At 41.6% G+C, this 576,716-nt stretch overlaps 7 protein-coding genes, 2 long non-coding RNA genes and 1 pseudogene across 19 annotated transcripts in view; 4 read left to right on the forward strand and 6 right to left on the reverse strand.

Moving 5' to 3' along the window:
* Positions 1-4,893: 4,893 nt before the first annotated feature.
* On the reverse strand, positions 4,894-22,699 carry LOC129180154 (VIP36-like protein). Of its 3 annotated transcripts, none has more exons than XM_054774309.1 (8): positions 21,723-22,697; positions 21,226-21,344; positions 20,920-21,037; positions 20,363-20,451; positions 14,411-14,572; positions 9,825-9,939; positions 9,626-9,730; positions 4,894-8,296 (listed from the first exon to the last, which is right to left on the reverse strand). In XM_054774309.1, exons 1-8 carry the CDS (start codon positions 21,919-21,921, stop codon positions 8,154-8,156), a joined length of 1,050 nt encoding a protein of 349 aa, XP_054630284.1. In that variant the 5' UTR covers positions 21,922-22,697; the 3' UTR covers positions 4,894-8,153. The 3 variants fall into 3 exon arrangements, with proteins under 3 accessions (XP_054630284.1, XP_054630287.1, XP_054630285.1); XM_054774310.1 differs by having other exon boundaries at positions 4,895-8,296; positions 20,369-20,451; positions 21,723-22,688; XM_054774312.1 differs by lacking the exon at positions 14,411-14,572 and having other exon boundaries at positions 20,369-20,451; positions 21,723-22,699.
* Positions 22,700-37,778: 15,079 nt separating this feature from the next.
* On the reverse strand, positions 37,779-433,567 carry LOC129180493 (uncharacterized). 2 transcript variants are annotated; one of them, XR_008570161.1, is made up of 5 exons: positions 433,488-433,567; positions 432,278-432,350; positions 427,425-427,493; positions 42,506-42,626; positions 37,779-39,001 (listed from the first exon to the last, which is right to left on the reverse strand). It is a non-coding gene; the product is annotated as an uncharacterized LOC129180493 (long non-coding RNA). The 2 variants fall into 2 exon arrangements; XR_008570160.1 differs by lacking the exon at positions 37,779-39,001 and having other exon boundaries at positions 42,243-42,626.
* Positions 433,568-455,281: 21,714 nt separating this feature from the next.
* LOC129179222 (zinc finger protein 37 homolog) lies at positions 455,282-462,986 on the reverse strand. Of its 2 annotated transcripts, none has more exons than XM_054772180.1 (2): positions 462,651-462,986; positions 455,282-457,872 (listed from the first exon to the last, which is right to left on the reverse strand). In XM_054772180.1, the coding sequence occupies exons 1-2, from the start codon at positions 462,766-462,768 to the stop codon at positions 456,332-456,334; spliced, it is 1,659 nt and encodes a 552-aa protein (XP_054628155.1). In that variant the 5' UTR covers positions 462,769-462,986; the 3' UTR covers positions 455,282-456,331. The 2 variants fall into 2 exon arrangements, with proteins under 2 accessions (XP_054628155.1, XP_054628156.1); XM_054772181.1 differs by having other exon boundaries at positions 455,283-457,872; positions 462,657-462,986.
* A 516-nt stretch (positions 462,987-463,502) lies between these two features.
* On the forward strand, positions 463,503-485,154 carry LOC129179217 (oocyte zinc finger protein XlCOF22-like). Its single transcript, XM_054772164.1, has 2 exons — positions 463,503-463,834; positions 480,381-485,154. Exons 1-2 carry the CDS (start codon positions 463,723-463,725, stop codon positions 481,985-481,987), a joined length of 1,719 nt encoding a protein of 572 aa, XP_054628139.1. The 5' UTR covers positions 463,503-463,722; the 3' UTR covers positions 481,988-485,154.
* A 1,734-nt stretch (positions 485,155-486,888) lies between these two features.
* Positions 486,889-496,143, forward strand: LOC129179214 (gastrula zinc finger protein XlCGF57.1-like). Its single transcript, XM_054772154.1, has 3 exons — positions 486,889-487,220; positions 493,156-493,329; positions 493,462-496,143. The coding sequence occupies exons 1-3, from the start codon at positions 487,103-487,105 to the stop codon at positions 494,901-494,903; spliced, it is 1,734 nt and encodes a 577-aa protein (XP_054628129.1). The 5' UTR covers positions 486,889-487,102; the 3' UTR covers positions 494,904-496,143.
* A 10,525-nt stretch (positions 496,144-506,668) lies between these two features.
* On the reverse strand, positions 506,669-507,893 carry LOC129179242 (uncharacterized). The gene is made up of 3 exons (XR_008569928.1): positions 507,719-507,893; positions 507,532-507,608; positions 506,669-507,315 (listed from the first exon to the last, which is right to left on the reverse strand). It is a non-coding gene; the product is annotated as an uncharacterized LOC129179242 (long non-coding RNA).
* Positions 507,894-509,537: 1,644 nt separating this feature from the next.
* Positions 509,538-514,560, forward strand: LOC129179235 (zinc finger protein 37-like). 2 transcript variants are annotated; one of them, XM_054772209.1, is made up of 2 exons: positions 509,538-510,072; positions 513,505-514,560. In XM_054772209.1, exons 1-2 carry the CDS (start codon positions 509,964-509,966, stop codon positions 514,500-514,502), a joined length of 1,107 nt encoding a protein of 368 aa, XP_054628184.1. In that variant the 5' UTR covers positions 509,538-509,963; the 3' UTR covers positions 514,503-514,560. The 2 variants fall into 2 exon arrangements, with proteins under 2 accessions (XP_054628184.1, XP_054628185.1); XM_054772210.1 differs by having other exon boundaries at positions 509,539-510,072; positions 513,520-514,560.
* An 18,113-nt stretch (positions 514,561-532,673) lies between these two features.
* LOC129179230 (zinc finger protein OZF-like) lies at positions 532,674-542,546 on the reverse strand. Its single transcript, XM_054772201.1, has 2 exons — positions 542,279-542,546; positions 532,674-536,961 (listed from the first exon to the last, which is right to left on the reverse strand). Exons 1-2 carry the CDS (start codon positions 542,394-542,396, stop codon positions 535,616-535,618), a joined length of 1,464 nt encoding a protein of 487 aa, XP_054628176.1. The 5' UTR covers positions 542,397-542,546; the 3' UTR covers positions 532,674-535,615.
* A 20,096-nt stretch (positions 542,547-562,642) lies between these two features.
* On the forward strand, positions 562,643-563,226 carry LOC129179441 (deoxyribonuclease-1-like; annotated as a pseudogene).
* Positions 563,227-563,827: 601 nt separating this feature from the next.
* The window catches only part of LOC129179211 (gastrula zinc finger protein XlCGF57.1-like), a 16,360-nt gene continuing 3,471 nt past the window's right edge, over positions 563,828-576,716 (reverse strand). Inside the window, exons 2-3 of one of the 6 annotated variants that reach the window (XM_054772143.1) lie at positions 574,722-575,054; positions 563,828-565,199 (exon numbers count right to left, since the gene is read on the reverse strand). In XM_054772143.1, coding sequence (XP_054628118.1) covers positions 563,833-565,199; positions 574,722-575,054 — 1,700 coding nt within the window. In that variant the 3' untranslated portion in view covers positions 563,828-563,832. Of the gene's footprint in view, positions 565,200-569,299; positions 569,590-569,767; positions 570,009-570,864; positions 571,140-572,342; positions 575,055-576,716 lie in introns of those variants that run through there. The other 5 variants (XM_054772146.1, XM_054772147.1, XM_054772148.1 and 2 more) reach the window with 5 other exon arrangements.

Consider the following 576,716-nt stretch of genomic DNA (forward strand, 5'->3'; position numbering starts at 1 on the left):
TAAAGGAATATGGAGATGTGGTCGGCCTTTCCAAAGTGGGGTCTTGGCCTTCAAAGCATCTTTCATGTTGCTGTAGACTTGGTCCAGGATGTTATTTTCCCTTGTGGAAAAGCTTACATGCTGGTAATATTTAGGAAGAACAGTCCTGAGGTTACAGTGGTTGAAATCGCCAGATATAACGAATACAGCGTCCGGGTGTTTGGTCTCGTGTTTATCAATGATGTCATGCAGGAAGCCTAGTGCGTTAGCGGTGTTAGCTCGTGGTGGAATGTAAACAGCAGTTAAATACACAGCGCTAAACTCACGAGGCAAATAAAAAGGTCTGCATTTCACCATCAGCAGCTCAATGTCCTGCGAGCAGTGCTTTTCCATCGTCTGTACGTCTAAGCACCACCGTTTGTTTACGTAAACACAGACGCCGCCACCTCTGTGTTTACCAGACGCTAAAGTCCGATCTCCCCGGTAAGCAGCAAATGTTCGGTATATCCTCCGTCAGCCGGGTTTCTGTGAAGGTGAGCACACAGCATTCCCTGATCTCACGTTGAGCTGTAATCCTTGCTCTTAGTTCGTCCATCTTGTTTTCAAGAGAGCGGACGTTGGCTAGCAGCAGGCTTGGTAGCGGTGGCCTAGTCGCTCTAGCTTTTAGCCTAGCATGCAGCCCGCTTGCCTCGTTTACGCCTCGGATGCTTTGCTCGCCGGGTATTCAGCTCACCAGGCCCGCAGAAGAAAGGCAAAGTCTGAGAGGCTAAATGAAAGTTCATGGTGAACCCTACCGATGTTCAAAAGTGTCTCTCTGTTGTAATGTACTGCGTGTGTTGAATGTCCAAAATGAACAATAAAATAGCAAAAAATAGAAAAAACCGGGAGAGTGTCACAGAGATGTCTGCCACGGAGGGCGCCATCTTGCATTTTATTATTAATTGCATTATATCTTAAACACAGCCCCTGTTCCATTGCTTACCTAGTGCTTTTGTCTTAACAATTGCAGATAGTGTAATCAGGCATTCACAAGCATGCTAATTCAGCACTGTTCGCTCGTCTAGTCTTTGGTCCCTTCTGAGTGGCAACGGGCACCGGAGATGCAGCAGTTGTTTGCAACAGTTTGCATATTATGATCTGCTTTGAAGATGCGACTAAAGATGGAAAAGTTATGAATACCCATACAAGTACCAATTTTTCTGGTGGTGAGCAGTTCGACGTAGATTGCCTTTAGTATTTTGATACTTGAGGGCTGAAGTTGTCACCCAGCATTTGAGACTGATGACTAAGAAGGCTTCATTACAGTATGCCCTGCCCACAAAATGAATGGAGTTGGTCTGGATTTGTTTTGAACATCTTTTTTTGCTTGCAGATCCACTTTTTCTTTGATTGGAAATAAAGCCACAAATTTATCTTCATAAATTAAAAGTTAACGTTCCAACAACATTTGTATATTTTGATTTTGTATATATTTTGTATGATGTTGCCTCACTGCAAACTGGAGCGCGTTCATACTCATACCAGTGAGACAAGGTCAAGAGTCACCGTTCTCTGTGTTTGTTTTGGTTGTTTCTTGAACTTTTTTCTCTTATTAATGTTTTCCAAAATCCATAGTTGAACAATTTCCATATGCGAGAACAGCGCATGTATGCGGCATTTTCTGTCTAGTGTTGGAGATGAACTTCTCCACAACGTAGTAAATGTCAAAGGACCACTTTGGAAAATGAATTAAGCAAATTTCACCTCCCCCTTACGTGTTCGACAATCTCCAGTTATGAGAAGGAAAGAAGACTCACACACCAAATTAGATTTAAAAATGTATTGAAAAATAAGTCAGACAGAATAACTGAAAAATACGGTAGACAGAATCTTCCGCAGCTTACGAAGCTCCGGACCCCATCTCATGCACCGGTTCCCTGCTCCTCCGGATGTATGAGAGAGAGTCTCATTTGCCATTTTGCTCAGACCATTGGCGCCAGTCTCTCCAACGTTAAATTTCTCCCGGATTCCTTGACGAATCTGGCTACTGACCCTGGCTGGTGCAAGCTGTTTGTACACTATGTGTGACCACCACGCTATTTCTGTTTAACCTTTGACACACTTAAACAGATGCTAATTATTTAACAAAGCAGTATTTCTCTAAACTACTTGCAATCATTAACTAAGTTATTAGATTAATTGATTAAACAGTTAAATATATACTGTACTTATTTTAAAGCACTCAACAAACCCAGCAAATGTTCATCAATCACTAGTTTCAGCTAGTAGTTGCTGCTGGACAGTGATGGCTGATTTACCCTGCAGTCATTTACATGCAGTCAAATAACCCTATCATAACCGGAATATTAGCAATAACCTGGTTGCGCACGGCCATGTAAACACCAATAACCCTTTTGAATATGCTCATATTCAATTTTTCAAAAACCCGGCTATTACCCCTAGGTTACTCGGAAAATCGGGTCATGTATACGCCTATCGGGATATCCTGATCAAAAGGACCATTAATTTTGTGTTCTGCACATGTTCTATTGGAAAGGAATCTGTGTCTTTGGCAGGAACTACTGTACTTGTAAACATGACGACACGCAAAACCCCACACATTTGGAGTGAGGGGGAAACAAGCCACCTCGTTAGTGCGGTGAAAGACAGGAACATTATGTTTTTTATTGACGGTAGAAAGTGCCACAATAGCGAAATGTATCAAAAGGTGAACGAGCAGTTACGCAAAGCAGGGTTTGGACAAACATATCTTCAAAAGTGTCCGCGGGGCTCTGGGGATATACCATGGATGTGGATGGCACAGCTACGGCTCTATTTCCTATTTCTTCACGTTCTCGCCTTCTATAAATGAAGAAAGTGAGACAGAATAGTGTCAAGTCCTGGTGGCGAGTCAGTACCAGCTCCAAAACTCAAACAAAGGCATTCAGTATCCGCCGTGACAGTGTGATTGTTTTTGAAACAGGAAGTAGAAGCGGTCATGACGCGCATTGTGTCATGACGTTTTCCATGCGGGTTTTTTTCACGTCGCACACGTAAACGGGTTATTCCGAATGTTTCAGAAAACGGAATATTGACCTAAATCCGAATATTGACTACATGTAAACATAGTCACTGACCCATTTTTTAAATGTTAATACATGCTCATTAAGAGGATAACAAAAAAGAGCAGAATAATTCACTGTGGTTAAAAGCTTTCAAATTGTTTTCAGACACTTCTTAGTTTTATTTATTAATTTTATTAACCGAAAAAGATGTGCCCTTACCTTTTATCTGTATATGAAGTACATATCTCCAGGAAAAGTTCTGATACTTTGTTGTAAAAGTCTGATCACCTCCTAGAACGGTTGGATATACAATCTGTCATTTAGCCATCAAATTCATTCATTCAGCAGAGGATAAAAATATCTTTCACTTGACTTGTTTGTAAATCTAGCTCTGGCCGGCACTGCTGTTTGTGTATTTTAATAAAGTAAGAAAAACAAAAAACTCACTGGCCTCTCCTCTGCGCAAGGACGGCTGACCCCTTCAGGATGTATTGGTACTGCAAGTGCCTCCCTTAGCAGAATGATGTCACACTTACATTAAAGACATTACACAGGCTATAGAAAGTCATGGTGTATAATAAATGTTTCTGCAACATTGTATTTATTATTGGCGAAATGTTGACAAACAGAAACTTGCAGGCGCCATGAGCCAACTTACTGTGCACTCAGATGGCAGGCGGGCCTTGCACACTAAGCCGAGAAGCTATGCTCATGGTGGATTGACCTTAGGTTTCTTCCCTGTATTTGATCAGAAAATGTGCAAATTCTACGATTTTTAGTTGAATTCGATTTGATGTTAAAAACTATTATAATCATACAGAAAATACATATACCGTATAATACAATTCAATGGGCAAATATTAATATTTATTTGATGTAGTTTTTTTTGTTATCATGACAAGTGTGGCTCTACCTCACGTGCGTCCTCTTACTGCACATCACTACTGCCCGATCATTATGTGTTTGTTGGCTGTACATGGAAGGGTGAATTTTACCTTTTGCTGCTTTTGCTTTTGTTCGGACTTTGCTGAGCTTTTCTATAATTAAAGACTTACACTGACCTGCACTGCGCTGTCTGTGCACCTCGGTGTCACACACCATGCCTAAGCCAAAGAATAATAGTGGGATCAGTTGGAACATCCACACAAAAGTACAGCAAGTAAATGCATGAAATGTATGAAAAACCCACAACAATATGCTTCAGCTAAGTGTTTTTGTTGCTGGTACTTTGTACATGTTTACATTTAACATATATACTTTTAAAAGCATTTTCAATGTGACATCCAGAAATATGTGGACAGGGCCCAAACCTGGGCCCCTGTACAAAACTAGAGTTAAAACAGGACTGCCGACTCGGCATCCACCTCCAGAGTATGCCTTGCACTGGTTTGGCCTCCATGATGGTGAGCAGAATCCAGAAACATTGTATTGTAAACATGTTCTCGCCACACTGCTCAGTCATTAATTGCGCTAATAAGGGGTCCAAAAGACCAGATTTGTAATTTTTAAAGTTCCCCATAAAAAAGACAGTTGTGTGTCATAAAAATGTTGTAAATTTATAACACTGGTTGTTGTAAATAAACAGGACATTGGACAAGACTTGGACAAGACTTAAAGTGTATATTGTGTGGGACTCCCACATAGCTCAAGGCTAATTTGTCTCTCTGGGTGATTAGTTGGATTCACGACCAGTCAGTGGTGATGATGATTTAGGTTTTAGTCTATCAAACGTGTTAAAAATGCCATTACTGAAATAAATGTTGTATTGTGTAAATACTTCCAGTAATCCATATAAGTATTATTATTTTGCATGTTGATAATTAAGCGTTGGTAACAATGTAAGGATCAAATAAAGAAGGAAAAGGTTTCTTTCATACTGCTGCTCAGATTTTTATTGACATCTACAGTACTGTACACGTAGGTCAGGTTTCTGCAGTATGGATTTTTACACATTTATATAAAAACATATAAATTCAATGTGTTCAGTAAATAACATAATCCATTTTGTCAGCATATAACTTTGTCAGCTCAGAGCGAGTGAATACATTGTACACTCTTGCCACCTAGCCCCGCCCACTTCTCTTGCTCACGATTATGGCGGACTTTCTGGTCCGTTGCGTACTACACTCTGTTCCATTCATTGGTGGCAGAGTTTCTTGTAAAAAAGCTTGCAGAAACGCCCCCCTCTAGTTCCCAGCTCAGTACCTTTACTTGCAATAAAAAACTAATTATTTTATGAATTCCTTTCAAATAATTTTTTTTGCACACTGACTGTCCTCCAACGCACCAGCTATGTGCTATGAGATGCAAAAGTTAAACAGTGAACCCTTGTTTATCGCAGTTAATTGGATCCAGACCTGACCGTGATAATTGAATTTTTGCAAGTAGGATTCATTCTTCATAAATAAAACGTTTTTGTTGTTAAAACCTGTTTACGATCTTCTAATTACGTTTTATCCCATTATTAGAACCTTCTAGGTATGCAATAACACCGCTATAATAGCCTTTACATTCCTATCACCCAAGATAGTAGACAAGCCATTTACGACATACACATGCTCGTATATGTTGCAGTAAATGTGTTCCAGACATGTTGACAGAAGTGATGTCAGGGGTTCGGAGTTTGAGTTTTAGCTGGATTATGGCAACAGTAGACATAACCTGTAATAAAGGCCTATTGTTCCACCGATTAAGTCTGGTGCTTGTCTCACCGAACAATTGCTGACACCTGGTGTAGAATACTACATTCACAATTTCGATGTGTCTTCTTAATTCTTTGTGTATTTTAGTTCATTTATCTGTTTCTATGCTTAAAAAGGCATTATTTAGACAAAAAATACTTTGTTAAATTTGTTTAAATATGCGGTTTTCTTTTATTTTTTTAATAATAGGACGCATTGAACTATGAAACACCATGATTAATATGTTTTAAAAAAAGTAAAGCTGTGAAATTCAAATCTAGTGTAGTGAGAGATGACTGTATAAGGAAAGATGTATAAAGAAGACGCATTCAAATACGCTGTGAATTAAATTTCCAGAAAGGCCACATCTGACTACAATGAATGTGTGTAAATTTCCTTGTGCATAACATACACTTGATGTGTTAAGCTGGCATGCAGAAACACTTCCTGGTGGTGCAGGGGTGGTTCAACAGCCACATGAGTAAAGCCCATGTGGTGAGGTGTTCTGCTGAGACGTTAGAGATGAGATTATGCTGAGTTTGTGACTTTCAATTCTCTACCAAAACGCTAGCAGGCAGTGTTTTCCTGAGTGAGCAATCACAACACTTGTTGAATAGCTATTTTGCTTCCTGTGTAGTGGTAGTGAACAATGATGAGTGAAGACATTTCACTGTTGGTAAGGTTTACCGCATTATAACATTTAAAATACTAATTACATTACCCATTACTAGAAAACAATCTTTGTAGGAGCCAAATTTGTGTATATATGCTGTGTGTGTGCTTTACAGGGCGTTGAGGCTACAGGGTGTATTAGCAACAGGTCAACAGGTAGATGTCATGTGCTGAAAGGGCTTACAAGTTTTTGACTGCTTTGGCGGAATTTGGATGTACACTAAGTCCCCTACTAACGAACATCCGACGTGCGAACACAAGCCGACTGGTCTATTTTTTTCATGTTTTTTTCGAAAATTGCCATATTTTGTCATTTAAATTTTTTCGAAATACAAAGGCACTATTTTTGTATTGCGCGCCATTCCGCCGTTACGAATGGTGGGTAGCAGCATCCCTCTCGCGCGATCTTTCTCAGTTCGTCTGCACTTGTCGCTGATAACATCTCGGAGCACGCCATTTGTACCCCATTCGATACTTTACAGAGACGTTTGTTATCCGTTATCATGGCTGATAAATCGAGTGCAAGTGCTAGTAGTAGTGGCAGGAAACGTCAAGCAATTTCTATGGAAACGAAGGTGGCCATCATCAGGAAGTTGGACGGTGGCGAGAAAATGGCTAATGTAGTGCGCATGCTTATGGAGTGTATCGCTCAACCATAGGAACAATTTACAAAGGCAAAGTTCGAATTATGGAACATGTGAAGACTTCTGTACCAATGGCATCCACTATCATTACAAAGAGGAGTCTAACGACGACGAAGATTTGTCCTTTCTTCAATAATTCCTTCTCCTGCTCCACCACTACAACCAACGACCTATTGTCGACCACTGCTCTTCAAAGGTAAATAACATTTATCATTACGTATTATTATATCACTTTTATTAGTATTTTTCATTAATTATCCTCGTTTAATATTACTACTGCATTCAAACTCATATTTACATACATACACATATACTGTATATTTGTATACACGTACATGTAGTACCTATATCATTGGTAATACTACCTTTTCCCAAACTTAAGAACGATTCGACTTAAGAACGGTCGTCTGGAACCAATTGTGTTCGTTAGTTGGGGACTTAGTGTACGCTGTATGTGGTGCCTTTTGGAACTTTGAAGCTTTGTGCACACTCGTCGTTTAGTGTTGATAAATGGGTAAAAATACATCAAATTAGCTGCCTAGCGTGTCATAACAAGGCATTTGCGGATCAGCACTTCAGTAGCAGAGCACGGGGCTGGCTAATATGATCATTTTTATTTTTAGTTTTTAACACCGCTACTTTCAACACTAATTATGAGCATACATTATAAAAGTGAGCAACTCTAAATATTTAAATGCAGTTAAACCAGAATAAAGTCTTGTTGCATAAACAGATGTCAGTGCTTCTGGAGGGAAAGAAATGCGGAATTTCCTTGCAGTAAAACAATGCTACACAGGGTATAAATGAGGTAATTACAATGTGAACATTCCAACAGCATCTGTTTGATTCAGAGATTCATTTAGACTTTTTGCCTTATATTTTTCTACTGGTACACATCATAAAGCAGAAAATTATAAGACAATATATGACATACTTTATCTCCTTATGACTAGCAAAAATAGATTTCACAGCTAGATCACTTGTTCTTTTTTGTTTAACTCTCGCCCAATAACGACTGTGACTCCAGACTCATGTTTGTTAATTGCAATGTATGCTCGTCTTTGTCTTGTTGTGATGTGCGTCCACCACCAAACATCCGCTCACAAAACCTGTGTGGCACAACTCCTCTATAGTCAATAGAAGCGTTTACGTTTGTTTTCCTTCCAGCGGCCATAAACTATGACCCCCACCACTGCCAGCACACCCAGGCCCAGTATGGTGAAGAGAAGGGTGAAGAAGAGCTGGACTCCACTCATCCCCTCCTCTTGGATTTCCACTGTAAAGAAAATGAGAAATGGCTTATTATACATTGATTATTACATATTGGCATCAGTAGGTAAATGTGCTAACAGTGTAAAAGTGCTACACAAGTGAAATACCATTTACCACTTACATTGATCGTTACATACTGGTTCACTTGTGAGAATGTTGTATTTTATTTATGCTGTGCTCCAGTTTGCCAGGTGAATTCAATTTACCTATGCACACATTGACTGTCTGTCTCAAATCGCATACTTCCATCAGTACACTTCAATAAATATTCTCATTTTACAGTATACGGTAGAGCTCTGCTTTTCACGGGGGTTTCGTTCCTGGCCTACCACCAAATGGCAAAAAATTGTGAGTAATTGATACGCCCTTAAAATGTCCTACTAGCTTGACGTTGACGTTCTCCGATTTCAGATCAACATTTGCAATAAAAGTGACTGTTGTACTTCTTTTAATGTGAATACAGGTTGAAAAAGCTAGCCTTTTCTCACCGGAAGAATGATTGAAATCATACAGAAAATAAATTAATAATACAGTTCAATGGACACCTGTTTTTTTTGTTGTTTTTTTTTTCCATTTCGACTTCCCTGACCAAACATCACTGAGAAGTTATACATAAGGTTCAGTTTTGCATCTCACAGCAACTATGGTGTGTTCAAGGACTGCCAAACAAAGTGCGAAATTTCAACGCTTGGCCACAAAACATTACCAGTAAAGCATAAAGACATAAACGTAAACATTGTGGGCTTTTTTAACAGTGGTACAAGTATGCTGTACATTTTTCCTGTATTATTACAAATTCATAAACTATTACCCACTTAGAGTGAATAAGATGTGTTTTCTGCTGAAAAAGTTACCTATTTTTAGAGAAAAAACAAATTTTGGGTTAAAAAATCCACAAATTTGGATGCTGAATGGCAAATGTGCAGATATCCACTGTACTATGCACACTGTGTACTGACGACACAAATTTTGACAGTGTTGTGCTGTTCCAAATCAATTACTGTTGTTGCGTACTTACCAGAGAAAACAATAGCAATATTTATTATTTTATTTATGGTATTGATAGGTGTCCATCACATTTTGGCTGTTTTTTCGAGTGCAGCATTTTGCCATACAGTACCTCAAGTGTGAACGCACTTATACACTGAAAACACTAAGTGTAAGTACAGTAGTGTACTAACTGAGACACGTCATGTTTGTCTCTATTAAATGTCAGCTGCTAAATGTTTTCGGCCAAGCAGATAAAAGCACTGTAGGTTTTTACGGCCTGTGTATGAAAACAGCTGTCTTCTACAGTCAAAATGACACACTGATCCCTTTCTGTTGCTTCTACCATTGAACTGCTCCATGCTGTCAACTCTGGGGATGAGCAGGTGTTCTTCTGGGCTTCTCTCTACTGTCAGCTGGTATAACTTCATGGAGATGAGGTCATGGTTATCTGTAGCAGTATGCATATGTCAGTAGTCAACACTGCCATTCTGGTGCTCTAACAGTGTTCAAGTATATCTCAAACAAGTTCACAGTTTTTGTACCTGCCAGATCTCCAGTGGCTGAGGAAGCTCCAAGGTAGTAGCCTATCGGCATCCGTAGTCCTATGATGTCAACACAATCTTTCCAAATCTGTTTACCATCGACATCCACCATGACCTATGTCAAGTAAAGGAAGCCTCTGCATGAGTCATGCTTGCCTCAGCCATCTTTCAATGAGTGCTTTTAGTTTCAAGCGTAGTCAACTGCAGCGAGGACCAGGCGTCTTAGTGTTTATCAGGAGGGAGGCTTTTATGTGTATTATGTGTAACCACTATAACCGTGTTTATGTGTAATTCATTTTTACTATAATATTAAATAATATACACTTTATCATTGTTGACAATAATTGTGATCAAAGTAAAGAAAAAGAAAATTGGCAAGAAGCGACGTAGGATGGACAGAGGCAACCTGGTCGCACTAGATAGCACATAAAAATGGATGCACACAACACTTGAAGCAAGTGCAGTTGTCCCTGGCAAAATCACGGCTTGATTATAGCTCCCTCACTCAATTGCAGTTTTTCAGTAATTAATGAATTAATAAATGATCAATGTTTTGACGTTGACTTCAGCGTGTTACTATTCAAAAAATATTCCAAGACAAAGGTTTATTTTGTATTGTGACCACTAGGCGTCAGTAATGTTTCATTACGGGCACATGACATTAGATTACCGTCCCACTGCATGGAGTCAGCCGTGGCATGTCCGACATGATAGAGTGAAAATACATTCTCCTCCCATTCAGTGTAGAAGTGGTAAGTTTTTGGCTCCTGGTTTTTGTCCTTCTTCCCACTCTTCTTAAGTTTAGACTACAGTAAATAAGTTGGAGGCTAACTAATTAGCTTGCTAATGTTTAAAGGCATGGACGTCTCTTGTCCTTGCAGTGATTCCGTAGCCTGTGCATTACAGTTCAGCGATGTGGCGTAAACAAAGAATAATTGGAGTGTAAAGGTGACTATAAGTGTGTTATTTCATGTCTACAGTGCTTTAATAACGGTAAAGATTGTATTTGAAAAGTCATAAACAGGTTTTCTATGCTCTGTTAAAATATTCCATTTATTAATATTGAACCCTACTTTGTGGAAAATCACTTAGGGATGACTGTACATGCTAAGACAGCGGTGAACAAAGTACGGCCAGGAGCCATCTTGGGCCCACAGCTCTTTTTTTTTTTTTATTGACCCTTGGCATGCATTAATACTAAAATACATGATTAGACTTTACACTAATTTGTTAACTACAATACAAAGCTACAATGTCAAGGTTTTCATCACATAGCTTAGCACAACTCAAGCAACAATGGATTGGTTTTAGGGTAGAGAAAAATATCGAAGTGGCCCCCTGCATCTCTTCATTTTTCTGTATGCAGCCCTCGGTAGAAAAAGTTTGGACACGCTTGTGCTTTGCACTGGACAATACACCGTCTTCCCATCATCGTTAAAATTTGTACAAGGAAATGACCACAAGATCAGATCAAAATTAAGCATGTTAATTGTGATGGCTCTACACCAAACTGAGTAGTATTATACATTTCACACCTGTGATTGACAAAACAGTTGAAGAGATCATCTGCAGTCTGGGTCCATCAGCGTGCTGCCTTAATGAGTTACCCATAAGATTTCTAAAGTCTGTGCTGAGCAGTTTGCTACCACAACTCACGCATCTAGTTAAAGCCCCGGTCACACCGCCCGAACTTTGCTGTAGCGTCCCTGGAACGGTGAAAAAAAATTCACCACCGCTGATGGTCTCTCCTACCGCTCCGAAAGTTTTGAGCTGCACAAAATATTGCCAGCGTGGCGTGAGCGGGCAATTTTCCGCTACGGCAAAGTTAATCACCGCTCCAACAACGCCCAGTCAAAGTTTGGCGCCGCTAGACGGAAGTTCGTGGACGCTTGGGTCTGCTACGCCAACGCAGAAATCTTGAACGCTGGACCACTGCTGCTTCGCCAGCTTTGCCCGGGCGGTGATTAAACGTTGCAAAAACTTAGTTGGAGCGGCTGTAAGCGCTTTACGAGCAGACACGGGATTGCTGGAACGGTGTCAGGCGTTGAAGCAGCGATGAAGCAGTGATCCATTGCGGTGATGAACTTTGGTTTGCCATTGGTATGGAGGTGTCGGAGGCGGAGCATAATTTCGCTATTAATACGGGGAGAAATGGGCCAGGAGCCCATTTGGAATAGCCGTTGAGTGCAGACCTCAGTCACCGTATTTTCACAACCATAAAGCACACCGTATTAAAAGGCACAGTCTCAGCTACAGGTGCTATTTTTGTATTTAACACATACACAAGGCACACCGTGCTATTGGGCGCAGGTATGCATGGAAACACATACCGACTTAACAAGCCCACTTGAAATCAGGATGGTCATCACTCAACAAAACAGTCTAAGTCATGGTGTACAACTAAAAACATCACACAGCAACGCAAACACAGACAAGACATTACCTCTATTTTTGCAGAACAATAACTAATAACTATGTAGCTCAAACATGTAAATTTAAGATCATTTGTACCAAAACACTACCGCAAAGCACGCCGGGGAACGACGCGACAATACGCTAGCATGCTTGCTATTGTATGTTTTTAAAAAGCCAGCGAGAGCAAAACTGAGTTGGGTTGTACTTTATTGAAGTATTTAACAATGTACTCACGTTATTTTTGATAAATCCTAATCCACAAATCCATCAAAGTCCTCATCTTTTATATCCCAAATGAAGAGCGGGGCAAGTTCTCCATCAAACACGCCAGGTTCCCTGTCGTCGTTGTCAGTCAGTCTCGTTGCCGTGCGGCGCCTCAGAAATAAGGCTGGCTTTTGTGAAAGCTCGAACAGTGCATCAAACACGTTAGCCCAAGCATCCACAATCCATTAGTTAAGCTGTGTTCGCTAGCTGTCATCTATCGCTCCCACGGCGCTCGCAACGTAACTTTAAACGCCGTGTTTACACCGATGTCCAGCGGTTGGAGTTCCCTTGTCAAGCCTCCCGGAATGATGTTAAGCTCCAGGTTCATTTGTGGTGACGCGTGTGAAAAAAACATCCTGTTTCTTTCCATACACGTCACTTAGCCATTTTCTCCTTCCAGCTGCTTTGGTCCGGCTGGAAACTTTTCTTTAGGCAGCGTCAGCGTCTACCACAGGTAGCAGTTTCTGTCCATTACAATGGCAACCAAGCACAACAGTAAAAGCAGACTTCTCGTGTCCCGTTGTGTGTATCGCTAACCGTGCTGGTCTTCTCTACAGTGTGGTTCACCAGGATGTGGAAAGTGAGCGGCACGTCGTCCATGTTGGTGATGTAGTTGGATGGATAGATGGCGCCATTTCATAATAAAAATATACTTACATAACTACTGGGGCGTGCCTTTTGCGTCCTCAGTCACGTCCACCTTTCCTTTCATACAAGCAGCGTGTCGGCAGGCTCCCAGTCAGTCGAGCGGAGCGCTCATAAAAGTCACGCAGCAACACTTACAGATTTTGGAACTCAGTACACACATACGGCGCTCCGCATTATAAGGCGCCCCGCCCATTTTGGACAAAATTTAAGACTTTTAAGTGCGCCTTGTGGTCGTGAAAATACGGTATATCGAATTTGCTCAAAGTTACAGTAAAACTGTACTACCATGGATATGACAAGCTGATGGTGGAGCTGTGGAATGAGGCATCCAGCACTTCATGAGTGTAGTGTTTGCAGACACATTATATTTATACTGCTACATGTTGACCAGTAGAGGGCATTGTGGGACTGAGAATGGGGCCAACAGTTGTGTGAGTGTGGAGCTGTATGATGCATGCGAGCAGACCTGGCAGTTAAAGTCAAAAATAACTAGTAAGCTTGTTTATTCAACACCACCCACAGAACAATGAGGATGCCACCAGCCCGCATGCGCAGAACGCCGCTCTATCAACACTCGTGTCACCGCTAAACCAACGTTCGCTACCGTTAAACCAACACTAATGCAACGGCGGCTTCAGCGATGCACCGCTAGGACAACGCCCGTGTTTTCTATTTTTTTTCCCATTTTGTGCGTGGTTATGAGTGGTGATGATTTTTTTCACCGCTCCAGGGACGCTACATCAAAGTTCGGGCGGTGTGACCAGGGCTTAACATCTCACTTCAGACTAGAACATTTCCAAAGGCCCTAAAAACTGCTGTCATTAAGCCTCTTCTGAAGAAGAGCAGTCTTGATGTCACAGTACTGAACAACTATCAGCCCATATCAAACCTGCCATTCTTGCGTTTCAGTTTTATGCTGCCAAAATCTGGAACAATCTTCCAGAAGATGTGTGACAATCCTCACGTTGGCAATGTTCAAATCCAAGCTGAAAACACTTCTATTCCACTGTGCATATGACAACTGAAAGTATTTTATCTGCGCACTTCATTTTTAATCTTTCTTTTTGTTTTATGGAATGATTTATGGAACCTTATGTAATGATTTTAGAATGATTTTATGTTTTTATGGAATGATTTTGTGAAGTGATTTTACCCTTCTTTTCTGTAAAGCGGTTCGAATTACCTTGTGTATGAATTGTGCTCTATAAATAAACTTGCCTTGCGTTGCGTATTAACAAAGTAAAATCTGAGTTTCTTACCGTCAGTCTGTTTTTAGTGTATCTGATTAGGAGAAACGTGTCATGTCTGGCATTGCGAACCATTGCTGAGCAGCCCCCGAGCTCAGTGGGTCGTCCATCACTATCATGGTCATAAGAGAGAGTTCCATTCCCCAGCATCACTGACACATAAGGGAAAACCCTCTGTGAGAGAGTGTGAAAGGGAAAATGTTAACAGGAAACATAAATTAGTTATAAAGTGTAGTCTGATCATTTAAATCACAAGAATAAACAAATCGAGTCTGCTTAAACTAATTCCACAAAAACAATTATATGTTTTCATATTTTGACTGAAAATAACATGTAAAAGTTCACAGGACATGTAGGAAAAAGTAAGTGAACCTGTAGGCTGCGGCTTCCCAAAGAGCTAATCAAAGTCAGATGTGAGCCAACCTGGAGTTCAGTTAATGGGACAAGATTGGAGGTGTGGCCTGAAGCTGCTCTGGCGACTAAAAAACACACACCAGTTAGAATTGTCTCTGTAAAGAAGCACTGCCTGATGTGTACCATGCCTCGCTCAAAAGAACTCTCAAAAGACCTATGATTAAAGGTGCCCTATTATGCTTTTCTGGTCTATAAATGTTGTTATAATGTTGTATTCTCGTGTTAAACTATGCCAGCATGTCAGATAATGAGGTTTGCGCATTTGGAGGTGAGCCCTGAAGGCAGTTTTGGATAGCTCTGCATGGTGTGTTTTACAGAGGGTTTTTTTAACACCTAGTTCTACTGACGTCAACGCAACCCAGACTTCTTTATATGGGCATGCCCAGGTACACGCTGTAGGTCTGCCCTCCCCCGCTCTGATTTGCTCTGTTGTCCGTGTGAACACATTGAGCAATGGCTCCCAGGAAATGTTTGAACCTGGACTATCCGCCAAACTGTTGCTGAAGTCTGATGCCTTTCCAAGGTTACGTGGTCGTGTTGAAGAGTCAGAAGAGCAAGTAAATAAATGTGTATTATAGGTCTCCTTTAATAATTGTTGACTGGAAACCGTTACAAAAGTATAGTCTTGATGTTCAGTACACGGTTAGACAAATTGTCAATAAATGGAGAAAGTTCAGTACTGGTGCTTCTCTTCCAAAGAGTGGCCGTCCTGATGACTGATGAAAGATGACTGCAAGAGCACAGCGCAGAATGATCATTGAGGTAAAAGAACCGTTGAGTGACCGCTAAACACTTACAGAAATCACTTGCACATGCCATTTTTCTTGACAAATCTACCACATGTAAAACATGAAACAAGAATGGGGATCGTAGGAGAACACCAAAGAGGAAGCCGTTGCTTTAAAAAAAGAATGCTGCACACTTAAAGTTTGCAAGCACCACTGGAAAAATATTCTCTGGACAGATGAACAAGTTGAATTGTTCGGGAAGAACACACAACACCAAGTGTGGAGGAAAAATGGCACAGCACACCATCCTCCCAACCGTGAAGCATGATTTGAGTGAGCTTTGCGGCATCAGGGCCTGGACAGCTTGCCATCGTCAATGGTAAAATTATTTCACAGGTTTTTCCAAGATATTTTGCAGAAGACTTTGAGGCCAACAGTTGAAGCTCAAAAGAGGATGGGTGTTGCAAAGGGACAATGATCCAAAACAGAAGCAAATCAACAACAGAATGGCTTCAGAAGAAGAAAATAAGTGTTTTGGAGTAGCCCAGTCAAAGTCCTGACGTCACCCAGATTGAGGTGCTGTGCCATGACCTCAAGAGAAGTATTTGCACCAGATCCCAAGGGATCTTACTGAATCAAGTTTCGCGCTACATGTAATTGATCATGGCGGGCCGCCACCACAAAATAAAAGTCGCCACACCTTAAAAATTAGTTGTTTTTTTTAAACTTGAAAACAATTTGAAGTAATATATTGATTGAATGTATATAAATGCTATATGGATACAGAGATAGTTTATTATTTACAGACATATTGACCACAATTATTTTTTTAAACTATTTAAAATGTCAAAAATGTTTCACTGCCCTTTATTTTGATAAGCATGCACCGGAATTGCCTGTCTGCCTTGCTGGCACTTGACCAGTGACCAATACGCGACACGTCTTGTCTCGTGTTGACTTTCACTTTGTTTGTTATTATCGGGAGAATGAACAATAGACCGTAAAATGTGTAGTCAATTGACAACTTGTCACATGCTAAGCCTATCTACGCCAGCGTGTGTGATCGCTCCCTTTTCAATCTCATTCCACTTTCTGGCATTTTTGTTTACATGCCTGGCTGGCGGCATCTTGCTACCTCGGAGCTACAAGTGGCTATTACGTTCATGGGATACAATTATCATCACAACTTACTTTTTTAAAGTGTCACTTAACAATCTTGCTCTCGTTATTATTATAAAACACGAATTGTGTGAAGTTGTGCGACAGAAACAGCTTTGTGTACAGCTTTAGACAGTGACGCTATCACAGGGGTCTTCAACAAGTAGCGCGTAGGCTAGCAGTAGCTCACTAGCTGATGTTGAGTAGTTCAAAGAATATTTGCTTCACCTCTTAGTATTTTTATAAGTGTTATATTCAAACATGACACCTGTATTTAATGACAAATGACGCACTAGTGGAAATGTGCTTAGTAAATAAAATACAATTTAAATGTTGGCCGTGCTCTCAGCAACTTTGCCATTAAATTAACAGTTTTGCAATGTTCTCGATTCATGTTCTGCTAGTTGTTGAAAAAAGTTTAAAAAGTTAATAAATAATGAGTGATTTAAAAAATTGCTTTTTGTCATAAAAAAAAAATGCAGACGCAGCAGCAGAGACAGAGGCGGCAGTCCGCCTTACCATGCAGCCCACCACCACAGCTTCAAAAAATCCTAAGGAAAACCCCGGAACTGCCAGTTTTGTGAGGAGGAATGGTTCAAACTTCATCCTGATGGTTGTGCACGTTGATCTACAACTACAAAAATGTTTTATTGAGGTTCAACCGGTTACTAAATCCTAGTGTTCACTTTTCCTTTCTGTCCTCTGAATGTTATTTTCAAGAAAAGTATGAAAACATATAATTGTTTGTATGGTATGAGTTTAAGAAGACTCTGCTTTTTTTATTCTTGTGATTTAGATGAAGATCAGAGTACATTTTATAACCAATTTATGCAGAAATTTAAGACATTCAGAAGGTTTCAAATATTTTTCCCTCCCACTGTATATATAACTTCCATCACAACACAGCTGTGCACAGCACAGATGAACACACAAATGAAACATGTTTGGTGTTAAAAGGAAAACAGTAATGTGATTGATTGCCAATGGTGGAAATCAAAATCAAAGATTGAAAAGACATGACATGGAATAATGAATGTTCTCTGTTGCTACCTGAGTCCCAAGCTGCCTTGTATGCATATTTAAAAACAATGCGGGAGAAAAAATATGAGATATTGGATATTGTTATGAATCTTTAAAAAAAGGCACAACCGGAGTTCCTGGAAATTTCATCCAAATCCATTCAGAAATTTTCAAGTTATTTTGAACACAAACAAACAAACAGATAAATGCCGGCAAAAACATAACCTCCGCACTTGCGCTGTGCTTGGCGGAGGTAATGTGTGACTGTTCCCAAAGACACAATGTGGCAGCAAGAGCCACACCTTCCTCTTCAACACCACGTTCTGTTTTGCCATGAGTTATTTCTTGAATTCAGTAGTGTTTCTCACTTCAATGACCCAAAATCGGTCAAATAAAGTTGCAAGTAGGGGTGTCCCGATACAACTTTTTCACTTCCGATACGATACCGATAGTGCAGCTTTATCGGTCGATGCTAATGTTGATCTGATATTAGCACAAATCACACACACTTTTATTATTACTTTGTAGTGTGAAATGTTAGAAAAGGCTTGATCAAGTGATATTACTCAAACAGAACAACAGTAGGTATGAGGAAAAGTGATTAATTTACTTCTTTATGCATGTGGGTTCCCGTGTGATGCTGCTTCATGTGCGCAATGAGGTCGGTTATATTAAACTTGCCTGGTTCTCTGCCACCCTGGCTTTTGCACTCAGTTGCAGCGCCTTTTTACTGCCACACCGCTGACATTACTCCTGCTCCTTGATACTTTGTTAGCACGCTAGCAAACACCGAGGTTGTGATCACATGGGCTCTATCCAGTCGCTGCTGGATAGACATGCTGGGGTGAAGTCTGGAATCGACTGCTTGTATTGGAGTGCCAATATACACTCTTGATAAAAAACCTTAAGACCAGTTGAAAAATTGCTAGAATTTGCATTTTGCACATTTGGATCTTAATGAGGTTTTAAGTAGAGCTACAATATGCAAAAGCAAGAAGGAGGAGTGAGACAAAAAACATTTGGAACTTGTAATTTAAACAAAATAAAACAAAAAAACTGAAATAGGTTGTTTATCAGCTGATCAAAAGTTTAAGACCACAGGCTATAAAAGCCAAAATCTGCTCAAAATTTTAATTTTCTGTCAGGCATTCACACTGTCATGCCCTCCTGATGGCTAAAGCTTTCTTCTTCAGTGTGCCATTGCTGCTGAGGTTGGGCGCAGCAAATCAGTCATTCAAAATTTTTTGAAAGATCCTGAGCATTATGGAACAAAAAAGTTAAGTGGTAGACCCAAAAAAATCACACCTGCGCTGAGCCGGAGGATCTGATTGGCTGTCCATCAAGACACAGGGCGGCCTTCGACCCAAATTAAGGCCCTTACTGGTGCCGACTGCAGCACAGTAACCATCAGACGGCATCTGTGGGAAAAGGGTTTAAAAAACAAAAAACAAATTCAAAGCCCTCGTCTCCTTCAACGCCACAAAACTGCCCGTTTAGACTTTGCCAGGGAGCATCAAACATGGGACATTGAAAGGTGGAAAAAAGTTTTATTCTCTGATGAGAAAAAATGTAACCTTGACGGTCCAGATGGCTTCCAACGTTACTGGCATGACAAGGAGAACCCACCTGAGATGTTTTCAACCCGGCACAGTGGAGGGGGATCCATCATGATCTGGGGTGCTTTTTCATTCAGTGGAACTCTGGAGCTTCAGGTGGTGCAGGGTCGTCAAACGGCGGTTGCTTATGGGCAGATGTTGCAGCGGGCATCCCTCATGACTGAGGGCCCTTGTCTGTGTGGTAAGAGCTGGGTTTTTCAACAGGACAACTCTGCAGTTCACAATGCTCGCTTGACCAAGGACTTCTTCAGGGAGAATAACATCACTCTTTTGGACCATCCTGCATGTTCCCCTCAGAACATTTTTTTTCAGGTTTGGAGAGTTTTTTGTTAGTTTTTGAGCGATGGTCTTAAACTTTTGATCAGCTGATAAACAGCCTATTTCAGTTTGATTGTTGTGTTTCTCGATCCCCCGTCTTGCTTTTGCATATTGTAGCTCTACTTAAAACCTCATCAAGATCCAAATGTGCAAAATGCTAATTCGAGCAATTTTTCAGCTGGTCTTAAGATTTTGATCAAGAGTGTATATATTTGAGATGCAGGCCGACTACAGTATACACCAACGCTAACTGAAGTTCCACTGTATAAGTTAAAGCTGCTGTCTGCAGCAGTTTAGAGGGCGCTCGCGTTCGAACAAGCATTATATCCCGCCCTCTTCCTGGCCATCTGTGGACACGAGCTTCTTTTTTTATTGGTTTACAACTTATTTGAAACAGGAAATAAACACGTCCTCACATCAAAACAATTACAAAATATTTGCTTTGCCACCTAAAACACAAAGATAATATGCAGGCTGCTTTTATTTAATTATATTTACATGCTTAGCATATGAACTACATTGAATTGGTTTTAGCGTCCTGAACAAACAAAAGGGTCCGTGGCATTGTTCAATTTTTCTGTATGCAGTGGAAAAAGTATGCACCTCCTTGTTGTTTCTGATGGTAAATGAGGCCCATTAAACCTACACACAAACACAAGCTGTAATTTTAGTTCAGGCTTGGTGACGCACACAAAAAGGGAGATACTAACACTCACATCATGCTTTTTGTCAGCGTTGGGATAAGTGTCTACAAAGATTCCAAGGCCAGTGAACTCATTTCTGCTGCCAAACACAGGACCTGTAGGGCAAACAGATTTTTTTTTTCAGTATAACACAGAACGTTCCAGTGTAGTCCTCTCCCAAAAAATGTGTGTGTGTAGGTGGGGCTGCGTCACATGGGCACAGGTGGGTGTGTCCACTTGCATACCCAGAAGCCATAAATGGGCTGCACTTGCTTATGCCAGGAAAGAAGAGGAGAGAGGAAAGGCTGGGAAGTCATCATTTTTGTTGACCGTTTTGTTACAAATTTACATTCGCATTGTCATGTTTCCTTACACTGCTGCAGACATCAATTTCATATGCAAAGTATCTATTTGCTATCCCGGTTTGGTCTGATCATAAAATGATCTGTCATAAAACTTCATGTAAAAAAATCCCAACTATCCCTTTAACCCTAACCACCAAAGACCTTATGATTTGCTAACTTTTGGTTTAATGCATAGAAATTCATTGAGTGACAGTGGCAAATGACTGAAAGTCCTCCTACCATTCTGCATGCGCTCTTTGGTTAACCAGAAGGCAAGACCATCCCCATTTAAATTCTTCTTTGCCTGCCCGTGGATTTTAAAGTGTACCTTTAGTTCCCAGTCACGTAACTGCAAAGGCTAGAAACACAATGAAATGAGGACAGGCAGGTTATTCTTGACATACCAAGACATTTATAACATATGCTTGAAGCAGGTAGAACTTGTTTTATGTTTAGGGGTTCATTAACACGCTTGGGAATCTACACAAGACTGATGAAACTGTTTCTAATGTGTTAGGCGGGTACATGTTGCTGCAGCAGTCTTACAATTCGACTCCAGACGGCTCCCTGTCTGCCTGGTTGGTCTGCGGTCAACCTCACGTGGTCAGGTGTCACCACGGCAGTACCTGTCAGATCCCACGGTGAAGAACTTGAGAAACCTAACCCTACAAGTGAGAGGCATTCGTTTTATTTAGGGATCACAAACAGTAACATAGCCGGCAGCTTGTTCGCAAATGGCCATCAAACCAATAACACAGAGCTACTTGTGGCTACTATGAAGACACAGCAACTTTAAATAATATGAACTGGATTATCATGGCATTACGTGCCGGAATAAAGGTAAAATACTTAGAAAAGTAAATCAATGGCAGCGTTTGGTAGACACCAAAGTCCCTCGATGTTACTTTTTACCCTTTTTACCCAATATTACACAATGAGCTATTACTCGTGTAGATAGTTTATAGATAGTTTACGTTTTAAAAAAAGACGTGGATAGTGCTAGTTTATGAATAAGCACCTGTTAGCGTAGACAGTGAACTCACCATGATAAGGATTTGCCAGTGTATATTCCCGCTTTAAAAACTCTTCCATAAACTCCTGATCCTCTGCCACTGACAGGCGTAGAATAGTACAAAGGACAGCAAACAAACATATGCACTCCCGAATGTTTTTTAATTTAAACATCGGATATATACTAGAAAAAAATCCCAAGCGAACTAAATCAGTTACGGCGGCAACCATCTTTACGTTCCCGTTTACAACGAATCACGTGGTTTGAAGAAAACTACAACTTCCGGTGTCATCACACGGTTTCTTTGACGTCACCCCGGAATACGCCACACAGAACCCTCTCGTCCCAGCTGCTCTCAAACTCTTGTCGAACATTTTTGTTCGATAATAATTTGGCTAAAAAGCAATATATGATCAAATGTACACATTACATTTTAATGAAGGGACAGATAATAGTTACGTTTTTGAATGCCACAGTTAACATATGATTATTACTCCAGGTTTCCACAGTTGATCAACTATGTACAATGTGACACACTGTATGATAGCACTTCTCATTTACATTCTTTACATGCACAAACACATGTACAGTATATACAGTCATGTAAAAAATTATTATACAACCCTTGTTTCTTCAGTTTCTTGTTCATTACAGCTATACAACTAAAGGTACCTTTGTTTTGACAAATATAACAATGAAAACAAAAAATGCTCATTAGAGTTACATTTTTTTGTCAGTACAATGCTATCGCTATGTAAGAACTTAAGTGATTTTGGTTATTAATCAAGAAAACCATGGAAGTTGCTAGGTATCCATCCATTCATCTGTTTTCTATGCCGCTTATCCTCACTATGGTTGCAGGTATGCTGGAGCCTATCCCAGATGACTTCGGGCGAGAGGTGGGGGCTTGCTAGATATCAGCTTAACTGGTACCTTTAGTTGTACCAGTCATTAAAATGGATAATCGAACTGAAGAAACAAGGGTGTACATGACTGTATATACACACACAGTGTGGGCCATACGTTTCCATACATAGAAAAATGTATTACGTATTTTTTAAATTTTATCTGAAGGCCATTGTGTATCAGGTGACGGTACAAGACCATCTCAAGAAATGTATCACTAATGCCATTACAAGCATAACTTCAACTGTGCTAATCCAAGTTCATCAACAGTGGAAAACACGTATTAATGTGTGTTTTCGAAACAATATCTGTGTATGGAAACTTATGTCCCACCCTGTATATAAAGTATATATACAGTGGTGTGAAAAAGTGTTTGTCCCCTTCCTGATTTCTCTTTTTTTTCATGTTTGTCACACTTAAATGTTTCAGATCATCAAACAAATTGAATTATTGGTCAATGACAACACAAGTGAACACAAAATTCAGTTTTTAAATGAAACGATTTATTACTAAGGGAGAGAAAAATCCAAACCTACATGGCTCTGATGAAAAAGTCATTGTTCCCCTGTTAAAACACAACTTAACTGTGGTTTATCACACCTGAATTCAGTGGAAAAGTTTATAAAGCCAGTTCTAAAGCTTTGGGACTCCATCTGTGTTGATGGAGTCATGAACACTGACCTTAACTGAGGCAAATGAGGCCTGCAGTTCTTTGGATGCTGTTGTGGGGTGTTTTGTAACCTCTTGGATGTGTTGTTGCTGCAGCTTTTGGGGTAATTTTGATTGACCGGCCAATCCTGGGAATGGCTTTATAACCTTTTCCAGAGCGAGAGATCTCAATTATTCTCAGTTATGTTATGTTTTAACGGGGGGCAATCACTTTTTCACACAGGGCCATGGAGGTTTGGATTTTTTTCTCCCTTAATAGTACAATGTTTCATTTAAAAACTACATTTTGTGTTCAGTTGTGGTGTCATTGACTAATATTTAAATTTGTTTGATGATCTATGTTACATTCTCAAGTCTTCGTTCTGGTTCCTGCCTTCTCCCTGTTTTCTTTTTCCTCAGACCCTCACTCCCGGTGGGAGGCGGAGCTGCTGGACGCACCTGACTCCCATTACCACCGACCTATTGATGCCGAGTACTGCTAGCTGTGAGATGTCGGATTATTGAGCCAACTACGCAAACCCTAGAGCTTCATCTCATCTGTTTGCATTGTGCCTCCAGCAGCTACTTGCCTCTGCCAGGTTATCTTTTGTTTCCCATGGTGCAACTTTTCACCATTGCCTTTTGTTCACGTTTTTGTCCATTAAAGACTCCTACAAACCTCCTCTACGTCTCGCCACTGCATCTGGGGTCCAGACACACACGCCGCATCGTAACAGATCTGAAACATTTAAGTGTGACAAACATGCCAAAAAAATAAGAAGCGAGTAATCTTGCGAGATCCCATGACACGAGGCTCCTCACACCGTTCAGCATCAGAGAGGAAACACAACCTAATCAGTAGAACAGGAAGTTTTCAAGATAAAACAAGACATAAAAACTTGTCCAGAATGGAAAGACACTATATAAGCATTGTGTTATACGTGCCAGAGCAAATTAGTGTAATATCTATTAATATAACTCATTAATAATTCATTATTTTTATTTTTAGAATATGTCGAAGACCATTAAAAAATTAGCAACAGTAACAGTCTGAACAAAATATTTCATCTTTAGGAAATAAAAGTTCTTCATTGGCTGAAGTGCAGCATTCATAGTTTCAGCTTGTGGCTCTGTTCCCGTTCTCTACTAAATGACACACTGCTTTCGTCTTTGGCACTTGTATTTTTACGTTTACATATTTTACCAGGAAGGCCATGTAAGGTAGGAATGGGAGGAAAATGTTTAATATAATAAGGCAAAAACCACAAAAATACAAACTGAAGATGACGGTGCTCTATACAGTCCGAGCTGCATCGCGAAAGAGAAGAGAAGTAACAAAAAACTACCTGCAGGTCAGGCGGGCTACTAGGATGAGCAACTAAAATAGCAGGAGGAGAGCAAAAGACAGAAAACTACGCATGGAACAAGCGGAGGTATAAAACAGGAGTCTCGTAGGGTGAAGCGTCAGCTAGAAGGAATAATCACACGCCGTGCTGCTGCAGCTGAGTGGACTAAAAGGCTGAGTGGATGGAACGCAGCTGAGCTCATCCCGTAGCTCCGTTCAGGTGAACCAGCATCTGAGAGAGAAGCAATATTGGTTGCTGGTAACAATACAGAAACCTGTGTATGAGACCAGCAGATGTCACGGCAGGACATGACAGTATCCCCGCCTCCCCCCCAACTCAACGGACGTCACCCGGCAGATTGCCTGGCCTGTCGGGGAACTTGCGGTAGAAATCAATAAAAGGGAGGGGTCGAGGATGAGCGACTGAGAAACCCAGGAACGTTCCTCAGGACCATAACCCTCTCAGTCAATGAGATACTGGACACCCCTGCCCCGCCTCCTGGCACCCAAGATTGTCTTAGCTGTATAGGCGGGATGACCCTCCACCAGCCGGGGGGGAGATGGAGGCACCTGAGGAGGAGAGAGGTCAGAGGAAGCCACAGGTTTCAGGCAGGACACATGAAAAACAGGGTAGGTCCTGAGCACGGCGGGAAGCTTGAGTCTGTCCGATACCATCCGCTCTACATCAAAAGGTCCAATGTACCTGGGGGCCAGCTTCCTAGAGTCCACAGTGAGAGATAGATCACGGGACGAAAACCATACCTTCTGTCCTGGCTGGTAATTAGATGCCGGCCTGTGACGGCGGTCCGCCCACTTCTGGTTGCGCTTAGCGGTGCGGGATAGGGCCGCCCAGGTTGGACCGCCACACATGATGGACCCGGCGGAGGGCGGGGGCCACCGACAGCACCGTGGAAACAGACTCCTGGGAGGGGAACAACGGAGGCTCGAAGCCATGGACCACATGAAAGGGACATAGTCCAGTAGATCCACACACCAGGGTATTGTGTGCATACTCCGCTCAGGGTAGATCCCGTGACCAGGACGTAGGATTCAGGTGACAGAACACCTTAATGCTGACTCCAGGTCTTTGTTGGCCCTCTCTGTCTGGCCGTTGGACTGGGGGTGGTAGCCCGAGGAAAGACTGACAGCGGCTCCCAAGGACTTGCAAAAGGCCTTCCGCACAGCCGAAGAGAACTGAGGACCTCTGTCAGAAACCACATCTAGTGGTATGCTGTGCAACTGAACCACATGCTGGACAAGAAGTCTGGCAGTTTTCAAGGAGGAAGGAAGCTTGCGGAGGGGGATGAAGTGAGTGAATTTAGAAAATCTGTCCACAATGGTGAGTATGGTAGTAAACCCTCTAGAGCAGGGGTGTCAAACTCATTTTTATTGAGGGCCACATCGCAGTTACGGCTGCCCTCGGAGGGCCACTTATAACTGTCAGTATATATGAATAGAAATATGAATATAACCTCATGATATTATTACACAATTGCTCGTGCATTTGATTATTATATTTTTACTAACAAATTGATGGATAACTTGCTTTGAAATGAGAAGTGAAGTGAGAATGTCATGGTGACAAGCAGACATTCAAGTATTTCTTTTTGAATACATAAAATTATGCGGCGGGCCACACCTGGCCTCCGGGCCTTGTGTTTGACACCTGTGCTCTAGAGGCTGGGAGACCGGTGACAAAGTCTATAGAAATGTGTGACCAGGGACGGGAAGGAACAGGAAGGGGCCGCAACAACCCCGCTGGTGCTTGATTGGAAGACTTATTCCTGGCGCAGACACAGCAGGCAGCCACAAAACTCGTTTCGCCGTGGAGGGAGGGCCACCAGAAGCATTGGGCCAGATGAAAGGCCGTGCGCCTGGCTCCAGGATGACAGGCAACTTTAGAACAGTGAGTCCAAATAAGACCTCTGAACGGAGGACGCCCGGTCGGGTAGTTAGCACCGAACCACCTAAAAAGTGCTTAAACACCTGCTCAGGCCGAATGAGTTACTTTTTCTCATTTTGCCTGTAACTGTCACGGAGGAGGGGCTGATGATAGAGTCCACAGTGTAAGGACCCACAAATCTGGGTGCCAATTTTCTGTTGGTCTCTGCTAAAGGTATAGTCTAGGACAGGGGTCGGGAACCTTTTTGGCTAAGAGAGCCATGAAAGCCACATATTTTAAAATGTATTTCTGTGAGAGCCATATCATATTTTTTAACACCGAATACAACCAAATGTGTGTATACAGTATTTAAGGAATACTAGCAATTTTAGAATATCAGTCTCTGAATGTATTCTTTGTAATAATGTTGTTATATTGAAGCTAACCAATAATAAATAACTTTTTACCATTAATGCAACTTCTGGTGCTGCATGGTTTTGTGACCTACTCCGTATCTTTCTTTCTTTTCCTTTTTCATCAAAAGGGTTGTCTCTTCACAATTAGCTAGCTGACTATTTGATTAAAGAAGGTTTGATTAAAGGAGGGACAACCCCAATAATAATCAAGTTTTGGTGTCTGACACGGAAAACATGGGAAGGACAGCTGGCATTGCGCTAGAAAAAAAAATGGATGGGTTAAAATGCATTACAATGCATATTTTGAATTTTGTAATGTTTCTGTTTCTGTAATGTTTTACTTTAAAATGTCAGGAAAACAAATTAAAATAAACACATTTTATGGTGTTAAGAAATGTCTGAGAGCCAGATGCAGTCATCAAAAGAGCCACATCTGGCTCCCGAGCCATAGGTTCCCTACCCCTGGTCTAGGAGCTGGCCAAAGTTTAATTAACATGGAAGGTGCAAAAGGTTTGAGGTGCTGGGGGTGTAGTACTACCCGGCCCTTACACAGAACTGCCATTCTTACGCTCTAGAGGTGGTGGGTGTGGTAGGTGGCGCCACCTGAAACCCCCCCAAAACTGGATTTAATTAACATGAGAGGTGCAAGTTCCATTTTTATGTCAAATGATTTCAGGCACCACACAAAATACAAATCAGAAACGTAAGAATGGGAATTCTGGTGGAAAGATCACTTATGAATGACGCTAATTAGCAGTAATTAAGGTTTTAATTAAGATGAAAGGTGCATGTACAAAACCAACTCAGGAATGTAGAGGGCAGCTGTCTGATTTAGAATCACTAACATAAGAATGAATATTGTGGTAGTAAGATCACTCAAGAAGAGGTCAAAGGTCACTAATTAAAACTGAAACTAATTAAAATGGCCATATCTCTCGACCTGCATTACACAGCAAGTTGTAATTGGTGTCAGAATGAAGAGGGTGTGAAGATGCACCACTGGGTTAGAAAAGGTTCCAAAATTGTTATGTCTAACTAGGTCAAATTTGGGAAAATCAGATAAAAAATGTACCAAATTGACTCCCTGGCCTAATTAGCAACTTAATTAGCATGAAAGGTGCACGTACGAAACCACTGGGGATTTGTAGAGTGTGGATACCTGAATGTAAATTACAAATGTAAGAATGGAAAATGTGGTGGAAAGTTCACTTAAGAATAGGTCAAAGGTCATACCATACCCAATATGACCCCACTTTACAATGAGATTTATTGTTCATTTAGCTCCCCATACAATTGGTACTGCAGCCTTCTGCCTGCTGAATGAAGAACTTTTAGCTTTGTTGCGTTCATTTGAGAGAGCTACAGATGATGACACAACCCCAGATGAGGAGACATGGCAAGCAGTAGAGTCTTCTGAGATATTTACCTCTTGCATTACAAGGTACGAGGAGTACACACAGGAGACTCGTTCTGGAGTACGCGGGGCGACAGCACAGTTCTGGATTAATTATGTTGACTACATCCATGACTTCCACAATCTAGAACGTGCTATTAGGACAAATGACATTGACCTGTTCACACATGCTCTCACTCCAATGATCCAACTCTTCTTTGCAACGAACCACATCAACTATTCCCGTTGGTTGTCTAAATTCAAGTTGGACCTGGTGAACATCGACAATACGCACCCTGGACTTCGCATTCTTCTACGGAATGGCGCCTTTACTGTCAAGAGAACAGGACAGGCCTTCAGTAGATCTCCTTTCGATCTGACGCAGCTTCTAGATGCACAGGTTTGTCATCTTCCACCAACAACTACAGCGCACGCCTTAGATGGATGATAACCAAGTCTGCTCGTGCTGCAGTCATTGCCACAGCCCAGGAGTTTGACTGACCGAAGCTTCCAGCATCTTACAGAAAGCCTTCCAAACTTTGGAGGTGAACTGGGGACATCTGTCTGATACAATGTTCAGGGGTATGCCGTGGATGCGAAAAATGTGTCTCACCAGCAGACGAGCTGTGTCCAGAGATGTAGGTAGTCCAGGTAGTGCGATGAAATGTGCCATCTTGGAAAACCAGTCCACAATATTTAAAATTGTCGTGTTCCCCCTTGAAGCAGGTAATCCAGTGATGAAGTCCAAAGATATGTGTGACCAGGGCCGAGTGGGAATGGGTAATGGTTGAAGCAGCCCGGCCGGTGGTCGGTTTGGGGACTTATTCCTAGCACAGACAGAGCAGGCCGCGAGAAACTCCTTGACATCCGCCGCCATGGAAGGCCACCAGAATCTTTGTGCCAGTGCCCATAATGTCCGTTTAACTCCTGGGTGACAGGTCACCTTAGACGTGTGACCCCATTGTAGTACCTCTGATCTGAGGTTCTCTGGGACAAAGAGTCTACCTGGAGGACAACCCTCTGGTGGTCTTTCGTCTGTTGCCTCCGACACTCTCTTCTCCACCTCCCACTGGAGCGCACCCGACACCCGAGCCGCAGGTATGATAGTCTCTGGTGCCTTCCCTTCCTCCGTGGAGCTGAAGACTCTGGACAGGGCATCAGGCTTGACATTGTGGGAACCGGGTCTGTAAGTGATTGACAAGTTGAAGCGGGTGAGGAATAATGACCAGCGGGCTTGTCGAGAATTGAGTCTTTGGGTGGTGCAAATGTAGGACAGATTCTTATGGTCAGTGACAACTACCGACGGGAGTACAGCACCCTCCAGCCAATGACGCCACTCCCGCAGCGCCAGAACGATGGCCAGCAGCTCCCTGTTCCCCACATCATAGTTCCTCTCAGCCTGTGTGAGGCGACGCGAGAAGAAGGCGCAGGGGTGCAGCCTCTGATCCACCAAGGATCGCTGGGATAGGACGACTCCCACTCCCCACTCCCATATGCGTCGACCTCTACAAAAAATTGCAGGTTAGGGTCAGGATGAATGAGAACTGGTGCGGATGTAAATAATGACTTGAGGTTACAAAAAGCCGTCTCTGCCTCTTTGGTCCATACAAACGGAATTTTAAGAGATGTAAGCCTCGTCAGAGGTCCTGCCTTACAACTGTAATTGCGGATGAATCGTCTGTAGATGTTGGCGAACCCTAGGAACCTCTATAAGTGCTTCCTTGATTTTAGGAGTTGACCATTCGACCACCGCTTGAATCTTGCAGGGATCGGCACGTAATTGACCCTTCTCCACGATGTACACATTTCTCTGCTTTAACATACAACCTATTTTCTAGAAGGCGTTGAAGGACGAGTTTGACATAGGTAGTGTGTTCTTGTAGATTCCTGGAAAAAATAAGGATATCGTCAAGATATACAAAACAAAACAGGTTAATCATATCGCTTAGAACGTCATTAATAAGATTCTGAAACACCGCTGGGGCGTTAGTAAGACCAAAAGGCATGACGAGGTACTCGAAGCGCCCCAGCGGAGTATTAAACGCGGTCTTCCACTTGTCTCCATCCTTAATGCGCACCAAGTGATAGGCGTTATGGTGGTCAAGCTTAGAAAAAATCTGTGCGGAATGGAGAGCGGAAAAAGCAGAGTCCATGAGGGAGAGCGAATAACTGTTACGCACTGTGATACTTTTCAGACCCCAGTAGTCAATGCAGGGGCGCAAGGATTTGTCTTTCTTGGCAACAAAAAAGAATCCGGCTCCGAGAGGAGAAGAAGAAGGTCGGATGAGACCGGAAGCTAGCGAAGTAGAGATATAGTCTTTGAGGGCCTTTTGTTCCGGCCCAGAAATATTATAGAGCTTGGCGCTAGGTAATGTGGCGTTGGCTAGTAGTTCTATTGAACAATCATATGGTCTATGAGGTGGGAGTGTCTGTGCGCGGTCCTTACTAAAGACCTGTTTCAAATAATGTTATTCCTCAGGAACACTGGTGAGATCGATCTCCTCTACCGGGAGTGTGTTGACGAGCACCTCAGAAATGGCTGACCTAAAACAATTAGCGTGGCAAAACGTACTCCAGTTAACGATATTTATTTTAGTCCAATCAACGGCAGGATGGTGGAGCTTAAACCATGGTAATCCTAATACTAGCGGTGCTGCTTGGGATGTCATGATATAAAAACTAATGTTTTCTGAGTGATTACCCGACAAGTGCAGACAAAGAGGTTCAGTCTGATGCGTAACTGCTGCTAAAGACAGAACCTCCTTAGGAGAGGATAACTTAATCATCTGGATATTATGTCTTTTCACAAAGGAAGTATCCAAAGAACAGTCGTCTGCGCCCGAGTCAACTAGCGCGGTTACAGTCACATTTCTGCCCCCTCCTGTAATAACCCCCTTGACCTGGAGTCGTCTCAAGGACTCCTTCTTGCATGTGTCAGTTATTTCCTGGAGTACTCACAATCCCCAGCTGACAACTGGCTGCTGGCGACAGGAGGGTCGATACTGTGTATTGATAGTTGTGTTGGGGGCCATGTAGGTTGGGGGCCGATCCTCGGCGGCGAACTGGACGGATGGGACATCGAAGAAGCCGATGACCTGGGTTACCGCAATACAGGCACAGGTCCAGGCGTCGGCGACGGGCTCTCTCCTCGGCGGCTAGTCGTCGTCCTCCCAGCTGCACGGCACCTCCGTAGTAGTTGCTTCGTCATCTAGGTTGATGGTTAATCCGTTAATCCTCCACTCCGTTGTTAGATGTGATATCGGCGTTCGACCCTGGTATCCCTCCTCTGCATTGTCCCTGATTCTCTCTTTGACACGATTATCCAAACAAATTACTAAAAAAATCAAGTCATCAAGGGATGTAGCATTGTCTTTGGCTATTAATTCATCCTTAATGCGGGCGCTGAGTGCTTTCCGGAAGATACCACGGAGCACGGTATCGGGATATCCGCTTTCTGCCGCGAGTACACGAAAGTCAATGGAAAAATCAGACACAGATCGTCCTCTTTGTTTTAAATCCAACAACCGATTGGCGGGTTCTAAACCTGCCAAAGGGTGATGAGACACTTTTATTTCCTCTAAAAATAATTGTAACGATGTGCGAATAGCGGGCATGGACGTGCTTATGGCCAGGGCCCAAGTGGCGACTCTACCAGCGAGCAAACTCATTATGAAGGCTACCTTAGACTGATCAGAGGAGTAAGATGTAGGTTGTTGGTCGAAAACTAACGAGCAATGATGTAAAAAGTGAGGGAGAAAGGGGGGAGAAAAAAAGAGTCAGAATCACCAGAGAAGCGAGGAGGGTGAGGGATATTAGGCTCACGAGGTTGATGAGCAGCAGGTGTGCTAGCAGCTGTAGCATTAGCGGAGTCACTCATTGTAATGGAGGTACCGACCTCTGGTTGTGGAATTGGAGCGGAGTGTCCTAGTCGTAGATTTAGTGCTTCCATATTGGCGGAGAGGACTGAAATGGCTTCCATGATCCCTTGGAGCGATTTCTCATGGCTTCTAAACATGTGCCCTTGGTGTGACAGGGCTTTTCGGAATTGTTCTATGTCTGCGGGATCCATGTTCTGGCCAGATTGTTCTGTCATGGGTAGCCGTGGGACACGGCAAATGTTTAGAGTCCCAATGCAGACAAGAGAGAGGTGTAAAATACAAAAAGGAAAATTTAATATACAAAAAGAGTCCAAAAGCAAACACAAAGTACAAACAAGGAAAATCCAGCAAAGGTAAGTATCAATAAGAAAAAACACTTAACAGCGAAAGGCTGTTAGGACAAAAACTAGTATTTAACAAAAAGACACTGAAGGCAAACCTTACAGGAGTAGATCAAAAATACTAAACAGGCAGGTACAGGTAAGCAGTGAGCAGGGTAAGGAGCAGAGAGCAGGGTAAGGAGCAGGGAGCCAGAGAGCAGGGTAATGAACAGGGAGCCGGACAAAGCAGTGCACGAAGCAGGTAATCTAGGAGTCAAGGAGTACAATCTAGCAACTGGTAAATCTCCGCTGCCTGGCTTAAGAGTCCTCAGTACTGGTGATGCAGATTGCTCACAGCCGGCTCCCCCCTCGCCTGCTGAGGTGCACTGTGGACACATAGCGGATAGGTGGCAGCAGAACGACAAGCAAACGTGACATATGGTACCTAAGTAGCTACGAAGTGATGTAAATCATGATGTAAATCATGATGTAAATGCAAATCAACTAAGTAATATGAATATATGTTAATTATGATGCATATCAATGTAAGTCAACTAAGTAATGTAAATATATGTTTAATTATGCATAGTAAAAATAATCTGCCTCTTCATTCCCCCTCTTGGCCTCGAAAGAGGCCACAACAACGAAGCAAAGCAAGTAGCATAAATGAACATCCACAATCAAGTCAAAGGTTTTATTTCACTCCACCAGGGCCATCTCCACTGTCGAGGGTTCCTTCTTCACTGGGACCAGAAGATACTGGCCCTTTGGATCTCCCAAAACCTGCATAATGAGTTTTTCCAGTAAACCCCTAATACATGGGATGCAACAACAGCCACACAGCGTAAGCAAAGTAGCAAACACAGCAATAGAGATAAGGAAAGAAGAAATGAGGTTCTTGTTCTGCCCAAAGTAAGCCATCCACATGTCCTAAACAGAAGTATTCACACCTGAGTGATTTTCATCTTACGGTTTAAGGTACGCAGGCCATCTAGTGCTCGGGTAAGTTTACCATCAGCAGCTGTGTTATTCGGAATGAAGATACAACACGAATCACCAAACATGGAACAGACCTCACCCTTTTCAGCCAATAACATATGCAAAGCAATGCGATTCTGGAAGGTCATCAGGGAGGTCACTCTCAGCTGTTCATGGACTGCCTGAAACCCAGCCTGTGTATGGTTACCTAAACGCTGAATGATGTAGTGAATATAATTATTTATTTATTTATTTTTATTTATTTATTTATTTTTTTCACCTGTCCTGTCCAGCCTTTAAAGCAGATAGAATTGTAGATCTAAATGCCGTCAAGTGCTCAACAGATTTACTCTGCCAGGGAGAAGTGTGATATACACTTCCCCTGTCATACAAAATTTATTCGACCTTGGGGGGGGGGGGGACGAGAGGGGGACAAAAACAAAAAAAGAGAGACAAGAGACAAGGACAACAGCAGCAACAACAACAATAGTGACAGAACAACAGAAACATACAAAACGACATCAGCAAATAAATGTCTGTGACAACTATCAAGACGAACAGGGACATAAGGACAAAACAATATCAACAACCACAATGACGAAGCTGTCAATGACAATCACACATAATAGCAGTCATGAAATGATGAACTATGATCGTGATCACAATGACAACACTGCATTGAAACAGTCACACATAATAGCAGTCATGAAATGATGAACTATGATAATGATCACAATGACAATACCGCATTGAAACAGTCACACATAATTGTAGTAATGAAATGATTATCCATGATAGTGAACAGAATGAAAAGTACTGTAATGCACATCATTGTAAAAAAAAAACCCAAATATATATATATATATATATATATATATACACACACGCATACATATATATATATATATACATATATATATATATATATATATATATATATATATATATATATATATATATATATATATATATATATATAGTCATACTGCTGATATCACCGTCGCTGTAATAAAACCAACAACATAACAACACCCTGGTTAACTCAGTGAGTAATGTGGGGAAGTACGTATGTACTGTGAGTGTGCATATGTACAGGTATCTCTGTATGTGAGGAAGACTTCATATATATGTAAAGGTGCAGAAATGTGTGGGCGTGTAATTGTCACTGAGAATGCATGAAAGGAAAGGGGCCGCCTCCACCTCCCAGAGAGCCCCGCCCCAAATAGCCAGGCCGGGCCCCGGCCGCCAGAAGGTCACCAGGCCCATAGGGGCAGGCAGCACAAAGATCAGCGCCCCAAGAGCCAGCCCAGAGGGCCCCCCCCCCCGGGAAGACCAGCAAGGGGCCGAAGAGAGGTAATCCCAGCCAAGGACAGGGCGCCAGCGGGCCGGCGGACCGCCAACCCCTGAGACCAGCGAGAGATCACACCCCACAAAGGCAGACGGGTACCGGGGGCCACAAACCGGCAGGCCCAGAGACGCCTCCACAACCGGAAAGAAGCCCGCCCGCGCCGGAAGCGCCAATTCCCGCCCACCGCCCCCCCACACCCCCAGGGAGCGGAGCCCGGCCCGCCCCGGGCCAACCCCCGCCCGACCCCCAACACAGGGCCGCCCCGCCAAGGGATGCAGGAGGCACACCCTCCACCCACCCGGCGGAGGCACGGGCAGCAGAGATGTATCACCCAGCACCCGACCCCACGGAGCAAACCCCTGTATGCCCCCCCCCCAAATAAATAACTAAAATAAATAAATAAATAAGAGTGCACACACGCACGCACATACAGTACACATTCCTACGCACCCACACGCACGCACATACACACCCCTACGCCCCTACGCGCACGCTCATACACACACCTACTTACTCAAGCGCGCGCACACACACACACACACACACACACACGGTGGTCGACTGCCCGACACCCGGAAGCCCCACCCTATCCCCCGTTGGTAACCCAAAGAGCAGCGGAGCCGGGGACCCCGGGGTCCCAGACATACGATCCAGAACCCAGGCGCGGAGAGCGCGGACCGCCGGGGAGCAGGAAGACACCAGGCCACACTCTCCCAACGGTGGGACGCCGCCAGCAAGGCAGACAGGGGAGCCAGCGAGGAGGAAAGCGGGAAACTGAGCAGGCAGGCGGGAAAACAAGCGAGCAGCCAGGCGAACCACCACAAAGCGCCAACCGACACCCGCGGGCCAGCAAACCCCGAAGAGGGAGCGGGAGCACCACACCCCAAGCCGCAGGGAGGCCAAGCACCAGAGCCGAGAAGGCGAGACCAGCAGCAGACCAGCCGACGGCCCCCACAAACCACCAGAAGCCAGACCAGCCACACGCCACCAGAGCCGACAGCGCACCACCCGCGCACCGGAGCCCCACCCCCGACAAGCCCACAGACAGACCGGGGGAGGCGAGGACACAGACAGCGGCCCGGCAGAGCACAAAGCACAACGGCGACAAACGCCCAAGCGCCCGGCAGAGCACAACCCCCCCCAGCGGGCCCGGCCCCAGGGCACCCGCCCCCCCCACCCCCACCCCGCCACCCAGGCCCACAGTACCCGCAAGCATGACCAAGCCCCAACCCACCAGCCGGCCCGGCGCCCCAGCAGCCGCCACAGCGCAGCAACCACCAGCCGCCACGGCGGCACACGGGCCACCCGCAGCACCGGCACCGCCCCCCGGAGACCGCCGAACCCGCCCCAAGAGCGCAGAGGCGCCCGCAGCACGTGTCAGTCCAGGGGAAGCACCGCAAGCCGCCCCCCCCGGCGCAAGCCCCGGCATCAACAGGCCCCAGAGGGCCACCCCAGGGAAGGGCAGGCAAACCAGACAAGGGCACCCCACAGGCCAGGCCGCCCCGGGCGAGCCACCGCAACAGCCAGGCCCCCGGCCACACCACCCTGGCGGGCAGACGCCGAGGTGCACGAGGCACCCCAATCCAGCCCGCCCCACCCGTGTACGTGTTAAGGTGTGATTGTGTCTATAACGCAATTAAAAAAATAAATAAATAAATAAAATAAAATAAAAGAGGATGGTGTATCTGTGTGCATGTATATGGGGTGTATGTGGATGATAGCTAATGGTGCAATTAAAATCGGGGGACAGCTGCCACTCGGAGGGCCCCTCACCTGACCAGCCCCTCCAAACCCTAAGTGTCTACTCTGCGATTAAAATTGGGGGGCAACAGGTCAGTGGCACGGCAGGAGCAAAGGAGCCCCGCAAGGCAGCTCCCCTCCCCATTCACGCCCGACCATAGGCCACCCCCCAAAGTCCTATAAATATGTGAGGTGGTGCAGTGGCACAGGAAGGACGGGGGCCCCACACCCCAACGCCGCCCAAACCGAGCAGGGGGGGACCAAGGACACATGGCCGACCGGCCGCCCACCACAGCCCAGGCTCGGGCGAGCCACAGGCCGCAGGACACACCACAGGCTCTACCCGGCTCGCCAGGATGCCCAGTCCGGCCCACCCAACCCCCAGAGGCGATACCCCCAGCGCCCCCCAACACTGGAGCCCCACCGGAGGTAGCGTCCGCAGCGCCACCCCCAAACCGCCAAACACCACGGACCAGCCACACGCCCCAAGGCAGATCCGACCGCCACCAGGACAGCGGGAACCGCGCCCACGCGCCCCCCGCATACCACCACGGCCGGCAAGGGAGCAACACCACGACAACCACAAGAGCACCGGACCCCACACGGAGCGGAGCACAGCCACACCCACAAAGCACGCAGGCCAGAGGCGCCAGGGAGGGACAGAGAAGCAAGCACCGCACGACCGGGCCCACGAAAGGAGCAGCCCCCCGCCCGGCGCCCAAGCAGATGCCCCCGCCCGCCCCGCCCCCCGCCACGCCGCAGACCGGCCACCGCCCCACCCCCCGCCCATCCACCAACACGCCAAGGGAGAAACCCCGGAGGGAGGGAGACAACCGCTGGCCCGGAAGCAAGGGACCAGCCAGACACCAGCAGGCAGCAGGGACCGCCCGCCAGCCCCCGCCAGCCCCACCCCCAAGCCCCCGGCCAAAGCCACCCCCCGACCGCCCCACCCCGGAGCAAGCATCCCCCCGCCGATCCCGGGAAGCACCACGCAGATGGACACCACGCCGCCCGCTCCCACGCGCACCAAACGGCCCCCACACGCCCCACCCACCAAGCCACAGCGGCCCCGTCCCTGAAGGGAGAAAGCAAGGGATCCCCCCCACCCCAGCACCACGCACCCCCCACCCCGAGCCCAAACCGCACATCCGTGACCCCCACCTCCGCGCCCCCAGTCACCCGGGGGACAGCCACAGGCGCCGGAGGATAACAGTGAATATAATTAATACGGTCAACATTTTTGTTAACAGTGATCCACGGAAGAATGGACTCAAATCCAGCAGCGACTTGGTTAACGAGTTTGTATTCATCCGGGACACCCCGAGGAACCCCAAGGGCGTCGACGTAAGTGGGATCAGTCGTGTTGAGCCAAGGGGTGGAGGTGTCACGGCGTCTTCGAGTGTGTGCTGCTAGCTGGAGGGCCACCGAGTCGACCGCGTCCATCAAATGATCTACAGAAGCCGGAATCACATTTACCGGTAGAATGAGAGCAACCAATGCACACAAACAGGTCATGCTTTTAGTAGGAAGGCGGTCGAAGAGTACTGCTCCTCCGCACCACCACCACACATCGGCTCGAGAGACGGGAGAAAAGATTGAAGACACTTGATAGACCGAAACACATAAAGAGTCATTCACCCTTCCTAACAAATGCTTTTTTCTGGTAGAGCTGTTAACACAAGTGAAATTATTTGCTGCGACTGTTCTATCAAATAAGGGCTTAAGCTCTGTTGGTGGGCCCACAGGATATACTTCGTCTCATGTGCGACACTTGGATTGTTTAATGGAGGTTGAATTCATAACGGGCATGAAGCAGTAGTCATCCAATACTGCGGGAACAACTTTTAACAAGGGCCTGTGAACCATACAGACCACGAAATCAGAAGAAGTCTTATTGGCCGCCTGCTCAACCATGAGAAGCCAATTGTTGGTATGACCTGTTGGTATGACCCGGCTGTCACTTATTGCCTTAACCTTCGCGGCTTTAGCAGTTTGTGTCTGTAGAGGGGTAACTGTGGACGCAACAGTACATATACAGAATGGCCAACACTGATCCTTTCCAGACGCATAGGCATATAAAGTGAAGTTATAGCATCCAGGTGTTGATGAATTAAATTGCATGTTAAATATGGTTTTATAATATTATTATTATACGGTCATATACTGTAATATGCCTAATGACTTAACACCCCACCCCTCTTGGACTGGGGACCACCCAGTCCACGATGAGAAGACATATTAATTTAAATAGATGTGTCAGGTCAAAGTAAAGAAAAGTGAAACCACTTAAGTCCTTCGCCCTCCAGTTGCACAGCCCTGTCGGTACGAGTAGTCACCACAAAGGGACCACTCCACCTAGGCGCCGACCACTTCCTGGAGAGCCTCTTCAGGAAGACCTTGTCAGCGACCAAAGGTGAGGGATGAGTCGCACAGGGAGGTGCAGCGGAGTCACGAACCTGTTGAGAAACAGACACAGCAAGGGCATGCAACTGCTTCCAATAGAATTTGGAATCCAGGGAAGGCGTAGGAACCTCTTCATGAGGGAAGATGGAACTAAAAGGGCCTGGCATGAGACGGCCAGTCCACAATTCATAAGGAGACAAACCAGACCTAGTGTTGACACTCTGCCGAATGGCTAACAGAGCAATGGGAAGCGCCTGAAGCCGGGTAAGGGAAGTGGAGGACATGATCTTAGCCAATTTGTCCTTCAACGAGCGGTTCATACGTTCGACTTGGCCTTGACTTTGAGGATGATAGACAGAACCAAATGAATGTTTAACACCGAGCATGGCTTCTACTTTGACAAGGGCTGCACTAGTGAAGTGTGTGCCGTTGTCAGAGCGGATCCGGGCCGGAAAACCATGAGTCGGGATGTAATGCGTCTGTGTAGGCTCTCAGTCGTACAGGAGTTGTTCATCGAGGGAAAGGCTTCTTGAGATGTCATCTGTACTTCTGTGAAGAATGTGTCGGACGTTTCGCTCCTCATCCGAAGAGCTTCGTCAGCGAACTAATAAGTGCTGGTAGCCTAGGCCTTAAATACAGTAAGAGTGGGCGGAATTGGTGTGCCAACACCCTCCTCCTATTGGTTCCTTACACTAAGCCTGGGCGGAGTTGTGGTCTAATCCTTTCCTGCCATTAGCACCTCCGATCAAAGGGAAGTGTAGCTCCCTGTAGTAGCCTGTGAGCCTGTGAGGCTCTCACATCCTTCTCAGGGACAAAACCAAGGCACTGGTTTAGATATGTGGATGACACCTTTGTCATTATCAAAAAATAGGAAATTCAGTCATTCACAGATCACATCAATGCGGTGGACACCAATATCAAATTTACTCGCAAGGACGCTAAAGAGAACCAACTAGCCTTCTTAGACTGCAAGGTAATTATAGGAGAGGACAGACAGCTACTTACAGAGGTCTTTAGAAAGGCCACACACACTGACCAATACCTGCTTTTTGAATCAAACCATCCACTACAACATAAACTAGGGGTTATTAGGACCCTCCAACATAGAGCGAGACAAATACCAACTAGTGCTGAGGGAAGAAAAAAGGAGACACAACATGTCCAGAGAGCGCTCTCAACCTGTGGGTACCCGCGGTGGGCTTTTAACAAATGTCAAAAGAAGAGAGTAGGGAAAGAAACCCAAAAACCCACAGAAGCAAAAAGGAGAGGAGAGGTAGTCCCTTATGTAGCGGGGGGTCTCCGAAAAACTCCATAGGATCTTATGGCAACACAAAATTCCTGCCTATTTCAAACCAGTAAATACCCTGAGAGAAAAATTAGTGCATCCTAAAGACAAGGCTCCAAACCAAAAACAGAGCAATGTGGTCTATTCCATCCACTGTAAAGATGAGGAATGTAAAGAGCACCACATTGGGGAAACTAAGCAAATGCTCCAATCAGCAGTACATCTACACCTTAAAGCAACCATCACTCTTTTGAGGACAGCGAGGTAAAGATTTTGGCCAAAGAAAACAGATGGTTTGAAAGAGGAGTCAAGGAAGCTATTTTTGTCAAACAACAGAACCCATCATTGAATCGGAATGGTGGTTTGAGGTTTAACTTGGACCCTGAGTTCAGCAGGTTACTGAGACCAAAACCCACAGCTCTTAGTCTTGCAAATGAGGTGGAGACAGGGCCGAGCCAGAACAATAGATGCTAACGAGCCAGTATCAGAGTCGTTCATACCCAACTACAGGGAGCTACACTTCCCTTTGATCGGAGGTGCTAATGGCAGGAGAGGATTAGACCACAACTCCGCCCAGGCTTAGTGTAAGGAACCAATAGGAGGAGGGTGTTGGCACACCAATTCCGCCCACTCTTACTGTATTTAAGGCCTAGGCTACCAGCACTTAATAGTTTGCTGATGAAGCTCTTCGGACGAGGAGCGAAACGTCCGACACATTCTTCACAGAAGTACGGATGACGTCTCAAGAAGCCTTTCCCTCGGGATGTAATGGTTCACCAGGGCTTTGATAACAGCTGTGGCGTCCTCCTTGGCACAGGGGTAAGCCTCAGGCCACCTACAATGACCAAAAGGTAGCGCTTACCTTGAATGTCAGTGAAGTCCAGAGAAATTTCCGCACCTGGCCACAGGGCGGTAGCCAAATGACCTGGAGTGGGCTTGAGAGTCGGACGCATGTTAAAATACCTCCAGGTGGAACAAGAGTTACAATGATTCCAAATAAGGCCTTTCATATTGGGGTGCCACCAGTTGTTTAGATTTGACAGCATTACCAGAGGACCCACATGTGCCAATCCATGAGCCTCAGAAAGAGCCTGGGGAGACAACTGACCTATAGGAAGGGCAGGACGCCCGTTGGGGCCCACCCACACCCCATCGGATGTGAGAGAGGCACCTTTGGACCGCCAATAACTGACCTTTTCCGGAGAAGCAGAACGATGGTGGGACGCAATAATGTCCAAAGACAATGGATTGTCCAGCTGGTGATCAGTCAGCTGAGAACAAGTCATCATCAAATCGGCGGGGTGGTACCCAGCCGCTGCCTTTGCTGCCTGGTCTGCTGCGTCATTTCCCCTAGCTCGAAGGGTGTTAGCCTTGCTATGTCCCGCAGTTTTCACAATAGCCAATGAACATTCACTCAAAGGCCTGTGGGCTATTGAAGCACCTTTAGCCGTCACGAAACCTGTCCACTGCCACTCAGGAAGGTTGAGGACAGCGGCGCCCACAGCATTGAGCATAGGCAGAGTCACAGTAAATAGTCACATCCTGTCCAGCTCCAGCCTCCAGGGCCAAGCACAAAGCCAGCACTTCCGCCCCTGGGGTTAGTCATGTGAATGTCAGAAGTCACTAGCGGAAAAGTATCAGAAGACGAGTCATGTCGGACAACAGCGGCAGCTGTGCGCAGGTTCCCATCTGAGTGTCTGAAGCAGCAGCCGTCTGAAAGAAGAACTGAACCCCTCTGCAAGTCAGGCCGGGATTTGATGTCAGCCTAAATGCGAAACTCACAAATGTGTGGCATACCGGAAGTGTTGACCTTATCGGCCATGTTCACACCAGAATGAAAATATTGTAGGTTCGGGGCTTGCAAAATTTTGAGAAGGCAGTTCTGTTTCAGAGAAGACATAGTGAACGCTGAAGATTCCACATATGACGTCACTGAATGGTCTTAATGATTAAAGTCGCCAAACCTGCCGCAAAGCGAGTACAATCAGGCTGTCGTTGTTCAATAGAGTCCAGGCTGGCACTGCAGTACATGAGGACTCACCTAATTCCGTCTTGCTTTTGAAAAAGAACACCATTAGCTACTGTGTTGGAAAGTGACATGTCTAGGTGAAAAGGTAAATTGGGGTCGGGAACAGCCAGAGCTGCAGCGGTAGACAAAGCCGAGACCTTGTTGACGAATAAGAGCTCTGAGTGGCGCGGTGCGTTCAACAAAGCAGGGGATGTAATTCCTGCTGTAGCCGCAGAGACCTAAGAAAGAAAGCACTTCCTTTACCGTAGTTGGTTTGGGATGATGTAGAATGGAGGATCGATGGGCTGTAGACATGGCCGAGCCATGGGCAGACACCACACGTCCAAGGAAAGTGACTGCCTTTCTCCAGCATTGCAGCTTCTTTCTGGAAACATTGAAACCACACTGAAAAAGCTTCAACAACAAACATTTCGTTGCCGCCGGACAAGTGTCCGCGGAGTCACAAGCCAAAAAAGGTTGTCCACATACTGGACCAGCAAACAGCCATCAGGGAGTTTAATGTCCGCCAGCATTTCCCTTAAGACATGGTTTGGTTTGGTTTGGTTTAGTTTAGTTTAGTTTAAGTGAACATGAAGGTTACAATCGAATACATTTCATGACTCATTATTTCACAGTTACACATGTCCAAAAGGAGTAGGAAGAAGCAAAGCTCCATTCCACATCTTGTGCAGTACATCTTGTTCGCTTCCTGTATTCCACGTCATATTTTCCATAATAATCAGAATAATACATAATAAGTAACAGTAAGAAGAGAGAAAAAAAAAATATATATATATATATATATATATAAATTTAAAAAAAAACAAAACGAACCTGACAGAACACTCATTGTGATTATCAAGACTCTTCTGCCTTGTATTTAGCAAATGTCAACTGCTTGTATTGTTTTTTGAATTTGCTCATCTCTGTACATTGTTTGAGTTCCTTGCTCAATCAGTTCCATAATTTAATTCCGCATACGCAAATGCTGTGGGTTTTCAGCGTAGTTCTCGCATATAAATGTTTTAAGTTTAATTTTCCTCTAAGATCATATTTCTCCTCTCTGATTGAAAAATACTGTATGAGGTTTTTGCGTAACAAGTTATTATTAACTTTGTGAATTATTCTATCAGTTTGAAAGAATACTAAATCTGCAAATTTTAATATCTGTGATTTTAAAAATAAAGGGTTTGTGTGTTCTCTCTACACTAAGTTCCCAACTAACGAACACAATTGGTTCCAGACGACCGTTCTTAACTCGAATTGTTCTTAAGTTGAAAAAAAAAAATATTACCCATTATTACTAATATATGTTAACGGGTCTACAATCTCATTGATGACCCTTTTAATTGTTTCCATTTCAATTCCATGACAATCAGTTGATGTTTTTGCCTTAAAATATTTGACAATGTCACTGACTTCCTTTTTAGCTACAACAGTGAGAAACATAGAATTCAGATTCCTATCAATAATATCATTCCATCCGTCAATTGTGTCTTGTTTTGGAATTTCGTCTTCCACTTTTGGTCCAATATTTAAAAAATAATCGAACATTTCAACTACCTCCTTCATGTCATTCCTGTTAGTGTTTGCAACCATAAAATAGTGAGCGCAGTCTGCTTTCTTAAAGTTGTTCTTTATAATACTATTTAAGATGCCCCAAGTTGCTCTCATGTTATTTTTATTCTTATCAAGTACATGACTATAATAATCCCTCTTACACACTCTCAAGATGGTTGTCAACTTATTTTTGTATGCACCAAACCACCTATAAAGTGCTCTAAAAACCTACTGAGGCCGAATGAATTACTTTTTTCATTTTGCCGGTAATTGCCCAACAATACATCTCAGCAGCACCAAACCACATTCCCCATGCAGGGGGTAAGAAACTGCACCACATACATGAGATTTGAGGGTATAGCCCTTTCTGCTGGCTTGCAGTGACTAAATCTAACAGTTATTGCTTAAAAACTCCTTTCAGACAGAATAGAGTGCATTTATGAACATAGGCCAGAAATGCCCAACAATGAACCACATATGCACCAAACCACTTATAAAGTGCTTTAAACACCTACTGAGGCCGAATGAATTAATTTTTTCATTTTGCCTGTAACTGCCCAACAACACATATTTGGTGCACCAAACCACATTCCCCATGCAGGGGGTTAGAAGCTACACCACATACATGAGATTTGAGGGTATAGCCCTTTCTGCTGGCTTGCAGTGACTAAATCTAACAGTTATTGCTTAAAAACTCCTTTCAGACAGAATAGAGTGCATTTATGAAAATAGGCATGGGCTATGAGGCCGAATTAATTACTTTTTTCATTTTGCCTGTAATGGCCCAACAATACATCTCAGCAGCACCAAACCACAATCCCCATGCAGGGGGTAAGAAGCTACACCACATACATGAGATTTGAGGGTATAGCACTTTCTGCTGGCTTGCAGTGACTAAATCTAACAGTTATTGCTTAAAAACTCCTTTCAGACAGAATAGAGTGCATTTATGAACATTGGCCAGAACTGCCCAACAATGAACCACATATGCACCAAACCACCTATAAAGTGCTCTAAACACCTACTGAGGCCGAATGAATTACTTTTTTCATTTTGCCGGTAATTGCCCAACAATACATCTTTGGTGTACCAAACCACATTCCCCATGCAGGGGGTACGAAGCTACACCACATACATGAGATTTGAGGGTATAGCACTTTCTGCTGGCTTGCAGTGACTAAATCTAACAGTTATTGCTTAAAAACTCCTTTCAGACAGAATAGAGTGCATTTATGAACATAGGCCAGAACTGCCCAACAATGAAGCACATATGCACCAAACCACCTATAAAGTGCTCTAAACACCTACTGAGGCCATATATATGAAGTCTTCCTCACATACAGAGATACCTGTACATATGCACACTCACAGTACATACGTACTTCCCCACATTACTCACTGAGTTAACCAGGGTGTTATTATGTTGTTGGTTTTATTACAGCGACGGTGATATCAGCAGTATGACTATATATATATATGTGTGTATGTGCGGTATATATGTGTATATATATGTATATATATATATGTATATATATGTATGTATGTGTATGTATGTATATATATGTGTATATGTATATATTTTTTTTACAATGATGTGCATTACAGTAACTTTGATTCTATTCACTATCATGGATAATCATTTCATTACTACAGTTATGTGTGACTGTTTCAATGCGGTATTATCATGGTGATCACTATCATAATTCATCATTTCATGACTGCTATTGTGTGCAACTGTTTCAATGCAGTATTGTCATTGTGATCACTGTCATAGTTCATCATTTCATGACTGCTATTATGTCTGATTGTCATTGACAGCTTTGTCATTGTGGTTGTTGATATTGATTTGTCCTTTATCCTTGTTCGTCTTTATAGTTGTCACGGACATTTATTTGCTGATGTCGTTCTGTATGTTTCTGTTGTTCTGTCACAATTGTTGTTGTTGCTGCTGTTGTCCTTGTCTCTTGTCTCTCTTTTTTTTGTTTTTGTCCCCTCTCGCCCCCCCCCCCCTGTTTCCTTTTCTCTTCTTCTCTGTCCCCTCCTGCTCCGGTCCGGTCGCTCCAAATTTGCTTTATAACAAGCATCAAGGTCGAATAAATTTTGTATGACAGGGGAAGTGTATATCACACCTCTCTCTGGCAGAGTAAATCTGTTGAGCACTTGACGGCATTTAGGTATACAATTCTATCTGCTTTAAAGGCTGGACAGGACAGGGGTAAAAAAAAAAAAAAAAAAGGAAAAAGTATTGGAACATGTGACTGACAGGTGTTTTGTTGCCCAGGTGCGTCCTATGACATTACTTATTTGATCAATAAATAACACTGACTGTTACATACACTCTTTCGGATGGGGTAAGATAGGTTTTCCCTGTTGAGATGTGGGACAGGGTTTCCTAACTTTTATATTGTGATAAATTGAGAGCAGAACCCCCCGAAAACCAACTTTATTGCCTGTAATGTGTCTGACATATCAGTATTACCAACTTAGAAACTTAAATCCTGGGTTGAACCAGGGAAGGAATGAAAAAAAAAAAAAAAAAAAAAAAAAAAAAAAAAAAACACCTACTGAGGCCGAATGAATTACTTTTTTCATTTTGCCTGTAATGGCCCAACAATACATCTCAGCAGCACCAAACCACAATCCCCATGCAGAGGGTAAGAAGCTACACCACATTCATGAGATTTGAGGGTATAGCACTTTCTGCTGGCTTGCAGTGACTAAATCTAACAGTTATTGCTTAAAAACTCCTTTCAGACAGAATAGAGTGCATTTATGAACATAGGCCAGAACTGCCCAACAATGAACCACATATGCACCAAACCACCAATAAAGTGCTCTAAACACCTACTGAGGCCGAAATAATTACTTTTTTCATTTTGCCTGTAACTGCCCAACAATACATCTTTGGTGCACCAAACCACATTCCCCATGCAGGGGGTAAGAAGCTACAACAAATACATGAGATTTGAGGGTATAGCACTTTCTGCTGACTTGCAGTGACTAAATCTAACAGTTATTGCTTAAAAACTCCTTTCAGACAGAATAGAGTGCATTTATGAACATTGGCCAGAACTGCCCAACAATGAACCACATATGCACCAAACCACCTATAAAGTGCTCTAAACACCGACTGAGGCCGAATGAATTACTTTTTTCATTTTGCCGGTAATTGCACAACAATACATCTCAGCAGCACCAAACCACATTCCCCATGCAGGGGGTAAGAAGCTACACCACATACATGAGATTTGAGGGTATAGCACTTTCTGCTGGCTTGCAGTGACTAAATCTAACAGTTATTGCTTAAAAACTCCTTTCAGACAGAATAGAGTGCATTTATGAACAGAGGCCAGAACTGCCCAACAATGAACCACATATGCACCAAACCACCTATAAAATGCTTTAAACACCTACTGAGGCCGAAAGAATTACTTTTTTCATTTTGCCTGTAACTGCCCAACAATACATCTTTGGTGCACCAAACCACATTCCCCATGCAAGGGGGTAAGAAGCTACAACAAATACATGAGATTTGAGGGTATAGCCCTTTCTGCTGGCTTGCAGTGACTAAATCTAACAGTTATTGCTTAAAAACTCCTTTCAGACAGAATAGAGTGCATTTATGAACAGAGGCCAGAACTGCCCAACAATGAACCACATATGCACCAAACCACCTATAAAATGCTTTAAACACCTACTGAGGCCGAATGAATTACTCTTTTCATTTTGCCTGTCATGGCTCAACAATACATCTCAGCAGCACCAAAACACATTCCCCATGCAGGGGGTAAGAAGCTACAACAAATACATGAGATTTGAGGGTATAGCCCTTTCTGCTGGCTTGCAGTGACTAAATCTAACAGTTATTGCTTAAAAACTCCTTTCAGACAGAATAGAGTGCATTTATGAAAATAGGCATGGGCTATGAGGCCGAATGAATTACTTTTTTCATTTTGCCTGTAACTGCCCAACAATACATCTTTGGTGTACCAAACCACATTGCCCATGCAGGGGGTACGAAGCTACACCACATACATGAGATTTGAGGGTATAGCACTTTCTGCTGGCTTGCAGTGACTAAATCTAACAGTTATTACTTAAAAACTCCTTTCAAACATAATAGAGTGCATTTATGAACATAGGCCAGAACTGCCCAACAATGAAGCACATATGCACCAAACCACCTATAAAGTGCTCTAAACACCTACTGAGGCCGAATGAATTACTTTTTTCATTTTGCCGGTAATTGCCCACAATACATCTCAGCAGCACCAAACCACATTCCTCATGCAGGGGGTAAGAAGCTACACCACATACATGAGATTTGAGGGTATAGCACTTTCTGCTGGCTTGCAGTGACTAAATCTAACAGTTATTGCTTAAAAACTCCTTTCAGACAGAATAGAGTGCATTTATGAACATAGGCCAGACTGCCCAACAATGAACCACATGCACCAAACCACCTATAAAGTGCTTTAAACACCTACTGAGGCCGAATGAATTACTTTTTTGATTTTGCCTGTCATGGCTCAACAATACATCTCAGCAGCACCAAACCAGATTCCCCATGCAGGGGGTAAGAAGCTACACCACATACATGAGATTTGAGGGTATAGCACTTTCTGCTGGCTTGCAGTGACTAAATGTAACAGTTATTGCTTAAAAACTCCTTTCAGACAGAATAGAGTGCATTTATGAACATAGGCCAGAACTGCCCAACAATTAACCACATATGCACCAAACCACCTATAAAGTGCTCTAAACACCTACTGAGGCCGAATGAAATACTTTTTTCATTTTGCCTGTACCTGCCCAACAATACATCTTTGGTGTACCAAACCACATTCCCCATGCAGGGGGTAAGAAGCTACACCACATACATGAGATTTGAGGGTATAGCACTTTCTGCTGGCTTGGAGTGACTAAATCTAACAGTTATTGCTTAAAAACTCCTTTCAGACAGAATAGAGTGCATTTATGAACAGAGGCCAGAACTGCCCAACAATGAACCACATATGCACCAAACCACCTATAAAATGCTTTAAACACCGACTGAGGCCGAATGAATTACTCTTTTCATTTTGCCTGTCATGGCTCAACAATACATCTCAGCAGCACCAAACAACATTCCCCATGCAGGGGGTAAGAAGCTACAACACATACATGAGATTTGAGGGTATAGCCCTTTCTGCTGGCTTGCAGTGACTAAATCTAACAGTTATTGCTTAAAAACTCCTTTCAGACAGAATAGAGTGCATTTATGAAAATAGGCATGGGCTATGAGGCCGAATGAATTACTTTTTTCATTTTGCCTGTAACTGCCCAACAATACATCTTTGATGTACCAAACCACATTCCCCATGCAGGGGGTACGAAGCTACACCACATACATGAGATTTGAGGGTATAGCACTTTCTGTTGGCTTGCAGTGACTAAATCTAACAGTTATTACTTAAAAACTCCTTTCAAACATAATAGAGTGCATTTATGAACATAGGCCAGAACTGCCCAACAATGAAGCACATATGCACCAAACCACCTATAAAGTGCTCTAAACACCTACTGATGCCATATATATGAAGTCTTCCTCACATACAGAGATACCTGTACATATGCACACTCACAGTACATACACCAAATACATGAGATTTGAGGGTATAGCCCTTTCTGCTGCCTTGCAGTGACTAAATCTAACAGTTATTGCTTAAAAACTCCTTTCAGACAGAATAGAGTGCATTTATGAACATAGGCCAAAGCTGCCCAACAATGAACCACATATGCACCAAACCACCTATAAGGTGCTTTAAACACCTACTGAGGCCGAATGAATTCCTTTTTTCATTTTGCCTGTAATTGCCCAACAATACATCTCAGCAGCACCAAACCACATTCCCCATGCAGGGGGTAAGAAGCTACACCACATACATGAGATTTGAGGGTATAGCCCTTTCTGCTGGCTTGCAGTGACTAAATCTAACAGTTATTGCTTAAAAACTCCTTTCAAACATAAAAGAGTGCATTTATGAACAAAGGCCAGAACTGCCCAACAATGAACCACATATGCACCAGACCACCTATAAAGTGCTCTAAACACCTACTGAGGCCGAATGAATTACTTTTTTCATTTTGCCTGTAATTGCCCAACAATACATCTCAGCAGAACCAAACCAGATTCCCCATGCAGAGGGTAAGAAGCTACACCACGTACATGAGATTTGAGGGTATAGCACTTTCTGCTGGCTTGCAGTGACTAAATCTAACAGTTATTGCTTAAAAACTCCTTTCAGACAGAATAGAGTGCATTTATGAAAATAGTTATGGGCTATGAGGCCGAATTAATTACTTTTTTCATTTTGCCTGTAACTGCCCAACAATACATATTTGGTGCACCAAACCACATTCCCCATGCAGGGGGTAAGAAGCTACACCACATACATGAGATTTGAGGGTATAGCCCTTTCTGCTGGCTTGCAGTGACTAAATCTAACAGTTATTGCTTAAAAACTCCTTTCAGACAGAATAGAGTACATTTATGAACATAGGCCAGAACTGCTCAACAATGAAGCACATATGCACCAAACCACCTATAAAGTGCTCTAAACACCTACTGAGGCCGAATGAATTACTTTTTTATTGTCCGGTAATTGCCCAAAAATACATCTCAGCAGCACCAAACCACATTTCCCATGCAGGGGGGTAAGAAGCTACACCACATACATGAGATTTGAGGGTGTAGCACTTTCTGCTGGCTTGCAGTGACTAAATCTAACAGTTATTGCTTAAAAACTCCTTTCAAACATAATAGAGTGCATATATGAACATAGGCCAGAACTGCCCAACAATGAACCACATATGCACCAAACCACCAATAAAGTGCTCTAAACACCTACTGAGGCCGAAAGAATTACTTTTTTCATTTTGCCTGTAACTGCCCAACAATACATCTTTGGTGCACCAAACCACATTCCCCATGCAGGGGGTAAGAAGCTACAACAAATACATGAGATTTGAGGGTATAGCACTTTCTGCTGGCTTGCAGTGACTAAATCTAACAGTTATTGCTTAAAAACTCCTTTCAGACAGAATAGAGTGCATTTATGAACATTGGCCAGAACTGCCCAACAATGAACCACATATGCACCAAACCACCTATAAAGTGCTCTGAACACCTACTTAGGCCGAATGAATTACTTTTTTCATTTTGCCTGTCATGGCTCAACAATACATCTCAGCAGCACCAAACCAGATTCCCCATGCAGGGGGTAAGAAGCTACACCACATACATGAGATTTGAGGGTATAGCACTTTCTGCTGGCTTGCAGTGACTAAATGTAACAGTTATTGCTTAAAAACTCCTTTCAGACAGAATAGAGTGCATTTATGAACATAGGCCAGAACTGCCCAACAATTAACCACATATGCACCAAACCACCTATAAAGTGCTCTAAACACCTACTGAGGCCGAATGAATTACTTTTTTCATTTTGCCTGTACCTGCCCAACAATACATCTTTGGTGTACCAAACCACATTCCCCATGCAGGGGGTAAGAAGCTACACCACATACATGATATTTGAGGGTATAGCACTTTCTGCTGGCTTGCAGTGACTAAATCTAACAGTTATTGCTTAAAAACTCCTTGCAGACAGAATAGAGTGCATTTATGAACATAGGCCAGAACTGCCCAACAATGAAACTCATATGCACCAAACCACCTATAAAGTGCTTTAAACACCTACTGAGGCCGAATGAATTACTTTTTTCATTTTGCCTGTAACTGCCCAACAATACATCTCAGCAGCACCAAACCACATTCCCCATGCAGGGGGTAAGAAGCTACACCACATACATGAGATTTGAGGGTATAGCCCTTTCTGCTGGATTGCAGTGACTAAATCTAACAGTTATTGCTTAAAAACTCCTTTCAGACAGAAGAGAGTGCATTTATGAAAATAGGCATGGGCTATGAGGCCGAATGAATTACTTTTTTCATTTTGCCTGTAACTGCCCAACAATACATCTTTGGTGTACCAAACCACATTCCCCATGCAGGGGGTACGAAGCTACACCACATACATGAGATTTGAGGGTATAGCACTTTCTGCTGGCTTGCAGTGACTAAATCTAACAGTTATTGCTTAAAAACTCCTTTCAAACATAATAGAGTGCATATATGAACATAGGCCAGAACTGCCCAACAATGAACCACATATGCACCAAACCACCTATAAAGTGCTTTAAAAACCTACTGAGGCCGAATGAATTACTTTTTTCATTTTGCCTGTAACTGCCCAACAATACATCTCAGCAGCACCAAACCAGATTCCCCATGCAGGGGGTAGGAAGCTACAACACATACATGAGATTTGGGGGCATAGCCCTTTCTGCTGGCTTGCAGTGACTAAATCTAACAGTTATTGCTTAAAAACTCCTTTCAGACAGAATAGAGTGCATTTATGAACATAGGCCAGAACTGCCCAACAATGAACCACATATGCACCAAACCACCTATAAAGTGCTTTAAACACCTACTGAGGCCGAATGAATTACTTTTTTCATTTTGCCTGTAACTGCCCAACAATACATCTTTGGTGCACCAAACCACATTCCCCATGCAGGGGGTAAGAAGCTACACCACGTACATGAGATTTGAGGGTATAGCACTTTCTGCTGGCTTGCAGTGACTAAATCTAACAGTTATTGCTTAAAAACTCCTTTCAGACAGAATAGAGTGCATTTATGAAAATAGTTATGGGCTATGAGGCCGAATTAATTACTTTTTTCATTTTGCCTGTAATGGCCCAACAATACATCTCAGCAGCACCAAACCACATTCCCCATGCAGGGGGTAAGAAGATACACCACATACATGAGATTTGAGGGTATAGCACTTTCTGCTGGCTTGCAGTGACTAAATCTAACAGTTATTGCTTAAAAACTCCTTTCAAACATAATAGAGTGCATTTATGAACATAGGCCAGAACTGCCCAACAATGAACCACATATGCACCAAACCACCTATAAAGTGCTCGAAACACCTACTGAGGCCGAATGAATTACTTTTTTCATTTTGCCTGTAACTGCCCAACAATACATCTTTGGTGCACCAAACCACATTCCCCATGCAGGGGGTAAGAAGCTACACCACATACATGAGATTTGAGGGTATAGCACTTTCTGCTGGCTTGCAGTGACTAAATCTAACAGTTATTGCTTAAAAACTCCTTTCAGACAGAATAGAGTGCATTTATGAACATAGGCCAGAACTGCCCAACAATGAAGCACATATGCACCAAACCACCTATAAAGTGCTCTAAACACCTACTGAGGCCATATATATGAAGTCTTCCTCACATACAGAGATACCTGTACATATGCACACTCACAGTACATACGTACTTCCCCACATTACTCACTGAGTTAACCAGGGTGTTATTATGTTGTTGGTTTTATTACAGCGACGGTGATATCAGCAGTATGACTATATATATATATGTGTGTATGTGCGGTATATATGTGTATATATATGTATATATATATATGTATATATATGTATGTATGTGTATGTATGTATATATATGTGTATATGTATATATTTTTTTTACAATGATGTGCATTACAGTAACTTTGATTCTATTCACTATCATGGATAATCATTTCATTACTACAGTTATGTGTGACTGTTTCAATGCGGTATTATCATGGTGATCACTATCATAATTCATCATTTCATGACTGCTATTGTGTGCAACTGTTTCAATGCAGTATTGTCATTGTGATCACTGTCATAGTTCATCATTTCATGACTGCTATTATGTCTGATTGTCATTGACAGCTTTGTCATTGTGGTTGTTGATATTGATTTGTCCTTTATCCTTGTTCGTCTTTATAGTTGTCACGGACATTTATTTGCTGATGTCGTTCTGTATGTTTCTGTTGTTCTGTCACAATTGTTGTTGTTGCTGCTGTTGTCCTTGTCTCTTGTCTCTCTTTTTTTTGTTTTTGTCCCCTCTCGCCCCCCCCCCCCCTGTTTCCTTTTCTCTTCTTCTCTGTCCCCTCCTGCTCCGGTCCGGTCGCTCCAAATTTGCTTTATAACAAGCATCAAGGTCGAATAAATTTTGTATGACAGGGGAAGTGTATATCACACCTCTCTCTGGCAGAGTAAATCTGTTGAGCACTTGACGGCATTTAGGTATACAATTCTATCTGCTTTAAAGGCTGGACAGGACAGGGGTAAAAAAAAAAAAAAAAAAGGAAAAAGTATTGGAACATGTGACTGACAGGTGTTTTGTTGCCCAGGTGCGTCCTATGACATTACTTATTTGATCAATAAATAACACTGACTGTTACATACACTCTTTCGGATGGGGTAAGATAGGTTTTCCCTGTTGAGATGTGGGACAGGGTTTCCTAACTTTTATATTGTGATAAATTGAGAGCAGAACCCCCCGAAAACCAACTTTATTGCCTGTAATGTGTCTGACATATCAGTATTACCAACTTAGAAACTTAAATCCTGGGTTGAACCAGGGAAGGAATGAAAAAAAAAAAAAAAAAAAAAAAAAAAAAAAAAAAACACCTACTGAGGCCGAATGAATTACTTTTTTCATTTTGCCTGTAATGGCCCAACAATACATCTCAGCAGCACCAAACCACAATCCCCATGCAGAGGGTAAGAAGCTACACCACATACATGAGGTTTGAGGGTATAGCACTTTCTGCTGGCTTGCAGTGACTAAATCTAACAGTTATTGCTTAAAAACTCCTTTCAGACAGAATAGAGTGCATTTATGAACATAGGCCAGAACTGCCCAACAATGAACCACATATGCACCAAACCACCAATAAAGTGCTCTAAACACCTACTGAGGCCGAAATAATTACTTTTTTCATTTTGCCTGTAACTGCCCAACAATACATCTTTGGTGCACCAAACCACATTCCCCATGCAGGGGGTAAGAAGCTACAACAAATACATGAGATTTGAGGGTATAGCACTTTCTGCTGACTTGCAGTGACTAAATCTAACAGTTATTGCTTAAAAACTCCTTTCAGACAGAATAGAGTGCATTTATGAACATTGGCCAGAACTGCCCAACAATGAACCACATATGCACCAAACCACCTATAAAGTGCTCTAAACACCGACTGAGGCCGAATGAATTACTTTTTTCATTTTGCCGGTAATTGCACAACAATACATCTCAGCAGCACCAAACCACATTCCCCATGCAGGGGGTAAGAAGCTACACCACATACATGAGATTTGAGGGTATAGCACTTTCTGCTGGCTTGCAGTGACTAAATCTAACAGTTATTGCTTAAAAACTCCTTTCAGACAGAATAGAGTGCATTTATGAACAGAGGCCAGAACTGCCCAACAATGAACCACATATGCACCAAACCACCTATAAAATGCTTTAAACACCTACTGAGGCCGAAAGAATTACTTTTTTCATTTTGCCTGTAACTGCCCAACAATACATCTTTGGTGCACCAAACCACATTCCCCATGCAAGGGGGTAAGAAGCTACAACAAATACATGAGATTTGAGGGTATAGCCCTTTCTGCTGGCTTGCAGTGACTAAATCTAACAGTTATTGCTTAAAAACTCCTTTCAGACAGAATAGAGTGCATTTATGAACAGAGGCCAGAACTGCCCAACAATGAACCACATATGCACCAAACCACCTATAAAATGCTTTAAACACCTACTGAGGCCGAATGAATTACTCTTTTCATTTTGCCTGTCATGGCTCAACAATACATCTCAGCAGCACCAAAACACATTCCCCATGCAGGGGGTAAGAAGCTACAACAAATACATGAGATTTGAGGGTATAGCCCTTTCTGCTGGCTTGCAGTGACTAAATCTAACAGTTATTGCTTAAAAACTCCTTTCAGACAGAATAGAGTGCATTTATGAAAATAGGCATGGGCTATGAGGCCGAATGAATTACTTTTTTCATTTTGCCTGTAACTGCCCAACAATACATCTTTGGTGTACCAAACCACATTGCCCATGCAGGGGGTACGAAGCTACACCACATACATGAGATTTGAGGGTATAGCACTTTCTGCTGGCTTGCAGTGACTAAATCTAACAGTTATTACTTAAAAACTCCTTTCAAACATAATAGAGTGCATTTATGAACATAGGCCAGAACTGCCCAACAATGAAGCACATATGCACCAAACCACCTATAAAGTGCTCTAAACACCTACTGAGGCCGAATGAATTACTTTTTTCATTTTGCCGGTAATTGCCCACAATACATCTCAGCAGCACCAAACCACATTCCTCATGCAGGGGGTAAGAAGCTACACCACATACATGAGATTTGAGGGTATAGCACTTTCTGCTGGCTTGCAGTGACTAAATCTAACAGTTATTGCTTAAAAACTCCTTTCAGACAGAATAGAGTGCATTTATGAACATAGGCCAGACTGCCCAACAATGAACCACATGCACCAAACCACCTATAAAGTGCTTTAAACACCTACTGAGGCCGAATGAATTACTTTTTTGATTTTGCCTGTCATGGCTCAACAATACATCTCAGCAGCACCAAACCAGATTCCCCATGCAGGGGGTAAGAAGCTACACCACATACATGAGATTTGAGGGTATAGCACTTTCTGCTGGCTTGCAGTGACTAAATGTAACAGTTATTGCTTAAAAACTCCTTTCAGACAGAATAGAGTGCATTTATGAACATAGGCCAGAACTGCCCAACAATTAACCACATATGCACCAAACCACCTATAAAGTGCTCTAAACACCTACTGAGGCCGAATGAAATACTTTTTTCATTTTGCCTGTACCTGCCCAACAATACATCTTTGGTGTACCAAACCACATTCCCCATGCAGGGGGTAAGAAGCTACACCACATACATGAGATTTGAGGGTATAGCACTTTCTGCTGGCTTGGAGTGACTAAATCTAACAGTTATTGCTTAAAAACTCCTTTCAGACAGAATAGAGTGCATTTATGAACAGAGGCCAGAACTGCCCAACAATGAACCACATATGCACCAAACCACCTATAAAATGCTTTAAACACCGACTGAGGCCGAATGAATTACTCTTTTCATTTTGCCTGTCATGGCTCAACAATACATCTCAGCAGCACCAAACAACATTCCCCATGCAGGGGGTAAGAAGCTACAACACATACATGAGATTTGAGGGTATAGCCCTTTCTGCTGGCTTGCAGTGACTAAATCTAACAGTTATTGCTTAAAAACTCCTTTCAGACAGAATAGAGTGCATTTATGAAAATAGGCATGGGCTATGAGGCCGAATGAATTACTTTTTTCATTTTGCCTGTAACTGCCCAACAATACATCTTTGATGTACCAAACCACATTCCCCATGCAGGGGGTACGAAGCTACACCACATACATGAGATTTGAGGGTATAGCACTTTCTGTTGGCTTGCAGTGACTAAATCTAACAGTTATTACTTAAAAACTCCTTTCAAACATAATAGAGTGCATTTATGAACATAGGCCAGAACTGCCCAACAATGAAGCACATATGCACCAAACCACCTATAAAGTGCTCTAAACACCTACTGATGCCATATATATGAAGTCTTCCTCACATACAGAGATACCTGTACATATGCACACTCACAGTAAGTACACCAAATACATGAGATTTGAGGGTATAGCCCTTTCTGCTGCCTTGCAGTGACTAAATCTAACAGTTATTGCTTAAAAACTCCTTTCAGACAGAATAGAGTGCATTTATGAACATAGGCCAAAGCTGCCCAACAATGAACCACATATGCACCAAACCACCTATAAGGTGCTTTAAACACCTACTGAGGCCGAATGAATTCCTTTTTTCATTTTGCCTGTAATTGCCCAACAATACATCTCAGCAGCACCAAACCACATTCCCCATGCAGGGGGTAAGAAGCTACACCACATACATGAGATTTGAGGGTATAGCCCTTTCTGCTGGCTTGCAGTGACTAAATCTAACAGTTATTGCTTAAAAACTCCTTTCAAACATAAAAGAGTGCATTTATGAACAAAGGCCAGAACTGCCCAACAATGAACCACATATGCACCAGACCACCTATAAAGTGCTCTAAACACCTACTGAGGCCGAATGAATTACTTTTTTCATTTTGCCTGTAATTGCCCAACAATACATCTCAGCAGAACCAAACCAGATTCCCCATGCAGAGGGTAAGAAGCTACACCACGTACATGAGATTTGAGGGTATAGCACTTTCTGCTGGCTTGCAGTGACTAAATCTAACAGTTATTGCTTAAAAACTCCTTTCAGACAGAATAGAGTGCATTTATGAACATAGGCCAGACTGCCCAACAATGAACCACATGCACCAAACCACCTATAAAGTGCTTTAAACACCTACTGAGGCCGAATGAATTACTTTTTTCATTTTGCCTGTCATGGCTCAACAATACATCTCAGCAGCACCAAACCAGATTCCCCATGCAGGGGGTAAGAAGCTACACCACATACATGAGATTTGAGGGTATAGCACTTTCTGCTGGCTTGCAGTGACTAAATGTAACAGTTATTGCTTAAAAACTCCTTTCAGACAGAATAGAGTGCATTTATGAACATAGGCCAGAACTGCCCAACAATTAACCACATATGCACCAAACCACCTATAAAGTGCTCTAAACACCTACTGAGGCCGAATGAATTACTTTTTTCATTTTGCCTGTACCTGCCCAACAATACATCTTTGGTGTACCAAACCACATTCCCCATGCAGGGGGTAAGAAGCTACACCACATACATGAGATTTGAGGGTATAGCACTTTCTGCTGGCTTGGAGTGACTAAATCTAACAGTTATTGCTTAAAAACTCCTTTCAGACAGAATAGAGTGCATTTATGAACAGAGGCCAGAACTGCCCAACAATGAACCACATATGCACCAAACCACCTATAAAATGCTTTAAACACCGACTGAGGCCGAATGAATTACTCTTTTCATTTTGCCTGTCATGGCTCAACAATACATCTCAGCAGCACCAAACAACATTCCCCATGCAGGGGGTAAGAAGCTACAACACATACATGAGATTTGAGGGTATAGCCCTTTCTGCTGGCTTGCAGTGACTAAATCTAACAGTTATTGCTTAAAAACTCCTTTCAGACAGAATAGAGTGCATTTATGAAAATAGGCATGGGCTATGAGGCCGAATGAATTACTTTTTTCATTTTGCCTGTAACTGCCCAACAATACATCTTTGATGTACCAAACCACATTCCCCATGCAGGGGGTACGAAGCTACACCACATACATGAGATTTGAGGGTATAGCACTTTCTGTTGGCTTGCAGTGACTAAATCTAACAGTTATTACTTAAAAACTCCTTTCAAACATAATAGAGTGCATTTATGAACATAGGCCAGAACTGCCCAACAATGAAGCACATATGCACCAAACCACCTATAAAGTGCTCTAAACACCTACTGATGCCATATATATGAAGTCTTCCTCACATACAGAGATACCTGTACATATGCACACTCACAGTACATACACCAAATACATGAGATTTGAGGGTATAGCCCTTTCTGCTGCCTTGCAGTGACTAAATCTAACAGTTATTGCTTAAAAACTCCTTTCAGACAGAATAGAGTGCATTTATGAACATAGGCCAAAGCTGCCCAACAATGAACCACATATGCACCAAACCACCTATAAGGTGCTTTAAACACCTACTGAGGCCGAATGAATTCCTTTTTTCATTTTGCCTGTAATTGCCCAACAATACATCTCAGCAGCACCAAACCACATTCCCCATGCAGGGGGTAAGAAGCTACACCACATACATGAGATTTGAGGGTATAGCCCTTTCTGCTGGCTTGCAGTGACTAAATCTAACAGTTATTGCTTAAAAACTCCTTTCAAACATAAAAGAGTGCATTTATGAACAAAGGCCAGAACTGCCCAACAATGAACCACATATGCACCAGACCACCTATAAAGTGCTCTAAACACCTACTGAGGCCGAATGAATTACTTTTTTCATTTTGCCTGTAATTGCCCAACAATACATCTCAGCAGAACCAAACCAGATTCCCCATGCAGAGGGTAAGAAGCTACACCACGTACATGAGATTTGAGGGTATAGCACTTTCTGCTGGCTTGCAGTGACTAAATCTAACAGTTATTGCTTAAAAACTCCTTTCAGACAGAATAGAGTGCATTTATGAAAATAGTTATGGGCTATGAGGCCGAATTAATTACTTTTTTCATTTTGCCTGTAACTGCCCAACAATACATATTTGGTGCACCAAACCACATTCCCCATGCAGGGGGTAAGAAGCTACACCACATACATGAGATTTGAGGGTATAGCCCTTTCTGCTGGCTTGCAGTGACTAAATCTAACAGTTATTGCTTAAAAACTCCTTTCAGACAGAATAGAGTACATTTATGAACATAGGCCAGAACTGCTCAACAATGAAGCACATATGCACCAAACCACCTATAAAGTGCTCTAAACACCTACTGAGGCCGAATGAATTACTTTTTTATTGTCCGGTAATTGCCCAAAAATACATCTCAGCAGCACCAAACCACATTTCCCATGCAGGGGGGTAAGAAGCTACACCACATACATGAGATTTGAGGGTGTAGCACTTTCTGCTGGCTTGCAGTGACTAAATCTAACAGTTATTGCTTAAAAACTCCTTTCAAACATAATAGAGTGCATATATGAACATAGGCCAGAACTGCCCAACAATGAACCACATATGCACCAAACCACCAATAAAGTGCTCTAAACACCTACTGAGGCCGAAAGAATTACTTTTTTCATTTTGCCTGTAACTGCCCAACAATACATCTTTGGTGCACCAAACCACATTCCCCATGCAGGGGGTAAGAAGCTACAACAAATACATGAGATTTGAGGGTATAGCACTTTCTGCTGGCTTGCAGTGACTAAATCTAACAGTTATTGCTTAAAAACTCCTTTCAGACAGAATAGAGTGCATTTATGAACATTGGCCAGAACTGCCCAACAATGAACCACATATGCACCAAACCACCTATAAAGTGCTCTGAACACCTACTTAGGCCGAATGAATTACTTTTTTCATTTTGCCTGTCATGGCTCAACAATACATCTCAGCAGCACCAAACCAGATTCCCCATGCAGGGGGTAAGAAGCTACACCACATACATGAGATTTGAGGGTATAGCACTTTCTGCTGGCTTGCAGTGACTAAATGTAACAGTTATTGCTTAAAAACTCCTTTCAGACAGAATAGAGTGCATTTATGAACATAGGCCAGAACTGCCCAACAATTAACCACATATGCACCAAACCACCTATAAAGTGCTCTAAACACCTACTGAGGCCGAATGAATTACTTTTTTCATTTTGCCTGTACCTGCCCAACAATACATCTTTGGTGTACCAAACCACATTCCCCATGCAGGGGGTAAGAAGCTACACCACATACATGATATTTGAGGGTATAGCACTTTCTGCTGGCTTGCAGTGACTAAATCTAACAGTTATTGCTTAAAAACTCCTTGCAGACAGAATAGAGTGCATTTATGAACATAGGCCAGAACTGCCCAACAATGAAACTCATATGCACCAAACCACCTATAAAGTGCTTTAAACACCTACTGAGGCCGAATGAATTACTTTTTTCATTTTGCCTGTAACTGCCCAACAATACATCTCAGCAGCACCAAACCACATTCCCCATGCAGGGGGTAAGAAGCTACACCACATACATGAGATTTGAGGGTATAGCCCTTTCTGCTGGATTGCAGTGACTAAATCTAACAGTTATTGCTTAAAAACTCCTTTCAGACAGAAGAGAGTGCATTTATGAAAATAGGCATGGGCTATGAGGCCGAATGAATTACTTTTTTCATTTTGCCTGTAACTGCCCAACAATACATCTTTGGTGTACCAAACCACATTCCCCATGCAGGGGGTACGAAGCTACACCACATACATGAGATTTGAGGGTATAGCACTTTCTGCTGGCTTGCAGTGACTAAATCTAACAGTTATTGCTTAAAAACTCCTTTCAAACATAATAGAGTGCATATATGAACATAGGCCAGAACTGCCCAACAATGAACCACATATGCACCAAACCACCTATAAAGTGCTTTAAAAACCTACTGAGGCCGAATGAATTACTTTTTTCATTTTGCCTGTAACTGCCCAACAATACATCTCAGCAGCACCAAACCAGATTCCCCATGCAGGGGGTAGGAAGCTACAACACATACATGAGATTTGGGGGCATAGCCCTTTCTGCTGGCTTGCAGTGACTAAATCTAACAGTTATTGCTTAAAAACTCCTTTCAGACAGAATAGAGTGCATTTATGAACATTGGCCAGAACTGCCCAACAATGAACCACATATGCACCAAACCACCTATAAAGTGCTCTAAACACCGACTGAGGCCGAATGAATTACTTTTTTCATTTTGCCGGTAATTGCACAACAATACATCTCAGCAGCACCAAACCACATTCCCCATGCAGGGGGTAAGAAGCTACACCACATACATGAGATTTGAGGGTATAGCACTTTCTGCTGGCTTGCAGTGACTAAATCTAACAGTTATTGCTTAAAAACTCCTTTCAGACAGAATAGAGTGCATTTATGAACAGAGGCCAGAACTGCCCAACAATGAACCACATATGCACCAAACCACCTATAAAATGCTTTAAACACCTACTGAGGCCGAAAGAATTACTTTTTTCATTTTGCCTGTAACTGCCCAACAATACATCTTTGGTGCACCAAACCACATTCCCCATGCAAGGGGGTAAGAAGCTACAACAAATACATGAGATTTGAGGGTATAGCCCTTTCTGCTGGCTTGCAGTGACTAAATCTAACAGTTATTGCTTAAAAACTCCTTTCAGACAGAATAGAGTGCATTTATGAACAGAGGCCAGAACTGCCCAACAATGAACCACATATGCACCAAACCACCTATAAAATGCTTTAAACACCTACTGAGGCCGAATGAATTACTCTTTTCATTTTGCCTGTCATGGCTCAACAATACATCTCAGCAGCACCAAAACACATTCCCCATGCAGGGGGTAAGAAGCTACAACATATACATGAGATTTGAGGGTATAGCCCTTTCTGCTGGCTTGCAGTGACTAAATCTAACAGTTATTGCTTAAAAACTCCTTTCAGACAGAATAGAGTGCATTTATGAAAATAGGCATGGGCTATGAGGCCGAATGAATTACTTTTTTCATTTTGCCTGTAACTGCCCAACAATACATCTTTGGTGTACCAAACCACATTGCCCATGCAGGGGGTACGAAGCTACACCACATACATGAGATTTGAGGGTATAGCACTTTCTGCTGGCTTGCAGTGACTAAATCTAACAGTTATTACTTAAAAACTCCTTTCAAACATAATAGAGTGCATTTATGAACATAGGCCAGAACTGCCCAACAATGAAGCACATATGCACCAAACCACCTATAAAGTGCTCTAAACACCTACTGAGGCCGAATGAATTACTTTTTTCATTTTGCCGGTAATTGCCCACAATACATCTCAGCAGCACCAAACCACATTCCTCATGCAGGGGGTAAGAAGCTACACCACATACATGAGATTTGAGGGTATAGCACTTTCTGCTGGCTTGCAGTGACTAAATCTAACAGTTATTGCTTAAAAACTCCTTTCAGACAGAATAGAGTGCATTTATGAACATAGGCCAGACTGCCCAACAATGAACCACATGCACCAAACCACCTATAAAGTGCTTTAAACACCTACTGAGGCCGAATGAATTACTTTTTTCATTTTGCCTGTCATGGCTCAACAATACATCTCAGCAGCACCAAACCAGATTCCCCATGCAGGGGGTAAGAAGCTACACCACATACATGAGATTTGAGGGTATAGCACTTTCTGCTGGCTTGCAGTGACTAAATGTAACAGTTATTGCTTAAAAACTCCTTTCAGACAGAATAGAGTGCATTTATGAACATAGGCCAGAACTGCCCAACAATTAACCACATATGCACCAAACCACCTATAAAGTGCTCTAAACACCTACTGAGGCCGAATGAATTACTTTTTTCATTTTGCCTGTACCTGCCCAACAATACATCTTTGGTGTACCAAACCACATTCCCCATGCAGGGGGTAAGAAGCTACACCACATACATGAGATTTGAGGGTATAGCACTTTCTGCTGGCTTGGAGTGACTAAATCTAACAGTTATTGCTTAAAAACTCCTTTCAGACAGAATAGAGTGCATTTATGAACATAGGCCAGAACTGCCCAACAATGAACCACATATGCACCAAACCACCTATAAAATGCTTTAAACACCGACTGAGGCCGAATGAATTACTCTTTTCATTTTGCCTGTCATGGCTCAACAATACATCTCAGCAGCACCAAACAACATTCCCCATGCAGGGGGTAAGAAGCTACAACACATACATGAGATTTGAGGGTATAGCCCTTTCTGCTGGCTTGCAGTGACTAAATCTAACAGTTATTGCTTAAAAACTCCTTTCAGACAGAATAGAGTGCATTTATGAAAATAGGCATGGGCTATGAGGCCGAATGAATTACTTTTTTCATTTTGCCTGTAACTGCCCAACAATACATCTTTGATGTACCAAACCACATTCCCCATGCAGGGGGTACGAAGCTACACCACATACATGAGATTTGAGGGTATAGCACTTTCTGTTGGCTTGCAGTGACTAAATCTAACAGTTATTACTTAAAAACTCCTTTCAAACATAATAGAGTGCATTTATGAACATAGGCCAGAACTGCCCAACAATGAAGCACATATGCACCAAACCACCTATAAAGTGCTCTAAACACCTACTGATGCCATATATATGAAGTCTTCCTCACATACAGAGATACCTGTACATATGCACACTCACAGTACATACACCAAATACATGAGATTTGAGGGTATAGCCCTTTCTGCTGCCTTGCAGTGACTAAATCTAACAGTTATTGCTTAAAAACTCCTTTCAGACAGAATAGAGTGCATTTATGAACATAGGCCAAAGCTGCCCAACAATGAACCACATATGCACCAAACCACCTATAAGGTGCTTTAAACACCTACTGAGGCCGAATGAATTCCTTTTTTCATTTTGCCTGTAATTGCCCAACAATACATCTCAGCAGCACCAAACCACATTCCCCATGCAGGGGGTAAGAAGCTACACCACATACATGAGATTTGAGGGTATAGCCCTTTCTGCTGGCTTGCAGTGACTAAATCTAACAGTTATTGCTTAAAAACTCCTTTCAAACATAAAAGAGTGCATTTATGAACAAAGGCCAGAACTGCCCAACAATGAACCACATATGCACCAGACCACCTATAAAGTGCTCTAAACACCTACTGAGGCCGAATGAATTACTTTTTTCATTTTGCCTGTAATTGCCCAACAATACATCTCAGCAGAACCAAACCAGATTCCCCATGCAGAGGGTAAGAAGCTACACCACGTACATGAGATTTGAGGGTATAGCACTTTCTGCTGGCTTGCAGTGACTAAATCTAACAGTTATTGCTTAAAAACTCCTTTCAGACAGAATAGAGTGCATTTATGAAAATAGTTATGGGCTATGAGGCCGAATTAATTACTTTTTTCATTTTGCCTGTAACTGCCCAACAATACATATTTGGTGCACCAAACCACATTCCCCATGCAGGGGGTAAGAAGCTACACCACATACATGAGATTTGAGGGTATAGCCCTTTCTGCTGGCTTGCAGTGACTAAATCTAACAGTTATTGCTTAAAAACTCCTTTCAGACAGAATAGAGTACATTTATGAACATAGGCCAGAACTGCTCAACAATGAAGCACATATGCACCAAACCACCTATAAAGTGCTCTAAACACCTACTGAGGCCGAATGAATTACTTTTTTATTGTCCGGTAATTGCCCAAAAATACATCTCAGCAGCACCAAACCACATTTCCCATGCAGGGGGGTAAGAAGCTACACCACATACATGAGATTTGAGGGTGTAGCACTTTCTGCTGGCTTGCAGTGACTAAATCTAACAGTTATTGCTTAAAAACTCCTTTCAAACATAATAGAGTGCATATATGAACATAGGCCAGAACTGCCCAACAATGAACCACATATGCACCAAACCACCAATAAAGTGCTCTAAACACCTACTGAGGCCGAAAGAATTACTTTTTTCATTTTGCCTGTAACTGCCCAACAATACATCTTTGGTGCACCAAACCACATTCCCCATGCAGGGGGTAAGAAGCTACAACAAATACATGAGATTTGAGGGTATAGCACTTTCTGCTGGCTTGCAGTGACTAAATCTAACAGTTATTGCTTAAAAACTCCTTTCAGACAGAATAGAGTGCATTTATGAACATTGGCCAGAACTGCCCAACAATGAACCACATATGCACCAAACCACCTATAAAGTGCTCTGAACACCTACTTAGGCCGAATGAATTACTTTTTTCATTTTGCCTGTCATGGCTCAACAATACATCTCAGCAGCACCAAACCACATTCCCCATGCAGGGGGTAGGAAGCTACAACACATACATGAGATTTGGGGGCATAGCCCTTTCTGCTGGCTTGCAGTGACTAAATCTAACAGTTATTGCTTAAAAACTCCTTTCAGACAGAATAGAGTGCATTTATGAACATAGGCCAGAACTGCCCAACAATGAACCACATATGCACCAAACCACCTATAAAGTGCTTTAAACACCTACTGAGGCCGAATGAATTACTTTTTTCATTTTGCCTGTAACTGCCCAACAATACATCTTTGGTGCACCAAACCACATTCCCCATGCAGGGGGTAAGAAGCTACACCACGTACATGAGATTTGAGGGTATAGCACTTTCTGCTGGCTTGCAGTGACTAAATCTAACAGTTATTGCTTAAAAACTCCTTTCAGACAGAATAGAGTGCATTTATGAAAATAGTTATGGGCTATGAGGCCGAATTAATTACTTTTTTCATTTTGCCTGTAATGGCCCAACAATACATCTCAGCAGCACCAAACCACATTCCCCATGCAGGGGGTAAGAAGATACACCACATACATGAGATTTGAGGGTATAGCACTTTCTGCTGGCTTGCAGTGACTAAATCTAACAGTTATTGCTTAAAAACTCCTTTCAAACATAATAGAGTGCATTTATGAACATAGGCCAGAACTGCCCAACAATGAACCACATATGCACCAAACCACCTATAAAGTGCTCGAAACACCTACTGAGGCCGAATGAATTACTTTTTTCATTTTGCCTGTAACTGCCCAACAATACATCTTTGGTGCACCAAACCACATTCCCCATGCAGGGGGTAAGAAGCTACACCACATACATGAGATTTGAGGGTATAGCACTTTCTGCTGGCTTGCAGTGACTAAATCTAACAGTTATTGCTTAAAAACTCCTTACAGACAGAATAGAGTGCATTTATGAACATAGGCCAGAACTGCCCAACAATGAAACTCATATGCACCAAACCACCTATAAAGTGCTCTAAACACCTACTGAGGCCGAATGAATTACTTTTTTCATTTTGCCTGTAACTGCCCAACAATACATCTCAGCAGCACCAAACCAGATTCCCCATGCAGGGGGTAGGAAGCTACACCACATACATGAGATTTGAGGGTATAGCACTTTCTGCTGGCTTGCAGTGACTAAATCTAACAGTTATTGCTTAAAAACTCCTTTCAAACATAATAGAGTGGATACATGAACATAGGCCAGAACTGCCCAACAATGAACCACATATGCACCAAACCACCTATAAAGTGCTTTAAACACCTACTGAGGCCGAATGAATTACTTTTTTCATTTTGCCTGTAACTGCCCAACAATACATCTCAGCAGCACCAAACCAGATTCCCCATGCAGGGAGTAGGAAGCTACACCACATACATGAGATTTGAGGGCATAGCCCTTTCTGCTGGCTTGCAGTGACTAAATCTAACAGTTATTGCTTAAAAACTCCTTTCAGACAGAATAGAGTGCATTTATGAACATAGGCCAGAACTGCCCAACAATGAACCACATATGCACCAAACCACCTATAAAGTGCTTTAAACACCTACTGAAGCCGAATGAATTACTTTTTTTCATTTTGCCTGTAACTACCCAACAATACATCTTTGGTGCACCAAACCACATTCCCCATGCAGGGGGTAAGAAGCTACACCACATACATGAGATTTGAGGGTATAGCACTTTCTGCTGGCTTGCAGTGACTAAATCTAACAGTTATTGCTTAAAAACTCCTTTCAGACAGAATAGAGTGCATTTATGAACATAGGCCAGAACTGCCCAACAATGAAACTCATATGCACCAAACCACCTATAAAGTGCTCTAAACACCTACTGAGGCCGAATGAATTACTTTTTTCATTTTGCCTGTAACTGCGCAACAATACATCTCAGCAGCACCAAACCAGATTCCCCATGCAGGGGGTAGGAAGCTACACCACATACATGAGATTTGAGGGTATAGCACTTTCTGCGGGCTTGCAGTGACTAAATCTAACAGTTATTGCTTAAAAACTCCTTTCAGACAGAATAGAGTGCATTTATGAACATAGGCCAGAACTGCCCAACAATGAAACTCATATGCACCAAACCACCTATAAAGTGCTCTAAACACCTACTGAGGCCGAATGAATTACTTTTTTCATTTTGCCTGTAACTGCGCAACAATACATCTCAGCAGCACCAAACCAGATTCCCCATGCAGGGGGTAGGAAGCTACACCACATACATGAGATTTGAGGGTATAGCACTTTCTGCTGGCTTGCAGTGACTAAATCTAACAGTTATTGCTTAAAAACTCCTTTCAGACAGAATAGATTGCATTTATGAAAATAGTTATGGGCTATGAGGCCGAATTAATTACTTTTTTCATTTTGCCTGTAATGGCCCAACAATACATCTCAGCAGCACCAAACCACATTCCCCATGCAGGGGGTAAGAAGATACACCACATACATGAGATTTGAGGGTATAGCACTTTCTGCTGGCTTGCAGTGACTAAATCTAACAGTTATTGCTTAAAAACTCCTTTCAAACATAATAGAGTGCATTTATGAACATAGGCCAGAACTGCCCAACAATGAACCACATATGCACCAAACCACCTATAAAGTGCTCGAAACACCTACTGAGGCCGAATGAATTACTTTTTTCATTTTGCCTGTAACTGCCCAACAATACATCTTTGGTGCACCAAACCACATTCCCCATGCAGGGGGTAAGAAGCTACACCAAATACATGAGATTTGAGGGTATAGCCCTTTCTGCTGGCTTGCAGTGACTAAATCTAACAGTTATTGCTTAAAAACTCCTTTCAGACAGAATAGAGTGCATTTATGAACATAGGCCAAAACTGCCCAACAATGAACCACATATGCACCAAACCACCTATAAAGTGCTTTAAACACCTACTGAGGCCGAATGAATTACTTTTTTCATTTTGCCTGTAACTGCCCAACAATACATCTTTGGTGCACCAAACCACATTCCCCATGCAGGGGGTAAGAAGCTACACCACATACATGAGATTTGAGGGTATAGCCCTTTCTGCTGGCTTGCAGTGCCTAAATCTAACAGTTATTGCTTAAAAACTCCTTTCAGACAGAATAGAGTGCATTTATGAACATAGGCCAGAACAACCCAACAATGAACCACATATGCACCAAACCACCTATAAAGTGCTCGAAACACCTACTGAGGCCGAATGAATTACTTTTTTCATTTTGCCTGTAACTGCCCAACAATACATCTCAGCAGCACCAAACCAGATTCCCCATGCAGGGGGTAAGAAGCTACACCACATACATGAGATTTGAGGGTGTAGCCCTTTCTGCTGGCTTGCAGTGACTAAATCTAACAGTTATTGCTTAAAAACTCCTTTCAGACAGAAGAGAGTGCATTTATGAAAATAGGCATGGGCTATGAGGCCGAATGAATTACTTTTTTCATTTTGCCTGTAACTGCCCAACAATACATCTTTGGTGTACCAAACCACATTCCCCATGCAGGGGGTACGAAGCTACACCACATACATGAGATTTGAGGGTATAGCACTTTCTGCTGGCTTGCAGTGACTAAATCTAACAGTTATTGCTTAAAAACTCCTTTCAGACAGAATAGAGTGCATTTATGAACATAGGCCAGAACTGCCCAACAATGAAGCACATATGCACCAAACCACCTATAAAGTGCTCTAAACACCTACTGAGGCCGAATGAATTACTTTTTTCATTTTGCTGGTAATTGCCCAACAATACATCTCAGCAGCACCAAACCACATTCCCCATGCAGGGGGTAAGAAGCTACACCACATACATGAGATTTGAGGGTATAGCCCTTTCTGCTGGCTTGCAGTGACTAAATCTAACAGTTATTGCTTAAAAACTCCTTTCAGACAGAAGAGAGTGCATTTATGAAAATAGGCATGGGCTATGAGGCCGAATGAATTACTTTTTTCATTTTGCCTGTAATGGCCCAACAATACATCTCAGCAGCACAAAACCACATTCCCCATGCAGGGGGTAAGACGCTACACCACATACATGAGATTTGAGGGTATAGCCCTTTCTGCTGGCTTGCAGTGACTAAATCTAACAGTTATTGCTTAAAAACTCCTTTCAGACAGAATAGAGTGCATTTATGAACATAGGCAAAAACTGCCCAACAATGAACCACATATGCACCAAACCACCTATAAAGTGCTTTAAACACCTACTGAGGCCGAATGAATTACTTTTTTCATTTTGCCTGTAACTGCCCAACAATACATCTTTGGTGCACCAAACCAGATTCCCCATGCAGGGGGTAAGAAGCTACACCACATACATGAGATTTGAGGGTATAGCCCTTTCTGCTGGCTTGCAGTGCCTAAATCTAACAGTTATTGCTTAAAAACTCCTTTCAGACAGAATAGAGTGCATTTATGAACATAGGCCAGAACTGCCCAACAATGAACCACATATGCACCAAACCACCTATAAAGTGCTCGAAACACCTACTGAGGCCGAATGAATTACTTTTTTCATTTTGCCTGTAACTGCCCAACAATACATCTCAGCAGCACCAAACCAGATTCCCCATGCAGGGGGTAAGAAGCTACACCACATACATGAGATTTGAGGGTGTAGCCCTTTCTGCTGGCTTGCAGTGACTAAATCTAACAGTTATTGCTTAAAAACTCCTTTCAGACAGAATAGAGTGCATTTATGAACATAGGCCAGAACTGCCCAACAATGAACCACATATGCACCAAACCACCTATAAAGTGCTTTAAACACCTACTGAGGCCGAATGAATTACTTTTTTCATTTTGCCTGTAACTGCCCAACAATACATCTTTGGTGCACCAAACCACATTCCGCATGCAGGGGGTAGGAAGCTACACCACATACATGAGATTTGAGGGTATAGCACTTTCTGCTGGCTTGCAGTGACTAAATCTAACAGTTATTGCTTAAAAACTCCTTTCAGACAGAATAGAGTGCATTTATGAAAATAGTTATGGGCTATGAGGCCGAATGAATTACTTTTTTCATTTTGCTTGTAACTGCCCAACAATACATCTCAGCAGCACCAAACCAGATTCCCCATGCAGGGGGTAGGAAGCTACACCACATACATGAGATTTGAGGGCATAGCACTTTCTGCTGGCTTGCAGTGACTAAATCTAACAGTTATTGCTTAAAAACTCCTTTCAGACAGAATAGAGTGCATTTATGAAAATAGGCATGGGCTATGAGGCCGAATGAATTACTTTTTTCATTTTGCCTGTAACTGCCCAACAATACATCTTTGGTGTACCAAACCACATTCCCCATGCAGGGGGTACGAAGCTACACCACATACATGAGATTTGAGGGTATAGCACTTTCTGCTGGCTTGCAGTGACTAAATCTAACAGTTATTGCTTAAAAACTCCTTTCAAACATAATAGAGTGCATTTATGAACATAGGCCAGAACTGCCCAACAATGAACCACATATGCACCAAACCACCTATAAAGTGCTCGAAACACCTACTGAGGCCGAATGAATTACTTTTTTCATTTTGCCTGTAACTGCCCAACAATACATCTCAGCAGCACCAAATCAGATTCCCCATGCAGGGGGTAGGAAGCTACACCACATACATGAGATTTGAGGGTATAGCACTTTCTGCTGGCTTGCAGTGACTAAATCTAACAGTTATTGCTTAAAAACTCCTTTCAGACAGAATAGAGTGCATTTATGAAAATAGTTATGGGCTATGAGGCCGAATTAATTACTTTTTTCATTTTGCCTGTAACTGCCCAACAATACATCTCAGCAGCACCAAACCACATTCCCCATGCAGGGGGTAAGAAGCTACACCACATACATGAGATTTGAGGGTATAGCCCTTTCTGCTGGCTTGCAGTGACTAAATCTAACAGTTATTGCTTAAAAACTCCTTTCAGACAGAATAGAGTGCATTTATGAACATAGTTATGGGCTATGAGGCCGAATTAATTACTTTTTTCATTTTGCCTGTAATGGCCCAACAATACATCTCAGCAGCACCAAACTAAATTCCCCATGCAGGGGGTAAGAAGATACACCACATACATGAGATTTGAGGGTATAGCACTTTCTGCTGGCTTGCAGTGACTAAATCTAACAGTTATTGCTTAAAAACTCCTTTCAGACAGAATAGAGTGCATTTATGAACATAGGCCAGAACTGCCCAACAATGAACCACATATGCACCAAACCACCTATAAAGTGCTTTAAACACCTACTGAGGCCGAATGAATTATTTTTTTCATTTTGCCTGTAACTGCCCAACAATACATCTTTGGTGCACCAAACCACATTCCCCATGCAGGGGGTAAGAAGCTACACCACGTACATGAGATTTGAGGGTATAGCACTTTCTGCTGGCTTGCAGTGACTAAATCTAACAGTTATTGCTTAAAAACTCCTTTCAGACAGAATAGAGTGCATTTATGAAAATAGTTATGGGCTATGAGGCCGAATTAATTACTTTTTTCATTTTGCCTGTAATGGCCCAACAATACATCTCAGCAGCACCAAACCACATTCCCCATGCAGGGGGTAAGAAGATACACCACATACATGAGATTTGAGGGTATAGCACTTTCTGCTGGCTTGCAGTGACTAAATCTAACAGTTATTGCTTAAAAACTCCTTTCAAACATAATAGAGTGCATTTATGAACATAGGCCAGAACTGCCCAACAATGAACCACATATGCACCAAACCACCTATAAAGTGCTCGAAACACCTACTGAGGCCGAATGAATTACTTTTTTCATTTTGCCTGTAACTGCCCAACAATACATCTTTGGTGCACCAAACCACATTCCCCATGCAGGGGGTAAGAAGCTACACCACATACATGAGATTTGAGGGTATAGCACTTTCTGCTGGCTTGCAGTGACTAAATCTAACAGTTATTGCTTAAAAACTCCTTACAGACAGAATAGAGTGCATTTATGAACATAGGCCAGAACTGCCCAACAATGAAACTCATATGCACCAAACCACCTATAAAGTGCTCTAAACACCTACTGAGGCCGAATGAATTACTTTTTTCATTTTGCCTGTAACTGCCCAACAATACATCTCAGCAGCACCAAACCAGATTCCCCATGCAGGGGGTAGGAAGCTACACCACATACATGAGATTTGAGGGTATAGCACTTTCTGCTGGCTTGCAGTGACTAAATCTAACAGTTATTGCTTAAAAACTCCTTTCAAACATAATAGAGTGCATACATGAACATAGGCCAGAACTGCCCAACAATGAACCACATATGCACCAAACCACCTATAAAGTGCTTTAAACACCTACTGAGGCCGAATGAATTACTTTTTTCATTTTGCCTGTAACTGCCCAACAATACATCTCAGCAGCACCAAACCAGATTCCCCATGCAGGGGGTAGGAAGCTACACCACATACATGAGATTTGAGGGCATAGCCCTTTCTGCTGGCTTGCAGTGACTAAATCTAACAGTTATTGCTTAAAAACTCCTTTCAGACAGAATAGAGTGCATTTATGAACATAGGCCAGAACTGCCCAACAATGAACCACATATGCACCAAACCACCTATAAAGTGCTTTAAACACCTACTGAAGCCGAATGAATTACTCTTTTTCATTTTGCCTGTAACTGCCCAACAATACATCTTTGGTGCACCAAACCACATTCCCCATGCAGGGGGTAAGAAGCTACACCACATACATGAGATTTGAGGGTATAGCCCTTTCTGCTGGCTTGCAGTGACTAAATCTAACAGTTATTGCTTAAAAACTCCTTTCAGACAGAATAGAGTGCATTTATGAACATAGGCCAAAACTGCCCAACAATGAACCACATATGCACCAAACCACCTATAAAGTGCTTTAAACACCTACTGAGGCCGAATGAATTACTTTTTTCATTTTGCCTGTAACTGCCCAACAATACATCTTTGGTGCACCAAACCACATTCCCCATGCAGGGGGTAAGAAGCTACACCACATACATGAGATTTGAGGGTATAGCCCTTTCTGCTGGCTTGCAGTGCCTAAATCTAACAGTTATTGCTTAAAAACTCCTTTCAGACAGAATAGAGTGCATTTATGAACATAGGCCAGAACAACCCAACAATGAACCACATATGCACCAAACCACCTATAAAGTGCTCGAAACACCTACTGAGGCCGAATGAATTACTTTTTTCATTTTGCCTGTAACTGCCCAACAATACATCTCAGCAGCACCAAACCAGATTCCCCATGCAGGGGGTAAGAAGCTACACCACATACATGAGATTTGAGGGTGTAGCCCTTTCTGCTGGCTTGCAGTGACTAAATCTAACAGTTATTGCTTAAAAACTCCTTTCAGACAGAAGAGAGTGCATTTATGAAAATAGGCATGGGCTATGAGGCCGAATGAATTACTTTTTTCATTTTGCCTGTAACTGCCCAACAATACATCTTTGGTGTACCAAACCACATTCCCCATGCAGGGGGTACGAAGCTACACCACATACATGAGATTTGAGGGTATAGCACTTTCTGCTGGCTTGCAGTGACTAAATCTAACAGTTATTGCTTAAAAACTCCTTTCAGACAGAATAGAGTGCATTTATGAACATAGGCCAGAACTGCCCAACAATGAAGCACATATGCACCAAACCACCTATAAAGTGCTCTAAACACCTACTGAGGCCGAATGAATTACTTTTTTCATTTTGCTGGTAATTGCCCAACAATACATCTCAGCAGCACCAAACCACATTCCCCATGCAGGGGGTAAGAAGCTACACCACATACATGAGATTTGAGGGTATAGCCCTTTCTGCTGGCTTGCAGTGACTAAATCTAACAGTTATTGCTTAAAAACTCCTTTCAGACAGAAGAGAGTGCATTTATGAAAATAGGCATGGGCTATGAGGCCGAATGAATTACTTTTTTCATTTTGCCTGTAATGGCCCAACAATACATCTCAGCAGCACAAAACCACATTCCCCATGCAGGGGGTAAGACGCTACACCACATACATGAGATTTGAGGGTATAGCCCTTTCTGCTGGCTTGCAGTGACTAAATCTAACAGTTATTGCTTAAAAACTCCTTTCAGACAGAATAGAGTGCATTTATGAACATAGGCAAAAACTGCCCAACAATGAACCACATATGCACCAAACCACCTATAAAGTGCTTTAAACACCTACTGAGGCCGAATGAATTACTTTTTTCATTTTGCCTGTAACTGCCCAACAATACATCTTTGGTGCACCAAACCAGATTCCCCATGCAGGGGGTAAGAAGCTACACCACATACATGAGATTTGAGGGTATAGCCCTTTCTGCTGGCTTGCAGTGCCTAAATCTAACAGTTATTGCTTAAAAACTCCTTTCAGACAGAATAGAGTGCATTTATGAACATAGGCCAGAACTGCCCAACAATGAACCACATATGCACCAAACCACCTATAAAGTGCTCGAAACACCTACTGAGGCCGAATGAATTACTTTTTTCATTTTGCCTGTAACTGCCCAACAATACATCTCAGCAGCACCAAACCAGATTCCCCATGCAGGGGGTAAGAAGCTACACCACATACATGAGATTTGAGGGTGTAGCCCTTTCTGCTGGCTTGCAGTGACTAAATCTAACAGTTATTGCTTAAAAACTCCTTTCAGACAGAATAGAGTGCATTTATGAACATAGGCCAGAACTGCCCAACAATGAACCACATATGCACCAAACCACCTATAAAGTGCTTTAAACACCTACTGAGGCCGAATGAATTACTTTTTTCATTTTGCCTGTAACTGCCCAACAATACATCTTTGGTGCACCAAACCACATTCCGCATGCAGGGGGTAGGAAGCTACACCACATACATGAGATTTGAGGGTATAGCACTTTCTGCTGGCTTGCAGTGACTAAATCTAACAGTTATTGCTTAAAAACTCCTTTCAGACAGAATAGAGTGCATTTATGAAAATAGTTATGGGCTATGAGGCCGAATGAATTACTTTTTTCATTTTGCTTGTAACTGCCCAACAATACATCTCAGCAGCACCAAACCAGATTCCCCATGCAGGGGGTAGGAAGCTACACCACATACATGAGATTTGAGGGCATAGCACTTTCTGCTGGCTTGCAGTGACTAAATCTAACAGTTATTGCTTAAAAACTCCTTTCAGACAGAATAGAGTGCATTTATGAAAATAGGCATGGGCTATGAGGCCGAATGAATTACTTTTTTCATTTTGCCTGTAACTGCCCAACAATACATCTTTGGTGTACCAAACCACATTCCCCATGCAGGGGGTACGAAGCTACACCACATACATGAGATTTGAGGGTATAGCACTTTCTGCTGGCTTGCAGTGACTAAATCTAACAGTTATTGCTTAAAAACTCCTTTCAAACATAATAGAGTGCATTTATGAACATAGGCCAGAACTGCCCAACAATGAACCACATATGCACCAAACCACCTATAAAGTGCTCGAAACACCTACTGAGGCCGAATGAATTACTTTTTTCATTTTGCCTGTAACTGCCCAACAATACATCTCAGCAGCACCAAATCAGATTCCCCATGCAGGGGGTAGGAAGCTACACCACATACATGAGATTTGAGGGTATAGCACTTTCTGCTGGCTTGCAGTGACTAAATCTAACAGTTATTGCTTAAAAACTCCTTTCAGACAGAATAGAGTGCATTTATGAAAATAGTTATGGGCTATGAGGCCGAATTAATTACTTTTTTCATTTTGCCTGTAACTGCCCAACAATACATCTCAGCAGCACCAAACCACATTCCCCATGCAGGGGGTAAGAAGCTACACCACATACATGAGATTTGAGGGTATAGCCCTTTCTGCTGGCTTGCAGTGACTAAATCTAACAGTTATTGCTTAAAAACTCCTTTCAGACAGAATAGAGTGCATTTATGAACATAGTTATGGGCTATGAGGCCGAATTAATTACTTTTTTCATTTTGCCTGTAATGGCCCAACAATACATCTCAGCAGCACCAAACTAAATTCCCCATGCAGGGGGTAAGAAGATACACCACATACATGAGATTTGAGGGTATAGCACTTTCTGCTGGCTTGCAGTGACTAAATCTAACAGTTATTGCTTAAAAACTCCTTTCAGACAGAATAGAGTGCATTTATGAACATAGGCCAGAACTGCCCAACAATGAACCACATATGCACCAAACCACCTATAAAGTGCTTTAAACACCTACTGAGGCCGAATGAATTATTTTTTTCATTTTGCCTGTAACTGCCCAACAATACATCTTTGGTGCACCAAACCACATTCCCCATGCAGGGGGTAAGAAGCTACACCACGTACATGAGATTTGAGGGTATAGCACTTTCTGCTGGCTTGCAGTGACTAAATCTAACAGTTATTGCTTAAAAACTCCTTTCAGACAGAATAGAGTGCATTTATGAAAATAGTTATGGGCTATGAGGCCGAATTAATTACTTTTTTCATTTTGCCTGTAATGGCCCAACAATACATCTCAGCAGCACCAAACCACATTCCCCATGCAGGGGGTAAGAAGATACACCACATACATGAGATTTGAGGGTATAGCACTTTCTGCTGGCTTGCAGTGACTAAATCTAACAGTTATTGCTTAAAAACTCCTTTCAAACATAATAGAGTGCATTTATGAACATAGGCCAGAACTGCCCAACAATGAACCACATATGCACCAAACCACCTATAAAGTGCTCGAAACACCTACTGAGGCCGAATGAATTACTTTTTTCATTTTGCCTGTAACTGCCCAACAATACATCTTTGGTGCACCAAACCACATTCCCCATGCAGGGGGTAAGAAGCTACACCACATACATGAGATTTGAGGGTATAGCACTTTCTGCTGGCTTGCAGTGACTAAATCTAACAGTTATTGCTTAAAAACTCCTTACAGACAGAATAGAGTGCATTTATGAACATAGGCCAGAACTGCCCAACAATGAAACTCATATGCACCAAACCACCTATAAAGTGCTCTAAACACCTACTGAGGCCGAATGAATTACTTTTTTCATTTTGCCTGTAACTGCCCAACAATACATCTCAGCAGCACCAAACCAGATTCCCCATGCAGGGGGTAGGAAGCTACACCACATACATGAGATTTGAGGGTATAGCACTTTCTGCTGGCTTGCAGTGACTAAATCTAACAGTTATTGCTTAAAAACTCCTTTCAAACATAATAGAGTGCATACATGAACATAGGCCAGAACTGCCCAACAATGAACCACATATGCACCAAACCACCTATAAAGTGCTTTAAACACCTACTGAGGCCGAATGAATTACTTTTTTCATTTTGCCTGTAACTGCCCAACAATACATCTCAGCAGCACCAAACCAGATTCCCCATGCAGGGGGTAGGAAGCTACACCACATACATGAGATTTGAGGGCATAGCCCTTTCTGCTGGCTTGCAGTGACTAAATCTAACAGTTATTGCTTAAAAACTCCTTTCAGACAGAATAGAGTGCATTTATGAACATAGGCCAGAACTGCCCAACAATGAACCACATATGCACCAAACCACCTATAAAGTGCTTTAAACACCTACTGAAGCCGAATGAATTACTCTTTTTCATTTTGCCTGTAACTACCCAACAATACATCTTTGGTGCACCAAACCACATTCCCCATGCAGGGGGTAAGAAGCTACACCACATACATGAGATTTGAGGGTATAGCACTTTCTGCTGGCTTGCAGTGACTAAATCTAACAGTTATTGCTTAAAAACTCCTTTCAGACAGAATAGAGTGCATTTATGAACATAGGCCAGAACTGCCCAACAATGAAACTAATATGCACCAAACCACCTATAAAGTGCTCTAAACACCTACTGAGGCCGAATGAATTACTTTTTTCATTTTGCCTGTAACTGCGCAACAATACATCTCAGCAGCACCAAACCAGATTCCCCATGCAGGGGGTAGGAAGCTACACCACATACATGATATTTGAGGGTATAGCACTTTCTGCTGGCTTGCAGTGACTAAATCTAACAGTTATTGCTTAAAAACTCCTTTCAGACAGAATAGATTGCATTTATGAAAATAGTTATGGGCTATGAGGCCGAATTAATTACTTTTTTCATTTTGCCTGTAATGGCCCAACAATACATCTCAGCAGCACCAAACCACATTCCCCATGCAGGGGGTAAGAAGATACACCACATACATGAGATTTGAGGGTATAGCACTTTCTGCTGGCTTGCAGTGACTAAATCTAACAGTTATTGCTTAAAAACTCCTTTCAAACATAATAGAGTGCATTTATGAACATAGGCCAGAACTGCCCAACAATGAACCACAAATGCACCAAACCACCTATAAAGTGCTCGAAACACCTACTGAGGCCGAATGAATTACTTTTTTCATTTTGCCTGTAACTGCCCAACAATACATCTTTGGTGCACCAAACCACATTCCCCATGCAGGGGGTAAGAAGCTACACCACATACATGAGATTTGAGGGTGTAGCCCTGTCTGCTGGCTTGCAGTGACTAAATCTAACAGTTATTGCTTAAAAACTCCTTTCAGACAGAAGAGAGTGCATTTATGAAAATAGGCATGGGCTATGAGGCCGAATGAATTACTTTTTTCATTTTGCCTGTAACTGCCCAACAATACATCTTTGGTGTACCAAACCACATTCCCCATGCAGGGGGTACGAAGCTACACCACATACATGAGATTTGAGGGTATAGCACTTTCTGCTGGCTTGCAGTGACTAAATCTAACAGTTATTGCTTAAAAACTCCTTTCAGACAGAATAGAGTGCATTTATGAACATAGGCCAGAACTGCCCAACAATGAAGCACATATGCACCAAACCACCTATAAAGTGCTCTAAACACCTACTGAGGCCGAATGAATTACTTTTTTCATTTTGCTGGTAATTGCCCAACAATACATCTCAGCAGCACCAAACCACATTCCCCATGCAGGGGGTAAGAAGCTACACCACATACATGAGATTTGAGGGTATAGCCCTTTCTGCTGGCTTGCAGTGACTAAATCTAACAGTTATTGCTTAAAAACTCCTTTCAGACAGAAGAGAGTGCATTTATGAAAATAGGCATGGGCTATGAGGCCGAATGAATTACTTTTTTCATTTTGCCTGTAATGGCCCAACAATACATCTCAGCAGCACAAAACCACATTCCCCATGCAGGGGGTAAGACGCTACACCACATACATGAGATTTGAGGGTATAGCCCTTTCTGCTGGCTTGCAGTGACTAAATCTAACAGTTATTGCTTAAAAACTCCTTTCAGACAGAATAGAGTGCATTTATGAACATAGGCCAAAACTGCCCAACAATGAACCACATATGCACCAAACCACCTATAAAGTGCTTTAAACACCTACTGAGGCCGAATGAATTACTTTTTTCATTTTGCCTGTAACTGCCCAACAATACATCTTTGGTGCACCAAACCACATTCCCCATGCAGGGGGTAAGAAGCTACACCACATACATGAGATTTGAGGGTATAGCCCTTTCTGCTGGCTTGCAGTGCCTAAATCTAACAGTTATTGCTTAAAAACTCCTTTCAGACAGAATAGAGTGCATTTATGAACATAGGCCAGAACTGCCCAACAATGAACCACATATGCACCAAACCACCTATAAAGTGCTCGAAACACCTACTGAGGCCGAATGAATTACTTTTTTCATTTTGCCTGTAACTGCCCAACAATACATCTCAGCAGCACCAAACCAGATTCCCCATGCAGGGGGTAAGAAGCTACACCACATACATGAGATTTGAGGGTGTAGCCCTTTCTGCTGGCTTGCAGTGACTAAATCTAACAGTTATTGCTTAAAAACTCCTTTCAGACAGAATAGAGTGCATTTATGAACATAGGCCAGAACTGCCCAACAATGAACCACATATGCACCAAACCACCTATAAAGTGCTTTAAACACCTACTGAGGCCGAATGAATTACTTTTTTCATTTTGCCTGTAACTGCCCAACAATACATCTTTGGTGCACCAAACCACATTCCGCATGCAGGGGGTAGGAAGCTACACCACATACATGAGATTTGAGGGTATAGCACTTTCTGCTGGCTTGCAGTGACTAAATCTAACAGTTATTGCTTAAAAACTCCTTTCAGACAGAATAGAGTGCATTTATGAAAATAGTTATGGGCTATGAGGCCGAATGAATTACTTTTTTCATTTTGCTTGTAATGGCCCAACAATACATCTCAGCAGCACCAAACTAAATTCCCCATGCAGGGGGTAAGAAGATACACCACATACATGAGATTTGAGGGTATAGCACTTTCTGCTGGCTTGCAGTGACTAAATCTAACAGTTATTGCTTAAAAACTCCTTTCAGACAGAATAGAGTGCATTTATGAACATAGGCCAGAACTGCCCAACAATGAACCACATATGCACCAAACCACCTATAAAGTGCTTTAAACACCTACTGAGGCCGAATGAATTACTTTTTTCATTTTGCCTGTAACTGCCCAACAATACATCTTTGGTGCACCAAACCACATTCCCCATGCAGGGGGTAAGAAGCTACACCACATACATGAGATTTCAGGGTATAGCACTTTCTGCTGGCTTGCAGTGACTAAATCTAACAGTTATTGCTTAAAAACTCCTTACAGACAGAATAGAGTGCATTTATGAACATAGGCCAGAACTGCCCAACAATGAAACTCATATGCACCAAACCACCTATAAAGTGCTCGAAACACCTACTGAGGCCGAATGAATTACTTTTTTCATTTTGCCTGTAACTGCCCAACAATACATCTCAGCAGCACCAAACCAGATTCCCCATGCAGGGGGTAGGAAGCTACACCACATACATGAGATTTGAGGGTATAGCACTTTCTGCTGGCTTGCAGTGACTAAATCTAACAGTTATTGCTTAAAAACTCCTTTCAAACATAATAGAGTGCATACATGAACATAGGCCAGAACTGCCCAACAATGAACCACATATGCACCAAACCACCTATAAAGTGCTTTAAACACCTACTGAGGCCGAATGAATTACTTTTTTCATTTTGCCTGTAACTGCCCAACAATACATCTCAGCAGCACCAAACCAGATTCCCCATGCAGGGGGTAGGAAGCTACACCACATACATGAGATTTGAGGGCATAGCCCTTTCTGCTGGCTTGCAGTGACTAAATCTAACAGTTATTGCTTAAAAACTCCTTTCAGACAGAATAGAGTGCATTTATGAACATAGGCCAGAACTGCCCAACAATGAACCACATATGCACCAAACCACCTATAAAGTGCTTTAAACACCTACTGAAGCCGAATGAATTACTCTTTTTCATTTTGCCTGTAACTACCCAACAATACATCTTTGGTGCACCAAACCACATTCCCCATGCAGGGGGTAAGAAGCTACACCACATACATGAGATTTGAGGGTATAGCACTTTCTGCTGGCTTGCAGTGACTAAATCTAACAGTTATTGCTTAAAAACTCCTTTCAGACAGAATAGAGTGCATTTATGAACATAGGCCAGAACTGCCCAACAATGAAACTCATATGCACCAAACCACCTATAAAGTGCTCTAAACACCTACTGAGGCCGAATGAATTACTTTTTTCATTTTGCCTGTAACTGCGCAACAATACATCTCAGCAGCACCAAACCAGATTCCCCATGCAGGGGGTAGGAAGCTACACCACATACATGAGATTTGAGGGTATAGCACTTTCTGCTGGCTTGCAGTGACTAAATCTAACAGTTATTGCTTAAAAACTCCTTTCAGACAGAATAGATTGCATTTATGAAAATAGTTATGGGCTATGAGGCCGAATTAATTACTTTTTTCATTTTGCCTGTAATGGCCCAACAATACATCTCAGCAGCACCAAACCACATTCCCCATGCAGGGGGTAAGAAGATACACCACATACATGAGATTTGAGGGTATAGCACTTTCTGCTGGCTTGCAGTGACTAAATCTAACAGTTATTGCTTAAAAACTCCTTTCAAACATAATAGAGTGCATTTATGAACATAGGCCAGAACTGCCCAACAATGAACCACAAATGCACCAAACCACCTATAAAGTGCTCGAAACACCTACTGAGGCCGAATGAATTACTTTTTTCATTTTGCCTGTAACTGCCCAACAATACATCTTTGGTGCACCAAACCACATTCCCCATGCAGGGGGTAAGAAGCTACACCACATACATGAGATTTGAGGGTGTAGCCCTTTCTGCTGGCTTGCAGTGACTAAATCTAACAGTTATTGCTTAAAAACTCCTTTCAGACAGAAGAGAGTGCATTTATGAAAATAGGCATGGGCTATGAGGCCGAATGAATTACTTTTTTCATTTTGCCTGTAACTGCCCAACAATACATCTTTGGTGTACCAAACCACATTCCCCATGCAGGGGGTACGAAGCTACACCACATACATGAGATTTGAGGGTATAGCACTTTCTGCTGGCTTGCAGTGACTAAATCTAACAGTTATTGCTTAAAAACTCCTTTCAGACAGAATAGAGTGCATTTATGAACATAGGCCAGAACTGCCCAACAATGAAGCACATATGCACCAAACCACCTATAAAGTGCTCTAAACACCTACTGAGGCCGAATGAATTACTTTTTTCATTTTGCTGGTAATTGCCCAACAATACATCTCAGCAGCACCAAACCACATTCCCCATGCAGGGGGTAAGAAGCTACACCACATACATGAGATTTGAGGGTATAGCCCTTTCTGCTGGCTTGCAGTGACTAAATCTAACAGTTATTGCTTAAAAACTCCTTTCAGACAGAATAGATTGCATTTATGAAAATAGTTATGGGCTATGAGGCCGAATTAATTACTTTTTTCATTTTGCCTGTAATGGCCCAACAATACATCTCAGCAGCACCAAACCACATTCCCCATGCAGGGGGTAAGAAGATACACCACATACATGAGATTTGAGGGTATAGCACTTTCTGCTGGCTTGCAGTGACTAAATCTAACAGTTATTGCTTAAAAACTCCTTTCAAACATAATAGAGTGCATTTATGAACATAGGCCAGAACTGCCCAACAATGAACCACAAATGCACCAAACCACCTATAAAGTGCTCGAAACACCTACTGAGGCCGAATGAATTACTTTTTTCATTTTGCCTGTAACTGCCCAACAATACATCTTTGGTGCACCAAACCACATTCCCCATGCAGGGGGTAAGAAGCTACACCACATACATGAGATTTGAGGGTGTAGCCCTTTCTGCTGGCTTGCAGTGACTAAATCTAACAGTTATTGCTTAAAAACTCCTTTCAGACAGAAGAGAGTGCATTTATGAAAATAGGCATGGGCTATGAGGCCGAATGAATTACTTTTTTCATTTTGCCTGTAACTGCCCAACAATACATCTTTGGTGTACCAAACCACATTCCCCATGCAGGGGGTACGAAGCTACACCACATACATGAGATTTGAGGGTATAGCACTTTCTGCTGGCTTGCAGTGACTAAATCTAACAGTTATTGCTTAAAAACTCCTTTCAGACAGAATAGAGTGCATTTATGAACATAGGCCAGAACTGCCCAACAATGAAGCACATATGCACCAAACCACCTATAAAGTGCTCTAAACACCTACTGAGGCCGAATGAATTACTTTTTTCATTTTGCTGGTAATTGCCCAACAATACATCTCAGCAGCACCAAACCACATTCCCCATGCAGGGGGTAAGAAGCTACACCACATACATGAGATTTGAGGGTATAGCCCTTTCTGCTGGCTTGCAGTGACTAAATCTAACAGTTATTGCTTAAAAACTCCTTTCAGACAGAAGAGAGTGCATTTATGAAAATAGGCATGGGCTATGAGGCCGAATGAATTACTTTTTTCATTTTGCCTGTAATGGCCCAACAATACATCTCAGCAGCACAAAACCACATTCCCCATGCAGGGGGTAAGACGCTACACCACATACATGAGATTTGAGGGTATAGCCCTTTCTGCTGGCTTGCAGTGACTAAATCTAACAGTTATTGCTTAAAAACTCCTTTCAGACAGAATAGAGTGCATTTATGAACATAGGCCAAAACTGCCCAACAATGAACCACATATGCACCAAACCACCTATAAAGTGCTTTAAACACCTACTGAGGCCGAATGAATTACTTTTTTCATTTTGCCTGTAACTGCCCAACAATACATCTTTGGTGCACCAAACCACATTCCCCATGCAGGGGGTAAGAAGCTACACCACATACATGAGATTTGAGGGTATAGCCCTTTCTGCTGGCTTGCAGTGCCTAAATCTAACAGTTATTGCTTAAAAACTCCTTTCAGACAGAATAGAGTGCATTTATGAACATAGGCCAGAACTGCCCAACAATGAACCACATATGCACCAAACCACCTATAAAGTGCTCGAAACACCTACTGAGGCCGAATGAATTACTTTTTTCATTTTGCCTGTAACTGCCCAACAATACATCTCAGCAGCACCAAACCAGATTCCCCATGCAGGGGGTAAGAAGCTACACCACATACATGAGATTTGAGGGTGTAGCCCTTTCTGTTGGCTTGCAGTGACTAAATCTAACAGTTATTGCTTAAAAACTCCTTTCAGACAGAATAGAGTGCATTTATGAACATAGGCCAGAACTGCCCAACAATGAACCACATATGCACCAAACCACCTATAAAGTGCTTTAAACACCTACTGAGGCCGAATGAATTACTTTTTTCATTTTGCCTGTAACTGCCCAACAATACATCTTTGGTGCACCAAACCACATTCCCCATGCAGGGGGTAAGAAGCTACACCACATACATGAGATTTGAGGGTGTAGCCCTTTCTGCTGGCTTGCAGTGACTAAATCTAACAGTTATTGCTTAAAAACTCCTTTCAGACAGAAGAGAGTGCATTTATGAAAATAGGCATGGGCTATGAGGCCGAATGAATTACTTTTTTCATTTTGCCTGTAACTGCCCAACAATACATCTTTGGTGTACCAAACCACATTCCCCATGCAGGGGGTACGAAGCTACACCACATACATGAGATTTGAGGGTATAGCACTTTCTGCTGGCTTGCAGTGACTAAATCTAACAGTTATTGCTTAAAAACTCCTTTCAGACAGAATAGAGTGCATTTATGAACATAGGCCAGAACTGCCCAACAATGAAGCACATATGCACCAAACCACCTATAAAGTGCTCTAAACACCTACTGAGGCCGAATGAATTACTTTTTTCATTTTGCTGGTAATTGCCCAACAATACATCTCAGCAGCACCAAACCACATTCCCCATGCAGGGGGTAAGAAGCTACACCACATACATGAGATTTGAGGGTATAGCCCTTTCTGCTGGCTTGCAGTGACTAAATCTCACAGTTATTGCTTAAAAACTCCTTTCAGACAGAATAGATTGCATTTATGAAAATAGTTATGGGCTATGAGGCCGAATTAATTACTTTTTTCATTTTGCCTGTAATGGCCCAACAATACATCTCAGCAGCACCAAACCACATTCCCCATGCAGGGGGTAAGAAGATACACCACATACATGAGATTTGAGGGTATAGCACTTTCTGCTGGCTTGCAGTGACTAAATCTAACAGTTATTGCTTAAAAACTCCTTTCAAACATAATAGAGTGCATTTATGAACATAGGCCAGAACTGCCCAACAATGAACCACAAATGCACCAAACCACCTATAAAGTGCTCGAAACACCTACTGAGGCCGAATGAATTACTTTTTTCATTTTGCCTGTAACTGCCCAACAATACATCTTTGGTGCACCAAACCACATTCCCCATGCAGGGGGTAAGAAGCTACACCACATACATGAGATTTGAGGGTGTAGCCCTTTCTGCTGGCTTGCAGTGACTAAATCTAACAGTTATTGCTTAAAAACTCCTTTCAGACAGAAGAGAGTGCATTTATGAAAATAGGCATGGGCTATGAGGCCGAATGAATTACTTTTTTCATTTTGCCTGTAACTGCCCAACAATACATCTTTGGTGTACCAAACCACATTCCCCATGCAGGGGGTACGAAGCTACACCACATACATGAGATTTGAGGGTATAGCACTTTCTGCTGGCTTGCAGTGACTAAATCTAACAGTTATTGCTTAAAAACTCCTTTCAGACAGAATAGAGTGCATTTATGAACATAGGCCAGAACTGCCCAACAATGAAGCACATATGCACCAAACCACCTATAAAGTGCTCTAAACACCTACTGAGGCCGAATGAATTACTTTTTTCATTTTGCTGGTAATTGCCCAACAATACATCTCAGCAGCACCAAACCACATTCCCCATGCAGGGGGTAAGAAGCTACACCACATACATGAGATTTGAGGGTATAGCCCTTTCTGCTGGCTTGCAGTGACTAAATCTAACAGTTATTGCTTAAAAACTCCTTTCAGACAGAAGAGAGTGCATTTATGAAAATAGGCATGGGCTATGAGGCCGAATGAATTACTTTTTTCATTTTGCCTGTAATGGCCCAACAATACATCTCAGCAGCACAAAACCACATTCCCCATGCAGGGGGTAAGACGCTACACCACATACATGAGATTTGAGGGTATAGCCCTTTCTGCTGGCTTGCAGTGACTAAATCTAACAGTTATTGCTTAAAAACTCCTTTCAGACAGAATAGAGTGCATTTATGAACATAGGCCAAAACTGCCCAACAATGAACCACATATGCACCAAACCACCTATAAAGTGCTTTAAACACCTACTGAGGCCGAATGAATTACTTTTTTATTTTGCCTGTAACTGCCCAACAATACATCTTTGGTGCACCAAACCACATTCCCCATGCAGGGGGTAAGAAGCTACACCACATACATGAGATTTGAGGGTATAGCCCTTTCTGCTGGCTTGCAGTGCCTAAATCTAACAGTTATTGCTTAAAAACTCCTTTCAGACAGAATAGAGTGCATTTATGAACATAGGCCAGAACTGCCCAACAATGAACCACATATGCACCAAACCACCTATAAAGTGCTCGAAACACCTACTGAGGCCGAATGAATTACTTTTTTCATTTTGCCTGTAACTGCCCAACAATACATCTCAGCAGCACCAAACCAGATTCCCCATGCAGGGGGTAAGAAGCTACACCACATACATGAGATTTGAGGGTGTAGCCCTTTCTGTTGGCTTGCAGTGACTAAATCTAACAGTTATTGCTTAAAAACTCCTTTCAGACAGAATAGAGTGCATTTATGAACATAGGCCAGAACTGCCCAACAATGAACCACATATGCACCAAACCACCTATAAAGTGCTTTAAACACCTACTGAGGCCGAATGAATTACTTTTTTCATTTTGCCTGTAACTGCCCAACAATACATCTTTGGTGCACCAAACCACATTCCGCATGCAGGGGGTAGGAAGCTACACCACATACATGAGATTTGAGGGTATAGCACTTTCTGCTGGCTTGCAGTGACTAAATCTAACAGTTATTGCTTAAAAACTCCTTTCAGACAGAATAGAGTGCATTTATGAAAATAGTTATGGGCTATGAGGCCGAATGAATTACTTTTTTCATTTTGCTTGTAATGGCCCAACAATACATCTCAGCAGCACCAAACTAAATTCCCCATGCAGGGGGTAAGAAGATACACCACATACATGAGATTTGAGGGTATAGCACTTTCTGCTGGCTTGCAGTGACTAAATCTAACAGTTATTGCTTAAAAACTCCTTTCAGACAGAATAGAGTGCATTTATGAACATAGGCCAGAACTGCCCAACAATGAACCACATATGCACCAAACCACCTATAAAGTGCTTTAAACACCTACTGAGGCCGAATGAATTACTTTTTTCATTTTGCCTGTAACTGCCCAACAATACATCTTTGGTGCACCAAACCACATTCCCCATGCAGGGGGTAAGAAGCTACACCACATACATGAGATTTCAGGGTATAGCACTTTCTGCTGGCTTGCAGTGACTAAATCTAACAGTTATTGCTTAAAAACTCCTTACAGACAGAATAGAGTGCATTTATGAACATAGGCCAGAACTGCCCAACAATGAAACTCATATGCACCAAACCACCTATAAAGTGCTCTAAACACCTACTGAGGCCGAATGAATTACTTTTTTCATTTTGCCTGTAACTGCCCAACAATACATCTCAGCAGCACCAAACCAGATTCCCCATGCAGGGGGTAGGAAGCTACACCACATACATGAGATTTGAGGGTATAGCACTTTCTGCTGGCTTGCAGTGACTAAATCTAACAGTTATTGCTTAAAAACTCCTTTCAGACAGAATAGATTGCATTTATGAAAATAGTTATGGGCTATGAGGCCGAATTAATTACTTTTTTCATTTTGCCTGTAATGGCCCAACAATACATCTCAGCAGCACCAAACCACATTCCCCATGCAGGGGGTAAGAAGATACACCACATACATGAGATTTGAGGGTATAGCACTTTCTGCTGGCTTGCAGTGACTAAATCTAACAGTTATTGCTTAAAAACTCCTTTCAAACATAATAGAGTGCATTTATGAACATAGGCCAGAACTGCCCAACAATGAACCACAAATGCACCAAACCACCTATAAAGTGCTCGAAACACCTACTGAGGCCGAATGAATTACTTTTTTCATTTTGCCTGTAACTGCCCAACAATACATCTTTGGTGCACCAAACCACATTCCCCATGCAGGGGGTAAGAAGCTACACCACATACATGAGATTTGAGGGTGTAGCCCTTTCTGCTGGCTTGCAGTGACTAAATCTAACAGTTATTGCTTAAAAACTCCTTTCAGACAGAAGAGAGTGCATTTATGAAAATAGGCATGGGCTATGAGGCCGAATGAATTACTTTTTTCATTTTGCCTGTAACTGCCCAACAATACATCTTTGGTGTACCAAACCACATTCCCCATGCAGGGGGTACGAAGCTACACCACATACATGAGATTTGAGGGTATAGCACTTTCTGCTGGCTTGCAGTGACTAAATCTAACAGTTATTGCTTAAAAACTCCTTTCAGACAGAATAGAGTGCATTTATGAACATAGGCCAGAACTGCCCAACAATGAAGCACATATGCACCAAACCACCTATAAAGTGCTCTAAACACCTACTGAGGCCGAATGAATTACTTTTTTCATTTTGCTGGTAATTGCCCAACAATACATCTCAGCAGCACCAAACCACATTCCCCATGCAGGGGGTAAGAAGCTACACCACATACATGAGATTTGAGGGTATAGCCCTTTCTGCTGGCTTGCAGTGACTAAATCTAACAGTTATTGCTTAAAAACTCCTTTCAGACAGAAGAGAGTGCATTTATGAAAATAGGCATGGGCTATGAGGCCGAATGAATTACTTTTTTCATTTTGCCTGTAATGGCCCAACAATACATCTCAGCAGCTTAAAACCACATTCCCCATGCAGGGGGTAAGACGCTACACCACATACATGAGATTTGAGGGTATAGCCCTTTCTGCTGGCTTGCAGTGACTAAATCTAACAGTTATTGCTTAAAAACTCCTTTCAGACAGAATAGAGTGCATTTATGAACATAGGCCAATACTGCCCAACAATGAACCACATATGCACCAAACCACCTATAAAGTGCTTTAAACACCTACTGAGGCCGAATGAATTACTTTTTTCATTTTGCCTGTAACTGCCCAACAATACATCTTTGGTGCACCAAACCACATTCCCCATGCAGGGGGTAAGAAGCTACACCACATACATGAGATTTGAGGGTATAGCCCTTTCTGCTGGCTTGCAGTGTCTAAATCTAACAGTTATTGCTTAAAAACTCCTTTCAGACAGAATAGAGTGCATTTATGAACATAGGCCAGAACTGCCCAACAATGAACCACATATGCACCAAACCACCTATAAAGTGCTCGAAACACCTACTGAGGCCGAATGAATTACTTTTTTCATTTTGCCTGTAACTGCCCAACAATACATCTCAGCAGCACCAAACCAGATTCCCCATGCAGGGGGTAAGAAGCTACACCACATACATGAGATTTGAGGGCATAGCCCTTTCTGCTGGCTTGCAGTGACTAAATCTAACAGTTATTGCTTAAAAACTCCTTTCAGACAGAATAGAGTGCATTTATGAACATAGGCCAGAACTGCCCAACAATGAACCACATATGCACCAAACCACCTATAAAGTGCTTTAAACACCTACTGAAGCCGAATGAATTACTCTTTTTCATTTTGCCTGTAACTACCCAACAATACATCTTTGGTGCACCAAACCACATTCCCCATGCAGGGGGTAAGAAGCTACACCACGTACATGAGATTTGAGGGTATAGCACTTTCTGCTGGCTTGCAGTGACTAAATCTAACAGTTATTGCTTAAAAACTCCTTTCAGACAGAATAGAGTGCATTTATGAAAATAGTTATGGGCTATGAGGCCGAATTAATTACTTTTTTCATTTTGCCTGTAATGGCCCAACAATACATCTCAGCAGCACCAAACCACATTCCCCATGCAGGGGGTAAGAAGATACACCACATACATGAGATTTGAGGGTATAGCACTTTCTGCTGGCTTGCAGTGACTAAATCTAACAGTTATTGCTTAAAAACTCCTTTCAAACATAATAGAGTGCATTTATGAACATAGGCCAGAACTGCCCAACAATGAACCACATATGCACCAAACCACCTATAAAGTGCTCGAAACACCTACTGAGGCCGAATGAATTACTTTTTTCATTTTGCCTGTAACTGCCCAACAATACATCTTTGGTGCACCAAACCAGATTCCCCATGCAGGGGGTAGGAAGCTACACCACATACATGAGATTTGAGGGTATAGCACTTTCTGCTGGCTTGCAGTGACTAAATCTAACAGTTATTGCTTAAAAACTCCTTTCAAACATAATAGAGTGCATACATGAACATAGGCCAGAACTGCCCAACAATGAACCACATATGCACCAAACCACCTATAAAGTGCTTTAAACACCTACTGAGGCCGAATGAATTACTTTTTTCATTTTGCCTGTAACTGCCCAACAATACATCTTTGGTGCACCAAACCACATTCCCCATGCAGGGGGTAAGAAGCTACACCACATACATGAGATTTGAGGGTATAGCACTTTCTGCTGGCTTGCAGTGACTAAATCTAACAGTTATTGCTTAAAAACTCCTTTCAGACAGAATAGAGTGCATTTATGAACATAGGCCAGAACTGCCCAACAATGAAACTCATATGCACCAAACCACCTATAAAGTGCTCTAAACACCTACTGAGGCCGAATGAATTACTTTTTTCATTTTGCCTGTAACTGCGCAACAATACATCTCAGCAGCACCAAACCAGATTCCCCATGCAGGGGGTAGGAAGCTACACCACATACATGAGATTTGAGGGTATAGCACTTTCTGCTGGCTTGCAGTGACTAAATCTAACAGTTATTGCTTAAAAACTCCTTTCAGACAGAATAGATTGCATTTATGAAAATAGTTATGGGCTATGAGGCCGAATTAATTACTTTTTTCATTTTGCCTGTAATGGCCCAACAATACATCTCAGCAGCACCAAACCACATTCCCCATGCAGGGGGTAAGAAGATACACCACATACATGAGATTTGAGGGTATAGCACTTTCTGCTGGCTTGCAGTGACTAAATCTAACAGTTATTGCTTAAAAACTCCTTTCAAACATAATAGAGTGCATTTATGAACATAGGCCAGAACTGCCCAACAATTAACCACAAATGCACCAAACCACCTATAAAGTGCTCGAAACACCTACTGAGGCCGAATGAATTACTTTTTTCATTTTGCCTGTAACTGCCCAACAATACATCTTTGGTGCACCAAACCACATTCCCCATGCAGGGGGTAAGAAGCTACACCACATACATGAGATTTGAGGGTGTAGCCCTTTCTGCTGGCTTGCAGTGACTAAATCTAACAGTTATTGCTTAAAAACTCCTTTCAGACAGAAGAGAGTGCATTTATGAAAATAGGCATGGGCTATGAGGCCGAATGAATTACTTTTTTCATTTTGCCTGTAACTGCCCAACAATACATCTTTGGTGTACCAAACCACATTCCCCATGCAGGGGGTACGAAGCTACACCACATACATGAGATTTGAGGGTATAGCACTTTCTGCTGGCTTGCAGTGACTAAATCTAACAGTTATTGCTTAAAAACTCCTTTCAGACAGAATAGAGTGCATTTATGAACATAGGCCAGAACTGCCCAACAATGAAGCACATATGCACCAAACCACCTATAAAGTGCTCTAAACACCTACTGAGGCCGAATGAATTACTTTTTTCATTTTGCTGGTAATTGCCCAACAATACATCTCAGCAGCACCAAACCACATTCCCCATGCAGGGGGTAAGAAGCTACACCACATACATGAGATTTGAGGGTATAGCCCTTTCTGCTGGCTTGCAGTGACTAAATCTAACAGTTATTGCTTAAAAACTCCTTTCAGACAGAAGAGAGTGCATTTATGAAAATAGGCATGGGCTATGAGGCCGAATGAATTACTTTTTTCATTTTGCCTGTAATGGCCCAACAATACATCTCAGCAGCACAAAACCACATTCCCCATGCAGGGGGTAAGACGCTACACCACATACATGAGATTTGAGGGTATAGCCCTTTCTGCTGGCTTGCAGTGACTAAATCTAACAGTTATTGCTTAAAAACTCCTTTCAGACAGAATAGAGTGCATTTATGAACATAGGCCAAAACTGCCCAACAATGAACCACATATGCACCAAACCACCTATAAAGTGCTTTAAACACCTACTGAGGCCGAATGAATTACTTTTTTCATTTTGCCTGTAACTGCCCAACAATACATCTTTGGTGCACCAAACCACATTCCCCATGCAGGGGGTAAGAAGCTACACCACATACATGAGATTTGAGGGTATAGCCCTTTCTGCTGGCTTGCAGTGCCTAAATCTAACAGTTATTGCTTAAAAACTCCTTTCAGACAGAATAGAGTGCATTTATGAACATAGGCCAGAACTGCCCAACAATGAACCACATATGCACCAAACCACCTATAAAGTGCTCGAAACACCTACTGAGGCCGAATGAATTACTTTTTTCATTTTGCCTGTAACTGCCCAACAATACATCTCAGCAGCACCAAACCAGATTCCCCATGCAGGGGGTAAGAAGCTACACCACATACATGAGATTTGAGGGTGTAGCCCTTTCTGCTGGCTTGCAGTGACTAAATCTAACAGTTATTGCTTAAAAACTCCTTTCAGACAGAATAGAGTGCATTTATGAACATAGGCCAGAACTGCCCAACAATGAACCACATATGCACCAAACCACCTATAAAGTGCTTTAAACACCTACTGAGGCCGAATGAATTACTTTTTTCATTTTGCCTGTAACTGCCCAACAATACATCTTTGGTGCACCAAACCACATTCCGCATGCAGGGGGTAGGAAGCTACACCACATACATGAGATTTGAGGGTATAGCACTTTCTGCTGGCTTGCAGTGACTAAATCTAACAGTTATTGCTTAAAAACTCCTTTCAGACAGAATAGAGTGCATTTATGAAAATAGTTATGGGCTATGAGGCCGAATGAATTACTTTTTTCATTTTGCTTGTAATGGCCCAACAATACATCTCAGCAGCACCAAACTAAATTCCCCATGCAGGGGGTAAGAAGATACACCACATACATGAGATTTGAGGGTATAGCACTTTCTGCTGGCTTGCAGTGACTAAATCTAACAGTTATTGCTTAAAAACTCCTTTCAGACAGAATAGAGTGCATTTATGAACATAGGCCAGAACTGCCCAACAATGAACCACATATGCACCAAACCACCTAAAAAGTGCTTTAAACACCTACTGAGGCCGAATGAATTACTTTTTTCATTTTGCCTGTAACTGCCCAACAATACATCTTTGGTGCACCAAACCACATTCCCCATGCAGGGGGTAAGAAGCTACACCACGTACATGAGATTTGAGGGTATAGCACTTTCTGCTGGCTTGCAGTGACTAAATCTAACAGTTATTGCTTAAAAACTCCTTTCAGACAGAATAGAGTGCATTTATGAAAATAGTTATGGGCTATGAGGCCGAATTAATTACTTTTTTCATTTTGCCTGTAATGGCCCAACAATACATCTCAGCAGCACAAAACCACATTCCCCATGCAGGGGGTAAGACGCTACACCACATACATGAGATTTGAGGGTGTAGCCCTTTCTGCTGGCTTGCAGTGACTAAATCTAACAGTTATTGCTTAAAAACTCCTTTCAGACAGAATAGAGTGCATTTATGAACATAGGCCAGAACTGCCCAACAATTAACCACAAATGCACCAAACCACCTATAAAGTGCTCGAAACACCTACTGAGGCCGAATGAATTACTTTTTTCATTTTGCCTGTAACTGCCCAACAATACATCTTTGGTGCACCAAACCACATTCCCCATGCAGGGGGTAAGAAGCTACACCACATACATGAGATTTGAGGGTGTAGCCCTTTCTGCTGGCTTGCAGTGACTAAATCTAACAGTTATTGCTTAAAAACTCCTTTCAGACAGAAGAGAGTGCATTTATGAAAATAGGCATGGGCTATGAGGCCGAATGAATTACTTTTTTCATTTTGCCTGTAACTGCCCAACAATACATCTTTGGTGTACCAAACCACATTCCCCATGCAGGGGGTACGAAGCTACACCACATACATGAGATTTGAGGGTATAGCACTTTCTGCTGGCTTGCAGTGACTAAATCTAACAGTTATTGCTTAAAAACTCCTTTCAGACAGAATAGAGTGCATTTATGAACATAGGCCAGAACTGCCCAACAATGAAGCACATATGCACCAAACCACCTATAAAGTGCTCTAAACACCTACTGAGGCCGAATGAATTACTTTTTTCATTTTGCTGGTAATTGCCCAACAATACATCTCAGCAGCACCAAACCACATTCCCCATGCAGGGGGTAAGAAGCTACACCACATACATGAGATTTGAGGGTATAGCCCTTTCTGCTGGCTTGCAGTGACTAAATCTAACAGTTATTGCTTAAAAACTCCTTTCAGACAGAAGAGAGTGCATTTATGAAAATAGGCATGGGCTATGAGGCCGAATGAATTACTTTTTTCATTTTGCCTGTAATGGCCCAACAATACATCTCAGCAGCACAAAACCACATTCCCCATGCAGGGGGTAAGACGCTACACCACATACATGAGATTTGAGGGTATAGCCCTTTCTGCTGGCTTGCAGTGACTAAATCTAACAGTTATTGCTTAAAAACTCCTTTCAGACAGAATAGAGTGCATTTATGAACATAGGCCAAAACTGCCCAACAATGAACCACATATGCACCAAACCACCTATAAAGTGCTTTAAACACCTACTGAGGCCGAATGAATTACTTTTTTCATTTTGCCTGTAACTGCCCAACAATACATCTTTGGTGCACCAAACCACATTCCCCATGCAGGGGGTAAGAAGCTACACCACATACATGAGATTTGAGGGTATAGCCCTTTCTGCTGGCTTGCAGTGCCTAAATCTAACAGTTATTGCTTAAAAACTCCTTTCAGACAGAATAGAGTGCATTTATGAACATAGGCCAGAACTGCCCAACAATGAACCACATATGCACCAAACCACCTATAAAGTGCTCGAAACACCTACTGAGGCCGAATGAATTACTTTTTTCATTTTGCCTGTAACTGCCCAACAATACATCTCAGCAGCACCAAACCAGATTCCCCATGCAGGGGGTAAGAAGCTACACCACATACATGAGATTTGAGGGTGTAGCCCTTTCTGCTGGCTTGCAGTGACTAAATCTAACAGTTATTGCTTAAAAACTCCTTTCAGACAGAATAGAGTGCATTTATGAACATAGGCCAGAACTGCCCAACAATGAACCACATATGCACCAAACCACCTATAAAGTGCTTTAAACACCTACTGAGGCCGAATGAATTACTTTTTTCATTTTGCCTGTAACTGCCCAACAATACATCTTTGGTGCACCAAACCACATTCCGCATGCAGGGGGTAGGAAGCTACACCACATACATGAGATTTGAGGGTATAGCACTTTCTGCTGGCTTGCAGTGACTAAATCTAACAGTTATTGCTTAAAAACTCCTTTCAGACAGAATAGAGTGCATTTATGAAAATAGTTATGGGCTATGAGGCCGAATGAATTACTTTTTTCATTTTGCTTGTAATGGCCCAACAATACATCTCAGCAGCACCAAACTAAATTCCCCATGCAGGGGGTAAGAAGATACACCACATACATGAGATTTGAGGGTATAGCACTTTCTGCTGGCTTGCAGTGACTAAATCTAACAGTTATTGCTTAAAAACTCCTTTCAGACAGAATAGAGTGCATTTATGAACATAGGCCAGAACTGCCCAACAATGAACCACATATGCACCAAACCACCTAAAAAGTGCTTTAAACACCTACTGAGGCCGAATGAATTACTTTTTTCATTTTGCCTGTAACTGCCCAACAATACATCTTTGGTGCACCAAACCACATTCCCCATGCAGGGGGTAAGAAGCTACACCACGTACATGAGATTTGAGGGTATAGCACTTTCTGCTGGCTTGCAGTGACTAAATCTAACAGTTATTGCTTAAAAACTCCTTTCAGACAGAATAGAGTGCATTTATGAAAATAGTTATGGGCTATGAGGCCGAATTAATTACTTTTTTCATTTTGCCTGTAATGGCCCAACAATACATCTCAGCAGCACAAAACCACATTCCCCATGCAGGGGGTAAGACGCTACACCACATACATGAGATTTGAGGGTGTAGCCCTTTCTGCTGGCTTGCAGTGACTAAATCTAACAGTTATTGCTTAAAAACTCCTTTCAGACAGAATAGAGTGCATTTATGAACATAGGCCAGAACTGCCCAACAATGAACCACATATGCACCAAACCACCTATAAAGTGCTCTAAACACCTACTGAGGCCGAATGAATTACTTTTTTCATTTTGCCTGTACCTGCCCAACAATACATCTTTGGTGTACCAAACCACATTCCCCATGCAGGGGGTAAGAAGCTACACCACATACATGATATTTGAGGGTATAGCACTTTCTGCTGGCTTGCAGTGACTAAATCTAACAGTTATTGCTTAAAAACTCCTTGCAGACAGAATAGAGTGCATTTATGAACATAGGCCAGAACTGCCCAACAATGAAACTCATATGCACCAAACCACCTATAAAGTGCTTTAAACACCTACTGAGGCCGAATGAATTACTTTTTTCATTTTGCCTGTAACTGCCCAACAATACATCTCAGCAGCACCAAACCACATTCCCCATGCAGGGGGTAAGAAGCTACACCACATACATGAGATTTGAGGGTATAGCCCTTTCTGCTGGATTGCAGTGACTAAATCTAACAGTTATTGCTTAAAAACTCCTTTCAGACAGAAGAGAGTGCATTTATGAAAATAGGCATGGGCTATGAGGCCGAATGAATTACTTTTTTCATTTTGCCTGTAACTGCCCAACAATACATCTTTGGTGTACCAAACCACATTCCCCATGCAGGGGTACGAAGCTACACCACATACATGAGATTTGAGGGTATAGCACTTTCTGCTGGCTTGCAGTGACTAAATCTAACAGTTATTGCTTAAAAACTCCTTTCAGACAGAATAGAGTGCATTTATGAAAATAGTTATGGGCTATGAGGCCGAATGAATTACTTTTTTCATTTTGCTGGTAATTGCCCAACAATACATCTCAGCAGCACCAAACCAGATTCCCCATGCAGGGGGTAAGAAGCTACACCACATACATGAGATTTGAGGGTATAGCACTTTCTGCTGGCTTGCAGTGACTAAATGTAACAGTTATTGCTTAAAAACTCCTTTCAGACAGAATAGAGTGCATTTATGAACATAGGCCAGAACTGCCCAACAATTAACCACATATGCACCAAACCACCTATAAAGTGCTTTAAACACCTACTGAGGCCGAATGAATTACTTTTTTCATTTTGCCTGTAACTGCCCAACAATACATCTTTGGTGCACCAAACCACATTCCCCATGCAGGGGGTAAGAAGCTACACCAAATACATGAGATTTGAGGGTATAGCCCTTTCTGCTGGCTTGCAGTGACTAAATCTAACAGTTATTGCTTAAAAACTCCTTTCAGACAGAATAGAGTGCATTTATGAACATAGGCCAAAACTGCCCAACAATGAACCACATATGCACCAAACCACCTATAAAGTGCTTTAAACACTTACTGAGGCCGAATGAATTACTTTTTTAATTTTTCCTGTAACTGCCCAACAATACATCTCAGCAGCACCAAACCAGATTCCCCATGCAGGGGGTAAGAAGCTACACCACATACATGAGATTTGAGGGTATAGCCCTTTCTGCTGGCTTGCAGTGACTAAATCTAACAGTTATTGCTTAAACACTCCTTTCAGACAGAATAGAGTGCATTTATGAAAATAGTTATGGGCTATGAGGCCGAATTAATTACTTTTTTCATTTTGCCTGTAATGGCCCAACAATACATCTCAGCAGCACCAAACCACATTCCCCATGCAGGGGGTAAGAAGCTACACCACATACATGAGATTTGAGGGTATAGCCCTTTCTGCTGGCTTGCAGTGACTAAATCTAACAGTTATTGCTTAAACACTCCTTTCAGACAGAATAGAGTGCATTTATGAAAATAGTTATGGGCTATGAGGCCGAATTAATTACTTTTTTCATTTTGCCTGTAATGGCCCAACAATACATCTCAGCAGCACCAAACCACATTCCCCATGCAGGGGGTAAGAAGATACACCACATACATGAGATTTGAGGGTATAGCACTTTCTGCTGGCTTGCAGTGACTATAATCTAACAGTTATTGCTTAAAAACTCCTTTCAAACATAATAGAGTGCATTTATGAACATAGGCCAGAACTGCCCAACAATGAACCACATATGCACAAAACCACCTATAAAGTGCTCGAAACACCTACTGAGGCCGAATGAATTACTTTTTTCATTTTGCCTGTAACTGCCCAACAATACATCTTTGGTGCACCAAACCACATTCCCCATGCAGGGGGTAAGAAGTTACACCACATACATGAGATTTGAGGGTATAGCCCTTTCTGCTGGCTTGCAGTGACTAAATCTAACAGTTATTGCTTAAAAACTCCTTTCAGACAGAATAGAGTGCATTTATGAACATAGTTATGGGCTATGAGGCCGAATTAATTACTTTTTTCATTTTGCCTGTAATGGCCCAACAATACATCTCAGCAGCACCAAACTAAATTCCCCATGCAGGGGGTAAGAAGATACACCACATACATGAGATTTGAGGGTATAGCACTTTCTGCTGGCTTGCAGTGACTAAATCTAACAGTTATTGCTTAAAAACTCCTTTCAGACAGAATAGAGTGCATTTATGAACATAGGCCAGAACTGCCCAACAATGAACCACATATGCACCAAACCACCTAAAAAGTGCTTTAAACACCTACTGAGGCCGAATGAATTACTTTTTTCATTTTGCCTGTAACTGCCCAACAATACATCTTTGGTGCACCAAACCACATTCCCCGTGCAGGGGGTAAGAAGCTACACCACGTACATGAGATTTGAGGGTATAGCACTTTCTGCTGGCTTGCAGTGACTAAATCTAACAGTTATTGCTTAAAAACTGCTTTCAGACAGAATAGAGTGCATTTATGAAAATACTTATGGGCTATGAGGCCGAATTAATTACTTTTTTCATTTTGCCTGTAATGGCCCAACAATACATCTCAGCAGCACAAAACCACATTCCCCATGCAGGGGGTAAGACGCTACACCACATACATGAGATTTGAGGGTGTAGCCCTTTCTGCTGGCTTGCAGTGACTAAATCTAACAGTTATTGCTTAAAAACTCCTTTCAGACAGAATAGAGTGCATTTATGAACATAGGCCAGAACTGCCCAACAATGAACCACATATGCACCAAACCACCTATAAAGTGCTTTAAACACCTACTGAGGCCGAATGAATTACTTTTTTCATTTTGCCTGTAACTGCCCAACAATACATCTTTGGTGCACCAAACCACATTCCGCATGCAGGGGGTAGGAAGCTACACCACATACATGAGATTTGAGGGTATAGCACTTTCTGCTGGCTTGCAGTGACTAAATCTAACAGTTATTGCTTAAAAACTCCTTTCAGACAGAATAGAGTGCATTTATGAACATAGGCCAGAACTGCCCAACAATGAACCACATATGCACCAAACCACCTATAAAGTGCTCGAAACACCTACTGAGGCCGAATGAATTACTTTTTTCATTTTGCCTGTAACTGCCCAACAATACATCTCAGCAGCACCAAACCAGATTCCCCATGCAGGGGGTAAGAAGCTACACCACATACATGAGATTTGAGGGTGTAACCCTTTCTGCTGGCTTGCAGTGACTAAATCTAACAGTTATTGCTTAAAAACTCCTTTCAGACAGAATAGAGTGCATTTATGAAAATAGGCATGGGCTATGAGGCCGAATGAATTACTTTTTTCATTTTGCCTGTAATGGCCCAACAATACATCTCAGCAGCACAAAACCACATTCCCCATGCAGGGGGTAAGACGCTACACCACATACATGAGATTTGAGGGTATAGCCCTTTCTGCTGGCTTGCAGTGACTAAATCTAACAGTTATTGCTTAAAAACTCCTTTCAGACAGAATAGAGTGCATTTATGAACATAGGCCAGAACTGCCCAACAATGAACCACATATGCACCAAACCACCTATAAAGTGCTTTAAACACTTACTGAGGCCGAATGAATTACTTTTTTAATTTTGCCTGTAACTGCCCAACAATACATCTCAGCAGCACCAAACCACATTCCCCATGCAGGGGGTAAGAAGATACACCACATACATGAGATTTGAGGGTATAGCACTTTCTGCTGGCTTGCAGTGACTATAATCTAACAGTTATTGCTTAAACACTCCTTTCAAACATAATAGAGTGCATTTATGAACATAGGCCAGAACTGCCCAACAATGAACCACATATGCACAAAACCACCTATAAAGTGCTCGAAACACCTACTGAGGCCGAATGAATTACTTTTTTCATTTTGCCTGTAACTGCCCAACAATACATCTTTGGTGCACCAAACCACATTCCCCATGCAGGGGGTAAGAAGTTACACCACATACATGAGATTTGAGGGTATAGCCCTTTCTGCTGGCTTGCAGTGACTAAATCTAACAGTTATTGCTTAAAAACTCCTTTCAGACAGAATAGAGTGCATTTATGAACATAGTTATGGGCTATGAGGCCGAATTAATTACTTTTTTCATTTTGCCTGTAATGGCCCAACAATACATCTCAGCAGCACCAAACTAAATTCCCCATGCAGGGGGTAAGAAGATACACCACATAAATGAGATTTGAGGGTATAGCACTTTCTGCTGGCTTGCAGTGACTAAATCTAACAGTTATTGCTTAAAAACTCCTTTCAGACAGAATAGAGTGCATTTATGAACATAGGCCAGAACTGCCCAACAATGAACCACATATGCACCAAACCACCTAAAAAGTGCTTTAAACACCTACTGAGGCCGAATGAATTACTTTTTTCATTTTGCCTGTAACTGCCCAACAATACATCTTTGGTGCACCAAACCACATTCCCCATGCAGGGGGTAAGAAGCTACACCACGTACATGAGATTTGAGGGTATAGCACTTTCTGCTGGCTTGCAGTGACTAAATCTAACAGTTATTGCTTAAAAACTCCTTTCAGACAGAATAGAGTGCATTTATGAAAATAGTTATGGGCTATGAGGCCGAATTAATTACTTTTTTCATTTTGCCTGTAATGGCCCAACAATACATCTCAGCAGCACAAAACCACATTCCCCATGCAGGGGGTAAGACGCTACACCACATACATGAGATTTGAGGGTGTAGCCCTTTCTGCTGGCTTGCAGTGACTAAATCTAACAGTTATTGCTTAAAAACTCCTTTCAGACAGAATAGAGTGCATTTATGAACATAGGCCAGAACTGCCCAACAATGAACCACATATGCACCAAACCACCTATAAAGTGCTCTAAACACCTACTGAGGCCGAATGAATTACTTTTTTCATTTTGCCTGTACCTGCCCAACAATACATCTTTGGTGTACCAAACCACATTCCCCATGCAGGGGGTAAGAAGCTACACCACATACATGATATTTGAGGGTATAGCACTTTCTGCTGGCTTGCAGTGACTAAATCTAACAGTTATTGCTTAAAAACTCCTTGCAGACAGAATAGAGTGCATTTATGAACATAGGCCAGAACTGCCCAACAATGAAACTCATATGCACCAAACCACCTATAAAGTGCTTTAAACACCTACTGAGGCCGAATGAATTACTTTTTTCATTTTGCCTGTAACTGCCCAACAATACATCTCAGCAGCACCAAACCACATTCCCCATGCAGGGGGTAAGAAGCTACACCACATACATGAGATTTGAGGGTATAGCCCTTTCTGCTGGATTGCAGTGACTAAATCTAACAGTTATTGCTTAAAAACTCCTTTCAGACAGAAGAGAGTGCATTTATGAAAATAGGCATGGGCTATGAGGCCGAATGAATTACTTTTTTCATTTTGCCTGTAACTGCCCAACAATACATCTTTGGTGTACCAAACCACATTCCCCATGCAGGGGGTACGAAGCTACACCACATACATGAGATTTGAGGGTATAGCACTTTCTGCTGGCTTGCAGTGACTAAATCTAACAGTTATTGCTTAAAAACTCCTTTCAGACAGAATAGAGTGCATTTATGAACATAGGCCAGAACTGCCCAACAATGAAGCACATATGCACCAAACCACCTATAAAGTGCTCTAAACACCTACTGAGGCCGAATGAATTACTTTTTTCATTTTGCTGGTAATTGCCCAACAATACATCTCAGCAGCACCAAACCAGATTCCCCATGCAGGGGGTAAGAAGCTACACCACATACATGAGATTTGAGGGTATAGCACTTTCTGCTGGCTTGCAGTGACTAAATGTAACAGTTATTGCTTAAAAACTCCTTTCAGACAGAATAGAGTGCATTTATGAACATAGGCCAGAACTGCCCAACAATTAACCACATATGCACCAAACCACCTATAAAGTGCTTTAAACACCTACTGAGGCCGAATGAATTACTTTTTTCATTTTGCCTGTAACTGCCCAACAATACATCTTTGGTGCACCAAACCACATTCCCCATGCAGGGGGTAAGAAGCTACACCAAATACATGAGATTTGAGGGTATAGCCCTTTCTGCTGGCTTGCAGTGACTAAATCTCACAGTTATTGCTTAAAAACTCCTTTCAGACAGAATAGAGTGCATTTATGAACATAGGCCAAAACTGCCCAACAATGAACCACATATGCACCAAACCACCTATAAAGTGCTTTAAACACTTACTGAGGCCGAATGAATTACTTTTTTAATTTTGCCTGTAACTGCCCAACAATACATCTCAGCAGCACCAAACCAGATTCCCCATGCAGGGGGTAGGAAGCTACAACACATACATGAGATTTGAGGGTATAGCCCTTTCTGCTGGCTTGCAGTGACTAAATCTAACAGTTATTGCTTAAACACTCCTTTCAGACAGAATAGAGTGCATTTATGAAAATAGTTATGGGCTATGAGGCCGAATTAATTACTTTTTTCATTTTGCCTGTAATGGCCCAACAATACATCTCAGCAGCACCAAACCACATTCCCCATGCAGGGGGTAAGAAGATACACCACATACATGAGATTTGAGGGTATAGCACTTTCTGCTGGCTTGCAGTGACTATAATCTAACAGTTATTGCTTAAAAACTCCTTTCAAACATAATAGAGTGCATTTATGAACATAGGCCAGAACTGCCCAACAATGAACCACATATGCACAAAACCACCTATAAAGTGCTCGAAACACCTACTGAGGCCGAATGAATTACTTTTTTCATTTTGCCTGTAACTGCCCAACAATACATCTTTGGTGCACCAAACCACATTCCCCATGCAGGGGGTAAGAAGTTACACCACATACATGAGATTTGAGGGTATAGCCCTTTCTGCTGGCTTGCAGTGACTAAATCTAACAGTTATTGCTTAAAAACTCCTTTCAGACAGAATAGAGTGCATTTATGAACATAGTTATGGGCTATGAGGCCGAATTAATTACTTTTTTCATTTTGCCTGTAATGGCCCAACAATACATCTCAGCAGCACCAAACTAAATTCCCCATGCAGGGGGTAAGAAGATACACCACATACATGAGATTTGAGGGTATAGCACTTTCTGCTGGCTTGCAGTGACTAAATCTAACAGTTATTGCTTAAAAACTCCTTTCAGACAGAATAGAGTGCATTTATGAACATAGGCCAGAACTGCCCAACAATGAACCACATATGCACCAAACCACCTAAAAAGTGCTTTAAACACCTACTGAGGCCGAATGAATTACTTTTTTCATTTTGCCTGTAACTGCCCAACAATACATCTTTGGTGCACCAAACCACATTCCCCATGCAGGGGGTAAGAAGCTACACCACGTACATGAGATTTGAGGGTATAGCACTTTCTGCTGGCTTGCAGTGACTAAATCTAACAGTTATTGCTTAAAAACTGCTTTCAGACAGAATAGAGTGCATTTATGAAAATAGTTATGGGCTATGAGGCCGAATTAATTACTTTTTTCATTTTGCCTGTAATGGCCCAACAATACATCTCAGCAGCACAAAACCACATTCCCCATGCAGGGGGTAAGACGCTACACCACATACATGAGATTTGAGGGTGTAGCCCTTTCTGCTGGCTTGCAGTGACTAAATCTAACAGTTATTGCTTAAAAACTCCTTTCAGACAGAATAGAGTGCATTTATGAACATAGGCCAGAACTGCCCAACAATGAACCACATATGCACCAAACCACCTATAAAGTGCTTTAAACACCTACTGAGGCCGAATGAATTACTTTTTTCATTTTGCCTGTAACTGCCCAACAATACATCTTTGGTGCACCAAACCACATTCCGCATGCAGGGGGTAGGAAGCTACACCACATACATGAGATTTGAGGGTATAGCACTTTCTGCTGGCTTGCAGTGACTAAATCTAACAGTTATTGCTTAAAAACTCCTTTCAGACAGAATAGAGTGCATTTATGAACATAGTTATGGGCTATGAGGCCGAATTAATTACTTTTTTCATTTTGCCTGTAATGGCCCAACAATACATCTCAGCAGCACCAAACTAAATTCCCCATGCAGGGGGTAAGAAGATACACCACATACATGAGATTTGAGGGTATAGCACTTTCTGCTGGCTTGCAGTGACTAAATCTAACAGTTATTGCTTAAAAACTCCTTTCAGACAGAATAGAGTGCATTTATGAACATAGGCCAGAACTGCCCAACAATGAACCACATATGCACCAAACCACCTATAAAGTGCTTTAAACACCTACTGAGGCCGAATGAATTACTTTTTTCATTTTGCCTGTAACTGCCCAACAATACATCTTTGGTGCACCAAACCACATTCCGCATGCAGGGGGTAGGAAGCTACACCACATACATGAGATTTGAGGGTATAGCACTTTCTGCTGGCTTGCAGTGACTAAATCTAACAGTTATTGCTTAAAAACTCCTTTCAGACAGAATAGAGTGCATTTATGAACATAGTTATGGGCTATGAGGCCGAATTAATTACTTTTTTCATTTTGCCTGTAATGGCCCAACAATACATCTCAGCAGCACCAAACTAAATTCCCCATGCAGGGGGTAAGAAGATACACCACATACATGAGATTTGAGGGTATAGCACTTTCTGCTGGCTTGCAGTGACTAAATCTAACAGTTATTGCTTAAAAACTCCTTTCAGACAGAATAGAGTGCATTTATGAACATAGGCCAGAACTGCCCAACAATGAACCACATATGCACCAAACCACCTATAAAGTGCTTTAAACACCTACTGAGGCCGAATGAATTACTTTTTTCATTTTGCCTGTAACTGCCCAACAATACATCTTTGGTGCACCAAACCACATTCTCCATGCAGGGGGTAAGAAGCTACACCACGTACATGAGATTTGAGGGTATAGCACTTTCTGCTGGCTTGCAGAGACTAAATCTAACAGTTATTGCTTAAAAACTCCTTTCAGACAGAATAGAGTGCATTTATGAAAATAGTTATGGGCTATGAGGCCGAATTAATTACTTTTTTCATTTTGCCTGTAATGGCCCAACAATACATCTCAGCAGCACCAAACCACATTCCCCATGCAGGGGGTAAGAAGATACACCACATACATGAGATTTGAGGGTATAGCACTTTCTGCTGGCTTGCAGTGACTAAATCTAACAGTTATTGCTTAAAAACTCCTTTCAAACATAATAGAGTGCATTTATGAACATAGGCCAGAACTGCCCAACAATGAACCACATATGCACCAAACCACCTATAAAGTGCTCGAAACACCTACTGAGGCCGAATGAATTACTTTTTTCATTTTGCCTGTAACTGCCCAACAATACATCTTTGGTGTACCAAACCACATTCCCCATGCAGGGGGTACGAAGCTACACCACATACATGAGATTTGAGGGTATAGCACTTTCTGCTGGCTTGCAGTGACTAAATCTAACAGTTATTGCTTAAAAACTCCTTTCAGACAGAATAGAGTGCATTTATGAACATAGGCCAGAACTGCCCAACAATGAAGCACATATGCACCAAACCACCTATAAAGTGCTCTAAACACCTACTGAGGCCGAATGAATTACTTTTTTCATTTTGCTGGTAATTGCCCAACAATACATCTCAGCAGCACCAAACCACATTCCCCATGCAGGGGGTAAGAAGCTACACCACATACATGAGATTTGAGGGTATAGCCCTTTCTGCTGGCTTGCAGTGACTAAATCTAACAGTTATTGCTTAAAAACTCCTTTCAGACAGAAGAGAGTGCATTTATGAAAATAGGCATGGGCTATGAGGCCGAATGAATTACTTTTTTCATTTTGCCTGTAATGGCCCAACAATACATCTCAGCAGCACAAAACCACATTCCCCATGCAGGGAGTAAGACGCTACACCACATACATGAGATTTGAGGGTATAGCCCTTTCTGCTGGCTTGCAGTGACTAAATCTAACAGTTATTGCTTAAAAACTCCTTTCAGACAGAATAGAGTGCATTTATGAACATAGGCCAAAACTGCCCAACAATGAACCACATATGCACCAAACCACCTATAAAGTGCTTTAAACACCTACTGAGGCCGAATGAATTACTTTTTTCATTTTGCCTGTAACTGCCCAACAATACATCTTTGGTGCACCAAACCACATTCCCCATGCAGGGGGTAAGAAGCTACACCACATACATGAGATTTGAGGGTATAGCCCTTTCTGTTGGCTTGCAGTGCCTAAATCTAACAGTTATTGCTTAAAAACTCCTTTCAGACAGAATAGAGTGCATTTATGAACATAGGCCAGAACTGCCCAACAATGAACCACATATGCACCAAACCACCTATAAAGTGCTCGAAACACCTACTGAGGCCGAATGAATTACTTTTTTCATTTTGCCTGTAACTGCCCAACAATACATCTCAGCAGCACCAAACCAGATTCCCCATGCAGGGGGTAAGAAGCTACACCACATACATGAGATTTGAGGGTGTAACCCTTTCTGCTGGCTTGCAGTGACTAAATCTAACAGTTATTGCTTAAAAACTCCTTTCAGACAGAATAGAGTGCATTTATGAAAATAGGCATGGGCTATGAGGCCGAATGAATTACTTTTTTCATTTTGCCTGTAATGGCCCAACAATACATCTCAGCAGCACAAAACCACATTCCCCATGCAGGGGGTAAGACGCTACACCACATACATGAGATTTGAGGGTATAGCCCTTTCTGCTGGCTTGCAGTGACTAAATCTAACAGTTATTGCTTAAAAACTCCTTTCAGACAGAATAGAGTGCATTTATGAACATAGGCCAAAACTGCCCAACAATGAACCACATATGCACCAAACCACCTATAAAGTGCTTTAAACACCTACTGAGGCCGAATGAATTACTTTTTTCATTTTGCCTGTAACTGCCCAACAATACATCTTTGGTGCACCAAACCACATTCCCCATGCAGGGGGTAAGAAGCTACACCACATACATGAGATTTGAGGGTATAGCCCTTTCTGCTGGCTTGCAGTGCCTAAATCTAACAGTTATTGCTTAAAAACTCCTTTCAGACAGAATAGAGTGCATTTATGAACATAGGCCAGAACTGCCCAACAATGAACCACATATGCACCAAACCACCTATAAAGTGCTCGAAACACCTACTGAGGCCGAATGAATTACTTTTTTCATTTTGCCTGTAACTGCCCAACAATACATCTCAGCAGCACCAAACCAGATTCCCCATGCAGGGGGTAAGAAGCTACACCACATACATGAGATTTGAGGGTGTAACCCTTTCTGCTGGCTTGCAGTGACTAAATCTAACAGTTATTGCTTAAAAACTCCTTTCAGACAGAATAGAGTGCATTTATGAACATAGGCCAGAACTGCCCAACAATGAACCACATATGCACCAAACCACCTATAAAGTGCTTTAAACACCTACTGAGGCCGAATGAATTACTTTTTTCATTTTGCCTGTAACTGCCCAACAATACATCTTTGGTGCACCAAACCACATTCCCCATGCAGGGGTAAGAAGCTACACCACATACATGAGATTTGAGGGTATAGCCCTTTCTGCTGGCTTGCAGTGCCTAAATCTAACAGTTATTGCTTAAAAACTCCTTTCAGACAGAATAGAGTGCATTTATGAAAATAGTTATGGGCTATGAGGCCGAATGAATTACTTTTTTCATTTTGCTTGTAACTGCCCAACAATACATCTCAGCAGCACCAAACCAGATTCCCCATGCAGGGGGTAGGAAGCTACACCACATACATGAGATTTGAGGGCATAGCACTTTCTGCTGGCTTGCAGTGACTAAATCTAACAGTTATTGCTTAAAAACTCCTTTCAGACAGAATAGAGTGCATTTATGAAAATAGGCATGGGCTATGAGGCCGAATGAATTACTTTTTTCATTTTGCCTGTAACTGCCCAACAATACATCTTTGGTGTACCAAACCACATTCCCCATGTAGGGGGTACGAAGCTACACCACATACATGAGATTTGAGGGTATAGCACTTTCTGCTGGCTTGCAGTGACTAAATCTAACAGTTATTGCTTAAAAACTCCTTTCAAACATAATAGAGTGCATTTATGAACATAGGCCAGAACTGCCCAACAATGAACCACATATGCACCAAACCACCTATAAAGTGCTCGAAACACCTACTGAGGCCGAATGAATTACTTTTTTCATTTTGCCTGTAACTGCCCAACAATACATCTCAGCAGCACCAAACCACATTCCCCATGCAGGGGGTAAGAAGCTACAACAAATACATGAGATTTGAGGGTATAGCACTTTCTGCTGGCTTGCAGTGACTAAATCTAACAGTTATTGCTTAAAAACTCCTTTCAGACAGAATAGAGTGCATTTATGAACATTGGCCAGAACTGCCCAACAATTAACGACATATGCACCAAACCACCTATAAAGTGCTCTGAACACCTACTGAGGCCGAATGAATTACTTTTTTCATTTTGCCTGTCATGGCTCAACAATACATCTCAGCAGCACCAAACCAGATTCCCCATGCAGGGGGTAAGAAGCTACACCACATACATGAGATTTGAGGGTATAGCCCTTTCTGTTGGCTTGCAGTGCCTAAATCTAACAGTTATTGCTTAAAAACTCCTTTCAGACAGAATAGAGTGCATTTATGAACATAGGCCAGAACTGCCCAACAATGAACCACATATGCACCAAACCACCTATAAAGTGCTCGAAACACCTACTGAGGCCGAATGAATTACTTTTTTCATTTTGCCTGTAACTGCCCAACAATACATCTCAGCAGCACCAAACCAGATTCCCCATGCAGGGGGTAAGAAGCTACACCACATACATGAGATTTGAGGGTGTAACCCTTTCTGCTGGCTTGCAGTGACTAAATCTAACAGTTATTGCTTAAAAACTCCTTTCAGACAGAATAGAGTGCATTTATGAAAATAGGCATGGGCTATGAGGCCGAATGAATTACTTTTTTCATTTTGCCTGTAATGGCCCAACAATACATCTCAGCAGCACAAAACCACATTCCCCATGCAGGGGGTAAGACGCTACACCACATACATGAGATTTGAGGGTATAGCCCTTTCTGCTGGCTTGCAGTGACTAAATCTAACAGTTATTGCTTAAAAACTCCTTTCAGACAGAATAGAGTGCATTTATGAACATAGGCCAAAACTGCCCAACAATGAACCACATATGCACCAAACCACCTATAAAGTGCTTTAAACACCTACTGAGGCCGAATGAATTACTTTTTTCATTTTGCCTGTAACTGCCCAACAATACATCTTTGGTGCACCAAACCACATTCCCCATGCAGGGGGTAAGAAGCTACACCACATACATGAGATTTGAGGGTATAGCCCTTTCTGCTGGCTTGCAGTGCCTAAATCTAACAGTTATTGCTTAAAAACTCCTTTCAGACAGAATAGAGTGCATTTATGAACATAGGCCAGAACTGCCCAACAATGAACCACATATGCACCAAACCACCTATAAAGTGCTCGAAACACCTACTGAGGCCGAATGAATTACTTTTTTCATTTTGCCTGTAACTGCCCAACAATACATCTCAGCAGCACCAAACCAGATTCCCCATGCAGGGGGTAAGAAGCTACACCACATACATGAGATTTGAGGGTGTAACCCTTTCTGCTGGCTTGCAGTGACTAAATCTAACAGTTATTGCTTAAAAACTCCTTTCAGACAGAATAGAGTGCATTTATGAACATAGGCCAGAACTGCCCAACAATGAACCACATATGCACCAAACCACCTATAAAGTGCTTTAAACACCTACTGAGGCCGAATGAATTACTTTTTTCATTTTGCCTGTAACTGCCCAACAATACATCTTTGGTGCACCAAACCACATTCCCCATGCAGGGGTAAGAAGCTACACCACATACATGAGATTTGAGGGTATAGCCCTTTCTGCTGGCTTGCAGTGCCTAAATCTAACAGTTATTGCTTAAAAACTCCTTTCAGACAGAATAGAGTGCATTTATGAAAATAGTTATGGGCTATGAGGCCGAATGAATTACTTTTTTCATTTTGCTTGTAACTGCCCAACAATACATCTCAGCAGCACCAAACCAGATTCCCCATGCAGGGGGTAGGAAGCTACACCACATACATGAGATTTGAGGGCATAGCACTTTCTGCTGGCTTGCAGTGACTAAATCTAACAGTTATTGCTTAAAAACTCCTTTCAGACAGAATAGAGTGCATTTATGAAAATAGGCATGGGCTATGAGGCCGAATGAATTACTTTTTTCATTTTGCCTGTAACTGCCCAACAATACATCTTTGGTGTACCAAACCACATTCCCCATGTAGGGGGTACGAAGCTACACCACATACATGAGATTTGAGGGTATAGCACTTTCTGCTGGCTTGCAGTGACTAAATCTAACAGTTATTGCTTAAAAACTCCTTTCAAACATAATAGAGTGCATTTATGAACATAGGCCAGAACTGCCCAACAATGAACCACATATGCACCAAACCACCTATAAAGTGCTCGAAACACCTACTGAGGCCGAATGAATTACTTTTTTCATTTTGCCTGTAACTGCCCAACAATACATCTCAGCAGCACCAAACCACATTCCCCATGCAGGGGGTAAGAAGCTACAACAAATACATGAGATTTGAGGGTATAGCACTTTCTGCTGGCTTGCAGTGACTAAATCTAACAGTTATTGCTTAAAAACTCCTTTCAGACAGAATAGAGTGCATTTATGAACATTGGCCAGAACTGCCCAACAATTAACGACATATGCACCAAACCACCTATAAAGTGCTCTGAACACCTACTGAGGCCGAATGAATTACTTTTTTCATTTTGCCTGTCATGGCTCAACAATACATCTCAGCAGCACCAAACCAGATTCCCCATGCAGGGGGTAAGAAGCTACACCACATACATGAGATTTGAGGGTATAGCACTTTCTGCTGGCTTGCAGTGACTAAATGTAACAGTTATTGCTTAAAAACTCCTTTCAGACAGAATAGAGTGCATTTATGAACATAGGCCAGAACTGCCCAACAATTAACCACATATGCACCAAACCACCTATAAAGTGCTCTAAACACCTACTGAGGCCGAATGAATTACTTTTTTCATTTTGCCTGTACCTGCCCAACAATACATCTTTGGTGTACCAAACCACATTCCCCATGCAGGGGGTAAGAAGCTACACCACATACATGATATTTGAGGGTATAGCACTTTCTGCTGGCTTGCAGTGACTAAATCTAACATTTATTGCTTAAAAACTCCTTGCAGACAGAATAGAGTGCATTTATGAACATAGGCCAGAACTGCCCAACAATGAAACTCATATGCACCAAACCACCTATAAAGTGCTTTAAACACCTACTGAGGCCGAATGAATTACTTTTTTCATTTTGCCTGTAACTGCCCAACAATACATCTCAGCAGCACCAAACCACATTCCCCATGCAGGGGGTAAGAAGCTACACCACATACATGAGATTTGAGGGTATAGCCCTTTCTGCTGGATTGCAGTGACTAAATCTAACAGTTATTGCTTAAAAACTCCTTTCAGACAGAAGAGAGTGCATTTATGAAAATAGGCATGGGCTATGAGGCCGAATGAATTACTTTTTTCATTTTGCCTGTAACTGCCCAACAATACATCTTTGGTGTACCAAACCACATTCCCCATGCAGGGGGTACGAAGCTACACCACATACATGAGATTTGAGGGCATAGCCCTTTCTGCTGGCTTGCAGTGACTAAATCTAACAGTTATTGCTTAAAAACTCCTTTCAGACAGAATAGAGTGCATTTATGAACATAGGCCAGAACTGCCCAACAATGAACCACATATGCACCAAACCACCTATAAAGTGCTTTAAACACCTACTGAGGCCGAATGAATTACTTTTTTCATTTTGCCTGTAACTGCCCAACAATACATCTTTGGTGCACCAAACCACATTCCCCATGCAGGGGGTAAGAAGCTACACCACGTACATGAGATTTGAGGGTATAGCACTTTCTGCTGGCTTGCAGTGACTAAATCTAACAGTTATTGCTTAAAAACTCCTTTCAGACAGAATAGAGTGCATTTATGAAAATAGTTATGGGCTATGAGGCCGAATTAATTACTTTTTTCATTTTGCCTGTAATGGCCCAACAATACATCTCAGCAGCACCAAACCACATTCCCCATGCAGGGGGTAAGAAGATACACCACATACATGAGATTTGAGGGTATAGCACTTTCTGCTGGCTTGCAGTGACTAAATGTAACAGTTATTGCTTAAAAACTCCTTTCAGACAGAATAGAGTGCATTTATGAACATAGGCCAGAACTGCCCAACAATTAACGACATATGCACCAAACCACCTATAAAGTGCTCTGAACACCTACTGAGGCCGAATGAATTACTTTTTTCATTTTGCCTGTCATGGCTCAACAATACATCTCAGCAGCACCAAACCAGATTCCCCATGCAGGGGGTAAGAAGCTACACCACATACATGAGATTTGAGGTTATAGCACTTTCTGCTGGCTTGCAGTGACTAAATGTAACAGTTATTGCTTAAAAACTCCTTTCAGACAGAATAGAGTGCATTTATGAACATAGGCCAGAACTGCCCAACAATTAACCACATATGCACCAAACCACCTATAAAGTGCTCTAAACACCTACTGAGGCCGAATGAATTACTTTTTTCATTTTGCCTGTAACTGCCCAACAATACATCTTTGGTGCACCAAACCACATTCCCCATGCAGGGGGTAAGAAGCTACACCACGTACATGAGATTTGAGGGTATAGCACTTTCTGCTGGCTTGCAGTGACTAAATCTAACAGTTATTGCTTAAAAACTCCTTTCAGACAGAATAGAGTGCATTTATGAAAATAGTTATGGGCTATGAGGCCGAATTAATTACTTTTTTCATTTTGCCTGTAATGGCCCAACAATACATCTCAGCAGCACCAAACCACATTCCCCATGCAGGGGGTAAGAAGATCCACCACATACATGAGATTTGAGGGCATAGCCCTTTCTGCTGGCTTGCAGTGACTAAATCTAACAGTTATTGCTTAAAAACTCCTTTCAGACAGAATAGAGTGCATTTATGAACATAGGCCAGAACTGCCCAACAATGAACCACATATGCACCAAACCACCTATAAAGTGCTCTAAACACCTACTGAGGCCGAATGAATTACTTTTTTCATTTTGCCTGTACCTGCCCAACAATACATCTTTGGTGTACCAAACCACATTCCCCATGCAGGGGGTAAGAAGCTACACCACATACATGATATTTGAGGGTATAGCACTTTCTGCTGGCTTGCAGTGACTAAATCTAACAGTTATTGCTTAAAAACTCCTTGCAGACAGAATAGAGTGCATTTATGAACATAGGCCAGAACTGCCCAACAATGAAACTCATATGCACCAAACCACCTATAAAGTGCTTTAAACACCTACTGAGGCCGAATGAATTACTTTTTTCATTTTGCCTGTAACTGCCCAACAATACATCTCAGCAGCACCAAACCACATTCCCCATGCAGGGGGTAAGAAGCTACACCACATACATGAGATTTGAGGGTATAGCCCTTTCTGCTGGATTGCAGTGACTAAATCTAACAGTTATTGCTTAAAAACTCCTTTCAGACAGAAGAGAGTGCATTTATGAAAATAGGCATGGGCTATGAGGCCGAATGAATTACTTTTTTCATTTTGCCTGTAACTGCCCAACAATACATCTTTGGTGTACCAAACCACATTCCCCATGCAGGGGGTACGAAGCTACACCACATACATGAGATTTGAGGGTATAGCACTTTCTGCTGGCTTGCAGTGACTAAATCTAACAGTTATTGCTTAAAAACTCCTTTCAGACAGAATAGAGTGCATTTATGAACATAGGCCAGAACTGCCCAACAATGAAGCACATATGCACCAAACCACCTATAAAGTGCTCTAAACACCTACTGAGGCCGAATGAATTACTTTTTTCATTTTGCTGGTAATTGCCCAACAATACATCTCAGCAGCACCAAACCAGATTCCCCATGCAGGGGGTAAGAAGCTACACCACATACATGAGATTTGAGGGTATAGCACTTTCTGCTGGCTTGCAGTGACTAAATGTAACAGTTATTGCTTAAAAACTCCTTTCAGACAGAATAGAGTGCATTTATGAACATAGGCCAGAACTGCCCAACAATTAACCACATATGCACCAAACCACCTATAAAGTGCTTTAAACACCTACTGAGGCCGAATGAATTACTTTTTTCATTTTGCCTGTAACTGCCCAACAATACATCTTTGGTGCACCAAACCACATTCCCCATGCAGGGGGTAAGAAGCTACACCACATACATGAGATTTGAGGGTATAGCCCTTTCTGCTGGCTTGCAGTGACTAAATCTAACAGTTATTGCTTAAAAACTCCTATCAGACAGAATAGAGTGCATTTATGAACATAGGCAAAACTGCCCAACAATGAACCACATATGCACCAAACCACCTATAAAGTGCTTTAAACACCTACTGAGGCCGAATGAATTACTTTTTTCATTTTGCCTGTAACTGCCCAACAATACATCTTTGGTGCACCAAACCACATTCCCCATGCAGGGGGTAAGAAGCTACACCACGTACATGAGATTTGAGGGTATAGCACTTTCTGCTGGCTTGCAGTGACTAAATCTAACAGTTATTGCTTAAAAACTCCTTTCAGACAGAATAGAGTACATTTATGAACATAGGCCAGAACTGCTCAACAATGAAGCACATATGCACCAAACCACCTATAAAGTGCTCTAAACACCTACTGAGGCCGAATGAATTACTTTTTTATTGTCCGGTAATTGCCCAAAAATACATCTCAGCAGCACCAAACCACATTTCCCATGCAGGGGGGTAAGAAGCTACACCACATACATGAGATTTGAGGGTGTAGCACTTTCTGCAGGCTTGCAGTGACTAAATCTAACAGTTATTGCTTAAAAACTCCTTTCAAACATAATAGAGTGCATATATGAACATAGGCCAGAACTGCCCAACAATGAACCACATATGCACCAAACCACCAATAAAGTGCTCTAAACACCTACTGAGGCCGAAAGAATTACTTTTTTCATTTTGCCTGTAACTGCCCAACAATACATCTTTGGTGCACCAAACCACATTCCCCATGCAGGGGGTAAGAAGCTACAACAAATACATGAGATTTGAGGGTATAGCACTTTCTGCTGGCTTGCAGTGACTAAATCTAACAGTTATTGCTTAAAAACTCCTTTCAGACAGAATAGAGTGCATTTATGAACATTGGCCAGAACTGCCCAACAATGAACCACATATGCACCAAACCACCTATAAAGTGCTCTAAACACCGACTGAGGCCGAATGAATTACTTTTTTCATTTTGCCGGTAATTGCCCAACAATACATCTCAGCAGCACCAAACCACATTCCCCATGCAGGGGGTAAGAAGCTACACCACATACATGAGATTTGAGGGTATAGCACTTTCTGCTGGCTTGCAGTGACTAAATCTAACAGTTATTGCTTAAAAACTCCTTTCAGACAGAATAGAGTGCATTTATGAACATAGGCCAGAACTGCCCAACAATTAACGACATATGCACCAAACCACCTATAAAGTGCTCTGAACACCTACTGAGGCCGAATGAATTACTTTTTTCATTTTGCCTGTCATGGCTCAACAATACATCTCAGCAGCACCAAACCAGATTCCCCATGCAGGGGGTAAGAAGCTACACCACATACATGAGATTTGAGGTCATAGCACTTTCTGCTGGCTTGCAGTGACTAAATGTAACAGTTATTGCTTAAAAACTCCTTTCAGACAGAATAGAGTGCATTTATGAACATAGGCCAGAACTGCCCAACAATTAACCACATATGCACCAAACCACCTATAAAGTGCTCTAAACACCTACTGAGGCCGAATGAATTACTTTTTTCATTTTGCCTGTAACTGCCCAACAATACATCTTTGGTGCACCAAACCACATTCCCCATGCAGGGGGTAAGAAGCTACACCACGTACATGAGATTTGAGGGTATAGCACTTTCTGCTGGCTTGCAGTGACTAAATCTAACAGTTATTGCTTAAAAACTCCTTTCAGACAGAATAGAGTGCATTTATGAAAATAGTTATGGGCTATGAGGCCGAATTAATTACTTTTTTCATTTTGCCTGTAATGGCCCAACAATACATCTCAGCAGCACCAAACCACATTCCCCATGCAGGGGGTAAGAAGATACACCACATACATGAGATTTGAGGGCATAGCCCTTTCTGCTGGCTTGCAGTGACTAAATCTAACAGTTATTGCTTAAAAACTCCTTTCAGACAGAATAGAGTGCATTTATGAACATAGGCCAGAACTGCCCAACAATGAACCACATATGCACCAAACCACCTATAAAGTGCTCTAAACACCTACTGAGGCCGAATGAATTACTTTTTTCATTTTGCCTGTACCTGCCCAACAATACATCTTTGGTGTACCAAACCACATTCCCCATGCAGGGGGTAAGAAGCTACACCACATACATGATATTTGAGGGTATAGCACTTTCTGCTGGCTTGCAGTGACTAAATCTAACAGTTATTGCTTAAAAACTCCTTGCAGACAGAATAGAGTGCATTTATGAACATAGGCCAGAACTGCCCAACAATGAAACTCATATGCACCAAACCACCTATAAAGTGCTTTAAACACCTACTGAGGCCGAATGAATTACTTTTTTCATTTTGCCTGTAACTGCCCAACAATACATCTCAGCAGCACCAAACCACATTCCCCATGCAGGGGGTAAGAAGCTACACCACATACATGAGATTTGAGGGTATAGCCCTTTCTGCTGGATTGCAGTGACTAAATCTAACAGTTATTGCTTAAAAACTCCTTTCAGACAGAAGAGAGTGCATTTATGAAAATAGGCATGGGCTATGAGGCCGAATGAATTACTTTTTTCATTTTGCCTGTAACTGCCCAACAATACATCTTTGGTGTACCAAACCACATTCCCCATGCAGGGGGTACGAAGCTACACCACATACATGAGATTTGAGGGTATAGCACTTTCTGCTGGCTTGCAGTGACTAAATCTAACAGTTATTGCTTAAAAACTCCTTTCAGACAGAATAGAGTGCATTTATGAACATAGGCCAGAACTGCCCAACAATGAAGCACATATGCACCAAACCACCTATAAAGTGCTCTAAACACCTACTGAGGCCGAATGAATTACTTTTTTCATTTTGCTGGTAATTGCCCAACAATACATCTCAGCAGCACCAAACCAGATTCCCCATGCAGGGGGTAAGAAGCTACACCACATACATGAGATTTGAGGGTATAGCACTTTCTGCTGGCTTGCAGTGACTAAATGTAACAGTTATTGCTTAAAAACTCCTTTCAGACAGAATAGAGTGCATTTATGAACATAGGCCAGAACTGCCCAACAATTAACCACATATGCACCAAACCACCTATAAAGTGCTTTAAACACCTACTGAGGCCGAATGAATTACTTTTTTCATTTTGCCTGTAACTGCCCAACAATACATCTTTGGTGCACCAAACCACATTCCCCATGCAGGGGGTAAGAAGCTACACCAAATACATGAGATTTGAGGGTATAGCCCTTTCTGCTGGCTTGCAGTGACTAAATCTCACAGTTATTGCTTAAAAACTCCTTTCAGACAGAATAGAGTGCATTTATGAACATAGGCCAAAACTGCCCAACAATGAACCACATATGCACCAAACCACCTATAAAGTGCTTTAAACACTTACTGAGGCCGAATGAATTACTTTTTTAATTTTGCCTGTAACTGCCCAACAATACATCTCAGCAGCACCAAACCAGATTCCCCATGCAGGGGGTAAGAAGCTACACCACATACATGAGATTTGAGGGTATAGCCCTTTCTGCTGGCTTGCAGTGACTAAATCTAACAGTTATTGCTTAAACACTCCTTTCAGACAGAATAGAGTGCATTTATGAAAATAGTTATGGGCTATGAGGCCGAATTAATTACTTTTTTCATTTTGCCTGTAATGGCCCAACAATACATCTCAGCAGCACCAAACCACATTCCCCTTGCAGGGGGTAAGAAGCTAGACCACATACATGAGATTTGAGGGTATAGCCCTTTCTGCTGGCTTGCAGTGACTAAATCTAACAGTTATTGCTTAAACACTCCTTTCAGACAGAATAGAGTGCATTTATGAAAATAGTTATGGGCTATGAGGCCGAATTAATTACTTTTTTCATTTTGCCTGTAATGGCCCAACAATACATCTCAGCAGCACCAAACCACATTCCCCATGCAGGGGGTAAGAAGATACACTACATACATGAGATTTGAGGGTATAGCACTTTCTGCTGGCTTGCAGTGACTATAATCTAACAGTTATTGCTTAAAAACTCCTTTCAAACATAATAGAGTGCATTTATGAACATAGGCCAGAACTGCCCAACAATGAACCACATATGCACAAAACCACCTATAAAGTGCTCGAAACACCTACTGAGGCCGAATGAATTACTTTTTTCATTTTGCCTGTAACTGCCCAACAATACATCTTTGGTGCACCAAACCACATTCCCCATGCAGGGGGTAAGAAGTTACACCACATACATGAGATTTGAGGGTATAGCCCTTTCTGCTGGCTTGCAGTGACTAAATCTAACAGTTATTGCTTAAAAACTCCTTTCAGACAGAATAGAGTGCATTTATGAACATAGTTATGGGCTATGAGGCCGAATTAATTACTTTTTTCATTTTGCCTGTAATGGCCCAACAATACATCTCAGCAGCACCAAACTAAATTCCCCATGCAGGGGGTAAGAAGATACACCACATACATGAGATTTGAGGGTATAGCACTTTCTGCTGGCTTGCAGTGACTAAATCTAACAGTTATTGCTTAAAAACTCCTTTCAGACAGAATAGAGTGCATTTATGAACATAGGCCAGAACTGCCCAACAATGAACCACATATGCACCAAACCACCTAAAAAGTGCTTTAAACACCTACTGAGGCCGAATGAATTACTTTTTTCATTTTGCCTGTAACTGCCCAACAATACATCTTTGGTGCACCAAACCACATTCCCCATGCAGGGGGTAAGAAGCTACACCACGTACATGAGATTTGAGGGTATAGCACTTTCTGCTGGCTTGCAGTGACTAAATCTAACAGTTATTGCTTAAAAACTCCTTTCAGACAGAATAGAGTGCATTTATGAAAATAGTTATGGGCTATGAGGCCGAATTAATTACTTTTTTCATTTTGCCTGTAATGGCCCAACAATACATCTCAGCAGCACAAAACCACATTCCCCATGCAGGGGGTAAGACGCTACACCACATACATGAGATTTGAGGGTGTAGCCCTTTCTGCTGGCTTGCAGTGACTAAATCTAACAGTTATTGCTTAAAAACTCCTTTCAGACAGAATAGAGTGCATTTATGAACATAGGCCAGAACTGCCCAACAATGAACCACATATGCACCAAACCACCTATAAAGTGCTTTAAACACCTACTGAGGCCGAATGAATTACTTTTTTCATTTTGCCTGTAACTGCCCAACAATACATCTTTGGTGCACCAAACCACATTCCGCATGCAGGGGGTAGGAAGCTACACCACATACATGAGATTTGAGGGTATAGCACTTTCTGCTGGCTTGCAGTGACTAAATCTAACAGTTATTGCTTAAAAACTCCTTTCAGACAGAATAGAGTGCATTTATGAACATAGTTATGGGCTATGAGGCCGAATTAATTACTTTTTTCATTTTGCCTGTAATGGCCCAACAATACATCTCAGCAGCACCAAACTAAATTCCCCATGCAGGGGGTAAGAAGATACACCACATACATGAGATTTGAGGGTATAGCACTTTCTGCTGGCTTGCAGTGACTAAATCTAACAGTTATTGCTTAAAAACTCCTTTCAGACAGAATAGAGTGCATTTATGAACATAGGCCAGAACTGCCCAACAATGAACCACATATGCACCAAACCACCTATAAAGTGCTTTAAACACCTACTGAGGCCGAATGAATTACTTTTTTCATTTTGCCTGTAACTGCCCAACAATACATCTTTGGTGCACCAAACCACATTCCCCATGCAGGGGGTAAGAAGCTACACCACGTACATGAGATTTGAGGGTATAGCACTTTCTGCTGGCTTGCAGTGACTAAATCTAACAGTTATTGCTTAAAAACTCCTTTCAGACAGAATAGAGTGCATTTATGAAAATAGTTATGGGCTATGAGGCCGAATTAATTACTTTTTTCATTTTGCCTGTAATGGCCCAACAATACATCTCAGCAGCACCAAACCACATTCCCCATGCAGGGGGTAAGAAGATACACCACATACATGAGATTTGAGGGTATAGCACTTTCTGCTGGCTTGCAGTGACTAAATCTAACAGTTATTGCTTAAAAACTCCTTTCAAACATAATAGAGTGCATTTATGAACATAGGCCAGAACTGCCCAACAATGAACCACATATGCACCAAACCACCTATAAAGTGCTCGAAACACCTACTGAGGCCGAATGAATTACTTTTTTCATTTTGCCTGTAACTGCCCAACAATACATCTTTGGTGTACCAAACCACATTCCCCATGCAGGGGGTACGAAGCTACACCACATACATGAGATTTGAGGGTATAGCACTTTCTGCTGGCTTGCAGTGACTAAATCTAACAGTTATTGCTTAAAAACTCCTTTCAGACAGAATAGAGTGCATTTATGAACATAGGCCAGAACTGCCCAACAATGAAGCACATATGCACCAAACCACCTATAAAGTGCTCTAAACACCTACTGAGGCCGAATGAATTACTTTTTTCATTTTGCTGGTAATTGCCCAACAATACATCTCAGCAGCACCAAACCACATTCCCCATGCAGGGGGTAAGAAGCTACACCACATACATGAGATTTGAGGGTATAGCCCTTTCTGCTGGCTTGCAGTGACTAAATCTAACAGTTATTGCTTAAAAACTCCTTTCAGACAGAAGAGAGTGCATTTATGAAAATAGGCATGGGCTATGAGGCCGAATGAATTACTTTTTTCATTTTGCCTGTAATGGCCCAACAATACATCTCAGCAGCACAAAACCACATTCCCCATGCAGGGGGTAAGACGCTACACCACATACATGAGATTTGAGGGTATAGCCCTTTCTGCTGGCTTGCAGTGACTAAATCTAACAGTTATTGCTTAAAAACTCCTTTCAGACAGAATAGAGTGCATTTATGAACATAGGCCAAAACTGCCCAACAATGAACCACATATGCACCAAACCACCTATAAAGTGCTTTAAACACCTACTGAGGCCGAATGAATTACTTTTTTCATTTTGCCTGTAACTGCCCAACAATACATCTTTGGTGCACCAAACCACATTCCCCATGCAGGGGGTAAGAAGCTACACCACATACATGAGATTTGAGGGTATAGCCCTTTCTGCTGGCTTGCAGTGCCTAAATCTAACAGTTATTGCTTAAAAACTCCTTTCAGACAGAATAGAGTGCATTTATGAACATAGGCCAGAACTGCCCAACAATGAACCACATATGCACCAAACCACCTATAAAGTGCTCGAAACACCTACTGAGGCCGAATGAATTACTTTTTTCATTTTGCCTGTAACTGCCCAACAATACATCTCAGCAGCACCAAACCAGATTCCCCATGCAGGGGGTAAGAAGCTACACCACATACATGAGATTTGAGGGTGTAACCCTTTCTGCTGGCTTGCAGTGACTAAATCTAACAGTTATTGCTTAAAAACTCCTTTCAGACAGAATAGAGTGCATTTATGAAAATAGGCATGGGCTATGAGGCCGAATGAATTACTTTTTTCATTTTGCCTGTAATGGCCCAACAATACATCTCAGCAGCACAAAACCACATTCCCCATGCAGGGGGTAAGACGCTACACCACATACATGAGATTTGAGGGTATAGCCCTTTCTGCTGGCTTGCAGTGACTAAATCTAACAGTTATTGCTTAAAAACTCCTTTCAGACAGAATAGAGTGCATTTATGAACATAGGCCAAAACTGCCCAACAATGAACCACATATGCACCAAACCACCTATAAAGTGCTTTAAACACCTACTGAGGCCGAATGAATTACTTTTTTCATTTTGCCTGTAACTGCCCAACAATACATCTTTGGTGCACCAAACCACATTCCCCATGCAGGGGGTAAGAAGCTACACCACATACATGAGATTTGAGGGTATAGCCCTTTCTGCTGGCTTGCAGTGCCTAAATCTAACAGTTATTGCTTAAAAACTCCTTTCAGACAGAATAGAGTGCATTTATGAACATAGGCCAGAACTGCCCAACAATGAACCACATATGCACCAAACCACCTATAAAGTGCTCGAAACACCTACTGAGGCCGAATGAATTACTTTTTTCATTTTGCCTGTAACTGCCCAACAATACATCTCAGCAGCACCAAACCACATTCCCCATGCAGGGGGTAAGAAGCTACAACAAATACATGAGATTTGAGGGTATAGCACTTTCTGCTGGCTTGCAGTGACTAAATCTAACAGTTATTGCTTAAAAACTCCTTTCAGACAGAATAGAGTGCATTTATGAACATTGGCCAGAACTGCCCAACAATGAACCACATATGCACCAAACCACCTATAAAGTGCTCTAAACACCGACTGAGGCCGAATGAATTACTTTTTTCATTTTGCCGGTAATTGCCCAACAATACATCTCAGCAGCACCAAACCACATTCCCCATGCAGGGGGTAAGAAGCTACACCACATACATGAGATTTGAGGGTATAGCACTTTCTGCTGGCTTGCAGTGACTAAATCTAACAGTTATTGCTTAAAAACTCCTTTCAGACAGAATAGAGTGCATTTATGAACATAGGCCAGAACTGCCCAACAATTAACGACATATGCACCAAACCACCTATAAAGTGCTCTGAACACCTACTGAGGCCGAATGAATTACTTTTTTCATTTTGCCTGTCATGGCTCAACAATACATCTCAGCAGCACCAAACCAGATTCCCCATGCAGGGGGTAAGAAGCTACACCACATACATGAGATTTGAGGGTATAGCACTTTCTGCTGGCTTGCAGTGACTAAATGTAACAGTTATTGCTTAAAAACTCCTTTCAGACAGAATAGAGTGCATTTATGAACATAGGCCAGAACTGCCCAACAATTAACCACATATGCACCAAACCACCTATAAAGTGCTCTAAACACCTACTGAGGCCGAATGAATTACTTTTTTCATTTTGCCTGTACCTGCCCAACAATACATCTTTGGTGTACCAAACCACATTCCCCATGCAGGGGGTAAGAAGCTACACCACATACATGATATTTGAGGGTATAGCACTTTCTGCTGGCTTGCAGTGACTAAATCTAACAGTTATTGCTTAAAAACTCCTTGCAGACAGAATAGAGTGCATTTATGAACATAGGCCAGAACTGCCCAACAATGAAACTCATATGCACCAAACCACCTATAAAGTGCTTTAAACACCTACTGAGGCCGAATGAATTACTTTTTTCATTTTGCCTGTAACTGCCCAACAATACATCTCAGCAGCACCAAACCACATTCCCCATGCAGGGGGTAAGAAGCTACACCACATACATGATATTTGAGGGTATAGCCCTTTCTGCTGGATTGCAGTGACTAAATCTAACAGTTATTGCTTAAAAACTCCTTTCAGACAGAAGAGAGTGCATTTATGAAAATAGGCATGGGCTATGAGGCCGAATGAATTACTTTTTTCATTTTGCCTGTAACTGCCCAACAATACATCTTTGGTGTACCAAACCACATTCCCCATGCAGGGGGTACGAAGCTACACCACATACATGAGATTTGAGGGTATAGCACTTTCTGCTGGCTTGCAGTGACTAAATCTAACAGTTATTGCTTAAAAACTCCTTTCAGACAGAATAGAGTGCATTTATGAACATAGGCCAGAACTGCCCAACAATGAAGCACATATGCACCAAACCACCTATAAAGTGCTCTAAACACCTACTGAGGCCGAATGAATTACTTTTTTCATTTTGCTGGTAATTGCCCAACAATACATCTCAGCAGCACCAAACCACATTCCCCATGCAGGGGGTAAGAAGCTACACCACATACATGAGATTTGAGGGTATAGCACTTTCTGCTGGCTTGCAGTGACTAAATCTAACAGTTATTGCTTAAAAACTCCTTTCAAACATAATAGAGTGCATATATGAACATAGGCCAGAACTGCCCAACAATGAACCACATATGCACCAAACCACCTATAAAGTGCTTTAAAAACCTACTGAGGCCGAATGAATTACTTTTTTCATTTTGCCTGTAACTGCCCAACAATACATCTCAGCAGCACCAAACCAGATTCCCCATGCAGGGGGTAGGAAGCTACAACACATACATGAGATTTGAGGGCATAGCCCTTTCTGCTGGCTTGCAGTGACTAAATCTAACAGTTATTGCTTAAAAACTCCTTTCAGACAGAATAGAGTGCATTTATGAACATAGGCCAGAACTGCCCAACAATGAACCACATATGCACCAAACCACCTATAAAGTGCTTTAAACACCTACTGAGGCCGAATGAATTACTTTTTTCATTTTGCCTGTAACTGCCCAACAATACATCTTTGGTGCACCAAACCACATTCCCCATGCAGGGGGTAAGAAGCTACACCACATACATGAGATTTGAGGGTATAGCCCTTTCTGCTGGCTTGCAGTGCCTAAATCTAACAGTTATTGCTTAAAAACTCCTTTCAGACAGAATAGAGTGCATTTATGAACATAGGCCAGAACTGCCCAACAATGAACCACATATGCACCAAACCACCTATAAAGTGCTCGAAACACCTACTGAGGCCGAATGAATTACTTTTTTCATTTTGCCTGTAACTGCCCAACAATACATCTCAGCAGCACCAAACCACATTCCCCATGCAGGGGGTAAGAAGCTACAACAAATACATGAGATTTGAGGGTATAGCACTTTCTGCTGGCTTGCAGTGACTAAATCTAACAGTTATTGCTTAAAAACTCCTTTCAGACAGAATAGAGTGCATTTATGAACATTGGCCAGAACTGCCCAACAATGAACCACATATGCACCAAACCACCTATAAAGTGCTCTAAACACCGACTGAGGCCGAATGAATTACTTTTTTCATTTTGCCGGTAATTGCCCAACAATACATCTCAGCAGCACCAAACCACATTCCCCATGCAGGGGGTAAGAAGCTACACCACATACATGAGATTTGAGGGTATAGCACTTTCTGCTGGCTTGCAGTGACTAAATCTAACAGTTATTGCTTAAAAACTCCTTTCAGACAGAATAGAGTGCATTTATGAACATAGGCCAGAACTGCCCAACAATTAACGACATATGCACCAAACCACCTATAAAGTGCTCTGAACACCTACTGAGGCCGAATGAATTACTTTTTTCATTTTGCCTGTCATGGCTCAACAATACATCTCAGCAGCACCAAACCAGATTCCCCATGCAGGGGGTAAGAAGCTACACCACATACATGAGATTTGAGGGTATAGCACTTTCTGCTGGCTTGCAGTGACTAAATGTAACAGTTATTGCTTAAAAACTCCTTTCAGACAGAATAGAGTGCATTTATGAACATAGGCCAGAACTGCCCAACAATTAACCACATATGCACCAAACCACCTATAAAGTGCTCTAAACACCTACTGAGGCCGAATGAATTACTTTTTTCATTTTGCCTGTACCTGCCCAACAATACATCTTTGGTGTACCAAACCACATTCCCCATGCAGGGGGTAAGAAGCTACACCACATACATGATATTTGAGGGTATAGCACTTTCTGCTGGCTTGCAGTGACTAAATCTAACAGTTATTGCTTAAAAACTCCTTGCAGACAGAATAGAGTGCATTTATGAACATAGGCCAGAACTGCCCAACAATGAAACTCATATGCACCAAACCACCTATAAAGTGCTTTAAACACCTACTGAGGCCGAATGAATTACTTTTTTCATTTTGCCTGTAACTGCCCAACAATACATCTCAGCAGCACCAAACCACATTCCCCATGCAGGGGGTAAGAAGCTACACCACATACATGATATTTGAGGGTATAGCCCTTTCTGCTGGATTGCAGTGACTAAATCTAACAGTTATTGCTTAAAAACTCCTTTCAGACAGAAGAGAGTGCATTTATGAAAATAGGCATGGGCTATGAGGCCGAATGAATTACTTTTTTCATTTTGCCTGTAACTGCCCAACAATACATCTTTGGTGTACCAAACCACATTCCCCATGCAGGGGGTACGAAGCTACACCACATACATGAGATTTGAGGGTATAGCACTTTCTGCTGGCTTGCAGTGACTAAATCTAACAGTTATTGCTTAAAAACTCCTTTCAGACAGAATAGAGTGCATTTATGAACATAGGCCAGAACTGCCCAACAATGAAGCACATATGCACCAAACCACCTATAAAGTGCTCTAAACACCTACTGAGGCCGAATGAATTACTTTTTTCATTTTGCTGGTAATTGCCCAACAATACATCTCAGCAGCACCAAACCACATTCCCCATGCAGGGGGTAAGAAGCTACACCACATACATGAGATTTGAGGGTATAGCACTTTCTGCTGGCTTGCAGTGACTAAATCTAACAGTTATTGCTTAAAAACTCCTTTCAAACATAATAGAGTGCATATATGAACATAGGCCAGAACTGCCCAACAATGAACCACATATGCACCAAACCACCTATAAAGTGCTTTAAAAACCTACTGAGGCCGAATGAATTACTTTTTTCATTTTGCCTGTAACTGCCCAACAATACATCTCAGCAGCACCAAACCAGATTCCCCATGCAGGGGGTAGGAAGCTACAACACATACATGAGATTTGAGGGCATAGCCCTTTCTGCTGGCTTGCAGTGACTAAATCTAACAGTTATTGCTTAAAAACTCCTTTCAGACAGAATAGAGTGCATTTATGAACATAGGCCAGAACTGCCCAACAATGAACCACATATGCACCAAACCACCTATAAAGTGCTTTAAACACCTACTGAGGCCGAATGAATTACTTTTTTCATTTTGCCTGTAACTGCCCAACAATACATCTTTGGTGCACCAAACCACATTCCCCATGCAGGGGGTAAGAAGCTACACCACGTACATGAGATTTGAGGGTATAGCACTTTCTGCTGGCTTGCAGTGACTAAATCTAACAGTTATTGCTTAAAAACTCCTTTCAGACAGAATAGAGTGCATTTATGAAAATAGTTATGGGCTATGAGGCCGAATGAATTACTTTTTTCATTTTGCCTGTAATGGCCCAACAATACATCTCAGCAGCACCAAACCACATTCCCCATGCAGGGGGTAAGAAGATACACCACATACATGAGATTTGAGGGTATAGCACTTTCTGCTGGCTTGCAGTGACTAAATCTAACAGTTATTGCTTAAAAACTCCTTTCAAACATAATAGAGTGCATTTATGAACATAGGCCAGAACTGCCCAACAATGAACCACATATGCACCAAACCACCTATAAAGTGCTCGAAACACCTACTGAGGCCGAATGAATTACTTTTTTCATTTTGCCTGTAACTGCCCAACAATACATCTCAGCAGCACCAAACCAGATTCCCCAAGCAGGGGGTAAGAAGCTACACCACATACATGATATTTGAGGGCATAGCCCTTTCTGCTGGCTTGCAGTGACTAAATCTAACAGTTATTGCTTAAAAACTCCTTTCAGACAGAATAGAGTGCATTTATGAACATTGGCCAGAACTGCCCAACAATGAACCACATATGCACCAAACCACCTATAAAGTGCTTTAAACACCTACTGAGGCAGAATGAATTACTTTTTTCATTTTGCCTGTAACTGCCCAACAATACATCTTTGGTGCACCAAACCACATTCCCCATGCAGGGGGTAAGAAGCTACACCACATACATGAGATTTGAGGGTGTAGCCCTTTCTGCTGGCTTGCAGTGACTAAATCTAACAGTTATTGCTTAAAAACTCCTTTCAGACAGAATAGAGTGCATTTATGAACATAGGCCAAAACTGCCCAACAATGAACCACATATGCACCAAACCACCTATAAAGTGCTTTAAACACCTACTGAGGCCGAATGAATTACTTTTTTCATTTTGCCTGTAACTGCCCAACAATACATCTTTGGTGCACCAAACCACATTCCCCATGCAGGAGGTAGGAAGCTACACCACATACATGAGATTTGAGGGTATAGCCCTTTCTGCTGGCTTGCAGTGACTAAATCTCACAGTTATTGCTTAAAAACTCCTTTCAGACAGAATAGAGTGCATTTATGAACATAGGCCAAAACTGCCCAACAATGAACCACATATGCACCAAACCACCTATAAAGTGCTTTAAACACCTACTGAGGCCGAATGAATTACCTTTTTCATTTTGCCTGTAATTGCCCAACAATACATCTCAGCAGCACCAAACCACATTCCCCATGCAGGGGGTAAGAAGCTACACCACATACATGAGATTTGAGGGCATAGCCCTTTCTGCTGGCTTGCAGTGACTAAATCTAACAGTTATTGCTTAAAAACTCCTTTCAGACAGAATAGAGTGCATTTATGAACATAGGCCAGAACTGCCCAACAATGAACCACATATGCACCAAACCACCTATAAAGTGCTTTAAACACCTACTGAGGCCGAATGAATTACTTTTTTCATTTTGCCTGTAACTGCCCAACAATACATCTTTGGTGCACCAAACCACATTCCCCATGCAGGGGGTAAGAAGCTACAACAAATACATGAGATTTGAGGGTATAGCACTTTCTGCTGGCTTGCAGTGACTAAATCTAACAGTTATTGCTTAAAAACTCCTTTCAGACAGAATAGAGTGCATTTATGAACATTGGCCAGAACTGCCCAACAATGAACCACATATGCACCAAACCACCTATAAAGTGCTCTAAACACCGACTGAGGCCGAATGAATTACTTTTTTCATTTTGCCGGTAATTGCCCAACAATACATCTCAGCAGCACCAAACCACATTCCCCATGCAGGGGGTAAGAAGCTACACCACATACATGAGATTTGAGGGTATAGCACTTTCTGCTGGCTTGCAGTGACTAAATCTAACAGTTATTGCTTAAAAACTCCTTTCAGACAGAATAGAGTGCATTTATGAACATAGGCCAGAACTGCCCAACAATGAACCACATATGCACCAAACCACCTATAAAGTGCTTTAAACACCTACTGAGGCCGAATGAATTACTTTTTTCATTTTGCCTGTAACTGCCCAACAATACATATTTGGTGCACCAAACCACATTCCCCATGCAGGGGGTAAGAAGCTACACCACATACATGAGATTTGAGGGTATAGCCCTTTCTGCTGGCTTGCAGTGACTAAATCTAACAGTTATTGCTTAAAAACTCCTTTCAGACAGAATAGAGTACATTTATGAACATAGGCCAGAACTGCTCAACAATGAAGCACATATGCACCAAACCACCTATAAAGTGCTCTAAACACCTACTGAGGCCGAATGAATTACTTTTTTATTGTCCGGTAATTGCCCAAAAATACATCTCAGCAGCACCAAACCACATTTCCCATGCAGGGGGGTAAGAAGCTACACCACATACATGAGATTTGAGGGTGTAGCACTTTCTGCAGGCTTGCAGTGACTAAATCTAACAGTTATTGCTTAAAAACTCCTTTCAAACATAATAGAGTGCATATATGAACATAGGCCAGAACTGCCCAACAATGAACCACATATGCACCAAACCACCAATAAAGTGCTCTAAACACCTACTGAGGCCGAAAGAATTACTTTTTTCATTTTGCCTGTAACTGCCCAACAATACATCTTTGGTGCACCAAACCACATTCCCCATGCAGGGGGTAAGAAGCTACAACAAATACATGAGATTTGAGGGTATAGCACTTTCTGCTGGCTTGCAGTGACTAAATCTAACAGTTATTGCTTAAAAACTCCTTTCAGACAGAATAGAGTGCATTTATGAACATTGGCCAGAACTGCCCAACAATGAACCACATATGCACCAAACCACCTATAAAGTGCTCTAAACACCGACTGAGGCCGAATGAATTACTTTTTTCATTTTGCCGGTAATTGCCCAACAATACATCTCAGCAGCACCAAACCACATTCCCCATGCAGGGGGTAAGAAGCTACACCACATACATGAGATTTGAGGGTATAGCACTTTCTGCTGGCTTGCAGTGACTAAATCTAACAGTTATTGCTTAAAAACTCCTTTCAGACAGAATAGAGTGCATTTATGAACATAGGCCAGAACTGCCCAACAATTAACGACATATGCACCAAACCACCTATAAAGTGCTCTGAACACCTACTGAGGCCGAATGAATTACTTTTTTCATTTTGCCTGTCATGGCTCAACAATACATCTCAGCAGCACCAAACCAGATTCCCCATGCAGGGGGTAAGAAGCTACACCACATACATGAGATTTGAGGTTATAGCACTTTCTGCTGGCTTGCAGTGACTAAATGTAACAGTTATTGCTTAAAAACTCCTTTCAGACAGAATAGAGTGCATTTATGAACATAGGCCAGAACTGCCCAACAATTAACCACATATGCACCAAACCACCAATAAAGTGCTCTAAACACCTACTGAGGCCGAAAGAATTACTTTTTTCATTTTGCCTGTAACTGCCCAACAATACATCTTTGGTGCACCAAACCACATTCCCCATGCAGGGGGTAAGAAGCTACAACAAATACATGAGATTTGAGGGTATAGCACTTTCTGCTGGCTTGCAGTGACTAAATCTAACAGTTATTGCTTAAAAACTCCTTTCAGACAGAATAGAGTGCATTTATGAACATTGGCCAGAACTGCCCAACAATGAACCACATATGCACCAAACCACCTATAAAGTGCTCTAAACACCGACTGAGGCCGAATGAATTACTTTTTTCATTTTGCCGGTAATTGCCCAACAATACATCTCAGCAGCACCAAACCACATTCCCCATGCAGGGGGTAAGAAGCTACACCACATACATGAGATTTGAGGGTATAGCACTTTCTGCTGGCTTGCAGTGACTAAATCTAACAGTTATTGCTTAAAAACTCCTTTCAGACAGAATAGAGTGCATTTATGAACATAGGCCAGAACTGCCCAACAATTAACGACATATGCACCAAACCACCTATAAAGTGCTCTGAACACCTACTGAGGCCGAATGAATTACTTTTTTCATTTTGCCTGTCATGGCTCAACAATACATCTCAGCAGCACCAAACCAGATTCCCCATGCAGGGGGTAAGAAGCTACACCACATACATGAGATTTGAGGGTATAGCACTTTCTGCTGGCTTGCAGTGACTAAATGTAACAGTTATTGCTTAAAAACTCCTTTCAGACAGAATAGAGTGCATTTATGAACATAGGCCAGAACTGCCCAACAATTAACCACATATGCACCAAACCACCTATAAAGTGCTCTAAACACCTACTGAGGCCGAATGAATTACTTTTTTCATTTTGCCTGTACCTGCCCAACAATACATCTTTGGTGTACCAAACCACATTCCCCATGCAGGGGGTAAGAAGCTACACCACATACATGATATTTGAGGGTATAGCACTTTCTGCTGGCTTGCAGTGACTAAATCTAACAGTTATTGCTTAAAAACTCCTTGCAGACAGAATAGAGTGCATTTATGAACATAGGCCAGAACTGCCCAACAATGAAACTCATATGCACCAAACCACCTATAAAGTGCTTTAAACACCTACTGAGGCCGAATGAATTACTTTTTTCATTTTGCCTGTAACTGCCCAACAATACATCTCAGCAGCACCAAACCACATTCCCCATGCAGGGGGTAAGAAGCTACACCACATACATGATATTTGAGGGTATAGCCCTTTCTGCTGGATTGCAGTGACTAAATCTAACAGTTATTGCTTAAAAACTCCTTTCAGACAGAAGAGAGTGCATTTATGAAAATAGGCATGGGCTATGAGGCCGAATGAATTACTTTTTTCATTTTGCCTGTAACTGCCCAACAATACATCTTTGGTGTACCAAACCACATTCCCCATGCAGGGGGTACGAAGCTACACCACATACATGAGATTTGAGGGTATAGCACTTTCTGCTGGCTTGCAGTGACTAAATCTAACAGTTATTGCTTAAAAACTCCTTTCAGACAGAATAGAGTGCATTTATGAACATAGGCCAGAACTGCCCAACAATGAAGCACATATGCACCAAACCACCTATAAAGTGCTCTAAACACCTACTGAGGCCGAATGAATTACTTTTTTCATTTTGCTGGTAATTGCCCAACAATACATCTCAGCAGCACCAAACCACATTCCCCATGCAGGGGGTAAGAAGCTACACCACATACATGAGATTTGAGGGTATAGCACTTTCTGCTGGCTTGCAGTGACTAAATCTAACAGTTATTGCTTAAAAACTCCTTTCAAACATAATAGAGTGCATATATGAACATAGGCCAGAACTGCCCAACAATGAACCACATATGCACCAAACCACCTATAAAGTGCTTTAAAAACCTACTGAGGCCGAATGAATTACTTTTTTCATTTTGCCTGTAACTGCCCAACAATACATCTCAGCAGCACCAAACCAGATTCCCCATGCAGGGGGTAGGAAGCTACAACACATACATGAGATTTGAGGGCATAGCCCTTTCTGCTGGCTTGCAGTGACTAAATCTAACAGTTATTGCTTAAAAACTCCTTTCAGACAGAATAGAGTGCATTTATGAACATAGGCCAGAACTGCCCAACAATGAACCACATATGCACCAAACCACCTATAAAGTGCTTTAAACACCTACTGAGGCCGAATGAATTACTTTTTTCATTTTGCCTGTAACTGCCCAACAATACATCTTTGGTGCACCAAACCACATTCCCCATGCAGGGGGTAAGAAGCTACACCACGTACATGAGATTTGAGGGTATAGCACTTTCTGCTGGCTTGCAGTGACTAAATCTAACAGTTATTGCTTAAAAACTCCTTTCAGACAGAATAGAGTGCATTTATGAAAATAGTTATGGGCTATGAGGCCGAATGAATTACTTTTTTCATTTTGCCTGTAATGGCCCAACAATACATCTCAGCAGCACCAAACCACATTCCCCATGCAGGGGGTAAGAAGATACACCACATACATGAGATTTGAGGGTATAGCACTTTCTGCTGGCTTGCAGTGACTAAATCTAACAGTTATTGCTTAAAAACTCCTTTCAAACATAATAGAGTGCATTTATGAACATAGGCCAGAACTGCCCAACAATGAACCACATATGCACCAAACCACCTATAAAGTGCTCGAAACACCTACTGAGGCCGAATGAATTACTTTTTTCATTTTGCCTGTAACTGCCCAACAATACATCTCAGCAGCACCAAACCAGATTCCCCAAGCAGGGGGTAAGAAGCTACACCACATACATGATATTTGAGGGCATAGCCCTTTCTGCTGGCTTGCAGTGACTAAATCTAACAGTTATTGCTTAAAAACTCCTTTCAGACAGAATAGAGTGCATTTATGAACATTGGCCAGAACTGCCCAACAATGAACCACATATGCACCAAACCACCTATAAAGTGCTTTAAACACCTACTGAGGCAGAATGAATTACTTTTTTCATTTTGCCTGTAACTGCCCAACAATACATCTTTGGTGCACCAAACCACATTCCCCATGCAGGGGGTAAGAAGCTACACCACATACATGAGATTTGAGGGTGTAGCCCTTTCTGCTGGCTTGCAGTGACTAAATCTAACAGTTATTGCTTAAAAACTCCTTTCAGACAGAATAGAGTGCATTTATGAACATAGGCCAAAACTGCCCAACAATGAACCACATATGCACCAAACCACCTATAAAGTGCTTTAAACACCTACTGAGGCCGAATGAATTACTTTTTTCATTTTGCCTGTAACTGCCCAACAATACATCTTTGGTGCACCAAACCACATTCCCCATGCAGGAGGTAGGAAGCTACACCACATACATGAGATTTGAGGGTATAGCCCTTTCTGCTGGCTTGCAGTGACTAAATCTCACAGTTATTGCTTAAAAACTCCTTTCAGACAGAATAGAGTGCATTTATGAACATAGGCCAAAACTGCCCAACAATGAACCACATATGCACCAAACCACCTATAAAGTGCTTTAAACACCTACTGAGGCCGAATGAATTACCTTTTTCATTTTGCCTGTAATTGCCCAACAATACATCTCAGCAGCACCAAACCACATTCCCCATGCAGGGGGTAAGAAGCTACACCACATACATGAGATTTGAGGGCATAGCCCTTTCTGCTGGCTTGCAGTGACTAAATCTAACAGTTATTGCTTAAAAACTCCTTTCAGACAGAATAGAGTGCATTTATGAACATAGGCCAGAACTGCCCAACAATGAACCACATATGCACCAAACCACCTATAAAGTGCTTTAAACACCTACTGAGGCCGAATGAATTACTTTTTTCATTTTGCCTGTAACTGCCCAACAATACATCTTTGGTGCACCAAACCACATTCCCCATGCAGGGGGTAAGAAGCTACAACAAATACATGAGATTTGAGGGTATAGCACTTTCTGCTGGCTTGCAGTGACTAAATCTAACAGTTATTGCTTAAAAACTCCTTTCAGACAGAATAGAGTGCATTTATGAACATTGGCCAGAACTGCCCAACAATGAACCACATATGCACCAAACCACCTATAAAGTGCTCTAAACACCGACTGAGGCCGAATGAATTACTTTTTTCATTTTGCCGGTAATTGCCCAACAATACATCTCAGCAGCACCAAACCACATTCCCCATGCAGGGGGTAAGAAGCTACACCACATACATGAGATTTGAGGGTATAGCACTTTCTGCTGGCTTGCAGTGACTAAATCTAACAGTTATTGCTTAAAAACTCCTTTCAGACAGAATAGAGTGCATTTATGAACATAGGCCAGAACTGCCCAACAATGAACCACATATGCACCAAACCACCTATAAAGTGCTTTAAACACCTACTGAGGCCGAATGAATTACTTTTTTCATTTTGCCTGTAACTGCCCAACAATACATATTTGGTGCACCAAACCACATTCCCCATGCAGGGGGTAAGAAGCTACACCACATACATGAGATTTGAGGGTATAGCCCTTTCTGCTGGCTTGCAGTGACTAAATCTAACAGTTATTGCTTAAAAACTCCTTTCAGACAGAATAGAGTACATTTATGAACATAGGCCAGAACTGCTCAACAATGAAGCACATATGCACCAAACCACCTATAAAGTGCTCTAAACACCTACTGAGGCCGAATGAATTACTTTTTTATTGTCCGGTAATTGCCCAAAAATACATCTCAGCAGCACCAAACCACATTTCCCATGCAGGGGGGTAAGAAGCTACACCACATACATGAGATTTGAGGGTGTAGCACTTTCTGCAGGCTTGCAGTGACTAAATCTAACAGTTATTGCTTAAAAACTCCTTTCAAACATAATAGAGTGCATATATGAACATAGGCCAGAACTGCCCAACAATGAACCACATATGCACCAAACCACCAATAAAGTGCTCTAAACACCTACTGAGGCCGAAAGAATTACTTTTTTCATTTTGCCTGTAACTGCCCAACAATACATCTTTGGTGCACCAAACCACATTCCCCATGCAGGGGGTAAGAAGCTACAACAAATACATGAGATTTGAGGGTATAGCACTTTCTGCTGGCTTGCAGTGACTAAATCTAACAGTTATTGCTTAAAAACTCCTTTCAGACAGAATAGAGTGCATTTATGAACATTGGCCAGAACTGCCCAACAATGAACCACATATGCACCAAACCACCTATAAAGTGCTCTAAACACCGACTGAGGCCGAATGAATTACTTTTTTCATTTTGCCGGTAATTGCCCAACAATACATCTCAGCAGCACCAAACCACATTCCCCATGCAGGGGGTAAGAAGCTACACCACATACATGAGATTTGAGGGTATAGCACTTTCTGCTGGCTTGCAGTGACTAAATCTAACAGTTATTGCTTAAAAACTCCTTTCAGACAGAATAGAGTGCATTTATGAACATAGGCCAGAACTGCCCAACAATTAACGACATATGCACCAAACCACCTATAAAGTGCTCTGAACACCTACTGAGGCCGAATGAATTACTTTTTTCATTTTGCCTGTCATGGCTCAACAATACATCTCAGCAGCACCAAACCAGATTCCCCATGCAGGGGGTAAGAAGCTACACCACATACATGAGATTTGAGGTTATAGCACTTTCTGCTGGCTTGCAGTGACTAAATGTAACAGTTATTGCTTAAAAACTCCTTTCAGACAGAATAGAGTGCATTTATGAACATAGGCCAGAACTGCCCAACAATTAACCACATATGCACCAAACCACCAATAAAGTGCTCTAAACACCTACTGAGGCCGAAAGAATTACTTTTTTCATTTTGCCTGTAACTGCCCAACAATACATCTTTGGTGCACCAAACCACATTCCCCATGCAGGGGGTAAGAAGCTACAACAAATACATGAGATTTGAGGGTATAGCACTTTCTGCTGGCTTGCAGTGACTAAATCTAACAGTTATTGCTTAAAAACTCCTTTCAGACAGAATAGAGTGCATTTATGAACATTGGCCAGAACTGCCCAACAATGAACCACATATGCACCAAACCACCTATAAAGTGCTCTAAACACCGACTGAGGCCGAATGAATTACTTTTTTCATTTTGCCGGTAATTGCCCAACAATACATCTCAGCAGCACCAAACCACATTCCCCATGCAGGGGGTAAGAAGCTACACCACATACATGAGATTTGAGGGTATAGCACTTTCTGCTGGCTTGCAGTGACTAAATCTAACAGTTATTGCTTAAAAACTCCTTTCAGACAGAATAGAGTGCATTTATGAACATAGGCCAGAACTGCCCAACAATTAACGACATATGCACCAAACCACCTATAAAGTGCTCTGAACACCTACTGAGGCCGAATGAATTACTTTTTTCATTTTGCCTGTCATGGCTCAACAATACATCTCAGCAGCACCAAACCAGATTCCCCATGCAGGGGGTAAGAAGCTACACCACATACATGAGATTTGAGGTTATAGCACTTTCTGCTGGCTTGCAGTGACTAAATGTAACAGTTATTGCTTAAAAACTCCTTTCAGACAGAATAGAGTGCATTTATGAACATAGGCCAGAACTGCCCAACAATTAACCACATATGCACCAAACCACCTATAAAGTGCTCTAAACACCTACTGAGGCCGAATGAATTACTTTTTTCATTTTGCCTGTACCTGCCCAACAATACATCTTTGGTGTACCAAACCACATTCCCCATGCAGGGGGTAAGAAGCTACATCACATACATGATATTTGAGGGTATAGCACTTTCTGCTGGCTTGCAGTGACTAAATCTAACAGTTATTGCTTAAAAACTCCTTTCAGACAGAAGAGAGTGCATTTATGAAAATAGGCATGGGCTATGAGGCCGAATGAATTACTTTTTTCATTTTGCCTGTAACTGCCCAACAATACATCTCAGCAGCACCAAACCAGATTCCCCATGCAGGGGGTAGGAAGCTACAACACATACATGAGATTTGAGGGCATAGCCCTTTCTGCTGGCTTGCAGTGACTAAATCTAACAGTTATTGCTTAAAAACTCCTTTCAGACAGAATAGAGTGCATTTATGAACATAGGCCAGAACTGCCCAACAATGAACCACATATGCACCAAACCACCTATAAAGTGCTTTAAACACCTACTGAGGCCGAATGAATTACTTTTTTCATTTTGCCTGTAACTGCCCAACAATACATCTTTGGTGCACCAAACCACATTCCCCATGCAGGGGGTAAGAAGCTACACCACGTACATGAGATTTGAGGGTATAGCACTTTCTGCTGGCTTGCAGTGACTAAATCTAACAGTTATTGCTTAAAAACTCCTTTCAGACAGAATAGAGTGCATTTATGAAAATAGTTATGGGCTATGAGGCCGAATTAATTACTTTTTTCATTTTGCCTGTAATGGCCCAACAATACATCTCAGCAGCACCAAACCAGATTCCCCATGCAGGGGGTAAGGAGATACACCACATACATGAGATTTGAGGGCATAGCCCTTTCTGCTGGCTTGCAGTGACTAAATCTAACAGTTATTGCTTAAAAACTCCTTTCAGACAGAATAGAGTGCATTTATGAACATAGGCCAGAACTGCCCAACAATTAACCACATATGCACCAAACCACCTATAAAGTGCTCTAAACACCTACTGAGGCCGAATGAATTACTTTTTTCATTTTGCCTGTACCTGCCCAACAATACATCTTTGGTGTACCAAACCACATTCCCCATGCAGGGGGTAAGAAGCTACACCACATACATGATATTTGAGGGTATAGCACTTTCTGCTGGCTTGCAGTGACTAAATCTAACAGTTATTGCTTAAAAACTCCTTGCAGACAGAATAGAGTGCATTTATGAACATAGGCCAGAACTGCCCAACAATGAAACTCATATGCACCAAACCACCTATAAAGTGCTTTAAACACCTACTGAGGCCGAATGAATTACTTTTTTCATTTTGCCTGTAACTGCCCAACAATACATCTCAGCAGCACCAAACCACATTCCCCATGCAGGGGGTAAGAAGCTACACCACATACATGAGATTTGAGGGTATAGCCCTTTCTGCTGGATTGCAGTGACTAAATCTAACAGTTATTGCTTAAAAACTCCTTTCAGACAGAAGAGAGTGCATTTATGAAAATAGGCATGGGCTATGAGGCCGAATGAATTACTTTTTTCATTTTGCCTGTAACTGCCCAACAATACATCTTTGGTGTACCAAACCACATTCCCCATGCAGGGGGTACGAAGCTACACCACATACATGAGATTTGAGGGTATAGCACTTTCTGCTGGCTTGCAGTGACTAAATCTAACAGTTATTGCTTAAAAACTCCTTTCAGACAGAATAGAGTGCATTTATGAACATAGGCCAGAACTGCCCAACAATGAAGCACATATGCACCAAACCACCTATAAAGTGCTCTAAACACCTACTGAGGCCGAATGAATTACTTTTTTCATTTTGCTGGTAATTGCCCAACAATACATCTCAGCAGCACCAAACCACATTCCCCATGCAGGGGGTAAGAAGCTACACCACATACATGAGATTTGAGGGTATAGCACTTTCTGCTGGCTTGCAGTGACTAAATCTAACAGTTATTGCTTAAAAACTCCTTTCAAACATAATAGAGTGCATATATGAACATAGGCCAGAACTGCCCAACAATGAACCACATATGCACCAAACCACCTATAAAGTGCTTTAAAAACCTACTGAGGCCGAATGAATTACTTTTTTCATTTTGCCTGTAACTGCCCAACAATACATCTCAGCAGCACCAAACCAGATTCCCCATGCAGGGGGTAGGAAGCTACAACACATACATGAGATTTGAGGGCATAGCCCTTTCTGCTGGCTTGCAGTGACTAAATCTAACAGTTATTGCTTAAAAACTCCTTTCAGACAGAATAGAGTGCATTTATGAACATAGGCCAGAACTGCCCAACAATGAACCACATATGCACCAAACCACCTATAAAGTGCTTTAAACACCTACTGAGGCCGAATGAATTACTTTTTTCATTTTGCCTGTAACTGCCCAACAATACATCTTTGGTGCACCAAACCACATTCCCCATGCAGGGGGTAAGAAGCTACACCACGTACATGAGATTTGAGGGTATAGCACTTTCTGCTGGCTTGCAGTGACTAAATCTAACAGTTATTGCTTAAAAACTCCTTTCAGACAGAATAGAGTGCATTTATGAAAATAGTTATGGGCTATGAGGCCGAATTAATTACTTTTTTCATTTTGCCTGTAATGGCCCAACAATACATCTCAGCAGCACCAAACCACATTCCCCATGCAGGGGGTAAGAAGATACACCACATACATGAGATTTGAGGGTATAGCACTTTCTGCTGGCTTGCAGTGACTAAATCTAACAGTTATTGCTTAAAAACTCCTTTCAGACAGAATAGAGTGCATTTATGAAAATAGTTATGGGCTATGAGGCCGAATGAATTACTTTTTTCATTTTGCCTGTAATGGCCCAACAATACATCTCAGCAGCACCAAACCACATTCCCCATGCAGGGGGTAAGAAGATACACCACATACATGAGATTTGAGGGTATAGCACTTTCTGCTGGCTTGCAGTGACTAAATCTAACAGTTATTGCTTAAAAACTCCTTTCAAACATAATAGAGTGCATTTATGAACATAGGCCAGAACTGCCCAACAATGAACCACATATGCACCAAACCACCTATAAAGTGCTCGAAACACCTACTGAGGCCGAATGAATTACTTTTTTCATTTTGCCTGTAACTGCCCAACAATACATCTCAGCAGCACCAAACCAGATTCCCCAAGCAGGGGGTAAGAAGCTACACCACATACATGATATTTGAGGGCATAGCCCTTTCTGCTGGCTTGCAGTGACTAAATCTAACAGTTATTGCTTAAAAACTCCTTTCAGACAGAATAGAGTGCATTTATGAACATTGGCCAGAACTGCCCAACAATGAACCACATATGCACCAAACCACCTATAAAGTGCTTTAAACACCGACTGAGGCAGAATGAATTACTTTTTTCATTTTGCCTGTAACTGCCCAACAATACATCTTTGGTGCACCAAACCACATTCCCCATGCAGGGGGTAAGAAGCTACACCACATACATGAGATTTGAGGGTGTAGCCCTTTCTGCTGGCTTGCAGTGACTAAATCTAACAGTTATTGCTTAAAAACTCCTTTCAGACAGAATAGAGTGCATTTATGAACATAGGCCAAAACTGCCCAACAATGAACCACATATGCACCAAACCACCTATAAAGTGCTTTAAACACCTACTGAGGCCGAATGAATTACTTTTTTCATTTTGCCTGTAACTGCCCAACAATACATCTTTGGTGCACCAAACCACATTCCCCATGCAGGAGGTAGGAAGCTACACCACATACATGAGATTTGAGGGTATAGCCCTTTCTGCTGGCTTGCAGTGACTAAATCTCACAGTTATTGCTTAAAAACTCCTTTCAGACAGAATAGAGTGCATTTATGAACATAGGCCAAAACTGCCCAACAATGAACCACATATGCACCAAACCACCTATAAAGTGCTTTAAACACCTACTGAGGCCGAATGAATTACCTTTTTCATTTTGCCTGTAATTGCCCAACAATACATCTCAGCAGCACCAAACCACATTCCCCATGCAGGGGGTAAGAAGCTACACCACATACATGAGATTTGAGGGCATAGCCCTTTCTGCTGGCTTGCAGTGACTAAATCTAACAGTTATTGCTTAAAAACTCCTTTCAGACAGAATAGAGTGCATTTATGAACATAGGCCAGAACTGCCCAACAATGAACCACATATGCACCAAACCACCTATAAAGTGCTTTAAACACCTACTGAGGCCGAATGAATTACTTTTTTCATTTTGCCTGTAACTGCCCAACAATACATCTTTGGTGCACCAAACCACATTCCCCATGCAGGGGGTAAGAAGCTACAACAAATACATGAGATTTGAGGGTATAGCACTTTCTGCTGGCTTGCAGTGACTAAATCTAACAGTTATTGCTTAAAAACTCCTTTCAGACAGAATAGAGTGCATTTATGAACATTGGCCAGAACTGCCCAACAATGAACCACATATGCACCAAACCACCTATAAAGTGCTCTAAACACCGACTGAGGCCGAATGAATTACTTTTTTCATTTTGCCGGTAATTGCCCAACAATACATCTCAGCAGCACCAAACCACATTCCCCATGCAGGGGGTAAGAAGCTACACCACATACATGAGATTTGAGGGTATAGCACTTTCTGCTGGCTTGCAGTGACTAAATCTAACAGTTATTGCTTAAAAACTCCTTTCAGACAGAATAGAGTGCATTTATGAACATAGGCCAGAACTGCCCAACAATGAACCACATATGCACCAAACCACCTATAAAGTGCTTTAAACACCTACTGAGGCCGAATGAATTACTTTTTTCATTTTGCCTGTAACTGCCCAACAATACATATTTGGTGCACCAAACCACATTCCCCATGCAGGGGGTAAGAAGCTACACCACATACATGAGATTTGAGGGTATAGCCCTTTCTGCTGGCTTGCAGTGACTAAATCTAACAGTTATTGCTTAAAAACTCCTTTCAGACAGAATAGAGTACATTTATGAACATAGGCCAGAACTGCTCAACAATGAAGCACATATGCACCAAACCACCTATAAAGTGCTCTAAACACCTACTGAGGCCGAATGAATTACTTTTTTATTGTCCGGTAATTGCCCAAAAATACATCTCAGCAGCACCAAACCACATTTCCCATGCAGGGGGGTAAGAAGCTACACCACATACATGAGATTTGAGGGTGTAGCACTTTCTGCAGGCTTGCAGTGACTAAATCTAACAGTTATTGCTTAAAAACTCCTTTCAAACATAATAGAGTGCATATATGAACATAGGCCAGAACTGCCCAACAATGAACCACATATGCACCAAACCACCAATAAAGTGCTCTAAACACCTACTGAGGCCGAAAGAATTACTTTTTTCATTTTGCCTGTAACTGCCCAACAATACATCTTTGGTGCACCAAACCACATTCCCCATGCAGGGGGTAAGAAGCTACAACAAATACATGAGATTTGAGGGTATAGCACTTTCTGCTGGCTTGCAGTGACTAAATCTAACAGTTATTGCTTAAAAACTCCTTTCAGACAGAATAGAGTGCATTTATGAACATTGGCCAGAACTGCCCAACAATGAACCACATATGCACCAAACCACCTATAAAGTGCTCTAAACACCGACTGAGGCCGAATGAATTACTTTTTTCATTTTGCTGGTAATTGCCCAACAATACATCTCAGCAGCACCAAACCACATTCCCCATGCAGGGGGTAAGAAGCTACACCACATACATGAGATTTGAGGGTATAGCACTTTCTGCTGGCTTGCAGTGACTAAATCTAACAGTTATTGCTTAAAAACTCCTTTCAAACATAATAGAGTGCATATATGAACATAGGCCAGAACTGCCCAACAATGAACCACATATGCACCAAACCACCTATAAAGTGCTTTAAAAACCTACTGAGGCCGAATGAATTACTTTTTTCATTTTGCCTGTAACTGCCCAACAATACATCTCAGCAGCACCAAACCAGATTCCCCATGCAGGGGGTAGGAAGCTACAACACATACATGAGATTTGAGGGCATAGCCCTTTCTGCTGGCTTGCAGTGACTAAATCTAACAGTTATTGCTTAAAAACTCCTTTCAGACAGAATAGAGTGCATTTATGAACATAGGCCAGAACTGCCCAACAATGAACCACATATGCACCAAACCACCTATAAAGTGCTTTAAACACCTACTGAGGCCGAATGAATTACTTTTTTCATTTTGCCTGTAACTGCCCAACAATACATCTTTGGTGCACCAAACCACATTCCCCATGCAGGGGGTAAGAAGCTACACCACGTACATGAGATTTGAGGGTATAGCACTTTCTGCTGGCTTGCAGTGACTAAATCTAACAGTTATTGCTTAAAAACTCCTTTCAGACAGAATAGAGTGCATTTATGAAAATAGTTATGGGCTATGAGGCCGAATTAATTACTTTTTTCATTTTGCCTGTAATGGCCCAACAATACATCTCAGCAGCACCAAACCACATTCCCCATGCAGGGGGTAAGAAGATACACCACATACATGAGATTTGAGGGTATAGCACTTTCTGCTGGCTTGCAGTGACTAAATCTAACAGTTATTGCTTAAAAACTCCTTTCAGACAGAATAGAGTGCATTTATGAAAATAGTTATGGGCTATGAGGCCGAATGAATTACTTTTTTCATTTTGCCTGTAATGGCCCAACAATACATCTCAGCAGCACCAAACCACATTCCCCATGCAGGGGGTAAGAAGATACACCACATACATGAGATTTGAGGGTATAGCACTTTCTGCTGGCTTGCAGTGACTAAATCTAACAGTTATTGCTTAAAAACTCCTTTCAAACATAATAGAGTGCATTTATGAACATAGGCCAGAACTGCCCAACAATGAACCACATATGCACCAAACCACCTATAAAGTGCTCGAAACACCTACTGAGGCCGAATGAATTACTTTTTTCATTTTGCCTGTAACTGCCCAACAATACATCTCAGCAGCACCAAACCAGATTCCCCAAGCAGGGGGTAAGAAGCTACACCACATACATGATATTTGAGGGCATAGCCCTTTCTGCTGGCTTGCAGTGACTAAATCTAACAGTTATTGCTTAAAAACTCCTTTCAGACAGAATAGAGTGCATTTATGAACATTGGCCAGAACTGCCCAACAATGAACCACATATGCACCAAACCACCTATAAAGTGCTTTAAACACCTACTGAGGCAGAATGAATTACTTTTTTCATTTTGCCTGTAACTGCCCAACAATACATCTTTGGTGCACCAAACCACATTCCCCATGCAGGGGGTAAGAAGCTACACCACATACATGAGATTTGAGGGTGTAGCCCTTTCTGCTGGCTTGCAGTGACTAAATCTAACAGTTATTGCTTAAAAACTCCTTTCAGACAGAATAGAGTGCATTTATGAACATAGGCCAAAACTGCCCAACAATGAACCACATATGCACCAAACCACCTATAAAGTGCTTTAAACACCTACTGAGGCCGAATGAATTACTTTTTTCATTTTGCCTGTAACTGCCCAACAATACATCTTTGGTGCACCAAACCACATTCCCCATGCAGGAGGTAGGAAGCTACACCACATACATGAGATTTGAGGGTATAGCCCTTTCTGCTGGCTTGCAGTGACTAAATCTCACAGTTATTGCTTAAAAACTCCTTTCAGACAGAATAGAGTGCATTTATGAACATAGGCCAAAACTGCCCAACAATGAACCACATATGCACCAAACCACCTATAAAGTGCTTTAAACACCTACTGAGGCCGAATGAATTACCTTTTTCATTTTGCCTGTAATTGCCCAACAATACATCTCAGCAGCACCAAACCACATTCCCCATGCAGGGGGTAAGAAGCTACACCACATACATGAGATTTGAGGGCATAGCCCTTTCTGCTGGCTTGCAGTGACTAAATCTAACAGTTATTGCTTAAAAACTCCTTTCAGACAGAATAGAGTGCATTTATGAACATAGGCCAGAACTGCCCAACAATGAACCACATATGCACCAAACCACCTATAAAGTGCTTTAAACACCTACTGAGGCCGAATGAATTACTTTTTTCATTTTGCCTGTAACTGCCCAACAATACATCTTTGGTGCACCAAACCACATTCCCCATGCAGGGGGTAAGAAGCTACAACAAATACATGAGATTTGAGGGTATAGCACTTTCTGCTGGCTTGCAGTGACTAAATCTAACAGTTATTGCTTAAAAACTCCTTTCAGACAGAATAGAGTGCATTTATGAACATTGGCCAGAACTGCCCAACAATGAACCACAGATGCACCAAACCACCTATAAAGTGCTCTAAACACCGACTGAGGCCGAATGAATTACTTTTTTCATTTTGCCGGTAATTGCCCAACAATACATCTCAGCAGCACCAAACCACATTCCCCATGCAGGGGGTAAGAAGCTACACCACATACATGAGATTTGAGGGTATAGCACTTTCTGCTGGCTTGCAGTGACTAAATCTAACAGTTATTGCTTAAAAACTCCTTTCAGACAGAATAGAGTGCATTTATGAACATAGGCCAGAACTGCCCAACAATGAACCACATATGCACCAAACCACCTATAAAGTGCTTTAAACACCTACTGAGGCCGAATGAATTACTTTTTTCATTTTGCCTGTAACTGCCCAACAATACATATTTGGTGCACCAAACCACATTCCCCATGCAGGGGGTAAGAAGCTACACCACATACATGAGATTTGAGGGTATAGCCCTTTCTGCTGGCTTGCAGTGACTAAATCTAACAGTTATTGCTTAAAAACTCCTTTCAGACAGAATAGAGTACATTTATGAACATAGGCCAGAACTGCTCAACAATGAAGCACATATGCACCAAACCACCTATAAAGTGCTCTAAACACCTACTGAGGCCGAATGAATTACTTTTTTATTGTCCGGTAATTGCCCAAAAATACATCTCAGCAGCACCAAACCACATTTCCCATGCAGGGGGGTAAGAAGCTACACCACATACATGAGATTTGAGGGTGTAGCACTTTCTGCAGGCTTGCAGTGACTAAATCTAACAGTTATTGCTTAAAAACTCCTTTCAAACATAATAGAGTGCATATATGAACATAGGCCAGAACTGCCCAACAATGAACCACATATGCACCAAACCACCAATAAAGTGCTCTAAACACCTACTGAGGCCGAAAGAATTACTTTTTTCATTTTGCCTGTAACTGCCCAACAATACATCTTTGGTGCACCAAACCACATTCCCCATGCAGGGGGTAAGAAGCTACAACAAATACATGAGATTTGAGGGTATAGCACTTTCTGCTGGCTTGCAGTGACTAAATCTAACAGTTATTGCTTAAAAACTCCTTTCAGACAGAATAGAGTGCATTTATGAACATTGGCCAGAACTGCCCAACAATGAACCACATATGCACCAAACCACCTATAAAGTGCTCTAAACACCGACTGAGGCCGAATGAATTACTTTTTTCATTTTGCCTGTCATGGCTCAACAATACATCTCAGCAGCACCAAACCAGATTCCCCATGCAGGGGGTAAGAAGCTACACCACATACATGAGATTTGAGGTTATAGCACTTTCTGCTGGCTTGCAGTGACTAAATGTAACAGTTATTGCTTAAAAACTCCTTTCAGACAGAATAGAGTGCATTTATGAACATAGGCCAGAACTGCCCAACAATTAACCACATATGCACCAAACCACCTATAAAGTGCTCTAAACACCTACTGAGGCCGAATGAATTACTTTTTTCATTTTGCCTGTACCTGCCCAACAATACATCTTTGGTGTACCAAACCACATTCCCCATGCAGGGGGTAAGAAGCTACATCACATACATGATATTTGAGGGTATAGCACTTTCTGCTGGCTTGCAGTGACTAAATCTAACAGTTATTGCTTAAAAACTCCTTTCAGACAGAAGAGAGTGCATTTATGAAAATAGGCATGGGCTATGAGGCCGAATGAATTACTTTTTTCATTTTGCCTGTAACTGCCCAACAATACATCTCAGCAGCACCAAACCAGATTCCCCATGCAGGGGGTAGGAAGCTACAACACATACATGAGATTTGAGGGCATAGCCCTTTCTGCTGGCTTGCAGTGACTAAATCTAACAGTTATTGCTTAAAAACTCCTTTCAGACAGAATAGAGTGCATTTATGAACATAGGCCAGAACTGCCCAACAATGAACCACATATGCACCAAACCACCTATAAAGTGCTTTAAACACCTACTGAGGCCGAATGAATTACTTTTTTCATTTTGCCTGTAACTGCCCAACAATACATCTTTGGTGCACCAAACCACATTCCCCATGCAGGGGGTAAGAAGCTACACCACGTACATGAGATTTGAGGGTATAGCACTTTCTGCTGGCTTGCAGTGACTAAATCTAACAGTTATTGCTTAAAAACTCCTTTCAGACAGAATAGAGTGCATTTATGAAAATAGTTATGGGCTATGAGGCCGAATTAATTACTTTTTTCATTTTGCCTGTAATGGCCCAACAATACATCTCAGCAGCACCAAACCACATTCCCCATGCAGGGGGTAAGAAGATACACCACATACATGAGATTTGAGGGCATAGCCCTTTCTGCTGGCTTGCAGTGACTAAATCTAACAGTTATTGCTTAAAAACTCCTTTCAGACAGAATAGAGTGCATTTATGAACATAGGCCAGAACTGCCCAACAATGAACCACATATGCACCAAACCACCTATAAAGTGCTTTAAACACCTACTGAGGCCGAATGAATTACTTTTTTCATTTTGCCTGTAACTGCCCAACAATACATCTTTGGTGCACCAAACCACATTCCCCATGAAGGGGGTAAGAAGCTACACCACGTACATGAGATTTGAGGGTATAGCACTTTCTGCTGGCTTGCAGTGACTAAATCTAACAGTTATTGCTTAAAAACTCCTTTCAGACAGAATAGAGTGCATTTATGAACATAGGCCAGAACTGCCCAACAATGAAGCACATATGCACCAAACCACCTATAAAGTGCTTAAACACCTACTGAGGCCGAATGAATTACTTTTTTCATTTTGCTGGTAATTGCCCAACAATACATCTCAGCAGCACCAAACCACATTCCCCATGCAGGGGGTAAGAAGCTACACCACATACATGAGATTTGAGGGTATAGCACTTTCTGCTGGCTTGCAGTGACTAAATCTAACAGTTATTGCTTAAAAACTCCTTACAGACAGAATAGAGTGCATTTATGAACATAGGCCAGAACTGCCCAACAATGAAACTCATATGCACCAAACCACCTATAAAGTGCTCTAAACACCTACTGAGGCCGAATGAATTACTTTTTTCATTTTGCCTGTAACTGCCCAACAATACATCTTTGGTGCACCAAACCACATTCCCCATGCAGGGGGTAAGAAGCTACACCACATACATGAGATTTGAGGGTATAGCCCTTTCTGCTGGATTGCAGTGACTAAATCTAACAGTTATTGCTTAAAAACTCCTTTCAGACAGAAGAGAGTGCATTTATGAAAATAGGCATGGGCTATGAGGCCGAATGAATTACTTTTTTCATTTTGCCTGTAACTGCCCAACAATACATCTTTGGTGTACCAAACCACATTCCCCATGCAGGGGGTACGAAGCTACACCACATACATGAGATTTGAGGGTATAGCACTTTCTGCTGGCTTGCAGTGACTAAATCTAACAGTTATTGCTTAAAAACTCCTTTCAGACAGAATAGAGTGCATTTATGAACATAGGCCAGAACTGCCCAACAATGAAGCACATATGCACCAAACCACCTATAAAGTGCTCTAAACACCTACTGAGGCCGAATGAATTACTTTTTTCATTTTGCTGGTAATTGCCCAACAATACATCTCAGCAGCACCAAACCACATTCCCCATGCAGGGGGTAAGAAGCTACAATACATACATGAGATTTGAGGGTATAGCACTTTCTGCTGGCTTGCAGTGACTAAATCTAACAGTTATTGCTTAAAAACTCCTTTCAAACATAATAGAGTGCATATATGAACATAGGCCAGAACTGCCCAACAATGAACCACATATGCACCAAACCACCTATAAAGTGCTTTAAAAACCTACTGAGGCCGAATGAATTACTTTTTTCATTTTGCCTGTAACTGCCCAACAATACATCTCAGCAGCACCAAACCAGATTCCCCATGCAGGGGGTAGGAAGCTACAACACATACATGAGATTTGAGGGCATAGCCCTTTCTGCTGGCTTGCAGTGACTAAATCTAACAGTTATTGCTTAAAAACTCCTTTCAGACAGAATAGAGTGCATTTATGAAAATAGTTATGGGCTATGAGGCCGAATTAATTACTTTTTTCATTTTGCCTGTAATGGCCCAACAATACATCTCAGCAGCACCAAACCACATTCCCCATGCAGGGGGTAAGAAGATACACCACATACATGAGATTTGAGGGTATAGCACTTTCTGCTGGCTTGCAGTGACTAAATCTAACAGTTATTGCTTAAAAACTCCTTTCAAACATAATAGAGTGCATTTATGAACATAGGCCAGAACTGCCCAACAATGAACCACATATGCACCAAACCACCTATAAAGTGCTCGAAACACCTACTGAGGCCGAATGAATTACTTTTTTCATTTTGCCTGTAACTGCCCAACAATACATCTCAGCAGCACCAAACCAGATTCCCCAAGCAGGGGGTAAGAAGCTACACCACATACATGATATTTGAGGGCATAGCCCTTTCTGCTGGCTTGCAGTGACTAAATCTAACAGTTATTGCTTAAAAACTCCTTTCAGACAGAATAGAGTGCATTTATGAACATTGGCCAGAACTGCCCAACAATGAACCACATATGCACCAAACCACCTATAAAGTGCTTTAAACACCTACTGAGGCAGAATGAATTACTTTTTTCATTTTGCCTGTAACTGCCCAACAATACATCTTTGGTGCACCAAACCACATTCCCCATGCAGGGGGTAAGAAGCTACACCACATACATGAGATTTGAGGGTGTAGCCCTTTCTGCTGGCTTGCAGTGACTAAATCTAACAGTTATTGCTTAAAAACTCCTTTCAGACAGAATAGAGTGCATTTATGAACATAGGCCAAAACTGCCCAACAATGAACCACATATGCACCAAACCACCTATAAAGTGCTTTAAACACCTACTGAGGCCGAATGAATTACTTTTTTCATTTTGCCTGTAACTGCCCAACAATACATCTTTGGTGCACCAAACCACATTCCCCATGCAGGAGGTAGGAAGCTACACCACATACATGAGATTTGAGGGTATAGCCCTTTCTGCTGGCTTGCAGTGACTAAATCTCACAGTTATTGCTTAAAAACTCCTTTCAGACAGAATAGAGTGCATTTATGAACATAGGCCAAAACTGCCCAACAATGAACCACATATGCACCAAACCACCTATAAAGTGCTTTAAACACCTACTGAGGCCGAATGAATTACCTTTTTCATTTTGCCTGTAATTGCCCAACAATACATCTCAGCAGCACCAAACCACATTCCCCATGCAGGGGGTAAGAAGCTACACCACATACATGAGATTTGAGGGCATAGCCCTTTCTGCTGGCTTGCAGTGACTAAATCTAACAGTTATTGCTTAAAAACTCCTTTCAGACAGAATAGAGTGCATTTATGAACATAGGCCAGAACTGCCCAACAATGAACCACATATGCACCAAACCACCTATAAAGTGCTTTAAACACCTACTGAGGCCGAATGAATTACTTTTTTCATTTTGCCTGTAACTGCCCAACAATACATCTTTGGTGCACCAAACCACATTCCCCATGCAGGGGGTAAGAAGCTACAACAAATACATGAGATTTGAGGGTATAGCACTTTCTGCTGGCTTGCAGTGACTAAATCTAACAGTTATTGCTTAAAAACTCCTTTCAGACAGAATAGAGTGCATTTATGAACATTGGCCAGAACTGCCCAACAATGAACCACATATGCACCAAACCACCTATAAAGTGCTCTAAACACCGACTGAGGCCGAATGAATTACTTTTTTCATTTTGCCGGTAATTGCCCAACAATACATCTCAGCAGCACCAAACCACATTCCCCATGCAGGGGGTAAGAAGCTACACCACATACATGAGATTTGAGGGTATAGCACTTTCTGCTGGCTTGCAGTGACTAAATCTAACAGTTATTGCTTAAAAACTCCTTTCAGACAGAATAGAGTGCATTTATGAACATAGGCCAGAACTGCCCAACAATGAACCACATATGCACCAAACCACCTATAAAGTGCTTTAAACACCTACTGAGGCCGAATGAATTACTTTTTTCATTTTGCCTGTAACTGCCCAACAATACATATTTGGTGCACCAAACCACATTCCCCATGCAGGGGGTAAGAAGCTACACCACATACATGAGATTTGAGGGTATAGCCCTTTCTGCTGGCTTGCAGTGACTAAATCTAACAGTTATTGCTTAAAAACTCCTTTCAGACAGAATAGAGTACATTTATGAACATAGGCCAGAACTGCTCAACAATGAAGCACATATGCACCAAACCACCTATAAAGTGCTCTAAACACCTACTGAGGCCGAATGAATTACTTTTTTATTGTCCGGTAATTGCCCAAAAATACATCTCAGCAGCACCAAACCACATTTCCCATGCAGGGGGGTAAGAAGCTACACCACATACATGAGATTTGAGGGTGTAGCACTTTCTGCAGGCTTGCAGTGACTAAATCTAACAGTTATTGCTTAAAAACTCCTTTCAAACATAATAGAGTGCATATATGAACATAGGCCAGAACTGCCCAACAATGAACCACATATGCACCAAACCACCAATAAAGTGCTCTAAACACCTACTGAGGCCGAAAGAATTACTTTTTTCATTTTGCCTGTAACTGCCCAACAATACATCTTTGGTGCACCAAACCACATTCCCCATGCAGGGGGTAAGAAGCTACAACAAATACATGAGATTTGAGGGTATAGCACTTTCTGCTGGCTTGCAGTGACTAAATCTAACAGTTATTGCTTAAAAACTCCTTTCAGACAGAATAGAGTGCATTTATGAACATTGGCCAGAACTGCCCAACAATGAACCACATATGCACCAAACCACCTATAAAGTGCTCTAAACACCGACTGAGGCCGAATGAATTACTTTTTTCATTTTGCCGGTAATTGCCCAACAATACATCTCAGCAGCACCAAACCACATTCCCCATGCAGGGGGTAAGAAGCTACACCACATACATGAGATTTGAGGGTATAGCACTTTCTGCTGGCTTGCAGTGACTAAATCTAACAGTTATTGCTTAAAAACTCCTTTCAGACAGAATAGAGTGCATTTATGAACATAGGCCAGAACTGCCCAACAATTAACGACATATGCACCAAACCACCTATAAAGTGCTCTGAACACCTACTGAGGCCGAATGAATTACTTTTTTCATTTTGCCTGTCATGGCTCAACAATACATCTCAGCAGCACCAAACCAGATTCCCCATGCAGGGGGTAAGAAGCTACACCACATACATGAGATTTGAGGTTATAGCACTTTCTGCTGGCTTGCAGTGACTAAATGTAACAGTTATTGCTTAAAAACTCCTTTCAGACAGAATAGAGTGCATTTATGAACATAGGCCAGAACTGCCCAACAATTAACCACATATGCACCAAACCACCTATAAAGTGCTCTAAACACCTACTGAGGCCGAATGAATTACTTTTTTCATTTTGCCTGTACCTGCCCAACAATACATCTTTGGTGTACCAAACCACATTCCCCATGCAGGGGGTAAGAAGCTACATCACATACATGATATTTGAGGGTATAGCACTTTCTGCTGGCTTGCAGTGACTAAATCTAACAGTTATTGCTTAAAAACTCCTTTCAGACAGAAGAGAGTGCATTTATGAAAATAGGCATGGGCTATGAGGCCGAATGAATTACTTTTTTCATTTTGCCTGTAACTGCCCAACAATACATCTCAGCAGCACCAAACCAGATTCCCCATGCAGGGGGTAGGAAGCTACAACACATACATGAGATTTGAGGGCATAGCCCTTTCTGCTGGCTTGCAGTGACTAAATCTAACAGTTATTGCTTAAAAACTCCTTTCAGACAGAATAGAGTGCATTTATGAACATAGGCCAGAACTGCCCAACAATGAACCACATATGCACCAAACCACCTATAAAGTGCTTTAAACACCTACTGAGGCCGAATGAATTACTTTTTTCATTTTGCCTGTAACTGCCCAACAATACATCTTTGGTGCACCAAACCACATTCCCCATGCAGGGGGTAAGAAGCTACACCACGTACATGAGATTTGAGGGTATAGCACTTTCTGCTGGCTTGCAGTGACTAAATCTAACAGTTATTGCTTAAAAACTCCTTTCAGACAGAATAGAGTGCATTTATGAAAATAGTTATGGGCTATGAGGCCGAATTAATTACTTTTTTCATTTTGCCTGTAATGGCCCAACAATACATCTCAGCAGCACCAAACCACATTCCCCATGCAGGGGGTAAGAAGATACACCACATACATGAGATTTGAGGGCATAGCCCTTTCTGCTGGCTTGCAGTGACTAAATCTAACAGTTATTGCTTAAAAACTCCTTTCAGACAGAATAGAGTGCATTTATGAACATAGGCCAGAACTGCCCAACAATGAACCACATATGCACCAAACCACCTATAAAGTGCTTTAAACACCTACTGAGGCCGAATGAATTACTTTTTTCATTTTGCCTGTAACTGCCCAACAATACATCTTTGGTGCACCAAACCACATTCCCCATGCAGGGGGTAAGAAGCTACACCACGTACATGAGATTTGAGGGTATAGCACTTTCTGCTGGCTTGCAGTGACTAAATCTAACAGTTATTGCTTAAAAACTCCTTTCAGACAGAATAGAGTGCATTTATGAACATAGGCCAGAACTGCCCAACAATGAAGCACATATGCACCAAACCACCTATAAAGTGCTTAAACACCTACTGAGGCCGAATGAATTACTTTTTTCATTTTGCTGGTAATTGCCCAACAATACATCTCAGCAGCACCAAACCACATTCCCCATGCAAGGGGTAAGAAGCTACACCACATACATGAGATTTGAGGGTATAGCACTTTCTGCTGGCTTGCAGTGACTAAATCTAACAGTTATTGCTTAAAAACTCCTTACAGACAGAATAGAGTGCATTTATGAACATAGGCCAGAACTGCCCAACAATGAAACTCATATGCACCAAACCACCTATAAAGTGCTCTAAACACCTACTGAGGCCGAATGAATTACTTTTTTCATTTTGCCTGTAACTGCCCAACAATACATCTTTGGTGCACCAAACCACATTCCCCATGCAGGGGGTAAGAAGCTACACCACATACATGAGATTTGAGGGTATAGCCCTTTCTGCTGGATTGCAGTGACTAAATCTAACAGTTATTGCTTAAAAACTCCTTTCAGACAGAAGAGAGTGCATTTATGAAAATAGGCATGGGCTATGAGGCCGAATGAATTACTTTTTTCATTTTGCCTGTAACTGCCCAACAATACATCTTTGGTGTACCAAATCACATTCCCCATGCAGGGGGTACGAAGCTACACCACATACATGAGATTTGAGGGTATAGCACTTTCTGCTGGCTTGCAGTGACTAAATCTAACAGTTATTGCTTAAAAACTCCTTTCAGACAGAATAGAGTGCATTTATGAACATAGGCCAGAACTGCCCAACAATGAAGCACATATGCACCAAACCACCTATAAAGTGCTCTAAACACCTACTGAGGCCGAATGAATTACTTTTTTCATTTTGCTGGTATTTGCCCAACAATACATCTCAGCAGCACCAAACCACATTCCCCATGCAGGGGGTAAGAAGCTACAATACATACATGAGATTTGAGGGTATAGCACTTTCTGCTGGCTTGCAGTGACTAAATCTAACAGTTATTGCTTAAAAACTCCTTTCAAACATAATAGAGTGCATATATGAACATAGGCCAGAACTGCCCAACAATGAACCACATATGCACCAAACCACCTATAAAGTGCTTTAAAAACCTACTGAGGCCGAATGAATTACTTTTTTCATTTTGCCTGTAACTGCCCAACAATACATCTCAGCAGCACCAAACCAGATTCCCCATGCAGGGGGTAGGAAGCTACAACACATACATGAGATTTGAGGGCATAGCCCTTTCTGCTGGCTTGCAGTGACTAAATCTAACAGTTATTGCTTAAAAACTCCTTTCAGACAGAATAGAGTGCATTTATGAACATAGGCCAGAACTGCCCAACAATGAACCACATATGCACCAAACCACCTATAAAGTGCTTTAAACACCTACTGAGGCCGAATGAATTACTTTTTTCATTTTGCCTGTAACTGCCCAACAATACATCTTTGGTGCACCAAACCACATTCCCCATGCAGGGGGTAAGAAGCTACACCACGTACATGAGATTTGAGGGTATAGCACTTTCTGCTGGCTTGCAGTGACTAAATCTAACAGTTATTGCTTAAAAACTCCTTTCAGACAGAATAGAGTGCATTTATGAAAATAGTTATGGGCTATGAGGCCGAATTAATTACTTTTTTCATTTTGCCTGTAATGGCCCAACAATACATCTCAGCAGCACCAAACCACATTCCCCATGCAGGGGGTAAGAAGATACACCACATACATGAGATTTGAGGGTATAGCACTTTCTGCTGGCTTGCAGTGACTAAATCTAACAGTTATTGCTTAAAAACTCCTTTCAGACAGAATAGAGTGCATTTATGAAAATAGTTATGGGCTATGAGGCCGAATGAATTACTTTTTTCATTTTGCCTGTAATGGCCCAACAATACATCTCAGCAGCACCAAACCACATTCCCCATGCAGGGGGTAAGAAGATACACCACATACATGAGATTTGAGGGTATAGCACTTTCTGCTGGCTTGCAGTGACTAAATCTAACAGTTATTGCTTAAAAACTCCTTTCAAACATAATAGAGTGCATTTATGAACATAGGCCAGAACTGCCCAACAATGAACCACATATGCACCAAACCACCTATAAAGTGCTCGAAACACCTACTGAGGCCGAATGAATTACTTTTTTCATTTTGCCTGTAACTGCCCAACAATACATCTCAGCAGCACCAAACCAGATTCCCCAAGCAGGGGGTAAGAAGCTACACCACATACATGATATTTGAGGGCATAGCCCTTTCTGCTGGCTTGCAGTGACTAAATCTAACAGTTATTGCTTAAAAACTCCTTTCAGACAGAATAGAGTGCATTTATGAACATTGGCCAGAACTGCCCAACAATGAACCACATATGCACCAAACCACCTATAAAGTGCTTTAAACACCTACTGAGGCCGAATGAATTACTTTTTTCATTTTGCCTGTAACTGCCCAACAATACATCTCAGCAGCACCAAACCAGATTCCCCATGCAGGGGGTAGGAAGCTACAACACATACATGAGATTTGAGGGCATAGCCCTTTCTGCTGGCTTGCAGTGACTAAATCTAACAGTTATTGCTTAAAAACTCCTTTCAGACAGAATAGAGTGCATTTATGAACATAGGCCAGAACTGCCCAACAATGAACCACATATGCACCAAACCACCTATAAAGTGCTTTAAACACCTACTGAGGCCGAATGAATTACTTTTTTCATTTTGCCTGTAACTGCCCAACAATACATCTTTGGTGCACCAAACCACATTCCCCATGCAGGGGGTAAGAAGCTACACCACGTACATGAGATTTGAGGGTATAGCACTTTCTGCTGGCTTGCAGTGACTAAATCTAACAGTTATTGCTTAAAAACTCCTTTCAGACAGAATAGAGTGCATTTATGAAAATAGTTATGGGCTATGAGGCCGAATTAATTACTTTTTTCATTTTGCCTGTAATGGCCCAACAATACATCTCAGCAGCACCAAACCACATTCCCCATGCAGGGGGTAAGAAGATACACCACATACATGAGATTTGAGGGCATAGCCCTTTCTGCTGGCTTGCAGTGACTAAATCTAACAGTTATTGCTTAAAAACTCCTTTCAGACAGAATAGAGTGCATTTATGAACATAGGCCAGAACTGCCCAACAATGAACCACATATGCACCAAACCACCTATAAAGTGCTTTAAACACCTACTGAGGCCGAATGAATTACTTTTTTCATTTTGCCTGTAACTGCCCAACAATACATCTTTGGTGCACCAAACCACATTCCCCATGCAGGGGGTAAGAAGCTACACCACGTACATGAGATTTGAGGGTATAGCACTTTCTGCTGGCTTGCAGTGACTAAATCTAACAGTTATTGCTTAAAAACTCCTTTCAGACAGAATAGAGTGCATTTATGAACATAGGCCAGAACTGCCCAACAATGAAGCACATATGCACCAAACCACCTATAAAGTGCTTAAACACCTACTGAGGCCGAATGAATTACTTTTTTCATTTTGCTGGTAATTGCCCAACAATACATCTCAGCAGCACCAAACCACATTCCCCATGCAGGGGGTAAGAAGCTACACCACATACATGAGATTTGAGGGTATAGCACTTTCTGCTGGCTTGCAGTGACTAAATCTAACAGTTATTGCTTAAAAACTCCTTACAGACAGAATAGAGTGCATTTATGAACATAGGCCAGAACTGCCCAACAATGAAACTCATATGCACCAAACCACCTATAAAGTGCTCTAAACACCTACTGAGGCCGAATGAATTACTTTTTTCATTTTGCCTGTAACTGCCCAACAATACATCTTTGGTGCACCAAACCACATTCCCCATGCAGGGGGTAAGAAGCTACACCACATACATGAGATTTGAGGGTATAGCCCTTTCTGCTGGATTGCAGTGACTAAATCTAACAGTTATTGCTTAAAAACTCCTTTCAGACAGAAGAGAGTGCATTTATGAAAATAGGCATGGGCTATGAGGCCGAATGAATTACTTTTTTCATTTTGCCTGTAACTGCCCAACAATACATCTTTGGTGTACCAAACCACATTCCCCATGCAGGGGGTACGAAGCTACACCACATACATGAGATTTGAGGGTATAGCACTTTCTGCTGGCTTGCAGTGACTAAATCTAACAGTTATTGCTTAAAAACTCCTTTCAGACAGAATAGAGTGCATTTATGAACATAGGCCAGAACTGCCCAACAATGAAGCACATATGCACCAAACCACCTATAAAGTGCTCTAAACACCTACTGAGGCCGAATGAATTACTTTTTTCATTTTGCTGGTAATTGCCCAACAATACATCTCAGCAGCACCAAACCACATTCCCCATGCAGGGGGTAAGAAGCTACACCACATACATGAGATTTGAGGGTATAGCACTTTCTGCTGGCTTGCAGTGACTAAATCTAACAGTTATTGCTTAAAAACTCCTTTCAAACATAATAGAGTGCATATATGAACATAGGCCAGAACTGCCCAACAATGAACCACATATGCACCAAACCACCTATAAAGTGCTTTAAAAACCTACTGAGGCCGAATGAATTACTTTTTTCATTTTGCCTGTAACTGCCCAACAATACATCTCAGCAGCACCAAACCAGATTCCCCATGCAGGGGGTAGGAAGCTACAACACATACATGAGATTTGAGGGCATAGCCCTTTCTGCTGGCTTGCAGTGACTAAATCTAACAGTTATTGCTTAAAAACTCCTTTCAGACAGAATAGAGTGCATTTATGAACATAGGCCAGAACTGCCCAACAATGAACCACATATGCACCAAACCACCTATAAAGTGCTTTAAACACCTACTGAGGCCGAATGAATTACTTTTTTCATTTTGCCTGTAACTGCCCAACAATACATCTTTGGTGCACCAAACCACATTCCCCATGCAGGGGGTAAGAAGCTACACCACGTACATGAGATTTGAGGGTATAGCACTTTCTGCTGGCTTGCAGTGACTAAATCTAACAGTTATTGCTTAAAAACTCCTTTCAGACAGAATAGAGTGCATTTATGAAAATAGTTATGGGCTATGAGGCCGAATTAATTACTTTTTTCATTTTGCCTGTAATGGCCCAACAATACATCTCAGCAGCACCAAACCACATTCCCCATGCAGGGGGTAAGAAGATACACCACATACATGAGATTTGAGGGTATAGCACTTTCTGCTGGCTTGCAGTGACTAAATCTAACAGTTATTGCTTAAAAACTCCTTTCAGACAGAATAGAGTGCATTTATGAAAATAGTTATGGGCTATGAGGCCGAATGAATTACTTTTTTCATTTTGCCTGTAATGGCCCAACAATACATCTCAGCAGCACCAAACCACATTCCCCATGCAGGGGGTAAGAAGATACACCACATACATGAGATTTGAGGGTATAGCACTTTCTGCTGGCTTGCAGTGACTAAATCTAACAGTTATTGCTTAAAAACTCCTTTCAAACATAATAGAGTGCATTTATGAACATAGGCCAGAACTGCCCAACAATGAACCACATATGCACCAAACCACCTATAAAGTGCTCGAAACACCTACTGAGGCCGAATGAATTACTTTTTTCATTTTGCCTGTAACTGCCCAACAATACATCTCAGCAGCACCAAACCAGATTCCCCAAGCAGGGGGTAAGAAGCTACACCACATACATGATATTTGAGGGCATAGCCCTTTCTGCTGGCTTGCAGTGACTAAATCTAACAGTTATTGCTTAAAAACTCCTTTCAGACAGAATAGAGTGCATTTATGAACATTGGCCAGAACTGCCCAACAATGAACCACATATGCACCAAACCACCTATAAAGTGCTTTAAACACCTACTGAGGCAGAATGAATTACTTTTTTCATTTTGCCTGTAACTGCCCAACAATACATCTTTGGTGCACCAAACCACATTCCCCATGCAGGGGGTAAGAAGCTACACCACATACATGAGATTTGAGGGTATAGCCCTTTCTGCTGGCTTGCAGTGACTAAATCTAACAGTTATTGCTTAAAAACTCCTTTCAAACATAAAAGAGTGCATTTATGAACATAGGCCAAAACTGCCCAACAATGAACCACATATGCACCAAACCACCTATAAAGTGCTTTAAACACCTACTGAGGCCGAATGAATTACTTTTTTCATTTTGCCTGTAACTGCCCAACAATACATCTTTGGTGCACCAAACCACATTCCCCATGCAGGAGGTAGGAAGCTACACCACATACATGAGATTTGAGGGTATAGCCCTTTCTGCTGGCTTGCAGTGACTAAATCTCACAGTTATTGCTTAAAAACTCCTTTCAGACAGAATAGAGTGCATTTATGAACATAGGCCAAAACTGCCCAACAATGAACCACATATGCACCAAACCACCTATAAAGTGCTTTAAACACCTACTGAGGCCGAATGAATTACCTTTTTCATTTTGCCTGTAATTGCCCAACAATACATCTCAGCAGCACCAAACCACATTCCCCATGCAGGGGGTAAGAAGCTACACCACATACATGAGATTTGAGGGCATAGCCCTTTCTGCTGGCTTGCAGTGACTAAATCTAACAGTTATTGCTTAAAAACTCCTTTCAGACAGAATAGAGTGCATTTATGAACATAGGCCAGAACTGCCCAACAATGAACCACATATGCACCAAACCACCTATAAAGTGCTTTAAACACCTACTGAGGCCGAATAAATTACTTTTTTCATTTTGCCTGTAACTGCCCAACAATACATCTTTGGTGCACCAAACCACATTCCCCATGCAGGGGGTAAGAAGCTACAACAAATACATGAGATTTGAGGGTATAGCACTTTCTGCTGGCTTGCAGTGACTAAATCTAACAGTTATTGCTTAAAAACTCCTTTCAGACAGAATAGAGTGCATTTATGAACATTGGCCAGAACTGCCCAACAATGAACCACATATGCACCAAACCACCTATAAAGTGCTCTAAACACCGACTGAGGCCGAATGAATTACTTTTTTCATTTTGCCGGTAATTGCCCAACAATACATCTCAGCAGCACCAAACCACATTCCCCATGCAGGGGGTAAGAAGCTACACCACATACATGAGATTTGAGGGTATAGCACTTTCTGCTGGCTTGCAGTGACTAAATCTAACAGTTATTGCTTAAAAACTCCTTTCAGACAGAATAGAGTGCATTTATGAACATAGGCCAGAACTGCCCAACAATGAACCACATATGCACCAAACCACCTATAAAGTGCTTTAAACACCTACTGAGGCCGAATGAATTACTTTTTTCATTTTGCCTGTAACTGCCCAACAATACATCTTTGGTGCACCAAACCACATTCCCCATGCAGGGGGTAAGAAGCTACACCACGTACATGAGATTTGAGGGTATAGCACTTTCTGCTGGCTTGCAGTGACTAAATCTAACAGTTATTGCTTAAAAACTCCTTTCAGACAGAATAGAGTGCATTTATGAAAATAGTTATGGGCTATGAGGCCGAATTAATTACTTTTTTCATTTTGCCTGTAATGGCCCAACAATACATCTCAGCAGCACCAAACCACATTCCCCATGCAGGGGGTAAGAAGATACACCACATACATGAGATTTGAGGGTATAGCACTTTCTGCTGGCTTGCAGTGACTAAATCTAACAGTTATTGCTTAAAAACTCCTTTCAGACAGAATAGAGTGCATTTATGAAAATAGTTATGGGCTATGAGGCCGAATGAATTACTTTTTTCATTTTGCCTGTAATGGCCCAACAATACATCTCAGCAGCACCAAACCACATTCCCCATGCAGGGGGTAAGAAGATACACCACATACATGAGATTTGAGGGTATAGCACTTTCTGCTGGCTTGCAGTGACTAAATCTAACAGTTATTGCTTAAAAACTCCTTTCAAACATAATAGAGTGCATATATGAACATAGGCCAGAACTGCCCAACAATGAACCACATATGCACCAAACCACCAATAAAGTGCTCTAAACACCTACTGAGGCCGAAAGAATTACTTTTTTCATTTTGCCTGTAACTGCCCAACAATACATCTTTGGTGCACCAAACCACATTCCCCATGCAGGGGGTAAGAAGCTACAACAAATACATGAGATTTGAGGGTATAGCACTTTCTGCTGGCTTGCAGTGACTAAATCTAACAGTTATTGCTTAAAAACTCCTTTCAGACAGAATAGAGTGCATTTATGAACATTGGCCAGAACTGCCCAACAATGAACCACATATGCACCAAACCACCTATAAAGTGCTTTAAACACCTACTGAGGCAGAATGAATTACTTTTTTCATTTTGCCTGTAACTGCCCAACAATACATCTTTGGTGCACCAAACCACATTCCCCATGCAGGGGGTAAGAAGCTACACCACATACATGAGATTTGAGGGTGTAGCCCTTTCTGCTGGCTTGCAGTGACTAAATCTAACAGTTATTGCTTAAAAACTCCTTTCAGACAGAATAGAGTGCATTTATGAACATAGGCCAAAACTGCCCAACAATGAACCACATATGCACCAAACCACCTATAAAGTGCTTTAAACACCTACTGAGGCCGAATGAATTACTTTTTTCATTTTGCCTGTAACTGCCCAACAATACATCTTTGGTGCACCAAACCACATTCCCCATGCAGGAGGTAGGAAGCTACACCACATACATGAGATTTGAGGGTATAGCCCTTTCTGCTGGCTTGCAGTGACTAAATCTCACAGTTATTGCTTAAAAACTCCTTTCAGACAGAATAGAGTGCATTTATGAACATAGGCCAAAACTGCCCAACAATGAACCACATATGCACCAAACCACCTATAAAGTGCTTTAAACACCTACTGAGGCCGAATGAATTACCTTTTTCATTTTGCCTGTAATTGCCCAACAATACATCTCAGCAGCACCAAACCACATTCCCCATGCAGGGGGTAAGAAGCTACACCACATACATGAGATTTGAGGGCATAGCCCTTTCTGCTGGCTTGCAGTGACTAAATCTAACAGTTATTGCTTAAAAACTCCTTTCAGACAGAATAGAGTGCATTTATGAACATAGGCCAGAACTGCCCAACAATGAACCACATATGCACCAAACCACCTATAAAGTGCTTTAAACACCTACTGAGGCCGAATGAATTACTTTTTTCATTTTGCCTGTAACTGCCCAACAATACATCTTTGGTGCACCAAACCACATTCCCCATGCAGGGGGTAAGAAGCTACAACAAATACATGAGATTTGAGGGTATAGCACTTTCTGCTGGCTTGCAGTGACTAAATCTAACAGTTATTGCTTAAAAACTCCTTTCAGACAGAATAGAGTGCATTTATGAACATTGGCCAGAACTGCCCAACAATGAACCACATATGCACCAAACCACCTATAAAGTGCTCTAAACACCGACTGAGGCCGAATGAATTACTTTTTTATTGTCCGGTAATTGCCCAAAAATACATCTCAGCAGCACCAAACCACATTTCCCATGCAGGGGGGTAAGAAGCTACACCACATACATGAGATTTGAGGGTGTAGCACTTTCTGCAGGCTTGCAGTGACTAAATCTAACAGTTATTGCTTAAAAACTCCTTTCAAACATAATAGAGTGCATATATGAACATAGGCCAGAACTGCCCAACAATGAACCACATATGCACCAAACCACCAATAAAGTGCTCTAAACACCTACTGAGGCCGAAAGAATTACTTTTTTCATTTTGCCTGTAACTGCCCAACAATACATCTTTGGTGCACCAAACCACATTCCCCATGCAGGGGGTAAGAAGCTACAACAAATACATGAGATTTGAGGGTATAGCACTTTCTGCTGGCTTGCAGTGACTAAATCTAACAGTTATTGCTTAAAAACTCCTTTCAGACAGAATAGAGTGCATTTATGAACATTGGCCAGAACTGCCCAACAATGAACCACATATGCACCAAACCACCTATAAAGTGCTCTAAACACCGACTGAGGCCGAATGAATTACTTTTTTCATTTTGCCGGTAATTGCCCAACAATACATCTCAGCAGCACCAAACCACATTCCCCATGCAGGGGGTAAGAAGCTACACCACATACATGAGATTTGAGGGTATAGCACTTTCTGCTGGCTTGCAGTGACTAAATCTAACAGTTATTGCTTAAAAACTCCTTTCAGACAGAATAGAGTGCATTTATGAACATAGGCCAGAACTGCCCAACAATTAACGACATATGCACCAAACCACCTATAAAGTGCTCTGAACACCTACTGAGGCCGAATGAATTACTTTTTTCATTTTGCCTGTCATGGCTCAACAATACATCTCAGCAGCACCAAACCAGATTCCCCATGCAGGGGGTAAGAAGCTACACCACATACATGAGATTTGAGGTTATAGCACTTTCTGCTGGCTTGCAGTGACTAAATGTAACAGTTATTGCTTAAAAACTCCTTTCAGACAGAATAGAGTGCATTTATGAACATAGGCCAGAACTGCCCAACAATTAACCACATATGCACCAAACCACCTATAAAGTGCTCTAAACACCTACTGAGGCCGAATGAATTACTTTTTTCATTTTGCCTGTACCTGCCCAACAATACATCTTTGGTGTACCAAACCACATTCCCCATGCAGGGGGTAAGAAGCTACATCACATACATGATATTTGAGGGTATAGCACTTTCTGCTGGCTTGCAGTGACTAAATCTAACAGTTATTGCTTAAAAACTCCTTTCAGACAGAATAGAGTGCATTTATGAAAATAGGCATGGGCTATGAGGCCGAATGAATTACTTTTTTCATTTTGCCTGTAACTGCCCAACAATACATCTCAGCAGCACCAAACCAGATTCCCCATGCAGGGGGTAGGAAGCTACAACACATACATGAGATTTGAGGGCATAGCCCTTTCTGCTGGCTTGCAGTGACTAAATCTAACAGTTATTGCTTAAAAACTCCTTTCAGACAGAATAGAGTGCATTTATGAACATAGGCCAGAACTGCCCAACAATGAACCACATATGCACCAAACCACCTATAAAGTGCTTTAAACACCTACTGAGGCCGAATGAATTACTTTTTTCATTTTGCCTGTAACTGCCCAACAATACATCTTTGGTGCACCAAACCACATTCCCCATGCAGGGGGTAAGAAGCTACACCACGTACATGAGATTTGAGGGTATAGCACTTTCTGCTGGCTTGCAGTGACTAAATCTAACAGTTATTGCTTAAAAACTCCTTTCAGACAGAATAGAGTGCATTTATGAAAATAGTTATGGGCTATGAGGCCGAATTAATTACTTTTTTCATTTTGCCTGTAATGGCCCAACAATATATCTCAGCAGCACCAAACCACATTCCCCATGCAGGGGGTAAGAAGATACACCACATACATGAGATTTGAGGGCATAGCCCTTTCTGCTGGCTTGCAGTGACTAAATCTAACAGTTATTGCTTAAAAACTCCTTTCAGACAGAATAGAGTGCATTTATGAACATAGGCCAGAACTGCCCAACAATGAACCACATATGCACCAAACCACCTATAAAGTGCTTTAAACACCTACTGAGGCCGAATGAATTACTTTTTTCATTTTGCCTGTAACTGCCCAACAATACATCTTTGGTGCACCAAACCACATTCCCCATGCAGGGGGTAAGAAGCTACACCACGTACATGAGATTTGAGGGTATAGCACTTTCTGCTGGCTTGCAGTGACTAAATCTAACAGTTATTGCTTAAAAACTCCTTTCAGACAGAATAGAGTGCATTTATGAACATAGGCCAGAACTGCCCAACAATGAAGCACATATGCACCAAACCACCTATAAAGTGCTTAAACACCTACTGAGGCCGAATGAATTACTTTTTTCATTTTGCTGGTAATTGCCCAACAATACATCTCAGCAGCACCAAACCACATTCCCCATGCAGGGGGTAAGAAGCTACACCACATACATGAGATTTGAGGGTATAGCACTTTCTGCTGGCTTGCAGTGACTAAATCTAACAGTTATTGCTTAAAAACTCCTTACAGACAGAATAGAGTGCATTTATGAACATAGGCCAGAACTGCCCAACAATGAAACTCATATGCACCAAACCACCTATAAAGTGCTCTAAACACCTACTGAGGCCGAATGAATTACTTTTTTCATTTTGCCTGTAACTGCCCAACAATACATCTTTGGTGCACCAAACCACATTCCCCATGCAGGGGGTAAGAAGCTACACCACATACATGAGATTTGAGGGTATAGCCCTTTCTGCTGGCTTGCAGTGACTAAATCTAACAGTTATTGCTTAAAAACTCCTTTCAGACAGAATAGATTGCATTTATGAAAATAGTTATGGGCTATGAGGCCGAATTAATTACTTTTTTCATTTTGCCTGTAATGGCCCAACAATACATCTCAGCAGCACCAAACCACATTCCCCATGCAGGGGGTAAGAAGATACACCACATACATGAGATTTGAGGGTATAGCACTTTCTGCTGGCTTGCAGTGACTAAATCTAACAGTTATTGCTTAAAAACTCCTTTCAAACATAATAGAGTGCATTTATGAACATAGGCCAGAACTGCCCAACAATTCAAGATTCAAGATTCAAGATTCAAGAGTTTTATTGTCACAATGAACCACATATGCACCAAACCACCTATAAAGTGCTCGAAACACCTACTGAGGCCGAATGAATTACTTTTTTCATTTTGCCTGTAACTGCCCAACAATACATCTTTGGTGCACCAAACCACATTCCCCATGCAGGGGGTAAGAAGCTACACCACATACATGAGATTTGAGGGTATAGCACTTTCTGCTGGCTTGCAGTGACTAAATCTAACAGTTATTGCTTAAAAACTCCTTACAGACAGAATAGAGTGCATTTATGAACATAGGCCAGAACTGCCCAACAATGAAACTCATATGCACCAAACCACCTATAAAGTGCTCTAAACACCTACTGAGGCCGAATGAATTACTTTTTTCATTTTGCCTGTAACTGCCCAACAATACATCTCAGCAGCACCAAACCAGATTCCCCATGCAGGGGGTAGGAAGCTACACCACATACATGAGATTTGAGGGTATAGCACTTTCTGCTGGCTTGCAGTGACTAAATCTAACAGTTATTGCTTAAAAACTCCTTTCAAACATAATAGAGTGCATACATGAACATAGGCCAGAACTGCCCAACAATGAACCACATATGCACCAAACCACCTATAAAGTGCTTTAAACACCTACTGAGGCCGAATGAATTACTTTTTTCATTTTGCCTGTAACTGCCCAACAATACATCTCAGCAGCACCAAACCAGATTCCCCATGCAGGGGGTAGGAAGCTACACCACATACATGAGATTTGAGGGCATAGCCCTTTCTGCTGGCTTGCAGTGACTAAATCTAACAGTTATTGCTTAAAAACTCCTTTCAGACAGAATAGAGTGCATTTATGAACATAGGCCAGAACTGCCCAACAATGAACCACATATGCACCAAACCACCTATAAAGTGCTTTAAACACCTACTGAGGCCGAATGAATTACTTTTTTTCATTTTGCCTGTAACTACCCAACAATACATCTTTGGTGCACCAAACCACATTCCCCATGCAGGGGGTAAGAAGCTACACCACATACATGAGATTTGAGGGTATAGCACTTTCTGCTGGCTTGCAGTGACTAAATCTAACAGTTATTGCTTAAAAACTCCTTTCAGACAGAATAGAGTGCATTTATGAACATAGGCCAGAACTGCCCAACAATGAAACTCATATGCACCAAACCACCTATAAAGTGCTCTAAACACCTACTGAGGCCGAATGAATTACTTTTTTCATTTTGCCTGTAACTGCGCAACAATACATCTCAGCAGCACCAAACCAGATTCCCCATGCAGGGGGTAGGAAGCTACACCACATACATGAGATTTGAGGGTATAGCACTTTCTGCTGGCTTGCAGTGACTAAATCTAACAGTTATTGCTTAAAAACTCCTTTCAGACAGAATAGATTGCATTTATGAAAATAGTTATGGGCTATGAGGCCGAATTAATTACTTTTTTCATTTTGCCTGTAATGGCCCAACAATACATCTCAGCAGCACCAAACCACATTCCCCATGCAGGGGGTAAGAAGATACACCACATACATGAGATTTGAGGGTATAGCACTTTCTGCTGGCTTGCAGTGACTAAATCTAACAGTTATTGCTTAAAAACTCCTTGCAGACAGAATAGAGTGCATTTATGAACATAGGCCAGAACTGCCCAACAATGAAACTCATATGCACCAAACCACCTATAAAGTGCTTTAAACACCTACTGAGGCCGAATGAATTACTTTTTTCATTTTGCCTGTAACTGCCCAACAATACATCTTTGGTGCACCAAACCACATTCCGCATGCAGGGGGTACGAAGCTACACCACATACATGAGATTTGAGGGTATAGCACTTTCTGCTGGCTTGCAGTGACTAAATCTAACAGTTATTGCTTAAAAACTCCTTTCAGACAGAATAGAGTGCATTTATGAACATAGGCCAGAACTGCCCAACAATGAAGCACATATGCACCAAACCACCTATAAAGTGCTTAAACACCTACTGAGGCCGAATGAATTACTTTTTTCATTTTGCTGGTAATTGCCCAACAATACATCTCAGCAGCACCAAACCACATTCCCCATGCAGGGGGTAAGAAGCTACACCACATACATGAGATTTGAGGGTATAGCACTTTCTGCTGGCTTGCAGTGACTAAATCTAACAGTTATTGCTTAAAAACTCCTTACAGACAGAATAGAGTGCATTTATGAACATAGGCCAGAACTGCCCAACAATGAACCACATATGCACCAAACCACCTATAAAGTGCTTTAAACACCTACTGAGGCCGAATGAATTACTTTTTTCATTTTGCCTGTAATTGCCCAACAATACATCTCAGGTGCACCAAACCACATTCCCCATGCAGGGGGTAAGAAGCTACACCACATACATGAGATTTGAGGGTATAGCACTTTCTGCTGGCTTGCAGTGACTAAATCTAACAGTTATTGCTTAAAAACTCCTTACAGACAGAATAGAGTGCATTTATGAACATAGGCCAGAACTGCCCAACAATGAAACTCATATGCACCAAACCACCTATAAAGTGCTCTAAACACCTACTGAGGCCGAATGAATTACTTTTTTCATTTTGCCTGTAACTGCCCAACAATACATCTCAGCAGCACCAAACCAGATTCCCCATGCAGGGGGTAGGAAGCTACACCACATACATGAGATTTGAGGGTATAGCACTTTCTGCTGGCTTGCAGTGACTAAATCTAACAGTTATTGCTTAAAAACTCCTTTCAGACAGAATAGAGTGCATTTATGAACATAGGCCAGAACTGCCCAACAATGAAGCACATATGCACCAAACCACCTATAAAGTGCTTAAACACCTACTGAGGCCGAATGAATTACTTTTTTCATTTTGCCTGTAACTGCCCAACAATACATCTTTGGTGCACCAAACCACATTCCGCATGCAGGGGGTACGAAGCTACACCACATACATGAGATTTGAGGGTATAGCACTTTCTGCTGGCTTGCAGTGACTAAATCTAACAGTTATTGCTTAAAAACTCCTTTCAGACAGAATAGAGTGCATTTATGAACATAGGCCAGAACTGCCCAACAATGAAGCACATATGCACCAAACCACCTATAAAGTGCTTAAACACCTACTGAGGCCGAATGAATTACTTTTTTCATTTTGCTGGTAATTGCCCAACAATACATCTCAGCAGCACCAAACCACATTCCCCATGCAGGGGGTAAGAAGCTACACCACATACATGAGATTTGAGGGTATAGCACTTTCTGCTGGCTTGCAGTGACTAAATCTAACAGTTATTGCTTAAAAACTCCTTACAGACAGAATAGAGTGCATTTATGAACATAGGCCAGAACTGCCCAACAATGAACCACATATGCACCAAACCACCTATAAAGTGCTCGAAACACCTACTGAGGCCGAATGAATTACTTTTTTCATTTTGCCTGTAACTGTCCAACAATTACATCTTAGCAGAACCAAACCAGATTCCCCATGCAGGGGGTAAGAAGATACACCACATACATGAGATTTGAGGGTATAGCACTTTCTGCTGGCTTGCAGTGACTAAATCTAACAGTTATTGCTTAAAAACTCCTTTCAGACAGAATAGAGTGCATTTATGAACATAGGCCAAAACTGCCCAACAATGAACCACATATGCACCAAACCACCTATAAAGTGCTTTAAACACCTACTGAGGCCGAATGAATTACTTTTTTCATTTTGCCTGTAATTGCCCAACAATACATCTCAGGTGCACCAAACCACATTCCCCATGCAGGGGGTAAGAAGCTACACCACATACATGAGATTTGAGGGTATAGCACTTTCTGCTGGCTTGCAGTGACTAAATCTAACAGTTATTGCTTAAAAACTCCTTTCAGACAGAATAGAGTGCATTTATGAACATAGGCCAGAACTGCCCAACAATGAAACTCATATGCACCAAACCACCTATAAAGTGCTCTAAACACCTACTGAGGCCGAATGAATTACTTTTTTCATTTTGCCTGTAACTGCCCAACAATACATCTCAGCAGCACCAAACCAGATTCCCCATGCAGGGGGTAGGAAGCTACACCACATACATGAGATTTGAGGGTATAGCACTTTCTGCTGGCTTGCAGTGACTAAATCTAACAGTTATTGCTTAAAAACTCCTTTCAAACATAATAGAGTGCATACATGAACATAGGCCAGAACTGCCCAACAATGAACCACATATGCACCAAACCACCTATAAAGTGCTTTAAACACCTACTGAGGCCGAATGAATTACTTTTTTCATTTTGCCTGTAACTGCCCAACAATACATCTCAGCAGCACCAAACCAGATTCCCCATGCAGGGGGTAGGAAGCTACACCACATACATGAGATTTGAGGGCATAGCCCTTTCTGCTGGCTTGCAGTGACTAAATCTAACAGTTATTGCTTAAAAACTCCTTTCAGACAGAATAGAGTGCATTTATGAACATAGGCCAGAACTGCCCAACAATGAACCACATATGCACCAAACCACCTATAAAGTGCTTTAAACACCTACTGAGGCCGAATGAATTACTTTTTTTCATTTTGCCTGTAACTACCCAACAATACATCTTTGGTGCACCAAACCACATTCCCCATGCAGGGGGTAAGAAGCTACACCACATACATGAGATTTGAGGGTATAGCACTTTCTGCTGGCTTGCAGTGACTAAATCTAACAGTTATTGCTTAAAAACTCCTTTCAGACAGAATAGAGTGCATTTATGAACATAGGCCAGAACTGCCCAACAATGAAACTCATATGCACCAAACCACCTATAAAGTGCTCTAAACACCTACTGAGGCCGAATGAATTACTTTTTTCATTTTGCCTGTAACTGCGCAACAATACATCTCAGCAGCACCAAACCAGATTCCCCATGCAGGGGGTAGGAAGCTACACCACATACATGAGATTTGAGGGTATAGCACTTTCTGCTGGCTTGCAGTGACTAAATCTAACAGTTATTGCTTAAAAACTCCTTTCAGACAGAATAGATTGCATTTATGAAAATAGTTATGGGCTATGAGGCCGAATTAATTACTTTTTTCATTTTGCCTGTAATGGCCCAACAATACATCTCAGCAGCACCAAACCACATTCCCCATGCAGGGGGTAAGAAGATACACCACATACATGAGATTTGAGGGTATAGCACTTTCTGCTGGCTTGCAGTGACTAAATCTAACAGTTATTGCTTAAAAACTCCTTTCAAACATAATAGAGTGCATTTATGAACATAGGCCAGAACTGCCCAACAATGAACCACATATGCACCAAACCACCTATAAAGTGCTTTAAACACCTACTGAGGCCGAATGAATTACTTTTTTCATTTTGCCTGTAACTGCCCAACAATACATCTTTGGTGCACCAAACCACATTCCCCATGCAGGGGGTAAGAAGCTACATCACATACATGAGATTTGAGGGTATAGCCCTTTCTGCTGGCTTGCAGTGCCTAAATCTAACAGTTATTGCTTAAAAACTCCTTTCAGACAGAATAGAGTGCATTTATGAACATAGGCCAGAACTGCCCAACAATGAACCACATATGCACCAAACCACCTATAAAGTGCTCGAAACACCTACTGAGGCCGAATGAATTACTTTTTTCATTTTGCCTGTAACTGCCCAACAATACATCTCAGCAGCACCAAACCAGATTCCCCATGCAGGGGGTAAGAAGCTACACCACATACATGAGATTTGAGGGTGTAGCCCTTTCTGCTGGCTTGCAGTGACTAAATCTAACAGTTATTGCTTAAAAACTCCTTGCAGACAGAATAGAGTGCATTTATGAACATAGGCCAGAACTGCCCAACAATGAAACTCATATGCACCAAACCACCTATAAAATGCTTTAAACAGCTACTGAGGCCGAATGAATTACTTTTTTCATTTTGCCTGTAACTGCCCAACAATACATCTCAGCAGCAACAAACCACATTCCCAATGCAGGGGGTAAGAAGCTACACCACATACATGAGATTTGAGGGAATAGCCCTTTCTGCTGGCTTGCAGTGACTAAATCTAACAGTTATTGCTTAAAAACTCCTTTCAGACAGAATAGATTGCATTTATGAAAATAGTTATGGGCTATGAGGCCGAATTAATTACTTTTTTCATTTTGCCTGTAACTGCCCAACAATACATCTCAGCAGCACCAAACCAGATTCCCCATGCAGGGGGTAAGAAGCTACACCACATACATGAGATTTGAGGGTGTAGCCCTTTCTGCTGGCTTGCAGTGACTAAATCTAACAGTTATTGCTTAAAAACTCCTTTCAGACAGAATAGAGTGCATTTATGAACATAGGCCAGAACTGCCCAACAATGAACCACATATGCACCAAACCACCTATAAAGTGCTTTAAACACCTACTGAGGCCGAATGAATTACTTTTTTCATTTTGCCTGTAACTGCCCAACAATACATCTTTGGTGCACCAAACCACATTCCGCATGCAGGGGGTAAGAAGCTACACCACATACATGAGATTTGAGGGTATAGCCCTTTCTGCTGTCTTGCAGTGACTAAATCTAACAGTTATTGCTTAAAAACTCCTTTCAGACAGAATAGAGTGCATTTATGAACATAGGCCAGAACTGCCCAACAATGAAGCACATATGCACCAAACCACCTATAAAGTGCTTAAACACCTACTGAGGCCGAATGAATTACTTTTTTCATTTTGCCTGTAACTGCCCAACAATACATCTTTGGTGCACCAAACCACATTCCCCATGCAGGGGGTAAGAAGCTACACCACATACATGAGATTTGAGGGTATAGCCCTTTCTGCTGGCTTGCAGTGACTAAATCTAACAGTTATTGCTTAAAAACTCCTTTCAGACAGAATAGATTGCATTTATGAAAATAGTTATGGGCTATGAGGCCGAATTAATTACTTTTTTCATTTTGCCTGTAATGGCCCAACAATACATCTCAGCAGCACCAAACCACATTCCCCATGCAGGGGGTAAGAAGATACACCACATACATGAGATTTGAGGGTATAGCACTTTCTGCTGGCTTGCAGTGACTAAATCTAACAGTTATTGCTTAAAAACTCCTTTCAAACATAATAGAGTGCATTTATGAACATAGGCCAGAACTGCCCAACAATGAACCACATATGCACCAAACCACCTATAAAGTGCTCGAAACACCTACTGAGGCCGAATGAATTACTTTTTTCATTTTGCCTGTAACTGCCCAACAATACATCTTTGGTGCACCAAACCACATTCCCCATGCAGGGGTAAGAAGCTACACCACATACATGAGATTTGAGGGTATAGCACTTTCTGCTGGCTTGCAGTGACTAAATCTAACAGTTATTGCTTAAAAACTCCTTACAGACAGAATAGAGTGCATTTATGAACATAGGCCAGAACTGCCCAACAATGAAACTCATATGCACCAAACCACCTATAAAGTGCTCTAAACACCTACTGAGGCCGAATGAATTACTTTTTTCATTTTGCCTGTAACTGCCCAACAATACATCTCAGCAGCACCAAACCAGATTCCCCATGCAGGGGGTAGGAAGCTACACCACATACATGAGATTTGAGGGTATAGCACTTTCTGCTGGCTTGCAGTGACTAAATCTAACAGTTATTGCTTAAAAACTCCTTTCAGACAGAATAGAGTGCATTTATGAACATAGGCCAGAACTGCCCAACAATGAACCACATATGCACCAAACCACCTATAAAGTGCTTTAAACACCTACTGAGGCCGAATGAATTACTTTTTTTCATTTTGCCTGTAACTACCCAACAATACATCTTTGGTGCACCAAACCACATTCCCCATGCAGGGGGTAAGAAGCTACACCACATACATGAGATTTGAGGGTATAGCACTTTCTGCTGGCTTGCAGTGACTAAATCTAACAGTTATTGCTTAAAAACTCCTTTCAGACAGAATAGAGTGCATTTATGAAAATAGTTATGGGCTATGAGGCCGAATTAATTACTTTTTTCATTTTGCCTGTAATGGCCCAACAATACATCTCAGCAGCACCAAACCACATTCCCCATGCAGGGGGTAAGAAGCTACACCACATACATGACATTTGAGGGTATAGCCCTTTCTGCTGGCTTGCAGTGACTAAATCTAACAGTTATTGCTTAAAAACTCCTTTCAGACAGAAGAGAGTGCATTTATGAAAATAGGCATGGGCTATGAGGCCGAATAAATTACTTTTTTCATTTTGCCTGTAACTGCCCAACAATACATCTTTGGTGTACCAAACCACATTCCCCATGCAGGGGGTACGAAGCTACACCACATACATGAGATTTGAGGGTATAGCACTTTCTGCTGGCTTGCAGTGACTAAATCTAACAGTTATTGCTTAAAAACTCCTTTCAGACAGAATAGAGTGCATTTATGAACATAGGCCAGAACTGCCCAACAATGAAGCACATATGCACCAAACCACCTATAAAGTGCTCGAAACACCTACTGAGGCCGAATGAATTACTTTTTTCATTTTGCCTGTAACTGCCCAACAATACATCTTTGGTGCACCAAACCACATTCCCCATGCAGGGGGTAAGAAGCTACACCAAATACATGAGATTTGAGGGTATAGCCCTTTCTGCTGGCTTGCAGTGACTAAATCTAACAGTTATTGCTTAAAAACTCCTTTCAGACAGAATAGAGTGCATTTATGAAAATAGTTATGGGCTATGAGGCCGAATTAATTACTTTTTTCATTTTGCCTGTAATGGCCCAACAATACATCTCAGCAGCACCAAACCACATTCCCCATGCAGGGGGTAAGAAGATACACCACATACATGAGATTTGAGGGTATAGCACTTTCTGCTGGCTTGCAGTGACTAAATCTAACAGTTATTGCTTAAAAACTCCTTTCAGACAGAATAGAGTGCATTTATGAAAATAGTTATGGGCTATGAGGCCGAATGAATTACTTTTTTCATTTTGCCTGTAATGGCCCAACAATACATCTCAGCAGCACCAAACCACATTCCCCATGCAGGAGGTAGGAAGCTACACCACATACATGAGATTTGAGGGTATAGCCCTTTCTGCTGGCTTGCAGTGACTAAATCTCACAGTTATTGCTTAAAAACTCCTTTCAGACAGAATAGAGTGCATTTATGAACATAGGCCAAAACTGCCCAACAATGAACCACATATGCACCAAACCACCTATAAAGTGCTTTAAACACCTACTGAGGCCGAATGAATTACCTTTTTCATTTTGCCTGTAATTGCCCAACAATACATCTCAGCAGCACCAAACCACATTCCCCATGCAGGGGGTAAGAAGCTACACCACATACATGAGATTTGAGGGCATAGCCCTTTCTGCTGGCTTGCAGTGACTAAATCTAACAGTTATTGCTTAAAAACTCCTTTCAGACAGAATAGAGTGCATTTATGAACATAGGCCAGAACTGCCCAACAATGAACCACATATGCACCAAACCACCTATAAAGTGCTTTAAACACCTACTGAGGCCGAATGAATTACTTTTTTCATTTTGCCTGTAACTGCCCAACAATACATCTTTGGTGCACCAAACCACATTCCCCATGCAGGGGGTAAGAAGCTACAACAAATACATGAGATTTGAGGGTATAGCACTTTCTGCTGGCTTGCAGTGACTAAATCTAACAGTTATTGCTTAAAAACTCCTTTCAGACAGAATAGAGTGCATTTATGAACATTGGCCAGAACTGCCCAACAATGAACCACATATGCACCAAACCACCTATAAAGTGCTCTAAACACCGACTGAGGCCGAATGAATTACTTTTTTCATTTTGCCGGTAATTGCCCAACAATACATCTCAGCAGCACCAAACCACATTCCCCATGCAGGGGGTAAGAAGCTACACCACATACATGAGATTTGAGGGTATAGCACTTTCTGCTGGCTTGCAGTGACTAAATCTAACAGTTATTGCTTAAAAACTCCTTTCAGACAGAATAGAGTGCATTTATGAACATAGGCCAGAACTGCCCAACAATGAACCACATATGCACCAAACCACCTATAAAGTGCTTTAAACACCTACTGAGGCCGAATGAATTACTTTTTTCATTTTGCCTGTAACTGCCCAACAATACATATTTGGTGCACCAAACCACATTCCCCATGCAGGGGGTAAGAAGCTACACCACATACATGAGATTTGAGGGTATAGCCCTTTCTGCTGGCTTGCAGTGACTAAATCTAACAGTTATTGCTTAAAAACTCCTTTCAGACAGAATAGAGTACATTTATGAACATAGGCCAGAACTGCTCAACAATGAAGCACATATGCACCAAACCACCTATAAAGTGCTCTAAACACCTACTGAGGCCGAATGAATTACTTTTTTCATTTTGCCTGTACCTGCCCAACAATACATCTTTGGTGTACCAAACCACATTCCCCATGCAGGGGGTAAGAAGCTACATCACATACATGATATTTGAGGGTATAGCACTTTCTGCTGGCTTGCAGTGACTAAATCTAACAGTTATTGCTTAAAAACTCCTTTCAGACAGAAGAGAGTGCATTTATGAAAATAGGCATGGGCTATGAGGCCGAATGAATTACTTTTTTCATTTTGCCTGTAACTGCCCAACAATACATCTCAGCAGCACCAAACCAGATTCCCCATGCAGGGGGTAGGAAGCTACAACACATACATGAGATTTGAGGGCATAGCCCTTTCTGCTGGCTTGCAGTGACTAAATCTAACAGTTATTGCTTAAAAACTCCTTTCAGACAGAATAGAGTGCATTTATGAACATAGGCCAGAACTGCCCAACAATGAACCACATATGCACCAAACCACCTATAAAGTGCTTTAAACACCTACTGAGGCCGAATGAATTACTTTTTTCATTTTGCCTGTAACTGCCCAACAATACATCTTTGGTGCACCAAACCACATTCCCCATGCAGGGGGTAAGAAGCTACACCACGTACATGAGATTTGAGGGTATAGCACTTTCTGCTGGCTTGCAGTGACTAAATCTAACAGTTATTGCTTAAAAACTCCTTTCAGACAGAATAGAGTGCATTTATGAAAATAGTTATGGGCTATGAGGCCGAATTAATTACTTTTTTCATTTTGCCTGTAATGGCCCAACAATACATCTCAGCAGCACCAAACCACATTCCCCATGCAGGGGGTAAGAAGATACACCACATACATGAGATTTGAGGGCATAGCCCTTTCTGCTGGCTTGCAGTGACTAAATCTAACAGTTATTGCTTAAAAACTCCTTTCAGACAGAATAGAGTGCATTTATGAACATAGGCCAGAACTGCCCAACAATGAACCACATATGCACCAAACCACCTATAAAGTGCTTTAAACACCTACTGAGGCCGAATGAATTACTTTTTTCATTTTGCCTGTAACTGCCCAACAATACATCTTTGGTGCACCAAACCACATTCCCCATGCAGGGGGTAAGAAGCTACACCACGTACATGAGATTTGAGGGTATAGCACTTTCTGCTGGCTTGCAGTGACTAAATCTAACAGTTATTGCTTAAAAACTCCTTTCAGACAGAATAGAGTGCATTTATGAACATAGGCCAGAACTGCCCAACAATGAAACTCATATGCACCAAACCACCTATAAAGTGCTCTAAACACCTACTGAGGCCGAATGAATTACTTTTTTCATTTTGCCTGTAACTGCCCAACAATACATCTTTGGTGCACCAAACCACATTCCCCATGCAGGGGTAAGAAGCTACACCACATACATGAGATTTGAGGGTATAGCCCTTTCTGCTGGCTTGCAGTGACTAAATCTAACAGTTATTGCTTAAAAACTCCTTTCAGACAGAATAGATTGCATTTATGAAAATAGTTATGGGCTATGAGGCCGAATTAATTACTTTTTTCATTTTGCCTGTAATGGCCCAACAATACATCTCAGCAGCACCAAACCACATTCCCCATGCAGGGGGTAAGAAGATACACCACATACATGAGATTTGAGGGTATAGCACTTTCTGCTGGCTTGCAGTGACTAAATCTAACAGTTATTGCTTAAAAACTCCTTTCAAACATAATAGAGTGCATTTATGAACATAGGCCAGAACTGCCCAACAATTCAAGATTCAAGATTCAAGATTCAAGAGTTTTATTGTCACAATGAACCACATATGCACCAAACCACCTATAAAGTGCTCGAAACACCTACTGAGGCCGAATGAATTACTTTTTTCATTTTGCCTGTAACTGCCCAACAATACATCTTTGGTGCACCAAACCACATTCCCCATGCAGGGGGTAAGAAGCTACACCACATACATGAGATTTGAGGGTATAGCCCTTTCTGCTGGCTTGCAGTGACTAAATCTAACAGTTATTGCTTAAAAACTCCTATCAGACAGAATAGAGTGCATTTATGAACATAGGCAAAACTGCCCAACAATGAACCACATATGCACCAAACCACCTATAAAGTGCTTTAAACACCTACTGAGGCCGAATGAATTACTTTTTTCATTTTGCCTGTAATTGCCCAACAATACATCTCAGCAGCACCAAACCACATTCCCCATGCAGGGGGTAAGACGCTACACCACATACATGAGATTTGAGGGTATAGCCCTTTCTGCTGGCTTGCAGTGACTAAATCTAACAGTTATTGCTTAAAAACTCCTTTCAAACATAAAAGAGTGCATTTATGAACAAAGGCCAGAACTGCCCAACAATGAACCACATATGCACCAAACCACCTATAAAGTGCTTTAAACACCTACTGAGGCCGAATGAATTACTTTTTTCATTTTGCCTGTAACTGCCCAACAATACATCTTTGGTGCACCAAACCACATTCCCCATGCAGGGGGTAAGAAGCTACACCAAATACATGATATTTGAGGGTATAGCCCTTTCTGCTGGCTTGCAGTGACTAAATCTCACAGTTATTGCTTAAAAACTCCTTTCAGACAGAATAGAGTGCATTTATGAACATAGGCCAGAACTGCCCAACAATGAAACTCATATGCACCAAACCACCTATAAAGTGCTCTAAACACCTACTGAGGCCGAATGAATTACTTTTTTCATTTTGCCTGTAACTGCCCAACAATACATCTCAGCAGCACCAAACCAGATTCCCCATGCAGGGGGTAGGAAGCTACACCACATACATGAGATTTGAGGGTATAGCACTTTCTGCTGGCTTGCAGTGACTAAATCTAACAGTTATTGCTTAAAAACTCCTTTCAGACAGAATAGAGTGCATTTATGAACATAGGCCAGAACTGCCCAACAATGAACCACATATGCACCAAACCACCTATAAAGTGCTCGAAACACCTACTGAGGCCGAATGAATTACTTTTTTCATTTTGCCTGTAACTGCCCAACAATACATCTTTGGTGCACCAAACCACATTCCGCATGCAGGGGGTACGAAGCTACACCACATACATGAGATTTGAGGGTATAGCCCTTTCTGCTGGCTTGCAGTGCCTAAATCTAACAGTTATTGCTTAAAAACTCCTTTCAGACAGAATAGAGTGCATTTATGAACATAGGCCAGAACTGCCCAACAATGAACCACATATGCACCAAACCACCTATAAAGTGCTCGAAACACCTACTGAGGCCGAATGAATTACTTTTTTCATTTTGCCTGTAACTGCCCAACAATACATCTTTGGTGCACCAAACCACATTCCGCATGCAGGGGGTACGAAGCTACACCACATACATGAGATTTGAGGGTATAGCCCTTTCTGCTGGCTTGCAGTGACTAAATCTAACAGTTATTGCTTAAAAACTCCTTTCAGACAGAATAGAGTGCATTTATGAACATAGGCCAAAACTGCCCAACAATGAACCACATATGCACCAAACCACCTATAAACCACCTTTAAACACTTACTGAGGCCGAATGAATTACTTTTTTAATTTTGCCTGTAACTGCCCAACAATACATCTCAGCAGCACCAAACCAGATTCCCCATGCAGGGGGTAAGAAGCTACACCACATACATGAGATTTGAGGGTATAGCCCTTTCTGCTGGCTTGCAGTGACTAAATCTAACAGTTATTGCTTAAAAACTCCTTTCAGACAGAATAGAGTACATTTATGAACATAGGCCAGAACTGCTCAACAATGAAGCACATATGCACCAAACCACCTATAAAGTGCTCTAAACACCTACTGAGGCCGAATGAATTACTTTTTTCATTTTGCCTGTACCTGCCCAACAATACATCTTTGGTGTACCAAACCACATTCCCCATGCAGGGGGTAAGAAGCTACATCACATACATGATATTTGAGGGTATAGCACTTTCTGCTGGCTTGCAGTGACTAAATCTAACAGTTATTGCTTAAAAACTCCTTTCAGACAGAAGAGAGTGCATTTATGAAAATAGGCATGGGCTATGAGGCCGAATGAATTACTTTTTTCATTTTGCCTGTAACTGCCCAACAATACATCTCAGCAGCACCAAACCAGATTCCCCATGCAGGGGGTAGGAAGCTACAACACATACATGAGATTTGAGGGCATAGCCCTTTCTGCTGGCTTGCAGTGACTAAATCTAACAGTTATTGCTTAAAAACTCCTTTCAGACAGAATAGAGTGCATTTATGAACATAGGCCAGAACTGCCCAACAATGAACCACATATGCACCAAACCACCTATAAAGTGCTTTAAACACCTACTGAGGCCGAATGAATTACTTTTTTCATTTTGCCTGTAACTGCCCAACAATACATCTTTGGTGCACCAAACCACATTCCCCATGCAGGGGGTAAGAAGCTACACCACGTACATGAGATTTGAGGGTATAGCACTTTCTGCTGGCTTGCAGTGACTAAATCTAACAGTTATTGCTTAAAAACTCCTTTCAGACAGAATAGAGTGCATTTATGAAAATAGTTATGGGCTATGAGGCCGAATTAATTACTTTTTTCATTTTGCCTGTAATGGCCCAACAATACATCTCAGCAGCACCAAACCACATTCCCCATGCAGGGGGTAAGAAGATACACCACATACATGAGATTTGAGGGCATAGCCCTTTCTGCTGGCTTGCAGTGACTAAATCTAACAGTTATTGCTTAAAAACTCCTTTCAGACAGAATAGAGTGCATTTATGAACATAGGCCAGAACTGCCCAACAATGAACCACATATGCACCAAACCACCTATAAAGTGCTTTAAACACCTACTGAGGCCGAATGAATTACTTTTTTCATTTTGCCTGTAACTGCCCAACAATACATCTTTGGTGCACCAAACCACATTCCCCATGCAGGGGGTAAGAAGCTACACCACGTACATGAGATTTGAGGGTATAGCACTTTCTGCTGGCTTGCAGTGACTAAATCTAACAGTTATTGCTTAAAAACTCCTTTCAGACAGAATAGAGTGCATTTATGAACATAGGCCAGAACTGCCCAACAATGAAACTCATATGCACCAAACCACCTATAAAGTGCTCTAAACACCTACTGAGGCCGAATGAATTACTTTTTTCATTTTGCCTGTAACTGCCCAACAATACATCTTTGGTGCACCAAACCACATTCCCCATGCAGGGGTAAGAAGCTACACCACATACATGAGATTTGAGGGTATAGCCCTTTCTGCTGGCTTGCAGTGACTAAATCTAACAGTTATTGCTTAAAAACTCCTTTCAGACAGAATAGATTGCATTTATGAAAATAGTTATGGGCTATGAGGCCGAATTAATTACTTTTTTCATTTTGCCTGTAATGGCCCAACAATACATCTCAGCAGCACCAAACCACATTCCCCATGCAGGGGGTAAGAAGATACACCACATACATGAGATTTGAGGGTATAGCACTTTCTGCTGGCTTGCAGTGACTAAATCTAACAGTTATTGCTTAAAAACTCCTTTCAAACATAATAGAGTGCATTTATGAACATAGGCCAGAACTGCCCAACAATTCAAGATTCAAGATTCAAGATTCAAGAGTTTTATTGTCACAATGAACCACATATGCACCAAACCACCTATAAAGTGCTCGAAACACCTACTGAGGCCGAATGAATTACTTTTTTCATTTTGCCTGTAACTGCCCAACAATACATCTTTGGTGCACCAAACCACATTCCCCATGCAGGGGGTAAGAAGCTACACCACATACATGAGATTTGAGGGTATAGCCCTTTCTGCTGGCTTGCAGTGACTAAATCTAACAGTTATTGCTTAAAAACTCCTATCAGACAGAATAGAGTGCATTTATGAACATAGGCAAAACTGCCCAACAATGAACCACATATGCACCAAACCACCTATAAAGTGCTTTAAACACCTACTGAGGCCGAATGAATTACTTTTTTCATTTTGCCTGTAATTGCCCAACAATACATCTCAGCAGCACCAAACCACATTCCCCATGCAGGGGGTAAGACGCTACACCACATACATGAGATTTGAGGGTATAGCCCTTTCTGCTGGCTTGCAGTGACTAAATCTAACAGTTATTGCTTAAAAACTCCTTTCAAACATAAAAGAGTGCATTTATGAACAAAGGCCAGAACTGCCCAACAATGAACCACATATGCACCAAACCACCTATAAAGTGCTTTAAACACCTACTGAGGCCGAATGAATTACTTTTTTCATTTTGCCTGTAACTGCCCAACAATACATCTTTGGTGCACCAAACCACATTCCCCATGCAGGGGGTAAGAAGCTACACCAAATACATGATATTTGAGGGTATAGCCCTTTCTGCTGGCTTGCAGTGACTAAATCTCACAGTTATTGCTTAAAAACTCCTTTCAGACAGAATAGAGTGCATTTATGAACATAGGCCAGAACTGCCCAACAATGAAACTCATATGCACCAAACCACCTATAAAGTGCTCTAAACACCTACTGAGGCCGAATGAATTACTTTTTTCATTTTGCCTGTAACTGCCCAACAATACATCTCAGCAGCACCAAACCAGATTCCCCATGCAGGGGGTAGGAAGCTACACCACATACATGAGATTTGAGGGTATAGCACTTTCTGCTGGCTTGCAGTGACTAAATCTAACAGTTATTGCTTAAAAACTCCTTTCAGACAGAATAGAGTGCATTTATGAACATAGGCCAGAACTGCCCAACAATGAACCACATATGCACCAAACCACCTATAAAGTGCTCGAAACACCTACTGAGGCCGAATGAATTACTTTTTTCATTTTGCCTGTAACTGCCCAACAATACATCTTTGGTGCACCAAACCACATTCCGCATGCAGGGGGTACGAAGCTACACCACATACATGAGATTTGAGGGTATAGCCCTTTCTGCTGGCTTGCAGTGCCTAAATCTAACAGTTATTGCTTAAAAACTCCTTTCAGACAGAATAGAGTGCATTTATGAACATAGGCCAGAACTGCCCAACAATGAACCACATATGCACCAAACCACCTATAAAGTGCTCGAAACACCTACTGAGGCCGAATGAATTACTTTTTTCATTTTGCCTGTAACTGCCCAACAATACATCTTTGGTGCACCAAACCACATTCCGCATGCAGGGGGTACGAAGCTACACCACATACATGAGATTTGAGGGTATAGCCCTTTCTGCTGGCTTGCAGTGACTAAATCTAACAGTTATTGCTTAAAAACTCCTTTCAGACAGAATAGAGTGCATTTATGAACATAGGCCAAAACTGCCCAACAATGAACCACATATGCACCAAACCACCTATAAACCACCTTTAAACACTTACTGAGGCCGAATGAATTACTTTTTTAATTTTGCCTGTAACTGCCCAACAATACATCTCAGCAGCACCAAACCAGATTCCCCATGCAGGGGGTAAGAAGCTACACCACATACATGAGATTTGAGGGTATAGCCCTTTCTGCTGGCTTGCAGTGACTAAATCTAACAGTTATTGCTTAAACACTCCTTTCAGACAGAATAGAGTGCATTTATGAAAATAGTTATGGGCTATGAGGCCGAATTAATTACTTTTTTCATTTTGCCTGTAATGGCCCAACAATACATCTCAGCAGCACCAAACCACATTCCCCATGCAGGGGGTAAGAAGCTACACCACATACATGAGATTTGAGGGTATAGCCCTTTCTGCTGGCTTGCAGTGACTAAATCTAACAGTTATTGCTTAAAAACTCCTTTCAAACATAATAGAGTGCATTTATGAACATAGGCCAGAACTGCCCAACAATGAACCACATATGCACCAAACCACCTATAAAGTGCTCGAAACACCTACTGAGGCCGAATGAATTACTTTTTTCATTTTGCCTGTAACTGCCCAACAATACATCTCAGCAGCACCAAACCAGATTCCCCATGCAGGGGGTAAGAAGCTACACCACATACATGAGATTTGAGGGCATAGCCCTTTCTGCTGGCTTGCAGTGACTAAATGTAACAGTTATTGCTTAAAAACTCCTTTCAGACAGAATAGAGTGCATTTATGAACATTGGCCAGAACTGCCCAACAATGAACCACATATGCACCAAACCACCTATAAAGTGCTTTAAACACTTACTGAGGCCAAATGAATTACTTTTTTCATTTTGCCTGTAACTGCCCAACAATACATCTCAGCAGCACCAAACCAGATTCCCCATGCAGGGGGTAGGAAGCTACACCACATACATGAGATTTGAGGGTATAGCACTTTCTGCTGGCTTGCAGTGACTAAATCTAACAGTTATTGCTTAAAAACTCCTTTCAGACAGAATAGAGTGCATTTATGAAAATAGTTATGGGCTATGAGGCCGAATTAATTACTTTTTCATTTTGCCTGTAATGGCCCAACAATACATCTCAGCAGCACCAAACCACATTCCCCATGCAGGGGGTAAGAAGATACACCACATACATGAGATTTGAGGGTATAGCACTTTCTGCTGGCTTGCAGTGACTAAATCTAACAGTTATTGCTTAAAAACTCCTTTCAAACATAATAGAGTGCATTTGTGAACATAGGCCAGAACTGCCCAACAATGAACCACATATGCACCAAACCACCTATAAAGTGCTCGAAACACCTACTGAGGCCGAATGAATTACTTTTTTCATTTTGCCTGTAACTGCCCAACAATACATCTTTGGTGCACCAAACCACATTCCCCATGCAGGGGGTAAGAAGTTACACCACATACATGAGATTTGAGGGTATAGCCCTTTCTGCTGGCTTGCAGTGACTAAATCTAACAGTTATTGCTTAAAAACTCCTTTCAGACAGAATAGAGTGCATTTATGAACATAGGCCAAAACTGCCCAACAATGAAATTCATATGCACGAAACCACCTATAAAGTGCTTTAAACACTTACTGAGGCCGAATGAATTACTTTTTTCATTTTGCCTGTAACTGCCCAACAATACATCTTTGGTGCACCAAACCACATTCCCCATGCAGGGGGTAAGAAGTTACACCACATACATGAGATTTGAGGGTATAGCCCTTTCTGCTGGCTTGCAGTGACTAAATCTAACAGTTATTGCTTAAAAACTCCTTTCAGACAGAATAGAGTGCATTTATGAACATAGGCCAAAACTGCCCAACAATGAAATTCATATGCACCAAACCACCTATAAAGTGCTTTAAACACCTACTGAGGCCGAATGAATTACTTTTTTCATTTTGCCTGTAATTGCCCAACAATACATCTCAGCAGCACCAAACCACATTCCCCATGCAGGGGGTAAGAAGCTACACCACATACATGAGATTTGAGGGTATAGCCCTTTCTGCTGGCTTGCAGTGACTAAATCTAACAGTTATTGCTTAAAAACTCCTTTCAAACATAAAAGAGTGCATTTATGAACAAAGGCCAGAACTGCCCAACAATGAACCACATATGCACCAAACCACCTATAAAGTGCTTTAAACACCTACTGAGGCCGAATGAATTACTTTTTTCATTTTGCCTGTAACTGCCCAACAATACATCTTTGGTGCACCAAACCACATTCCCCATGCAGGGGGTAAGAAGCTACACCAAATACATGATATTTGAGGGTATAGCCCTTTCTGCTGGCTTGCAGTGACTAAATCTCACAGTTATTGCTTAAAAACTCCTTTCAGACAGAATAGAGTGCATTTATGAACATAGGCCAAAACTGCCCAACAATGAACCACATATGCACCAAACCACCTATAAAGTGCTTTAAACACTTACTGAGGCCGAATGAATTACTTTTTTAATTTTGCCTGTAACTGCCCAACAATACATCTCAGCAGCACCAAACCAGATTCCCCATGCAGGGGGTAAGAAGCTACACCACATACATGAGATTTGAGGGTATAGCCCTTTCTGCTGGCTTGCAGTGACTAAATCTAACAGTTATTGCTTAAAAACTCCTTTCAAACATAAAAGAGTGCATTTATGAACAAAGGCCAGAACTGCCCAACAATGAACCACATATGCACCAAACCACCTATAAAGTGCTTTAAACACTTACTGAGGCCGAATGAATTACTTTTTTCATTTTGCCTGTAACTGCCCAACAATACATCTCAGCAGCACCAAACCAGATTCCCCATGCAGGGGGTAGGAAGCTACACCACATACATGAGATTTGAGGGTATAGCACTTTCTGCTGGCTTGCAGTGACTAAATCTAACAGTTATTGCTTAAAAACTCCTTTCAGACAGAATAGAGTGTATTTATGAAAATAGTTATGGGCTATGAGGCCGAATTAATTACTTTTTTCATTTTGCCTGTAATGGCCCAACAATACATCTCAGCAGCACCAAACCACATTCCCCTTGCAGGGGGTAAGAAGATGCACCACATACATGAGATTTGAGGGTATAGCACTTTCTGCTGGCTTGCAGTGACTAAATCTAACAGTTATTGCTTAATAACTCCTTTCAGACAGAATAGAGTGCATTTATGAACATAGGCCAAAACTGCCCAACAATGAACCACATATGCCCCAAACCACCTATAAAGTGCTTTAAACACTTACTGAGGCCGAATGAATTACTTTTTTCATTTTGCCGTAACTGCCCAACAATACATCTTTGGTGCACCAAACCACATTCCCCATGCAGGGGGTAAGAAGCTACACCACATACATGAGATTTGAGGGTATAGCCCTTTCTGCTGGCTTGCAGTGACTAAATCTAACAGTTATTGCTTAAAAACTCCTATCAGACAGAATAGAGTGCATTTATGAACATAGGCAAAACTGCCCAACAATGAACCACATATGCACCAAACCACCTATAAAGTGCTTTAAACACCTACTGAGGCCGAATGAATTACTTTTTTCATTTTGCCTGTAATTGCCCAACAATACATCTCAGCAGCACCAAACCACATTCCCCATGCAGGGGGTAAGAAGCTACACCACATACATGAGATTTGAGGGTATAGCCCTTTCTGCTGGCTTGCAGTGACTAAATCTAACAGTTATTGCTTAAAAACTCCTTTCAAACATAAAAGAGTGCATTTATGAACAAAGGCCAGAACTGCCCAACAATGAACCACATATGCACCAAACCACCTATAAAGTGCTTTAAACACCTACTGAGGCCGAATGAATTACTTTTTTCATTTTGCCTGTAACTGCCCAACAATACATCTTTGGTGCACCAAACCACATTCCCCATGCAGGGGGTAAGAAGCTACACCAAATACATGAGATTTGAGGGTATAGCCCTTTCTGCTGGCTTGCAGTGACTAAATCTCACAGTTATTGCTTAAAAACTCCTTTCAGACAGAATAGAGTGCATTTATGAACATAGGCCAAAACTGCCCAACAATGAACCACATATGCACCAAACCACCTATAAAGTGCTTTAAACACTTACTGAGGCCGAATGAATTACTTTTTTAATTTTGCCTGTAACTGCCCAACAATACATCTCAGCAGCACCAAACCAGATTCCCCATGCAGGGGGTAAGAAGCTACACCACATAGATGAGATTTGAGGGTATAGCCCTTTCTGCTGGCTTGCAGTGACTAAATCTAACAGTTATTGCTTAAAAACTCCTTTCAAACATAAAAGAGTGCATTTATGAACAAAGGCCAGAACTGCCCAACAATGAACCACATATGCACCAAACCACCTATAAAGTGCTTTAAACACTTACTGAGGCCGAATGAATTACTTTTTTCATTTTGCCTGTAACTGCCCAACAATACATCTCAGCAGCACCAAACCAGATTCCCCATGCAGGGGGTAGGAAGCTACACCACATACATGAGATTTGAGGGTATAGCACTTTCTGCTGGCTTGCAGTGACTAAATCTAACAGTTATTGCTTAAAAACTCCTTTCAGACAGAATAGAGTGTATTTATGAAAATAGTTATGGGCTATGAGGCCGAATTAATTACTTTTTTCATTTTGCCTGTAATGGCCCAACAATACATCTCAGCAGCACCAAACCACATTCCCCTTGCAGGGGGTAAGAAGATACACCACATACATGAGATTTGAGGGTATAGCACTTTCTGCTGGCTTGCAGTGACTAAATCTAACAGTTATTGCTTAATAACTCCTTTCAGACAGAATAGAGTGCATTTATGAACATAGGCCAGAACTGCCCAACAATGAACCACATATGCACCAAACCACCTATAAAGTGCTTTAAACACTTACTGAGGCCAAATGAATTACTTTTTTCATTTTGCCTGTAACTGCCCAACAATACATCTCAGCAGCACCAAACCAGATTCCCCATGCAGGGGGTAGGAAGCTACACCACATACATGAGATTTGAGGGTATAGCACTTTCTGCTGGCTTGCAGTGACTAAATCTAACAGTTATTGCTTAAAAACTCCTTTCAGACAGAATAGAGTGCATTTATGAAAATAGTTATGGGCTATGAGGCCGAATTAATTACTTTTTCATTTTGCCTGTAATGGCCCAACAATACATCTCAGCAGCACCAAACCACATTCCCCATGCAGGGGGTAAGAAGATACACCACATACATGAGATTTGAGGGTATAGCACTTTCTGCTGGCTTGCAGTGACTAAATCTAACAGTTATTGCTTAAAAACTCCTTTCAAACATAATAGAGTGCATTTGTGAACATAGGCCAGAACTGCCCAACAATGAACCACATATGCACCAAACCACCTATAAAGTGCTCGAAACACCTACTGAGGCCGAATGAATTACTTTTTTCATTTTGCCTGTAACTGCCCAACAATACATCTTTGGTGCACCAAACCACATTCCCCATGCAGGGGGTAAGAAGTTACACCACATACATGAGATTTGAGGGTATAGCCCTTTCTGCTGGCTTGCAGTGACTAAATCTAACAGTTATTGCTTAAAAACTCCTTTCAGACAGAATAGAGTGCATTTATGAACATAGGCCAAAACTGCCCAACAATGAAATTCATATGCACGAAACCACCTATAAAGTGCTTTAAACACTTACTGAGGCCGAATGAATTACTTTTTTCATTTTGCCTGTAACTGCCCAACAATACATCTTTGGTGCACCAAACCACATTCCCCATGCAGGGGGTAAGAAGCTACACCACATACATGAGATTTGAGGGTATAGCCCTTTCTGCTGGCTTGCAGTGACTAAATCTAACAGTTATTGCTTAAAAACTCCTATCAGACAGAATAGAGTGCATTTATGAACATAGGCAAAACTGCCCAACAATGAACCACATATGCACCAAACCACCTATAAAGTGCTTTAAACACCTACTGAGGCCGAATGAATTACTTTTTTCATTTTGCCTGTAATTGCCCAACAATACATCTCAGCAGCACCAAACCACATTCCCCATGCAGGGGGTAAGACGCTACACCACATACATGAGATTTGAGGGTATAGCCCTTTCTGCTGGCTTGCAGTGACTAAATCTAACAGTTATTGCTTAAAAACTCCTTTCAAACATAAAAGAGTGCATTTATGAACAAAGGCCAGAACTGCCCAACAATGAACCACATATGCACCAAACCACCTATAAAGTGCTTTAAACACCTACTGAGGCCGAATGAATTACTTTTTTCATTTTGCCTGTAACTGCCCAACAATACATCTTTGGTGCACCAAACCACATTCCCCATGCAGGGGGTAAGAAGCTACACCAAATACATGATATTTGAGGGTATAGCCCTTTCTGCTGGCTTGCAGTGACTAAATCTCACAGTTATTGCTTAAAAACTCCTTTCAGACAGAATAGAGTGCATTTATGAACATAGGCCAAAACTGCCCAACAATGAACCACATATGCACCAAACCACCTATAAAGTGCTTTAAACACTTACTGAGGCCGAATGAATTACTTTTTTAATTTTGCCTGTAACTGCCCAACAATACATCTCAGCAGCACCAAACCAGATTCCCCATGCAGGGGGTAAGAAGCTACACCACATACATGAGATTTGAGGGTATAGCCCTTTCTGCTGGCTTGCAGTGACTAAATCTAACAGTTATTGCTTAAAAACTCCTTTCAAACATAAAAGAGTGCATTTATGAACAAAGGCCAGAACTGCCCAACAATGAACCACATATGCACCAAACCACCTATAAAGTGCTTTAAACACTTACTGAGGCCGAATGAATTACTTTTTTCATTTTGCCTGTAACTGCCCAACAATACATCTCAGCAGCACCAAACCAGATTCCCCATGCAGGGGGTAGGAAGCTACACCACATACATGAGATTTGAGGGTATAGCACTTTCTGCTGGCTTGCAGTGACTAAATCTAACAGTTATTGCTTAAAAACTCCTTTCAGACAGAATAGAGTGTATTTATGAAAATAGTTATGGGCTATGAGGCCGAATTAATTACTTTTTTCATTTTGCCTGTAATGGCCCAACAATACATCTCAGCAGCACCAAACCACATTCCCCTTGCAGGGGGTAAGAAGATACACCACATACATGAGATTTGAGGGTATAGCACTTTCTGCTGGCTTGCAGTGACTAAATCTAACAGTTATTGCTTAATAACTCCTTTCAGACAGAATAGAGTGCATTTATGAACATAGGCCAAAACTGCCCAACAATGAACCACATATGCCCCAAACCACCTATAAAGTGCTTTAAACACCTACTGAGGCCGAATGAATTACTTTTTTCATTTTGCCTGTAACTGCCCAACAATACATCTTTGGTGCACCAAACCACATTCCCCATGCAGGGGGTAAGAAGTTACACCACATACATGAGATTTGAGGGTATAGCCCTTTCTGCTGGCTTGCAGTGACTAAATCTAACAGTTATTGCTTAAAAACTCCTTTCAGACAGAATAGAGTGCATTTATGAACATAGGCCAAAACTGCCCAACAATGAACCACATATGCACCAAACCACCTATAAAGTGCTTTAAACACTTACTGAGGCCGAATGAATTACTTTTTTCATTTTGCCTGTAGCTGCCCAACAATACATCTCAGCAGCACCAAACCAGATTCCCCATGCAGGGGGTAAGAAGCTACACCACATACATGAGATTTGAGGGTATAGCCCTTTCTGCTGGCTTGCAGTGACTAAATCTAACAGTTATTGCTTAAACACTCCTTTCAGACAGAATAGAGTGCATTTATGAAAATAGTTATGGGCTATGAGGCCGAATTAATTACTTTTTTCATTTTGCCTGTAATGGCCCAACAATACATCTCAGCAGCACCAAACCACATTCCCCATGTAGGGGGTAAGAAGCTACACCACATACATGAGATTTGAGGGTATAGCCCTTTCTGCTGGCTTGCAGTGACTAAATCTAACAGTTATTGCTTAAAAACTCCTTTCAAACATAAAAGAGTGCATTTATGAACAAAGGCCAGAACTGCCCAACAATGAACCACATATGCACCAAACCACCTATAAAGTGCTTTAAACACCTACTGAGGCCGAATGAATTACTTTTTTCATTTTGCCTGTAACTGCCCAACAATACATCTTTGGTGCACCAAACCACATTCCCCATGCAGGGGGTAAGAAGCTACACCAAATACATGATATTTGAGGGTATAGCCCTTTCTGCTGGCTTGCAGTGACTAAATCTCACAGTTATTGCTTAAAAACTCCTTTCAGACAGAATAGAGTGCATTTATGAACATAGGCCAAAACTGCCCAACAATGAACCACATATGCACCAAACCACCTATAAAGTGCTTTAAACACTTACTGAGGCCGAATGAATTACTTTTTTAATTTTGCCTGTAACTGCCCAACAATACATCTCAGCAGCACCAAACCAGATTCCCCATGCAGGGGGTAAGAAGCTACACCACATACATGAGATTTGAGGGTATAGCCCTTTCTGCTGGCTTGCAGTGACTAAATCTAACAGTTATTGCTTAAAAACTCCTTTCAAACATAAAAGAGTGCATTTATGAACAAAGGCCAGAACTGCCCAACAATGAACCACATATGCACCAAACCACCTATAAAGTGCTTTAAACACTTACTGAGGCCGAATGAATTACTTTTTTCATTTTGCCTGTAACTGCCCAACAATACATCTCAGCAGCACCAAACCAGATTCCCCATGCAGGGGGTAGGAAGCTACACCACATACATGAGATTTGAGGGTATAGCACTTTCTGCTGGCTTGCAGTGACTAAATCTAACAGTTATTGCTTAAAAACTCCTTTCAGACAGAATAGAGTGTATTTATGAAAATAGTTATGGGCTATGAGGCCGAATTAATTACTTTTTTCATTTTGCCTGTAATGGCCCAACAATACATCTCAGCAGCACCAAACCACATTCCCCTTGCAGGGGGTAAGAAGATACACCACATACATGAGATTTGAGGGTATAGCACTTTCTGCTGGCTTGCAGTGACTAAATCTAACAGTTATTGCTTAATAACTCCTTTCAGACAGAATAGAGTGCATTTATGAACATAGGCCAAAACTGCCCAACAATGAACCACATATGCCCCAAACCACCTATAAAGTGCTTTAAACACCTACTGAGGCCGAATGAATTACTTTTTTCATTTTGCCTGTAACTGCCCAACAATACATCTTTGGTGCACCAAACCACATTCCCCATGCAGGGGGTAAGAAGTTACACCACATACATGAGATTTGAGGGTATAGCCCTTTCTGCTGGCTTGCAGTGACTAAATCTAACAGTTATTGCTTAAAAACTCCTTTCAGACAGAATAGAGTGCATTTATGAACATTGGCCAGAACTGCCCAACAATGAACCACATATGCACCAAACCACCTATAAAGTTCTTTAAACACCTACTGAGGCCGAATGAATTACTTTTTTCATTTTGCCTGTAATTGCCCAACAATACATCTCAGCAGCACCAAACCACATTCCCCATGCAGGGGGTAAGAAGATACACCACATACATGAGATTTGAGGGTATAGCACTTTCTGCTGGCTTGCAGTGACTAAATCTAACAGTTATTGCTTAAAAACTCCTTTCAGACAGAATAGAGTGCATTTATGAAAATAGTTATGGGCTATGAGGCCGAATGAATTACTTTTTTCATTTTGCCTGTAATGGCCCAACAATACATCTCAGCAGCACCAAACCACATTCCCCATGCAGGGGGTAAGAAGATACACCACATACATGAGATTTGAGGGTATAGCACTTTCTGCTGGCTTGCAGTGACTAAATCTAACAGTTATTGCTTAAAAACTCCTTTCAAACATAATAGAGTGCATTTATGAACATAGGCCAGAACTGCCCAACAATGAACCACATATGCACCAAACCACCTATAAAGTGCTCGAAACACCTACTGAGGCCGAATGAATTACTTTTTTCATTTTGCCTGTAACTGCCCAACAATACATCTCAGCAGCACCAAACCAGATTCCCCAAGCAGGGGGTAAGAAGCTACACCACATACATGAGATTTGAGGGCATAGCCCTTTCTGCTGGCTTGCAGTGACTAAATCTAACAGTTATTGCTTAAAAACTCCTTTCAGACAGAATAGATTGCATTTATGAACATTGGCCAGAACTGCCCAACAATGAACCACATATGCACCAAACCACCTATAAAGTGCTTTAAACACCTACTGAGGCCGAATGAATTACTTTTTTCATTTTGCCTGTAACTGCCCAACAATACATCTTTGGTGCACCAAACCACATTCCCCATGCAGGGGGTAAGAAGCTACACCACATACATGAGATTTGAGGGTATAGCCCTTTCTGCTGGCTTGCAGTGACTAAATCTAACAGTTATTGCTTAAAAACTCCTTTCAAACATAATAGAGTGCATTTATGAACATAGGCCAGAACTGCCCAACAATGAACCACATATGCACCAAACCACCTATAAAGTGATCGAAACACCTACTGAGGCCGAATGAATTACTTTTTTCATTTTGCCTGTAACTGCCCAACAATGCATCTCAGCAGCACCAAACCAGATTCCCCATGCAGGGGGTAAGAAGCTACACCACATACATGAGATTTGAGGGCATAGCCCTTTCTGCTGGCTTGCAGTGACTAAATCTAACAGTTATTGCTTAAAAACTCCTTTCAGACAGAATAGAGTGCATTTATGAAAATAGTTATGGGCTATGAGGCCGAATTAATTACTTTTTCATTTTGCCTGTAATGGCCCAACAATACATCTCAGCAGCACCAAACCACATTCCCCATGCAGGGGGTAAGAAGATACACCACATACATGAGATTTGAGGGTATAGCACTTTCTGCTGGCTTGCAGTGACTAAATCTAACAGTTATTGCTTAAAAACTCCTTTCAAACATAATAGAGTGCATTTGTGAACATAGGCCAGAACTGCCCAACAATGAACCACATATGCACCAAACCACCTATAAAGTGCTCGAAACACCTACTGAGGCCGAATGAATTACTTTTTTCATTTTGCCTGTAACTGCCCAACAATAAATCTTTGGTGCACCAAACCACATTCCCCATGCAGGGGGTAAGAAGTTACACCACATACATGAGATTTGAGGGTATAGCCCTTTCTGCTGGCTTGCAGTGACTAAATCTAACAGTTATTGCTTAAAAACTCCTTTCAGACAGAATAGAGTGCATTTATGAACATAGGCCAAAACTGCCCAACAATGAAATTCATATGCACGAAACCACCTATAAAGTGCTTTAAACACTTACTGAGGCCGAATGAATTACTTTTTTCATTTTGCCTGTAACTGCCCAACAATACATCTTTGGTGCACCAAACCACATTCCCCATGCAGGGGGTAAGAAGCTACACCACATACATGAGATTTGAGGGTATAGCCCTTTCTGCTGGCTTGCAGTGACTAAATCTAACAGTTATTGCTTAAAAACTCCTATCAGACAGAATAGAGTGCATTTATGAACATAGGCAAAACTGCCCAACAATGAACCACATATGCACCAAACCACCTATAAAGTGCTTTAAACACCTACTGAGGCCGAATGAATTACTTTTTTCATTTTGCCTGTAATTGCCCAACAATACATCTCAGCAGCACCAAACCACATTCCCCATGCAGGGGGTAAGACGCTACACCACATACATGAGATTTGAGGGTATAGCCCTTTCTGCTGGCTTGCAGTGACTAAATCTAACAGTTATTGCTTAAAAACTCCTTTCAAACATAAAAGAGTGCATTTATGAACAAAGGCCAGAACTGCCCAACAATGAACCACATATGCACCAAACCACCTATAAAGTGCTTTAAACACCTACTGAGGCCGAATGAATTACTTTTTTCATTTTGCCTGTAACTGCCCAACAATACATCTTTGGTGCACCAAACCACATTCCCCATGCAGGGGGTAAGAAGCTACACCAAATACATGATATTTGAGGGTATAGCCCTTTCTGCTGGCTTGCAGTGACTAAATCTCACAGTTATTGCTTAAAAACTCCTTTCAGACAGAATAGAGTGCATTTATGAACATAGGCCAAAACTGCCCAACAATGAACCACATATGCACCAAACCACCTATAAAGTGCTTTAAACACTTACTGAGGCCGAATGAATTACTTTTTTAATTTTGCCTGTAACTGCCCAACAATACATCTCAGCAGCACCAAACCAGATTCCCCATGCAGGGGGTAAGAAGCTACACCACATACATGAGATTTGAGGGTATAGCCCTTTCTGCTGGCTTGCAGTGACTAAATCTAACAGTTATTGCTTAAAAACTCCTTTCAAACATAAAAGAGTGCATTTATGAACAAAGGCCAGAACTGCCCAACAATGAACCACATATGCACCAAACCACCTATAAAGTGCTTTAAACACTTACTGAGGCCGAATGAATTACTTTTTTCATTTTGCCTGTAACTGCCCAACAATACATCTCAGCAGCACCAAACCAGATTCCCCATGCAGGGGGTAGGAAGCTACACCACATACATGAGATTTGAGGGTATAGCACTTTCTGCTGGCTTGCAGTGACTAAATCTAAAAGTTATTGCTTAAAAACTCCTTTCAGACAGAATAGAGTGTATTTATGAAAATAGTTATGGGCTATGAGGCCGAATTAATTACTTTTTTCATTTTGCCTGTAATGGCCCAACAATACATCTCAGCAGCACCAAACCACATTCCCCTTGCAGGGGGTAAGAAGATACACCACATACATGAGATTTGAGGGTATAGCACTTTCTGCTGGCTTGCAGTGACTAAATCTAACAGTTATTGCTTAATAACTCCTTTCAGACAGAATAGAGTGCATTTATGAACATAGGCCAAAACTGCCCAACAATGAACCACATATGCCCCAAACCACCTATAAAGTGCTTTAAACACCTACTGAGGCCGAATGAATTACTTTTTTCATTTTGCCTGTAACTGCCCAACAATACATCTTTGGTGCACCAAACCACATTCCCCATGCAGGGGGTAAGAAGTTACACCACATACATGAGATTTGAGGGTATAGCCCTTTCTGCTGGCTTGCAGTGACTAAATCTAACAGTTATTGCTTAAAAACTCCTTTCAAACATAAAAGAGTGCATTTATGAACAAAGGCCAGAACTGCCCAACAATGAACCACATATGCACCAAACCACCTATAAAGTGCTTTAAACACCTACTGAGGCCGAATGAATTACTTTTTTCATTTTGCCTGTAACTGCCCAACAATACATCTTTGGTGCACCAAACCACATTCCCCATGCAGGGGGTAAGAAGCTACACCAAATACATGATATTTGAGGGTATAGCCCTTTCTGCTGGCTTGCAGTGACTAAATCTCACAGTTATTGCTTAAAAACTCCTTTCAGACAGAATAGAGTGCATTTATGAACATAGGCCAAAACTGCCCAACAATGAACCACATATGCCCCAAACCACCTATAAAGTGCTTTAAACACCTACTGAGGCCGAATGAATTACTTTTTTCATTTTGCCTGTAACTGCCCAACAATACATCTTTGGTGCACCAAACCACATTCCCCATGCAGGGGGTAAGAAGTTACACCACATACATGAGATTTGAGGGTATAGCCCTTTCTGCTGGCTTGCAGTGACTAAATCTAACAGTTATTGCTTAAAAACTCCTTTCAGACAGAATAGAGTGCATTTATGAACATAGGCCAAAACTGCCCAACAATGAACCACATATGCACCAAACCACCTATAAAGTGCTTTAAACACTTACTGAGGCCGAATGAATTACTTTTTTAATTTTGCCTGTAACTGCCCAACAATACATCTCAGCAGCACCAAACCAGATTCCCCATGCAGGGGGTAAGAAGCTACACCACATACATGAGATTTGAGGGTATAGCCCTTTCTGCTGGCTTGCAGTGACTAAATCTAACAGTTATTGCTTAAACACTCCTTTCAGACAGAATAGAGTGCATTTATGAAAATAGTTATGGGCTATGAGGCCGAATTAATTACTTTTTTCATTTTGCCTGTAATGGCCCAACAATACATCTCAGCAGCACCAAACCACATTCCCCATGCAGGGGGTAAGAAGCTACACCACATACATGAGATTTGAGGGTATAGCCCTTTCTGCTGGCTTGCAGTGACTAAATCTAACAGTTATTGCTTAAAAACTCCTTTCAAACATAATAGAGTGCATTCATGAACATAGGCCAGAACTGCCCAACAATGAACCACATATGCACCAAACCACCTATAAAGTGCTCGAAACACCTACTGAGGCCGAATGAATTACTTTTTTCATTTTGCCTGTAACTGTCCAACAATACATCTCAGCAGCACCAAACCAGATTCCCCATGCAGGGGGTAAGAAGCTACACCACATACATGAGATTTGAGGGTATAGCCCTTTCTGCTGGCTTGCAGTGACTAAATCTAACAGTTATTGCTTAAAAACTCCTTTCAAACATAATAGAGTGCATTTATGAACATAGGCCAGAACTGCCCAACAATGAACCACATATGCACCAAACCACCTATAAAGTGATCGAAACACCTACTGAGGCCGAATGAATTACTTTTTTCATTTTGCCTGTAACTGCCCAACAATGCATCTCAGCAGCACCAAACCAGATTCCCCATGCAGGGGGTAAGAAGCTACACCACATACATGAGATTTGAGGGCATAGCCCTTTCTGCTGGCTTGCAGTGACTAAATCTAACAGTTATTGCTTAAAAACTCCTTTCAGACAGAATAGAGTGCATTTATGAAAATAGTTATGGGCTATGAGGCCGAATTAATTACTTTTTCATTTTGCCTGTAATGGCCCAACAATACATCTCAGCAGCACCAAACCACATTCCCCATGCAGGGGGTAAGAAGATACACCACATACATGAGATTTGAGGGTATAGCACTTTCTGCTGGCTTGCAGTGACTAAATCTAACAGTTATTGCTTAAAAACTCCTTTCAAACATAATAGAGTGCATTTGTGAACATAGGCCAGAACTGCCCAACAATGAACCACATATGCACCAAACCACCTATAAAGTGCTCGAAACACCTACTGAGGCCGAATGAATTACTTTTTTCATTTTGCCTGTAACTGCCCAACAATACATCTTTGGTGCACCAAACCACATTCCCCATGCAGGGGGTAAGAAGTTACACCACATACATGAGATTTGAGGGTATAGCCCTTTCTGCTGGCTTGCAGTGACTAAATCTAACAGTTATTGCTTAAAAACTCCTTTCAGACAGAATAGAGTGCATTTATGAACATAGGCCAAAACTGCCCAACAATGAAATTCATATGCACGAAACCACCTATAAAGTGCTTTAAACACTTACTGAGGCCGAATGAATTACTTTTTTCATTTTGCCTGTAACTGCCCAACAATACATCTTTGGTGCACCAAACCACATTCCCCATGCAGGGGGTAAGAAGCTACACCACATACATGAGATTTGAGGGTATAGCCCTTTCTGCTGGCTTGCAGTGACTAAATCTAACAGTTATTGCTTAAAAACTCCTATCAGACAGAATAGAGTGCATTTATGAACATAGGCAAAACTGCCCAACAATGAACCACATATGCACCAAACCACCTATAAAGTGCTTTAAACACCTACTGAGGCCGAATGAATTACTTTTTTCATTTTGCCTGTAATTGCCCAACAATACATCTCAGCAGCACCAAACCACATTCCCCATGCAGGGGGTAAGACGCTACACCACATACATGAGATTTGAGGGTATAGCCCTTTCTGCTGGCTTGCAGTGACTAAATCTAACAGTTATTGCTTAAAAACTCCTTTCAAACATAAAAGAGTGCATTTATGAACAAAGGCCAGAACTGCCCAACAATGAACCACATATGCACCAAACCACCTATAAAGTGCTTTAAACACCTACTGAGGCCGAATGAATTACTTTTTTCATTTTGCCTGTAACTGCCCAACAATACATCTTTGGTGCACCAAACCACATTCCCCATGCAGGGGGTAAGAAGCTACACCAAATACATGATATTTGAGGGTATAGCCCTTTCTGCTGGCTTGCAGTGACTAAATCTCACAGTTATTGCTTAAAAACTCCTTTCAGACAGAATAGAGTGCATTTATGAACATAGGCCAAAACTGCCCAACAATGAACCACATATGCACCAAACCACCTATAAAGTGCTTTAAACACTTACTGAGGCCGAATGAATTACTTTTTTAATTTTGCCTGTAACTGCCCAACAATACATCTCAGCAGCACCAAACCAGATTCCCCATGCAGGGGGTAAGAAGCTACACCACATACATGAGATTTGAGGGTATAGCCCTTTCTGCTGGCTTGCAGTGACTAAATCTAACAGTTATTGCTTAAAAACTCCTTTCAAACATAAAAGAGTGCATTTATGAACAAAGGCCAGAACTGCCCAACAATGAACCACATATGCACCAAACCACCTATAAAGTGCTTTAAACACTTACTGAGGCCGAATGAATTACTTTTTTCATTTTGCCTGTAACTGCCCAACAATACATCTCAGCAGCACCAAACCAGATTCCCCATGCAGGGGGTAGGAAGCTACACCACATACATGAGATTTGAGGGTATAGCACTTTCTGCTGGCTTGCAGTGACTAAATCTAAAAGTTATTGCTTAAAAACTCCTTTCAGACAGAATAGAGTGTATTTATGAAAATAGTTATGGGCTATGAGGCCGAATTAATTACTTTTTTCATTTTGCCTGTAATGGCCCAACAATACATCTCAGCAGCACCAAACCACATTCCCCTTGCAGGGGGTAAGAAGATACACCACATACATGAGATTTGAGGGTATAGCACTTTCTGCTGGCTTGCAGTGACTAAATCTAACAGTTATTGCTTAATAACTCCTTTCAGACAGAATAGAGTGCATTTATGAACATAGGCCAAAACTGCCCAACAATGAACCACATATGCCCCAAACCACCTATAAAGTGCTTTAAACACCTACTGAGGCCGAATGAATTACTTTTTTCATTTTGCCTGTAACTGCCCAACAATACATCTTTGGTGCACCAAACCACATTCCCCATGCAGGGGGTAAGAAGTTACACCACATACATGAGATTTGAGGGTATAGCCCTTTCTGCTGGCTTGCAGTGACTAAATCTAACAGTTATTGCTTAAAAACTCCTTTCAAACATAAAAGAGTGCATTTATGAACAAAGGCCAGAACTGCCCAACAATGAACCACATATGCACCAAACCACCTATAAAGTGCTTTAAACACCTACTGAGGCCGAATGAATTACTTTTTTCATTTTGCCTGTAACTGCCCAACAATACATCTTTGGTGCACCAAACCACATTCCCCATGCAGGGGGTAAGAAGCTACACCAAATACATGATATTTGAGGGTATAGCCCTTTCTGCTGGCTTGCAGTGACTAAATCTCACAGTTATTGCTTAAAAACTCCTTTCAGACAGAATAGAGTGCATTTATGAACATAGGCCAAAACTGCCCAACAATGAACCACATATGCCCCAAACCACCTATAAAGTGCTTTAAACACCTACTGAGGCCGAATGAATTACTTTTTTCATTTTGCCTGTAACTGCCCAACAATACATCTTTGGTGCACCAAACCACATTCCCCATGCAGGGGGTAAGAAGTTACACCACATACATGAGATTTGAGGGTATAGCCCTTTCTGCTGGCTTGCAGTGACTAAATCTAACAGTTATTGCTTAAAAACTCCTTTCAGACAGAATAGAGTGCATTTATGAACATAGGCCAAAACTGCCCAACAATGAACCACATATGCACCAAACCACCTATAAAGTGCTTTAAACACTTACTGAGGCCGAATGAATTACTTTTTTAATTTTGCCTGTAACTGCCCAACAATACATCTCAGCAGCACCAAACCAGATTCCCCATGCAGGGGGTAAGAAGCTACACCACATACATGAGATTTGAGGGTATAGCCCTTTCTGCTGGCTTGCAGTGACTAAATCTAACAGTTATTGCTTAAACACTCCTTTCAGACAGAATAGAGTGCATTTATGAAAATAGTTATGGGCTATGAGGCCGAATTAATTACTTTTTTCATTTTGCCTGTAATGGCCCAACAATACATCTCAGCAGCACCAAACCACATTCCCCATGCAGGGGGTAAGAAGCTACACCACATACATGAGATTTGAGGGTATAGCCCTTTCTGCTGGCTTGCAGTGACTAAATCTAACAGTTATTGCTTAAAAACTCCTTTCAAACATAATAGAGTGCATTCATGAACATAGGCCAGAACTGCCCAACAATGAACCACATATGCACCAAACCACCTATAAAGTGCTCGAAACACCTACTGAGGCCGAATGAATTACTTTTTTCATTTTGCCTGTAACTGTCCAACAATACATCTCAGCAGCACCAAACCAGATTCCCCATGCAGGGGGTAAGAAGCTACACCACATACATGAGATTTGAGGGTATAGCCCTTTCTGCTGGCTTGCAGTGACTAAATCTAACAGTTATTGCTTAAAAACTCCTTTCAAACATAATAGAGTGCATTTATGAACATAGGCCAGAACTGCCCAACAATGAACCACATATGCACCAAACCACCTATAAAGTGATCGAAACACCTACTGAGGCCGAATGAATTACTTTTTTCATTTTGCCTGTAACTGCCCAACAATGCATCTCAGCAGCACCAAACCAGATTCCCCATGCAGGGGGTAAGAAGCTACACCACATACATGAGATTTGAGGGCATAGCCCTTTCTGCTGGCTTGCAGTGACTAAATCTAACAGTTATTGCTTAAAAACTCCTTTCAGACAGAATAGAGTGCATTTATGAAAATAGTTATGGGCTATGAGGCCGAATTAATTACTTTTTCATTTTGCCTGTAATGGCCCAACAATACATCTCAGCAGCACCAAACCACATTCCCCATGCAGGGGGTAAGAAGATACACCACATACATGAGATTTGAGGGTATAGCACTTTCTGCTGGCTTGCAGTGACTAAATCTAACAGTTATTGCTTAAAAACTCCTTTCAAACATAATAGAGTGCATTTGTGAACATAGGCCAGAACTGCCCAACAATGAACCACATATGCACCAAACCACCTATAAAGTGCTCGAAACACCTACTGAGGCCGAATGAATTACTTTTTTCATTTTGCCTGTAACTGCCCAACAATACATCTTTGGTGCACCAAACCACATTCCCCATGCAGGGGGTAAGAAGTTACACCACATACATGAGATTTGAGGGTATAGCCCTTTCTGCTGGCTTGCAGTGACTAAATCTAACAGTTATTGCTTAAAAACTCCTTTCAGACAGAATAGAGTGCATTTATGAACATAGGCCAAAACTGCCCAACAATGAAATTCATATGCACGAAACCACCTATAAAGTGCTTTAAACACTTACTGAGGCCGAATGAATTACTTTTTTCATTTTGCCTGTAACTGCCCAACAATACATCTTTGGTGCACCAAACCACATTCCCCATGCAGGGGGTAAGAAGCTACACCACATACATGAGATTTGAGGGTATAGCCCTTTCTGCTGGCTTGCAGTGACTAAATCTAACAGTTATTGCTTAAAAACTCCTATCAGACAGAATAGAGTGCATTTATGAACATAGGCAAAACTGCCCAACAATGAACCACATATGCACCAAACCACCTATAAAGTGCTTTAAACACCTACTGAGGCCGAATGAATTACTTTTTTCATTTTGCCTGTAATTGCCCAACAATACATCTCAGCAGCACCAAACCACATTCCCCATGCAGGGGGTAAGACGCTACACCACATACATGAGATTTGAGGGTATAGCCCTTTCTGCTGGCTTGCAGTGACTAAATCTAACAGTTATTGCTTAAAAACTCCTTTCAAACATAAAAGAGTGCATTTATGAACAAAGGCCAGAACTGCCCAACAATGAACCACATATGCACCAAACCACCTATAAAGTGCTTTAAACACCTACTGAGGCCGAATGAATTACTTTTTTCATTTTGCCTGTAACTGCCCAACAATACATCTTTGGTGCACCAAACCACATTCCCCATGCAGGGGGTAAGAAGCTACACCAAATACATGATATTTGAGGGTATAGCCCTTTCTGCTGGCTTGCAGTGACTAAATCTCACAGTTATTGCTTAAAAACTCCTTTCAGACAGAATAGAGTGCATTTATGAACATAGGCCAAAACTGCCCAACAATGAACCACATATGCACCAAACCACCTATAAAGTGCTTTAAACACTTACTGAGGCCGAATGAATTACTTTTTTAATTTTGCCTGTAACTGCCCAACAATACATCTCAGCAGCACCAAACCAGATTCCCCATGCAGGGGGTAAGAAGCTACACCACATACATGAGATTTGAGGGTATAGCCCTTTCTGCTGGCTTGCAGTGACTAAATCTAACAGTTATTGCTTAAAAACTCCTTTCAAACATAAAAGAGTGCATTTATGAACAAAGGCCAGAACTGCCCAACAATGAACCACATATGCACCAAACCACCTATAAAGTGCTTTAAACACTTACTGAGGCCGAATGAATTACTTTTTTCATTTTGCCTGTAACTGCCCAACAATACATCTCAGCAGCACCAAACCAGATTCCCCATGCAGGGGGTAGGAAGCTACACCACATACATGAGATTTGAGGGTATAGCACTTTCTGCTGGCTTGCAGTGACTAAATCTAAAAGTTATTGCTTAAAAACTCCTTTCAGACAGAATAGAGTGTATTTATGAAAATAGTTATGGGCTATGAGGCCGAATTAATTACTTTTTTCATTTTGCCTGTAATGGCCCAACAATACATCTCAGCAGCACCAAACCACATTCCCCTTGCAGGGGGTAAGAAGATACACCACATACATGAGATTTGAGGGTATAGCACTTTCTGCTGGCTTGCAGTGACTAAATCTAACAGTTATTGCTTAATAACTCCTTTCAGACAGAATAGAGTGCATTTATGAACATAGGCCAAAACTGCCCAACAATGAACCACATATGCCCCAAACCACCTATAAAGTGCTTTAAACACCTACTGAGGCCGAATGAATTACTTTTTTCATTTTGCCTGTAACTGCCCAACAATACATCTTTGGTGCACCAAACCACATTCCCCATGCAGGGGGTAAGAAGTTACACCACATACATGAGATTTGAGGGTATAGCCCTTTCTGCTGGCTTGCAGTGACTAAATCTAACAGTTATTGCTTAAAAACTCCTTTCAAACATAAAAGAGTGCATTTATGAACAAAGGCCAGAACTGCCCAACAATGAACCACATATGCACCAAACCACCTATAAAGTGCTTTAAACACCTACTGAGGCCGAATGAATTACTTTTTTCATTTTGCCTGTAACTGCCCAACAATACATCTTTGGTGCACCAAACCACATTCCCCATGCAGGGGGTAAGAAGCTACACCAAATACATGATATTTGAGGGTATAGCCCTTTCTGCTGGCTTGCAGTGACTAAATCTCACAGTTATTGCTTAAAAACTCCTTTCAGACAGAATAGAGTGCATTTATGAACATAGGCCAAAACTGCCCAACAATGAACCACATATGCACCAAACCACCTATAAAGTGCTTTAAACACTTACTGAGGCCGAATGAATTACTTTTTTAATTTTGCCTGTAACTGCCCAACAATACATCTCAGCAGCACCAAACCAGATTCCCCATGCAGGGGGTAAGAAGCTACACCACATACATGAGATTTGAGGGTATAGCCCTTTCTGCTGGCTTGCAGTGACTAAATCTAACAGTTATTGCTTAAAAACTCCTTTCAAACATAAAAGAGTGCATTTATGAACAAAGGCCAGAACTGCCCAACAATGAACCACATATGCACCAAACCACCTATAAAGTGCTTTAAACACTTACTGAGGCCGAATGAATTACTTTTTTCATTTTGCCTGTAACTGCCCAACAATACATCTCAGCAGCACCAAACCAGATTCCCCATGCAGGGGGTAGGAAGCTACACCACATACATGAGATTTGAGGGTATAGCACTTTCTGCTGGCTTGCAGTGACTAAATCTAACAGTTATTGCTTAAAAACTCCTTTCAGACAGAATAGAGTGTATTTATGAAAATAGTTATGGGCTATGAGGCCGAATTAATTACTTTTTTCATTTTGCCTGTAATGGCCCAACAATACATCTCAGCAGCACCAAACCACATTCCCCTTGCAGGGGGTAAGAAGATACACCACATACATGAGATTTGAGGGTATAGCACTTTCTGCTGGCTTGCAGTGACTAAATCTAACAGTTATTGCTTAATAACTCCTTTCAGACAGAATAGAGTGCATTTATGAACATAGGCCAAAACTGCCCAACAATGAACCACATATGCCCCAAACCACCTATAAAGTGCTTTAAACACCTACTGAGGCCGAATGAATTACTTTTTTCATTTTGCCTGTAACTGCCCAACAATACATCTTTGGTGCACCAAACCACATTCCCCATGCAGGGGGTAAGAAGTTACACCACATACATGAGATTTGAGGGTATAGCCCTTTCTGCTGGCTTGCAGTGACTAAATCTAACAGTTATTGCTTAAAAACTCCTTTCAGACAGAATAGAGTGCATTTATGAACATAGGCCAAAACTGCCCAACAATGAACCACATATGCACCAAACCACCTATAAAGTGCTTTAAACACTTACTGAGGCCGAATGAATTACTTTTTTAATTTTGCCTGTAACTGCCCAACAATACATCTCAGCAGCACCAAACCAGATTCCCCATGCAGGGGGTAAGAAGCTACACCACATACATGAGATTTGAGGGTATAGCCCTTTCTGCTGGCTTGCAGTGACTAAATCTAACAGTTATTGCTTAAACACTCCTTTCAGACAGAATAGAGTGCATTTATGAAAATAGTTATGGGCTATGAGGCCGAATTAATTACTTTTTTCATTTTGCCTGTAATGGCCCAACAATACATCTCAGCAGCACCAAACCACATTCCCCATGCAGGGGGTAAGAAGCTACACCACATACATGAGATTTGAGGGTATAGCCCTTTCTGCTGGCTTGCAGTGACTAAATCTAACAGTTATTGCTTAAAAACTCCTTTCAAACATAATAGAGTGCATTCATGAACATAGGCCAGAACTGCCCAACAATGAACCACATATGCACCAAACCACCTATAAAGTGCTCGAAACACCTACTGAGGCCGAATGAATTACTTTTTTCATTTTGCCTGTAACTGTCCAACAATACATCTCAGCAGCACCAAACCAGATTCCCCATGCAGGGGGTAAGAAGCTACACCACATACATGAGATTTGAGGGTATAGCCCTTTCTGCTGGCTTGCAGTGACTAAATCTAACAGTTATTGCTTAAAAACTCCTTTCAAACATAATAGAGTGCATTTATGAACATAGGCCAGAACTGCCCAACAATGAACCACATATGCACCAAACCACCTATAAAGTGATCGAAACACCTACTGAGGCCGAATGAATTACTTTTTTCATTTTGCCTGTAACTGCCCAACAATGCATCTCAGCAGCACCAAACCAGATTCCCCATGCAGGGGGTAAGAAGCTACACCACATACATGAGATTTGAGGGCATAGCCCTTTCTGCTGGCTTGCAGTGACTAAATCTAACAGTTATTGCTTAAAAACTCCTTTCAGACAGAATAGAGTGCATTTATGAAAATAGTTATGGGCTATGAGGCCGAATTAATTACTTTTTCATTTTGCCTGTAATGGCCCAACAATACATCTCAGCAGCACCAAACCACATTCCCCATGCAGGGGGTAAGAAGATACACCACATACATGAGATTTGAGGGTATAGCCCTTTCTGCTGGCTTGCAGTGACTAAATCTAACAGTTATTGCTTAAAAACTCCTTTCAGACAGAATAGAGTGCATTTATGAACATAGGCCAAAACTGCCCAACAATGAAATTCATATGCACGAAACCACCTATAAAGTGCTTTAAACACTTACTGAGGCCGAATGAATTACTTTTTTCATTTTGCCTGTAACTGCCCAACAATACATCTTTGGTGCACCAAACCACATTCCCCATGCAGGGGGTAAGAAGCTACACCACATACATGAGATTTGAGGGTATAGCCCTTTCTGCTGGCTTGCAGTGACTAAATCTAACAGTTATTGCTTAAAAACTCCTATCAGACAGAATAGAGTGCATTTATGAACATAGGCAAAACTGCCCAACAATGAACCACATATGCACCAAACCACCTATAAAGTGCTTTAAACACCTACTGAGGCCGAATGAATTACTTTTTTCATTTTGCCTGTAATTGCCCAACAATACATCTCAGCAGCACCAAACCACATTCCCCATGCAGGGGGTAAGACGCTACACCACATACATGAGATTTGAGGGTATAGCCCTTTCTGCTGGCTTGCAGTGACTAAATCTAACAGTTATTGCTTAAAAACTCCTTTCAAACATAAAAGAGTGCATTTATGAACAAAGGCCAGAACTGCCCAACAATGAACCACATATGCACCAAACCACCTATAAAGTGCTTTAAACACCTACTGAGGCCGAATGAATTACTTTTTTCATTTTGCCTGTAACTGCCCAACAATACATCTTTGGTGCACCAAACCACATTCCCCATGCAGGGGGTAAGAAGCTACACCAAATACATGATATTTGAGGGTATAGCCCTTTCTGCTGGCTTGCAGTGACTAAATCTCACAGTTATTGCTTAAAAACTCCTTTCAGACAGAATAGAGTGCATTTATGAACATAGGCCAAAACTGCCCAACAATGAACCACATATGCACCAAACCACCTATAAAGTGCTTTAAACACTTACTGAGGCCGAATGAATTACTTTTTTAATTTTGCCTGTAACTGCCCAACAATACATCTCAGCAGCACCAAACCAGATTCCCCATGCAGGGGGTAAGAAGCTACACCACATACATGAGATTTGAGGGTATAGCCCTTTCTGCTGGCTTGCAGTGACTAAATCTAACAGTTATTGCTTAAAAACTCCTTTCAAACATAAAAGAGTGCATTTATGAACAAAGGCCAGAACTGCCCAACAATGAACCACATATGCACCAAACCACCTATAAAGTGCTTTAAACACTTACTGAGGCCGAATGAATTACTTTTTTCATTTTGCCTGTAACTGCCCAACAATACATCTCAGCAGCACCAAACCAGATTCCCCATGCAGGGGGTAGGAAGCTACACCACATACATGAGATTTGAGGGTATAGCACTTTCTGCTGGCTTGCAGTGACTAAATCTAACAGTTATTGCTTAAAAACTCCTTTCAGACAGAATAGAGTGTATTTATGAAAATAGTTATGGGCTATGAGGCCGAATTAATTACTTTTTTCATTTTGCCTGTAATGGCCCAACAATACATCTCAGCAGCACCAAACCACATTCCCCTTGCAGGGGGTAAGAAGATACACCACATACATGAGATTTGAGGGTATAGCACTTTCTGCTGGCTTGCAGTGACTAAATCTAACAGTTATTGCTTAATAACTCCTTTCAGACAGAATAGAGTGCATTTATGAACATAGGCCAAAACTGCCCAACAATGAACCACATATGCCCCAAACCACCTATAAAGTGCTTTAAACACTTACTGAGGCCGAATGAATTACTTTTTTCATTTTGCCTGTAACTGCCCAACAATACATCTTTGGTGCACCAAACCACATTCCCCATGCAGGGGGTAAGAAGCTACACCACATACATGAGATTTGAGGGTATAGCCCTTTCTGCTGGCTTGCAGTGACTAAATCTAACAGTTATTGCTTAAAAACTCCTATCAGACAGAATAGAGTGCATTTATGAACATAGGCAAAACTGCCCAACAATGAACCACATATGCACCAAACCACCTATAAAGTGCTTTAAACACCTACTGAGGCCGAATGAATTACTTTTTTCATTTTGCCTGTAATTGCCCAACAATACATCTCAGCAGCACCAAACCACATTCCCCATGCAGGGGGTAAGAAGCTACACCACATACATGAGATTTGAGGGTATAGCCCTTTCTGCTGGCTTGCAGTGACTAAATCTAACAGTTATTGCTTAAAAACTCCTTTCAAACATAAAAGAGTGCATTTATGAACAAAGGCCAGAACTGCCCAACAATGAACCACATATGCACCAAACCACCTATAAAGTGCTTTAAACACCTACTGAGGCCGAATGAATTACTTTTTTCATTTTGCCTGTAACTGCCCAACAATACATCTTTGGTGCACCAAACCACATTCCCCATGCAGGGGGTAAGAAGCTACACCAAATACATGAGATTTGAGGGTATAGCCCTTTCTGCTGGCTTGCAGTGACTAAATCTCACAGTTATTGCTTAAAAACTCCTTTCAGACAGAATAGAGTGCATTTATGAACATAGGCCAAAACTGCCCAACAATGAACCACATATGCACCAAACCACCTATAAAGTGCTTTAAACACTTACTGAGGCCGAATGAATTACTTTTTTAATTTTGCCTGTAACTGCCCAACAATACATCTCAGCAGCACCAAACCAGATTCCCCATGCAGGGGGTAAGAAGCTACACCACATAGATGAGATTTGAGGGTATAGCCCTTTCTGCTGGCTTGCAGTGACTAAATCTAACAGTTATTGCTTAAAAACTCCTTTCAAACATAAAAGAGTGCATTTATGAACAAAGGCCAGAACTGCCCAACAATGAACCACATATGCACCAAACCACCTATAAAGTGCTTTAAACACTTACTGAGGCCGAATGAATTACTTTTTTCATTTTGCCTGTAACTGCCCAACAATACATCTCAGCAGCACCAAACCAGATTCCCCATGCAGGGGGTAGGAAGCTACACCACATACATGAGATTTGAGGGTATAGCACTTTCTGCTGGCTTGCAGTGACTAAATCTAACAGTTATTGCTTAAAAACTCCTTTCAGACAGAATAGAGTGTATTTATGAAAATAGTTATGGGCTATGAGGCCGAATTAATTACTTTTTTCATTTTGCCTGTAATGGCCCAACAATACATCTCAGCAGCACCAAACCACATTCCCCTTGCAGGGGGTAAGAAGATACACCACATACATGAGATTTGAGGGTATAGCACTTTCTGCTGGCTTGCAGTGACTAAATCTAACAGTTATTGCTTAATAACTCCTTTCAGACAGAATAGAGTGCATTTATGAACATAGGCCAGAACTGCCCAACAATGAACCACATATGCACCAAACCACCTATAAAGTGCTTTAAACACTTACTGAGGCCAAATGAATTACTTTTTTCATTTTGCCTGTAACTGCCCAACAATACATCTCAGCAGCACCAAACCAGATTCCCCATGCAGGGGGTAGGAAGCTACACCACATACATGAGATTTGAGGGTATAGCACTTTCTGCTGGCTTGCAGTGACTAAATCTAACAGTTATTGCTTAAAAACTCCTTTCAAACATAATAGAGTGCATTTGTGAACATAGGCCAGAACTGCCCAACAATGAACCACATATGCACCAAACCACCTATAAAGTGCTCGAAACACCTACTGAGGCCGAATGAATTACTTTTTTCATTTTGCCTGTAACTGCCCAACAATACATCTTTGGTGCACCAAACCACATTCCCCATGCAGGGGGTAAGAAGTTACACCACATACATGAGATTTGAGGGTATAGCCCTTTCTGCTGGCTTGCAGTGACTAAATCTAACAGTTATTGCTTAAAAACTCCTTTCAGACAGAATAGAGTGCATTTATGAACATAGGCCAAAACTGCCCAACAATGAAATTCATATGCACGAAACCACCTATAAAGTGCTTTAAACACTTACTGAGGCCGAATGAATTACTTTTTTCATTTTGCCTGTAACTGCCCAACAATACATCTTTGGTGCACCAAACCACATTCCCCATGCAGGGGGTAAGAAGCTACACCACATACATGAGATTTGAGGGTATAGCCCTTTCTGCTGGCTTGCAGTGACTAAATCTAACAGTTATTGCTTAAAAACTCCTATCAGACAGAATAGAGTGCATTTATGAACATAGGCAAAACTGCCCAACAATGAACCACATATGCACCAAACCACCTATAAAGTGCTTTAAACACCTACTGAGGCCGAATGAATTACTTTTTTCATTTTGCCTGTAATTGCCCAACAATACATCTCAGCAGCACCAAACCACATTCCCCATGCAGGGGGTAAGACGCTACACCACATACATGAGATTTGAGGGTATAGCCCTTTCTGCTGGCTTGCAGTGACTAAATCTAACAGTTATTGCTTAAAAACTCCTTTCAAACATAAAAGAGTGCATTTATGAACAAAGGCCAGAACTGCCCAACAATGAACCACATATGCACCAAACCACCTATAAAGTGCTTTAAACACCTACTGAGGCCGAATGAATTACTTTTTTCATTTTGCCTGTAACTGCCCAACAATACATCTTTGGTGCACCAAACCACATTCCCCATGCAGGGGGTAAGAAGCTACACCAAATACATGATATTTGAGGGTATAGCCCTTTCTGCTGGCTTGCAGTGACTAAATCTCACAGTTATTGCTTAAAAACTCCTTTCAGACAGAATAGAGTGCATTTATGAACATAGGCCAAAACTGCCCAACAATGAACCACATATGCACCAAACCACCTATAAAGTGCTTTAAACACTTACTGAGGCCGAATGAATTACTTTTTTAATTTTGCCTGTAACTGCCCAACAATACATCTCAGCAGCACCAAACCAGATTCCCCATGCAGGGGGTAAGAAGCTACACCACATACATGAGATTTGAGGGTATAGCCCTTTCTGCTGGCTTGCAGTGACTAAATCTAACAGTTATTGCTTAAAAACTCCTTTCAAACATAAAAGAGTGCATTTATGAACAAAGGCCAGAACTGCCCAACAATGAACCACATATGCACCAAACCACCTATAAAGTGCTTTAAACACTTACTGAGGCCGAATGAATTACTTTTTTCATTTTGCCTGTAACTGCCCAACAATACATCTCAGCAGCACCAAACCAGATTCCCCATGCAGGGGGTAGGAAGCTACACCACATACATGAGATTTGAGGGTATAGCACTTTCTGCTGGCTTGCAGTGACTAAATCTAACAGTTATTGCTTAAAAACTCCTTTCAGACAGAATAGAGTGTATTTATGAAAATAGTTATGGGCTATGAGGCCGAATTAATTACTTTTTTCATTTTGCCTGTAATGGCCCAACAATACATCTCAGCAGCACCAAACCACATTCCCCTTGCAGGGGGTAAGAAGATACACCACATACATGAGATTTGAGGGTATAGCACTTTCTGCTGGCTTGCAGTGACTAAATCTAACAGTTATTGCTTAATAACTCCTTTCAGACAGAATAGAGTGCATTTATGAACATAGGCCAAAACTGCCCAACAATGAACCACATATGCCCCAAACCACCTATAAAGTGCTTTAAACACTTACTGAGGCCGAATGAATTACTTTTTTCATTTTGCCTGTAACTGCCCAACAATACATCTTTGGTGCACCAAACCACATTCCCCATGCAGGGGGTAAGAAGCTACACCACATACATGAGATTTGAGGGTATAGCCCTTTCTGCTGGCTTGCAGTGACTAAATCTAACAGTTATTGCTTAAAAACTCCTTTCAAACATAAAAGAGTGCATTTATGAACAAAGGCCAGAACTGCCCAACAATGAACCACATATGCACCAAACCACCTATAAAGTGCTTTAAACACCTACTGAGGCCGAATGAATTACTTTTTTCATTTTGCCTGTAACTGCCCAACAATACATCTTTGGTGCACCAAACCACATTCCCCATGCAGGGGGTAAGAAGCTACACCAAATACATGAGATTTGAGGGTATAGCCCTTTCTGCTGGCTTGCAGTGACTAAATCTCACAGTTATTGCTTAAAAACTCCTTTCAGACAGAATAGAGTGCATTTATGAACATAGGCCAAAACTGCCCAACAATGAACCACATATGCACCAAACCACCTATAAAGTGCTTTAAACACTTACTGAGGCCGAATGAATTACTTTTTTAATTTTGCCTGTAACTGCCCAACAATACATCTCAGCAGCACCAAACCAGATTCCCCATGCAGGGGGTAAGAAGCTACACCACATACATGAGATTTGAGGGTATAGCCCTTTCTGCTGGCTTGCAGTGACTAAATCTAACAGTTATTGCTTAAAAACTCCTTTCAAACATAAAAGAGTGCATTTATGAACAAAGGCCAGAACTGCCCAACAATGAACCACATATGCACCAAACCACCTATAAAGTGCTTTAAACACTTACTGAGGCCGAATGAATTACTTTTTTCATTTTGCCTGTAACTGCCCAACAATACATCTCAGCAGCACCAAACCAGATTCCCCATGCAGGGGGTAGGAAGCTACACCACATACATGAGATTTGAGGGTATAGCACTTTCTGCTGGCTTGCAGTGACTAAATCTAACAGTTATTGCTTAAAAACTCCTTTCAGACAGAATAGAGTGTATTTATGAAAATAGTTATGGGCTATGAGGCCGAATTAATTACTTTTTTCATTTTGCCTGTAATGGCCCAACAATACATCTCAGCAGCACCAAACCACATTCCCCTTGCAGGGGGTAAGAAGATACACCACATACATGAGATTTGAGGGTATAGCACTTTCTGCTGGCTTGCAGTGACTAAATCTAACAGTTATTGCTTAATAACTCCTTTCAGACAGAATAGAGTGCATTTATGAACATAGGCCAAAACTGCCCAACAATGAACCACATATGCCCCAAACCACCTATAAAGTGCTTTAAACACCTACTGAGGCCGAATGAATTACTTTTTTCATTTTGCCTGTAACTGCCCAACAATACATCTTTGGTTCACCAAACCACATTCCCCATGCAGGGGGTAAGAAGTTACACCACATACATGAGATTTGAGGGTATAGCCCTTTCTGCTGGCTTGCAGTGACTAAATCTAACAGTTATTGCTTAAAAACTCCTTTCAGACAGAATAGAGTGCATTTATGAACATAGGCCAAAACTGCCCAACAATGAACCACATATGCACCAAACCACCTATAAAGTGCTTTAAACACTTACTGAGGCCGAATGAATTACTTTTTTAATTTTGCCTGTAACTGCCCAACAATACATCTCAGCAGCACCAAACCAGATTCCCCATGCAGGGGGTAAGAAGCTACACCACATACATGAGATTTGAGGGTATAGCACTTTCTGCTGGCTTGCAGTGACTAAATCTAACAGTTATTGCTTAAAAACTCCTTTCAGACAGAATAGAGTGCATTTATGAACATAGGCCAGAACTGCCCAACAATGAACCACATATGCACCAAACCACCTATAAAGTGCTCGAAACACCTACTGAGGCCGAATGAATTACTTTTTTCATTTTGCCTGTAACTGCCCAACAATACATCTTTGGTGCACCAAACCACATTCCGCATGCAGGGGGTACGAAGCTACACCACATACATGAGATTTGAGGGTATAGCCCTTTCTGCTGGCTTGCAGTGCCTAAATCTAACAGTTATTGCTTAAAAACTCCTTTCAGACAGAATAGAGTGCATTTATGAACATAGGCCAGAACTGCCCAACAATGAACCACATATGCACCAAACCACCTATAAAGTGCTCGAAACACCTACTGAGGCCGAATGAATTACTTTTTTCATTTTGCCTGTAACTGCCCAACAATACATCTTTGGTGCACCAAACCACATTCCGCATGCAGGGGGTACGAAGCTACACCACATACATGAGATTTGAGGGTATAGCCCTTTCTGCTGGCTTGCAGTGACTAAATCTAACAGTTATTGCTTAAAAACTCCTTTCAGACAGAATAGAGTGCATTTATGAACATAGGCCAAAACTGCCCAACAATGAACCACATATGCACCAAACCACCTATAAACCACCTTTAAACACTTACTGAGGCCGAATGAATTACTTTTTTAATTTTGCCTGTAACTGCCCAACAATACATCTCAGCAGCACCAAACCAGATTCCCCATGCAGGGGGTAAGAAGCTACACCACATACATGAGATTTGAGGGTATAGCCCTTTCTGCTGGCTTGCAGTGACTAAATCTAACAGTTATTGCTTAAACACTCCTTTCAGACAGAATAGAGTGCATTTATGAAAATAGTTATGGGCTATGAGGCCGAATTAATTACTTTTTTCATTTTGCCTGTAATGGCCCAACAATACATCTCAGCAGCACCAAACCACATTCCCCATGCAGGGGGTAAGAAGCTACACCACATACATGAGATTTGAGGGTATAGCCCTTTCTGCTGGCTTGCAGTGACTAAATCTAACAGTTATTGCTTAAAAACTCCTTTCAAACATAATAGAGTGCATTTATGAACATAGGCCAGAACTGCCCAACAATGAACCACATATGCACCAAACCACCTATAAAGTGCTCGAAACACCTACTGAGGCCGAATGAATTACTTTTTTCATTTTGCCTGTAACTGCCCAACAATACATCTCAGCAGCACCAAACCAGATTCCCCATGCAGGGGGTAAGAAGCTACACCACATACATGAGATTTGAGGGCATAGCCCTTTCTGCTGGCTTGCAGTGACTAAATGTAACAGTTATTGCTTAAAAACTCCTTTCAGACAGAATAGAGTGCATTTATGAACATTGGCCAGAACTGCCCAACAATGAACCACATATGCACCAAACCACCTATAAAGTGCTTTAAACACTTACTGAGGCCAAATGAATTACTTTTTTCATTTTGCCTGTAACTGCCCAACAATACATCTCAGCAGCACCAAACCAGATTCCCCATGCAGGGGGTAGGAAGCTACACCACATACATGAGATTTGAGGGTATAGCACTTTCTGCTGGCTTGCAGTGACTAAATCTAACAGTTATTGCTTAAAAACTCCTTTCAGACAGAATAGAGTGCATTTATGAAAATAGTTATGGGCTATGAGGCCGAATTAATTACTTTTTCATTTTGCCTGTAATGGCCCAACAATACATCTCAGCAGCACCAAACCACATTCCCCATGCAGGGGGTAAGAAGATACACCACATACATGAGATTTGAGGGTATAGCACTTTCTGCTGGCTTGCAGTGACTAAATCTAACAGTTATTGCTTAAAAACTCCTTTCAAACATAATAGAGTGCATTTGTGAACATAGGCCAGAACTGCCCAACAATGAACCACATATGCACCAAACCACCTATAAAGTGCTCGAAACACCTACTGAGGCCGAATGAATTACTTTTTTCATTTTGCCTGTAACTGCCCAACAATACATCTTTGGTGCACCAAACCACATTCCCCATGCAGGGGGTAAGAAGTTACACCACATACATGAGATTTGAGGGTATAGCCCTTTCTGCTGGCTTGCAGTGACTAAATCTAACAGTTATTGCTTAAAAACTCCTTTCAGACAGAATAGAGTGCATTTATGAACATAGGCCAAAACTGCCCAACAATGAAATTCATATGCACGAAACCACCTATAAAGTGCTTTAAACACTTACTGAGGCCGAATGAATTACTTTTTTCATTTTGCCTGTAACTGCCCAACAATACATCTTTGGTGCACCAAACCACATTCCCCATGCAGGGGGTAAGAAGTTACACCACATACATGAGATTTGAGGGTATAGCCCTTTCTGCTGGCTTGCAGTGACTAAATCTAACAGTTATTGCTTAAAAACTCCTTTCAGACAGAATAGAGTGCATTTATGAACATAGGCCAAAACTGCCCAACAATGAAATTCATATGCACCAAACCACCTATAAAGTGCTTTAAACACCTACTGAGGCCGAATGAATTACTTTTTTCATTTTGCCTGTAATTGCCCAACAATACATCTCAGCAGCACCAAACCACATTCCCCATGCAGGGGGTAAGAAGCTACACCACATACATGAGATTTGAGGGTATAGCCCTTTCTGCTGGCTTGCAGTGACTAAATCTAACAGTTATTGCTTAAAAACTCCTTTCAAACATAAAAGAGTGCATTTATGAACAAAGGCCAGAACTGCCCAACAATGAACCACATATGCACCAAACCACCTATAAAGTGCTTTAAACACCTACTGAGGCCGAATGAATTACTTTTTTCATTTTGCCTGTAACTGCCCAACAATACATCTTTGGTGCACCAAACCACATTCCCCATGCAGGGGGTAAGAAGCTACACCAAATACATGATATTTGAGGGTATAGCCCTTTCTGCTGGCTTGCAGTGACTAAATCTCACAGTTATTGCTTAAAAACTCCTTTCAGACAGAATAGAGTGCATTTATGAACATAGGCCAAAACTGCCCAACAATGAACCACATATGCACCAAACCACCTATAAAGTGCTTTAAACACTTACTGAGGCCGAATGAATTACTTTTTTAATTTTGCCTGTAACTGCCCAACAATACATCTCAGCAGCACCAAACCAGATTCCCCATGCAGGGGGTAAGAAGCTACACCACATACATGAGATTTGAGGGTATAGCCCTTTCTGCTGGCTTGCAGTGACTAAATCTAACAGTTATTGCTTAAAAACTCCTTTCAAACATAAAAGAGTGCATTTATGAACAAAGGCCAGAACTGCCCAACAATGAACCACATATGCACCAAACCACCTATAAAGTGCTTTAAACACTTACTGAGGCCGAATGAATTACTTTTTTCATTTTGCCTGTAACTGCCCAACAATACATCTCAGCAGCACCAAACCAGATTCCCCATGCAGGGGGTAGGAAGCTACACCACATACATGAGATTTGAGGGTATAGCACTTTCTGCTGGCTTGCAGTGACTAAATCTAACAGTTATTGCTTAAAAACTCCTTTCAGACAGAATAGAGTGTATTTATGAAAATAGTTATGGGCTATGAGGCCGAATTAATTACTTTTTTCATTTTGCCTGTAATGGCCCAACAATACATCTCAGCAGCACCAAACCACATTCCCCTTGCAGGGGGTAAGAAGATGCACCACATACATGAGATTTGAGGGTATAGCACTTTCTGCTGGCTTGCAGTGACTAAATCTAACAGTTATTGCTTAATAACTCCTTTCAGACAGAATAGAGTGCATTTATGAACATAGGCCAAAACTGCCCAACAATGAACCACATATGCCCCAAACCACCTATAAAGTGCTTTAAACACTTACTGAGGCCGAATGAATTACTTTTTTCATTTTGCCGTAACTGCCCAACAATACATCTTTGGTGCACCAAACCACATTCCCCATGCAGGGGGTAAGAAGCTACACCACATACATGAGATTTGAGGGTATAGCCCTTTCTGCTGGCTTGCAGTGACTAAATCTAACAGTTATTGCTTAAAAACTCCTATCAGACAGAATAGAGTGCATTTATGAACATAGGCAAAACTGCCCAACAATGAACCACATATGCACCAAACCACCTATAAAGTGCTTTAAACACCTACTGAGGCCGAATGAATTACTTTTTTCATTTTGCCTGTAATTGCCCAACAATACATCTCAGCAGCACCAAACCACATTCCCCATGCAGGGGGTAAGAAGCTACACCACATACATGAGATTTGAGGGTATAGCCCTTTCTGCTGGCTTGCAGTGACTAAATCTAACAGTTATTGCTTAATAACTCCTTTCAGACAGAATAGAGTGCATTTATGAACATAGGCCAGAACTGCCCAACAATGAACCACATATGCACCAAACCACCTATAAAGTGCTTTAAACACTTACTGAGGCCAAATGAATTACTTTTTTCATTTTGCCTGTAACTGCCCAACAATACATCTCAGCAGCACCAAACCAGATTCCCCATGCAGGGGGTAGGAAGCTACACCACATACATGAGATTTGAGGGTATAGCACTTTCTGCTGGCTTGCAGTGACTAAATCTAACAGTTATTGCTTAAAAACTCCTTTCAGACAGAATAGAGTGCATTTATGAAAATAGTTATGGGCTATGAGGCCGAATTAATTACTTTTTCATTTTGCCTGTAATGGCCCAACAATACATCTCAGCAGCACCAAACCACATTCCCCATGCAGGGGGTAAGAAGATACACCACATACATGAGATTTGAGGGTATAGCACTTTCTGCTGGCTTGCAGTGACTAAATCTAACAGTTATTGCTTAAAAACTCCTTTCAAACATAATAGAGTGCATTTGTGAACATAGGCCAGAACTGCCCAACAATGAACCACATATGCACCAAACCACCTATAAAGTGCTCGAAACACCTACTGAGGCCGAATGAATTACTTTTTTCATTTTGCCTGTAACTGCCCAACAATACATCTTTGGTGCACCAAACCACATTCCCCATGCAGGGGGTAAGAAGTTACACCACATACATGAGATTTGAGGGTATAGCCCTTTCTGCTGGCTTGCAGTGACTAAATCTAACAGTTATTGCTTAAAAACTCCTTTCAGACAGAATAGAGTGCATTTATGAACATAGGCCAAAACTGCCCAACAATGAAATTCATATGCACGAAACCACCTATAAAGTGCTTTAAACACTTACTGAGGCCGAATGAATTACTTTTTTCATTTTGCCTGTAACTGCCCAACAATACATCTTTGGTGCACCAAACCACATTCCCCATGCAGGGGGTAAGAAGCTACACCACATACATGAGATTTGAGGGTATAGCCCTTTCTGCTGGCTTGCAGTGACTAAATCTAACAGTTATTGCTTAAAAACTCCTATCAGACAGAATAGAGTGCATTTATGAACATAGGCAAAACTGCCCAACAATGAACCACATATGCACCAAACCACCTATAAAGTGCTTTAAACACCTACTGAGGCCGAATGAATTACTTTTTTCATTTTGCCTGTAATTGCCCAACAATACATCTCAGCAGCACCAAACCACATTCCCCATGCAGGGGGTAAGACGCTACACCACATACATGAGATTTGAGGGTATAGCCCTTTCTGCTGGCTTGCAGTGACTAAATCTAACAGTTATTGCTTAAAAACTCCTTTCAAACATAAAAGAGTGCATTTATGAACAAAGGCCAGAACTGCCCAACAATGAACCACATATGCACCAAACCACCTATAAAGTGCTTTAAACACCTACTGAGGCCGAATGAATTACTTTTTTCATTTTGCCTGTAACTGCCCAACAATACATCTTTGGTGCACCAAACCACATTCCCCATGCAGGGGGTAAGAAGCTACACCAAATACATGATATTTGAGGGTATAGCCCTTTCTGCTGGCTTGCAGTGACTAAATCTCACAGTTATTGCTTAAAAACTCCTTTCAGACAGAATAGAGTGCATTTATGAACATAGGCCAAAACTGCCCAACAATGAACCACATATGCACCAAACCACCTATAAAGTGCTTTAAACACTTACTGAGGCCGAATGAATTACTTTTTTAATTTTGCCTGTAACTGCCCAACAATACATCTCAGCAGCACCAAACCAGATTCCCCATGCAGGGGGTAAGAAGCTACACCACATACATGAGATTTGAGGGTATAGCCCTTTCTGCTGGCTTGCAGTGACTAAATCTAACAGTTATTGCTTAAAAACTCCTTTCAAACATAAAAGAGTGCATTTATGAACAAAGGCCAGAACTGCCCAACAATGAACCACATATGCACCAAACCACCTATAAAGTGCTTTAAACACTTACTGAGGCCGAATGAATTACTTTTTTCATTTTGCCTGTAACTGCCCAACAATACATCTCAGCAGCACCAAACCAGATTCCCCATGCAGGGGGTAGGAAGCTACACCACATACATGAGATTTGAGGGTATAGCACTTTCTGCTGGCTTGCAGTGACTAAATCTAACAGTTATTGCTTAAAAACTCCTTTCAGACAGAATAGAGTGTATTTATGAAAATAGTTATGGGCTATGAGGCCGAATTAATTACTTTTTTCATTTTGCCTGTAATGGCCCAACAATACATCTCAGCAGCACCAAACCACATTCCCCTTGCAGGGGGTAAGAAGATACACCACATACATGAGATTTGAGGGTATAGCACTTTCTGCTGGCTTGCAGTGACTAAATCTAACAGTTATTGCTTAATAACTCCTTTCAGACAGAATAGAGTGCATTTATGAACATAGGCCAAAACTGCCCAACAATGAACCACATATGCCCCAAACCACCTATAAAGTGCTTTAAACACCTACTGAGGCCGAATGAATTACTTTTTTCATTTTGCCTGTAACTGCCCAACAATACATCTTTGGTGCACCAAACCACATTCCCCATGCAGGGGGTAAGAAGTTACACCACATACATGAGATTTGAGGGTATAGCCCTTTCTGCTGGCTTGCAGTGACTAAATCTAACAGTTATTGCTTAAAAACTCCTTTCAGACAGAATAGAGTGCATTTATGAACATAGGCCAAAACTGCCCAACAATGAACCACATATGCACCAAACCACCTATAAAGTGCTTTAAACACTTACTGAGGCCGAATGAATTACTTTTTTAATTTTGCCTGTAGCTGCCCAACAATACATCTCAGCAGCACCAAACCAGATTCCCCATGCAGGGGGTAAGAAGCTACACCACATACATGAGATTTGAGGGTATAGCCCTTTCTGCTGGCTTGCAGTGACTAAATCTAACAGTTATTGCTTAAACACTCCTTTCAGACAGAATAGAGTGCATTTATGAAAATAGTTATGGGCTATGAGGCCGAATTAATTACTTTTTTCATTTTGCCTGTAATGGCCCAACAATACATCTCAGCAGCACCAAACCACATTCCCCATGTAGGGGGTAAGAAGCTACACCACATACATGAGATTTGAGGGTATAGCCCTTTCTGCTGGCTTGCAGTGACTAAATCTAACAGTTATTGCTTAAAAACTCCTTTCAAACATAAAAGAGTGCATTTATGAACAAAGGCCAGAACTGCCCAACAATGAACCACATATGCACCAAACCACCTATAAAGTGCTTTAAACACCTACTGAGGCCGAATGAATTACTTTTTTCATTTTGCCTGTAACTGCCCAACAATACATCTTTGGTGCACCAAACCACATTCCCCATGCAGGGGGTAAGAAGCTACACCAAATACATGATATTTGAGGGTATAGCCCTTTCTGCTGGCTTGCAGTGACTAAATCTCACAGTTATTGCTTAAAAACTCCTTTCAGACAGAATAGAGTGCATTTATGAACATAGGCCAAAACTGCCCAACAATGAACCACATATGCACCAAACCACCTATAAAGTGCTTTAAACACTTACTGAGGCCGAATGAATTACTTTTTTAATTTTGCCTGTAACTGCCCAACAATACATCTCAGCAGCACCAAACCAGATTCCCCATGCAGGGGGTAAGAAGCTACACCACATACATGAGATTTGAGGGTATAGCCCTTTCTGCTGGCTTGCAGTGACTAAATCTAACAGTTATTGCTTAAAAACTCCTTTCAAACATAAAAGAGTGCATTTATGAACAAAGGCCAGAACTGCCCAACAATGAACCACATATGCACCAAACCACCTATAAAGTGCTTTAAACACTTACTGAGGCCGAATGAATTACTTTTTTCATTTTGCCTGTAACTGCCCAACAATACATCTCAGCAGCACCAAACCAGATTCCCCATGCAGGGGGTAGGAAGCTACACCACATACATGAGATTTGAGGGTATAGCACTTTCTGCTGGCTTGCAGTGACTAAATCTAACAGTTATTGCTTAAAAACTCCTTTCAGACAGAATAGAGTGTATTTATGAAAATAGTTATGGGCTATGAGGCCGAATTAATTACTTTTTTCATTTTGCCTGTAATGGCCCAACAATACATCTCAGCAGCACCAAACCACATTCCCCTTGCAGGGGGTAAGAAGATACACCACATACATGAGATTTGAGGGTATAGCACTTTCTGCTGGCTTGCAGTGACTAAATCTAACAGTTATTGCTTAATAACTCCTTTCAGACAGAATAGAGTGCATTTATGAACATAGGCCAAAACTGCCCAACAATGAACCACATATGCCCCAAACCACCTATAAAGTGCTTTAAACACCTACTGAGGCCGAATGAATTACTTTTTTCATTTTGCCTGTAACTGCCCAACAATACATCTTTGGTGCACCAAACCACATTCCCCATGCAGGGGGTAAGAAGTTACACCACATACATGAGATTTGAGGGTATAGCCCTTTCTGCTGGCTTGCAGTGACTAAATCTAACAGTTATTGCTTAAAAACTCCTTTCAGACAGAATAGAGTGCATTTATGAACATTGGCCAGAACTGCCCAACAATGAACCACATATGCACCAAACCACCTATAAAGTTCTTTAAACACCTACTGAGGCCGAATGAATTACTTTTTTCATTTTGCCTGTAATTGCCCAACAATACATCTCAGCAGCACCAAACCACATTCCCCATGCAGGGGGTAAGAAGATACACCACATACATGAGATTTGAGGGTATAGCACTTTCTGCTGGCTTGCAGTGACTAAATCTAACAGTTATTGCTTAAAAACTCCTTTCAGACAGAATAGAGTGCATTTATGAAAATAGTTATGGGCTATGAGGCCGAATGAATTACTTTTTTCATTTTGCCTGTAATGGCCCAACAATACATCTCAGCAGCACCAAACCACATTCCCCATGCAGGGGGTAAGAAGATACACCACATACATGAGATTTGAGGGTATAGCACTTTCTGCTGGCTTGCAGTGACTAAATCTAACAGTTATTGCTTAAAAACTCCTTTCAAACATAATAGAGTGCATTTATGAACATAGGCCAGAACTGCCCAACAATGAACCACATATGCACCAAACCACCTATAAAGTGCTCGAAACACCTACTGAGGCCGAATGAATTACTTTTTTCATTTTGCCTGTAACTGCCCAACAATACATCTCAGCAGCACCAAACCAGATTCCCCAAGCAGGGGGTAAGAAGCTACACCACATACATGAGATTTGAGGGCATAGCCCTTTCTGCTGGCTTGCAGTGACTAAATCTAACAGTTATTGCTTAAAAACTCCTTTCAGACAGAATAGATTGCATTTATGAACATTGGCCAGAACTGCCCAACAATGAACCACATATGCACCAAACCACCTATAAAGTGCTTTAAACACCTACTGAGGCCGAATGAATTACTTTTTTCATTTTGCCTGTAACTGCCCAACAATACATCTTTGGTGCACCAAACCACATTCCCCATGCAGGGGGTAAGAAGCTACACCACATACATGAGATTTGAGGGTATAGCCCTTTCTGCTGGCTTGCAGTGACTAAATCTAACAGTTATTGCTTAAAAACTCCTTTCAAACATAATAGAGTGCATTTATGAACATAGGCCAGAACTGCCCAACAATGAACCACATATGCACCAAACCACCTATAAAGTGATCGAAACACCTACTGAGGCCGAATGAATTACTTTTTTCATTTTGCCTGTAACTGCCCAACAATGCATCTCAGCAGCACCAAACCAGATTCCCCATGCAGGGGGTAAGAAGCTACACCACATACATGAGATTTGAGGGCATAGCCCTTTCTGCTGGCTTGCAGTGACTAAATCTAACAGTTATTGCTTAAAAACTCCTTTCAGACAGAATAGAGTGCATTTATGAAAATAGTTATGGGCTATGAGGCCGAATTAATTACTTTTTCATTTTGCCTGTAATGGCCCAACAATACATCTCAGCAGCACCAAACCACATTCCCCATGCAGGGGGTAAGAAGATACACCACATACATGAGATTTGAGGGTATAGCACTTTCTGCTGGCTTGCAGTGACTAAATCTAACAGTTATTGCTTAAAAACTCCTTTCAAACATAATAGAGTGCATTTGTGAACATAGGCCAGAACTGCCCAACAATGAACCACATATGCACCAAACCACCTATAAAGTGCTCGAAACACCTACTGAGGCCGAATGAATTACTTTTTTCATTTTGCCTGTAACTGCCCAACAATACATCTTTGGTGCACCAAACCACATTCCCCATGCAGGGGGTAAGAAGTTACACCACATACATGAGATTTGAGGGTATAGCCCTTTCTGCTGGCTTGCAGTGACTAAATCTAACAGTTATTGCTTAAAAACTCCTTTCAGACAGAATAGAGTGCATTTATGAACATAGGCCAAAACTGCCCAACAATGAAATTCATATGCACGAAACCACCTATAAAGTGCTTTAAACACTTACTGAGGCCGAATGAATTACTTTTTTCATTTTGCCTGTAACTGCCCAACAATACATCTTTGGTGCACCAAACCACATTCCCCATGCAGGGGGTAAGAAGCTACACCACATACATGAGATTTGAGGGTATAGCCCTTTCTGCTGGCTTGCAGTGACTAAATCTAACAGTTATTGCTTAAAAACTCCTATCAGACAGAATAGAGTGCATTTATGAACATAGGCAAAACTGCCCAACAATGAACCACATATGCACCAAACCACCTATAAAGTGCTTTAAACACCTACTGAGGCCGAATGAATTACTTTTTTCATTTTGCCTGTAATTGCCCAACAATACATCTCAGCAGCACCAAACCACATTCCCCATGCAGGGGGTAAGACGCTACACCACATACATGAGATTTGAGGGTATAGCCCTTTCTGCTGGCTTGCAGTGACTAAATCTAACAGTTATTGCTTAAAAACTCCTTTCAAACATAAAAGAGTGCATTTATGAACAAAGGCCAGAACTGCCCAACAATGAACCACATATGCACCAAACCACCTATAAAGTGCTTTAAACACCTACTGAGGCCGAATGAATTACTTTTTTCATTTTGCCTGTAACTGCCCAACAATACATCTTTGGTGCACCAAACCACATTCCCCATGCAGGGGGTAAGAAGCTACACCAAATACATGATATTTGAGGGTATAGCCCTTTCTGCTGGCTTGCAGTGACTAAATCTCACAGTTATTGCTTAAAAACTCCTTTCAGACAGAATAGAGTGCATTTATGAACATAGGCCAAAACTGCCCAACAATGAACCACATATGCACCAAACCACCTATAAAGTGCTTTAAACACTTACTGAGGCCGAATGAATTACTTTTTTAATTTTGCCTGTAACTGCCCAACAATACATCTCAGCAGCACCAAACCAGATTCCCCATGCAGGGGGTAAGAAGCTACACCACATACATGAGATTTGAGGGTATAGCCCTTTCTGCTGGCTTGCAGTGACTAAATCTAACAGTTATTGCTTAAAAACTCCTTTCAAACATAAAAGAGTGCATTTATGAACAAAGGCCAGAACTGCCCAACAATGAACCACATATGCACCAAACCACCTATAAAGTGCTTTAAACACTTACTGAGGCCGAATGAATTACTTTTTTCATTTTGCCTGTAACTGCCCAACAATACATCTCAGCAGCACCAAACCAGATTCCCCATGCAGGGGGTAGGAAGCTACACCACATACATGAGATTTGAGGGTATAGCACTTTCTGCTGGCTTGCAGTGACTAAATCTAAAAGTTATTGCTTAAAAACTCCTTTCAGACAGAATAGAGTGTATTTATGAAAATAGTTATGGGCTATGAGGCCGAATTAATTACTTTTTTCATTTTGCCTGTAATGGCCCAACAATACATCTCAGCAGCACCAAACCACATTCCCCTTGCAGGGGGTAAGAAGATACACCACATACATGAGATTTGAGGGTATAGCACTTTCTGCTGGCTTGCAGTGACTAAATCTAACAGTTATTGCTTAATAACTCCTTTCAGACAGAATAGAGTGCATTTATGAACATAGGCCAAAACTGCCCAACAATGAACCACATATGCCCCAAACCACCTATAAAGTGCTTTAAACACCTACTGAGGCCGAATGAATTACTTTTTTCATTTTGCCTGTAACTGCCCAACAATACATCTTTGGTGCACCAAACCACATTCCCCATGCAGGGGGTAAGAAGTTACACCACATACATGAGATTTGAGGGTATAGCCCTTTCTGCTGGCTTGCAGTGACTAAATCTAACAGTTATTGCTTAAAAACTCCTTTCAAACATAAAAGAGTGCATTTATGAACAAAGGCCAGAACTGCCCAACAATGAACCACATATGCACCAAACCACCTATAAAGTGCTTTAAACACCTACTGAGGCCGAATGAATTACTTTTTTCATTTTGCCTGTAACTGCCCAACAATACATCTTTGGTGCACCAAACCACATTCCCCATGCAGGGGGTAAGAAGCTACACCAAATACATGATATTTGAGGGTATAGCCCTTTCTGCTGGCTTGCAGTGACTAAATCTCACAGTTATTGCTTAAAAACTCCTTTCAGACAGAATAGAGTGCATTTATGAACATAGGCCAAAACTGCCCAACAATGAACCACATATGCACCAAACCACCTATAAAGTGCTTTAAACACTTACTGAGGCCGAATGAATTACTTTTTTAATTTTGCCTGTAACTGCCCAACAATACATCTCAGCAGCACCAAACCAGATTCCCCATGCAGGGGGTAAGAAGCTACACCACATACATGAGATTTGAGGGTATAGCCCTTTCTGCTGGCTTGCAGTGACTAAATCTAACAGTTATTGCTTAAAAACTCCTTTCAAACATAAAAGAGTGCATTTATGAACAAAGGCCAGAACTGCCCAACAATGAACCACATATGCACCAAACCACCTATAAAGTGCTTTAAACACTTACTGAGGCCGAATGAATTACTTTTTTCATTTTGCCTGTAACTGCCCAACAATACATCTCAGCAGCACCAAACCAGATTCCCCATGCAGGGGGTAGGAAGCTACACCACATACATGAGATTTGAGGGTATAGCACTTTCTGCTGGCTTGCAGTGACTAAATCTAACAGTTATTGCTTAAAAACTCCTTTCAGACAGAATAGAGTGTATTTATGAAAATAGTTATGGGCTATGAGGCCGAATTAATTACTTTTTTCATTTTGCCTGTAATGGCCCAACAATACATCTCAGCAGCACCAAACCACATTCCCCTTGCAGGGGGTAAGAAGATACACCACATACATGAGATTTGAGGGTATAGCACTTTCTGCTGGCTTGCAGTGACTAAATCTAACAGTTATTGCTTAATAACTCCTTTCAGACAGAATAGAGTGCATTTATGAACATAGGCCAAAACTGCCCAACAATGAACCACATATGCCCCAAACCACCTATAAAGTGCTTTAAACACCTACTGAGGCCGAATGAATTACTTTTTTCATTTTGCCTGTAACTGCCCAACAATACATCTTTGGTGCACCAAACCACATTCCCCATGCAGGGGGTAAGAAGTTACACCACATACATGAGATTTGAGGGTATAGCCCTTTCTGCTGGCTTGCAGTGACTAAATCTAACAGTTATTGCTTAAAAACTCCTTTCAGACAGAATAGAGTGCATTTATGAACATAGGCCAAAACTGCCCAACAATGAACCACATATGCACCAAACCACCTATAAAGTGCTTTAAACACTTACTGAGGCCGAATGAATTACTTTTTTAATTTTGCCTGTAACTGCCCAACAATACATCTCAGCAGCACCAAACCAGATTCCCCATGCAGGGGGTAAGAAGCTACACCACATACATGAGATTTGAGGGTATAGCCCTTTCTGCTGGCTTGCAGTGACTAAATCTAACAGTTATTGCTTAAACACTCCTTTCAGACAGAATAGAGTGCATTTATGAAAATAGTTATGGGCTATGAGGCCGAATTAATTACTTTTTTCATTTTGCCTGTAATGGCCCAACAATACATCTCAGCAGCACCAAACCACATTCCCCATGCAGGGGGTAAGAAGCTACACCACATACATGAGATTTGAGGGTATAGCCCTTTCTGCTGGCTTGCAGTGACTAAATCTAACAGTTATTGCTTAAAAACTCCTTTCAAACATAATAGAGTGCATTCATGAACATAGGCCAGAACTGCCCAACAATGAACCACATATGCACCAAACCACCTATAAAGTGCTCGAAACACCTACTGAGGCCGAATGAATTACTTTTTTCATTTTGCCTGTAACTGTCCAACAATACATCTCAGCAGCACCAAACCAGATTCCCCATGCAGGGGGTAAGAAGCTACACCACATACATGAGATTTGAGGGTATAGCCCTTTCTGCTGGCTTGCAGTGACTAAATCTAACAGTTATTGCTTAAAAACTCCTTTCAAACATAATAGAGTGCATTTATGAACATAGGCCAGAACTGCCCAACAATGAACCACATATGCACCAAACCACCTATAAAGTGATCGAAACACCTACTGAGGCCGAATGAATTACTTTTTTCATTTTGCCTGTAACTGCCCAACAATGCATCTCAGCAGCACCAAACCAGATTCCCCATGCAGGGGGTAAGAAGCTACACCACATACATGAGATTTGAGGGCATAGCCCTTTCTGCTGGCTTGCAGTGACTAAATCTAACAGTTATTGCTTAAAAACTCCTTTCAGACAGAATAGAGTGCATTTATGAAAATAGTTATGGGCTATGAGGCCGAATTAATTACTTTTTCATTTTGCCTGTAATGGCCCAACAATACATCTCAGCAGCACCAAACCACATTCCCCATGCAGGGGGTAAGAAGATACACCACATACATGAGATTTGAGGGTATAGCACTTTCTGCTGGCTTGCAGTGACTAAATCTAACAGTTATTGCTTAAAAACTCCTTTCAAACATAATAGAGTGCATTTGTGAACATAGGCCAGAACTGCCCAACAATGAACCACATATGCACCAAACCACCTATAAAGTGCTCGAAACACCTACTGAGGCCGAATGAATTACTTTTTTCATTTTGCCTGTAACTGCCCAACAATACATCTTTGGTGCACCAAACCACATTCCCCATGCAGGGGGTAAGAAGTTACACCACATACATGAGATTTGAGGGTATAGCCCTTTCTGCTGGCTTGCAGTGACTAAATCTAACAGTTATTGCTTAAAAACTCCTTTCAGACAGAATAGAGTGCATTTATGAACATAGGCCAAAACTGCCCAACAATGAAATTCATATGCACGAAACCACCTATAAAGTGCTTTAAACACTTACTGAGGCCGAATGAATTACTTTTTTCATTTTGCCTGTAACTGCCCAACAATACATCTTTGGTGCACCAAACCACATTCCCCATGCAGGGGGTAAGAAGCTACACCACATACATGAGATTTGAGGGTATAGCCCTTTCTGCTGGCTTGCAGTGACTAAATCTAACAGTTATTGCTTAAAAACTCCTATCAGACAGAATAGAGTGCATTTATGAACATAGGCAAAACTGCCCAACAATGAACCACATATGCACCAAACCACCTATAAAGTGCTTTAAACACCTACTGAGGCCGAATGAATTACTTTTTTCATTTTGCCTGTAATTGCCCAACAATACATCTCAGCAGCACCAAACCACATTCCCCATGCAGGGGGTAAGACGCTACACCACATACATGAGATTTGAGGGTATAGCCCTTTCTGCTGGCTTGCAGTGACTAAATCTAACAGTTATTGCTTAAAAACTCCTTTCAAACATAAAAGAGTGCATTTATGAACAAAGGCCAGAACTGCCCAACAATGAACCACATATGCACCAAACCACCTATAAAGTGCTTTAAACACCTACTGAGGCCGAATGAATTACTTTTTTCATTTTGCCTGTAACTGCCCAACAATACATCTTTGGTGCACCAAACCACATTCCCCATGCAGGGGGTAAGAAGCTACACCAAATACATGATATTTGAGGGTATAGCCCTTTCTGCTGGCTTGCAGTGACTAAATCTCACAGTTATTGCTTAAAAACTCCTTTCAGACAGAATAGAGTGCATTTATGAACATAGGCCAAAACTGCCCAACAATGAACCACATATGCACCAAACCACCTATAAAGTGCTTTAAACACTTACTGAGGCCGAATGAATTACTTTTTTAATTTTGCCTGTAACTGCCCAACAATACATCTCAGCAGCACCAAACCAGATTCCCCATGCAGGGGGTAAGAAGCTACACCACATACATGAGATTTGAGGGTATAGCCCTTTCTGCTGGCTTGCAGTGACTAAATCTAACAGTTATTGCTTAAAAACTCCTTTCAAACATAAAAGAGTGCATTTATGAACAAAGGCCAGAACTGCCCAACAATGAACCACATATGCACCAAACCACCTATAAAGTGCTTTAAACACTTACTGAGGCCGAATGAATTACTTTTTTCATTTTGCCTGTAACTGCCCAACAATACATCTCAGCAGCACCAAACCAGATTCCCCATGCAGGGGGTAGGAAGCTACACCACATACATGAGATTTGAGGGTATAGCACTTTCTGCTGGCTTGCAGTGACAAAATCTAAAAGTTATTGCTTAAAAACTCCTTTCAGACAGAATAGAGTGTATTTATGAAAATAGTTATGGGCTATGAGGCCGAATTAATTACTTATTTCATTTTGCCTGTAATGGCCCAACAATACATCTCAGCAGCACCAAACCACATTCCCCTTGCAGGGGGTAAGAAGATACACCACATACATGAGATTTGAGGGTATAGCACTTTCTGCTGGCTTGCAGTGACTAAATCTAACAGTTATTGCTTAATAACTCCTTTCAGACAGAATAGAGTGCATTTATGAACATAGGCCAAAACTGCCCAACAATGAACCACATATGCCCCAAACCACCTATAAAGTGCTTTAAACACCTACTGAGGCCGAATGAATTACTTTTTTCATTTTGCCTGTAACTGCCCAACAATACATCTTTGGTGCACCAAACCACATTCCCCATGCAGGGGGTAAGAAGTTACACCACATACATGAGATTTGAGGGTATAGCCCTTTCTGCTGGCTTGCAGTGACTAAATCTAACAGTTATTGCTTAAAAACTCCTTTCAAACATAAAAGAGTGCATTTATGAACAAAGGCCAGAACTGCCCAACAATGAACCACATATGCACCAAACCACCTATAAAGTGCTTTAAACACCTACTGAGGCCGAATGAATTACTTTTTTCATTTTGCCTGTAACTGCCCAACAATACATCTTTGGTGCACCAAACCACATTCCCCATGCAGGGGGTAAGAAGCTACACCAAATACATGATATTTGAGGGTATAGCCCTTTCTGCTGGCTTGCAGTGACTAAATCTCACAGTTATTGCTTAAAAACTCCTTTCAGACAGAATAGAGTGCATTTATGAACATAGGCCAAAACTGCCCAACAATGAACCACATATGCACCAAACCACCTATAAAGTGCTTTAAACACTTACTGAGGCCGAATGAATTACTTTTTTAATTTTGCCTGTAACTGCCCAACAATACATCTCAGCAGCACCAAACCAGATTCCCCATGCAGGGGGTAAGAAGCTACACCACATACATGAGATTTGAGGGTATAGCCCTTTCTGCTGGCTTGCAGTGACTAAATCTAACAGTTATTGCTTAAAAACTCCTTTCAAACATAAAAGAGTGCATTTATGAACAAAGGCCAGAACTGCCCAACAATGAACCACATATGCACCAAACCACCTATAAAGTGCTTTAAACACTTACTGAGGCCGAATGAATTACTTTTTTCATTTTGCCTGTAACTGCCCAACAATACATCTCAGCAGCACCAAACCAGATTCCCCATGCAGGGGGTAGGAAGCTACACCACATACATGAGATTTGAGGGTATAGCACTTTCTGCTGGCTTGCAGTGACTAAATCTAACAGTTATTGCTTAAAAACTCCTTTCAGACAGAATAGAGTGTATTTATGAAAATAGTTATGGGCTATGAGGCCGAATTAATTACTTTTTTCATTTTGCCTGTAATGGCCCAACAATACATCTCAGCAGCACCAAACCACATTCCCCTTGCAGGGGGTAAGAAGATACACCACATACATGAGATTTGAGGGTATAGCACTTTCTGCTGGCTTGCAGTGACTAAATCTAACAGTTATTGCTTAATAACTCCTTTCAGACAGAATAGAGTGCATTTATGAACATAGGCCAAAACTGCCCAACAATGAACCACATATGCCCCAAACCACCTATAAAGTGCTTTAAACACCTACTGAGGCCGAATGAATTACTTTTTTCATTTTGCCTGTAACTGCCCAACAATACATCTTTGGTGCACCAAACCACATTCCCCATGCAGGGGGTAAGAAGTTACACCACATACATGAGATTTGAGGGTATAGCCCTTTCTGCTGGCTTGCAGTGACTAAATCTAACAGTTATTGCTTAAAAACTCCTTTCAGACAGAATAGAGTGCATTTATGAACATAGGCCAAAACTGCCCAACAATGAACCACATATGCACCAAACCACCTATAAAGTGCTTTAAACACTTACTGAGGCCGAATGAATTACTTTTTTAATTTTGCCTGTAACTGCCCAACAATACATCTCAGCAGCACCAAACCAGATTCCCCATGCAGGGGGTAAGAAGCTACACCACATACATGAGATTTGAGGGTATAGCCCTTTCTGCTGGCTTGCAGTGACTAAATCTAACAGTTATTGCTTAAACACTCCTTTCAGACAGAATAGAGTGCATTTATGAAAATAGTTATGGGCTATGAGGCCGAATTAATTACTTTTTTCATTTTGCCTGTAATGGCCCAACAATACATCTCAGCAGCACCAAACCACATTCCCCATGCAGGGGGTAAGAAGCTACACCACATACATGAGATTTGAGGGTATAGCCCTTTCTGCTGGCTTGCAGTGACTAAATCTAACAGTTATTGCTTAAAAACTCCTTTCAAACATAATAGAGTGCATTCATGAACATAGGCCAGAACTGCCCAACAATGAACCACATATGCACCAAACCACCTATAAAGTGCTCGAAACACCTACTGAGGCCGAATGAATTACTTTTTTCATTTTGCCTGTAACTGTCCAACAATACATCTCAGCAGCACCAAACCAGATTCCCCATGCAGGGGGTAAGAAGCTACACCACATACATGAGATTTGAGGGTATAGCCCTTTCTGCTGGCTTGCAGTGACTAAATCTAACAGTTATTGCTTAAAAACTCCTTTCAAACATAATAGAGTGCATTTATGAACATAGGCCAGAACTGCCCAACAATGAACCACATATGCACCAAACCACCTATAAAGTGATCGAAACACCTACTGAGGCCGAATGAATTACTTTTTTCATTTTGCCTGTAACTGCCCAACAATGCATCTCAGCAGCACCAAACCAGATTCCCCATGCAGGGGGTAAGAAGCTACACCACATACATGAGATTTGAGGGCATAGCCCTTTCTGCTGGCTTGCAGTGACTAAATCTAACAGTTATTGCTTAAAAACTCCTTTCAGACAGAATAGAGTGCATTTATGAAAATAGTTATGGGCTATGAGGCCGAATTAATTACTTTTTCATTTTGCCTGTAATGGCCCAACAATACATCTCAGCAGCACCAAACCACATTCCCCATGCAGGGGGTAAGAAGATACACCACATACATGAGATTTGAGGGTATAGCCCTTTCTGCTGGCTTGCAGTGACTAAATCTAACAGTTATTGCTTAAAAACTCCTTTCAGACAGAATAGAGTGCATTTATGAACATAGGCCAAAACTGCCCAACAATGAAATTCATATGCACGAAACCACCTATAAAGTGCTTTAAACACTTACTGAGGCCGAATGAATTACTTTTTTCATTTTGCCTGTAACTGCCCAACAATACATCTTTGGTGCACCAAACCACATTCCCCATGCAGGGGGTAAGAAGCTACACCACATACATGAGATTTGAGGGTATAGCCCTTTCTGCTGGCTTGCAGTGACTAAATCTAACAGTTATTGCTTAAAAACTCCTATCAGACAGAATAGAGTGCATTTATGAACATAGGCAAAACTGCCCAACAATGAACCACATATGCACCAAACCACCTATAAAGTGCTTTAAACACCTACTGAGGCCGAATGAATTACTTTTTTCATTTTGCCTGTAATTGCCCAACAATACATCTCAGCAGCACCAAACCACATTCCCCATGCAGGGGGTAAGACGCTACACCACATACATGAGATTTGAGGGTATAGCCCTTTCTGCTGGCTTGCAGTGACTAAATCTAACAGTTATTGCTTAAAAACTCCTTTCAAACATAAAAGAGTGCATTTATGAACAAAGGCCAGAACTGCCCAACAATGAACCACATATGCACCAAACCACCTATAAAGTGCTTTAAACACCTACTGAGGCCGAATGAATTACTTTTTTCATTTTGCCTGTAACTGCCCAACAATACATCTTTGGTGCACCAAACCACATTCCCCATGCAGGGGGTAAGAAGCTACACCAAATACATGATATTTGAGGGTATAGCCCTTTCTGCTGGCTTGCAGTGACTAAATCTCACAGTTATTGCTTAAAAACTCCTTTCAGACAGAATAGAGTGCATTTATGAACATAGGCCAAAACTGCCCAACAATGAACCACATATGCACCAAACCACCTATAAAGTGCTTTAAACACTTACTGAGGCCGAATGAATTACTTTTTTAATTTTGCCTGTAACTGCCCAACAATACATCTCAGCAGCACCAAACCAGATTCCCCATGCAGGGGGTAAGAAGCTACACCACATACATGAGATTTGAGGGTATAGCCCTTTCTGCTGGCTTGCAGTGACTAAATCTAACAGTTATTGCTTAAAAACTCCTTTCAAACATAAAAGAGTGCATTTATGAACAAAGGCCAGAACTGCCCAACAATGAACCACATATGCACCAAACCACCTATAAAGTGCTTTAAACACTTACTGAGGCCGAATGAATTACTTTTTTCATTTTGCCTGTAACTGCCCAACAATACATCTCAGCAGCACCAAACCAGATTCCCCATGCAGGGGGTAGGAAGCTACACCACATACATGAGATTTGAGGGTATAGCACTTTCTGCTGGCTTGCAGTGACTAAATCTAACAGTTATTGCTTAAAAACTCCTTTCAGACAGAATAGAGTGTATTTATGAAAATAGTTATGGGCTATGAGGCCGAATTAATTACTTTTTTCATTTTGCCTGTAATGGCCCAACAATACATCTCAGCAGCACCAAACCACATTCCCCTTGCAGGGGGTAAGAAGATACACCACATACATGAGATTTGAGGGTATAGCACTTTCTGCTGGCTTGCAGTGACTAAATCTAACAGTTATTGCTTAATAACTCCTTTCAGACAGAATAGAGTGCATTTATGAACATAGGCCAAAACTGCCCAACAATGAACCACATATGCCCCAAACCACCTATAAAGTGCTTTAAACACTTACTGAGGCCGAATGAATTACTTTTTTCATTTTGCCTGTAACTGCCCAACAATACATCTTTGGTGCACCAAACCACATTCCCCATGCAGGGGGTAAGAAGCTACACCACATACATGAGATTTGAGGGTATAGCCCTTTCTGCTGGCTTGCAGTGACTAAATCTAACAGTTATTGCTTAAAAACTCCTATCAGACAGAATAGAGTGCATTTATGAACATAGGCAAAACTGCCCAACAATGAACCACATATGCACCAAACCACCTATAAAGTGCTTTAAACACCTACTGAGGCCGAATGAATTACTTTTTTCATTTTGCCTGTAATTGCCCAACAATACATCTCAGCAGCACCAAACCACATTCCCCATGCAGGGGGTAAGAAGCTACACCACATACATGAGATTTGAGGGTATAGCCCTTTCTGCTGGCTTGCAGTGACTAAATCTAACAGTTATTGCTTAAAAACTCCTTTCAAACATAAAAGAGTGCATTTATGAACAAAGGCCAGAACTGCCCAACAATGAACCACATATGCACCAAACCACCTATAAAGTGCTTTAAACACCTACTGAGGCCGAATGAATTACTTTTTTCATTTTGCCTGTAACTGCCCAACAATACATCTTTGGTGCACCAAACCACATTCCCCATGCAGGGGGTAAGAAGCTACACCAAATACATGAGATTTGAGGGTATAGCCCTTTCTGCTGGCTTGCAGTGACTAAATCTCACAGTTATTGCTTAAAAACTCCTTTCAGACAGAATAGAGTGCATTTATGAACATAGGCCAAAACTGCCCAACAATGAACCACATATGCACCAAACCACCTATAAAGTGCTTTAAACACTTACTGAGGCCGAATGAATTACTTTTTTAATTTTGCCTGTAACTGCCCAACAATACATCTCAGCAGCACCAAACCAGATTCCCCATGCAGGGGGTAAGAAGCTACACCACATAGATGAGATTTGAGGGTATAGCCCTTTCTGCTGGCTTGCAGTGACTAAATCTAACAGTTATTGCTTAAAAACTCCTTTCAAACATAAAAGAGTGCATTTATGAACAAAGGCCAGAACTGCCCAACAATGAACCACATATGCACCAAACCACCTATAAAGTGCTTTAAACACTTACTGAGGCCGAATGAATTACTTTTTTCATTTTGCCTGTAACTGCCCAACAATACATCTCAGCAGCACCAAACCAGATTCCCCATGCAGGGGGTAGGAAGCTACACCACATACATGAGATTTGAGGGTATAGCACTTTCTGCTGGCTTGCAGTGACTAAATCTAACAGTTATTGCTTAAAAACTCCTTTCAGACAGAATAGAGTGTATTTATGAAAATAGTTATGGGCTATGAGGCCGAATTAATTACTTTTTTCATTTTGCCTGTAATGGCCCAACAATACATCTCAGCAGCACCAAACCACATTCCCCTTGCAGGGGGTAAGAAGATACACCACATACATGAGATTTGAGGGTATAGCACTTTCTGCTGGCTTGCAGTGACTAAATCTAACAGTTATTGCTTAATAACTCCTTTCAGACAGAATAGAGTGCATTTATGAACATAGGCCAGAACTGCCCAACAATGAACCACATATGCACCAAACCACCTATAAAGTGCTTTAAACACTTACTGAGGCCAAATGAATTACTTTTTTCATTTTGCCTGTAACTGCCCAACAATACATCTCAGCAGCACCAAACCAGATTCCCCATGCAGGGGGTAGGAAGCTACACCACATACATGAGATTTGAGGGTATAGCACTTTCTGCTGGCTTGCAGTGACTAAATCTAACAGTTATTGCTTAAAAACTCCTTTCAAACATAATAGAGTGCATTTGTGAACATAGGCCAGAACTGCCCAACAATGAACCACATATGCACCAAACCACCTATAAAGTGCTCGAAACACCTACTGAGGCCGAATGAATTACTTTTTTCATTTTGCCTGTAACTGCCCAACAATACATCTTTGGTGCACCAAACCACATTCCCCATGCAGGGGGTAAGAAGTTACACCACATACATGAGATTTGAGGGTATAGCCCTTTCTGCTGGCTTGCAGTGACTAAATCTAACAGTTATTGCTTAAAAACTCCTTTCAGACAGAATAGAGTGCATTTATGAACATAGGCCAAAACTGCCCAACAATGAAATTCATATGCACGAAACCACCTATAAAGTGCTTTAAACACTTACTGAGGCCGAATGAATTACTTTTTTCATTTTGCCTGTAACTGCCCAACAATACATCTTTGGTGCACCAAACCACATTCCCCATGCAGGGGGTAAGAAGCTACACCACATACATGAGATTTGAGGGTATAGCCCTTTCTGCTGGCTTGCAGTGACTAAATCTAACAGTTATTGCTTAAAAACTCCTATCAGACAGAATAGAGTGCATTTATGAACATAGGCAAAACTGCCCAACAATGAACCACATATGCACCAAACCACCTATAAAGTGCTTTAAACACCTACTGAGGCCGAATGAATTACTTTTTTCATTTTGCCTGTAATTGCCCAACAATACATCTCAGCAGCACCAAACCACATTCCCCATGCAGGGGGTAAGACGCTACACCACATACATGAGATTTGAGGGTATAGCCCTTTCTGCTGGCTTGCAGTGACTAAATCTAACAGTTATTGCTTAAAAACTCCTTTCAAACATAAAAGAGTGCATTTATGAACAAAGGCCAGAACTGCCCAACAATGAACCACATATGCACCAAACCACCTATAAAGTGCTTTAAACACCTACTGAGGCCGAATGAATTACTTTTTTCATTTTGCCTGTAACTGCCCAACAATACATCTTTGGTGCACCAAACCACATTCCCCATGCAGGGGGTAAGAAGCTACACCAAATACATGATATTTGAGGGTATAGCCCTTTCTGCTGGCTTGCAGTGACTAAATCTCACAGTTATTGCTTAAAAACTCCTTTCAGACAGAATAGAGTGCATTTATGAACATAGGCCAAAACTGCCCAACAATGAACCACATATGCACCAAACCACCTATAAAGTGCTTTAAACACTTACTGAGGCCGAATGAATTACTTTTTTAATTTTGCCTGTAACTGCCCAACAATACATCTCAGCAGCACCAAACCAGATTCCCCATGCAGGGGGTAAGAAGCTACACCACATACATGAGATTTGAGGGTATAGCCCTTTCTGCTGGCTTGCAGTGACTAAATCTAACAGTTATTGCTTAAAAACTCCTTTCAAACATAAAAGAGTGCATTTATGAACAAAGGCCAGAACTGCCCAACAATGAACCACATATGCACCAAACCACCTATAAAGTGCTTTAAACACTTACTGAGGCCGAATGAATTACTTTTTTCATTTTGCCTGTAACTGCCCAACAATACATCTCAGCAGCACCAAACCAGATTCCCCATGCAGGGGGTAGGAAGCTACACCACATACATGAGATTTGAGGGTATAGCACTTTCTGCTGGCTTGCAGTGACTAAATCTAACAGTTATTGCTTAAAAACTCCTTTCAGACAGAATAGAGTGTATTTATGAAAATAGTTATGGGCTATGAGGCCGAATTAATTACTTTTTTCATTTTGCCTGTAATGGCCCAACAATACATCTCAGCAGCACCAAACCACATTCCCCTTGCAGGGGGTAAGAAGATACACCACATACATGAGATTTGAGGGTATAGCACTTTCTGCTGGCTTGCAGTGACTAAATCTAACAGTTATTGCTTAATAACTCCTTTCAGACAGAATAGAGTGCATTTATGAACATAGGCCAAAACTGCCCAACAATGAACCACATATGCCCCAAACCACCTATAAAGTGCTTTAAACACTTACTGAGGCCGAATGAATTACTTTTTTCATTTTGCCTGTAACTGCCCAACAATACATCTTTGGTGCACCAAACCACATTCCCCATGCAGGGGGTAAGAAGCTACACCACATACATGAGATTTGAGGGTATAGCCCTTTCTGCTGGCTTGCAGTGACTAAATCTAACAGTTATTGCTTAAAAACTCCTATCAGACAGAATAGAGTGCATTTATGAACATAGGCAAAACTGCCCAACAATGAACCACATATGCACCAAACCACCTATAAAGTGCTTTAAACACCTACTGAGGCCGAATGAATTACTTTTTTCATTTTGCCTGTAATTGCCCAACAATACATCTCAGCAGCACCAAACCACATTCCCCATGCAGGGGGTAAGAAGCTACACCACATACATGAGATTTGAGGGTATAGCCCTTTCTGCTGGCTTGCAGTGACTAAATCTAACAGTTATTGCTTAAAAACTCCTTTCAAACATAAAAGAGTGCATTTATGAACAAAGGCCAGAACTGCCCAACAATGAACCACATATGCACCAAACCACCTATAAAGTGCTTTAAACACCTACTGAGGCCGAATGAATTACTTTTTTCATTTTGCCTGTAACTGCCCAACAATACATCTTTGGTGCACCAAACCACATTCCCCATGCAGGGGGTAAGAAGCTACACCAAATACATGAGATTTGAGGGTATAGCCCTTTCTGCTGGCTTGCAGTGACTAAATCTCACAGTTATTGCTTAAAAACTCCTTTCAGACAGAATAGAGTGCATTTATGAACATAGGCCAAAACTGCCCAACAATGAACCACATATGCACCAAACCACCTATAAAGTGCTTTAAACACTTACTGAGGCCGAATGAATTACTTTTTTAATTTTGCCTGTAACTGCCCAACAATACATCTCAGCAGCACCAAACCAGATTCCCCATGCAGGGGGTAAGAAGCTACACCACATACATGAGATTTGAGGGTATAGCCCTTTCTGCTGGCTTGCAGTGACTAAATCTAACAGTTATTGCTTAAAAACTCCTTTCAAACATAAAAGAGTGCATTTATGAACAAAGGCCAGAACTGCCCAACAATGAACCACATATGCACCAAACCACCTATAAAGTGCTTTAAACACTTACTGAGGCCGAATGAATTACTTTTTTCATTTTGCCTGTAACTGCCCAACAATACATCTCAGCAGCACCAAACCAGATTCCCCATGCAGGGGGTAGGAAGCTACACCACATACATGAGATTTGAGGGTATAGCACTTTCTGCTGGCTTGCAGTGACTAAATCTAACAGTTATTGCTTAAAAACTCCTTTCAGACAGAATAGAGTGTATTTATGAAAATAGTTATGGGCTATGAGGCCGAATTAATTACTTTTTTCATTTTGCCTGTAATGGCCCAACAATACATCTCAGCAGCACCAAACCACATTCCCCTTGCAGGGGGTAAGAAGATACACCACATACATGAGATTTGAGGGTATAGCACTTTCTGCTGGCTTGCAGTGACTAAATCTAACAGTTATTGCTTAATAACTCCTTTCAGACAGAATAGAGTGCATTTATGAACATAGGCCAAAACTGCCCAACAATGAACCACATATGCCCCAAACCACCTATAAAGTGCTTTAAACACCTACTGAGGCCGAATGAATTACTTTTTTCATTTTGCCTGTAACTGCCCAACAATACATCTTTGGTTCACCAAACCACATTCCCCATGCAGGGGGTAAGAAGTTACACCACATACATGAGATTTGAGGGTATAGCCCTTTCTGCTGGCTTGCAGTGACTAAATCTAACAGTTATTGCTTAAAAACTCCTTTCAGACAGAATAGAGTGCATTTATGAACATAGGCCAAAACTGCCCAACAATGAACCACATATGCACCAAACCACCTATAAAGTGCTTTAAACACTTACTGAGGCCGAATGAATTACTTTTTTAATTTTGCCTGTAACTGCCCAACAATACATCTCAGCAGCACCAAACCAGATTCCCCATGCAGGGGGTAAGAAGCTACACCACATACATGAGATTTGAGGGTATAGCCCTTTCTGCTGGCTTGCAGTGACTAAATCTAACAGTTATTGCTTAAACACTCCTTTCAGACAGAATAGAGTGCATTTATGAAAATAGTTATGGGCTATGAGGCCGAATTAATTACTTTTTTCATTTTGCCTGTAATGGCCCAACAATACATCTCAGCAGCACCAAACCACATTCCCCATGCAGGGGGTAAGAAGCTACACCACATACATGAGATTTGAGGGTATAGCCCTTTCTGCTGGCTTGCAGTGACTAAATCTAACAGTTATTGCTTAAAAACTCCTTTCAAACATAATAGAGTGCATTCATGAACATAGGCCAGAACTGCCCAACAATGAACCACATATGCACCAAACCACCTATAAAGTGCTCGAAACACCTACTGAGGCCGAATGAATTACTTTTTTCATTTTGCCTGTAACTGTCCAACAATACATCTCAGCAGCACCAAACCAGATTCCCCATGCAGGGGGTAAGAAGCTACACCACATACATGAGATTTGAGGGTATAGCCCTTTCTGCTGGCTTGCAGTGACTAAATCTAACAGTTATTGCTTAAAAACTCCTTTCAAACATAATAGAGTGCATTTATGAACATAGGCCAGAACTGCCCAACAATGAACCACATATGCACCAAACCACCTATAAAGTGATCGAAACACCTACTGAGGCCGAATGAATTACTTTTTTCATTTTGCCTGTAACTGCCCAACAATGCATCTCAGCAGCACCAAACCAGATTCCCCATGCAGGGGGTAAGAAGCTACACCACATACATGAGATTTGAGGGCATAGCCCTTTCTGCTGGCTTGCAGTGACTAAATCTAACAGTTATTGCTTAAAAACTCCTTTCAGACAGAATAGAGTGCATTTATGAAAATAGTTATGGGCTATGAGGCCGAATTAATTACTTTTTCATTTTGCCTGTAATGGCCCAACAATACATCTCAGCAGCACCAAACCACATTCCCCATGCAGGGGGTAAGAAGATACACCACATACATGAGATTTGAGGGTATAGCACTTTCTGCTGGCTTGCAGTGACTAAATCTAACAGTTATTGCTTAAAAACTCCTTTCAAACATAATAGAGTGCATTTGTGAACATAGGCCAGAACTGCCCAACAATGAACCACATATGCACCAAACCACCTATAAAGTGCTCGAAACACCTACTGAGGCCGAATGAATTACTTTTTTCATTTTGCCTGTAACTGCCCAACAATACATCTTTGGTGCACCAAACCACATTCCCCATGCAGGGGGTAAGAAGTTACACCACATACATGAGATTTGAGGGTATAGCCCTTTCTGCTGGCTTGCAGTGACTAAATCTAACAGTTATTGCTTAAAAACTCCTTTCAGACAGAATAGAGTGCATTTATGAACATAGGCCAAAACTGCCCAACAATGAAATTCATATGCACGAAACCACCTATAAAGTGCTTTAAACACTTACTGAGGCCGAATGAATTACTTTTTTCATTTTGCCTGTAACTGCCCAACAATACATCTTTGGTGCACCAAACCACATTCCCCATGCAGGGGGTAAGAAGCTACACCACATACATGAGATTTGAGGGTATAGCCCTTTCTGCTGGCTTGCAGTGACTAAATCTAACAGTTATTGCTTAAAAACTCCTATCAGACAGAATAGAGTGCATTTATGAACATAGGCAAAACTGCCCAACAATGAACCACATATGCACCAAACCACCTATAAAGTGCTTTAAACACCTACTGAGGCCGAATGAATTACTTTTTTCATTTTGCCTGTAATTGCCCAACAATACATCTCAGCAGCACCAAACCACATTCCCCATGCAGGGGGTAAGACGCTACACCACATACATGATATTTGAGGGTATAGCCCTTTCTGCTGGCTTGCAGTGACTAAATCTCACAGTTATTGCTTAAAAACTCCTTTCAGACAGAATAGAGTGCATTTATGAACATAGGCCAAAACTGCCCAACAATGAACCACATATGCACCAAACCACCTATAAAGTGCTTTAAACACTTACTGAGGCCGAATGAATTACTTTTTTAATTTTGCCTGTAACTGCCCAACAATACATCTCAGCAGCACCAAACCAGATTCCCCATGCAGGGGGTAAGAAGCTACACCACATACATGAGATTTGAGGGTATAGCCCTTTCTGCTGGCTTGCAGTGACTAAATCTAACAGTTATTGCTTAAAAACTCCTTTCAAACATAAAAGAGTGCATTTATGAACAAAGGCCAGAACTGCCCAACAATGAACCACATATGCACCAAACCACCTATAAAGTGCTTTAAACACTTACTGAGGCCGAATGAATTACTTTTTTCATTTTGCCTGTAACTGCCCAACAATACATCTCAGCAGCACCAAACCAGATTCCCCATGCAGGGGGTAGGAAGCTACACCACATACATGAGATTTGAGGGTATAGCACTTTCTGCTGGCTTGCAGTGACTAAATCTAACAGTTATTGCTTAAAAACTCCTTTCAGACAGAATAGAGTGTATTTATGAAAATAGTTATGGGCTATGAGGCCGAATGAATTACTTTTTTCATTTTGCCTGTAATTGCCCAACAATACATCTCAGCAGCACCAAACCACATTCCCCATGCAGGGGGTAAGAAGCTACACCACATACATGAGATTTGAGGGTATAGCCCTTTCTGCTGGCTTGCAGTGACTAAATCTAACAGTTATTGCTTAAAAACTCCTTTCAAACATAAAAGAGTGCATTTATGAACAAAGGCCAGAACTGCCCAACAATGAACCACATATGCACCAAACCACCTATAAAGTGCTTTAAACACCTACTGAGGCCGAATGAATTACTTTTTTCATTTTGCCTGTAACTGCCCAACAATACATCTTTGGTGCACCAAACCACATTCCCCATGCAGGGGGTAAGAAGCTACACCAAATACATGAGATTTGAGGGTATAGCCCTTTCTGCTGGCTTGCAGTGACTAAATCTCACAGTTATTGCTTAAAAACTCCTTTCAGACAGAATAGAGTGCATTTATGAACATAGGCCAAAACTGCCCAACAATGAACCACATATGCACCAAACCACCTATAAAGTGCTTTAAACACTTACTGAGGCCGAATGAATTACTTTTTTAATTTTGCCTGTAACTGCCCAACAATACATCTCAGCAGCACCAAACCAGATTCCCCATGCAGGGGGTAAGAAGCTACACCACATAGATGAGATTTGAGGGTATAGCCCTTTCTGCTGGCTTGCAGTGACTAAATCTAACAGTTATTGCTTAAAAACTCCTTTCAAACATAAAAGAGTGCATTTATGAACAAAGGCCAGAACTGCCCAACAATGAACCACATATGCACCAAACCACCTATAAAGTGCTTTAAACACTTACTGAGGCCGAATGAATTACTTTTTTCATTTTGCCTGTAACTGCCCAACAATACATCTCAGCAGCACCAAACCAGATTCCCCATGCAGGGGGTCGGAAGCTACACCACATACATGATATTTGAGGGTATAGCACTTTCTGCTGGCTTGCAGTGACTAAATCTAACAGTTATTGCTTAAAAACTCCTTTCAGACAGAATAGAGTGTATTTATGAAAATAGTTATGGGCTATGAGGCCGAATTAATTACTTTTTTCATTTTGCCTGTAATGGCCCAACAATACATCTCAGCAGCACCAAACCACATTCCCCATGCAGGGGGTAAGAAGATACACCACATACATGAGATTTGAGGGTATAGCACTTTCTGCTGGCTTGCAGTGACTAAATCTAACAGTTATTGCTTAAAAACTCCTTTCAAACATAATAGAGTGCATTTGTGAACATAGGCCAGAACTGCCCAACAATGAACCACATATGCACCAAACCACCTATAAAGTGCTCGAAACACCTACTGAGGCCGAATGAATTACTTTTTTCATTTTGCCTGTAACTGCCCAACAATACATCTTTGGTGCACCAAACCACATTCCCCATGCAGGGGGTAAGAAGTTACACCACATACATGAGATTTGAGGGTATAGCCCTTTCTGCTGGCTTGCAGTGACTAAATCTAACAGTTATTGCTTAAAAACTCCTTTCAGACAGAATAGAGTGCATTTATGAACATAGGCCAAAACTGCCCAACAATGAAATTCATATGCACGAAACCACCTATAAAGTGCTTTAAACACTTACTGAGGCCGAATGAATTACTTTTTTCATTTTGCCTGTAACTGCCCAACAATACATCTTTGGTGCACCAAACCACATTCCCCATGCAGGGGGTAAGAAGCTACACCACATACATGAGATTTGAGGGTATAGCCCTTTCTGCTGGCTTGCAGTGACTAAATCTAACAGTTATTGCTTAAAAACTCCTATCAGACAGAATAGAGTGCATTTATGAACATAGGCAAAACTGCCCAACAATGAACCACATATGCACCAAACCACCTATAAAGTGCTTTAAACACCTACTGAGGCCGAATGAATTACTTTTTTCATTTTGCCTGTAATTGCCCAACAATACATCTCAGCAGCACCAAACCACATTCCCCATGCAGGGGGTAAGACGCTACACCACATACATGAGATTTGAGGGTATAGCCCTTTCTGCTGGCTTGCAGTGACTAAATCTAACAGTTATTGCTTAAAAACTCCTTTCAAACATAAAAGAGTGCATTTATGAACAAAGGCCAGAACTGCCCAACAATGAACCACATATGCACCAAACCACCTATAAAGTGCTTTAAACACCTACTGAGGCCGAATGAATTACTTTTTTCATTTTGCCTGTAACTGCCCAACAATACATCTTTGGTGCACCAAACCACATTCCCCATGCAGGGGGTAAGAAGCTACACCAAATACATGAGATTTGAGGGTATAGCCCTTTCTGCTGGCTTGCAGTGACTAAATCTCACAGTTATTGCTTAAAAACTCCTTTCAGACAGAATAGAGTGCATTTATGAACATAGGCCAAAACTGCCCAACAATGAACCACATATGCACCAAACCACCTATAAAGTGCTTTAAACACTTACTGAGGCCGAATGAATTACTTTTTTAATTTTGCCTGTAACTGCCCAACAATACATCTCAGCAGCACCAAACCAGATTCCCCATGCAGGGGGTAAGAAGCTACACCACATACATGAGATTTGAGGGTATAGCCCTTTCTGCTGGCTTGCAGTGACTAAATCTAACAGTTATTGCTTAAAAACTCCTTTCAAACATAAAAGAGTGCATTTATGAACAAAGGCCAGAACTGCCCAACAATGAACCACATATGCACCAAACCACCTATAAAGTGCTTTAAACACTTACTGAGGCCGAATGAATTACTTTTTTCATTTTGCCTGTAACTGCCCAACAATACATCTCAGCAGCACCAAACCAGATTCCCCATGCAGGGGGTAGGAAGCTACACCACATACATGAGATTTGAGGGTATAGCACTTTCTGCTGGCTTGCAGTGACTAAATCTAACAGTTATTGCTTAAAAACTCCTTTCAGACAGAATAGAGTGTATTTATGAAAATAGTTATGGGCTATGAGGCCGAATTAATTACTTTTTTCATTTTGCCTGTAATGGCCCAACAATACATCTCAGCAGCACCAAACTACATTCCCCTTGCAGGGGGTAAGAAGATACACCACATACATGAGATTTGAGGGTATAGCACTTTCTGCTGGCTTGCAGTGACTAAATCTAACAGTTATTGCTTAATAACTCCTTTCAGACAGAATAGAGTGCATTTATGAACATAGGCCAAAACTGCCCAACAATGAACCACATATGCCCCAAACCACCTATAAAGTGCTTTAAACACCTACTGAGGCCGAATGAATTACTTTTTTCATTTTGCCTGTAACTGCCCAACAATACATCTTTGGTGCACCAAACCACATTCCCCATGCAGGGGGTAAGAAGTTACACCACATACATGAGATTTGAGGGTATAGCCCTTTCTGCTGGCTTGCAGTGACTAAATCTAACAGTTATTGCTTAAAAACTCCTTTCAGACAGAATAGAGTGCATTTATGAACATAGGCCAAAACTGCCCAACAATGAACCACATATGCACCAAACCACCTATAAAGTGCTTTAAACACTTACTGAGGCCGAATGAATTACTTTTTTAATTTTGCCTGTAACTGCCCAACAATACATCTCAGCAGCACCAAACCAGATTCCCCATGCAGGGGGTAAGAAGCTACACCACATACATGAGATTTGAGGGTATAGCCCTTTCTGCTGGCTTGCAGTGACTAAATCTAACAGTTATTGCTTAAACACTCCTTTCAGACAGAATAGAGTGCATTTATGAAAATAGTTATGGGCTATGAGGCCGAATTAATTACTTTTTTCATTTTGCCTGTAATGGCCCAACAATACATCTCAGCAGCACCAAACCACATTCCCCATGCAGGGGGTAAGAAGCTACACCACATACATGAGATTTGAGGGTATAGCCCTTTCTGCTGGCTTGCAGTGACTAAATCTAACAGTTATTGCTTAAAAACTCCTTTCAAACATAATAGAGTGCATTCATGAACATAGGCCAGAACTGCCCAACAATGAACCACATATGCACCAAACCACCTATAAAGTGCTCGAAACACCTACTGAGGCCGAATGAATTACTTTTTTCATTTTGCCTGTAACTGCCCAACAATACATCTCAGCAGCACCAAACCAGATTCCCCATGCAGGGGGTAAGAAGCTACACCACATACATGAGATTTGAGGGCATAGCCCTTTCTGCTGGCTTGCAGTGACTAAATGTAACAGTTATTGCTTAAAAACTCCTTTCAGACAGAATAGAGTGCATTTATGAACATTGGCCAGAACTGCCCAACAATGAACCACATATGCACCAAACCACCTATAAAGTTCTTTAAACACCTACTGAGGCCGAATGAATTACTTTTTTCATTTTGCCTGTAATTGCCCAACAATACATCTCAGCAGCACCAAACCACATTCCCCATGCAGGGGGTAAGAAGATACACCACATACATGAGATTTGAGGGTATAGCACTTTCTGCTGGCTTGCAGTGACTAAATCTAACAGTTATTGCTTAAAAACTCCTTTCAGACAGAATAGAGTGCATTTATGAAAATAGTTATGGGCTATGAGGCCGAATGAATTACTTTTTTCATTTTGCCTGTAATGGCCCAACAATACATCTCAGCAGCACCAAACCACATTCCCCATGCAGGGGGTAAGAAGATACACCACATACATGAGATTTGAGGGTATAGCACTTTCTGCTGGCTTGCAGTGACTAAATCTAACAGTTATTGCTTAAAAACTCCTTTCAAACATAATAGAGTGCATTTATGAACATAGGCCAGAACTGCCCAACAATGAACCACATATGCACCAAACCACCTATAAAGTGCTCGAAACACCTACTGAGGCCGAATGAATTACTTTTTTCATTTTGCCTGTAACTGCCCAACAATACATCTCAGCAGCACCAAACCAGATTCCCCAAGCAGGGGGTAAGAAGCTACACCACATACATGAGATTTGAGGGCATAGCCCTTTCTGCTGGCTTGCAGTGACTAAATCTAACAGTTATTGCTTAAAAACTCCTTTCAGACAGAATAGAGTGCATTTATGAACATTGGCCAGAACTGCCCAACAATGAACCACATATGCACCAAACCACCTATAAAGTGCTTTAAACACCTACTGAGGCCGAATGAATTACTTTTTTCATTTTGCCTGTAACTGCCCAACAATACATCTTTGGTGCACCAAACCACATTCCCCATGCAGGGGGTAAGAAGCTACACCACATACATGAGATTTGAGGGTATAGCCCTTTCTGCTGGCTTGCAGTGACTAAATCTAACAGTTATTGCTTAAAAACTCCTTTCAAACATAATAGAGTGCATTTATGAACATAGGCCAGAACTGCCCAACAATGAACCACATATGCACCAAACCACCTATAAAGTGATCGAAACACCTACTGAGGCCGAATGAATTACTTTTTTCATTTTGCCTGTAACTGCCCAACAATGCATCTCAGCAGCACCAAACCAGATTCCCCATGCAGGGGGTAAGAAGCTACACCACATACATGAGATTTGAGGGTATAGCCCTTTCTGCTGGCTTGCAGTGCCTAAATCTAACAGTTATTGCTTAAAAACTCCTATCAGACAGAATAGAGTGCATTTATGAACATAGGCAAAACTGCCCAACAATGAACCACATATGCACCAAACCACCTATAAAGTGCTTTAAACACCTACTGAGGCCGAATGAATTACTTTTTTCATTTTGCCTGTAATTGCCCAACAATACATCTCAGCAGCACCAAACCACATTCCCCATGCAGGGGGTAAGAAGCTACACCACATACATGAGATTTGAGGGTATAGCCCTTTCTGCTGGCTTGCAGTGACTAAATCTAACAGTTATTGCTTAAAAACTCCTTTCAAACATAAAAGAGTGCATTTATGAACAAAGGCCAGAACTGCCCAACAATGAACCACATATGCACCAAACCACCTATAAAGTGCTTTAAACACCTACTGAGGCCGAATGAATTACTTTTTTCATTTTGCCTGTAACTGCCCAACAATACATCTTTGGTGCACCAAACCACATTCCCCATGCAGGGGGTAAGAAGCTACACCAAATACATGAGATTTGAGGGTATAGCCCTTTCTGCTGGCTTGCAGTGACTAAATCTCACAGTTATTGCTTAAAAACTCCTTTCAGACAGAATAGAGTGCATTTATGAACATAGGCCAAAACTGCCCAACAATGAACCACATATGCACCAAACCACCTATAAAGTGCTTTAAACACTTACTGAGGCCGAATGAATTACTTTTTTAATTTTGCCTGTAACTGCCCAACAATACATCTCAGCAGCACCAAACCAGATTCCCCATGCAGGGGGTAAGAAGCTACACCACATACATGAGATTTGAGGGTATAGCCCTTTCTGCTGGCTTGCAGTGACTAAATCTAACAGTTATTGCTTAAAAACTCCTTTCAAACATAAAAGAGTGCATTTATGAACAAAGGCCAGAACTGCCCAACAATGAACCACATATGCACCAAACCACCTATAAAGTGCTTTAAACACTTACTGAGGCCGAATGAATTACTTTTTTCATTTTGCCTGTAACTGCCCAACAATACATCTCAGCAGCACCAAACCAGATTCCCCATGCAGGGGGTAGGAAGCTACACCACATACATGAGATTTGAGGGTATAGCACTTTCTGCTGGCTTGCAGTGACTAAATCTAACAGTTATTGCTTAAAAACTCCTTTCAGACAGAATAGAGTGTATTTATGAAAATAGTTATGGGCTATGAGGCCGAATTAATTACTTTTTTCATTTTGCCTGTAATGGCCCAACAATACATCTCAGCAGCACCAAACCACATTCCCCTTGCAGGGGGTAAGAAGATACACCACATACATGAGATTTGAGGGTATAGCACTTTCTGCTGGCTTGCAGTGACTAAATCTAACAGTTATTGCTTAATAACTCCTTTCAGACAGAATAGAGTGCATTTATGAACATAGGCCAGAACTGCCCAACAATGAACCACATATGCACCAAACCACCTATAAAGTGCTTTAAACACTTACTGAGGCCAAATGAATTACTTTTTTCATTTTGCCTGTAACTGCCCAACAATACATCTCAGCAGCACCAAACCAGATTCCCCATGCAGGAAGCTACACCACATACATGAGATTTGAGGGTATAGCACTTTCTGCTGGCTTGCAGTGACTAAATCTAACAGTTATTGCTTAAAAACTCCTTTCAGACAGAATAGAGTGCATTTATGAAAATAGTTATGGGCTATGAGGCCGAATTAATTACTTTTTCATTTTGCCTGTAATGGCCCAACAATACATCTCAGCAGCACCAAACCACATTCCCCATGCAGGGGGTAAGAAGATACACCACATACATGAGATTTGAGGGTATAGCACTTTCTGCTGGCTTGCAGTGACTAAATCTAACAGTTATTGCTTAAAAACTCCTTTCAAACATAATAGAGTGCATTTGTGAACATAGGCCAGAACTGCCCAACAATGAACCACATATGCACCAAACCACCTATAAAGTGCTCGAAACACCTACTGAGGCCGAATGAATTACTTTTTTCATTTTGCCTGTAACTGCCCAACAATACATCTTTGGTGCACCAAACCACATTCCCCATGCAGGGGGTAAGAAGTTACACCACATACATGAGATTTGAGGGTATAGCCCTTTCTGCTGGCTTGCAGTGACTAAATCTCACAGTTATTGCTTAAAAACTCCTTTCAGACAGAATAGAGTGCATTTATGAACATAGGCCAAAACTGCCCAACAATGAACCACATATGCACCAAACCACCATTAAAGTGCTTTAAACACTTACTGAGGCCGAATGAATTACTTTTTTAATTTTGCCTGTAACTGCCCAACAATACATCTCAGCAGCACCAAACCAGATTCCCCATGCAGGGGGTAAGAAGCTACACCACATACATGAGATTTGAGGGTATAGCCCTTTCTGCTGGCTTGCAGTGACTAAATCTAACAGTTATTGCTTAAAAACTCCTTTCAAACATAAAAGAGTGCATTTATGAACAAAGGCCAGAACTGCCCAACAATGAACCACATATGCACCAAACCACCTATAAAGTGCTTTAAACACTTACTGAGGCCGAATGAATTACTTTTTTCATTTTGCCTGTAACTGCCCAACAATACATCTCAGCAGCACCAAACCAGATTCCCCATGCAGGGGGTAGGAAGCTACACCACATACATGAGATTTGAGGGTATAGCACTTTCTGCTGGCTTGCAGTGACTAAATCTAACAGTTATTGCTTAAAAACTCCTTTCAGACAGAATAGAGTGTATTTATGAAAATAGTTATGGGCTATGAGGCCGAATTAATTACTTTTTTCATTTTGCCTGTAATGGCCCAACAATACATCTCAGCAGCACCAAACCACATTCCCCTTGCAGGGGGTAAGAAGATACACCACATACATGAGATTTGAGGGTATAGCACTTTCTGCTGGCTTGCAGTGACTAAATCTAACAGTTATTGCTTAATAACTCCTTTCAGACAGAATAGAGTGCATTTATGAACATAGGCCAAAACTGCCCAACAATGAACCACATATGCCCCAAACCACCTATAAAGTGCTTTAAACACCTACTGAGGCCGAATGAATTACTTTTTTCATTTTGCCTGTAACTGCCGAACAATACATCTTTGGTGCACCAAACCACATTCCCCATGCAGGGGGTAAGAAGTTACACCACATACATGAGATTTGAGGGTATAGCCCTTTCTGCTGGCTTGCAGTGACTAAATCTAACAGTTATTGCTTAAAAACTCCTTTCAGACAGAATAGAGTGCATTTATGAACATAGGCCAAAACTGCCCAACAATGAACCACATATGCACCAAACCACCTATAAAGTGCTTTAAACACTTACTGAGGCCGAATGAATTACTTTTTTAATTTTGCCTGTAACTGCCCAACAATACATCTCAGCAGCACCAAACCAGATTCCCCATGCAGGGGGTAAGAAGCTACACCACATACATGAGATTTGAGGGTATAGCCCTTTCTGCTGGCTTGCAGTGACTAAATCTAACAGTTATTGCTTAAACACTCCTTTCAGACAGAATAGAGTGCATTTATGAAAATAGTTATGGGCTATGAGGCCGAATTAATTACTTTTTTCATTTTGCCTGTAATGGCCCAACAATACATCTCAGCAGCACCAAACCACATTCCCCATGCAGGGGGTAAGAAGCTACACCACATACATGAGATTTGAGGGTATAGCCCTTTCTGCTGGCTTGCAGTGACTAAATCTAACAGTTATTGCTTGAAAACTCCTTTCAAACATAATAGAGTGCATTCATGAACATAGGCCAGAACTGCCCAACAATGAACCACATATGCACCAAACCACCTATAAAGTGCTCGAAACACCTACTGAGGCCGAATGAATTACTTTTTTCATTTTGCCTGTAACTGCCCAACAATACATCTCAGCAGCACCAAACCAGATTCCCCATGCAGGGGGTAAGAAGCTACACCACATACATGAGATTTGAGGGTATAGCCCTTTCTGCTGGCTTGCAGTGACTAAATCTAACAGTTATTGCTTAAAAACTCCTATCAGACAGAATAGAGTGCATTTATGAACATAGGCAAAACTGCCCAACAATGAACCACATATGCACCAAACCACCTATAAAGTGCTTTAAACACCTACTGAGGCCGAATGAATTACTTTTTTCATTTTGCCTGTAATTGCCCAACAATACATCTCAGCAGCACCAAACCACATTCCCCATGCAGGGGGTAAGACGCTACACCACATACATGAGATTTGAGGGTATAGCCCTTTCTGCTGGCTTGCAGTGACTAAATCTAACAGTTATTGCTTAAAAACTCCTTTCAAACATAAAAGAGTGCATTTATGAACAAAGGCCAGAACTGCCCAACAATGAACCACATATGCACCAAACCACCTATAAAGTGCTTTAAACACCTACTGAGGCCGAATGAATTACTTTTTTCATTTTGCCTGTAACTGCCCAACAATACATCTTTGGTGCACCAAACCACATTCCCCATGCAGGGGGTAAGAAGCTACACCAAATACATGAGATTTGAGGGTATAGCCCTTTCTGCTGGCTTGCAGTGACTAAATCTCACAGTTATTGCTTAAAAACTCCTTTCAGACAGAATAGAGTGCATTTATGAACATAGGCCAAAACTGCCCAACAATGAACCACATATGCACCAAACCACCTATAAAGTGCTTTAAACACTTACTGAGGCCGAATGAATTACTTTTTTAATTTTGCCTGTAACTGCCCAACAATACATCTCAGCAGCACCAAACCAGATTCCCCATGCAGGGGGTAAGAAGCTACACCACATACATGAGATTTGAGGGTATAGCCCTTTCTGCTGGCTTGCAGTGACTAAATCTAACAGTTATTGCTTAAAAACTCCTTTCAAACATAAAAGAGTGCATTTATGAACAAAGGCCAGAACTGCCCAACAATGAACCACATATGCACCAAACCACCTATAAAGTGCTTTAAACACTTACTGAGGCCGAATGAATTACTTTTTTCATTTTGCCTGTAACTGCCCAACAATACATCTCAGCAGCACCAAACCAGATTCCCCATGCAGGGGGTAGGAAGCTACACCACATACATGAGATTTGAGGGTATAGCACTTTCTGCTGGCTTGCAGTGACTAAATCTAACAGTTATTGCTTAAAAACTCCTTTCAGACAGAATAGAGTGTATTTATGAAAATAGTTATGGGCTATGAGGCCGAATTAATTACTTTTTTCATTTTGCCTGTAATGGCCCAACAATACATCTCAGCAGCACCAAACTACATTCCCCTTGCAGGGGGTAAGAAGATACACCACATACATGAGATTTGAGGGTATAGCACTTTCTGCTGGCTTGCAGTGACTAAATCTAACAGTTATTGCTTAATAACTCCTTTCAGACAGAATAGAGTGCATTTATGAACATAGGCCAAAACTGCCCAACAATGAACCACATATGCCCCAAACCACCTATAAAGTGCTTTAAACACCTACTGAGGCCGAATGAATTACTTTTTTCATTTTGCCTGTAACTGCCCAACAATACATCTTTGGTGCACCAAACCACATTCCCCATGCAGGGGGTAAGAAGTTACACCACATACATGAGATTTGAGGGTATAGCCCTTTCTGCTGGCTTGCAGTGACTAAATCTAACAGTTATTGCTTAAAAACTCCTTTCAGACAGAATAGAGTGCATTTATGAACATAGGCCAAAACTGCCCAACAATGAACCACATATGCACCAAACCACCTATAAAGTGCTTTAAACACTTACTGAGGCCGAATGAATTACTTTTTTAATTTTGCCTGTAACTGCCCAACAATACATCTCAGCAGCACCAAACCAGATTCCCCATGCAGGGGGTAAGAAGCTACACCACATACATGAGATTTGAGGGTATAGCCCTTTCTGCTGGCTTGCAGTGACTAAATCTAACAGTTATTGCTTAAACACTCCTTTCAGACAGAATAGAGTGCATTTATGAAAATAGTTATGGGCTATGAGGCCGAATTAATTACTTTTTTCATTTTGCCTGTAATGGCCCAACAATACATCTCAGCAGCACCAAACCACATTCCCCATGCAGGGGGTAAGAAGCTACACCACATACATGAGATTTGAGGGTATAGCCCTTTCTGCTGGCTTGCAGTGACTAAATCTAACAGTTATTGCTTAAAAACTCCTTTCAAACATAATAGAGTGCATTCATGAACATAGGCCAGAACTGCCCAACAATGAACCACATATGCACCAAACCACCTATAAAGTGCTCGAAACACCTACTGAGGCCGAATGAATTACTTTTTTCATTTTGCCTGTAACTGCCCAACAATACATCTCAGCAGCACCAAACCAGATTCCCCATGCAGGGGGTAAGAAGCTACACCACATACATGAGATTTGAGGGCATAGCCCTTTCTGCTGGCTTGCAGTGACTAAATGTAACAGTTATTGCTTAAAAACTCCTTTCAGACAGAATAGAGTGCATTTATGAACATTGGCCAGAACTGCCCAACAATGAACCACATATGCACCAAACCACCTATAAAGTTCTTTAAACACCTACTGAGGCCGAATGAATTACTTTTTTCATTTTGCCTGTAATTGCCCAACAATACATCTCAGCAGCACCAAACCACATTCCCCATGCAGGGGGTAAGAAGATACACCACATACATGAGATTTGAGGGTATAGCACTTTCTGCTGGCTTGCAGTGACTAAATCTAACAGTTATTGCTTAAAAACTCCTTTCAGACAGAATAGAGTGCATTTATGAAAATAGTTATGGGCTATGAGGCCGAATGAATTACTTTTTTCATTTTGCCTGTAATGGCCCAACAATACATCTCAGCAGCACCAAACCACATTCCCCATGCAGGGGGTAAGAAGATACACCACATACATGAGATTTGAGGGTATAGCACTTTCTGCTGGCTTGCAGTGACTAAATCTAACAGTTATTGCTTAAAAACTCCTTTCAAACATAATAGAGTGCATTTATGAACATAGGCCAGAACTGCCCAACAATGAACCACATATGCACCAAACCACCTATAAAGTGCTCGAAACACCTACTGAGGCCGAATGAATTACTTTTTTCATTTTGCCTGTAACTGCCCAACAATACATCTCAGCAGCACCAAACCAGATTCCCCAAGCAGGGGGTAAGAAGCTACACCACATACATGAGATTTGAGGGCATAGCCCTTTCTGCTGGCTTGCAGTGACTAAATCTAACAGTTATTGCTTAAAAACTCCTTTCAGACAGAATAGAGTGCATTTATGAACATTGGCCAGAACTGCCCAACAATGAACCACATATGCACCAAACCACCTATAAAGTGCTTTAAACACCTACTGAGGCCGAATGAATTACTTTTTTCATTTTGCCTGTAACTGCCCAACAATACATCTTTGGTGCACCAAACCACATTCCCCATGCAGGGGGTAAGAAGCTACACCACATACATGAGATTTGAGGGTATAGCCCTTTCTGCTGGCTTGCAGTGACTAAATCTAACAGTTATTGCTTAAAAACTCCTTTCAAACATAATAGAGTGCATTTATGAACATAGGCCAGAACTGCCCAACAATGAACCACATATGCACCAAACCACCTATAAAGTGATCGAAACACCTACTGAGGCCGAATGAATTACTTTTTTCATTTTGCCTGTAACTGCCCAACAATGCATCTCAGCAGCACCAAACCAGATTCCCCATGCAGGGGGTAAGAAGCTACACCACATACATGAGATTTGAGGGCATAGCCCTTTCTGCTGGCTTGCAGTGCCTAAATCTAACAGTTATTGCTTAAAAACTCCTATCAGACAGAATAGAGTGCATTTATGAACATAGGCAAAACTGCCCAACAATGAACCACATATGCACCAAACCACCTATAAAGTGCTTTAAACACCTACTGAGGCCGAATGAATTACTTTTTTCATTTTGCCTGTAATTGCCCAACAATACATCTCAGCAGCACCAAACCACATTCCCCATGCAGGGGGTAAGAAGCTACACCACATACATGAGATTTGAGGGTATAGCCCTTTCTGCTGGCTTGCAGTGACTAAATCTAACAGTTATTGCTTAAAAACTCCTTTCAAACATAAAAGAGTGCATTTATGAACAAAGGCCAGAACTGCCCAACAATGAACCACATATGCACCAAACCACCTATAAAGTGCTTTAAACACCTACTGAGGCCGAATGAATTACTTTTTTCATTTTGCCTGTAACTGCCCAACAATACATCTTTGGTGCACCAAACCACATTCCCCATGCAGGGGGTAAGAAGCTACACCAAATACATGAGATTTGAGGGTATAGCCCTTTCTGCTGGCTTGCAGTGACTAAATCTCACAGTTATTGCTTAAAAACTCCTTTCAGACAGAATAGAGTGCATTTATGAACATAGGCCAAAACTGCCCAACAATGAACCACATATGCACCAAACCACCTATAAAGTGCTTTAAACACTTACTGAGGCCGAATGAATTACTTTTTTAATTTTGCCTGTAACTGCCCAACAATACATCTCAGCAGCACCAAACCAGATTCCCCATGCAGGGGGTAAGAAGCTACACCACATACATGAGATTTGAGGGTATAGCCCTTTCTGCTGGCTTGCAGTGACTAAATCTAACAGTTATTGCTTAAAAACTCCTTTCAAACATAAAAGAGTGCATTTATGAACAAAGGCCAGAACTGCCCAACAATGAACCACATATGCACCAAACCACCTATAAAGTGCTTTAAACACTTACTGAGGCCGAATGAATTACTTTTTTCATTTTGCCTGTAACTGCCCAACAATACATCTCAGCAGCACCAAACCAGATTCCCCATGCAGGGGGTAGGAAGCTACACCACATACATGAGATTTGAGGGTATAGCACTTTCTGCTGGCTTGCAGTGACTAAATCTAACAGTTATTGCTTAAAAACTCCTTTCAGACAGAATAGAGTGTATTTATGAAAATAGTTATGGGCTATGAGGCCGAATTAATTACTTTTTTCATTTTGCCTGTAATGGCCCAACAATACATCTCAGCAGCACCAAACCACATTCCCCTTGCAGGGGGTAAGAAGATACACCACATACATGAGATTTGAGGGTATAGCACTTTCTGCTGGCTTGCAGTGACTAAATCTAACAGTTATTGCTTAATAACTCCTTTCAGACAGAATAGAGTGCATTTATGAACATAGGCCAGAACTGCCCAACAATGAACCACATATGCACCAAACCACCTATAAAGTGCTTTAAACACTTACTGAGGCCAAATGAATTACTTTTTTCATTTTGCCTGTAACTGCCCAACAATACATCTCAGCAGCACCAAACCAGATTCCCCATGCAGGAAGCTACACCACATACATGAGATTTGAGGGTATAGCACTTTCTGCTGGCTTGCAGTGACTAAATCTAACAGTTATTGCTTAAAAACTCCTTTCAGACAGAATAGAGTGCATTTATGAAAATAGTTATGGGCTATGAGGCCGAATTAATTACTTTTTCATTTTGCCTGTAATGGCCCAACAATACATCTCAGCAGCACCAAACCACATTCCCCATGCAGGGGGTAAGAAGATACACCACATACATGAGATTTGAGGGTATAGCACTTTCTGCTGGCTTGCAGTGACTAAATCTAACAGTTATTGCTTAAAAACTCCTTTCAAACATAATAGAGTGCATTTGTGAACATAGGCCAGAACTGCCCAACAATGAACCACATATGCACCAAACCACCTATAAAGTGCTCGAAACACCTACTGAGGCCGAATGAATTACTTTTTTCATTTTGCCTGTAACTGCCCAACAATACATCTTTGGTGCACCAAACCACATTCCCCATGCAGGGGGTAAGAAGTTACACCACATACATGAGATTTGAGGGTATAGCCCTTTCTGCTGGCTTGCAGTGACTAAATCTCACAGTTATTGCTTAAAAACTCCTTTCAGACAGAATAGAGTGCATTTATGAACATAGGCCAAAACTGCCCAACAATGAACCACATATGCACCAAACCACCATTAAAGTGCTTTAAACACTTACTGAGGCCGAATGAATTACTTTTTTAATTTTGCCTGTAACTGCCCAACAATACATCTCAGCAGCACCAAACCAGATTCCCCATGCAGGGGGTAAGAAGCTACACCACATACATGAGATTTGAGGGTATAGCCCTTTCTGCTGGCTTGCAGTGACTAAATCTAACAGTTATTGCTTAAAAACTCCTTTCAAACATAAAAGAGTGCATTTATGAACAAAGGCCAGAACTGCCCAACAATGAACCACATATGCACCAAACCACCTATAAAGTGCTTTAAACACTTACTGAGGCCGAATGAATTACTTTTTTCATTTTGCCTGTAACTGCCCAACAATACATCTCAGCAGCACCAAACCAGATTCCCCATGCAGGGGGTAGGAAGCTACACCACATACATGAGATTTGAGGGTATAGCACTTTCTGCTGGCTTGCAGTGACTAAATCTAACAGTTATTGCTTAAAAACTCCTTTCAGACAGAATAGAGTGTATTTATGAAAATAGTTATGGGCTATGAGGCCGAATTAATTACTTTTTTCATTTTGCCTGTAATGGCCCAACAATACATCTCAGCAGCACCAAACCACATTCCCCTTGCAGGGGGTAAGAAGATACACCACATACATGAGATTTGAGGGTATAGCACTTTCTGCTGGCTTGCAGTGACTAAATCTAACAGTTATTGCTTAATAACTCCTTTCAGACAGAATAGAGTGCATTTATGAACATAGGCCAAAACTGCCCAACAATGAACCACATATGCCCCAAACCACCTATAAAGTGCTTTAAACACCTACTGAGGCCGAATGAATTACTTTTTTCATTTTGCCTGTAACTGCCGAACAATACATCTTTGGTGCACCAAACCACATTCCCCATGCAGGGGGTAAGAAGTTACACCACATACATGAGATTTGAGGGTATAGCCCTTTCTGCTGGCTTGCAGTGACTAAATCTAACAGTTATTGCTTAAAAACTCCTTTCAGACAGAATAGAGTGCATTTATGAACATAGGCCAAAACTGCCCAACAATGAACCACATATGCACCAAACCACCTATAAAGTGCTTTAAACACTTACTGAGGCCGAATGAATTACTTTTTTAATTTTGCCTGTAACTGCCCAACAATACATCTCAGCAGCACCAAACCAGATTCCCCATGCAGGGGGTAAGAAGCTACACCACATACATGAGATTTGAGGGTATAGCCCTTTCTGCTGGCTTGCAGTGACTAAATCTAACAGTTATTGCTTAAACACTCCTTTCAGACAGAATAGAGTGCATTTATGAAAATAGTTATGGGCTATGAGGCCGAATTAATTACTTTTTTCATTTTGCCTGTAATGGCCCAACAATACATCTCAGCAGCACCAAACCACATTCCCCATGCAGGGGGTAAGAAGCTACACCACATACATGAGATTTGAGGGTATAGCCCTTTCTGCTGGCTTGCAGTGACTAAATCTAACAGTTATTGCTTAAAAACTCCTTTCAAACATAATAGAGTGCATTCATGAACATAGGCCAGAACTGCCCAACAATGAACCACATATGCACCAAACCACCTATAAAGTGCTCGAAACACCTACTGAGGCCGAATGAATTACTTTTTTCATTTTGCCTGTAACTGCCCAACAATACATCTCAGCAGCACCAAACCAGATTCCCCATGCAGGGGGTAAGAAGCTACACCACATACATGAGATTTGAGGGCATAGCCCTTTCTGCTGGCTTGCAGTGACTAAATGTAACAGTTATTGCTTAAAAACTCCTTTCAGACAGAATAGAGTGCATTTGTGAACATAGGCCAGAACTGCCCAACAATGAACCACATATGCACCAAACCACCTATAAAGTGCTCGAAACACCTACTGAGGCCGAATGAATTACTTTTTTCATTTTGCCTGTAACTGCCCAACAATACATCTTTGGTGCACCAAACCACATTCCCCATGCAGGGGGTAAGAAGTTACACCACATACATGAGATTTGAGGGTATAGCCCTTTCTGCTGGCTTGCAGTGACTAAATCTCACAGTTATTGCTTAAAAACTCCTTTCAGACAGAATAGAGTGCATTTATGAACATAGGCCAAAACTGCCCAACAATGAACCACATATGCACCAAACCACCTATAAAGTGCTTTAAACACTTACTGAGGCCGAATGAATTACTTTTTTAATTTTGCCTGTAACTGCCCAACAATACATCTCAGCAGCACCAAACCAGATTCCCCATGCAGGGGGTAAGAAGCTACACCACATACATGAGATTTGAGGGTATAGCCCTTTCTGCTGGCTTGCAGTGACTAAATCTAACAGTTATTGCTTAAAAACTCCTTTCAAACATAAAAGAGTGCATTTATGAACAAAGGCCAGAACTGCCCAACAATGAACCACATATGCACCAAACCACCTATAAAGTGCTTTAAACACTTACTGAGGCCGAATGAATTACTTTTTTCATTTTGCCTGTAACTGCCCAACAATACATCTCAGCAGCACCAAACCAGATTCCCCATGCAGGGGGTAGGAAGCTACACCACATACATGAGATTTGAGGGTATAGCACTTTCTGCTGGCTTGCAGTGACTAAATCTAACAGTTATTGCTTAAAAACTCCTTTCAGACAGAATAGAGTGTATTTATGAAAATAGTTATGGGCTATGAGGCCGAATTAATTACTTTTTTCATTTTGCCTGTAATGGCCCAACAATACATCTCAGCAGCACCAAACCACATTCCCCTTGCAGGGGGTAAGAAGATACACCACATACATGAGATTTGAGGGTATAGCACTTTCTGCTGGCTTGCAGTGACTAAATCTAACAGTTATTGCTTAATAACTCCTTTCAGACAGAATAGAGTGCATTTATGAACATAGGCCAAAACTGCCCAACAATGAACCACATATGCCCCAAACCACCTATAAAGTGCTTTAAACACCTACTGAGGCCGAATGAATTACTTTTTTCATTTTGCCTGTAACTGCCGAACAATACATCTTTGGTGCACCAAACCACATTCCCCATGCAGGGGGTAAGAAGTTACACCACATACATGAGATTTGAGGGTATAGCCCTTTCTGCTGGCTTGCAGTGACTAAATCTAACAGTTATTGCTTAAAAACTCCTTTCAGACAGAATAGAGTGCATTTATGAACATAGGCCAAAACTGCCCAACAATGAACCACATATGCACCAAACCACCTATAAAGTGCTTTAAACACTTACTGAGGCCGAATGAATTACTTTTTTAATTTTGCCTGTAACTGCCCAACAATACATCTCAGCAGCACCAAACCAGATTCCCCATGCAGGGGGTAAGAAGCTACACCACATACATGAGATTTGAGGGTATAGCCCTTTCTGCTGGCTTGCAGTGACTAAATCTAACAGTTATTGCTTAAACACTCCTTTCAGACAGAATAGAGTGCATTTATGAAAATAGTTATGGGCTATGAGGCCGAATTAATTACTTTTTTCATTTTGCCTGTAATGGCCCAACAATACATCTCAGCAGCACCAAACCACATTCCCCATGCAGGGGGTAAGAAGCTACACCACATACATGAGATTTGAGGGTATAGCCCTTTCTGCTGGCTTGCAGTGACTAAATCTAACAGTTATTGCTTAAAAACTCCTTTCAAACATAATAGAGTGCATTCATGAACATAGGCCAGAACTGCCCAACAATGAACCACATATGCACCAAACCACCTATAAAGTGCTCGAAACACCTACTGAGGCCGAATGAATTACTTTTTTCATTTTGCCTGTAACTGCCCAACAATACATCTCAGCAGCACCAAACCAGATTCCCCATGCAGGGGGTAAGAAGCTACACCACATACATGAGATTTGAGGGCATAGCCCTTTCTGCTGGCTTGCAGTGACTAAATGTAACAGTTATTGCTTAAAAACTCCTTTCAGACAGAATAGAGTGCATTTATGAACATTGGCCAGAACTGCCCAACAATGAACCACATATGCACCAAACCACCTATAAAGTTCTTTAAACACCTACTGAGGCCGAATGAATTACTTTTTTCATTTTGCCTGTAACTGCCCAACAATACATCTTTGGTGCACCAAACCACATTCCCCATGCAGGGGGTAAGAAGATACACCACATACATGAGATTTGAGGGTATAGCACTTTCTGCTGGCTTGCAGTGACTAAATCTAACAGTTATTGCTTAAAAACTCCTTTCAGACAGAATAGAGTGCATTTATGAAAATAGTTATGGGCTATGAGGCCGAATGAATTACTTTTTTCATTTTGCCTGTAATGGCCCAACAATACATCTCAGCAGCACCAAACCACATTCCCCATGCAGGGGGTAAGAAGATACACCACATACATGAGATTTGAGGGTATAGCACTTTCTGCTGGCTTGCAGTGACTAAATCTAACAGTTATTGCTTAAAAACTCCTTTCAAACATAATAGAGTGCATTTATGAACATAGGCCAGAACTGCCCAACAATGAACCACATATGCACCAAACCACCTATAAAGTGCTCGAAACACCTACTGAGGCCGAATGAATTACTTTTTTCATTTTGCCTGTAACTGCCCAACAATACATCTCAGCAGCACCAAACCAGATTCCCCAAGCAGGGGGTAAGAAGCTACACCACATACATGAGATTTGAGGGTATAGCCCTTTCTGCTGGCTTGCAGTGACTAAATCTAACAGTTATTGCTTAAAAACTCCTTTCAGACAGAATAGAGTGCATTTATGAACATAGGCCAAAACTGCCCAACAATGAAATTCATATGCACGAAACCACCTATAAAGTGCTTTAAACACTTACTGAGGCCGAATGAATTACTTTTTTCATTTTGCCTGTAACTGCCCAACAATACATCTTTGGTGCACCAAACCACATTCCCCATGCAGGGGGTAAGAAGCTACACCACATACATGAGATTTGAGGGTATAGCCCTTTCTGCTGGCTTGCAGTGACTAAATCTAACAGTTATTGCTTAAAAACTCCTATCAGACAGAATAGAGTGCATTTATGAACATAGGCAAAACTGCCCAACAATGAACCACATATGCACCAAACCACCTATAAAGTGCTTTAAACACTTACTGAGGCCGAATGAATTACTTTTTTAATTTTGCCTGTAACTGCCCAACAATACATCTCAGCAGCACCAAACCAGATTCCCCATGCAGGGGGTAAGAAGCTACACCACATACATGAGATTTGAGGGTATAGCCCTTTCTGCTGGCTTGCAGTGACTAAATCTAACAGTTATTGCTTAAAAACTCCTTTCAAACATAAAAGAGTGCATTTATGAACAAAGGCCAGAACTGCCCAACAATGAACCACATATGCACCAAACCACCTATAAAGTGCTTTAAACACTTACTGAGGCCGAATGAATTACTTTTTTCATTTTGCCTGTAACTGCCCAACAATACATCTCAGCAGCACCAAACCAGATTCCCCATGCAGGGGGTAGGAAGCTACACCACATACATGAGATTTGAGGGTATAGCACTTTCTGCTGGCTTGCAGTGACTAAATCTAACAGTTATTGCTTAAAAACTCCTTTCAGACAGAATAGAGTGTATTTATGAAAATAGTTATGGGCTATGAGGCCGAATTAATTACTTTTTTCATTTTGCCTGTAATGGCCCAACAATACATCTCAGCAGCACCAAACCACATTCCCCTTGCAGGGGGTAAGAAGATACACCACATACATGAGATTTGAGGGTATAGCACTTTCTGCTGGCTTGCAGTGACTAAATCTAACAGTTATTGCTTAATAACTCCTTTCAGACAGAATAGAGTGCATTTATGAACATAGGCCAGAACTGCCCAACAATGAACCACATATGCACCAAACCACCTATAAAGTGCTTTAAACACTTACTGAGGCCAAATGAATTACTTTTTTCATTTTGCCTGTAACTGCCCAACAATACATCTCAGCAGCACCAAACCAGATTCCCCATGCAGGGGGTAGGAAGCTACACCACATACATGAGATTTGAGGGTATAGCACTTTCTGCTGGCTTGCAGTGACTAAATCTAACAGTTATTGCTTAAAAACTCCTTTCAGACAGAATAGAGTGCATTTATGAAAATAGTTATGGGCTATGAGGCCGAATTAATTACTTTTTCATTTTGCCTGTAATGGCCCAACAATACATCTCAGCAGCACCAAACCACATTCCCCATGCAGGGGGTAAGAAGATACACCACATACATGAGATTTGAGGGTATAGCACTTTCTGCTGGCTTGCAGTGACTAAATCTAACAGTTATTGCTTAAAAACTCCTTTCAAACATAATAGAGTGCATTTGTGAACATAAGCCAGAACTGCCCAACAATGAACCACATATGCACCAAACCACCTATAAAGTGCTCGAAACACCTACTGAGGCCGAATGAATTACTTTTTTCATTTTGCCTGTAACTGCCCAACAATACATCTTTGGTGCACCAAACCACATTCCCCATGCAGGGGGTAAGAAGTTACACCACATACATGAGATTTGAGGGTATAGCCCTTTCTGCTGGCTTGCAGTGACTAAATCTAACAGTTATTGCTTAAAAACTCCTTTCAGACAGAATAGAGTGCATTTATGAACATAGGCCAAAACTGCCCAACAATGAAATTCATATGCACCAAACCACCTATAAAGTGCTTTAAACACTTACTGAGGCCGAATGAATTACTTTTTTAATTTTGCCTGTAACTGCCCAACAATACATCTCAGCAGCACCAAACCAGATTCCCTATGCAGGGGGTAAGAAGCTACACCACATACATGAGATTTGAGGGTATAGCCCTTTCTGCTGGCTTGCAGTGACTAAATCTAACAGTTATTGCTTAAAAACTCCTTTCAAACATAAAAGAGTGCATTTATGAACAAAGGCCAGAACTGCCCAACAATGAACCACATATGCACCAAACCACCTATAAAGTGCTTTAAACACTTACTGAGGCCGAATGAATTACTTTTTTCATTTTGCCTGTAACTGCCCAACAATACATCTCAGCAGCACCAAACCAGATTCCCCATGCAGGGGGTAGGAAGCTACACCACATACATGAGATTTGAGGGTATAGCACTTTCTGCTGGCTTGCAGTGACTAAATCTAACAGTTATTGCTTAAAAACTCCTTTCAGACAGAATAGAGTGTATTTATGAAAATAGTTATGGGCTATGAGGCCGAATTAATTACTTTTTTCATTTTGCCTGTAATGGCCCAACAATACATCTCAGCAGCACCAAACCACATTCCCCTTGCAGGGGGTAAGAAGATACACCACATACATGAGATTTGAGGGTATAGCACTTTCTGCTGGCTTGCAGTGACTAAATCTAACAGTTATTGCTTAATAACTCCTTTCAGACAGAATAGAGTGCATTTATGAACATAGGCCAAAACTGCCCAACAATGAACCACATATGCCCCAAACCACCTATAAAGTGCTTTAAACACCTACTGAGGCCGAATGAATTACTTTTTTCATTTTGCCTGTAACTGTCCAACAATACATCTTTGGTGCACCAAACCACATTCCCCATGCAGGGGGTAAGAAGTTACACCACATACATGAGATTTGAGGGTATAGCCCTTTCTGCTGGCTTGCAGTGACTAAATCTAACAGTTATTGCTTAAAAACTCCTTTCAGACAGAATAGAGTGCATTTATGAACATAGGCCAAAACTGCCCAACAATGAACCACATATGCACCAAACCACCTATAAAGTGCTTTAAACACTTACTGAGGCCGAATGAATTACTTTTTTAATTTTGCCTGTAACTGCCCAACAATACATCTCAGCAGCACCAAACCAGATTCCCCATGCAGGGGGTAAGAAGCTACACCACATACATGAGATTTGAGGGTATAGCCCTTTCTGCTGGCTTGCAGTGACTAAATCTAACAGTTATTGCTTAAACACTCCTTTCAGACAGAATAGAGTGCATTTATGAAAATAGTTATGGGCTATGAGGCCGAATTAATTACTTTTTTCATTTTGCCTGTAATGGCCCAACAATACATCTCAGCAGCACCAAACCACATTCCCCATGCAGGGGGTAAGAAGCTACACCACATACATGAGATTTGAGGGTATAGCCCTTTCTGCTGGCTTGCAGTGACTAAATCTAACAGTTATTGCTTAAAAACTCCTTTCAAACATAATAGAGTGCATTCATGAACATAGGCCAGAACTGCCCAACAATGAACCACATATGCACCAAACCACCTATAAAGTGCTCGAAACACCTACTGAGGCCGAATGAATTACTTTTTTCATTTTGCCTGTAACTGCCCAACAATACATCTCAGCAGCACCAAACCAGATTCCCCATGCAGGGGGTAAGAAGCTACACCACATACATGAGATTTGAGGGCATAGCCCTTTCTGCTGGCTTGCAGTGACTAAATGTAACAGTTATTGCTTAAAAACTCCTTTCAGACAGAATAGAGTGCATTTATGAACATTGGCCAGAACTGCCCAACAATGAACCACATATGCACCAAACCACCTATAAAGTTCTTTAAACACCTACTGAGGCCGAATGAATTACTTTTTTCATTTTGCCTGTAATTGCCCAACAATACATCTCAGCAGCACCAAACCACATTCCCCATGCAGGGGGTAAGAAGATACACCACATACATGAGATTTGAGGGTATAGCACTTTCTGCTGGCTTGCAGTGACTAAATCTAACAGTTATTGCTTAAAAACTCCTTTCAGACAGAATAGAGTGCATTTATGAAAATAGTTATGGGCTATGAGGCCGAATGAATTACTTTTTTCATTTTGCCTGTAATGGCCCAACAATACATCTCAGCAGCACCAAACCACATTCCCCATGCAGGGGGTAAGAAGATACACCACATACATGAGATTTGAGGGTATAGCACTTTCTGCTGGCTTGCAGTGACTAAATCTAACAGTTATTGCTTAAAAACTCCTTTCAAACATAATAAAGTGCATTTATGAACATAGGCCAGAACTGCCCAACAATGAACCACATATGCACCAAACCACCTATAAAGTGCTCGAAACACCTACTGAGGCCGAATGAATTACTTTTTTCATTTTGCCTGTAACTGCCCAACAATACATCTTTGGTGCACCAAACCACATTCCCCATGCAGGGGGTAAGAAGTTACACCACATACATGAGATTTGAGGGTATAGCCCTTTCTGCTGGCTTGCAGTGACTAAATCTAACAGTTATTGCTTAAAAACTCCTTTCAGACAGAATAGAGTGCATTTATGAACATAGGCCAAAACTGCCCAACAATGAAATTCATATGCACGAAACCACCTATAAAGTGCTTTAAACACTTACTGAGGCCGAATGAATTACTTTTTTCATTTTGCCTGTAACTGCCCAACAATACATCTTTGGTGCACCAAACCACATTCCCCATGCAGGGGGTAAGAAGCTACACCACATACATGAGATTTGAGGGTATAGCCCTTTCTGCTGGCTTGCAGTGACTAAATCTAACAGTTATTGCTTAAAAACTCCTATCAGACAGAATAGAGTGCATTTATGAACATAGGCAAAACTGCCCAACAATGAACCACATATGCACCAAACCACCTATAAAGTGCTTTAAACACTTACTGAGGCCGAATGAATTACTTTTTTAATTTTGCCTGTAACTGCCCAACAATACATCTCAGCAGCACCAAACCAGATTCCCCATGCAGGGGGTAAGAAGCTACACCACATACATGAGATTTGAGGGTATAGCCCTTTCTGCTGGCTTGCAGTGACTAAATCTAACAGTTATTGCTTAAAAACTCCTTTCAAACATAAAAGAGTGCATTTATGAACAAAGGCCAGAACTGCCCAACAATGAACCACATATGCACCAAACCACCTATAAAGTGCTTTAAACACTTACTGAGGCCGAATGAATTACTTTTTTCATTTTGCCTGTAACTGCCCAACAATACATCTCAGCAGCACCAAACCAGATTCCCCATGCAGGGGGTAGGAAGCTACACCACATACATGAGATTTGAGGGTATAGCACTTTCTGCTGGCTTGCAGTGACTAAATCTAACAGTTATTGCTTAAAAACTCCTTTCAGACAGAATAGAGTGTATTTATGAAAATAGTTATGGGCTATGAGGCCGAATTAATTACTTTTTTCATTTTGCCTGTAATGGCCCAACAATACATCTCAGCAGCACCAAACCACATTCCCCTTGCAGGGGGTAAGAAGATACACCACATACATGAGATTTGAGGGTATAGCACTTTCTGCTGGCTTGCAGTGACTAAATCTAACAGTTATTGCTTAATAACTCCTTTCAGACAGAATAGAGTGCATTTATGAACATAGGCCAGAACTGCCCAACAATGAACCACATATGCACCAAACCACCTATAAAGTGCTTTAAACACTTACTGAGGCCAAATGAATTACTTTTTTCATTTTGCCTGTAACTGCCCAACAATACATCTCAGCAGCACCAAACCAGATTCCCCATGCAGGGGGTAGGAAGCTACACCACATACATGAGATTTGAGGGTATAGCACTTTCTGCTGGCTTGCAGTGACTAAATCTAACAGTTATTGCTTAAAAACTCCTTTCAGACAGAATAGAGTGCATTTATGAAAATAGTTATGGGCTATGAGGCCGAATTAATTACTTTTTCATTTTGCCTGTAATGGCCCAACAATACATCTCAGCAGCACCAAACCACATTCCCCATGCAGGGGGTAAGAAGATACACCACATACATGAGATTTGAGGGTATAGCACTTTCTGCTGGCTTGCAGTGACTAAATCTAACAGTTATTGCTTAAAAACTCCTTTCAAACATAATAGAGTGCATTTGTGAACATAAGCCAGAACTGCCCAACAATGAACCACATATGCACCAAACCACCTATAAAGTGCTCGAAACACCTACTGAGGCCGAATGAATTACTTTTTTCATTTTGCCTGTAACTGCCCAACAATACATCTTTGGTGCACCAAACCACATTCCCCATGCAGGGGGTAAGAAGTTACACCACATACATGAGATTTGAGGGTATAGCCCTTTCTGCTGGCTTGCAGTGACTAAATCTAACAGTTATTGCTTAAAAACTCCTTTCAGACAGAATAGAGTGCATTTATGAACATAGGCCAAAACTGCCCAACAATGAAATTCATATGCACCAAACCACCTATAAAGTGCTTTAAACACCTACTGAGGCCGAATGAATTACTTTTTTCATTTTGCCTGTAATTGCCCAACAATACATCTCAGCAGCACCAAACCACATTCCCCATGCAGGGGGTAAGAAGCTACACCACATACATGAGATTTGAGGGTATAGCCCTTTCTGCTGGCTTGCAGTGACTAAATCTAACAGTTATTGCTTAAAAACTCCTTTCAAACATAAAAGAGTGCATTTATGAACAAAGGCCAGAACTGCCCAACAATGAACCACATATGCACCAAACCACCTATAAAGTGCTTTAAACACCTACTGAGGCCGAATGAATTACTTTTTTCATTTTGCCTGTAACTGCCCAACAATACATCTTTGGTGCACCAAACCACATTCCCCATGCAGGGGGTAAGAAGCTACACCAAATACATGATATTTGAGGGTATAGCCCTTTCTGCTGGCTTGCAGTGACTAAATCTCACAGTTATTGCTTAAAAACTCCTTTCAGACAGAATAGAGTGCATTTATGAACATAGGCCAAAACTGCCCAACAATGAACCACATATGCACCAAACCACCTATAAAGTGCTTTAAACACTTACTGAGGCCGAATGAATTACTTTTTTAATTTTGCCTGTAACTACCCAACAATACATCTCAGCAGCACCAAACCAGATTCCCCATGCAGGGGGTAAGAAGCTACACCACATACATGAGATTTGAGGGTATAGCCCTTTCTGCTGGCTTGCAGTGACTAAATCTAACAGTTATTGCTTAAAAACTCCTTTCAAACATAAAAGAGTGCATTTATGAACAAAGGCCAGAACTGCCCAACAATGAACCACATATGCACCAAACCACCTATAAAGTGCTTTAAACACTTACTGAGGCCGAATGAATTACTTTTTTCATTTTGCCTGTAACTGCCCAACAATACATCTCAGCAGCACCAAACCAGATTCCCCATGCAGGGGGTAGGAAGCTACACCACATACATGAGATTTGAGGGTATAGCACTTTCTGCTGGCTTGCAGTGACTAAATCTAACAGTTATTGCTTAAAAACTCCTTTCAGACAGAATAGAGTGTATTTATGAAAATAGTTATGGGCTATGAGGCCGAATTAATTACTTTTTTCATTTTGCCTGTAATGGCCCAACAATACATCTCAGCAGCACCAAACCACATTCCCCTTGCAGGGGGTAAGAAGATACACCACATACATGAGATTTGAGGGTATAGCACTTTCTGCTGGCTTGCAGTGACTAAATCTAACAGTTATTGCTTAATAACTCCTTTCAGACAGAATAGAGTGCATTTATGAACATAGGCCAAAACTGCCCAACAATGAACCACATATGCCCCAAACCACCTATAAAGTGCTTTAAACACTTACTGAGGCCGAATGAATTACTTTTTTCATTTTGCCTGTAACTGCCCAACAATACATCTTTGGTGCACCAAACCACATTCCCCATGCAGGGGGTAAGAAGCTACACCACATACATGAGATTTGAGGGTATAGCCCTTTCTGCTGGCTTGCAGTGACTAAATCTAACAGTTATTGCTTAAAAACTCCTATCAGACAGAATAGAGTGCATTTATGAACATAGGCAAAACTGCCCAACAATGAACCACATATGCACCAAACCACCTATAAAGTGCTTTAAACACCTACTGAGGCCGAATGAATTACTTTTTTCATTTTGCCTGTAATTGCCCAACAATACATCTCAGCAGCACCATACCACATTCCCCATGCAGGGGGTAAGAAGCTACACCACATACATGAGATTTGAGGGTATAGCCCTTTCTGCTGGCTTGCAGTGACTAAATCTAACAGTTATTGCTTAAAAACTCCTTTCAAACATAAAAGAGTGCATTTATGAACAAAGGCCAGAACTGCCCAACAATGAACCACATATGCACCAAACCACCTATAAAGTGCTTTAAACACCTACTGAGGCCGAATGAATTACTTTTTTCATTTTGCCTGTAACTGCCCAACAATACATCTTTGGTGCACCAAACCACATTCCCCATGCAGGGGGTAAGAAGCTACACCAAATACATGAGATTTGAGGGTATAGCACTTTCTGCTGGCTTGCAGTGACTAAATCTCACAGTTATTGCTTAAAAACTCCTTTCAGACAGAATAGAGTGCATTTATGAACATAGGCCAAAACTGCCCAACAATGAACCACATATGCACCAAACCACCTATAAAGTGCTTTAAACACTTACTGAGGCCGAATGAATTACTTTTTTAATTTTGCCTGTAACTGCCCAACAATACATCTCAGCAGCACCAAACCAGATTCCCCATGCAGGGGGTAAGAAGCTACACCACATACATGAGATTTGAGGGTATAGCCCTTTCTGCTGGCTTGCAGTGACTAAATCTAACAGTTATTGCTTAAAAACTCCTTTCAAACATAAAAGAGTGCATTTATGAACAAAGGCCAGAACTGCCCAACAATGAACCACATATGCACCAAACCACCTATAAAGTGCTTTAAACACTTACTGAGGCCGAATGAATTACTTTTTTCATTTTGCCTGTAACTGCCCAACAATACATCTCAGCAGCACCAAACCAGATTCCCCATGCAGGGGGTAGGAAGCTACACCACATACATGAGATTTGAGGGTATAGCACTTTCTGCTGGCTTGCAGTGACTAAATCTAACAGTTATTGCTTAAAAACTCCTTTCAGACAGAATAGAGTGTATTTATGAAAATAGTTATGGGCTATGAGGCCGAATTAATTACTTTTTTCATTTTGCCTGTAATGGCCCAACAATACATCTCAGCAGCACCAAACCACATTCCCCTTGCAGGGGGTAAGAAGATACACCACATACATGAGATTTGAGGGTATAGCACTTTCTGCTGGCTTGCAGTGACTAAATCTAACAGTTATTGCTTAATAACTCCTTTCAGACAGAATAGAGTGCATTTATGAACATAGGCCAAAACTGCCCAACAATGAACCACATATGCCCCAAACCACCTATAAAGTGCTTTAAACACCTACTGAGGCCGAATGAATTACTTTTTTCATTTTGCCTGTAACTGCCCAACAATACATCTTTGGTGCACCAAACCACATTCCCCATGCAGGGGGTAAGAAGTTACACCACATACATGAGATTTGAGGGTATAGCCCTTTCTGCTGGCTTGCAGTGACTAAATCTAACTTAAAAACTCCTTTCAGACAGAATAGAGTGCATTTATGAACATAGGCCAAAACTGCCCAACAATGAACCACATATGCACCAAACCACCTATAAAGTGCTTTAAACACTTACTGAGGCCGAATGAATTACTTTTTTAATTTTGCCTGTAACTGCCCAACAATACATCTCAGCAGCACCAAACCAGATTCCCCATGCAGGGGGTAAGAAGCTACACCACATACATGAGATTTGAGGGTATAGCCCTTTCTGCTGGCTTGCAGTGACTAAATCTAACAGTTATTGCTTAAACACTCCTTTCAGACAGAATAGAGTGCATTTATGAAAATAGTTATGGGCTATGAGGCCGAATTAATTACTTTTTTCATTTTGCCTGTAATGGCCCAACAATACATCTCAGCAGCACCAAACCACATTCCCCATGCAGGGGGTAAGAAGCTACACCACATACATGAGATTTGAGGGTATAGCCCTTTCTGCTGGCTTGCAGTGACTAAATCTAACAGTTATTGCTTAAAAACTCCTTTCAAACATAATAGAGTGCATTCATGAACATAGGCCAGAACTGCCCAACAATGAACCACATATGCACCAAACCACCTATAAAGTGCTCGAAACACCTACTGAGGCCGAATGAATTACTTTTTTCATTTTGCCTGTAACTGCCCAACAATACATCTCAGCAGCACCAAACCAGATTCCCCATGCAGGGGGTAAGAAGCTACACCACATACATGAGATTTGAGGGCATAGCCCTTTCTGCTGGCTTGCAGTGACTAAATGTAACAGTTATTGCTTAAAAACTCCTTTCAGACAGAATAGAGTGCATTTATGAACATTGGCCAGAACTGCCCAACAATGAACCACATATGCACCAAACCACCTATAAAGTTCTTTAAACACCTACTGAGGCCGAATGAATTACTTTTTTCATTTTGCCTGTAATTGCCCAACAATACATCTCAGCAGCACCAAACCACATTCCCCATGCAGGGGGTAAGAAGATACACCACATACATGAGATTTGAGGGTATAGCACTTTCTGCTGGCTTGCAGTGACTAAATCTAACAGTTATTGCTTAAAAACTCCTTTCAGACAGAATAGAGTGCATTTATGAAAATAGTTATGGGCTATGAGGCCGAATGAATTACTTTTTTCATTTTGCCTGTAATGGCCCAACAATACATCTCAGCAGCACCAAACCACATTCCCCATGCAGGGGGTAAGAAGATACACCACATACATGAGATTTGAGGGTATAGCACTTTCTGCTGGCTTGCAGTGACTAAATCTAACAGTTATTGCTTAAAAACTCCTTTCAAACATAATAGAGTGCATTTATGAACATAGGCCAGAACTGCCCAACAATGAACCACATATGCACCAAACCACCTATAAAGTGCTCGAAACACCTACTGAGGCCGAATGAATTACTTTTTTAATTTTGCCTGTAACTGCCCAACAATACATCTCAGCAGCACCAAACCAGATTCCCCATGCAGGGGGTAAGAAGCTACACCACATACATGAGATTTGAGGGTATAGCCCTTTCTGCTGGCTTGCAGTGACTAAATCTAACAGTTATTGCTTAAAAACTCCTTTCAAACATAAAAGAGTGCATTTATGAACAAAGGCCAGAACTGCCCAACAATGAACCACATATGCACCAAACCACCTATAAAGTGCTTTAAACACTTACTGAGGCCGAATGAATTACTTTTTTCATTTTGCCTGTAACTGCCCAACAATACATCTCAGCAGCACCAAACCAGATTCCCCATGCAGGGGGTAGGAAGCTACACCACATACATGAGATTTGAGGGTATAGCACTTTCTGCTGGCTTGCAGTGACTAAATCTAACAGTTATTGCTTAAAAACTCCTTTCAGACAGAATAGAGTGTATTTATGAAAATAGTTATGGGCTATGAGGCCGAATTAATTACTTTTTTCATTTTGCCTGTAATGGCCCAACAATACATCTCAGCAGCACCAAACCACATTCCCCTTGCAGGGGGTAAGAAGATACACCACATACATGAGATTTGAGGGTATAGCACTTTCTGCTGGCTTGCAGTGACTAAATCTAACAGTTATTGCTTAATAACTCCTTTCAGACAGAATAGAGTGCATTTATGAACATAGGCCAGAACTGCCCAACAATGAACCACATATGCACCAAACCACCTATAAAGTGCTTTAAACACTTACTGAGGCCAAATGAATTACTTTTTTCATTTTGCCTGTAACTGCCCAACAATACATCTCAGCAGCACCAAACCAGATTCCCCATGCAGGGGGTAGGAAGCTACACCACATACATGAGATTTGAGGGTATAGCACTTTCTGCTGGCTTGCAGTGACTAAATCTAACAGTTATTGCTTAAAAACTCCTTTCAGACAGAATAGAGTGCATTTATGAAAATAGTTATGGGCTATGAGGCCGAATTAATTACTTTTTCATTTTGCCTGTAATGGCCCAACAATACATCTCAGCAGCACCAAACCACATTCCCCATGCAGGGGGTAAGAAGATACACCACATACATGAGATTTGAGGGTATAGCACTTTCTGCTGGCTTGCAGTGACTAAATCTAACAGTTATTGCTTAAAAACTCCTTTCAAACATAATAGAGTGCATTTGTGAACATAAGCCAGAACTGCCCAACAATGAACCACATATGCACCAAACCACCTATAAAGTGCTCGAAACACCTACTGAGGCCGAATGAATTACTTTTTTCATTTTGCCTGTAACTGCCCAACAATACATCTTTGGTGCACCAAACCACATTCCCCATGCAGGGGGTAAGAAGTTACACCACATACATGAGATTTGAGGGTATAGCCCTTTCTGCTGGCTTGCAGTGACTAAATCTAACAGTTATTGCTTAAAAACTCCTTTCAGACAGAATAGAGTGCATTTATGAACATAGGCCAAAACTGCCCAACAATGAAATTCATATGCACCAAACCACCTATAAAGTGCTTTAAACACCTACTGAGGCCGAATGAATTACTTTTTTCATTTTGCCTGTAATTGCCCAACAATACATCTCAGCAGCACCAAACCACATTCCCCATGCAGGGGGTAAGAAGCTACACCACATACATGAGATTTGAGGGTATAGCCCTTTCTGCTGGCTTGCAGTGACTAAATCTAACAGTTATTGCTTAAAAACTCCTTTCAAACATAAAAGAGTGCATTTATGAACAAAGGCCAGAACTGCCCAACAATGAACCACATATGCACCAAACCACCTATAAAGTGCTTTAAACACCTACTGAGGCCGAATGAATTACTTTTTTCATTTTGCCTGTAACTGCCCAACAATACATCTTTGGTGCACCAAACCACATTCCCCATGCAGGGGGTAAGAAGCTACACCAAATACATGATATTTGAGGGTATAGCCCTTTCTGCTGGCTTGCAGTGACTAAATCTCACAGTTATTGCTTAAAAACTCCTTTCAGACAGAATAGAGTGCATTTATGAACATAGGCCAAAACTGCCCAACAATGAACCACATATGCACCAAACCACCTATAAAGTGCTTTAAACACTTACTGAGGCCGAATGAATTACTTTTTTAATTTTGCCTGTAACTACCCAACAATACATCTCAGCAGCACCAAACCAGATTCCCCATGCAGGGGGTAAGAAGCTACACCACATACATGAGATTTGAGGGTATAGCCCTTTCTGCTGGCTTGCAGTGACTAAATCTAACAGTTATTGCTTAAAAACTCCTTTCAAACATAAAAGAGTGCATTTATGAACAAAGGCCAGAACTGCCCAACAATGAACCACATATGCACCAAACCACCTATAAAGTGCTTTAAACACTTACTGAGGCCGAATGAATTACTTTTTTCATTTTGCCTGTAACTGCCCAACAATACATCTCAGCAGCACCAAACCAGATTCCCCATGCAGGGGGTAGGAAGCTACACCACATACATGAGATTTGAGGGTATAGCACTTTCTGCTGGCTTGCAGTGACTAAATCTAACAGTTATTGCTTAAAAACTCCTTTCAGACAGAATAGAGTGTATTTATGAAAATAGTTATGGGCTATGAGGCCGAATTAATTACTTTTTTCATTTTGCCTGTAATGGCCCAACAATACATCTCAGCAGCACCAAACCACATTCCCCTTGCAGGGGGTAAGAAGATACACCACATACATGAGATTTGAGGGTATAGCCCTTTCTGCTGGCTTGCAGTGACTAAATGTAACAGTTATTGCTTAAAAACTCCTTTCAGACAGAATAGAGTGCATTTATGAACATTGGCCAGAACTGCCCAACAATGAACCACATATGCACCAAACCACCTATAAAGTTCTTTAAACACCTACTGAGGCCGAATGAATTACTTTTTTCATTTTGCCTGTAATTGCCCAACAATACATCTCAGCAGCACCAAACCACATTCCCCATGCAGGGGGTAAGAAGATACACCACATACATGAGATTTGAGGGTATAGCACTTTCTGCTGGCTTGCAGTGACTAAATCTAACAGTTATTGCTTAAAAACTCCTTTCAGACAGAATAGAGTGCATTTATGAAAATAGTTATGGGCTATGAGGCCGAATGAATTACTTTTTTCATTTTGCCTGTAATGGCCCAACAATACATCTCAGCAGCACCAAACCACATTCCCCATGCAGGGGGTAAGAAGATACACCACATACATGAGATTTGAGGGTATAGCACTTTCTGCTGGCTTGCAGTGACTAAATCTAACAGTTATTGCTTAAAAACTCCTTTCAAACATAATAGAGTGCATTTATGAACATAGGCCAGAACTGCCCAACAATGAACCACATATGCACCAAACCACCTATAAAGTGCTTTAAACACTTACTGAGGCCAAATGAATTACTTTTTTCATTTTGCCTGTAACTGCCCAACAATACATCTCAGCAGCACCAAACCAGATTCCCCATGCAGGGGGTAGGAAGCTACACCACATACATGAGATTTGAGGGTATAGCACTTTCTGCTGGCTTGCAGTGACTAAATCTAACAGTTATTGCTTAAAAACTCCTTTCAGACAGAATAGAGTGCATTTATGAAAATAGTTATGGGCTATGAGGCCGAATTAATTACTTTTTTCATTTTGCCTGTAATGGCCCAACAATACATCTCAGCAGCACCAAACCACATTCCCCATGCAGGGGGTAAGAAGATACACCACATACATGAGATTTGAGGGTATAGCACTTTCTGCTGGCTTGCAGTGACTAAATCTAACAGTTATTGCTTAAAAACTCCTTTCAAACATAATAGAGTGCATTTATGAACATAGGCCAGAACTGCCCAACAATGAACCACATATGCACCAAACCACCTATAAAGTGCTTTAAACACTTACTGAGGCCAAATGAATTACTTTTTTCATTTTGCCTGTAACTGCCCAACAATACATCTCAGCAGCACCAAACCAGATTCCCCATGCAGGGGGTAGGAAGCTACACCACATACATGAGATTTGAGGGTATAGCACTTTCTGCTGGCTTGCAGTGACTAAATCTAACAGTTATTGCTTAAAAACTCCTTTCAGACAGAATAGAGTGCATTTATGAAAATAGTTATGGGCTATGAGGCCGAATTAATTACTTTTTTCATTTTGCCTGTAATGGCCCAACAATACATCTCAGCAGCACCAAACCACATTCCCCATGCAGGGGGTTAGAAAATACACCACATACATGAGATTTGAGGGTATAGCACTTTCTGCTGGCTTGCAGTGACTAAATCTAACAGTTATTGCTTAAAAACTCCTTTCAAACATAATAGAGTGCATTTATGAACATAGGCCAGAACTGCCCAACAATGAACCACATATGCACCAAACCACCTATAAAGTGCTCGAAACACCTACTGAGGCCGAATGAATTACTTTTTTCATTTTGCCTGTAACTGCCCAACAATACATCTCAGCAGCACCAAACCAGATTCCCCATGCAGGGGGTAAGAAGCTACACCACATACATGAGATTTGAGGGTATAGCCCTTTCTGCTGGCTTGCAGTGACTAAATCTAACAGTTATTGCTTAAACACTCCTTTCAGACAGAATAGAGTGCATTTATGAAAATAGTTATGGGCTATGAGGCCGAATTAATTACTTTTTTCATTTTGCCTGTAATGGCCCAACAATACATCTCAGCAGCACCAAACCACATTCCCCATGCAGGGGGTAAGAAGCTACACCACATACATGAGATTTGAGGGTATAGCCCTTTCTGCTGGCTTGCAGTGACTAAATCTAACAGTTATTGCTTAAACACTCCTTTCAGACAGAATAGAGTGCATTTATGAACATAGGCCAGAACTGCCCAACAATGAACCACATATGCACCAAACCACCTATAAAGTGCTTTAAACACTTACTGAGGCCAAATGAATTACTTTTTTCATTTTGCCTGTAACTGCCCAACAATACATCTCAGCAGCACCAAACCAGATTCCCCATGCAGGGGGTAGGAAGCTACACCACATACATGAGATTTGAGGGTATAGCACTTTCTGCTGGCTTGCAGTGACTAAATCTAACAGTTATTGCTTAAAAACTCCTTTCAGACAGAATAGAGTGCATTTATGAAAATAGTTATGGGCTATGAGGCCGAATTAATTACTTTTTGCATTTTGCCTGTAATGGCCCAACAATACATCTCAGCAGCACCAAACCACATTCCCCATGCAGGGGGTAAGAAGATACACCACATACATGAGATTTGAGGGTATAGCACTTTCTGCTGGCTTGCAGTGACTAAATCTAACAGTTATTGCTTAAAAACTCCTTTCAAACATAATAGAGTGCATTTATGAACATAGGCCAGAACTGCCCAACAATGAACCACATATGCACCAAACCACCTATAAAGTGCTTTAAACACTTACTGAGGCCAAATGAATTACTTTTTTCATTTTGCCTGTAACTGCCCAACAATACATCTCAGCAGCACCAAACCAGATTCCCCATGCAGGGGGTAGGAAGCTACACCACATACATGAGATTTGAGGGTATAGCACTTTCTGCTGGCTTGCAGTGACTAAATCTAACAGTTATTGCTTAAAAACTCCTTTCAGACAGAATAGAGTGCATTTATGAAAATAGTTATGGGCTATGAGGCCGAATTAATTACTTTTTTCATTTTGCCTGTAATGGCCCAACAATACATCTCAGCAGCACCAAACCACATTCCCCATGCAGGGGGTAAGAAGATACACCACATACATGAGATTTGAGGGTATAGCACTTTCTGCTGGCTTGCAGTGACTAAATCTAACAGTTATTGCTTAAAAACTCCTTTCAAACATAATAGAGTGCATTTATGAACATAGGCCAGAACTGCCCAACAATGAACCACATATGCACCAAACCACCTATAAAGTGCTCGAAACACCTACTGAGGCCGAATGAATTACTTTTTTCATTTTGCCTGTAACTGCCCAACAATACATCTCAGCAGCACCAAACCAGATTCCCCATGCAGGGGGTAAGAAGCTACACCACATACATGAGATTTGAGGGTATAGCCCTTTCTGCTGGCTTGCAGTGACTAAATCTAACAGTTATTGCTTAAACACTCCTTTCAGACAGAATAGAGTGCATTTATGAAAATAGTTATGGGCTATGAGGCCGAATTAATTACTTTTTGCATTTTGCCTGTAATGGCCCAACAATACATCTCAGCAGCACCAAACCACATTCCCCATGCAGGGGGTAAGAAGAGACACCACATACATGAGATTTGAGGGTATAGCACTTTCTGCTGGCTTGCAGTGACTAAATCTAACAGTTATTGCTTAAAAACTCCTTTCAAACATAATAGAGTGCATTTATGAACATAGGCCAGAACTGCCCAACAATGAACCACATATGCACCAAACCACCTATAAAGTGTTTTAAACACTTACTGAGGCCAAATGAATTACTTTTTTCATTTTGCCTGTAATTGCCCAACAATACATCTCAGCAGCACCAAACCACATTCCCCATGCAGGGGGTAAGAAGCTACACCACATACATGAGATTTGAGGGTATAGCCCTTTCTGCTGGCTTGCAGTGACTAAATCTAACAGTTATTGCTTAAAAACTCCTTTCAAACATAAAAGAGTGCATTTATGAACAAAGGCCAGAACTGCCCAACAATGAACCACATATGCACCAAACCACCTATAAAGTGCTTTAAACACCTACTGAGGCCGAATGAATTACTTTTTTCATTTTGCCTGTAACTGCCCAACAATACATCTTTGGTGCACCAAACCACATTCCCCATGCAGGGGGTAAGAAGTTACACCACATACATGAGATTTGAGGGTATAGCCCTTTCTGCTGGCTTGCAGTGACTAAATCTAACAGTTATTGCTTAAAAACTCCTTTCAGACAGAATAGAGTGCATTTATGAACATAGGCCAAAACTGCCCAACAATGAACCACATATGCACCAAACCACCTATAAAGTGCTTTAAACACTTACTGAGGCCGAATGAATTACTTTTTTAATTTTGCCTGTAACTGCCCAACAATACATCTCAGCAGCACCAAACCAGATTCCCCATGCAGGGGGTAAGAAGCTACACCACATACATGAGATTTGAGGGTATAGCCCTTTCTGCTGGCTTGCAGTGACTAAATCTAACAGTTATTGCTTAAACACTCCTTTCAGACAGAATAGAGTGCATTTATGAAAATAGTTATGGGCTATGAGGCCGAATTAATTACTTTTTTCATTTTGCCTGTAATGGCCCAACAATACATCTCAGCAGCACCAAACCACATTCCCCATGCAGGGGGTAAGAAGCTACACCACATACATGAGATTTGAGGGTATAGCCCTTTCTGCTGGCTTGCAGTGACTAAATCTAACAGTTATTGCTTAAAAACTCCTTTCAAACATAATAGAGTGCATTTATGAACATAGGCCAGAACTGCCCAACAATGAACCACATATGCACCAAACCACCTATAAAGTGCTCGAAACACCTACTGAGGCCGAATGAATTACTTTTTTCATTTTGCCTGTAACTGCCCAACAATACATCTCAGCAGCACCAAACCAGATTCCCCATGCAGGGGGTAAGAAGCTACACCACATACATGAGATTTGAGGGCATAGCCCTTTCTGCTGGCTTGCAGTGACTAAATGTAACAGTTATTGCTTAAAAACTCCTTTCAGACAGAATAGAGTGCATTTATGAACATTGGCCAGAACTGCCCAACAATGAACCACATATGCACCAAACCACCTATAAAGTTCTTTAAACACCTACTGAGGCCGAATGAATTACTTTTTTCATTTTGCCTGTAATTGCCCAACAATACATCTCAGCAGCACCAAACCACATTCCCCATGCAGGGGGTAAGAAGATACACCACATACATGAGATTTGAGGGTATAGCACTTTCTGCTGGCTTGCAGTGACTAAATCTAACAGTTATTGCTTAAAAACTCCTTTCAGACAGAATAGAGTGCATTTATGAAAATAGTTATGGGCTATGAGGCCGAATGAATTACTTTTTTCATTTTGCCTGTAATGGCCCAACAATACATCTCAGCAGCACCAAACCACATTCCCCATGCAGGGGGTAAGAAGATACACCACATACATGAGATTTGAGGGTATAGCACTTTCTGCTGGCTTGCAGTGACTAAATCTAACAGTTATTGCTTAAAAACTCCTTTCAAACATAATAGAGTGCATTTATGAACATAGGCCAGAACTGCCCAACAATGAACCACATATGCACCAAACCACCTATAAAGTGCTCGAAACACCTACTGAGGCCGAATGAATTACTTTTTTCATTTTGCCTGTAACTGCCCAACAATACATCTCAGCAGCACCAAACCAGATTCCCCAAGCAGGGGGTAAGAAGCTACACCACATACATGAGATTTGAGGGCATAGCCCTTTCTGCTGGCTTGCAGTGACTAAATCTAACAGTTATTGCTTAAAAACTCCTTTCAGACAGAATAGAGTGCATTTATGAACATTGGCCAGAACTGCCCAACAATGAACCACATATGCACCAAACCACCTATAAAGTGCTTTAAACACCTACTGAGGCAGAATGAATTACTTTTTTCATTTTGCCTGTAACTGCCCAACAATACATCTTTGGTGCACCAAACCACATTCCCCATGCAGGGGGTAAGAAGCTACACCACATACATGAGATTTGAGGGTGTAGCCCTTTCTGCTGGCTTGCAGTGACTAAATCTAACAGTTATTGCTTAAAAACTCCTTTCAGACAGAATAGAGTGCATTTATGAACATAGGCCAAAACTGCCCAACAATGAACCACATATGCACCAAACCACCTATAAAGTGCTTTAAACACCTACTGAGGCCGAATGAATTACTTTTTTCATTTTGCCTGTAACTGCCCAACAATACATCTTTGGTGCACCAAACCACATTCCCCATGCAGGAGGTAGGAAGCTACACCACATACATGAGATTTGAGGGTATAGCCCTTTCTGCTGGCTTGCAGTGACTAAATCTCACAGTTATTGCTTAAAAACTCCTTTCAGACAGAATAGAGTGCATTTATGAACATAGGCCAAAACTGCCCAACAATGAACCACATATGCACCAAACCACCTATAAAGTGCTTTAAACACTTACTGAGGCCGAATGAATTACTTTTTTCATTTTGCCTGTAACTGCCCAACAATACATCTCAGCAGCACCAAACCAGATTCCCCATGCAGGGGGTAGGAAGCTACACCACATACATGAGATTTGAGGGTATAGCACTTTCTGCTGGCTTGCAGTGACTAAATCTAACAGTTATTGCTTAAAAACTCCTTTCAGACAGAATAGAGTGTATTTATGAAAATAGTTATGGGCTATGAGGCCGAATTAATTACTTTTTTCATTTTGCCTGTAATGGCCCAACAATACATCTCAGCAGCACCAAACCACATTCCCCTTGCAGGGGGTAAGAAGATACACCACATACATGAGATTTGAGGGTATAGCACTTTCTGCTGGCTTGCAGTGACTAAATCTAACAGTTATTGCTTAATAACTCCTTTCAGACAGAATAGAGTGCATTTATGAACATAGGCCAAAACTGCCCAACAATGAACCACATATGCCCCAAACCACCTATAAAGTGCTTTAAACACCTACTGAGGCCGAATGAATTACTTTTTTCATTTTGCCTGTAACTGCACAACAATACATCTTTGGTGCACCAAACCACATTCCCCATGCAGGGGGTAAGAAGTTACACCACATACATGAGATTTGAGGGTATAGCCCTTTCTGCTGGCTTGCAGTGACTAAATCTAACAGTTATTGCTTAAAAACTCCTTTCAGACAGAATAGAGTGCATTTATGAACATAGGCCAAAACTGCCCAACAATGAACCACATATGCACCAAACCACCTATAAAGTGCTTTAAACACCTACTGAGGCCGAATGAATTACTTTTTTCATTTTGCCTGTAACTGCCCAACAATACATCTTTGGTGCACCAAACCACATTCCCCATGAAGGGGGTAAGAAGCTACACCACATACATGAGATTTGAGGGTATAGCCCTTTCTGCTGGCTTGCAGTGACTAAATCTAACAGTTATTGCTTAAAAACTCCTTTCAAACATAATAGAGTGCATTTATGAACATAGGGCAGAACTGCCCAACAATGAACCACATATGCACCAAACCACCTATAAAGTGATCGAAACACCTACTGAGGCCGAATGAATTACTTTTTTCATTTTGCCTGTAACTGCCCAACAATGCATCTCAGCAGCACCAAACCAGATTCCCCATGCAGGGGGTAAGAAGCTACACCACATACATGAGATTTGAGGGTATAGCCCTTTCTGCTGGCTTGCAGTGACTAAATCTAACAGTTATTGCTTAAACACTCCTTTCAGACAGAATAGAATGCATTTATGAAAATAGTTATGGGCTATGAGGCCGAATTAATTACTTTTTTCATTTTGCCTGTAATGGCCCAACAATACATCTCAGCAGCACCAAACCACATTCCCCATGCAGGGGGTAAGAAGCTACACCACATACATGAGATTTAAGGGTATAGCCCTTTCTGCTGGCTTGCAGTGACTAAATCTAACAGTTATTGCTTAAACACTCCTTTCAGACAGAATAGAGTGCATTTATGAACATAGGCCAGAACTGGCCAACAATGAACCACATATGCACCAAACCACCTATAAAGTGCTTTAAACACTTACTGAGGCCAAATGAATTACTTTTTTCATTTTGCCTGTAACTGCCCAACAATACATCTCAGCAGCACCAAACCAGATTCCCCATGCAGGGGGTAGGAAGCTACACCACATACATGAGATTTGAGGGTATAGCACTTTCTGCTGGCTTGCAGTGACTAAATCTAACAGTTATTGCTTAAAAACTCCTTTCAAACATAATAGAGTGCATTTATGAAAATAGTTATGGGCTATGAGGCCGAATTAATTACTTTTTTCATTTTGCCTGTAATGGCCCAACAATACATCTCAGCAGCACCAAACCACATTCCCCATGCAGGGGGTAAGAAGATACACCACATACATGAGATTTGAGGGTATAGCACTTTCTGCTGGCTTGCAGTGACTAAATCTAACAGTTATTGCTTAAAAACTCCTTTCAAACATAATAGAGTGCATTTATGAACATAGGCCAGAACTGCCCAACAATGAACCACATATGCACCAAACCACCTATAAAGTGCTCGAAACACCTACTGAGGCCGAATGAATTACTTTTTTCATTTTGCCTGTAACTGCCCAACAATACATCTTTGGTGCACCAAACCACATTCCCCATGCAGGGGGTAAGAAGTTACACCACATACATGAGATTTGAGGGTATAGCCCTTTCTGCTGGCTTGCAGTGACTAAATCTAACAGTTATTGCTTAAAAACTCCTTTCAGACAGAATAGAGTGCATTTATGAACATAGGCCAAAACTGCCCAACAATGAAATTCATATGCACGAAACCACCTATAAAGTGCTTTAAACACTTACTGAGGCCGAATGAATTACTTTTTTCATTTTGCCTGTAACTGCCCAACAATACATCTTTGGTGCACCAAACCACATTCCCCATGCAGGGGGTAAGAAGCTACACCACATACATGAGATTTGAGGGTATAGCCCTTTCTGCTGGCTTGCAGTGACTAAATCTAACAGTTATTGCTTAAAAACTCCTATCAGACAGAATAGAGTGCATTTATGAACATAGGCAAAACTGCCCAACAATGAACCACATATGCACCAAACCACCTATAAAGTGCTTTAAACACCTACTGAGGCCGAATGAATTACTTTTTTCATTTTGCCTGTAATTGCCCAACAATACATCTCAGCAGCACCAAACCACATTCCCCATGCAGGGGGTAAGAAGCTACACCACATACATGAGATTTGAGGGTATAGCCCTTTCTGCTGGCTTGCAGTGACTAAATCTAACAGTTATTGCTTAAAAACTCCTTTCAAACATAAAAGAGTGCATTTATGAACAAAGGCCAGAACTGCCCAACAATGAACCACATATGCACCAAACCACCTATAAAGTGCTTTAAACACCTACTGAGGCCGAATGAATTACTTTTTTCATTTTGCCTGTAACTGCCCAACAATACATCTTTGGTGCACCAAACCACATTCCCCATGCAGGGGGTAAGAAGCTACACCAAATACATGAGATTTGAGGGTATAGCCCTTTCTGCTGGCTTGCAGTGACTAAATCTCACAGTTATTGCTTAAAAACTCCTTTCAGACAGAATAGAGTGCATTTATGAACATAGGCCAAAACTGCCCAACAATGAACCACATATGCACCAAACCACCTATAAAGTGCTTTAAACACTTACTGAGGCCGAATGAATTACTTTTTTAATTTTGCCTGTAACTGCCCAACAATACATCTCAGCAGCACCAAACCAGATTCCCCATGCAGGGGGTAAGAAGCTACACCACATACATGAGATTTGAGGGTATAGCCCTTTCTGCTGGCTTGCAGTGACTAAATCTAACAGTTATTGCTTAAAAACTCCTTTCAAACATAAAAGAGTGCATTTATGAACAAAGGCCAGAACTGCCCAACAATGAACCACATATGCACCAAACCACCTATAAAGTGCTTTAAACACTTACTGAGGCCGAATGAATTACTTTTTTCATTTTGCCTGTAACTGCCCAACAATACATCTCAGCAGCACCAAACCAGATTCCCCATGCAGGGGGTAGGAAGCTACACCACATACATGAGATTTGAGGGTATAGCACTTTCTGCTGGCTTGCAGTGACTAAATCTAACAGTTATTGCTTAAAAACTCCTTTCAGACAGAATAGAGTGTATTTATGAAAATAGTTATGGGCTATGAGGCCGAATTAATTACTTTTTTCATTTTGCCTGTAATGGCCCAACAATACATCTCAGCAGCACCAAACCACATTCCCCTTGCAGGGGGTAAGAAGATACACCACATACATGAGATTTGAGGGTATAGCCCTTTCTGCTGGCTTGCAGTGACTAAATCTAACAGTTATTGCTTAAAAACTCCTTTCAGACAGAATAGAGTGCATTTATGAACATAGGCCAAAACTGCCCAACAATGAACCACATATGCACCAAACCACCTATAAAGTGCTTTAAACACTTACTGAGGCCGAATGAATTACTTTTTTAATTTTGCCTGTAACTGCCCAACAATACATCTCAGCAGCACCAAACCAGATTCCCCATGCAGGGGGTAAGAAGCTACACCACATACATGAGATTTGAGGGTATAGCCCTTTCTGCTGGCTTGCAGTGACTAAATCTAACAGTTATTGCTTAAACACTCCTTTCAGACAGAATAGAGTGCATTTATGAAAATAGTTATGGGCTATGAGGCCGAATTAATTACTTTTTTCATTTTGCCTGTAATGGCCCAACAATACATCTCAGCAGCACCAAACCACATTCCCCATGCAGGGGGTAAGAAGCTACACCACATACATGAGATTTGAGGGTATAGCCCTTTCTGCTGGCTTGCAGTGACTAAATCTAACAGTTATTGCTTAAAAACTCCTTTCAAACATAATAGAGTGCATTTATGAACATAGGCCAGAACTGCCCAACAATGAACCACATATGCACCAAACCACCTATAAAGTGCTCGAAACACCTACTGAGGCCGAATGAATTACTTTTTTCATTTTGCCTGTAACTGCCCAACAATACATCTCAGCAGCACCAAACCAGATTCCCCATGCAGGGGGTAAGAAGCTACACCACATACATGAGATTTGAGGGCATAGCCCTTTCTGCTGGCTTGCAGTGACTAAATGTAACAGTTATTGCTTAAAAACTCCTTTCAGACAGAATAGAGTGCATTTATGAACATTGGCCAGAACTGCCCAACAATGAACCACATATGCACCAAACCACCTATAAAGTTCTTTAAACACCTACTGAGGCCGAATGAATTACTTTTTTCATTTTGCCTGTAATTGCCCAACAATACATCTCAGCAGCACCAAACCACATTCCCCATGCAGGGGGTAAGAAGATACACCACATACATGAGATTTGAGGGTATAGCACTTTCTGCTGGCTTGCAGTGACTAAATCTAACAGTTATTGCTTAAAAACTCCTTTCAGACAGAATAGAGTGCATTTATGAAAATAGTTATGGGCTATGAGGCCGAATGAATTACTTTTTTCATTTTGCCTGTAATGGCCCAACAATACATCTCAGCAGCACCAAACCACATTCCCCATGCAGGGGGTAAGAAGATACACCACATACATGAGATTTGAGGGTATAGCACTTTCTGCTGGCTTGCAGTGACTAAATCTAACAGTTATTGCTTAAAAACTCCTTTCAAACATAATAGAGTGCATTTATGAACATAGGCCAGAACTGCCCAACAATGAACCACATATGCACCAAACCACCTATAAAGTGCTCGAAACACCTACTGAGGCCGAATGAATTACTTTTTTCATTTTGCCTGTAACTGCCCAACAATACATCTCAGCAGCACCAAACCAGATTCCCCAAGCAGGGGGTAAGAAGCTACACCACATACATGAGATTTGAGGGCATAGCCCTTTCTGCTGGCTTGCAGTGACTAAATCTAACAGTTATTGCTTAAAAACTCCTTTCAGACAGAATAGAGTGCATTTATGAACATTGGCCAGAACTGCCCAACAATGAACCACATATGCACCAAACCACCTATAAAGTGCTTTAAACACCTACTGAGGCAGAATGAATTACTTTTTTCATTTTGCCTGTAACTGCCCAACAATACATCTTTGGTGCACCAAACCACATTCCCCATGCAGGGGGTAAGAAGCTACACCACATACATGAGATTTGAGGGTGTAGCCCTTTCTGCTGGCTTGCAGTGACTAAATCTAACAGTTATTGCTTAAAAACTCCTTTCAGACAGAATAGAGTGCATTTATGAACATAGGCCAAAACTGCCCAACAATGAACCACATATGCACCAAACCACCTATAAAGTGCTTTAAACACCTACTGAGGCCGAATGAATTACTTTTTTCATTTTGCCTGTAACTGCCCAACAATACATCTTTGGTGCACCAAACCACATTCCCCATGCAGGAGGTAGGAAGCTACACCACATACATGAGATTTGAGGGTATAGCCCTTTCTGCTGGCTTGCAGTGACTAAATCTCACAGTTATTGCTTAAAAACTCCTTTCAGACAGAATAGAGTGCATTTATGAACATAGGCCAAAACTGCCCAACAATGAACCACATATGCACCAAACCACCTATAAAGTGCTTTAAACACTTACTGAGGCCGAATGAATTACTTTTTTCATTTTGCCTGTAACTGCCCAACAATACATCTCAGCAGCACCAAACCAGATTCCCCATGCAGGGGGTAGGAAGCTACACCACATACATGAGATTTGAGGGTATAGCACTTTCTGCTGGCTTGCAGTGACTAAATCTAACAGTTATTGCTTAAAAACTCCTTTCAGACAGAATAGAGTGTATTTATGAAAATAGTTATGGGCTATGAGGCCGAATTAATTACTTTTTTCATTTTGCCTGTAATGGCCCAACAATACATCTCAGCAGCACCAAACCACATTCCCCTTGCAGGGGGTAAGAAGATACACCACATACATGAGATTTGAGGGTATAGCACTTTCTGCTGGCTTGCAGTGACTAAATCTAACAGTTATTGCTTAATAACTCCTTTCAGACAGAATAGAGTGCATTTATGAACATAGGCCAAAACTGCCCAACAATGAACCACATATGCCCCAAACCACCTATAAAGTGCTTTAAACACCTACTGAGGCCGAATGAATTACTTTTTTCATTTTGCCTGTAACTGCACAACAATACATCTTTGGTGCACCAAACCACATTCCCCATGCAGGGGGTAAGAAGTTACACCACATACATGAGATTTGAGGGTATAGCCCTTTCTGCTGGCTTGCAGTGACTAAATCTAACAGTTATTGCTTAAAAACTCCTTTCAGACAGAATAGAGTGCATTTATGAACATAGGCCAAAACTGCCCAACAATGAACCACATATGCACCAAACCACCTATAAAGTGCTTTAAACACCTACTGAGGCCGAATGAATTACTTTTTTCATTTTGCCTGTAACTGCCCAACAATACATCTTTGGTGCACCAAACCACATTCCCCATGAAGGGGGTAAGAAGCTACACCACATACATGAGATTTGAGGGTATAGCCCTTTCTGCTGGCTTGCAGTGACTAAATCTAACAGTTATTGCTTAAAAACTCCTTTCAAACATAATAGAGTGCATTTATGAACATAGGGCAGAACTGCCCAACAATGAACCACATATGCACCAAACCACCTATAAAGTGATCGAAACACCTACTGAGGCCGAATGAATTACTTTTTTCATTTTGCCTGTAACTGCCCAACAATGCATCTCAGCAGCACCAAACCAGATTCCCCATGCAGGGGGTAAGAAGCTACACCACATACATGAGATTTGAGGGTATAGCCCTTTCTGCTGGCTTGCAGTGACTAAATCTAACAGTTATTGCTTAAACACTCCTTTCAGACAGAATAGAATGCATTTATGAAAATAGTTATGGGCTATGAGGCCGAATTAATTACTTTTTTCATTTTGCCTGTAATGGCCCAACAATACATCTCAGCAGCACCAAACCACATTCCCCATGCAGGGGGTAAGAAGCTACACCACATACATGAGATTTAAGGGTATAGCCCTTTCTGCTGGCTTGCAGTGACTAAATCTAACAGTTATTGCTTAAACACTCCTTTCAGACAGAATAGAGTGCATTTATGAACATAGGCCAGAACTGGCCAACAATGAACCACATATGCACCAAACCACCTATAAAGTGCTTTAAACACTTACTGAGGCCAAATGAATTACTTTTTTCATTTTGCCTGTAACTGCCCAACAATACATCTCAGCAGCACCAAACCAGATTCCCCATGCAGGGGGTAGGAAGCTACACCACATACATGAGATTTGAGGGTATAGCACTTTCTGCTGGCTTGCAGTGACTAAATCTAACAGTTATTGCTTAAAAACTCCTTTCAAACATAATAGAGTGCATTTATGAAAATAGTTATGGGCTATGAGGCCGAATTAATTACTTTTTTCATTTTGCCTGTAATGGCCCAACAATACATCTCAGCAGCACCAAACCACATTCCCCATGCAGGGGGTAAGAAGATACACCACATACATGAGATTTGAGGGTATAGCACTTTCTGCTGGCTTGCAGTGACTAAATCTAACAGTTATTGCTTAAAAACTCCTTTCAAACATAATAGAGTGCATTTATGAACATAGGCCAGAACTGCCCAACAATGAACCACATATGCACCAAACCACCTATAAAGTGCTCGAAACACCTACTGAGGCCGAATGAATTACTTTTTTCATTTTGCCTGTAACTGCCCAACAATACATCTTTGGTGCACCAAACCACATTCCCCATGCAGGGGGTAAGAAGTTACACCACATACATGAGATTTGAGGGTATAGCCCTTTCTGCTGGCTTGCAGTGACTAAATCTAACAGTTATTGCTTAAAAACTCCTTTCAGACAGAATAGAGTGCATTTATGAACATAGGCCAAAACTGCCCAACAATGAAATTCATATGCACGAAACCACCTATAAAGTGCTTTAAACACTTACTGAGGCCGAATGAATTACTTTTTTCATTTTGCCTGTAACTGCCCAACAATACATCTTTGGTGCACCAAACCACATTCCCCATGCAGGGGGTAAGAAGCTACACCACATACATGAGATTTGAGGGTATAGCCCTTTCTGCTGGCTTGCAGTGACTAAATCTAACAGTTATTGCTTAAAAACTCCTATCAGACAGAATAGAGTGCATTTATGAACATAGGCAAAACTGCCCAACAATGAACCACATATGCACCAAACCACCTATAAAGTGCTTTAAACACCTACTGAGGCCGAATGAATTACTTTTTTCATTTTGCCTGTAATTGCCCAACAATACATCTCAGCAGCACCAAACCACATTCCCCATGCAGGGGGTAAGAAGCTACACCACATACATGAGATTTGAGGGTATAGCCCTTTCTGCTGGCTTGCAGTGACTAAATCTAACAGTTATTGCTTAAAAACTCCTTTCAAACATAAAAGAGTGCATTTATGAACAAAGGCCAGAACTGCCCAACAATGAACCACATATGCACCAAACCACCTATAAAGTGCTTTAAACACCTACTGAGGCCGAATGAATTACTTTTTTCATTTTGCCTGTAACTGCCCAACAATACATCTTTGGTGCACCAAACCACATTCCCCATGCAGGGGGTAAGAAGCTACACCAAATACATGAGATTTGAGGGTATAGCCCTTTCTGCTGGCTTGCAGTGACTAAATCTCACAGTTATTGCTTAAAAACTCCTTTCAGACAGAATAGAGTGCATTTATGAACATAGGCCAAAACTGCCCAACAATGAACCACATATGCACCAAACCACCTATAAAGTGCTTTAAACACTTACTGAGGCCGAATGAATTACTTTTTTAATTTTGCCTGTAACTGCCCAACAATACATCTCAGCAGCACCAAACCAGATTCCCCATGCAGGGGGTAAGAAGCTACACCACATACATGAGATTTGAGGGTATAGCCCTTTCTGCTGGCTTGCAGTGACTAAATCTAACAGTTATTGCTTAAAAACTCCTTTCAAACATAAAAGAGTGCATTTATGAACAAAGGCCAGAACTGCCCAACAATGAACCACATATGCACCAAACCACCTATAAAGTGCTTTAAACACTTACTGAGGCCGAATGAATTACTTTTTTCATTTTGCCTGTAACTGCCCAACAATACATCTCAGCAGCACCAAACCAGATTCCCCATGCAGGGGGTAGGAAGCTACACCACATACATGAGATTTGAGGGTATAGCACTTTCTGCTGGCTTGCAGTGACTAAATCTAACAGTTATTGCTTAAAAACTCCTTTCAGACAGAATAGAGTGTATTTATGAAAATAGTTATGGGCTATGAGGCCGAATTAATTACTTTTTTCATTTTGCCTGTAATGGCCCAACAATACATCTCAGCAGCACCAAACCACATTCCCCTTGCAGGGGGTAAGAAGATACACCACATACATGAGATTTGAGGGTATAGCCCTTTCTGCTGGCTTGCAGTGACTAAATCTAACAGTTATTGCTTAAAAACTCCTTTCAGACAGAATAGAGTGCATTTATGAACATAGGCCAAAACTGCCCAACAATGAACCACATATGCACCAAACCACCTATAAAGTGCTTTAAACACTTACTGAGGCCGAATGAATTACTTTTTTAATTTTGCCTGTAACTGCCCAACAATACATCTCAGCAGCACCAAACCAGATTCCCCATGCAGGGGGTAAGAAGCTACACCACATACATGAGATTTGAGGGTATAGCCCTTTCTGCTGGCTTGCAGTGACTAAATCTAACAGTTATTGCTTAAACACTCCTTTCAGACAGAATAGAGTGCATTTATGAAAATAGTTATGGGCTATGAGGCCGAATTAATTACTTTTTTCATTTTGCCTGTAATGGCCCAACAATACATCTCAGCAGCACCAAACCACATTCCCCATGCAGGGGGTAAGAAGCTACACCACATACATGAGATTTGAGGGTATAGCCCTTTCTGCTGGCTTGCAGTGACTAAATCTAACAGTTATTGCTTAAAAACTCCTTTCAAACATAATAGAGTGCATTTATGAACATAGGCCAGAACTGCCCAACAATGAACCACATATGCACCAAACCACCTATAAAGTGCTCGAAACACCTACTGAGGCCGAATGAATTACTTTTTTCATTTTGCCTGTAACTGCCCAACAATACATCTCAGCAGCACCAAACCAGATTCCCCATGCAGGGGGTAAGAAGCTACACCACATACATGAGATTTGAGGGCATAGCCCTTTCTGCTGGCTTGCAGTGACTAAATGTAACAGTTATTGCTTAAAAACTCCTTTCAGACAGAATAGAGTGCATTTATGAACATTGGCCAGAACTGCCCAACAATGAACCACATATGCACCAAACCACCTATAAAGTTCTTTAAACACCTACTGAGGCCGAATGAATTACTTTTTTCATTTTGCCTGTAATTGCCCAACAATACATCTCAGCAGCACCAAACCACATTCCCCATGCAGGGGGTAAGAAGATACACCACATACATGAGATTTGAGGGTATAGCACTTTCTGCTGGCTTGCAGTGACTAAATCTAACAGTTATTGCTTAAAAACTCCTTTCAGACAGAATAGAGTGCATTTATGAAAATAGTTATGGGCTATGAGGCCGAATGAATTACTTTTTTCATTTTGCCTGTAATGGCCCAACAATACATCTCAGCAGCACCAAACCACATTCCCCATGCAGGGGGTAAGAAGATACACCACATACATGAGATTTGAGGGTATAGCACTTTCTGCTGGCTTGCAGTGACTAAATCTAACAGTTATTGCTTAAAAACTCCTTTCAAACATAATAGAGTGCATTTATGAACATAGGCCAGAACTGCCCAACAATGAACCACATATGCACCAAACCACCTATAAAGTGCTCGAAACACCTACTGAGGCCGAATGAATTACTTTTTTCATTTTGCCTGTAACTGCCCAACAATACATCTCAGCAGCACCAAACCAGATTCCCCAAGCAGGGGGTAAGAAGCTACACCACATACATGAGATTTGAGGGCATAGCCCTTTCTGCTGGCTTGCAGTGACTAAATCTAACAGTTATTGCTTAAAAACTCCTTTCAGACAGAATAGAGTGCATTTATGAACATTGGCCAGAACTGCCCAACAATGAACCACATATGCACCAAACCACCTATAAAGTGCTTTAAACACCTACTGAGGCAGAATGAATTACTTTTTTCATTTTGCCTGTAACTGCCCAACAATACATCTTTGGTGCACCAAACCACATTCCCCATGCAGGGGGTAAGAAGCTACACCACATACATGAGATTTGAGGGTGTAGCCCTTTCTGCTGGCTTGCAGTGACTAAATCTAACAGTTATTGCTTAAAAACTCCTTTCAGACAGAATAGAGTGCATTTATGAACATAGGCCAAAACTGCCCAACAATGAACCACATATGCACCAAACCACCTATAAAGTGCTTTAAACACCTACTGAGGCCGAATGAATTACTTTTTTCATTTTGCCTGTAACTGCCCAACAATACATCTTTGGTGCACCAAACCACATTCCCCATGCAGGGGGTAAGAAGCTACACCACATACATGAGATTTGAGGGTATAGCCCTTTCTGCTGGCTTGCAGTGACTAAATCTAACAGTTATTGCTTAAAAACTCCTTTCAAACATAATAGAGTGCATTTATGAACATAGGCCAGAACTGCCCAACAATGAACCACATATGCACCAAACCACCTATAAAGTGATCGAAACACCTACTGAGGCCGAATGAATTACTTTTTTCATTTTGCCTGTAACTGCCCAACAATGCATCTCAGCAGCACCAAACCAGATTCCCCATGCAGGGGGTAAGAAGCTACACCACATACATGAGATTTGAGGGTATAGCCCTTTCTGCTGGCTTGCAGTGACTAAATCTAACAGTTATTGCTTAAACACTCCTTTCAGACAGAATAGAGTGCATTTATGAAAATAGTTATGGGCTATGAGGCCGAATTAATTACTTTTTTCATTTTGCCTGTAATGGCCCAACAATACATCTCAGCAGCACCAAACCACATTCCCCATGCAGGGGGTAAGAAGCTACACCACATACATGAGATTTAAGGGTATAGCCCTTTCTGCTGGCTTGCAGTGACTAAATCTAACAGTTATTGCTTAAACACTCCTTTCAGACAGAATAGAGTGCATTTATGAACATAGGCCAGAACTGGCCAACAATGAACCACATATGCACCAAACCACCTATAAAGTGCTTTAAACACTTACTGAGGCCAAATGAATTACTTTTTTCATTTTGCCTGTAACTGCCCAACAATACATCTCAGCAGCACCAAACCAGATTCCCCATGCAGGGGGTAGGAAGCTACACCACATACATGAGATTTGAGGGTATAGCACTTTCTGCTGGCTTGCAGTGACTAAATCTAACAGTTATTGCTTAAAAACTCCTTTCAGACAGAATAGAGTGCATTTATGAAAATAGTTATGGGCTATGAGGCCGAATTAATTACTTTTTTCATTTTGCCTGTAATGGCCCAACAATACATCTCAGCAGCACCAAACCAGATTCCCCATGCAGGGGGTAGGAAGCTACACCACATACATGAGATTTGAGGGTATAGCACTTTCTGCTGGCTTGCAGTGACTAAATCTAACAGTTATTGCTTAAAAACTCCTTTCAGACAGAATAGAGTGCATTTATGAAAATAGTTATGGGCTATGAGGCCGAATTAATTACTTTTTTCATTTTGCCTGTAATGGCCCAACAATACATCTCAGCAGCACCAAACCACATTCCCCATGCAGGGGGTAAGAAGATACACCACATACATGAGATTTGAGGGTATAGCACTTTCTGCTGGCTTGCAGTGACTAAATCTAACAGTTATTGCTTAAAAACTCCTTTCAAACATAATAGAGTGCATTTATGAACATAGGCCAGAACTGCCCAACAATGAACCACATATGCACCAAACCACCTATAAAGTGCTCGAAACACCTACTGAGGCCGAATGAATTACTTTTTTCATTTTGCCTGTAACTGCCCAACAATACATCTTTGGTGCACCAAACCACATTCCCCATGCAGGGGGTAAGAAGTTACACCACATACATGAGATTTGAGGGTATAGCCCTTTCTGCTGGCTTGCAGTGACTAAATCTAACAGTTATTGCTTAAAAACTCCTTTCAGACAGAATAGAGTGCATTTATGAACATAGGCCAAAACTGCCCAACAATGAAATTCATATGCACGAAACCACCTATAAAGTGCTTTAAACACTTACTGAGGCCGAATGAATTACTTTTTTCATTTTGCCTGTAACTGCCCAACAATACATCTTTGGTGCACCAAACCACATTCCCCATGCAGGGGGTAAGAAGCTACACCACATACATGAGATTTGAGGGTATAGCCCTTTCTGCTGGCTTGCAGTGACTAAATCTAACAGTTATTGCTTAAAAACTCCTATCAGACAGAATAGAGTGCATTTATGAACATAGGCAAAACTGCCCAACAATGAACCACATATGCACCAAACCACCTATAAAGTGCTTTAAACACCTACTGAGGCCGAATGAATTACTTTTTTCATTTTGCCTGTAATTGCCCAACAATACATCTCAGCAGCACCAAACCACATTCCCCATGCAGGGGGTAAGAAGCTACACCACATACATGAGATTTGAGGGTATAGCCCTTTCTGCTGGCTTGCAGTGACTAAATCTAACAGTTATTGCTTAAAAACTCCTTTCAAACATAAAAGAGTGCATTTATGAACAAAGGCCAGAACTGCCCAACAATGAACCACATATGCACCAAACCACCTATAAAGTGCTTTAAACACCTACTGAGGCCGAATGAATTACTTTTTTCATTTTGCCTGTAACTGCCCAACAATACATCTTTGGTGCACCAAACCACATTCCCCATGCAGGGGGTAAGAAGCTACACCAAATACATGAGATTTGAGGGTATAGCCCTTTCTGCTGGCTTGCAGTGACTAAATCTCACAGTTATTGCTTAAAAACTCCTTTCAGACAGAATAGAGTGCATTTATGAACATAGGCCAAAACTGCCCAACAATGAACCACATATGCACCAAACCACCTATAAAGTGCTTTAAACACTTACTGAGGCCGAATGAATTACTTTTTTAATTTTGCCTGTAACTGCCCAACAATACATCTCAGCAGCACCAAACCAGATTCCCCATGCAGGGGGTAAGAAGCTACACCACATACATGAGATTTGAGGGTATAGCCCTTTCTGCTGGCTTGCAGTGACTAAATCTAACAGTTATTGCTTAAAAACTCCTTTCAAACATAAAAGAGTGCATTTATGAACAAAGGCCAGAACTGCCCAACAATGAACCACATATGCACCAAACCACCTATAAAGTGCTTTAAACACTTACTGAGGCCGAATGAATTACTTTTTTCATTTTGCCTGTAACTGCCCAACAATACATCTCAGCAGCACCAAACCAGATTCCCCATGCAGGGGGTAGGAAGCTACACCACATACATGAGATTTGAGGGTATAGCACTTTCTGCTGGCTTGCAGTGACTAAATCTAACAGTTATTGCTTAAAAACTCCTTTCAGACAGAATAGAGTGTATTTATGAAAATAGTTATGGGCTATGAGGCCGAATTAATTACTTTTTTCATTTTGCCTGTAATGGCCCAACAATACATCTCAGCAGCACCAAACCACATTCCCCTTGCAGGGGGTAAGAAGATACACCACATACATGAGATTTGAGGGTATAGCACTTTCTGCTGGCTTGCAGTGACTAAATCTAACAGTTATTGCTTAATAACTCCTTTCAGACAGAATAGAGTGCATTTATGAACATAGGCCAAAACTGCCCAACAATGAACCACATATGCCCCAAACCACCTATAAAGTGCTTTAAACACCTACTGAGGCCGAATGAATTACTTTTTTCATTTTGCCTGTAACTGCCCAACAATACATCTTTGGTGCACCAAACCACATTCCCCATGCAGGGGGTAAGAAGTTACACCACATACATGAGATTTGAGGGTATAGCCCTTTCTGCTGGCTTGCAGTGACTAAATCTAACAGTTATTGCTTAAAAACTCCTTTCAGACAGAATAGAGTGCATTTATGAACATAGGCCAAAACTGCCCAACAATGAACCACATATGCACCAAACCACCTATAAAGTGCTTTAAACACTTACTGAGGCCGAATGAATTACTTTTTTAATTTTGCCTGTAACTGCCCAACAATACATCTCAGCAGCACCAAACCAGATTCCCCATGCAGGGGGTAAGAAGCTACACCACATACATGAGATTTGAGGGTATAGCCCTTTCTGCTGGCTTGCAGTGACTAAATCTAACAGTTATTGCTTAAACACTCCTTTCAGACAGAATAGAGTGCATTTATGAAAATAGTTATGGGCTATGAGGCCGAATTAATTACTTTTTTCATTTTGCCTGTAATGGCCCAACAATACATCTCAGCAGCACCAAACCACATTCCCCATGCAGGGGGTAAGAAGCTACACCACATACATGAGATTTGAGGGTATAGCCCTTTCTGCTGGCTTGCAGTGACTAAATCTAACAGTTATTGCTTAAAAACTCCTTTCAAACATAATAGAGTGCATTTATGAACATAGGCCAGAACTGCCCAACAATGAACCACATATGCACCAAACCACCTATAAAGTGCTCGAAACACCTACTGAGGCCGAATGAATTACTTTTTTCATTTTGCCTGTAACTGCCCAACAATACATCTCAGCAGCACCAAACCAGATTCCCCATGCAGGGGGTAAGAAGCTACACCACATACATGAGATTTGAGGGCATAGCCCTTTCTGCTGGCTTGCAGTGACTAAATGTAACAGTTATTGCTTAAAAACTCCTTTCAGACAGAATAGAGTGCATTTATGAACATTGGCCAGAACTGCCCAACAATGAACCACATATGCACCAAACCACCTATAAAGTTCTTTAAACACCTACTGAGGCCGAATGAATTACTTTTTTCATTTTGCCTGTAATTGCCCAACAATACATCTCAGCAGCACCAAACCACATTCCCCATGCAGGGGGTAAGAAGATACACCACATACATGAGATTTGAGGGTATAGCACTTTCTGCTGGCTTGCAGTGACTAAATCTAACAGTTATTGCTTAAAAACTCCTTTCAGACAGAATAGAGTGCATTTATGAAAATAGTTATGGGCTATGAGGCCGAATGAATTACTTTTTTCATTTTGCCTGTAATGGCCCAACAATACATCTCAGCAGCACCAAACCACATTCCCCATGCAGGGGGTAAGAAGATACACCACATACATGAGATTTGAGGGTATAGCACTTTCTGCTGGCTTGCAGTGACTAAATCTAACAGTTATTGCTTAAAAACTCCTTTCAAACATAATAGAGTGCATTTATGAACATAGGCCAGAACTGCCCAACAATGAACCACATATGCACCAAACCACCTATAAAGTGCTCGAAACACCTACTGAGGCCGAATGAATTACTTTTTTCATTTTGCCTGTAACTGCCCAACAATACATCTCAGCAGCACCAAACCAGATTCCCCAAGCAGGGGGTAAGAAGCTACACCACATACATGAGATTTGAGGGCATAGCCCTTTCTGCTGGCTTGCAGTGACTAAATCTAACAGTTATTGCTTAAAAACTCCTTTCAGACAGAATAGAGTGCATTTATGAACATTGGCCAGAACTGCCCAACAATGAACCACATATGCACCAAACCACCTAAAAAGTGCTTTAAACACCTACTGAGGCAGAATGAATTACTTTTTTCATTTTGCCTGTAACTGCCCAACAATACATCTTTGGTGCACCAAACCACATTCCCCATGCAGGGGGTAAGAAGCTACACCACATACATGAGATTTGAGGGTGTAGCCCTTTCTGCTGGCTTGCAGTGACTAAATCTAACAGTTATTGCTTAAAAACTCCTTTCAGACAGAATAGAGTGCATTTATGAACATAGGCCAAAACTGCCCAACAATGAACCACATATGCACCAAACCACCTATAAAGTGCTTTAAACACCTACTGAGGCCGAATGAATTACTTTTTTCATTTTGCCTGTAACTGCCCAACAATACATCTTTGGTGCACCAAACCACATTCCCCATGCAGGAGGTAGGAAGCTACACCACATACATGAGATTTGAGGGTATAGCCCTTTCTGCTGGCTTGCAGTGACTAAATCTCACAGTTATTGCTTAAAAACTCCTTTCAGACAGAATAGAGTGCATTTATGAACATAGGCCAAAACTGCCCAACAATGAACCACATATGCACCAAACCACCTATAAAGTGCTTTAAACACCTACTGAGGCCGAATGAATTACCTTTTTCATTTTGCCTGTAATTGCCCAACAATACATCTCAGCAGCACCAAACCACATTCCCCATGCAGGGGGTAAGAAGCTACACCACATACATGAGATTTGAGGGTATAGCCCTTTCTGCTGGCTTGCAGTGACTAAATCTAACAGTTATTGCTTAAAAACTCCTTTCAAACATAAAAGAGTGCATTTATGAACAAAGGCCAGAACTGCCCAACAATGAACCACATATGCACCAAACCACCTATAAAGTGCTTTAAACACTTACTGAGGCCGAATGAATTACTTTTTTCATTTTGCCTGTAACTGCCCAACAATACATCTCAGCAGCACCAAACCAGATTCCCCATGCAGGGGGTAGGAAGCTACACCACATACATGAGATTTGAGGGTATAGCACTTTCTGCTGGCTTGCAGTGACTAAATCTAACAGTTATTGCTTAAAAACTCCTTTCAGACAGAATAGAGTGTATTTATGAAAATAGTTATGGGCTATGAGGCCGAATTAATTACTTTTTTCATTTTGCCTGTAATGGCCCAACAATACATCTCAGCAGCACCAAACCACATTCCCCTTGCAGGGGGTAAGAAGATACACCACATACATGAGATTTGAGGGTATAGCACTTTCTGCTGGCTTGCAGTGACTAAATCTAACAGTTATTGCTTAAAAACTCCTCTCAAGACAGAATAGAGTGCATTTATGTACATAGGCCAGAACTGCCCAACAATGAACCACATATGCACCAAACCACCTATAAAGTGCTTTAAACACCCACTGAGGCCGAATGAATTACTTTTTTCATTTTGCCTGTAACTGCCCAACAATACATCTCAGCAGCACCAAACCACATTCCCCATGCAGGGGGTAAGAAGCTACACCACATACATGAGATTTGAGGGTATAGCCCTTTCTGCTGGCTTGCAGTGACTAAATCTAACAGTTATTGCTTAAAAACTCCTTTCAAACATAAAAGAGTGCATTTATGAACAAAGGCCAGAACTGCCCAACAATGAACCACATATGCACCAAACCACCTATAAAGTGCTTTAAACACCTACTGAGGCCGAATGAATTAATTTTTTCATTTTGCCTGTAACTGCCCAACAATACATCTTTGGTGCACCAAACCACATTCCCCATGCAGGGGGTAAGAAGCTACACCACATACATGAGATTTGAGGGTATAGCCCTTTCTGCTGGCTTGCAGTGACTAAATCTAACAGTTATTGCTTAAAAACTCCTTTCAGACAGAATAGAGTGCATTTATGAACATAGGCCAAAACTGCCCAACAATGAACCACATATGCACCAAACCACCTATAAAGTGCTTTAAACACCTACTGAGGCCGAATGAATTACTTTTTTCATTTTGCCTGTAACTGCCCAACAATACATCTTTGGTGCACCAAACCACATTCCCCATGCAGGGGGTAAGAAGCTACACCACATACATGAGATTTGAGGGTATAGCCCTTTCTGCTGGCTTGCAGTGACTAAATCTAACAGTTATTGCTTAAAAACTCCTTTCAAACATAATAGAGTGCATTTATGAACATAGGCCAGAACTGCCCAACAATGAACCACATATGCACCAAACCACCTATAAAGTGATCGAAACACCTACTGAGGCCGAATGAATTACTTTTTTCATTTTGCCTGTAACTGCCCAACAATGCATCTCAGCAGCACCAAACCAGATTCCCCATGCAGGGGGTAAGAAGCTACACCACATACATGAGATTTGAGGGTATAGCCCTTTCTGCTGGCTTGCAGTGACTAAATCTAACAGTTATTGCTTAAACACTCCTTTCAGACAGAATAGAGTGCATTTATGAAAATAGTTATGGGCTATGAGGCCGAATTAATTACTTTTTTCATTTTGCCTGTAATGGCCCAACAATACATCTCAGCAGCACCAAACCACATTCCCCATGCAGGGGGTAAGAAGCTACACCACATACATGAGATTTAAGGGTATAGCCCTTTCTGCTGGCTTGCAGTGACTAAATCTAACAGTTATTGCTTAAAAACTCCTTTCAGACAGAATAGAGTGCATTTATGAAAATAGTTATGGGCTATGAGGCCGAATTAATTACTTTTTTCATTTTGCCTGTAATGGCCCAACAATACATCTCAGCAGCACCAAACCACATTCCCCATGCAGGGGGTAAGAAGATACACCACATACATGAGATTTGAGGGTATAGCACTTTCTGCTGGCTTGCAGTGACTAAATCTAACAGTTATTGCTTAAAAACTCCTTTCAAACATAATAGAGTGCATTTATGAACATAGGCCAGAACTGCCCAACAATGAACCACATATGCACCAAACCACCTATAAAGTGCTTTAAACACTTACTGAGGCCAAATGAATTACTTTTTTCATTTTGCCTGTAACTGCCCAACAATACATCTCAGCAGCACCAAACCAGATTCCCCATGCAGGGGGTAGGAAGCTACACCACATACATGAGATTTGAGGGTATAGCACTTTCTGCTGGCTTGCAGTGACTAAATCTAACAGTTATTGCTTAAAAACTCCTTTCAGACAGAATAGAGTGCATTTATGAAAATAGTTATGGGCTATGAGGCCGAATTAATTACTTTTTTCATTTTGCCTGTAATGGCCCAACAATACATCTCAGCAGCACCAAACCACATTCCCCATGCAGGGGGTAAGAAGATACACCACATACATGAGATTTGAGGGTATAGCACTTTCTGCTGGCTTGCAGTGACTAAATCTAACAGTTATTGCTTAAAAACTCCTTTCAAACATAATAGAGTGCATTTATGAACATAGGCCAGAACTGCCCAACAATGAACCACATATGCACCAAACCACCTATAAAGTGCTCGAAACACCTACTGAGGCCGAATGAATTACTTTTTTCATTTTGCCTGTAACTGCCCAACAATACATCTTTGGTGCACCAAACCACATTCCCCATGCAGGGGGTAAGAAGTTACACCACATACATGAGATTTGAGGGTATAGCCCTTTCTGCTGGCTTGCAGTGACTAAATCTAACAGTTATTGCTTAAAAACTCCTTTCAGACAGAATAGAGTGCATTTATGAACATAGGCCAAAACTGCCCAACAATGAAATTCATATGCACGAAACCACCTATAAAGTGCTTTAAACACTTACTGAGGCCGAATGAATTACTTTTTTCATTTTGCCTGTAACTGCCCAACAATACATCTTTGGTGCACCAAACCACATTCCCCATGCAGGGGGTAAGAAGCTACACCACATACATGAGATTTGAGGGTATAGCCCTTTCTGCTGGCTTGCAGTGACTAAATCTAACAGTTATTGCTTAAAAACTCCTATCAGACAGAATAGAGTGCATTTATGAACATAGGCAAAACTGCCCAACAATGAACCACATATGCACCAAACCACCTATAAAGTGCTTTAAACACCTACTGAGGCCGAATGAATTACTTTTTTCATTTTGCCTGTAATTGCCCAACAATACATCTCAGCAGCACCAAACCACATTCCCCATGCAGGGGGTAAGAAGCTACACCACATACATGAGATTTGAGGGTATAGCCCTTTCTGCTGGCTTGCAGTGACTAAATCTAACAGTTATTGCTTAAAAACTCCTTTCAAACATAAAAGAGTGCATTTATGAACAAAGGCCAGAACTGCCCAACAATGAACCACATATGCACCAAACCACCTATAAAGTGCTTTAAACACCTACTGAGGCCGAATGAATTACTTTTTTCATTTTGCCTGTAACTGCCCAACAATACATCTTTGGTGCACCAAACCACATTCCCCATGCAGGGGGTAAGAAGCTACACCAAATACATGAGATTTGAGGGTATAGCCCTTTCTGCTGGCTTGCAGTGACTAAATCTCACAGTTATTGCTTAAAAACTCCTTTCAGACAGAATAGAGTGCATTTATGAACATAGGCCAAAACTGCCCAACAATGAACCACATATGCACCAAACCACCTATAAAGTGCTTTAAACACTTACTGAGGCCGAATGAATTACTTTTTTAATTTTGCCTGTAACTGCCCAACAATACATCTCAGCAGCACCAAACCAGATTCCCCATGCAGGGGGTAAGAAGCTACACCACATACATGAGATTTGAGGGTATAGCCCTTTCTGCTGGCTTGCAGTGACTAAATCTAACAGTTATTGCTTAAAAACTCCTTTCAAACATAAAAGAGTGCATTTATGAACAAAGGCCAGAACTGCCCAACAATGAACCACATATGCACCAAACCACCTATAAAGTGCTTTAAACACTTACTGAGGCCGAATGAATTACTTTTTTCATTTTGCCTGTAACTGCCCAACAATACATCTCAGCAGCACCAAACCAGATTCCCCATGCAGGGGGTAGGAAGCTACACCACATACATGAGATTTGAGGGTATAGCACTTTCTGCTGGCTTGCAGTGACTAAATCTAACAGTTATTGCTTAAAAACTCCTTTCAGACAGAATAGAGTGTATTTATGAAAATAGTTATGGGCTATGAGGCCGAATTAATTACTTTTTTCATTTTGCCTGTAATGGCCCAACAATACATCTCAGCAGCACCAAACCACATTCCCCTTGCAGGGGGTAAGAAGATACACCACATACATGAGATTTGAGGGTATAGCACTTTCTGCTGGCTTGCAGTGACTAAATCTAACAGTTATTGCTTAATAACTCCTTTCAGACAGAATGGAGTGCATTTATGAACATAGGCCAAAACTGCCCAACAATGAACCACATATGCCCCAAACCACCTATAAAGTGCTTTAAACACCTACTGAGGCCGAATGAATTACTTTTTTCATTTTGCCTGTAACTGCCCAACAATGCATCTCAGCAGCACCAAACCAGATTCCCCATGCAGGGGGTAAGAAGCTACACCACATACATGAGATTTGAGGGTATAGCCCTTTCTGCTGGCTTGCAGTGACTAAATCTAACAGTTATTGCTTAAACACTCCTTTCAGACAGAATAGAGTGCATTTATGAAAATAGTTATGGGCTATGAGGCCGAATTAATTACTTTTTTCATTTTGCCTGTAATGGCCCAACAATACATCTCAGCAGCACCAAACCACATTCCCCATGCAGGGGGTAAGAAGCTACACCACATACATGAGATTTGAGGGTATAGCCCTTTCTGCTGGCTTGCAGTGACTAAATCTAACAGTTATTGCTTAAAAACTCCTTTCAAACATAAAAGAGTGCATTTATGAACAAAGGCCAGAACTGCCCAACAATGAACCACATATGCACCAAACCACCTATAAAGTGCTTTAAACACTTACTGAGGCCGAATGAATTACTTTTTTCATTTTGCCTGTAACTGCCCAACAATACATCTCAGCAGCACCAAACCAGATTCCCCATGCAGGGGGTAGGAAGCTACACCACATACATGAGATTTGAGGGTATAGCACTTTCTGCTGGCTTGCAGTGACTAAATCTAACAGTTATTGCTTAAAAACTCCTTTCAGACAGAATAGAGTGTATTTATGAAAATAGTTATGGGCTATGAGGCCGAATTAATTACTTTTTTCATTTTGCCTGTAATGGCCCAACAATACATCTCAGCAGCACCAAACCACATTCCCCTTGCAGGGGGTAAGAAGATACACCACATACATGAGATTTGAGGGTATAGCACTTTCTGCTGGCTTGCAGTGACTAAATCTAACAGTTATTGCTTAAAAACTCCTCTCAAGACAGAATAGAGTGCATTTATGTACATAGGCCAGAACTGCCCAACAATGAACCACATATGCACCAAACCACCTATAAAGTGCTTTAAACACCCACTGAGGCCGAATGAATTACTTTTTTCATTTTGCCTGTAACTGCCCAACAATACATCTCAGCAGCACCAAACCACATTCCCCATGCAGGGGGTAAGAAGCTACACCACATACATGAGATTTGAGGGTATAGCCCTTTCTGCTGGCTTGCAGTGACTAAATCTAACAGTTATTGCTTAAAAACTCCTTTCAAACATAAAAGAGTGCATTTATGAACAAAGGCCAGAACTGCCCAACAATGAACCACATATGCACCAAACCACCTATAAAGTGCTTTAAACACCTACTGAGGCCGAATGAATTAATTTTTTCATTTTGCCTGTAACTGCCCAACAATACATCTTTGGTGCACCAAACCACATTCCCCATGCAGGGGGTAAGAAGCTACACCACATACATGAGATTTGAGGGTATAGCCCTTTCTGCTGGCTTGCAGTGACTAAATCTAACAGTTATTGCTTAAAAACTCCTTTCAGACAGAATAGAGTGCATTTATGAACATAGGCCAAAACTGCCCAACAATGAACCACATATGCACCAAACCACCTATAAAGTGCTTTAAACACCTACTGAGGCCGAATGAATTACTTTTTTCATTTTGCCTGTAACTGCCCAACAATACATCTTTGGTGCACCAAACCACATTCCCCATGCAGGGGGTAAGAAGCTACACCACATACATGAGATTTGAGGGTATAGCCCTTTCTGCTGGCTTGCAGTGACTAAATCTAACAGTTATTGCTTAAAAACTCCTTTCAAACATAATAGAGTGCATTTATGAACATAGGCCAGAACTGCCCAACAATGAACCACATATGCACCAAACCACCTATAAAGTGATCGAAACACCTACTGAGGCCGAATGAATTACTTTTTTCATTTTGCCTGTAACTGCCCAACAATGCATCTCAGCAGCACCAAACCAGATTCCCCATGCAGGGGGTAAGAAGCTACACCACATACATGAGATTTGAGGGTATAGCCCTTTCTGCTGGCTTGCAGTGACTAAATCTAACAGTTATTGCTTAAACACTCCTTTCAGACAGAATAGAGTGCATTTATGAAAATAGTTATGGGCTATGAGGCCGAATTAATTACTTTTTTCATTTTGCCTGTAATGGCCCAACAATACATCTCAGCAGCACCAAACCACATTCCCCATGCAGGGGGTAAGAAGCTACACCACATACATGAGATTTAAGGGTATAGCCCTTTCTGCTGGCTTGCAGTGACTAAATCTAACAGTTATTGCTTAAAAACTCCTTTCAGACAGAATAGAGTGCATTTATGAAAATAGTTATGGGCTATGAGGCCGAATTAATTACTTTTTTCATTTTGCCTGTAATGGCCCAACAATACATCTCAGCAGCACCAAACCACATTCCCCATGCAGGGGGTAAGAAGATACACCACATACATGAGATTTGAGGGTATAGCACTTTCTGCTGGCTTGCAGTGACTAAATCTAACAGTTATTGCTTAAAAACTCCTTTCAAACATAATAGAGTGCATTTATGAACATAGGCCAGAACTGCCCAACAATGAACCACATATGCACCAAACCACCTATAAAGTGCTTTAAACACTTACTGAGGCCAAATGAATTACTTTTTTCATTTTGCCTGTAACTGCCCAACAATACATCTCAGCAGCACCAAACCAGATTCCCCATGCAGGGGGTAGGAAGCTACACCACATACATGAGATTTGAGGGTATAGCACTTTCTGCTGGCTTGCAGTGACTAAATCTAACAGTTATTGCTTAAAAACTCCTTTCAGACAGAATAGAGTGCATTTATGAAAATAGTTATGGGCTATGAGGCCGAATTAATTACTTTTTTCATTTTGCCTGTAATGGCCCAACAATACATCTCAGCAGCACCAAACCACATTCCCCATGCAGGGGGTAAGAAGATACACCACATACATGAGATTTGAGGGTATAGCACTTTCTGCTGGCTTGCAGTGACTAAATCTAACAGTTATTGCTTAAAAACTCCTTTCAAACATAATAGAGTGCATTTATGAACATAGGCCAGAACTGCCCAACAATGAACCACATATGCACCAAACCACCTATAAAGTGCTCGAAACACCTACTGAGGCCGAATGAATTACTTTTTTCATTTTGCCTGTAACTGCCCAACAATACATCTTTGGTGCACCAAACCACATTCCCCATGCAGGGGGTAAGAAGTTACACCACATACATGAGATTTGAGGGTATAGCCCTTTCTGCTGGCTTGCAGTGACTAAATCTAACAGTTATTGCTTAAAAACTCCTTTCAGACAGAATAGAGTGCATTTATGAACATAGGCCAAAACTGCCCAACAATGAAATTCATATGCACGAAACCACCTATAAAGTGCTTTAAACACTTACTGAGGCCGAATGAATTACTTTTTTCATTTTGCCTGTAACTGCCCAACAATACATCTTTGGTGCACCAAACCACATTCCCCATGCAGGGGGTAAGAAGCTACACCACATACATGAGATTTGAGGGTATAGCCCTTTCTGCTGGCTTGCAGTGACTAAATCTAACAGTTATTGCTTAAAAACTCCTATCAGACAGAATAGAGTGCATTTATGAACATAGGCAAAACTGCCCAACAATGAACCACATATGCACCAAACCACCTATAAAGTGCTTTAAACACCTACTGAGGCCGAATGAATTACTTTTTTCATTTTGCCTGTAATTGCCCAACAATACATCTCAGCAGCACCAAACCACATTCCCCATGCAGGGGGTAAGAAGCTACACCACATACATGAGATTTGAGGGTATAGCCCTTTCTGCTGGCTTGCAGTGACTAAATCTAACAGTTATTGCTTAAAAACTCCTTTCAAACATAAAAGAGTGCATTTATGAACAAAGGCCAGAACTGCCCAACAATGAACCACATATGCACCAAACCACCTATAAAGTGCTTTAAACACCTACTGAGGCCGAATGAATTACTTTTTTCATTTTGCCTGTAACTGCCCAACAATACATCTTTGGTGCACCAAACCACATTCCCCATGCAGGGGGTAAGAAGCTACACCAAATACATGAGATTTGAGGGTATAGCCCTTTCTGCTGGCTTGCAGTGACTAAATCTCACAGTTATTGCTTAAAAACTCCTTTCAGACAGAATAGAGTGCATTTATGAACATAGGCCAAAACTGCCCAACAATGAACCACATATGCACCAAACCACCTATAAAGTGCTTTAAACACTTACTGAGGCCGAATGAATTACTTTTTTAATTTTGCCTGTAACTGCCCAACAATACATCTCAGCAGCACCAAACCAGATTCCCCATGCAGGGGGTAAGAAGCTACACCACATACATGAGATTTGAGGGTATAGCCCTTTCTGCTGGCTTGCAGTGACTAAATCTAACAGTTATTGCTTAAAAACTCCTTTCAAACATAAAAGAGTGCATTTATGAACAAAGGCCAGAACTGCCCAACAATGAACCACATATGCACCAAACCACCTATAAAGTGCTTTAAACACTTACTGAGGCCGAATGAATTACTTTTTTCATTTTGCCTGTAACTGCCCAACAATACATCTCAGCAGCACCAAACCAGATTCCCCATGCAGGGGGTAGGAAGCTACACCACATACATGAGATTTGAGGGTATAGCACTTTCTGCTGGCTTGCAGTGACTAAATCTAACAGTTATTGCTTAAAAACTCCTTTCAGACAGAATAGAGTGTATTTATGAAAATAGTTATGGGCTATGAGGCCGAATTAATTACTTTTTTCATTTTGCCTGTAATGGCCCAACAATACATCTCAGCAGCACCAAACCACATTCCCCTTGCAGGGGGTAAGAAGATACACCACATACATGAGATTTGAGGGTATAGCACTTTCTGCTGGCTTGCAGTGACTAAATCTAACAGTTATTGCTTAATAACTCCTTTCAGACAGAATGGAGTGCATTTATGAACATAGGCCAAAACTGCCCAACAATGAACCACATATGCCCCAAACCACCTATAAAGTGCTTTAAACACCTACTGAGGCCGAATGAATTACTTTTTTCATTTTGCCTGTAACTGCCCAACAATACATCTTTGGTGCACCAAACCACATTCCCCATGCAGGGGGTAAGAAGTTACACCACATACATGAGATTTGAGGGTATAGCCCTTTCTGCTGGCTTGCAGTGACTAAATCTAACAGTTATTGCTTAAAAACTCCTTTCAGACAGAATAGAGTGCATTTATGAACATAGGCCAAAACTGCCCAACAATGAACCACATATGCACCAAACCACCTATAAAGTGCTTTAAACACTTACTGAGGCCGAATGAATTACTTTTTTAATTTTGCCTGTAACTGCCCAACAATACATCTCAGCAGCACCAAACCAGTTTCCCCATGCAGGGGGTAAGAAGCTACACCACATACATGAGATTTGAGGGTATAGCCCTTTCTGCTGGCTTGCAGTGACTAAATCTAACAGTTATTGCTTAAACACTCCTTTCAGACAGAATAGAGTGCATTTATGAAAATAGTTATGGGCTATGAGGCCGAATTAATTACTTTTTTCATTTTGCCTGTAATGGCCCAACAATACATCTCAGCAGCACCAAACCACATTCCCCATGCAGGGGGTAAGAAGCTACACCACATACATGAGATTTGAGGGTATAGCCCTTTCTGCTGGCTTGCAGTGACTAAATCTAACAGTTATTGCTTAAAAACTCCTTTCAAACATAATAGAGTGCATTTATGAACATAGGCCAGAACTGCCCAACAATGAACCACATATGCACCAAACCACCTATAAAGTGCTCGAAACACCTACTGAGGCCGAATGAATTACTTTTTTCATTTTGCCTGTAACTGCCCAACAATACATCTCAGCAGCACCAAACCAGATTCCCCATGCAGGGGGTAAGAAGCTACACCACATACATGAGATTTGAGGGCATAGCCCTTTCTGCTGGCTTGCAGTGACTAAATGTAACAGTTATTGCTTAAAAACACCTTTCAGACAGAATAGAGTGCATTTATGAACATTGGCCAGAACTGCCCAACAATGAACCACATATGCACCAAACCACCTATAAAGTTCTTTAAACACCTACTGAGGCCGAATGAATTACTTTTTTCATTTTGCCTGTAATTGCCCAACAATACATCTCAGCAGCACCAAACCACATTCCCCATGCAGGGGGTAAGAAGATACACCACATACATGAGATTTGAGGGTATAGCACTTTCTGCTGGCTTGCAGTGACTAAATCTAACAGTTATTGCTTAAAAACTCCTTTCAGACAGAATAGAGTGCATTTATGAAAATAGTTATGGGCTATGAGGCCGAATGAATTACTTTTTTCATTTTGCCTGTAATGGCCCAACAATACATCTCAGCAGCACCAAACCACATTCCCCATGCAGGGGGTAAGAAGATACACCACATACATGAGATTTGAGGGTATAGCACTTTCTGCTGGCTTGCAGTGACTAAATCTAACAGTTATTGCTTAAAAACTCCTTTCAAACATAATAGAGTGCATTTATGAACATAGGCCAGAACTGCCCAACAATGAACCACATATGCACCAAACCACCTATAAAGTGCTCGAAACACCTACTGAGGCCGAATGAATTACTTTTTTCATTTTGCCTGTAACTGCCCAACAATACATCTCAGCAGCACCAAACCAGATTCCCCAAGCAGGGGGTAAGAAGCTACACCACATACATGAGATTTGAGGGCATAGCCCTTTCTGCTGGCTTGCAGTGACTAAATCTAACAGTTATTGCTTAAAAACTCCTTTCAGACAGAATAGAGTGCATTTATGAACATTGGCCAGAACTGCCCAACAATGAACCACATATGCACCAAACCACCTATAAAGTGCTTTAAACACCTACTGAGGCCGAATGAATTACTTTTTTCATTTTGCCTGTAACTGCCCAACAATACATCTTTGGTGCACCAAACCACATTCCCCATGCAGGGGGTAAGAAGCTACACCACATACATGAGATTTGAGGGTGTAGCCCTTTCTGCTGGCTTGCAGTGACTAAATCTAACAGTTATTGCTTAAAAACTCCTTTCAGACAGAATAGAGTGCATTTATGAACATAGGCCAAAACTGCCCAACAATGAACCACATATGCACCAAACCACCTATAAAGTGCTTTAAACACCTACTGAGGCCGAATGAATTACCTTTTTCATTTTGCCTGTAATTGCCCAACAATACATCTCAGCAGCACCAAACCACATTCCCCATGCAGGGGGTAAGAAGCTACACCACATACATGAGATTTGAGGGTACAGCCCTTTCTGCTGGCTTGCAGTGACTAAATCTAACAGTTATTGCTTAAAAACTCCTTTCAAACATAAAAGAGTGCATTTATGAACAAAGGCCAGAACTGCCCAACAATGAACCACATATGCACCAAACCACCTATAAAGTGCTTTAAACACTTACTGAGGCCGAATGAATTACTTTTTTCATTTTGCCTGTAACTGCCCAACAATACATCTCAGCAGCACCAAACCAGATTCCCCATGCAGGGGGTAGGAAGCTACACCACATACATGAGATTTGAGGGTATAGCACTTTCTGCTGGCTTGCAGTGACTAAATCTAACAGTTATTGCTTAAAAACTCCTTTCAGACAGAATAGAGTGTATTTATGAAAATAGTTATGGGCTATGAGGCCGAATTAATTACTTTTTTCATTTTGCCTGTAATGGCCCAACAATACATCTCAGCAGCACCAAACCACATTCCCCTTGCAGGGGGTAAGAAGATACACCACATACATGAGATTTGAGGGTATAGCACTTTCTGCTGGCTTGCAGTGACTAAATCTAACAGTTATTGCTTAATAACTCCTTTCAGACAGAATAGAGTGCATTTATGAACATAGGCCAAAACTGCCCAACAATGAACCACATATGCCCCAAACCACCTATAAAGTGCTTTAAACACCTACTGAGGCCGAATGAATTACTTTTTTCATTTTGCCTGTAACTGCACAACAATACATCTTTGGTGCACCAAACCACATTCCCCATGCAGGGGGTAAGAAGTTACACCACATACATGAGATTTGAGGGTATAGCCCTTTCTGCTGGCTTGCAGTGACTAAATCTAACAGTTATTGCTTAAAAACTCCTTTCAGACAGAATAGAGTGCATTTATGAACATAGGCCAAAACTGCCCAACAATGAACCACATATGCACCAAACCACCTATAAAGTGCTTTAAACACCTACTGAGGCCGAATGAATTACTTTATTCATTTTGCCTGTAACTGCCCAACAATACATCTTTGGTGCACCAAACCACATTCCCCATGCAGGGGGTAAGAAGCTACACCACATACATGAGATTTGAGGGTATAGCCCTTTCTGCTGGCTTGCAGTGACTAAATCTAACAGTTATTGCTTAAAAACTCCTTTCAAACATAATAGAGTGCATTTATGAACATAGGCCAGAACTGCCCAACAATGAACCACATATGCACCAAACCACCTATAAAGTGCTTTAAACACCCACTGAGGCCGAATGAATTACTTTTTTCATTTTGCCTGTAACTGCCCAACAATACATCTCAGCAGCACCAAACCACATTCCCCATGCAGGGGGTAAGAAGCTACACCACATACATGAGATTTGAGGGTATAGCCCTTTCTGCTGGCTTGCAGTGACTAAATCTAACAGTTATTGCTTAAAAACTCCTTTCAAACATAAAAGAGTGCATTTATGAACAAAGGCCAGAACTGCCCAACAATGAACCACATATGCACCAAACCACCTATAAAGTGCTTTAAACACCTACTGAGGCCGAATGAATTACTTTTTTCATTTTGCCTGTAACTGCCCAACAATACATCTTTGGTGCACCAAACCACATTCCCCATGCAGGGGGTAAGAAGCTACACCAAATACATGAGATTTGAGGGTATAGCCCTTTCTGCTGGCTTGCAGTGACTAAATCTCACAGTTATTGCTTAAAAACTCCTTTCAGACAGAATAGAGTGCATTTATGAACATAGGCCAAAACTGCCCAACAATGAACCACATATGCACCAAACCACCTATAAAGTGCTTTAAACACTTACTGAGGCCGAATGAATTACTTTTTTCATTTTGCCTGTAACTGCCCAACAATACATCTCAGCAGCACCAAACCAGATTCCCCATGCAGGGGGTAGGAAGCTACACCACATACATGAGATTTGAGGGTATAGCACTTTCTGCTGGCTTGCAGTGACTAAATCTAACAGTTATTGCTTAAAAACTCCTTTCAGACAGAATAGAGTGTATTTATGAAAATAGTTATGGGCTATGAGGCCGAATTAATTACTTTTTTCATTTTGCCTGTAATGGCCCAACAATACATCTCAGCAGCACCAAACCACATTCCCCTTGCAGGGGGTAAGAAGATACACCACATACATGAGATTTGAGGGTATAGCACTTTCTGCTGGCTTGCAGTGACTAAATCTAACAGTTATTGCTTAATAACTCCTTTCAGACAGAATAGAGTGCATTTATGAACATAGGCCAAAACTGCCCAACAATGAACCACATATGCCCCAAACCACCTATAAAGTGCTTTAAACACCTACTGAGGCCGAATGAATTACTTTTTTCATTTTGCCTGTAACTGCACAACAATACATCTTTGGTGCACCAAACCACATTCCCCATGCAGGGGGTAAGAAGTTACACCACATACATGAGATTTGAGGGTATAGCCCTTTCTGCTGGCTTGCAGTGACTAAATCTAACAGTTATTGCTTAAAAACTCCTTTCAGACAGAATAGAGTGCATTTATGAACATAGGCCAAAACTGCCCAACAATGAACCACATATGCACCAAACCACCTATAAAGTGCTTTAAACACCTACTGAGGCCGAATGAATTACTTTTTTCATTTTGCCTGTAACTGCCCAACAATACATCTTTGGTGCACCAAACCACATTCCCCATGCAGGGGGTAAGAAGCTACACCACATACATGAGATTTGAGGGTATAGCCCTTTCTGCTGGCTTGCAGTGACTAAATCTAACAGTTATTGCTTAAAAACTCCTTTCAAACATAAAAGAGTGCATTTATGAACAAAGGCCAGAACTGCCCAACAATGAACCACATATGCACCAAACCACCTATAAAGTGCTTTAAACACTTACTGAGGCCGAATGAATTACTTTTTTCATTTTGCCTGTAACTGCCCAACAATACATCTCAGCAGCACCAAACCAGATTCCCCATGCAGGGGGTAGGAAGCTACACCACATACATGAGATTTGAGGGTATAGCACTTTCTGCTGGCTTGCAGTGACTAAATCTAACAGTTATTGCTTAAAAACTCCTTTCAAACATAAAAGAGTGCATTTATGAACAAAGGCCAGAACTGCCCAACAATGAACCACATATGCACCAAACCACCTATAAAGTGCTTTAAACACCTACTGAGGCCGAATGAATTACTTTTTTCATTTTGCCTGTAACTGCCCAACAATACATCTTTGGTGCACCAAACCACATTCCCCATGCAGGGGGTAAGAAGCTACACCAAATACATGAGATTTGAGGGTATAGCCCTTTCTGCTGGCTTGCAGTGACTAAATCTCACAGTTATTGCTTAAAAACTCCTTTCAGACAGAATAGAGTGCATTTATGAACATAGGCCAAAACTGCCCAACAATGAACCACATATGCACCAAACCACCTATAAAGTGCTTTAAACACTTACTGAGGCCGAATGAATTACTTTTTTCATTTTGCCTGTAACTGCCCAACAATACATCTCAGCAGCACCAAACCAGATTCCCCATGCAGGGGGTAGGAAGCTACACCACATACATGAGATTTGAGGGTATAGCACTTTCTGCTGGCTTGCAGTGACTAAATCTAACAGTTATTGCTTAAAAACTCCTTTCAGACAGAATAGAGTGTATTTATGAAAATAGTTATGGGCTATGAGGCCGAATTAATTACTTTTTTCATTTTGCCTGTAATGGCCCAACAATACATCTCAGCAGCACCAAACCACATTCCCCTTGCAGGGGGTAAGAAGATACACCACATACATGAGATTTGAGGGTATAGCACTTTCTGCTGGCTTGCAGTGACTAAATCTAACAGTTATTGCTTAATAACTCCTTTCAGACAGAATAGAGTGCATTTATGAACATAGGCCAAAACTGCCCAACAATGAACCACATATGCCCCAAACCACCTATAAAGTGCTTTAAACACCTACTGAGGCCGAATGAATTACTTTTTTCATTTTGCCTGTAACTGCACAACAATACATCTTTGGTGCACCAAACCACATTCCCCATGCAGGGGGTAAGAAGTTACACCACATACATGAGATTTGAGGGTATAGCCCTTTCTGCTGGCTTGCAGTGACTAAATCTAACAGTTATTGCTTAAAAACTCCTTTCAGACAGAATAGAGTGCATTTATGAACATAGGCCAAAACTGCCCAACAATGAACCACATATGCACCAAACCACCTATAAAGTGCTTTAAACACCTACTGAGGCCGAATGAATTACTTTTTTCATTTTGCCTGTAACTGCCCAACAATACATCTTTGGTGCACCAAACCACATTCCCCATGCAGGGGGTAAGAAGCTACACCACATACATGAGATTTGAGGGTATAGCCCTTTCTGCTGGCTTGCAGTGACTAAATCTAACAGTTATTGCTTAAACACTCCTTTCAGACAGAATAGAGTGCATTTATGAAAATAGTTATGGGCTATGAGGCCGAATTAATTACTTTTTTCATTTTGCCTGTAATGGCCCAACAATACATCTCAGCAGCACCAAACCACATTCCCCATGCAGGGGGTAAGAAGCTACACCACATACATGAGATTTGAGGGTATAGCCCTTTCTGCTGGCTTGCAGTGACTAAATCTAACAGTTATTGCTTAAAAACTCCTTTCAAACATAATAGAGTGCATTTATGAACATAGGCCAGAACTGCCCAACAATGAACCACATATGCACCAAACCACCTATAAAGTGCTTTAAACACTTACTGAGGCCGAATGAATTACTTTTTTCATTTTGCCTGTAACTGCCCAACAATACATCTCAGCAGCACCAAACCAGATTCCCCATGCAGGGGGTAGGAAGCTACACCACATACATGAGATTTGAGGGTATAGCACTTTCTGCTGGCTTGCAGTGACTAAATCTAACAGTTATTGCTTAAAAACTCCTTTCAGACAGAATAGAGTGTATTTATGAAAATAGTTATGGGCTATGAGGCCGAATTAATTACTTTTTTCATTTTGCCTGTAATGGCCCAACAATACATCTCAGCAGCACCAAACCACATTCCCCTTGCAGGGGGTAAGAAGATACACCACATACATGAGATTTGAGGGTATAGCACTTTCTGCTGGCTTGCAGTGACTAAATCTAACAGTTATTGCTTAATAACTCCTTTCAGACAGAATAGAGTGCATTTATGAACATAGGCCAAAACTGCCCAACAATGAACCACATATGCCCCAAACCACCTATAAAGTGCTTTAAACACTTACTGAGGCCGAATGAATTACTTTTTTCATTTTGCCTGTAATGGCCCAACAATACATCTCAGCAGCACCAAACCACATTCCCCTTGCAGGGGGTAAGAAGATACACCACATACATGAGATTTGAGGGTATAGCCCTTTCTGCTGGCTTGCAGTGACTAAATCTAACAGTTATTGCTTAAAAACTCCTTTCAGACAGAATAGAGTGCATTTATGAACATAGGCCAAAACTGCCCAACAATGAAATTCATATGCACGAAACCACCTATAAAGTGCTTTAAACACTTACTGAGGCCGAATGAATTACTTTTTTCATTTTGCCTGTAACTGCCCAACAATACATCTTTGGTGCACCAAACCACATTCCCCATGCAGGGGGTAAGAAGCTACACCACATACATGAGATTTGAGGGTATAGCCCTTTCTGCTGGCTTGCAGTGACTAAATCTCACAGTTATTGCTTAAAAACTCCTTTCAGACAGAATAGAGTGCATTTATGAACATAGGCCAAAACTGCCCAACAATGAACCACATATGCACCAAACCACCTATAAAGTGCTTTAAACACTTACTGAGGCCGAATGAATTACTTTTTTAATTTTGCCTGTAACTGCCCAACAATACATCTCAGCAGCACCAAACCAGATTCCCCATGCAGGGGGTAAGAAGCTACACCACATACATGAGATTTGAGGGTATAGCCCTTTCTGCTGGCTTGCAGTGACTAAATCTAACAGTTATTGCTTAAAAACTCCTTTCAAACATAAAAGAGTGCATTTATGAACAAAGGCCAGAACTGCCCAACAATGAACCACATATGCACCAAACCACCTATAAAGTGCTTTAAACACTTACTGAGGCCGAATGAATTACTTTTTTCATTTTGCCTGTAACTGCCCAACAATACATCTTTGGTGCACCAAACCACATTCCCCATGCAGGGGGTAAGAAGCTACACCACATACATGAGATTTGAGGGTATAGCCCTTTCTGCTGGCTTGCAGTGACTAAATCTAACAGTTATTGCTTAAAAACTCCTTTCAAACATAATAGAGTGCATTTATGAACATAGGCCAGAACTGCCCAACAATGAACCACATATGCACCAAACCACCTATAAAGTGATCGAAACACCTACTGAGGCCGAATGAATTACTTTTTTCATTTTGCCTGTAACTGCCCAACAATGCATCTCAGCAGCACCAAACCAGATTCCCCATGCAGGGGGTAAGAAGCTACACCACATACATGAGATTTGAGGGTATAGCCCTTTCTGCTGGCTTGCAGTGACTAAATCTAACAGTTATTGCTTAAACACTCCTTTCAGACAGAATAGAGTGCATTTATGAAAATAGTTATGGGCTATGAGGCCGAATTAATTACTTTTTTCATTTTGCCTGTAATGGCCCAACAATACATCTCAGCAGCACCAAACCACATTCCCCATGCAGGGGGTAAGAAGCTACACCACATACATGAGATTTAAGGGTATAGCCCTTTCTGCTGGCTTGCAGTGACTAAATCTAACAGTTATTGCTTAAACACTCCTTTCAGACAGAATAGAGTGCATTTATGAACATAGGCCAGAACTGGCCAACAATGAACCACATATGCACCAAACCACCTATAAAGTGCTTTAAACACTTACTGAGGCCAAATGAATTACTTTTTTCATTTTGCCTGTAACTGCCCAACAATACATCTCAGCAGCACCAAACCAGATTCCCCATGCAGGGGGTAGGAAGCTACACCACATACATGAGATTTGAGGGTATAGCACTTTCTGCTGGCTTGCAGTGACTAAATCTAACAGTTATTGCTTAAAAACTCCTTTCAGACAGAATAGAGTGCATTTATGAAAATAGTTATGGGCTATGAGGCCGAATTAATTACTTTTTTCATTTTGCCTGTAATGGCCCAACAATACATCTCAGCAGCACCAAACCAGATTCCCCATGCAGGGGGTAGGAAGCTACACCACATACATGAGATTTGAGGGTATAGCACTTTCTGCTGGCTTGCAGTGACTAAATCTAACAGTTATTGCTTAAAAACTCCTTTCAGACAGAATAGAGTGCATTTATGAAAATAGTTATGGGCTATGAGGCCGAATTAATTACTTTTTTCATTTTGCCTGTAATGGCCCAACAATACATCTCAGCAGCACCAAACCACATTCCCCATGCAGGGGGTAAGAAGATACACCACATACATGAGATTTGAGGGTATAGCCCTTTCTGCTGGCTTGCAGTGACTAAATCTAACAGTTATTGCTTAAAAACTCCTTTCAGACAGAATAGAGTGCATTTATGAACATAGGCCAAAACTGCCCAACAATGAACCACATATGCACCAAACCACCTATAAAGTGCTTTAAACACTTACTGAGGCCGAATGAATTACTTTTTTAATTTTGCCTGTAACTGCCCAACAATACATCTCAGCAGCACCAAACCAGATTCCCCATGCAGGGGGTAAGAAGCTACACCACATACATGAGATTTGAGGGTATAGCCCTTTCTGCTGGCTTGCAGTGACTAAATCTAACAGTTATTGCTTAAACACTCCTTTCAGACAGAATAGAGTGCATTTATGAAAATAGTTATGGGCTATGAGGCCGAATTAATTACTTTTTTCATTTTGCCTGTAATGGCCCAACAATACATCTCAGCAGCACCAAACCACATTCCCCATGCAGGGGGTAAGAAGCTACACCACATACATGAGATTTGAGGGTATAGCCCTTTCTGCTGGCTTGCAGTGACTAAATCTAACAGTTATTGCTTAAAAACTCCTTTCAAACATAATAGAGTGCATTTATGAACATAGGCCAGAACTGCCCAACAATGAACCACATATGCACCAAACCACCTATAAAGTGCTCGAAACACCTACTGAGGCCGAATGAATTACTTTTTTCATTTTGCCTGTAACTGCCCAACAATACATCTCAGCAGCACCAAAACAGATTCCCCATGCAGGGGGTAAGAAGCTACACCACATACATGAGATTTGAGGGCATAGCCCTTTCTGCTGGCTTGCAGTGACTAAATGTAACAGTTATTGCTTAAAAACTCCTTTCAGACAGAATAGAGTGCATTTATGAACATTGGCCAGAACTGCCCAACAATGAACCACATATGCACCAAACCACCTATAAAGTTCTTTAAACACCTACTGAGGCCGAATGAATTACTTTTTTCATTTTGCCTGTAATTGCCCAACAATACATCTCAGCAGCACCAAACCACATTCCCCATGCAGGGGGTAAGAAGATACACCACATACATGAGATTTGAGGGTATAGCACTTTCTGCTGGCTTGCAGTGACTAAATCTAACAGTTATTGCTTAAAAACTCCTTTCAGACAGAATAGAGTGCATTTATGAAAATAGTTATGGGCTATGAGGCCGAATGAATTACTTTTTTCATTTTGCCTGTAATGGCCCAACAATACATCTCAGCAGCACCAAACCACATTCCCCATGCAGGGGGTAAGAAGATACACCACATACATGAGATTTGAGGGTATAGCACTTTCTGCTGGCTTGCAGTGACTAAATCTAACAGTTATTGCTTAAAAACTCCTTTCAAACATAATAGAGTGCATTTATGAACATAAGCCAGAACTGCCCAACAATGAACCACATATGCACCAAACCACCTATAAAGTGCTCGAAACACCTACTGAGGCCGAATGAATTACTTTTTTCATTTTGCCTGTAACTGCCCAACAATACATCTCAGCAGCACCAAACCAGATTCCCCAAGCAGGGGGTAAGAAGCTACACCACATACATGAGATTTGAGGGCATAGCCCTTTCTGCTGGCTTGCAGTGACTAAATCTAACAGTTATTGCTTAAAAACTCCTTTCAGACAGAATAGAGTGCATTTATGAACATTGGCCAGAACTGCCCAACAATGAACCACATATGCACCAAACCACCTATAAAGTGCTTTAAACACCTACTGAGGCAGAATGAATTACTTTTTTCATTTTGCCTGTAACTGCCCAACAATACATCTTTGGTGCACCAAACCACATTCCCCATGCAGGGGGTAAGAAGCTACACCACATACATGAGATTTGAGGGTGTAGCCCTTTCTGCTGGCTTGCAGTGACTAAATCTAACAGTTATTGCTTAAAAACTCCTTTCAGACAGAATAGAGTGCATTTATGAACATAGGCCAAAACTGCCCAACAATGAACCACATATGCACCAAACCACCTATAAAGTGCTTTAAACACCTACTGAGGCCGAATGAATTACTTTTTTCATTTTGCCTGTAACTGCCCAACAATACATCTTTGGTGCACCAAACCACATTCCCCATGCAGGGGGTAAGAAGCTACACCACATACATGAGATTTGAGGGTATAGCCCTTTCTGCTGGCTTGCAGTGACTAAATCTAACAGTTATTGCTTAAAAACTCCTTTCAAACATAATAGAGTGCATTTATGAACATAGGCCAGAACTGCCCAACAATGAACCACATATGCACCAAACCACCTATAAAGTGATCGAAACACCTACTGAGGCCGAATGAATTACTTTTTTCATTTTGCCTGTAACTGCCCAACAATGCATCTCAGCAGCACCAAACCAGATTCCCCATGCAGGGGGTAAGAAGCTACACCACATACATGAGATTTGAGGGTATAGCCCTTTCTGCTGGCTTGCAGTGACTAAATCTAACAGTTATTGCTTAAACACTCCTTTCAGACAGAATAGAGTGCATTTATGAAAATAGTTATGGGCTATGAGGCCGAATTAATTACTTTTTTCATTTTGCCTGTAATGGCCCAACAATACATCTCAGCAGCACCAAACCACATTCCCCATGCAGGGGGTAAGAAGCTACACCACATACATGAGATTTAAGGGTATAGCCCTTTCTGCTGGCTTGCAGTGACTAAATCTAACAGTTATTGCTTAAACACTCCTTTCAGACAGAATAGAGTGCATTTATGAACATAGGCCAGAACTGGCCAACAATGAACCACATATGCACCAAACCACCTATAAAGTGCTTTAAACACTTACTGAGGCCAAATGAATTACTTTTTTCATTTTGCCTGTAACTGCCCAACAATACATCTCAGCAGCACCAAACCAGATTCCCCATGCAGGGGGTAGGAAGCTACACCACATACATGAGATTTGAGGGTATAGCACTTTCTGCTGGCTTGCAGTGACTAAATCTAACAGTTATTGCTTAAAAACTCCTTTCAGACAGAATAGAGTGCATTTATGAAAATAGTTATGGGCTATGAGGCCGAATTAATTACTTTTTTCATTTTGCCTGTAATGGCCCAACAATACATCTCAGCAGCACCAAACCAGATTCCCCATGCAGGGGGTAGGAAGCTACACCACATACATGAGATTTGAGGGTATAGCACTTTCTGCTGGCTTGCAGTGACTAAATCTAACAGTTATTGCTTAAAAACTCCTTTCAGACAGAATAGAGTGCATTTATGAAAATAGTTATGGGCTATGAGGCCGAATTAATTACTTTTTTCATTTTGCCTGTAATGGCCCAACAATACATCTCAGCAGCACCAAACCACATTCCCCATGCAGGGGGTAAGAAGATACACCACATACATGAGATTTGAGGGTATAGCACTTTCTGCTGGCTTGCAGTGACTAAATCTAACAGTTATTGCTTAAAAACTCCTTTCAAACATAATAGAGTGCATTTATGAACATAGGCCAGAACTGCCCAACAATGAACCACATATGCACCAAACCACCTATAAAGTGCTCGAAACACCTACTGAGGCCGAATGAATTACTTTTTTCATTTTGCCTGTAACTGCCCAACAATACATCTTTGGTGCACCAAACCACATTCCCCATGCAGGGGGTAAGAAGTTACACCACATACATGAGATTTGAGGGTATAGCCCTTTCTGCTGGCTTGCAGTGACTAAATCTAACAGTTATTGCTTAAAAACTCCTTTCAGACAGAATAGAGTGCATTTATGAACATAGGCCAAAACTGCCCAACAATGAAATTCATATGCACGAAACCACCTATAAAGTGCTTTAAACACTTACTGAGGCCGAATGAATTACTTTTTTCATTTTGCCTGTAACTGCCCAACAATACATCTTTGGTGCACCAAACCACATTCCCCATGCAGGGGGTAAGAAGCTACACCACATACATGAGATTTGAGGGTATAGCCCTTTCTGCTGGCTTGCAGTGACTAAATCTAACAGTTATTGCTTAAAAACTCCTATCAGACAGAATAGAGTGCATTTATGAACATAGGCAAAACTGCCCAACAATGAACCACATATGCACCAAACCACCTATAAAGTGCTTTAAACACCTACTGAGGCCGAATGAATTACTTTTTTCATTTTGCCTGTAATTGCCCAACAATACATCTCAGCAGCACCAAACCACATTCCCCATGCAGGGGGTAAGAAGCTACACCACATACATGAGATTTGAGGGTATAGCCCTTTCTGCTGGCTTGCAGTGACTAAATCTAACAGTTATTGCTTAAAAACTCCTTTCAAACATAAAAGAGTGCATTTATGAACAAAGGCCAGAACTGCCCAACAATGAACCACATATGCACCAAACCACCTATAAAGTGCTTTAAACACCTACTGAGGCCGAATGAATTACTTTTTTCATTTTGCCTGTAACTGCCCAACAATACATCTTTGGTGCACCAAACCACATTCCCCATGCAGGGGGTAAGAAGCTACACCAAATACATGAGATTTGAGGGTATAGCCCTTTCTGCTGGCTTGCAGTGACTAAATCTCACAGTTATTGCTTAAAAACTCCTTTCAGACAGAATAGAGTGCATTTATGAACATAGGCCAAAACTGCCCAACAATGAACCACATATGCACCAAACCACCTATAAAGTGCTTTAAACACTTACTGAGGCCGAATGAATTACTTTTTTAATTTTGCCTGTAACTGCCCAACAATACATCTCAGCAGCACCAAACCAGATTCCCCATGCAGGGGGTAAGAAGCTACACCACATACATGAGATTTGAGGGTATAGCCCTTTCTGCTGGCTTGCAGTGACTAAATCTAACAGTTATTGCTTAAAAACTCCTTTCAAACATAAAAGAGTGCATTTATGAACAAAGGCCAGAACTGCCCAACAATGAACCACATATGCACCAAACCACCTATAAAGTGCTTTAAACACTTACTGAGGCCGAATGAATTACTTTTTTCATTTTGCCTGTAACTGCCCAACAATACATCTCAGCAGCACCAAACCAGATTCCCCATGCAGGGGGTAGGAAGCTACACCACATACATGAGATTTGAGGGTATAGCACTTTCTGCTGGCTTGCAGTGACTAAATCTAACAGTTATTGCTTAAAAACTCCTTTCAGACAGAATAGAGTGTATTTATGAAAATAGTTATGGGCTATGAGGCCGAATTAATTACTTTTTTCATTTTGCCTGTAATGGCCCAACAATACATCTCAGCAGCACCAAACCACATTCCCCTTGCAGGGGGTAAGAAGATACACCACATACATGAGATTTGAGGGTATAGCACTTTCTGCTGGCTTGCAGTGACTAAATCTAACAGTTATTGCTTAATAACTCCTTTCAGACAGAATAGAGTGCATTTATGAACATAGGCCAAAACTGCCCAACAATGAACCACATATGCCCCAAACCACCTATAAAGTGCTTTAAACACCTACTGAGGCCGAATGAATTACTTTTTTCATTTTGCCTGTAACTGCCCAACAATACATCTTTGGTGCACCAAACCACATTCCCCATGCAGGGGGTAAGAAGTTACACCACATACATGAGATTTGAGGGTATAGCCCTTTCTGCTGGCTTGCAGTGACTAAATCTAACAGTTATTGCTTAAAAACTCCTTTCAGACAGAATAGAGTGCATTTATGAACATAGGCCAAAACTGCCCAACAATGAACCACATATGCACCAAACCACCTATAAAGTGCTTTAAACACTTACTGAGGCCGAATGAATTACTTTTTTAATTTTGCCTGTAACTGCCCAACAATACATCTTTGGTGCACCAAACCACATTCCCCATGCAGGGGGTAAGAAGCTACACCACATACATGAGATTTGAGGGTATAGCCCTTTCTGCTGGCTTGCAGTGACTAAATCTAACAGTTATTGCTTAAAAACTCCTATCAGACAGAATAGAGTGCATTTATGAACATAGGCAAAACTGCCCAACAATGAACCACATATGCACCAAACCACCTATAAAGTGCTTTAAACACCTACTGAGGCCGAATGAATTACTTTTTTCATTTTGCCTGTAATTGCCCAACAATACATCTCAGCAGCACCAAACCACATTCCCCATGCAGGGGGTAAGAAGCTACACCACATACATGAGATTTGAGGGTATAGCCCTTTCTGCTGGCTTGCAGTGACTAAATCTAACAGTTATTGCTTAAAAACTCCTTTCAAACATAAAAGAGTGCATTTATGAACAAAGGCCAGAACTGCCCAACAATGAACCACATATGCACCAAACCACCTATAAAGTGCTTTAAACACCTACTGAGGCCGAATGAATTACTTTTTTCATTTTGCCTGTAACTGCCCAACAATACATCTTTGGTGCACCAAACCACATTCCCCATGCAGGGGGTAAGAAGCTACACCAAATACATGAGATTTGAGGGTATAGCCCTTTCTGCTGGCTTGCAGTGACTAAATCTCACAGTTATTGCTTAAAAACTCCTTTCAGACAGAATAGAGTGCATTTATGAACATAGGCCAAAACTGCCCAACAATGAACCACATATGCACCAAACCACCTATAAAGTGCTTTAAACACTTACTGAGGCCGAATGAATTACTTTTTTAATTTTGCCTGTAACTGCCCAACAATACATCTCAGCAGCACCAAACCAGATTCCCCATGCAGGGGGTAAGAAGCTACACCACATACATGAGATTTGAGGGTATAGCCCTTTCTGCTGGCTTGCAGTGACTAAATCTAACAGTTATTGCTTAAAAACTCCTTTCAAACATAAAAGAGTGCATTTATGAACAAAGGCCAGAACTGCCCAACAATGAACCACATATGCACCAAACCACCTATAAAGTGCTTTAAACACTTACTGAGGCCGAATGAATTACTTTTTTCATTTTGCCTGTAACTGCCCAACAATACATCTCAGCAGCACCAAACCAGATTCCCCATGCAGGGGGTAGGAAGCTACACCACATACATGAGATTTGAGGGTATAGCACTTTCTGCTGGCTTGCAGTGACTAAATCTAACAGTTATTGCTTAAAAACTCCTTTCAGACAGAATAGAGTGTATTTATGAAAATAGTTATGGGCTATGAGGCCGAATTAATTACTTTTTTCATTTTGCCTGTAATGGCCCAACAATACATCTCAGCAGCACCAAACCACATTCCCCTTGCAGGGGGTAAGAAGATACACCACATACATGAGATTTGAGGGTATAGCACTTTCTGCTGGCTTGCAGTGACTAAATCTAACAGTTATTGCTTAATAACTCCTTTCAGACAGAATAGAGTGCATTTATGAACATAGGCCAAAACTGCCCAACAATGAACCACATATGCCCCAAACCACCTATAAAGTGCTTTAAACACCTACTGAGGCCGAATGAATTACTTTTTTCATTTTGCCTGTAACTGCCCAACAATACATCTTTGGTGCACCAAACCACATTCCCCATGCAGGGGGTAAGAAGTTACACCACATACATGAGATTTGAGGGTATAGCCCTTTCTGCTGGCTTGCAGTGACTAAATCTAACAGTTATTGCTTAAAAACTCCTTTCAGACAGAATAGAGTGCATTTATGAACATAGGCCAAAACTGCCCAACAATGAACCACATATGCACCAAACCACCTATAAAGTGCTTTAAACACTTACTGAGGCCGAATGAATTACTTTTTTAATTTTGCCTGTAACTGCCCAACAATACATCTCAGCAGCACCAAACCAGATTCCCCATGCAGGGGGTAAGAAGCTACACCACATACATGAGATTTGAGGGTATAGCCCTTTCTGCTGGCTTGCAGTGACTAAATCTAACAGTTATTGCTTAAACACTCCTTTCAGACAGAATAGAGTGCATTTATGAAAATAGTTATGGGCTATGAGGCCGAATGAATTACTTTTTTCATTTTGCCTGTAATGGCCCAACAATACATCTCAGCAGCACCAAACCACATTCCCCATGCAGGGGGTAAGAAGATACACCACATACATGAGATTTGAGGGTATAGCACTTTCTGCTGGCTTGCAGTGACTAAATCTAACAGTTATTGCTTAAAAACTCCTTTCAAACATAATAGAGTGCATTTATGAACATAGGCCAGAACTGCCCAACAATGAACCACATATGCACCAAACCACCTATAAAGTGCTCGAAACACCTACTGAGGCCGAATGAATTACTTTTTTCATTTTGCCTGTAACTGCCCAACAATACATCTCAGCAGCACCAAACCAGATTCCCCAAGCAGGGGGTAAGAAGCTACACCACATACATGAGATTTGAGGGCATAGCCCTTTCTGCTGGCTTGCAGTGACTAAATCTAACAGTTATTGCTTAAAAACTCCTTTCAGACAGAATAGAGTGCATTTATGAACATTGGCCAGAACTGCCCAACAATGAACCACATATGCACCAAACCACCTAAAAAGTGCTTTAAACACCTACTGAGGCAGAATGAATTACTTTTTTCATTTTGCCTGTAACTGCCCAACAATACATCTTTGGTGCACCAAACCACATTCCCCATGCAGGGGGTAAGAAGCTACACCACATACATGAGATTTGAGGGTGTAGCCCTTTCTGCTGGCTTGCAGTGACTAAATCTAACAGTTATTGCTTAAAAACTCCTTTCAGACAGAATAGAGTGCATTTATGAACATAGGCCAAAACTGCCCAACAATGAACCACATATGCACCAAACCACCTATAAAGTGCTTTAAACACCTACTGAGGCCGAATGAATTACTTTTTTCATTTTGCCTGTAACTGCCCAACAATACATCTTTGGTGCACCAAACCACATTCCCCATGCAGGAGGTAGGAAGCTACACCACATACATGAGATTTGAGGGTATAGCCCTTTCTGCTGGCTTGCAGTGACTAAATCTCACAGTTATTGCTTAAAAACTCCTTTCAGACAGAATAGAGTGCATTTATGAACATAGGCCAAAACTGCCCAACAATGAACCACATATGCACCAAACCACCTATAAAGTGCTTTAAACACCTACTGAGGCCGAATGAATTACCTTTTTCATTTTGCCTGTAATTGCCCAACAATACATCTCAGCAGCACCAAACCACATTCCCCATGCAGTGGGTAAGAAGCTACACCACATACATGAGATTTGAGGGTATAGCACTTTCTGCTGGCTTGCAGTGACTAAATCTAACAGTTATTGCTTAAAAACTCCTTTCAGACAGAATAGAGTGTATTTATGAAAATAGTTATGGGCTATGAGGCCGAATTAATTACTTTTTTCATTTTGCCTGTAATGGCCCAACAATACATCTCAGCAGCACCAAACCACATTCCCCTTGCAGGGGGTAAGAAGATACACCACATACATGAGATTTGAGGGTATAGCACTTTCTGCTGGCTTGCAGTGACTAAATCTAACAGTTATTGCTTAATAACTCCTTTCAGACAGAATAGAGTGCATTTATGAACATAGGCCAAAACTGCCCAACAATGAACCACATATGCCCCAAACCACCTATAAAGTGCTTTAAACACCTACTGAGGCCGAATGAATTACTTTTTTCATTTTGCCTGTAACTGCACAACAATACATCTTTGGTGCACCAAACCACATTCCCCATGCAGGGGGTAAGAAGTTACACCACATACATGAGATTTGAGGGTATAGCCCTTTCTGCTGGCTTGCAGTGACTAAATCTAACAGTTATTGCTTAAAAACTCCTTTCAGACAGAATAGAGTGCATTTATGAACATAGGCCAAAACTGCCCAACAATGAACCACATATGCACCAAACCACCTATAAAGTGCTTTAAACACCTACTGAGGCCGAATGAATTACTTTTTTCATTTTGCCTGTAACTGCCCAACAATACATCTTTGGTGCACCAAACCACATTCCCCATGCAGGGGGTAAGAAGCTACACCACATACATGAGATTTGAGGGTATAGCCCTTTCTGCTGGCTTGCAGTGACTAAATCTAACAGTTATTGCTTAAAAACTCCTTTCAAACATAATAGAGTGCATTTATGAACATAGGCCAGAACTGCCCAACAATGAACCACATATGCACCAAACCACCTATAAAGTGATCGAAACACCTACTGAGGCCGAATGAATTACTTTTTTCATTTTGCCTGTAACTGCCCAACAATACATCTCAGCAGCACCAAACCAGATTCCCCATGCAGGGGGTAAGAAGCTACACCACATACATGAGATTTGAGGGCATAGCCCTTTCTGCTGGCTTGCAGTGCCTAAATCTAACAGTTATTGCTTAAAAACTCCTCTCAAGACAGAATAGAGTGCATTTATGTACATAGGCCAGAACTGCCCAACAATGAACCACATATGCACCAAACCACCTATAAAGTGCTTTAAACACCCACTGAGGCCGAATGAATTACTTTTTTCATTTTGCCTGTAACTGCCCAACAATACATCTCAGCAGCACCAAACCACATTCCCCATGCAGGGGGTAAGAAGCTACACCACATACATGAGATTTGAGGGTATAGCCCTTTCTGCTGGCTTGCAGTGACTAAATCTAACAGTTATTGCTTAAAAACTCCTTTCAGACAGAATAGAGTGCATTTATGAACATAGGCCAAAACTGCCCAACAATGAACCACATATGCACCAAACCACCTATAAAGTGCTTTAAACACCTACTGAGGCCGAATGAATTACTTTTTTCATTTTGCCTGTAACTGCCCAACAATACATCTTTGGTGCACCAAACCACATTCCCCATGCAGGGGGTAAGAAGCTACACCACATACATGAGATTTGAGGGTATAGCCCTTTCTGCTGGCTTGCAGTGACTAAATCTAACAGTTATTGCTTAAAAACTCCTTTCAAACATAATAGAGTGCATTTATGAACATAGGCCAGAACTGCCCAACAATGAACCACATATGCACCAAACCACCTATAAAGTGATCGAAACACCTACTGAGGCCGAATGAATTACTTTTTTCATTTTGCCTGTAACTGCCCAACAATGCATCTCAGCAGCACCAAACCAGATTCCCCATGCAGGGGGTAAGAAGCTACACCACATACATGAGATTTGAGGGTATAGCCCTTTCTGCTGGCTTGCAGTGACTAAATCTAACAGTTATTGCTTAAACACTCCTTTCAGACAGAATAGAGTGCATTTATGAAAATAGTTATGGGCTATGAGGCCGAATTAATTACTTTTTTCATTTTGCCTGTAATGGCCCAACAATACATCTCAGCAGCACCAAACCACATTCCCCATGCAGGGGGTAAGAAGCTACACCACATACATGAGATTTAAGGGTATAGCCCTTTCTGCTGGCTTGCAGTGACTAAATCTAACAGTTATTGCTTAAACACTCCTTTCAGACAGAATAGAGTGCATTTATGAACATAGGCCAGAACTGGCCAACAATGAACCACATATGCACCAAACCACCTATAAAGTGCTTTAAACACTTACTGAGGCCAAATGAATTACTTTTTTCATTTTGCCTGTAACTGCCCAACAATACATCTCAGCAGCACCAAACCAGATTCCCCATGCAGGGGGTAGGAAGCTACACCACATACATGAGATTTGAGGGTATAGCACTTTCTGCTGGCTTGCAGTGACTAAATCTAACAGTTATTGCTTAAAAACTCCTTTCAGACAGAATAGAGTGCATTTATGAAAATAGTTATGGGCTATGAGGCCGAATTAATTACTTTTTTCATTTTGCCTGTAATGGCCCAACAATACATCTCAGCAGCACCAAACCACATTCCCCATGCAGGGGGTAAGAAGATACACCACATACATGAGATTTGAGGGTATAGCACTTTCTGCTGGCTTGCAGTGACTAAATCTAACAGTTATTGCTTAAAAACTCCTTTCAAACATAATAGAGTGCATTTATGAACATAGGCCAGAACTGCCCAACAATGAACCACATATGCACCAAACCACCTATAAAGTGCTTTAAACACTTACTGAGGCCAAATGAATTACTTTTTTCATTTTGCCTGTAACTGCCCAACAATACATCTCAGCAGCACCAAACCAGATTCCCCATGCAGGGGGTAGGAAGCTACACCACATACATGAGATTTGAGGGTATAGCACTTTCTGCTGGCTTGCAGTGACTAAATCTAACAGTTATTGCTTAAAAACTCCTTTCAGACAGAATAGAGTGCATTTATGAAAATAGTTATGGGCTATGAGGCCGAATTAATTACTTTTTTCATTTTGCCTGTAATGGCCCAACAATACATCTCAGCAGCACCAAACCACATTCCCCATGCAGGGGGTAAGAAGATACACCACATACATGAGATTTGAGGGTATAGCACTTTCTGCTGGCTTGCAGTGACTAAATCTAACAGTTATTGCTTAAAAACTCCTTTCAAACATAATAGAGTGCATTTATGAACATAGGCCAGAACTGCCCAACAATGAACCACATATGCACCAAACCACCTATAAAGTGCTTTAAACACTTACTGAGGCCAAATGAATTACTTTTTTCATTTTGCCTGTAACTGCCCAACAATACATCTCAGCAGCACCAAACCAGATTCCCCATGCAGGGGGTAGGAAGCTACACCACATACATGAGATTTGAGGGTATAGCACTTTCTGCTGGCTTGCAGTGACTAAATCTAACAGTTATTGCTTAAAAACTCCTTTCAGACAGAATAGAGTGCATTTATGAAAATAGTTATGGGCTATGAGGCCGAATTAATTACTTTTTTCATTTTGCCTGTAATGGCCCAACAATACATCTCAGCAGCACCAAACCACATTCCCCATGCAGGGGGTAAGAAGATACACCACATACATGAGATTTGAGGGTATAGCACTTTCTGCTGGCTTGCAGTGACTAAATCTAACAGTTATTGCTTAAAAACTCCTTTCAAACATAATAGAGTGCATTTATGAACATAGGCCAGAACTGCCCAACAATGAACCACATATGCACCAAACCACCTATAAAGTGCTCGAAACACCTACTGAGGCCGAATGAATTACTTTTTTCATTTTGCCTGTAACTGCCCAACAATACATCTTTGGTGCACCAAACCACATTCCCCATGCAGGGGGTAAGAAGTTACACCACATACATGAGATTTGAGGGTATAGCCCTTTCTGCTGGCTTGCAGTGACTAAATCTAACAGTTATTGCTTAAAAACTCCTTTCAGACAGAATAGAGTGCATTTATGAACATAGGCCAAAACTGCCCAACAATGAAATTCATATGCACGAAACCACCTATAAAGTGCTTTAAACACTTACTGAGGCCGAATGAATTACTTTTTTCATTTTGCCTGTAACTGCCCAACAATACATCTTTGGTGCACCAAACCACATTCCCCATGCAGGGGGTAAGAAGCTACACCACATACATGAGATTTGAGGGTATAGCCCTTTCTGCTGGCTTGCAGTGACTAAATCTAACAGTTATTGCTTAAAAACTCCTATCAGACAGAATAGAGTGCATTTATGAACATAGGCAAAACTGCCCAACAATGAACCACATATGCACCAAACCACCTATAAAGTGCTTTAAACACCTACTGAGGCCGAATGAATTACTTTTTTCATTTTGCCTGTAATTGCCCAACAATACATCTCAGCAGCACCAAACCACATTCCCCATGCAGGGGGTAAGAAGCTACACCACATACATGAGATTTGAGGGTATAGCCCTTTCTGCTGGCTTGCAGTGACTAAATCTAACAGTTATTGCTTAAAAACTCCTTTCAAACATAAAAGAGTGCATTTATGAACAAAGGCCAGAACTGCCCAACAATGAACCACATATGCACCAAACCACCTATAAAGTGCTTTAAACACCTACTGAGGCCGAATGAATTACTTTTTTCATTTTGCCTGTAACTGCCCAACAATACATCTTTGGTGCACCAAACCACATTCCCCATGCAGGGGGTAAGAAGCTACACCAAATACATGAGATTTGAGGGTATAGCCCTTTCTGCTGGCTTGCAGTGACTAAATCTCACAGTTATTGCTTAAAAACTCCTTTCAGACAGAATAGAGTGCATTTATGAACATAGGCCAAAACTGCCCAACAATGAACCACATATGCACCAAACCACCTATAAAGTGCTTTAAACACTTACTGAGGCCGAATGAATTACTTTTTTAATTTTGCCTGTAACTGCCCAACAATACATCTCAGCAGCACCAAACCAGATTCCCCATGCAGGGGGTAAGAAGCTACACCACATACATGAGATTTGAGGGTATAGCCCTTTCTGCTGGCTTGCAGTGACTAAATCTAACAGTTATTGCTTAAACACTCCTTTCAGACAGAATAGAGTGCATTTATGAAAATAGTTATGGGCTATGAGGCCGAATTAATTACTTTTTTCATTTTGCCTGTAATGGCCCAACAATACATCTCAGCAGCACCAAACCACATTCCCCATGCAGGGGGTAAGAAGCTACACCACATACATGAGATTTGAGGGTATAGCCCTTTCTGCTGGCTTGCAGTGACTAAATCTAACAGTTATTGCTTAAAAACTCCTTTCAAACATAATAGAGTGCATTTATGAACATAGGCCAGAACTGCCCAACAATGAACCACATATGCACCAAACCACCTATAAAGTGTTTTAAACACTTACTGAGGCCAAATGAATTACTTTTTTCATTTTGCCTGTAACTGCCCAACAATACATCTCAGCAGCACCAAACCAGATTCCCCATGCAGGGGGTAGGAAGCTACACCACATACATGAGATTTGAGGGTATAGCACTTTCTGCTGGCTTGCAGTGACTAAATCTAACAGTTATTGCTTAAAAACTCCTTTCAGACAGAATAGAGTGCATTTATGAAAATAGTTATGGGCTATGAGGCCGAATTAATTACTTTTTTCATTTTGCCTGTAATGGCCCAACAATACATCTCAGCAGCACCAAACCACATTCCCCATGCAGGGGGTAAGAAGATACACCACATACATGAGATTTGAGGGTATAGCACTTTCTGCTGGCTTGCAGTGACTATATCTAACAGTTATTGCTTAAAAACTCCTTTCAGACAGAATAGAGTGCATTTATGAAAATAGTTATGGGCTATGAGGCCGAATGAATTACTTTTTTCATTTTGCCTGTAATGGCCCAACAATACATCTCAGCAGCACCAAACCACATTCCCCATGCAGGGGGTAAGAAGATACACCACATACATGAGATTTGAGGGTATAGCACTTTCTGCTGGCTTGCAGTGACTAAATCTAACAGTTATTGCTTAAAAACTCCTTTCAAACATAATAGAGTGCATTTATGAACATAGGCCAGAACTGCCCAACAATGAACCACATATGCACCAAACCACCTATAAAGTGCTCGAAACACCTACTGAGGCCGAATGAATTACTTTTTTCATTTTGCCTGTAACTGCCCAACAATACATCTCAGCAGCACCAAACCAGATTCCCCAAGCAGGGGGTAAGAAGCTACACCACATACATGAGATTTGAGGGCATAGCCCTTTCTGCTGGCTTGCAGTGACTAAATCTAACAGTTATTGCTTAAAAACTCCTTTCAGACAGAATAGAGTGCATTTATGAACATTGGCCAGAACTGCCCAACAATGAACCACATATGCACCAAACCACCTATAAAGTGCTTTAAACACCTACTGAGGCAGAATGAATTACTTTTTTCATTTTGCCTGTAACTGCCCAACAATACATCTTTGGTGCACCAAACCACATTCCCCATGCAGGGGGTAAGAAGCTACACCACATACATGAGATTTGAGGGTGTAGCCCTTTCTGCTGGCTTGCAGTGACTAAATCTAACAGTTATTGCTTAAAAACTCCTTTCAGACAGAATAGAGTGCATTTATGAACATAGGCCAAAACTGCCCAACAATGAACCACATATGCACCAAACCACCTATAAAGTGCTTTAAACACCTACTGAGGCCGAATGAATTACTTTTTTCATTTTGCCTGTAACTGCCCAACAATACATCTTTGGTGCACCAAACCACATTCCCCATGCAGGAGGTAGGAAGCTACACCACATACATGAGATTTGAGGGTATAGCCCTTTCTGCTGGCTTGCAGTGACTAAATCTCACAGTTATTGCTTAAAAACTCCTTTCAGACAGAATAGAGTGCATTTATGAACATAGGCCAAAACTGCCCAACAATGAACCACATATGCACCAAACCACCTATAAAGTGCTTTAAACACCTACTGAGGCCGAATGAATTACCTTTTTCATTTTGCCTGTAATTGCCCAACAATACATCTCAGCAGCACCAAACCACATTCCCCATGCAGGGGGTAAGAAGCTACACCACATACATGAGATTTGAGGGTATAGCCCTTTCTGCTGGCTTGCAGTGACTAAATCTAACAGTTATTGCTTAAAAACTCCTTTCAAACATAAAAGAGTGCATTTATGAACAAAGGCCAGAACTGCCCAACAATGAACCACATATGCACCAAACCACCTATAAAGTGCTTTAAACACTTACTGAGGCCGAATGAATTACTTTTTTCATTTTGCCTGTAACTGCCCAACAATACATCTCAGCAGCACCAAACCAGATTCCCCATGCAGGGGGTAGGAAGCTACACCACATACATGAGATTTGAGGGTATAGCACTTTCTGCTGGCTTGCAGTGACTAAATCTAACAGTTATTGCTTAAAAACTCCTTTCAGACAGAATAGAGTGTATTTATGAAAATAGTTATGGGCTATGAGGCCGAATTAATTACTTTTTTCATTTTGCCTGTAATGGCCCAACAATACATCTCAGCAGCACCAAACCACATTCCCCTTGCAGGGGGTAAGAAGATACACCACATACATGAGATTTGAGGGTATAGCCCTTTCTGCTGGCTTGCAGTGACTAAATCTAACAGTTATTGCTTAAAAACTCCTTTCAAACATAAAAGAGTGCATTTATGAACAAAGGCCAGAACTGCCCAACAATGAACCACATATGCACCAAACCACCTATAAAGTGCTTTAAACACCTACTGAGGCCGAATGAATTACTTTTTTCATTTTGCCTGTAACTGCCCAACAATACATCTTTGGTGCACCAAACCACATTCCCCATGCAGGGGGTAAGAAGCTACACCAAATACATGAGATTTGAGGGTATAGCCCTTTCTGCTGGCTTGCAGTGACTAAATCTCACAGTTATTGCTTAAAAACTCCTTTCAGACAGAATAGAGTGCATTTATGAACATAGGCCAAAACTGCCCAACAATGAACCACATATGCACCAAACCACCTATAAAGTGCTTTAAACACTTACTGAGGCCGAATGAATTACTTTTTTAATTTTGCCTGTAACTGCCCAACAATACATCACAGCAGCACCAAACCAGATTCCCCATGCAGGGGGTAAGAAGCTACACCACATACATGAGATTTGAGGGTATAGCCCTTTCTGCTGGCTTGCAGTGACTAAATCTAACAGTTATTGCTTAAACACTCCTTTCAGACAGAATAGAGTGCATTTATGAAAATAGTTATGGGCTATGAGGCCGAATTAATTACTTTTTTCATTTTGCCTGTAATGGCCCAACAATACATCTCAGCAGCACCAAACCACATTCCCCATGCAGGGGGTAAGAAGCTACACCACATACATGAGATTTGAGGGTATAGCCCTTTCTGCTGGCTTGCAGTGACTAAATCTAACAGTTATTGCTTAAACACTCCTTTCAGACAGAATAGAGTGCATTTATGAACATAGGCCAGAACTGCCCAACAATGAACCACATATGCACCAAACCACCTATAAAGTGCTTTAAACACTTACTGAGGCCAAATGAATTACTTTTTTCATTTTGCCTGTAACTGCCCAACAATACATCTCAGCAGCACCAAACCAGATTCCCCATGCAGGGGGTAGGAAGCTACACCACATACATGAGATTTGAGGGTATAGCACTTTCTGCTGGCTTGCAGTGACTAAATCTAACAGTTATTGCTTAAAAACTCCTTTCAGACAGAATAGAGTGCATTTATGAAAATAGTTATGGGCTATGAGGCCGAATTAATTACTTTTTTCATTTTGCCTGTAATGGCCCAACAATACATCTCAGCAGCACCAAACCACATTCCCCATGCAGGGGGTAAGAAGATACACCACATACATGAGATTTGAGGGTATAGCACTTTCTGCTGGCTTGCAGTGACTAAATCTAACAGTTATTGCTTAAAAACTCCTTTCAAACATAATAGAGTGCATTTATGAACATAGGCCAGAACTGCCCAACAATGAACCACATATGCACCAAACCACCTATAAAGTGCTTTAAACACTTACTGAGGCCAAATGAATTACTTTTTTCATTTTGCCTGTAACTGCCCAACAATACATCTCAGCAGCACCAAACCAGATTCCCCATGCAGGGGGTAGGAAGCTACACCACATACATGAGATTTGAGGGTATAGCACTTTCTGCTGGCTTGCAGTGACTAAATCTAACAGTTATTGCTTAAAAACTCCTTTCAAACATAATAGAGTGCATTTATGAACATAGGCCAGAACTGCCCAACAATGAACCACATATGCACCAAACCACCTATAAAGTGCTCGAAACACCTACTGAGGCCGAATGAATTACTTTTTTCATTTTGCCTGTAACTGCCCAACAATACATCTCAGCAGCACCAAACCAGATTCCCCATGCAGGGGGTAAGAAGCTACACCACATACATGAGATTTGAGGGTATAGCCCTTTCTGCTGGCTTGCAGTGACTAAATCTAACAGTTATTGCTTAAACACTCCTTTCAGACAGAATAGAGTGCATTTATGAAAATAGTTATGGGCTATGAGGCCGAATTAATTACTTTTTTCATTTTGCCTGTAATGGCCCAACAATACATCTTTGGTGCACCAAACCACATTCCCCATGCAGGGGGTAGGAAGCTACACCACATACATGAGATTTGAGGGTATAGCCCTTTCTGCTGGCTTGCAGTGACTAAATCTAACAGTTATTGCTTAAACACTCCTTTCAGACAGAATAGAGTGCATTTATGAACATAGGCCAGGACTGCCCAACAATGAACCACATATGCACCAAACCACCTATAAAGTGCTTTAAACACCTACTGAGGCCGAATGAATTACTTTTTTCATTTTGCCTGTAATTGCCCAACAATACATCTCAGCAGCACCAAACCACATTCCCCATGCAGGGGGTAAGAAGCTACACCACATACATGAGATTTGAGGGTATAGCCCTTTCTGCTGGCTTGCAGTGACTAAATCTAACAGTTATTGCTTAAACACTCCTTTCAGACAGAATAGAGTGCATTTATGAACATAGGCCAGGACTGCCCAACAATGAACCACATATGCACCAAACCACCTATAAAGTGCTTTAAACACTTACTGAGGCCGAATGAATTACTTTTTTCATTTTGCCTGTAACTGCCCAACAATACATCTCAGCAACACCAAACCAGATTCCCCATGCAGGGGGTAGGAAGCTACACCACATACATGAGATTTGAGGGTATAGCACTTTCTGCTGGCTTGCAGTGACTAAATCTAACAGTTATTGCTTAAAAACTCCTTTCAGACAGAATAGAGTGCATTTAGGAAAATAGTTATGGGCTATGAGGCCGAATTAATTACTTTTTTCATTTTGCCTGTAATGGCCCAACAATACATCTCAGCAGCACCAAACCACATTCCCCATGCAGGGGGTAAGAAGATACACCACATACATGAGATTTGAGGGTATAGCACTTTCTGCTGGCTTGCAGTGACTAAATCTAACAGTTATTGCTTAAAAACTCCTTTCAAACATAATAGAGTGCATTTATGAACATAGGCCAGAACTGCCCAACAATGAACCACATATGCACCAAACCACCTATAAAGTGCTCGAAACACCTACTGAGGCCGAATGAATTACTTTTTTCATTTTGCCTGTAACTGCCCAACAATACATCTCAGCAGCACCAAACCAGATTCCCCATGCAGGGGGTAAGAAGCTACACCACATACATGAGATTTGAGGGTGTAGCCCTTTCTGCTGGCTTGCAGTGACTAAATCTAACAGTTATTGCTTAAAAACTCCTTTCAGACAGAATAGAGTGCATTTATGAACATAGGCCAAAACTGCCCAACAATGAACCACATATGCACCAAACCACCTATAAAGTGCTTTAAACACCTACTGAGGCCGAATGAATTACTTTTTTCATTTTGCCTGTAACTGCCCAACAATACATCTTTGGTGCACCAAACCACATTCCCCATGCAGGGGGTAGGAAGCTACACCACATACATGAGATTTGAGGGTATAGCCCTTTCTGCTGGCTTGCAGTGACTAAATCTCACAGTTATTGCTTAAAAACTCCTTTCAGACAGAATAGAGTGCATTTATGAACATAGGCCAAAACTGCCCAACAATGAACCACATATGCACCAAACCACCTATAAAGTGCTTTAAACACCTACTGAGGCCGAATGAATTACTTTTTTCATTTTGCCTGTAATTGCCCAACAATACATCTCAGCAGCACCAAACCACATTCCCCATGCAGGGGGTAAGAAGCTACACCACATACATGAGATTTGAGGGTATAGCCCTTTCTGCTGGCTTGCAGTGACTAAATCTAACAGTTATTGCTTAAACACTCCTTTCAGACATAATAGAGTGCATTTATGAACATAGGCCAGGACTGCCCAACAATGAACCACATATGCACCAAACCACCTATAAAGTGCTTTAAACACTTACTGAGGCCGAATGAATTACTTTTTTCATTTTGCCTGTAACTGCCCAACAATACATCTCAGCAGCACCAAACCAGATTCCCCATGCAGGGGGTAGGAAGCTACACCACATACATGAGATTTGAGGGTATAGCACTTTCTGCTGGCTTGCAGTGACTAAATCTAACAGTTATTGCTTAAAAACTCCTTTCAGACAGAATAGAGTGCATTTAGGAAAATAGTTATGGGCTATGAGGCCGAATTAATTACTTTTTTCATTTTGCCTGTAATGGCCCAACAATACATCTCAGCAGCACCAAACCACATTCCCCATGCAGGGGGTAAGAAGATACACCACATACATGAGATTTGAGGGTATAGCACTTTCTGCTGGCTTGCAGTGACTAAATCTAACAGTTATTGCTTAAAAACTCCTTTCAAACATAATAGAGTGCATTTATGAACATAGGCCAGAACTGCCCAACAATGAACCACATATGCACCAAACCACCTATAAAGTGCTCGAAACACCTACTGAGGCCGAATGAATTACTTTTTTCATTTTGCCTGTAACTGCCCAACAATACATCTCAGCAGCACCAAACCAGATTCCCCATGCAGGGGGTAAGAAGCTACACCACATACATGAGATTTGAGGGCATAGCCCTTTCTGCTGGCTTGCAGTGACTAAATGTAACAGTTATTGCTTAAAAACTCCTTTCAGACAGAATAGAGTGCATTTATGAACATTGGCCAGAACTGCCCAACAATGAACCACATATGCACCAAACCACCTATAAAGTTCTTTAAACACCTACTGAGGCCGAATGAATTACTTTTTTCATTTTGCCTGTAATTGCCCAACAATACATCTCAGCAGCACCAAACCACATTCCCCATGCAGGGGGTAAGAAGATACACCACATACATGAGATTTGAGGGTATAGCACTTTCTGCTGGCTTGCAGTGACTAAATCTAACAGTTATTGCTTAAAAACTCCTTTCAGACAGAATAGAGTGCATTTATGAAAATAGTTATGGGCTATGAGGCCGAATGAATTACTTTTTTCATTTTGCCTGTAATGGCCCAACAATACATCTCAGCAGCACCAAACCACATTCCCCATGCAGGGGGTAAGAAGATACACCACATACATGAGATTTGAGGGTATAGCACTTTCTGCTGGCTTGCAGTGACTAAATCTAACAGTTATTGCTTAAAAACTCCTTTCAAACATAATAGAGTGCATTTATGAACATAGGCCAGAACTGCCCAACAATGAACCACATATGCACCAAACCACCTATAAAGTGCTCGAAACACCTACTGAGGCCGAATGAATTACTTTTTTCATTTTGCCTGTAACTGCCCAACAATACATCTCAGCAGCACCAAACCACATTCCCCATGCAGGGGGTAAGAAGCTACACCACATACATGAGATTTGAGGGTATAGCCCTTTCTGCTGGCTTGCAGTGACTAAATCTAACAGTTATTGCTTAAAAACTCCTTTCAAACATAATAGAGTGCATTTATGAACATAGGCCAGAACTGCCCAACAATGAACCACATATGCACCAAACCACCTATAAAGTGCTCGAAACACCTACTGAGGCCGAATGAATTACTTTTTTCATTTTGCCTGTAACTGCCCAACAATACATCTCAGCAGCACCAAACCAGATTCCCCATGCAGGGGGTAAGAAGCTACACCACATACATGAGATTTGAGGGTGTAGCCCTTTCTGCTGGCTTGCAGTGACTAAATCTAACAGTTATTGCTTAAAAACTCCTTTCAGACAGAATAGAGTGCATTTATGAACATAGGCCAAAACTGCCCAACAATGAACCACATATGCACCAAACCACCTATAAAGTGCTTTAAACACCTACTGAGGCCGAATGAATTACTTTTTTCATTTTGCCTGTAACTGCCCAACAATACATCTTTGGTGCACCAAACCACATTCCCCATGCAGGAGGTAGGAAGCTACACCACATACATGAGATTTGAGGGTATAGCCCTTTCTGCTGGCTTGCAGTGACTAAATCTCACAGTTATTGCTTAAAAACTCCTTTCAGACAGAATAGAGTGCATTTATGAACATAGGCCAAAACTGCCCAACAATGAACCACATATGCACCAAACCACCTATAAAGTGCTTTAAACACCTACTGAGGCCGAATGAATTACCTTTTTCATTTTGCCTGTAATTGCCCAACAATACATCTCAGCAGCACCAAACCACATTCCCCATGCAGGGGGTAAGAAGCTACACCACATACATGAGATTTGAGGGTATAGCCCTTTCTGCTGGCTTGCAGTGACTAAATCTAACAGTTATTGCTTAAACACTCCTTTCAGACAGAATAGAGTGCATTTATGAAAATAGTTATGGGCTATGAGGCCGAATTAATTACTTTTTTCATTTTGCCTGTAATGGCCCAACAATACATCTCAGCAGCACCAAACCACATTCCCCATGCAGGGGGTAAGAAGCTACACCACATACATGAGATTTGAGGGTATAGCACTTTCTGCTGGCTTGCAGTGACTAAATCTAACAGTTATTGCTTAAAAACTCCTTTCAAACATAATAGAGAGTGCATTTATGAACATAGGCCAGAACTGCCCAACAATGAACCACATATGCACCAAACCACCTATAAAGTGCTTTAAACACTTACTGAGGCCAAATGAATTACTTTTTTCATTTTGCCTGTAACTGCCCAACAATACATCTCAGCAGCACCAAACCAGATTCCCCATGCAGGGGGTAGGAAGCTACACCACATACATGAGATTTGAGGGTATAGCACTTTCTGCTGGCTTGCAGTGACTAAATCTAACAGTTATTGCTTAAAAACTCCTTTCAGACAGAATAGAGTGCATTTATGAAAATAGTTATGGGCTATGAGGCCGAATTAATTACTTTTTTCATTTTGCCTGTAATGGCCCAACAATACATCTCAGCAGCACCAAACCACATTCCCCATGCAGGGGGTAAGAAGATACACCACATAAATGAGATTTGAGGGTATAGCACTTTCTGCTGGCTTGCAGTGACTAAATCTAACAGTTATTGCTTAAAAACTCCTTTCAAACATAATAGAGTGCATTTAAAAACATAGGCCAGAACTGCCCAACAATGAACCACATATGCACCAAACCACATATAAAGTGCTCGAAACACCTACTGAGGCCGAATGAATTACTTTTTTCATTTTGCCTGTAACTGCCCAACAATACATCTCAGCAGCACCAAACCAGATTCCCCATGCAGGGGGTAAGAAGCTACACCACATACATGAGATTTGAGGGTATAGCCCTTTCTGCTGGCTTGCAGTGACTAAATCTAACAGTTATTGCTTAAACACTCCTTTCAGACAGAATAGAGTGCATTTATGAAAATAGTTATGGGCTATGAGGCCGAATTAATTACTTTTTTCATTTTGCCTGTAATGGCCCAACAATACATCTCAGCAGCACCAAACCACATTCCCCATGCAGGGGGTAAGAAGCTACACCACATACATGAGATTTGAGGGTATAGCCCTTTCTGCTGGCTTGCAGTGACTAAATCTAACAGTTATTGCTTAAACACTCCTTTCAGACAGAATAGAGTGCATTTATGAACATAGGCCAGGACTGCCCAACAATGAACCACATATGCACCAAACCACCTATAAAGTGCTTTAAACACTTACTGAGGCCGAATGAATTACTTTTTTCATTTTGCCTGTAACTGCCCAACAATACATCTCAGCAGCACCAAACCAGATTCCCCATGCAGGGGGTAGGAAGCTACACCACATACATGAGATTTGAGGGTATAGCACTTTCTGCTGGCTTGCAGTGACTAAATCTAACAGTTATTGCTTAAAAACTCCTTTCAGACAGAATAGAGTGCATTTAGGAAAATAGTTATGGGCTATGAGGCCGAATTAATTACTTTTTTCATTTTGCCTGTAATGGCCCAACAATACATCTCAGCAGCACCAAACCACATTCCCCATGCAGGGGGTAAGAAGATACACCACATACATGAGATTTGAGGGTATAGCACTTTCTGCTGGCTTGCAGTGACTAAATCTAACAGTTATTGCTTAAAAACTCCTTTCAAACATAATAGAGTGCATTTATGAACATAGGCCAGAACTGCCCAACAATGAACCACATATGCACCAAACCACCTATAAAGTGCTCGAAACACCTACTGAGGCCGAATGAATTACTTTTTTCATTTTGCCTGTAACTGCCCAACAATACATCTCAGCAGCACCAAACCAGATTCCCCATGCAGGGGGTAAGAAGCTACACCACATACATGAGATTTGAGGGTGTAGCCCTTTCTGCTTGCTTGCAGTGACTAAATCTAACAGTTATTGCTTAAAAACTCCTTTCAGACAGAATAGAGTGCATTTATGAACATAGGCCAAAACTGCCCAACAATGAACCACATATGCACCAAACCACCTATAAAGTGCTTTAAACACCTACTGAGGCCGAATGAATTACTTTTTTCATTTTGCCTGTAACTGCCCAACAATACATCTTTGGTGCACCAAACCACATTCCCCATGCAGGGGGTAGGAAGCTACACCACATACATGAGATTTGAGGGTATAGCCCTTTCTGCTGGCTTGCAGTGACTAAATCTCACAGTTATTGCTTAAAAACTCCTTTCAGACAGAATAGAGTGCATTTATGAACATAGGCCAAAACTGCCCAACAATGAACCACATATGCACCAAACCACCTATAAAGTGCTTTAAACACCTACTGAGGCCGAATGAATTACTTTTTTCATTTTGCCTGTAATTGCCCAACAATACATCTCAGCAGCACCAAACCACATTCCCCATGCAGGGGGTAAGAAGCTACACCACATACATGAGATTTGAGGGTATAGCCCTTTCTGCTGGCTTGCAGTGACTAAATCTAACAGTTATTGCTTAAACACTCCTTTCAGACAGAATAGAGTGCATTTATGAACATAGGCCAGGACTGCCCAACAATGAACCACATATGCACCAAACCACCTATAAAGTGCTTTAAACACTTACTGAGGCCGAATGAATTACTTTTTTCATTTTGCCTGTAACTGCCCAACAATACATCTCAGCAACACCAAACCAGATTCCCCATGCAGGGGGTAGGAAGCTACACCACATACATGAGATTTGAGGGTATAGCACTTTCTGCTGGCTTGCAGTGACTAAATCTAACAGTTATTGCTTAAAAACTCCTTTCAGACAGAATAGAGTGCATTTAGGAAAATAGTTATGGGCTATGAGGCCGAATTAATTACTTTTTTCATTTTGCCTGTAATGGCCCAACAATACATCTCAGCAGCACCAAACCACATTCCCCATGCAGGGGGTAAGAAGATACACCACATACATGAGATTTGAGGGTATAGCACTTTCTGCTGGCTTGCAGTGACTAAATCTAACAGTTATTGCTTAAAAACTCCTTTCAAACATAATAGAGTGCATTTATGAACATAGGCCAGAACTGCCCAACAATGAACCACATATGCACCAAACCACCTATAAAGTGCTCGAAACACCTACTGAGGCCGAATGAATTACTTTTTTCATTTTGCCTGTAACTGCCCAACAATACATCTCAGCAGCACCAAACCAGATTCCCCATGCAGGGGGTAAGAAGCTACACCACATACATGAGATTTGAGGGCATAGCCCTTTCTGCTGGCTTGCAGTGACTAAATGTAACAGTTATTGCTTAAAAAGTCCTTTCAGACAGAATAGAGTGCATTTATGAACATTGGCCAGAACTGCCCAACAATGAACCACATATGCACCAAACCACCTATAAAGTTCTTTAAACACCTACTGAGGCCAAATGAATTACTTTTTTCATTTTGCCTGTAACTGCCCAACAATACATCTCAGCAGCACCAAACCAGATTCCCCATGCAGGGGGTAGGAAGCTACACCACATACATGAGATTTGAGGGTATAGCACTTTCTGCTGGCTTGCAGTGACTAAATCTAACAGTTATTGCTTAAAAACTCCTTTCAGACAGAATAGAGTGCATTTATGAAAATAGTTATGGGCTATGAGGCCGAATTAATTACTTTTTGCATTTTGCCTGTAATGGCCCAACAATACATCTCAGCAGCACCAAACCACATTCCCCATGCAGGGGGTAAGAAGATACACCACATACATGAGATTTGAGGGTATAGCACTTTCTGCTGGCTTGCAGTGACTAAATCTAACAGTTATTGCTTAAAAACTCCTTTCAAACATAATAGAGTGCATTTATGAACATAGGCCAGAACTGCCCAACAATGAACCACATATGCACCAAACCACCTATAAAGTGTTTTAAACACTTACTGAGGCCAAATGAATTACTTTTTTCATTTTGCCTGTAACTGCCCAACAATACATCTCAGCAGCACCAAACCAGATTCCCCATGCAGGGGGTAGGAAGCTACACCACATACATGAGATTTGAGGGTATAGCACTTTCTGCTGGCTTGCAGTGACTAAATCTAACAGTTATTGCTTAAAAACTCCTTTCAGACAGAATAGAGTGCATTTATGAAAATAGTTATGGGCTATGAGGTCGAATTAATTACTTTTTTCATTTTGCCTGTAATGGCCCAACAATACATCTCAGCAGCACCAAACCACATTCCCCATGCAGGGGGTAAGAAGATACACCACATACATGAGATTTGAGGGTATAGCACTTTCTGCTGGCTTGCAGTGACTAAATCTAACAGTTATTGCTTAAAAACTCCTTTCAGACAGAATAGAGTGCATTTATGAAAATAGTTATGGGCTATGAGGCCGAATGAATTACTTTTTTCATTTTGCCTGTAATGGCCCAACAATACATCTCAGCAGCACCAAACCACATTCCCCATGCAGGGGGTAAGAAGATACACCACATACATGAGATTTGAGGGTATAGCACTTTCTGCTGGCTTGCAGTGACTAAATCTAACAGTTATTGCTTAAAAACTCCTTTCAAACATAATAGAGTGCATTTATGAACATAGGCCAGAACTGCCCAACAATGAACCACATATGCACCAAACCACCTATAAAGTGCTCGAAACACCTACTGAGGCCGAATGAATTACTTTTTTCATTTTGCCTGTAACTGCCCAACAATACATCTTTGGTGCACCAAACCACATTCCCCATGCAGGGGGTAAGAAGCTACACCACATACATGAGATTTGAGGGTGTAGCCCTTTCTGCTGGCTTGCAGTGACTAAATCTAACAGTTATTGCTTAAAAACTCCTTTCAGACAGAATAGAGTGCATTTATGAACATAGGCCAAAACTGCCCAACAATGAACCACATATGCACCAAACCACCTATAAAGTGCTTTAAACACCTACTGAGGCCGAATGAATTACTTTTTTCATTTTGCCTGTAACTGCCCAACAATACATCTTTGGTGCACCAAACCACATTCCCCATGCAGGAGGTAGGAAGCTACACCACATACATGAGATTTGAGGGTATAGCCCTTTCTGCTGGCTTGCAGTGACTAAATCTAACAGTTATTGCTTAAAAACTCCTTTCAGACAGAATAGAGTGCATTTATGAAAATAGTTATGGGCTATGAGGCCGAATGAATTACTTTTTTCATTTTGCCTGTAATGGCCCAACAATACATCTCAGCAGCACCAAACCACATTCCCCATGCAGGGGGTAAGAAGATACACCACATACATGAGATTTGAGGGTATAGCACTTTCTGCTGGCTTGCAGTGACTAAATCTAACAGTTATTGCTTAAAAACTCCTTTCAAACATAATAGAGTGCATTTATGAACATAGGCCAGAACTGCCCAACAATGAACCACATATGCACCAAACCACCTATAAAGTGCTCGAAACACCTACTGAGGCCGAATGAATTACTTTTTTCATTTTGCCTGTAACTGCCCAACAATACATCTCAGCAGCACCAAACCAGATTCCCCAAGCAGGGGGTAAGAAGCTACACCACATACATGAGATTTGAGGGCATAGCCCTTTCTGCTGGCTTGCAGTGACTAAATCTAACAGTTATTGCTTAAAAACTCCTTTCAGACAGAATAGAGTGCATTTATGAACATTGGCCAGAACTGCCCAACAATGAACCACATATGCACCAAACCACCTATAAAGTGCTTTAAACACCTACTGAGGCAGAATGAATTACTTTTTTCATTTTGCCTGTAACTGCCCAACAATACATCTTTGGTGCACCAAACCACATTCCCCATGCAGGGGGTAAGAAGCTACACCACATACATGAGATTTGAGGGTGTAGCCCTTTCTGCTGGCTTGCAGTGACTAAATCTAACAGTTATTGCTTAAAAACTCCTTTCAGACAGAATAGAGTGCATTTATGAACATAGGCCAAAACTGCCCAACAATGAACCACATATGCACCAAACCACCTATAAAGTGCTTTAAACACCTACTGAGGCCGAATGAATTACTTTTTTCATTTTGCCTGTAACTGCCCAACAATACATCTTTGGTGCACCAAACCACATTCCCCATGCAGGAGGTAGGAAGCTACACCACATACATGAGATTTGAGGGTATAGCCCTTTCTGCTGGCTTGCAGTGACTAAATCTCACAGTTATTGCTTAAAAACTCCTTTCAGACAGAATAGAGTGCATTTATGAACATAGGCCAAAACTGCCCAACAATGAACCACATATGCACCAAACCACCTATAAAGTGCTTTAAACACCTACTGAGGCCGAATGAATTACCTTTTTCATTTTGCCTGTAATTGCCCAACAATACATCTCAGCAGCACCAAACCACATTCCCCATGCAGGGGGTAAGAAGCTACACCACATACATGAGATTTGAGGGTATAGCCCTTTCTGCTGGCTTGCAGTGACTAAATCTAACAGTTATTGCTTAAAAACTCCTTTCAAACATAAAAGAGTGCATTTATGAACAAAGGCCAGAACTGCCCAACAATGAACCACATATGCACCAAACCACCTATAAAGTGCTTTAAACACTTACTGAGGCCGAATGAATTACTTTTTTCATTTTGCCTGTAACTGCCCAACAATACATCTCAGCAGCACCAAACCAGATTCCCCATGCAGGGGGTAGGAAGCTACACCACATACATGAGATTTGAGGGTATAGCACTTTCTGCTGGCTTGCAGTGACTAAATCTAACAGTTATTGCTTAAAAACTCCTTTCAGACAGAATAGAGTGTATTTATGAAAATAGTTATGGGCTATGAGGCCGAATTAATTACTTTTTTCATTTTGCCTGTAATGGCCCAACAATACATCTCAGCAGCACCAAACCACATTCCCCTTGCAGGGGGTAAGAAGATACACCACATACATGAGATTTGAGGGTATAGCACTTTCTGCTGGCTTGCAGTGACTAAATCTAACAGTTATTGCTTAATAACTCCTTTCAGACAGAATAGAGTGCATTTATGAACATAGGCCAAAACTGCCCAACAATGAACCACATATGCCCCAAACCACCTATAAAGTGCTTTAAACACCTACTGAGGCCGAATGAATTACTTTTTTCATTTTGCCTGTAACTGCACAACAATACATCTTTGGTGCACCAAACCACATTCCCCATGCAGGGGGTAAGAAGTTACACCACATACATGAGATTTGAGGGTATAGCCCTTTCTGCTGGCTTGCAGTGACTAAATCTAACAGTTATTGCTTAAAAACTCCTTTCAGACAGAATAGAGTGCATTTATGAACATAGGCCAAAACTGCCCAACAATGAACCACATATGCACCAAACCACCTATAAAGTGCTTTAAACACCTACTGAGGCCGAATGAATTACTTTTTTCATTTTGCCTGTAACTGCCCAACAATACATCTTTGGTGCACCAAACCACATTCCCCATGCAGGGGGTAAGAAGCTACACCACATACATGAGATTTGAGGGTATAGCCCTTTCTGCTGGCTTGCAGTGACTAAATCTAACAGTTATTGCTTAAAAACTCCTTTCAAACATAATAGAGTGCATTTATGAACATAGGCCAGAACTGCCCAACAATGAACCACATATGCACCAAACCACCTATAAAGTGATCGAAACACCTACTGAGGCCGAATGAATTACTTTTTTCATTTTGCCTGTAACTGCCCAACAATACATCTCAGCAGCACCAAACCAGATTCCCCATGCAGGGGGTAAGAAGCTACACCACATACATGAGATTTGAGGGCATAGCCCTTTCTGCTGGCTTGCAGTGCCTAAATCTAACAGTTATTGCTTAAAAACTCCTCTCAAGACAGAATAGAGTGCATTTATGTACATAGGCCAGAACTGCCCAACAATGAACCACATATGCACCAAACCACCTATAAAGTGCTTTAAACACCCACTGAGGCCGAATGAATTACTTTTTTCATTTTGCCTGTAACTGCCCAACAATACATCTCAGCAGCACCAAACCACATTCCCCACGCAGGGGGTAAGAAGCTACACCACATACATGAGATTTGAGGGTATAGCCCTTTCTGCTGGCTTGCAGTGACTAAATCTAACAGTTATTGCTTAAAAACTCCTTTCAAACATAAAAGAGTGCATTTATGAACAAAGGCCAGAACTGCCCTACAATGAACCACATATGCACCAAACCACCTATAAAGTGCTTTAAACACCTACTGAGGCCGAATGAATTACTTTTTTCATTTTGCCTGTAACTGCCCAACAATACATCTTTGGTGCACCAAACCACATTCCCCATGCAGGGGGTAAGAAGCTACACCAAATACATGAGATTTGAGGGTATAGCCCTTTCTGCTGGCTTGCAGTGACTAAATCTCACAGTTATTGCTTAAAAACTCCTTTCAGACAGAATAGAGTGCATTTATGAACATAGGCCAAAACTGCCCAACAATGAACCACATATGCACCAAACCACCTATAAAGTGCTTTAAACACTTACTGAGGCCGAATGAATTACTTTTTTAATTTTGCCTGTAACTGCCCAACAATACATCTCAGCAGCACCAAACCACATTCCCCATGCAGGGGGTAAGAAGCTACACCACATACATGAGATTTGAGGGTATAGCCCTTTCTGCTGGCTTGCAGTGACTAAATCTAACAGTTATTGCTTAAACACTCCTTTCAGACAGAATAGAGTGCATTTATGAAAATAGTTATGGGCTATGAGGCCGAATTAATTACTTTTTTCATTTTGCCTGTAATGGCCCAACAATACATCTCAGCAGCACCAAACCACATTCCCCATGCAGGGGGTAAGAAGCTACACCACATACATGAGATTTGAGGGTATAGCCCTTTCTGCTGGCTTGCAGTGACTAAATCTAACAGTTATTGCTTAAACACTCCTTTCAGACAGAATAGAGTGCATTTATGAACATAGGCCAGAACTGCCCAACAATGAACCACATATGCACCAAACCACCTATAAAGTGCTTTAAACACTTACTGAGGCCAAATGAATTACTTTTTTCATTTTGCCTGTAACTGCCCAACAATACATCTCAGCAGCACCAAACCAGATTCCCCATGCAGGGGGTAGGAAGCTACACCACATACATGAGATTTGAGGGTATAGCACTTTCTGCTGGCTTGCAGTGACTAAATCTAACAGTTATTGCTTAAAAACTCCTTTCAGACAGAATAGAGTGCATTTATGAAAATAGTTATGGGCTATGAGGCCGAATTAATTACTTTTTTCATTTTGCCTGTAATGGCCCAACAATACATCTCAGCAGCACCAAACCACATTCCCCATGCAGGGGGTAAGAAGATACACCACATACATGAGATTTGAGGGTATAGCACTTTCTGCTGGCTTGCAGTGACTAAATCTAACAGTTATTGCTTAAAAACTCCTTTCAAACATAATAGAGTGCATTTATGAACATAGGCCAGAACTGCCCAACAATGAACCACATATGCACCAAACCACCTATAAAGTGCTCGAAACACCTACTGAGGCCGAATGAATTACTTTTTTCATTTTGCCTGTAACTGCCCAACAATACATCTCAGCAGCACCAAACCAGATTCCCCATGCAGGGGGTAAGAAGCTACACCACATACATGAGATTTGAGGGTATAGCCCTTTCTGCTGGCTTGCAGTGACTAAATCTAACAGTTATTGCTTAAACACTCCTTTCAGACAGAATAGAGTGCATTTATGAAAATAGTTATGGGCTATGAGGCCGAATTAATTACTTTTTTCATTTTGCCTGTAATGGCCCAACAATACATCTTTGGTGCACCAAACCACATTCCCCATGCAGGGGGTAGGAAGCTACACCACATACATGAGATTTGAGGGTATAGCCCTTTCTGCTGGCTTGCAGTGACTAAATCTAACAGTTATTGCTTAAACACTCCTTTCAGACAGAATAGAGTGCATTTATGAACATAGGCCAGGACTGCCCAACAATGAACCACATATGCACCAAACCACCTATAAAGTGCTTTAAACACCTACTGAGGCCGAATGAATTACTTTTTTCATTTTGCCTGTAATTGCCCAACAATACATCTCAGCAGCACCAAACCACATTCCCCATGCAGGGGGTAAGAAGCTACACCACATACATGAGATTTGAGGGTATAGCCCTTTCTGCTGGCTTGCAGTGACTAAATCTAACAGTTATTGCTTAAACACTCCTTTCAGACAGAATAGAGTGCATTTATGAACATAGGCCAGGACTGCCCAACAATGAACCACATATGCACCAAACCACCTATAAAGTGCTTTAAACACTTACTGAGGCCGAATGAATTACTTTTTTCATTTTGCCTGTAACTGCCCAACAATACATCTCAGCAACACCAAACCAGATTCCCCATGCAGGGGGTAGGAAGCTACACCACATACATGAGATTTGAGGGTATAGCACTTTCTGCTGGCTTGCAGTGACTAAATCTAACAGTTATTGCTTAAAAACTCCTTTCAGACAGAATAGAGTGCATTTAGGAAAATAGTTATGGGCTATGAGGCCGAATTAATTACTTTTTTCATTTTGCCTGTAATGGCCCAACAATACATCTCAGCAGCACCAAACCACATTCCCCATGCAGGGGGTAAGAAGATACACCACATACATGAGATTTGAGGGTATAGCACTTTCTGCTGGCTTGCAGTGACTAAATCTAACAGTTATTGCTTAAAAACTCCTTTCAAACATAATAGAGTGCATTTATGAACATAGGCCAGAACTGCCCAACAATGAACCACATATGCACCAAACCACCTATAAAGTGCTTTAAACACTTACTGAGGCCAAATGAATTACTTTTTTCATTTTGCCTGTAACTGCCCAACAATACATCTCAGCAGCACCAAACCAGATTCCCCATGCAGGGGGTAGGAAGCTACACCACATACATGAGATTTGAGGGTATAGCACTTTCTGCTGGCTTGCAGTGACTAAATCTAACAGTTATTGCTTAAAAACTCCTTTCAGACAGAATAGAGTGCATTTATGAAAATAGTTATGGGCTATGAGGCCGAATTAATTACTTTTTGCATTTTGCCTGTAATGGCCCAACAATACATCTCAGCAGCACCAAACCACATTCCCCATGCAGGGGGTAAGAAGATACACCACATACATGAGATTTGAGGGTATAGCACTTTCTGCTGGCTTGCAGTGACTAAATCTAACAGTTATTGCTTAAAAACTCCTTTCAAACATAATAGAGTGCATTTATGAACATAGGCCAGAACTGCCCAACAATGAACCACATATGCACCAAACCACCTATAAAGTGTTTTAAACACTTACTGAGGCCAAATGAATTACTTTTTTCATTTTGCCTGTAACTGCCCAACAATACATCTCAGCAGCACCAAACCAGATTCCCCATGCAGTGGGTAGGAAGCTACACCACATACATGAGATTTGAGGGTATAGCACTTTCTGCTGGCTTGCAGTGACTAAATCTAACAGTTATTGCTTAAAAACTCCTTTCAGACAGAATAGAGTGCATTTATGAAAATAGTTATGGGCTATGAGGCCGAATTAATTACTTTTTTCATTTTGCCTGTAATGGCCCAACAATACATCTCAGCAGCACCAAACCACATTCCCCATGCAGGGGGTAAGAAGATACACCACATACATGAGATTTGAGGGTATAGCACTTTCTGCTGGCTTGCAGTGACTAAATCTAACAGTTATTGCTTAAAAACTCCTTTCAAACATAATAGAGTGCATTTATGAACATAGGCCAGAACTGCCCAACAATGAACCACATATGCACCAAACCACCTATAAAGTGCTCGAAACACCTACTGAGGCCGAATGAATTACTTTTTTCATTTTGCCTGTAACTGCCCAACAATACATCTCAGCAGCACCAAACCAGATTCCCCATGCAGGGGGTAAGAAGCTACACCACATACATGAGATTTGAGGGTATAGCCCTTTCTGCTGGCTTGCAGTGACTAAATCTAACAGTTATTGCTTAAACACTCCTTTCAGACAGAATAGAGTGCATTTATGAAAATAGTTATGGGCTATGAGGCCGAATTAATTACTTTTTTCATTTTGCCTGTAATGGCCCAACAATACATCTTTGGTGCACCAAACCACATTCCCCATGCAGGGGGTAGGAAGCTACACCACATACATGAGATTTGAGGGTATAGCCCTTTCTGCTGGCTTGCAGTGACTAAATCTAACAGTTATTGCTTAAACACTCCTTTCAGACAGAATAGAGTGCATTTATGAACATAGGCCAGAACTGCCCAACAATGAACCACATATGCACCAAACCACCTATAAAGTGCTTTAAACACTTACTGAGGCCAAATGAATTACTTTTTTCATTTTGCCTGTAACTGCCCAACAATACATCTCAGCAGCACCAAACCAGATTCCCCATGCAGGGGGTAGGAAGCTACACCACATACATGAGATTTGAGGGTATAGCACTTTCTGCTGGCTTGCAGTGACTAAATCTAACAGTTATTGCTTAAAAACTCCTTTCAGACAGAATAGAGTGCATTTATGAAAATAGTTATGGGCTATGAGGCCGAATTAATTACTTTTTGCATTTTGCCTGTAATGGCCCAACAATACATCTCAGCAGCACCAAACCACATTCCCCATGCAGGGGGTAAGAAGATACACCACATACATGAGATTTGAGGGTATAGCACTTTCTGCTGGCTTGCAGTGACTAAATCTAACAGTTATTGCTTAAAAACTCCTTTCAAACATAATAGAGTGCATTTATGAACATAGGCCAGAACTGCCCAACAATGAACCACATATGCACCAAACCACCTATAAAGTGTTTTAAACACTTACTGAGGCCAAATGAATTACTTTTTTCATTTTGCCTGTAACTGCCCAACAATACATCTCAGCAGCACCAAACCAGATTCCCCATGCAGGGGGTAGGAAGCTACACCACATACATGAGATTTGAGGGTATAGCACTTTCTGCTGGCTTGCAGTGACTAAATCTAACAGTTATTGCTTAAAAACTCCTTTCAGACAGAATAGAGTGCATTTATGAAAATAGTTATGGGCTATGAGGCCGAATTAATTACTTTTTTCATTTTGCCTGTAATGGCCCAACAATACATCTCAGCAGCACCAAACCACATTCCCCATGCAGGGGGTAAGAAGATACACCACATACATGAGATTTGAGGGTATAGCACTTTCTGCTGGCTTGCAGTGACTAAATCTAACAGTTATTGCTTAAAAACTCCTTTCAAACATAATAGAGTGCATTTATGAACATAGGCCAGAACTGCCCAACAATGAACCACATATGCACCAAACCACCTATAAAGTGCTCGAAACACCTACTGAGGCCGAATGAATTACTTTTTTCATTTTGCCTGTAACTGCCCAACAATACATCTCAGCAGCACCAAACCAGATTCCCCATGCAGGGGGTAAGAAGCTACACCACATACATGAGATTTGAGGGTGTAGCCCTTTCTGCTGGCTTGCAGTGACTAAATCTAACAGTTATTGCTTAAAAACTCCTTTCAGACAGAATAGAGTGCATTTATGAACATAGGCCAAAACTGCCCAACAATGAACCACATATGCACCAAACCACCTATAAAGTGCTTTAAACACCTACTGAGGCCGAATGAATTACTTTTTTCATTTTGCCTGTAACTGCCCAACAATACATTTTTAGTGCACCAAACCACATTCCCCATGCAGGGGGTAGGAAGCTACACCACATACATGAGATTTGAGGGTATAGCCCTTTCTGCTGGCTTGCAGTGACTAAATCTCACAGTTATTGCTTAAAAACTCCTTTCAGACAGAATAGAGTGCATTTATGAACATAGGCCAAAACTGCCCAACAATGAACCACATATGCACCAAACCACCTATAAAGTGCTTTAAACACCTACTGAGGCCGAATGAATTACTTTTTTCATTTTGCCTGTAATTGCCCAACAATACATCTCAGCAGCACCAAACCACATTCCCCATGCAGGGGGTAAGAAGCTACACCACATACATGAGATTTGAGGGTATAGCCCTTTCTGCTGGCTTGCAGTGACTAAATCTAACAGTTATTGCTTAAACACTCCTTTCAGACAGAATAGAGTGCATTTATGAACATAGGCCAGGACTGCCCAACAATGAACCACATATGCACCAAACCACCTATAAAGTGCTTTAAACACTTACTGAGGCCAAATGAATTACTTTTTTCATTTTGCCTGTAACTGCCCAACAATACATCTCAGCAGCACCAAACCAGATTCCCCATGCAGGGGGTAGGAAGCTACACCACATACATGAGATTTGAGGGTATAGCACTTTCTGCTGGCTTGCAGTGACTAAATCTAACAGTTATTGCTTAAAAACTCCTTTCAGACAGAATAGAGTGCATTTATGAAAATAGTTATGGGCTATGAGGCCGAATTAATTACTTTTTTCATTTTGCCTGTAATGGCCCAACAATACATCTCAGCAGCACCAAACCACATTCCCCATGCAGGGGGTAAGAAGATACACCACATACATGAGATTTGAGGGTATAGCACTTTCTGCTGGCTTGCAGTGACTAAATCTAACAGTTATTGCTTAAAAACTCCTTTCAAACATAATAGAGTGCATTTATGAACATAGGCCAGAACTGCCCAACAATGAACCACATATGCACCAAACCACCTATAAAGTGCTCGAAACACCTACTGAGGCCGAATGAATTAATTTTTTCATTTTGCCTTTAACTGCCCAACAATACATCTCAGCAGCACCAAACCAGATTCCCCATGCAGGGGGTAAGAAGCTACACCACATACATGAGATTTGAGGGTATAGCCCTTTCTGCTGGCTTGCAGTGACTAAATCTAACAGTTATTGCTTAAACACTCCTTTCAGACAGAATAGAGTGCATTTATGAAAATAGTTATGGGCTATGAGGCCGAATTAATTACTTTTTTCATTTTGCCTGTAATGGCCCAACAATACATCTTTGGTGCACCAAACCACATTCCCCATGCAGGGGGTAGGAAGCTACACCACATACATGAGATTTGAGGGTATAGCCCTTTCTGCTGGCTTGCAGTGACTAAATCTAACAGTTATTGCTTAAACACTCCTTTCAGACAGAATAGAGTGCATTTATGAACATAGGCCAGGACTGCCCAACAATGAACCACATATGCACCAAACCACCTATAAAGTGCTTTAAACACCTACTGAGGCCGAATGAATTACTTTTTTCATTTTGCCTGTAATTGCCCAACAATACATCTCAGCAGCACCAAACCACATTCCCCATGCAGGGGGTAAGAAGCTACACCACATACATGAGATTTGAGGGTATAGCCCTTTCTGCTGGCTTGCAGTGACTAAATCTAACAGTTATTGCTTAAACACTCCTTTCAGACAGAATAGAGTGCATTTATGAACATAGGCCAGGACTGCCCAACAATGAACCACATATGCACCAAACCACCTATAAAGTGCTTTAAACACTTACTGAGGCCGAATGAATTACTTTTTTCATTTTGCCTGTAACTGCCCAACAATACATCTCAGCAACACCAAACCAGATTCCCCATGCAGGGGGTAGGAAGCTACACCACATACATGAGATTTGAGGGTATAGCACTTTCTGCTGGCTTGCAGTGACTAAATCTAACAGTTATTGCTTAAAAACTCCTTTCAGACAGAATAGAGTGCATTTAGGAAAATAGTTATGGGCTATGAGGCCGAATTAATTACTTTTTTCATTTTGCCTGTAATGGCCCAACAATACATCTCAGCAGCACCAAACCACATTCCCCATGCAGGGGGTAAGAAGATACACCACATACATGAGATTTGAGGGTATAGCACTTTCTGCTGGCTTGCAGTGACTAAATCTAACAGTTATTGCTTAAAAACTCCTTTCAAACATAATAGAGTGCATTTATGAACATAGGCCAGAACTGCCCAACAATGAACCACATATGCACCAAACCACCTATAAAGTGCTTTAAACACTTACTGAGGCCAAATGAATTACTTTTTTCATTTTGCCTGTAACTGCCCAACAATACATCTCAGCAGCACCAAACCAGATTCCCCATGCAGGGGGTAGGAAGCTACACCACATACATGAGATTTGAGGGTATAGCACTTTCTGCTGGCTTGCAGTGACTAAATCTAACAGTTATTGCTTAAAAACTCCTTTCAAACATAATAGAGTGCATTTATGAACATAGGCCAGAACTGCCCAACAATGAACCACATATGCACCAAACCACCTATAAAGTGTTTTAAACACTTACTGAGGCCAAATGAATTACTTTTTTCATTTTGCCTGTAACTGCCCAACAATACATCTCAGCAGCACCAAACCAGATTCCCCATGCAGGGGGTAGGAAGCTACACCACATACATGAGATTTGAGGGTATAGCACTTTCTGCTGGCTTGCAGTGACTAAATCTAACAGTTATTGCTTAAAAACTCCTTTCAGACAGAATAGAGTGCATTTATGAAAATAGTTATGGGCTATGAGGCCGAATGAATTACTTTTTTCATTTTGCCTGTAATGGCCCAACAATACATCTCAGCAGCACCAAACCACATTCCCCATGCAGGGGGTAAGAAGATACACCACATACATGAGATTTGAGGGTATAGCACTTTCTGCTGGCTTGCAGTGACTAAATCTAACAGTTATTGCTTAAAAACTCCTTTCAAACATAATAGAGTGCATTTATGAACATAGGCCAGAACTGCCCAACAATGAACCACATATGCACCAAACCACCTATAAAGTGCTCGAAACACCTACTGAGGCCGAATGAATTACTTTTTTCATTTTGCCTGTAACTGCCCAACAATACATCTCAGCAGCACCAAACCAGATTCCCCATGCAGGGGGTAAGAAGCTACACCACATACATGAGATTTGAGGGTGTAGCCCTTTCTGCTGGCTTGCAGTGACTAAATCTAACAGTTATTGCTTAAAAACTCCTTTCAGACAGAATAGAGTGCATTTATGAACATAGGCCAAAACTGCCCAACAATGAACCACATATGCACCAAACCACCTATAAAGTGCTTTAAACACCTACTGAGGCCGAATGAATTACTTTTTTCATTTTGCCTGTAACTGCCCAACAATACATTTTTAGTGCACCAAACCACATTCCCCATGCAGGGGGTAGGAAGCTACACCACATACATGAGATTTGAGGGTATAGCCCTTTCTGCTGGCTTGCAGTGACTAAATCTCACAGTTATTGCTTAAAAACTCCTTTCAGACAGAATAGAGTGCATTTATGAACATAGGCCAAAACTGCCCAACAATGAACCACATATGCACCAAACCACCTATAAAGTGCTTTAAACACCTACTGAGGCCGAATGAATTACTTTTTTCATTTTGCCTGTAATTGCCCAACAATACATCTCAGCAGCACCAAACCACATTCCCCATGCAGGGGGTAAGAAGCTACACCACATACATGAGATTTGAGGGTATAGCCCTTTCTGCTGGCTTGCAGTGACTAAATCTAACAGTTATTGCTTAAACACTCCTTTCAGACAGAATAGAGTGCATTTATGAACATAGGCCAGGACTGCCCAACAATGAACCACATATGCACCAAACCACCTATAAAGTGCTTTAAACACTTACTGAGGCCAAATGAATTACTTTTTTCATTTTGCCTGTAACTGCCCAACAATACATCTCAGCAGCACCAAACCAGATTCCCCATGCAGGGGGTAGGAAGCTACACCACATACATGAGATTTGAGGGTATAGCACTTTCTGCTGGCTTGCAGTGACTAAATCTAACAGTTATTGCTTAAAAACTCCTTTCAGACAGAATAGAGTGCATTTATGAAAATAGTTATGGGCTATGAGGCCGAATTAATTACTTTTTTCATTTTGCCTGTAATGGCCCAACAATACATCTCAGCAGCACCAAACCACATTCCCCATGCAGGGGGTAAGAAGATACACCACATACATGAGATTTGAGGGTATAGCACTTTCTGCTGGCTTGCAGTGACTAAATCTAACAGTTATTGCTTAAAAACTCCTTTCAAACATAATAGAGTGCATTTATGAACATAGGCCAGAACTGCCCAACAATGAACCACATATGCACCAAACCACCTATAAAGTGCTCGAAACACCTACTGAGGCCGAATGAATTACTTTTTTCATTTTGCCTGTAACTGCCCAACAATACATCTCAGCAGCACCAAACCAGATTCCCCATGCAGGGGGTAAGAAGCTACACCACATACATGAGATTTGAGGGTATAGCCCTTTCTGCTGGCTTGCAGTGACTAAATCTAACAGTTATTGCTTAAACACTCCTTTCAGACAGAATAGAGTGCATTTATGAAAATAGTTATGGGCTATGAGGCCGAATTAATTACTTTTTTCATTTTGCCTGTAATGGCCCAACAATACATCTTTGGTGCACCAAACCACATTCCCCATGCAGGGGGTAGGAAGCTACACCACATACATGAGATTTGAGGGTATAGCCCTTTCTGCTGGCTTGCAGTGACTAAATCTAACAGTTATTGCTTAAACACTCCTTTCAGACAGAATAGAGTGCATTTATGAACATAGGCCAGGACTGCCCAACAATGAACCACATATGCACCAAACCACCTATAAAGTGCTTTAAACACCTACTGAGGCCGAATGAATTACTTTTTTCATTTTGCCTGTAATTGCCCAACAATACATCTCAGCAGCACCAAACCACATTCCCCATGCAGGGGGTAAGAAGCTACACCACATACATGAGATTTGAGGGTATAGCCCTTTCTGCTGGCTTGCAGTGACTAAATCTAACAGTTATTGCTTAAACACTCCTTTCAGACAGAATAGAGTGCATTTATGAACATAGGCCAGGACTGCCCAACAATGAACCACATATGCACCAAACCACCTATAAAGTGCTTTAAACACTTACTGAGGCCGAATGAATTACTTTTTTCATTTTGCCTGTAACTGCCCAACAATACATCTCAGCAACACCAAACCAGATTCCCCATGCAGGGGGTAGGAAGCTACACCACATACATGAGATTTGAGGGTATAGCACTTTCTGCTGGCTTGCAGTGACTAAATCTAACAGTTATTGCTTAAAAACTCCTTTCAGACAGAATAGAGTGCATTTAGGAAAATAGTTATGGGCTATGAGGCCGAATTAATTACTTTTTTCATTTTGCCTGTAATGGCCCAACAATACATCTCAGCAGCACCAAACCACATTCCCCATGCAGGGGGTAAGAAGATACACCACATACATGAGATTTGAGGGTATAGCACTTTCTGCTGGCTTGCAGTGACTAAATCTAACAGTTATTGCTTAAAAACTCCTTTCAAACATAATAGAGTGCATTTATGAACATAGGCCAGAACTGCCCAACAATGAACCACATATGCACCAAACCACCTATAAAGTGCTTTAAACACTTACTGAGGCCAAATGAATTACTTTTTTCATTTTGCCTGTAACTGCCCAACAATACATCTCAGCAGCACCAAACCAGATTCCCCATGCAGGGGGTAGGAAGCTACACCACATACATGAGATTTGAGGGTATAGCACTTTCTGCTGGCTTGCAGTGACTAAATCTAACAGTTATTGCTTAAAAACTCCTTTCAGACAGAATAGAGTGCATTTATGAAAATAGTTATGGGCTATGAGGCCGAATTAATTACTTTTTGCATTTTGCCTGTAATGGCCCAACAATACATCTCAGCAGCACCAAACCACATTCCCCATGCAGGGGGTAAGAAGATACACCACATACATGAGATTTGAGGGTATAGCACTTTCTGCTGGCTTGCAGTGACTAAATCTAACAGTTATTGCTTAAAAACTCCTTTCAAACATAATAGAGTGCATTTATGAACATAGGCCAGAACTGCCCAACAATGAACCACATATGCACCAAACCACCTATAAAGTGTTTTAAACACTTACTGAGGCCAAATGAATTACTTTTTTCATTTTGCCTGTAACTGCCCAACAATACATCTCAGCAGCACCAAACCAGATTCCCCATGCAGGGGGTAGGAAGCTACACCACATACATGAGATTTGAGGGTATAGCACTTTCTGCTGGCTTGCAGTGACTAAATCTAACAGTTATTGCTTAAAAACTCCTTTCAGACAGAATAGAGTGCATTTATGAAAATAGTTATGGGCTATGAGGCCGAATGAATTACTTTTTTCATTTTGCCTGTAATGGCCAAACAATACATCTCAGCAGCACCAAACCACATTCCCCATGCAGGGGGTAAGAAGATACACCACATACATGAGATTTGAGGGTATAGCACTTTCTGCTGGCTTGCAGTGACTAAATCTAACAGTTATTGCTTAAAAACTCCTTTCAAACATAATAGAGTGCATTTATGAACATAGGCCAGAACTGCCCAACAATGAACCACATATGCACCAAACCACCTATAAAGTGCTCGAAACACCTACTGAGGCCGAATGAATTACTTTTTTCATTTTGCCTGTAACTGCCCAACAATACATCTCAGCAGCACCAAACCAGATTCCCCATGCAGGGGGTAAGAAGCTACACCACATACATGAGATTTGAGGGTGTAGCCCTTTCTGCTGGCTTGCAGTGACTAAATCTAACAGTTATTGCTTAAAAACTCCTTTCAGACAGAATAGAGTGCATTTATGAACATAGGCCAAAACTGCCCAACAATGAACCACATATGCACCAAACCACCTATAAAGTGCTTTAAACACCTACTGAGGCCGAATGAATTACTTTTTTCATTTTGCCTGTAACTGCCCAACAATACATCTTTGGTGCACCAAACCACATTCCCCATGCAGGGGGTAGGAAGCTACACCACATACATGAGATTTGAGGGTATAGCCCTTTCTGCTGGCTTGCAGTGACTAAATCTCACAGTTATTGCTTAAAAACTCCTTTCAGACAGAATAGAGTGCATTTATGAACATAGGCCAAAACTGCCCAACAATGAACCACATATGCACCAAACCACCTATAAAGTGCTTTAAACACCTACTGAGGCCGAATGAATTACTTTTTTCATTTTGCCTGTAATTGCCCAACAATACATCTCAGCAGCACCAAACCACATTCCCCATGCAGGGGGTAAGAAGCTACACCACATACATGAGATTTGAGGGTATAGCCCTTTCTGCTGGCTTGCAGTGACTAAATCTAACAGTTATTGCTTAAAAACTCCTTTCAGACAGAATAGAGTGCATTTATGAAAATAGTTATGGGCTATGAGGCCGAATTAATTACTTTTTTCATTTTGCCTGTAATGGCCAAACAATACATCTCAGCAGCACCAAACCACATTCCCCATGCAGGGGGTAAGAAGATACACCACATACATGAGATTTGAGGGTATAGCACTTTCTGCTGGCTTGCAGTGACTAAATCTAACAGTTATTGCTTAAAAACTCCTTTCAAACATAATAGAGTGCATTTATGAACATAGGCCAGAACTGCCCAACAATGAACCACATATGCACCAAACCACCTATAAAGTGCTCGAAACACCTACTGAGGCCGAATGAATTACTTTTTTCATTTTGCCTGTAACTGCCCAACAATACATCTCAGCAGCACCAAACCAGATTCCCCATGCAGGGGGTAAGAAGCTACACCACATACATGAGATTTGAGGGTGTAGCCCTTTCTGCTGGCTTGCAGTGACTAAATCTAACAGTTATTGCTTAAAAACTCCTTTCAGACAGAATAGAGTGCATTTATGAACATAGGCCAAAACTGCCCAACAATGAACCACATATGCACCAAACCACCTATAAAGTGCTTTAAACACCTACTGAGGCCGAATGAATTACTTTTTTCATTTTGCCTGTAACTGCCCAACAATACATCTTTGGTGCACCAAACCACATTCCCCATGCAGGGGGTAGGAAGCTACACCACATACATGAGATTTGAGGGTATAGCCCTTTCTGCTGGCTTGCAGTGACTAAATCTCACAGTTATTGCTTAAAAACTCCTTTCAGACAGAATAGAGTGCATTTATGAACATAGGCCAAAACTGCCCAACAATGAACCACATATGCACCAAACCACCTATAAAGTGCTTTAAACACCTACTGAGGCCGAATGAATTACTTTTTTCATTTTGCCTGTAATTGCCCAACAATACATCTCAGCAGCACCAAACCACATTCCCCATGCAGGGGGTAAGAAGCTACACCACATACATGAGATTTGAGGGTATAGCCCTTTCTGCTGGCTTGCAGTGACTAAATCTAACAGTTATTGCTTAAACACTCCTTTCAGACAGAATAGAGTGCATTTAGGAAAATAGTTATGGGCTATGAGGCCGAATTAATTACTTTTTTCATTTTGCCTGTAATGGCCCAACAATACATCTCAGCAGCACCAAACCACATTCCCCATGCAGGGGGTAAGAAGATACACCACATACATGAGATTTGAGGGTATAGCACTTTCTGCTGGCTTGCAGTGACTAAATCTAACAGTTATTGCTTAAAAACTCCTTTCAAACATAATAGAGTGCATTTATGAACATAGGCCAGAACTGCCCAACAATGAACCACATATGCACCAAACCACCTATAAAGTGCTTTAAACACTTACTGAGGCCAAATGAATTACTTTTTTCATTTTGCCTGTAACTGCCCAACAATACATCTCAGCAGCACCAAACCAGATTCCCCATGCAGGGGGTAGGAAGCTACACCACATACATGAGATTTGAGGGTATAGCACTTTCTGCTGGCTTGCAGTGACTAAATCTAATAGTTATTGCTTAAAAACTCCTTTCAGACAGAATAGAGTGCATTTATGAAAATAGTTATGGGCTATGAGGCCGAATTAATTACTTTTTTCATTTTGCCTGTAATGGCCCAACAATACATCTCAGCAGCACCAAACCACATTCCCCATGCAGGGGGTAAGAAGATACACCACATACATGAGATTTGAGGGTATAGCACTTTCTGCTGGCTTGCAGTGACTAAATCTAACAGTTATTGCTTAAAAACTCCTTTCAAACATAATAGAGTGCATTTATGAACATAGGCCAGAACTGCCCAACAATGAACCACATATGCACCAAACCACCTATAAAGTGCTCGAAACACCTACTGAGGCCGAATGAATTACTTTTTTCATTTTGCCTGTAACTGCCCAACAATACATCTCAGCAGCACCAAACCAGATTCCCCATGCAGGGGGTAAGAAGCTACACCACATACATGAGATTTGAGGGTATAGCCCTTTCTGCTGGCTTGCAGTGACTAAATCTAACAGTTATTGCTTAAACACTCCTTTCAGACAGAATAGAGTGCATTTATGAAAATAGTTATGGGCTATGAGGCCGAATTAATTACTTTTTTCATTTTGCCTGTAATGGCCCAACAATACATCTCAGCAGCACCAAACCACATTCCCCATGCAGGGGGTAAGAAGCTACACAACATACATGAGATTTGAGGGTATAGCCCTTTCTGCTGGCTTGCAGTGACTAAATCTAACAGTTATTGCTTAAACACTCCTTTCAGACAGAATAGAGTGCATTTATGAACATAGGCCAGAACTGCCCAACAATGAACCACATATGCACCAAACCACCTATAAAGTGCTTTAAACACTTACTGAGGCCAAATGAATTACTTTTTTCATTTTGCCTGTAACTGCCCAACAATACATCTCAGCAGCACCAAACCAGATTCCCCATGCAGGGGGTAGGAAGCTACACCACATACATGAGATTTGAGGGTATAGCACTTTCTGCTGGCTTGCAGTGACTAAATCTAACAGTTATTGCTTAAAAACTCCTTTCAGACAGAATAGAGTGCATTTATGAAAATAGTTATGGGCTATGAGGCCGAATTAATTACTTTTTGCATTTTGCCTGTAATTGCCCAACAATACATCTCAGCAGCACCAAACCACATTCCCCATGCAGGGGGTAAGAAGATACACCACATACATGAGATTTGAGGGTATAGCACTTTCTGCTGGCTTGCAGTGACTAAATCTAACAGTTATTGCTTAAAAACTCCTATCAGACAGAATAGAGTGCATTTATGAACATAGGCCAGGACTGCCCAACAATGAACCACATATGCACCAAACCACCTATAAAGTGCTTTAAACACTTACTGAGGCCGAATGAATTACTTTTTTCATTTTGCCTGTAACTGCCCAACAATACATCTCAGCAACACCAAACCAGATTCCCCATGCAGGGGGTAGGAAGCTACACCACATACATGAGATTTGAGGGTATAGCACTTTCTGCTGGCTTGCAGTGACTAAATCTAACAGTTATTGCTTAAAAACTCCTTTCAAACATAATAGAGTGCATTTATGAACATAGGCCAGAACTGCCCAACAATGAACCACATATGCACCAAACCACCTATAAAGTGCTTTAAACACTTACTGAGGCCAAATGAATTACTTTTTTCATTTTGCCTGTAACTGCCCAACAATACATCTCAGCAGCACCAAACCAGATTCCCCATGCAGGGGGTAGGAAGCTACACCACATACATGAGATTTGAGGGTATAGCACTTTCTGCTGGCTTGCAGTGACTAAATCTAATAGTTATTGCTTAAAAACTCCTTTCAGACAGAATAGAGTGCATTTATGAAAATAGTTATGGGCTATGAGGCCGAATTAATTACTTTTTTCATTTTGCCTGTAATGGCCCAACAATACATCTCAGCAGCACCAAACCACATTCCCCATGCAGGGGGTAAGAAGATACACCACATACATGAGATTTGAGGGTATAGCACTTTCTGCTGGCTTGCAGTGACTAAATCTAACAGTTATTGCTTAAAAACTCCTTTCAAACATAATAGAGTGCATTTATGAACATAGGCCAGAACTGCCCAACAATGAACCACATATGCACCAAACCACCTATAAAGTGCTCGAAACACCTACTGAGGCCGAATGAATTACTTTTTTCATTTTGCCTGTAACTGCCCAACAATACATCTCAGCAGCACCAAACCAGATTCCCCATGCAGGGGGTAAGAAGCTACACCACATACATGAGATTTGAGGGTATAGCCCTTTCTGCTGGCTTGCAGTGACTAAATCTAACAGTTATTGCTTAAACACTCCTTTCAGACAGAATAGAGTGCATTTATGAAAATAATTATGGGCTATGAGGCCGAATTAATTACTTTTTTCATTTTGCCTGTAATGGCCCAACAATACATCTCAGCAGCACCAAACCACATTCCCCATGCAGGGGGTAAGAAGCTACACAACATACATGAGATTTGAGGGTATAGCCCTTTCTGCTGGCTTGCAGTGACTAAATCTAACAGTTATTGCTTAAACACTCCTTTCAGACAGAATAGAGTGCATTTATGAACATAGGCCAGAACTGCCCAACAATGAACCACATATGCACCAAACCACCTATAAAGTGCTTTAAACACTTACTGAGGCCAAATGAATTACTTTTTTCATTTTGCCTGTAACTGCCCAACAATACATCTCAGCAGCACCAAACCAGATTCCCCATGCAGGGGGTAGGAAGCTACACCACATACATGAGATTTGAGGGTATAGCACTTTCTGCTGGCTTGCAGTGACTAAATCTAACAGTTATTGCTTAAAAACTCCTTTCAGACAGAATAGAGTGCATTTATGAAAATAGTTATGGGCTATGAGGCCGAATTAATTACTTTTTGCATTTTGCCTGTAATTGCCCAACAATACATCTCAGCAGCACCAAACCACATTCCCCATGCAGGGGGTAAGAAGATACACCACATACATGAGATTTGAGGGTATAGCACTTTCTGCTGGCTTGCAGTGACTAAATCTAACAGTTATTGCTTAAAAACTCCTATCAGACAGAATAGAGTGCATTTATGAACATAGGCCAGGACTGCCCAACAATGAACCACATATGCACCAAACCACCTATAAAGTGCTTTAAACACTTACTGAGGCCGAATGAATTACTTTTTTCATTTTGCCTGTAACTGCCCAACAATACATCTCAGCAACACCAAACCAGATTCCCCATGCAGGGGGTAGGAAGCTACACCACATACATGAGATTTGAGGGTATAGCACTTTCTGCTGGCTTGCAGTGACTAAATCTAACAGTTATTGCTTAAAAACTCCTTTCAGACAGAATAGAGTGCATTTAGGAAAATAGTTATGGGCTATGAGGCCGAATTAATTACTTTTTTCATTTTGCCTGTAATGGCCCAACAATACATCTCAGCAGCACCAAACCACATTCCCCATGCAGGGGGTAAGAAGATACACCACATACATGAGATTTGAGGGTATAGCACTTTCTGCTGGCTTGCAGTGACTAAATCTAACAGTTATTGCTTAAAAACTCCTTTCAAACATCATAGAGTGCATTTATGAACATAGGCCAGAACTGCCCAACAATGAACCACATATGCACCAAACCACCTATAAAGTGCTCGAAACACCTACTGAGGCCGAATGAATTACTTTTTTCATTTTACCTGTAACTGCCCAACAATACATCTCAGCAGCACCAAACCAGATTCCCCATGCAGGGGGTAAGAAGCTACACCACATACATGAGATTTGAGGGCATAGCCCTTTCTGCTGGCTTGCAGTGACTAAATCTAACAGTTATTGCTTAAACACTCCTTTCAGACAGAATAGAGTGCATTTATGAAAATAGTTATGGGCTATGAGGCCGAATTAATTACTTTTTTCATTTTGCCTGTAATGGCCCAACAATACATCTCAGCAGCACCAAACCACATTCCCCATGCAGGGGATAAGAAGCTACACAACGTACATGAGATTTGAGGGTATCGCCCTTTCTGCTGGCTCGCAGTGACTAAATCTAACAGTTATTGCTTAAACACTCCTTTCAGACAGAATAGAGTGCATTTATGAACATAGGCCAGAACTGCCCAACAATGAACCACATATGCACCAAACCACCTATAAAGTGCTTTAAACACTTACTGAGGCCAAATGAATTACTTTTTTCATTTTGCCTGTAACTGCCCAACAATACATCTCAGCAGCACCAAACCAGATTCCCCATGCAGGGGGTAGGAAGCTACACCACATACATGAGATTTGAGGGTATAGCACTTTCTGCTGGCTTGCAGTGACTAAATCTAACAGTTACTGCTTAAAAACTCCTTTCAGACAGAATAGAGTGCATTTATGAAAATAGTTATGGGCTATGAGGCCGAATTAATTACTTTTTGCATTTTGCCTGTAATGGCCCAACAATACATCTCAGCAGCACCAAACCACATTCCCCATGCAGGGGGTAAGAAGATACACCACATACATGAGATTTGAGGGTATAGCACTTTCTGCTGGCTTGCAGTGACTAAATCTAACAGTTATTGCTTAAAAACTCCTTTCAAACATAGTGCTTGAAACACCTGCTGAGGCCAAATGAATTACTTTTTTCATTTTGCCTGTAACTGCCCAACAATACATCTCGGCAGCACCAAACCACATACCCCATGCAGGGGGTAAGAAACTACACCAAATATGTGAGATTTGAGGTTATAGCACCTTCTGCTGGCTTGCAGTGACTAAATCTAACAGTTGTTGCTTAAAAACGCGTTTCAGACCGAATAGAGTGCATTTATGAACATAGGCCAAAACTGCCCTACAATGAACCGCATATGCACCAAACCACCTAAAAAGTGCTTGAAACACCTGCTGAGGCCAAATGAATTACTTTTTTCATTTTCCCTGTAACTGCCCAACAATACATCTCAGCAGCACCAAACCACATTCCCCATGCAGGGGGTAAGAAGCTACACCACATATGTGAGATTTGATGTTATAGCACCGTCTGCTGGCTTGCAGTGACTAAATCTAACAGTTGTTTCTTAAAAACGCGTTTCAGACCGAATAGAGTGCATTTATGAACATAGGCCAAAACTGCCCTACAATGAACCGCATATGCACCAAACCACCTAAAAAGTGCTTGAAACACCTGCTGAGGCCAAATGAATTACTTTTTTCATTTTGCCTGTAACTGCCCAACAATACATCTCAGCAGCACCAAACCACATTCCCCATGCAGGGGGTAAGAAGCTACACCACATATGTGAGATTTGATGTTATAGCACCTTCTGCTGGCTTGCAGTGACTAAATCTAACAGTTGTTGCTTAAAAACTAGTTTCAGAACGAATAGAGTGCATTAATGAACATAGGCCAAAACTGCCCTACAATGAACCGCATATGCACCAAACCACCTAAAAAGTGCTTGAAACACCTGCTGAGGCCAAATGAATTACTTTTTTCATTTTGCCTGTAACTGCCCAACAATACATCTCAGCAGCACCAAACCACATTCCCCATGCACGGGGTAAGAAGCTACACCACATATGTGAGATTTGATGTTATAGCACCTTCTGCTGGCTTGCAGTGACTAAATCTAACAGTTGTTGCTTAAAAACTAGTTTCAGAACGAATAGAGTGCATTAATGAACATAGGCCAAAACTGCCCTACAATGAACCGCATATGCACCAAACCACCTAAAAAGTGCTTGAAACACCTGCTGAGGCCAAATGAATTACTTTTTTCATTTTGCCTGTAACTGCCCAACAATACATCTCAGCAGCACCAAACCACATTCCCCATGCACGGGGTAAGAAGCTACACCACATATGTGAGATTTGATGTTATAGCACCTTCTGCTGGCTTGCAGTGACTAAATCTAACAGTTGTTGCTTAAAAACGCCTTTCAGAACGAATAGAGTGCATTTATGAACATAGGCTGAAAACTGCCCTACAATGAACCGCATATGCACCAAACCACCTAAAAAGTGCTTGAAACACCTGCTGAGGCCAAATGAATTACTTTTTTCATTTTGCCTGTAACTGCCCAACAATACATCTCAGCAGCACCAAACCACATTCCCCATGCAGGGGGTAAGAAGCTACACCACATATGTGAGATTTGAGGTTATAGCACCTTCTGCTGGCTTGCAGTGACTAAATCTAACAGTTGTTGCTTAAAAACGCCTTTCAGAACGAATAGAGTGCATTTATGAACATAGGCTGAAAACTGCCCTACAATGAACCGCATATGCACCAAACCACCTAAAAAGTGCTTGAAACACCTGCTGAGGCCAAATGAATTACTTTTTTCATTTTGCCTGTAACTGCCCAACAATACATCTCAGCAGCACCAAACCACATTCCCCATGCAGGGGGTAAGAAGCTACACCACATATGTGAGATTTGATGTTATAGCACCGTCTGCTGGCTTGCAGTGACTAAATCTAACAGTTGTTTCTTAAAAACGCGTTTCAGACCGAATAGAGTGCATTTATGAACATAGGCCAAAACTGCCCTACAATGAACCGCATATGCACCAAACCACCTAAAAAGTGCTTGAAACACCTGCTGAGGCCAAATGAATTACTTTTTTCATTTTCCCTGTAACTGCCCAACAATACATCTCAGCAGCACCAAACCACATACCCCATGCAGGGGGTAAGAAGCTACACCACATATGTGAGATTTGAGGTTATAGCACCTTCTGCTGGCTTGCAGTGACTAAATCTAACAGTTGTTTCTTAAAAACGCGTTTCAGACCGAATAGAGTGCATTTATGAACATAGGCCAAAACTGCCCTACAATGAACCGCATATGCACCAAACCACCTAAAAAGTGCTTGAAACACCTGCTGAGGCCAAATGAATTACTTTTTTCATTTTCCCTGTAACTGCCCAACAATACATCTCAGCAGCACCAAACCACATTCCCCATGCAGGGTGTAAGAAACTACACCAAATATGTGAGATTTGAGGTTATAGCACCTTCTGCTGGCTTGCAGTGACTAAATCTAACAGTTGTTGCTTAAAAACGCGTTTCAGACCGAATAGAGTGCATTTATGAACATAGGCCAAAACTGCCCTACAATGAACCGCATATGCACCAAACCACCTAAAAAGTGCTTGAAACACCTGCTGAGGCCAAATGAATTACTTTTTTCATTTTCCCTGTAACTGCCCAACAATACATCTCAGCAGCACCAAACCACATTCCCCATGCAGGGGGTAAGAAGCTACACCACATATGTGAGATTTGATGTTATAGCACCGTCTGCTGGCTTGCAGTGACTAAATCTAACAGTTGTTTCTTAAAAACGCGTTTCAGACCGAATAGAGTGCATTTATGAACATAGGCCAAAACTGCCCTACAATGAACCGCATATGCACCAAACCACCTAAAAAGTGCTTGAAACACCTGCTGAGGCCAAATGAATTACTTTTTTCATTTTGCCTGTAACTGCCCAACAATACATCTCAGCAGCACCAAACCACATTCCCCATGCACGGGGTAAGAAGCTACACCACATATGTGAGATTTGATGTTATAGCACCTTCTGCTGGCTTGCAGTGACTAAATCTAACAGTTGTTTCTTAAAAACGCGTTTCAGACCGAATAGAGTGCATTTATGAACATAGGCCAAAACTGCCCTACAATGAACCGCATATTCACCAAACCACCTAAAAAGTGCTTGAAACACCTGCTGAGGCCAAATGAATTACTTTTTTCATTTTGCCTGTAACTGCCCAACAATACATCTCAGCAGCACCAAACCACATACCCCATGCAGGGGGTAAGAAGCTACACCACATATGTGAGATTTGATGTTATAGCACCTTCTGCTGGCTTGCAGTGACTAAATCTAACAGTTGTTGCTTAAAAACGCCTTTCAGAACGAATAGAGTGCATTTATGAACATAGGCTGAAAACTGCCCTACAATGAACCGCATATGCACCAAACCACCTAAAAAGTGCTTGAAACACCTGCTGAGGCCAAATGAATTACTTTTTTCATTTTGCCTGTAACTGCCCAACAATACATCTCAGCAGCACCAAACCACATTCCCCATGCAGGGGGTAAGAAGCTACACCACATATGTGAGATTTGATGTTATAGCACCGTCTGCTGGCTTGCAGTGACTAAATCTAACAGTTGTTTCTTAAAAACGCGTTTCAGACCGAATAGAGTGCATTTATGAACATAGGCCAAAACTGCCCTACAATGAACCGCATATGCACCAAACCACCTAAAAAGTGCTTGAAACACCTGCTGAGGCCAAATGAATTACTTTTTTCATTTTCCCTGTAACTGCCCAACAATACATCTCAGCAGCACCAAACCACATACCCCATGCAGGGGGTAAGAAGCTACACCACATATGTGAGATTTGAGGTTATAGCACCTTCTGCTGGCTTGCAGTGACTAAATCTAACAGTTGTTTCTTAAAAACGCGTTTCAGACCGAATAGAGTGCATTTATGAACATAGGCCAAAACTGCCCTACAATGAACCGCATATGCACCAAACCACCTAAAAAGTGCTTGAAACACCTGCTGAGGCCAAATGAATTACTTTTTTCATTTTCCCTGTAACTGCCCAACAATACATCTCAGCAGCACCAAACCACATTCCCCATGCAGGGTGTAAGAAACTACACCAAATATGTGAGATTTGAGGTTATAGCACCTTCTGCTGGCTTGCAGTGACTAAATCTTACAGTTGTTGCTTAAAAACGCGTTTCAGACCGAATAGAGTGCATTTATGAACATAGGCCAAAACTGCCCTACAATGAACCGCATATGCACCAAACCACCTAAAAAGTGCTTGAAACACCTGCTGAGGCCAAATGAATTACTTTTTTCATTTTCCCTGTAACTGCCCAACAATACATCTCAGCAGCACCAAACCACATTCCCCATGCAGGGGGTAAGAAGCTACACCACATATGTGAGATTTGATGTTATAGCACCGTCTGCTGGCTTGCAGTGACTAAATCTAACAGTTGTTTCTTAAAAACGCGTTTCAGACCGAATAGAGTGCATTTATGAACATAGGCCAAAACTGCCCTACAATGAACCGCATATGCACCAAACCACCTAAAAAGTGCTTGAAACACCTGCTGAGGCCAAATGAATTACTTTTTTCATTTTGCCTGTAACTGCCCAACAATACATCTCAGCAGCACCAAACCACATTCCCCATGCAGGGGGTAAGAAGCTACACCACATATGTGAGATTTGAGGTTATAGCACCTTCTGCTGGCTTGCAGTGACTAAATCTAACAGTTGTTTCTTAAAAACGCGTTTCAGACCGAATAGAGTGCATTTATGAACATAGGCCAAAACTGCCCTACAATGAACCGCATATTCACCAAACCACCTAAAAAGTGCTTGAAACACCTGCTGAGGCCAAATGAATTACTTTTTTCATTTTGCCTGTAACTGCCCAACAATACATCTCAGCAGCACCAAACCACATTCCCCATGCACGGGGTAAGAAGCTACACCACATATGTGAGATTTGATGTTATAGCACCTTCTGCTGGCTTGCAGTGACTAAATCTAACAGTTGTTTCTTAAAAACGCGTTTCAGACCGAATAGAGTGCATTTATGAACATAGGCCAAAACTGCCCTACAATGAACCGCATATTCACCAAACCACCTAAAAAGTGCTTGAAACACCTGCTGAGGCCAAATGAATTACTTTTTTCATTTTGCCTGTAACTGCCCAACAATACATCTCAGCAGCACCAAACCACATACCCCATGCAGGGGGTAAGAAGCTACACCACATATGTGAGATTTGATGTTATAGCACCTTCTGCTGGCTTGCAGTGACTAAATCTAACAGTTGTTGCTTAAAAACGCGTTTCAGACCGAATAGAGTGCATTTTTGAACATAGGCCAAAACTGCCCTACAATGAACCGCATATGCACCAAACCACCTAAAAAGTGCTTGAAACACCTGCTGAGGCCAAATGAATTACTTTTTTCATTTTCCCTGTAACTGCCCAACAATACATCTCAGCAGCACCAAACCACATACCCCATGCAGGGGGTAAGAAGCTACACCACATATGTGAGATTTGATGTTATAGCACCTTCTGCTGGCTTGCAGTGACTAAATCTAACAGTTGTTGCTTAAAAACGCGTTTCAGACCGAATAGAGTGCATTTATGAACATAGGCCAAAACTGCCCTACAATGAACCGCATATGCACCAAACCACCTAAAAAGTGCTTGAAACACCTGCTGAGGCCAAATGAATTACTTTTTTCATTTTCCCTGTAACTGCCCAACAATACATCTCAGCAGCACCAAACCACATTCCCCATGCAGGGGGTAAGAAGCTACACCACATATGTGAGATTTGATGTTATAGCACCGTCTGCTGGCTTGCAGTGACTAAATCTAACAGTTGTTTCTTAAAAACGCGTTTCAGACCGAATAGAGTGCATTTATGAACATAGGCCAAAACTGCCCTACAATGAACCGCATATTCACCAAACCACCTAAAAAGTGCTTGAAACACCTGCTGAGGCCAAATGAATTACTTTTTTCATTTTGCCTGTAACTGCCCAACAATACATCTCAGCAGCACCAAACCACATTCCCCATGCACGGGGTAAGAAGCTACACCACATATGTGAGATTTGATGTTATAGCACCTTCTGCTGGCTTGCAGTGACTAAATCTAACAGTTGTTGCTTAAAAACGCGTTTCAGACCGAATAGAGTGCATTTTTGAACATAGGCCAAAACTGCCCTACAATGAACCGCATATTCACCAAACCACCTAAAAAGTGCTTGAAACACCTGCTGAGGCCAAATGAATTACTTTTTTCATTTTCCCTGTAACTGCCCAACAATACATCTCAGCAGCACCAAACCACATACCCCATGCAGGGGGTAAGAAGCTACACCACATATGTGAGATTTGATGTTATAGCACCTTCTGTTGGCTTGCAGTGACTAAATCTAACAGTTGTTGCTTAAAAACGCGTTTCAGACCGAATAGAGTGCATTTTTGAACATAGGCCAAAACTGCCCTACAATGAACCGCATATGCACCAAACCACCTAAAAAGTGCTTGAAACACCTGCTGAGGCCAAATGAATTACTTTTTTCATTTTCCCTGTAACTGCCCAACAATACATCTCAGCAGCACCAAACCACATTCCCCATGCAGGGGGTAAGAAGCTACACCACATATGTGAGATTTGATGTTATAGCACCGTCTGCTGGCTTGCAGTGACTAAATCTAACAGTTGTTTCTTAAAAACGCGTTTCAGACCGAATAGAGTGCATTTATGAACATAGGCCAAAACTGCCCTACAATGAACCGCATATGCACCAAACCACCTAAAAAGTGCTTGAAACACCTGCTGAGGCCAAATGAATTACTTTTTTCATTTTCCCTGTAACTGCCCAACAATACATCTCAGCAGCACCAAACCACATACCCCATGCAGGGGGTAAGAAGCTACACCACATATGTGAGATTTGAGGTTATAGCACCTTCTGCTGGCTTGCAGTGACTAAATCTAACAGTTGTTTCTTAAAAACGCGTTTCAGACCGAATAGAGTGCATTTATGAACATAGGCCAAAACTGCCCTACAATGAACCGCATATGCACCAAACCACCTAAAAAGTGCTTGAAACACCTGCTGAGGCCAAATGAATTACTTTTTTCATTTTCCCTGTAACTGCCCAACAATACATCTCAGCAGCACCAAACCACATTCCCCATGCAGGGTGTAAGAAACTACACCAAATATGTGAGATTTGAGGTTATAGCACCTTCTGCTGGCTTGCAGTGACTAAATCTTACAGTTGTTGCTTAAAAACGCGTTTCAGACCGAATAGAGTGCATTTATGAACATAGGCCAAAACTGCCCTACAATGAACCGCATATGCACCAAACCACCTAAAAAGTGCTTGAAACACCTGCTGAGGCCAAATGAATTACTTTTTTCATTTTCCCTGTAACTGCCCAACAATACATCTCAGCAGCACCAAACCACATTCCCCATGCAGGGGGTAAGAAGCTACACCACATATGTGAGATTTGATGTTATAGCACCGTCTGCTGGCTTGCAGTGACTAAATCTAACAGTTGTTTCTTAAAAACGCGTTTCAGACCGAATAGAGTGCATTTATGAACATAGGCCAAAACTGCCCTACAATGAACCGCATATGCACCAAACCACCTAAAAAGTGCTTGAAACACCTGCTGAGGCCAAATGAATTACTTTTTTCATTTTGCCTGTAACTGCCCAACAATACATCTCAGCAGCACCAAACCACATTCCCCATGCAGGGGGTAAGAAGCTACACCACATATGTGAGATTTGAGGTTATAGCACCTTCTGCTGGCTTGCAGTGACTAAATCTAACAGTTGTTTCTTAAAAACGCGTTTCAGACCGAATAGAGTGCATTTATGAACATAGGCCAAAACTGCCCTACAATGAACCGCATATTCACCAAACCACCTAAAAAGTGCTTGAAACACCTGCTGAGGCCAAATGAATTACTTTTTTCATTTTGCCTGTAACTGCCCAACAATACATCTCAGCAGCACCAAACCACATTCCCCATGCACGGGGTAAGAAGCTACACCACATATGTGAGATTTGATGTTATAGCACCTTCTGCTGGCTTGCAGTGACTAAATCTAACAGTTGTTTCTTAAAAACGCGTTTCAGACCGAATAGAGTGCATTTATGAACATAGGCCAAAACTGCCCTACAATGAACCGCATATTCACCAAACCACCTAAAAAGTGCTTGAAACACCTGCTGAGGCCAAATGAATTACTTTTTTCATTTTGCCTGTAACTGCCCAACAATACATCTCAGCAGCACCAAACCACATACCCCATGCAGGGGGTAAGAAGCTACACCACATATGTGAGATTTGATGTTATAGCACCTTCTGCTGGCTTGCAGTGACTAAATCTAACAGTTGTTGCTTAAAAACGCGTTTCAGACCGAATAGAGTGCATTTTTGAACATAGGCCAAAACTGCCCTACAATGAACCGCATATGCACCAAACCACCTAAAAAGTGCTTGAAACACCTGCTGAGGCCAAATGAATTACTTTTTTCATTTTCCCTGTAACTGCCCAACAATACATCTCAGCAGCACCAAACCACATACCCCATGCAGGGGGTAAGAAGCTACACCACATATGTGAGATTTGATGTTATAGCACCTTCTGCTGGCTTGCAGTGACTAAATCTAACAGTTGTTGCTTAAAAACGCGTTTCAGACCGAATAGAGTGCATTTATGAACATAGGCCAAAACTGCCCTACAATGAACCGCATATGCACCAAACCACCTAAAAAGTGCTTGAAACACCTGCTGAGGCCAAATGAATTACTTTTTTCATTTTCCCTGTAACTGCCCAACAATACATCTCAGCAGCACCAAACCACATTCCCCATGCAGGGGGTAAGAAGCTACACCACATATGTGAGATTTGATGTTATAGCACCGTCTGCTGGCTTGCAGTGACTAAATCTAACAGTTGTTTCTTAAAAACGCGTTTCAGACCGAATAGAGTGCATTTATGAACATAGGCCAAAACTGCCCTACAATGAACCGCATATTCACCAAACCACCTAAAAAGTGCTTGAAACACCTGCTGAGGCCAAATGAATTACTTTTTTCATTTTGCCTGTAACTGCCCAACAATACATCTCAGCAGCACCAAACCACATTCCCCATGCACGGGGTAAGAAGCTACACCACATATGTGAGATTTGATGTTATAGCACCTTCTGCTGGCTTGCAGTGACTAAATCTAACAGTTGTTTCTTAAAAACGCGTTTCAGACCGAATAGAGTGCATTTTTGAACATAGGCCAAAACTGCCCTACAATGAACCGCATATGCACCAAACCACCTAAAAAGTGCTTGAAACACCTGCTGAGGCCAAATGAATTACTTTTTTCATTTTCCCTGTAACTGCCCAACAATACATCTCAGCAGCACCAAACCACATACCCCATGCAGGGGGTAAGAAGCTACACCACATATGTGAGATTTGATGTTATAGCACCTTCTGCTGGCTTGCAGTGACTAAATCTAACAGTTGTTGCTTAAAAACGCGTTTCAGACCGAATAGAGTGCATTTTTGAACATAGGCCAAAACTGCCCTACAATGAACCGCATATGCACCAAACCACCTAAAAAGTGCTTGAAACACCTGCTGAGGCCAAATGAATTACTTTTTTCATTTTCCCTGTAACTGCCCAACAATACATCTCAGCAGCACCAAACCACATACCCCATGCAGGGGGTAAGAAGCTACACCACATATGTGAGATTTGAGGTTATAGCACCTTCTGCTGGCTTGCAGTGACTAAATCTAACAGTTGTTTCTTAAAAACGCGTTTCAGACCGAATAGAGTGCATTTATGAACATAGGCCAAAACTGCCCTACAATGAACCGCATATTCACCAAACCACCTAAAAAGTGCTTGAAACACCTGCTGAGGCCAAATGAATTACTTTTTTCATTTTCCCTGTAACTGCCCAACAATACATCTCAGCAGCACCAAACCACATACCCCATGCAGGGGGTAAGAAGCTACACCACATATGTGAGATTTGATGTTATAGCACCTTCTGTTGGCTTGCAGTGACTAAATCTAACAGTTGTTGCTTAAAAACGCGTTTCAGACCGAATAGAGTGCATTTTTGAACATAGGCCAAAACTGCCCTACAATGAACCGCATATGCACCAAACCACCTAAAAAGTGCTTGAAACACCTGCTGAGGCCAAATGAATTACTTTTTTCATTTTCCCTGTAACTGCCCAACAATACATCTCTGCAGCACCAAACCACATTCCCCATGCACGGGGTAAGAAGCTACACCACATATGTGAGATTTGATGTTATAGCACCTTCTGCTGGCTTGCAGTGACTAAATCTAACAGTTATTGCTTAAAAACGCGTTTCAGACCGAATAGAGTGCATTTATGATCATAGGCCAAAACTGCCCAACAAAGAACCGCATATGCACCAAACCACCTAAAAAGTGCTTGAAACACCTGCTGAGGCCAAATGAATTACTTTTTTCATTTTGCCTGTAACTGCCCAACAATACATCTCGGCAGCACCAAACCACATTCCCCATGCAGGGGGTAAGAAGCTACACCACATATGTGAGATTTGATGTTATAGCACCGTCTGCTGGCTTGCAGTGACTAAATCTAACAGTTGTTTCTTAAAAACGCGTTTCAGACCGAATAGAGTGCATTTATGAACATAGGCCAAAACTGCCCTACAATGAACCGCATATGCACCAAACCACCTAAAAAGTGCTTGAAACACCTGCTGAGGCCAAATGAATTACTTTTTTCATTTTCCCTGTAACTGCCCAACAATACATCTCAGCAGCACCAAACCACATACCCCATGCAGGGGGTAAGAAGCTACACCACATATGTGAGATTTGAGGTTATAGCACCTTCTGCTGGCTTGCAGTGACTAAATCTAACAGTTGTTTCTTAAAAACGCGTTTCAGACCGAATAGAGTGCATTTATGAACATAGGCCAAAACTGCCCTACAATGAACCGCATATTCACCAAACCACCTAAAAAGTGCTTGAAACACCTGCTGAGGCCAAATGAATTACTTTTTTCATTTTCCCTGTAACTGCCCAACAATACATCTCAGCAGCACCAAACCACATACCCCATGCAGGGGGTAAGAAGCTACACCACATATGTGAGATTTGATGTTATAGCACCTTCTGTTGGCTTGCAGTGACTAAATCTAACAGTTGTTGCTTAAAAACGCGTTTCAGACCGAATAGAGTGCATTTTTGAACATAGGCCAAAACTGCCCTACAATGAACCGCATATGCACCAAACCACCTAAAAAGTGCTTGAAACACCTGCTGAGGCCAAATGAATTACTTTTTTCATTTTCCCTGTAACTGCCCAACAATACATCTCTGCAGCACCAAACCACATTCCCCATGCACGGGGTAAGAAGCTACACCACATATGTGAGATTTGATGTTATAGCACCTTCTGCTGGCTTGCAGTGACTAAATCTAACAGTTATTGCTTAAAAACGCGTTTCAGACCGAATAGAGTGCATTTATGATCATAGGCCAAAACTGCCCAACAAAGAACCGCATATGCACCAAACCACCTAAAAAGTGCTTGAAACACCTGCTGAGGCCAAATGAATTACTTTTTTCATTTTGCCTGTAACTGCCCAACAATACATCTCGGCAGCACCAAACCACATTCCCCATGCAGGGGGTAAGAAGCTACACCACATATGTGAGATTTGATGTTATAGCACCGTCTGCTGGCTTGCAGTGACTAAATCTAACAGTTGTTTCTTAAAAACGCGTTTCAGACCGAATAGAGTGCATTTATGAACATAGGCCAAAACTGCCCTACAATGAACCGCATATGCACCAAACCACCTAAAAAGTGCTTGAAACACCTGCTGAGGCCAAATGAATTACTTTTTTCATTTTCCCTGTAACTGCCCAACAATACATCTCAGCAGCACCAAACCACATTCCCCATGCAGGGGGTAAGAAGCTACACCACATATGTGAGATTTGAGGTTATAGCACCTTCTGCTGGCTTGCAGTGACTAAATCTAACAGTTGTTGCTTAAAAACGCGTTTCAGACCGAATAGAGTGCATTTATGAACATAGGCCAAAACTGCCCTACAATGAACCGCATATGCACCAAACCACCTAAAAAGTGCTTGAAACACCTGCTGAGGCCAAATGAATTACTTTTTTCATTTTCCCTGTAACTGCCCAACAATACATCTCTGCAGCACCAAACCACATTCCCCATGCACGGGGTAAGAAGCTACACCACATATGTGAGATTTGATGTTATAGCACCTTCTGCTGGCTTGCAGTGACTAAATCTAACAGTTATTGCTTAAAAACGCGTTTCAGACCGAATAGAGTGCATTTATGATCATAGGCCAAAACTGCCCAACAAAGAACCGCATATGCACCAAACCACCTAAAAAGTGCTTGAAACACCTGCTGAGGCCAAATGAATTACTTTTTTCATTTTGCCTGTAACTGCCCAACAATACATCTCGGCAGCACCAAACCACATTCCCCATGCAGGGGGTAAGAAGCTACACCACATATGTGAGATTTGATGTTATAGCACCGTCTGCTGGCTTGCAGTGACTAAATCTAACAGTTGTTTCTTAAAAACGCGTTTCAGACCGAATAGAGTGCATTTATGAACATAGGCCAAAACTGCCCTACAATGAACCGCATATGCACCAAACCACCTAAAAAGTGCTTGAAACACCTGCTGAGGCCAAATGAATTACTTTTTTCATTTTCCCTGTAACTGCCCAACAATACATCTCAGCAGCACCAAACCACATACCCCATGCAGGGGGTAAGAAGCTACACCACATATGTGAGATTTGAGGTTATAGCACCTTCTGCTGGCTTGCAGTGACTAAATCTAACAGTTGTTTCTTAAAAACGCGTTTCAGACCGAATAGAGTGCATTTATGATCATAGGCCAAAACTGCCCAACAAAGAACCGCATATTCACCAAACCACCTAAAAAGTGCTTGAAACACCTGCTGAGGCCAAATGAATTACTTTTTTCATTTTGCCTGTAACTGCCCAACAATACATCTCGGCAGCACCAAACCACATTCCCCATGCAGGGGGTAAGAAGCTACACCACATATGTGAGATTTGATGTTATAGCACCGTCTGCTGGCTTGCAGTGACTAAATCTAACAGTTGTTTCTTAAAAACGCGTTTCAGACCGAATAGAGTGCATTTATGAACATAGGCCAAAACTGCCCTACAATGAACCGCATATGCACCAAACCACCTAAAAAGTGCTTGAAACACCTGCTGAGGCCAAATGAATTACTTTTTTCATTTTCCCTGTAACTGCCCAACAATACATCTCAGCAGCACCAAACCACATTCCCCATGCAGGGGGTAAGAAGCTACACCACATATGTGAGATTTGAGGTTATAGCACCTTCTGCTGGCTTGCAGTGACTAAATCTAACAGTTGTTGCTTAAAAACGCGTTTCAGACCGAATAGAGTGCATTTATGAACATAGGCCAAAACTGCCCTACAATGAACCGCATATGCACCAAACCACCTAAAAAGTGCTTGAAACACCTGCTGAGGCCAAATGAATTACTTTTTTCATTTTCCCTGTAACTGCCCAACAATACATCTCTGCAGCACCAAACCACATTCCCCATGCACGGGGTAAGAAGCTACACCACATATGTGAGATTTGATGTTATAGCACCTTCTGCTGGCTTGCAGTGACTAAATCTAACAGTTATTGCTTAAAAACGCGTTTCAGACCGAATAGAGTGCATTTATGATCATAGGCCAAAACTGCCCAACAAAGAACCGCATATGCACCAAACCACCTAAAAAGTGCTTGAAACACCTGCTGAGGCCAAATGAATTACTTTTTTCATTTTGCCTGTAACTGCCCAACAATACATCTCGGCAGCACCAAACCACATTCCCCATGCAGGGGGTAAGAAGCTACACCACATATGTGAGATTTGATGTTATAGCACCGTCTGCTGGCTTGCAGTGACTAAATCTAACAGTTGTTTCTTAAAAACGCGTTTCAGACCGAATAGAGTGCATTTATGAACATAGGCCAAAACTGCCCTACAATGAACCGCATATGCACCAAACCACCTAAAAAGTGCTTGAAACACCTGCTGAGGCCAAATGAATTACTTTTTTCATTTTCCCTGTAACTGCCCAACAATACATCTCAGCAGCACCAAACCACATACCCCATGCAGGGGGTAAGAAGCTACACCACATATGTGAGATTTGAGGTTATAGCACCTTCTGCTGGCTTGCAGTGACTAAATCTAACAGTTGTTTCTTAAAAACGCGTTTCAGACCGAATAGAGTGCATTTATGAACATAGGCCAAAACTGCCCTACAATGAACCGCATATTCACCAAACCACCTAAAAAGTGCTTGAAACACCTGCTGAGGCCAAATGAATTACTTTTTTCATTTTCCCTGTAACTGCCCAACAATACATCTCAGCAGCACCAAACCACATACCCCATGCAGGGGGTAAGAAGCTACACCACATATGTGAGATTTGATGTTATAGCACCTTCTGTTGGCTTGCAGTGACTAAATCTAACAGTTGTTGCTTAAAAACGCGTTTCAGACCGAATAGAGTGCATTTTTGAACATAGGCCAAAACTGCCCTACAATGAACCGCATATGCACCAAACCACCTAAAAAGTGCTTGAAACACCTGCTGAGGCCAAATGAATTACTTTTTTCATTTTCCCTGTAACTGCCCAACAATACATCTCTGCAGCACCAAACCACATTCCCCATGCACGGGGTAAGAAGCTACACCACATATGTGAGATTTGATGTTATAGCACCTTCTGCTGGCTTGCAGTGACTAAATCTAACAGTTATTGCTTAAAAACGCGTTTCAGACCGAATAGAGTGCATTTATGATCATAGGCCAAAACTGCCCAACAAAGAACCGCATATGCACCAAACCACCTAAAAAGTGCTTGAAACACCTGCTGAGGCCAAATGAATTACTTTTTTCATTTTGCCTGTAACTGCCCAACAATACATCTCAGCAGCACCAAACCACATACCCCATGCAGGGGGTAAGAAGCTACACCACATATGTGAGATTTGAGGTTATAGCACCTTCTGCTGGCTTGCAGTGACTAAATCTAACAGTTGTTTCTTAAAAACGCGTTTCAGACCGAATAGAGTGCATTTATGATCATAGGCCAAAACTGCCCAACAAAGAACCGCATATTCACCAAACCACCTAAAAAGTGCTTGAAACACCTGCTGAGGCCAAATGAATTACTTTTTTCATTTTGCCTGTAACTGCCCAACAATACATCTCGGCAGCACCAAACCACATTCCCCATGCAGGGGGTAAGAAGCTACACCACATATGTGAGATTTGATGTTATAGCACCGTCTGCTGGCTTGCAGTGACTAAATCTAACAGTTGTTTCTTAAAAACGCGTTTCAGACCGAATAGAGTGCATTTATGAACATAGGCCAAAACTGCCCTACAATGAACCGCATATGCACCAAACCACCTAAAAAGTGCTTGAAACACCTGCTGAGGCCAAATGAATTACTTTTTTCATTTTCCCTGTAACTGCCCAACAATACATCTCAGCAGCACCAAACCACATTCCCCATGCAGGGGGTAAGAAGCTACACCACATATGTGAGATTTGAGGTTATAGCACCTTCTGCTGGCTTGCAGTGACTAAATCTAACAGTTGTTGCTTAAAAACGCGTTTCAGACCGAATAGAGTGCATTTATGAACATAGGCCAAAACTGCCCTACAATGAACCGCATATGCACCAAACCACCTAAAAAGTGCTTGAAACACCTGCTGAGGCCAAATGAATTACTTTTTTCATTTTCCCTGTAACTGCCCAACAATACATCTCTGCAGCACCAAACCACATTCCCCATGCACGGGGTAAGAAGCTACACCACATATGTGAGATTTGATGTTATAGCACCTTCTGCTGGCTTGCAGTGACTAAATCTAACAGTTATTGCTTAAAAACGCGTTTCAGACCGAATAGAGTGCATTTATGATCATAGGCCAAAACTGCCCAACAAAGAACCGCATATGCACCAAACCACCTAAAAAGTGCTTGAAACACCTGCTGAGGCCAAATGAATTACTTTTTTCATTTTGCCTGTAACTGCCCAACAATACATCTCGGCAGCACCAAACCACATTCCCCATGCAGGGGGTAAGAAGCTACACCACATATGTGAGATTTGATGTTATAGCACCGTCTGCTGGCTTGCAGTGACTAAATCTAACAGTTGTTTCTTAAAAACGCGTTTCAGACCGAATAGAGTGCATTTATGAACATAGGCCAAAACTGCCCTACAATGAACCGCATATGCACCAAACCACCTAAAAAGTGCTTGAAACACCTGCTGAGGCCAAATGAATTACTTTTTTCATTTTCCCTGTAACTGCCCAACAATACATCTCAGCAGCACCAAACCACATACCCCATGCAGGGGGTAAGAAGCTACACCACATATGTGAGATTTGAGGTTATAGCACCTTCTGCTGGCTTGCAGTGACTAAATCTAACAGTTGTTTCTTAAAAACGCGTTTCAGACCGAATAGAGTGCATTTATGAACATAGGCCAAAACTGCCCTACAATGAACCGCATATTCACCAAACCACCTAAAAAGTGCTTGAAACACCTGCTGAGGCCAAATGAATTACTTTTTTCATTTTCCCTGTAACTGCCCAACAATACATCTCAGCAGCACCAAACCACATACCCCATGCAGGGGGTAAGAAGCTACACCACATATGTGAGATTTGATGTTATAGCACCTTCTGTTGGCTTGCAGTGACTAAATCTAACAGTTGTTGCTTAAAAACGCGTTTCAGACCGAATAGAGTGCATTTTTGAACATAGGCCAAAACTGCCCTACAATGAACCGCATATGCACCAAACCACCTAAAAAGTGCTTGAAACACCTGCTGAGGCCAAATGAATTACTTTTTTCATTTTCCCTGTAACTGCCCAACAATACATCTCTGCAGCACCAAACCACATTCCCCATGCACGGGGTAAGAAGCTACACCACATATGTGAGATTTGATGTTATAGCACCTTCTGCTGGCTTGCAGTGACTAAATCTAACAGTTATTGCTTAAAAACGCGTTTCAGACCGAATAGAGTGCATTTATGATCATAGGCCAAAACTGCCCAACAAAGAACCGCATATGCACCAAACCACCTAAAAAGTGCTTGAAACACCTGCTGAGGCCAAATGAATTACTTTTTTCATTTTGCCTGTAACTGCCCAACAATACATCTCGGCAGCACCAAACCACATTCCCCATGCAGGGGGTAAGAAGCTACACCACATATGTGAGATTTGATGTTATAGCACCGTCTGCTGGCTTGCAGTGACTAAATCTAACAGTTGTTTCTTAAAAACGCGTTTCAGACCGAATAGAGTGCATTTATGAACATAGGCCAAAACTGCCCTACAATGAACCGCATATGCACCAAACCACCTAAAAAGTGCTTGAAACACCTGCTGAGGCCAAATGAATTACTTTTTTCATTTTCCCTGTAACTGCCCAACAATACATCTCAGCAGCACCAAACCACATTCCCCATGCAGGGGGTAAGAAGCTACACCACATATGTGAGATTTGAGGTTATAGCACCTTCTGCTGGCTTGCAGTGACTAAATCTAACAGTTGTTGCTTAAAAACGCGTTTCAGACCGAATAGAGTGCATTTATGAACATAGGCCAAAACTGCCCTACAATGAACCGCATATGCACCAAACCACCTAAAAAGTGCTTGAAACACCTGCTGAGGCCAAATGAATTACTTTTTTCATTTTCCCTGTAACTGCCCAACAATACATCTCAGCAGCACCAAACCACATTCCCCATGCAGGGGGTAAGAAGCTACACCACATATGTGAGATTTGATGTTATAGCACCGTCTGCTGGCTTGCAGTGACTAAATCTAACAGTTGTTTCTTAAAAACGCGTTTCAGACCGAATAGAGTGCATTTATGAACATAGGCCAAAACTGCCCTACAATGAACCGCATATTCACCAAACCACCTAAAAAGTGCTTGAAACACCTGCTGAGGCCAAATGAATTACTTTTTTCATTTTGCCTGTAACTGCCCAACAATACATCTCAGCAGCACCAAACCACATTCCCCATGCACGGGGTAAGAAGCTACACCACATATGTGAGATTTGATGTTATAGCACCTTCTGCTGGCTTGCAGTGACTAAATCTAACAGTTGTTGCTTAAAAACGCGTTTCAGACCGAATAGAGTGCATTTTTGAACATAGGCCAAAACTGCCCTACAATGAACCGCATATGCACCAAACCACCTAAAAAGTGCTTGAAACACCTGCTGAGGCCAAATGAATTACTTTTTTCATTTTCCCTGTAACTGCCCAACAATACATCTCAGCAGCACCAAACCACATACCCCATGCAGGGGGTAAGAAGCTACACCACATATGTGAGATTTGATGTTATAGCACCTTCTGCTGGCTTGCAGTGACTAAATCTAACAGTTGTTGCTTAAAAACGCGTTTCAGACCGAATAGAGTGCATTTTTGAACATAGGCCAAAACTGCCCTACAATGAACCGCATATGCACCAAACCACCTAAAAAGTGCTTGAAACACCTGCTGAGGCCAAATGAATTACTTTTTTCATTTTCCCTGTAACTGCCCAACAATACATCTCAGCAGCACCAAACCACATACCCCATGCAGGGGGTAAGAAGCTACACCACATATGTGAGATTTGAGGTTATAGCACCTTCTGCTGGCTTGCAGTGACTAAATCTAACAGTTGTTTCTTAAAAACGCGTTTCAGACCGAATAGAGTGCATTTATGAACATAGGCCAAAACTGCCCTACAATGAACCGCATATTCACCAAACCACCTAAAAAGTGCTTGAAACACCTGCTGAGGCCAAATGAATTACTTTTTTCATTTTCCCTGTAACTGCCCAACAATACATCTCAGCAGCACCAAACCACATACCCCATGCAGGGGGTAAGAAGCTACACCACATATGTGAGATTTGATGTTATAGCACCTTCTGTTGGCTTGCAGTGACTAAATCTAACAGTTGTTGCTTAAAAACGCGTTTCAGACCGAATAGAGTGCATTTTTGAACATAGGCCAAAACTGCCCTACAATGAACCGCATATGCACCAAACCACCTAAAAAGTGCTTGAAACACCTGCTGAGGCCAAATGAATTACTTTTTTCATTTTCCCTGTAACTGCCCAACAATACATCTCTGCAGCACCAAACCACATTCCCCATGCACGGGGTAAGAAGCTACACCACATATGTGAGATTTGATGTTATAGCACCTTCTGCTGGCTTGCAGTGACTAAATCTAACAGTTATTGCTTAAAAACGCGTTTCAGACCGAATAGAGTGCATTTATGATCATAGGCCAAAACTGCCCAACAAAGAACCGCATATGCACCAAACCACCTAAAAAGTGCTTGAAACACCTGCTGAGGCCAAATGAATTACTTTTTTCATTTTGCCTGTAACTGCCCAACAATACATCTCGGCAGCACCAAACCACATTCCCCATGCAGGGGGTAAGAAGCTACACCACATATGTGAGATTTGATGTTATAGCACCGTCTGCTGGCTTGCAGTGACTAAATCTAACAGTTGTTTCTTAAAAACGCGTTTCAGACCGAATAGAGTGCATTTATGAACATAGGCCAAAACTGCCCTACAATGAACCGCATATGCACCAAACCACCTAAAAAGTGCTTGAAACACCTGCTGAGGCCAAATGAATTACTTTTTTCATTTTCCCTGTAACTGCCCAACAATACATCTCAGCAGCACCAAACCACATTCCCCATGCAGGGGGTAAGAAGCTACACCACATATGTGAGATTTGAGGTTATAGCACCTTCTGCTGGCTTGCAGTGACTAAATCTAACAGTTGTTGCTTAAAAACGCGTTTCAGACCGAATAGAGTGCATTTATGAACATAGGCCAAAACTGCCCTACAATGAACCGCATATGCACCAAACCACCTAAAAAGTGCTTGAAACACCTGCTGAGGCCAAATGAATTACTTTTTTCATTTTCCCTGTAACTGCCCAACAATACATCTCAGCAGCACCAAACCACATACCCCATGCAGGGGGTAAGAAGCTACACCACATATGTGAGATTTGATGTTATAGCACCTTCTGCTGGCTTGCAGTGACTAAATCTAACAGTTGTTGCTTAAAAACGCGTTTCAGACCGAATAGAGTGCATTTATGAACATAGGCCAAAACTGCCCTACAATGAACCGCATATGCACCAAACCACCTAAAAAGTGCTTGAAACACCTGCTGAGGCCAAATGAATTACTTTTTTCATTTTCCCTGTAACTGCCCAACAATACATCTCAGCAGCACCAAACCACATTCCCCATGCAGGGGGTAAGAAGCTACACCACATATGTGAGATTTGATGTTATAGCACCGTCTGCTGGCTTGCAGTGACTAAATCTAACAGTTGTTTCTTAAAAACGCGTTTCAGACCGAATAGAGTGCATTTATGAACATAGGCCAAAACTGCCCTACAATGAACCGCATATTCACCAAACCACCTAAAAAGTGCTTGAAACACCTGCTGAGGCCAAATGAATTACTTTTTTCATTTTGCCTGTAACTGCCCAACAATACATCTCAGCAGCACCAAACCACATTCCCCATGCACGGGGTAAGAAGCTACACCACATATGTGAGATTTGATGTTATAGCACCTTCTGCTGGCTTGCAGTGACTAAATCTAACAGTTGTTGCTTAAAAACGCGTTTCAGACCGAATAGAGTGCATTTTTGAACATAGGCCAAAACTGCCCTACAATGAACCGCATATGCACCAAACCACCTAAAAAGTGCTTGAAACACCTGCTGAGGCCAAATGAATTACTTTTTTCATTTTCCCTGTAACTGCCCAACAATACATCGCAGCAGCACCAAACCACATACCCCATGCAGGGGGTAAGAAGCTACACCACATATGTGAGATTTGATGTTATAGCACCTTCTGCTGGCTTGCAGTGACTAAATCTAACAGTTGTTGCTTAAAAACGCGTTTCAGACCGAATAGAGTGCATTTTTGAACATAGGCCAAAACTGCCCTACAATGAACCGCATATGCACCAAACCACCTAAAAAGTGCTTGAAACACCTGCTGAGGCCAAATGAATTACTTTTTTCATTTTCCCTGTAACTGCCCAACAATACATCTCAGCAGCACCAAACCACATACCCCATGCAGGGGGTAAGAAGCTACACCACATATGTGAGATTTGAGGTTATAGCACCTTCTGCTGGCTTGCAGTGACTAAATCTAACAGTTGTTTCTTAAAAACGCGTTTCAGACCGAATAGAGTGCATTTATGAACATAGGCCAAAACTGCCCTACAATGAACCGCATATGCACCAAACCACCTAAAAAGTGCTTGAAACACCTGCTGAGGCCAAATGAATTACTTTTTTCATTTTCCCTGTAACTGCCCAACAATACATCTCTGCAGCACCAAACCACATTCCCCATGCACGGGGTAAGAAGCTACACCACATATGTGAGATTTGATGTTATAGCACCTTCTGCTGGCTTGCAGTGACTAAATCTAACAGTTATTGCTTAAAAACGCGTTTCAGACCGAATAGAGTGCATTTATGATCATAGGCCAAAACTGCCCAACAAAGAACCGCATATGCACCAAACCACCTAAAAAGTGCTTGAAACACCTGCTGAGGCCAAATGAATTACTTTTTTCATTTTGCCTGTAACTGCCCAACAATACATCTCGGCAGCACCAAACCACATTCCCCATGCAGGGGGTAAGAAGCTACACCACATATGTGAGATTTGATGTTATAGCACCGTCTGCTGGCTTGCAGTGACTAAATCTAACAGTTGTTTCTTAAAAACGCGTTTCAGACCGAATAGAGTGCATTTATGAACATAGGCCAAAACTGCCCTACAATGAACCGCATATGCACCAAACCACCTAAAAAGTGCTTGAAACACCTGCTGAGGCCAAATGAATTACTTTTTTCATTTTCCCTGTAACTGCCCAACAATACATCTCAGCAGCACCAAACCACATTCCCCATGCAGGGGGTAAGAAGCTACACCACATATGTGAGATTTGAGGTTATAGCACCTTCTGCTGGCTTGCAGTGACTAAATCTAACAGTTGTTGCTTAAAAACGCCTTTTAGAACGAATAGAGTGCATTTATGAACATAGGCCAAAACTGCCCTACAATGAACCGCATATGCACCAAACCACCTAAAAAGTGCTTGAAACACATGCTGAGGCCAAATGAATTACTTTTTTCATTTTCCCTGTAACTGCCCAACAATACATCTCAGCAGCACCAAACCACATTCCCCATGCAGGGGGTAAGAAGCTACACCACATATGTGAGATTTGATGTTATAGCACCTTCTGCTGGCTTGCAGTGACTAAATCTAACAGTTGTTGCTTAAAAACTAGTTTCAGAACGAATAGAGTGCATTAATGAACATAGGCCAAAACTGCCCAACAAAGAACCGCATATGCACCAAACCACCTAAAAAGTGCTTGAAACACCTGCTGAGGCCAAATGAATTACTTTTTTCATTTTGCCTGTAACTGCCCAACAATACATCTCGGCAGCACCAAACCACATTCCCCATGCAGGGGGTAAGAAGCTACACCACATATGTGAGATTTGAGGTTATAGCACCTTCTGCTGGCTTGCAGTGACTAAATCTAACAGTTGTTTCTTAAAAACGCGTTTCAGACCGAATAGAGTGCATTTATGAACATAGGCCAAAACTGCCCTACAATGAACCGCATATTCACCAAACCACCTAAAAAGTGCTTGAAACACCTGCTGAGGCCAAATGAATTACTTTTTTCATTTTCCCTGTAACTGCCCAACAATACATCTCAGCAGCACCAAACCACATACCCCATGCAGGGGGTAAGAAGCTACACCACATATGTGAGATTTGATGTTATAGCACCTTCTGCTGGCTTGCAGTGACTAAATCTAACAGTTGTTGCTTAAAAACGCCTTTTAGAACGAATAGAGTGCATTTATGAACATAGGCCAAAACTGCCCTACAATGAACCGCATATGCACCAAACCACCTAAAAAGTGCTTGAAACACATGCTGAGGCCAAATGAATTACTTTTTTCATTTTCCCTGTAACTGCCCAACAATACATCTCAGCAGCACCAAACCACATTCCCCATGCAGGGGGTAAGAAGCTACACCACATATGTGAGATTTGATGTTATAGCACCTTCTGCTGGCTTGCAGTGACTAAATCTAACAGTTGTTGCTTAAAAACGTGTTTCAGAACGAATAGAGTGCATTAATGAACATAGGCCAAAACTGCCCTACAATGAACCGCATATGCACCAAACCACCTAAAAAGTGCTTGAAACACCTGCTGAGGCCAAATGAATTACTTTTTTCATTTTGCCTGTAACTGCCCAACAATACATCTCAGCAGCACCAAACCACATTCCCCATGCAGGGTGTAAGAAACTACAAAAAATATGTGAGATTTGAGGTTATAGCACCTTCTGCTGGCTTGCAGTGACTAAATCTAACAGTTGTTTCTTAAAAACGCGTTTCAGACCGAATAGAGTGCATTTATGAACATAGGCCAAAACTGCCCTACAATGAACCGCATATGCACCAAACCACCTAAAAAGTGCTTGAAACACCTGCTGAAACCAAATGAATTACTTTTTTCATTTTCCCTGTAACTGGCCAACAATACATCTCTGCAGCACCAAACCACATTCCCCATGCACGGGGTAAGAAGCTACACCACATATGTGAGATTTGATGTTATAGCACCTTCTGCTGGCTTGCAGTGACTAAATCTAACAGTTGTTGCTTAAAAACGTGTTTCAGACCGAATAGAGTGCATTTTTGAACATAGGCCAAAACTGCCCTACAATGAACCGCATATGCACCAAACCACCTAAAAAGTGCTTGAAACACCTGCTGAGGCCAAATGAATTACTTTTTTCATTTTCCCTGTAACTGCCCAACAATACATCTCAGCAGCACCAAACCACATTCCCCATGCAGGGTGTAAGAAACTACACCAAATATGTGAGATTTGAGGTTATAGCACCTTCTGCTGGCTTGCAGTGACTAAATCTAACAGTTGTTTCTTAAAAACGCGTTTCAGACCGAATAGAGTGCATTTATGAACATAGGCCAAAACTGCCCTACAATGAACCGCATATGCACCAAACCACCTAAAAAGTGCTTGAAACACCTGCTGAGGCCAAATGAATTACTTTTTTCATTTTCCCTGTAACTGCCCAACAATACATCTCTGCAGCACCAAACCACATTCCCCATGCACGGGGTAAGAAGCTACACCACATATGTGAGATTTGATGTTATAGCACCTTCTGCTGGCTTGCAGTGACTAAATCTAACAGTTATTGCTTAAAAACGCGTTTCAGACCGAATAGAGTGCATTTATGATCATAGGCCAAAACTGCCCAACAAAGAACCGCATATGCACCAAACCACCTAAAAAGTGCTTGAAACACCTGCTGAGGCCAAATGAATTACTTTTTTCATTTTGCCTGTAACTGCCCAACAATACATCTCGGCAGCACCAAACCACATTCCCCATGCAGGGGGTAAGAAGCTACACCACATATGTGAGATTTGATGTTATAGCACCGTCTGCTGGCTTGCAGTGACTAAATCTAACAGTTGTTTCTTAAAAACGCGTTTCAGACCGAATAGAGTGCATTTATGAACATAGGCCAAAACTGCCCTACAATGAACCGCATATGCACCAAACCACCTAAAAAGTGCTTGAAACACCTGCTGAGGCCAAATGAATTACTTTTTTCATTTTCCCTGTAACTGCCCAACAATACATCTCAGCAGCACCAAACCACATTCCCCATGCAGGGGGTAAGAAGCTACACCACATATGTGAGATTTGAGGTTATAGCACCTTCTGCTGGCTTGCAGTGACTAAATCTAACAGTTGTTGCTTAAAAACGCCTTTTAGAACGAATAGAGTGCATTTATGAACATAGGCCAAAACTGCCCTACAATGAACCGCATATGCACCAAACCACCTAAAAAGTGCTTGAAACACATGCTGAGGCCAAATGAATTACTTTTTTCATTTTCCCTGTAACTGCCCAACAATACATCTCAGCAGCACCAAACCACATTCCCCATGCAGGGGGTAAGAAGCTACACCACATATGTGAGATTTGATGTTATAGCACCTTCTGCTGGCTTGCAGTGACTAAATCTAACAGTTGTTGCTTAAAAACTAGTTTCAGAACGAATAGAGTGCATTAATGAACATAGGCCAAAACTGCCCAACAAAGAACCGCATATGCACCAAACCACCTAAAAAGTGCTTGAAACACCTGCTGAGGCCAAATGAATTACTTTTTTCATTTTGCCTGTAACTGCCCAACAATACATCTCGGCAGCACCAAACCACATTCCCCATGCAGGGGGTAAGAAGCTACACCACATATGTGAGATTTGAGGTTATAGCACCTTCTGCTGGCTTGCAGTGACTAAATCTAACAGTTGTTTCTTAAAAACGCGTTTCAGACCGAATAGAGTGCATTTATGAACATAGGCCAAAACTGCCCTACAATGAACCGCATATTCACCAAACCACCTAAAAAGTGCTTGAAACACCTGCTGAGGCCAAATGAATTACTTTTTTCATTTTCCCTGTAACTGCCCAACAATACATCTCAGCAGCACCAAACCACATACCCCATGCAGGGGGTAAGAAGCTACACCACATATGTGAGATTTGATGTTATAGCACCTTCTGCTGGCTTGCAGTGACTAAATCTAACAGTTGTTGCTTAAAAACGCCTTTTAGAACGAATAGAGTGCATTTATGAACATAGGCCAAAACTGCCCTACAATGAACCGCATATGCACCAAACCACCTAAAAAGTGCTTGAAACACATGCTGAGGCCAAATGAATTACTTTTTTCATTTTCCCTGTAACTGCCCAACAATACATCTCAGCAGCACCAAACCACATTCCCCATGCAGGGGGTAAGAAGCTACACCACATATGTGAGATTTGATGTTATAGCACCTTCTGCTGGCTTGCAGTGACTAAATCTAACAGTTGTTGCTTAAAAACGTGTTTCAGAACGAATAGAGTGCATTAATGAACATAGGCCAAAACTGCCCTACAATGAACCGCATATGCACCAAACCACCTAAAAAGTGCTTGAAACACCTGCTGAGGCCAAATGAATTACTTTTTTCATTTTGCCTGTAACTGCCCAACAATACATCTCAGCAGCACCAAACCACATTCCCCATGCAGGGTGTAAGAAACTACAAAAAATATGTGAGATTTGAGGTTATAGCACCTTCTGCTGGCTTGCAGTGACTAAATCTAACAGTTGTTTCTTAAAAACGCGTTTCAGACCGAATAGAGTGCATTTATGAACATAGGCCAAAACTGCCCTACAATGAACCGCATATGCACCAAACCACCTAAAAAGTGCTTGAAACACCTGCTGAAACCAAATGAATTACTTTTTTCATTTTCCCTGTAACTGGCCAACAATACATCTCTGCAGCACCAAACCACATTCCCCATGCACGGGGTAAGAAGCTACACCACATATGTGAGATTTGATGTTATAGCACCTTCTGCTGGCTTGCAGTGACTAAATCTAACAGTTGTTGCTTAAAAACGTGTTTCAGACCGAATAGAGTGCATTTTTGAACATAGGCCAAAACTGCCCTACAATGAACCGCATATGCACCAAACCACCTAAAAAGTGCTTGAAACACCTGCTGAGGCCAAATGAATTACTTTTTTCATTTTCCCTGTAACTGCCCAACAATACATCTCAGCAGCACCAAACCACATTCCCCATGCAGGGTGTAAGAAACTACACCAAATATGTGAGATTTGAGGTTATAGCACCTTCTGCTGGCTTGCAGTGACTAAATCTAACAGTTGTTTCTTAAAAACGCGTTTCAGACCGAATAGAGTGCATTTATGAACATAGGCCAAAACTGCCCTACAATGAACCGCATATGCACCAAACCACCTAAAAAGTGCTTGAAACACCTGCTGAGGCCAAATGAATTACTTTTTTCATTTTCCCTGTAACTGCCCAACAATACATCTCAGCAGCACCAAACCACATTCCCCATGCAGGGGGTAAGAAGCTACACCACATATGTGAGATTTGATGTTATAGCACCGTCTGCTGGCTTGCAGTGACTAAATCTAACAGTTGTTTCTTAAAAACGCGTTTCAGACCGAATAGAGTGCATTTATGAACATAGGCCAAAACTGCCCTACAATGAACCGCATATTCACCAAACCACCTAAAAAGTGCTTGAAACACCTGCTGAGGCCAAATGAATTACTTTTTTCATTTTCCCTGTAACTGCCCAACAATACATCTCAGCAGCACCAAACCACATACCCCATGCAGGGGGTAAGAAGCTACACCACATATGTGAGATTTGATGTTATAGCACCTTCTGTTGGCTTGCAGTGACTAAATCTAACAGTTGTTGCTTAAAAACGCGTTTCAGACCGAATAGAGTGCATTTTTGAACATAGGCCAAAACTGCCCTACAATGAACCGCATATGCACCAAACCACCTAAAAAGTGCTTGAAACACCTGCTGAGGCCAAATGAATTACTTTTTTCATTTTCCCTGTAACTGCCCAACAATACATCTCTGCAGAACCAAACCACATTCCCCATGCACGGGGTAAGAAGCTACACCACATATGTGAGATTTGATGTTATAGCACCTTCTGCTGGCTTGCAGTGACTAAATCTAACAGTTATTGCTTAAAAACGCGTTTCAGACCGAATAGAGTGCATTTATGATCATAGGCCAAAACTGCCCAACAAAGAACCGCATATGCACCAAACCACCTAAAAAGTGCTTGAAACACCTGCTGAGGCCAAATGAATTACTTTTTTCATTTTGCCTGTAACTGCCCAACAATACATCTCGGCAGCACCAAACCACATTCCCCATGCAGGGGGTAAGAAGCTACACCACATATGTGAGATTTGATGTTATAGCACCGTCTGCTGGCTTGCAGTGACTAAATCTAACAGTTGTTTCTTAAAAACGCGTTTCAGACCGAATAGAGTGCATTTATGAACATAGGCCAAAACTGCCCTACAATGAACCGCATATGCACCAAACCACCTAAAAAGTGCTTGAAACACCTGCTGAGGCCAAATGAATTACTTTTTTCATTTTCCCTGTAACTGCCCAACAATACATCTCAGCAGCACCAAACCACATTCCCCATGCAGGGGGTAAGAAGCTACACCACATATGTGAGATTTGAGGTTATAGCACCTTCTGCTGGCTTGCAGTGACTAAATCTAACAGTTGTTGCTTAAAAACGCGTTTCAGACCGAATAGAGTGCATTTATGAACATAGGCCAAAACTGCCCTACAATGAACCGCATATGCACCAAACCACCTAAAAAGTGCTTGAAACACCTGCTGAGGCCAAATGAATTACTTTTTTCATTTTCCCTGTAACTGCCCAACAATACATCTCAGCAGCACCAAACCACATACCCCATGCAGGGGGTAAGAAGCTACACCACATATGTGAGATTTGATGTTATAGCACCTTCTGCTGGCTTGCAGTGACTAAATCTAACAGTTGTTGCTTAAAAACGCGTTTCAGACCGAATAGAGTGCATTTATGAACATAGGCCAAAACTGCCCTACAATGAACCGCATATGCACCAAACCACCTAAAAAGTGCTTGAAACACCTGCTGAGGCCAAATGAATTACTTTTTTCATTTTCCCTGTAACTGCCCAACAATACATCTCTGCAGCACCAAACCACATTCCCCATGCACGGGGTAAGAAGCTACACCACATATGTGAGATTTGATGTTATAGCACCTTCTGCTGGCTTGCAGTGACTAAATCTAACAGTTATTGCTTAAAAACGCGTTTCAGACCGAATAGAGTGCATTTATGATCATAGGCCAAAACTGCCCAACAAAGAACCGCATATGCACCAAACCACCTAAAAAGTGCTTGAAACACCTGCTGAGGCCAAATGAATTACTTTTTTCATTTTGCCTGTAACTGCCCAACAATACATCTCGGCAGCACCAAACCACATTCCCCATGCAGGGGGTAAGAAGCTACACCACATATGTGAGATTTGATGTTATAGCACCGTCTGCTGGCTTGCAGTGACTAAATCTAACAGTTGTTTCTTAAAAACGCGTTTCAGACCGAATAGAGTGCATTTATGAACATAGGCCAAAACTGCCCTACAATGAACCGCATATGCACCAAACCACCTAAAAAGTGCTTGAAACACCTGCTGAGGCCAAATGAATTACTTTTTTCATTTTCCCTGTAACTGCCCAACAATACATCTCAGCAGCACCAAACCACATTCCCCATGCAGGGGGTAAGAAGCTACACCACATATGTGAGATTTGAGGTTATAGCACCTTCTGCTGGCTTGCAGTGACTAAATCTAACAGTTGTTGCTTAAAAACGCGTTTCAGACCGAATAGAGTGCATTTATGAACATAGGCCAAAACTGCCCTACAATGAACCGCATATGCACCAAACCACCTAAAAAGTGCTTGAAACACCTGCTGAGGCCAAATGAATTACTTTTTTCATTTTCCCTGTAACTGCCCAACAATACATCTCAGCAGCACCAAACCACATACCCCATGCAGGGGGTAAGAAGCTACACCACATATGTGAGATTTGATGTTATAGCACCTTCTGCTGGCTTGCAGTGACTAAATCTAACAGTTGTTGCTTAAAAACGCGTTTCAGACCGAATAGAGTGCATTTATGAACATAGGCCAAAACTGCCCTACAATGAACCGCATATGCACCAAACCACCTAAAAAGTGCTTGAAACACCTGCTGAGGCCAAATGAATTACTTTTTTCATTTTCCCTGTAACTGCCCAACAATACATCTCAGCAGCACCAAACCACATTCCCCATGCAGGGGGTAAGAAGCTACACCACATATGTGAGATTTGATGTTATAGCACCGTCTGCTGGCTTGCAGTGACTAAATCTAACAGTTGTTTCTTAAAAACGCGTTTCAGACCGAATAGAGTGCATTTATGAACATAGGCCAAAACTGCCCTACAATGAACCGCATATTCACCAAACCACCTAAAAAGTGCTTGAAACACCTGCTGAGGCCAAATGAATTACTTTTTTCATTTTGCCTGTAACTGCCCAACAATACATCTCAGCAGCACCAAACCACATTCCCCATGCACGGGGTAAGAAGCTACACCACATATGTGAGATTTGATGTTATAGCACCTTCTGCTGGCTTGCAGTGACTAAATCTAACAGTTGTTGCTTAAAAACGCGTTTCAGACCGAATAGAGTGCATTTTTGAACATAGGCCAAAACTGCCCTACAATGAACCGCATATGCACCAAACCACCTAAAAAGTGCTTGAAACACCTGCTGAGGCCAAATGAATTACTTTTTTCATTTTCCCTGTAACTGCCCAACAATACATCGCAGCAGCACCAAACCACATACCCCATGCAGGGGGTAAGAAGCTACACCACATATGTGAGATTTGATGTTATAGCACCTTCTGCTGGCTTGCAGTGACTAAATCTAACAGTTGTTGCTTAAAAACGCGTTTCAGACCGAATAGAGTGCATTTTTGAACATAGGCCAAAACTGCCCTACAATGAACCGCATATGCACCAAACCACCTAAAAAGTGCTTGAAACACCTGCTGAGGCCAAATGAATTACTTTTTTCATTTTCCCTGTAACTGCCCAACAATACATCTCAGCAGCACCAAACCACATACCCCATGCAGGGGGTAAGAAGCTACACCACATATGTGAGATTTGAGGTTATAGCACCTTCTGCTGGCTTGCAGTGACTAAATCTAACAGTTGTTTCTTAAAAACGCGTTTCAGACCGAATAGAGTGCATTTATGAACATAGGCCAAAACTGCCCTACAATGAACCGCATATGCACCAAACCACCTAAAAAGTGCTTGAAACACCTGCTGAGGCCAAATGAATTACTTTTTTCATTTTCCCTGTAACTGCCCAACAATACATCTCTGCAGCACCAAACCACATTCCCCATGCACGGGGTAAGAAGCTACACCACATATGTGAGATTTGATGTTATAGCACCTTCTGCTGGCTTGCAGTGACTAAATCTAACAGTTATTGCTTAAAAACGCGTTTCAGACCGAATAGAGTGCATTTATGATCATAGGCCAAAACTGCCCAACAAAGAACCGCATATGCACCAAACCACCTAAAAAGTGCTTGAAACACCTGCTGAGGCCAAATGAATTACTTTTTTCATTTTGCCTGTAACTGCCCAACAATACATCTCGGCAGCACCAAACCACATTCCCCATGCAGGGGGTAAGAAGCTACACCACATATGTGAGATTTGATGTTATAGCACCGTCTGCTGGCTTGCAGTGACTAAATCTAACAGTTGTTTCTTAAAAACGCGTTTCAGACCGAATAGAGTGCATTTATGAACATAGGCCAAAACTGCCCTACAATGAACCGCATATGCACCAAACCACCTAAAAAGTGCTTGAAACACCTGCTGAGGCCAAATGAATTACTTTTTTCATTTTCCCTGTAACTGCCCAACAATACATCTCAGCAGCACCAAACCACATTCCCCATGCAGGGGGTAAGAAGCTACACCACATATGTGAGATTTGAGGTTATAGCACCTTCTGCTGGCTTGCAGTGACTAAATCTAACAGTTGTTGCTTAAAAACGCCTTTTAGAACGAATAGAGTGCATTTATGAACATAGGCCAAAACTGCCCTACAATGAACCGCATATGCACCAAACCACCTAAAAAGTGCTTGAAACACATGCTGAGGCCAAATGAATTACTTTTTTCATTTTCCCTGTAACTGCCCAACAATACATCTCAGCAGCACCAAACCACATTCCCCATGCAGGGGGTAAGAAGCTACACCACATATGTGAGATTTGATGTTATAGCACCTTCTGCTGGCTTGCAGTGACTAAATCTAACAGTTGTTGCTTAAAAACTAGTTTCAGAACGAATAGAGTGCATTAATGAACATAGGCCAAAACTGCCCAACAAAGAACCGCATATGCACCAAACCACCTAAAAAGTGCTTGAAACACCTGCTGAGGCCAAATGAATTACTTTTTTCATTTTGCCTGTAACTGCCCAACAATACATCTCGGCAGCACCAAACCACATTCCCCATGCAGGGGGTAAGAAGCTACACCACATATGTGAGATTTGAGGTTATAGCACCTTCTGCTGGCTTGCAGTGACTAAATCTAACAGTTGTTTCTTAAAAACGCGTTTCAGACCGAATAGAGTGCATTTATGAACATAGGCCAAAACTGCCCTACAATGAACCGCATATTCACCAAACCACCTAAAAAGTGCTTGAAACACCTGCTGAGGCCAAATGAATTACTTTTTTCATTTTCCCTGTAACTGCCCAACAATACATCTCAGCAGCACCAAACCACATACCCCATGCAGGGGGTAAGAAGCTACACCACATATGTGAGATTTGATGTTATAGCACCTTCTGCTGGCTTGCAGTGACTAAATCTAACAGTTGTTGCTTAAAAACGCCTTTTAGAACGAATAGAGTGCATTTATGAACATAGGCCAAAACTGCCCTACAATGAACCGCATATGCACCAAACCACCTAAAAAGTGCTTGAAACACATGCTGAGGCCAAATGAATTACTTTTTTCATTTTCCCTGTAACTGCCCAACAATACATCTCAGCAGCACCAAACCACATTCCCCATGCAGGGGGTAAGAAGCTACACCACATATGTGAGATTTGATGTTATAGCACCTTCTGCTGGCTTGCAGTGACTAAATCTAACAGTTGTTGCTTAAAAACGTGTTTCAGAACGAATAGAGTGCATTAATGAACATAGGCCAAAACTGCCCTACAATGAACCGCATATGCACCAAACCACCTAAAAAGTGCTTGAAACACCTGCTGAGGCCAAATGAATTACTTTTTTCATTTTGCCTGTAACTGCCCAACAATACATCTCAGCAGCACCAAACCACATTCCCCATGCAGGGTGTAAGAAACTACAAAAAATATGTGAGATTTGAGGTTATAGCACCTTCTGCTGGCTTGCAGTGACTAAATCTAACAGTTGTTTCTTAAAAACGCGTTTCAGACCGAATAGAGTGCATTTATGAACATAGGCCAAAACTGCCCTACAATGAACCGCATATGCACCAAACCACCTAAAAAGTGCTTGAAACACCTGCTGAAACCAAATGAATTACTTTTTTCATTTTCCCTGTAACTGGCCAACAATACATCTCTGCAGCACCAAACCACATTCCCCATGCACGGGGTAAGAAGCTACACCACATATGTGAGATTTGATGTTATAGCACCTTCTGCTGGCTTGCAGTGACTAAATCTAACAGTTGTTGCTTAAAAACGTGTTTCAGACCGAATAGAGTGCATTTTTGAACATAGGCCAAAACTGCCCTACAATGAACCGCATATGCACCAAACCACCTAAAAAGTGCTTGAAACACCTGCTGAGGCCAAATGAATTACTTTTTTCATTTTCCCTGTAACTGCCCAACAATACATCTCAGCAGCACCAAACCACATTCCCCATGCAGGGTGTAAGAAACTACACCAAATATGTGAGATTTGAGGTTATAGCACCTTCTGCTGGCTTGCAGTGACTAAATCTAACAGTTGTTTCTTAAAAACGCGTTTCAGACCGAATAGAGTGCATTTATGAACATAGGCCAAAACTGCCCTACAATGAACCGCATATGCACCAAACCACCTAAAAAGTGCTTGAAACACCTGCTGAGGCCAAATGAATTACTTTTTTCATTTTCCCTGTAACTGCCCAACAATACATCTCAGCAGCACCAAACCACATTCCCCATGCAGGGGGTAAGAAGCTACACCACATATGTGAGATTTGATGTTATAGCACCGTCTGCTGGCTTGCAGTGACTAAATCTAACAGTTGTTTCTTAAAAACGCGTTTCAGACCGAATAGAGTGCATTTATGAACATAGGCCAAAACTGCCCTACAATGAACCGCATATTCACCAAACCACCTAAAAAGTGCTTGAAACACCTGCTGAGGCCAAATGAATTACTTTTTTCATTTTCCCTGTAACTGCCCAACAATACATCTCAGCAGCACCAAACCACATACCCCATGCAGGGGGTAAGAAGCTACACCACATATGTGAGATTTGATGTTATAGCACCTTCTGTTGGCTTGCAGTGACTAAATCTAACAGTTGTTGCTTAAAAACGCGTTTCAGACCGAATAGAGTGCATTTTTGAACATAGGCCAAAACTGCCCTACAATGAACCGCATATGCACCAAACCACCTAAAAAGTGCTTGAAACACCTGCTGAGGCCAAATGAATTACTTTTTTCATTTTCCCTGTAACTGCCCAACAATACATCTCTGCAGAACCAAACCACATTCCCCATGCACGGGGTAAGAAGCTACACCACATATGTGAGATTTGATGTTATAGCACCTTCTGCTGGCTTGCAGTGACTAAATCTAACAGTTATTGCTTAAAAACGCGTTTCAGACCGAATAGAGTGCATTTATGATCATAGGCCAAAACTGCCCAACAAAGAACCGCATATGCACCAAACCACCTAAAAAGTGCTTGAAACACCTGCTGAGGCCAAATGAATTACTTTTTTCATTTTGCCTGTAACTGCCCAACAATACATCTCGGCAGCACCAAACCACATTCCCCATGCAGGGGGTAAGAAGCTACACCACATATGTGAGATTTGATGTTATAGCACCGTCTGCTGGCTTGCAGTGACTAAATCTAACAGTTGTTTCTTAAAAACGCGTTTCAGACCGAATAGAGTGCATTTATGAACATAGGCCAAAACTGCCCTACAATGAACCGCATATGCACCAAACCACCTAAAAAGTGCTTGAAACACCTGCTGAGGCCAAATGAATTACTTTTTTCATTTTCCCTGTAACTGCCCAACAATACATCTCAGCAGCACCAAACCACATTCCCCATGCAGGGGGTAAGAAGCTACACCACATATGTGAGATTTGAGGTTATAGCACCTTCTGCTGGCTTGCAGTGACTAAATCTAACAGTTGTTGCTTAAAAACGCGTTTCAGACCGAATAGAGTGCATTTATGAACATAGGCCAAAACTGCCCTACAATGAACCGCATATGCACCAAACCACCTAAAAAGTGCTTGAAACACCTGCTGAGGCCAAATGAATTACTTTTTTCATTTTCCCTGTAACTGCCCAACAATACATCTCAGCAGCACCAAACCACATACCCCATGCAGGGGGTAAGAAGCTACACCACATATGTGAGATTTGATGTTATAGCACCTTCTGCTGGCTTGCAGTGACTAAATCTAACAGTTGTTGCTTAAAAACGCGTTTCAGACCGAATAGAGTGCATTTATGAACATAGGCCAAAACTGCCCTACAATGAACCGCATATGCACCAAACCACCTAAAAAGTGCTTGAAACACCTGCTGAGGCCAAATGAATTACTTTTTTCATTTTCCCTGTAACTGCCCAACAATACATCTCAGCAGCACCAAACCACATTCCCCATGCAGGCGGTAAGAAGCTACACCACATATGTGAGATTTGATGTTATAGCACCGTCTGCTGGCTTGCAGTGACTAAATCTAACAGTTGTTTCTTAAAAACGCGTTTCAGACCGAATAGAGTGCATTTATGAACATAGGCCAAAACTGCCCTACAATGAACCGCATATTCACCAAACCACCTAAAAAGTGCTTGAAACACCTGCTGAGGCCAAATGAATTACTTTTTTCATTTTGCCTGTAACTGCCCAACAATACATCTCAGCAGCACCAAACCACATTCCCCATGCACGGGGTAAGAAGCTACACCACATATGTGAGATTTGATGTTATAGCACCTTCTGCTGGCTTGCAGTGACTAAATCTAACAGTTGTTGCTTAAAAACGCGTTTCAGACCGAATAGAGTGCATTTTTGAACATAGGCCAAAACTGCCCTACAATGAACCGCATATGCACCAAACCACCTAAAAAGTGCTTGAAACACCTGCTGAGGCCAAATGAATTACTTTTTTCATTTTCCCTGTAACTGCCAAACAATACATCTCAGCAGCACCAAACCACATACCCCATGCAGGGGGTAAGAAGCTACACCACATATGTGAGAGTTGATGTTATAGCACCTTCTGCTGGCTTGCAGTGACTAAATCTAACAGTTGTTGCTTAAAAACGCGTTTCAGACCGAATAGAGTGCATTTTTGAACATAGGCCAAAACTGCCCTACAATGAACCGCATATGCACCAAACCACCTAAAAAGTGCTTGAAACACCTGCTGAGGCCAAATGAATTACTTTTTTCATTTTCCCTGTAACTGCCCAACAATACATCTCAGCAGCACCAAACCACATACCCCATGCAGGGGGTAAGAAGCTACACCACATATGTGAGATTTGAGGTTATAGCACCTTCTGCTGGCTTGCAGTGACTAAATCTAACAGTTGTTTCTTAAAAACGCGTTTCAGACCGAATAGAGTGCATTTATGAACATAGGCCAAAACTGCCCTACAATGAACCGCATATTCACCAAACCACCTAAAAAGTGCTTGAAACACCTGCTGAGGCCAAATGAATTACTTTTTTCATTTTCCCTGTAACTGCCCAACAATACATCTCAGCAGCACCAAACCACATACCCCATGCAGGGGGTAAGAAGCTACACCACATATGTGAGATTTGATGTTATAGCACCTTCTGTTGGCTTGCAGTGACTAAATCTAACAGTTGTTGCTTAAAAACGCGTTTCAGACCGAATAGAGTGCATTTTTGAACATAGGCCAAAACTGCCCTACAATGAACCGCATATGCACCAAACCACCTAAAAAGTGCTTGAAACACCTGCTGAGGCCAAATGAATTACTTTTTTCATTTTCCCTGTAACTGCCCAACAATACATCTCTGCAGCACCAAACCACATTCCCCATGCACGGGGTAAGAAGCTACACCACATATGTGAGATTTGATGTTATAGCACCTTCTGCTGGCTTGCAGTGACTAAATCTAACAGTTATTGCTTAAAAACGCGTTTCAGACCGAATAGAGTGCATTTATGATCATAGGCCAAAACTGCCCAACAAAGAACCGCATATGCACCAAACCACCTAAAAAGTGCTTGAAACACCTGCTGAGGCCAAATGAATTACTTTTTTCATTTTGCCTGTAACTGCCCAACAATACATCTCGGCAGCACCAAACCACATTCCCCATGCAGGGGGTAAGAAGCTACACCACATATGTGAGATTTGATGTTATAGCACCGTCTGCTGGCTTGCAGTGACTAAATCTAACAGTTGTTTCTTAAAAACGCGTTTCAGACCGAATAGAGTGCATTTATGAACATAGGCCAAAACTGCCCTACAATGAACCGCATATGCACCAAACCACCTAAAAAGTGCTTGAAACACCTGCTGAGGCCAAATGAATTACTTTTTTCATTTTCCCTGTAACTGCCCAACAATACATCTCAGCAGCACCAAACCACATACCCCATGCAGGGGGTAAGAAGCTACACCACATATGTGAGATTTGATGTTATAGCACCTTCTGCTGGCTTGCAGTGACTAAATCTAACAGTTGTTGCTTAAAAACGCGTTTCAGACCGAATAGAGTGCATTTATGAACATAGGCCAAAACTGCCCTACAATGAACCGCATATGCACCAAACCACCTAAAAAGTGCTTGAAACACCTGCTGAGGCCAAATGAATTACTTTTTTCATTTTCCCTGTAACTGCCCAACAATACATCTCAGCAGCACCAAACCACATTCCCCATGCAGGGGGTAAGAAGCTACACCACATATGTGAGATTTGATGTTATAGCACCGTCTGCTGGCTTGCAGTGACTAAATCTAACAGTTGTTTCTTAAAAACGCGTTTCAGACCGAATAGAGTGCATTTATGAACATAGGCCAAAACTGCCCTACAATGAACCGCATATGCACCAAACCACCTAAAAAGTGCTTGAAACACCTGCTGAGGCCAAATGAATTACTTTTTTCATTTTCCCTGTAACTGCCCAACAATACATCTCAGCAGCACCAAACCACATTCCCCATGCAGGGTGTAAGAAACTACACCAAATATGTGAGATTTGAGGTTATAGCACCTTCTGCTGGCTTGCAGTGACTAAATCTAACAGTTGTTTCTTAAAAACGCGTTTCAGACCGAATAGAGTGCATTTATGAACATAGGCCAAAACTGCCCTACAATGAACCGCATATGCACCAAACCACCTAAAAAGTGCTTGAAACACCTGCTGAGGCCAAATGAATTACTTTTTTCATTTTCCCTGTAACTGCCCAACAATACATCTCAGCAGCACCAAACCACATACCCCATGCAGGGGGTAAGAAGCTACACCACATATGTGAGATTTGATGTTATAGCACCTTCTGCTGGCTTGCAGTGACTAAATCTAACAGTTGTTGCTTAAAAACGCCTTTTAGAACGAATAGAGTGCATTTATGAACATAGGCCAAAACTGCCCTACAATGAACCGCATATGCACCAAACCACCTAAAAAGTGCTTGAAACACATGCTGAGGCCAAATGAATTACTTTTTTCATTTTCCCTGTAACTGCCCAACAATACATCTCAGCAGCACCAAACCACATTCCCCATGCAGGGGGTAAGAAGCTACACCACATATGTGAGATTTGATGTTATAGCACCTTCTGCTGGCTTGCAGTGACTAAATCTAACAGTTGTTGCTTAAAAACGTGTTTCAGAACGAATAGAGTGCATTAATGAACATAGGCCAAAACTGCCCTACAATGAACCGCATATGCACCAAACCACCTAAAAAGTGCTTGAAACACCTGCTGAGGCCAAATGAATTACTTTTTTCATTTTGCCTGTAACTGCCCAACAATACATCTCAGCAGCACCAAACCACATTCCCCATGCACGGGGTAAGAAGCTACACCACATATGTGAGATTTGATGTTATAGCACCTTCTGCTGGCTTGCAGTGACTAAATCTAACAGTTGTTGCTTAAAAACGCCTTTCAGAACGAATAGAGTGCATTTATGAACATAGGCTGAAAACTGCCCTACAATGAACCGCATATGCACCAAACCACCTAAAAAGTGCTTGAAACACCTGCTGAGGCCAAATGAATTACTTTTTTCATTTTGCCTGTAACTGCACAACAATACATCTCTGCAGCACCAAACCACATACCCCATGCAGGGGGTAAAAAGCTACACCACATACATGAGATTTGAGGTTATAGCACCTTCTGCTGGCTTGCAGTGACTAAATCTAACAGTTGTTGCTTAAAAACGTGTTTCAGAACGAATAAGAGTGCATTTATGAACATAGGCCAAAACTGCCCTACAATGAACCGCATATGCACCAAACCACCTAAAAAGTGCTTGAAACACCTGCTGAGGCCAAATGAATTACTTTTTTCATTTTGCCTGTAACTGCCCAACAATACATCTCAGCAGCACCAAACCACATTCCCCATGCAGGGTGTAAGAAACTACAAAAAATATGTGAGATTTGAGGTTATAGCACCTTCTGCTGGCTTGCAGTGACTAAATCTAACAGTTGTTTCTTAAAAACGCGTTTCAGACCGAATAGAGTGCATTTATGAACATAGGCCAAAACTGCCCTACAATGAACCGCATATGCACCAAACCACCTAAAAAGTGCTTGAAACACCTGCTGAAACCAAATGAATTACTTTTTTCATTTTCCCTGTAACTGGCCAACAATACATCTCTGCAGCACCAAACCACATTCCCCATGCACGGGGTAAGAAGCTACACCACATATGTGAGATTTGATGTTATAGCACCTTCTGCTGGCTTGCAGTGACTAAATCTAACAGTTGTTGCTTAAAAACGTGTTTCAGACCGAATAAGAGTGCATTTTTGAACATAGGCCAAAACTGCCCTACAATGAACCGCATATGCACCAAACCACCTAAAAAGTGCTTGAAACACCTGCTGAGGCCAAATGAATTACTTTTTTCATTTTCCCTGTAACTGCCCAACAATACATCTCAGCAGCACCAAACCACATTCCCCATGCAGGGTGTAAGAAACTACACCAAATATGTGAGATTTGAGGTTATAGCACCTTCTGCTGGCTTGCAGTGACTAAATCTAACAGTTGTTTCTTAAAAACGCGTTTCAGACCGAATAGAGTGCATTTATGAACATAGGCCAAAACTGCCCTACAATGAACCGCATATGCACCAAACCACCTAAAAAGTGCTTGAAACACCTGCTGAGGCCAAATGAATTACTTTTTTCATTTTCCCTGTAACTGCACAACAATACATCTCTGCAGCACCAAACCACATACCCCATGCAGGGGGTAAGAAGCTACACCACATACATGAGATTTGAGGTTATAGCACCTTCTGCTGGCTTGCAGTGACTAAATCTAACAGTTGTTGTTTAAAAACGCGTTTCAGAACGAATAGAGTGCATTAATGAACATAGGCCAAAACCGCCCTACAATGAACCGCATATGCACCAAACCACCTAAAAAGTGCTTGAAACACCTGCTGAGGCCAAATGAATTACTTTTTTCATTTTGCCTGTAACTGCCCAACAATACATCTCAGCAGCACCAAACCACATTCCCCATGCAGGGTGTAAGAAACTACACCAAATATGTGAGATTTGAGGTTATAGCACCTTCTGCTGGCTTGCAGTGACTAAATCTAACAGTTGTTTCTTAAAAACGCGTTTCAGACCGAATAGAGTGCATTTATGAACATAGGCCAAAACTGCCCTACAATGAACCGCATATGCACCAAACCACCTAAAAAGTGCTTGAAACACCTGCTGAAACCAAATGAATTACTTTTTTCATTTTCCCTGTAACTGCCCAACAATACATCTCTGCAGCACCAAACCACATTCCCCATGCACGGGGTAAGAAGCTACACCACATATGTGAGATTTGATGTTATAGCACCTTCTGCTGGCTTGCAGTGACTAAATCTAACAGTTATTGCTTAAAAACGCGTTTTAGAACGAATAGAGTGCATTTATGAACATAGGCCAAAACTGCCCTACAATGAACCGCATATGCACCAAACCACCTAAAAAGTGCTTGAAACACCTGCTGAGGCCAAATGAATTACTTTTTTCATTTTCCCTGTAACTGCCCAACAATACATCTCAGCAGCACCAAACCACATTCCCCATGCAGGGGGTAAGAAGCTACACCACATATGTGAGATTTGATGTTATAGCACCTTCTGCTGGCTTGCAGTGACTAAATCTAACAGTTGTTGCTTAAAAACGTGTTTCAGAACGAATAGAGTGCATTAATGAACATAGGCCAAAACTGCCCTACAATGAACCGCATATGCACCAAACCACCTAAAAAGTGCTTGAAACACCTGCTGAGGCCAAATGAATTACTTTTTTCATTTTCCCTGGAACTGCCCAACAATACATCTCAGCAGCACCAAACCACATACCCCATGCAGGGGGTAAGAAGCTACACCACATACATGAGATTTGAGGTTATAGCACCTTCTGTTGGCTTGCAGTGACTAAATCTAACAGTTATTGCTTAAAAACGCGTTTCAGACCGAATAGAGTGCATTTATGAACATAGGCCAAAACTGCCCTACAAAGAACCGCATATGCACCAAACCACCTAAAAAGTGCTTGAAACACCTGCTGAGGCCAAATGAATTACTTTTTTCATTTTGCCTGTAACTGCCCAACAATACATCTCGGCAGCACCAAACCACATACCCCATGCAGGGGGTAAGAAACTACACCAAATATGTGAGATTTGAGGTTATAGCACCTTCTGCTGGCTTGCAGTGACTAAATCTAACAGTTGTTGCTTAAAAACGCGTTTCAGACCGAATAGAGTGCATTTTTGAACATAGGCCAAAACTGCCCTACAATGAACCGCATATGCACCAAACCACCTAAAAAGTGCTTGAAACACCTGCTGAGGCCAAATGAATTACTTTTTTCATTTTCCCTGTAACTGCCCAACAATACATCTCTGCAGCACCAAACCACATTCCCCATGCACGGGGTAAGAAGCTACACCACATATGTGAGATTTGATGTTATAGCACCTTCTGCTGGCTTGCAGTGACTAAATCTAACAGTTATTGCTTAAAAACGCGTTTCAGACCGAATAGAGTGCATTTATGATCATAGGCCAAAACTGCCCAACAAAGAACCGCATATGCACCAAACCACCTAAAAAGTGCTTGAAACACCTGCTGAGGCCAAATGAATTACTTTTTTCATTTTCCCTGTAACTGCCCAACAATACATCTCGGCAGCACCAAACCACATTCCCCATGCACGGGGTAAGAAGCTACACCACATATGTGAGATTTGATGTTATAGCACCTTCTGCTGGCTTGCAGTGACTAAATCTAACAGTTATTGCTTAAAAACGCGTTTCAGACCGAATAGAGTGCATTTATGATCATAGGCCAAAACTGCCCAACAAAGAACCGCATATGCACCAAACCACCTAAAAAGTGCTTGAAACACCTGCTGAGGCCAAATGAATTACTTTTTTCATTTTGCCTGTAACTGCCCAACAATACATCTCGGCAGCACCAAACCACATACCCCATGCAGGGGGTAAGAAACTACACCAAATATGTGAGATTTGAGGTTATAGCACCTTCTGCTGGCTTGCAGTGACTAAATCTAACAGTTGTTGCTTAAAAACGCGTTTCAGACCGAATAGAGTGCATTTATGAACATAGGCCAAAACTGCCCTACAATGAACCGCATATGCACCAAACCACCTAAAAAGTGCTTGAAACACCTGCTGAGGCCAAATGAATTACTTTTTTCATTTTGCCTGTAACTGCCCAACAATACATCTCAGCAGCACCAAACCACATTCCCCATGCAGGGTGTAAGAAACTACACCAAATATGTGAGATTTGAGGTTATAGCACCTTCTGCTGGCTTGCAGTGACTAAATCTAACAGTTGTTGCTTAAAAACGTGTTTCAGAACGAATAAGAGTGCATTTATGAACATAGGCCAAAACTGCCCTACAATGAACCGCATATGCACCAAACCACCTAAAAAGTGCTTGAAACACCTGCTGAGGCCAAATGAATTACTTTTTTCATTTTGCCTGTAACTGCCCAACAATACATCTCAGCAGCACCAAACCACATTCCCCATGCAGGGTGTAAGAAACTACAAAAATATGTGAGATTTGAGGTTATAGCACCTTCTGCTGGCTTGCAGTGACTAAATCTAACAGTTGTTTCTTAAAAACGCGTTTCAGACCGAATAGAGTGCATTTATGAACATAGGCCAAAACTGCCCTACAATGAACCGCATATGCACCAAACCACCTAAAAAGTGCTTGAAACACCTGCTGAAACCAAATGAATTACTTTTTTCATTTTCCCTGTAACTGGCCAACAATACATCTCTGCAGCACCAAACCACATTCCCCATGCACGGGGTAAGAAGCTACACCACATATGTGAGATTTGATGTTATAGCACCTTCTGCTGGCTTGCAGTGACTAAATCTAACAGTTGTTGCTTAAAAACGTGTTTCAGACCGAATAGAGTGCATTTTTGAACATAGGCCAAAACTGCCCTACAATGAACCGCATATGCACCAAACCACCTAAAAAGTGCTTGAAACACCTGCTGAGGCCAAATGAATTACTTTTTTCATTTTGCCTGTAACTGCCCAACAATACATCTCAGCAGCACCAAACCACATTCCCCATGCAGGGTGTAAGAAACTACACCAAATATGTGAGATTTGAGGTTATAGCACCTTCTGCTGGCTTGCAGTGACTAAATCTAACAGTTGTTTCTTAAAAACGCGTTTCAGACCGAATAGAGTGCATTTATGAACATAGGCCAAAACTGCCCTACAATGAACCGCATATGCACCAAACCACCTAAAAAGTGCTTGAAACACCTGCTGAGGCCAAATGAATTACTTTTTTCATTTTGCCTGTAACTGCCCAACAATACATCTCAGCAGCACCAAACCACATTCCCCATGCAGGGGGTAAGAAGCTACACCACATATGTGAGATTTGATGTTATAGCACCTTCTGCTGGCTTGCAGTGACTAAATCTAACAGTTGTTGTTTAAAAACGCGTTTCAGAACGAATAGAGTGCATTAATGAACATAGGCCAAAACCGCCCTACAATGAACCGCATATGCACCAAACCACCTAAAAAGTGCTTGAAACACCTGCTGAGGCCAAATGAATTACTTTTTTCATTTTCCCTGGAACTGCCCAACAATACATCTCAGCAGCACCAAACCACATACCCCATGCAGGGGGTAAGAAGCTACACCACATACATGAGATTTGAGGTTATAGCACCTTCTGTTGGCTTGCAGTGACTAAATCTAACAGTTATTGCTTAAAAACGCGTTTCAGACCGAATAGAGTGCATTTATGAACATAGGCCAAAACTGCCCTACAATGAACCGCATATGCACCAAACCACCTAAAAAGTGCTTGAAACACCTGCTGAGGCCAAATGAATTACTTTTTTCATTTTCCCTGTAACTGCCCAACAATACATCTCAGCAGCACCAAACCACATTCCCCATGCAGGGGGTAAGAAGCTACACCACATATGTGAGATTTGATGTTATAGCACCTTCTGCTGGCTTGCAGTGACTAAATCTAACAGTTGTTGCTTAAAAACGTGTTTCAGAACGAATAGAGTGCATTAATGAACATAGGCCAAAACTGCCCTACAATGAACCGCATATGCACCAAACCACCTAAAAAGTGCTTGAAACACCTGCTGAGGCCAAATGAATTACTTTTTTCATTTTGCCTGTAACTGCCCAACAATACATCTCAGCAGCACCAAACCACATTCCCCATGCACGGGGTAAGAAGCTACACCACATATGTGAGATTTGATGTTATAGCACCTTCTGCTGGCTTGCAGTGACTAAATCTAACAGTTGTTGCTTAAAAACGCCTTTCAGAACGAATAGAGTGCATTTATGAACATAGGCCAAAACTGCCCTACAATGAACCGCATATGCACCAAACCACCTAAAAAGTGCTTGAAACACCTGCTGAGGCCAAATGAATTACTTTTTTCATTTTGCCTGTAACTGCCCAACAATACATCTCAGCAGCACCAAACCACATACCCCATGCAGGGGGTAAGAAGCTACACCACATACATGAGATTTGAGGTTATAGCACCTTCTGTTGGCTTGCAGTGACTAAATCTAACAGTTATTGCTTAAAAACGCGTTTCAGACCGAATAGAGTGCATTTATGAACATAGGCCAAAACTGCCCTACAATGAACCGCATATGCACCAAACCACCTAAAAAGTGCTTGAAACACCTGCTGAGGCCAAATGAATTACTTTTTTCATTTTCCCTGTAACTGCCCAACAATACATCTCAGCAGCACCAAACCACATTCCCCATGCAGGGGGTAAGAAGCTACACCACATATGTGAGATTTGAAGTTATAGCACCTTCTGCTGGCTTGCAGTGACTAAATCTAACAGTTGTTTCTTAAAAAAGCGTTTCAGACCAAATAGAGTGCATTTATGTACCAAACAACATAAAACGTGTTGTGAAGGCCTTTTCACACCAAGTGGGGTACTTTTTCTCACTTTGTTGGTCTTTGTCGCCATCTTTTGGTCTTTCCCTGTAACTACAGTTTTAAAGTAATGTATTCAGCTCACGGCAAACTTTTCAATACCTCAAAATCTCTGTGCAACACAAAAGGGGAGATGCACCTCACTTTGAAATTCACTTAGTATAAATCAATATTAATTATGATTAAACCACCTGCTGAAGCCGAATGAATTAATTTTTTCTTTTTGCCTGTAACTGCCCAACAATACATCCTAGGTGCACCAAACCACATTCCCCATGCAGGGGGTAAGAAGCTACACCACATACATGAGATTTGAGGTTATAGCACCTCCTGCTGGCTTGCAGTAACTACATCTAACAGTTATTGCTTAAAAACTGTGGGCAATGTTCACAATTGCAAGACTGAGGAGCAGCTGGACAACAAACAGAAGAAAAACTTCAATTCTACAGAAATAGAGGTGCTTTTACAAGGAGTGACCGAACACAAGACCACCTTATTTTCACGTGTACCCACCGGTCATCAGGCCATCCAAAAAGAGTCGGCATGGAGCACCATTGCAGGAAACATAAATACCGTTTCCACGGAGAAACGCACCACCGCAGAGGTTAAAAAGAAGTGTTTTGACTTAAAATAGACTCCAAAAAAAAGATTGGACTGCACCGGAGGGATCTGGAGGAAACGGGAGGTGGGCCATCAATCAGAAACCAAACCATTTCGGAAACTCTAGAAAATATTTACACAATCATGATGGAAAAATAAAGTCAAAATACATAGTTTGTGTGTGACAATGTATTTTTTCTGTGGTTACATTTGATAAGACGCTGCCTAATTAATACAGCAGCCCCGTGCTCTGGCTCAAGACGTGGCTGGGTGCGCATGTCGTTATCTGGGGGTGCTACGTGCGCAATAGACACACCACGTTTCATTGCGATGTTATTCTGATGATCCTGCACACCTGCAAGAACAGAGAGGGAAGCCTGAAGCCTGAAGCGGGACATCAAATATTCGTGGCTTTCAGCAAATAAATCTAATGGTCCCTTTACATTCTCTCTCTGCGCAGCGCACGTCCAGCCAGCTACTTTTTTTTTTTTTTTGATGAATTGGGATTTGAATATATATTTATTGATGGAGTATATTTTAGTTGTTTTGATGATAAATAATTGTTGGGATATTTTATTTGCACTACATTTTTTGGGATCAGGTTGCAAAATCCATCATGAGGGCGATTGCGCATTGAAAGTGCAAGCTTTGCTTGTGCGTAAGAGTCCTCCTGAGCGTTCGTAGAATTTGTTCTTAGATCTAAGAACTGTGAGTTAAGAACACGTTTCGTGAATGCCAAAAATCTTCGTAAGAAGGCTTTAAGAACACATTTGTGCGTAAGAACGTTTCGTGAATGAGGCCCAATGCCCTTAAAGTGCCCAACAATGAACCACAGATGCACTAAACCACCTAAAACATGCTTTAAACACCTGCTCAGGCCGAATGGGATACTTTTTTTCTCACTTTGCCTTTAACCGTCCAACTTTGCAGCCCACCTGCACCAATCCACATTCACCACATTCTGCAAACAAGATGACTATGCCTTGTTTATTTCTTAGAGACTAAATGAGTGAGTCTTTTATGAAGGGATAAAAGGACAGCATTGTATGTGCAAGGAGGTGGTGTTGTAGTGTAGTGTAGATGTTTAGAGATGGTTTCTCTACCTTACCTTGGGAGAAGCAATCTCCGTTAACGTTTGTGGGGTCAGGCAGGGCCGCAAGCATACACACACAGCAGTGCAGCAAGGGAGCCTTGTGAAGAGCAATGCAATGTAATGTCGTGGAAATTAGGAGGAAAAAAGATGATTGCAAAACCAAAATCGATCAAAATTTGTCTCCAGTTCACATTTCATGCCGTTTTAAGCCTTAATAAACGGCCACAAGGTGGCAGAAGTGCATTTGATAAATGCTCGGCATGAATCTTTTCCATGTATTAACGCTCCCGACAGCAAGGAAAAAGTGAGAGAGCATGGAGGAGTGTAGCGTGCAGAAGGCATAGTAGGGAAATTTTAACGTATGCACACGCACACACAAACGTCCGTGGTGTTATATTTTGATGGAAACAACCCTTTTTTGTGTTGTTTATGTTCTGGTGCAGTTAAGATATTTGAGCTGTCACACTAGAAACAAACTTTTTTTGTTCTGACGAAAGACAAGGGTCTGATCTTTCTTTTGGTAGGTTCCATGTTCATATAGACATAGAACACAATATTCTTTGTGCTTTGAAAAATCAGTCAAAATCATCTAAAATGATCCAAAATAAAACTCAGAAAAATGGCTGGGATAACTACGTACTTGTTTCCCCAATCATCTCTCGGCTTTGCTGCCATCTTGTGGGCTTTCGCCGTAACTACAGTTGTCCATGCAACATAGTGTTGTGCTCACTACAAGCTTTTCAATGCCTCTGGGCTGCGCCAGAACATTTCAGGGGAGGCATACACCACACTTGCAAAACCCCTGATTTAAAAAAAAAAAAGTTTAAAAGCCAATTTCTGGATGTGGCCCTCTGTGGAACCATGATGCACATTAAATCCTACAAACCGTACATATGGCATCTGTGACCTTTGGTGTACTTTGTGTGACAAATGACATGACCATTGCGTTTCAGTTGAAGTTAAAAAACAAAAACTGATTTGTATTTACTATATTTTATTTTTTATTGATCATTTATATGAACCCAACCCAATAACACAACATCCATTCATCTTCCATGCCCCTTATCCTCACTAGGGTCGAGGGTATGCTGTTCGGGCAAGAGGCGTACACTCTGGACTGGTTGCCAGTCAATCGCAGGGCACATACAAACAAACAACCATTCACAGTCGCATTCATACCTATGGACAATTAGAGTTAACCTATCATGCATGTTTTTGGAATGTAGAAGGAACCCAGATAAAACCCACACACGGGGAGAACATGCAAACTCCACACAGAGATGCCCAACGGAGATTAGAACCCAGATCTTCCCGATCTCCTGACCGTGTGGCCAACATGCTAACCACGAGGCCACCGTGCGGCGCCAACACAACATTCATCAGTAAAAACAAACCTGTCTGACAACAGTCTAAACCCAGCTCCAGTTCCCTATTATTGGATGAACAATCCAACTCTTGGTGAATTCTGCTCCACAATGATCGGAAGGGGCGATATCAAAGGTGAGGAGCGCTTGGCCCCAAGCCTACCTTTAATGGTGTTTTGTCCTCCGCTCTTCCACCTTGGGTTTGCCTTGGATGAACACACATTGACAGCATCTAGAAGGGGAAATGAAATAGATGTTATGATTAAAAAAACTGCTTTACACTAAGACATTTGTAGATTTATGACATTTTTCATGAAAAAGTCAGGCAAGGCAAGCAGCTAGGGGGCAGCACTCAGCTGATTAAGAAGAATTAGATGACCAGAAACCAGGTTTGTGCTACCCAGGCCTGTCACGATAAAACCTTTTGCTCGACAATAATTGTCCTACAAATTATTGCCAATAAATTATATTATTGTCACCATTATTTTGAGACCATTTTTTCATGAATGCAATTAAGTCATCTTAATATGGCTAATAATGCAAGTACACCCTATCAAAAGCAGTAAACTTTAATTTCTCAAGTTAACATTGTAATTGGAATGTTAAACGCGCCAAAGATACTTGAACTCCTCCACCTGTGGCAGGATTCCCAAACTAGAGGGAGCAATCCACCCTTTTCCGACTGAGAACCATGGCCTCGGATTTGGAGGTGCTGAGTCTCATCCCAGAAGCTTCACATTCAGATGCAAACCGCCAGCAAACGCTGAAGGTCACAGCCCGATGATGCCATCAGGACCACATCGTCTGCAAATAGCAGAGATGAGATCCTAAGGCCACCGAACTGGACTCCCTCGACGCCTAGAAATTCTGTCCGTGAAAATTATGAACAGAATCTGTGACAAAGGGCAGCCTTGGCGGAGATCCACGTTCACCGGAAACAGGCTCGACTTACTGCTGGCAATGTGAACCAGGCTCCTGCTCCGGTTGTACAAGAACCGAATGGTACATGTTGGCACATCTCCAATCCCGTACTCCCCAAGCACCCCCCACAGGACACCGGGAGGGACACGGTTAAATGCATTTTCCAGGTCCACAAAGCACATGTAGAATGGTTGGTCAAACTCCCAAGTACCCTCCAGTATCCTTGCTGGGGTGTAGAGCTGGTCCAGTGTTCTGCGACTGGGACGAAAACCACATTGCACCTCCTGTAGCCGAGGTTTGACTAACGGTCGTACACTTCTCTCCAGCACCCTGTCATAGACTTTCCCAGGGAGGCTGAGGCGTGTGATCCCCCTTGAGTTGGAACACACCCTCCGGTCACCCTTCTTGAAAAGGGGGACCACCACCCCAGTCTGCCAATCCAGAAGTACTGTTCCCGACTTCTTAGTTTGCGTCATAAGATTTGTGCGACATCATGGATCGAAATTAACCTGATGCAAGACGCTAAATGCGTGCAAAAACTGTCAAAATCGTGCAGATCTAAGACAAATTATTTTGCGTTTGATCGGGTCAGTTCGGTCACGGGAATAAGGGCGCAATATAATTTGCAAAAACCAAATTGCGCTGGAAAGTACGGTACTACGGTATTATGGCCATGGTGCGTTTGAAAGGAGAGATCTCTGATTGGTCATGAGACATATTCCCATCCAATCACGATCTGTGTTGCAGCAGATCGTCTGTTGCTGTTGGAAACAAATATGGTGGTCCTGCTGCTGTTTTAGCTGGCGATCTGCAGACTGAACACGATGATTACTAAGTATTTTGCCAAGGCGGACTCATGTCACTCGGAGCGGGACAACAATAACAATAACAACCCTCCGAAAAAACAAAAAACACCGGCCAATGACTTGGATAAGCCCGCGGTTTCTCAGTTGGCCTCAACCTCAGCAGGCCCCTCCACAGGCACCAGTGACAGTTCCTGGACGCCGACGGTGCGTGATGGACGACAGCTGCCACCAAGACCTGGTGCATCTCATGTCGCCATAACCGCCTCGTTAAAAACAGTTCGGAAGTGGATGAAAGAATTTAACACGGACATTGGTTATAAAGTCAAGGACGACGATTGTGTTTACGAAATTTGGTGTGAGGTGTGCAAGGAACATGGTACTGGTTCAGATCGTGGGTCGGCTCTTGTGGCTGGTAGCAACAGGGTGAAAAAGGAGGCAATACAGCAACACATTAAATCAACACTTCACCAACGGCCGTTAGCAACCAGGCACGCCAAATATTTGGAAACAAACAAAAACCAACTCCAATTGAAGACGGCTTTAAAAAGGCTGATGAAAAAACATTGGAAAAAATGGACAATTTTTTTTTTGCCTGAAAATTGCTTCTTAGATGAGCTATTTGCTTGTAAAGTTAAAATCTACAAGCAACAAATTGTTTCCACTGGATTTTGGCAATTTCTACCCCTGGACATGGTATCGTGTTTTAAACCTTATTTAACAACAGAACACGAAGTCATTGACTAGGGGTGTTGGTTACAATTGGTGCAGTAGATGCACGTGTGCGAGCCTTACAACATGAAGCAGTCTTCATTTGATCTTTTATGACAATCAACAAGGACCGACGTTGACATTGTTAAACATTTTAAGGCAAAAACATCAACTGATTGTCATGGAATCGAAATGGAAACAGTTAAAAGGGTCATCAATGAGATCATAGACCCGTTAACATATATTAGTAACTTATCTTTTCAGACTGGAATATTTCCAAGGAAAATGAAAACAGCCAAGGTGGTTCCAATTTTCAAAAAAGGAGACAAACACCAATTTACAAATTACACTACAAATTATAATTCTCTAAAATTATGGAGAACCTATTTAATAATAGGTTGGACAAATGAATTAATGAATTATTTGCTAGCAGTCAATATGGTTACAGAGCCAACATTTCAACTTCTATGGCACTAATCGAAATCACGGAGGAAATCACCACCGCTATGGACAACAGAAGATGTGCAGCAGCAGTATTCATGGATCTGACAAAAGCCTTCGATACAATTAACCACAATATCTTAATTTCAAAATTAGAAAGGTACGGAATTAGAGGATTAGTTTTGAATTGGGTTAAACGCTACCTAGCAAAGAGGAAACAATTTGTAAAACTAGGAGAATATACATCTGGGAGTTTAAATACCACGTGTGGAGTACCCCAGGGGTCCATACTGGGACCAAAACTGTTTAATTTGTACATCAACGACATTTGTAAAGTAACAAAGGACTTAAAGTTGGTATTATTTGCGGATGATACTACTGCCTATTGTTCTGGCGAAAGCACACAAGAACTCATTAAAAAGGTCAAGGATGAAATGGTCATATTAAAATCATGGTTTGACAGGAACAGATTATCCCTGAACTTAAGTAAAACTAAAATAATGCTATTTGGAAATAACAGAAGGGATACGTACGACCAAATACAAATTCATGGAGTGGATATTGAAAAAGTGGAAGAATATAAATTCCTGGGGGTTATAATAGATTAAAAATTGAGTTGGAAATCTCATATTAAAAATATACAACAAAAGGTGGCGAGAAATATCTCTATATTGAATAAAGCAAAATATGTTCTTGGCCAAAAATCACTCCACACTCTGTACTGTTCCTTAGTATTACCATATCTAATGTATTGTGTGGAGATATGGGGAAATAATTATAAAAGCAATCTTCACTCACTCACTGTACTGCAAAAAAGATGTGTGAGGATCATTCATAATGCCAAGTATAGAGAACATACAAACCCTTTATTTTTAAAATCACAGATATTCAAATTTGCAGATTTAGTACACTTTCAAACAGCTAGAATAATGTTTAAAGTTAATAACAACTCGTTACCCAAAAACCTCATACAGTATTTCTCTATCAGAGAGGAGAAATATGATCTTAGAGGAAAATTAAACTTAAAACATTTATATGCGAGAACTACGCTGAAAACCCACAGCATTTCTGTATGTGGAATTAAATTATGGAATGGATTGAGTAAGGAACTCAAACAATGTACAGAGATGAGCAAATTCAAAAAAACAATACAAGCAGTTGATGTTTGCTAAATACAAGGCAGAAGAGTCTTGATCATTACAATGATTGTTCTGTAAGATTTGTTATTTTTTGGGTTTTTTTTGTTTCTGAAAAAAAGGTTTTGTTCTTTATTCATATTTATTTTAAACATTTATTTATTTATTTTTATTATTATTATTATTATTATTATTGTATATGTGTGTGTGTGTGTATATATATTTATATATATATATATATATATATATATATATATATATATATATATATATATAAATTTGTTTTTTTTGGGGGGGGGGGGTCTTACTGTTATCTATTATGTATTCTCCTGACTATCACAGAAAACATGACATGGCAGGAAGTGAATAATAGGTACTGTACTAGATGTGGAATGGATGGGGGGTAGGATTAAACAAGCTTTGCTTCTTCCTACTCCTTTTGGACATGTGGAACTGTGAAAAAAAAGATTCATGAGATGTATTCCATTGTAACCTTCATGTTCAAATAAACTAAACCAAACCAAACCAAACCAACATAAAGTATACCACTGCAACAGCAGCAGGGATCATAATTCCTACTCGTTTTGAGACATTGAATGAACTGAAGTGAAGTCCACTTGCTATGAGCAACAGCTGAAGGATGCGGTAATAAAACTGTGATTCCTTGACAGCTGAGTCACTCCACCGACACGCAGATTGCCCGGCAACTTGAAACTAAAAGTGCAAATGTGTTCGTAGAGAGCAGTGAACCATACAAGTGGCTCATAAATGCAAAACAAGTATTTTTTGGCAGCCCTCTAGGGGGCACTCGCGGCCTATTTTTGATGAATAATCACTGACATACCTGTAGACTATTGCATTTTCTGTGTAAAAACAACTAGTTTCCTTTATGACAAAAAATAAATTAAACTATATCAACCTTTTTATAAATTATATTTAAAGGGTCTCTGACTTGATTCAATAATGTTGATAAATATGTTATATTGTTTGTAATTATGTTCTACCTTTAATAGTGTTTTGTCCTCAGTCCTCAGCCCATCTTGGGTTGGCCTTGGATTAACGCATGTTGACAGCATTCTAGAAGAGGAAATGAAAGATGTTACAAAGTAAAAAAATTAAGACATTTGTATGTCTGTGACATTTTCATGAAAATCATATGTAGGCAACCAGCTAGAGCAGGGGTGGCACTCAGATGATTAAGAAGACGTAATGCAGTATGTCCTGGACCAGGTTTGTGCTACCCTGTTCATGTGATGCTTGATGCCTTCCAAACAAACCAAGCCCCCTTAAAAGTGTCTGAGCTCTTTAAGAAAGTTAATTCCTACATCTGTTGGGAGATTCAGTATTCCTGTGAACATTTAGTATTTAATACAAACTATTGCATTTTATGTTTAAAAACGCCAAAAAAGCATATGAAAATTGTTCAGCCCTTTTTGTAAATTCTGTAATTCTATTTAAACAGTAGTTGCAGAAAACCAACAAAACAAAACATATTGAAATAGCTCAACCCATTTAATTTTACAGTCATTATTTTTTATCATAAACTATCTATTGAAAGTTTAATGCATTTGTAAAATAAATATAGTATGCAATGGACCTGAACGATTTCACGTGCAGTAGTATAGTTTTTATTGTTTTACAGCAGTGTTTCTCAGTTATTTTCTGTCATGCCCGCCACTAGGGTACAGAATTGCCTCCTCCGCCGACCACGTGTGGAATGGCTGACCACTTGGGCGCCCCCCGGTGGCCAATTAAGTGCTTATTCATTGCGCACTTTTTGAGAGCTGCTATGATGGAAAATTACTTTCTTTAGGGACGATAGAATATGTTTAATGTATCTCTCCGCTTCCCATGCTGCAAAGTGTTTTCCTTTCATTAATCTAAAATCAAATTAAAATCTAAAATAATCTAATCGAAAATGTGTATCACCGTGACCCCACGACCAACCCTGCAAAAAACTGCATAACTTTTACTTTTGAGTACATTCTAAATCACCCACAATCCTTTACTTAACCTGAGCAGAAGACATAACCAGTAATACTACCTAAGTAACATTTCATCGCAGGAGCAGTACTTGCACTTGTATATATCCTATATTAATGTTAATTAATATATATAATATTTCAATACTCTTTCAACCTCTGATACTGCTACACAATACCGTGTTTCTTTTTACTTCATTAGCATCATAATTTCGCGTGTGAGAAAACATACCTTTATGGTAGGAAAGTCAGGTCCGCCTGACTGTCACACGTCTGCTTGTTCTGCTCTATTAACAACTGCGTAGTTAGTTCATGATGGCGTCGTGTTGCATTCAAGTAAGCTGGTTACGTTGAGTTGTAAATATATCAACTCTTTATACTGTATTTCGACTCTTTATATATTTATTTATATGTTCAATAATATATACAAGCCATACATATACAACTAATAATAGTATTGACTGAGTCTGAGGCATGCCAGGGGCAGAGGAGCTTTTTAGAAAATGGAACATTTTGACTGTACTTGTGTGAGTAGGTGTGTTCTACTTGTTAAATGTACTTTTGTAAGCTTTGCAACCATTGCACTTTACATTTTAACTGTCATAGAAGTGGAAAAAGAAATTAACCACTTTGACAATATGCACCCAAATTGAGCTGAAAACCCAATGGCGACCATAAGAATAGGGACACTCAGCCAGTTTGAGGGGGCTGCAGGTGATAGACCAGCTATTGCAACCACATTTGGTGTTCGTCAGACCACCCCCCTTGCCCCCTCCCACGTGTAGCTTGTTGAGGTTGGTTGGCATTTCACTGATTTGCTCATAAAGTGACAAATTGAACTGTAAACACAACTGAAGTATGTAGAGGTAGAAGTATACATATTAGAATGTGGTACAATACGTATGGAAAAAATAATAATAAATAATTAATACAGTCGACCCTTGCAATATCGCAATTTGATTATTGCCCCCTCACTACGTTGTGTTTTTTCACAAATTAATTAATGAATAAATGATGGCTGTTTTGTGGAAGGCTATTATTAGTCAAAACATATTGAAATGCAAGTGATATGGAGTATTCTGCTCACTACTGCAGTAATGACACAAAACATTAGCTGTGTCCCATTTCGGAGTATGCATCCTTCAAGGAGCCAACCTATGCGGTCCACGAAGGCTGCATCCTTATGAGAGTCCTCCAGGCTCAGCTAGAGCGATGTGATATGGGACGGTCTAGTCTTTGGACTAGGAAGTGTCCTGGTTGTGCCAAATTGTCAAACATAATTTTAAAAAATGAATGCATGCATACACCACCATTATGAAAAACGCTCGCTTCTTGCTACATGAAGTCCACAAAGTAGAAAAAAGAAGTTGCACAGACCTAACGAGGCACGAAATAATGCCACCAAAGTTGTTGTTTTATATTTATTTTGGGATTATGTGTTGCTGGAAAGAGAAGAGCAGCCATCTGTCTGCTGATTGATCTCAAGTTCAGAGAGAAAACTTGTATTTTAAACCATAATAATATCATTAACTATTTTATTACGTGTAGCTGGTTTTTTAAATTGCCTTTAAATATAGATTTTAGCATTAAAGGAAAACTTCACTTTTTTGAGAATTTTGCCCATCATGCACATGGGAAACATGAACACGTTTCTTTCCTTTTTCTGTGTGTTCCAAAGACAGAAAATGAGTTAGCATGAGCGAGCTAACAATGGAACTGTTGAGCGGTATAGTACCTACTGCAGCTAGCTGCTGTGTTGTTGGTGAGTTTTGAAAAGTTAACGCTAGGTTATAAATCATGCATACTACTGGCTCTCAACTTCCCTACAAAGATTAAGGTTGCTGTCAGCGTCTTTACCTGAGGACTATGTTTATTTACAAGCTCTACGGAGAGCACAAGTCTTGTGCTGAAAGACACCGCCATCCCAATGAGAACAGTAATTCACTGTTTTCATTAGGGATGTCCTGAGCCACATTGTTTGGCTTCCAATCTGATGATTTTTATTTTATTTGTTTTTTTAATAAATAATAAGCTTTGGTTACCAGCATGAATTTTTGGAATTGAATATGGTTATGAAAATAGCTCTTCAAAGCATTAAAAATAATGCAACCAAAATATTGCTGAATTTACTTTTTTATTACACAGCATGTCCAACAATATTGTTTGGCTTTTGTACCAAACCTCTGTGAGTCAGGTCCCCAATCCAATAAAAGATCCAATAAAAGTCCATCCAATAAATATACAACTGGAAAAAATGGGCGTGCAAAATACCTTTGGGGTAGGACTAATCATTTCACCTGATTATAGGTCAATTTGTGGTGTGATTTAGAATATACTTTTTTTTTTTTTACAAACTCTCTGAGGGCCTTATGAAATCTGTTTTATTTTTTCCCAAATTCCATTTTTTCAGTTTTAATATTTTAGAATTCAGTTTTTTACCCTTTCCACTTATTTTACGAGCATAGAGTGTGTGCTATTTGGGTTAGTGAATAAAATGCAAAAATCCTTACATTTATTGATGCAATACATCATTGGCCCATTTTGTCCAGTAATTGAGAAATGGACGTAGCTTAGCTAACTTTTTTAATGAGATGTCTGTAAACTGTAATGCCTGTGCTTGTGATTAAGGAAGATGTAGTCACAAATGTCATTCCAATCATGTTATTAATGTAAGATATTTTAAGGACACTCATATTTTGATTACACAATTGGACAAATGTGACTTATTTTGAAGGCCGGAATGTGTTTTTGTGGGTGTTGAGAATGGCAATTGACAGTTGATACGCGCTGGGTGCAAGAATAAACGTGCTTCTTGTCTTTTTTCGCTATACAAGCCCCAAGTCAAGATGAACCAGCATATGTAAACAGGAAAGGCTTCCACAGCATCAATGCATAGGGAATTTTGTGTCAGCCGATGTGTACTGAGGCCTTCCATCTTCTCAAACTAGAAGATGGTGATGTTTTGATGATGAAGCAAATCCAATAAGGCAAACCAGTTGAACAAAGAGAACTTTATCGAGGAAAAGGCTTCTTGAGACGTCATCTGTACTTCTGTGAAGAAGGTGTCGGACGTTTCGCTCCTCATCCGAAGAGCTTCGTCAGCGAACTAATAAGTGCTGGTAGCTGGCCTAAAATACAGTAAGAGTGGGCGCTACCAGCACTTATTAGTTCGCTGACGAAGCTCTTCGGATGAGGAGCGAAACGTCCGAAACCTTCTTCACAGAAGTACAGATGACGTCTCAAGAAGCCTTTTCCTCGATGGACAACTCCTGTACGACTGAGAGCCTACACAGACACAAAGAGAACTTTATTACAACCAGCAAGCATCATGAACAGGTCTGCCCCTGACCCGACTAAGTAGATCAGAAGCATTTCCAATGAGAATTCGGCAAGCAGTCAAACTTATAGGTTTTGCAAAACATTACGTCAACTTGTTGTCTGGAGGGTTGGCTCTTTCCTTACATGGTCAAGACACATGTCGCTTTGACGTTGACCACACATCTATAGAATCATGGTGCCAACCAGTCTAGCATCTTTGGAACCCTTAGGCCCCTTACAAAATTGTCTACATTGTCTACAAGCGGAAGAGATGCAGTGTCACACTGAGGTTCTATAGTAGGTCTGGTGTCTGTGAAATTACACTACCCATCACTTGCCCTTCCATCTAATTAGTCCAAACTCATATATTACTGTTTATTATTGAGCAGCTGGCCAGACTCTCGTGAGCAGAGCCTCACAAGTTACACAACACATATAAGTTTTGGCCTTTTTTCATATTACTATATTAGATACTACATATTCACCCCTTCGGGACTTAAGTCCCGAGAAAGGAACATCACACATTCACATTATAATATAAAGGTGATATAGTGATGCCTGCTTGCTTCAACAAGGCTCTCTGTGTCCAATTTTAAGTCCAATTCATATAGGTCTGCAATTTTGGGGTTCGCTAGTTAATTTCCTATTTAGATCCTAGCGCAAGATCAAATTCGACGGTCTTGGCCACACCCCCAGATCTCCCTCAAGCTACACTTCTATCCAGCCAAATGTAACAATAGACTTTTGTCCATAGGCGCGCTAAACATGGTTACCAATCGAACAATTCGTTTGGGTGTAGCGTACCGGACCGGCAGGTCAGCCAGGATCTCCCATTGAAAAAATCTCGCCTCTGAGGGGTTGGGGTTTGGAGCCGGTGAACCCTCATCCAAAAACCAATCAGGATGAGTGATTCCCGGTACCATTAACAATCCAACTATTACAACAAAGAGAACAAATTAAATGCAAAGAGTAGATAAGAGAATATACATAACAACATAGAATATAAAAAAAGAAGAACATATCAAAAGTATATATCGGCCGTTGCCCTCTGTAAACGTGTCTAATGTGTGTAGTATAGGTGTACGCCATTGTCCTTGGTCCTTCTGAGTCCATGTGTGGTGTCTCTGGACTGTCCTGCCCAGGGCCCCACAGTCCAATCGTGCTGTCCATATATGAGTCTCTGGGTCCGTTCCAAAGTGGAGGGGTCCCTGAACAGCTCTAGAGGTTACCATGAAAAGAAGATAAAACTGGCCAATATTTTGGAAAAAATGTTTGACACAATAGAATAGATTCTGTGTGAACACTCCTGTTCATGTGTGATTTAGGCCAGACGTGTCCAAAATCTAGTTCTGAAATCAGAAGTCGTGCATTCACCACTCTCAAATGGTTCTGCATTATTATGCCATTACCATTACAATTTTCATTTCTGTTATCCTTTTTTGTTTCTCAATTCCAGCTTGTAATTTGTCACTTTCCATCTCCCCTCTTATATCCATTTCAACTTCTACTTCAGAGTTTGGACACCTCTTTTCTAGGCTACCTCTACAGTGTAAAGGAAATTGCATACATGAATTTCAGAAAATACCAAAGTAAACATCCATCAAAGTGATACTGTCAACAATAATGATTATTCTGATATCAGCATCCTTCCATCCACCCATCTTATTCTGCTTATCCGAGGTTGGGTCGCGGGGGCAGCAGCCGAAGCAGGGAAGCCCAGACTTCGCTCTCCTCAGCTACTTCGTCCAGCTCCTCCCGGCGGATTCTGAGGCGTTCCCAGGCCAGTTGAGAGACATAGTCTTTCCAACGTGTCCTGGGTCTTCCCCGAGGACTCCTACAGGTTGGACGTGCCCTGAACACCTCACCTGGGAGGCATCCGGAGGGCTTTTATTTTATTTATTTAATCAAAATGGTATCTTCTACTAATGACATACTCAATTTATTTGAACAGGTACAAAAAACATATACTTTTATAATCATCCTCTTAACCCAAACGGCATAACTGAATATTCATAATGACCTCAGGGAGTATTGAAAGCCGTCTTCCACTCGTCCCCCGCCCGTATGCGCACCAAGTGATAGGCGTTGCATAGATCAAGCTTAGTGAATATCTGGGCCTTGTGGAGGAGAACGCAGAGTCCATCAAAGGTAACGGGTATTTATTCTTTTGAGTTATCTCATTAAGACCCCGGTAATCAATACAGGGGCGCAGTGAACCGTTCTTCTTAACGGAAACTTGCCCCGAGCGGGGAAGAAGAGGGGCGAATATGGCCAGCTGCAAGGGATGAGGAGATATACTCCCGCAATGCTTTTTCCTCTGGCCCGGATATGTTATATAATTTGGAGCAGGGGAGTGGTGCGTCGGCGAGCAGCTTTATCGCGCAATCATTAGGGGAGGTGAGGAGGGAGTCTCTGAGCGGAGTCCTTGCTAAAAACTTCCCGTAGGTTGTGATAGATCTTGGGTACTCTTGATAAAGCTATAGGTGTGGGGCGAGGTCTAAGCGGTTTACCTGGTTGAATGGCGGAACGTAAACAGCGCGGATAACAATTACTACCCCACTTTTCCCTGGTCCCAATTGAATGTAGGATTATATAGGCGCAGCCAGGGGATGCCCAGGACAACCGGAGCGGTTTGAGAAGGTATAATATAGAACCGGATACGTTCGTGATGGTTCCCTGACAAGAGAAGTGACAGCGAGTCAGTCTGGTGCGTGACAGTGGCTAGTACTCGCCCGTCTAAAGAGTGAACCTCCTTGGGTTTGGGTAATTTAGTCCTAGGAAAGTTACGTAATCTAACGAAGTCTGAGTCAAGAAACGAGTCATCTGCCCCGGAATCCACCAGAGCCACGACCGGAACCTGCCTCCCTCTGCCTGAAAGAGTCCCAGGTAATTGAAGTCTGAACTGTTTTAATGATGCGTCGTGATTATCCCCTCCCCTACTTATATACTCACAAGGAGATGAGTTGGATCGATACCCACTGGAGGGTCGATCCCCGGGTGATACCACGAATCCCCGCCTGGCAAGCTCCGGCGGTGATCTGGGTCGGCGTGGGGGTCGATCCGGGCACTCTGCCAAGCGGTGGTTAGCCTCGCTGCAGTAGAGGCATAGGCGGAGACTCCGACGCCGGGCGCGTTCGGCCGCAGTCAGGCGCCGGCCACCCAACTGCATGGGCTCGTTGGGTGGTAGTATGGGGGGGTCCCGGGAAGGTTCCTTGATGCCTTGCGGCACCCCTTCGGAGTAGGCGAAGTTCCCTCGACGGGTCAGCCTACCTCCCTTGCCTCGGGGCTCCAGTTCGCTTTCTCAGCCTGTTATCCAGCCGGGTGGCAAGGTCAATGAGTTGGTCCAGGGTGGCGGTGTCGTCCTTCACCGCCAGTTCGTCCTTAACACGGGGGTGAAGAGCCTTTTGAAATATTATGCACAGCGCGAGTTGGTCAAAACCACTCTCGGCTGCCAATACACGGAAGTCCACAGAGAAGTCCGCCATGGACTTATTTCGCTGCCTCAGGTCAAGTAGGCGACTTCCAGCCTCTCGACTCTTGATAGGTCGTTCAAAAACTTTTCGCATCTCGTCCAGAAACATAGGGCCTCATTCACGAAAATCTTCTTAAAAGTCTTCTTAAGAAGTGTACTTAAGAAGGCGCGGGTTGGAAACTGCGCCGCATTCATGACACGTTCTTAAGTAGGGATAATCGTTCGCACCGGTGTTCTTAGGTTGATGAATGCCAACTGCGATGCCCGTGCATGTGAGCCCTAATTTGCATAGGTCACCGCCTATTATTTCCTATATAAGGTAAAAAATGTGCCGTGCGCAACAGACAGCTGGAGGCGGAGATGGCAACGCACAAGGGCAAGACTGAGGAGCAGCTGGACAACAAATGAAAGAAAAACTTCAATTCTACAGAAATAGAGGTGCTTTTACAAGGAGTGAGCGAACACAAGACCACCTTATTTTCACGTGTATCCACCAAAAAGAGTCGGCATGGAGCACCATTGCAGGAAACATAAATGCCGTTTCCACGGAGAAACGCACCACCGCAGAGGTTAAAAAGAAGTGTTTTGACTTAAAATAGACTAAAAAAAAAAAAGATTGGACTGCACCGGAGGGATCTGGAGGAAACGGGAGGTGGGCCATCAATCAGAAACCAAACCATTTCGGAAACTCTAGAAAATATTTACACAATCATGATGGAAAAATAAAGTCAAAATACATAGTTTGTGTGTGACAATTTATTTTTTCTGTGGTTACATTTGATTAGACGCTGCCTAATTAATACAGCAGCCCCGTGCTCTGGCTCAAGACGTGGCTGGGGGCGCATGTCGTTATCTGGGGGTGCTCCGTGCGCAATAGACACACCACGTTTCATTGCGATGTTATTCTGATGATCCTGAACACCTGCAAGAACAGAGAGGGAAGCCTGAAGCCTGAAGCGGGACATCAAATATTCGTGGCTTTCAGCAAATAAATCTAATGGTCCCTTTACATTCTCTCTCTGCGCAGCGCACGTCCAGCCAGCTACTTTTTTTTTTTTTTGATGAATTGGGATTTGAATATATATTTATTGATGGAGTATATTTTAGTTGTTTTGATGATAAATAATTGTTGGGATATTTTATTTGCACTACATTTTTTGGGATCAGGTTGCAAAATCCATCATGAGGGCGATTGCGCATTGAAAGTGCAAGCTTTGCTTGTGCGTAAGAGTCCTCCTGAGCGTTCGTAGAATTTGTTCTTAGATCTAAGAACTGTGAGTTAAGAACACATTTCATGAATGCCAAAAATCTTCGTAAGAAGGCTTTAAGAACAGATTTGTGCGTAAGAACGTTTCGTGAATGAGGCCCATAGGGAGCGAGGAGCGCACTGCAGGAGAGGAAAGGCTTATGGCCATGTCCCAGGCGGCCGCTCTGTCCGTTAATAAACTCTGAATGAAAGCCACTTTGGACACATCGGTGGCATACGTACACGGCTGTTGGTCAAAGACCAGGGAGCAATGGTGTAAAAATTGCTCGCATTAACCTGTTTCGCTGGAGAATCTTGGGGGGGCTGGAATGTTGGGCTTGCGGCGGGACACGAGGGGCGAGTCAGTAGGTGGCACTTCTCCGGGGGAGTCCGAAACAGGACTGGGAACGGCGTGAAGTGTCTTCCGGTGGCGAGAGCTTGCTGTACTTGCTGGTCCAAGGATTGCAGGCCGGTGGAGAGTGAGGAGAGTGCCTCCATTATCTCTTTAAGAGAACAGTGGTGCTCTCCCACTAATTGGCCCTGGTGTGAGAGGGCCAAGCAAACCTGGTCTAGCTCCGCGGTGTCCATGTGTGGCCAGATTGTTCTGTGAGGTGTTCTGTCGAGTGTTGGCCCAGGTCCACTCGGACCCCAAGGTGCGAGAGCCGAGGGCAGGTAAACAATTCTTTATTGCAGAAGATGCAAAAACGCAAAGGAGCAAAAAGTACAACCAAGGATAGAGTAACAGAAAATCAGCCAGGCAGGCAGCAACATAAAAACACACACTGCACGCGTAACGTGAGGGGACAACCAGGTGGAGCTGCAAGAATGCTGGAACGTCTGCTGGAAGCAAGGAGGATTGGGTAAATTTTCCCCCGTTTTTATCCTGGAATAACCAGACCAAGCAGAATAACAGATCATTGTGCCACGCTAATTGATAATATATTCACTAATGATTTTGATAACAACTTAACTGGGGGCCTGCTAATAACTGACATCAGTGATCATCTTTCAGTGTTTTTAATTTACAATGAAACATGCAGGAGGAGAAAGGTGGGAAACAAAAAAGACAAATCAAAGACTAGAACAGAGGAAAGTATGAACGTTTTTAAGTAAGATCTGGAAGAACAAAGCTGGGAATGTGTCTATTGTAAAAAAAAAAGATGTAGATGAAGCATACGTGCACTTTGTAAATATTTATATGAAGCTCTATGATGTGCACTGTCCTTTGAGAGAATTGCCTAACAAACAAAAGAGGATAATTCAACTGTGGATGACAAAGTGTCAGAAGAAAAACCCATTATAAATACTAAAAACTAAAGAAGCAAAAAAAATAAGTATAAGACGTACAAAAACAAGTTATCATATATATTTTAAGACTATATTTTAAGACCCTGTCACACCTTGACGATTTAGCCAGCTTACGCCAACGTATGAAAAAATTGGCCAATACGCTGGCGTACATCCAATAAGTTATGGGTAAGTTTTGTATAAATTAAGAGCACGCTGAAGCACGCCGGCATACGTCATAGTACGTCCAAGTCGTCCAAAAATTTTGTGCATGCACAACACATTTTGACGTATGTCAACGTATGAGTCATTAAGTTCTCGTTCACACATGTTATTTGTAAGTTACGTACAAGTCGTAATACGTCAACATACTTTGAGACAGAACTGTTTTCTTGGCGAGTGAAGATGAAGGCTGTTGTTATTGTATTTGCAGGTAGGTTTGCAGGTTGACCAGTAGAGGGCACTGTGACACTGGAAATGGAACCAACTTGTTTTTTGTTGTTTTTTTAATCAATTTTATTAACGCATTAGCAGTCAAAAATCCATGAGTGGTAGCGTATACAGCCTGCGGTGCTTCCCCTGGACTGACACATAATAATAATAATAATAATGATGACAATACTAAATAAATAAATAACAAAAAGAACATAGCTTTTTTCTTTTTTTTTTAAACAAAACAAAGAAAAATAATTTAAAAATAATAATAAAAAAAAAATAAATAAAATAACAAACCTGACAGAACAATCAGGACGCTTCTGCCTTGTATTTAGCAAACATCAACTGCTTGTATTGTTTTTTGAATGTGCTCATCTCTGTACATTGTTTGAGTTCTTTACTCAATCCGTTCCATAATTTAATTCCACACACGGAAATGCTGTGGGTTTTCAGCGTTGTTCTCGCATATAAATGTTTTAAGTTTAATTTTCCTCTAAGATCATATTTCTCCTCTCTGATTGAGAAATACTTTATTAGGTTTTTGGGTAACGAGTTGTTATTAACTTTATACATTATTCTAGCGGTTTGAAAGTGTACTAAATCTGCAAATTTAAATATCTGTGATTTTAAAAATAAAGGGTTTGTATGTTCTCTTGGCATTATGAATGATCCTCACACATCTTTTTTGCAGTACAGTGAGTGAGTGAAGATTGCTTTTGTAATTATTTCCCCATATCTCCACACAATACGTTAGATATGGTAATACTAAGGAACAGTACAGAGTGTGGAGTGATTTTTGGTCAAGAACATATTTTGCTTTATTCAATATAGAGATATTTCTCGCCACCTTTTGCTGTATATATTTAATATGAGATTTCCAACTCATTTTTTCATCTATTATAACCCCAAGGAATTTATATTCTTCCACTTTTTCAATATCCGTTCCATTAATTTGTATTTGGTCGTACGTGTCCTTTCTACTATTACCAAATAGCATTATTTTAGTTTTACTTAAATTCAGAGATAATCTATTCTTGTCAAACCATGACTTTAATATGACCATTTCATCCTTGACCTTTTAATGAGTTCTTGTGTGCTTTCACCAGAACAGAAAGCGGTGGTATCATCGGCGAATAAGACCAATTTTAAGTTGTTTGTTACTTTACAAATGTCGTTAATGTACAAGTTAAACAGTTTTGGTCCCAGTATGGACCCCTGGGGTACTCCACACGTGGTATTTAAACTCCCAGATGTATATTCTCCTAGTTTTACAAATTGTTTCCTCTTTGCTAGGTAGCTTTTAACCCAATTTAAGATTGAACCTCTAATTCCGTACCTTTCTAATTTTGAAATTAAAATAGTGTGATTAATTGTATCGAAAGCTTTTGTCAGATCCATGAATACTGCAGCTGCGCATCTTCTGTTGTCTATGGCAGTAGTGATTTCCTCCGTGATTTCCATCAGTGCCATAGAAGTTGAAATGTTGGCTCTGTAACCATATTGACTGCTAGCCAATAATTCATTCTTATTAATAAATTTGTCCAACCTATTATTAAATAGCTTCTCCACAATTTTAGAGAATTGTGGTAACAAGGAAACTGGCCGATAATTTGTAAATTGGTGTTTGTCTCCTTTTTTGAAAATTGGAACCACCTTGGCTGTTTTCATTTTGCTTGGAAATATTCCAGTCTGAAATGATAAATTACTGATATATGTTAACGGGTCTGCGATCTCATTGATGACCCTTTTAATTGTTTCCATTTCGATTCCATGACAATCAGTTGATGTTTTTGCCTTAAAATGGTTAACAATGTCAGTAATCTCCTTTTTGGTTACAGCAGTGAGAAACATAGAATTAAGATTCCTATCAATGATATCATTCCCTTCATCAATTGTGTCTTGTTTTGGAATTTCTTCTTCCAGTTTTTGTCCAATATTTACAAAATATTCATTAAACATTTCAGCTACCGCATTCATGTCATTCCTGTAAGTGTTTCCAACCATGAAATAGGGAGGATAGTCTGCTTTCTTAACGTTGTTCTTTATAATACTATTTAAGATGCCCCAAGTTGCTCTCATGTTATTTTTGTTCTTATTTAGTACATGACTATAATATTCCCTCTTACACACTCTCAAGATAGTTGTCAACTTATTTTTGTAAGTCTTATACTTTTTTCTGCTTCTTTAGTCTGTTGAATGATAAATGTCCTGTATAATGTGTTCTTCTTCTTACAGGCGTTTTTTAGTCCTTTTGTCATCCATGGCTGGTTGTTCCTCTTTTGCTTCTTGGACTTTTCTTGCCAGGGACAGTTCTTATCGTAGAGCTCCATATAAGTACCAAGGAAGCTGTCATATGCCTCGTCCACATCTGTTGCACTGTAGACCCTCTCCCAACTTTGTTCTTCTAGTCCTATCTTGAAGGCACGGATGCTGTCCTCTGTACGCAATCTTTGAAAAGTCTTTTTTGCCTCCACCTGTTTTTTCTTATAATGTTCATTGTAGATTGTGAACACTGGAAGATGATCACTGATGTCACTAATTAGCAGGCCACTGATGGTGTTGTTATCAAAGTCATTGGTGAATAAATTATCGATGAGGGTGGCACAGTGGTCTTTTATTCTACTTGGTCTAATGATTTTAGGATATAAACTCAAACTATACATTGTATCTGTGAAGTCGTCTATTTCCTTGCACTTATGTGGATTCAAAAGATCAATATTGAAGTCTCCACATATAAAAATAGTTTTTTGACCTATGTCTGTAAACGTTGTCTTAATCCAATCCTCAAACATTCCAATCTTTGACTTTGGAGTTCTGTACACACAACTTATTAACACATTTTTGCTTTTTTCTTTACAGATTTCGATTGTTATACATTCTAAAATGTTATCAATGACAAATTACATACTCTTTACCATTTTGTAGTTCAGATGTTTGTCCACGTATACGGCCACACCTCCTCCATTTGCATTGTTCCTGTTTGCACACGTCATTTCATATCCTTCCAGCTCGAAGTCCATTCCTTTGTTAGCATTGATCCACGTTTCTGAGATTGCTATAACTTTGAAAGGTTCTTTGAATTGATTCAAATATTGTTTAATATTAGTAAAGTTTGCGTTCAATCTTCTGCTGTTTATGTGTATGATGGCTAACTTGTCGTCGTTGATGAAACTGTTGTTGTATTGCTCCTCCGTATAATAACGGCAGTCGTTTGTAATGTGAGAGAAAAAATTTGAGTCTGGATCAATGTCTTTTTCCATATCCAATTGTTTGTGATCTGTAAAGTAAAAAGTGTCCAATTGTAGATCTTCTTGTGGCATATTAAAGCTGTTTTCCTCCATGTTGGGAGACCTCAATATCTTTCTAGGTCCTTGATGTCTTTGACAGCAAGAACTCTGGCCTCTGGTCCTCCATTTGCTTTGATAAAGATTTTGCAGTTTGCACTCCATGTTCCTTGAATCTTTCCTTGCTTCCTCAGATCACGTGCTTTCTTCGCAATCTCAGCGTTGCGCTTGGTCAGGTGGTCATTCATGTAGACATTTGTTCCTTTCAGTTTCTTTCCTTGTTTTAGCAGAGCAACCTTGAATTTCCTGTTGGTGAATTTGACGATGATGACGGGTGTAGTACGGTTCCTACCATACAGTGGGATGCAAGTATCAATAGATTGGATGTCTACATCTACATTCTCTGATTGCAAGAAATCAACAACTTGTTGTTCTGTTGAGGCGACATCCATTTTGTCTGGTTCTTCAGTATTTGCCACTGCTCTGGCATAGGACCTTGGTTTGATTGGAAGTCCCGTCACGACCACGTCATTCATTCGCGTGTTCTGATCCATGTCATCTATGGTGATTTTTTCAGCTTCTCAATGATTTTATCCTTTTCTTCACATTCATTTTTGAGAGTGGCTCCCAGTGCAGCATAACTTTCCTGTAATTTTTTATTCTCCACTCTCAGACCTTGCATTTCCTTCCTTAATATCCCCATTTCATTTTGAAATGCTTCTCTCTGAACTTGAACTTGCTCTTTCATACCTTGCATTTCTCTTTGTATGGCGTTGGAAGTCTCTAGCAGACTATAAGTTAGTTTTTGCATGGAGTTGGAATTCTCCACAAGTTGCTGCATCTGTTTTCCATAATCCTCCATGGTATTCATCATGGTATACTTACTCTTTTCCATTAAACTTCTTTCTTGCTTTTTTGCGCGGTGTTTAACCTTCTGCAAGGCTGTCGCTGTTGCTTTGTCTATATTTCCACTCAGGTGTGTCATCTGGTTAACTGTGTCATCCTTGTTGGGTCTCGGCGGCGGTTGTGGTAATAGGTAAGCACCTCCGGTTGTCTCAGGAATCTGTTCTAGATCGACATCTTCCGTATATATGACTGAATGTGGAGTACTTCGACCAGAACTGCTAGAGCCACCGCTTGTTGCGCTTCCTCTCCCTCGAGCCTTTGACATTGTTACTGTTGCTTGGTAACGCCGTCAGTTAGCCGTTGGCTTGTGGTGCGATGCCTTCGGTGATTAATATTCGTTATAACGGCGAGTTTATCTCTCACCAGTATCTCACCAAAGTCCCACCAGTCCTCGTGGGCCGGAAAAGCTGCACAGGAAAACTCCAAATGTTATCCTGTTATTAAAATCAGGCTTCGTGTGCGGCTGTCAAACCGCGGCTAGCATGATAGCTTGCTTGTAACGGCTGTCGGCTCCACCTGATTGTCTCTTTTGGTGAGTTTAGTCCACTCGCGGGTCCGAATTGAGGCAGAAGTCTCAGCACTCACTTGCAGAGTTGTAATCACAAGTTGTGATCACGAACTGTATTCACCAAGGTCGCAAAAGTTTAAAACTCCGGTGATAGTGGACGGAGCTTTTCCGTGAGCGTCCTTTCCGTACAACAGGAAGTGAGTGTGTGTGTGTACTTTTATTTATGTATTTATTTTAGTTATTTATTTTTGGGGGGGAGGCACACAGGGGTTTGCTCCGTGGGGTCCGGTGCTAGGTGATACATCTCTGCCGCCCGTGCCTCCGCCGGGTGGGTGGAGGGTGTGCCTCCTGCATCCCTGGGCGGGGCGGCCCTGTGTCGGGGGTCGGGCAGGAGTTGGCCCGGGGCGGGCCGGGCTCCGCTCCTTGGGGGTGGGGGTGGCGGTGGGGGGGGATTTGCGCTTCCAGCGTGGGCGGGCTTCTTTCTGTTTGTGGGGGCGTCTCTGGGCCTGCTGTTTTGTGGCCCCTGGTACTCGTCTGCCTTTGTGGGGTGTGATCTCTCGCTGGTCTCAGGGGTTGGCTGTCCTCCGGCCCGCCGGCGCCCTGTCTTTGGCTTCGGCCCCTTGCTGGTCTTCCCGGGGGGGAGGGCTGTCTGGGCTGGCTCTTGGGGCACTGATCTTTTTGCTGTCTGCCCCTGTGGGCCTGGTGGCCTTCTGGCGGTGAGGGCTCGGCCTGGCTATTTGGGGCGGAGCTCTCTGGGAGGTGGAAGGCGGCCCCTTTCCTTTCATGCATTCTCAGTGACAATTACACGCCCACACATTCTTGCACCTTTATATATATGAAGTCTTCCCCACATACAGAGATACCTGTACACACGTACATATGCACACTCACGGTACATACGTACTTCCCCACATTACTCACTGAGTTAACTAGGGTGTTATTATGTTGTTGGTTTTATTACAGCGATATCAGCAGTATGACTATAGTTTTTTTTTACAATGATATGCATTATAGTAATTATTCTGTTCACTATCATAGATAATCATTTCATTACTACTATTATGTGTGACTGTTTCAATGCAGTATTGTCATTGTGATCACTGTCATAGTTCATCATTTCATGACTGCTATTATGTGTGATTGTCATTGACAGCATTGTCATTGTGGTTGTTGATATTATTTTGTCCTTTCCGTCAGGGTCTTTATAGTCATCACAGACATTTATTTGCTGATGTAGTTCTGTATGTTTCTGTTGTTCTGTTCTTGTTGTCACAATTGTTGTTGCTGCTGTTGTCCTTGTCTCCTGTCTCTCTTTTTTTTTCCCCTTCTGGTTGGATTCATCAGCGGTGAAGGAATCTGGATTTGTGTGCTGTGTGCTCTCGTATCAAAATTCTCCTTAAAGAGGGCGTCTGATCCTTAAAGTTTCACCAGTGATTTTCACCAGTGCTCCCCCCCAGTTTAATTTTCCTCTAAAATCACATTTCTCCTCTCTGATAGAGAAATACTATATGAGGTTTTTAGGTAACAATTTATTATTAACTTTATGCATTATTCGAGCGGTTTGAAAGTGTACTAAATATGCAAATTTTAATATCTGTGATTTTAAAAATAAAGGGTTTGTATGTTCTCTATACTTGGCATTATGAATGATCCTCACAGATCTTTTTTGCAGTACAGTGAGTGAGTGAAGATTGCTTTTGTAATTATTGTCCCATATCTCCACACAATACATTAGATATGGTAATACTAAGGAACAGTACAGAGTGTGGAGTGATTTTTGATCAAGAACATGTTTTGCTTTATTCAATATTGAAGTATTTCTCGCCACATTGACAATATTGATTTCCTTTTCTGTAAAGTGAAACATGGAATTGTGATTCCTGTCTATAATCTCATTCTTTTCCTCTACTGGTGGGTAATTTGGTATCTTTGTTTCCAGTCCAATATTTACGGAGTAGTTATTGAACTTTTCAACTACCTCATACATATTGTCATATTTGACATTTCCATCTGTGAAATAATGAGGGTAGTCTGCTCTCTTAACACCATTGCATATAATACTGTTTCGGATGCCCCATTTTGCTCGAATGTTATTTTTGTTCTTGTTTAATAATTGACTATAATATTCTTTCCTACACGCTCTCAAAATGTTTAACTTATTTTTGTATATTTTATACACTTTTTCTGCTTCTCCAGGTTTTTTTTAAATTATAAATGTCCTATATTGTGTATTTTTCTTCTTACAGGCATTTTGTAGTCCCTTTGTTATCCAATGTTATCCTCATTTCTCTTTTGCTGATTAGATACTTCACTCAGTGGACAATGTCTGTTACAGCACTTCATATAAATATTAACAAAGCTTTTATACGCCTCATTCACGTCATTCTCTCTATATACGCACTCCCATCTTTGTTCTTCCAAATCTTTCTTAAAGGTGCTAATACTTTCCTCTGTATGTGATCTTGAATGTCTTGATACCATCCCTCTTTCTCTTTTTATAGTTTTCTGTGACGGTCATCTGCTGCTGCGCCTTGTTCTCTCTTTCTCTCTCTCTCTCTCACAGCTGGGCGCGCAGCAGGAGCCGGGACAACTGGACACACTGGCAGTTAATTATCCTTCCCCCTACTTCTACCTGAGTAGGGGCAGCTGTGAGACGCCGGTTCCTTCCTTACTGCTGATCAGAGCATTCACGGCATCTCTACACAAGCCTTTTCAAGTTTCGGCGTCTCAACAGCTGGGTGCTCCAGTTGTACCTCTGCACTGCCCTTTGCAAACCTGTTTTTGTATGTACACCCTTTTTCCTGGAGTTCCGCAAGCTACGGACTCCAGCGCTTTCTGTTTGCTCCTGCTAAAGACGATTAAAAGTTGTCACCACTCACCTTGCTGCTGCACTTTGTGGTCCGCCGCACACGCAAACGTAACAGAAGGAACCGGCCAGTTAAATGGACCACGTGGAGCAAGACCCGGTCAACAAGCCTGGGGAAGCAAGAGGAGCAGCTCAACACCCCGGGAACATGCCTCCAGAAATTGTCAGCACGCCAGGAGGCGATGATGAAGTCTGGGCTCCCGCCTCAACACGCTGCTGGCGGCACTCTCTCAGGGCCATGACTCCATACCAGGCAGCCTGCCCGCTCCAGTCCACTCTTTGACGTGTTTTTTCTTGGACTTTCGGAGCACATCAGAGTACATATGATTCTACTGACAATGCCATCAAACTTAGACGACCTCATAGAACTAGCAACACTGATCGACAAGCGCCTCAGCGATCACGGGGAGGAGCGTGACCTACGTCGTAGACTCGCCGAGGTACACTTTTCGAGGCCCTACATATCATATCAACTGGGTCGCAGTTAAATTTGACTCACTCCATTGTAACCCCGTCTTCCACGTCTCCCGCATCAAGCCAGTCACCCACAGCCTCCTCAGCTCCCCGGAAGTGCCTCCTCCTCCTCCTCGGTTGGTCGACGGTCTCCCGGCTACAGCTGGGTGCTCCAGTTGTCCCTCTGTACTGCCAGAAGGTCAATATTGAAATCTCCACATACAAAGATTAATTTTTGGCTAATGTCTGTGAATGTTGCTTTGATCTAGTCCTCAAATATTTCAATGCCAGACTTAGGAGTCCTGTATATACAATTTATTAATACATTTTTACTTTGCACTTTACTGATTGAAATACAGTCAAACTTGTCTCAGCGGCCACCTTTATAGAACAGCCACCTGCCTATAGCGGCCACTGAAAAATCCCCCGCAGCAAATTTACATGTTATAGACCCTGTGTATAGCAGTCACCTGTCTAACGCGGCCAGCGGCCACCCATTTTGTCTCCCTTGGTCAATATCTGACCGCATATAGCGGCCAAATTACCGACTCAAGTAGAAGCTTCATGCACGAAAAAGTTTTGTTTTTCAATCAATGAAGCCGTCGTGTGTAGACTTTAATTACTGAGTCCTAGCTCAGTCACAATCATTCACAAGATCCACACAAACTGTCAGTTGGTCGACATAAAAAAGCCGTCTTCTTTTGAGCTTGCTATTTCCTGGTCAAACATGTAACTTTAAGAGCATTTGCACCAAAACATTACCGCAAAGTAGGCTGGGAACAGGACGTGCTCCCAGCGACGCTACAATAAAAAAAAAACATATGCTAGCATGCATGCGGCAGCAGGAGCAAAACTGAGTTCGGTTGTATTTAATTGAAGTATTTTAGAATGAACTCACGTTATTTTTGATCAATCCTCATCCACAAATCCATCAAAGTCCGCATCTTCTGTATTCGACACAAAAAAAAGCAGTCTTCTTTTCCGTTCGCTACTAGTCTGTTAACTTGTCAGTGTTATTCAGCTCCGAAGCAAAGAAGGAAACTTCTCCTGTTGCTTCTGCCAACTTTATTTATTGAACGCGGCCACCAGAGAGGACACAGAACATACACACACACACACACACACACGTCTCGTCTCTCCTTCCTGCTTGCCCACAAGGCAAAGGTTAAACAAGCCCCACTACATAGCTGTCCAGGCAATGCCTGTAACAAGTGACATCGTTTATTTCCTGGTGTGCACTGGTCAATACTGTAATGCCGCTTGTTGTGGGGAAGGAGAGACTCACGTCGCCGATGCACTTTAATGGCTTTATTAACAGCGGAGAACACTGCAGGACTTTACATCCACGCCAACATAAACACACTTCCCAACTCTCTCGAAACTCACAGTTAGCACTGAGCCTAGCTCTCCTGCTCGGGATGCCCACCGTCACTTCCTGTCACTTCCTGATGAACTAAAGCTGTAATGACACTCTGCCGTATAAAAAGTAAAATATTAAAAACAAGCATAAGACATTACTAGCACAGCTTTGTTCTGTGGGTCGTGGATAATAACAAGCCTAGTAGTGCTGTACAACTTTTATCCGCAGTCCCACAGTGCCCTCTACTGGTCAATTATTATTATTTTTTCCCCTTTTTTTCCTCTACTGGTCAACATTCAAACTGGACGCCAACCTGTCTATAGAGGCCACCTGTCTATAGCGGCCACTTTTGCAGACTCCCTCTAGTGGCCGCTATAGACTGTAGTTTGACTGTAGTTATGCATTCTTAAAAGTTCTCAGTAGCAACTGACCTGTTCTTTACCACTTTATAGTTCAGATGTTTATCCACATACACAGCCACTTCTCCTCCACTTTTGTTGTGCCTATTGGCGCAGTTCATGTCATAGCCTTCCGGCTCAAAGTCCACACACTTGTTGACATTAATCCAAGTTTCTGAAATTGCAATTATTTTAAAGGGTTCCTTAAATAGACTCAGGTATTGTCTGATATTATTATAATTTGCAAACATACTCTGCTGTTAATGTGAATGATTGACAACTTATTGCCAATATGCATTTGCTGACAATACGCACCCAAAATGAGCTGAAAACCCCATTTCGCCAGGGATTAGGGACACTCGGCCCGTTTAAGAAGGCTGTAGGTAATGGACCAGATATTGCAACTTTATTTAGTTTTAGCCTGTGCCCCTATTTGCGAGCCCCCCACCTGTGGCTTGGTCAAGTTGGCTGGCATTGCACTGCATTTGCTGCCAATGTGACAATATGTACACAAATTGAGTTGAATAACTCATGGCGGCCATATGATTAAGAACACTCTGACAGTTTCAGGTGGCCACAGGTGATGGATCAGCTGTTGCAACTCTATTTGGTTTTAGTGTGTGCCTCTCATTGGTTCCCTTCCGGCCTGTGGCTTTTTCAGGTTGGCTGGCATTGCACTGCATTTGTTGAGACAAATAAGTGACAATATGAACTCAAATTGAGCTGAATATTTTATTGTGGCCATATGATTCGGGGACATTCAGATAGCTTAAGGGGGCCGCAGGTGGTGGACCAGCTATTGCAATTCTATTTGGTTTTAGTCAGTGCGCCCCCTTGGTGGCCCCTGGACCCAACCCCACCCTCTGCCTGCATTGCACTGCATTTGCTGACAAAGTGGCAATACTTACACAAAGCTGAGCTGAAAACCCCAGAACAAGCTGGCCAAAAGTTAGATAAAAAGATTAGATTTTTGGGAAAATCTACTTAAAACTAGTGAAATTATCTGTCCATGCAGCAGATAAATTTGACTTTGTAAGAAATCCTAAATTAAGATTTCTAGATCTACAAATAAGCAGGACCGGAAACCTAGGTTTAAGATTTTTTATATATAAAAAAAAAAATGAGGACATTTAAGCTAGAAATACTTATTTTTTAGAATAATACTTAATACAACCAATAAAAAGTTAAAAAGTTAAATGTTTTTAAAATAAGACATATGAACACCTACCTGCGCTACCTCCTGAGCCACGGCTTTATACAAGTGTAAAGTAATAAAGCTTTATCCTGAACCTAGTGGACAGAATTGAAATAACCCAAAATCCATCTCAAATGCAAAAAAGGGCATGCCAAATATAAGATAAACAGACTAGATATTAGAAAAAAATACTTAAAACTCGTGAAGTTATCGGTCTTTTCGCTAGTTAATTTCACGTGATAAAAAAAATTCGACAGTCCATTAAGATTTTTATATTTACAAATAAGCAGGACCTTTAAGATGAAAATACTTACTTTCAGGAAGAAATACTTCTACAACCAATAAAAAGTGAAATATTACATATTAGTGCAAAATGAATAAACTGTATCCTGAAACTTGGCCAAATAAGCCCAAATTAATCTTACAAGTAGGCCAAAAAGTCTTTACAAAAAAAGGCTACATGTTCCACAAATACATACTGTATCTTAACTCTTAAGCTATTACAAATCACAACTAGAAGTGCAAATTTCATCGCATCAATTTTTTTAAAACCAGTGTACCAAGTTGCTCTACAAAATCTGCAATCTAGTCATTTTGTCTGTATTTGTCATCAAAAATTGTTTACAGTATGCCATTTTTCTGTTTAATGAACTGAATGTTAAAACATTCTTGTTTACCAGTCCTTAAATTAAGCATCCTGTGGATGTTGTGGAATCCTTAAACAAGATTTTATTTGTTGTGAAAACCAAAATAACTAATTTTGAGAGTTACTTGCTCAACTTTAAAATTTCTGAAGTAAAGCAGACAAAATGTAATCCCTCATTCCAAAATTATGGTTGCACTATAAAGTCAATGAGTAAATAGCCCTTAAAACGAGGGAAATGATCTAACATGTCTACAAATTTGATTTTAAATCTTAGCAAGTGGCATATAATTTGCAGTGTAGGGACACTCAGGCAGTTTAAGGGGATTACAGGTGATGGACCACACATTGCAATTGTTTTGCACTGCATTTGCTGACAAAGTGATAATATACACAAATGAGCTGAATAAATTATGGAAGCCATATTTATAGGGGCACTCATGTGACCACAAGTGATGGACCAGACATCGCAATTGTTTTGGTGTTAGTCAGTGACAGGGTGCTCCGATCCAGAATGTGTTGGGAAAGAGGCACATAAGTTTGTTGATCCAGAGAGCCAGTCACCGTTCGTCGCTGAGTCAGAGGTCAATCCAGGGATCCCACTTCTGACATCGAGTTGGTCTGGCAATTTTTCTAATCAATAAATATATTGTCCACAAAACCAGTTGCCTTTGTATATTTTATTTCCAAAGATAAGGTATAAGAGTGCAAAGGAAAAAAAGGACACAAAGCCGCATATATCAGTGTGGCAAGATACAGGAGTGAGGAGCGTTCTTTTTTTTCTTTCTTGAGTGAGTGGATCCTCCTGCTATTCAGTAGAAGCCAGCCAAGCCATAGCGCGGACAGGCCGACCTGAACACATCTCGCTAGTTCAAAGAAACAGTGAGAAGTGAAAAGTTCACACAAAAATTATTTGACCAAATCAAAGTAAAACTTCATACAATGGAAATAATGACTTTGCCAATACACCGGCCTAATTCTAATGGCTTTATAACATTTTTCAGACTGATAGAGCTTAATTAATCCCAGTTATGTTTTAACTGGGGGCAATCACTTTTTTACACAAGGCCATGTAGGTTTGGATTTGTTATTGACTACTATATAAATTTGTTAGATGATATGAAACAATTAAGTGTGACAAACATGAAAAAAAAATAAAAAATCAGGAAGAGGGCAAACACTTTTCCACACCACTGGAGATACGGGTGCCTTTTAAAATAGTATCTATTCATTTAACTTCTAGTTATATAAAATGAGATTGTTGTATCTACTGAAAGCTGAACTTTTTCAGCAGGAGACAATCGGACCAATATTTACAAAGAAATAAGAAAAATTAGTCTGTCACAAAAAAGGACACAACATAGTCAGACTCCATAATCTCATGTTTGCTTCACAGGGCAGTTCCTATCTCTGCAGATGGAAGTGTTAAATTGGAGGAGACCTTGTAACTTCTACTATGTACACATGTACAACACAATTATAAAAACATTGTCACAACACAAACACAATTTCATGATCATTGATGGACACTTGTTGTCACTTGTCGTCTAAACAAAGGAAGATGAGAGCAAAATCCATGTTCTCCTCAAACAATCAATGTTCTGTAGCTGTTATCAGCAGCATACTAATCTATGAGGGACTCTAGTATCATACAACAGTTATTACTTCCTTGGTGAATTCTCATGTGACATTACAGTTCAATGGTTTAACAATCATTTTCTTTCATATTCTCTGTTGTGTGTCTGCATGCGCTCAAACTTTTTTTCGAAGAATAACTTTTACCACAAACTGAGCAGCTAAAAGTTTTTTTTCCTGTGTGTATTCTCATGTGTCTTACCATGGATTCTTTCAAAAAGAATTTTTTACAGCAAAGAGAACAACTAAAGGCTTTTTCTCCTGTGTGTTTGAGCATGTGGTATGTGAAACTGGATCTGTTAGAGTAACTGACACCACAAACAGAGCAACCAAATGGTTTTTCTCCTGTGTGCGTTCTCATATGTAATACCAAAGTTCGATTTCGAGAGAATTTTTGACCACAAACAGAACAACCAAAAGGTTTTTCACCTGTGTGCATTCTCATATGTAATACCATAGTTCCATTTCGAGAGAATCTTTGACCACAAACTGAGCAACTAAAAGGTTTTTCTCCTGTGTGCGTTCGCATGTGTGGTACCATATTTGCCTTCAGAGAGAACCCTTGACCACATATGGAACAACTAAAGGGTTTTTCTCCTGTGTGTGTCCTCATGTGTTGAGTTAAATAACACTTAAAAGAAAAGCTTTTAGCACAAACTGAGCAGGTGAAATGTTTTTCACCTGTCTTCTTTTTAGAGCATTCATAGTGTTCCTTGTCAGTGTGAGTCCTCATATCACCTTCCCAGTCTGTATCACTGCTCAAAGGCCCCTGGGTGTCGTCCAAGTCTTCATCCTCAGGAGAGTGTGACGTTGTGTCGTCACTATCTGATAGCGGAGCTAAGAGGTTGTCTGCTTGTGATCCTCCACAGTGGTCTCCATCAGCTTCTGTTGTCATGTGTTGTGCTGATCTGCTGCTTGGAGCCTCTGCCTCTCTGTTCTCCTCACTTGGACTGTGATGAAGCTGTGAGGACTCGGGTGGTTTGTCTTCATGGTCTTCAGTTTTCACACAGACAACAGTCAGTGGCAACTTGGTGAGATCAGCCTCCTGTGGCCCAAGTAGACACTCTCCCTCCTGAGTGATCCAGAGGTCCTCCTCTTCCTGTTTAATGTGGGGGTGCTGTGAATCCTCCTGCTTCAAAGTGGCGCTCCTCCCCTGCAGCTGAGGGTGACACTCTTCTTGATGACCAACCATCTGCTGGACATCTGAAGGACACAACAAACATAAGGACTCCGGTGATTGTGGAGCTAAGAGGTTGTCTGCTTGTGAGCATCCACAGTGGTCTCCATCAGCTTCTGTTGTCATGCGTTGTGATGAGCTGCTGCCTGAAAGCTCTACCCCCCTGTTCTCCTCTCTTGGACTGTGATGAAGCTGTGAGGACACAGGTGGTTTGTCTTCATGGTCTTCCGTCTTCACAGACACACCAGCCAGTGGAAACTTGATGAGATCCTCCTTCTCTGACCTCAGAACACGTTCTCCCTCCTTAGTTATCCAGAGTTCCTCCTCTTCCTCTTTAACGTGGATAGACTGTGAATCCTCCTGCTTCACAGTGGAGCTCCTCCCCTGCAGCTGAGGGGGACACTCTTCTTGACGACCAATCATCTGATAGATGTCTGAAGGACACAAACAACACACACACTTTAACTCAGACATGATCCTTGAGCTCTTTCTCCTGGAACTTGTTACACACTTTCTTTAATGTACTGCATGTATGTGTAGTGTTTCATGGATGATAATTGATCGCTTTGCCAGAATGATGGATCAGTGACATGGCTTAGAGTGAGACAAATGGAACAGAAAATATTTGTTTCAATGTGCATTTAGATACTACAAACCAAACCCAACATTTTGAGGTAGAATCACACAGTCATATGTGCGACGTCACATATTAGGTTAGTTCAGTGGTTCTCAATTATTTTCTGTCATGCCCCCCCCGATTTGCAATACTATTGAAAAACTGATAATATCAATTTATTTATCTGTACTGTACAGACTGAACTCCAAACTGAAACCAGGAAAATGCAACAAAATGGAGAGCTCTGAAGCATACAAGCGAATTCTAGAGTCAAATTGCATGTTGAGTACAATAAATTTGTACGTTGGCTGCACTAACATCGACCCCCCCACAGTTCATTTATGGAGGGTGCTAGCCAGTCAATTTGGGTGGTCTCTTTTGGGAGCTGCACCATAATATACATTTTCAACCACATGTGACCTTCTGCAGTCAAAGTATGACACTTTCAAGGTCAATGGAAAAGGCAGACACTTCCCGCAATGCCACGCCCACACGGCTTTACGTGCATAGTGGTCCGCAATTCAAGCTCATGAGTCTGTCAGTCATACTTTCTATTGAATTTGATGTCAATTCGAAAAATCTCCTTCAAGGAAAAGGCTAATGTACAGTACATCACAAACTTTATCTTGTCGCCACTGGGTGGCACTGAGCCAAATTCAGGAAGTGACCTACATACACTGTAGCTTCAAGGTGTTGTCTTGATGGTATGCACCAATTATGATGAAGATCTGATGTGGAGCAGAGTTATTAACGTTTACAGTTGTAACGTTCAAAGCAACATTAGAATCAAAACATCAAAGTTTGTAGCAATGCCCCACCCACACCATCTGTCTAGTGTCCGTTGATTGTCGAATGGGCGCATTTGATCAAAGTCCCTAGGACGAATTCATGGAAATACAACCCCTGGCTTTTGCCCCAAAATCGCCGGTGCCAACAAGAATGGCTGACTTCCTGTTCGTTCGGGAATATGGGATCTTGAGACTTTTATGTGCGTCCTGTCATGATTGATCCATAAAACTGGTGATAGAGGCTATTTTTCTTTTTCTTTTTTTTTTTTTTTAAATGGGAGTGAATTTGGGGAGTTTTTGTTTGGGACCCCTGAAATATCACATTTTTCACCAGACCTGACGTGTCTGCAAATTTTGGTGACTTTTCATGCATGTTAAGGCCCTCAAAAATGCGATTAAATCGGGAGAATAATAATAACTATAAAACTAGCAGTTTCAATAAGGCCTTTGCAACGCTTGGTGCTCGGGCCTTAATAAAATAGGAAAGTAATTGTAAACGTGATATAATTAGGGCTGTCCAAATATAAGCGCGTTAATATAATTTTAATTTTAAATACATTTTGTGTGTAATTAACGCATACGCATAATGGTAAGCCACGGCTCTCTGTTATGATGACAGATGGCGGCACAGTATAGCTCCCCACGGAGTCTGACGCTCTTTTAGAAGTTATTCTGACCTGAACACACTAACAGCAGTGCAATTCCAACACCATATATGTGTCTCCAACTCCACACAAACACGCTTCAAGTGCATTCGTCATTGCAACGACACTTCTTCATTGTCACTAGACAGACTGTGAGATGCATTCATGGACACTCCGAACATCACAACAAAGTCTTTGTTATGCGTGTATGTGAGGTCTAAATAAACAGAAATGCAAAGAAAAACAGTAAATGGACATTCGTATCAGTCACTTTGTAACTCTTAATGTGAAAGTACAATTTTCTGCATTTAAGTATGCTCGGAAATCCCAGAAAATTCACTCAAAACATGTGAATTCAACTTAAGTGACGTGGTGTCTTTGAACGTAACTCCTCATTGCTCATAACACAGTTAAAGTCTGATTCAAATATTCTGCTATTTAAGAAGCCAGGTAAATAGATTTTCAAGCATGTTTGCCATCTCTTAACTTGATTTAAATGTTCAGTTAATTTGGTGTTGATAATATATACAAATATATATAATCCTGCCCTGTCATTTCTCCTTCTTTCAACCAAATACAGTAAAAATGGGCATATTTCAGACAGTGTGACCTGGTGATTAATCATGATGAATTTGAAAACTGTGATTAATCTGATTAAAAATGTTCATCATTTGACAGCCCTAGATATAATAAATCAAAGCTTGTGCATAATCTGAAGTGTTTGTTTTTTTACTTGTATTTATGGAAGCGCAACATTTTTTTTAAAACTGGATAACTGAATATAAAAAAGGCACATTTAATCAAATATTCAATCATTCATTCTCTATATCCTCATGAGAGTAACAGATGAGATGGAGCCTATCGACGTTGATTTCAGGTGAGAGGCCTGGACTGGCTGCCAGCCAATCACAGAATTTACATATCAGCCACATAATATAACAAAGCACATACATACAGGACCAGATAAGGATTACATAAATAGTGAATAGAGTTACAAGAATGAAGAGCCCAATAAACGTGTGGATATGAGGAGCACTCTCATTGTCATTCCAGTATGCCAACATTACTGAGATAATGTTTAAAAAAAAACAAAAAACTGGCATTTAAAACCACAGGTCAGCAAGATAATCATCCATGCAGGTACAAAGACACTTGCAAACAACAGCCTAAGCCGCCAAAGACTAATATTATTTGTATTTTTAAAACGTCTTGTCATGACACATGCACACCCAAAGTTATTTCTGGCCCCACTTCGACTTGTGGTGAAGGAATAGGTCATTTTTAGCAAACTGCTGAGCTTGAACAGGTGGCTCTCCTCTGCCTGTCTCTCCCACAATAAACAAATGACAACTTTGATGTTTTGTGGGAGAGAAGACATCTATTTGGGGTTGATTTGTCTATATGTGCCCTGCGATTGACTGGCGACCAGTCAAGGGTGTACCCCTAGGCTTCAGCATACCCGCGACCCTAGTGAGGATAAGCGGCATAGAAGATGGATGGATCACTGATCTGTATTTAAAGAATCTGGATACACCATACGTCACACGAGCCCGTGCAAGCCGCTGAAGCCACAGAGAGGCCATCTTAGCACTCACATCTCGTACGTAGCAGACTACATTGGCACAGCGTACATAGTGTACAAAGCAGAATGAAGAGGCTAACAGAACATCTATATTTTACATTAAAAAGCAGGGCGATTCTCCCATTCCTTCAAGTAACGCAACCTTCGTCCCTTAAAAACGATTTGATACGTTATTCTCTATCTTTTGGCTATATTAAATGTACTTTTCCCCTTCCAATTCTCATTGCCTTTGGGACAAAATTCTACTGTGCACCCTGGCTCAGCACTCCCCTATAGCAATGATAGTTTTACTCCTCTAGAAAGAGATTTTCATTTGAACTGCATATCCCATCCCTTTTTCCACTAAAATCCATGGTCATGATCCTTTACTTTTATTCTTACTTTCATACAATTCACTATGCTCTCGTCTGTACAAAATATGAATCATAAAAGAGAGTGACTTTGGACATGTTTTAAAATCATTTAACATTTTGATGATTTTTTTTGTTTGTGTTATGAAATATAAATAAGCTCTTTTCTGATATAGAAATATATTTGAACAAAAACCACAGGAATAATATGTGATATAATATTTAATGATATATAAACATTGTCTCCATATGGGGGTTCATTTTAAATTCGGGTAAATAAAAAAAAAATGTATTTTTTTATATTTGCAAGCAACCGCAAATGATTTAGTAGTCTAGTCGCGGTTGTTTGTTTACATATCCCCCACGGCCCCCTATGTAAAGCCGTTATGACTCAGGTATGGTATGATATCGACAGAATTTTAAAAAATGATCATACCCGAGTCCTTATGACTAAGCTCAAGCACACCTGTTGTGCGAGGTTAGTCTGACGACTAACCTTGCATTTAGTGTGAGTGGGTAACAAACTAACAACACACCTAACAACTCACAAGTTCTGACATAAGTCATTGTCCGAGAAGTGTTTCTTGTGAGTGGTAATATGGCGGCCGCGTGCCTTCACAAGTCACTGACCAATGGCCTATCTAGATTCTTTAAGTACAGACCAGTGGGATGGATTGATGCGCTAGGCCGCCGCCTACTATCCCGCCAACCTGGAATATGGTATTCAGCACACCTGCAAAGACTGATGTTCTCCTAGTCGTTGTCACTACACTTGTAATTTTAAGCGATCGACACAATACTGGACTTCGACCTAATTTTCCTACAAACAATTAGTTAATTCATGTCCTAATTACTAACTTCTCAGTCCCAATCAAATTTTCGCAGTACTGTAATCATGTTATTGTATAGTATTGTTCTTCATTGCCTTTCTTGCTTGGTCAATTAGCAGCAGCGGTCTATACCTGTTCTCCAAAACATCTCAGCAAGCCAGATGCTCCTCTCTTTACACGCTGCAAATGCCTTACTCTTCCTCCAAATTTAGTATTCCCTTTGCACAAGTGGTTGTTTTGCTCTTGCAGTTTCTTAATTTGTCTTTCACGTTCTATGTCTTCTGACTTGAACTCTGCTGCCTTCGTCAGGCTGTGGTTCTTTGTTTACCTTGCTCAGCAAGGTTGGCTAATTTCTCATTAACTCTCTTTTCATGGTTTAAGATAGCCTCCAAACTCGCTTACCGTTACCTGCAGTTTGGGGCTTTTTCTCCGTTGATGATTTGCTGGGAGTTGGTGGCGCTGATTCTCTTCCACCTTCTCTTTGACTTGACGTCGCCATCTTAGCATAGCAGTTGTTCATCTTCTGTCACGTGTTCAATCGTCACATCAGATAGCACTCCAATATTTCAAACTCAACTTGTACTTTGTTGACTTTACAAAACACGAATATTTGCTATAATGTGCTGTGAGTCTGTATCACTGTTTTACCGTATACTTAAATCTATTGTCGGTAGCTAGCTGCTCGACTCGCCATCTTGATCCGAGGTCGAAGAATTTGAAGCTAACTTCCGTGTCCCGACGAGCTACCGACCGGATGTAGATGCGTTGTGTACACGCGCACAACGGCTTGTGTTTCCGGTAGTGACAGAAGCCTTCGACATTGATGCCGCATCGAGCACTGAGCCTTACGTCAACGTCGCCGCCATATTGGATGTGTCAAGGCTGCGCTGTAGATGAATACAAGTAAATGCAGTTACTTTCACAAACCGTCTTTCTACAAAGAAATTTACGTTAATCCCTTTCGTATATACATTCACACATGCACTAATATACTTGGGAAACAGTTATGCCCGAAAAAAAACGTATTTGATCTTCTCAAATGTTTGGTGCCTAAGGGTTTCCCAAGTATATTAGTGCGTGTGTGAATGTATAAACGAGAGGAATAAACTTACATTTCTTTGTAGGAAGGCGCTTTATGAAAGTAAGTATATTTATCTGTATTCACATACAGCGCAGCCTTGACACGTCCAATATGGTGGCGACTTTGACGTATCGCAGCTGTGGACAAACCCTCTCGATGCGGCGTCTATCTACGTCTATGGCGACAGCTACCAAGGAGGCGGGCTGAACGGCTGTGGCTTTCCGGACCTCCCGATAGAAGTTTGTAGTTTACGATAAAAAGAGTTATATATATTCACAGCATATATCACAACGGATAGCTTAAGGATTCGTCTTTTCTAAAGCCCACGAAACAGAAGTTTGGTTTGGAGCATTGGAGTGCTATCTGAAGTGAAGATTGAAGACGTGATAGAAGATGAACCACTGCTATGCTAAGATGGCGACGTCCTGTCAAAGAGAAGGTGGAAGAGAATCACCAACTCCCAGGAAATCATCAACGGAGAAAAAGCCCCAAACTGCAGATAACGGTGAGCGAGCTGAACTTTCCAACAACGTCTTTTTGGAGGCTATCTAAAAAAAAAAACAATATTTGGTTAGGAATTGAATATTTTTCACACTGTTATGGATATGTTTTTTCTTTGTTCATGATAATTCGTCTCAGCCTATTAAGCAAGAGTGCAATCATAGTGGCAATATTACAGAAATAAAAGGCAAATATAAGAGAAAAAACAAATGGCGTAAACAAAAAGGCACGTTTAAAGGGTCATTGGCATGATTTATCAGCTTTGCTTAAATATGTTCTATATTGTTTGTTTTCGATAGTAGCGGTAAATCCGTAAAAATATAATTTTTAGTACGTGGCGGGCGCAAGGACTCATCGAGAAATGTATTTTCGCTTGCCCTGTCAATGTCTGTGCCTTCAATTTGTATTTGTGCATGTGTATTTTTGCACTTACGAAATAGCATTACTTTAGTTTTACTTAGGCTTAAGGATTGTCTATTAGTAAAGAACCATCTTTTTAGTATAGTTGATTCCTAAGTGATTTTTTCCATTAGTTCCTGTGTGCTCTCTCCACAGCATAATGCGGTGGTATCGTCTGCATTATAGCATGTATAATGCTTTGAATGCTTGTTGCTATGGTGTAGTGCAGGGGTCACCAATGTGGTGCCTGCGGGCACCAGATTGCCCGTAAGGACCACGCTAGTCGCCCGCAGGCCTGTTCTAAAATTAGCTCAAATAACCACACGTATCAGTAACGCGTATCATGTATCTATTTATTTTATTTTTGTTATTCTTGATTAAATCACACTTACATGTGTACTGGAAATGGCAATATATTAAATCATTTCTTTTTTTAAAAGTGATTAATATAAATTAACTCTGACCTACTATAGTTCAAGGGTCAGTATTGTGCGCAGGCCCAATACGTAACGTTTGTGGAGCAGCAAAAAGACGGTAATGGCAGAAAAAAGAAAGAAAACCTATCATTTTCACGATGAATGGGAGGGAGAGTTTTTTTTTACCAATGAGAAAGGAGCCTGTGTGTGTCTCATTTGCGGGGCGACTGTAACACAGTCGAAGTGACACAATGTGGAGAGACATTTCACAACTTGCCACATAAGCTACCATGCTAACTACCCGCCGGGCAGCGCACTACGAGCACAAAAAGCCTGCGATTTAAAGGCAGCTCTGAGTAAACAGCAATCTTTTTTATGAGACCGGTGAAAAGCTCCCGGAAAGCAACCGAAGCCTCATTAAGAGCTACGCAATTCTTGATTAAGAAAAAGAAGGCATTTTCAGATGGGGCTCTTGTCAAAGAAGCAATGGTGATAATTGCTAAAACTGTGCTTGAAGACGAGAAGTACGGAACCGATGTAATCTCCACTCTCTCTGCTGTTGAACTGGGTGCATCAACAATGGTAAGAAGAGTGTTCACCCTATCTTTGTGAATCAGCTTTTTCTGACATGCACTTCATCAAGAAGAAACACAGAACACGCCTCAGTGATGCACATCTACACATCTGCAAGACTCACTCAGAGTTGCAGTGTCAAGTTACACACCAGAGTACAACACACTGGTGGAGAGCATGCAATGCCAGGCTTCCCACTAACTGACAAAGAAACAGATACCAGATTTGGTGTCCAGTTCAAAATGTGTCATTCATGCTTTGTTAAATGTGTTTGTAAAATGTAGCATTTGATAGCACAACTGTTAAGTGCATTTTTTTTCTTAGGCTTGTACAGGGTGTTTGTTAAAAATGTTAAAAATTCTCCGGAGGTACATTGTGATTTCCTAGGACTGTTGTAGAAGTGATGATTTGAAAATGTTCAATTTGAAAAACACTGAAACTTGAAAATATAGAAATAAAGAGCTGCATATTGATATTAATTTATTTCCTATGTTGTTATCATTGTTGATATTTTTGTGAGAAATCATTAACATAATCAGTGTCTTCACATAGCTAAATACCATTAATTATTAATAATAACATTTAATTAAAGCTAAATTGAGAAAATTGGCTATTTCAGAAATGTGTATCAAACTGGTAGCCCTTTGCCTTAATCAGCACCCAGGAAGTAGCCCTCGGTTTCAAAAAGGTTGGTGACCCCAGGTGTAGTGTTTACAATATGTAAATATGACTTACTGTTCTGTGGCAACTTTGACATGGTTTGTCTTGTCCTTTACTGTGTAGCATAGCATTCAAATGTGTTTATACCGTACTTTCAAGCCAAATGCTTCATGTAAAGGTGCTCTAATAGCAGTCTTCAGTGAAATGAACATTGCAAAGAACAGAATGCGAGGTGATGCATCCATTTGGCTGCCGTTTTCTGTAGTTGCTTTGTTCATAGTCGTTTTAAACCTTCATCTTTTGGAAAAGAAAACAAACTGACAGTATCACTCGTACACTGTGAACAGCCAGCGACAACACTACGTTTTGGCATGACTACTATTTTGATGAAAACTATACCAAACAAGTATAATGCAAGGATAATGAAGGAGATTATACAGTAGATACCATTGGTCCCAGCCTTGTTCTATTTATGAACAGCTGCTTCAGGCTGGGTATTGTCCCCACTGCCCTTAAGCAAGCTGTAGTTAGACCACTTCTTAAAAAAAACGAACCAAGACCCATCAAGTCTGTGTCCAACTTCCGTCCAATTTCACATCTGCCCTTTCTGTCCAAGGTCATGAAGAAACTTGTCTTCTCACAACTCCAGTCATATTTGTCTATCCATAATATTGCTAACAAATTTAAATCTGGCTTTAGAACCCGTCATCGCACAGAATCCACGTTATTGAAAGTACACAATGACATCCTCATAGCCTTTGATGCTAAATACTCTGTTGTGCTGGTGCTTTTAGACCTTACAGCTGCTTTTGATACTGTGGACCACTCAGTCCTCATCTCCCGCCAAGAACACTGTGTTGGCCTACGTGGCTCTGTGCTTAAATGGTTCATGTCATATCGCACCAACAGGACTTTTTCAGTAATGTTTAATGACTTCTCCTCTACAACCACTCCCCTTTCTTCTGGCGTGCCCCAGGGTTCCATCCTTGGGCCAGCCTTATTTTCACTGTACATGCTACCATTAGGACCAATCATCTCCAGACACAATATCCATTTTTATTTTTATGCCAATGACGTACAGCTCTACCTACCAGTAATGCTCAGTGACAAGAAGGCACTAGATCCCCTCCATAGCTGCCTTCATGACATCAAACAATGGCTGTCTCAGAATTTCCTTCATTTAAATGAAGGAAAAACGGAGTATATTGTTTTTACCCCCGATTCACCACACAATGAAACCAATTTTGACACCCCCACGCCTCCTTTTGCTCTTGCTGTTAAAAACCTGTGTGTTTTTTGACAACAGTCTAAAGTTTGATAAGCAAATTAATTCTGTGGTCAGAGCAAGTTTCTTCCACCTCAGGCTCCTGGCAAAGGTAAAGCCCTTTTTGTCAAGTACAGATCTCGAAAAAGCGATTCATGCTTTCATCAGCTCGAGGCTTGATTATTGTAATGCCCTCTACACTGCAGTAAATCAGTCCCTCCTCCACAGGCTCCAGTTGGGACCATTGGGATGTTGTAAGGTGCTATACAAATTAACTTTGATTTGATTTGATTTGAAGCAACGTTGACAAGCTAACTCTACAGGCGTTTATTTTAGGGCTGTCAAAGTTAATTTGTTAACACATTAACAGAAGTTTTCTTTAACGGCACACATTATTTTGATGCTCGATTAACATGCGCATGTCCTGCTTGACCCTCAACGTAGTTTTGAGGAACCGCAGCGGCGTGGCAGCTGATGTAAAGGCAGGAGCGGGAACAAATATTGAGCAGAAATTGGCAAAGAAAAGTGTATTTTGAATGGTAAGTTTAGCTTCACAGTCCTGGCAGATGCCTCTCTCGACAAGACCAAAGTTATTTGTGTCGCTGTGAGTCGAGTTGTCACAAAGTACGTCGACGGGAAGAAGGGAGAAGTTACTGGTGCACTGTAGGTATTTTTTAAATTGTCAATTATACCGTGGTACCATGGCATGTGAGTAGGGGTGTAAGAAATTGTTTTAATAACGATTCGATTCATATCGCGCGGTTACCAGTACGATTCAAAGACGATATTAGTTCCTTTAGAACGATACGATCCGAAAGGATTCAGTAACTTTAAATCGATTTAGTAACTTCTTAGCCAAAATGTAACCAGTGTGACTGTGAAATAAATACCTGGATACTGGACAGCGCAGGTGAAGTTTCCTAATGCTGACATACTTAAGAATGAACAGAGGTTGGTATAGTTTGCCATGATTATTTACTTTAAATAGTGAAATCCAAACCTGCACTTTGCACCCAAAGGTGAGGGTCATTATGATAATTTTTCAGCAAATAATTGTGGTATGGTATCTTCAATTAGGTGTTGAAAGTTTCTCATCTGTACAGGCCGAATGAACATATTATAACTTCTGCTTATATTACACTTAATCAATCACCGAGTCAGTCACATCTTTGTTAGTACAAGTGATGTCAACCATCCCACATTCTTAATCTCATCACTCCACATTTGTTATGTCAGCACTGTATGTGCCTGTGTATGCGTGTGTGTCAGGCATACACATTCATGATTGACATATATCATATATGTGTATGCGAGAATGTCTGAAAATAGTGGGAGATGACAATGAATGAAATGGGAATACATTTTTTTTCACAATGTCGGCAAATTATGCTCTTAAAACGATGTTATAATAGTCAAATCATGCAGTCAATGGGCCAAATACTATCAAAGGTAATTGTTAAGTCTTACCTGTGGAAAGTATTGGGATTTGGTTTGGGCAATAAAACGAGTCGTACACTTCCATGCAGCACATGAATGAGGCATCTTCTCCGCTTCGACTCTTGCCACATCCAATATGGTGGCGGCATTGGACGATGTAGTTATTTACAAATTATTTAATTTTTCATTTTTCTGTGTTTTTTTTTTGTTGTATTTTTTATTTTTATCATCACACCAGAATGTTTCTCACGGCCCGGTGGTTGGGGACCCTTGCCTTACAGCATGCTTGGGGCTATGATGTGCTATGCGTACTCTGAGAATGACACTTATACAATTGGCTTTTTTATTTTATAATGTAAGACTAATGTCTGTGTTGACAAATGTAACGGTTGAATCGTATTGTTTGTACACTGTATCGAATTGTTCTGTTTTTAAAATATAACGTTTTTAAATGCTATCTTAACTCGGGTATCTAGATGCGTATGGAAGCGTTTACCACAACGATATTTACATCTCTACTTATAGATAAAAACTTATTTCTGTCTGTGATTAATTGTGATTAATCATGAGTTAACTACGAACAAATGTGATTAATCGCGATTAAATATTTTAATCGATTGACAGCCCTAGTTTATTTACTAGGTTTTAGCTGAGGGCTGCGCCTTTCCAGATGTCACTTCCGAAACACGACGGCGATGAGTCCTTGCTCCCATCACATACTAAAAATGCTATTTTTACAAATTTACCATTCACATAAAAAAACAAACAAACATAGAACATAATTACAAACAACAATGCATGCGTGTTTCATGCGTGTCTCTCTAAACCAGGGGTTACCAACGTGGTGCCCACGGGCACCAGGTAGCCCCCCATGAGGTGCCCGCAAGCCTGCTTTTCATTCAGGTTTTCAGTTAATAATGAAAGAACAGTAGAAAGAAATGCATTCTGAAATACAAAATGTGAGTTGTGGACACCAGCATTTTGTTAATGTTCTGATAAAACAAGCATATTTGCTTTGTTTGGGTTTAAAATAAGCTCTGAAAATAAATGTTACAAAAATGAGTAGCTCTTGGCCATTTTCATTTTGTAAAAGTAGCTCTCACAAGGAAAAACGTTGGTGACCCCTGCTCTAAACTATATAGGCTGGTGACAAGAGGGTTCACTCTGCATCTGTCTGTAGTTGGCTCTATAGTGGAATGAACGGAGAAAGTGAACCCTCATGTCATTCAGGTTCTTTGTAGAGGCGGCGCTACTAGTGAGTGCATTCAGAGTGCTAGAAGTTAGCCTCGTAAGCCAGCATACGCTATCATGAATGAAGGCACAGAAGTGATGGTTTGTGAGGCAAATGCGCATGAACACAGACGAACCGATATGTCGCATTTGTTTGAAAGTAGTGACGAGGAAGAAGGGGAACACGACCAACTTGTATGCACACTTGAAACACAGCCATCCTTTTAAGTTTTCCCAGGTTGGGGAAAAAAACCTGCCGCTGGAGGTGCAGCAGAGCCTTTGTCCTGACAGCCAACGCTTACTGACGCGTTTGGTCGGCAATGTAAATATAAACCAAATAGTGCAAAATTATGTGCTTTCATAGATCGTGTTTTTGCACTTTTTAAACGTCGTAATGATCGGAACAAGCCCGGGGTGTCATAGCGGTACTGGCGTTTCAGGTGGCTGACAATGTTTGATGTGTTAAAGCCCGATGTTTTTCCCCCTCATCGTGTAATGTTTGCAGAGCATTTGATGAAGCGTCTTCTTCTGAATACAGTGAAGAAGTCCCACACAATCAACGCCATGTTTTGCAGCAAGGCACGGGTAGGAGAAAGGGAGCGCTTGTTTTTGCTCACACAAACCCACCTACAACACAGTATGGGTATCTCACCTCATTGGAGCGTTTTATTTATTTATTTTTATTTTTTTTTTTAGTGGATATCTGAGCTATTTTTTAATGTTATGTTTTATTTGACTGTGAGTTTGGCTTGAAGCTACACATCAAGTCCATGACTAAGAGGTTTTTTCTAGGGATGTGCGAAAATATCCAATATCGGTCAATATCGGTATTGTTTTTTTTTCCTATAATGACAAGCGATTTTTAAAAAATTCTGTAGGCCTATGGGCTTCTGTATTTTCCAGCATGCACATTATGACCTCATTAAACCGCATCTCAAGCGTTTAAACTGTGGGTGGCTAACAAGCTAGCTTGCTCCTGACTAACTTTATGTCTGTCGTGTTTCCTTCGGATATTAAACCTGCGATTTGCAATGACTGCAAAGCGTTAGTTATGCGAGGCGTAACCAAGACTTCTACCTTCAATACTTCCAATTCCCTTGGCGAAAGCCATCAATGGGGAACGTGCAAGACGCTGGAATCACAAAACTTGTCCAATTCACCAAACTTGTGGAGTTCCTTGAGCCACGCTTTGCCATGCCCAATTGCAAGTATTTCTTAGATGTTTGCTTACAGTGCAGTTACAGGGTTTCCTCTACATGTAATTGCTCGTGTCGGCCCGCCATAACAAAATAAAAGCCACCACACCATAAAAATTTACTTGAAACAATGTTAAGTAAATATATTGCATGAATGTACTGTATATACTGCATATGCTAAAAATATACATATATATCACACATATTAACCACGATTAGTTTGAAAACAATTGAAAATATCATAAAAAATGTTTCACTGCGCTTTATTTTGAAAAACATGCACTGGTATCGCCTCTGCCATGTCGGCATTTGCTCATGTCACAGCACTAGCATCTTGTGTTGATGCTCACTGTGTTCCTTATCATTGTGCAAATTTTAAAAAGGCTGTAAAAGGTGTAGTCAATTGACGACAGCTTGTTACTTGCAAAGCCTACAGCGGGGGTCACCAACGTGGTGCCCGCGGACACCTGGTAGCCCGCCACAACCACATGAGGTGCCTGCAAGCCTGCTTTTCATTCAGGTTTTCAGTTAATAATGAAAGAACAGTAGAAAGAAATGCATTCTGAAATACAAAATGTGAGTCGTGGACACCACAATTTTGTTAATGTTCTGGTAAAACAAGCATATTCGCTTTGTTTGGGTTTAAAATAAGCTCTGAAAATAAATGTTACAAAAATCAGTAGCTCTTGGCCATTTTCCATTTTGTAAAAGTAGCTCTCACAAGGAAAAACGTTGGTGACCCCTGCTATAAACTATATAAACTGTTGACAAGAGGGTTCACTCTGCATCTGTCTATTGTTGGCTCTACAGTGGAATGAACGGAGAAAGTGAACCCTCATGTCATTCAGCTTCTTTGTAGAGGCGGGGCTACTAGTGAGTGCATACAGAGTGCTAGAAGTTAGCCTCGTAAGCCAGCATACGCTATCATGAATGAAGGCACAGAAGTGATGGTTTGTGAGGCGAATGCGCATGAACACCGACAAACCGATATGTCACATTTGTTTGAAAGTAGTGACGAGGAAGAAGGGGAACACGACCAACTTGTATGCACACTTGAAACACAGCCATCCTTTTAAGTTTTCCCAGGTGGGGGAAAAAAACATGCCGCTGGAGGTGCAGCAGAGCCTTTGTCCTGACAGCCAACGCTTACTGACGTGTTTGGTCGGCAATGTAAATATAAACCAAATAGTGCAAAATTATGTGCTTTCATAGATCGTGTCGCTCACTACATTGCAAAAGAAATGCAACCATTCTATACGGTTATATAGCATCAATTTTATGCCATATAATTAATGAAAAAATTGTCTAAAAAAATTTTGTTGATAATTTCAATTATCAACGATAATTTGGAGCACAATTATCATCCAGCAAAAGAACAAGAACACTTGAACAAAATGGACATATGTTGTACTCCTCCATGTGAAATTGCCGCCTAAAACCCTTTAGATGGATAAATGTTGTTTATGGTCTTTAAATAAATTTCTTTTATAATTTTACCTTTTGGGTGGTATAGGAAGCAAAACATTTTTGGGACTCGATCTTTATGAAATATAAAACATGTATAATGTTTTGTTTCCCTAGATCAGTGGTTCTCAATTATTTTCTGACATGCCACCAATGGGGGACAGAAATGCCCCACCCCACTCCATACTATTGACAAACGGATAATATCTATTTATTTATCTGTACTGTACAGACTGACAATAAAACTGAAACCAGCGGAATGCAACAAAATGGAAAACAGTGAAGCATATAAGCATATTCAAGAGTCAAATTGCATGCTGAGTACAATAAATTCATAAATATTGGCACTAATATTGAAAGTCCTCCATGCCTCTGACAGCTCACCGCGCCACACTCAGGGAGGGCCACTATTTGAGAAGCGCTGCCCTAGATGGTGTACTGATCCATTAATATAATCTGTGCATTTTTTGTCAGCTAATGACAGGCCGTCCATGCATCTATTTTATATGCTGCTTATCCTAATTAGGGTCGTGGGGGTATGCTGGAGCATTTTTTGGAATGTGGGAGGAAACCGGAGTATCTGGAGAAAACCCACGCAGACACGGGAGAACATTCAAACTCCACAGAGATGCCCAACAGAGATTCGAACCCAGGTCTTCCCAATCTATGACAGGCCGTGTATAAGTAAATAAGTGATCGTAGATGCACAGTGACAAAATCTCTTTCTAACCAAAAATAAAAAAGGTTCTGGTAAGGCTTTTATGCAACTGTTTAACTTTGGAGGGGTGGAACTGATTTTTTTTTCTTAATTTTTATTACATTTTCAAAGAAAAACAAAACAGTTGCACATACAGTATTATTCAGTTCTGACTGAGTAATACTATATGTGCAATTGTTTTGTCCTGACATGACTGGGAAGGTACAGCAATTGATCATAAAAAAAAAAAGCTTGTGGGAGTTAATATCAACAGAAAGGTTTCTCCTTCCATACTTATTGTCATCCTGTGAGTGCTTTCATTTTCTGCAATAGTTATTATGGAAATAGGATTTTAGTATCATAAATGTTTTCTATTTCAATTAAATTCATGGATGGCATCGTGTCTTGGGCCTCTTTGGATTACTGATATCAATCTCGGACAACTGTCATAATGACTTTGCCAGGTGAGGCCAATTTAAAGAGAACTACTTAAAATTGATGTTCCACATTATTAAGCATGCCATAGATTTCAAGCAATATGGGAAAGAAAAAGGATCCCTCTGCAGCATCAAATATTGCAATGCCTTGGACAAGGCATGAAAACATTCATTCATTTACAACAACATTCTTACGGTGAAGAAATTTGTGGCTGATTCAGATGACAGCCGGGATTGTGCTGATAAACGCATAATGATAAAGGTTTCTGCCAGACAAATGTATAGAATCAAGAGAGTACCTGCTAAAAAAGCATTGCAATCAACCAACAGATATTTGAAGCTGCTGGTGTCTCTGAAGTCCCTCAAGATGTGGGATCCTCCAGAGGCTTGCAGTTATGCATAAGCCTACTATTTGGCCACCCTGAACCACTATTCAGAAGCAGCAGAAACGGATGCAGTGGGCCAACAAATACATAAAGATTAATTTTCAAACAATACTGTTTACTGATGAGGGCCGTGCAACATTGGGTGGTCCTGATGGATGAATTAGAGTATGGCCAGCATATCTCAACAAGGCTGTGATGTCAGCAAGGAGGTGACTGAGTCATGTTTTGGATCAGAATAATTGGGAGAGAGCTGGTAGGCTCTTTATGGTCATTGAAGGTGTGAAAATGACCTGAGCAAAGTTTGTAGTGACTGACCACTTTCTTCCATGTTACAATATTAAGAACCGTACAATACACCATCTCATGATGCGAAGAATACCTACCTCTCTGTCATTGGCATAAAAGAAGAGAAACTCATGGTTTAGCCCCCTTTTTCCCCTGACCTCAACCCAATTGAGAACCTATGGAACATCGTCAAGCAAAAATCTATGACTGTGGGAGGCATATCATAACAAAATAGCAGCTGTGGGAGGCTATTCTGACTTTCAAAGAAATTCTAGCAGAACGCTCCAAAAACTCACAAGTTCAATGTAAGAATTGTTTTTGTTATATCAAAGAAGGGATCTTTATGTTAACATGTAACTTGACCTGTTAAAATGTTAGTGATTGAAATAGCTTTTGCTTTCAGGAAATTTGACTTCATTATGCAGCAAATTCAACAAATGACCATTTTTGGTTCTTAACAACCAGTGAAATGCTTTGAAGCTCTGTTGTGCTGTTGTGTTTGTGTTGTCTGTTATGTGTGTAATGTGGGCATTTTTATTTATTTTATTTTATTTTATTTTTTAAAATACTATTATTGTGGGGAGGTTTGTTCAAGAACATTGATTTGTTTTGGTTTGTTTAGTTTATTTGAACATGAAGGTTACAATGGAATACATCTCATGAATCATTCTTTCACAGTTCCACATGTCCAAAAGGAGTAGGAAGAAGCAAAGCTTATTTAATCCTACCCCCCATCCATTCCACATCTTGTACAGTACTTATTATTCACTTCCTGCTTTCCATGTCATATTTTTATATCATAATCAGTGTAATAATAAATCATAAATAATAAAAACAAGCATGACAGAACAATCATTGTAATGATCAAGACGCTTCTGCCTTGTATTTAGCAAACATCAACTGCTTGTATTGTTTTTTGAATTTGCTCATCTCTGTACATTGTTTGAGTTCCTTGCTCAATCCGTTCCATAATTTAATTCCACATACAGAAATGCTGTGGGTTTTCAGCGTTGTTCTCGCATATAAATGTTTTAAGTTTAATTTTCCCCTAAGATCATATTTCTCCTTTCTGATAGAGAAATACTGTATGAGGTTTTTGGGTAACAAATTATGATTAACTTCATACATTATTCTAGCGGTTTGAAAGTGTACTAAATCTGCTAATTTTAATATCTGTGATTTTAAAAATAAAGGGTTTGTATGTTCTCTATACTTGGCATTATGAATTATCCTCACACATCGTTTTTGCAGTACAGTGAATGAGTGAAGATTGCTTTTATAATTATCACCCCATATCTCCACACAATAAGTTAGATATGGTAATACTAAGGAACAGTACAGAGTGTGGAGTGATTTTTGATCAAGAACATGTTTTGCTATATTCAGTATTGAAGTATTTCTCGCCACCTTTTGTTGTATATTTTTAATATGAGATTTCCAACTCAATTTTTCGTCTATTATGACCCCCAGAAATGTGTTTTCTTTCACTTTTTTTCAATTTCCACTCCGTTTATTTGTATTTGATCGTATGTATCCCTTCTGCTATTTCCAAATAGCATTATTATAGTTTTACTTAAGTTCAAGGATAATCTCTTTCTGTCAAACCATGACTTCAAAATGACCATTTCATCCTTGACCTTTTTAATGAGTTCTTGTGTGCTTTTGCCAGAACAATAGGTAGTGGTAACATCCGCAAATAATACCAACTTTAAGTCCTTTGTTACTTTACAAATGTCATTGATATACAAATTAAACAGTTTTGGTTCCAATATGGACCCCTGGGGTACTCCACACGTAGTATTTCAACTCGCAGATGTATATTCTCCTAGCTTTACAAATTGCTTCCTATTTGCTAGGTAACTTTTAAACCAATTCAAGACTAATCCTCTAATTTCGTACCTTTCTAATTTTGATATTAAAATATTGTAGTTAATTGTATCGAAGGCTTTTGTCAGATCCATAAATACTGCAGCTGCACATCTTCTGTTGTCCATAGCAGTAGTGATTTCCTCCGTGATTTCGATCAGTGCTGAAGAAGTTGAAATGTTGCCTCTGTAACCATATTGACTACCTGCTAGTAATTCATTCTCATTAATAAATTTGTCCAACCTGTTATTAAATAGCTTCTCCATAATTTTAGAAAATTGAGGTAACAAGGAAACTGGTCGGTAGTTTGTAAATTGATGCTTATCTCCATTTTTGAAAATTGGAACCACTTTTAGCTATTTTCATTTTGCTGGGAAATGTTCCAGTCTGAAATGATAAGTTACTAATATATGTTAACGGGTCTACAATCTCATTGATGACCCTTTTAATTGTTTCCATTTCAATTCCATAACAATCAGTTGATGTTTTTGCCTTAAAATATTTGACAATGTCAGTGATTTCCTTTTTAGTTACAACAGTGAGAAACATGGAATTGAGATTCCTATCAATGATATCATTCCATTCATCCATTGTGTCTTGTTTTGGAATTTCTTCTTCCAGTTTTGGTCCAATATATACAAAATAATTGTTGAACATTTCAACTACCTAATTCATGTCATTCCTGTTAGTGTTTCCAACCATGAAATAGTGGGGGTAGTCTGCTTTCTTAGTACTGTTCTTTATAATACTATTTAGTCCATGGCCTTAGATCAAGGGTACCCTTTGCTGTCTTCAACTTCACTTGAGTAGTATTTGAAATTGTTGTTCTAACTATGTGTACTATCCCTATCACTCTGACGTTTATAGAGTGAGGAAGCTTACCAAACCATAAATTAAGTCTGTTCATGTTTTTATTTTGCGCTAGCACGGCTATGTTGTAAAAAAGTGTCTATATTTGGACATTGAAATGTTACATGTAAAGCATGTCTACTTTTGTTGTGAAATTAACAATATTTTCTCTGATAATTTTGTCATGATTTCTACTTAGAATTAAAGAATGATGTCTGAAATTGATTTCTAATGTATTTTATTCAAATATTCTCAGTGTAAAAAAAATAACTCATGTAATCATTAGTGAAAAGTAAATAACCTCCGTGTCCGCCTGCCAATGAAAATTTTGAAGAACATAATTCCATGGAAAAACAAACCCCATGATGATTACAATGGTATATATTCATGGAATAATTACTCAACTCTGCAACTAAAGTGATTTTTTTGTGTATAAAAGAGTAAAATAAGATTATTTGAACAAAAGTCTAAAACACCCAAATTTCATGTCCGGCCCGTAATGTACGTACACTTAGAGCTCACAGCGTAAATTGCGTATTGCTAGTAAATATTGAATTTGAAAATAAAAAGTGCCTTCTTGGGCCAAACAAAACTTGTGTCCTTCCGCCGGTTATTCGCCAAATACGCGTTCAGCAGGGGAATGTTTTGTTGTGTTTTCCATTTTGTGTTAGCGTAATGTACGTTCAGTCACGACCTCGGAGAAGCAGCATCATTCAATTCGACGAGCAATCGGCGGTTTAACAACCATTGTCAAGTCTAAGGTAAGATTTTTTCATTTTTATATATACTGCTCACAAAAATTAAAGGAGCACTTTAAAGATACACATTAGATACATCAGATCTCAATATGAAGTTGGATATCTATACAAATAATGACAGGGCAGTGTCTTAGGAACAAAAGGATGCCAAGTCTTTTAATGGAAATAAAAGTTTTCAGCCTACAGAGGGCTCAATTGTATAGACACCATAAAATCAGAGTGAAATGAAGATGTGGCAGGCTAGTCCATTTTTTACAAAACTTAATTTCTGCAACTCAAAATGCTTTTCAGTATCTTGTGTGGCCCCCACGAGCTTGTATGCATGCTTGACAACGTCACGGCATGCTCCTAATGAGACGACGGATGGCGTCTTGTGGCATTTCCTCCCAGATCTGTGTGAGGGCATCCCTGAGCTGTTGTACAGTCTGAGGAGCAACCTGGCGGCGCCTAATGGAACGAAACATAATGTCCCAGAGATGTTCTATTGGGTTTAAGTCAGGGGATCGTGAAGGCCATTCAATTGTTTCAATTCCTTCATCCTCCAGGTACTGCCTGCATACTCTTGCCACGTGAGGTCGGGCATTGTCGTGCATTAGGAGCACCAGCGTAGGGTCTGACAATTGGTTTCAGGATTTCATCTCGATACCTTATGGCAGTCAGAGCACCATTTCCTAGGCAATAGAGGTCTGTGCGTCCCTCCATGGATATGCCTCCCCAGACCATCACGGACGCACCACCAAACCTGTCATGTTGAACGACGTTGCAGGCAGCATAACGTTCTCCTTGTCTTCTCCAGACTCTTTCACGTCTATCACAGGTGCTCAGGGTTAACTTGCTCTCGTCTGTGAAAATTACAGGGCGCCAGTGGCGGACTTGCCAATTCTGGTGGTCTATGGCAAATGCCAGTCGAGCTCCACGGTTCTGGGCAGTGAGCACAGGGCCCACTACAGGACGTCAGGCCCTCAGGGCACCTTCATGAAGTCTGTTCCTGATTGTTTGGGTAGAGATATTCACACCAGTGGCCCTCTGGAGGTCATTCTGTAGGGCACGAGCAGTGCTCAGCCTGTTCCGCCTTGCACAAACGAGCCGGTATCGACCTTCTACGGCCCTGTGCAGCTCTCCGAGAATAACCACCAGTCTCCTGAAATCTCCTCCATGTTCTGGAGATTGACACATTAAACCTTCTTGCTGCAGCACGTGTGGATGTGCCATCCTGGAGAAGTTGGACAACCTGTGCAACTTCTGTAGGGTTAAGGAATCGCCTCATACTGCCAGTAGAGATAATTACGCAAGCCAAAATCAACACGAGTGGAAAACCAGCCAAAAAAGATCAAGAGGGAGAAACTTGAAATGACCTCCACATGTAAAACCAGTCCTGTTTTGAGGATTTTCTAATTGTTGCCACTGAAGTGCACCTGTTGTTAATTCCATGAACACCAATACAGCTGAAATTTATGCCAGGCCCAATAAAAAAAGTGTTCCTTTAATTTTTTTGAGCAGTGTATATTGGAGAAGATCTTTATGCACTTTTGAAATGATTTTTTTTGTCAGGTGATTTACAAATTTTGTGTTTATCGAGCAGTGTAACTCGTTTTGACAGCCGTTGTTTTTACCTCTTGTAAGTCACCGTTCGTCTCCTGTGCACGAAGTGGCGAAAAAAACACGCGAAGTGGGCAAAATTATTCATCATTACTTGTCGGATTTTACTTACTTTTATCCGTCATATTATATGTCGTTGACATTTATCTGAACCAAATAAATTCTAGCGTGTTCGTTGATAAATTGCTTCGTATTTAACCCGGAAGCGATCGGCGTGTCCCTCATGGGAGGTCAAAGCCTTATAATTTTAGGTCTTTACCATGATAATTCAAGAACCACTCACTCAGTGCATTTCACTGAATCCTGGCTCATGTTGCCACAGTGCTGCAACGATTAGCTTACATTGTGGAGTTGATAGGTCAACATTTATGTCATTACAGTCTTCAGAACGGCTGATGAAATTTTTAGTCTTTGTAGTGATACAACAATGGCATGGTAAGGACTGAAGATCAATTTTTTTTTGCCATATTTTCAGAGCTTTAACTCAAGATCTAGATTTGTCACTCTCAAGATAGTTGTCAGCTTATTTTTATAAGTCTTATACTTTTGTTGTGCTTCTTTAGTTTGTTGAATGATAAATGTCCTGTATGATGTATTCTTTTTACATTCAAATAGTACTCTAAAGGTTGATGACTTCAAAATTCTAATGACTATAATTTATATTGACTATTTAGCAAAACCAGACAAAAATATAATGTGCATAATAATTTGGAACACAGTGTAATATTTTTTGGAAATAAGGGTTATTATTTTATTGGAAAATAATTACTGTTAAAGCCCATCGTTTTTGCATGTTTTTGTTGTTTTGTTTCATTATGTTTTGCCGAGTTTCCCAGCACTCCTTGATCGCACTATAGTTGAGTGTACTGAGAGAAAGTGAGAGTTATATATAAACAGACCAGCAGACACCCTGATGCATCATTTTCTCAAGACACTCAATACAGTATATAGAAGAAAGTGTAACAAGTTCCAGGAGAAACATCTCAAGGATCATGTCAGCGTTACAGTGTGTTTGTGTTCTTTTTGTTCTGCAGACGTCCAACAGCTGATTTGTTGTCAAGAAGAATGTCCCACTCAGCTGCAGAGGGGGAGCTCCACTTTGAAGCCAGAGGATCCACAGCCCCCCCATGTCAAAGAGGAAGAGGAGGAACTCTGGATCACTCAGGAGGGCCTTCTAGGGCCAGAGGAGGCTGATCTCACCAAGTTGCCACTTACTGTTGTCTCTGTGAAGACTGAAGACCATGAAGACAAACCACCCGAGTCCTTACATTGGTTGTTTCCTGCATATGTCCGGCAGGAGATCGGTTGTCAAGAAGAGCATCCCACTCAGCTGCAGGAAGGGAGCTCCACTTTGAAGCAGGAAGAGCCACAGCACCCCCAAGAGGAAGAGGAGGAACTCTGGACCATTCAGGAGGGAGAGTGTCTTCTAGGGCCGAAGGAGGCTGATATCACCAAGTTGCCACTGACTGGTGTCTCTGTGAAGACTGAAGACCATGAAGACAAACCACCTAAGTCCTCACACCTTCATCACAGTCCAAGTGAGGAGAACAGAGGGGTGGAGCCTCCAAGTAGCAGCTCACCACAACACATGACACCAGAAGCTGATGGAGACCTCTGTGGAGGATCACAAGCAGACAACCTCTTAGCTCCACTATCAGATAGTGACGACACGTCACTGTCTTCTGAGGATGAAGACTGGGATGGCACCCAAGAACCTTTGAGCAGCAATACAGACTGGGAAGGTGATATGTGTATAAACACTGAGCGCTCTGAATGCTCTGAAAAGAAGACAGTTAAAAAACATTGGACCTGCTCAGTTTGTGCAAGAAGATTTTCTTTTAAGTGCCATTTGACTCAACACATGAGGACACACACAGGAGAAAAATGTTTTGCTTGTTCTGTCTGTGATAAAAGATTCTCTGATCAGTCAAATATGGTATCACACATGAGAACACACACGGCAGAAAAACCCTTTAGTTGCTCAGTTTGTGCTCAAAGATTCTTTCAAAAGGCACACGTGGTATCACACATGAGAATGCACACAGGAGAAAAACCCTTTAGTTGCTCAGTTTGTTGTAAAAGATTCTTTCGTAAAGAAGCGATGATCAGACACATGAGAACACACACAGGAGAAAAACCTTTTGTTTGTTCTGATTGTGGTCAAAGATTCACTCGAAAGTTAAGTATGGTATCACACATGAGGGCGCACACAGGGGAAAAACCTGTTGGTTGTTCTGTTTGCGGTCAAAGATTCTCCCGAAAGTCAGATATGGTGCGACACATGAGAACGCACACAGGACACAAACCCTTCAGTTGCTCAGTTTGTGATAAAAGATTCATTCAGAAAGGAGATGTAGTAAGACACATGAGAACACACACAAGAGAAAAACCTTTTGATTGTTCTGTTTGTGGTCAAAAGTTCTCTCGAAAGTCTACTGTGGCATTACACATGAGAACGCACACAGGAGAAAAACCTTTTAGTTGCTCAGTTTGTGGTCAAGGATTCTCTCAAAATGCAACAATGGTATCACACATGAGAACGCACACAGGAGAAAAACCTTTTAGTTGCTCAGTTTGTGGAGAAAGTTATTCTTGTAAGAAAAGATTGACAACACACATGCAGACACACAATGGAGAATGAACATTTTACTGGCCAGTTTGTGCTAAAAGATGATCAAATCCCAGAAGTGTAACCCGTGAGAAGGGCTAGAAAGTGGTGATCTGCTGTGTGAATAATACCCAGTTCCCTCATGAGTTAATGTTTCATAACAGCTGCGACACAGCCTTGATTGGTTAAGGACAACATGGGAGTTTTTTCTCATCTTCCTTCTTTTGGACTGCAGAAGTGTATGTGTATCATGGAATTGTGTTTGCGTTGTTACAATGTTCTATAATAGTGCTGTGCATGCTCACAGAGCTTAAGTTACCCAGGAGGTATTCTGCGAAAGTGGGTCAACCAACCCAGGCTTTGTGCTGAAGTTGCAGCTCAACAGAACCTGAAATCCATCATCATACTTAATTGGTCCCACGACGGTGGTTATCAACTTATTTTGTCAAGTCCGGTTTTCGACTTTGTGCTAAGTTTGCGTTCACATAAAAAGGGGCGTTTGACATCATATTATTCTACTTCAGCTGAAAAGTGAAGCGATCCCAGCCAGTGTATTTAACACAAGATGAGCCAGTAATGGAGCGTTATGAGGAGTTCCAAAAGATTATGGCTGCTAAAAGCAACACTGTCACCGCCAATAGAGCGAGGGAGGACTGCCGGCATGCAGCCTGTGAATGCGCAAGTTAACACTGATTTTTACACCAACTGTACCGTAGGAGTCTTTTCATTGACATATTAACACTTATCCATTTAAAAAATAAATAAATTGGAGCAACGACTGTCTTTTTCTGTGACCACTAGATAGCAGTGTTGACGTGTTGTGGCGACCTTTTTAATTTTATTTTCCTTCTTATAATAAAGAGGTGTTTTCTTCCAGCTGATTGATGCCTCACAGTGCTTATTCCTCCAGCAAATATTGTAATATAAGAAGACAAAAGGGCTGCGTACTCATGCAAGGACTCCTGTGACATATGTCTGCTGACATTGGTCTAATTATTAATATTTAAATATAGGCTTGATCTGAAGCCAAGCTCTGTCCATCTGTCTCCCCATTGTGTGATCAGGCTGAGGCTTTTAGGCTCCCAAGTTTGCACCCGGGCCCAGTTCCATCTCTGCCGCCCGGGCCTCCGTGGGGTGGGGGGTCCTTACCTCTCCATCCCTGGGTGGGGCTGTCGGGGGTTGAGCAGAGGATTTTGTGTTTTTAGTTTCTGTCTTTGTCTCTTTTATTAAGAGTCACTAATAAAATCCCCCCCCCCCCAATATACACTCCTGATCAAAATATTTAGACCAGTTGAAGAATTGCTAGAATTTGCATTTTGCACATTTGGATCTTAATGAGGTTTTTAAAGTAGAGCTACAATATGCAAAAACAAGAAGGGGGAGTGAGACAAAAAGCATTTTGAAAAGTAATTTATTAAAAACAACAATTAAACTGAAATAGGCTGTTGATCAGCTTTATCAGCAACCAAGCCCAACAATGGGCTGTAGTCCAGATGATGGTCGTGATGAGAGGAAGATGAGATGGAGTACACACAGGTAAAATAGCAAGGAAACAATCATGGTCAGGTGCAAGCAGTGAAAAAGATAATGATGGAAGGCAAACAAAGAAAAAAATACGAGCTAAAACAAACAGTAAAGAAGACAGTAGTGAAAAAGAGATTCAAGAGTTTTATTGTCATGTGCATAGTAAAACAGGCAATTATACTATGCAATGAAATTCTTATTCTGTTCATTCTCCCAAGAAAAGAAAGAAAACACAAGAAAAAGAATAAGAACATAAGAAACATAAATACCAATAAATTAAGCAACAGCAACAGAAGAAACATTAATACAGATAAATAATACAAATAAATGAATAAGTAAATAAATAAAAGTGCTATGAGTGTGTGCGTGTGTTGCGTGCGGTGTGTGTGAGTGCTTTGTTGAGAAGCCTGATGGCCTGTGGGTAAAAGCTGTTTGCCAGCCTTGTGGTCCTGGACTTCAAACTCCTGTAGCGTCTGCCTGACGGTAGGAGTGTGAATAATGAGTGTTGTGGATGTGTGCTGTCCTTGATGAGGTTGTGTGTTCTGCGTAGGACTCTAGATTTATAAATGTCTTGCAGTGAGGGGAGGGCTGCCCCAACAATGTTCTGTGAGGTCTTGATCACCTGCTGGAGTGCCTTGGAACATTATTATTACAATGAGCAAAGATAAAGCTCATGTTCACCCAGTTCATCTCAATAAAGCAATTGAAAAGGAAAAAGGGAAAGTCAAATACGCCAAAATGCTCAATAACAGAAGAATACTTATATCAACAGTAAATAAAAAAACAGCAAGAAAACATTATGAAGTTGAAGTACCTTGATGGTGGAGAAATAAAAGTACAGATACCAGGAATGGCAGCAGCAATAAGAGGAGTTACTGTATATCAAATATATCGTTGGAAATGTCTCTGGATGAGGTGAGGAGAGAAATCAGAGGTGGCAAAATAACAGTGGTTAAATGACTCCAAACCAGTAGAGGAGGGGTAAAAAGTGACAGTTTGTCTGGACTACTTGTTTTTGAAAAGACAACACCGACAGAAATACGTATAGGGTGTATGAATTTCAGGGTGAGGGAGTAGGGAGACTGGGGACGGTTGCAACAAGCCTTATTTGTCTAATCAGTAACATGCTAGAGTGATGACACTCATACTGCACATGCTCAATTAGACCCTCTACTCGCTAAGAAGTAAGCGGCCATATTGCGCATCTGGTGCAGATTCTATCAAGACAAAGTTGTTTTGGAGGTATGAAAGTAGCTTTTTTCACGAGCTGTATTTTTGTCCTACTATCCTAATATTTAGTATGAATTACTCCAAACCTACCTGGTTTGAATCACTGTTTTGTTGACTATTCAGCAACATTGCTTACATTTGTCAATGTCACTGTGGCTAGTTAGCACATGGTGTTTAGTCGTGACTGATACTATGGGGACGGTTGCAACTGTTGCAACCGTCCCCATGCTAATATCAAAATAGACCACACTAGGCTCAATTAATATATTTTACTGCTCATGATGGGCAGAATAGGGAATCATAATAAGAAATTAATGCTAATGATAAACAAAATAATTCCCCAAATAACTTGTTGAGCAAAAATGAGCAATTAGTTATTGTTTTATGTGTTGTGCTTTGTAACAAACTAAATACATTTTCCTGTCAAAACAATCATATAAACTTTGTTTGTTTTCAGTAAGCCAAGAGTGAGGAAGTGAGTCACTAACAGAGGGGTTCCCCTCAGTCTTTTGGAGGAAGAAGAAGAAGAAGATGTCTGTTTTTTTTCTGTGAGCTAGCAGAAATGTTCTGGGTTCTGCAGAATAGTTCAGAAGCTGCTGGAATAGTTCACAAGACAGCAGATTTGTTGGGGAAGAGGCGAGTGTTGCAGTTTTATTTTTTAAGCATCTGTGTGCCTTTAACAAAACTTAAAAATCAAACTTTATATTCACTGGAGTTTTAAAACAATGTGAATTTTGTTCACTAAAACTGTTCACTGTTTGTTCACATGTTTAATAAATGTTTTTTGCACTCCAAATTATTCTATTCTTTTTGTCCCAAACTGAAATATTGAGTTTTTATAGCGTACGTAACATTTGCACATTCACTCAAAGTAGGCCTATGTTTTACACAAAACTAAACTTATTAAATACTTTAATATAGTATACTGTGGTTATTTAAACAAAAAGCACAACATTTTGGTGAAATTTAATGTTTTTTGATATGTTGCAACCGTCCCTGGTCGGTGTTGCAACTGTCCCCCGGTTTGGGGTCAGTTGCAACGTCTGAATTTTTGTATTCCAATAAATATTGTGATTGATATGTTATATGTAGCCATCTTTAAATGGTATGGCTATTTAGCAGACAGATGTCGGTTTACTATGTAAAGATTTGGTGTGCCTAGTCTGAATAATCTCTGAGTAATTGAGAGTAATGTAAAAAGTGTTGCAACTGTCCCCAGTCTCCCCTGCACCCCACAACCACTAAGATGCTTTGAGAATGGGACACACAGCACAGCAATGCCAACGGAGGCAAAGATTTGCAAAATGTGGTGGAGAACATGATTATTGGATGTGTGATAGCGATGTTAAGATAAAATGTTGCAACTGTGAAGGTGAACATAGCACCGCATATGCTGGATGTGAAGTCCAAAGACATGCCAAAGAAGTGCAAATTCCACATTCTACAATGGAATGCAAGGAGCTTCATAGCAAACAGACAAGAACTTAAGAAATATATAACAGAACCTGGGAAAATACCTGATATGTTTGCAAGAAACATGGCTTAGAACCCACCTGGATTTTGTGTTGTATGGATATGAATCAGTGACATTTGACAGAAATGAAAACCAACCGGGAGGCTGTGCAACATTTGTGAGGGACGGAATAACATTTAGTAAAATAGCAACTTTAACAGAGGAAAAACATAAAAGAGGAAACGGTTTTAACTACGATGCGGTTTGATCACACTGGGTTAAATAAAACAATGTTTTTGGTAGGTAAATGCAAATGGAAAGTACGGAGTGTAAAAATATCGAACATATTGCTACACTGCAAGAAATATAGGGAAGAGCGTGTAAAGCTAAGGGAAAGGATTACTAACATAGGCAAGGAATGGAGCCTTGAGGGTATTTTAGGAACAGTTGGTGAGGGAGTTAGAGATACACAGAGGGCGGTGATAGAGCATTTGAACGACACAGGACTGTATAATACAGTATAGATAATTATTAGAATATTTTATTATAGTATAATTATTACTATTATTATTCGTAGTAGTATTATTATTTTCCTCTCTCTGTCTCATTATCTGAATTAATATAAAATAAGATACATTGCCCATGTTGCATACTCTTGTACGGTAGGTGTCGGTAAGTACCTTTGAAGTCATGGTTGCAACCCGCCATTAAAACAAAAGAAGAAGAAAAAGCAGACTCGTAGGGCTCGCGCATGCGCGGCACTTATTGCGTTTCCGGTACGTATTGCGTAATGACGGCTGTGTTTCACGTATAAAACAGTTAAACGGGTTCACGGCGAATATAACAAAGAACACCTCAAAATCTCGTCTTTCGTAAAGCTTACGGTACGGAAGTTGAGTTTGGAGCGATACCTGATGTGAAGATTGAAGACGTGATAGAAGATGAACCACTGCTATGCTAAGATGGCGACGTCCATTCAAAGAGAAGGTGGAAGAGAATCAGATCCACCAACTCCCAGCAAATCATCAACGGAGAAAAAGCCCCAAACTGCAGATAACGGTGAGCGAGTTGAAGTTTCTAGCAATGTTTTTTGGAGGATAGCTTAAACCTCGAAAAGAGAGTTGATGAGAATTTAGCCGACCTCGCTGGGAAAGTTAAACAAAGAACTGCTATGATTGTTAGCCTGACAAATGAACTGGTGGGAGGTCGGAGGAGATCACTTGTGCAAAGAAATTTATGATTTGAAAGGGAAGAACAACCCGCTTGATGAGATGTTTCCACACGAGGATGTGGAGGAAAGGAGCATACTGTTGCCGCTAAATGAACAACTGAGAAAGGCTTGGAAACGGACATTATTCAATCACACATTATTTGTATAGCACTTTTTAAAAATAAAACATGTCAAAGCAATCCAGTCTCCAACTCACAGGTAGCCAATGTGCTCAAGCTTTCTGGTTCTTGTGAGTCCGTGAGCAGCTGAGTTTTGAAGTAATTGTAGCTGGTTCATATTTTTCTTCGGAAGATCAGAAAGGAGAGAATTGCAATAGTCACTTCTAGTTGTGATAGAAGTATGCATCAAAGGAACGGTCTCACTCTAGCAAAGTTCCTTCAATGGTCAAAAGTATGTATGTCCGATCTTGGCTTTTTTTGACGATATCCGATACGCCCATATTGTGTAACTCTCAATTTCCGATTCCGATATCAACCGATACCAATATGTGTAACATCACATATCTCCTGACGTGGAATTAACATATATCTGTTGTGAAGCTAATGGATGCAGCATCAGCAATTAGCTTCTAGACGTGGCTGTAAACAACATTGTACAACTCAGGGTTTCCCCTAGGATTTTCTGAAGGTGTGTTGGTGGGCTGCATGGGACTGCCACCGCTGCGTCGTGCCACCGCTGCATGTAACAAGCTGTCGTCAATTGACTACACCTTTTACAGCCTTTTTAAAATTTGCACAATGATAAGGAACACAGTGAGCGTCAACACAAGATGCTAGTGCTGTGACATGACCAAATGCCGACATGGCAGAGGCAATACCAGTGCATGTTTTTCAAAATAAAGCGCAGTGAAACATTTTTTTATGATATTTTCAATTGTTTTCAAACTAATCGTGGTTAATATGTGTGATATATATGTATATTTTTAGCATATGCAGTATATACAGTACATCCATCCATCCATCCATTTTCTATACCGCTTCTTCCTCATTAGGGTCGCGGGGGCATGCTGGAGCCTATCCCAGCTGACTTTATTAATTAAGCATTTTCAAGCATAAAAACTTAAAAATTAAAAAATGCAAATACAGCTTAAGGCAATGCAAGATGTTGATAAACTTAGTCTACTGGCCACTAAGTGTCACTAGTAACACACACCAGACTTGTTTGCCAAGACAGGATTTTCTTCTTTTAAAATGATTTATCTCACAACATACACAATAATAACATAATAATAATAATAATAGTCATCAGGGGCGTATTTAGTCATTTGGGGGCCCAAGGCAAACCCAGTCATTGGGGCCCCTCCACATCCTTTTACTGTTGTTGTTGTTGTTGATGTTGTTGTGTATTTGATTAGGACAGTATATATTGATCAACATGTGAGCAAACACATCACAGCAAATATGCCAGAATTAGCTGCAATACCTGAATTTCATCTGTTGTCCTAAGGCAGGCACCATGAAACACACATTTATCAGTGACTCCACACATAAAACATCATAAAACCCTAAACAGATAAACAAATACACAATGCAGTTACAGACAACATTACACCTGCATAACTTACAAGCCCAGTTACAGTAAACATAAAGCATCCGCTTGGAATGGACGTTACCCATGAGCACAGGACTGCTTTGCATTTAACCACCGTGTTGGTGTTTTCTCAAAGGTTGGGTTATTGTCACAGTTTCTAACATGAGCTGGTAGTGCGTTCCATGACTGTGTGCATCTGAACAACCATTTGGCAAAATTTAGTCCTACGTTGCTGTATGTTACAGTCACCTCTGGTTAGCGATTTAGTATTGACTCGATTGTTATTTTTCTTCTGTATAAAAACCTGTAATGGTGGAGGGGCGAGTCCATTAAGAACCTCATAGACAAGACAGACACCCAAGGCCAAATGTAACATATTATACTTACTAAGAATATTACAATAATGACACTGAAGAGGCTTTCAATCTAAAACTTTCATTGTGTTCTTGAGAACAGTTGTCTCTCTCTCCATCGTGGTTCAAACATTGCTTCCTCACTCTATTGCAGTTTTTCAAAAATGTATTAATGAATGACCGCTGTTTTGTGGTTGACTACAGCCTCTTATTAGTAAAAAAAAAAAAAAAAAAAAAAATGCATATTCAAGCAAATGTTACGTATTCGTGGCCTAAATTAAGCATTTTCAAGCATCAAAATTTAAAAAATACGAATACAGCTTAAGGCAGGGATGCTTACACTTTTTTAGCCTGCAATCTACCTACTACTATAAATATAGAAAGTATATATATTTACTATATTTATTTAAAAAAATATGAGTATGTATTTATGTACATTATACATATACATGCATAGCAGGAGTGCACTTTCTCAGCATGCAAGTACAAGTCAAAATGATCTACCTCTTTCTATAAAACATATAACATATACAAAATGTAACCAGTAAACTCTGAAATTCTATTGTAAATATTCTTGATAAGTATTTCACGTTCACATTTTCAAAGTTTACAGGTAATCAAAGTCGTTGCTATCATAATTCACTTCAATATGGAAATAAAGATAATTACAGTACTGGTAATATGTCAGTCACATTAGCTATGTAACGATCATTAGGGCACACAGTTCATGTATTACATCCAGTTAGCATTTGCTATCAAACATTAGCCATATACAAAAATTTAAAATGATTATGCAAAAACAATGCAGCCCAAGTCAAGGCAACATATTGAAAAGGTTTCACCAATGGCACATTTTTAATTTCATCATGAAATAATAGTTTAAGAAGCCATCGTGTAGAAAACACTGATTTCTGTAGTAGAGTTCATGACGTGAAGCAAAGCCAGTAAACGGTACACTTTTTTTTTACGTAGCTAGCCGGTACAAGTGAACAGATAACTTTAGTTATCTGAGTTAGTTCATCCATAATCACAATCATAAAGATGAAAGTTGCATCTTCGTGTGTAGCTTGAAACGCTGCGGGGGAGCAAGCGTGAATCAGGAGGGGAGCTTAATGTCAGCTGACTGATGTCATATGACAACTACAAAGTGACGTTTACGCGATCGACCCAAACTACCTTGGCGATCTACCGGTAGTTTGCGATCGACGTAATGGCCACCCCTGACTTAAGGCAATACAAGACGTTGTCTGTCACAATATTAACTTTATAATACATCTTGAAGAGACACTCGATAGGTTTTAGTGTGTTCTCTGTTGCATGTGATCAAGTTGTATAGCAATAGATTATGAGTGAAAATCATTGCATGGATAAGCCCCGGTCACACCGCCCGAACGTTGCTGTAGCGTTCCTGGAGCGGTGAAAAAAAAAACACCGCTAGTAACCGCGCACAAAATGGGAAAAAAAATAGAAAACACGGGCGTTGTCCTAGCCGTTGCTTTAGTGTTGGTTTAACGGTAGCGAACGTTGGTTTAGCGGTGACGCGAGCGTCGATAGAGCGGCGTTCTGCGCAAGTGGGCTGGTGGCATCCTCATGACTTGCTGGAAGGCTCGTGGATCCTCATTCGCACACAGTGCCCTCTAGTGTGTCTCTGCAAACACAACAACTGTCACAACAACTGTCTGACCCACACAATTCTTGTTGTGTGTTGTCAACAGCTTGTTTCAATCTGAGGAGGTTCTGATTCTGCTGCTGGACTAGTGCACCAATCATAGCAAGTCTCTCAGCATCCATGGTAGTACAGTTTTACTGTAACTTTGAGCAAATTCGATATAACTGAGGTCTGCACTCAACGGCTATTCCAAATGGGCTCCCTGTATTTATAGCGAAATTATGCCTCCGACACCTCCATACCAACGGCAAACCAAAGTTCATCACCGCAATGGATCGCTGCTTCATCGCTGCTTCAACGCCTGACACCGTTCCAGCAATCCCGTGTCCGCTCGTAAAGCGCTTACAGCCGCTCCAACTAAGTTTTTGCAACGTTTAGTCACCGCCCGGGCAAAGCTGGCGAAGTAGCAGTGGTCCAGCATTCAAGATTTCTGCGTCCACGAACTTCCGTCTAGCGCCGCCAAACTTTGACTGGGCGCTGTTGGAGCGGTGATTAACTTTGCCGTAGTGGAAAATTGCCCGCTCCTCACCGCTGGGAATATTTTGTGCAGTTCAAAACTTTCGGAGCGGTAGGAGGGACCATCAGCGGTGGCCGAGCGTGTACGCCGTTGCCTTAACGGGGGCCAACTTCTGTTAAACGGTGGTGCGCGGTTATGAGCAGTGATGAATTTTTTTTACCGCTCCAGGGACGCTCCAGCAAAGTTCGGGCGGTGTGACCGGCCCTTAAATTTTTGCTGATTCAAAAGTCAGAAAAGGTTTACATGGTTGAAGGTACAGTAAATTTGATTGTATTTGTGATTTCTTTTAACATGTTACTTAAATGATAGTTTTTGCATTTAACTTTATTATTAAGGGAGAGAAAACAACATCCAAAGAACTGCAGGCCTCACTTGCCTTAGTTAAGGTCAGTGTTGATGACTCCACCATAAGAAAGACACTGGGCAAAAACGTTCCAAGACGAAATCCACTGCTGAACAAAAACAACATTAAGGCTCGTCTCAATTTTGCCAGAAAACATCTTGATTATCCCCAATACCTTTGGGAAAATACTCTGTGGTCTGATGAGACAAAAGTAGAATTTTTGGAAGGTGTGTGTCCCATTGCAGCTGGCGTAAAAATGAGGCTATAATTCAGGAAAAGAACATCATACCAACAGTAAAATATGGTGGCGGTAGTGTGATGGTCTAGTGCTTTTTTGCTGCTTCAGGACCAGTAGCCCGTTGCACAAAAGTAGGATTCAGACATCCATGATAAATGACAGAGCTGAGCTCAACCAACCCAAAACAAGAGTGTCTCTCGGCTTAATTGGTTTCACAAAGCCCAAGCCATGATGAGCAGACATGGATTAATCAATCCATACGAAACCAATCCCAGATCAGTGCACGTACACGGCTTTCTTAAATAGAGGACCTGGAAGACTTGCTGTGATAAATGGACTCATGAATTCTGCTGTCTACCAAAAAATTCTGAAGGAGAATCTCTGACCATCTGTACGTGACCTCAACCTGAAACCAATTTGGGTTTCAGCTTGGCATGGCCCCCAATTTGGGACGATGATCCAAAACACACCAGCAAGTCCACCTCTGAATGGCTGAAGAAAAACAAAATGAAGACTTTGGAGTGGCCTAGTCACAGTCCTGACCTCAATCCTATCCTATCCAAAGCTTCTCAACTAATAGCATGTAGCTTCGTCTTCTTCTACTACAAAGCCATTCAATGACCACAATCACCCTTTGGCGTTGGTAGTAGTGTAGTTCACGGCAACAAAGTTCACTTTCACTTTTACTTCACTTTCATTTGGATTTTGTATTACAGTGCCTTAATTTGTAAAATATTATACCTTTCATTTTATTTTTACTCAATCCTCTTTGGCTCATTTGTTTTTAAATTAAAGTATACCGAGAGATATGTATCTTAAATTAAAAAAACAAAAAATCATAAAATTAGCATTTATTACCAAATAAACACACGCAAAAGTACCAAAAATTGGTACCGTTGAGTACCGGTATCGGTTCCCAGCTACCAGGTATCGGTACCGTATAGGTTCAAATGTCGAAGGTACCCATTCCTAACCCAACTCATGTAAACAGTGAGCCTTCATTCAGCCAAGACACTCAATTAATGGTCATTGAAACGCTACACACATAGAAGAAAGGAGATGTCTCAAGGATCATGTCTGAGTTAAAGTGTTTGTGTTGTTTGACTGCTGCAGACGTCCAGCAGCTGATTGGTTGTCAAGAAGAACGCCCTCCTGAGCCGCAGGGGTGGAGCTCCACTTTGAAGCAGCAAGCTGCACAGTCTCCCCACATTAAAGAGGAAGAGGGGGAACTCTGGACCACTCAGGAGAGAGAGTGTCTTCTCGGACCGGAGGAGGATGCCAAGTCATGTAAACAGTGATCCATCATTATGGCAAAGCATGAAACTAATGACAATGAAACACTACACATACGAGAGTTTCAGGAGAAACATCTCAAGGATCATGCCCGATTTAAAGTGTGTTTGTGTTTGTGTCCTGCAGACATCCAGCAGCTGATTGGTTGTCAAGAAGAATGTCCCACTCAGCTACATGGGGTTAGCTCCACTTTAAAGCAGGAAAATCGAGAGCACACACACATTAAAGAAGAAGAAGAAGAAGAGGAGGAACTCTGGACCACTCAGGAAAGAGAGTGTCTTCTCGGGCCGGAGAAGGCTGATCTCACCAAGTTCTATGTGAAAACTGAAGACCATGAAGACAAACCACCTGAGTCCTCACAGCTTCAGTACAATCAAAGTGAGGATAACAAAGGGGCGGAGCCTCCAGGCAGCAGCTCACCACAACACATGACACCAGAAGCTTATGGAGACTCCTGTGGAGGCTCACAAGCAGACAACTTGTTATCTCCACTATCAGATCGTGACAACACGTCACACTGTCCTGAGGTTGAATACAGGGATAACACCCAAGAACCTTTGAGCAGTGATACAGATTGTGAAGGTGATATGAATATAGACGCAGAGTATAAACGGTCTGAATGCTCTAAAAAGAAGACGGATAAAAAACGTTGGACCTGCTCATTTTGTGCAAGAAGATTTTCTTTTAGGTGCCATTTGACCGAACACCTGATAACACACACAGGAAAAAAACGTTATGATTGTTCTGTTTGTGGTCAAAGAGTCGCTGATCAGTCATCTATGGTACGACACATGAGAACGCACACAGGGGAAAAACCTTTTCGTTGCTCAGTTTGTGGTAAAAGATTTGCTCTGAAGGCTACTGTTCTTTCACACATGAGAACGCACACAGGAGAAAAACCTTTTGGTTGTTCTGTTTGTGGTCAACGTTATGGTCACAGATGCAGTCTGATTCGCCACATGGTAAGACACAGAACAGAAAAACCCTTTAGTTGCTCAGTTTGTGATCAAAGATTCTTTCAAAAGGCACATGAGATATCACACATGAGAATGCATACAGGTGAAAAACCTTTTGGTTGTTCTGTTTGTGGTCAAAGATTCAGTCGAAAGGTCCATGTGGTATCACACATGAGGATACACACAGGAGAAAAACCGTTTAGTTGTTCAGTTTGTGATAAAAGATTCATTCGGAAAGGAGATGTAGTCAGACACATGATAACACACACACGAGAAAAACATTTTAGTTGTTCTGTGTGCGGTCAAAGATTCTCTCTGAAGTCTACTCTGGTATTACACATGAGAACTCACACAAGGGAAAAACCTTTTTGCTGCGCAGTTTGTGGTCAAAGATTCTCTCAAAATACATCTATGGTAAGACACATGAAAACACACACAGGACACAAACCTTTTAGATGCTCAGTTCGTGGTAAAAGCGTCTCACACAAACAAAACATGGTCACAGACATGAGAACGCAAACAGGACACAAACCTTTTAGTTGCACAGTTTGTGGCAAAATTTATTCTGGTAAGAAAAGATTGACAACACACATGCAGACACACAATGGATAATAAACTTTTTACTGGCCAGTTTGTGCAAAAAGATCAAATGTCACAAGTGTAATGTCCCACATGAGAAGCTTCTAGAAACTGGTGGTCTGTTGTGTCTATGATAGCTGATTTCCTCATGAGTTAGTGTGCTGTTCATAACAACAGTGACACAACCTTGATTGGTTGAGGACAGCATTGAGTTTGGACTGAGTCACATTGAGTCACCTTCTTTTGGACTACAAAAGTGTCAGCCAGTGATCATGAAATTGTGTTTGCGTTGTTACAATGTGCTATAATAGTACATGCTCTCAGGGAATAAGTTACCAAGTGTTCTTTCACTTTGCAAAACGTTTAAATCTGCTTGATATAGAAACTGTGCTGTGACAAACAAGATTATGAAGACAGTGACTGGGTGTCCTTTTTTGCTACAAAATGGAATATTTTATTGTATTTCTTAGTAAATGAACAATATGATGCATGGCTATAAAAGGATAGGGATAGCTAGATGAAGCAATGTGACATCAATGTAATTAGACCAAAATAACAAACGTCACACTCTAACATCAGTGGCTCCATGTCCACACCAAGACTCTAAATGGATAGGACTGTCACTGGTATCCACTTGTAGGGTAGTGCCCTGTGCAGGTTTGAGAGCCTTGATGGTGAGCAGAATCCAGAAACACTGCATTCCAAACATGTCCTCGGCACACTGTTAGACCAGTGGCGCAATTAGTGGTGTAACAGTGTGCACAATTAATAGAGGATCCAAAAGACCAGGGCCCGTACTTACAGTACACGCAAGGTATGGTACCTTCTGTAAAAAAAAAACTAGGGATGTCAAAAACCAATATTGTCCAACTCTCAATTTCGGATTATGATATCAACTGATACCGATTTGTGTAACATCACATTTATTTTTCTAAAAAATTGTAAAATTGTTGTCAAGCAATACTCTTAAATGAGCACAGTTGTTTTATTTGCTACTCCACCCATCTCTGAGTAGATAATTAATGTATTACAAATTTAGAATACATTTGTGTTTCTTGTGCCTTGATTTATGTTAATTTTGGAAAGATTGAATTCATTTTTAAAGGGGTATCGTTTAAAATACATGAATTTGCTGATTATTTTGATTCTTATTTTATTGCATTAAAACTACTATATACTGTATACAGTAAAAATAGACTATGGTTTTTCGGCACTACTTTGTGCTCTATGGCTGATGTAATGTGAATTACTACTGTGTTGGGTCAATAAAGTTCTTATTTCCCTCGTATTCACTTGCAGCGCAGCCTTGCCACATCCAATTTGGCGACGATGCTGACGTCTGGCTCAGCGAAGCAGCGTCTATGTGTATGTTTTTGACAGTAGTGCTTCCTTTTTCCTAGCGTGCTTTGCTTTACTGTTGTTGTAAATAGCCGCTAAGTTACATGTTTACAGTTCACATATACTGTAGTTGTCGGTTAGTCTGCATTATTCATTGGTAGTGTCTTGTCTGTTATCTAACTATTACGTTGCTGTGTGATGTTTTTTTTCGCGCTTTCTTTAAAAAACACCTTGAGTAAGACTCGGGTGTGGAATGGTAACCCCCCGCAATTTCGAAGGTGACCTCATTGTTAGTGTTGTTACTCTGCTTGTTTAAATATAGACTTATTCTCACAGACTTCTGAGCAGCACAGTATTAATTTCATGATACAGCAAGGTCAGCAGTGTTGCAAGTTTGCGACCTTGACCCTAAAAGTTCTGTATCGGCTTTTTTTGTAGGGGAAAAAAACGATACCGATGTTGGCCGATATCACGTTTTTATGCCAGTAAACCAATATCGTCCTGGCAATATCGGACATCCCTGATAAAAACACAGTTTGACTGTGAAAATGTGTGCTAGCCAATAAAAGATTTATCTACCATTGCATGAAAACATCATGCCGTTATTGTTAGGTTATTGTTAGGAGCGAGTTCTTCCTGTCCTGCGCCTTTATTTTGGAGAGCTGTACTTCCTGCGTGGTGGCGGAGACAGTTGCTTCACACCTGGTGGCCGGACAGTTGCGGCCAATTGTCATTTGGGGCGGTTAAAAGGCCAGAGCCGTCGTACGTGCGGCGCTAGTTCGTTGCCATTGTCTGTGCTTCCTATGCACCTCGTCGCCTAATCAGTGCTGTTACCTGAACTATCCACTTACCTGGACTACCTGTACTTTTATCACAGAGCTTTTTCTCTGTCACCTTTTTTTCGCTCCTGCTTTAAACAATGAAAGAACATTTATTTTTGCACTCCATTGCCTCGTCTCTGCACACTGGGGGACAAGCTTCTGACAGCACCAGCCATACCGCAACAGTTATTGACTTAAAACGTTTCTGGAAAGTGTTATTTGACATGACAGTGATGGATATCATTTATCATTTATCATAAACACCATTACAAAGGAAGGTTCCTTTCACGGCACTATTTTTTTGGACGCGTGATTAACGTGCGCACGTCCTGTTTGACCCTCGGCCCATGCTGTAGTTTGAGGAAACGAAGAGGAGACTGTGGATCCACAAGCGGGAGCAAAGGTTGAGCAGAAATGTCATAGACTATGTTGCCTGCTGGAGAGAAGTGAGAAGTTACTGAAGCACTTATTGTCATGTGGTACCTTGGCATACAAGTGTCCCAACTAACGAGTGTTTTTTACATGCCAGCCATCTCTCGGCTGAATTTTTGCTTTGAACTTTGAGTTAAAATATTGGTTGCCATCTGCAATTATATTTTATATTATATTTACTGGCAGGCATAGCCGAAGTGCCCATGGCTCAAGATGAGAATGGATGTGATGGAGCGATCTAATTTATCTTATTTATGATGTATTGTGCAGGCCCGTAACCAGATATTTTTCGGGGGGGTTCAAAAATCTGAGTGAATGGACCTTTTGCAAGGGAGCGAAGCAACCGAGTGGGGGAAGGTGTAAGCAGGGAAAATTTTGCGTTTGGAGCACGAAAAAACAGTTTTCTGATGCATATTTTGGACAGACATAACAAATGACAAGCTTAAAGGCAAAATGACAACATCAAGCTTGCCCTATTTAGATAAGTTCATCAGTTTACTGGGCGACTGAGCATGCCATGGCTTCAGTGGTGGATGCTACTGTATTTCCACAGGCCTACACAATATGAATCACTACAATGTGTTTCAGCCTTACCTATCCCTCATTCAGCATCATCTTTCTTGGAAAATATGTCCACCACTTCCTCCAGGTTGATAACCTTTTTGTAGTGAATGTGGAGAAGTGCCAGCGAGGTCAGCCGCTGTTGCGTCATACTGGCCCTCATGTAGGTGTTCAGACGCTTCAAGGTACTGGCACTTGGCTCACATTCACACCATGTTACTGGGATGGTACAGGCCAACTGAAGGAGGACCCTGATGTTGGGGAAGTGAACGGGATTGTGTAGCCTGTCTGTGCTGACACTGGCTAAAAATTAATTCTGCGTTGTGTTCTTTGACGTGGTGAGTGATGAGGAGACAGCTGCAGTTCTCTTGCCAGCCAGAGTGGGCGTTTAATCTCTGTGCAAAACACATAAAATGTGCAGCAACCTGAATAAGCTTCATGCACACCTCTCCTAAAAAAAAGAAAACCACATGAAAACGAACTCCCCTAAACGAGCGTAATTAACAGCAGTAACTTCCGTGAGTTGTCTTCAAATGGTGTACATAATAAAAATGGCATGAAATGTGTCTTATATTCACATTAACACATTAAAACATTGTTGTCACCAGACTAACATAACTCTCAGTCAGTGTGCGACTGAAGAGGAGCGCGCCAGAATAGCAGGAAATGACATCACGGCAATGTCAAAGTTCACACAACAAAATAAAGACTGCCCATAAAAAGGTGCTTTTAACAACAAATACATACGTGAGAAATAAAAAATGAATTATCGGTGAAATTAAATTAACTGAATTAACACATCGGTTACAATTGCACACCTTGATAGCAGCTTTTTTTTTTTTACCAAGCGGACCTTTGGTCGCCCACGGGGGGGGGGGTTTGTTTGAACCCCCCGAACCCCCCCTGATTACAAGCCTGTTGTGTAAAAATTAAAACCACAAAATTAATACAGAGCCACCATCCACCAGTACCAGCCTGGAGTTTGTTTTTCAGAGAGGTGCACCGCACAGATATGCACATTAGCACTCAATAAGGTAATCAAATCTTACCTTTATGCATTCCCACATAGTATCAGCAATTTGGAACCAACTCGGTGGGCCAAGGCCTGGTGCGGGAGGATCCCCTCGCGGGACCTCTCCCGGGTCCGGCACGCCCCCGCCGGACGCATTTCCTTCGCGACGGTGCGCCACGACTGGCTCTGGGTCGGCTTGGAAAGGTTTGGGATGAAGGTGGCGCTCCCCCGCCTGGACCTCGTCGTTTCCCCCCGAGGCCGCGGACGGCGTGCTCGCTACGCCCACTCTCCCCGCGGGGCGAACTGTCCTCAGTGCGCCCAAACCACGTCGCGCCGCCCAAGGCGGGGACCGGCCCATGTACACCGGGTGTCACAGGTCAGCGCCGATGTCGGCTACCCACCCGACCCGTCTTGAAACACGGACCAAGGAGTCTAACGCACGCACAAGTCGGAGAGTCCGAGCGAAACCCTGAGGCGCAATGAAAGTGAGGGCCGGCACGCTCCAGTCGAAGACCGCCCTGTGTCAATTGGATCCTCCGGCTCAGCGCAGGTGTTTTTTTGGGTCTACCACTTGACTTTTTTGTTCCATAATGCTCAGGATCTTAAAAAAAAATGTAGAATGACTTGCTGAGCCCAACCTCAGCATGTTGCGAGATGCTTTGCTTATGCAGCTCGACAATCCGACCACGTTCAAAAAGAGAAAGCTTCTTAGCTTTAGCCATCAGGAGGGCATGACAGTGCCTGACAGAAAATGAAAATTTTGAGCAGATTTTGGCTTTTACAGCCTGTGGTCTTAAACTTTTGATCAGCTGATAAACAACCGATTTCAATTTAATTGTTGTTTTCAATAAATTACTTTTTCAAAATGTTTTTTGTCTCACTCCCCCTTCTTGTTTTTGCATGTTGTAGCTCTACTTAAAACTCATTAAGATCCAAATGTGCAAAATGCAAATTCTAGCAATTTTCAACTGGTCTTAAGATTTTGATCAGGAGTGTATAACTATTAGTGCCTGTGAATTTTCTCATTCATCCAGGTCATTGTATTGATCGCAACTGAACAGTTCAGGTTGTCTTAAAAGATGTTTTGTTTCTCATCAGAGCAGGCCTTATCAGTTCATGCTCGATGACTAGGTGAAACAAAACTGTTCTGACTCGGTAGGACAGCCCTAGTCTGAGGGGTTGGTGCAGGATTCAAACCATGTATTCTCTAAAGCAGTGGTCACCAACCCGTCGATCCTGAGCTACTGGTCGATCTTTGGGACTTTGCCGGTCATTGCGAGAATATTAGAAAAAAAATTAATACATCAGTGCCCTCCCCTCCCGGAGAGCGACCAACGGACACGCATTTTGACACGTCTGTACACCTCGCCACCATCTAGGCACACAACCAGCAAGCCCCAGCCAGGAGCCCAGTCCCCAAAACTCGACCAGAGGTATCAGCGCACATACAGCGTATCTCCTCGCCACAAGGTTAAGCGAGGGAGAGAGAGTAAGTGGCAGAGCGCGCAGCAATGTGCCTGAGCACACAACAGTAGTTATTGCATGTTAATATGGCTTCAAATGCCTTTGCTACCTCAAAATTAAGGAAAAAATGTAACTCCATAGACATGCACCTCCAAAAAAACTTTTGAGCTGCAACTCGTTAGGGCTGCATTGACCAGTCTCTCTCTCCTCACCATCGCTCACCCACGACACTGAGCCAACAAGCCGATGTGTAGTGTGCTCATTGCTCATAGAGCCCACTCCACAAGCCCAACCCCGATGAAGATCCACAAAAGTAGGGTTGGCCAAAGTGCGGCTCGGGGGTCATCCGTGGCCTGTGGCTCATTTGTCATAGCATCACTGCAGAAACAAAATCAAATGTAAAAAAACCAGCAAAAATTGAAGAAAAAAAATAGAGCAAAAGGCACAATGTGAAAAAGCTGAAATGTTGATGCCATCCATCAATCCATCCATCCATCTTCTACCGCTTATCCGAGGTCGGGTTGCATGGACAACAGCCTAAGCAGGGAGGCCCAGACTTCCCTCTCCCTTGCGCATGTTCACGGCCAAGATCCAGCGATCTTGGTCTCAGAAAGGTTGCTGACCATTGGTAGAGGCATATTCAGACAAGACCGATTTGAATGTCAAGGAAGTGCAAAGAACAAACTGTATTATTGCATTGTAGAAGATAGCAGTTCCTTCAGCAGGTTGAACTTCTAGTCTAGTACATTCACTTCTGCGCTTTTTTCCATGAGGACCATTTCATGTCATGGGAGATATTGGAGCCCAGGAACCTGAAGGAGTCCACTGGAAACACAGTGTTGTTGAGGATTGTCCCTTTTGGTATTTTTTATTTCCTTGTCCTGTCCAGCCATTAGGGCAGATAGTATTGTTGATCTAAATGCCTTTATGTGCGCAAAAGATTTTCTCTGCCAGGGAAAAGTGTGAGATACACTTCCCCTGTTATACAGAGTTTATTTGACTTTGATGTTTTTTTTGTAATGCAAATTTGGAACTGCCGGACCGGAGCTAGAAGGGGATAGAGAAGAAGAGAAAAGAAAACAGAGGGGGGAGTTCAGGGACAAGAGGGAGACAATAAAGAGAGAGACAAGGACAACAGTAATTGTGACAACAATAACAAAACAACAGAAACAAACCGGACTACATCAGCAAATGTCTGTGACGGCTATAAAGACCATGACAGAAAGGACAAATAATATCAACAACCACAATGATAACACTGCATTGAAACAGTCATAAACATTAGTATTAATGGTAGTGATGAAATTATTAACTATGATAGTGATCAGAATGACAATAACTGTAATGCACACAATTGTAATAACTACAATCATATTGGCGACATCACCGTCACTGTAGTAAAACCAACAACATAATAACATAACATCCTGGTTAACTCACTGATTAATGTGGGGAAGTATGTATAGTATGTACTTTGAGTGTGCATATATACCTGTGTACAGGTATCTCTGTATGTGTGCATGTCTTCATGTATATACATGTGAACGTGTGAACGCGTGAATGTGTGAACGTGTGAACGTGTAATTGACACTGAGAATGCATGAAAGGAGAGGGACTGCCTTCCACCACCCAGCAAGCTCCGCCCCACACAGCCAGGCCGAGCCCCCACCACCAGAAATCCACCGGGCCCGCAGGGGCAGGCAGAGCTAAGACCAGCCCCCCAAGAGCCAGCCCACAAAGCCCTCCCCTCTGGGAAGACCAGCAAGGGGCCGCAGAGAGGCAATCCCAACCAGAAACAGGGCGCCGGCAGGCCAGAGGACAGCCAACCACAAAGACCGGCGAAAGACCACACACCACAAGGGCAGGGCAGACAGGTACCAGGGGCCACACAACAGCAGGCCCAGAGACACCCCCACAACCGAAAAGGAGCCCGCCCACGGCGGAAGCGGCAGCCCCCCACGCCACACCCACACCAAAACAACGGAGCCCGACCAGCCCCGGGCCACCCCATGCCCGACCCCCAACACAGGACCGCCTTGCCCAGGGACGAAGGTATCGCCTCCATCCCACCAAACGAAGGCCCGGTTGGCAGCACCTGCCCCCACGCAGCAAACCCCTGTGTATCCCCATTTAAAAGGACGCATGCACACACACATCGTGGTCGACCGCCCGACACCTGGAAAGATACTCCACGCAGGGGGCCCGGGGCGCAGCGGAGAATGCAGACCACTGGGGAGCAAGAAAACCCCAGGCCCCCCACATCCCAACGGCAGGACGTTACCAGTAAGGCAGAGGAGCAGACGAGATAAGCCAGCAAATGAGCCAGCGGGCGGGCAAACGGACGAGCAGCAAGACAACCCACCACACCAACGAGCCACCTCAGGGAAGGGCAGGCGAAAATGCTCCACAAGCCAGGCCACGGCGGACAAGTCACCGTGCCGCGACGGCCAGCAGACAGGTCCACAGCCACATCCCCGACCTCGCCCGGCGGACAGGTTGCTGCGAAATAGGCAGGAGGTACCCCGATCCACCCTACTCCACCCGTGTAGGCGGTAAGATGAGTTTGTGTCTATTTTGCAATTATAAATATAAATAAATAAAAGAGGACAGTTCTAAAGGGCTGGTCTCTGTATGTGTGTGCATGTATATGATAGGTATGTGGATGACAGCGATGCAATTAAAATTGGGGGACACCTGAGGTGTTTTGGGCATGCCCAGCCGGGGAAGACCTAGGACACTCTGGAGGGATTACTGTATGTCTCACAGCTGGCCTGGGAACGCCTTGGTGTCCTCCCGGTGGAGCTGGAGGAGGTGGTCGGGGACCGGGAAGTCTGGCCTTCCCTACTAAGACTGCTGCCCCCGCGACCCGGGCAAAACAAAACAAACAAAACAAAACAAATAATAAGCGGAGGAAAATTGAATGGAATGGAATGGAGCTGAGGTTTGTTGGTCCCCTCACCTGCCCAGCCCCACCAAACCAAGTGTCTATTGTGCGATTAAAATTGAGGGTCCCAATACTCAGAGGCATGCCAGTGGCAAAAGGAGTCGCCGCCCAACCGTGGACCACCCCCCAAAGTCCTATATGTGTGTGAACCGGTGCAGCGGAACAGGGAACAGGAAGGACGAGGGCCCCACACGCCCACCCTCCAACACCGTCCAAACCGAGCGGGGGGGGACCGAGGACACACGACTGATAGACCACTCACACAGAACAGGCTCAGAAGCCACGCGCCGCAGGACACAACCCCGGCCTGCCAGGACGCCCAGTCCGGCCCGCCCAACCCCCCAGAAATGGTACACCCAGCACCGCTAACACCAGAGCCCCACCCGCGGTAGCGTCCACAATGTAGCCCGCCCTACATCCACCACACCACAGCCACCCCGCCCCCGAAGGGAGAGAGGACGTGATCCCCCCACCCTAGCACCACGCACCCACCCCAAGCCCAAACTGCACATCCGAGACCCCCAACCCACACACACCCTGGGTATCCCACCACGCAGGCCCCAAGATGAACAGGGCCCTCCAAGCCGGCATGGCCCCCAGAGCAATGCACGAAGCCTAACAGCTGACAGTCACCGGGGGAAAAGCCACATACAGTACCTGTATATATGTATATCCAAACATTCATTGGTAGAACCATGTTAACTTGTGTTTTTTAATTATATGTATTGCTTTGTTAATATTACATTTTGCAGAATATGTCAAGGAACTTATGGCAAATGTTGAAGCTGTTTGTTGCAGCAAGGACTACAATGGAGACGACTTCAAGGACCTGTTGTGTGTTCAATACGCACACTTGCCACTGACTGCTGCATACTGTCAAAAGGATGCTGTGAGAGCTCATGTAAATTTGTTTCATGAATGGAACATAAAAACAGTATAAACACAAATAATATATATTGTCTTTATTAAGAGCAACAACCATATCTGCAACAAATGGCAAATATTTTGCTCAAACAATGGGATCATTGGTAACTAAAATGGTAAATCCCACATGATCAACTGAAAACAAATTCAATCGATCACAACTGCATTGTTCAGGTTGCAATCTATTGAATGCTCTGGGAATACAATGACATGGATGAATGAGAATATTCACAGGTACTGTTATGAATATACGGTATTTACACATGCAGTGCAGGCTAAAAATGTGTTTTCTTTATTTTCATGACTCTACGTTGTAGATTCTCATTGAAGGCATCAAAATTTTAAATGAACGCATGGAATTATGTACTTAATAAAAAAGTGGGACTATGCCTTATATTTTGGACTCCTCAAAATAGCCACCCCTTGCTTTATTTTTGCTTTTTTGATTGGTTCATGAGGTAGTAACCTGAAATGGTTTTCACTTCACAGGTGTGCCTTGTCAGGGTTACTTGGTGGAATTTCTTGTCTTATTAATGGGTTTGGGACCATCAGTTGTGTGGAAATCAGGTTGATACACAGCCGACAACCCTATTGGACAACTGTTAGGATTCATATTAGGGCAAGAACCAACCAGCTAAGTAAAGAGAAATGAGGACAGTCAGTCTGGAAAATTGCAAAAACTGGCAACGTGTCCCCAAGTGATTGAGAAGGTATATCCAAACTTTTGGCCTGTACTATATGAGATAACACTTACACATTCCCTGCATCATGTCGGTAGTGTTGACGGTAAACGTTGTATGCTGTTGCCAAGACGTCGATGTTGACACACAGGTCCTCACTTTGTTGTTGCTCCATGGAGTGACGACAGCCGAAAGGTTGTCCATGGTCGACGTCATAGCCAAGGTGGCGGCGGTTCAGCAACTCCAAATTTGGTCAAAATAACGACTTCATTTCACTCCTATTTTATAGTTGTCTATTTATCCATGACAGCAGTATGACAAAAACATTTTATTAAGTTAGTACTTTCATTTTGTTATTGTTTTTGCAAACTTTTTTGGGTGTCATGAGCACTTTAAACAGGAATCGTGTGATCAGATATGGACTAGTCACCCTGGCAGAATGACCTGCCCCATCAAGTACGGTAAATGCAATGACAAAAAGCAGATGGAAAAGACAAAGACAAAACAGGCAAAGCGACTGCAAAATGGAAAAAACAAAGACAATACACAAAGCACAATGACAAAAAGGAAAAGAATATGACTACATTTGTATAGTTTTTATTATTGATTCTCTTTGTATTTCCACATGTAGTCCCTCTTAATTTTGGCACTCCTTGTCATTCCATAGTTTTTTTTTTGTCATTCCATAGTTTTTGCATCCTTTAGGGGTGTCAAACTCATGCCATGGAGGGCCGAGACACTGCAGGTTTTCTTTCCAGCCAATCACTAAAGCAGGTGATTTTAATGATCAACACCTTCAATACCGCCGCAAGATGGCAGCAGTGTGACACCATGGATGGAGTCCCTCCATATAGAGATTTGCGACATGACGAGTCGAAAAAATACGGCCACATGACTCGTGGAGCCATCTTGGGGCCAAATTCGCATTTGCGTTCGCCTTGTCGTGATGGTGAGATGAAGCCTCATGAGGCATCGAACCACGTGAGCCAAATGGTTCGAGAAAGGGTTCATTTCTCGAAGCTTCATGTGCACACGAACCCCCCTGCTGGCCAGGTGTATAATCACAGGCAGCTGTATCTGAACCACATGGTCTAGGATTCATTGAATTGTTGTGTCCATGAATAACAAAAACTGTATGACCAAATCATGTTTGGTTTAGTTTATTTGAACATGAAGGTTACAATGGAATACATCTCATGAATCATTCTTTGACAGTTCCACATGTCCAAAAGGAGTAGGAAGAAGCAAAGCTTATTTAATCCTACCCCCCATCCATTCTACATCTAGTACAGTACATGTAGTTCACTTCCTGGATTCCATGTCATGTTTTCAGTGATAGTCAGGATAACACATAATAGATAACGGTGAGATAGCCCTCCCCCCAAAAAAAGAGAGAACATTCATAATAATGATAATAATGATGACAATACTAAATAAATAAATAAGAACAAAGCTTTTTTTTCTTTTTTCCTTTCTTTTTTTTTCCTTTCCTTTTTTTTTTAACACAACAAAGAAAATTATAAAAAAAATAAATAAAAATAAATAAATAAAAAATAAAATTTAATTAAATAAAAAATAAATAAATAAATAAATAAAATAAAATAAAATAACAAACCTGACAGAACAATCAGTCTCTACATAAATGACCACATCTATGTAGAATAAAATATTTTTTTAATATATTGTGTTTGTGTACATTTTCCCCAAATGGTACTATCATACGTACACTTTCTCAGCCTCACAGGCTAGCATCCGTTACACCCACACAGGGGAAATCCTCCTCTTCCTCACTGGCTCCATCCACTCTCCAAACTATCTCCTCCAAACTATCTCCAAACTCTAGTATCCAAACTCTATAACCTCTATCCAAACGCTGAAATGACTTCAAATCCTCATCAAAAAGCCACATTTTGAATGGAGCCTGAAGGGTTTATATTGCTGTCAAACGTCGCGCCAAAATGAACCACTGCCCGAAGCAGTCACGTGGTACAGCCGGGCAGCGAGGCTTCAGACGTCATCATTTTCAGCTCCTCCCCTAAATGAACCAAGCCTCGAAACGCGCTTCGCGGAAACGCCCCCTCCATTACTCGACACAAGCTTCGAAGCCTCGGCACATCTCGTAACATCGCCCAAGAATACTGTAAATGTAGCGGCCTCTTGGAATGGATTAGTCAGACGTGGAGTTTCAAACGGGTGCCTTTATTCTTCCGGCTCAGTTCTTGCACCTTGAGCACCATAAGCACCATAAGCACCATAAGCACCGTGAAAACTACAGAATAAACAAGAAAAATATGACTTTGTGCTGTAGTTTCACAACCAATACACAAATCACTCCCTCAGTGCAATCACATGAATCATACTGAATACATTTTCATATGCAGCTACACATAAAACATTTAAACAACTTCTCTTATTCACTTATTAACACACACACACACATATACACACACAGTCTGAAGTATACATATGGTCAGCAGTTTCATACCTCATTTCGCCTTCCAAGGGCGCTAGCTTAAACACGAGGTAGTCTTCCACATTAGCCTACCACCAGCCAGGTTGAAACTACACAGCAGGAAATTTTGTCACTTTAAACACGAACAATTCAATGAAAACACATTTTCTCATTAATTTACTACTCACAATATTTAGACAATCAGTGCAAATAACTTTACCTGAGAAAATATGTGAGCACTTTTTGCGTGGGGTTGCAATCACCATTAGCGAAGTTAACCTTTTGACACAGGAAAAGAAAAAACGTTCCGCCAAAATAAGAGCATGCCAACATCCGGTGGCAGGACTACATTCTTCAAAATAAATGAGTGAATAACTGAGCATAAAGAACGTAAACATGTCATTTACAGTAAAGTTTCCAGTATTCTTGGGCGTATTCTTGTTTATTCCCCAAAAATGCGTGCATGCGTCCCTTTGTGCAGAGACATTGCAATTTACATGCAATGTCGTACTGTGCACGCAAGCCGCGCGCTTGAATTGGCCCCAACATGGCGGCTTAATCTCAGTTGTCGTAACTCTCTATATGCTCTCTATATGAGCATCCATGGTACTCTATCCATGGTTAGAGTTAACCGTGGATAGAGTACCATGGATGCTTCGGCTGCTGTAAAACCTCAAGATGAAATAAAGAAATACAGAAACATCCAACAGGGTTGTGTGACATGAGGCAGAGTCAGTCGATCATGTCATGCTGCATTGTGTGAAATATAAAGGAAAAGTTGATATGTGAAATCAGAAGTCAGGGACGAGAGGGAATTACTCTCAGAAATGTGCTTAGTGTCAAGCATAAGATTCTGGTAAAATTATTAGAGGAGTCAGGGCTGGTTAATATAATGTATGTTTTTTGTATATATATAGCTATAAATATTTAATATATAATGTTAGAGGGAACCTGGTTCACAGCAGTGGGCGGCGGTAATGCAGCTTTTATGATTAGTGCCATCTGCCATAAAACAAAAAGAAGAAGAAAAGTTAATGAATTTGGTGGTGGCCAAGATGGCGGTCTGAGCGGCTGTACTTCGGAGTTCTCGACAGAAGTTTCAAGTATACGATACAACACTTATATGGATTCACACTGTGAATTCATATAAGTGTTGGTGAGTGAGGGTGAGATGAAGCCTCATGAGGCATCGACCCACGTGAGCCAACTGGTTCGAGAAAGGGTTCATTTATCGAAGCTTCATGTGCACACGAAACCACCTACTGGCCAGGTGTATAATCACAGGCAGCTGTACAGTATCTTAACCACATTGTCTAGGAGTCATTGAACCTTTGTGTCCATGAATAACAAAACTATATGACCAAATCATGTCTCTACATAAATGACCACATGTGTGTAGAATGAAATAGTTGTTGAATGTATTGTGTTTATGCACATTTTCCCCAAATGGTACTATCATATGACATGGCGGGTTGTGTAACCATGTTTCTTTGCCACTTTAGAAAGATGGCATGGGCTTATGCAGGCAGAGGACAGTGGAAGTGCTTGTGGAACTATGAAGGCACTGAATATGCTTGTGTAACTAGGACAATGATGTACGGGACAGGGTATATTTTATTCATTTTTATTCAGAAATAATACTTTCTCAACAGTTTTTGGTTTTAAACGATTTCTTTTTTTTTAAACAACTTCTCCAGCCTTTGAAAACACCCTTTCACAGGGGACAGAAGACGCTCGCGTGCACAAAAATGTAATTGCCAGTTTATGTAAATCAAAATGTCCCAAAGTAACCCGCCCTGCCTCGCACTGCCCGCACCGGGGCTTGAACACAAGACCTTCGCAACGGGAGGCGAGAGCGATGAACACGCGGTCGACAGTCCGGGCTGTTGTCCGTGTGGTCAGCGCAGCTCTTAAGGCAGAGGGAGTGAGGTTTACCAACGTACACTTGCACAGCCTCACAGCATCCGTTACACCCACGCAGGGGAAATCCTCCTCTTCCTCACTGGCTCCATCATCTCTCCAAACTATCTCCCCTCCAAACTATGCTATCCAAACTCTATAACCTCTATCCAAACGCTGAAATGACTGCAACTCCTCATCAAAAACCCACATTTTGAATGGAGCCTGAGGGGTTTATATTGCTGTCAAACCTCGCGCCAAAATCTGAACCGCTGCCCGAGGCAGTCACGTGGTACAGCCGGGCAGCGAGGCTTCAGACGTCATCATTTTCAGCTCCTCCCCTAAATGAACCAAGCCGAGATACGCGCTTCGCGGAAACGCCCCCTCCATTACTCGACACAAGCTTCGAAGCCTCTGCACAAGCTTCGAAGCCTCGGCACATCTCGTAACATGCTGTGTCACAGCAAATATAGCAACGAATACATTAAAGCTTAGTCTTTTCTAAAGCCCTCGAAACGAAAATTGATTTTGGAGCACTGGAGTGTTCTGGGAAGGGAAGATAGAAGATGAACCACTGCTATGCTAACATGGCGACGTCCAGTCAAAGAGAAGGTGGAAGAGAATCAGATCCACCAACGCCATCAAAGCAGAAAAAGCCCCAAACTGCAGCTAACGGTGAGCGAGTTGAAGTTTTCAGCAACGCCTTTTTGGAGGATATCTTGCACCCCGATGAGAAATTAGTCGACCTCGCCGAGCAAGTTAAAGAACTGCCATGATTGTCAGCATTACGAAGGCAGTGGAGGTCAACTCAAGATGAGAACAAAGAGTGTGAAAGACCAATGAAGAAAATAATGTGTTGTCCGATTAAAAAACAAAATGTTTTGGGCAGTGGCGGTTGATATAGAGTAAGGCGAGCTATGACCGGAAGTGTTTCTCGTAGCTTCACATAGTTCGTCGTTTTTTTTTTACCCATACATTTCTCTTTCTAGATGTCGCCTCGGGGGCTCCGTAATAAAGAGACAGTATGCAACTCGCTCCTAATAACATTTTTTTGAAACCATAACATATAAAAGCAACACCACTAGCTAGCATTTTTTTTTTACCAACAGTGTTTTAAAAGAACATCTGTGCTAAGAAATTTCAATTTTTACACAATTAGGGATAAAACCGCATAAATGCGCATGCAGCTTTCTACACTACACGCAAGAACGTTACGTTTGAATAGACCAGTGTTTCCCAACCTTTTTGTCTTGTGTACCCTCAGCCTTTTTGTCATACCACGAGTACCCCCTCACTCATACGTGGTGATAATTCTCCAAAAGTAGAATATAACACAACTGTTATAGTTTTGGTGCACCTTATTGTCTTGTAGCTCACACATTACATTTTATTGTGTTGCTTAGTGTGAAATGACCCATATTTATTCACTTATCTTGAATATGAAGTGTTTCCACGTACCCCCTGCTATTTTCTTGTGTACTACTAGGGTTGGAAATCCCTGCTCCAGGCAGAATACAATAGGATGGGTTTATTGTCATTGTATTATACAATACAACAAAATGTAAAAGCTCTTCCCTAGCCATTAATTCAAACACACAGGCAGATATACAGTAAATAAATACAGTCATAAATTACATCATAATAAGGTGCAACACAGTGATAAAGAAAGGAAAAATCAATTTATTGGGCAGGTTCAAATGGTGGTGATGAGGGGCTGTGGGATGGGTGGATAGGAGTTCAGTTCATGAACAGTGGTAAGAGCTGTTCCTCAGCCTTGCCGTACGGCACTTCAGACCCTGTAGCGCCTTCCGGAGGGCAGCAAAGTAACACACTTTCTGTGCAGCAGTGGGAGAAGGTTTTCAGCAGACATGAGGAGATGTGGTTCTTTCTTAGCATCCTGAAAAAGTACAGTCTCTGGTGTGCCTTCTTTACTGCAACCATGCTGTTTATGCTCCATTGTTGCTAATGTGGGTTCCCAGGAACTTGAAGCTGGACATCTGTTCCATGGTTCCGATCCTCAGCAGGTGCACGTTCTTGTTCCTTCTGAAGTCTAATATGACATTCACAAACAAGTTGTTTTCCCCACAGCAGCTGATCAGTCTGGACTTCATCTGTGTATGCAGTCTCATCGTTGTTGGAGATGAGACCTACTACCGCTGTATCATTCGCAAACTTTATTATGGTGTTTGTCGCTGCATAGGTGAGCAGTCCCAGGTGTAGAGGGAGTGCAGGATCGGACTGAGCACACAACCTTGGGGTGCACCTATACTAAGTGTTAGGGCAGGTGAGGTGAGGAGGCCAAGTCTCACTGTTTGTGGTCGATTGGTCAGAAAGTCTTTGATGCACAGGCTCAGATGTTCATGGAGGCCCAGATCCTGTAATTTCTTGACTAAAATGCTGGGGACAATAGTATTAAAAGCAAAGGTAAAATCAATTAATGCTCCAGGTGGGACTTTGCTACGTGGAGCACAGAATTTAAGGCATCCTCGGTGGATCTATTTGCCCTGTAAGCATACTGGTGCTGGTCCAAGGTGGGTGAGAGAGACGATTTCAGGTGCCCCTGGATGAGTCTTTCAAAGCACTTGGAGATGATTGGGTTAGGGTCACTGCTCTATGGTCGTTAAGGGAACTGATGTTGGCATGCTTTGACACCAGGATGACGGTGACCGATTTAAGGCAGGCAGGGACAGTGGCATGCACTAGAGAGATTAAAAATGTCAGTTAAAACCTCTGTAAGCTGGTGAGAGCACTCTTTGAGAACCCTCCTTGGGATTCCATCAGGGTCTGCTGCTTTCTTAGTGCTGACTGATTTCAGGACTCGCTCGACCGCATATGTCTGTAGGGTGAGCGTATAGTCAGTCATGCTCTGTCCGGGTAGAGCAGCATCATCTGATGGTCTCTCAAACCTGGTGAAGAAATTATTGAATTCTTCTGCCAGCGATGTGTTGTTATCAGCAGGTGGGTCTCTGCTGCTCTTGTAGTTTATGTGTTGGATTCCCTGCCATACTCGTGCCGTGCTGGAGGAACTGCTAAATACAATCCCTTTAAACGACCTAATCCCAGTGTTAAAGGGACTGTCAGCAACGATTATGTGGCTGCCTATAAGGTGCTAACTTTCGAAGTGCTGAAAGTGAAAGTCTGCTGAAAGTCCCACCCTCTTCCTGCTCTAAGCATGTGAGCTACGCTCCAAATTAACACACTAGGGTTGTCACAAGAATCGATACTTTGCTGCCAAGTCAATATCAACAAACAAAAAATATATAGATGCCTGTTTTTTCCGCACGGTGGTCTAGTGGTTAGCACGTTGGCCAACACAGTAACAGCTTGGAGATCGGGAAGACCTGGGTTCGATTCTCCCCTGAGCATTTCTGTGTGGAGTTTGCATGTTCTCCCCGTGTGCGCGTGGGTTTTCTCCGGGTACTCCGGCTTCCTCCCACATTCCCAAAAACATGCATGTTAGGTTAATTGGCGACTCTAAATTGTCCATAGGTATGACTGTGAGTGTGAATGGTTGTTTGTCTATGTGTGCCCTGTGATTGGCTGGTGACCAGTCCAGGGCGTACCCCGCCTGTCACCCGAAGTCAGCTGGGATAGGCTCCAGCATGCCCCCGCGACCCTAATGAGGATGAAGCGGTATAGAAAATGGATGGATGGATGGTTTTTCCCTCGGCGAGCCATATCGATTGTTGTCAGAAATTACGTAGGCAGCAATATATGCTTGAGAGCGCTGAGGGGACTAATATGGTGTCAGGAATGCGACAAAAGTCGAGAGGCACAATAAATACGAGCAGATTATCTCAATTAACATGCGTGTATACAGTAGTATAGTACAATCTGCTCATAGATATATTTATAGTGCCTCTCGACTTTGGTTGCATTTCTGCCAACATAACGGAGCAGTCGGCGCCAAAAAATGCCTGCTGTTTTAAAAAAAATGGCTTCAAAAAGTACGTGGAAAGCACATTTTCTTCAATATTATAATGGTATATGAAATAGTACACCTTAAATTATCCACACACGCATATTAAGTGCCATGAATCTAAACTGTTATTATTACCTTATTACCTGTTGTAAACATGAACTACTAACCTTTCAATATGTAAATAGTATTGTGTCCTGCAGATGTCCAGCAGCTGATTGGTCATCAAGAAGAATGTCACCCTCAGCTGCAAGGGCGGAGCTTCACTTTGAAGCGGGAGGATCCACATCCCCCCAACGTTAAAGAGGAAAAGGTGGAATTCTGTACCATGCAGGAGGGAGAGTGTCTTCTCCGGCCGAAGGGGGCTGATCTCACCAAGTTGCCACTGACTGGTGTCTCTGTGCAGACTGAAGACCGTGAAGGCGAGCCACCTGAGTCCTTACGTTCGTTTTCTCCTGCAAATTTCCAGCAGATGATTGGTTGTCAAGAAGAGTGTCTACCTCAGCTGCAGGAGAGGAGCTCCACTTTGAAGCAGGAAGAGCCACAACCCCCCCACATTAAAAAGGAAGAGGAGGAACTCTGGACCACTCAGGAGGGAGAGTGTCTTCTAAGGCCGAAGGGGGCTGATCTCACCACTTTGCCACTGACTGTTGTCTCTATGAAGACTGAAGGACATGAAGACAAAGCACCTGAATTTTCACAGCTTCATCGCAGTCCAAGAGGGGCGGAGCCTCCAAGCAGCAGCTCACCACAACACATGACAACAGAAGCTAATGGAAACCACTGTGGAGGATCACAAACTGACAACCTACTAGCTCCACTATCAGATAGCGACGACACCCAACGAGCTTTGAACAGCGATACAGACTGTGAAGGTGATATGAGGACTCTCACTGACAACAAACACTCTGAAAAAAAGAAGACAGGGAAGAAACGTTTGACCTGCTCAGTTTGTCCCAAAAGCTTTTGTTACAAGTATGAGTTGACTCTACACATGCGAAAACACACAGGAGAAAAACCTTTTGCTTGTTCTGTTTGTGGTCAAAGATTCTCTTATCAGTCAAATATAGTACCACACATGAGGATACACACAGGCGAAAAACCATTTTGTTGCACAGTGTGTTGTAAACGATTCATTCACAAAGCAGCTATGGTATCACACATGAGAAGGCATACTGGAGAATAACCATTTATTTGCTCAGTTTGTGGAAAAAGCTATTCTCACAGCAATAATTTGACTTACCACATGCTGAAACACACAGGGCAAAAACCGTTTGCTTGTTCTGTTTGTGGTCAAAGATTCTCTCAAAAGTGTACTCTGGTATTACACATGAGAACACACACTGGGGAAAAACCTTTCAGTTGCTCAGTTTGTGGTCAAACATTCTCTCGACATGAAAGTATGGAGATACACCTGAGAACGCACACAGGAGAAAAACCTTTTAGTTGTTCTGTGTGTGATCAAAGATTTTCTCTAAAGTCTGCTGTGGCATCACACATGAGAACGCACACAGGAGAAAAACCTTTTAGTTGCTCAGTTTGTGGTCAAAGATTCACTCGAAATGCAACTATGGTGTCACACATGAGAATACATACAGGAGAAAAACCTTTTAGTTGCTCAATTTGTGGTCAAAGATTCTCTCAAAATGCAACTTTGGTATCGCACATGAGAACGCATTCAGGAAAAAAACCTTTTGGTTGTTCTGTTTGTGGACAAAGATTTTCTCGAAAGTCAAATTTGGTAGCACACATGAGAATACATACAGGACAAAAACCTTTTATATGCTCAGTGTGTGGTAAAAGTTACTTAAGTAAGACGAGTTTGACCATACACATTCGGACACACAACAGTGAATAAATACTTTCTTTTCCAGTTTCTGCTAAATATAAAATCATGGAAGTGTAATGTCACTTGTGAGAAGTCATCTTGAAAGTACTGAGATGCCAATAACAACAGCTGCACAACTTTGGTTGATGACAACATGGTTTTTCTCTCATCTTCCTTCCTTGAATGGCACGTGTCCATCAATGCTCATGTTCCGACTGTTTTATTATAGTGTTGTACTTGCATACATAGTGTAAATTACAAGGTCTCGTATAACTTAACACTTACATCTGCTTTAACACAGAGATAGGAACTTCCCTGTGACGCAAACTTGGAGACTATGAATGTTGTGTCCTTTTTTGGGACACAGAGACTGTTTTTGTTCTGTTTCTTTGTACGTATTTGTACTATTTTCTCCTGCTGTAACTTTTTAAAATAAACTTTTAGGAACTTCTGATTTCAGATAATCATTAGATAAACTAATTAAATTAGATAATCAGGACAATCAGCCTAGGGCCTGTACTACAAATAATGCTTAACTTATCCAAGGTCTATTCTTTGCTTTGTGGGTACCAAGCCAAACACTGAAGGTAAGCGGTACTATGAAGCTGGATACCAACTTGATTAGTCGAGTCAGGATTTTCTAGTCTTGACATGCGTGTGTTCATGCAAAGGGGCGAGGTTAGCAGCAGATGACCTCAAACATGAACAATTACTGGCAGAACAGCTGCTTACTTCACTCAGGAATCTATGACAGGGGTCACAACCCGTCGATCATGTCCACTAGTCCAGGGGTGGGCAAACTTTTCGGGCCGGGGGCCACATTGACTTAAAATTTGACAGATGGGTATTAACATACATTTGCTTGGAAAATAAAAACAGCTTGGTTTTGAAGGCTCTGACGTTTGCTTGCATTTCATGCACAAACTGTTTTTTCCCTTGTAGCTTCACATTCAGCTCGTTCACGTGTGCCAGTATGTGCACAGTAAAAGCTAAATAACAAAGCCAAACTGTGTCATTCAGCTCCTGAAGTGTGTCAGTATTCTCAAGTAGCTCCAAAAACCAAATCATCTCCCGTTTGAGCTCCCACACACGTTGACATACTTTTCCCAAAGTTCACCAGCGGACATTAGAATGGTAAAGTAAGTCCGTGTGATCCGCGCCAGTTTCTTCAAGAAAATGAACAAACTGACGATGAAGTCCCCTCGCTCAAATGACGTTAACGAGTTTCACAACCGGCGTCATTACGTGGTCAAGCTGCAACACGGATTTACACATTCACTTCCTGGTGAATTATGCAGTGTAGAAAAATGACATCCTGCTCAGGGTTTCCTCTTTCACCTGTCCTTAATTCTCTTGAGCATCCCGACGTTTTTTCCTGTCAGATTTGGCGATCCGTCTGTGGTAACGTTGGCAAGCGGGTAGAAGAACAGCGGTAATTGGAAATGGCTCTCTCAAGTCACTGCGGCTACGGCGCCACCTGGTGTTGAAATGCCGTCATTACAAGTCAAAATGAAATGAATGCAATCATTCACAGCAAATCTTAATTCTGTACAATCTTCGGCGGGTCGGATTAAAAAGAACAACGGGCCGGATCTGGCCCGCGGAACGTAGTTTGCCCATCTCTGTACTAGTCCATCTTTGGGACTTTGCTGGTGCATCGCATGACTATTGGAAAAAAATGTATTCTTACGTAAGTGCCCTCCCCTCCAGTGTGACCAACAGGCATTGCATTTTGACCACTGAAGCAGGAGCACGCACACCGGCTCTCCTCGCCCCGCAACAACAAGCGTTCAGCGACAAGCGCGCGCGAGAAAGAGTGACAGAGCGCAGCGAACACAACAGTACGTTAATATGGCTCAAAATCTTGCCTTTACCTCAAAATTAAGGCAAATAACATCATATAACGCGATAGACGTGCAGCTCAAAAAATGTTCGAGCTGCGGCTTGTAAAGGATGACATTTGTAAGGCATCGACCAGTCTCTTTCCCCTGAGCCAACAAGCCAAGTTGTGTAGTTGGCTCGTAGAGCCAATGCCACAAGCCCAACCCCGACGAAGATTCACAAAAATAGGGGCCCCCAAAGTTGGGTTCAGGGGCGGCCAAAGTGCAGCTCAGGGGCCATCCGCTGCCTGTGGCTCATTTGTCATTGCATCACAGCAGAAACAAAATAAATGAGAAAAAGCTGAAATGTTGACACCAACAACCAATAATAACACAAAGCTTTGTATTTAAAGACAAAAGTTTAAATATGTATCACCTTTTAATACTTTTTTACTTTACCTTCAACAAAATAAAAAGTAAACCTTTCTACTATATATCTATATATCTCTCTCTTTGAGTGTCATGCCAGTTCCTGGCTTCGACGACGCATTGAAGGTATATGGTGCTGATGTAATTGATGATTTCTTGCAGCGTTCCAGATTTCTTTCGTTGTTCGTAGTCCGGACGCCTCTTTCAGTTGTTGTAAAAACAGGATCCTTTGTCCTCCTCTAGCTTTTTTCCAGGAATCCTGCCGGAAAGACTCAGGTCTTCTATCTTCCCTTTTCGGATGATGTGTCCAACAAAACTGAGCTGCCGGCATTGGATGATGTCGAGAAGTTGTCGTTTTTGGTCCATTCATTGCAACACTGCCTCGTTTGTCTCGTGTGCCGTATAGGGAATGCGTAGCATACGCCGATAAAGCCACATTTCTGTGGCCTCGATGTTGCGCTTGGTTTCCGCTGTTATTGTCCAGGACTCACATCCATAAAGTAGAATTGGCCATATGAAACATTTAAGAAGCCTACATTTTAGCAGAAGGGACAGCTTGTGGTCTTTGAAAATGGAGCTCATCTGATTGAAGCTAGATTTCGCTATACCGCTTCATCCTCATTAGGGTCGCGGGGGCATGCCTATCCCAGCTGACTTTGGGCGACAGGCGGGGTACACCCTGGACTGGTCGCCAGCCAATCGCAGGGCACATATAGACAAACGACCATTCACACTCACATTCATACCTATGGACAATTTAGAGTCGCCAATTAACCTCACCTGCATGTTTTTGGGAATGTGGGAGGAAGCCAGAGTACCGGGAGAAAACCCACGCGCACACGGGGAGAACATGCAAACTCCACACAGAAATGCCCAGGGGAGAATCGAACCCAGGTCTTCCCGATCTGTTCCTGTATTGGCCAACGTGCTAACCACTAGACTAACCGTGCGGCCTTAGAGTCACCAATTACTGTAAGTCTTTTTGCAGTTTATCTCAAGACCAAGTTCTTGCGAGGCTTGAACGGTCACGTCAAGTAGCCTTTGTAGTCCTTCTTCGCTTGAGGCCAGTAAGGCTGTATCATCGGCATATCTGATGTTGTTGATGAGCTGTCCATTAAGTACTACGCCTTCCTGCACCTCTTTAAGATGACCAATGATCTCCTCGCTGTAGAGGTTGAAGAAGTCTGGGCTCATTACACAACCTTGCCGGACACCACGATTTATCTCAATCCAGTCTGTCAGTCCCTCAGGCAGTTTGATAGCGGCTTTTTGAAACCGATAGAGATTTCCAATAATTCGATAGTCTTTGTCATCTATCTCACTGTCCTTGAGGAGTTTGCCATGCCGAACCCGATCGAAAGCTTTTTTGTAGTCAATGAAGCAAAAGTCTTGTTCATGTTGGATGCTTCTTTCACTCAGCATTCTTAAGATAAAGATCGCGTTTCTGGTCCCTTTGTCAGGCATAAAGCCATACTGGAACTCTGGGATTTTGAAGTGAATCTTCTTCCGGCACCTATCCAGCACGATTTTTAACATCAGCTTCAGAGTGTGTGACATGAGGCTGATGGTTCGATGATTCTCGCAATCGAGGGTGTTTGGTTTATTTGGCAAGGCAATAAAAATGGATTTCAGTCGTCTGGTATGTCACCGGTATCATAGATTTTGTTGATTAGACTGTGTAAGAGGTCGATTCCCTCATCTCCTAGCGCGAGGAGCATTTCAGTGACGACCTCATCAGGTCCCGCTGTTTTGTTGAGTTTCATTCTTCGAAGAGCTATCTATCTATCTATCTCTATCTATCTATCTATCTATCTATCTATCTATCTATCTATCTATCTATCTATCTATCTATCTATCTATCTATATATATATATATATATATATATATATATATATATATATATATATCCATCCATCCATCTCAACACACATCTGCTGCGAAGCCAGTGAATACAGTATCAGCAATTAGCTTCTCAACATGCGTGAGAAGCGCCAGCGCGGCTCAGGGAACTCTACAAGCCCGGTGACTCCGGCAGTCGCGCATCCTCCGCCGAGGAGTCCAGCATTGCGTCCGCCCGCCGCCACCTCCGCACCCCTCCACATTACCGCCACCTCACCCCCCACCACCAGCAGTGCCCCGACAACCCAGCATGCCCTGCCTTCCCGAACACGGCCCTGAGTTTCGCCCTGAATTCCTCGAGGCACTGGATGTTGAGGGACTCTCTCGTCTGACACATCTCTTCAACATTGCGTGGAAGTCAGGAACAGTACCTTTGGATTGGCAGACTGGGGTGGTGGTCCCCCTTTTCAAGAAGGGTGACCGGAGGGTGTGTTCCAACTATAGGGGATTACACTCCTCAGCCTCAGTAAGAAAGGAAAATGTGGTGGAAAGGTCACTTAAGAATAGGTCAAAGGTCATACCACACCCAATGACCCCTAATTAACATGTTAATTAACATGGAAGGTGCACACTTAAAATCACACAGGTATTGAGTATCTTGCCCTGATCCAGAATCACTAACATAAGAATGGAAATTGTGGTGGAAAGGTCACTTTAGAATAGTTCGTAGGGCAGAGTGTTCTCAATGGGCCTCATTCACCAACATCTTCTTAAAAGTCTTCTTAAGAACTGTACTTACGAAGGTTGGAAACTGCACCACATTCACGACCTGTTCTTAAGTATGGATAATCGTTCGCACCGGTGTTCTTAGGTTGATGAATGCCAACGGGGATGCCCGTGCATGTGAGGCCTAATTTGCATAGGTCACCGCCTATTATTTCCTATATAAGGTAAAAAATGTGCCGTGCGCAACAGGCAGCTGGAGGCGGAGATGGCAACACGCAAGGGCAAGACTGAGGAGCAGCTGAACAACAAACGGAAGAAAAACTTCAATTCTACTGAAATAGAGGTGCTTTTACAAGGAGTGAGGGAACACAAGACCACCTTATTTTTACGTGTATCCACCGGTCATCAGGCCATCCAAAAAGAGTCGGCATGGAGCACCATTGCAGGAAACATAAATGCCGTTTCCACGGAGAAACGCGCCACCGCAGACGTTAAAAAGAAATGGTTTGACTTAAAATCAGAGTAAAAAAAAAGATTGGACTGCACCGGAGGGATCTGGAGGAAACGGGAGGTGGGCCATCAATCAAAAACCAAACTATTTCGGAATCTCTACAAAATATTTACACAATTATGATGGAAAAATAAAGCCAAAATACATAGTTTGTGTGTGACAATTTATTTTTTCTGTGGTTACATTTGATTAGACGCTGCCTAATTAATACAGCAGCCCCGTGCTCTGGCTCAAGACGTGGCTGGGGGCGCATGTCGTTATCTGGGGGTGCTACGTGCGCAATAGACACACCATGTTTCATTGCGATGTTATTCTGATGATCCCGCACACCTGCAAGAACAGAGAGGGAAGCCTGAAGCCTGAAGCAGGACATCAAATATTGGTGGCTTTCAGCAAATAAATCTAATGGTCCCTTTACATTCTCTCTCTGTGCAGCGCACGTCCAGCCAGGTACTTTTTTTTTGATGAATTGGGATTTGAATATATATTTTAGTTGTTTTGATGATAAATAATTGTTGGGATATTTTATTTGCACTCCATTTTTTGGGATCAGGTTGCAAAATCCATCATGAGGGCGATTGCGCATTGAAAGTGCAAGCTTTGCTTGTGCGTAAGAGTCCTCCTGAGCGTTCGTAGAATTTGTTCTTAGATCTAAGAACTGTAAGTTGAGAACACGTTTCGTGAACTCCAAAAATCTTCGTAAGAAGGCTTTACGAACACATTTGTGCATAAGAACGTTTCATGAATGAGGCCCAATATGACCACTTAAAAAGGGCTGGACGAACATCATTTAAAATAAAATTGGCAATATTATTGTGAATGGTCTCCATTACTGTTAAAAGAAGTGTTAATAAAGGAGTATACATCTCCCTCACCCCATCCTAGTCATCATCCGATTCTTTTTCCTCATCTGATGAAGAAAGATCCTCCTCTTTATCTGAAGAGGAGAGTTGCAAATCATCATCACTTTCCTCATCGGTAGCTTCCTCATCTGGTACCAATGACTCTGGCAGATGGGGACCGCTGAACCACGTTATTTCATACGATTGATCTTGGAGTTTCCACCCATCATCTTCAGTAGGATGTTGTTGAATCTCTGTGAGGTTAGCATTTGCCCACATTCTTGCAACAAAAGATGCTCGCCGGATATGTTGGGAAATCTCCACATTACATGGTGGAATCAACATCGCATCAATGCCCTTTAGTTTCTTCAGTGGGTCTTTGTTTGCAGATTTTGGTCCAAAGCTTTTCTTGACCACTTGGTGCGTCCAAGGATAGAGCTGTCCCTTTTGCCTTTGCGCCATACATCCTTGCTGTGAAAGCAGTTATAGCTTGTGTAGACTTCTCACTGAGGTTTCCATTTGCCATTTCAGCAAATGCTGTTTGTGCATCCTTTTCCAGTTGCTTGAATGGGCGGACTTTGCCCTTTCTGACAAAAGCAGAAGTATAGTCCGATCCTGTGAAGGAGTGGAAAGCAGGTAGGGCAATAGAAAGCTTCTTTCCAATTGTCTTGCCAATGTCAGTTACGTTGATATATCTCATGTCATTTCGTGCTGATGTACCAACATCCATCCATACGGTCGCGTGAGTGTTCCAGGAATGATGGACCAGTATGACAGCAATGACAGAGGGGTACACATGCTTGTGCTTGATCAATCATGCATATTGTGGTGCCATCCATTCTTCTGCTAGGAATTTTGGTAGTTCTTCTTTGAATGATCTGGACTGTAGGCTGTCACCAATGTTCCTTTGACGATTTTGCTCGGCACCGGCTATAACATACTCCCGCTTCTCCTTCTCACCAAGACCTCTTCTAGCCCGTTCACTCTCCTTGATAGATGGAATAGGGTACGCGTCAAAGACGATGTCGACTCTGTTTCCTGACATGGCAGTCACTAGCTCAAGAATACCAGCTGCTAAGCCACCATACGTTCCTGGAAGATGAGGTGGGAGGGTACGCATGAAGAAATTTCCGTCAATGATTGTTGCATCAACTGTGGTTGGTGCTGATCGTCCGACTCTTCCTTCCAGGAGATGGAGAAGGGCGCTCTTCTGTGTTTTCACCATCAAGCCATCTGTGCTGCACATTGAGAGAGGAGCTGTCGTTAAGGGGTAGGAGAGGACATGTTTCAAGTCCAGATCTTTCTTACAGGCTAGTACCAGCAGCCATCCCATCAGATCACGTGTGCACACCAGAGAGGCTATTCGTTTGTCTTTGCTCTGCTTACTGGATTTGCAGTAAGAATGGCAGTTCTGTGTAAGGGGGTGTAGTACTACACCCCCAGCACCTCAAACCTTTTGCACCTTCCATGGTAATTAAACTTCGGCCAGCTCCCAGACTATTAGCTCTTTTATGCACACATCCACAGACACTCTGTGTAGATAAAGAAGTTGTAGTCACGTTGCAGCTTGTGTGCTCCCCCTCCCCTTAGAGCTGCAACGTGCCCTGTGTATCTAGGGAACGTCCTAACAGGATAAAAGATGACAGAGTTTACTCAGTGCGGTTGGAGATTGTAAACTGAGAACATCTCTGTCCGTTCTCCTTGTGAGTAAAAAGGCCATACTAGTTGTCTTCTTTCTTCTTTCTCAGCTTATTAGAATGTTTTAGGTTGCATGAACCTGACAGGTGGCTGGGCTCTCCCTTGGAGATAAGGTGAGAAGCACTGTCGTCCTGGAGAGACTCGGATTAGAGCCACTATTCCTCCGCATTGAGAGGAGCCAGATGAGGTGGCTTGGGCATCTGGTCAGGATGCCTCCTGGACTCCTCCCGGGGAGGCGTGGGCCTCGGAGAAGACCCTGGACACGTTGGAGAGACTATGTCTCCCAACTGGCCTGGGAACGCCTCTGGATCTGCCGGGAGGAGCTGGACGAAGTGGCCAGGGTGAGGGATGTCTGGGCCTCCCTGCTTAGGCTGCTGCCCCCGCGACCGGATCTCGAATGAGTGGTAGAAGATGAATAGATGGATATATATATATATATATATATATATATATATATATATATATATATACTTTTTATCTGTATATAAAGTGCATGCACCTTCTTCTCCCACCTTCTTCTCCCTTTGTTGTAAAAGTCTGATCACCTCCTGGTGAGGTTGGGTAGATAATCTTGACAGTCAATTTAATTCATTCATTCAGCATATCATATTTGTATTTCATGTATGTATTTCATGCATGTATGTATGTATGTATTTATTTTATGTATTTTATTGTATGTACAAATATGCGTACATACAGTATACATATGAAATATACGTATGAATTTATACTGTTTAAGTAACTCAGGACACGGGTCTGTTAAAGAAATATATTTTTATTCTATGAAGTGAAGCAGGACAGATTTCTATTTAAGAAAGGTATTTATTTTATACTGTTAACTTTGATATTTTGCACTCCAACATTCATTTCACAATACACTAACTCCCCTACTAACGAACATCCGACGTGCGAACACTCGTAGATATGAACACAAGCCGACTGGTCTATTTTTTTCATGATTTTTTTTCGAAAATTGCCATATTTTGTCATTTAAATTTTTTAGAAATACAAAGGCGCTATTTTTGTATTGCGCGCCATTCCGCCGCTACGAATGGTGGGTAGCAGCATCCCTCTCGCGCGATCTTTCTCAGTTCGTCTGCACTTGTCACTGATAACATCTCAGAGCGCGCCGTTTGTAACCCATTCGATACTTTACCGAGACGTTTGTTATCCGTTATCGTGGCTGATAAATCGAGTGCAAGTGCTAGTAGTAGCGGCAGGAAACGTCAAGCAATTTCTATGGAAACAAAGGTGGCCATCATCAGGAAGTTGGACGGTGGCGAGAAAATGGCTAATGTAGCGCGTGCTTATGGAGTGAATCGCTCAACCATAGGAACAATTTACAAAGGCAAGGTTTGAATTATGGAACATGTGAAGACATCTGTAGCAATGACATCCACTATCATTACAAAGAGGAGTCTAACGATGACGAACATTTGTCCTTTCTTCAATAATTCCTCCTCCTGCTCCACCACTACCACCAACGACGTATGCTTGACCACTGCTTTTCAAAGGTAAATAACATTTATCATTACGTATTATTATATCACTTTTATTGTTTTTTTTCATTAACTATCCTCGTTTAATATTACTACTGCATCCAAACTCATATTTACATACATACACATATACTGTATATGTATACACGTACATGTAGTACCTATATCATTGGTAATACTACCTTTTCCCCGACTTAAGAACGATTTGACTTAAGAACGGTCGTCTGGAACCAATTGTGTTCATTAGTTGGGGACTAAGTGTACAACCCCAATGAGGCACTGTAGGCAGGTCAGGGAGAATCCAGTAGTTTCTCTTCCAGCAAGAGAAATGACCTCAGCAGAAGAAGTGATTCTCTTGGGCTGAACGTCCCTTTTCATACCATTTGAAGCCAGCCGTATTAGGCTGTGACCTCGTGTTGTTTTTGTTGGTCTAATTAGACTGATGTCACATTACATTGCTTCAACACATATCCATTCATATCCAATATATAATAGAACCCTACTCTAGTACTGAGTCATCATCATACAACAAATGCCAAAAACAGGTGCATTTTAAATAGTATCCCATTCATTCAACACCTTATTACACAAGATTGTTATTCAATTGTATTTATTCAAAAGTTAAGGTTAAGGCAGGATCAAATAGTACAAATATTACAAAGAAATATAATAAAAATAGAAAACTCAAAATAGTCCCTAAATAGTCTGTAATTGTCTCCCTAATCTCATGTTAGCTTCACAGGGCAGTTCCTATCTCTGTATTAAAGCAGATGTAAGTGTTGTTAAATTGGAAGAGACCTTGTAACTTCCACTCTGTGTGCATGTACACTAGGTTCCCAACTTACGAACACAATTGGTTCCAGACGTCCGTTCGCAAGTCGATTTGTTCATAAGTCGAACAAAAGGTAATTTACCAATTATATAGGTACTAAAGACCTGGGTTCGATTCTCCCCTGGGCATTTCTGTGTGGAGTTTGCATGTTCTCCCCGTGTGTGTGGGGGTTTTCTCCGGGTACTCCGGCTTCCTCCCACATTCCCAAAAACATGCAGGTGAGGTTAATTGGCGACTCTAAATTGTCCATAGGTATGAATGTGAGTGTGAATGGTTGTTTGTCTATATGTGCCCTGCCATTGGCTGGCGACCAGTCCAGGGTGTACCCCGCCTGTTGCCCGAGGTCAGCTAGGATAGGCTCCAGCATGCCCCCGTGACCCTAATGAGGATGATAGAAAATGGATGGATTTTGGTTTTCTGTGGGACAAAAAATGAGCTCTGGACCGCATTGCTTTTTTGTTTTAAAAACGAAATGTCACTGTGGTAAAAAGTCACATTTGTAGTCCGAAGACAAGAAGCTAGGCAGATAACTCTAGCTAGCAAGCTAGATAGCTGCTGCCACTGACAGCGAGGCAAAGCATGTAAACATTCATCATTTTCATTGCCGCTACATTTTGATTGTGTGTACCCTGATATACATGTAAAATGGACATAAATGCACCGAAATCACGTGTCTGCTGCGTCGGCAATTGACAGATAAGGAGAGGAAGAAAATGTAGAGAGAAAGGCATTTAAGTTAATTAACGCATTTGCTGGTCAAGCCTGTGAAAACGACCCTTATGTTGACATTATTACCGAAAATAAATTTAATAATTAAAATAAAAATAAATTCTGTCACAGCGACGCAGCAGTGGTATGACACAGCAGCAGCAGTCCGCCTTCCATGTGTCCCACCACCACAGCTTCAAAAAAATCTAGGGGAAACTCTGAACGGCATTTATTGGCATATGCTGATCACATTTTTTTTTTTTTTAAATCGGTCAATATTGATCGGTGGCCAAAGGTCGAGCTGAGCATCCCTAACAATATCTCATAATAATAATAATAATAAATAATACAGCTCACTGTTTTTCTCTTGTCTACTTTGTCTTTGTCTATTTATATCAGGGCTGTCCAGTGCTCCTTTGATGGTTATAATTAAAAAAAAACAATTACAATACAAAAACATTATACATATATTTAAAGACACATCTTTGTGCTTTTATTAGTTATTAGTATCAGCAGTTTCTCTTTTTCTGTAACATTATGCCTTTTTGCCCTATTTTTCCACTTTTGCTGGGTTTTTGTTGATTTTATTCTGCAATGAGCCACGTTCCACAGATGTCCCCTGTGCCACACTTTGAACACCCATACATGTTTTGCCAGGAAGGTGAGTGTGTCTAAGTTCTGCCTTCTTGGCGCTGTTGGTCAAGGGTTGGGTTGCATTGTGGAGGGTTTTTTCCAGCTTTCATAAGCAAAAAAAACGTAGTTTGAACTACTAGCTAGTCGGTGTGATGACAGGCTGGTGGTTTCTGGTCTACAGTAAACATTGAAGGAGTAATAAATGTGCACTATGTTATGACTTCATATGACAGTCACATGATGTGATGTCATTTTAAGGTGTATATGATATGTAGTGCTGTTACGATAATCGATAAATTGATTAATCGAGCAATAAAAAAAAAACAAAGTCGATAATTTTGTCGCCTTGAAAATCAACATGTGCATGTATGCCTGTTTGTTTTCCTCGTCTCTCTGTACCACACAGGCTTTTTGTCATTTTTTTGTTTCATTTATGAAGTTGCTTGTTAAATTTATTTAAAAGCTCTTGACATTCCAATTACAATGTTAAATACTCTTGAGAAATTGAAGTTAGTAGTAGTTAGTAGTGCGTATGCAACCCCTGGCAAAAATGATGAAATCACCAGTCTCGGAACATGTTCATTCAGTTGTTTAATATTTTTAGGAAAAAAGCAGATCACAGACATGACACAAAACTAAAGTCTTTCAAATGACAACTTTCTGGCTTTAAGAAACACTAAAAGATATCAAGACAAAATTGTGGTAGTCACTAAATGTTACTTTTTTAGACCAAGCAGAGGGAAAAAAAATATGGAATCACTCAATTCTAAGGAAAAAAATTATGGAATCAAGAAAAACAAACAAACAAAAGAACGCTTCAACACACCACTGGTACTTTGTGTCACCACCTCTGGCATTTATAACAGCCCTGCAGTCTCTGAGGCATGGACTTCAATGAATGACTCTTTATCAATCTGTTTCCAACTTCCTCTGATTGGTGTTGTCACATCACCTTGTCATATGGACCATTTTCTTCAACTTCTACCACAGATTTTCAATTGAATTGAGGTCCGGACTATTTGCAGGCCATGACATTGACCTTATGTGTCTTTCTCTGCTCTATGGCAAGATGCATCTTGAAAAATGATTTCATCATCCTCAAACTTCCTTTCAATTGATGGGATAAGAAAAGTGTCCAAAATGTTAACGTAAACTTGTGCATTTCTATAAGATGTAATGACAGTCATCTCCCCAATGACTTCACAATGCAGTCCAATATCATCAATGACAATGAAATTTGAACGTTTTCTTCAGGCAGTCGTCTTCATAAATCCCATTGGAACGGCACCAAGCAAAAGTTCCATCATCACCATGCCTAATGTAGATTTGCGATTCATCACTGAATTTGACTTTCATCCAGTCATCCACAGTCCACAATTACTTTTTCTTAGCTCAGTGGTCCTGTCGAAGTTCTCCTCGGTGAAATGACTTGAACAGAGTTGCGATCTGGCTGCAGGAATCCACCTGTCTCTCCGCATATTTACTACCCATTGCTTTAGAAGTTGAGCATTGCAGTGTGGAAATCTAAAGGAGAATAAGGGCTCATTTACAACTACTTAGATGAAAAGATGCTTTCAGATTTAAAGTATCTATTTTTTTAAACTATTTTTATTATTTATAAGAATTTACCTACCTGTGAAATGTAAGTCCCTTCTCGCAATTTTCACGAGTATCATGATTTGTGCAATTAATAGCAGCACAAGACGCCATCTTGAACTCCTCTTAGTTGTTAGGGTTTCTTGCTTTGGGTGAAACAACATGGCGACTTCTATACTTCCGGTAGCTTCAGGCCTCCAATGTGCAGCAAGCGATCGGGGCCATTCCATGTATAGAGTTCAGTGGTTACGTAACAGCTGACTTCGGGCAAGAGGCGGGTTACACCCTGGACTGGTCGCCAGCCAATGGCAGGGCACATATAGACAAACAACCATTCACACTCACATTCATACCTACGGACAATTTAGAGTCTCCAATTAACCTAACATGCATGTTTTTGGGATGTGGGAGGAAACTGGAGTACCCGGAGAAAACCCACGCACACACGGGGAGAACATGCAAACTCCACACAGAAATGCCCAAGGGAGATTCGAACCCAGATCTTCCTAATTTCCTGACTGTGTGGCCAACATGCTAACCACTAGGCCACCGTGCGGCCCTTAACTATGAATTTGTCCCTAAAAAAAAAAAAGGTTGAAAGAAAATAGAGTTTAATTCTGAATGGACATACAGTCAAACCTGTCTAAAGGGAAACGGCAAAAGTGGCCGCTATAGGCAGGTGGCCGTTATAGACAGGTTGGTGGCCATTTTGAATTTGTGTGCGCACATATTAACATGTCTGTGATTAGAAGCTTGTTGTGTTTGCAGATACATATAATTATACTGTTACATGTTGACCAGTAGAGGGCACTGTGGGACTGTGGATAAAAGTTGTAAAGAACAACTAGGCTTGTTATTCTACACCACCCACAGAACAAAGCTGTGCTACTATATATACGGCAGAGTGTCATTACAGCTTTAGTTCCTCAGGATGTGACGGTGGGCGTCCCGAGCAGGAGAGCTAGGCTCAGTGCTAGCTGTGAGTTTCGAGAGAGTTGGGAAGTGTGTTTATGTTGGCGTGGATGTAAAGGCCTGCAGTGTTCTCCGCTGTTAATAAAGCCATTAAAGTGCATCGGCGACGTCAGTCTCTTCTTCCCCACAACAAGCGGCATTACAGTATTGACCAGTGCACATTGTCTCACACCAGGAAATAAATGGTGTCACTGTCTGCAACAAGCTCCAAAGAAGACGGCTTTTTTATGTCCAACAACTGACAGTTTGAGTGGATCTTGTGAATGATTGTGACTGAGCTAGGACTCAGTAATTAAAGTCTACACACGACAGCTTCATTGATTAAAAAACGAAACTTTTTCGTGCGTGAAGCTTCTGCTTGAGTCGGTATTTTGGCCGCTGTATGCGGTCAGATGTTGACCAAGGGAGACAAAATGGGTGGCCGCTGGCCGCGTTAGACAGGTGACCGCTATACACAGGGCCATAACACGTCAATTTTCTGCGGGGGATTTTTTAGTGGCCGCTATAGGCAGGTGGCCGCTAAGACAGGTTTGACTGTATTTGTTTGCCTTCACAGCCAATGGCAGTGGCTTACCAACCCGTGTGCTTTATATGTGGCGAGAAATTAGCAAACTACTGAAAATGTAACGTTGAAAGTCGGGACATCCCGATCCAATCATCAGGATCGGGATCTGCTGCAAATCTGCTGTATTTTGAAGATCTTATAATATGGTTTCTGCCATGAGATCGGCCGCAGGGTTTTCTCTACATGTAGTGGCAGGGTTTTCTCTCTGCCACTACGAAATAAAAGCCGCCACACCTTAAAAATGAGGGTGTTCTTAGTAATATTTTGCATTAATGGATATTTTTGCTATATAGATACATACTATATATAGCTTATTATTTATGCACATATTGACCACAATTAGTTAGAAAATGATTTAAAATATAATTACTGTAAAACATTTCACTGCTCTTTATTTTGATAAGCATGCACCAGAATTGCCTGTCTGCATTGCTGGCAAGATAGGCGACACATCTTGTGTTGACTTGCACTTTGTTTCTAATTATTAACAATAATTTATATTATTAAATATTATTAACAATAATCTGCAAAATGTGTAGCCAATTGACTACCGCTTGTCACATGCTAAGTCTATCTACGAGAGCGTGTGGGATCGCTCACGTTTCAGTCTTCTTCGACTTTTTGTTTACGCAACATACCTGGCTGGCGGCATCTAGCTACGTCGGAGCTACAAGTGGCTATTACGTTCATGGGATACATCAATCTTTGATCATCATCACTACTTTGTTAAAGTGTCACTTAACAGTCTTGCTCTCTTGATATCATGATAATACTTACGGCTTGTCTTCAAAACACTAGTTGTGTGTCAGAGTAGTTCAACAGAAACACGTAGTGTACAGGGCAGCTTTACACACTGACGCTGTCACAGGGGTGTCCAACAGGCAGCTCACCAGCGGATGTTGAGAATTTCACCAAATATTTGCTTCACGTCTTAGTAGTTTTATATGTGTTCTATTCAAACACGACAAGTGAGCACACTGAGTGGAGATGTGCTTTGTAATTAAAGTGCAATTTATATGTTGGCAGTCACGTAACACAAATAGCTCACCTTTTCTTTCTTTTTGTCAAAGTAGCTTTAATGGTGCTGCAAGTTGGATACACCTGTGATATCATAACCCTGGACTCTCAATGTATACTGTTTATACAGGATAGAGTTCTATAACAAAAATATTTAAGTTGTAATTTAAAACTAACTTCACCACAGTACACGGCCGACATGTCTGCACGGTGGTGTTGCGTTTTGGCATCAAATTAAATGTAGGCTTGTGCCAAATAGTACAAAATATTGTACTTTTGTACTAACAGTCAAACAGTACTATAAGACTAAATAGGTCAGGTAACAAAAGGCTCAACATTTTAGACTCACTTTAAGTGCTCTCAGCAACTTTGCCATTAAATTGACAGTTTTGCAGTGTTCTCGGTTCATGTTCTGTAGTTGTTGAAAAAAGTTAAATAAGTTAATAAATAATTTAGTCATAAAAAATGTCTATTTGTCATTTAAAAAATGCAGTTGCATCAGCGGCACGATACAGCGGCAGCAGTCCGCCCACCACCACAGCTTCAAAAAAATCCAAGGCGAAACCCTGTGCCGTATAGCAGTCGTAACTTTGGGCCACGCTCCAACATGGTGGGTGCGGTAATGCACCTCAACGCTGGCGGCCACTCAACTGCCGCCACCAGCAAGAAGAAGAAAACGCAACACCACCGTGCAGACATGTCGGCCGTGTACTGTAGTGAAGTTAGTTTCAGTTGGACGTTGGATATTCGGCTCCATGGCAAATAGTGGCCACTATTTGGAATTTTGACATTCAGCATATCTGTATCGACCTTTATTTAAATCCAACGGGCTAATCAATTTAAAATTAGGTTATATCGGCTCAGACGCGCCTCTCTCTCTCCTGCCGGCTGTGACTTGTGTCTCCAGCATTGCTCCACTCACGACACCATCTGATTGGTTAAGACACCCAGAGCACACGTGGCAGAGCCAATCTGAAGTGAACGCTGTCCTCACACACACGGCATAGGGACGTTTTCTTGTGTGCAGAACATCCTGAGAGCAAACACACACGTCAAGGAAAACAGCAGAAAAAACCCTCGAAAACTACTACTAATGTTACAGTGAGCAGCAGAATAGCATAATTGCGGAGTAAACATTAGCGGCAGCTATGCTAGCTTGTAGTCCCTGTGAATTACTTGAATGAAGGCTGCTCTTAATGTCAACAGTCTTAAACAGTCCGTGATAGTGAAAGCATGTGTGTGATTGAGAGAGAGCGCGTAAAAAACTTTTTGATGATCAATGTAAATGTAAATGGCTACTCTGTAGCCTTTTAAAACAAATGTCACAGCCAAAGCCTAATGGCGAGTATTTCTCAGATATCTTACAATGTTGTTTGAAGCCACGTTGAGAAGCTAATTGCTAATGCTGTATCCATCCACAGGAGATATGTCATGTTACACATACTGTATCTGTATTGGCATCTAAAATTGAGAGTTGGATAATATTGGCATCGGTTATCGGCAAAAAGCCAATATTGGACATCCCTAGTAATTTCTATTACGGACTTTATGGCTCGTCATGGCCATTTGCTGATGTCGTCCTGTTGCTTGTCTCTGTTGTTTTGTTATTGTTGTTGCAATTGTTGTTGTCTCACTCTTATCCCCCGTCTTGTCCCCCGCACTCCCTCCTTTGTCTTCTTTTCTCCTCTTGTCTGTCCCATCCTGTCTGTCCCCATTTGGAGTGGCCAGACAGCAGTCCGGCCACTCCAAATTTGCATAACAATCAACACCAAATGAAGTCAAATAAAATCTGTGTAACAGGAGAAGAGTATCTTACACTTTTCCCTGGCAGAGCAAGTAAGGGCATCTAGATCAACAATACAGTACTATTTGTTCTAATGGCTGGAGAGGACACACACAACACACACATACACAAAAAAGAAATATGTGTTCATGTTTCACATGAACAAATGGGCAAAATTCCCAAAAAAGTCCAGTTTTCCTTTAAGTTACTCAGGACACAGGTCTGTTAAAGAAATACATTTTTATTCTGCAAAGTTAAGCGGGACACATTTCTATTTAAGAAAAATATTTGATACTGTTAATTTTATTTTGCACTCCAAAATACATTGAACAATACATTCAAAATGAGGCAAAACCAACAAAAGTCTTATAAGACACTGCAGGCAGGTCAGGTAGAATAATAGCTTTCTTCCAGAGAAAGATAAAGAGCAAAAGTTATAAAAGTTATAGTGATTCCCTTGGACTGAACATCACTGTTTATAGCATTTGAAGCTACCTACATTAGGTGTGACCTTTTGTAGACCCCTATAATTTCCGCCTTCATGGAATTGGCTAACCAGCCCCCTCCTTAATGAACGGTGTCGAGGCGGCAACCGGAAACATCGGATAAGTCGGCGAAAAAACTCTTACATGTCACTGAGCGTGAGCTCGTGTGCACCAATAGCGAGTGTAAGCCAGCTGAGTTAGCTTAGTTTAGCGGAGCATGCTAGTGTGCCGCTCAGGCTGTAGCTGTGCTTTAGTGCTTGTTAATGAAAATGAGTGTTTTAGGATGGCCGGTTGTGTGTGAAATATGGACGAGAGCCACAGGTATCACACTTAGCAACAGTCAAAACACACATCACACTTCTGGCCTTCAAAATAAGAGCGGCTCACATCCTGCCTAATAGTGGTAATAAAATAAGGGTGCCATAAAAAATAGCTTACACGAATATACTGGGTTCTCAACTTATGAACATCCGACTTGCGAACATTTGGAGATACGAACGCAAGCTGACTGTGTTAGGAATTGTGCGCTGCTCTCTCCTGCTCTCCTTCTGCTCTGTGTTTCAGCGCACCTCCTACCACCTGGTTCCCTCCTGGCACACCTGCAGCTCGTTAAGGAGGACTATTGATAAGCAGCAGGGTCCTGCAGCATGGTGCCAGTTCGTTGTAGCTCTTCGCTAACAGTCCACGACGCACCAGCTACCTCCTATGTCTCGACCTGCTATTCCTCCAGCATCTTATCTCAGCTCCTTGCTGCTCCTTTTGTTACCTTTTTCTCTCGCTTGCCTGCCACAGTGTGTATACTGTTTTGCCTAGCCCTGTGCTGCTGATAGTGTTTTCTGTTAGTGTAATTATAGTCCTTGCCGTTCTACCTCATCGTTTTCGGTAGCTCCTTTAGTTTAGCCTTAGTGTGTTTTTTCCCGTGACCCCTCCGGGTGATCTTTTTACTTTGTTTAGTCCCTGTTTTGGCTCCTCTGTTGCATCCTTTTCATAATAAATCCTCTTCCACCACCTGCTGGCATCTTGGGATCCTCGTGCCGGCCGCAGGCCGATACCTGACAGACTGGTCTATATTTTCATGTATTTTGTCGAAAATTGCGATATGTTGTCATTTGAATTTGTTCGAAAATGGCGCTCTACAGCGCTACCGTATCATCTACGAGCAGAAGAAAAGGAAGACCATACAAACTTCCATCGAAAGCTTCCTCAAACGTAGATCTGCTACTCCTGCACCGTCGTCACCAAGTGACTCGTCACCAATGCCTACACCTTCGTCGCCAATTCCTTCCACCTCAGTATTTTCCCCTGAACTACCTCTTTTAGAAGAGTCTAACAACGACGATGATTTGTACTTTTTTCAATATCTCTTCCTCCTCCACTACCAACGACGTATCCTCTTCAAAGGTAAATAACATTTATCATTACGTATTATTATATCATTTTTATTATTGTTTTTTTCATGAATTATCCTCGTTTAATATTACTACTGCATCCAAACTCATATTTACATACATACACATATACTGTATATGTATACACGTACATATCATTGGTAATATTACCTTTTGTTCGACTTGCGAACGGTCGTCTGGAACAAATTGTGTTCGTAAGTTGGGAACCTCGTGTGAAGCTATTACAATTGCATTTGCAACTATGTCTTCTTTAACCACAAGCACGGATATGATGTTATTGAAGATTTTGGAGCAATGAAAAGATAGCAAAGCTACATCTGGTTCTGAAGTACTTGTCCGATTATGTATTTTATTAATAAATTAATGGATTTTTGCACTTAATTATTAACATTTTATACACTGACAAAACCCCCCAGTAAACTTTGGTGATAAAATATTTGTAAAAAAGTAAAAAAACTTTATTTAAAAAAAATGTAAAACGGAAACAACTAAATTTAGGAAAATATAATTGGTTGGTGTAATTAGAGTAATTATACAATAGAACCCTACTAACACCAGTACTGAGTCATCATACCACACATTCCATATATACAGGTGCCTTTTACCATATTACGTAATTCATTTACCGCCTTATTACATGAGATTGTTACCTAAATAATACTGAACTTTCTAACAGTATATTTTTAGGAGACAATAGTCCAAATATTTACAAAGAAATATAACAAAAATTGCCTAATTGTCTCTAAAATGGACACAACATAGTCATTGTCTCCAGAACCAAATTTTTGCGAGGGGACTTCACAGGCCACTTCCTACCTTAAAGCTGATGTAAGTGTTGTTGAACTGGAGGAGGCCTATGCTATGCTTATGTACAATACTATTGCAAAACATTGCCTTAACACAATCACAAATTCATGACCATTGATGGACACTTGTGTCATCCAAAAGAAGGAAGATGAGAGCAAAATCCACGTTTTCAACTCATCAAATTTGTGTAGCCGTTGTTAATGACAGCACACGAGCTGACGAGGGAATCTGGTATCATACACATCAGCTCAACGCTTTCGAGGGGACTTCTCACAAGTGACATAACGCTTCCATAACAATCATTTTCTTTCATGTTCTATGCTGTGTGTCTGCATGTGCACGTTCAGACCTCTCTTACTAGAATAACTTTTACAACAAACTGGGCAGTTAAAGGGTTTTTCTCCTGTGTGCGTTCTCGAGTGTACTACCAGAGAATGCTTTTGAGAGAAACTTTGTCCACAAACTGAGCAACCAAAAGGTTTTTCTCCCGTGTGCGTTCTCATATGTGAAACTAGATTTCCATTCTGTGAGAATCTCTGACTACAAACAGAACAACCAAAAGGTTTTTCTCCTGTGTGTATCCTCAAATGTGATACTATAGTTGCTTTGTGAGAGAATCTTTGGCCACAAACGGAGCAACCAAAAGGTTTTTCACCTGTATGTGTTCTCATGTGTAATACCAGAGAACCCTTTTGAGAGAATCTTTGGCCACAAACAGAGCAACCAAAAGGTTCAAAAGGTTTTTTTCCTGTGTGCGTTCTCATGTGCAGTCCCAAAGAACGCTTTTCAGCGAATCTTTCACCACAAACAGAGCAAGCAAAAGGTCTTTCTCCTGTGTGCCTTCTCATGTGTATGACCAGACAACGCTTTTCTGAAAATCTTTGCCCACAAACAGAGCAAGCAAAAGGTTTTTCTCCTGTGTGCGTTCTCATGTGCATTACCAAAGACCGCTTTTGAGAGTATCTTTGACCACAAACAGAGCAACCAAAAGGCTTTTCTCCCGTGTGCGTTCTCATGTGCAGTACCAGGGTAGACCTTTGGCAGAAACCTCGACCACAAACTGAGCAACCAAACGGTTTTTCTCCCGTGTGCGTTCTCATGTGTGTTGCCAGGATTCGATTGTCAGAGAAACTTTGACTACAAACTGAGCAACTAAAAGGTTTTTCTCCTGTGTGTGTTCTCATGTGTCGAGTCAAATTACTCTTATAAGAAAAGCTTTTAGCACAAACTGAACAGGTGGAATGTTTACTCACTGTCTTATTTTTAGAGCATTCAGAGTGTTTGTTTTCAGTGTGAGTCCTCATATCACCTTCACAGTGGTCTACATCAGCTTCTGCTTTTATGTGTTGTGGTGAACCGCAGCTCCAACGCTCTGCAGCGCTGTTCTCCTGACTTGGACTGTGACGAACCTCTAAGGGCTCGGGTGGTTTGTCTTCATAGTCTTCCGTCTTCACAGAGACACCAGTCAGTGGCAACTTGGTGAGATCATCCTCCCCCAGCCCAAGAAGACACTCTCCCTCCTGAGTGATCCGGAATTCCTCCTCTTTAATGTTGGGGTGCTCTCGATCCTCCTGCTTTAAAGTGGCGCTCAACCCCTGCAGCTGAGTAGGTCGTACGTCTTGACAACCAATCAATTGCTGGATGTCTGCAGGACACAACACAAACACACTTTAGCTCAGACATGATCCTTGCGATGTTTCTCTTGGAACTCGTTACACACTTCTATTAGTGTGTTGTGCTTTGCCAGAATGATGGGTCACTGGTCACATGACTTGGCTTAGACTGAGACAAGTGGAGCTACAATCACAGAAAATATTTGTTTCGATGTACATTCGGATGTGATAAATCTAACCCTAAGGTTGTCCATGAAATCTCGAGCATCGATGGGAAACAGGACTAACATTGCGATTCTCCCAGGATCATTCAAATTTTTACATTTCAATTCCTAGTCCGCTGACCACAAGAACGAGCCGCAAGCACCAACAAAAAAGAAGCTAGCGAGCACCATTGAAGAGGATGCGATTGACGATTGACGCCGGACAGTCCTCCTCAAAGTCCTCCTATATGTATGTAAACTGGTGCAGGGCACCACCCCGCCCCCAGCGGGACCCGCACACGCCCGCCCCACATCCACCACCCCACAGCCGCCCCGCTCCTAAGGGAGAGAGGAAGGGATCCCCCCCACCTCAGTAATAATGCCTTGCACACTTCCATATTACTGTATTATCATTCATAGTCGCGATACCATAGTTTAATCTGATTGGCTTCTGGCTGCCCTGTTCTCGCGATACAGCTTTTCTCCAAATGACAAATATCATGAGGCAAATTGATTTAGGTCTCTCGTGTTGTTTATAACACACTCAACCGATTGTTTCTCTCACGATACCCGGTACTTGTCTCCATAATCGATTCATCTAAACATTTATGGCTGATTACTATCAATACAGGATTCTTTTACCGGCGAATCAGAATCATTCGCTCCCCAAAGCCAATACCCGGTCACATTGGTTTATCATTCACATCCCTAGCTGGCCGACAGACTATTGCAGCTGTATTTTCTGCTTTCATTACTACTGATCAGCCTATTGTACCTTCTTGCCTATATATCGTTGTATCGTTAAACCTCTCACATTTGGAATTTTATTTGTTTAATTTCAGATACATTTTCAAAATAAATGAATGTATCCCTCCCTGTGTTGAGTGGGTTCGCTCCGGTTACTCAGGCTTCCTCCCACATTCCAAAAATATGCTACGTAGGTTAAGTAATTGGAGACTAAATTGTCCATAGGTGTGAATGGGAGCGTGACTGGTTTGTCTGTATATGATCTGTGATTAGCTGAAGACCAGTCGAGACCAGACTAGTCTAGTCTAGTCTAGGATAGGCTCCAGCATACCCGCCACCCTAGTGAAGACAAGCGGTATCGAAAATGGATGGACGGATGAATATATCCATTCATTATATCCATAGCATACCACACCACCATCAGAGCTCCACGGTGCAACTAAATGGTCGCATTTGGAGACAAAAATTTGAGACATTGTGAATAAATTTTCATCTACTCTCGCATATGTGATCTAATAAAAGCACACTTCCTGTATTGAGTTGACAAAGGAGGCACTTTGCAAATACATGACACGTCATGGGAGGGCAGCCTGCCACCGCCGCTGAGTCTGCAATTTTTTATGACTTATTTATGAACTTATTTAACTTTACAACACTTTTGAATAGAACACTTAAATATTCTTTGTTGAACTACTCCTCATCAGCTGGTGAGCTACCTGTTGGAGACCCCTGTGAGAGCATCACTGTCTAAAGCTGTACACACGACGTGATTCTGTTGCACAACTTCAACACACAACTACAGCATTAAGTATTATAAATGCTAACAAGACAGCAACATTGTTAAGTGACACTTTTAAAAAGTAAATTGTTACGATGATCGTAGTTTCTAGCTTACCCGACAAAAATGAGCTCGCCAGATGCTGCCAGCCAGGCATGTAAACAAAAATGGCACGCAAACCATTAAATTAACATTTTTGCAATGTTCTGCAATGTTTCCTGTTCTGCTTGTTGTTAAATAAATGAGTTCATTAATAATTAAGTCACAAAAAAATGTATATTTATCCCGAAAAATTGTAGACGCAGCAGCGGCATGACAAAGCGACGGCAGTAACATGCAGTCCGCCACCACAGCTGACGAGATGACCAGCCTTGGAAGGTTCACCAAAGTCTCCTTAAAGAAGGCGTCTCATCCTCTGGATGTTTCACGAGTGATGTTGTCTTCAAAAAGTATGCAAAATGTGTTTTTATCTAAATTAAGGTGAATTTATGGTTCCTTTATCACATCAGATAGCTAGTAGCAGGGATGCAACCAGGAATTCTGGGTCCCATGAAAAAAAAAAAAATCACATTGCCTCCCCCTCCTTTTTAAAATATTATTAGTAATTACCTATTTTTGAGCCCCCTGGCAGTCAAGGGTCCTGACTTTTCCCCTTTATACGGCCCCCCTGGCCAATAGCAGTCATCATACATAATAATTGAAAAATGTACAATTAATCCATGTGATCGGTATTGGTATCGGGCGATTTAAGTCCTGGATGATTGACATCATAAAACCATGATTGGAGCATCCCTAGCGACAATCATAAACAGTCTAAAATGTGGAGTCAATTGACACCAGCTTGTCACAGGCTAATCCTATCATTGCCAGCCTGTGCAATCGCTCACCTTTCAATCTCGTTGCCATTTCGAATTTTAGCATTTTAGTTTAAACACTGTTGCCGCACTGGCGGTCTCCAACAGGTAGCTCGTAAACTAGCAGTAGCTCACCAGCTGATGTTGAGTAGCTCACCAAAGAATATTTCCTTCACCCATTAGTATTTACTTTTATTTTAAGTAAACCTTAAAAATGAATTTGAAGAAATATACTGTATGAATGTACTGTATATACTGCATATGCTATATAGGTACATGTATAGCTTAATATTTACGCACATATTGACCACAATTAGTTTGAAAACAATTAAAAATATCATAAAAATGTTTCATTGAGCTTAATTTTGAAAAACATGCACCGGAATCGCCTGTTTCGGCACTTGCTCATGTCACGGCACTATGCAGCACTAGCGTCTTGTGTTGACATTCACTGTTCCTGATTATTGTGCAAACAAAACATCGTCCGTAAAATATGTAGTCAATATGTAGTCACATGCAAAGCCTGTCTATGCACTGCCTCTATGGCGGTAGCTAGCTAGATCACGGGCGAGCTATGACGTTCATGCTAACTAACTTTTTAAAGTGTCACTTAATCTTGCTCTGTTGTTATCATTACAATACTTAGCTTTAAAACCCTGATGCCTGTATGCAATGACAAATGAGCACACTGTTGGAGTTGAGATCTGTTTTAGAAATAATGTAAAATTTTAATGTTGCCAGTCACATAAAACACAAATAGCTCACCTCTCCTTTCTTTTTGTCAAAGTAGCATTAATAGTGCTGGAAGTTGGACACACCTGTGCTCATAAACTGGATTCAGTAATTCAGTAATTGATACTGTTTGGTACTGTCCTGTTAAAGCAGAACATTTTTTGTCCTTGTTCCTGAAACCACTGACCCCCGTTTTAAATAAAAGTTTATTTGAACTTAACATATCATAAAAGGTATAATTAAGCTGGTAGGTGTGTATATGAGATGTATATGATATGTATATAAGATTTATATGAAACGTATATGAGATGTATATGAGACGTATATGATATGTATATGATACGTATATGATACGTATATGATACGTATATGAGACGTATATGAGACGTATATGAGATGTATATGAGACGTATATGAGATGTATATGAGACGTATATGAGACGTATATGAGACGTATATGGGATGTATATGAGACGTATATGAGATGTATATGAGACGTATATGAGATGTATATGAGACGTATATGAGACGTATATGAGATGTATATGAGACGTATATGAGATGTATATGATATGTATATGAGACATATATGAGATGTATATGAGACGTATATGAGCCTCCACATCGCTTCTTTCAAATCACTATTCTCTCTATTTTGCTCTTACTAGTTTCTTCATTTCTCTTTGTCATTAGAGGTGGTCGAGTATTGACTGAACTGGGACACACAGGTACTCGTGTCTGCTAACGTGTTCACTTACCCTGCTGCTGCAGGCTAAATTCAAAAGGAAAGCAGGTAAGGTGGCATTAACTGTGCAACTGCTACTCCAACTACATTTGTATAAATGTATTAACCCCGTGGAAAAAACAACAGATCCGCTGCTTGCCTCAAATCAACTCTCCTTTCCACTTCCTGTTCCTGTCCAAGCTGCTCGCTTGCTAAAGCAAAGCTAAGCCCAGCACTCAGAGAACCCGGGCATGCAAACCTAGACTCACTCGCCAATGCCGGTATGAGGGGACCGACAAGTGAGTCCACGAGTTTAGTGGTAGGTGAACTTGTTGCGCATGTGCGAGGTTGGGGTGACGTAGACGCAGCATTGAACACTGAATCATATGTCGACATCACCGCCATGTTGGATGTGGCAAGAGAAAACGGGGAAGATGCCCAATTCATGTTCTGCATGGAATTGTACCAACCTGTTTACAGTCCAACAAGATCTCATGTGATTACCTTTCACAGGTAAGGCTGAACAAAATACTTTTGATTGTATTTGGCCATTATAACATCGTTTTATGAATAGAATTTGTTGACTTAGTAGCATAATAATGTTCTGATTCCTGCGGTGAAATCATCCTCCTTTTTATGAAGGCGGTTCAAGTTTAGGTCCATTTTCAGACATTTGTTCAAGGGGCAGATCTGACACATCCAAAGGTATCACTGCAACTCCAACCATCTCAATGAGGTGTTTGTGTAGTGTGTATATACTAGGGGTGTAACGGTACACTAAAATGTAATTTCAGTTCCGTTCAGTTTCTTCAAGTGCTCGGTTCCATCCACTTCCATATTTTGCCCCACGCGGGTTTGGCCGCCATGATGGGGAGCAGAATCCAGAAGCTATACACTGAAAACATGTCCTCGACACACTGTTCCGCTATTAATTGTTCTAATCGACGGTTCAAAGCCGTGGCGGAGCTACGGCGTGGTCCCTGGTCACTCTAATGCCACCCCACTGGCCATGTAGACAATTCAGGAATCAACTTATTGCCACCCCTATGTGAGTAATGGTCTTACTTTGGCCACCACAATGAAATATTTCTGGCTCCTCTACTGTTAGTGAGGGGCTCATAAAAACTCAACAAGGAATCGACTTTACATCACTATTTGACATTCTTTGTTCTCTCTGAACTCCAGTGGCTTCGTCAAGCTAGCAATCATGGCGGTTCTTTGTTTAACTTGCTCGGTTAACTTCTCATCAACTCTCTTTTCGGGGTTTAAGATAGCCTCCAAAAACATTGTTGGAAACTTCACCTCACTCACCGTCATCTGCACATTCCTGCCTTTTCTCCGTTGATGATTTGCTGGGAGTTGGTGGCGCTGATTCTCTTCCGCCTTCTCTTTGACCGGACGTCGCCATCTTAGCATAACAGTGGTCCATCTTCTACCACGTCTTCAATCTTCACTTCAGATAGCACTCCAAACCCAACTTCCGTTTCGTAGGCTTTACAAAAGACCAATCTTGTGTATCTATATAACTGTTGATCGTATATGCGTTGAAACTCGTCAGGAGCTCTCCGCAGGCACAGCCGTTCAGCGCGCCACCTTCTTCTTCTTCTTTATGGGGGGGCGCAACCAACGTTTAGGTGCATACCGCCACCTACTGTACCGAAGTGTATATCCTTAGACACACAAACTACTGAGAATCATTTTGAGTTGCGACAATGACATTTTAGCAAAATGGACCAGTGTGCTGCATCATTTTTTCACTTTCATTTTTGGGGTGTCTTTGATTTCCCCCCTCTATAGGGTGATCACTTTCATTTCTATCAAATGATGTGGCATCATTTTGTTACGAATACATCACCCACTTATTATCAGGAGAGATATTCAAGATAGTCAATTCATTTTCCCCCCAGTTTAGATTTGATGTGTTTCCGAAGTGTTCCTTTAATTTTTTTGAGTAGTGTATATATATATCTATGTTGTCGTGCCTAATTTGCATTATTGTTTATCATGGAAACTGTAGGAGAAAGTAAAACGTAAGAAAGTCAAAACGTAATGTAAAAAAGTGAGTTAAAAAAAACGCTAAATACGATGCAAATAAACTTTGTTCTGTTGATCAATGTTTTTTTCTGCTTTAAATTTCATTTAAAGTGATTTTTTCTAAACGAAAATATATTCAAATAAACTTAGTGAAGTGGGTTTATGTTTGAATTACAGATCAGCATCTTAGGTGGGGAGTAACTATATAGAACTTGGTACACTTGCTGTATGTTGCTCATTCATAACAACTTTGATGATTCTTATTTACCTTATTGTTATTTTTGTGCCAGTGTGTAACTCCAGCCCGAGCAAGCAAGGAATGGTATGCATTTCTCATTTTAAGTATCGTTGTTTTCCACACTTCATGTTCAGTGTAATTATTAATGATGTATATCCTTTCTTTTAGACATCATGCAGTCCCAGCTATGCAAATGACTCCAAATCAGCAGACTTCAGATCACCAGCCCTGGGTAAAGATGTCAATACAGTCGTCCCTCGCAATTGCGGTATTCAACAATTAATAAATGATGGCTGTTTGGTGGTGACTATAGTCTATTATTAGTCAAAACACATTGAAACACAAGCGATATGTAGTATTCTGGTCCCTAGATGGCAGTAATGACAAAACATTGATGAGCCATTATGTTACATCACATTACCTTAACAAAGCATCAAGTCATGGTATGTCCCACATGATAGCCTCAAATGTATTTTTTCTAAACCTACTAAACCCCAAAATTACCACTTCCACACGGAATGAGAGGAGAACTTTTTGCAGTCTAACTGGTTAGCTCTGTAGCTTGCTGGCTAGTGGCCATCTCAAGTCCCTGCAGCACAATGTGGTGTAAACAATGAATAATAGGAGTGTATAGGTGACAAGGGGTCTTATTTCAGGTTTACAGGGCTCTAATAATGTCAAAAACCGTATTTACAAAGTCAAACCGTTTTTTTTATGCTCTAACTATGAAAATATGCTCTACCGCAAAATGCATTAAATATATTTAAAATGAAGAGAGTGACAAGCAAGGAAAGTTAAAAAAAGATGCTACTTCTTATCTGGTAAATATAGATAAGAATGGGTTTTCTTGGCTAATTGTAAGATCAACTTTACGTTTTAAAGCTTAAATATAATATCTTATTTCTAAATATCCTACTAAGGCATTTTTTACTTGTTCCATTGGCAGATTTTTTTGCTAATTTCAAAATCACTTATGTTTTTAAACGTGCGCCATATTGTACGCTAACTGGGGAATGTACTATGCTATGACTGTGTACATCCCCCCCTCAGCGGTCGCTGCTGCAGCTATAGAGCAGATCCACACCATCGTCTCTAAACTTCAGAACCAGCACCCCCAATCCCTCCTCCTCATCTCCGGTGACTTCAATCATGCTTCCCTGTCCTCTGCTCTTCCCACCTTCACCCAGTATGTCAGATGCCACACTAGAGACAATAAAACTTTGGACCTCCTGTATGCAAACATCAAGGATGCATACACCTCATCCCCCCTCCCCCCGCTGGGTCGTTCTGATCACAACCTCGTCCATCTCGTCACAGACTACACTCCAGTAGTGAATAGACAACCCCCTGTGAAGAGGCCTGTGAAGCAGTGGTCTGAGGAGAGCAGTGCTAGGCTAAGAGACTGCTTCCAGACAACAGACTGGGAAGCGCTCTGTAGTTCCCATGGCAGTGACATTGACAGCATGACGCACTGCATCACAGACTATATAAACTTCTGTGTGGAGAACACTGTGCCCTCCAAGTTGGTGCGGTGTTTTCCCAACAACAAACCCTGGGTGACCTCCGAGATTAAGGCCCTGCTGAACAAGAAGAAGAGGGTCTTCAACTCGGGGGACAAGGAGGAGTTATGCAGAGTCCAGAGGGAACTCCGGCACAAGATCAGGAAGGGGAAGGACTGCTACAGGAGGAAACTGGAGAAGCGGCTGAAGGAGAATAATGCCAGGGAAGTCTGGAGAGGCCTGCAGACCATCACAGGCCATGGTAAAGGAGTGGGGAGAGACCAAGCCAGTGGGGACAAGATCTGGGCAGATGAACTCAATCTGTTTTTTAACAGATTTGAGTCTGCCCTCCCTCCCTCCCCTACCAACTCACCACTCTTCACCCCCACATCCCCATCCCAGCCATCCTCTACTCCCCTCTCCATAACTGATGATCAGGTGAGAAGTCAGTTGAGGAAGATCAAGGCAAGGAAGGCCCCGGGACCGGACGGCATCAGCCCCAGAATCCTCAAGGACTGTGCTGACCAGCTCTGTGGAGTTCTCAGGCACTTGTTCAACCTCAGCCTGAGCCTGGAGAAAGTCCCGGCCCTGTGGAAGACCTCGTGTGTGGTCCCGATCCCAAAGACACCACGTCCCAAGGAGCCTAACCACTTTAGGCCTGTTGCCTTGACCTCTCACCTGATGAAGACCATGGAGAGGATTATCCTGCAGCACCTGCGACCCCTGGTGGGCACTCAGCTGGACCCCCTGCAGTTTGCTTACCGGCCTCGGATCGGAGTGGACGACGCAGTGATCTACCTGCTGCACAGATCACTGCTACACCTGGAGGACAGCGGGAGCGCTGTGAGGGTCATGTTTTTTGACTTCTCCAGTGCCTTCAACACCATCCAGCCGGCACTACTCAGAGTGAAGATGGAGAGTGTGGGAGTAGACCAACACCTGACTGCATGGGTTATAGACTACCTCACCAACAGACCACAGTATGTGAGGCTCCGTCACTGTGTGTCTGACATGGTACTCTGCAGCACAGGTGCCCCTCAGGGTACGGTGCTCTCCCCTTTCCTCTTCACCCTCTACACCTCAGACTTCACACACAACTCCACACAGTGTCACATCCAGAAGTTCTCCGACGACACAGCCATCGTTGGTTGTGTTTCAGAGGGGAATGATCTGGAATACAGGACGGTCATCAGGGACTTTGTCAGCTGGAGTGAGCTTAACCAGCTGCAGCTCAACACCAGCAAGACAAAGGAGATGATCATTAACTTCCAGAGGAAAACATCTCACTTTACACCGGTGAACATCCAGGGAGCGGACATAGAGTTGGTAGACAGCTACAAATTCCTGGGTGTTCACCTTAACAACAAGCTGGACTGGTCCGTCAACACCCACGCCCTCTACAAGAAGGGCCAGAGTCGCCTCCACCTGCTGAGGAGACTGAGGTCCTTTGGTGTGTGCAGGACTCTTTTACGGACCTTTTATGACTCTGTGGTGGCCTCAGCCATCTTCTATGCTGTGGGCTGCTGGAGAGGGGGCAGCACGGACAGGGACAGGAGCAGGATAAATAGACTGATCAGGCGAGCTAGCTCTGTCCTGGACGGTCCTCTGGACTCCGTGGAGGAAGTGGGGGAGAGAAGGATGTTGGCTAAGCTGACATCCATCATGAACAACACCTCTCACCCGCTACATGACACTGTGGGTTCCCTCAGCAGCTCCTTCAGCACCAGACTGTTACACCCACGGTGTAAGAAGGAGAGGTTCCGCAGGTCCTTCATACCGACCGCTGTCAGGCTCTACAACACCTGCACCACCTGAACCATGTTGTAGACACTATGCTTTCTTTACACTGTTCTCTTTACTTGTCTTGCTGCTGTAACAAGTAAATTTCCCCGCTGTGGGATAAATAAAGTACATACAATACACAAACCGAGACAAAATTGTGGCCTGAATTTTTTGTTAAAGGGATTATATGGTTTTTTTTTACATTAAGTTTTATGACATCCCAATCAGCAGTGTAGTCCATCAGTAGCGACTTACCCCCCACTTGGTCTCCTAAGTCCCATTCTGGTCGGATGAAGAACGTAGTCGCTGGGGTTAGCGGGAGGCAATTTGTGAGGTGTGATTTTTTTCGACGAGGCATTTTGTAAGTGAGTAATGGATTCAACGTAAATATCAGCCAAAATTTGACTGAATGTATTATAATTGCTGATATTACTCGTTGTGTGGAATATAAGCAAGTATATGAACCTGATAAATATTTGAGCCTACTTAAAGAATTTCAGTCCACTCTGACCTACCCAGGAGTATAGAGCACAATGAACATGAACAAAATATATTTATGTGTTCATGTATTTACAGGATGTCGTCACCGAATCGCTGCCGGAAGAGGATGCTGGATTCACCAAGAAGATCTGTGTCTTCCATGACAATGAGGAGCCAAAAGGCCCTGTCCCGGTGTCCGTTGTCAACGATGGACTGGAGGTTTTTAATGTGTCAAAGGCTCGTCTGTTACTCATGGGATTCATTTACACAATCAACCTCTGATACTCTGAGAAAATGAAGAAATACATTTGGAGTGTTTCAGAAACTTTCTTGATCTTAAAAGTTCAGAGCAAAGGTTTGGGATTATGTTGCTGTAAAAGAACGCAAGATACCAGTAACGTCTTTGTTTCCATGAATGGTATACAGTAGAACCTCGGTTAGCATACAGCTCGGGATGTTGGATTGCCAAATTATTTTAGAAGCCCATGTGCCTCTCTAGAATCCATGTCTTTGAATGGTATTGCTGTTGTTCTATTGTGTTGTTTTCGGTCAGTCCTCTTCACTGCAGTACTTGTTTTTGAGGCTGTACGAGCTAGCAGTGTGAACCTGTGAGCTCCAACCAAACACACAGTTGAGACGCCGAGTGCACCATGAAGATTTCCTTCCTTTTGCGTGTTGTTGCAGTTGTCAAAGTCCTCTCGTGTTTCGGTAGTGTCTTTCTGCCGTGACTGATCTACGTCCAGGTCTCTCATTGGACCACCCTGAGAGTGGAGCCTTCTCTGCCTCTCCTGGAGCGCCAACGCGTCCTCCTCAGGGCCTCTACCACGGGTGTCACCCAACACCCACCTAGAACATAGAAAGAAATTAATGCACATGTCAAATGTGTTCTCTGCATGTGACTAATCTCTGAGGAGCAGTAGGCAGTCATCATGTCGTGCCTGATTGCCTGAATACAAACACTTTGTTAATATTTTGGGCATTGAGACTGACTGTAGATGAACCTTACATGTTTTAAATTGTCGGGAGAAAGGGAGCACAGTAGCCCACATGAGCTTGAGGAAAAAAGTGATTTTTATTAAGTCAGACATTTTCACACTGTAGTAGTGTTACTTACTTGCAGTTCTAAATTTGGGTTTGAGTGGATCATTTGCTCTCATTAGCATGATCATTGGCTCTGTAGAAGGCAAAGTGTTAAATACAGTATTATAGTAGAGTAAAACAAAATAACTTCCCAAAGTCTTCATTGTGTTGTACAGTCATGGGGTGTAACTGTCACTGCTGATTTAACATAATTTACCAACCTGTGTCTACTGTTGTAACTCACACCTACCTTTGTTTCATCCAGTTTGGTTTTGGAGAAACCAATTCTAATTAAAACACTTTTTATGTACATTCGTTAACAATGATGACTCAACAAATTACATTCATTGCCTCCCCCCTTTTGACACATGCGGCAACTTTCAAAAGCATTGGCAGTTCCCTGCAAATGGTTATCTAGTTACACATCTGCAACCAGTAACCTGTAAAGCTGGGTGACATCAAGCAAAGTTCATCAACAAATCTTGCCCTTCATTAGCCAAACCCTCCGGAAAAAATAATTGCTTTAAAAGCATAAATATAAGCACCACTCTGACAGCCTGGTGGGAATTTCTAAAAATAACCTGGCCCTCGCTCACTCAATACTCATTCAATGACCTTGTAGCACAGTACGAAATAAACCATAAAAAATGTTTTGAATGCACACAAATCAAATCTATAATTAGGGCAAGATTCAGCAATATAACATTGGAAAGCGATCCCGCCATTGACCAATTTTTTTTAAATATTTGTCTCTAAAACCTTATCCAAAGTATATGTTCTCCTATCAAAAATGAAAACACAGAAGGCATTCCAATCTCCAAGTGGAACTCAGATTTATCTACAAGCTGCGACCCTGAATTGTGGAAGCAAATATGTCTCAGTGCTTCCCAGTTAATCAAAAATCCCAACCTAGGTTGGTTCGGTTTAGAATTCTTCATAGAGGACACTACACAGAAAATGTTTACAATGGGTTTAACTGGCTCTAACATCTGTGTACACTGCTAAGACCATAGAGTAGATGACTAGTTGTACTCCAACTAGTACCTGTGCTCCCATTAATAATTTCTGGAACGGAGTGTGTGAGGACCTATCTTTGGCACCTGGATCTTCATTCCTACTTCCCCTTTATCCTGCTTGTTGGCTGATCTCTCTACAATTTATTTAGACACAAACTAATCAAAACTTCTCATCAATGCATTAAGCATTATGCATTAAGAAAAGCCTTCTCATCAGCTGGAATTAAAAAATAATAATAAAGAAATAAAATAAATAAAGAAATAAAAATCATATAGCTATTGAGAGAACGTCTGCCGAATCAAAAGAACAAGTGTCAGAATTTCAGTCTCTACTGTACAGGCACCAGTAACACTGGGGAACACTCTATATGTTGCATTTAAAGAAAGACTTGTTTTTAGTCAATTTAAGTGTGCTGAGTTCAAATCTGAAGTTAGTTTTTTTTTTCTGCAAGCTACAGATTTTATGCAATCTTTGATTTTTATTAAAAAAGAAAAAAAAATCGAGCATTATTATAGGATATTGCAATGTCAGCCACAAATATATTTAACAAGGCAAAGGTAACAGAACAATGAAATGTGATTTTAGATTAAAGTACACCATTGTTAGAAGTGCCATATGTTTTTTCTGGAAGCGTTTCTCAGAAAACAGTCTTTATTGCAACGTGGGATAAGCGTCTTTCAGAACGTTCTTCAGATAAGAGTCATTCACAGCTAATAACGCTTATCACTTTCTGTCTGTACAGTATTTTAGTCAGGCAGGAATTTGCGTTTGTAACTTTTGCGTTTGTACACTTCATCTGGGCAATCTCGTTTAATACTCCAGCAGTAGACGGCCATCATACTTTTGTCCCAGCGACCTTGGTCTTTAGGTCTTGATGAAACCGCTCTCCTTGTTAGTCACTCACAGCCCCCAGGTTTTCAGGGAACTGGTCAAGGTGGCTGTTCAAAAAATGAAGCTTGATGCTCATGTTGCACCTGAGAGCATGAAAAGCGAGGAGCATTCTGTTCACAAGTTCATTGTAGTTCTCTGCCTTGTTGTTTCCAAGGAAGTTCTGAACGACTGCCACAAAGGATAATCATGCTGCCTTCTCCAAGGCGGTCATCTTGGCAACGAACTGATCATCACGAATGAGGGTTCGAATCTGTGGGCCATCAAACACACCTGCTTTGATCTTCTCGAACGACAACCCTGGTATAGCTGTGATGATGTGTTGGAAACCTATTCAGTGCCTTGACAAATTGTTTCATCAAACCTAATTTGATGTGTAGAGGAGGAAAGATGATCCTATCACTGTTAACAATTGGGTCATGTGTGATATTTGGCATGCCTGCTTCAAGGGTTTCACGAACAGGCCAGTCCTTCTGGACCCAGTGTCTGTCTCGTGCTCGACTGTCCCACATGCAGAGGTAACCTGGAAACTTGGTGAAACCTTTCTGTTGACCAAGAAGGACGTTTACCATTTTCAAGTCTACACAAATGATCCAGTTGTGCTCACGATATTTTAAGAAGTCCATGACCATTCTGATGTCATCATAGTCTTCCCGCAGATGCACTGAATGACCGACAGGCATCCGTAAACATTGCCATTATGCAAAAGAACACACTTGAGACTGCATTTAGAACTGTCTAAAAAGAGCAGCCATTCAGTTGGATCATAATGAGGAACACCCAGTTTTTTGAGAAGACCTGGGATATCATGGCAGTAAACAAACTGTCTGTCTTCTGAAAAGAAGGTCACAAAAAGCTGGTCACGCTTTCTGTAATATGACACTTTAACAGTGTGATCAACAAGCTTTTTGCCTTGTAATCTTGATGCCAAAAGCTCAGCTGCTTTCTTTGAAAGACCTAAATCACAAACTAATTCATTCAGTTCAGTCTGGTGAAGAGGCTTGGGGACTCTGAAGAACATTCCTTGGATTGTTCCCACTCAGTTTCTGGCAATTCATTGTCACAACTGTCTTCCTTGTTCGTATCATGTCCAATGTCTTTATCGTCTAATGAAGGCAAACGTTTGAAAACTGGAACAGGAACTTCTTCAGAGTGCGGAGCAGGCCGAATAGCTGAGGGAATGTTCGGATATACGATCTTATTTCTGTTTTTCTTGCTCACACCTGCTGTGTTTACCATGCAGAAGTAGCAATCAGTTACTGTACGTGGTTGGTGGGTTCTCGCCAAATCATTGGAACTCCAAAAGGCAGACCATTGCGTTCTCCTTTGGTCCAGCTTCAGAGCATTTCCTCACAATTGTGGCACACAACATGAGGAGCCCATTGCTTGTCTTGGTCACCAAGATGAACTTCAAAATAAGCCTTGTAGGCTCGCCTCACAAACAAGGATATGTACGTCTCTGATGATGGAGTGTGCAGCAACCACAGATGTAACAGAAGGCATCAGGCTTCTACAGTGATGTCTCGATGAGGAAGCCATGTTTGATCAGGAAAAAAGAAGCATGATAAAAATATTAAAATCTATCTATGTATATAATCTCAAAACGCTTAGATTTGGGTTACGTAAATTCATATTTAGACTATTTCATTTATCTCAAATTGCATGAAAACTAGAGCTTATGGAGAAAAACTAATTTCAGATTTGAAATCAGAGCCTAAAAATCCTTCAGAATCAGTTAAAAAAAAATCCAATGCAACAGAAAGTTAAAATAATAGTGTTCCCCAGTGTAATTAATTCCATGACCTGACGAACGGTCTCGTTCCTCTGGCTCGGGGCGTGGTCCTGGTTGCTGGGTGGTCCTGGCGGCTCGGGGGCAGGCAGATGGGGGCTGGGTGTCCCTGATCTTCTCTGCTAGGCTGCTCCCGGGGCGGTCTGGTGGGCCACCCACTTATTGTATATTATCTATTGATTTGTGTAGGGGTATGTGTGACTGTGGGGACCTTGTGCTATCATCCCACTCTCGTGGCTGTTTCCCCCTGGTGGCTGGCAAATGATTTGCATTGTCGGATGCTCTGGGGGTCACGCTTGCTTGGCGGACCGGGTCTGATCTTCTTGGTATTTTCATGGTGGGGTGTCCGGGCTTGAGGTGCGGAGTGCTGGGGGGGGAGCCCCTCTTCTCTCCCTTTGGGGGCGTGGTGTGGTGGATGCAGGGTGGCTGGGCGTGGGATGTGCAGATGTGTGGGTGCGGAGGTGGTGGGCTTGATGGGGTGTTAGAGATTTGGGGGCGGGGCTGGCTGGTGGCTGGCGGGCGGTCCCTGCTGCTTGACGACTGTCTATCTGTCCCTAGGGCGTCCTCCTCGGCGTGTTGGTGGATGGGTGGGGCATGGGGTGGTGCCCAGTCTGCGGTGTGGTGGTGGGGGGGCCGGGGCTGACGGGTGTGCATGCCCTGGTGTCCGGCAGGGTATCGCTCCTCTCATGGGCCCTGTCGTGTGGTGCTTGCTCCTGTGTTGGTGGTGATGGGGGGAGGCATTTCACGTGGGGCTACCTCGCGGTGGCTCCTCTGCCCATAGCATACCCCAGACTCAGCAGCCCTTCAATTTTAACTGCTCAGTAAACACTTAGGGTTTGGGGGAGCTGGGCAGGTGAGGGGCTCATCGTGTCTCAGCTGTCCACCAATTTTAATTGCTTCATTAGCTGTCACTCACATACATCCCTCAGGTACAGAGAGGACAGCCCCCAGAGCTGTCTTCCTTTTATTTATTTATTTTTTAATTGCACAATAGACATGATACTATCTCACATACACCAGGGCCCCTACTGCCTGTTCTGCAGCACCTTTCTGCCGAGTGGGCTGGGGTGGTGGGCCTGTCAGTGGCTCGCTCGGGGTGACCTGGCTTGTGGGGCATTTTGGTCTGGCTCATGTGCCCTTCCTGGGGTGGCCTTCATGGGGGGTGCCGTTTGCAGTGCTTCCCTTGGACCAACCTGAGCCATGGGTATTTCTGTGCACTTGGGGTTGGGTTCAGTGGTCGCTGGGGGGCGGGTCCGTGCTGCTGGCGGCCTGCATGACGCCGTGGTGGCTCCGGGATGCTGCACTGCGGTGGCTGCTGGAGGAGCTGAGCTGTGTTGTGGGGCGTGGTCTTGCTCACGGAGACCGTGGGCCTGGATGGCAAGCGTGAGTGGGGGGTGTGCATCCTGGAGCGGGGTTTGTCGGGGGTGCGGTGCTCTGCCGGGTGCTTGGGTGTTTGTTACTGCCTGTCTCCGTGCTTTGCTAGGCCGTGATCTGGTAGCAGGCATGTTGGTAGTGTTGTTCTGGTGGGCGGGCGTTGCGCTCTCTTTAGCTCGAGATCTGGGACCCCAGGGGCCCCTCCCTATCTGCACCTTGGGCGTTCTGTAAGGGGGTATCTCATCGCGGCTTCCGGGTGTCATGGGAGCAACCATGGTATGGGTGTATGTGCGTGCTTTTATTTATTTGTTTATTTTTTAGTGATTCATTTTTTATATATTTATTTTTTAAATAGGAGGTGCAGGGGCCTGGATGATCCACCTCTACCGCCTGTTCCTGCTTGGGGTGGGGGATGATGCCTCCTCCGTCCCTGGGCGTGGCGAACCCATGTCGAGGGCCGGATGTGCCGTGGCCCAGGGCGGGCTGGGTCTTGGTTGTGCCCACCCCTGTGGGGCCAGTGGCTCTCTGTTGATGGGGGCTCGTCCTGGCTATCCGGGCGGGGCATGGTGGGTAGTCCCTCCCTCCTCTGTCTTCTTTTCTCTTGTCTATTCCCCCTGCTGCTGTCCGCCCACTCCAAATTTGCATAACAATAAACATCAAATGAAGTCAAATAAAATCTGTGTAACAGGAGAAGAGTATCTTACACTTTTCCCTGGCAGAGCAAATCTGTTGAGCAAGTAAGGGCATCTAGATCAACAATACTATTTGTTCTAATGGCTGGAAAGGACACACACACACACACAAAAAAAAGAAATATGTGTTCATGTTTCACCTAAGGCAGTGGTCCCCAAACTACGGCCCGCGGGCCGGATGCGGCCCGCCTCCACATTTTGCCCGGCCCCCTGAACAATACCAGAGATGCATTATGGTTTTTTTTTCAGTCTGGCCATGTGATCGAGACTGCATACATGCATAGAACGTAACATTCATCCTATCTCAAACCCCTCCCTCAAAAAAATAAAATAAAAATCCTGGACACACCCCTGTCAAATAAAATGGAGTAATGGCAGAAAGAGTAGGGAAGAGAAAAGTTGATTCAGAATGCAGGATGTTTAACCTGCAGTGGACAAACGATTATTTTTTTGTTCAAAGCAAAAGGCTGTTGGTCTCATCTGTCAAGAGGCGGTGGCTGCATTCAATGAATACAATCTGCGCCGACACTATGAATCCCATCACCAAGACAAGTATGCTAGCTTGCAAGGCCAAACAATAGCAGATAAACTCTAAAAAGCTAAAAAGTGGACCGTTAGCTCAGCAGAATACATTTGTACGCCAAGCTCAGCTGAACCAGTCCTCCGTTCGAGCGAGAGTTTGCGGGTTGCTCGACTGATAACAAGCAGCGGTAAACCTTTCACTGATGGAGAATTTGTCAAGAAATGTTTGAATGCTGTCACGGAGGAGGTGTGTCCCAACAAGACAGATGTCTTTAATGCCGTGAGTCTGTCGGCGACTACAATCACAAGACGCATTGAAGAAATCGGGGGTGATGTATCTGCCCTGCTGCAGCAGAAGACGAAAGAATTTGACTTTTTCTCATTAGCACTGGATGAGAGCACGGACGTGCAGGACACAGCGCAGCTGCTCATTTTTATTCGTGGAGTTAGCGCAAACTTAGAAATGTGCGAGGATCTGGCAGCCCTCCAAAGTCTCGAAGGGACTGCGACGGGGGAGGATATTTTCCTCAAAGTATGCCAAACCATGGAAGAGTTGAACCTGGACTGGTCGAAGCTTGTTAGCATCACGACTGACGGAGCTCCTAGTATGGTGGGCGCGTCTCGGGGTTTAATCGGGCTTGTGAACCGGGAGATGGAACAACGGGGTCTTACCTCCCCGCTACAAGTCCACTGGCTAATTCACCAGCAAGCACTGTGCTGCAAAGTGTTGAAGTGGGACTCTGTCATGAAGGTTGTGGTGTCATGCATAAACTTCATCAGAGCAAAGGGACTTAAACACAGGCAGTTCCAACAATTCCTGTCTGAACTGGAGTCTGCGCACGGCGATGTGCTGTACTACACAGAGGTCCGATGGTTGAGCCGCGGCAGAGTTTTGAGGCATTTTTATGAGCTGCTACCTGAAATAAACGCATTTCTTCATTTAAAAGACAAAACGGTTCCCGAGCTGATCGACCCAGAATGGAAATGGCACCTAGCATTGTTAACAGATGTGACAGAAATGCTGAACAGCCTTAACTTGCATCTAAAAGGCCAAGGGAAACTCATTTGCAACATGTATTCCCACATAAAAGCATTTGAGGTGAAACAAGGGCTGCTTTTGGAACAAGTGAACAAATGCTACCCAAAACCTCTCTGCAGAGAACCCAGCGGTTCCTTCCCAGCTGAAACGTGTGTGGAAGCACTGAAAATGCTGAAGTTGGAGTTCGATGTGCGATTCCGTGAACTACATGTTCATGCAAAAGATATCTGCCTTTTCCAGAACCCCTTTCTTTCTGGCATGGATGAAGCCCAGCCTTCTTATCAGTTTGAGTTGGCTGAGTTGCAGAACTGTGATGTCCTGAAAGACGCATTCAAGCCCAACAGTCTCATGGACTTCTATGCCGCCCTCCCAAACGACACGCACCCTAACATTAAAAAACACGCAATGAAGAAGTCCACACTTTTTGGCAGCACATATATCTGGGAGCAAACCTTTTCATGCATGAAGGACCTGAAAACACGGATGAGATCAAGATTGACAGACGAACATCTCCATCAGTGTTTGAGACCGGCTGTGACTAAAATGGAACCTGACATTGAACTTCTCACCGGCCAGATGCAGGCCCACAGTTCACACTGATGAACATATCCAGTACAGGTAAGCTTACTTTTCTGACTTGAACGAGCCATTCTGGGTACAAACAAATATAATCATAATGAAATCTACTGGGATCAAATCCGCTCTACAACCATACTGGTAGTGAAATGTATTGGGCTGGTAGGTGTTGTATCAGTTCGCCTTCTTAGCCTGCTGGCTTTCTGGTTTTCATCGTGGAGTTGATGAGAGAGAGCTGCAAACAGTGGTGTCTACAAGGAAGTTAATGTTCCATGGTCTTTTTTTCTGTGAAAAACTTGAAAAGGGTTATTTGGTTATTATTTATTTCATAAATAGTGTTATTTATTTCATTGATAGTCTTATTGTTTATTGTCTGATTTTTTTTTTCTTGTCAAGATCCCAGAAAGGGTTAATATTTGGTTATGTGTGGTTTTCTGGAAAACAATAAATGTTTACGTTTAGACACCTCTGGGATCATCACACTTTTTGTTACAAACTGACCTCAGCCCCCCATCAGAGAAGGGAAAATTTATTTGGCCCTCACAGGAAAAAGTATGGGGACCCCTGACATAAGGATTGTGGGTGATGGACAAAATTCCCCCAAAAGTTCATTTTTCCTTTAAGTTACTCAGGACACAGGTCTGTTAAAGAAATACATTTTTATTCTGTAAAGTTGAGCAGGACACATTTCTATTTAAGAAAAATATTTCATACAGTTAATTTTATTTTGCACTCCAAAATACATTGAACAATATAAATGAGGCAAAACCAACAAAAGTCTTATAAGACACTGCAGGCAGGTCAGGTAGAATAATAGTTTTCTTCCAGAGAAAGATAAAGAGCAAAAGTTATAAAAGTTATAGTGATTCCCTTGGACTGAACATCACTGTTTATAGCATTTGAAGCTACCTACATTAGGGTGTGACCTTTTGTAAGGCCCTATAATTTCCGCCTTCATGGAATTGGCTAACCAGCCCCCTCCTTAATGAAAGGTGTCGAGGCTGCAACCGGAAACATCGGATAAGTCTGGGAAAAAAACTTTGAAACTCTTACCGAGTCACCGAGCGTGAGCTCGCGTACACCAATAGCCAGTGTAAGCCAGCTGAGTTAGCTTTGTTTAGCGGAGCATGCTAGTGTGCCGCTCAGGCTGTAGCTGTGCTTTAGTGCTTGTTAATAAAAATGAGTGTTTTAGGATGGCCGCTGACTCCGTGCAAGTTGTGTGTGAAATATGGACAACAGCCACGGCTGAAAGAGGCACTTCATGTAATGGATCATGGAGGGCCGCCATGGCTAAATCAAAGCCGCCGCACCTTGGATATGAGTTAAGTTATGTTAAGTAATACAGTGTATGAATGGACATATATGCAATATCAGGGGTGCCCATTACGGCAATCGCGATGGTACTGTTGGTCACTTGTCACCTACTTCATTATCGTGTAGTGCGTGTGCGTTTGTCTGTGAGACCAACTGACTCTTAGACTCTTTCAGTCGCGTTTCGACTCAGGCTAGTCCTCCTCCTCCTTCCTGCCTCCACTTGCGCTCCTGATCAAACATCTCGTGAACGGTAGGATTGTTTTTGTTTTCAGTTTTATTCATTTACAGTAATCTTATTTATTACCTTATTTTATATTGGAATGTTACTCTACTATGTTTATGCTAACGTTTTCTTATATTTCCCCACCATATTTGGTGGACTTTGAATATTTTGAAGTGCCAAAGGGGTGAGTTTGGGAAGATCTTGGAACAGATTAGGCTATTTACATGTATTTTACGCTTCGCATAACATAAAATCCCTTTAACATAAAGGTTCTCGGAACGGATATTTATGTTGTAGGGGCGTCTACTGTATTTTGATGACCTGTAAACTTTGAAACTGTGAATGTGAAATACAAATCAGCATTTAGTATAATAGTTGCAAAGTAATACTAGTTAGATTTTACATATGCTATATGTTTGATAGTAAGAGGTAATCGTTTTGATTGTGTGCACCCTTTATATACATGTACATAAATATGAATATTTACAAATAAAATCAATAAATATATTCTCTATGTTTATAGTGGGAGGTAGATATTTGGGACAAAGTAGCCCACAGGCTGAAAAAGTGTGAGCACCCCTGTGCCGCATAGATACATGTATAGCCTATTATTTACATATGGACCACAATTAATTTGAAATAAAATATCTATCCAATATCATAAAAACGTTTCACTACACTTTATTTTGAAAAACATGCACTGGAATCACCTGTCTGACCTGTTGGCATTTGACAGATACCTGTAAGGAGTGGAATAAAAGGCAAAGAAAGGCATTTAAAATTAATTAATGCATTTGTTGTTCAAGCCTGTGAAAATGACCCTAATGTTGACATATATACCGACAGTAAATTTAAATATTAAAAAAAACATTCCTGCCACAGCCATGCAGCAGCGGCACGACACAGCGGAGGCAGTCTCCCTCCCATGCATCCCACCACCACAGCTTCAAAAACTCCTCGGGCAAACTCTGAAGGGTGTCATAAAAAAAATAAAAGAACTTACATGAATAAAGTCATCACAATTGCATCTACACGGATATGATGTTGTCGTGGATTTTGTAGCAATGAAAAGTTAGCAAAGCTACATCCGTTTCTGAAATACTTGTCCAATGATGTAATTTATCAGTAAATGTACGGATTTCTGCATTTAATTATTATAATTTTATACACTGAAAAAAAACACACAAACTTCAGTGTAAAAAAAAAAAAAAAGGAATGCAAAAAATTTTAAAGGAAAAAAAATGAATTCAGGAAAACATAAAATGGAATTTGAGAAAAAAATTGCAGATTTCAAGTTCAAGAGTTTTCAAGTTCAAGATTTTATTGTCATTTTATTGCACAGTAAAACAGGTAGTTATACTATGCAATTCTTGTTCTGTTAATTCTCCCAAAAAAAGAAAGAAAAACACAAGAAAATGAATAAGAACAAAAGAAACATACTGTAAATACCAAAAAAAAAATAAATAATAAAGTGTCAATGTCAATAAAGTGTCAATAAAGTGTTATGAGTGTGTGCGTGTGTTGCGTGCGGCGTGTGTGAGTGCTTCGTTGAGAAGCCTGATGGCCTGTGGATAAAAGCTGTTTGCCAGCCTTGTGGTCCTGGACTTCAAACTCCTGTAGCGTCTGCCTGACGGTAGGAGTGTGAATAATGAGTGTTGTGGATGTGTGCTGTCCTTGATGAGGTCGCGTGTTCTGCGTAGGACTCTAGTTTTATAAATGTCTTGCAGTGAGGGGAGGGCTGCCCCAACAATGTTCTGTGAGGTCTTGATCACCCGCTGGAGTGCCTTCCTATCACGTGTTGTACAGTTACCGTACCAAACAGTGATGGAGGCAGTAAGAACACTTTCGATAGTGCATCTGTAGAAGCAACTCAGGATTGTGATGGACATGCCAAATTTCCTCAGTCTTCTCAGGAAGTACAGTCTCCTTTGGGACTTCTTCAGAATTTGTTGGGTGTTGTGAGACCAGGTGAGGTCCTCGCTGATGTATGCGCCAAGGAACTTGAAGGTTTTCGCCCTCTCCACCTCAGTCTCATCAATAAACAGGGGTCTATGCGACTCCTTTTCCCTTGTTCTTGGGTCGATGATCATCTCTTTAGTCTTATCTGTACTGAGAAGGAGACTGTTATCACAACACCAAGCTATGAGGTCCGCCACCTCTCTTCTGTATGATGTTTCAACACCACCAGTGATCAGGCCGATGACTGTAGTGTCATCCGCAAATTTAATGATGCTGGTGTTGTTCTGGGAGGCCACGCGATCATAGGTGAAGAGCGTGTAGAGGAGCGGACTCAGCACACACCCCTGCGGGGTCCCAGTGCTCACAATTCTTGAGCTGGATGTGCGATTGTGGACTCTGACTGACTGGGGCCTGCCTGTTAGAAAGTTAAACACCCAGTTACAGAGGGAGGGTGACAGGCCAAGTGTGAGGAGCTTATCTGTGAGTTTGTGGGGGCTGACTGTATTAAAAGCAGAGCTATAGTCTATAAATAGCATTCTGACATATGTGTCCTGGCCCTGTAGGTGAGAAAGGGCTGTGTGGATGGCAGTGTTGACTGCATCATCCGTGGACCGGTTCTGGCGGTATGCAAACTGGAGAGGGTAATTGATGACTAAATGTGAGACATGTGACTTGTCTGGATTTACGGCTGAAAAACAAAACGATTTGTTTATGTCGAGTATACAACAGAAAACATACATTTGTGTCGACGAACAAGGTAAGGAAGCTGCCGCGGTGTAGTTGCGGACGGTTGTTTTAAACCCGATGTTAACTTTTGTGCCGATAGACCGTTTACGTATTTTATAGTCGATGGAGACGATGTACTATTTGCAGGACATTGTGTGGATCCTAGATGAATTATTTAAGTTTTGCGTGCAACTTAAATCATTTTTTTTAATGAGTTCAAAATTATCCAATGCTGTTTTTAACGAAGCCATCATATTATCAGCGCCATAAACTTCACAGTAACAACTAAATTGTCCATGTGAAACGGTGGAGGACCGCATCCCAAGTACAATTGTCCATGACATAGCATTAGTTTCCAAAAAGGCCCACTCTCTCAAAATTATCATATAAGGTTGATGTCATAATAACATTTCCCAATAAAAATGTCATAGTTTCAGTAATGAGATGACATCTATAATCTGTAGCGTTAATCATGTACATATAATTTTCATCGTTGAGGCATAGTGTGGCACACAGCTTTCTGTGTTACAATTGATGTCATTTTTAACATTGTCAGTGGTTACAGATCCGTTGTCAATCACAACTTCACATATGTTATTAGGACATGTTGTGTTAAACACATTTGTAAGTAACAATTGGTTACTACTATTTGAGCATGCTGAGTACCATCGTTGTAGACGTGTAATGATTTTGTTTTTGGTACACTGGATGTAACGATCTATTAACACACATCTTATAATACATAATGTAATAATCTCAACAATATTAAATTGAATAATTGACAATGTCTCTAGTGACGTTAAAATCGTTTACAACAATGAAGCTCAACAGATTGCACGTGGCTCTAGGGCACAAGAGATACGATTTGGTCTTGTCTTATTTATCCAATAACAAGATCAAATGGGATTGTGTGTGCAGCACCATAAAATTTAACGATGGTCGATCGTCGTCGTGCGCGCACTTGTTTGATTTCGATCGTATCGACCGTCACTTGTCGCATCTCGTACGTGTTTTAAATGTTTGTGCGTTAATAACGTTCATTGTATACTGGTCACTTGGTTGAATCGACGTTACAATGACGCATTAAATATTGTCATATGTGACAAACAGTTTACAGAAACTAGAACTTATTTTGTGAACTATGTGTGGAAATTTGTCGAGACGTCGTGCAATGCAATGTTTCATAAAATTTATACACGTCCTTTATTTATCGTCGCTCAGTACCGACGATCATACAATCGGAAAATAGACAAAAGGCGATTGCCGCCGTACTCGCGCTGCACCGTTTGCAGTGGTGCTACGCTTTGAGAAACGACACGCTTCAAAGCAAAGCGTTGCGAGCAACGATAAACGATCGAGAATACGTGAGGCGTATACTAAATATTTCTCGTCCCGAAAAGTTTCTCAAATAGACACGAGTCGGACGCCGTCTTCAGGCATACAACTCGGACAGACAAAAATATTTTTTATCTCGCGAGTCGTATGTCTGACGATAGAAATACAACTCATAGGTTCTCGGACATAGACGTTGTCAACAATTGACAATTGGCCGATGAATAAAAAATATTTTGGTCCTCTGAAGTCGCGAGTCGGTATATAATCGTCAGGCATACAACTCGTAGATTATCAGACAAAAAATATTTTTGTTGATCAACCGACATAGACGTAAATTGTCGTCAACAACATTGACATAAATCGTCAAACATCCGACTTAGACAAAAAAAATATTTTTATCGTCGACGTTAGACGTCAACGACAATTTACGTCTAAGACAACGCACGTCGATGTCTACAAAACATTATCTCGAGACGGTCCGAGTCGTATGCCTGATATAAAAAATATTTTTTTGTCGAAAAAGATGTTAGTCGTCGGACTTACGACTCGGACAAAAAATATTTTTAGCGACATTGGTCGTCGACGGTTGTTGACACAAATTGGCAAAAATATGACTCAGACATCGTCGGACAAAAAAATATTTTTGGCGTCATAAATTGTCGTCAACAACGACAAATGTCGTCGTCATAAATTGTCAACGTCTACGAAAAATTATTTTTCATCCTGAGAACCTCCGAGCTGTATGTCTATCAGGCATACAGTATGTCTCGGACACTGTCAAACAAAAAATATTTGAATCGATGTTCATCATCGACATCGATGGTCGTCGTCGACACGGACAATCGTCAAACAAAAATATTTTATCCCTGGAAGTCGTGACTCATATGTCTACCACGTCAGGCATACGACTCGGACACCTTTGGACAAAAAAATACTGTCGTCATCGTCGAAAAATGTCGTCGACATCGCCAATAATGTACACCAAACGTCAATGACGTTTGTCATCGACCGACAAAAAAATATTTTATCTCTTGTCGTCGACAACGTCGTAAAAAATTAAAATTTATCTCGGGAGACCGCGAGTCGTATGTCCAAATTTTTTTTTTAAATGATTAAAATAGCTTCGTTTAACATTCAAAGATTCGGTCGCAGAAAAGTTAAGAATCAACAAGTGTTTATGACATTACTCAAAATTATCAAATGATATGATATCGCCGTGATTCTAGAAGTTGTTGACGCCAGCGGCGTATCTGTGCGTACGCTATTAGACGCGTTGGGTGAAGATAACGCGTGCGAAACAAGCACTCGATTGCGTCGAGGTCGATACAAAGAACAGTATTTATTCTTGTAAAAACGCGAAACGGTGAGCGTGGTAGACGTTCATCAGTACGATGACATAGCGACTCAAAAATGCGACATGTTTGCTCGGTCATGGTCGGTTACATGGTCAAATTTAAATTGGATTCTAAATCGTTGCCGGATCTCGTCGTTGTACCCATACACACAAAACCTACGGATTCCGATAAAGAAATTAACGGCTTAAAACGTGTCGTCGACTATGTCAGACATAAATGGAAAACTGACAATGTGATGCTCGTAGGTGATTTTAATGCCGACGGAGGGTACATCAGTTGTTCTAAAATGAAATGTATGAGTATACGAACAGATACTAAATTATTTCGCTGGCTCTAGCCGTTTGCTCTCGTTTGTGTCTAATACCGCCAAGTCGTGTGTCCGTCCTCTTGGTCTTGTGCACATGATGCACATGTTGTTGGACGGTGCGAGAGGGGATACAAGACGTCAACTATTGGATGTTCACAGGGCCCTACTTATGTTATTTTGGTTGGTCTAATTAGACTCACATCGCATGTATACAGTGTCCATATACAGTCATGCATGGCATGTATGCCGCATTATAGAATACAATAGAACCCTACTAACACCAGTACTCAGTCATCACACCACACATTCCATATACAGGTCCCTTTTACCATCTAATTCAATTAACGCATTATTACATGAGATTGTTATCTAGTTTTTGCATCAACTGGATTTCACTACTTAACTTTAAAAGTATATTTTTTAGGAGACAATAGTACAAATATTTACAAAGAAATATAATAAATATAGCCTCTTTGTCTCTAAAAACGACAGTCATTGTCTCCATAATCTCATTTTTGCTTCACAGACTAGTCTTGTAATGTTTGTTTGTTAAATGTTTTGCATTTAAAACCTCACACGGGTACACTACAAGTATACTTGAGTACCATCTAGTGGTTCAGATGTTTTGTAGCACAATTATCGACCAGTAAAATGTGTTACTGTGACAGGCCTACCTGTGTGTGTTCTCATGTGTAAAGCCAGATTTCCGTTTTGTGAGAATCTTTGACCACAAGCAGAACAAACAAAAGGTTTTTCTCCTGTGTGTATCCTCAAGTGTGATACTATATTTGCTTTGTGAGAGAATCTTTGACCACAAACAGAGCAAGCAAAAGGTTTTTCGCCTGTGTGCGCTCTCATGTGTAATACCAGACAACCCTTTTGAGAGAATCTTTGACCACAAAAAGAGCAACCAAAAGGGTTTTCTCCTGGATGCGTTCTCATGTGCAATACCAAAGAACGGTTTTCAGAGAATCTTTGACCACAAACAGAGCAAGCAAAAGGTTTTTCTCCTGTGTGCGTTCTCATGTGCATTACCAAAGACCGCTTTTGAGAGTATCTTTGACCACAAACAGAGCAACCAAAAGGCTTTTCTCCCGTGTGCGTTCTCATGTGTAATACCATATTAGACCTTTGACAGAAACCTCGACCACAAACTGAGCAACCAAAAGGTTTTTCTCCCGTGTGCGTTCTCATGTGTGTTGCCAGGATTCGATTATCAGAGAAACTTTGACTACAAACTGAGCAACTAAAAGGTTTTTCTCCTGTGTGTGTTCTCATGTGTCGAGTCAAATTACTCTTATTAGAAAAGCTTTTAGCACAAACTGAACAGGTGGAATGTTTACTCACTGTCTTATTTTTCGAGCATTCAGAGTGTTTGTTTTCAGTGTGAGTCCTCATATCACCTTCCCAGTGGTCTACATCAGCTTCTGCTTTTATGTGTTGTGGTGAGCTGCTGCTTGGAGGCTCCGCCCCGCTGTTCTTTTCACATGGACTGTGATGAAGCTGTATGTGCTCAGATGGTTTGTCTTCATGGTCTTCCGTCTTCACAGAGACAACAGTCAGTGGCAACTTGGTGAGATCAGCCTCCCCCGGCCCGAGAAGACACTCTCCCTCCTCGGTGATCCAGAGTTCCTCCTCTTCTTCTTTCACGTGGGCGGGCTGCGGCTCCTCCTGCTTCAAAGCGAAGCTCTGCCCCTGCGGTAGAGGGGGACACTCTTCTTGATGACCAATCATCTGCTGGACATCTGAAGGACACAACCAATGTGAGGGCTCAGGTGTTTTGTCTTCATGGTCTTCTGTCTTCACAGAGACAACAGTCAGTGGCAACTTGGCGAGATCATCCTCCCCCGGCTCAAGAAGACACTCTCCCTCCTGAGTGATCCGGAATTCCTCCTCCTCCTCTTTAATGTTGGGGAGATTTCGATCCTCCTGCTTTAAAGTGGAGGTAAAGCCCTGCAGCTGAGCAGGACGTCCTTCTTGACAACCAATTAATTGCTGGACATCTGCAGGACAAAACACAAACACACTTGAGCTCAGATATGATCCTTGAGACACTTCTACTGTATTTGTGTGTAGTGTTTTGTGGACATTTTGTGCTTTGCCCGAATGATGGATCACATGACTTGGCTTAGACTGACACAAGTGGAGCTAGAATCATTCGATGTACATTCCGATATGACAAATCTAACCCTAAGGTTGGCCATAGAGTCTCGAGAATCGATGGGAATCGGGACTAACATTGCCTAATGAACGTTACATAGCTAATTTGACTGACATATTACCAGTACTCAGGTTATGTACACAGCTATTTAGGAGTTATGTGGAATTATATTTATTTCCATATGGAAAGAGGTAGATCATTTTGATTTGTACTAGCATGCTGAGAAAGTGCATGCACTCCTGATCTACATGTATAACGTACATAAATACCTACTCATATTTTGTTGATAAATATATTAAATATATATACTTTCTATATTTATAGTAGTAGGTAGATCTTTGGGACAAGTGTGAGCACCCCTGCTCTAAGTCATTGCCTCTCAAAATGTGCCCCCACCTGTAAACTGTCAGAGAGGCAGGGAGGACTTTCAATATTAATGCAGACGTGCCAACATGTATGAATTTGCCGTACTCAGCATGCAATTTGACTCTTGAATACGCTTATATTTTCCTGGTTTCGGTTTCGAGGTCAGTCTGTACAGTACAGAAGAATCAATACGTATTATCAGTTTCTCAACAGTATTTCTAATGGAAGGGAAGCATTTTTGTCCCCCAGCAGGGCCATGACAGAAAATAATTGAGAATCACTGGTCTAAGCAGTCAGAATCAGGGATGTCCAAAAATAAATGATGTCTGTCTCATGCCAATGTCACCGAGGGTTTCAGAATGCTCGCTGATGTCGGTGAAGTTCGATGCACAAAAAGGACGGAAGAATTTAACATTCATTTTAAGAAAAGCAGAGTGAAAAAATATGACTGGACAAACTTCTTTCCTTAAACAACTCACAAAACAATGCAAGTGCATTTTGAAATGTTTATTGTCCAACAAATTGATGCTCAAGGATATTATTGTCAACATTTTTTGAGACCAAATAAACCACTCTTATAATAATATCTAATAATGATAATAAAAATAATAATAAAGTTCACTGTTTTTTTTCTCTTGTCTACTTTTCTTTTTTTTTATTTATGTGAGGGCTGTCCAGCTGTCCTTTGATAGTTATAATTTTAAAAACAATAATTAGGGCTGCAACTAACGATTATTTTAATAACCGATTAATCGGTTGATTATTTTTTCAATTAATCAAATTGGATATTTTAAAAAACACATTTTTAATTTCCGCCTCTTTATTCAGAAATAGAAGATTTCAACTGACAGCGCAAATAAGTGCACAAACACCAAGTTGCTGCTTGTCCATGCCTGTTTGAACTTAACATATCATACAAGGTATAATTAAGCTGGTAGGTGTGATGACAGGCTGGTGGCTTCTGGTCTACAGGAAATATTGAAGGATAACAGTCTTGTTATGACATCATATGACAATCACATGATGTGATTTCATTTTAAGGTGTATATGAGATGTATATGATATGAGATGTATATGAGATGTATATGAGGCGTATATGAGACGTATGAGATGTGTATGATATGTATATGGTATGTATATGAGATGTATATAAGACGTATATGAGATGTATATGATATGTATATGAGACATATATAATATGTATATGATATGTATATGAGGATGTATATGAGACGTATATGATACATATATGAGATGTATATGATACGTATATGAGATGTATATGATATGTATATGAGACGTATGAGATGTGTATGATATGTATATGAGATGTATATGAGATGTATATGAGACGTATATGATACATATATGAGATGTATATGATACGTATATGAGATGTATATGATATGTATATGAGACGTATGAGATGTGTATGATATGTATATGAGACGTATATGAGATGTATATGAGACGTATATGAGACATATATGAGATGTATATGAGACATATATGAGACGTATATGAGATGTATATGAGCCTCCACATCGCTTCTTTCAAATCACTATTCTCTCTATTTTGCTCTTACTAGTTTCTTCATTTCTCTTTGTCATTAGAGGTGGTCGAGTATTGACTGAACTGGGACACACAGGTACTCGTGTCTGCTAACGTGTTCACTTACCCTGCTGCTGCAGGCTAAATTCAAAAGGAAAGCAGGTAAGGTGGCATTAACTGTGCAACTGCTACTCCAACTACATTTGTATAAATGTATTAACCCCGTGGAAAAAGCAACAGATCCGCTCCTTGCCTCAAATCAACTCTCCTTTCCACTTCCTGTTCCTGTCCAAGCTGCTCGCTTGCTAAAGCAAAGCTAAGCCCAGCACTCAGAGAACCCGGGCATGCAAACCTAGACTCACTCGCCAATGCCGGTATGAGGGGACCGACAAGTGAGTCCACGAGTTTAGTGAGTCGGGTAGGTGAACTTGTTGCGCATGTGCGAGGTTGGGGTGACGTAGACGCAGCATTGAACACTGAATCATATGTCGACATCACCGCCATGTTGGATGTGGCAAGAGAGAACGGGGAAGATGCCCAATTCATGTTCTGCATGGAATTGTACCAACCTGTTTACAGTCCAACAAGATCTCATGTGATTACCTTTCACAGGTAAGGCTGAACAAAATACTTTTGATTGTATTTGGCCATTATAACATCGTTTTATGAATAAAATTTGTTGACTTGGTAGGATAATAATGTGGACACAGCCTCCTTTGGAGGAACCTGCTTTAAGTTTGGTCCATTTGCATGCACTTGGTCAAGGGGCAGATCTGACACATCCAAAGGTATCACTGCAACTCCAACCATCTCATGAGGTGTTTGTGTAGTGTGTATATACACTGTATGTCCGTCTAGCAATGTTATAAAATTTTGAAATTTGTCAAGTCTGTCGTTAATTCTGATAAAACATGGCCTGAACTTTGATTTGATACCTCATTCACTTCTCTACCCCAATTATGAAACAAGTTAGAGCAGATTTTATACCGGAAAATAGCGCCTTTGTTCCCCATTGCTTTAACATTGAGTCAAGACAAAAGCTGTGATCGACCCACAGACCTTTAGCAAGTAAAACCGTACTACAAAATATATAATAACTTAGGCTGTGAAAATCTGTTTTAAAAGTCAACAGAGTAACCATTTACATTGTTTTGATCATCAAAAAGTCCAGGGAAGAAAATTTAGTGTCATATTTCATGTTGGCCTAGCACTGCAGTCCAGCAGCAAGCTGTGTATTAGTTTTCACCCCACTGACCACAAGAAACACACCTACCAATGTACAAAAATCCACCAACATCCACTCCATATTTGAGAAAATCAATGTTTTATAGCATGATTTTGTTATTATGAAGGATGGATGGATGGTTGGACATGTATAGTATCCATATTTTATTTGCTTTTATATTTACAGTCAAGGCATCCATGCTGAAAATAGGACAATGCAAACGCAACATGTAGTAATTCCGTGTCAAAAAAAAATTCACACAATCAGATTTTAATTAAATTTTGTCTGCAGATAGATATTAAAGTGTATGAATATCCTATATACCTTTTATCTTGCCCGGAAGCTCCGATCCATGAGTTTGAAAGGCTTCAAGTTGTACTTATAGTAGATAGTTCGGATTTTTTGACATGAAGTTGTATAACGTCATCAGCAGTGTACTTCATCAACGGTCCCGCAAGTCCAGTTCTGGTCGGAGATCCGTTACGAGGTCATTTTTATGATGCAAATGTGTTACTCTTTTTAACGGATATTTTTGTGCGCATGTAAATTGAATGCTAGTACTAGTAGTACTTTAATCACTTTAGCGAGTGGCTCATAAAAACTCGAGTCAGTAAAATGAAAGGGGTTTACCGTCACTATTTCACATTCTTTGTTCTCTCTGAACTTCAGTGCCTTCGTCAAGCTAGCAATCGTGGCAGTTCTTTAACTTGCTCAGCGAGGCCGATTAACTTCTTATCAACTCTATTTTCGGGGTTTAAGATAGCCTCCAAAAACGTTGTTGGAAACTTCAACTCACTCACCGTTATCTGCACCTCTGGGCTGTTTCTCTGTTGATGATTTGCCGGGAGTTGGCGCTGATTCTCTTGCACTTTCTCTTTGACCGGACGTCGCCATCTTAGCATAACAGTGGTCCATCTTCTATCACAGCCTTCAGTCTTCACTTCAGATAGCACTCCAAACTTAACTTCCGTTTCGTAGGCTTTACAAAACACCAATCTTAGAGTTAGGTGCTGTGTATCTATAAAACTGCTGATATGTTGTATAATCGTTGAATCTTATGTTGGGAGCTCCAGTAAGGCACAGCTGCTAAGCACACCTTCTTCTTCTTTATGGCGGGTCGCAACCAACGTTCTGGTGCATACCGCCACCTACTGTATCGAAGTGTATATCCTTAGCGTGAATACTTAGGTTACACACATACAAAGGGTTGCCTGGCTACCAGTACAGTACCTCTAGTGATGTTACCCTTCCCCAAGATGCCCTCTAAATTCCAGCCCCTATCGATCTTATACAATTTGTCCCTCAACACATTCTTCTGTGGTATATTTCCTGCACTCCATCAACACATGCTGCACATTCTCTGTTACGCCCCACACACCTCACATGTCTGTTGCTGCTTTACCTACTAAATACAGTGTTGCTCTTAAACCAGTGCGGCCCAACCTAAGCCATGAATATACTACTGTTTTAATTCAGTCACTTTTCCTCCGCTGTTGCATTGCTGGACATCTTGGTCGTCACCAGTTTCTTCTTCTTCTACTTCTTTTCATTAAAAAAAAGGAACCATAAAATCACCTTAACCTTTTGGAAAGAACATACAGTACATCACCTGTGACACTTATGACAGCACATTGGTGAGCTCTAGCAGGACTTCCTGGTAAGTGAGAGAGCACGGTGTGTTCCACCGCTGAGCAAGGCTGCTCATCTTGCCCGATGAATTCAATTATTTTTCAGGTTATTAGCTTAGCCTTCTGACTGTCACACACGTACATAGCTGCCATTTGTCTGATGATCAGAAGGTGAGCCTCGAAAACTCAGAATACTCCGTCAGGAGTTTGTTATTCAAATGCCGTATAGCTTTTTAACGTGCTTTGTGGCATGTCTTTGTTTTGAAGGAAAGTGGGAGGACGACGCTGCCCAAGACGTTAGTTACAGAAAGACACTACACTGCACAAAAGGATCACTGCAATGCAATAGTGATAGCCGATGCCGATCACGCCATTTTTCACGGAAATGGGCCAATACTGATCGGTGGCGATCGATCGGAGTATCCCCAATAAATATATACATACACAAACACACACACACACACACATATGTACATATATTAGGGCTGTCAAATGATTCAACATTTTTATCAAATTAATCAAAATTTTAAAATTATTCATCATGATTAATCAGCAATTGTTCCTACGTGTGAAATACGCTCATTTTTGCTGTACTTTATGAACAGAAAGATAAAGGACAGGACACAATTACAATTATATATATTTGTACGTATTGGCACAGTGGCAGTGAATGCACCTCGCTGTCTAGTGACAATGAGGACGTGTCGTTCCCAGGACGATCTGAAGAGAGACGTGTTTGTGAGTTAAAGATACATATATGGTGTTGGAATTGCACTGCTGTTGATGGGTTCAGGTCAGAATAAAGTTCTTCAAGAGTGACAGACTCTGTGACTCTTACCGCTTTTCTACTGTGCCTGGTTTGGAGCTGGTTCTCAGAGCTTTGGTTTTCCATTGTCATGGTTCCACAGTTGGTTCAAACTGAAGCTATCTTTTTTGATTCAACACTCGACTCCAAAAGCTTGCTGAGCCGAGTGGGCGAACCGTTAATGCATAATGAGGTGGGCAGGTTTACCTAAGAAAAGAGTTTGGCAATTACCTTCATCTTTACTACATTGCATTACAAACGCTAACAATGGAAAACGCTAAGAAAACATGGACACCAGTGGGAAACCTCTGTCTCTTGTCCATTTGGACATCTGAAGAAGTGCAGACTTACTTGGTCTATCAAACAAATAAATAACTAACTTCAGAAATTACGGACTACAGAGACCAAAAGAAAGTGCCTTATTGCCTTATTTTGAGGATCTTAAGAAAGTTTTGTCCCACAGACCAGCACATTCTCTAGATTCTTCAGTTTCTCCATCTTTGTCCAACAAGTTGCATTTGAGACTCGACATACTCCGGTGACAATTCAGCACACAGGACAGTAGATACAAATAACTTCTGCCATCTGCCAGGGCTTAGAAGCTCAACTTACCATTCAAAATACCCTTTTCTTCGTCCATTTCTGCTCAATATTTGGTCCCGCTTGTGGCTCAACATGAACTGCAACACTGCTGTATTTTCTCAAACTACCGTAAAAAAGTGTCTTTTAAAGGGTATCTCCGCTAACTCCTTATCAACGCATTAACTTTGAAAGCTCTACTTGAGCTGAGAAAATGAGAATATCAATACTTTTGATACTTTAGTCATTTGAGGTAATGCATAACATTAACAGGAGCTTGCGTGCTACGCCGTAAAGCTACGCTAACGCTGGCCTCAACTTCAGTCTCTTCCCTGTATTTCAGCAGGAAAAGTGCAAATTCAGCAATTTTTACTTCCGTAAATGTTAAAAACGCTTGGAATCATACAGAAGGAGCCTGACTTGTCATGATGACCACACATCACTGCCACTATTTATGGGCAGTCCAAGGCACGCCTGTGGAATATCAGCGTCACCTGAGGTGGAGGACTTATGAATGCTCACTAACACAGATTTGTGAACAATATTTGAGAGAGGCCTTTTGTGTCACAAATTAATTAACTGTCTAAAGTCTTTCAGCTCAGCTCATGAAAAATAGAAGCAAGAACAAAATTGTTTGTTTCTGTTGACCACACACACACACACACACACACACACACACACACACACATATATGCAACACATATGAATTTATACTGATTTAACAGACACAGGTCTGTTAAATAAATATAGTTTTTATTCTGTAAAATTAAGCAGGACAGAAAAACTATTTTATACTGTTAATTTTATTTTGCAATCCAAAATACATTGAACAATACAATCCGAATGAGGCAAAACCAAAAATAAATCTATATTGGGCTTAACGTTACTTTTTCTTCTACCATTTGAAGCCAACCACATTACAGTGTGACCTTTTGGTATTTTGGTTAGGCTAATTAGAATGTTGTCACACTGGTATGACATTACTTCAACACATATCCATGGCTAGCCATATACAGTCATGCATGACAAGCATGTTGCGTTAGACCAGGGGTCACCAAGGTAGCCCCCCCCACGACCACATGAGGTGCCCGCAAGCCTGCTTTTCATTCAGGTGTTCAGTTAATAATGTGAGAACACTAGAGAGAAAAGTATTCTGAAACATAAAATGTGAGCATTTTGTGAATGTTTTGGTAAAACAAGCATATTTGCTCTGTTTGGGTTGAAATAAAGTATGAAAATCATTTCTACAAAAATGAGTAGCTCGTGGCCATTTTCATTTTCTAAAAGTAGCTTTCGCAAGAAAAAACGTTGCTGACCCCTGCGTTTGACAATACAACCCTACTAACACGAGTACCAAGTCATGATATCACACATACAGGTGCCTTTTAACATAGTACCTTATTTACATTTATTTAATTGTTGTATCTACTGGACTTCGCTACTGAACTTTTAGAAAGTATATTTTAGGACACAATAGTAAAAATATTTATAAAAGGAATATAATAAAAATAGCCTCTTTGTCCTTAAAAAGGACATCCATCCATCCATTTTCTATGCCGCTTATCCTAATTAGGGTCACGGGGTATGCTAGAGCCTATCCCAGCTGACTTCGGGCGAGAGGCAGGGTACACCCTGGACTGGTCGCCCTAAAGACATAACATCGTAATTTTCTCCATAATCTCATGTTATCTTCACAGGGTAGTTCCTATCTCTGTATTAAAGCAGATGTAAGTGTTGTTAAGTTGGAGGAGACCTTGTAACTTAAAGTCTGTCTGTATGTACAACACTACTATAACACGCTGTCACAATACAATCACAAATTCTTGACCACTGATGGACCCTTATAATGTCCAAAAGAAGACAGATGAGAACAAAATCTGAGCAAAAAAAGTCTGGTATCATACACATCATCTCAACACTTTCGCTGTGACTTCTCATGAGTGACATAGCACTTCCATAACAATCACTTTATTTCATGTTCTCTGTTGTGTGTCCGCATGTGTACGCTCAGACTTCTCTTACTAGAATGAGGCTTTCCACAAACTGAGCAGCTAAGAGGTTTTTCTCCTGTGTGCATTCTCATATGCATTACCAAACCACGCTTTTGAGAGAATCTTTGCCCACAAACATAGCAACCAAATGTTTATTTTCCTGTGTGCGTTCTCATATGTACTACCAGACAGCGTTTTTGAGAGAATCTTTGGCCACAAACAGCGCAACCAAAAGGTTTTTCTCCTGTGTGTGTTCTCATGTGTACTACCTGACACCCCTTCTGAGAGAATCTTTGACCGCAAAAAGAGCAATCAAAAGGTTTTTCTCCTGTGTGCGTTCTCATGTGTAACACTAGCGTAGACTTTTGAGTGAAAAGGTGACCACAAACTGAGCAGCCGAAAGGTTTTTCTCCTGTGTGCGTTCTCATGTGTGAAACCAGAGTTCCATTTTGTGAGAATCTTTGACCGCAAACAGAACAACCAAAAGGTTTTTCTCCTGTGTGTGTCCTCATGTGTGATACTACATTTGCCTTGTCAGAAAATCTTTGACCACAAACAGAGCAACCAAAAGGTTTTTCTCCTGTGTGGGTTCTCATGTGTAATACAAGAGAAGGTTTTTGAAAGAATCTTTGACCACAAACAGAGCAATCAAAAGGCTTTTTTCCAGTATGCCTTCTCATGTGCATTACCAAAGATCGCTTTTCAGAGAACTTTTGACCACACAAAGAGCAACCAAAAGGTTTTTCTCCTGAGTGCCTTCTCATGTGTAATACCAGACAACGCTTTTGAGAGAATCTTTGACCACAAACAGAGCAACCAAAAGGCTTTTCTCCTGTGTGCTTTCTCATGTGTACTACCAAACAACGTTTTTGAGAGAATCTTTGAGCACAAACGGAGCAACCAAAAGGTTTTTCTCCTGTGTGTGTTCTCATGTGTAATACCAGAGTAGACTTATGAGAAAAGTTTCGACCACAAACTGAGCAACTGAAAGGTTTTTCTCCTGTGTGTTTTTTCCTATGTGATACCAGGATTCGATTTTTAGAGAATCTTTGACCACAAACTGAGCAACTAAAAGGTTTTTCGCCGATGTGTTTTCTCATGTGACGATTCAAATTACTCTTAGTAGAAAAGCTTTTAGCACAAACTGAACAGGTGGAACGTTTCTTCCCGGTCTTATTTTTAGAGCATTCAGAGTGTTTGTTGTCAGTGTGAGTATCACCTTCCCAGTGGTCTCCATCAACTTCTGCTTTTATGCATTGCGGTGAGCTGCTGCTTGCAGGCTCCGCCCCTCTGTCCTCCTCATTTGGACTGTGCTGAAGTTGTAAGGACTCGGGTGATTTGTCTTCATGGTCTTCAGTCTTCACAGAGACACCAGTCAGTGGCAACTTGGTGAGCTCAACTTCCCCCAGCGTGTGAAGACACTCTGTCTTCTGAGTGGTCCAGAGTTCGTCCTCTTCCTCTTTAATGCTGGGGTGCTCTTGATGTTCCTGCTTTATAGTGAAGCTAACGCCCTCAGTAGGACATTCTTGACAACCAATGAACTGCTGGACATCTGCAGGACACAAACACACCTAGTTCAGACATGATTCTTGAGATGTTTCTCCTGGAACTCGTTGCACACCTTTATGTGTTTGTAGTGTTTCATGAACATTAATTTAGTTATTTGTGAGAATGATGGGGCACTGTTTACTATGGGATGTAAATCTCTAGCCATTTGATTAGAATGTATACACAAGTCACGATACGATTCAAAAACTTTATATTTTAAAAACAGAACGATTTGATACAATTCTACGTTTAATGTTTGTTGATTTCATGTCCCTAGGACCAGATTTGGCCGCCGAAGACCAGGTCACCCGGGCAAACAAATCCGAGGCCATGGTTCTCAGCCGGAAAAGGGTGGAATGCACCCTCCGGGTTGGGAATGAGGTCCTGCCCCAGGTGGAGGAGTTCAAGTATCTTGGTGACTTGTTCACGAATTAGCGAACGTTTGAGCGTGAGGTTAACAGGCAGATCAGCGCGGCGTCTGCAGCAATGCGGTCGCTGTACTGGACCATAGTGGTGACGAGAGAGCTGAGCCGGAAGGCAACTCTCTCCATTTACCGGTCAATTTATGTTCTCACCTTCAACTATTCATGACCTTTGGGTCGTGACCGAAAGAATGAGATCGCAGATACAAGCGTCTGAAATGAGTTTCCTCCGTAGGGTGACCGGACTCACCCTAAGAGATAAGGTGAGGAGCTCAGTCATCCGGGAGGGCTCAGAGTAGAGCCGCTGCTCCTTCACATCAAGAGGAGCCAGTTGAGGTGGTTTGGGCATCGAATCCGGACGCCTCCTGGACGCCTCCCTGGTGAGGTGTTCCGGGCAGGCCCCGTCGGGAGAAGGCAGAACTAGGACACACCGGGGGGGATAATGTCTTACAGCTGGCCTGGGAACTCCTTCGTGTCCTCCGGGTGGAACTGGAGAGGTGACAGGGGACCGGAAAGTCTGGGTTTCCTTACTGAGACTGCTTCCCCCACAACCCGGACCCGGATAAGCGGAGGAGATTGATGAATGGATGAATGGATGAATGGATGAATGGATGGATGGATGGATGGATGGATGGATGGATGTTTGTTGATGTACACATTAATCTTACATTATGAAACAAAGACACAGACAAAAAAAAAACGATTCAATTTGTATCACGATTGGTGGTTGCCGGTACAATTCAAGGATGAGATTGGTTAATTTAGAACAATATGATCCGAAACAAATGAGAAACTTCAAATTGCTTCTGTAACTTTTTAGCCAAAAATTCAACCAGTCTGACTGTAAAATAAATACCTGGATACTGGACAGTGCAGGTGAAGTTCCCTTTCACGTTGCTTTTAGTAAGGGAATCATGCACCATAAATTAATTACGGATATAAAACAAACAAGTAAACAACAATTAATGGCAAATGCATTCACATTTTACTTGATAAGTGCAACCAACACTTCAGGTTGAATTAACAAGTTGAATCAAGTCTGTGATTAATGATCTACATGACTTGAACTTTGATTTGATACCTCATTCACTTCTCTACCAAGTATTAAAAAAGTTAAAGCTAATTTCGTACCGGAAAATAGTGCCTTTGTTTCCCATTGCTTTAAGCTTGAGTCAAGACAAAAGCTGTGATCGACCCACAGACCTTTGGCAAGTAAAGCCGTACTGTAAAATATATAATAACTG

This window comes from Dunckerocampus dactyliophorus, chromosome 4 (genome assembly GCF_027744805.1).
Source record: "Dunckerocampus dactyliophorus isolate RoL2022-P2 chromosome 4, RoL_Ddac_1.1, whole genome shotgun sequence".
In the NCBI taxonomy this organism is placed as follows: Eukaryota; Metazoa; Chordata; class Actinopteri; order Syngnathiformes; family Syngnathidae; genus Dunckerocampus; species Dunckerocampus dactyliophorus.

Coding starts and splice junctions, on each gene's coding strand:
- LOC129180154 (XM_054774309.1), bottom strand. CDS start 21,921: ATGGTTGCCGCCGTAACTGATTTAGTTCGCTTGGGATTTTTTTCTAGT. Junction 14,573..20,362: donor ACAAAAAGCATGATGTGAGT/GTTAGTATCTCC, acceptor ACTCTCTCACAG/AGGGTTTTCCCTTATGTGTC. Junction 9,731..9,824: donor AGCCACTGGAGATCTGGCAG/GTACAAAAACTG, acceptor ATACTGCTACAG/ATAACCATGACCTCATCTCC.
- LOC129179222 (XM_054772180.1), bottom strand. CDS start 462,768: ATGAACAACTGCTATGCTAAGATGGCGACGTCAAGTCAAAGAGAAGGT. Junction 457,873..462,650: donor GCCCCAAACTGCAGGTAACG/GTAAGCGAGTTT, acceptor TGTGTCCTTCAG/ACATCTATCAGATGATTGGT.
- LOC129179217 (XM_054772164.1), top strand. CDS start 463,723: ATGAACCACTGCTATGCTAAGATGGCGACGTCCTGTCAAAGAGAAGGT. Junction 463,835..480,380: donor GCCCCAAACTGCAGATAACG/GTGAGCGAGCTG, acceptor TTTGTTCTGCAG/ACGTCCAACAGCTGATTTGT.
- LOC129179214 (XM_054772154.1), top strand. CDS start 487,103: ATGAACCACTGCTATGCTAAGATGGCGACGTCCATTCAAAGAGAAGGT. Junction 487,221..493,155: donor GCCCCAAACTGCAGATAACG/GTGAGCGAGTTG, acceptor TGACTGCTGCAG/ACGTCCAGCAGCTGATTGGT. Junction 493,330..493,461: donor GGAGGAGGATGCCAAGTCAT/GTAAACAGTGAT, acceptor TGTGTCCTGCAG/ACATCCAGCAGCTGATTGGT.
- LOC129179235 (XM_054772209.1), top strand. CDS start 509,964: ATGAACCACTGCTATGCTAACATGGCGACGTCCAGTCAAAGAGAAGGT. Junction 510,073..513,504: donor GCCCCAAACTGCAGCTAACG/GTGAGCGAGTTG, acceptor ATATGTAAATAG/TATTGTGTCCTGCAGATGTC.
- LOC129179230 (XM_054772201.1), bottom strand. CDS start 542,396: ATGGACCACTGTTATGCTAAGATGGCGACGTCCGGTCAAAGAGAAGGC. Junction 536,962..542,278: donor GCAGGAATGTGCAGATGACG/GTGAGTGAGGTG, acceptor TGTGTCCTGCAG/ACATCCAGCAATTGATTGGT.